Source organism: Delphinapterus leucas, chromosome 5 (genome assembly GCF_059928025.1).
Source record: "Delphinapterus leucas isolate spDelLeu-1000000601 "Yukka" chromosome 5, BTC_Dleu_Yukka2, whole genome shotgun sequence".
Lineage (NCBI taxonomy): Eukaryota > Metazoa > Chordata > Mammalia > Artiodactyla > Monodontidae > Delphinapterus > Delphinapterus leucas.
In genome coordinates this window covers 116,090,460-116,657,105 of record NC_143133.1, presented here as the reverse complement: position 1 = coordinate 116,657,105, position 566,646 = coordinate 116,090,460, and the positions used below count along the sequence as shown (strand labels likewise).

Here is a 566,646-nt window from a genome sequence, read left to right as displayed (position 1 = left end):
AGAGGTTCCTGCAGTGGAAGATGAAAGCCCCACTTTGGATTACATCATTTTCAAACATGACCCACAGAAACAGGATTTTATTTATGATTAAAAAGAAAAACAAACAAAAACCAGCCATCATGTACTGAGCTTGGTCACTCACTGGTTTTGAGTTATATGATATTTTTTGTCATTTTCCCCTTTTAAACATATCATCTCCTGTCTTACATGTTACACTGATGCACAAAAACCCGCCAGATAATCATCTTCTCCAGTTTCCAGGGCAAAAAAAAGATGCCAAGGGACTTCCCTGGTGACGCAGTGGTTAAGAGTCCGCCTGCCAATGCAGGGGACACAGGTTCGAGCCCTGGTCCGGGAAGATCCCACATGCCGCAGAGCAACTGAGCCCGTGCATCACAACTGTGCTCTAGAGCCTGTGAACCACAACTACTGAACCCACATGCCACAACTACTGAAGCCCCCGCGCCTGGAGCCCGTTCTCCGCAACAGAGAAGCCACCGCAATGAGAAGCCCGCGCACCGCAACAAAGAGTAGCTCCCGCTCGCCACAACTAGAGAAAGCCCGCGCGCAGTAACGAAGACCCAACGCAGCCAAAAATAAATAAATAAATAAAGTAAAATTTAAAAAAAAAGGTTTGCACATGAGGCAGGCAACACCTGGGACACAGTCCCAGCCCCCTCCCCCCACCACTCGTGCCTGCTGGCTCTGGGCCCAAAGTTGAGGCAAAATGTTTTGATGACTCCCTTAAGAGCCATTTGCATTTTGATACATCATTTTGTGTGTTTTCAATCCCCTTCTCTAGACTGACTGACTGATTCTTCTTTATAGCCCCAGAACCCAGCACAGTGCCTGGTACAGAAGGAAGGTGAAGCTTTGTCAGTGATGATTGTGCAGAGAGGAATATTCTGTTTTATATAAACAGTGCTGAGTCTTTCTCACACACTGCATCCTCTTCCTGTGTTTGGCAAAATGCTTTGTTTCAGTTCGAGTCTGAAGAGCGTTTTTGAGTTCTATTTTCCCACATCTACTGGCCCCAAATCTGCTTCCATTGCATTCTTTCCCACAGTTTTCTTCATTGAGAGCTCATTTCATAAACCCTCTTTCCACTTGGCTTCCCGCCAGTCTCCTCTGTCATACTCTGTCCCCACCAGTGTGGTCATGGGCTAGAAAATCAATCATTGAGCTCTTAATCACAGTGTGGGGCGGCGGCAGCAGAGCTCAGCTCCTAACTCAGCAGATCCCAATGCACCAGAACAAGCCCTACCAGGGACGAAAGGGGTGGCTCAGGACACCCAACAGCCAGGCTCTGGGGTGGGACTTGCTTCCACGCTCACACCAAGGAGTGGCTCTTCTAAGCTGCCCTGCCTTTCTTCCTCTGCATCCAAGGATAAATCCCTCTCTTCCCACTCAGCTTGGGAAACAGAAGTCCCTCTTCCACTGCAGGAAGCAGTCAAAATACTGAGTTATTTTATTCATTTTACCACCCATGTCTTTCCACAGAGAAGGCTGGTGCTTACTTACAAGACTGATATAACTTTTGCAATAAATATATTTTCATAGGCATCATGTATTTTATGCATCTTTTTACACTGAGGGGGAAAAATTCTGTCAATTCACCACTGTGTGTGCTGGCAAATAGCGAAAAGCCTAGTGGATGTGGGACTTGTGTGGAATTCATTAGTCTGGCTGTCACTGAGCCCTCATCCTGTCCTGCTGGTAGGGGCTGGAGGGGCCCAGGCGGTCTTCAGGGTCTTCATGCTCCTACGAGGCAGAGCCTCGTCAGGTGTCCTGGTGGATCTATGACTGGCGTGCCCGCTGTGCTTTGATCTTTTGCTTACGCTGATGGCAGGGAGATGAGGGCAGAATGAGTGAAGGAACTCTTAAATAATCATCAATACTCTTATTGGCACTGCTCACCCCTTAACAAGACTTTTTCCCACCAAATCTGCCAATGTGATTGAGTTTTCACCCTGTTTGTTTTGGTTCCTCCGAGGGCTAGCCATGCAACTGGTCAATTAAGCCCTCTGGACCTTAGTTTTCCCATCTGTAAATGAGGAGGTTGGGCTACCAAAATGCTAAGCTCAAACCTTCTCTGTCCACCTTTCCTGGGGAAAAGCTAAACAGAGCATGAAGAGCTCCGGGGACATGCACAGAAAAAGAAAAGGGAAGAAGCAGGGGCAACCCTGGCAAATGGAATATTCAAGCCCCCGTGTCATCTCAGCGTAAGGGCACTGAGATCTGAGAGTGAGGGAGGAACTTTATCTTGCTCTAGGAAGAGAAGCATGGACCTTTCAGAAGAACCAAGGTTCTTGGCTTCTGAATCACTGAGTTACCAATCAAGTGGCTAACTGTGTTAGTGACAACTGCCGAAGCTGGAGGGAGGGGCGGGGAGAGCAGCACTGAGGAGAAGGGTGTGGGGGAAGAGATGTGGATGAAAGGGAAGCATTTACAGCATGTGGAGCAAAGAGCAACTGGCAACATCAAGGGCACCAAATAAAGGTCCGGGAGCAAAGGAGGAGATGGAGAAAATTCATTCTGCTGGAAATAGACACGACTGCAGTCATGAAGAGGACTCACAAATTCAGGGTGACCTGATTTGATTACAGCAACAGGAAGTGCAGGGGAGAGAGGGCAGGATGACCTGACCTGAGGAAGTGAATTAAATAAGAGAGAAGACATCCTAGTTGCCATGGCATTTAAATATCTTGCACCACATTAAGCTTATTTTTCTCTCTTTGGCTTGATTCTTGTTCTTGCAACATGTTAATGTCATCGCAGTGTATCCTGTAAACTAAATTTAGCCCTTTGGGGGCATGGAGGAAAGGAAGACACAGCCCAGGTCTCCCTATTTGGGTCCACTCTGGACAAATATTCTTCCTCCGCAGTGTGCCTGCTTCTTTTGGTCTTTCCACTATGGGATATGAAAACCCTTGTCAGGCTTGGGTCTGGTGAAGCTGCTGAATGACACGATTTGAAAAAAAAAAAAAAGAAGAAAGAAAAATTGGAAACGATTTCAAAGAGGTGATTGCTTTAGAAAGTACTTCAGAAAAATCAATAGGATGCAGGAATTTGAAAACTACGATTACCATCAAAACCAAATGTGTTTTCTTAAGTATCAGTTTATTTTATTGCTTTTTAAAAAAATTATTTTACTGGGCTATAATTAAAGTTATTGGGCCCTGTAATCGGTCGTGTGCAAATGCTTACATTGCAGGGGTGGGTACATTGTGTATCTTTTAACATTACTGTCCACAGAGTGAATGGAAGGGCATTTCCAGCTGTCTTATTTATCACAAATGTCACAACATTCATCAAGGCCGAGATCCTGACCTTCCTCAAATAAACTCGCATTAACCAGACCCCAGAGACTGATGGACATACCCAAATTATGACCAGCAGACCAGAATACTCACGTTGCCATGCAAGATCAGTCTCTATAGATAAATGTACTTGAGAAGACAAGTTCCATCCAGATGTTTGCTTAGCCTGGAGTTAGAATAAATGAAATTTGTTGTATGGTCCACAGAGAAATGCCCCTGACACAATGCCCTGAAAGAATGAGGCACCCACCCCACCCCCATCCATCCTTGCTTAGATGGCCCTGCCACCTTCTGAGAGTTTGGGCTTCCTTTCCGTATGCACTAGTCTCTTCAAACCAGTTTCTCCACACAGCATCCTATACACCTAACTAGGCAGACTTACACTTTTAAAGTCATAATCACATTCCATATCTACCTTCCTGATATTGCAGTCAAGTCACTTTGATGGGAATTTGGGGTATTTCCGAATTCTTCGGTCACAAATTCTGTCACTGTCTTGGTCTACTCCCGCTGAATTCTAGTCCGATCCATCATACGCGCAGATTTTAGTCTAACTTTCTGAGGGTGACCTGGTTTCCAAATTCTTGGAGAAGCAGCTCATTTTGCTTCATGGGCTACCAACAGTGACCTAACCGTCCTTTGGCCACCATGCACTTTGAATAAAGAGATCAGGCTTATTAAGGTCCATAGGTCCTGTGATGTGATAGAGTTGTCCATCTTTTCCTGGGCACCCAACTCAAAGATATCTTTCCTCTTCTCTGCGTGAGAAGAGAGGCTGGCCTTTCGCTATGATGATTTAAGTTGTGAAATTTCACCTTGAGGATGCAGGTACTATCTACTCCAACATAGATGGAGAGCAAACAGGACTCTGATTTTGAACTCAATCCAGAAATGAAAATATTCACATGGCCTTGTTAACTCAAGTTACCAACAAGGACAGATTGACAGAGCGTTTCTGGAACCCCTGACATTGAAATGACATCCTTGACATATAGGTAGCCCCCACCCAGAGGGGCTTGTTGCTAAGCCACCCCTTCCCCAGATGGACTTTGTTGGGGACCTGCAGCCTTTTTAAATGTAGAGTGTCCTTTCAGGTCATTTAAAGTCCTATCGATCCTCCTTGCTGAGTCCATAGATCAGTTCCCAGGAAAAAGTGCTATGGCCAACTTTGGAATATCTTTCAGCCCAATTTAAAGAACCCAGCTCAGATGCTCCTGTGCTCAAGATAGAGGAACACAAAGAAGAAGCCCCGTGGCAGGACAGTGCAGGGCCTTGGAGAACAATGCTAGTTGAGCAGCTGTGTTATGCGGGCAGGTCTTCTACAAGCCCTGAGCATCCTTTCCCAACCTGGCATCTGGGCAGTTCCTCAAGCATGGGCTGAGCATGGGTTTTCTATGGGTGTGGGCAGCCTAGTTATTGCTCAGCTGGGAAGACAGGGCACGTTCTCCATGCTGACTATGCTCCCCCTCTCTGGACTGGCCTCCCCTGGGATTCCCTACCCATTCAGGTGTGACAAAAGATTGTGATTTGAAGCAGGCTAGGTTCATTCTAAGTTGTATATAAGAAAGAGGGGCAAGTCAATTTTCTCTTACCCCCACCAATCCTGTATAAGATTTGGGTATTTTGCAATTAACTTTCCTATTTCAAAATGCTTACTGAAAAATTTGGGGTTATGCAGTGGATGTATCTCATTTATAGATTCATTTTTTTCCAAGGGCCTATTTCTCTTGTTACCATACTCTTCTAGTATTTGGAGAGCTCTATCTTGAGTGGAAAGCAACTTGTTGTCTATTATCTCATTAGTATCTCAAAGTAATCCTCAAGACCATGATGATTTAAAGACTTGCCCAGGATCCCACATCAAAAACATGGCTGAATGGAGCTCAAATCAAGGCCCATTGGGCCTTCACATACCACGCATCTCATGCAGAGTGATGAGATCCTTTAGATGGTGGGCATAGGAGGGCAGGAGACAAGTGAGAAGAAAATGGTGCTCAGAGACAGTCTACTGTATCCCAGGACTTTGATCTATGTGATTTCATTTAATCCTGAAAATGACCTTATAGAGTATTATCTCCACTTACAGATGAGGAAACCTGAGACAATAAATTTAAATAACCCATCTGTGGTCGTATCAGTAGTGGTATTGGGATTGGAGCCATAGCTGTCCAGACCATGAAAAGCCACATACAGAGGAAAGGGGAATGACAGGACAGTGGTGGAGAAACAATTCTAGAAGCTGGCTGGGTAAAGGAAAAGTACTTGAGGAAGCCCTACATCAATTTCCATGGTGTCAGGCAAAATGGAATTATGGGGGATGAAACCACAAGAGCATATATATACATGGCTGGCCTCAGACTGCAGAGGAAACTTTGACTTTATCTCTGAAGGTATGCTCACCCCCTCCCCCTCCCAGTTTTATTGAGATATAATTGGCATACATCACTCTATAAGTTTAAGGTGTACAAGATAGTGGTTTGACTTAGATATACTGTGAAATGATTACCACAATATGGTTAGTTGGCATCCATCATCTCATATAGATACAATAAAAAGAAAAAGCAAAACCAATTTTTTGTTCTTGTGATGAGAACCCTTAGGATTTACTCTCTTATCTATATTCCTATAGCTCATACAGCAGTGTTAACTGTAGTCACCACGGTGTACATGACATCCTTAGTACTTATTTACATGGTAATTGGAAGTTTGTACCTTTTTTTTTTTTTTTTTTTTGCGGTACGCGGGCCTCTCACTGCTGCGGCCTCTCCCGCTGCGGAGCACAGGCTCTGGACGCGCAGGCTCAGCGGCCATGGCTCACGGGCCCAGCTGCTCCGCGGCATGTGGGATCCCCCCGGACCGGGGCACGAACCCGTGTCCCCTGCATCGGCAGGCGGACCCTCAACCACTGCGCCACCAGGGAAGCCCAGAAGTTTGTACCTTTTGACCACCTTTGAAGGTACGCTTTTATGGGGGCGTCCCGGGTGACCTTCTCATGTTTGAGATGACATACTACTTGGCGCACATTGTTTGGTTTGTTTTTCTGGTGATGGTGGCTGAGGTAGAGGGCAGAAGTTACGTTTGCTGCTGCACTAGGCACTCGGGGTGCCTAGTGCAGTCTGGACACGTAGGTGTCTAGGAGATGTGTGGGAGCTTGTTGCTTGAATTGTTGTCATTGAAGGACCAATCCAAACAAGCCCATCAGGAACAGGTTGCTGAGAATAGCCATCTTGGGAGCAATTTATGTCTGACAGATGATTTTTGAGCTATGGACATGGAATAGGACAGAAAAATGTTTTTTGAAGAACTTCATTAAATTAAAAACAATCCAGTCTTTTTTTTGGGGGGGGGTGGAGGGCAGTGCTGCATGGCTTGCGGGATCTTAATTCCCTGACCAGGGATGGAACCTGGGGCCCTGGAAGTGAAAGCACTGAGTCCTAACCACTGGACTGCCAGGGAATGCCCCAAAACAATCCAGTCATTTTTTAAAAATTTATTTTACTTTATTTATTTTTGGCTGCATTGGGTCTTCATTGCTGTGTGCAGGCTTTCTCTAGTTATGGCAAGCGGAGGTTGCTCAGCAGTTGTGGCTCACGGGCTCTAGAGTACAGGCTCAGTAGTTGTGGCACATGGGCTTAGTTGCTCGGTGGCATGTGGGATCTTCCCGGACCAGGGCTCGAACCCACGTCCCCTGCATTGGCAGGCAGATTCTTAACCACTGCGCCACCAGGGAAGTCCCAACAATCCACTCTTTTTTTAAAAAAATTAATTAATTAATTTATTTATGGCTGTGTTGGGTCTTCGTTTCTGTGCAAGGGCTTTCTCTAGTTGTGGCAAGTGGGGGCCACTCTTCATTGCATGCGCAGGCTCAGTAATTGTGGCTCACGGGCCCAGTTGCTCCACGGCATGTGGGCTCTTCCCAGACCAGGGCTTGAACCCTTGTCCCCTGCATTGGCAGGCAGATTCTCAACCACTGCGCCACCAGGGAAGCCCCCCAACAATCCACTCTTAATCTATAATTTTAAATCACCATTTACTTTATTACTTTTAGAAGAAAAACACTACTTGTAGAGATATTAGAAAAGTAGAATATCGAAAAGAAGAAAGTAAAACTCGAAATCCTAGCAAGCAATAGTAACCTCTATCAACAATGTGGTATGGGGCTTCCCTCATAGCTGGGTTTTGGTGTTAGTGTAGAAGTCCCTCCTCAGGGAGGCCTTCCTGGCCACCCAATCAAAAGGAGCTACCTGGGCACACCTCTCCGGTTTAATTCTTCCTCTGTTTCATTTTCATCATAGCATTTGCGACATGTTGTTGTTTATTTGCATTATTCTGTAACCTAGTGTCAGTCACCCCACAGACCTTGTTTGTTCAGTCAGAATTTCCGTTGGAATACCTAGAACAGTGACCAGCTGGTTGTAACACTCAGTATATAGTTGCTGGATGATTTAATTAATTATGTAAATTATCTTTGTCAAGTGAATGAACAGTTCAATCACTTCCCACCACCTTCTCCTCCGAGGGCTGGTGTTTTCCTAAAGAGGAAGAAGGAGTCATATCGCTTTATTTCTAACCCTCTCTGCCAGTTAGAAAACGGATGATACAAACATCAAAACTGTTTATTTCTTAGGATCTCCCACATGTGGCCAGACTCATAGCTTTCCAACCCAGATTGAGACATTAAAAAAAAAAAAAAAAGGGCTGACTAGGTTTCAAAAGAGAACCCTTGGAGGCTTTCACTCAGATACATGAGGCTGGACAGGCAGTCCCCACTCTACAAAGAGGTGGTGTTCACCACGTTTCTCTGTGTATGTTGTTTGTTTCCAACACAGAATGCATTTTTTACTGGAAACAATGTTCCCAGACTAGCCCACAAAAGCCTATTTAACCTACCATGCTCAGTAGGGAAAAAAAAAAAAAACCTTGGAAATCTAGGAAACAAAACTGGGAAAATGAATAAGAAATACAATTGAAATGTTTATCTTGAATACTAGTGCTTGAGGAAAAGCAGCTCCCAACAAAGGAGGATGGGGCAGTAGGGTGAAGGGTGTGGACGATTCAGAGGGATGCCCAGCTGTCATGGCCATGCCTCACTCCTGCATCTATCTGATGGACCGAGGCCGTTGACAAAAGCCACATCTCCTAGGCGCGGGCATGTCTGAGCCTGTCTGAGGGAGCATTCCTGCAGATCTGTGTGCCAACAGAGGGCAGGCAGGGCTGACACCAACTTTTCACACGCTTAATTCTAGAGGCTAGAATCAACATGTGAGAATTCTTCCATAAGATCAAGCTCCAAGTATGTCATACTGATGACCCATGAGCTTTCTCAGGAAATTTCTGCTTGAGTTACCTACGTATAAACATGACAACACAGCTTAAAAAAGAATAGGTTCCGTTTTGGTTTCATCATTGAAAATCATCATTTCATCATTGAAAATACCACAAGGTAATTTCAGTCATGTTTTCCCTGTATCTGATCTTTGTGCTGCCACTTTGAGGTCAAAGCTTTTATTGCTTAAAAGTTAAGCTTCAGAAAGCAGGGGAGCTCCTTTGATGGGAGCTTCTAAAATTTCTTGTATTATGTTGCATAAGAAAGTGTTCCGTTTGGGAAAGACCCATTATCCTGAAACAACTCCAATCAACCCTAATTCTGGAAGTTTGTACAGAGCATCTCTAAGATGAAAACTTCACTCTCTGAAGTGGCTCAGTTTCGTCGACTGTAAAATAAAAACAGTCACACTTCTTATATCACTGTTTTTGTCACCTCTGTTATAAATACGTAGACTCAATCATTGATTAGCTTATATTAATAGAAGCAGGGTCTTATCCCCGCTTATTTGATTTAAATCTCAGATGACTTAACTTGAAACCGTTTTGCATTTTACTTAATGTGCTTTGGTATTTACCTAATCGTAGGTTATCTGGCCTGCAATTTTAAACAAAATAATGACACTAGGCCATAAATATTGGCATCGGTAGTTGAGGAATTGCTTAGGTTTAGTTCTTCCACGGCGGCTACTCTAGGGTCAGCAGCAGTAAGGCTTTGGGGTCAGATAGCCCGAGATCAAGTTCGCGTCCCATTCCTTTTTAGAGCTGTGTAGTCTTCAGCAAATTTCTTAACCTTACTTGGTCACACCCGCCTTTTTTAATAAAATGGAGAGGACAATAAAATAAAAGTAGGGATGATAAATAAACCCATTTCATGGTTATCGAGAGGATTAAATGAGATCATGCATGTAAAACCAAGCAATAGATGGTGGCCATTATTGTTGTTGTTATTATTATTATTATTTTAAAGTCTAGGTTGGTAACTGTATTCGTTTCCTAGGGTTTCTGTAACAAAGTACCATAAGCTGAGTGGCTTAAAACGACAGAAATGTATTGTCTCACAATTCTAGAGGCTAAGTCCAAAATCAGGGTGCCAGCAGGGCCCACGCTCCCTCTGAAACCAGTAGGGGAATCCTTTGTCTTTTCCCAGCTTCTCGTGTTTGCCGGCAATCCTTGGCTTATAGTTGTATCACTCCAGGCACATGGCATTTTCTCCATGTGTGTCTTTACATGGTCTTCCCGGAGTGCATGTCTATCTCTGTGTATTATTTTCCTCCTTTTATAAGGACCCAGCCACACTGGATTACGGCCCACACTCATGACCTCATTTTAACTTGACTTCTGCAAAGATCCTCTTTCCAAATGATGTCATATTCTAAGGTCCTGGAATTCAGACTCCAGCATATCTTTTGTGTGTGTGTGTGTGGGGCGGGGGGTTGGAGACACAATTCCACTCATAACAGTAATAGAAGTTTAAAAAAAAAGCCTCCAGGGACTTCTGTGATGGCCCAGCGGTTAAGTCTCCGTGCTCCCAATGCAGGGGGCCTGGGTTCGATTCCTGGTCAAGGAACAGGCTCCCGCATGCCACAAATAAGACTCTGTGTAGCCAAATATATTAAAAAAAAAAAAAAATTCTCTAAAGTAAGAACTAGCATCTCACGTTTTGCTGTCTAAAATCTCTTCCCCACCAGATGTTATTATCACTGAAATTTTGCTCATCAAGGATATTTAGATACAAAACATAAACTCTTAAGTTGGCTGTGTTTGTCAATAAACTTGAAAGCAAGGAATTTGCTTTGTTTAAAGGAGTCACCCTTTCCAGCAGGATTCTGTCAAGGACTTGTTACCAGTGCCCTATCCACTCCCTTCCATCTAGACAGATAAGAGCCAAACCCCATTCTCTTCTGGGTGGCAGCCAAGCCCCTCCCTGGGTCTTGATTTCAAATGGTCATTCAAATCCATCCTCATGGTCTCTGTTCTGCAACAGAAACCAGTGTCCCTGCTTTCTGTGACATTTGGGATGTACTTGGCAATACCAGCTATGTGGTGATGCTATCAAGTTGCCCTTAGTGGGGTAAGGGAAACTATCATAAGTTCTTAGAGTTGGAAGATATCTTAGATATCATCTCATTCAGTGGTTCCCAAATCTGGCCGTGGGTAGGGATCACTCAGGGAAATTTTAAAATATAGCAATTCCTAGGCTTCATCTGAGAGATATTCACTCAGAGTGGCAGGGGAGAGCTGGACCTTAAAAACGCTCTCCAGAAAAACAAAAACAAACAAACAGCTCTCCAGATGAGGCCCAGAGAGGCTGACTGACGCTTCATGCTTGCTCAATATTTAGTAGTTGACTGACTCCTAGTTAAGGGCTGGCTCCATGCTCCAACTTTCTTCTCCGATGGTGCCAGGGCTTTAACCCTGGTGAGGTTTGCAAGGTAAGCACAAAGACTCTCACTGCTGCTTGTTCCAGAGAGCCTTTCCAGGGCACAGCAGGTGTTGGAGGCGTTTGTGATTTATTTATTCGTCGTGTAGCTTTGCAGTGGGTTGTGCAGGTTGATACGTCGCCTTCTAAGGGTTCTGTCTTTTATGTTCTTTGTTCTGACATAATTTTTTACATCACTGAGCCATGCTTCCACGTTTTAAAATACGAATGTAGTTTTTTTTTTTTTTTTAAAGGAGAACTAAAAGGATAGTTATAAAGAGCTGTCAACACCTTTCCATCAGAAACCACCCGTGAGAGGTAGAGAGGTCGAAGAGAGCGGGGGAAGGGCAGAAAGAAAAACGGCAGGAAATCAGGTTCCCACAGAGGTGAGAGTTTGGGATATAGAAGAGGAGGGAGAGGAGTATGATGCAGCTCCACATGTTAGGACACTGTCTGGCTCTCGGTGCAGCTTGGAATGAGTCAGCCGTCTCAGAGTTAAGCTGAATGTAGAGGAAAGTTAGGAACACAGGTGTTGGAGTCAAGCAGACCTGGGTTCACATTCAAGCTCTCTCACCAATTAGCCACATACTAATGTCTCTGAGCCTCAGTTTTCTCATCTGTAACATGGGGGTAGTAGCACCTCATAGGATGGGGGTGAGACTTGGGGTGTCTGATACCTGGTAGACAGTATACAAATGGCGGTGCTATGATCATGGAAGAGTTATGTTTGGGGGACTTGTGGGGACATTTTTCTGTCTTGCTTGAGGCCTTCTGTATATATCCTTCCAAGAGAGAGCATACCACTTTAGCAAATCATGTGGTATGAATTGAACATGGCCCGACTTTGTTATCAGAGGGAGGAGGCCCTGTCTCTGGCCATCTGTTCCCCTTTCTGGTCTCTTGTTGCTGTATCTGAAGTAGCAACATTTTACTTTGCAAAAATGTGTCAATGCAGGAGAAGCAAGTTATGTTGGGAGGGGAGATCGAGGGGGAGGTCTCGAGTAGAAAAGTGTAGCTGGCTTTGGAGAGGACCTGAGGTGAGGCCAGAGAGGGTAAGCCCCAGACATTAGGGTGTTGGGCAGACATGAGGTTGAGGACACAACATCTACAAAGAAAGTAAGACAAAATGTAGGAGCAGGGAAAGCGGGGACGACAAAGACAGGGCAGGCTTCTGAACCTTAGAACTCCACCTAGGCCTCCCTTGCTGGGTGAACTTCATTTTTTTTTTGCGGTACACGGGCCTCTCACTGTTGTGGCCTCTCCCGTTGTGGAGCACAGGCTCCGGACGCGCAGGCTCAGCGGCCATGGCTCACGGGCCCAGCCGCTCAGCGGCATGTGGGATCTTCCCGGACCGGGGCACGAACCCGTGACCCCTGCATTGGCAGGCGGACTCTCAGCCACTGCGCCACCAGGGAAGCCCTGGACTTCATTTTAAGCTTTGAATTCCTTTCTGGATGATGACTCGTCCACCTGAGCAGGATGCTTCTCCCCAAGTCCCAAGTTTTTCGTCTCTAAGATGGACAAAGCCCAAGGCCTTCCTCATACATTGATTAGAACAAGTGAGGAGAGATCAGAACAGCTATCAAATTCTTGATTGTATTCCTTGAGGGATACATTAAGGGACCCTCCTACACTGTTGGTGGAAATGTAAATTGGTGCAGCCACTATGGAAAACAGTGTGGAGGTTCCTTAGAAAACTAAAAATAGGGCTTCCCTGGTGTCACAGTGGTTAAGAATCCACCTGCCAATGCAGGCAACACGGGTTCGATCCCTGGTCCGGGAAGATCCCACATGCCGCGGAGCAGCTAAGCCCATGTGCCACAACTACTGAGCCTGTGTTCTAGAGCCCGCGAGCCACAGCTGCTGAAGCCCATGTGTCACAACGACTGAAGCCCGTGCACCTAGAGCCCATGCTCCACAGCAAGAGAAACTACTGCAATGAGAAGCCCACGCACTGCAATGAAGAGTAGCCCCCCGCTCGCTGCAACTAGAGAAAACCTGAACACAGCAATGAAGACCCAACGTAGCCAAAAATAAATAAAATAAACAAATTTATTTTAAAAAAACAACTAAAAATAGAATTGCCATATGATCCAGCAATCCCACTCTTGGGCATATATCCAGAGAAAACTCTAATGTGAAAAGAAACGTGCACCCCAATGTTCACAGTAGTACTATTTACAATAGCCAAGACACAGAAGCAACCTAAGTGTCCATCGACAGATGAATGGATAAAGAAGATATGGTGTATATATAATGGAATACTACTCAGCCATAAAAAAGAATGAAAAAATGCCATTCGCAGCAACATGGATGGACCTAGAGATTATCATACTAAGTGAAGTTAAGTCGGACAGAGACAAACACCATATCATATCACTTATATGTGGAATCTAAAACATGACACAAATTAACTTATTTATAAAACAGAAACAGATTCAGAGACATAGAGAACAAACTTATGGTTACCAAAGGGGAAAGGGGGTGGAGGAAGGATACATTAGGAGTTTGGGGTTAGCAGATACAAACTACTATATATAAAATAGATAAACAACAAGGACCTACTGTATAGCACAGGGAATTATATTCAGTATCTTATAATAAACCATAATGGAAAAGAATACGAAAAAGAATATATATATATAATATATCTGAATCACTTTGCTGTACCTCCAAAATTAACACAACACTGTGCATCAACTATACTTCAATTTAAAAAAAAGAGATCCTTGAGGGCACATTCCCTCTCCCCTAGGGCTTTGGAAGGGGCAGTCTCTAGCCCTTGAAAGGACTCAGGCAGGTCTGTAGGAGCCAAAATGCATCAACCCTATTTCTAAACTTTCACTCTCTTTGACTGTGGCTGAATTAGTTGGGTTGTATTAACACGGGGTAAATGCTGAATTCTGCGTGAGTCCGCTCTTCATGCCTCAAAGACAATGCCCAGATGTTATTTTTATCCCAGATCTATTCTTGGCTTCTGAAGGTTTCTAAGCCCTTTGATATAGTGATTAACACTTAATACCTTAACAACAAAGTTTCTAGACAAAACAGCTATCCAGGTCATATCTTCTCTCTGAGCCTCAGTTTAATACGTAAAAGAAGGTCGTCTGAACAACAACTAAGGCTCCTTATTGTGATAAAGTCCTACATCTCGAGAAGCAATGGCCCCAGGCAGTCCTCGGTGGGGATAAGGCAGGGCACGTGGTTGACTGTACCAAGCAAGGGAAAGTAGGATAAAATGTGTGTCGAGCGTTCTCTCAAAGGGGAAGAATTAAGCCATTCGCTCTTCTTTTACCTTTCGTTTAATAAACATGTATTGAGCAGTCAGAATGCATAAAGGGGGACTTCCCTGGTGGTGCAGTGGTTAAGAATCCGCCTGCCAATGCAGGGGACATGGGTTCAAGCCCTGGTCCAGGAAAATCCCACATGTCGTGGAGTAACTAACCCCAGGCGCCACAACTACTGAGCCTGCACTCTAGAGCCCGTGAGCCAGAACTACTGAAGCCCGTGCGCCGCAACAAGAGAAGCCACCTCAATGAGAAACCCGCGCACCGCAACGAAGAGTAGCCCCTGCTCGCCGCAACTAGAGGACGTCCGCGCGCAGCAACGAAGGCCCAACACAGACAACAATAAATAAATATTTATTTATTTATTTTTTAAAAAAAGAATGCATAAAGAAAGAGTGCAGAAAAGACAGGTTCTAAGGAAGCTCCCGATGGAAGGAGGTGGGGCGGAGCACAGACCTCTTAGAAGGGCTTGTGCTGGGGGAGAGATTGTCCAGGCGGTGACATGGGATGTAATCTTTACCCTCTGATTTAGAAAAACCCACCTAGTTTCTCTGTAGGTACCTTTCATTTGTGAGGCAGTTAACCCTATTTTGGACTCTAGACATTTGATCAGGGTGGCCATGGGATAAGAGAGAATCATGAAAATCACCCTCCACAAACACCATCTGATATCATTTATATGTGGAATCTAAAATAATGATACAGATGAACTTACAAAACAGAAATAGACTCACAGACATAGAAAACAAACTTATGGTTACCAAAGGGGAAAGGGTGGGGAGGGATAAGTTAGGAGTTTGGTATTAGCAGATACAAACTACTATATACATAAAATCGATAAACAACAAGGACCTACTGTATAGCACAGGGAACTATATTCAATATCTTGGAGTGGAAAAGAATCTGAAAAAGAATAGATATATAAATTATAAATATATATATTATAAAAATATTATATATATATAGATCTGAATCCCTTTGCTGTACACCTGAAACAAACACAACATTGTAAATCAACTATACTTCAATTAAGAAAAGGCACCTTCGCAACCGGTGCTGAGTCGTCTGCGGGTCAGCACAGCCTCAAACTGGCAGATCCAGGATGAGGAAGCAGGTTCCATGATGTGTTCTAAATTCCTAAATTGGCCCACCAGGGAAAGGGCTATCCTCACCGGAGAAGAGACTGGTGGTGAGAATGATGTTCCACACCCAACACTGGCCTCTGATCTGCCAGTAGAAGTGGCTGGACATGTAGCTAGAGATGCAGCAAGTCAGGGCATACAAGATGGCTGCTGAGTTAATGGCCCCAGGATGGTGCACACTGAACATGCCCAGCAGTGCCATGACAATAATGCCTGCAGGGTGGTAGTGGAAAGCCTGTGTCAGGTTTCACCCAACCCTCTTCTGGCAATTTCAGAGGAATCAGCTAGCCCGCTTTCTCCCAGACCCAGGGCTTCCGTCCAAACAATATCCCCCAGTTCTGTTGTCTAGAAAACCCACAATAGAATAACAATAGAATATACACATCCTTGCTAGAGCCATCCACCCCTTAGGTCTGCCCCTCACCTTGGACAGGAGAGAAGATCTGCAAATCTTTTTCTGAACAGGCCACCTACTTAGTTCTACCCCTTGAGAGAAATCCCTGGTTAATTTTTTATCACCTCACCAGTGCCAAGGGCCAGGAACTGGGCACCCACACCAAGCACAGCACAGAGCAGACCACGATACGGAGGGACGTGGAAGACATCTGTATAGATAATTTCCTCGCCATTGTCACCTTGGTCAAAGTCATCACCAGAACCTCCAGAGGTTGGCTCTTCATCCAAGTTGTACCGAGCCAGGTCCTTTCGAAGCACACGCATGAGAATGACAGCCACAAAACCCACCAGTAAAAGCACAAGCACCATGGAATTGATGATGGACTACCAATGGATTTCCAGTGTTTGGGGAAAGAAACCGCCATCATCACCACGCACCTGTCACTCCAATGCTCACCTGACGTCTCAGACCAGCGCACGCTGTAGGTGTGGGTGAGGCCTAGGAACTTATGAGGTCGTAACCCATCTAAACTGGAGGACTTGACGTCCCGCACTGAGACTCTGGCACATATAATCCAGTCTCTGTGGAATTCTAGGTGGAAGTCTAAATGGGTCCAGAGTCCTGACTTGTGGCTGTGAGGCAGGAAGCCTCTCTCCTCCATGTAGACCACAAAGCCACAGATTGGCAAGTTGTCCACCACAAATTCAAAATAGTATAGTTCCTTTATGGCCTGGCGCAGCCGTTCCACCTACAAAGAGCAAGCCAGGAGTCAGACAAGGCTTCCCCAGGCATTGGATTAGAGCAGGGTTTCACCCTCAGCACTAATGAAATTTGGGGCTGGATAATTCTTTGTTGTGACGCTGTCCTATGCCTTGTACGATGCGCCATCCCTGGCTTCTTACTAGATGTCAGTAGCGTCCCCCAGTGGTGACAATCAAAAATATCTCCAGACATATCTCCAAATGTCTCTGAGAGACAAAAGCCCCTGTTGAGGGACTGCCCCGGTGGTCCAGTGGCTAAGACCCCTTGCTCCCAATGCACGGGGCCCACGTTCGATCCCTGGTCAGGGAACTAGATCCTGCATGCCACAATTTAAGATACTGAGAGCCGCAACTAAGACCCGGTGCAGCCAAATAAACAAATAAATATTAAAAAAAAAGAAAAAGCCCCCTGTTGAGAACCACTGGTTAGACCCTAGTATGTTGAGATTCTCCGAAATGAGCAAGTATGACTTGACAGGATGAAGGCCTAGAAGAAGAGGGATAAGGTGTAGGAAGGTCTGGAGTAGACTAAGGAAAAGTGCCCTAAGATAGAAATTGCTGAAGAAAAAAGCATGACAGGCAAAATTAGGTAGAGTGTACAGGAGCCAGTTAAAAAAGCCGAGAGGTAGGAATGGAAGAAAATGACTACGTAGGAGTGATAGTTGGGACCTTATTACCAACAGAGAAGCTTCGAGTCAGGAGCCCTGGGTTCTGATATCAACTCTACAATCCACTATCCATGTAATCTTGAAGTTACTTCTGAACAAGTATGTTTCTTCATCAACCAAATGCAAATAATACTACCTGTTCTGCCTGCCACATGAGGTTGTAGTTAGAATCAAATCAGATCCTTTCCCATAAAGGTGCTTTGAAAACCAAAAAAAGACACCCTACACCTCTCCCCACCCTCCCAATCAGAGGGACAAGCCAAGGGCTGAAGTGGCCCCGTCTGCCTGCTTGCGGGTGTCAGTGCTGGGTTAGAAGCTCAGGTTATTCATGTGCATGAGCTAGGGAATCTTTAAAATCCTAGCTTTTCCCCAATTTCTCCCTGAGTTTGTGAGGAAGTGGGTGAGACTGGCCTGAGGTACCTTAGGGCCATCTCTGCCTGTGGCTCTTTTCTCTTAAAAACTTCTTTTCTGGAGGTTGAAATGAATCTCCCCATCAATCTGTGATGGGGGGAGGAGGGATTACTATCTCTCATATTTCACAGACAGGAATAGTAAAGAATTAAAAGCTTAAGTAATGTTCCCAAGGTCATGTGGTGAATTAGTAACCGAGACAGGGAAAGGATTCAGCTTTCTGGTCCTTTCAGTTTTGTTGCCTCAGCATTAGATCTTGCTGTCTCTTTAAATCTCACATGTAGTTAGGAGTAGGGTCTGTAGCCGTGTATTAGTTCCATCTTAACTTTGCTCATTAAAAAAAAAAAGTGGGGCAACCCTTCCTTTCCTAAACTTCTACTGCAAATCTGCTTTGTGACTTTATTGGGCAAGACCTAAAAGATGGTCGTATTTTCCCCCAGCACAGCTGAATATCCTTGTTCTTTTGGCTATTGGTATTCTGCAGCAGCTGTCTGACGGAGATGGAGAGCTCCGACAAGGACGGGCCGGCACTCCAGCTGCTGGTAAGCAAGTGTTCACTATTTATAGCGAGAGGGGGGCTGCAAAAGAGTGGAATTTTTTCCTTCTGAGTCGTTTTGATGCAACCAACAGGAAGTGGGCTCTGATAGATGCTAAATTTGATGACTTGAATGAGGTCTATTACAGCACTTCTCAAACTTGTCTGTGCATCAGAATCACCCAGAGGGGAGGGGCTTGTTGAAACACAGACTCCTGGGTACCACCCCCAGAGTTTGTGAACCAGTAGATCCGGGATGGGGCTTGAGAAAGTGCATTTCTAACAAGCTTTTGGGTAATGCTGATGCTGCGGGTTGGAGAACCACTGCTTTATTGTAGTGGGTGGAGTGTCCGGGCAAGGGCCATCGTACGTGGTAGCAGATTGAACCCAAGAAAGGCACTGACATGCACCAAAAGACTCTTTCTGGTGATCTTACTGTCCTTGTCCAATCAAAATCAGTCACTTCTGAGCCGGCATTTCCAGGGCAAAGGTATTATTTTATAAACAAAGAAAATGGCATAAGATTTAAAGGATAGGGTTCATAAGAAATATGTGTGTATATTATTTAATAAAAATTATTCCCTCCCCCCCCACCCCTTTCTCCAGTGAAAAAAGTGTGACTTGTTAGGTCATTTTATCACATCATAATGTTTGGAGTCAAGACTGGCAGATTTCACCTCCACTTTCAACTCCAGCCAGAGACACACACCGGCCTTGCCGGCTGAGGTATCCACCTTTGATCGATGGCCAGGAAAAAGCAAGCAGACAAGTCCTGGGAGAACATGGCTAATCTGCTAAGTAGACCAAGACTTTGGCTTTGGCCTCTCAATTTCTGGTATGAGATGGGCCTGTTTAAGTTTCCTGCTTCTTTTTGAATGAATTTTGATATTTTATATTTTCCTCAAAAACAATCCATTTCACTCAGACTTTGGAAATAGGAATACATATTTGTACAAATGATTCTTTTACAAGAATTTTAATTTCTTACATACAAATATCAAGTCATTATCATTATTTTACACCTGAAACTAATATGATGTTTTATGTCAAATACATCTCAATAAATAAAGTTAAAAAAAAGAGGATTATAGTTTCCTATATATGTGTGTCAATCCAGTTTCTAATTCCTAACTTTATTTGTATTTTTCCTCTTTTTCCTTGATTAGTCTAACTTAGTGGATTATTTATTATTGTAGCTGTTTTCTCTTTTCTGTGATGAACCAGCTCTAGATTTCTTTATCAATATGAAGACCTTCAAAGGGTCTGAGATTTTATCCTATTTGCAAGCTAACAGGTTAGTTAGTCTGTTGGTAGAGCATGCGAGTCTCCCAGGTCCAAGACAGCTAGAGTATCAGCATTTTTGCCACTTCCCACAGGTCCTTGCCATGGAGGCCGCGTGATGCTTTCTCACGTGGTAGGTCGGAGGAGAGGAATCCAAATCCTGAGCTTAGCAGACTCAACTCTTTCATAAGGAATGTAAGAGCGCCTGCCCTTGGCTCCAGGTAGGGGCACTCCCTCTAGCTTCCCAAGCTGTTTGCTACACAAACCTCCTTGAAAAGATAAGCCTAGGACAAAAGTAGTCAGTGTGTCTGCTCCTGAGATGTGCAGAAATGCAAGCCACCCATGGGAGCACTGTCTCCCAACAATCAATTCCACTGACTTTGTTTTCAACATCGTCATATTCTGCTTTCGTTTTAAATTCTATTTTCCTTAGATTTTAAAAGTTATTCTTTTTTTAGTCTTCTTGAATAGTCGCTTCCTTCATATTCATTCTTAAGCTAAAAAGGTTTTAAGATTATGACTTTTCCTCTGAATAAATCTTTGACTACATCTCATAGATGTTAATAAGTAGCATTCTCTTGATCATTATTTGCTAAATTATCTAGCTTTCCTTTCTTATTTAGGAGGTTCCAAGGGTTTGAACAAAAGGAATCAATCATCTTTGGCTCTGCTACTCTCTCAGTTTACTCTGGAAGCTGTTGTCTTTTCCTCAAACTTTGTAGATTAAAGCCACAAAGCCCTTTTTAATAGGATCTATGTGACTTGTGTGCTAAACAAGTTTACATTGCACTTTATTGCAGTTTAAGAGGAAATGGGATTTGGAAGATGAAGGTTCAGGCCTGACTCTGCCACTTCATACTGGTAACCTAATAAATGCCCATTTTGAGTCTCACTTTTGTCTGCAAATGTCGGATTGAATTATATTATCTCTCATGTCCTTTTCAATTTATGACTCTAAGAGATTTGGAATTAGTTTCAGTTACACTCTGAATGATTTCTAGGCTGACTTGTTAGTGGAAGCAACACGGCCAAGTGGAAAGCTCTCTGGCCTTAGAAACTGGAAAAGCTGAGTTCAACCCTTGCCATGGGCAGCAAATGCTTGATTCCTCACATGTTTTCTTGTGTGATGCTTTCAGAGGAAAGAAAATCACATGGCCGTGGCAGCTCATTTCCTCCCCTTTTTGTAGCAAGAAGCCAGCTCAGTTGGTCAGAGTTAACTAAGGAAGAAAGAGCCTGGGACTTCCCTGGTGGCACGGTGGTTAACAATCTGCCTGCCAATGCAGGGGATATGGGTTCGAGCCCTGGTCCGGGAAGATCCCACATGCCGTGGAGCAACTAAGCCTGTGAGCCACAACTACTGAGCCTGCGCTCTAGAGCCCGCGAGCTGCAACTACTGAGCCCGCGTGCCACAACTACTGAAGCCTGCATGCCTAGAGCCCATGCTCCATAACAAGAGAAGCCACCACAGTGAGAAGCCCGCACACTGCCAGGAAGAGTAGCCCCTGCTCGCTGCAACTAGAGAAAGCCCGCGTGCAGCAACGAAGACCGAACACAGACAAAAATAAATAAATAAAATAAATAAATTTTTTTTAAAAAGGGAGGAATAGCCTGATGCTGGAGGCTGAGCCTGGGAGCTTCCCCGTTCTAACATGGCTGTCTGTTTCATGGCTCAGGAAGCTCCATTACTACAGAATTACCTAGATGTTCCCGTGCTTCTTTCTCTAAATGTGTGTAGAGCACTAAAGGCATGGAACACCTCTCCTGGGATCTTTCCATGATGTGTCTGCCTCCTATGCTGAGTCCCACACACCTCTCTGGGGCACGATGGGACCTCAGAGACCCACCAACACTCGTTACTTCTATGCTTTTACGTTTCCCCCGATAACCTATTTTTAATTAACACCATGTGTGCTGTTAATATGTGTGTTCCTGTCCTTTTCGTACAACCCATACTGTTTTGTTATTTTTAAAATAAATTTATTTATTTATTTATTTATTTTTGGCTGCGTTGGGTCTTCGCTGCTGCGTGGGCTTTCTCTAGTTGCGGTGAGCGAGGGTTACTCTTCCTTGCGGCGTGCGGGCTTCTCACTGCGGTGGCTTTTCTTGTTGCGGAGCAGGGGCTCTAGGCGCGTGGGCTCGGTAGTTGTGGCTCACGGGCTCTAGAGCTCAGGCTCAGTAGTTGTGGCGCCCGGGGTTAGTTGCTCTGCGGCATGTGGGATCTTCCCGGACCAGGGCTGGAACCCGTGTCCCCTGCACTGGCAGGCGGATTCTTAACCACTGCACCACCAGGGAAGTACCCAACCCATACTGTTTGGTGAGCATCATACTAAGTGCTTTACACACAGCATTTCATTTAATCCCCATAACGAGCTTGACTGTCAGGTATATTATCCCCATTTTACAAACAGGAGAAACCTAGTGCTCAGAAAAGTTCAGCAATTTGCTGGAAGAGGCAGAGCTAGAGTTTGAATCAAATTGTTTGGTTTTTGGGCCTGTGGTTTTAACTCTAAAAGGGCTCCATTCACATCCTAGACATCACAGATAATTTTCCTGCAGCTGGCGCAAAAGGGTCTTATTTAAAAAAAAAATCAGTATGTTAAGACAACTTTTTTAATAGATGAAGATAAAGTGTAAGGGATGCCTTTTCCAATGTGTCTGAAAGCACCGTGTGGATAAGCAGTAGCTCTGATATAACATGACTATGTCGTGAGAGGCAATTCATACATGGTGATGAAAATGTTTTTAGGGTTGTTTTTTTTTTAAGGAAAGGTTCAATTCAAGATGCATTCAGCACTCTTGAGAATGCAAAGCCCAGTCTCAGAGGGAGGAGGGAAGGAAGGGCAGGACTGGCGGTGGTGTTTCAGGAAGCCCAATACCTTGACCTCTGAAGTCCTAAGTCCAGAACATTCAAGGTAACCGCAGCTTCTCATTCTTTCCCTGCTGCTCTGTTGACACGATTTCCCAGAACTCACAGGAAAATTATTGGGAGCTCTTGTGTCTGTGAGAGTTCCACAGCACCGCTGCTTAAAGAAAATAATTTGTTGTCCTACTGGTGACACGGTAGACTGTGACTAAGAACACCCGTATTGCAAAGGCAGGTGGGGGAAATCTTCATTTTTAGGAAATTAACTTTATTATGTTTCATGAGCTAAAAATGACCCTTTGGATCCATAGTGCTACAGACCCACATGGGTCTGTAGAGATTCCCTACCTTCCTAACAGCACTTTGTTACAAAATACTCTTTAATTCTTTTCCATAAGGCTCAAATGTCCTACTTTGACATGCTATTTTCAGTTTTTATGAGCAAAATACTCTTCTGAGACTTGCCAGCACTCACATTAACTCATTCCTTTCTTTTCTCCTGGCTCAGCAAATAACAGATTCTCCGGAGTCCGAGCAGGGCCTAGTCTTCTAGATTCCCCCTTGACTCGCCTGTCATCTGGTTTAAGTAGATTCTCACTTCAGGGGAGCCAGCAGTCCTCCAAGTGTCCCCGGAGGACTTGTGATAGCAAATATGTGTATATACTCTCAACACCCAGATATGTATAAGTATGCATCCTCGCTGGGCGATGTGCTAAAACAGTGAGGTGAATGGCCTCACTGGGCTTGTGAAGTAAAGCACAAGACTTTGCTGGTATACCTAAACGCAGATGCACGGAGAGCCACACAGAAACACATGCACGTCCATACAGAAATAGATACATTACCCAGAGACAGCAGATGGAGGCTCGGGGGACTTCCTATAAGAGGTATATCTCAGGGAGGAAGAAATTTTCCTCTACCCTTCTAGGTTCTTTTGGCTGGTCTAAGAATTAATTTGACATGAGATGGATGAACAGGAGAAAATCAAACAAAAGTTTAATAACATGCATACAAGGGAGAGACCCAGAAGTGAGTAACTTGCCAAAACGACCGAAACCCTCACCTTAAAGACCATCCTCAGTTAAAGACAAAAGAGGACGTTGGGAGTGGTGGTTTGGGATCTCAAAGGGGGAGGAAGGAAATTGACATGGAGATGGAAAAGCAAATGTTTGGTGAACAAATGTTTGCTGGGCCATGCAGAGATAACAAGACATGGAGAGGAATTTTAACAAACAGACCTTGCCAGGTTCCTCCCTGTCTGCACACCTAGTTCATACAATAGTTACCTATGGTGAAGGCTCCCTTCCAGGAACTGGTCCTCTATCTCCATCCTTTAGGCAATTAGGGGGAAGATCAAAGGTTCTTCCTGAGTCTTTTGGGCCTTGATTGTGTTCAGCTCAAAATAATGCCAAAGAGAAATTTTTGGGGTGGTGAATTTTGCTCCCCTACACCAACAAATACCTTCAATAGACTTTTTTTTTTTTTTTTTGGCGTTATGCGGGCCTCTCACTGCTGTGGCCTCTCCCGTTGTGGAGCACAGGCTCTGGTCGCGCGCGCAGGCTCAGCGGCCATGGCTCATGGGCCCAGCCGCTCCGCGGCATGTGGGATCTTCCCGGACCGGGGCACGAACCCGTGTCCCCTGCATCGGCAGGTGGACTCTCAACCACTGCGCCACCAGGGAAGCCCCTTCAATAGACTTTTGATTTCAAAGGATGCCAGGAACTGGGAGGCAGGTAAAATTGGCACAAACTCAAGAAGACAGCTGCCTTGATGAGAATAGGTTCACAGACGGCTCAAAGCAAAAAAATAGGGCCCTGGAATTTCATGTAGGTCTAGTTCCTAGCTTGGAATCTAGGAAAAGGAATAATTCTAACAATGTGACTTGCTGTGATTCTTCAGCACCACCAAGAGAGGGGAGAATTTGATCTACACAGGGGTGTGCCTAGTAGGGAAGTGGTTTTATGTAAGTTGTATGGGTGACTTGTGTGAATGTCCTTTAAACCTATGTCGTTTCCTTTTTACTGATCCCAGGTTCTTCTATATTAGCCTTCTGATAACTACTTTGGCTCCCCGAGAGGTCTCTAACTACCGCTCAACTCAGCAGAATTGTAGTAACACCAAAGATAGTTTCCCTTGGAGTTTTTTTGGGTGCTTCCTAGAGAAATACTAAATCAGGTATGTCTCCCACTACAAAAATAAAAAGTATATCCTGTTGCATAAATTAGTCTCTTGAGAGTTGGGGTAATACAAATTCATTCACTAGAATTTGAGCTAAGAAAGTGGAGTTTATCTTTAACATCAGCCAGTATAGCACTTCCTAAAAGAATTTACACTAACCCTTCAAGAAGTAATCTCATAGCTTTCATTCATCCATTCATTCATTCACTCACTCATTTGACAAATATTTATTTAACACTTTATATATGCCAGGCCACCTTCTAGGCGGTAGGGATACATCAGAGAACAAAATACTCAAAACTCTCGTGGAGCTTATATTCTGGTGGAGTTAGTGCTTTGGGCTGTCCTTTTATGGAGCTTCACACAGCGCGTTGTTACTCATTGGTGTGATCATTTGATTCATTTTTTTTCCTCTTCTGTAAGGCCCATGAGGACTGGGTCAATTTTGCTGAGCATTGAACATCTAGCACGCACACAGTGCCAACTCGTAAAAGACACTCAGTAAATATTTGTTGAATGAGTAAATTAGTAAATTCTCAAAGTTTCACAGCTGGACTCTGGGCCTCAAGCAACCGTTCCTAAACCCTTAGAACTTTAAGGAGTATGCATGCTTGGTAATGGCTAATGGGCATTGCTCTCTTGGCAGGAAGTGACAGAGCCAGGATTCAAATCCAGTCTTTCTGACTCAAAAGCCGATGTTTTTATTCACTGTACCAGTGGTCTCAAACTATCCCAAAGGTATTCAGAGACATAGCAAAGGGAATGTAGGTGCAGGAGCTCTTAAGGGTATGGTTGATTTTATTTTCCAAAAATGGCTTAAACAGTATTTCCATCCACATCCTTTTCTGGAACCTTGCCACACCCCCATCAGAAGGAGGAGTCTGTGTATCTTCCCCTTGAACCTGGGTGGGCCTTTATGAACATCTCAACTAATAGAATGGGCAGAAGTGATGCCACGTGACTTCTGAGGTGAGATCCACGTGGACCCTTCTCTCGGGATACTTGTTTTTGGAACCTAGCCACCGTGCTATGAGAGGTCCAGACCTCATGGAGGGGCCCACATGAAGAGGAACTGTGTCGGGGGTCCCAAGGCCGCCCCCGGGTTTGATGATTCACTATGAGGTCTCACAGAACTCAGCATATGGTTGTGCTCACGACTAAGATTTATTATATGAGCGGATACAGTGCCAAATTAGCGAAGGGAAAAGGTGTGCGGGGCAAAGTCAGGAGAAACAGGCACAAGTCTCTGGAGTCCTCTCCCTGTGGAGTCACACAGGGCGTGCTGAATTCCTCCAGCAATGAGCTGTGACCACGCGTGTGAAATGGCATCTACACAGGAGGGCTAAGAGACAAAGTGCCCAAGGTTTTTATGGTGGGCTGGTCATGTAGGCACCCTCTGCCTAGCATGTCCCAAGATTCTAGACCCCCAGAAGGAGGCTGGTATTTAGCATAAACCACATTGTTTGTATAAACAATTTAAGCACAGAGAGCCACTCTTATCAGTTAGGGAGGTGAGCACCCTCCCCAAATCCAAATTCCCCAATACTAGTCAAGGACCAGCCTTGCCAGTAGGCCTTTCTAAGGAGAGCAGTCAGGCCCGCTGCACAGGATATGAAGCCTGCAGCCTCAGCCCCGCCTGAGCTCCCAGCTGACAGCCATGGACAACTTGACATCCATGTGTTGTCTTGGAAACCCATCCCCCAGCCCTTAGCTAAGTCACGTGGAGCAGAGGCGAGCTTTCCCCTGTCAGCCCTACCCAAGTTACAGATCTGTGAGCAAAGTAAATGACTGCTCTTGGTTTAAGCTACCAAGTTTTGGGGAGTTTGTTATGTAGCAATAGATAGGGAATCCTTTGCAGATTCGAATGCGCCATTTGTCCTCTTCTAAAATTGATCATCTTAAGAATCCAGCATCACAATATATCCTTCCACAAAGGCCAGTCTGCACTGTACAATTAAGGTGTGTAGTCACCCTCCTGACTCTTACCAGGCTGCTTTGTCCTAGATTTACCTGTAAAGGGTCATATAGCAGATATTTCAGAATTTGTGGGCCACACACTGTCTCTTTGAATGTTCGTCTCTGTGTGTGTGTGTGTGTGTGTGTGTGTGTGTGTTTTACAATCCTTTAAAAAGGTAAAAACCATTCTTAGCTTGAGGGCTGTACAGAAACAAGATGGGCAGAATCTGGTCAGCACCAGCTGGCCTTAGTTTGTCAACCCCTGTCCTAGATCATTAAAAAAGCAAAAAAATCACAAACAAATAAAACAAAACCTCCAGTGCAGCAAAGAAAGGGACAATTTGAAATAATGGTGTCAATACTGAAAAAGAGAATGGCTCAAATATTTGGTAACAAACACTTTTGCAAGCCAGGTGGTTTCTAATTTTTTGCTTTCAACTGTATTGAAGGAGACCTAATCACATTTTTAGCTGGTAGGTCATAAAAAATAATTCTAGATATTAGATCACTATGAGATTGTTGGTCTATAACTTGGAAGGCATTCAGAGAATTAAGTAAAATTGCAGTTACATAATTCATTCCATTTTCATGTCAACAATATTCTTTGGTGCTGTGTCTATAAAAAATAAAAATTGGAATAGAATTCATATAGAAGCCTGTGTCATTCTAGCAATAAGTAATGTTAATTTTTAAAAAAAGGACTAATTTTGAAAAGTCCCATCTTATTAAGAGCTACATTTCCAATAAAATTTCACTTTTCACCTTTAATAAATATATATATGTTGTTTTGTTCAATTGTATATTACTAATAATTGTAATACTAACTTAATCCAAAATAAAAATTTTTTAAACTCAGAGCCTAGTAGTTACAGGAAATTTAAATAAATTTCAATTTCAACTTCTGTACATACATTTATGACAGATATGCAAAAGAGTGATCAATAAAATACTTTTAAGAATAAAATATATTACATTAGCATAAAATTCAATGGAGGAAATAGGATGGAAATAAAAGCTCAAGGAGAAAAAGGAGCAACATGAAATTTCCAATTGTCAAGAAGAGCTTATTCTTGTATTTTTAAAAACTGGATGATGTTGGCTCTCAAATTGTGCCACTTTTAGATTCCACTGGATGTATTTAAAGGAGTGATATGACGGTTTTATTTTAAGATGTCAATATTTACAATACAGCAGAACAGCAGTTCTCAAAGTGTGGTTCCTGAGCCTTAGCACTGGGATCACCTGGTAACTTTACAGAAATGCAAATTCCCAAGCCCCACCTGAAACTTCTTGAATCAGGAACTCTGAGGACGGGCCCCAGCAATCTGTGTTTTCACCTGCCCTCCAGGTGATTCTGAGGCCCACACAAGTGTGAGGACCACTGTGCCATCAGTTGCTGCCTTTGCAGTTACTTAAACTTATAATAGAAAAATTTTAATGTCAATTTAAACTGTGTGAGGTACTTCCCTGGTGGTCCGGTGGGTAAGACTCCACACTCCCAATGCAGGGGTCCCGGGTTCGATCCCTGGTCGGGGAACTAGATCCCGCATTCATGCTGCAAGTACGAGTTCACATGCTGCAACTAAGAAGTCAGTGTGCCACAACTAAGAGTCTGCATGCCGTAACTAATGCACTGTGGTATCCTAAATGGGAGAGAAATCCAAAAGGGAGGGGATATATGTATATGTGTGGCTGATTCATTTTGCTGTGTAGTAGAAGCTAACACAACATTGTACTCCAATAAAAATTAATTAAAAAAAAAAGAAGTCTGCATGCCACAACTAAGAGCCCGCATGCTGCAACTAAAAGATCCTGTGTGCCACAAATATAATCCAGAGCAGCCAAAATAAATAAATATTTTTAGAAATTAAAAAAAAATCTGTGAGGGGACACACTGACTTATAAAAAATTATTTGACGCATACCCAAGCAAAAATGTTTGAGGACTACTACACCAGACCCTGAACCTCTTGTATCTTTCAGCTAAAGAAAGTTTTCTCCTGAAGAGGAATTAGTGGCTTGGACAAGTACTGAGGATGGTTTCGCATAGAAACTGGATAGGATTTGGACAGGCACAAGAAAGGACAGCATGGCAGGCAGAGGTATGGAAAAGGCTCAGAGGTGGTCGAGCACAGGCGTGGGTGAGGGAAGAGTTGGGCTAGGCTGGAGCATGGGGTGTGGGGAGAGAGCAGTTGGAAATAAACCTGGAAAGACAAGATTGCAGTGATGCCAGGACTTTATTTTGAACAGGAGAAAGATACGGTCAGAGATGTGCTTTTATGGAATGAGTCTTGCATAAATCAGGTGGGAGAGACTGGAGGCAGTGAGATCAGATGCTAGGGCGCCACCTTGGAGCCCGTCTGCACCCCAGGATGGTCACTACCCTCTCTTAGCTGGAACAGTCCTTGTCTGCCATCACTGAAAAGTGTAGATGATGCCCACTGGGGTATAATAAGTATATCTGGACTTTCTCCCTGGTTCCTGGCACAGAACTCCTCAAACCCTTGGAATTTCCTGAGTGACAGGAGTGTCTTTTGTTCTTCATAAGGAGCCCCCTTTTGAACACATCTGAGTTTACGTTAATGAGCTGTCTTAAGGTGGGACCCCTAGATCCCCTCAGATGGGGCTGGTCACCAGAAAGACCAAGTGATTAGAAGGTTGGAACTTTCAGCCCCACTCACAGGCCGGGAAGGGGACGGGGGTGGGGTGCCACAGATAAGCCCTATTAAAACTCTCAAACAATGAAATTTGATGAGTTTATGGATTGGTGAATGCATCCATGTGCCAGGAAGGTGGTGCAGCCTGGTCCCCAGGGACAGAAGTTTCTGTATTCAGAACCCTTCTGGACCTCACCCTATGTAACTCTTCATGTGGCTGTTCATCTGTATCCTTTATAAATATCCACTACAGTGAACTGACAAATGTAAGTTAATGTTTTCTGAGTTCTGCCAGCAGCACTAGCAAATTACTCGAACCTGAGGAGGGAGTCGTGGGAACTTCCTGTTTACAGCGAGTTAGTCAGAAGCACAGGTGACAACCTGGACTTGTGACTGGTGTCTGAAATGGGGACTGTGGGACTTCAGCCCTGAGCCCCGTGGGATATGAGGCCACCTCCAGGTAAAGAGTGTCAGCACTGAGTTAAATTTGTAGGACAGTCAATTAGTGTCCACTAAGAACTGGAGAGTGGCTTGGTGGTGCTGGAAGACACTCCAGACCACCCAACGCAGGACAATGTTCACCCAACCCAGCGAGACTAGCAAACCCTAGGGACAGAGAGAGTCATGTTGTTCTGAGGCAGCTATGCCCATCTGTTGCTTTGGGCTCATTTGAAATCTTGGCCGTTCCCTAAGTCGGGAGCCCACCTCCTGAGATCAGTGAGATGTGTGCAGAATGCCAGGAGTTGTTCAGGCAGAAGGAATTTACAAACCCCTGGAGTACATTATTGTTATCTTTGTTTCCATTTAACCAAGGACTCACCAGGGAGAAAAGATATTACATCATCAAAGCACTCTCTCATTGGCTGCCCATTCCCCAAGGGGCAGGTTCTCTTTCCAGTTGCTTAGTTCTCCTAAGTATTATATGCGGGTCCTGTCACTTCAGTTTCCAGATTCAATGCCTCTGATGTCATTAGGTTATGGCAAGAGAGTGAGATAACACAATGATGGTAAATTTTAGTTGACAGTGTGATGCACCTTAGAGTAAGCTGCTCTGAGCCTCATGTTTTCCCCTTTAAGGTTGCTTTCGACTTTGCATCGCTACATTAATTCATAATGCAATATGCATGAGGGATGGGGATAATGAAATTGTGACCCTAGCTCTTCTACTTAGTGTCTTACAAAATGGGATGTAAATGAATTGGATCTGTCGGTGCATTGTATCCCAAAGCTTCGATCTGCAGTTCCGACAAGGATTGCTGTCCCTGGGCTGATGAGTTTCAGGTGCCATCTCAGTTTTCATTATCTGTCTCATTTTTTGCAGATTAACAATTGAACCGAGTTTTTTAAAAGTCACATATAATTATGTTGAAGAAAAGGAGGAAATTGTCACAATTTCTTTTATCCAGACCTGAATTTGATGTTCCTTTTGGATGAGAAGAGTTAAAACGAATACCTCATTTTGGGGGGCAGTTAAAAAGCAACATAATTCTAAAGTGAAATTTCACTTAATCTATCACACAGTCCTAACCAGTTGAGGAAAAAAAAAATGTCAAGAATAAAATTTCAAAGGGATTCTATTTAAAAATAGCCACTGGACATGTACTGTAATAAAACTTTTAATGGCCATTTTATTTTTCATTTCTGTGCTCATCTTTAGTGAAATTGATTGGTGGTGAATAGAACCAGAGTGATGGCCTGGGAGACAAAACTCCTTGGTTTCTGCAATAATAACAAGTAGCATCCTCTGGTGGCTTAAGACTCTTTCTCAGGAACTTACAGCTCCCTCGAAACAGGCTTGCCCCATCCCAGGCACAATCATTCCCTCTGGGCTAGAGGGCCTGGAGGGGCTGGAGGTGGAGAATAGTACTGCACCAGCCACATTTCTCCTGGTCTTCCAGACGTGGTGGTGAGGAAACCCTGGGAGGTGCCATACCTTTTCTGAGGATCCACAGTCCCTGATCAAGTGAAACTGAGGCCTGGGGACTCCTGGGAAGAGCCTGCCCATATACGTATAGCTCTTCCAGAGTTACACACCCAGCAACTTCATGGTTCCAGAGTAGGGAGGCTGCAGGGGAGCCAGATCTCCTGAAGCCTCTCAGCATCACACAACTCAGGAGGATCTGACCCAGGATGTGCTTTTTTGTTGTTGTTTTTTTTTCCCCTTTCTCACAGTAGTCTTTCTGGAACACAAATCAAATTCACTGTAATGATGTCCAAAGGAAACCTTCAATAAAATTGTGTTTTGTGAAGGGCTTTTCTGATTTCAGAGGGTGTTTGGGGTGATTTTTTACATCTGAATGTTAAGAACCAATAGAGTATTGTGTTCAAAGCTCAGGCTTTGGAGTTATACTGGGTTGGGCTCCTGGATTCTGTGGTCTTGTTAATGGAAACTTTTTGAGCCTCAATTTACTTCTCTGTAAAATGGGGATACAAAATCTACATCAGAAACTTGGGGTATGGATTAAATAAGATTATATGTGTGTGTATACATATAAATAATATTTTATAGTACAAATATATAATGCTTAGCACAATGCCTAGCACATAGTAAACACTCAAAGTAATTCGATTTCTTCCTATTACCACTACTATTATAAATCTGATCCTTTGTTCACAAGTTCCAGATGCTGAATCCTTTTCTCTATGCAAGATAACCCAACAAACTCTGAGCGAACTGGGGTAGAGAAAGAAGTACTTTTTTTTTCTTTTCTTTTTTCAATAAATTTATTTATTTTTATTATTTATTTTTGGCTGTGTTGGGTCTCCATTGCTGCGCTGCGGGCTTTCTCTAGTTTCTGCGAGCAGGGGCTACTCTTCGTTGCTGTGCGTGGGTTTCTCGTTGCGGTTGCGGAGCACTGGCTCTAGGTGTGCAGGCTTCAGTAGTTGCAGCACACGGGCTCAGTAGTTGTGGCGCATGGACTTAGTTGCTCCGTGGCATGTGGGATCTTCCCAGACCAGGGCTCAAACCCCTGTCCCCTGCATTGGCAGGCGGATTCTTAACCACTGCACCACCAGGGTAGTCTGAAAGAAGTACTTCTGATCTCCTCTTCAGGAGTCCCTCTCTTTCCTTGGTTCTGGGAGACTGGGTCCAGGCTGGGACAATTCCGTGGTGTCCCCAGCCCCACCCTGAGCAAACTGAGGATTTTCTGTCAGGTACAAGGGTACGTAGGTCTGCAGAGTAGCCATGGGATAGATCTCTCTTCCAAAGGGCTCTAACTGTTCCTATTTCCCCAACAATTTCTGTCTTTTGCTGGAATTGGAAACAGTCTACCAGGCTAATCATTTTAGAGGACAGAACATTTCCAATCCTTAAAAAAAAATCTTTCTAAAGAAGTGTCTCGGCTGGGGACAGAGTGGAGACTCAGATGGTCCTGGTGAGGACGGTGAGGCAATAGCCTTTTCTCCCATCAGACTGTTCACAATCTCTGACTCCCCGAGGGCTGAGGAGCCTTCTGGGGAACACACGTCCTTACTGACCTTGAGGACCACTCACTGTAAAGGGCTGAACTGCCTTTCCAGAACTGCTTCCCACCCAGGCAGCACGACTTCATCCCCTGGGGGAGAAAAGGGCTTTGTGCCTGAATTGAAAGGGCTTGTGACTAAGGCTTATGACATTCTGAGGCTCAAGGACCCTTGTGTTGTCAACCCCGTAACTGAATGTAACCAGAGAATGTTCTGACTTCACCAGCAAGAGGAGCTAGTCTTCTGCTCGGAGTTTCAGAGCTGTTCCAGCCCCAAGGACGCCCAGTGGGGCAGTGGCTCTGCGCAGCCACTAGCATGGAGGGGCTCTTCTGGGGTCAGGGCTGAGATCCCCTCTCAGAGAAGCTTACAACTTTAGGGACACTATAAATACACACCCTGGGGATTTCCTAATACACTCAAGGGAGGGGAATTTGGATGTCAAGCTGGTGGAGGCTGTGAGTCATGGAGATTTTGATATTAATATTGATGAAATCCCATTTGCGGTCGCAGACCAGTGAAGCCTGAGATATTCCGGCTACAGGGACACAGAAACAATTTCCACAAGATGTATTTTTCAGGATTTAGCACTCGATTCTCTAATTAAACCATTTATTATCATTCACAAAAAAGCCAAAAGCTGCTTAAGGTTTTAAGCTGCGTCTTTGGGATGACCACTTGGTGGAAAATCTAACCCATCGCTTCATGGTACTTCTCCCCTTTCCACCCCCATGAATGACAAACAACTTGCTTAACTCCATTGATTGATTTGACCAGATGTTTGCCATCGTGTAACAGAATTCAGTCAAAATGGTGGCATTTTTTCACTCGTCTAATTGCTGTCTTGGTTCCCGGTGACTACACTGTTCTCTAGCACTGGTTTAGAACCTTTTAAAACAGTTTCTCCGACTGATTTCCCTCGCAGTCCTATGAAGGATATAATAAGGCCTTCACCTCAGGAGCTCCAAATGAGGAAAATGCTGTGATTCCAGGCAGTGATAGCTCTTGACGGTTTCTCCTACCTTGTGTGGGGCTGAGACAGACGCCTTTCTTTCCCTTCTGGGTCAAATGCAGTAAACACTGACCCGGTGAGAAGGCTTTGCTGATCAAACTAATAACGCCAACGCTTTGAAAACATACTTCATTATGAGGAACTTCAGGGTATCTGTTATGATTTCAGTCAGATGCCACTGGCTTTCCCACACCATAAAAGAGGAGTTACATGAAAATTGCACAATTTTATTATAGGAAACTGCAGAGGAAATTTCACCTTTCACCTGAAGCCCTAGGTCTGAGAATTTGCAACTATGATGCCATGGTCAGAATATGGAGTTGATCACTCCTTCCTCCTTCCAGCAATTTCTCCACTCAGCTTCTAGAACCTTACACATTTCTGTTTCTCCTCAACCTGCCCGACTTCTCTTCTCAGCTCTTAGCTGCATCCTCTGAACACTGGCATGGCTTCCCTCGTTTTTCTTTCTTTTTTCTTTGGCCGTGCTATGCAGCATGCAGAATCTTAGTTCCCCATCCCCAGCCAGGGATCGAACCCGCACACCCTGCCTTGGAAGGGCAGAGTCTTAACCACTGGACCGCCAGGAAAGTCCCATAGCTTCCCTCTTCTGTCTCCATCCCTCCCGGGGTTACATCACAGGCCCCGTGGCTTGCCATGCTGCCGCATCCTGGTACCTCCGTACTTATGGCTCAAGCCCTGCACTGCCCTCAGCTCCAGGTTTGCTCATCCAGCTGCCCGCCCAACATCTCCACTGAATATCAAGTAAGCCTCTCAGACCTGACGTGTCCAACACTTAGGTCCTAGACTCCTCTCCCCACTCTCTTCAACCCGTATCTTCACCATCTCACTTAATGGCGATTACATCCTCATGGTTGCTCGGGTTAAAAGCGTGGTCATTGCAGTGAATTCAATGGTGTCTCCCAAAAAGATACAGCAACGTTCTAACTCCCAGTACCTGTGAATGTGACCTTATCTGGGGGAGAGGTCTTGGCAGAGGTAGTTAAGGATCTTGAGATGAGATCATGCTGAATTATCTGGGTGGGTCCTAAATCCAATGACAATTGTTCTTATGAGAGACAAAAGAGATGACATAGACAGAGGAGAAGGCCGTGTGAGGGTGGAAGCAGAGACTGGAGTCCTGCAGCCTCCACCTAGGGAATGCCTGGATCCCCAGAAACTGGGAGAGGCAAGGAGCAGAATAGCCCCAGAGCTTCTGGACTCAGGGCAGCCCTGGCAACTCCTTTGTTTCAGCCTTCTGGCCTTTAGAATTGTGACAGAATAAACGTGTGTCGTTTTAAGCTGCCAAGTTTGTGGTGTTGTGTTCCAGCAGGCACAGGAAACTAGTGGAGTGTTCTTTAACCTTTCACTTCCTTCTTCCTCTTGAGCCAGCCTCCCAGAAAATCCTGTCGGCCCTTTCCCCAAAATACACCCAGAATCTGACCACTTCTTACCACCTCCATTGCTGTCTACCTGGTTTGAGCTCTTAACATCTCTTACCTGGAATATGGCAATCCTACTAGTCTCCCTGGTTCTGCCCTAACCCGAGATCCTTTTAACACAGAAGTCAGATCATGTCATTCCTCTAGCTGCCATCTCAGAGTAAGAGCCAAAGTCTTACTAACAGAGGTCTACCATGGCCTTCATGAGCTGGGATGACCTCTTTGATGTCTCTAACCTCATCTTAGACCACTTCCCCCTTGCTTACTCTGCTTCAGCCATTATGGCCCCTTTGCTCTTCCCTGTATGTACCAGTCATGCATCTGCCTCAGGGCCTTTGCACTGACTTTTCCTTTTGTCTGGAACGTTCTTCCCCCAGATACTTCCATGGCTAACTTCCTTAATTCAAGTCTTACTCATATATTTCCTCAGTGAAGTCTCCTCTGACAATTCTATTTAAAATAACACCCCATATACGTGTTTTATCCACCCTCTCCATACTCATATTGCCATCTAAATACTGTATATCTTTTTTCTTTTATTTAGTTTTTTCTTCTTTTAAACTGAATGAAAGATTCTTTAAATTCTATAGTGCTTTACAATTTTCAAAACTTTCACACACGATTTCATATAATCCCATAATGACCATTCCCCCTACCCCTAAATTGCCCCGCCCCTTCCCTCTCCCCACTGATAATCACGTTTGTTCTCTATATCTGTGAGTCTGCTTCTTTTTTGTTTTATTCACTACTTTGTTGTTAAATACTATGTATCTTACTTGTTTATTTTACTTATGGTTTTTCTCCACCTGCTGGAAGGTAAGATCCCTATGGATAGGAAATTTGGAGGACCTTTTTTGTTTGCTGTCAGCCTCTAGAACAAGGCCTAGTACATAGTAAATGGTCAGTAGATATTTGTTTAATGAATAATTGAAAATCAGACCACCTCGATGCAGTGGTCTACAGGAATAAATGCCACAAGATGGCACATCCTCCCTATTTTATGCTCCCTCTCATCTTCTGGAGACCAAGAAGAGGGAGGGAATTCTATGCCATCAAAAGCTGCACTCTTAAGAAATATATTTACTTAAAAATTTTAATTGTGGGAAAATACACAAGTTACCCTCTTAACCATTTTAAGTATACAGTTGAGGGGTTTTAAGTACATACACATTGTTGTACAACCATCTCCGTCATCCGTCTCCAGAACTCTTTTCATCTTGCATTCCAGAGAGAAGGTCACAGTTCCATAACCTCGAGAACCACAGAAGCCCGTCATGGGACTGCCTGAAACCAGCCTTGAAAGTTCTGAGATGATCCAGGGATGACAAGAATGCAAGCATTGCATGCACCCTGATTCTTTTTTGTTTTTTTTTTTTTTTGGAGGGACTGGTTCTTTATTTCAAAAAGACATTATCAGTTTTCAGTATCAAAACAGTTACAGTATTGGTTTTTCTTTCTCCCAATCGGCCCCTAAAGAGACCACACCAAAGGAGAGTATATTCAAGCCAAGTAAGCTGTAGGATGCCCACCTAACAGACCTCACTGAAACCTCACCAAAAAGAGGGGATTGGGTAGAGAAAGAAACTTTCAGAGATCAGCACACTGCCAGCCCACAGACTGTAGACAGCTCTCACAGCCAGATGGTGTACCCTGCTTCTTATCTACAGCCCTGCTTCTTTGACCACTATTATAAGATTCCGTGCTACCCTCCCCAAGGGAGGACACAGTTTTGGGGCCACTAACCTGCTGTGTCCCCCTTTGCCTGGCAAAGCAATAAAGCTATTCTTTTCTACTTCACCCAACAGCTCTGTCTCTGAGATTTACTTCGGTGTCAGTGTAGAGAGGCCAAGTTCAGCGAGAATGCCTCCAGCTTTATTCTTCTTTTTCAAGATTGTTTTGGCTATTTGGGGTTCATAACAACTTAGAGAGTTACTATCTTCACCACCATTTTATAAATAAGGAATATGAGGCACAGGAGATAAAATGACTTTTCCAAGGGCACAGAACTCATAAATGGCAATGCTTGTTTTCAAATACAGGCAGTCTGATTCTAGGATTTATACTCAACTATTATAGTCTATTGCCTCCCAAGTCTTTAAAACAATCTTCACCTCTCTACCCTATTCATATATCTAACTATCTATCTATCTATATCTCCTATATATTCACATATATATATATACACATACCCCATTTCTCTCTAGAAAAAAAAAACAAACTGTAAAATCTCACCATTTGAAGAGTCATCTTGCAAGCAGTTGCATCTTCCAGAAAGCATTTGCATCATAATGCTTGGGTTCTCCTTCTTTTTAAGAAGAACCTTGGGGACATCAGTTTCTCCTCTGGTGGGTTTATACAGATATACAGTGCTTTAAGCAAATAGGAAAGTGAAACTAGGAATATTCAAAACAAAGTCAGAGGGTGGTTGTTTACATTACCAAAGGACTCTTTAATTTAGAAAGGAAACCAGTGTTGAGTGCCTATAAATAGCAGCTCCCTTGTGCAAATCAGTGCTTGTTTATTTGACCAAATGGTTGAGGTCAGAAACACTTCAAACTCAAATGTTAACAGGTCAGCATGATCCTTGGAAAATCATCAGAAATGATGGTAAGTTATCGCTAAAATGATGATGTAATCGGTGAGAAAAAATGTATTTACTTTGTCCTCCCAAATTATCTTCAAATGGCACTTTGGAAAACACATCTTTGACGTGAAGCTAAGCATAGTCATACACGCGGTTGCTATGTGGAACTGTCTGGCATTGCAACTCACACAGAATTTAAAATTGGAAGACTGTGTAGCTGTCAGCATTTTTACAAGATCAGGAGATGAAAAGTAAGTCTGTTTACAGACAGGCAGCCAGACCCATAACTTCTCATTTACAAACAGCACACAGGCATCTTTTTATGTATGTGGTTTGTAAAAAAATTAGCAACTTGGGACTTCCCTGGTGGTCCAGTGGCTAAGACTCTGTGCTCCCAATGCAGGGGGCCTGGGTTCGATCCCTGGTCAGGGAACTAGATCCCACATGCTGCAACTAGGAGTTCGCATGCCGCAACTAAGACCCGGCACAGCCAAATAAATACATTAAAAAATATATATAGCAACTTGATTTTCAATCTCAATAAAGGTTTAAGGGCTTTGGAAAGCACTTAACTCTTAGTTATCATAAGCAGCCACTTACAATACGGTGTTAGTTTTCCAAATGATATTAAATGCTACCATGAACAACATGGCTATTTGAGGAGAAAGTGTAAACGCAATCTGAAATTTCGTATTTCACAAGGAAATCTTAATATTCAAAACAAACTCAAGGTGACACCTGTAAAGGCTTTGGAGGTTATGTGGTTTATGTAACTTTTATCGACTTCATGGTTAAATACATCATTCCAGTTGATTTCTTTTAACGGTAAGGAGAAAATTCAATTCCTTCATGAGAAAATCGCATACAGCAGCAGGTAACTAGATTTGTGTCAATCTTGACAGACTTACAATGAGACAATTCACTTCTGTCACCAGAGGGCACCAAAGCTCAAGTTGCTAGGAAATTTGCAAACCCCTGGGTCACAGCTGTCGAGGGGCTAGAAACTCCTGAAAGGTCATTCTGGGGTCTCTAGACAAGACGTTACCTAATTATTTCAGAGGACTGAGAATATCTCCTATAAGGAGCCATTTCCCTAGCTTGTTTTCATAGCTCAGTCTGTTATTTATCAACTCTCCAAGCCAAGAAATTCTCAATACCAGCTCATTGACTCATCCATCTCATAGATATTTATTGAGCACATACTATGTACTATGCCCTGGGGAGCAGTAGTGGACTCGATAGGCAATCTCTGCCCTCTTGAACCCGTAGCCTAGAAGAGAAGACTGACTCTAAACAAACTCTTACAATTCAGTGTGATGTGGGTGATGAAAAGGGCAGACAGGAGCTGTGGGAGCAGTGAACACGTGGCCTCACCTTGTCTCTGAGGTCACGGAAGTGTACTCCTTTCCTGTTGCTTCTGTAACAGATTGTCACAAACTGAGTGGCTGAAAACAACAAGAAGTTATTCTCTGGCAGTTCAGGAAGCCAGAAGCAGAAACTAGGGGCTGGTAGGGCCGCACTCCCTCCCAGGGCTCTTGGGGAGAATCTGCTTCTGTCTGTCCCTCTTCTTGGGGCTCCAGGCATCCTTGGTTTGTGGCTGCATCACCCCAATCTCTGCCTCTTGGGGCACATTGCCGTCTCCTCTTCTCTGTGTATCTTCTCCTCTGTGTGTCTACATTATAAGGATCCCTGTGATTGCATTTAGGGCCTGTTGTGGACTGAATGGTGTGCCCCTCAAATCATTGTGTTGAAGCCCTAACCCCAATGTGACCATATTTCCATATATGGAGATAGAGCCTTTAAGGGAACGAGGTTAAATGAGGTCATAATGGTGAGGCCAATTCAATAGGACTGGCAGCCTTAAAAGAAGAGAAGGAGACATCAGATATCTCTCTCTCTCCCCCAACCCCAACCCCCCGAGGAAAGACCATGTGATGACAGTGAGAATTCAGCCATCTGCAAGCCAGGTAGAGAGGTCTCACCAGAAACCAACCCTGCCAGCATCTTGATCTTGGGCTTCTAGCCTCCAGGACTAGGAGAAAATAAATTTCTGTTGTTTAAGCCCCCCAGTCTGTGGAATCCTGTTATGGTAGCCCAATGCCACGCCCCACCCCAAATGATCGAGGAAAATCTGGAGACCCTTAGCTTAACCACATCTTTTGCCATATAGGGTAAGAGTTACAGGTTCCAGGAATTAGGATGGGGAATAGCTTTTTTTATGTTTGGAGTGAGGAGGGAAGGCACTATTCAACCCATCACTGAAGGTCTCATCACCTCCTGAGAAAGTGACGTTGAAGCTGACACTCGAGGCTCAGGAAGAGCTAGACTCGTTGGGGGAAGGAGAGGAGTGCTGGAGGACTGTCTATGGGGTGAGCTGTGGGAAGCAAGGGAACAGGAAGAGAAGTGAGGGCCCTGGGAGCCGTGTCTGAGGGTCTGCTTTTTATCTCAGGGGCTGTGGGAAATCTTAGAGAAATTCAGAGGAAGGGGAGAAGGTGCAGGACACAATCTGATGAACATCGTAGGTCAGTCAAAGCTGTTTGCAAGAGTGAAGACAGGAACCTGGGGGACCAGTCAGGAGGGTTTTGCTATACCACCCCAAGTAAGGGCTGGTGCCTGGACCACAAATAGCAGTGAGGATGGAGAGACGGAGCCAGATGGACAGCTTTTTGGAATGGACAATTGGAAGACTTGACTACTGATTGGATGTCAGGAGTCAAGAGAGGGAGACTTCAAGAATAACACCTGAGTTCCTGGCAGAGCACCAGGGTAAAGAGTTGGAGCATTACTGTGAGCAGGGGAACCTGCCAGAGCCGTGAGCTGGGAGGAAGGGGGGATAATAATGAGTCCAGCTTGGGACATGATGCGCTTGAGGGATTTGTAAGAGATAGATCTGAGGGGAGGAGTCCACTGGTCAGTCGGCTACCCGGAGCTCAGAAGAAAGACCTAGACTAGATGAAAAATCTTGAGCATCTTTAGACTTTATTTTTTCTAATTAAAAAAAAATTTTTTTTTACATCTTTATTGGAGTATAATTGCTTTACAATGGTGTGTTAGTTTCTGCTTTATAACAAAGTGAATCAGTTATACATATACATATGTTCCCATATCTCTTCCCTCTTGCGTCTCCCTCCCTCCCACCCTCCCTATCCTACCCCTCCAGGTGGTCACAAAGCACCGAGCTGATCTCCCTGTGCTATGTGGCTGCTTCCCACTAGCTATCTACCTTACGTTTGGTAGTGTATATATGTCCATGCCTCTCTCTCGCTTTGTCACAGCTTACCCTTCCCCCTCCCCATATCCTCAAGTCCATTCTCTAGTAGGTCTGTGTCTCTATTCCTGTCTTACCCCTAGGTTCTTCATGACATTTTTTTCCTTAAACTCCATATATATGTGTTAGCATATGGTATTTGTCTTTCTCTTTCTGACTTACTTCACTCTGTATGACAGACTCTAGGTCTGTCCACCTCATTACAAATAGCTCAATTTCGTTTCTTTTCATGGCTGAGTAATATTCCATTGTATATATGTGCCACATCTTCTTTATCCATTCATCCGATGATGGACACTTAGGTTGTTTCCATGTCCTGGCTATTGTAAATAGAGCTGCAATGAACATTGTGGTACATGACTCTTTTTGAATTATGGTTTTCTCAGGGTATATGCCCAGTAGTGGGATTGCTGAGTCATATGGTAGTTCTATTTGTAGTTTTTTAAGGAACCTCCATACTGTTCTCCATAGTGGCTGAACCAATTCACATTCCCACCAGCAGTGCAAGAGTGTTCCCTTTTCTCCACACCCTCTCCAGCATTTATTGTTTCTAGATTTTTTGATGATGGCCATTCTGACTGGTGTGAGATGATATCTCACTGTAGTTTTGATTTGCATTTCTCTAATGATTAATGATGTTGAGCATTCTTTCATGTGTTTGTTGGCAGTCTGTATATCTTCCTTGGAGAAATGTCTATTTAGGTCTTCTGCCCATTTTTGGATTGGGTTGTTTGTTTTATTGTTATTGAGCTGCATAAGCTGCTTGTAAATTTTGGAAATTAATCCTTTGTCAGTTGCTTCATTTGCAAATATTTTCTCCCATTCTGAGGGTTGTCTTTTCATCTTGTTTATGGTTTCCTTTGCTGTGCAAAAGCTTTTAAGTTTCATTAGGTCCCATTTGTTTATTTTTGTTTTTATTTCCATTTCACTAGGAGGTGGGTCAAAAAGGATCTTGCTGTGGTTTATGTCATAGAGTGCTCTGCCTATGTTTTCCTCTAAGAGTTTGATAGTTTCTGGCCTTACATTTAGGTCTTTAATCCATTTTGAGCTTATTTTTGTGTATGGTGTTAGGGAGTGATCTAATCTCATACTTTTACATGTACCTGTCCAGTTTTCCCAGCACCACTTATTGAAGAGGCTGTCCTTTCTCCAGTGTACATTCCTGCCTCCTTTATCAAAGATAAGGTGACCATATGTGCGTGGGTTTATCTCTGGGCTTTCTATCCTGTTCCATTGATCTGTCTTTCTCTTTTTGTGCCAGTACCATACTGTCTTGATTACTGTAGCTTTGTAGTATAGTCTGAAGTCAGGGAGCCTGATTCCTCCAGCTCCATTTTCCGTTCTTAAGATTGCTTTGGCTATTCGGGGTCTTTTGTGTTTCCATACATATTGTGAAATTTTTTGTTCTAGTTCTGTGAAAAATGCCAGTGGTAGTTTGATAGGGATTGCATTGAATCTATAGATTGCTTTGGGTAGTAGAGTCATTTTCACAATGTTGATTCTTCCAATCCAAGAACACGGTATATCTCTCCATCTATTAGTATCATCTTTAATTTCTTTCATCAGTGTCTTATAATTTTCTGCATACAGGTCTTTTGTCTCCTTAGGTAGGGGAGTGCTTTCTTGTTTTAACTTTCAGATTTTTCATCATTAGTGTATAGGAATGCCAGAGATTTCTGTGCATTAATTTTGTATCCTGCTACTTTACCAAATTCATTGATTAGCTCTAGTAGTTTTCTGGTAGCATCTTTAGGATTCTCTATGTATAGTATCATGTCATCTGCAAACAGTGACAGCTTTACTTCTCCTTTTCCGATTTGGATTCCTTTTACTTCCTTTTCTTCTCTGAGTGCTGTGGCTAAAACTTCCAAAACTATGTTGAATAAGAGTGGTGAGAGTGGGCAACCTTGTCTTGTTCCTGATCTTAGTGGAAATGCTTTCAGTTTTTCACCATTGAGGACAATGTTGGCTGTGGGTTTGTCATATACGGCCTTTATTATGTTGAGGAAAGTTCCCTCTATGCCTACTTTCTGCAGTGTTTTTATCATAAATGGGTGTTGAATTTTGTCAAAAGCTTTCTCTGCATCTATTGAGATGATCATATGGTTTTTCTCCTTCAATTTGTTAATATGGTGTATCACATTGATTGATTTGCGTATATTGAAGAATCCTTGCATTCCTGGAATAAACTCCACTTGATCATGGTGTATGATCCGTTTAATGTGCTGTTGGATTCTGTTTGCTAGTATGTTGTTGAAGATTTTTGCATCTATGTTCATCAGTGATATTGGCCTGTAGTTTTCTTTCTTTGTGACATCCTTGTCTGGTTTTGGTATCAGGGTGATGGTGGCCTCGTAGAATGAGTTTGGGAGTGTTCCTCCCTCTGCTATATTTTGGAAGAGTTTGACAAGGATAGGTGTTAGCTCTTCTCTAAATGTTTGATAGAATTAGCCTGTGAAGCCATCTGGTCCTGGGCTTTTGTTTGTTGGAAGATTTTTAATCACAGTTTCAATTTCAGTGCTTGTGATTGGTCTGTTCATATTTTCTATTTCTTCCTGATTCAGTCTTGGCAGGTTGTGCATTTCTAAGAATTTGTCCATTTCTTCCAGGTTGTCCATTTTTATTGGCATAGAGTTGCTTGTAGTAATCTCTCATGATCTTTTGTATTTCTGCAGTGTCTGTTGTTACTTCTCCTTTTTCATTTCTAATTCTATTGATTTGAGTCTTCTCCCTTTTTTTCTTGATGAGTCTGGCTAATGGTTTATCAATTTTGTTTATCTTCTCAAAGAACCAGCTTTTAGTTTTATTGATCTTTGCTATTGTTTCCTTCATTTCTTTTTCATTTATTTCTGATCTGATTTTTATGATTTCTTTCCTTCTGCTAACTTTGGGGTTTTTTTGTTCTTCTTTCTCTAATTGCTTTAGGTGTAAGGTTAGGTTGTTTATTCGAGATGTTTCCTGTTTCGTAAGGTAGGATTGTATTGCTATAAACGTCCCTCTTAGAACTGCTTTTGCTGCAGCCCATAGATTTTGGGTCATCATGTATCCATTGTCATTTGTTTCTAGGTATTTTTTTATTTCCTCTTTGATTTCTTCAGTGATCACTTCGTTATTAAGTAGTGTATTGTTTAGCCTCCATGTGTTTGTATTTTTTACATATCTTTTCCTGTAATTGATATCTAGTCTCATAGCGTTGCGGTCGGAAAAGATACTTGATACAATTTCAATTTTCTTAAATTTACCAAGGCTTGATTTGTGACCCAAGATATGACCTATCCTGGAGAATGTTCCATGAGCACTTGAGAAGAATGTGTATTCTGTTGTTTTTGGATGGAATGTCCTATAAATATCAATTAAGTCCATCTTGTTTAATGTATCATTTAAAACTTGTGTCTCCTTATTTATTTTCATTTTGGATGATCTGTCCATTGGTGAAAGTGGGGTGTTAAAGTCCCCTACTATGAATGTGTTACTGTGGATTTCCCCTTTTATGGCTGTTAGTATTTGCCTTATGTATTGAGGTGCTTCTATGTTGGGTGAATAAATATTTACAATTGTTATATCTTCTTCTTGGATCGACCCCTTGATCATTATGTAGTGTCCTTCTTTGTCTCTTCTAATAGTCTTTATTTTAAAGTCTATTTTGTCTGATATGAGAATTGCTACTCCAGCTTTCTTTTGGTTTCCATTTGCATGAAATATCTTTTTCCAACCCCTCATTTTCAGTCTGTATGTGTCTCTAGGTCTGAAGTGGGTCTCTTGTAGACAGCAAATATATGGGTCTGTTTTTGTATCCATTCAGCCAATCTGTGTCTTTTGGTGGGAGCATTTAGTCCATTTACATTTAAGGTAATTATCGATATGTATGTTCCTATTCCCATTTTCTTAATTGTTTTGGGTTCGTTATTGTAGGTCTTTTCCTTCTCTTATGTTTCTTGCCTAGAGAAGTTCCTGTAGCAGTTGTTGTAAAGCTGGTTTTGTGGTGCTGAACTCTCTCAGCTTTTGCTTGTTTGTAAAGGTTTTAATTTCTCCATCAAATCTGAATGAGATCCTTGCTGGGTAGAGTAATCTTGGTTGCAGGTTTTTCTCCTTCATCACTTTAAATATGTCCTGCCACTCCCTTCTGGCTTGCAGAGTTTCTGCTGAAAGATCAGCTGTTAACCTTATGGGGATTCCCTTGTGTGTTATTTGTTGTTTTTCCCTTGCTGCTTTTAATATGTTTTCTTTGTATTTAATTTTTGACAGTTTGATTAATACGTGTCTTGGTGTATTTCTCCTTGGATTTATCCTGTATGGGACTCTCTGTGCTTCCTGGACTTGATTCACTATTTCCTTTCCCATATTAGGGAAGTTTTCAACTATAATCTCTTCAAATATTTTCTCAGTCACTTTCTTTTTCTCTTCTTCTTCTGGAACCCCTATAATTCAAATGTTGGTTCGTTTGATGTTGTCCCAGAGGTCTCTGAGACTGTCTTCAGTTCTTTTCATTCTTTTTACTTTATTCTGCTCTGCAGTAGTTATTTCCACTATTTTATCTTCCAGGTCACTTATCCGTTCTTCGGCCTCACTTATTCTGCTATTGATCCCATCTAGAGTATTTTTAATTTCATTTATTGTGTTGTTCATCGTTGTTTGTTTCATCTTTAGTTCTTCTAGGTCCTTGTTAAATGTTTCTTGCATTTTGTCTATTCTATTTCCAAGATTTTGGATCATCTTTACTATCATTATTCTGAATTCTTTTTCAGGTAGACTGCCTATTTCCTCTTCATTTGTTATGTCTGGTGGGTTTTTATCTTGCTCCTTCATCTGCTGTGTGTTTTTCTGTCTTCTCATTTTGCTTATCTCACTGTGTTTGGGGTCTCCTTTTTGCAGGCTGCAGGTTCGTAGTTCCTGTTGTTTTTGGTGTCTGTCCCCAGTGGCTAAGGTTGGTTCAGTGGGTTGTGTAGGCTTCCTGGTGGAGGGGACTAATGCCTGTGTTCTGGTGGATGAGGCTGGATCTTGTCTTTCTGGTGGGCAGGTCCACGTCTGGTGGTGTGTTTTGGGGTGTCTGTGGACTTATTATGATTTTAGGCAGCCTCTCTGCTAATGGGTGGGGTTGTGTTCCTGTCTTGCTAGTTGTTTGGCATAGGATGTCCAGCACTGTAGCTTGCTGGTCGTTGAGTGAAGCTGGGTGCTGGTGTTGAGATGGAGATCTCTGGGAGATTTTCGCCGTTTGATATTATGTGGAGCTGGGAGGTCTCTTGTGGACCAGTGTCCTGAAGTTGGGTCTCCCTCCTCAGAGGCACAACACTGACTCCTGGCTGCTTCACCAAGAGCCTTTCATCCACACGGCTCAGAATAAAAGGAAGAAAAAGTAGAAAGAAAGAATTAGTAGAAGTAGAAAGAGAGAAAGAAAGAAAGAAAGGAGGGAGGGAGGGAGGAAGGAAGTAAGGAGGCAGGGAAGGAAAAAAAGAAAGGAGATAAAATAAAATAAAGTAAAATAAAATATAATAAAGTTATTAAAATAAAAAAATAATTATTAAGAGAAAAAAAAGAAAAAATATTTAAAAAACGGACGGATAGAACCCTAGGACAAATCGTGGAAGCAAAGCTATACAGACAAAATCTCACACAGAAGCATACACATACACACTCACAAAAAGAGGAAAAGGGGGAAAAAATCATAAATCTTGCTCTCAAAGTCTACCTCCTTAATTTGGGATGATTTGTTGTCTATTCAGGTATTCCACAGATGCAGGGTACATCAAGTTGTTTGTGGAGCTTTAATCCGCTGCTTCTGAGGCTGCTGGGAGAGATTTCCCTTTCTCTTCTTTGTTCTCACAGCCCTCAGGGTTCAGCTTTGGATTTGGCCCCGCCTCTGTGTATAGGTCGCTGGAGGGCGTCTGTTCTTCGCTCAGACACGACTGGGTTAAAGGAGCCGCTGATTCGGGGACTCTGGCTCACTCAGGCCGGTGGGAGGGAGGGGCACGGAGTGCGGGGCGGGCCTGCGTCGGCAGAGGCCGGCGTGACGTTGCACCAGCGTGAGGCGGCGGCCGGCGTGACGTTGTACTGGCCCGAGGCGCGCCGTGCGTTCTCTCGGAGGAGTTGACCCCGGATCCCGGGACCCTGGCAGTGGCGGGCTGCCCAGGCTCCCCGGAAGGGGGGGTGTGGATAGTGACCCGTGCTCGCACACAGGCTTCTTGGTGGCGGCAGCAGCAGCCTTAGCGTCTCATGCCCATCTCTGGGGTCCGCGCTTTTAGCCGCACCTCGCGCACGTCTCTGGAGCTCCTTTAAGCCGCGCTCTTAATCCCTCTCCTCGCGCACCAGGAAACAAAGAGGTAAGAAAAAGTTTCTTGCCTCTTCGGCAGGTCCAGACTTTTCCCCGGACTCCCTCACGGCTAGCCGTGGCGCACTAACCCCTGCAGGCTGTGTTCACGCCGCCAACCCCAGTCCTCTCCCTGGGATCCGACCGAAACCCGAGACTCAGCTCCCAGCCCCGCCCGCCGCGGCGGGGGAGCAGACAAGCCTCTGGGGCTGGTGAGTGCCGGTCGGCCCTGATCCTTTGTGCGGGAATCTCCCCGCTTTGCCCTCCGCACCCCTGTTGCTGTGCTCTCCTCCGTGGCTCCGAAGCTTTCCCCCTCCGCCACCCGCAGTCTCCGCCCGCGAAGGGGCTCTTAGTGTGTGGAAACGTTTCCTCCTTCACAGCTCCCTCCCATTGGTGCCGGTCCCGTCCCTATTCTTTTGTCTCTGTTTATTCTTTTGCCCTACCCAGGTACGTGGGGAGTTTATTGCCTTTTGGGAGGTCTGAGGTCTTCTGCCAGCGTTCAGTAGGTGTTCTGTAGGGGTTGTTCCACGTGTATATGTATTTTTGGTGTATGTGTGGGGAGGAAGGTGATCCGCGTCTTTCTCTTCCGCCATCTTCCCGGAAGCCTCTAGACTTTAGATAGTAAGTGACGTCTTGAGAGTAAACAAGCTTATGCAGGGAGAGCTTCAAGAATGAAAAGAGAAGAGGGCCTCGGACAGAAGAACCCTAGGAGTAAACACAAAACAAAACACATCATGTGTGGAGGGGTCTCGAAAGGAGGCTGGAAAGGAGGGGAGAGAGACAGGGAAGATAGGAGACCAAGAGAGCACAGGTATCACAGGAAGTGAGAGAGCAGGGCGTCGTCTGCAGGGGCAGACGTTGCCTGGAGGTCAAGAAAGAACCAAAGTTTACTGCAAAAGAGTTTGATCTGGTCAGTGGGGTTGAAAGCTATTTTGGAGCCATGGGAGCCTGAGAACAACTGGAGTGAGATGAGCAAGGCGTGTGGATACAGAAAGCAGACAGGTCTTTCACGGAGACTAAGGAGACAGGTTAGAAGTGCCGACTGAGGGAGAGTTTTGATTTTATTTATTTATTTATTTATTTTTGCGGTACGCGGGCCTCTCACTGTTGTGGCCTCTCCCGTTGCGGAGCACAGGCTCCGGACGCGCAGGCTCAGCGGCCATGGCTCACGGGCCCAGCCGCTCTGTGGCACGTGGATCTTCCTGGACCGGGGCAAGAACCCGTGTCCCCTGCATCGGCAGGCGGACTCCCAACCACTGCGCCACCAGGGAATCCCTGATTTTATTTTTTAAGATGAGAGATAATGAGTGTATTTAAATGCTGATGGGAAGAGTCTGTACAAAAGGAGAGACTGAATATTGAAAGCTGAGCCAATCTGTTCCTGAGAAGGTGGTAGAGGAGGGATTCAGGGTCCAGGAGGATAGGATGGATGAGGGTAACCCGTCCACTGTCACCAGAGGAAAGGGGGAAGGTGGAAGAAGGCGGGTGTGACGATTTGGTGGCACATGTTACAGGTGCTCTTTTCTGACAGCATCTACTTTTTTTTCTGGAGGAAGCAATGTGTGGTGATCTGCTGAGGATGCAGTGGAAGAGACAGGATTGCAGGTGGAGGTTTGCAGCAGTCACCCTGGAGATCAGGAGAGTTGAGTCAAGAAGGATGGGGGGATAAAAAGAAGATAAGAAACACGGCGGGGCTGCAGAGATCAAATAGATGTTACCTGGGCAGTAATTAAGGAAACTAGTTGGAAGAGTAAGAAATTACTGTTTTAGGTATGATTTCCTAGGAGGCGTGGATCTGGTGTTCCAAGGTCAAGAGTATAACCATGAAGTGAAGAGTGCTGGTTATCATGGTGGATCTTGAGGTCACCCAAGATGCTGACAGGTTTCAGAGTGGAGAGAGGAGCTTAGATCACGGGCCAGAATCTTCACTGGAAGACAGGAGACTGAGTGGAGTAGGGTTTTGAAGGTGAGAAATCCTGGAGCCAGGACTTTAGAAACGGTGTTCCTCTGGCTGACAAAGGTCAACAGACCAGTCCAAGGATGGCCTGGTTTTTTTTTTTTCAAACTGTGATAAAAGCTAATTAAGATGCCTTAGTGAAAAAAAATGCCAAAAATAATCTATCAACTGGTCCAGTCAATTGTGCAATAAATGAATGCAGCAGGGGAAAAAAAATCCGCAAAACAGTCAATGGTTGTCTTCATAAAGACATTCCCTTAATACGTGTCGATGACTTCACTTCATAGGCATTTTTTTTCCATTAGAAACTGGTTTGCATTATCCATTCCTTGATTCCTTTTTCTAAGTGTGTTTAATCCAGAGTTGGGTAAATCTCTACTTTAAATGCCACAGTTAAGCCTCATAATTCATTTCTGTCTTAGTGGCAATGGAACGGAGCTGACCACTATACTCATCATGATAGCTTTTAATATCCTTACTGAAGACAGCTATTAATTTCACACACTCTGCCTTCCTTTATTCCAAGTTAAATCCTGCGTCTGTTATCTCTTTCACAGTGTACCTTTCTCTACCCCTTAATAATTTTATATGTAAGCCTAAAAATCCCCCTTTTAAAAAGCAACAGATTTGATAGAACCATGTATTTTTATTAAGAGCATCTGAAGACAGGTCGGTACATGGACATTGGAGAAATTATGTCTAGGAAAATTTCTACCATAAGAAGGGATTAGTTTTTTGCAGATATAATTTTTGCCATCCTGTGGGTAAGCCAGGGTCTCTGTCTGATCTTCAGCAGAATGAAACCAGCCCCAGAGGAGTTTCTTCTTACAAACATCTCTACTGGTTAGGAAGCTGCCATAGGTACAGCTATTGTATGCCATTAAGTGAGAATTTACAGTGTGCCAGGTTCTGGGCTAAATATCTTATATGCACCCCAATTTTCTTTTTTTTTTGGCCGCCCCATGGGGCTTGTGGGATTTAAGTTCCCTGACCAGGGACTGAACCTGGGCCATGGCAGTGAAAGCCTGGAATCCTAACCACTGGGAACTCCCAGTACACCACATTTTAATGTCACAAAGCCCCTATGAGCGCCTTGTATTATCCCTATTTTATGGACAAGGAAACGGGCTTAGAGTTTAGGTATATGCCTTATGGGCACAAGTCAATAAATAGCAAAACTTGAATTCAAAACAGATCAGTCTAAATCTAAAATCCATGCAGTTAATGTACTGTTTGCTGCTGTGATAAGAATGCAGGATGAATGTGCATGCGTGTGTGTGTGTGTGTGTGTGTGAGAGAGAGAGTTTGGTGTGTGTGTGTGTGTGTGTGTGTGTGTGTGAAAGAGAGAGAGAGAGAGTTTGGCAGTAGTAAAGATGTTGGTGGAGGGACAGGGACAGGCATATAGAATAAAAAGCGTGGCAAAAGGTTTGGGAACAAGTGAAGCAGAGAAGCGCCAGAACTGAGAAAAAATGTAAAGAAGCACAGGTGTATATTTAATGGTGAAACTCCAAAATGAGGTGTGTGGGAAACCCTTACCCCTTCAAGAATATGCTTTTTCACTCTTTTACTCCGTGGAAATCAATAGGCACAGCCTAGAATCTAGGGGCAGCCTAGAATAAATTTTCTTAACAGTATTCTGACCTTCTTATCTGTAATCATCTTTTCTTCTTGGGTGGGAGGACTATAATTGGAAGCCCGGCCTTCCTTTAGCCTGGGAGCAGACAGGTGACTCCAGTTACGAGAGTCACATGTTCATCTCACTTTGGAACTTGACTCTTAGTTGCACCATCTCATCCCAGTGGTTGGTCCTCATCAGAATTTTCCAACCCTGTGGTTGCTATTTAGACTTTGATTTTAAATCTGGACTCTCAATTCCGTTTCCTTGATCTATATGTCTTTCCTTATGCCAGTACCACAGTCTTGATTATTGTTTCTTTGTAATAAGTTTTAAAATTGAGAACTCTGACTCGTCCAACTTTGTTCTTATTTTTCAGGATTGCTTTGGTTATTCTGGGTCCCTTGCATTTCCATATGAATTTTAGGACCAGCTTGTCCATTCATTTCTGTACAAGAAGGCAGCTGAGATTTTGATAATAATTGTATTTAGTCCATAGATCAATTTGGGGAGTGTTTCCATCTTAATGACGTTATCTTCCAATCCATGAACTCAGGAAGTTTTTCCATTTATTTAGGTCTTTTAAAATGTCTTTCAGTGCTGCTTTGTAGCTTGCAGTGCTTACGTTTCTTTTATTAAATTTATTCCTTAATATTTTCTTCTTTTTAAAGCTATTGTAAATGGAATTGTTTTCTTAATTTCACTTTTGGATTGTTCATTGTAGGTATATAGAAATACAATTGATTTTTGTATATTGATATTGTATCCTGACATCTTACTGAATTTGTGTATTAACTAATAGTTTTTTAATGGATTATTTAGGATTTACTATATAAAAGATTATGTCATCTGCAAAGAGAGATAGTTCTACTTCTTTTCCAACTTTTATCTCATTTTCTTGCCTAATTGCCCTGGCTAGAACCCACAGTACAATGTTGAATAGGAGTGGCAAGAACAAACATCCTTGCCTTGTTCCTGATCTTAGAGGGAAAGCATTTAGCTTTTCACCACTAAGTATAATGTTAGCTGTGGGTTTTCCATAGATTCCTTTTATTAGTTTGAGGAAGTTCCCTTCTATTTTTAGTTTGAGGTTTTGTGGGGTTTTTTTCTTTTTTTTATCACGAAGGGATGTTAGAATTAACTACATGAAAAAGACCTGTGTTCTATCCATCATTTCCCCACCCCATATATGAAGTAGATCCACTCTCGTTAGAGCAGAGTGACGGAATAGCACACAGATAGGCATCATGTTGCTGGAGCTTTGATATACATCATGTCATGTTATAATTGCTAGGATTATCTTTGCATGTAAAAAAGAATACTGACCACAGTGGCTAAGCCAAAGAGTGGCTCATTTTTCTGATGTAACCGTCTGGAGGTGGTCAGTCCGGGGCTTATGTAGCTGCTCATGGATGTTGCCAAGGACCCAGGACCCTTCCAGCTTCCTACTCTACCATCATCAGACCTGGTGTTCGTCTTCTTCATTGAATAGCTGTTCCACCTCCATGACCACATCTATGTTCTATGCTGGACATAGAAGAAAATAGTGAAGGGCTATAAGGATGAACTAGGTGAGTCTGTGCTTTTTCTCTTTTCTTTCTTTTTTTTTTCTCTTTTAGTTGTGAAAACAGTAGTATTCCCAAGAAGCTCCATTCAGCAGATTTCTGCTTTTATCTCATTGATCAAAATGAGTCACAGGGTAATCTCTAGTTGCAAGGGAGGCTGGAGCGATGGATATTTTTAACTGGGTACGTTGCTTCCTGGTTAAAAATTGAGGTTCCATTGGTAAGAAAGAATGGGAGTCAGGGAGAAAAAATAGGTGTCAGAGTCAAAAAAAAAAAAAGTACCATATAGCCAAGAAAAGATCCTTCTTTCTTGGAATTTTGGAAACATAGATTTGGAAATTTAGATTTTCTTCTAATGCTCTGTGTATTTTTCAGGTTTTTCGTGGTTAATTGCAGTTGTGTTTCTAAAGAGGACTGAATCTGTAGGTCCCTCATCATAGAGCTGGCTTAGAGGGCAGCCCTCCTGCGGTTACATGGCAGAGAAGTTGCTCCCTCAGGCCACAAGCTGCTGTCCTGATCCTCTAGTCCAATGGTCTAAAGCAGGGGTCAGCAAACTTTTTCCTAAAGGACCAGAGGGTAAATATTGAAGGCTTTGTGGGTTACATGGTGTGATAGACTGAACACTGAGAGGTCCACATCCTAGTCACCAGAACCTGTGATTTTGTTACTTTCTATGGCAAAAGAGATTTAGCAGTTGTGATTAAATTAAGGATCTTGAGATGGGAGATTATCCTGGATTATCTGGGTGGACTCAGTGAAATCATAAGGGCCATTATAAGAGGGGTACAGAAAGGTCAGAGCCAGAGGGAGAGATGATAAAATGCTACCCTGCTTGCTTTGAATATGGCAGAGGGGACCATGAGCCAGGGAATACAGATGACCTCCAGCAGCTGGAAAAGGCAAGGAAACAGATTCTCCTCTAAGGCCTCCAGAAGGAATGCTTTCCTGCCGACACCTTGATTTTAGGACTTCTGACTTTCAGAACTGTAAGAAAATAAATTTGTATGGTTTAAGCCACTCGTTTGTGGTCATTTGTTACAGAAGCAACAGGAAATGAATATGTAACAGTTTCTACCACAGCTGCTCGACGCTGCTGTTGTAGTAAAAGCAGCCATAGATAATATATAAATGAGTGGGCGTGTCTGTGCTCCAGTAAAACCTTATTTACAAAAACAGGCAGGCTGGATTTGGTCCATGGGCAACAGTTTTCTGACCTCTGGAATAGCCTCAGATACATACCACTATTCTATGTAATCTCTTAATTTTGAGACATAGTTTGTCTCCATATTCAAATTACAATACATAATGTTCCAGTGAACATTCTTGTGGGCAGTTCATTGGGCCTGTCTCAGATTACACGTCCAGAATAAATTCTAGAAATGTGATTCCTGAGTCAAAGTGTGTGTATCCTTTTCCCTAGACTGACCTTTTGCAAAGCCACAATAATCCACACTCATGGGGGAGCACAGGATGGTCTACCACACGCTCAGAGTAGCCAGTTTTTCGTAAGTAGATGTAGAGACTGGAGTAAAACACCAGGATAATAGCTCACGTTCATATTTTATACACAAATTTTAAAGCACTGGGGCAGGTTATTTATCTGGTAACCCTGAATTTAGACTGTTTAATGTGCAATTTTAAATATGGGCAACAGAAAATAAAATATAAATTCTTCTGACACTTAAGCATGCTAATAAATGATTATAATCTTTACATTTTATTTGCCCCTGGAACTCAGTATGTTCTTAGTTGGCAACAGTACTTGGATTTGGTACTCTATGTGTTGGCCCATTGGGAATGAAAATGGCCAGGTGACTTTCTCATCAATTGTTTAAATAGAGACTTTCAAGGACAGTATTTCTGGAATGTGCTTTTTTTTTTTTTAATATAAATTTATTTATTTATTTATTTGGCTGCGTTGGGTCTTCGTTGCTGCACATGGGCTTTCTCTATTTGTGGCTAGCGGAGGCTACTTTTCCTTGCCATGCGCGGGCTTCTCATTGCGGTGGCTTCTCTTGTTGCAGAGCATGGGCTCTAGGCACATGGGCTTCAGTAGTTGCAGCACGCGGGCTCAGTAGTTGTGGCTCGTGGGCTCTGGAGTACAGGCTCAGTAGTTGTGGCGCACGGGCTTAGTTGCTCCGCGACATGTGGGATCTTCCCAGACCAGGGCTTGAACCCATGTCCCCTGAACTGGCAGGTGGATTCTTGGCCACTGCGCCACCAGGGGAGTCCTGGAATATAATCAAGTCCTCTTGATCAACTTATTTTTATTTTAAGAAAATTTATCCTTGTATTCACAACCTTATTTCTGTCAGTCTCTACAGGAATTTGGAACCCCTGATATGGGGTGGTAGCATACAGGGAAAATGATTAGTCGATTCATTCGTTGCTATTTGGAGGGAAGAAAAATCAATACCTCCTATTTTCCAGCAAAATTCATTGTTTTTCTAAGACTGTTCTTTGACTCTTTTGGTTTTAGCAAGGATCCTCCAATTGGGGGTTATATTCAGATTGGCCAAGAGTTTTTGTATGATTCTTGGGGGAACTCCACAGGTACAGTGTCAGGATCCTGTATTCGAATGAGATACAGTGTGTGTAGATGCCAGGTGCACACGAATAATAACTAACATTTGTTGAGGATTTAGCACATTCTGGATAGGGAAAATTATCCTGATTAACTCCGACACCATCTTTGGGATCTAGTCATTACTATTATCTTACCAATATTATTGTTGAGGAAGCCAGGAGTAATAAGTAACTTGCCCTAGGCTAACAGTTAATAAATAGAGTTGCTGGGAGAGAATTCCCTGGCAGTCCAGTGGTTAGGACTCAGTGCTCTTACTGCCAGGTGCCCAGGTTCGATCCCTCGTAGGGGAACTAAGATCCTGCAAGCTGCAAGGTACAGCCAAAAAAACAATAGAGTTGCTGGGGGTTGAACACAGGCAGTTTGATTCCAAAGCCCACACTTTGCATTATGTATTATAATAAATAATCAATAGATGCATTCTTCCTTTAATTTATCCAATCAGTCGATCAGTAGGTGTTTGTTCATTTATTGGGCTTAGTATATATCAATAAGCAAAACAGATAAGATTTCTGTCCTATTAGAGATTACCTTCCAGTGGGGGCCAAGACATAAAAAACCAACAATTAACATACTAAACATATTCAGTCAATCAATCAATCATAAAGTATGTTGGAAGGTATTAAGTACAATTAAAAAAAAAAAGAAATAGAGCAAAGGTAATGGGGGCCAGGAGTGGGTGTATAGGCTTCACTGAGAGGGTGACGTTGAGCACAGATTCAAGGAAAAGAGGGAGTTCTTTGGATTCCTATCCAACCCTTTCTTTCTACACTTGTGAACATTTCTCAGTGAAATTTCAACCAGAATATCTGCCACCACTTATCTAGAGGGTGATATTGTGTTTACTGTACCATCTGTAGGCTCCTTTGAATTTTCATCCAGCAGAGGACTCAAACTTAGATTATCAAGTTACTGGAAAGTGTTACTAATAATGTATAGCTCAGCCTCAATTATTTGGACATTAGATGAAAATAGAATCCCCCCCCCCATACCAGTATATCTGATTTATGTACGTATGTTGACTCAATTGCAAGGACATCTGTAAAACTCGGGGGCAAGATACACATCACAGGCAACTGACATAGAGAACCAGGAGAGAAGCTACTGAAAAATAAAACCAAACACCTGTTTCCTCTCTGGCTTTGGTTGTCAGGCAAACATTTTCCAGTGAAAACAGCACAATACATGAGAAGTACTGAGAGTTGTTTGTTTTTGTTTTCACTTTAGATGCCTGGTGTCTTAACATAAAATATTTATTGAACTGCATTTGAGTTATATTTTGGTAGGTCACTTATCACAAAAGAAAAAGGAATTAAACTGCATCCACATACACATGTCTGGGCTGAGTATCCAGTTTGTTTCAGTCCTTCACGGGATTGTAAATTCCATGAGACTGGAGTGTGTGCCTTGTCTTGGTGTTGCTCAATACTTGTTTGTTGAATTAAAGGGTGAGAAAAGGAAAGAGGAAGGCAAGAAAGAAAAAAGGGTTGGGAGGGAGGGAGGGAGGGAGGGAGGAAGGGAGGGAGGGAGGGAGGAAGAAAGGAAAGAAACCTAGGGAAGAAAAGAGAGAGTGGATTCTATTTATTCAGGAGCCTTAGATATATACTGAGCAGTATTCGAATAGAGGATAGTAGTGTAAGATTAGGCTGCAGGGACAAATCATTTAACTTTTGTGCTGTATGTGTGTGCACTAATTGTTTTTTGACTATAACAATTGTGAAAGAGGCATTTGTGCTTGCAAAGAGAGACACATTCACTCTTTGGCTGGTAAGCTGATGCCTGTCTTTGGGAGGTGAAAATCAAGGCAGTGGCAAGAATTTTCATAAAGATTTTTTTTTCTGTACATCCATGTCAATCAGTATTTGACCATATATGGATTTGGGCTGAGAAAAGATCCTTTTATTAGTAATTTCCAAATTGCAGAAATCAATCTAATTGTTTGTGTTGAGCACTTTTAAAAAATGGTACAGAACAGAAAAGAATCGAACAGACCAGAGTGCATTGTGTGCTGTGAGGGTGAGTGTTGCATCACATATGTGTGTACTGGATGAAGAAGTAAAATGCATTTCTTACTATGAGAAGTGTTTATTTTTTTTATTTTTTACTTTTTGGCCACGCTGTGTAGCATGCAGGATCTTCGTTCCTCCACCAGGGATTGAACCTGTGCCTCCTGCATTGGGAGTGTGCAGTCTTAACCACTGAATCTCCAGGGAAGTCCCTGAAAAGTGTTCTAAAGAAAAGTTTGAAGTTCAAACTTTGAATCAATGAAGTGATTGGATTGGTATAACTACGATCTCCAGGTCAGGAGCAAGCCACTGAAATCCTTCTGAAGCTCAAATCATATTGAGTTTAGTAGAGAAGTATTGAGTGAACTTCTATCCTGGTTTTAATCCAACTTCTACCACTTCCTAACAGCCTGATTCTGGGCCTTTGTTTCCTTATGTGTAAGATGGAATAATAGTAGTATCTACTTTAGAAAGTTGTTTTGTGTATTAAAAATGAATTAATATATGTAAAGTGCTTAGAAAAGTGGCTGGCACATGGTAAGGACTATATGAGTATCAGTGATTGTTATTGTTATTTTTGTTGCTGTTGTTGTTACGTGATGAGCCCTGTGGGAGAAAATACCCAGACAATGTCTTATTTAACCCAAGACCAAGTATTAGTTTCATCACATGCAGTACTTTGTACCTATTTGAAGTCGAGCCTGGCTATCTGGCTTTTAAGCAGAAACATCCGACACCTTAGAAACCAACCATCTCCCTGGATGTTCTTCTATTGATACATAAGATCATAGGTAGTAACTAGGGGGCATGTTTTATTTGGATACGCAGTGTTTTTTGTGTGTTTCTGTTTAAAAAACTTTTTTTTAATTTTTAAAATTTGAATGCCCTAACTTCTTGTGGTAGAAACCAAATTTCTTTTAATATATTACATATATATGTAACACTCAAGTGAAATATATATACTTTGAGGGGATCTGTTTATGTTCCATTGGGAGTCATTCCTTCCAATCGGGAATCTCACCTGTTGTTTTGTGCATTTGGTCAGATTCCTGGCCTGTTTTGTTTCTTGTTGTTTAGTAAACGTGCTCTTCCTGGGATTTACTAAACCTGGTGACTTTTTTGGAAGATTTTTTTCCTTTTGATTTAATATACTGAGAAAGAAATGGGAAGGTTAAGGTCAATTTTAGGAGCGCTTCGGCTTGTGTATTAAATGGCCATTAATTCTGGAACACAAGGGTAGGATTGTAATAAAAGGTGACGGAACAGCAAAAAAAAAAAAATTACCCCAGTTCTTATCACTTCCTATTGGCTAAAGCCACTTGACAATTTATGTTATCTGTCTGATCCCTCGATGCATTTGACTTTTAAATCCCTGCTAAAGATTGAAGTGCCTAAAACTTCCTCACTCTGCACCCAGTTGCTTGTAGCTTCAGATCTTTAAACTGAATTAACACATTATTACTTAACTGGGCTGCCCGCTTTCCTCCATGTCTCCTGGCATTTTACCTGGATGCAGAGGGCGGCAGTTGCTCTGCTGTAAGCATCTTATCCAGCTATCTTATGGATGTCACTCTAGAATGGAAAGAAAGGCTTCTATGAAGCACATATTTTTCCAGGCACAAAGACACACACATCCATCTAGGGACCACACCAGACTCCTGCACTGAATTCCAGAACTCTTACGATGGCAGGTAGAGGAGGTGTTGGAATGTTCTGTGTCTATATTGCAGCCTAGAGTACAATAAAATATATGTAAGTTGGTATATTAAGGGCTTTAGCTCATTTTTAACAAGGTCTTGAATTTATATGGCACCATTCTCTAAAAAGCTAGCAATGTACACAAACTGGATCTAATTCGTCACCACACCAATTCCTTTAGAGTAGATAGGTGGGTGGCATAGAGTTGGGGAAGATGTAGCCATCAAATGGCTGCTCACATTAAAAATACCTAAGGTTAGATAGTTGCAAAAGCCAAAGGTTTCAACTATTCCACAAAAAGAGTACAGATGTCTGACTTTTCTGGTTAATCTGATGGATGTAGGTAGCTCAGAGCTATATCATCTGGCCATCCCTATTGATAACATTGGCCATTTCACATAGGGCTGCATAAAGACTCCCGAGGTCTACAGTTCCCTCAACGGCCACTAGAGTCACTGAGAAGAAAAAAAAAACTTCAGAAAACACAGCATGAATAATGGCAGCAAGAGAAGCTCCTGGTTATAGCCCACTCATATATTTTTGAAATGTAGGTCAGATTTAGAGGAAGTGAAAGAAACTTCCTGTTGAATTTTCGTTTATAGCATGTGTCTGGAAATCTCTAAATGTAATTTCTTGGTGTAAAGTAAACTGCAGAAATCTGGGATGTGTCAGTCTGCTTTATGTTTATTGAAGCCATTCTATTTGAAGCTGAAATGTAAAATTATATAGTGGAGTGAAGAGCTACAATTAGTTTAACAGACATGACCGTATTCCTCAATTGAAAAGCTGTCAAGACCTCAACAATCAGATACAAAAAAGATCCAGGAATGCTATAGAATCTTGTCTCCTAGGAAAGATTACATTTCCCTTTGGTTGCTACACATCGCTCTGAATATTGTACTGTCTTCTAGCCTCTTTTTTAAATTTTAAATTTAAAAAAAATTGAAGTATGGTTAATTTACAATGGCCTGTTAGTTTCAGGTGAACAGCAAAGTGATTCAGTTATACATACATATATCTATTTTTTTCAGATTCTTTTCCATTATAGGTTATTACAAGATATTGAATATAGTTCCCTGTGCTATACAGTAGGCCTTGCTGTTTCTTTTTTGTGGTTTAAAAAAAAAGCACTTCCCTAAAAGTCACAAATAATGGGGTATTTATTTTATTTTTTAAAAATTTTTGGCTAGGTCTTTGTTGCTGTGTGCCGGCTTTCTCTAGTTGCGGCGAGCAGGGGCTACTCTTCCTTGTGGTGTGCGGGCTTCTCATTGCGGGGGCTTCTCACTGCGGTGTCTTCTCTTGTTGCAGAGCACGGGCGCGAGGTGTGCAGGCTTCAGTAGTTGCAGCACGTGGACTCAGTATGTGTGGCGCATGGGCTTAGTTGCTCCGCGGCCTGTGGGATCTTCCCGGACCAGGGCTTGAACCCGTGTCCCCTGTATTGGCAGGCAGGTTCCTAACCACTGCACCACCAGGCAAGTCCACAAATAATGTTTTTATAAATTTGAACTGGTTAGAACAACTTAGATGGTCTCATGACCACAACTAAGCTCTCAAAATAAAAAGGGTTTTGGCAAAACTAAAATTCTCATCACTACCGTGTGGCAGACACCCCCATTTAACTTATCTATAGTCTACTTTGATTTTGGATTTTCCTTCTAAATTGAGATGAGGACTCTATTAGTTGTAAAAGGAATGCTACTTGATGACACTTGGTGTCACTTGTAGCAGACACTGTTGACGGCCTAGGCAACCAACAGCAGAAGCTGATTCTGTGGTTGTATCCACCCTAATATGCTCTGTGAAGGTCACCCTATTTCCTATCTGGGGGGATAGACCATCATTTTGCTGAGCCAGTCATGGTCATCCCATTCTCCTTGACAGTGAAAGCAGAGAGACGGAATGAACCTGCGTCCTTCGTGATATCATGAAACCATCAAACCCTGAAGCAACCTACATTGAGGCTTTTAAAAATGTGAGGTAATTAATTTTTTTAAATTTGTAAGCCAAATTCAGTCAGGACTTTCTGTTACTTGGTTCCCCAGACACCCTAATATTGCTGCAAAGAAAGTATGTCTATAATGCTATTGGGGGTAGAGCCTTCTGCTTCATGGGCAGAGCTAAGACTTTGCCTCTGATAGACTAGAAAGACAGCATACTATTGAGCAAAGAGCCCTGGATTTAGGGGCAGAATAACCAGTTCTAAATCACACCTGTCATTTACTGTTTGTGTGCACTCAGGCAGGTAATTTAGTCTGCCTGAGTCTCAGATTAACAATACCAACTCATGGGCTTATTATGAAGGTTAAATGAAACAATGTGTTTCACAGGCCATCAGATGGAGTATGCTTGAGGGCCAATATTGTGTTGTGCTTATCTTTGTTATCCCTATCGCACACTGGCCAGCATATAGCAGCAAATACTTATACATCATCCACTCTGTGCCCATGTTTTTCATATATTAAGTATTTTTCATGTATTTTAAAGCTCATTTAATTGTATTAACTCATTTAATTGTCACAACAACACTATTCTTTTATTCCACTTTACAGATGAAGAAAGAGGCTCAGAGAGATTAAATAATTTGTCCAGGGTCATCCCGATAGGAAGTAGTAGAGACAGGATTTGAATCCAGGCAGTCTTTAAAGTCTAGGGTCTCAACTACACAATACTCTACATAGTGGGGGCTTAGTATTTATTTAATGGCCGAATGGTACCTGTGAAGTTCAGTGAATATATATTGAACAGGTGGGATGTAGCAGTTGAATAACAATTTCTTTTTCTTAAGAAGAAATGTTATACTCCGATTTTTTTTCTCTTGGAGAAAAAAGTAGTTCTTCCAAGTTTAATGAGATTCTGTGACCATGGATTACTTTGGGGGGCATTTTTCCATCCATGTTAATGAACGTGGCCCCCAAGGCAGCCACCAGTAGGATCAGGTCTGAATACAAGGATTATTCAGCACCCTTTTATCACATGACTCCCATGTATAAACAGCCCCCAGATCACGTGACTCCAGTTGATTAAATCAGCCCCTTAAACATCCCAACCCCCATTAAATTAATCATCCTCCTTAAGTCTCCTGACACCCATTATACCAATCAAACCCCTTAGGTTTCCTGACCCCCCCAAATCAATCTGCCTTCTTAACTCTCCAGACACTCATTAAGTCATTCTGCCGTCTTAATTCTCTTGAACCCCATTAAATCAATCACCCTTCTTAATCCCTCGACAGCCCTTAAAACAATAAGCCCCCTTAAATCACGTGATTGCTTTGATTCAGTCAGTGCCCTTAAATGGTGGAGCTACCAGTGATTCAATCAGGCCCACTGCATCACGTGACTCCCATTGATTAAATCAGCTCACTTAAATATTGTTAACCCCTTTAAATCAATTGTTCTTCTTAAACCTCCTGACTTTCATTAAACGGACCAAACACCTTAGGTTTCCTGAGTCCCATTAAATCAGTCTGCCTTCTTAAGTCTCCTGACACCCATTAAAGAGGATGATTACTTAATTAGGGTCACCATATTTAAGAAGGCAGATTGAATCAACGGGGGCCCAGCCCAGGAGGGGTGCTGTTCCCCATGGGGGGTGGGGGCAGGGTATCCCGAGGGGTGGCCCTGGCATCCCCCTGGGGTACTCAGTTGTGTATATGCATTGTGTACACAAAGTTCTTTTGGGGAAACATAGTATGTCCACCGTTGTGTATACGTATTGTGTACTCAAAGTTCCTTTGTGGAAACAGTATGTACACTGTTGTGTATAAGCATTGTGTACTCAAATTCCTTTGCGGACACACATTATATACACAGTTGTGTATATATATTGTGTACACAAAGTTGCTTTGTGTACCCATATTCCATACACAGTTGCATACATAGGTGCTGTCCACCCTGGGGGGGGTGGTGCTTGGGCTGATTCAGTCAGCCCCTTGGATAACATTACTCCTATTGTTAAATCAGTCCCTGTAAATCAGGGAGGGGTGTTGTCCCCTCTGGGACAGTCTCTGAAATGCAGAATACACTTAGTTTTGTCTATCATCTCCTCTCCCAAATGGTTAGTTAGAGCACATGCTCGGACAATTCTGGCCACTAGAACATCCTGGCCACACACCCATGAGTTGCTGTAGCTAAAATCTGGTTAGGTAGGTAAGTGTCTCATTTCTCTGCCGTGTCCCCATTCCCTGGGGCACTCCCATGCCTCGGTCACATCTTCAGCACCAGTGGTGCTCTGCTCACCACCCCCAAACCCCCTTCCCCCATTAAAACCTGTGGCCAACAAACTGTCCAGAAGTAAAGAATTCTAACAATGAAATCAAACACATAAATGACAAAAATCATGAATTGCACACCAAGTTACGTAGTTGACTCGTAGCTTAACGGATATGTTCTTCCTCTGAGGACAGTGGATAGAAAGACATTTCTCAACTCCAAGAGGTCAAGCTGACAGGCCCGCAGGAAAGAGCTGGTTGGGGAAGGAAGCCTTCTCCAAAATGACAAGTGACAGCTTAGAAGGAGACCACCTACTTGTATTTCCAACATTTAGTTGTCTCAACGACCCTATCACCTCTGAAGTAGGTGGCCTTCCTCCTTTCCTCTCCAGGCCTCCTTCTATCCTCCCAGGGAAGCCACAATTTCCATTATCTGCCTAAAGTCTAGTATAGAATGAAGAAAGCCAGCTGTAGAACTGGTCTTTGTGGAAATATTGCTTTCAAATTCCTTCTGTTCCAGACTTCATACACCTTATGAATATAAACAGAACAAGAAATTTAGCGATTTTATAGAAAGAGGACCTAATAAACATTAAACTCTAAACTTAGCACTGTCCAGTAGAAATATAATGCAAGCCACAAATGTGAGCCACATATGTAATTTAAAATTTTCTGATAGCCACATTCAGTAGAAAGAAACAAGTGGAATTCATTTTATTTTATTTTTTATTATTATTATTTTTAAACTTATTTAATTTACTTTTGGCTGTGTTGGGTCTTTGTTGCTGCGCGCGGGCTTTCTCTAGTTGCAGTGAGCGGGGGCTACTCTTCGTTGCGGTGTGTGGGCTTCTCATTGCAGTGCCTTCTCTTGTTGAGGAGCACGGGCTCTAGATGCGCGGGCTTCAGTAGTTGTGGCTCGCGGGCTCTAGAGCGCAGGCTCAGTATTTGTGGCGCACGGGCTTAGTAGCTCCGTGGCATGTGGGATCTTCCCCGACCAGGGCTCGAACCGGTGTCCCCTGCATTAGCAGGCGGATTCTTAAGTGGTGCGCCACCAGGGAAGCCTGGAATTCATTTTAATAATATGTTATTTAACCCAGTGTTTTAAAAATACAACCATTTCAACAGGTAATCAACATAAAATTTTTGATGAGCTATTTTATATATTTTTTCATATTAAGTCTTTGAATCCAGTTTTACACTTACGACACATGTCAGCTCAGACTAGCCATTTGTACTACACTAGCCACTAGTACTACATTTCCAGTACTCCACTCCACTAGCTACATGTGGCTGTTGGCTATGGAATTGGACTGTGCCTTCATATCTTTTCACATATTCTTCTAATTTTTCCGAAAAGTTACATGTGTTTTTGCATGTATCTAACCAGTTGTTCAAAACTCTCTTGGATTCTTTTCCCCTGAATTACTGTGTATATGAACACATCACATATATTTATATGTGGCATGCATTATGCATATTTAAATATGCAATATATATTTATCTCTAAGACTGGTATGACCCATATAAATAGCTTATCATTTATGAAATCAATCTAATGATTTTCTGTTGCATTACTGTACTGACTGTATGGGCATTCATCTATTGGACATCTGGGTAATTTACCACTTTTCTCTGTTACAAGTATTACTGCTATGAATGTCTCTTTTTTTTTTAGAGTGGAATTTGTTTTTTCTCTTTCTGTCTTTGTCCCTTTTTTCCCTATTCTACTGTCTTTTTCAGGATTACAGAAAGTGAGATTGAGAAACCCTCCTTCCTCAGTTGGTCCAGGATCAACCAACTTTCCACTCTACAACCGCTACCTGGGGGCATCTCTGTCTTCTGTGATAAATTAAAATCAGTTACCAACCCTGGGCCCAAAGCGGTTAATTCATCAATTTGTAAAGAAGAAACAAAGATGATGGGGGCGGGGGCTTGAAGGGTATAGAACAAACAGCTTCTTTCATAAAGGCTTTTGCAGGAGAAAAGCAAAGCCCCTTTCATTCTGAAGTGTAAGGAGAGAGGATGTAGTAGCAATAGATAGGAAACACAGGCATGAATATGGATATAGTTTTCCACACGGCCCCACTGACTTGAAGACAACAATGAAAAAGCTATTATGGCTCCTATTACAAAGGTGATGGGCTGGATATAATTAGGGATTAAATCTGAAGTTCCCAGTACCTACTCAGCACCTCGGGAACTTGACAAGCTGCCATCACTCCAAGATCCCTGGGAGGAGCAGTGCGGCTGGCTTAATCAAAGAGGGCATCAGTGGGGCCTGCTCATAGCAAGCCACTTATCACAGCGCTAATGAACAGGGAGGCCTTCGAAGAGGGGAAGTGGAGCAGTGGTGTCACTTTCCCTTTGTTGTGTGCACATCAGCTGGCTTCTCCGCAGGGGCGGTGACTTGTCAGAAAGGAGACAAGTTGCTAGGTAACCAGGGAGTATGAGGGAAGCCCCCTCCCCCATCCCCAGGGAAGCAAAGTGCCAAGGGGGCTCCAAGAAGGATTTGTTGGTTAAAAAACAGCCAAAAACAGCCATAGCCTCAAACGGGGAAAGACTAACTGCTACCCTGAGGAGCGCAGGCTACTTTTTTTTTTTTCTGGAAGGGGAAGGCTAATTGGAAGAGAATTACTGTGACCTGGGAGTCGAAGGAGGGGGAAGGAAAGGGAGGGGAAAAAGCCAGAGAGTACAGGGGGAACAAGTATTAAAAAGAGGGAGAGGGAGAAGATTGTGGGAAAGAAAGCATCTCCATCAACTCTGGAAATGACCGTATTACAGGACAGTATACTGGGGCCACCATGAACTCCAGGGCCCTTAGAGGGTTAAGATGGTCTGTGCAATAAACAAGCTAAAAAGCATGGTCTCTGTACCAGCCATGTCTTATCTGGAAACTTGTTGGAACATGCCAAGCCCCGACCCAGGCCTACTGTTTTAGCAACTGTATTCTTTTTTTTTTTTTTTAATATTTATTTATTTATTTATTTATGGCTGCATTGGGTCTTAGTGGCGGCGGCCCTAGGGATCTTTCATTGTGGTGCACGGGCTCTTTGTTGCAGTGCGCGGGCGTCTCTCTCTAGTTGTGGTGTGTGGGCTCAGTCGTTGCAGTGCACAGGCTCTCTAGTCATGGCACACAGGCTCCAGAGTGCATGGGCTCTGTAGTTGCAGTGTGCAGGCTCTCTAGTTGTGGTGTGTGGGCTCAGTAGTTGTGGCTCACGTGGCTTAGTTGCCCTGTGGCACGTGGGATGTTAGTTCCCCTACCAGGGGTTGAACCCACATCCCCTGCATTGGAAGGCGGATTCTTAACCACTGGACCACCAGGGAAGTCCCAGCAACTGTACTTCTAACAAGCCCTCCAGGTGATTCAGAAACATATTAGTTTGAGAGCCACTGCTGGAATGGAATGAGAAGCGTTTGGAGTCGTGAGCAGGGGCATGTCAAAGCAAAGATTGCACCCTGCAAAGTTAAACAGGCAAGGAAAACGTCATTCAAGGCTATTGCAATAAGGGAGAGAGGCCAGAACTCAGTCTGAACTTAACTCCCCTGGATCAGAGGGTGGAAGGGTTTTTAAATGCTGGGGTGAGCTAGTGGAAAACTACTGGGAGGTGTTAGGGCGCTGTCAAAGGCCATCTGTGTTTGCTCATAAACCTCTCCTGTCTTTTTATATATATATATATATATAAATTTACTTATTTATTATTTCTGGCTGCATTGGGTCTTCGTTACTGCGCACGGGCTTTCTCTAATTGTGGCGACCAGGGACTACTCTTCATTGTGGTGCGTGGGCTTCTCATTGCGGTGGCTTCTCTTGTTGCAGAGCACAGGCTCTAGGCGCGTGGGCTTTAGTAGTTGCAGCACGCAGGCTCAGTAGTTGTGGCTTGTGGGCTCTAGAGCGCAGGCTCAGTAGTTGTGGCACACGGGCTTAGTTGTTCCATGGCCTGTGGAATCTTCCTGGAACAGGGTTCGAACCCGTGTCCACTGCACTGGCAGGAGGATTCTTAACCACTGCGCCACCAGGGAAGTCCCTCTCCTGTCTTTATGGCAGAAGTTAGCTTTACAGCTGGGAGCAAGGTGTTCTCTAATGTTAGGCTTCTACCCTCCCTCAGAGGCCGAGAGATAGAGAAGTTGTCTCCTCTGATGATTGCCTTTCAAAGAGATGGTCCACAGGTCCTAGAGAAGGACATTCCTAGAGCCATATTGAAGGTGACAGGGATGAAAGGCAGTTTATTCCAGAAGGAGACTTCTTCAGGGTGATGGAGTGGGGAGAAGGATGGAGTGGCATGGGATGGAGAAAAGCAGCTCGTGTGGAGTCTTTTCTCTCGATGCTGCTGCTGGTTTCATTTCTTTCACGGGAAACCAGACAAGGGCACACAGAGAGGGAGGGCAGCTTGGGCTTGATTCACATGATTCTCTCAAAAGGTTTTCTGATGAGCTGATAACATTCGCTTGGAACGAAGTGTCTGTGGTTAAGAAAACAAGCCCACGGCTATCCTAGTCAGCTTAAGCCAGGTCTTTACTGCTGCACCAACAATTGTAACTTCCCATAGGCCTGCCTTTCAGGGACTTGGCCAAGAGGAATTGCCTTCCAAGATGGATTTACTGGAAGGCTTCAGTGCCTGTAACTGTGGGGTTCCTGCGGCAGGGTATGGCCACTCTTGTCCTTGAGCATTGGAAGTCCTGCCAGAAGGGCTGGCTTTCTTCCCACCTCCATTGTCTGCCGTGGCTGTGCTTCTTCCACATAACTGGTGACCGAGCACGCAGCACTGATCAAGCCTGAACTGTTCCAAAGGACGAAGAGGCTTTTTGCTAGTGACCTTTTAGATAATCTGCCTCACTCCACCCTTTTTTTCTTTTTCTCAGAATGGTAAGGAGACAGCTGTTCCTGGAAGCCTAGCCAAGGCCAGGCATGAGAGTGTGGCTAAGGCACTGTGGGAGGCTGTGTAGCTCCTGTATACCCAGTCCTGGTCACCACACATCCTACAGCACCATGGCTCAGCTGACCTGTCTCCTGCTCTGAACAAGGGGTGAGGCCACCAGGACCAAGGGCTCTGGTGCTTAAGGTTGGCTCAGCTGAAAGACACATGCACCCCAATGTTCATAGCAGCACTATTCACAATAGCCAAGACATGGAAGCAACCTAAGTGTCCATCAACAGATGACTGGATAAAGAAGATGTGGTACCTATATACAAAGCAGTAATTACTCAGCCATAAAAAAGAATGAAATAATGCCATTTGCAGCAACATGGATGGACCTAGAGATTACCATATTATCATTTCTCTCAGAAAGAGAAAGACAAATACCATATGATATCACTTATATGTGGAATCTAAAATATGACACAAATGAACTTATTTACAAAACAGAAACAGACTCACAGACATAGAGAACAGACTTGTGGTTGCCAAGGGAGAGGGGTGTGGGAGAAGGATGGAGTGGGAGTTTGGGATTAGCAGATGCAAACGATTATATATAGAATGGGTAAACAATAAGGTCCTACTGTATAGCACAGGGAACTATATTCAATATCCTGTAAAAAGCCATAATGGAAAAGGGAAAAAAATTGGCTCAGTTGAGTACCAACCAATGTCTGCCACAGCCCATCTCATTTGTAAGATGCTTCTGGGCCAACCAGATGGTGACATTTAATAAATTAAAAAGGTGAGAATTCCCTGGCAGTCCAGCGGTTAGGACGCTGGGTTTTCACTGCCAAGGGCCTGGGTTCAATCCCTGGTTCGGGAACTAAGATCGTATAAGCCTCACAGCATGGCCAAAATAAATAAATAAATAAGCTATGAAAATATCCATCATTACCACTTTACCCTGTAATCACTAGCTCATTTGTATCCCTAGACTGTGGGCTTCTTAAGGCAGGGCTGAATCCCAATAAATGCCTGTGTCAATATATGAGTAAAAGAATGAAGGAGAGGGCTTCCCTGGTGTCACAGTGGTTGGGAGTCCGCCTGCCAATGCAGGGGACACGGGTTTGTGCCCCGGTCCGGGAGGATCCCACATGCCGCAGAGCGGCTAGGCCCGTGAGCCATGGCCGCTGAGCCTGCGCGTCCGGAGCCTGTGCTCTGCAACAGGAGAGGCCACAACAGTGAGAAGCCCGCATGCTGCAAAAAAAAAAAAAACGAATGAAGGGGAGTCCCCAGGACTCCTTTTGTCCACTCTGTGGTTGCCTCTTACCATCCCTTTATTTTTCTGGGTTTTTTTTAAGAATTATTTTTTATTGAGGTAGAGTTGATTACAACATTATATAAGTTTTAGGCATAAAACACAGTGATTCACAATTTTAAAGGTTATGGTCTATTTATAGTTATAAAATATTGGCTATTTCCCCTGTGCTGTACAAAGTATCCTTGTTTATTTTATACATAGTAGTTTGTACCTCTTAATCCCTTATCCCTATGTTGCCTCTCCCCTCCCTCTCCCCAGTGGTAACCATTAGTTTGGTCTCTATATCTGTGAGTCTGTTTCTTGTTTGTTATATTCACTAGTTTGTTTTATTTTTTAGATTCCACATAAAAGTGATATATGATATTTGTTTTTCTCTTTCTGACTTACTTCACTTAGTATGATAATCTCTGGGTCCATCCATGTTGTCGCAAATGGCATTATTTCATCCTTTTTTATGACTGAGTAGTATTCCATTGTGTATATGTACAGCATTTTCTTTATCCATTCATCTGTTGATGGACAATTAGGTTCCCTCCATGTCTTGGCTACTGTAAATAGGGCTGCTTACCATCTTTCATTTCAACCATAAAAATCTTTTTGAGCTCCAGAGACCAAAAAAAACCCCAACAACAACAACAAAGCTGTGCTTTTTTCACCATTCTTTAGAGTTTGAGAATTGTTACCAGAAGGACTATATGTAGACTGGCAATCTTGGTAACATTCATGGATATTAAATTAATAAAAAAAACTAAGTTAACCAGAGAAGAACATCATCTAGCACGTGGTAACACTTTTTGGTTGAACTGCTAATAACCCAATGAATCCAGAGGAAACACCTATTTGTGAAAATGATTTACAAAAATGGCCAAACCAACATTTTAGAGTGTGAATTAGTCTAAGATAAAAGATTAATGCGACCACACCATAAATAATTCACCAAGGAAATTATTTAGTGAGTGCTTACCGTGTGCATGGCAGGCACCTGACCAGACACGGAAATGCTAAGACCACATTTACCTCCTGCAGGTCTCTGCAAGCAAGATACCCTGATGATGAAGAAAGAAGCCCAGGGAGCCTGGAATTGTGCACATAAACATAACATTTGCAAGGCAAACGGTTTTAAGAGACCCATTTAAAAGACACTATTCTAAATAAATTTAAAACAAGAACAACATTAAATGGTTCCCAGGAATACCCTGGCAGTCCAGTTAAGACTCCACACCCAGAAGCCTCCTCGCTGCCAAATAAACGCCACCTACCCAACCAAACAAACAAACCGCCCCCCGCCCCAAAATACATTAAATGGTTCCCATTTTAAACTGTTGGTCCTGAAGAAGAAAGTAATTTTCCTTGTGATATAAACTCTCAACACAGCAAAACCAAAGGATGATCTGGAGAAACTAGTTTTAGCCATAGGAGGAAAAGATTGGAAACGAACCAAGCCATATCCCTCCAAAGTGTCTTTATTCCATCTAATTTTAAGGAACAATCCGGGATGCTCTTGTAAGTATTTGCATGCAAAGGAGGCTGGAAATTGGCCTTGTTTAAACAAGTGCTCCTAGCAAGGCCTCCCTCCGTCGCCCACCCTTGGCATCAGGGACCTGCCGGCCATAAAAGAGGCAGCCACGTGAGCGTTGCAGCTGAAAAGAAGCCTCTGAGTCGCTCAACTGTTTAAGTAATTAATGCAGTTCTCCTGCTAAGGTTAGAAATGAAAGGAGGGGGGAACAGATTTCTGAGCGATCCACCACTTTGGGTCCATTATGTGCTTGCAAAGAGAGATGCAACGTCCCCACGCCCGCGTGCGGCTCTTCAAGCCTCTTGCGGAATCCTCCGTAATCCCAGGCATTCCCTGGAGCACAGCGAGGCCTTTCACTGCAGAGTGGCTCTCAATGGGTCGATAACCACAGGAAAGACTCTATACATTTATTTATTTATTTATTTATTTTTATTTTTGGCTGTGTTGGGTCTTCGTTGCTGCGTGCAGGCTTTCTCTAGTTGCGGCGAGCAGGGGCTACTCTTCGTTGCAGTGTGCGGGCTTCTCATTGCTGTGGCTTCTCTTGTTGCGGAGCACAGGCTCTAGGTGTGTGGGCTTCAGTAGCAGTGGCACGCAGGCTCAGCAGTTGTGGCTCGTGGGCTCTAGAGTGCAGGCTCAGTAGTTGTGGTGCACGGGCTTAGTTACTCCACAGCATGTGGGATCTTCCCGGACCAGGGTTCGAACCCGTGTCCCCTGCATTGGCAGGCGGATTCTAAACCACTGCGCCACCAGGGAAGTCCCAGGGAAGCTGCTTTTGATCCTGGCATAAATCAGAAGGAAAAAAAACAAAACAAAACAAAAGAACAAAACCCACACCTCCCACCACGGAACTTTAGTTATCTAAACTGGGATGTTTCCCTCCCCTCTCCCTTTCCCTCTCCCTTTACACCACTAGAGCCAGACCTTTGCAAAATTATGAAGAGAAATCTAGGTTCAGCATCCTAGACAAGCCTCCCCCCTTATTATTATTTATATTTATTATTATTAATTTTTTTTCCCTGTGTTAGTCTGCTTGGGCTGCCATAACAACCGTATCACAGGCTGGGTGACTTAAACAACTGAGATGAATTTTCTTATGAACCTGGAGGCTTGAAGTTGAAGATCAAGATGCTGGCAGGGTTGGTTTCTGGTGAGGCCTTTCTTCCTGGCTTGCAGACAGCCACCTGCTCTTGTGTCCTCACACGGCCTTACCTCTGTGCCTGTCAACTCCTCCTGTCTCTTCCTCTTATGAGGACACAAGTCCTATTGGATTAGGGCCCCACCCTTATGACCTCACTTAACCTAGTTGCCTACTTAGAGGGCCTATCTCCAAATTTAGTCACACTGGGGGGTTAGTGCTTCCACATATGGATTTGGGGGACGTACAATTCAGTCCATAGCACATCTCTTTCCTCTTGTTTTCACTTTAGCAGGCCTGTCCTTTTTACTTCTCTCCCCAAGACTCTTATCAAAATATTCACTCAGGAAAGGGCATAGTTGGCACTGCCCTAGGCATATGGGGAGGGGAGATGTAAAGAACTGGATGCTTGGGAGGTGCCCTTTGTTAGAGTCTCCTCAAGGTACCATGAGTGTAAAATAACTAGACTTCAAAGCAGAGTATGGATCCTGAGGAGTGCTGGAACTAAGTGGCTACTACACTGTTGTTCTCCTTTTCACATTTAGCTTCTAGATAAAGTGAGTCACACTTGTTTTATCCATTTTCTTATTACCCTTCATCCCCTTCTTATTCCCCGCTTGGGTTCCACCACAATTCTGAAATGTTTTTTATTGAGAAGGCTAAAAAATTCCTACCAAGCACCTCCTTGCGTTACACTGTAAAGGAAAACCTGTTCCTGTGCTTCTCTACTTTCACACTTCTGACACAAGATGTGGGCTTATTCCCACGCTGACCAATTCTGCAACACCAGCTGGGTGTCCTACAATTTAGTTCAGTTCTGACACTCCCTACCTAGAGCTGGCATCAGATTCCACAGGTAAGGGCTCAGTCCCACAAGACTGTCCCCATCTCCAGGTGCCAATCGCAAGTCCAGATAGTCACCTGTGCTTTTGACCTACCAACTGTAGGTCGGAGGTTCTCACGATCTCCTCCTCTAGTTCCATTAATTTGCTAGAGCAGCTCACAGAACTCAGGAAAACAGTTTACTTACCAGGTTACCAGTTTATTATAAAAAGGTATGTCAGGAGCAGCCAGATGGAAAAGATGCATAGGGCAAAGTATATAGGAAGGGGCATGGAGCCATTCTCCCTGCACCACCATATGTTCACCAACCCAGAAGGTCACCAACCTCCAATAGGTCACCAATAGCTCCAATGGCTCTGGAGCTATTTCAGGAACCAAGGCCAAAGACTAAATATTATAACAAAAGATGCTCCCATTCTCTTATCACTTAGGAAATTCCAAGGGTTTTAGGAGCTCTATGGCAGAAGACCAAACGTATATTTGTTATTATAAGTCATGATGTCATATACAACTATGCACATTTCATTCATTAATTTAAGCATGCATTCAACTGAGCACTGCATTTAGTCACAGCCCACTTTCCCCAAGTCTGCATCCCTGGGGCCTTGCAGACAAATGTATCTTTGGTTCTTGGATCATCTCCTTATTAGACTGGGTTATGCGATTGTACATACAATTTCTCTCCTCTTATATTTGAATTAGAAAAGTGCTTTTCAGATTTTAAACACTGTGGTTTGCATGATGTCATTTTAACTTGGGTAATAACAGGAAAGTGAAAATTTTGCTTTATTAGAATAATGCCATGCCTGTTGCAACTTTGTATTTTGGGGAAGGGGCAGAATTCCTCTTAGAGGTTGATGGCTCTTTTCTTTAGGAAAATACCTTGACAGGCCTTTCGGAAATAAAAGGTGGGACCCCCGTAGTGGCAAGGGTTGTGAAAGGACTGCACCACTGAATGTGTGTTCCCTGTATGTGAATTTAAGAGCATTATCCCGGAAGCTTGCAATAAAGGGAGGTTGGGGGACCAGATGTCCCAAAGAGGAAGCAAGGTAGAGAAGGGTCTCTGTAGAGAGAGGTGACCTGAACAAAACTGGCAGAGTCAGGACCCAAGGGGAAAACTGGTCCTTGAGAAATTCCTATTAAGGACTCTAAGACTTCATAGGTGATGTTCAGTTTTTTTGTTTGTTTTTTTTTTGCGGTACGCGGGCCTCTCACTGTTGTGGCCCCTCCCGTCGCGGAGCACAGGCTCTGGACACGCAGGCTCAACGGCCATGGCTCACGGGCCCAGCCGCTCCGCGGCATGTGGGAACCTCCCGGACCGGAGCACAAACCCGTGTCCCCTGCATCGGCAGGCGGACTCTCAACCACTGCACCACCAGGGAAGCCCGATGTTCAGTTTTAAGTTATTTCTAGCCTTATGCTCTGCTATGTCTCCTCTTTTATCTGCGAATAGTTGGTAAATGTCTGTTACACATAACAACTTTGTGCCAGTGGGGCTTGGGTAACGAGAGTAACCGTGGCCACCATCGAGGGTCATGGTGAGGGACAGGACAGCAGAGAGAGAAGAGGAGAGAACAAGCTGGAGCCCCTCTCTCCAAGGTTTAAGCAAGAGAGGAGAGACCCAGATCCTTTAGAGGCCTTAGGGTGGGTCTTCAATATCCACGTAGATAATCCACTCAACAGTAATCCCTCATCTCCTCATTTCCATTGATCTTGTCTTCCAGCCTGTCTCAGCCACGCACTCTCATGGTCTTATCAATTGCTGCATCTCTTCCAAAAGTTTGATTTCAAGCATCCTAACCCCTGATTACCCTTGCATACCCTTTCGGCTCTCTCCCTGTAGCACCTCTGCTCAAAAAATGATCAAGCACGCATGGATTTTTAACCCATTGGCTTTCCCATCTCTGCATTGCTATTAACCCTTTCATAACCTCACTTATCTCTTAACCCAGCCGAGAGTCTTTGGGTCATTCTTAAAATCATCTTCAGCTCTTCCTTCCATCGGTTTTTCTTGGCAAGACTCCAGTGCCACTTAGATCCAGCTCTCTGCCTATTCTCTGTCGACACCTGAAGAAAGCTGATGGCTACTGGGAGCAATCATACGCTCTGCTGATTGGTGTCTCTTTAACTTTATGAACTCAAACTTCAAGTGGGCTGTTATCAGTCTGGGTCCAACGAGGCAAAAAGAAACTTAAGTGTTTAAAAGAGTGGGAATCTGATACAGGGAATTGGTTCTGTAAGTGTTGGTCAGACTGAGAAGTCCAGGTCGCCGGAGAGGCAACCCGAAGCTTAGCAGTAGCATGGAGCTCTACCAGCCTTAGGTTGGAGACAAAGAAGGAGACAGCATCACCAGGGCGCAGGACCAAAGTCACTGGGTGACAGGTGACCACAGTAGGAATGTTCAGAGAGAGGCAAGATGAGATGATATAGCCCGCGTGGATCAGTCCCCTGCAATAGTTTGTTCACACTAAAATAGACACTTATCCTAGATACAGATTTGCCTTCCCTGCCTGAGATACATCTGCCCAAACCACATGCGGCCGGACTCACAACTATTGCATATACGCACTTGTGGCTCCAGCATCATACAACTCTACTGCACCATGATCTAACACGTGAGTACAGAAATCTGAGGTCTTGAAGAAGGCAAGAAACCCTTAAGAGGGCTGAGTAGGGGCTGGGCTGAGAATTACTTAGGTTATCAAACTAGTGTTAGTTTTCCCTCTGAGGGGACAGAAGAGCAGTCTGAGAACAAGAAGGTGCTGGAGATCCATAGTTGACAACTGACCGCACAATCATTCTCCAGCTGAGGGTAACCCAGCCTCAGCCTCTGGTCATGTTGGCCATCGTCAGACAGGAGCTGCCTTCTTTATTTTCTAATTAAGCATTTCTCTTGTCTTTCCTCCACAATTCTCCCTTGGGGAAGAGACGACCTCTTTGGGATTTCTTAATTCTCTATGAATTTCTTCTAAATGAGGCTCCATGTAGCCTGGCTTGGGGGCATTCCCAGATTCAACAGACCCTCTGGCCTAATCTTTCAACCTGGGGACGACTATGCCATCCCTACAGCCACCCAGGGTGTGTCGGGTAGATCCAGGTTGCCATCCAAGAGCTGTCTCCCAGGTAGACAGACCCCAGGGAAGGAGGGAGCTCTGTGGGCTCCGGGAGTGCACTGCATTTTGGGGTGTTCAAAAGAGAGAGATGAAGGGAAACTGCTTTTCAAAGGGAAGTAGACGCTGATGTTCTCGTTAGTTCATCAGTTAGAGACCCCAAACCAGATCCATCAGGGTTACCATGTGAGCCCCACGATGGGCCATTTTGCAATTACTTGGATTATTTCAGCTATGTTTATCCTTAACATCACACACTTGATGAAGTTCACGAGCACATTGTGACCTGTGACTTTTCTTGTGACCTCTTGGGGCTAAAATTAAGCACAAAATTCTGCCCTCTCCTCAGGATGTTTAAACATTAGTGATCAGATCCTGTTATGGACTGAATTGTATCCCCTCACAAAGTCATATTATTGAAGCCCTAATCTCCAGTACCTCAGAATGTGACTGTATTTGGAGATAGGACCTTTAAAGAGGCAATTAAAATAAAATGAGGCTGACTGTGGAAAACAGCATGGACGTTCCTTAGAAAACTAAAAAAAGAAAAGATGAAAACTCTAATTTGAAAAGACACATGCACCCCAATGTTCACAGCAACCCTATGTACAATAGCCAAGACATGGAAGCAACCTAAATATCCAACAGAGGAATGGATAAAGAAGATGTGGTACATGTATACACTGGAATATTACTCAGCCACAGAAAAGAATGAAATAATGCCATTTGCAGCAACATGGATGGACCTAGAGATCATCACACTTAGTGAAGTTAGTCAGTCAGAGAAAGACAAATAGTGTATGATATCACTTACACGGAATCTAAAAAAACAATACAAACGAATCTATATACAAAACAGATACAGACTCACAGACAGAAAACATACTTGTGGTTACAAAAGGAGAATGTGAGGGGAGGAATAAATTAGGAGTATGGAATTGACAGATACAAACTATTATACATCAAATAGACAAGCAACAGGATTTACTGTATGGCACAGGGAACTATATTCAGTATTTTGTAATAACTTACAATGGAAAATGAATCTGACAAAAAAGTGTAACCAAATCACTTTGCTGGACACCTGAAATGAACACAATACTGTAAATCACTATACTTCAATTACAAAAAAAAAGAATAGTAATGCACACACAAAATAAAATGAGACTGCTTGTATGTGCTCTAGTCCAGTCTGGCTTGTGTCCTTCTAAGAGGAGGAGAATAGGACACACAGAGAGATCTGGAATGCTCACACAGGGAAATGGCCATGTGAGGACACAGCAAGCCACAGAGAGAGGCCTCAGAAGGAAACAAACTGTCCTCACCTTGGCCTTGGCCTTCCAGCCCCCAGAACTGTGATACTTTGTTATGGCAGCCAAGCAGACTAAGATAGGTCCTTTAGACTTGGGAGGCGGGGTGGGGGGGTCGTGGGAATGCTGTGATGGTCCACGGGTGGGAAGGGTCTGTGTGGGAAATGGCCCACCAGTCGCTCTGGGGACCGCTGCAGGCTCCGACTCTGCACCACCCAGCCTGCCTGCTGCCCTCTCTCTTCAGGACACACTATTCCCTGATGTGGGTGGGACTTGTGCCCTGGTGTCAGAGTTGGAGAGAAAATAGAATCGAGATGTGGGTTAGCAGTAGGATGGGGAAGGAAGAAAAAAGCAAATTCATTTATAGTCTGTGGAGAGCCAACCAAGGATCCCGGTGGGAAACAGGGCCGGGCAGAAGGCTCCGCTTTCCTAAATAGAACTCTGTTTTGACACTCTCCCTGCAGCTGTTCCACCCCACGCTTGTCTGTCTCGCCAAGGGCGCCGGTAAAAAGCAGCAGGACTTTAGCCTCTCACGGCGCCATCTGGTGGCGCGCAGGGAGAGGTACAGTGGTTCTTGTGCCCACAGCCCGGTCTCCCCACAGCCAGAGAAATGCCTTCTGTTCTTTAAGAGTAATAGAGGGGTGGGAAGCAGCCGCGGGGCGCAGGGAGATCAGCTCGGTGCTTTGCGGCCGCCTGGAGGGGTGGGATAGGGATAGGGAGGGCGGGAGGGAGATGAAAGAGGGAGGGTATATGGGGACATATGTATATGTATGACTGATTCACTTTGTTATAGATCAGAAACTAACACACCATGGTAAAGCAATTACACTCCAATAAAGATGTAAAAAAAAAAAAAGGAGTAAGAGAGGGGTGGATACAAAGACACTAGGGAAGAAAGGGAGGGTGCAGAGAGCACTGGACTGGGGTGAAAAAGGGGCTCTGGCTTTGAATCTTACGAGCTGCACAATCCTGGGCACGCTGATGAATCTCTTTGTGCCTCAGTTTCTTCATGTAAAAAAGATGGGTGACTGATACCAACAGGATTTCGTAAGGATTCATTGTGATAAAGCCCCCAGAACAGGAGGGTGGTGCCTCGGTGAATGCTTCATCCCTGCTTTTCTTCACTCCTCCTTGTGTTCTGCCCCCGTCTCCCCGCCCCGACACGATTTTGTAAATAATCAACAGTTATTACTGCTGCAGGCACGGCCTTTTTAATTTTAGCGGAGGGGCTGAGGGGACGGGGTCTGGAAGAACCTGAAACTGTGTGTTGGGAGAGCAGCAGGGAGTGGGTCCCGGGAGTCCCAGCTGGGACTGGGAGACCCCTAGGCTCTGCCCTCACAGGAATCAGAGTAGCTCAGACCTGTCCTTAGACCTGACCTTGACTTCTTGTTTCAGAAGAGGATCCTGCCTACCTGTGGTAAGGGACAGGAGGTGGCAGGCTCCCATCACCTCAGGCATCCAGGCACTGGTGATTGCTTTGCATTATTTATTTTTGAGATCTCCTCCAGGCCTAGGGATATTATAAATCCGTGAACTAAAGCAACATTGACAAGAGCACCAATTATCTAAACATGCAGTGCAAAACAGCCTAACATCTTGCATATACAGAACATCTGCAATTTGGGTTAAAAAGTGAGAGGGAGGAGAAAGGGGCGCTGCATGCTGAGAAGGGGTTCCAACATATTAAAGGTAACTGAAATATTTTCCCCACACATTAAAAAAATAATAATAAGTAAACCTGATGGTCTCTCTCCTGCCAGCACTGGGATATAGGGCATGTGTTGATATATGGCAGCTCTTGCAGATGCCGTGTTCTTTCCTGGAGGCTCCCTTTGCCTTCTCTAACACACTAGCCTTGAAATACATAATTCAGCGGGACAAGGGTCCCAACCAGAGACCTGGAAAAATATTCATCGCACATGAAAGAAGATTCAGGGACAGGCTCTTAAGCCCTCTTGGGGCCCTGGAGTCTTAAGATCAATGACTTTGAGCCTCTTGGGTGTTCTGGGCTCCTACTTCTTGTCATATCCAATGCACACACAGGTACCTCGAACTGAGCCCCCTCCTTTTATCCAGTTCCTCTCTCAGTAAATTGCACTAATGATTTCAGTTAAAATCATTAATCTACCTGGTTGCTCAAGTCAGAAACCAGAAATGTGAGAATCCTTAACTCCTGCCTTCCCGCTGCCTCACCCCTGTATCAGACGTATTAGCACACCGTGCCTGATGCCTTAACCTTATGTCTCTCCTGAGTCCTCTGCCACACGCTCTACCTAGGCTCCACTGTGGTTGGCCGACTCCCTGTGGGGTATCTGTAATCTGCCATCTGAGGACCCCCAGCCATACTGGCGGTGTCCCTGGCTCCTGTCTGAAGTGCCACATGGCAGGGCTTGGGGTAATGTCAGGCCAAATGATACGAGAAGGCTGAGTCACTAACCTGTAGCAAGGGTGTCCCAGTGACTTTGGGGGTGACAAATTACCCCAAAGTTCAGGGGCTTAAAACAATCATTTAATTAGGCTCGTGGACTATGTGGGTCAGTAGGGCACAGGAGGACTGGCCTGTCTCTGTTCCTTGATGTCTGAAGCCGGAGCTGGGTGACTCATGGCTATGAGTGACCCTATGCTCGTGCAATAGAATCATCTGAAAGTATCTTCACTCCCAGGGCCAGCAGTGCATGCTGGCTGTTGACAGGGTCTGTGGTTGGAGCTGTGAAGCAGAGCCCCTCCACCTGGGCTCTCTGTGTGGCCTGGGCTTCATCCCAGCACAGTGGCTTTAGGGTCGTCAACTCCTTACAGGACAGCCAAGGACTCCAAGCACTGGTGCTCCAGTGAACAAGGCAGAACCCGCATGGCTTTTTATGACCTGGCCTTGGAAGTCCTACAGCATCACTTCTGCTGTGTTCTCCTGGATATGAGTGAGTAATTCAGGCCAGTCCAGATTCACGATAGGAGATACAGTTCCCATCTCATGATGGGAGAAATTTGCAGATGTGGGTTTTTTTGTTTTTTTGTTTTTTTTTGTGGTACGCGGGCCTCTCACTGTTGTGGCCTCTCCCGTTGCGGAGCACAGGCTCCGGACGCGCAGGTTCAGCGGCCATGGCTCACGGGCCCAGCCACTCCGCAGCACGTGGGATCCTCCCGGACCGGGGCACAAACCCACGTCCCCTACATCGGCAGGCGGACTCTTAACCACTGTGCCACCAGGGAAGCCGTGCAGATGTGTTTTACTGGGAGATTTTGAAGACATGTTTTAAAACTGCCACGGGGGAGTCTTTGACCAGTGAGAGATGGGAGATAGAAGCTATATTCTCCTTCCTCTCTCCAGTGGACTGTCCTAGGGTGCAGTTACTCCAGCACCCCATCCAAAGATATCCTGGGTGGCTGGCTGGGTGCCTGTTCAGTGACTAGCTGTGTCTCATCACAGCTCATCTGGAGCAGTGGTCTGGGTGGAAACGCACTGCTTCCCGTCATTCTGCCTTACTTCCCTTTCCCTCACTCTTGCTGCCCTGGTACCGTGCCGTCCAAGTAAAGCACCAGCCTTTAAGCTTTGCCTCGGGCTTTGCTGCTTTCAAGAGCATGGGCTAAGATACTCACCACAACCAATCTGTCACCCAATCCCACTGATTTATTCTTTTAAGTATCTTTCTTATCCATTCATTTTTCTCCATTCACACCGACATTCCCCAAGACTGGGCCACACCTCCTCTTGCCCGGACCACAATAGATCTTCCCAACAGATCGCTTTAGATCTACACTAATAGTTCTCTCCCATCAGTCCACACTGAAGTTAGAGTGATCTTTTTGAAATAAATCTCATCGCCAAACCTCCCAGCCTAAAACCCCTGCGTGGTTCCTGATTCTCATTCTAAACTAGGGCTTTTCCTCTGCAGCATCGTTGACATCTTGAGTGGGAGAATTCTTTGCTGTGGGGCTGCCCTGTGCAGTGTAGGATATTTAGCAGCATCCCTGGTCTCTACTCCCCAGATGCCAGTAGCAGCCTACTCCCAGTTGTGACAAGTAAAAATGTCCCTGGAGGGGAGGGAGGCAAAATCGTCTCGGTCGAGAAGCTCTGGTCTCAAGTAAGCATTCCTGACATCCCCCTGCGTGGACTGGCCCTGGCTCACCAGGTGCCACCCTCTCCCAGGTCTTTATGTAACAGCCAAGGCTAGACTTTTCTCAGCATCCTCTGAACCATGCCAGGGCCTTTCCCTATTCAGGCCTTCTTACTGCTGTTCCTCAGCCTGGAACATTCCCTCTTCTCCTGCCTATCCACCCTCGACACACACACCTGCACAGCACTCATCTGGCTCACCCTTTATCATCAGTCCTCGGCTAAAACGTCACTTTTGTGAAGGCTCCTCTGGCCTCCCAGACTAGGTTAGTCCGGTGATGCATGCTCTCATGGCATCAGCGACTACGCACTTAACAGCATTCATCACAGTGATGGTGAATTAATTAGCCTTGGGAAGCCCTGTTAATGCTTTCCTCAAGCCTCTGTAACCTCCACCAGAGCGTGATGCCATCTTGCTCAGCCCTGTATCTCAGTACTTAGCACAGAGCTTGGTGAGTGGTAGGTGCTCAGCGCATTTGGGAATGAATGAATGAATGAACGGACAAATACTACTTACGTGTATTCTTGAGAATCTTCACATTCCTTTCTTTCCTTGCTTTAGATTTTCCTCTGTCACTATGAAGCGGGACTCTCACTGCATGTGTGGGTGAAAGCCCGGTTCTCTGATGTTTTATCAGCCAAACTCTCTGACTGATCCTGAGAATCTTTCCAGACCCTGCTCAGCTCTTTGACCTGCTCCTCTACAAAGAATTTATGTAAAGTACTTTGCAGAGTACTTTAAAATTTTACTAAACTATTCTAGTAGCCAGAGGTACATGGAAGGATCAAAGTCAAAGATGTGGTATTTGATTCCTCAAAATATTTACCAAAAGATGGAATCTCGGGCCTCCCTGGTGGCGCAGTGGTTGAGAGTCCGCCTGCTGATGCAGGGGACACGGGTTCGTGCCCCGGTCCGGGAAGATCCCACATTCTGCGGAGCAGCTGGGCCCGTGAGCCATGACCGCTGAGCCTGCGTGTCCGGAGCCTGTGCTCCGCAACGGGAGAGGCCACAACAGTGAGAGGCCCGCGTACCACAAAAAAATAATAATAATAAAATAAAATAAAATAAAATAAAAATAAAAAGATGGAATCTCCTCTCTTGGCTGGTTGTCCACCAAATGGGACTTCTTTTGTCTTTTCTCACCTCTCATTCCTGACTACCTCCTGCAGGGATGCCTAATGTGACATGTTGCGTCCTGTTTTGGACCGTTTCTCAATGGAATGTAAGCCTTTAGGGCAGAGTCTGTGTTTGGCTTGTGTCTAGTTTTAACCAGAACTAAGGGTTAAATTCTGGTCATTTTACATTTAAGCACCAGTGAGTTTTGTTCCTATCACAAGCTCTTGCTGGGAAGTGTCAATATGCTGATTTCTGAAAACCTGACATTTTTTAGGGAATCCTTTAGAAATGATTCTGGAAAACAGTGTCTGTTAACTGACTTGTTCCAGTTTTGCTGATGTGCATTCTCAGGGCATGTAGAAAGCTGGAGGAGGAAGTTTAACTGAGCCGGGAGGCTGGCCCATGGTGACGCTCCTGCTTCCTCCCAAGGTTGCTGAATCCCTGATTTCTGGTAACCCTGGGATTTACTCCCCCTAGTGGTTTGACGAAATATAACTTCTCTCGATGGAAACGACAAACTTTCATCTATGACTCCCAGCTCTGAATGTGTGGCAGCTCAGAATCTTCCGAATGCAAATCAGGGATGAAAAGAGATGATAAGCCGATGGGTCCTCTGAGAAGGGGATGGGAAATCGGATCATGGAGGTGGGAGACGCAGAGGGCGGAGGAAGCTGTTTTGTCTAAAATTCTGGTCCCAGAAACTGCCAGAGACTGAAATCCCGAGGATGCTTTGCTAACGAAGTCCCAGCAACAAAGGCGAGAACCAAACACAATCTAAGGTAAAGCAGGAGCGATAAACAAGAAGAAAGAAAGGAAGAGAAAAGGAAAGTGAAAACCAGGCATCCAATCTTTGAAATTCCTTATCCTCTTGCTAAGGTAGCAGAACAAAGCAGTCATAGGCCTTCATGCCTAGGTTTGTGTCACGCTAGGGTTTTCCTCTTTGGGGGTGATCCACTAGCATGTGGGACCCTGTGGCAGCTGACTACCGTGAGAGATGTCTTTCTCTCCCATTATAGTGATAATATCCTGTTAACCTCAGAGCCTCTTCTTTCCAGTTTAAAAGTAGCAACCCCATGCTTGTGGCTCATCTGACTGCATGGCGATGGCTGTTGAATACAGACGAAACACAAGACCTGGATTATCTACAAAATACAAGCCTACCCCTCACCCATCACTCCTAAACAATGATAGACACAGGCTTTAGGGATATTAACTCGGGGACAGGCTCGTGGCCAGTTATCCAGAAATATGTATACTATATATATGTATGTAGGTATGTGTGTGTGTGTGTGTGTGTGTGTATATATATATATATATATATTCTTTTTAAGATTCTTTTCCATTATAGGTTAATACAAGGTATTGAATATAGTTCCCTGTGCTATACAGTAGGTCCTCGTCATTTATCTATTTTATATATAGTAGTGTGTGTCTTTTAATCTCAAGCTCCTAATTTACTTTGTTATATTTCTTCTTCTGCAGGACATGACTGGGCCTTCGATCTGATAGATGGGTGTCTTGTGAGTCATGTTGGCTCAGGCTGGGCTGTGAGGCAATTACCATGGTTTGGCATGTCAGCCCCATGGCAGATTTAGTGCCACATTTCAAAGGCCGAGCTGCTTTTAACTGTTTGCTCTTAATCTGCGACCTTTTGTGTTTTCTTATCGAGAGGGGGAATAGCTGCCCTTTCCTAGGCTTTAACAAGCCCCAGAGAGACAGGAGGGGAAGCCACAGTCCCCCCTTTTTCTGAAGTAGCCCAATCACACTGCACCCTCTGCATGCTAGATTTCTGTCCCACCTACATAGGATAGGATGCCTAGTGAAGGGACCGGGAAACGCACGAGAGATGAACTAACATTTATGCCTTAAGGACAAGCCAAAGAGAAACGTCGTGTTTTAGTTCAGAGGAGGCGAGCTCTCTTCCTTTCGTGTGTAGAAATCTCAGTAAGTTTTCGGAGGCAGTAGCTGGCCGTGCTGATGTCACAAAATCCAAGAGATTTCTCAGTTAAATTCGTGTCTATTTCAAAAGCGCCTTTGGTGATTCTAAAGTGAGAACTGCCAAGTCTCGATGGACATCAAAACCAGTTAGCGGGCAAGTACTGGTGGATCTGGTGAGGAATTAGCTGGGACACCGGCTCCAGCCAGACTGCTCTCTACTGAGACCTTGGAGCACTCCTTCTCCCCCTCCTCAGCCTTGATTTCTCTCCTGTGTCTGTCTTTTCCTCCTTCCTCCACCCAGGCACCCCCCAAAGTCCTGCCGTGGAAATCTCCCTCCATTTCTCCCGGGCTGCACCCTGAGGCCCCCAGGATCCCGTTCCTCCCACCCTCACCTCTTCCCTCCTGCCACTGCAGAACCTGCCATACCCGTTCCTCTTCCTTCCCGGGCTCCAAGGACACCCACTTCGGCTTCCACCAGCTGCTTCATTCCCCCAACCGCACCCCAAGATCGTGTGTGATCGTTCCTCTTTGGGAAGCAGTGAGATGGAGTGACTAGACCAGCTTCCCAAAGCTCTCTGGGTCACAGTGTCCTTACCTGTAAACTGAGAATAATTTACAACTTTAGAGCAGTGTTGTGTGAGTTATATGAGCCTGTGGATGCTTAACCAACATGAAACTGATGTTCAAAAACAGATCCCGAATGAGGCCTAGAAATCTGCGTGTTTATATCACCTCAGGTGATGGTGGCAGGTGGTGAGGACCTCACTGAGAGACACTGGTTAAGATGGTGGTTCTCTACCTTGGCTGTGCACTAGAATCATCTGGGGAGTTTTTAAAAAGTTCAGGTGCCTAGGTCGAACCTGAGGTCAATTAAATCAGAATTGCTTTTGGTGGGGAAAGCTAAGCGCCAGTATTTTTAGTGACCCCTAGGTGATTCCAGTGTACAGCCAAAGTTAAGCACAAGGGCTTTGGGAGCAGCAGGGCTGGGCTATACTGACCTTGGGCCAGTCACTAACCCCTGAGCCTCCGTTTCTCCATCTGAACAATGGGAATAAAACATTTGCTTCATTGTTGATTAGGCAGATTAGTTGAGACATTTCTGCATGGGGCCTGGCACAGTGCTCGAAACTTCCCTTCTGTTGAGTGGAATTGGGAGCTGGGGTGGTGGACATCAGAGCCCCCGTCAGACTGAGGCCCATCCAGGGTGTCTCAGCCCTCTGGGCCCAGGGTCCTCCTGCCTCTTGCTGCTGTGGTCCCAGCAAGTATATATGAATCCAGCTCTGAGCATGGCCCACAGGGAGCCTGGCTTCTCTCCATGGGGGGGGGTGGGCAGGGAGTTTTTGCCAACAGCCGTCTTTTAAAAGTGCTTCATTTCAAATACTATTTGGTTTAAAAAAATTTACTAATGACTAAACGAAGAGGCAAATGAAGTGTTAATTCCTCTCGTTGTTCAACTGCCAATATGCAGCATTTTACCTCACTTATGGGTTACAATTTTCTTTACCGTGAAGCCACCTGAGAACATGGCCACCATTTATAATGTTATTTTTGTAAGAATATGTGCCTTGAGGTCCAAACATTCAGTTTACAAATCCCCTTTGGAGACATGAGGGTAGAATGTGTGTGTGTGTGTGTGTGTGTGTGTGTGTGTATGAATGTGTGAATATATGTGTGTGTTAGTGTGCGTATTTATGAGAATGTGAGTGTGTAGGAATGTGTGTGAATCTGTACATGAGTGTGTTTATGTATGTGTGCACGTGTGTGTGTGTGTGTGTGTAGGGCTGCGTGGGCTGGGGCTTGTCAACAAGAATTTCTAATTCCCCTCCCCGGTCCCTAGATCCTGCTTTACTTTATCCTCTCCCAAGCCTTATGTACACTTAAGACAACTCAGGTTCAGACCTATTACTGTCAAGAGCCGTTCTGAAGCAATTCAAGTGCTCTGTTTCCATTCTTCTGGGAAATTATAACGGCATCCTGTGATCATTGCTGCTTTGTACCGGGCCCTTCCCTACACATAGATCTTGTCTCTTCTGCGTCCACCAGGCCTGAGGGCATGGAGGGGGCGGCAGAGAGACCTCGTGGACGCCCTGCCACGTACCCCGTTCTGTGCTGTTTGCATCCTGCGTGTTATTTCATTGTCATCAGACGGACCCTGTGTGATTGGTCCTATCATTTCCCTTTGAGAAAACAGGTCAGGGGATGTTTAGCAACTCGCCAACACCATACAGGGACTGAGCCTAGATCACTAGCTCAAAGCTTGTGCTCTTCTCACTACACTACCCTGGGGACTCATCTTTAGTTTCCTCTCCTTTCTGCTCCCCTTTTGTCTCTGCCTTTGAGCCTGGATGGGACATTCCTGGTGTTGGATGGCTGTCAGTTTCTGCCTGAGGCTTGGTATAACCTGTAGTCCTCTGCCCTGTGCCCTGCCCATCCCAGGGCAAAGGGCTCCCCAATGTAGGAAATGCCTTAGCACTCTGTAGCTTCATTTCCACACCCAGGGTCACAGAGCAAAGTGCTCCAGCTTCTGAAGGGGGAGAAAATGTTCTGCAGGACCACTGCAATTCCCTGAATTTTTGCATCATGTAGGCTGGGGCATATTTTCTCAAGTTTGGTTAATCTGAGCTTTGTTTGCTGCGTTGTTAAGGTGTTTTCAATTGGTCAGGACTTCCAGCAAGAGAATGAAATAAACACTAGGCACGTGGAAACCCTTTTCTGGGCTAGTTTTCAATCAGGAGTATTATGGTCCTTGATAATTGTGCTCACTGATGGTTTCTGGGCATCCTCGGGCAGGTGGTGTGTTTTCTGTCTCTCTGTGGCCAGGCCTGTTGGCAGCAGAGACGGCTTGCCGTAGTACCAGTGGAAACCAGGACAACAAGCTGTCGTTTTTTGGAGGGACAGGGATAGAACACAGAGGGTGAAGTCAGGGAATAATTGGGGGGGATGCAACTGGTCTGAGAGAACATGTCTATAGTTATATATATATCTTTTCATCTGTCAGCAAAATTATTCAGAAATAGTTACATTTAGAGTTTACATTTCATAACAACAGTTCTTTCACATGGTTTGGGGTTGTTTTTATATTACCAAACTTTTCTCTGGTTTGCCTTATCCAGAGTATAATTTTGGTAACAAACACTGATTAACTAATAAGCTAAACTCACACAAACTCTTGTAGTTTTTTTGAGTTCATATAGGGAATATACACCTTTTAAAAACATTTTACTAGGGCTTCCCTGGTGGCACAGTGGTTGAGAGTCCACCTGCCGTTGCAGGGGACACGGGTTCGTGCCCCAGTCCGGGAAGATCCCACATGCCACGGAGTGGCTGGGCCCGTGAGCCGTGGCCGCTGAGCCTGCGCGTCCGGAGCCTGTGCTCCGCAGCGGGAGAGGCCACAGCAGTGAGAGGCCCCCGTACCACAAAAAAAAAAAAAGTTCTCGGCACAAGAAAAAAACTGTAATTATGTGAGGTGATGGGTGTTAACCTAAACTTATCGTGGTGCTCATTTTGCAATATATACATATATCAAGTTATTATGTTCTACATCTGAAACTAAAACAATGCTATATGTCAATTATATCTCAACTAAAAAAATTATGGTCACCACGATGATGGGAGAGTTGGGGTGACAGTGGGAGGAAGCCTGGCAGGGGGCTTAGGGCACTGTTGGAATATGCTGGACATGGGTTCAAATCCTAGATCTTCCATTTACTAGGGAGTAAAGTTAGAATCGGCTTAAATTAGCATGTTAATCTCAGTGGGGTTAAATAAGATCTTTCATCGCCTCTCTTTTCCCATGGGAGGTGGGAAAGGTCTCATCAAGGCCTTGGAGCCAGGCAGGGGACTAAGGAGTCCAGACTTTGGAAGAGAAGGAGAGGGGATTGTTTTCGAGCTGGCTGAGATGGGTTAGCAGCAGGTGCTGAGGTTGGAGGGCTAACCCCGCAGGTCAGAGCTTGAGGAGATCTGAAGCCCGTCGGGGAAGCTGTGCCCGATCCAGGTGAAGATCTTTGACAGACAGCCTGGACCCGCCTGCCTTTCTGATTCCTGTTCCAGGGCAAAGGTCACGCAGCCGCTTGAACCTCCTTTTTATTTTCTCTCTCCTTTCTCAGCTCTGTTCGCCTTATAAGGAAGGTCAGCCTTGCCAAGTCGAAAGTGCCTCTGTTATCTTCCCCTCGATTTCTGCGAATGGTCCCGTGAACCAGAACTTTCCACATGAAAGATGGCTGCTCTCTCTGTCCTCTCTGCCTGTCAGCAAAGTAAGCGTCCCGGGGTGTGTGTGTGTGTGTGTGTGTGTGTGTGTGTGTGTGGCAGAGGGAGGGAGGGAGCGTTTTGGGGTTTCTACTCAGTTGCTGGTGGTCCATAGGCTTTGAAGAGCACGCTGTGCTCAGGGTCATCGGTGCCCCCTTCCCTGGGGACAGGCAGGGATTTGGAACATTCCAGGGATTAGTTCTTCCAGTGGGGATGCCGTGGGCCTTTGAGCCCAGAGATTCTGCATCATCTGTAGTTACAACCCACAGCCCAGTTCGAGTGAGCATTAGAAATGCGGTAACCTGGGGGCAGTGGGCTATAAATATTAATCTGGAGTGTTCCAAAGGTAACATTGTACCTGCTTATAAATCATGGCTGTGATTTCTTGAACCCCGATCTTTTAATTACTGTGTGTTTCTTAAATAAGCTGGGTATGGCAGGTATGATTATCAGGTTAAAAAAAAAATCTCCTGCAAAAATATGAGCTTCAGATTAAGTAATTCATTCTAAATTTTAAAGTGCCTTCCCACTAGGATTATTCAATATCCTGATTGCCTGGTTAAATAGAGTTTTCTTCTCCTCTGGGGTCACTTTTGCTCAATTCATATTATCTTAGGCACATGCTTCCTTAACATGCAAAATGGGAAAAAGGGTCTGAGCCCTGTTGAGCACGACTTATCAAGAACACGTATTTCTTTATTTTCCCGGTGTGCTTGTACCAGGAAATGGGGCAGAGCAGCGGACTTCTCAGCCCCAAGCACGGAGGCGCCACGGTTTAGGATAGATAGAGTCTGCACACACACACAATGGCAGACTTGCTAGCCAGTCTGTTTTGTGAATTTATGAAAAGATTATACCTTAAAACACATGTTTTGTGGTTTGATTTACCGTCTTTTCTGGAGTAAAGCAGGATGCTTATAGCCAACTAAAGCAGCACTTGGGTCTGAAACGCCTTGTGTTGACCCTCTACACGTAGGCACGGTCCACCCCGTGTGTGCCCACGTCCTGGCCCTGCAGAGAGCACAGGGGCAGGTCCACGGTTGCCCCAGGCTGGCATAGCCTCTGCCATCCCCACAGAGAGGTTCTGTTTGCTGGTGGGTGCAAGGGATGGTGTGAATTGCAGTGTGAAGTTCAGGCAGCTGAGTTGGGAAGGGGAGACGGGGCCAATGGTGGTTGGTGATAGATAGGGAAGAGAGAGAGAGGGAGGGAGTTGGCATTAAGAACCAGAATTCACTGCTTTAGCGGAAGTCTGGTGTTTACAGAGGTGAGACGCCCTGTGCTATAGTAGAAGCAACTCAAAGCTTGAAAACAGACTTGTATCTTCTGGTCCAGCCACTTACAAGCTGGGTGCCCTTGGCCGGGAAAATCTGTCCTTCAGTGTCCTCATCAAAGAGGGTTAAACAGGACACTGGGTAGGAAGTGCCCACCATGGTGCCTGGCCCAGGGTTGGTGTTCAGCACAGTCACTTCCAGTCCTTGGCTGCTTCCCCACAGAGAGAAGCTTCTGGTGGATTGAGAGGCAGCCTTGTGGTGAAGAAGCCCAGCTGTGGCTGGGCTGAGAGTGGGGGGCAGGATGAGGGGTCTTGATTCACTTTCCCCAGCACACGTGTCCCGCTGAGGCCCCTGACCTGAGACTCCTTGGAACTGGAGCTGATGCAACTGAGTCCTCCTTCCTGGGGCTGGAGGTGGGCGGGGTCTTCCATTTACTGAAGCTCATTCCTCACATTTGCTGCTGCTCCACACAGATGCCGACCAGGTGCAATGAACAACCAGAAAAAGCCAGCCCTGCAAAGCTTTCACTTATTCGCCTTCATTTTGAAGCTCTAGTTTCTGGCACCATTGCCAATAGAAAAATCTAGGAGCACACATCTTTCATCGTTTCCATTCTATCGTGAAAACCAGAAGCCTTGCCCGGTGTGTTCTCTGAGGCTGCGGAGCACGTTAGAAGCAGTGGTAGCAGCAGGGCCCAGGGTGGCCAAGCCCCACTTTTCCCCTCCATAGATGGACCTCCTCTTTGGCTCCAGCTGAGGCCGTGAGCCACTGGCCTCTCCAGCTTTATGCTGCCTTGAAAAGACTTAGCCCAGGGTTGGAAACCATCAGTGCCTAATCCCACACTTATCTTCACTCTACTCTCCCAGACTTCAGTGATAGGACTACAGTTTGAACGAGAAAGAGGCCAGTCCTTAGATGTTCAGCTGTAGCTTCTAAATCAGGACCAACACTTTATTTGCAGCAGAGGGGGATGAAGGGGAAGGAAAGTAGCCGGCTGTGAGAGGCTTACTCGACCAGGTTCAGTATTTACTGACTTCTTGTTGGAGGGGAGATGGTACCATGTTTCAGGAGGAAACACATGGCCCCTAATACTGTCACACAGTGAGAGACTGAAGCTGCAAACTTGGTGTGGAAAAGGAAATTATTTGTAAAACATTAGCAAGTAGGAAATGGATATCAAGGTAAAATAAGGGAGACCAGAACAGTGTTGGAGAGAAACTGTGAGAAACTGAAACTGGAAGAAATAATCTGAAGGGAAATAATAGACCCCAGAAGTTAACTACGGGGTAAAACGAGGGAGATAAGGACAGGAGGTGAGAACTATTTACAGAGGAGGAGGTGTGGGTCTGAAAGTGAAAGAGGGTCACAGCACTGATGATCAGAGGCAGGTGATCCCAGGCATTGGGGTTTCATAATCTAATGTATTTTCCATGCAGCAAATGAAGAAGAAAGTCATAATCATTTCATAATAGGGAAGCTGAGTCCTGCAGAGAGCCATCATCCCCAAGTTTTCTTGTGACCCACCCCTTCCTGTCCTTCCTCATCTCCAGGCAACTACTGATCTACTTTATGTCACTGTAGATTCACTTGCATTTCTGAGAATTTTATACAAATAAACTTATACAGTAATACTTTTTGGGGGGTCTTGCCTCTTTCATTTAGCATAAATTTTTGTATAAAACATTTAATTTATTTGTCTTTTGGGGGAATTCGATGCATCACCAGTGTATTACAACTGAGCCATTCATCTTGTAGCTTCATCAACATTAACTGGTTCGTTTTCATGACACTGCTGAGGAATCAGCTGTTTCTGCAGAGGTTCAAGAGAAAGGCCTTTTGAGAAGTGTGCACGTTCCTTTTGTATATCTACGAAAGCTTTATTCACTCAGTTATCTTTTTCATCATTCACAATGTTTATCTTAAGATTAGTGGTAACTGGTTTTGCTTTATTATTAACCTTAAAGCTTTTTTGGCTGGCTATGTGGAATACATTCCTGGACTTCTGCCCTCTTAGTTTGTCCTTGGCCATTGTCAGACCTCCGATACCCCTCGTGCAGCTGCTCAAGTTCCAGGTGACATCATCTGCACACACCTCATTCTGCATAATTATTCTGAGATTCATCCATGTTGTTTCACTTATTAATAGTTCATTCCTTTTTACTGTTGAGTAGTATCCAGTTGTATGGACAAAGCACTAATTATCCACTCACTGTTGATAGACATTTGTGTTAGTCGGTGTTCTCCAGAGAAACAGAACCAATAGGATACACACAGACACACACATACACACTCTCACATATCTATTTTAAGAAATTGGCTCATATAGTAGTTGGGGCTGGTGAGTCTGACATTTGCAGGGTGGATTGCAAGACTGGAAATTCCAACAAGAATTGATGTTGCAGTCTTGGGTCCAAAGGGAGGCAAAAATCTCTTCCTCTTTGGGGGACCTCAGACTTTTTTCTTAAGGCCTTCAACTGATTGGGTGAGGCCCACCCACAATATGGAGGGTCATCTGCTTTACTCAAAGTCTTCTGATGGAAATGTTAATCACCTCTAAAAAATACCTTCACAGCAACATCTAGACTGGTGTTTGACCAAACAACTGGGCACCATGGATAGCCTAGTTGACATATAATCTTAACCATCAGGGAGTTGTTCCTAATTTTTGGCTATTACAAATAAAGCTGTTGTAAACATTTGTGGGCAGGTGTTTTTATGGATGTATGACTTAATTTCTCATGGGAAAATTTTAGTTGTGGAATGACTGAATCATATGGTCAATGTATGTCTAACTAAAAAGTTCCTTCCAAGTGGTTTTCCAAAGTAGTTGTATCATTTTACATTCCCACCAGCAGTGTGTGAGAATTCCAGTTGATTTTGTATCTTCACATGTCTGTCTGTCTTTTCTAGTTGGTATGATCTGTCTTTTTAATTTTAGACATTTTAATAGGTATGTAGTGTATCTACCTGTGGTTTAAATTTGCATTTTACTAATGAATAATGATGTGCCACATGTTTAATGTTCGTTCCTCTTTACTTGCAGGTTATTTCGCTTTGCAGGCAGGAAAGGCGAGATCAAAATCAGTCTCTGGGTCACCAGAGTTTGAGAGACTATTTCATGCACAGTGAGTAATGCTTTTCCCTTCAGGGGTATGGATCTGCCACATACACACAATTCCTAATTAGGGGAAAGATACGCAGAGAAGATATGCCATTATAACAAACCAGTCTTCGTGACCAAGACCCTTCTCATGATCCTTGAGGTTTGAAGTAGGCAGTGCATGGAGTTTCTACCCACCTATATTACAAATTCAGAGGATACATTTACAGAAAAGGCTGGGATCTTAGGGGGCATTGCTATATGTCTCTAAGTGTGGCAGTTTGGTCCAAGAGCCTGGAAGGGGCTCCCTGAGAGTTCAGTAGCCTCATGTTGGAATAGTTATGCTATCAATTTTCTATCTGAAATCTTTACTTCTTCCTCTCCACTTCAAAACAGAGGTAGGTCAGTGTTATCCTCTGCCAATAACCCATTTCCTAAAATCAGAAACCTATAATAATGAGAAAGCTTTCTATTTTATGTGTATTCATAGTTTGTTTTTTTTTTTTTAACATCTTGTGCTCCTTGCCTTTTCAGATCCACACAGAATGTTCCCCTATAAACACCATGAATTTGCCTGATGCAAGATGCTAGGGCTCCCTTTACATTTAATCCCCCAAACCCGGTGCTTTTAAAAACATTGCACATATCACCATTTATACATTGCTTGGTTCTTTTGTTAATAGTTCGGGATTTTTCATGTTTGTCCATGAGTGAGGTTGGACTATAATTTTTCTTTTTTTGTATGGTCCTTGCTCATTTTGATATCAAGATTATGTTAGCCTCACAGAATGAATTAGAGAATTATTTTCTCAGAGTTTTAATAAGATTGGAAGGGTGTGTTCCTTCAAAGTTGTTAGAATTTGCCTATAAAATGATCTAGACCAGATGTTTTTCTTGTGAAAAAAAATTAAACTATGAGATTTGATTTCTTTAATGATTATGGAATTATTCAGTTTTTTTATTATGTCTTAAATTAGTTTGGGTCAGACATGGCCCTTGAACTGTGAACATTGGTCTCTTGTCCATCTAATTGCTCCAAGGAGGATGGCACACACTATTTCCCTAGGCTTGAAAGTGTGATGAATACCACTGGTAGTACAAGAGATAATTTTAAGAGGTGCATAGACATGTTTAAACATTTTTTAAAATGTGGTAAGAATGTGTAACTTGAGCTCTACCCTGTTAACAAAATGTTGAGGGTATAATATATTACTGTTGACTAGAGGTACAATGTTGTACAACAGATCTCTAGAGCTTATTCATCTAACTTGGCTGAAACTTTATGCCCAAGGTATGATTTTATTTTATTTTTTTAATTTTAAAAAATTTTTGTTTATTTATTTATTTTGGGTTGCATTTGGTCTGTGTTGCTGTGCGCGGGCTTTCTCTAGTTGTAGAGAGCAGGGGCTACTCTTCTTTGCAGTGTGCGGACTTCTCATTGCAGTGGCTTCTCTTGTTGTGAAGCACAAGCTCTAGGTGCAAGGGCTTCAGTAGTTGTGGCACGTGGGCTTAGTAGTTGTGGCCTGCGGGCTCTAGAGTGCAGGCTCAGTTGTTGTGGCACGTGGGCTTAGTTGCTCCGCAGCATGTGGGATCTTCCTGGGCCAGGTCTCAAACCCGTGTCCCCCTGCACTGGCAGGCGGATTCTTAACCACTGTGCCACCAGGGAAGTCCCCCAAGGTATGATTTTAAATAACATTGGACCACATGATGAGAAAGTCATTTCCACTGTCTTTGAATCTCTATGTTATATCAAGTGGAAAGTATTGATTTGGTGCTGGTATGTCCCACATCCCCAAATATTTATTTTTATCAGGGTAATACATGTATGTAGTCTGAAAATAAACTGAGGTTACAAGCCTTATAACAACAAGTAATTCTCCTTATCCCCAATCCATCCCCAGAGACAGCCATTGGCACTCCTTTTGACTACTACTTTTGGTATTTATTTCCATATTTCTAAATACTATGTGTTCACTGCTATTTATTGATTCACAAATTTTAGACATTATCAATTGACTTCCTTTTATGGCAGAAAAAATTTCATGCTCCTCTGTTTCCTCTTTTCCTCACTTCATCCTTCCAGAAAAGTTATATCACTTTGTTGAGTTAAATCAACGTTTATGTTGTTGTGATTAAGTAAATAATGTTCAAAGCTGAATCAAGTAGTATACTATGGTTACATTTCCTTCTTGTGTAGTTTTTTGCTTTACATGGGGTTAATAATTGCCTCTTTGTTTGTTTGCTTAGTTTCATCTCTGAATCTTCAGCAGAACTGAAAATTTCCTCTCAGTACATTTAAATACATTAAGTAAGCTAGTAATACCACTTGTTTTTTCCTTGGAGTCATTTGTGCTTTAGTCTTCCATATTTCTCCTCCAATCTGGAGGTTGCACTTTAGATCTGTTACGTAGCTGTCATCCCACAACTTCCTGTCATCATCCTAGGAATTTCCCTTATACCCTACTGATTTGGATCACCTGTTGCCTGGATTTCATATTATCCTATGTATTGGTTTTTCTCTCTCGTTTTGGTGGAGCACATCCTCCAGACACTTCCTGAGAGAAGGGGAATGGTAGGTCTTGACACTTCTGAATATGCCTCTGTTTCTCTGTTAAAATCCTTACCCTCATTGTTTTCATTATTATCTAATTTCCACTGCTATTGTTGAGGTGTTCTGTGCGTTCTGATGCTTTGTTTGGAAACTGTAGAAGCTTTAGGGTCTTCCCCTGATCCCTGGCCTGAGGTGTTACAGTGCTGTGCTTGCTCAGAGGCATTTTTCTTCACTATGCTGAACCCTAGAGGAGTTTTTTTCACAGCCTGAAAACTCATGCCTTCTGTTCTAGAATATTTTAAAATATTGTTTGCCCCTAAATTTTGTCTTCTTATTTTCTCTGTTCTTTCATTCTTTTTAAAAATATTTATTTATTTATTTGGCTGCACCGGATCTTAGTTGCAGCACGTGGGATCTTCTTTGTGGCCTGTAGGATCTTTTATTTATTTTACTTTATTTATTTAAAAATATTTATTTATTTATTTATTTGGTTGTGCTAGGTCTTAGTTGTGGCAGGTGGGCTACTTAGTTGCAGCTCACCAGCTCCTTAGTTGCGGCATTCAGGCTCCTTAGTTGTGGCATTCGAACTCTTAGTTGCAGCATGCATATGGGATCTAGTTCCCTGACCAGGGATCGAACCAGGGCCCGCTGCACTGGGAGTGGGAATCTTAACAACTGGACCACCAGGGAAGTCCCTCATTCTTTTTTTTAAAATAAATTCATTTATTTATTTATATTTGGCTGTGTTGGATCTTTGTTGCTACGCAAGGGCTTTCTCTAGTTGTGGTGAGTGAGGGCTACTGTTTATTGCGGTGCGCGGGCTTCTCATTGCGGTGGCTTCTCTTGTTGCGGAGCACAGGCCCTAGACGTGCGGGCTTCAGTAGCTGCAGCATGCAGGCTCAGTAGTTGTGGCTCACGGGCTCTAGAGTGCAGGCTCAGTAGTTGTGGCACACGGGCTTTGTTGCTCTGTGGCATGTGGGATCTTCCCGGACCAGGGCTCAAACCCGTTTCCTCCTGCACTGGCAGGCAGATCCTTAACCACTGAGCCACCAGGGAAGCCCTGTCCGTCATTCTTAAAATATATATTAGTCGTAAGTTGACCTCCTGGACTGAACTTTAGTTTTCTTTCATCTTGAGTTTTTCATCTTCTTGGACTTTTGTTCTTTCAGGGAATTTCTTGAACTTCCAACTTTTTACTGATTTTTTTAAAAATTCAAATATGAATTTAATTCCTAAGAATTAATTTTTATCCTTTGATTGTTTTTTAGTTCTTCTTGTTGCTGCTGCTGTTATATCATTCCTTTCTTGTTTCATAGATGCAGTTTATTCTCTTCTATCTGAGGATTTTAATGATTTAAAAAAAAATCTTCCTTTATCATTTCTGTTTCTTCCAAGTTCCTTCTTATTTTTCTATTTTGGCCTTTGCCTTTAATTTTTATTTGTTATTCACCTGTTAAATATTTTTTGAGCACCTCTATGTATTAGGCACTGTTGGGAGATAGTAGTGAACAACTCCAACAAAGATCCTTGCCCTCTTGAAGTTTATCTTATAGCCAAGGAAGACAGAAGATACACAATAAGCAGATAATACCATAAGAAAATAAGATATTGTGTAAGAGGGTGGTGTTAAGCTATACAAGAAAAACGACAGCATTACATAGGGACGTGGAGGAGGGCTGCTGGGGGGTGAGCTAGAGTGGGTTGCAGTTTAAACAGAGTGGTCAGTGTAGTCCCCACTGTGAAGGTGGCACTTGAACAAAGACTTGAAGCAGGTGAAGGAGTTAGCCATGTGGCCATGTAGGGAAGACGCTCTTGAGATAGAGGAAGTAGCCAATGCAAGGACTTTAAGTGGAAATGTGTGACTGGTGGGTTAGCAAAGAAGTTAGTGTAGCTGAGAGAGGAAGCTGGCAGAGAGTGGTAGGAGGGAAAGTCAGAAAGGCAATGGATGACCAGACCAGGCAGGGCCTTGAAGGCTATTGTAAGGACTTTGGCTTTTTCTCTAAGTGAAATGGAAAGTCGTTACAGGGTTTTAAGCAGAGGAGTAACATGATCTTGTATTTTAAAAGGATCGCTTTGTCTGTTTTGCAGAGAATAGACTGGGCGCATTGGTAGAAGCAGAAAATTCAGTTAGGAAGCTACTGCAAAAATTCGGGTGAGGGATGATGGCGACTTGAACCAGGAAGATAGCAGATGACGTATGAGATATGGCAGATTCTGTATATATTTTGAGGGGAGAGCCAATAGGATTTCAACAAATATGGAGTGTGAGAAGAGTCAGGAACAGCTTTCAGATTTTTGGCCTGAGCATCCTGAAGGATGGAATTGTGATTAACTGAGTCAGAGAGGGCTGCAGGAAGAGCAGTTTTGGGGGGAAGACCAGGAGATGGGACTTAACGCTACAGCTAAGGAGAGGCTTTAGACACTGTGCTCTGCTAAGCTATTTGGATCGTTTGTTATTGCATCATAAACTGGCTAATACATTGTTGCTTACACATCCAAGCAGAGATAGAGAGTAGACAGTTGGATATACCAGTCTGCATTTTAGCAGGGAGATCCGAACTGGAAATATAAATTCAGGAGTCATTGGCACATGAAAACGATTTAAAGCCAGGACACTGGATGACATCTTTAAGGGCGTGGGTATAGGTCAAAAAGAGGAGAGGACCAAGGACTGAACCTAGAGCCCTCCAGCCTGATGAGGCCAAGAAAACAAGGGTCCAGCAAAGAGATCTGAGCAAAAGAGACCCTAGAGGCTTTACTCAAATGTCAGGTCATTCTTGATTGGCTATCTGTGCAATTTAAGAAAGAGGCACTAGGGAGAGAACTGGGGGCTCTGTGTGCACAGACGGGGCTTACTGAGAAGGCAGCTTCACTGAAGGGTGATGGATCAGGAGGCAGCCTTCTTCTGGGGGGGACCCCAGATGATGGCATCTGTAGGTCATCTTTATGGGACCGTTAACTTCCTCTAGGAAAAAAACCCTTAACTCCCCTGTGAGGGAGGAGGGAGTGAAGGGTGAGGGAGGAGGGTGGGTATATTAGGCCTGCCTTCTAGTAGTCTGACAGTGTGGTGGGTGAAGGAAGGAAGCTTCTTCCACTCTGCAGTATGTGAATTCGCACTATGATCAGTACAGAATTTTACCCTCACGCTCCATTGTTCTTGGAGCCCCCAGAGATTCTCTGGTTCGGTTTCTCCAGACAATAATCCTCCCATCTCCTCTGATGGAGGAGTAGGGTGGGGCTCAGAGGTGGAGCAGAGCCAAAGGCCTCCTTCTACAGTCTTTCAACTAGTTCTTCTGTTTCAGCCTTTGGCCTCCAAGGGACCTGGGCCCCAGTTGCTGAGCCTCTTGGGTTCTGGGATAAGGACTGTCTCAGTCTTTTTTCTAATTTGCTGTGCCGCATGGCTTGTGGGATATAAGTTCCCCCACAAGGGACTGAACCCGGGCCCTCGCCAGTGACAGTGCAGAGTGCTAACCACTGTGCTGCCAGGGAATGCCTTGTCTCAGTCTTCACTGCTTCTTCCTCTTACAGGCACGTAGCTTCAGCTTTCCGCACTTTGCCAACTCAGCTATGGTTCCCCTTGTGCTGGTTTTCCTTCAGAAATTTGCTACCATCTCTCTTCCACTGCTGTGTCTGCTCCCGTTCTCTCTGTTCTTGAAGACTTTCTATTTTTTATTCCTTTACTGGCATTTCAGTGAGGCTTCAGGAGGGAGAAGAAACAAACACGGGTTCAATCTGCCATGTTTAGCAGGAAGTCCTTGGGATGTGTTCTCGACACCATCTGGACACCCATTTCCCCCATTCAGCAGAGGAAGGGTCTCATGCTCAGAGTCTCCAGCAATCAATAGCATCTAATAAGAATCTGACAACTTTCTGTTTTCATGGCATTTATTTTTATACTTATCTTTTATTTAGAAAGTTACACTCTTACATCACTACCGCAAGTGGGAACAATTTCATTTTTCCGAATTTGTCTGAGTCAAAAAGAAGTTGATTCATAGAAAAATAATAAGAGGTATATGGAGAAGCTAAATTTTTGACAGTAATATATTAATGTTTGGAGTTTGGGAGATACCATACTATTCATACAAATGATCACAGGAGGAAATTCTGCATCTTCTCACTTTGTCTTTCATGTTCTGAGACTTTGTTGGGGAGTGTTGGATTTCCAGCAGGCTAGATTCTTGGGTCACTTCTGGTTCTATGTTCGTTCACATAGTTTTCACAGATTTGATTTTCTTTCGAGTTACTGCTCTCTCCTTCCTTTTCTGCATCTGGATGCCTCTTATCCTGGGAATAAAGCTGGACACCATTTCCAAATATTTCTCTTAAGTTGCTGTTTATAAGTATCCAAATCCAATTTCCTTGTTAAGTGTGTTTTGTTTGATTAATCATGGCAGAACAGAGAGGGGTTAAAAAATAATCGCCAATATTAGGGTGGGGTGGGGGATTTGGAGCCATAAAATACCTTTGTCACAGTATAGTTGTCCTGGGTTCTCTCTGAAGGGTGGATGGGAATGGTCCTACTCCCTTCTCTGAATTTCTTCTTGGATATTCCAGGGCACTAGCCCAGTTCTTGCCTTAGGTTCAAAGGTTTACGATGAACTTGGCCAGATCAGAGAAGATTTATGTCTGGTGAAGCCATTTCGACTTTATCTGAGGTAGTTAGGGCAGGAGCCCCTGGGATAACCAGTTTATTCCAAAGCCTACTCGGCTACCTATTCTCTTTTTCAGGGAAGGCTCCCTTGAGCTCTGCAAATCCCCAAGAGGGAATGCACTTTCTTTTCTGGCTCTTCTGCACCAAAGCATTGAGTCCCTTCAGCCTCCCTTGAAGATCTTATGGCCTCATGAGTAACAGAAGCGCTGCCTCTTCCCCTACTCTTTCTCCTGCTGCTTTGCCCTAAGCGTAGTCAAGAAGCCCACTGTTATGACTAATTCTTTCTTTGAGTGGAATTTGACATCTCATAGCAACCATTTCAAGGTCCCTCTGACCACCCCTGAAGTACCTGTTTCCTGTCTGAGGGTCGCCTCAAGTTGGATACTTACTTGTCAAGCAGCGATCGTTATTATGGAGCCAGCTTACCCAAGTTACTAGCTCAGGGCCCCTTCTCTAGAGGCCCCATTCACTTCCTCTTCCCTTCCTCCAGGGAGGGCATTAGAGGTGACTCTTTCTAGAGTTTTGCAGTCTTTTGCCAGAATACACTCTTTGAAATTATGAAAATAGCAGCTATAATTTCACGGAGGGCCATTTCTTCATGGTATTGCTAAGGTTAGAAAATTCTATCTAGTCTAATTTGAGCACCTTGATCCCTTTAGATTAAAGGCTTTTATAAATTTAAAAAGTAGATCCAAGTAATAAATTGATCTTGTTGTAATTTAAATATATTTCCTCTGATTCTATCCTCACCGGAAGAGAAGAATAGCTGCTGATGACCTCACTCTTTTTCATACACTTGAGGACCATTATTAAATGTCTTTCATCTGCTGTATTTTGAGGCTAGGTAGCAGAAATTCAGTTGCTTTTTTCAATCATTAAAAAATTTGGTTGTTCTCTTTAGACTAAAATTTTTCATATTATTTCTAAACCTGGAGCCTAGAAATGTACATAGTATCCCAACAATGGTTCCATCAGTTCTGGGTGAGGTAGAAGAATTGCCTCTTACTTCTTTCTTGTATGTACTCTGTTTGCTTAATGCTGAATTATTAAGTTCCTGTTCCAGAATTAACCTGCCACAAGGCACAAGTAAACCCAATCATCATGAATCTGAGAACTCTTTAGAAATGTTAGCCTTTTCTTACTCTACTAGAGTTCTTCTTTTTCTTCTTCCCTTTTTTTTTTTTTTGCCATTTACTAACTCCTCATAGTCACTTTGAATCCTGAAATTAAAACTGTTGACCATAATACATGCCTAAAACCTATGGAGAAAAGGAAAATTCACAATAGAGTAATTTTTCAAATATTCTGCAGCACCAGGATTATAGTAATGTGAGTCACCTACTTTTGTAGTAAGTACAAAAATGATAAATAATAGAGACAATAAACACATCTCCATTCTTATTACAAGTGTACCGATCTTAGACATTAGCTGAAATCCCAAGATGTACTTTTTCACTGAGTTATAAAGGGCTTGGGTTCTCCAAGATGAGAGAGTGACTAAACGATGAGTCTTCAAACTCCACCCTCCTCTAACACCCACCTTGTATTAGTCAGCTGGGGCCACTGAAACAAAATGCCATAGACTGGGTGGCTTCAATGACAGATATTTATTTTTCACAGTTTTGGAGGCTGCAAGTCTAAGATCAAGGTTCTGGCTGATTCTATTTCTGGTGAGAGCTTTCTTCTCTTGGCTTAATGTGTCCTCACATGGCCTTTCCTTGGTGGAGGGGTGGGAGAGGGAGAGAGGGAGAGGAGAGAGAGAGGGAGGGAGAGAGAGTCAGAGTCAGTCAGTCTGGCAGGTGTCAGAGAGCTCTCTGGTGTGTCTTCTTATAAGGGCACCAATCCTATTGGATCAGGGCTCCACACTTATGATCTCATGTAACCTTAATTACTTCCTTACTCCAAATACAGCCTCACTGAGGGGTTAGGGCTTCAGCATGTAAGTTTTGGAGAGACAAACATTTAGTCCACACCACCACCAAACAGCTTCTGTCACACAAGCTGGGTGATTCTCAGGTAGTCAGGGGACGAGAGGCAGCTAGAATTTGGATGAGCTGCCAGCCTCACTCCCTCGTCTCCCCATCCTGTTCCTTATCAGCAGTACCACTGAAGTGCTAGTTAGATTTCATGCCCTCCTGCCATTAGCAGCAGCCTCCCTCCCGTGTCCCAGAGGGTTACTTGACAAGGGACAATTTAGATAGTTACAGATCTATATAAAAGGATTAGCTCCAGCAACCTCTCATCCCCAAGCCTTTTCTGAGCATATTAACCTGTTGCTCTGACCCTCCAGCCAGTGTAATAATCCAAAACACTTCTTAGGGTCAAAAGCCAGCAGACCAAGTCTGGGTCTCTGTTAATAGTGCAAGTAGCTCATGGAGGTGTGCAACCTACTGGTGGTGTTTCAGAACAAGTCACCAAAACAAAAGAAGAAAAAGGAGCAGCAAAAATCTTGAACGAGGGAAACCTCCTTTAAGTTGCCTTGTCTGCTTTTTATTTTTAAAAGTTGTCATACTCTAAGCATGGCATTAGAGGTGTCCTCCGGCTGTCCAGGTTTTCCTCTATGGGAAATGGTTCAGATTTTCTGTGAACATGATTGTCATAAGCAAAGTTTCATGTTGAGTGCTTACGAGAAATCTATCAAATAGCAGAAATATTCAGAAGTGTTTTAAGGCCCAAAATTTCCCAGCTGATGTGCACACATTGAGGGGCACACTAAGGGCTCTGCTGTGGGAGTGAGGAAAACATTGGAGCTCCTATTCATATTTACTCTTAAAATATCATCTTTTAATTTCTAGTTTGTGTTTGTTTTATAATGTACATGATACTCTTTTCCAGTCGAATGTATTAACTGTGCTAATGGATCAATCCCATATTCCCAGTGGTTTAATGTAACGGAAGTTTACCGTTTTTCTTGCTCACTTCAAGTCCTACATGGGTGCTCCTGGTTGGGTGGCCTTTCACATGGTCATTTAGGGGCCAAGGCTTCTTCCATCTAAGGGTTTTGTCCCCATCCGGGTCCTCAGCATTCTCTCCATGCAACCAGTGCGTGGGGTGAAGGGAGCTTGGCACACCAGCTGCTTAGCCATCTGGCTCAGAAGTGACGTATGTCATTTCACTTACTTTCCATTGGCAAGAAGTAGCCCCACTAAGATCCCAGGAGGCTGGGAAGTGTATCCCTGACTGGGCAGCTACTGCACAGCACCAGCTTCACACCATCCCTGTTGTCAGCCAGCCGCCTCTGCTATAGTAGGGCATGCGGATGTTTTTTATTGGGGTTGTGCAATTAAAAAAAGTCAGAGACTAGGGTTTTAGGCACTGCCAGAACGCAATATGATTCTTTCTTTTCCAGTATGGGGTGAGCTTTATAGTACATACACTTAATGACGGAGACAGGGCCCAAGCAGTGCTTAGTTTAGGACTACCTTCACTGCTCCCAGCCTTTGGGTCCAGACAGGGATCTGCAGTGGTCACATGTCCTGAGCCCCCAGGCCCAGGCTGCCTTGAAGTTGGGGACGGATGATGGGGGCTTTCAGTGGCTTTAAATATTCAACCTCCATGGGCTCCACTGGCCCATCTTCTAGGGTGACCAACTCTTTCCAGTTTGCCTGGGACTTTCCCAGTTTTAGCACTCCGATTTCTGTGTCCCAGGAAATCCCTCCGTTCCAGGCAAACCCCGGATTGTCCTGGTTTAAAAAATCAAAGTCCCCCGTTCTGAAAACCTGTTCAGTCCAGGGCAAACCAGGATGGCTGGTCACCCCACTGTTCTTCCAGTAAAGACTCTTTCTGTTATTACCCCTGGGTGGAACTTGAGGCCCATGGTGACATCTGCCTATAACAAAAGAGAAGCTTCTCCCTTATCTTTTTATGGGAAGCTTAAATATCAAAGAGCCCAGGATTGTAGTGCAAAGAGGGCTCTCACCAGGGAATGAGTAGACAGACTCATTTTCCCTCAGCGTGGACATGCAGGAAATGGGGCGGTCCAGCGATGGTCAGAACCAACATTACCCTCTGTTCCCACGCAAAGGGAAACTGACACAGCTGCTGCCAGCTGATTTCTGTCCCATTTCTGTCCCGTAGATTTTTCCTGAGGGTCTCCTAGAATATAATCTGCCTTCATGTCCAAAAAGAGATCATCGATTATTTTCACTTTGGTTTTCCTGGCGAAGTGACTGTAATTAGTCACTGATAGGATTGTGCAGGACACATTTTCAGTGTTTGGTCCCCTTGAGTTAAACAATGTCTGTGGACAGCTCACTGTGAACAAGCTGCTCTGGAGCACATCCGGGCGTGGACCACTTAACGGTGCTGTGGGGTGTGCAGGGACCCAAAAGTGCTGGTGGTGGAAGGACATGGTCACGTGGTGGAGGAGGTGCGGGAGGTCAGACTGAGCAGCCGGAATGGGATTCCAGTTATTTTAAGGCCAAGCAATACCTGGTGTCTTCAGCAGGCAGCAGCAGGGAAGACCGTTAGCAAGAGCAGGGCCCCAGGCTGGCTGTCAGAGAATTATTTTCAATCTCTGAAAGGTGATAGTGGGACACATCTTCAGGGCTTAAGGCGGGTCGGTAAACAAGGGACCAGGAGAAAAGTACAACGAGCGCAGCTGGGACAGGAGGTCAGGGTGAGACCAACAGTGACTAACGGCTTATAGGGGACAAAGAGTCTCGTTTCTTAGGAGAGGAGGGTGCAGAGATATGGTACTAAACTGCCCACATCCACCAGGCTGTGCCCTCTGGGAGCACAAATGCAGTTACACTCACATCCCTGCCTGAGTCTCCGTGACTTCTAACCGCTTCCCCGGGACCTCAGCACCCCTTTCCTCCATCTTCTCAGTTACTTCCTGGAGCCCCCGGGCACGTGGGCAGGGACAGCTCTGCTGCCTAGCAATTGAAGTGGGGGGCCATGCCACTGCCGTGCTCCAGTCCTCCGGTCCTGTGAGTTCGGGATCCCTCCCCAGGTCCTGGAGTCTTCCATGACTGCTCTCCGGCTGCTCTTTGGTCTGTGGCAGAGGGAGGTGAGGGCTGTGGCTCTCTGCAGCTGTTTGGCACTTCTGTCTGAGGCATAGCACTGCAGACATCTGGAGTTTCACCAGTCCTTTCATGAATACCGTCCTTCAGCTTTCAGCCTGGTCTCCACTCAGGTGTGAAACCCGTACCCTGGCTTGGGCAGGGGTGGGAAAGACCCCAGAACATCCTTCCGTTTTCCTCATTTCCTCTTTCCTCACTCTTTCTTGCCCAGAGGCCTGCTTCCTCTTGCAAATAAGAGACACAAAAGCGCACCTGCTTCTCAGTGTGTGTGGGCAGATGCCCACAGGGGCCACAGACCCAAGGTTCTGCCTCTGCAGCCCAGTTTGGGCTTGGCTGGGATGCTTTTATATAATATCACCTGCCCCACATGCCTAGCCAAGGCTGCTAGTACAGTGGGGAGAAAAAACCTTCTAAATAGTTAGTCTTTATGAAGAATAATATGCACTGGTTTTGAGGGTGATTTTTAAAAATTTTTTTATTTATTTCTTTTGGCTGCGTTGGGTCTTTGTTGCTGCGTGTGGGCTTTCTCTAGTTACAGCGGGAGGGGGCTGCTCTTCGTTGAGGTGCGGTGGCTTCTCTTGTTGTGGAGCACAGGCTCTAGGCACGTGAGCTTCAGTAGTTGCAGCATGTGGGCTCAGTTGTTGTGGCACGGGCTCTAGGGCGCCAGGCTTTGGTAGTTGTGGCACGCGGGCTCAATAGTTGTGGCTCGCGGGCTGTGGTGCGCAGGCTCAGTATAGCTGTGGCGTACGGGCTTAGTTGCTCTCTGGCATGTGGGATCCTCCTGGACCAGGGACCGTGTCCCCTGCATTGGCAGGCAGATTCCCAACCACTGCGCCACCAGGGAAGTCCGAGGGTGATTTTTTATTTTTATTTTTTTCGAGGGTGATTTTTTAAAAAAATCTCATCATGGCTAATTTTGTGTCGTGTTGTGGAAGAACTTACCCCTTAAATTTTGGGATAATTTAAGGTGTTTTACAAGACTAGATAGAAGATGGGACAACTGTGTTTTGTTTCCAAAAAGGATAAAACTCATAGAAGAAGACAAAGGGGATAATATCCTTGACATTGGGTGTGGAAAATAGAGCAAGCTTCTGCTCCTGTTCTCTTTTACTTCATGGAAAACAGGTCCATGAATTTAGCCGAGGAAAAGGAAATGTTTTTTAACATAGCTGTAATTATTCTGACTGTTCACATTTGTAAAGTATCTTTTCACTTAACCTACCATAGGAACTCACAAACTTTAAAAGACGTTGGTAAAAAGGCAACCATCAGAAGCAAAATAATGCCAAGGATAGGAAATGGCAGAAAGACAAAGCTCAGTTATTTCCCTAAGAATGAGAAAGTTGTGGCTATGGTTTGTGAGGGTATCAGTGTCAGGCCCTGGACAAGATATTCCTTAGGTCATTCCAGTGGCCTTTCAGGCCTTAAAAGCAACAGTAAAAAAAAAAATGAAGAGGAAAGCATTTGGCATTCGTATTCTGCATTTCTGGTGTGCCAGGGGTCTGATGGTCGCTCTTCTGGCTCTTAGAGAGCTGAGTGGGTGACATTACCGTTGTCATTGCCGGCTCAGGGTTAGAAAGGTCCACTCGTGCTTCTGACTCTGCACCAGCTGTGGTCTATATATGAGCGCTGAGTTATGCAGTTAGTTACGAAGCTTCCTTACCCAGCCTTAAGAGATGGCTGAATGATTAGCAGGGAGTTTTTTCTAATGTAGTTGAGTCAGAAACTAATAAGGTTGAGTTAACCCATCCACAATTTCCTGTAGATTTATGGAGAATGAGGAAAGAATTATGCTTTGTAATTAGGCTTTCTTCTCCTTTTTTTGAGTTAGAGATTTTTTTTCAGATTTATTGAGGTATAATTGACAAAATTGTAAGATATTTAAAGTGTACAACATGATGATTTGATAAATGTATAATTTGTGAAAGGATTTCCCCCACTGAGTTAATTAATACATCCCTTACCTTACATATTTACCCTTTACATATTTAGTCTTTTTTTTCTTTTTTTTTGGTGAGGGCACTTAAGTTCTACTCTCTTAGCATATTTCAATTATACAATAAAGTGTTATGAACCATAGTCACCATGTTATATATTAGATCCTCAGACCTCATTCCTTTAATAACTGAAAGTTTGTACCCTTTTATTAGGCTCTCCCTATTTTGCTCACCCTCAGGCCATGACACCTACCATTCTACTCTCTGTTTCTGTGAGTTCACCTTTTTTTTTTTTTTTTTTTAAACATTCTACATGTAAGTGATACCATGCACTATTTGTCTTTCTTTATCTGGCTTATTTCACTTAGCATAAGGCCCTGCTGGTTCATCCAGTTTGTCGCAAATGGCAGGATTTCCTTCTTTTTAAATGTTGAATAATATTTCATTACATATAGGTATATCACATTTTCCGTATCCATTCATCCACAGTTGGATACTTAGGTTGTTTCCATATCTTGGCTACTGTGAATAACACTGTAATCAAGATGAGAGTACAGATATCTCTTCAAGAGGGTGATTTCATTTCCTTTGGATATATACACAGGAGTGGGACTGCTGGATCATATGGTAGTTCTAGTTTTAACTTTTTGAGGACCCTCCATACTGTTTTCCATAGTGGTCGCATCAGTCTACACTCCCATCAGTAGTGTAGAAGGTTCCCTTTTCTCCAAGTTATTGCCGGCACTTGTTCCTTGGCTTTTTGGTAATAGCTATTTTAACAAGTGTGAGGTGATATCTCACTGTGGTTTTGATGTGCCTTCCGCTGCTGATTAGAGCTGTTGAGCGCCTTTTCAGGTACCTGTTGATCATTTATGTCTTTGGAAAAATGTCTTTTCAGGGTCTCTGCCCATTTTTTAATTGGGCTATTTGGTTTTCTCTGCTATTGAGTTGTATGTGTTCTTTGTGTATTTTGGGTAGTAACCCCCTATCAAATGTGTGGTTTGCAAATACTTTTTCCCATTCCATAGATTGCCTTTTCATTTTGTTGGCAGTTTCCTTTGCTGTGAAGAAGCTTTTTAGTTTGATGTAGTCCCACTTGTTTTTTTGTGTTTTTTTTTTTTGCGGTACACGGGCCTCTCACTGTTGCGGCCTTTCCCGTTGCGGAGCACAGGCTCTGGATGCGCCATGGCTCACGGGCCTAGCCGCTCCACGGCATGTGGGATCTTCCCGGACCGGGGCACGAACCCGTGTCCCCTGCATCGGCAGGCGGACTCTCAACCACTGAGCCACCAGGGAAGCCCTATTTTTGTTTTTGTTGCCTTTGCTTTTAGTGCCAAATCCAAAAAATCATTGCCAAGGCCAATGTCAAGAATATTTTCCCCTATGTCTTCTTTTATGAGTTTTATGGTTTCAGGTCTTATGTTCAAGTCTTTAATCCATTTAGAGTTGATTTTTGTGTATGGTGTAAGACAGGGGTACAGTTTCATTCTTTTGCATTTGGCTGTCCAGTGTTCTCAACACCATTTACCGAAGAGACTATCCTTTCCCCATTGTATATTCTTGGCTCCTTTGTAATAACTAATTGACCACATATGCATGGGTTTATTTCTGGCTCTCTATTCTGTTCCATTAATCTATGTGTCTGTTTTTATGCCAATACTATACTGTTTCAATTACTACAGCTTTGTAATATAATTTGAAATCAGGAAGTGCAATGCCTCCAGCTTTGTTCTTCTGTCTCAAGATTCCTTTAGCTATTCGTGTTCTTTTTTTGGTTCCATATGAAATTTAGGAGTTTTTTCTATTTCTGTGAAAAATGCCACTGGAATTTTGATAGGAATTGCATTGAATCTGTAGATTGCTTTGAGTATTATGGACATTTTAACAATCTTAATGCTTCCAGTTTATGAGCATGGAATACCTTTTCATTTATTTGTGACTTTTTCAATTTCTTTCATCAATGTTTTGTAGTTTTCAGTCTTACAGGTCTTTACCTCCCTGATTAAATTTATTCCCAAATATTTTATTCATTTTGATGCAATTGTAAATGGGATTGTTTTCTTAATTTATCTTTCTGATAGTTCATTGTTGGTGTATACATACACAAATGATTTTCTACGTTGATTTTTTTTTAATTAATTTATTTTTGGCTGCATTGGGTCTTTGTTGTTGGGTATTCGTTGCTGTGTGCAGGCTTTCGCTAGTTGTGGTGAGCGGGGGCTTCTCTTCATTGTGGTACGCAGCCTTCTCATTGTGGTGGCTTCTCTTGTTTCAGAGCTCGGGCTCTAGGCACGCAGGCTTCAGTAGTTGTGGCACATGGGCTCAGCAGTTGTGGCTTGTGGGTTCTAGAGCACAGGTTCAGTAGTTGTGGCACATGGGTTTAGTTGCTCCGTGGCATGTGGGATCTTCCTGGACCAGGGCTCGATCCCATGTTCCCTGCATTGGCAGGCGGATTCTTAACCACTGCGCCACCAGGGAAGTTCTGTGTGTTGATTTTGTATCCTGCAACTTTACTGAACTTATTAGTTCTAACAGTTTTTTGGTGGAATCTTTAGGGGTTTTTATATCTAATGTCATCTGCAGAGACAATTTTACTTTTTCCTTTCTGATTTGGTTGCCTTTTATTTCTTTTTCTTGCTTAATTGCTAAGATTTCCAGTACTATGTTGAATAGGAGTGATGAGAGTAGGCACCCTTGTCTTGTTCCTGAGTTTTAGAGGAAAAGTTTTCAGCTTTTTATTGTTGAGTATGATGTTAGCTGTGGGCTTGTCATACATGGCCTTTATTATGTTGAAGTGTGTTCCTTTTATACGCAGTTTATTGAGAGTTTTTATCATAAAGGATGTTGAATTTTGGCAAATTCATTCTCTGCATCTATTGAGATGGTCATGTGATTTTTATCCTTCATTTTGTCAATGTGGTGTATCACATTGATTGATTTGTGTATGTTGAATCATCCTCGCATCCCTGGGATGAATCCCACTCGGTTGTGGTTGTGATCCTTTTAATATATTGTTGAATTCAGTTTGCTAAAATTTTGTTGTGAATTTTTGCATCTATGTTCATTAGGGATATTGACCTATAATTTTCTTTTCTTGTAATGTCCTTGTCTGGCTTTGGTATCACAGTAATGCTGGCCTCACAAAATGAATTTGAAAGTATTCTCTCCTCTTATATTTTTTGGAAGGATTTGAGAAGAAATGGTATTAACTGTTGTTTCAGTATTTGGTAGAACTCACCAGTTGTGGTCCTAGTCTTTTCTTTGTCAGGATGTTTTTGATTACTGATTCAATCTCCTTACTAGTAATTGGTCAATTCAGATTTTCTATTTCTTCATGTTTCAGACTTTGTAGGTTGTATATTTCTAGGAATTTATCAATTTCCTTTAGGTTGTCTACTTTGTTGGTATATAATTGGTCATAATAGTTTCTTATGATCCTTAGTATTTCTGTGTGATCAATTGCAATGTCTCTTCTTTAATTTCTGATTTTATTTATTTGAGTCTTCTTTTTCTTCTTCTTGGTCTAGCTAAAGTTTTGTAAATTTTGCTTACCTTTTCAAAATATCAGTTTTTAGTTTCATTGATTTTTTGTCTTTTTAGTCTCTATTTCATATTTTTTCTCTAACCTTTGCTTTTTCCTTTCTTCTACTAAGTTTGGGCTCAGTTTGTTCTTTTTCTAGTTCCTTGAAATGTAAATTTAGGTTGTTTATTTGAGATCTTTCTTTTTTTCTTAATGTAGGTATTTGTCACTATAAACTTCCCTCTAGAACTGCTTTTGCTGTACTCCATAAGTTTTTGTATATTGTGTCCCCATTTTCATTTGTCTCAAGGTATTTTTTGATTTCCCTTTTGATGTTTTTCTTTGACTCGTGTTCAAGAGCATGTTTTTAAATCTCCACATATATATGAATTTTCCAGTTTTCTTCTTGTAATTAATTTCTTGTTTCATACAATTGTGGTCAGAGAAGATGCTTGATATGATTTCAGTATTCCTGAGTTTATTTATTTTTTGATCTATCCTACACCATATGCACTTGAGAAGAAATGTCTGTTTTGCTGTTGTTAACTGGAATGTTCTGAATATGTCTGTTAGGTCTACTGGTCTAATGTGTAGTTTAAGCCCAATGTTTCCTTATTGATTTTCCATCTGGATGGTCTATTCATTGTTGAAAGTGGGGTATTGAAGTCTCCTACTCTTATTGTATTGCTGTCTGTTTCTCCCTTCAGATCTGTTAATATTTGCTTTATATATTTAGGTGCTCTAATGTTGGGTGCATAAATATTTACACTTGTCATATCTTCTTGATGAATTGATCCCTTTGTCATTATGTAATGAATCTCTATATCTTGTTAAAGTGTTTGACTTAAAGTCTATTTTATCTGAATCTCTTTTAGGCAGCATATAGTTGGGTCTTATATTGTTTTATCCATTTAGCCACTGTGTGTTTTTTGATTGGAGACTTTAGTTCATTTACATTTAAAGTCATTATTGATAGGTGTGAACTTACTATTGACATCTTGTTAATTGTTTTCTGGCTGTTTTGTAATTCCTTTGTTCCTTTCTTGCTTTTTTCCTTTGTGATATGATGATTTTCTATAGTGCTATGCTTTGATTCCTTTTTCATTATCTTTTGTATATCTACTATAGACTTTTTTTTTTTTTTACTATAAACTTTTGCTTTGCGGTTACCAAGAAGCTTACATAAAACATCTTATATTTATACAGTCCATCTTAAGCAGATAGCAACTTAACTTTGAATGCATTCAAAAGCTCTATATTTTTACAGTCCTTCCCCATTTTATGTTTTTGATGTCACAAATTGATATTTTTCAATATTGTATAGCTATTAATAAATTATTATTGTTTTGTTTTTAATACTCTTGTCTTTTAACCTTTATACTAGAGTCGTAAGTGACTTACCCACCATCACTGCAATATGAGAGAATTCTGAATTAAATTATATATTTACCTTTACTAGTGAGTTTTATACTTTCATATATTTTCATATTAGTAATTAGCATTCTTTCATTTCAACTTGAGGACCTATATTTTTTACATATGTCAGTATTTTTATTAATTTTTAAATAAAAATTTCAAAGGTTACATTACATTTACAGTTGTTACAAAATATTGGCTATATGCCCCATGTTGTACAATACATCCTTGAGCCTATCTTACACCCAGTAGTTTGTACTTCCCACTCCCCGACTCCTCTATTGCCCCCTCCCACACTGGTAATCACTAGTTTGTTCTCTATATCTCTGAGACTGCTTCTTTTTTTGTTATATTCACTAATTTGTTGTAAATTTTTAGATTCCACATGTAAGTGATATCATACAGTATTTGTTTTTCTCTGAAGACCTCGCTTTAACATTTCTTATATCAAGTCTAGTGGTGATGAACTCCTTCGGATTTTGTTTCTAAAATTCTTTATCTCTTCAATTTTGAAGGACAACTTTGCAGGGTAGAGTATTCTTCGTTGGCAGTTTTTTCTTTCAGCACTTTGAGTATATCTTCCCACTTCCTTCTGGCTTGCAAAGTTTAAAATTGCTTCTTTGTTTGCTATGGTCCTGTGAGACTTGTGAGTGCAAGCCTCATTGGCTATCAGAGCTAGGTGATTTGGAGGCCGGTCCCTCAGAGAGAAGCTGCAAAAGCTGGGGTGCCAGATGTGTGTACAGACTCCTTCCAGACAGATGCTGGCAATCTGGTTTTATCAGTGGAGCAAATTGAAGGAAGTAGGCAAGAGAAGTGCCCATGAGCTCCCCTGGGCTCCAGAGAGGATCTCAGCTAGCCCTTGGATATGTGCTAAACTAGAAGCTGGGTCTCCAGGCATCAGCTTGTAAAGTATGCAGTCAAACCCTTTCTAGAGAAAGACTGGAGACAGGAGTTTTTGCCTGCTCCCTCTGCACTGAGCCCTGGAGGCTTAGCTATACTGAGTGTTCAATGTGCTCTGTTAAGAACTGCTTCTTTGTTTGCTATGGTCCTGTGGGTCTCATGGATGCAAGCCCCGCTGGCTTGCAGAACTAGGTGTTTTGGGGACCCAGCCCTCAGGTGGAAGTCTTAAAAGTTGGGGTGCTAGATATGCAATCTAAGCCCTTTGCTCCTCAGGGAGAAGCTGGGGGTTGAGGATTTTCTCCTGAATGTATTGTGCTGTGCCAGGGGTGGTGTTTATGATGAGAGTGTGTCTCAGCTTCTCCTGCTTATTTCAGTGTGGCTACTATTTATTTATTTATTTATTGGCCATGCCACACGGCTTGCAGGATCTCAGTTCCCTGATCAGAGATCGAACCTGGGCCACGACAGTGAAAGTCTGGAATCCTAACCACTAGGCCACCAGGGAACTGCCAGTGTGGCTATTTTCTTATTCGCCTGATGTGTAGGAGTCACTCAGCTGACTTCTGGATTTCTTTCCGAGGGAATTGCTCTGTGTGTATCTGTACATTCGGTGCATCTGTGGGAGGAGGGAAGTTTAAGAGCTTCCATGTCACCATCTTGGTCACAAAAGAAAAGAAAACAAAACACCTTTTTTTTTCATTAAGAAAGAAAAGAGAAAAGAAAAAAAGGGAAGAAAAGAGGGAAGAATCATTCATGGTGACCTGCGTTAGAAGACTCAGCCTTCAAGAACCAGAATCAACTGTTTCTGGGTCAGTTGCCTCATAACCTTACATACTTAAGCTGTACGGCTTAAGGAAGCATGTAGGATCATTTCTAATCCTGTAGACTATGACTCTTCCACCAGGATCAACTCAAAACCTCATTATGAATTACATTAAAGGTTTTTTTTCTGGTTGTGATATTGTCAGGAAAGAGCTCAGCCAACCTAACCAAGATCACTTGGGGGTGTAGCACAGGAAGGAAGATGAATATAGTTCATCTTTTTTCCTTTTGCTAGGTGCAGATGAATTAATTATAGTTCCCAGAGAAGCATTCCCTTTCGCTTAAAATAGTGTCAAATTTTCCATCCAAGTCTTCTATGAATAGAAGCTATTTGACTTGACATTAGGACAGAGCTTTGGAATCTGGAGATGACACAGACTATCTGCAAGGCATCCATCAGCTTGGGTTCTCAGTCTTTAGTTTTTTTTTCCTCCATAAAATGGGAATGAAATACACTCATTCATTTATTTCAGGAGGCTTTAGGGGAATTATTTAAAAACCATTTTTAATGTGCTGAGTAACTCAAATGGAAGGCAATAGATGCAAGGGAATTCTGGGGAAGAAATCCATTTAATATGAATTGAGTTATTTTCTGGGTTATTTAGATAAGATACAGAATGATCTTTAGGCTCGGAATCAGGACCATCTCCAGGCCTGTCTTTTGGAAAAGAGCTACACTTCATTTCTATTGCTGGCAACTTACATGTAGAAGAGTGATTCTTAGCCCTGCTCTGAGGTTTAAAAAATGTTTGAGTCCCACCTTGAAAGACTAATTTTACCTGTAAGGACATTTATGCTCTTTAGGTTAATTCTTATAATTATTTTTGTAAGAAGAGGGTGCACATGTACCTATAGATGAAAACTCACTGCTTTGGTGTATAGTTTTTTTCATAAAATAACCCACGTCTTTATTTTCTTCCTGCAGACAAAACTGTGTGGAGTTTTACCCAATATTTATGATTACGTTGTGGATGGCTGGATGGTATTTCAACTAAGGTAAGTTTAATGACGACTATGGTCCTTACAACTATTAAACAGCAGATACGCAACCAGACATCTACTGACCCTGGAAGTTGTTTTATACAAAATAAGCACTGTCTGTTTGCGTCCAAGGACACTGCTGCAGACGGGCTAACTCTGGCATCAGAGGATATCTTGGGTATCTTGTTGTAATTTGCACTCTTTCTTATCCAGAGTAGGTTGCCTGTTAACTGCCTTGAACAGTTCTCATTGGATTTGTGGGAGTAATGGATTAGGTAGGGAGTTTCTAAACCGCAGCGTGCTCAGAACCTCTCCCCTTCCTCAGAGGCCAGGTGGCCCTTCCAACCCTTTCTCCTCCTGTTCTCATCCTTCGGGGCCCAGCACAAGCGTCACCCCCTCAGAGGGGCCTTCCCTGACCCTTCCTAAAGGCGGCCTCCTCCAGTTCCTGGCGGCCCATCCTCCTTCATTTCCTTCACAGCACGTTCAAGTCTATTTTTCTTCTTGTTTTCCCCTTTGTTGTCTGTCTTTGATGATAAACTCCATAAGGGCAGGGAGCTTGTATCTTTGTCACAGCTAACTCCAATCCTTAGAATAATACCTGGTATATAGTAGAAGCCAAAAAAAATGTTTATGACCTAATAAAATAAAGAATTTCATTTTATCCAGCGTATCAGAGTCCCACAGGCAGACTTCTAGTGTTTCGAAGAGGGCTCTGACAATTTACATCTGTGAAGTGCTGAGGAAGCAGAGGGTCCCTAGTGTAGGGAAGATACTGAGAGTTTTCATTGGACTGGATGGCAGAATATAACCCCACATTTTACCTTTCTTTTAGGTAAAATTTGTATTTAGTGAAATGCACAAATCTTAAGTGTACCATCCGATGAGTTTTGACAAGTGTATACACCTGTGTCACTCAAATCCCTATCAAGATACGGAACGTGACAACCACTCAGAAAGTTTCCTCAGGTCCTTCCCAGTCCCTTTCAGAGGCAGACAATGCTCTGAATTTTTAAAATCATAGTTTAGTTTTGTCCATTCTAGAACTTTCTATAATTGGAATCATAGTATGTACTCTTGTATAATGCTTCATTCACTCAGCAAAATATTTTTGAGATTCACCATGCTGTTTGTTGCAAGTTGTCTGTTTCTTTTCCTCGCCAGTGGGCCTCTGTTGTATGGTTATCACAGTTTGGTTATCCATTCTCCTGTGGATAGATTTCCAGGCTGTTCTCAGTGTTTGGCTATTATGAATAAAGCTGCAGTGACCATTCTGTACAAGTCTTTTTATGGACATGTGCTTTCATTTCTCTTGGGTAAATACACAGGAAAGGAAGGAATTGCTGGGTCAGAAAGTAATGTTTAGTTTTATAAGACACTACCAGAACTTTTCCCAAAGTGGCTGTACCATTTTGCATTCCCACCACTAATGTATGAGATTCCAACACCCCCAATATTTTATGCTTCAGTCTATTTAAAATTTCGCCCTTCTGGTGGGTGTGCAAGTGGTGTCACCTCGTTGTGGTTTTAAATTGCAGCTTTGCTGATATTAAATGATGTTGAATAATGTTGAAAAAATTTTCATGTGCGTATTGGTACATTTGTTTATCTTGCTATGTGAATTTTCTATTCAAATATTTTGCCCATTAAAAACATTAAGTTGTTTTTCTTTCCTTATTGAATTGCCAGAGCTCTGCACACAAGTCTTTTGTCAGATACACGTTCTGTGACTGTTGTCAATCTTCACACCGCATTTTGAGAGGCTGCCATCATGTCCTGTGTCTTTTCTTTTTTTTTTCTCTATAGTTTTTTGATACTTGTCTAAGTCTGGTGTACATATATGTCCATCACCAGTATTTCTGGGGATACTCAGAAGCTGCTAAAGAAAAGGTAAGGAACACCCAAGAATTGTGTGTTTAGACAAAAAGTAGCAGGATGGAGTCTATATTAGCTTCCTGTTCCTGAGAGTAATACAGCACTGATGGCTATGACGGCAGAAGTGATCTACGTTGCCTGAGGCCAAGTCTCATCAGGTCCTCCACAACTAGGTGTGAGACAGGAAATTGCAAGGATAAAACTGTACACTAAGTGTGCACTCTTTTGACCACCACACTTTAAATCCTTGCAAACATTTTGCACTATCTCCCAAATTTACCAAGGAAATAATCCCTCCCAGCCTTGATAATCCTTTGAATGTTCAAAAGGAGCCACTTGACCTCTGTGGCTAGGCATCCTCTTTAATTTATCTGATGAATCAAAATTTTCAAATGGCAAAAACATGGAAGTTCTGGGCAGTGTCCACAATGAGAGTTCTGCCCCAGGCTCCCCAGCTTCATCCCTGTAGCCCAGTTTATTTATCACCTCTCTCTCTCTCACATCCGCCTGCAGGATCACTGGTTTCCGGTTGAGTCTGGGGGTTTTGGCCTTGTTGACTGTCCTAAGCACCGTGGGGATTGCAAACAGTTTTCTGGATGAATACCTGGACTTCAATGTTGCCGAGACGCTGAGGCACTTCTAACGTTCCCCCCTCCCTTTGCTCAAACGCTCGCAGAAGATGTTTCCACTCTGAAGGTTAGATGGTGCCACTTGTTCAATTAAAAGAAGTAAGTCTCCTTTCTTTTTGAAATGGCTTTGTAGAAACATCCCCTTTAGATTTTCCTGTGAGTTTAACGACTGAAGTTTGCTCTGAGGGGGGAGGATCTGTAGCATCAGTGGAAGTGTGTTGAGCCCTGGTTTTAGGAGCACATGCCAAAGTCGTGACTGCCGGTGTAGGGAGAAAGCAGCCTGACCTGTCCGTGTCCAGGGCTTTCCGTGGACCACTGCCATCACTCACCTCTGAGACTGCTTCTCTCTTGATGGGAAGTTCCAGATAGATGCTGGTAAGGCAGCTGAGCCCACTTCATTAGTTGCAGGAATGCAACAGTTGGTGAGGGAAGTCAGGCAAACACATCAAGTAGCCAGAGAAGAGAGTCATCAACTAACAGCACAAAACACATCTGGGTGTGAAAATGGACTTTGTAACGAACAAAGGAAAAAGGAAAAAAAAGGGTCTGTCATTTTTAAGAAACCATCCAGAGAAGTGTGCTCGGGGAATATCTTGCCCCTGGGCAGGGGAAGGAGGGTCATGGTCATGGCTGGAGAGCCTAGGCTGGGTTCCACTGCACTTCCCGTGCAGTCACTGTCTGGCACAAGGCAAATGACCCTTCTTCACTTTCTTCATCTGTAAAATGGGAATGAGTCTTCAGGGACCTTAGCAGAATGGAATTATGAGCATATATAACTTTTTAGCATCAGGAAAAGCGCTCTCTGTAATTTTTCTAAAGAAAGTGTGACAGCCTTGAATCTGGTGTAGGCATCTCCAAGAAACTTTTTATTGGGCCTTTTTTGGTGTGTGGGTACAAAGGCAGTTACAGAGGCTATGAATAATAGAGAAAAATAAAGGCATTAAAACACTAGCGTTTCCAAAATAGTAGGGGAGAAGACACGACAGCCTCTTGCATTCCAAATAGCTGGGCTAAATACCCTGGAGTACACTGAGAACGACCAGTCTGGGAATGGGGTATCCGGATATCAGCCCAGTTCCCCCACTAACTGGCTCTTTGACTCTGGATAAGGCAGCTCACCATAGAGGTTGTGCAGCAAAAGAAGTGTAGACTCCAGGGCCACTCAACATGAATCCTGTTCTACCACTCGCTGGCTATGCTACCACAGCCGTGTAGCTCTCTGCCTCAGTTTTCTTCTCAGGTAAAATGGGGCTAATATTTTAAAATGCTATGATTCTGTGGTCTTTTTACTTTTTAGTATTTCAGTCAGTTATAGTGACTCGTATTGTGACATTTTAGTTGTTTTACACATTGAAGACAATAAAGGAAGAGAAAGTGCAATTTTTTTTTTTAATTTTCATGGAGAACTTAAATTTAATGTGTCCCGCCAGGGGGTAAAGTGCAAATTTTTGACCATAAAGCATAATTACTGCAAACTCATTATCCTTTGGAAGTGGGAAAAAACCCACAACTTTCCAAATCTTACACTTGAGAATTTTTAAACAATTTCTATCTTGCATTTAAATTGGAACTATTTAAAGATGTAAACTATAAACACATACACACACACACAAAGACACACACACAGAGTTTGGTTAAACAACATGTGGAAAAAAGAAGATGGTCCCACCCGCATATCAAAGCTTTTTATCTTTAAAAATATCTGAACTATAGAATTTATTTCCTTTGTTCCAATTCTATTGTCACCAAGGCAACCTCTTGACGATTTTAATTCCTATAATTTGGTTACAGGGAGCAAACGTGTTGGCTAGGGAGATGTGGGTTTCTGATCTGACATACATTTTTTTTACATATTAGTAAATTGACTGATTTTACAGGGAGCAAACGTGTTGGCCAGGGAGATGTGAGTTTCTGATCTGACATACATAATCTTTTACGTATTAGTAAATTGACTGATTTTATTTTTAGAAATCAGATTCCTTGCCTCAAAAAGTCAATGTTATAAACAAAGGGATGGAGGAGAACTTTTCTGCATTAAAAGATACCCTTAAGAGGCATAAAACCCAAATGGCAATGTGGGATCCTTGATCAAATCCTGGTTAGAAAAAAACAGCTATGGGAGACATTTGGGACAATTTGAATAAGGAGTGAGAATTAGATATTAGGGAATTAATTGTGTTAGGTGTGATAATGATGTTGTGTCTAGGAAAGAAAGTGCCCTAATTCTTTGGTGAGGTATGCTGGGAGGTTGAGGGGTAAAGTGACTGGGCGTGTATAGCTTACTTTGAAATGGTTCCACAAAATATGTATGTGAAGCATATATGGTGAAGTGTTAACAAGTATCAAATCAAGTTGGTAAGTGTATAGTTATTCATTGTACCATTCTTTTTCTCTGATTGTTTGAAAATGATTGTCATACAAGTTTAAATATCTGAGGCAAAGTTAAAAGCTAAAGTCAGGTTCTCAGTAGCTCTGAAGAGTTTTATGTTGAGTGCTGCATCCTTGACTTGGGATCTGAGGTAGGGATAGAACCATAGCATTAGCTCTGGCCCAGCAGCTGTCCTAGACGTGGCAGGGACGCTTGGGCCCCAAGTGTGTGAATGTTGCCCTAATTACCTCCGCTTGTTATGAAATGAAACAGGTGTCTGTAGTAACTTGTCCAGAGAACACCAGCATGGAAATATGATGTCCTTAGAACTTAAAATGAAAAATCAGTTAGAAAGGCAAGGGACTGACTACACAAACGAGCAGCCCTGCTCTCTTCCAAGGTAGTTTTCCTCTCGCACTTTGCAGGATTGGAAGTAGAGGAGGTGTGGCCAAAAAAGTCATTAATAAGGAAAAATACTAGGTCATTTGTTTTTTATCCTTTTTCTCTAGATACAACCTTCCTTGAAAAGAATGGTTAAAGGCAGAAATAGCTCCTTTAATGCTTTCGAATGTGCCTTAACTTTCAGCGATAAAATACCTCCTCCTTACGGGGCAGGTGCCTACTGACTTCTTGGAAAGATGTTTATTCTCCTTCTTCCCCCGTTATACACTTGCTGCGCTGGGACTTTATAAAGGTCAACACGATTATAAATAAGAAACCATTTTAAAGGAGAATGGTATTCCATCCATCCAGTGCAGTAAATAAAAATATGTGGGTTTGCCTCATCAGGACGAGGAGCCCTTCTCAGACTGCATGTTTTTATTCTGTTGTCAGCCTTCCCATCCCCACCCGCGAATCAGTTCATTTTTGATCTCATGTCACTGAGCCCATATCACTGGGACAAAGCCCAGTGTCACATTGTTTTCTACATGGTGTTATTTGTCAGCTGGTCTGGAACCACAGCCCACCATGGGTAGGGCTGGCCTCTTCTTCCATAGTCAAGTTCATTCTTTCTCTTGGTTTGTACATATCAAAACTCACCTTTGCTTTGGATCTATTTTTGATGATGACCTTATTCTATTCTTGTGGCCTCTTTTTCTGCTTCACCCAGACAGTTTTGAAACATGTTGCTTTACCATGCTTTTTAAAGTTTGATGGGAAGACTTAGGTCAGGTCTTCTAGAAGTGGAGAGGATTCACATGTGTGTGATTTGTTACCGAAGGGCTCCCAGGAGGGGAAACTGAGGGAGTGGGGGAAACAGGGCAGAAAAAGGCAGGAAGCCAAGCAAGGGGGCACCTTCTGGCAAAGTCCCAGCCTCTGCCTGATCCTGCAGGGGACCTTGGAACAGAAATGCTATCTCAGGGTTTGTCCAGGCAAGTTAACTGGGCTCTCATGCTCCTGGCAGGTCATTGGCTAACGTCAGTCTGGAGGGCTGTAAACTTCTAAGCACATTCAACTCTCTGTGGGTGGTGCTGGCCAGACTCTCTTCTTTTACCTTTGCCACATCTCCTGGACTGCAAATTTAGAACATTTTAGTAGCGTGGTGGAATTAAAAAGGCTGGGAATGATTGATCTCCACTGTTACTTAAATGTTTAAATAATGATATAAAAATTTTGAGACAAGAACTGCAGTTAATCAGTTAAAACCCAGGCATAATCCATCTGCTTAACTAAGGCTGGAGCTCCAGGGACAGTCCTAAAATACACTCAACTTTGGATTGGTTCAGATAATGATCTTTTATTTGTTTTTTTTCTTTAAAAGTGGTATGTCAACATCACTTCATTTCTACATTTCAGAGTTCTGTACATTTCTTAAAAGGAAATAAGCAATGCTCAATGTACAAAGTAAAAACAGAAAACTAGAAAAATCTGAATCAAATGGAGGAAGTTGCCCGAGGTCATACAGTACAAATTAGTAATATGATGTCATCTGAAGTGCAATACCACTGCTGGATGATGAGTTACGGAATGAAATAAAAATACTCTATTTTAAACAAACAGTATATATATATTTATATGTATATTTTTTTACAGATAGTAGACCCAGTGATATCTGTCATATTGTAAAAACTTATTTACAAATAACTTTTTTTTAGACATTACATATACATCAGCACCGTAGTAAAAACAAAAACAAAACAAAACCACCTTGTTAAAATCTACCTCTCTATGTAGTTGGTCCCAGTACTGAGCATTCGGAGGAAGCTTTAAAAAGAGCATGGAGTGGCCCTCCCCCTCCATCAGCCACCTCCAGTTTCTCATCATTTCTTATACATTTCTTTCCTGTACCTTTCAGAAAAAGGTAATTATATATTCTGTGTCTTCTCATTTGTTTACTTTCTTCTGTTTGTTTTTGGTTTTCATCTGTTTCCACTCAAGAGTTTCCCTGGCAGTGTCCCTCCCCACACAGGGAGTTCACAGTCAGACTGCCCCCCACCACCTCTTCCCAGGGGTGGCCCACTTGTTCTCCATCCTGCCCCTGGCTGAGTAGGGCTATGACCTTGGTACTTGGCGAGCAAGCCAAGGGCAGTGTTTGCCTGCCTGCCGCCTCTCTGTATCCTCTGCCCCAGCTCTTCATTTGAACCCCCTTCCTTCCCAGGACCCGCCGCCAGTGCAGCCAGTCCGGCTCCCGTGGCTGGGCCGGGGCTCTGACGTGGCAAGTTACACATGAGTGCGCGGAAGCGAGCCTGCCTTTTGGACGCGGAGGGAGGGCGTGGCGGGAGGAAAGCTCACGCCACTCCCACTCACTTAGGACAATGGTTATGCCACGCGGCCTCCAAAACGTCACAGTGGGAGGGGAGGAAATGACGGATGAGATCAGCTTTACGACAGTGGAGGTTATGGATCCCTTCAGACAGACTTCAGTTAGGGCAGATTTGAGTGAATTACCAAGAGAACGACCGTACAGAACTTCAGGAGTGGATCGCTTTGCCCACAGGAAAGGAACCATACCTGCTTGCTTTCCATTATCAAAATGTGTGAAGTGGAGCAATTGATTTTTCAGTTCCTCAACTTTCAGGGTGTGAGGTTTGTCTTTCTGGTGAGTAGGGATGAAGGGCCAGGCTGATTTGAGAGTATCACCCCCTAGGCTTTTCCCAAAGGGAGCCAGAGCCAGCGATGTCCAGGCCAGTCCTCGCTGGTGTCCCAGAAGCATAGAGTGGCCCACTTAGTTCCAGGCAGAGAAAGGAAACTCCAGTGTCACCTTTGCATTTCAGGCATTGTCTAAGTTCTTCTTGCACCTATTTCCCCTCTGCCCGGGCTCCCTAAAGACAAAAGCTTCATTCCTTCTTGGCTGCTCTGCAAGGAAGAGCAAGTGCAGGCTGGGTAGAGGCGAGGAGGAATAAGGGCAGGGACCGGGGAGAAAGGCGGCCGTGCTAGCGGACACAGAGCGTCCAGCCGGGGCCTCTCCGTCCTCGGCCTCCAGGAGTAGATGGGAACTGCCAAGATGTGTTGGGTCCTGTCGGGTCCTCAGGAGGCTCCAGCTCAACTCCCCAGAGTGATGGCCACCGCGGTCACCAGCAGAGGGCTGCCCGCCCGGGACTGCCAGGACCCTTCTCCAAGCTCACTCTGCGAGGCAGTCGCTCTAAAATTCCTGAGGGTCATCACGGGCAGGAGACAGGCCTGTAGGATCCTGTGTCTTCCTGTGACATCTCACTGTTCTTTGCACCCACCCTCCAGACCCAGTAGCATGTCTTGAAGCCTGACATCTCTTTGTAGCCGGAGTTCAGCGCCTTTCTGACGTGTGCTTTTGGCTTGTGCCACCACCCAGCAGGCTCCGTGGGACTCTCAGTCCCGGGCTCTCTCTCCTTTGTGTCTCCAAAGCTACAGCCTCTGGACCAGGGCCAGGGGGGGGCTGACGGCCACCTCAGGTCAGGCAGCAGTCTGTCTTGGCCAGAGCGGCTCTTGCTGGGCCGGACAATCACAGGGAGGGCCGAGCAGAGGGGCTACGGAATCATCTTCCCCACCTGTCTCTGGTGCGTCCCCCTCTTTCGCAGCGGGATTCGCAGGGCGTCTGTCTTGATTGCTGTGTGAAAATCAGGTGAAATGAGGCCCAGCGGGGCTGTGGATTGGCACCTGGATCTTCCACTGTCAGCCGGCTGCAGTTTTGCTCAGATTACGCAGGTCAAATAAACAAAAAAACAAGGATGATGCAACATCCTGTTTCTCTTTCACGGTTGAAGCTTTAACCACTAGAGTTGTGGCTGCCGGGGCCCCTCTTGACTAGGGGTTTCCAAACAATTCATCGAGCTCCTGCATCCACTCGTCCCCTGGCCCACCTTTGATGATGGCGTCCACGAGGTCGGCACTGTCCGAGAGGCTGGGGAAGGAGGCCCCAGCTGCGTCGCCACTGTAATTGTATGACATGTCCTGAGGGGGGTTCCGCTCATAGCCTTGGCCCTGGCTGCTCGAGGCAAAGCTGCCACTGGACATCTGCTGCTGTGCCGGGGGCTGGCTGAACGCTGGCATGCCGGGAACACCCTGGCTTAGGCCAGACATGACCATGGGCCTGGCCGGGCTGGTGCCTTGCTGCCCCGGGAGCGGTGGCACCATCTGCCGACCCATGGCAGCTGGGTTGAGGGTTCTCGCCGTGCCGGTGTTCGCATCCACCACCTGGCTCAGTCCCTGTGGGAAGTGCTGCTTGGTCAGCCTCGGTTGGCCAGCTTGCAGTGGGTAGCTGGCGCCGTTGTTGAATGATGCTAATTCTCCACTAGTCCTCCCAGGCATCCCCTGTAAGCTCCTCTGTTGCCAGCTCTGTGTTCCCTGCTGGACCGTTCCCATAATGCTTTGCAGCCTCGGCGGGCCCTGGGGCCTGGGCAAGGCCTGGCCTACCGGCCCCTTCATTTGCTGGTGCTGCTGGGTGATGGCCGAGTTCACCAGCATGCTCTGACCAAAACCACTCACCATCCCAACCCCTTGTCCCGAGGTGGGCTGCCTCGGCCCCGGGGCTTGGTTGTGTGGGATACTCATGCCACTTTGGTTTGGGTGCTGCAGCATCTGGGTCATTCCTGTGCTCGTATTGTACATTCCCGGTTGGCTGGTAGGTGGGGTGCTATAAGGCGCCAGTCCCATCTCTGACTGGGCTGCTGCGGCCATTGTCCCTGGGTTCTGGGAGGGTCCCATTCCCATAATGCCTGCGTTCTGTGCCATCAGCCGTGAAGTTCGCATGCTCTGGAGGGCTGTCTGGCTTCTCACGGCTGCTATGTCCTGGGGAGACCCTGCAGGGAGAAAAGGACAGACCTGTTCACTCATCTCTACAAGCAATGTATGGTAACAAGTTGTTGGACTTTTCTTTGGGACTGACAAAATTCTTTTAGATGAAAGGAGCTACTCATAATAAATCCTTAAAAATACCAGAGTATTATTTTTCTGACTGTAACATATGCTGATTGTAAAAAATTTGGAAAATAGTGAAAAGCATAAAGATGAAAATTAAGGTCATTCCCATCGTCCAGAGATGACCACCGCTAACTTATATTAATATATAAATAGACACATGAAAACTGGGACCATGAAGTACATAGGCTTTTGTAGTTGACTTTCCTATTTGATATACCCTGATATTATTTTTGTTCACATTTCAGAAACAAATCGTTTCTCACCCGTCTTGATATGATGCCATCCTCAACCAATAAGATACCATCTTTTTGGAGGTGAGAGGAAATTCACCTCCTGGGCTAAATTAGGCAGAAATGGCTGATCACTTTGCATATCCTATTTGTGAAGTGGAATATGGTTCAGCAGAGAATACTATCAATAAAGGCCATTAGGCTAATTTCCTCTAAGACTTGAGTAGGATTTGAGAGGTTAAAGGCTATCGCTTCTGCTAAGAAGCTATTTTGACAGATGGGACATTTCTTGGAACCACTCTGTAGACTTCCACATGCTCCAGATTCTCTGAATCATAATATGTCGGTGCGAACTGGCCAGCTTCCTGAGTTAGAAAAAGAAATCATCCTCCTACTTGCTACTTGGCAATGAACTTTATGCATTTCTCCAACAAAGGCCACTCCTTCAAATCAGCAATGACCACTAAGGCAGTTTTAATGACGCTACTTAAAAGTTGACCAGAATATCAATGCCAAGTCACTCAACCCTAATTAGACATTTGAGCGAGTCCTTCTTTACACGTTTCCAGGAAATTTCTAAACCAGTCAAGAGAATAGAAATGTCACCCTTAGAACCCGTCAGTGTTGTCAAGGGCTAGGCGGTGCACAGAAATGGATTTTTCTGTGTCCCTTCTAATGATTAAGTCTATGAAAAAAAGAAAAATAGTTTTTTTCCTGGACATTTAAAAAAGGTGCAGCATGGGAGCCAATCGATACTATAAGCAAATTTGATCCTACCTGGAACCTGGATGAGAAACCAGATGAGAATAGTGTAACCTTATTAAGGCTGGCACCTGCTGGCAGATAACTGAAGTGTGTTTTTGTCTTCCTGATTGGGTTATTGATTTCTGGGCAGCAAATATGTCTCCATATTTTCTTTCTTTCTTTAAGAAAGAAAATTATGGGAATTTTGATTATGACAAGTTTTTGTGACTTGAGATCAATATCATGCTGAATTGAAAAATGAAATGGTTACTGTGGGGAAAGCAGAAAGATCTGGGGGGAGATCCCTAGAAACGTTTCAATTTTTTGTTTTGAGCTTAATTGTATCTAAGTGGAGTTTTGAAAAAAAGTTCCTGATTAAACACTGGATGGTGGTATATATTGCAACTTGCAATCTTGTTATGAAGCTTTGTGACCTTAACAACTAAATTTGTATTGACTACATGGCCAGTCTGATCAACTGTGGTGAAATGGGTTATTGAGTTGCTTATAAAAAAATTTAAGGGAAAATATTGTTGACTCAGAGATTGATTGGATAGACCCAATTTACATAAAACAGGCTGCTGGAAACAGATGAAAGGACTTTCATATTTCGGACATTTTTGTTGTAACTTAGAATAAATATGTTGAGGGATTAGATATTGACTGGACTAATTTTGTGAATGAGAAATAGTTTCCTTTCTTTAGAGGGCAAAAATGCTGCAGTGCCTCTTAAGAAGTATTGAACCATTAATCCAAGCCAACCTTTATTTTTACTTGGTGTCCATGACTACACTATCCAGATGTAGTTCTTATTAAAAAAAAAAAAAGGACCTTTTAATATCAGCAGTCAGCACCATATTTTCAACCTAAGAAAAACAAAAAACCTCCTATTAATCTGGTTTTATGAACTTGGGTAATTTTAAATATACAAAGGAAAAAAATTCAAATGCCTTCAAAGAATTAACGTGTCTTTATCTGACAACTACATATGTTAAACAGTGGACTACTTTTTCTTCTTTTTTATTTTTGTCTAAAACAGATATTACTGTGAGATACTGTAGTCAAATTAATTTTCTTGTCTGTTGGTTAACATCACAACGTCAAAGAAAATTTTCCATATTCAAACAGAGATGGTAACATGCAATTTTTTCCCTAAAAGGGTCTGTGTTCTGTTTTCACTCACAAGAAGTCTATATTTATGTAAAATAAGCTTTTCCCCTAGGCATGTAACATTGCCCAGAGACACAGAACTCAGCAAGAGAAAGTTCGTCTTTAAAACCTTTGAAAACTGTAGTGGTCAGTGGACCTGTAGGTCTCAGATAAGTTATTCCTAACAGAACTTCTCTCCAAGGACAATATTTTTTATCTATCAATTTGCTGTTTTCCCAGATACATAACATTATGATATCTAGGATGTCAGTAAAATTACATGAAAATACAGAAGAAAAATTTAAAAGTTATCATGATATCAACCAGCTTAGGAAACCTAAAATGTCGCTGGTTGTTTAGCCTAAGTGGAGCTAAGTTTTTTAGGTTGATTACCTGTGATTTGGGGTTTTAGAAAAGTTCAAAGAGTAGAACTTTTAAATTGGACCCAAACCATTCAGAATAACTCATAACATAGAGGAGTTACTAAATTTTGGTGGGTCCCTGTATTCCAAAAAATAATACATGAGTTATGAACCTAGAAAACTCAAGGGACACAATACCAGGTTTATCAGATTTAATGGTTTAAATTAGTTCATAATACAAAGCACCAGTTTCCAAAGTATGGCCCCGGGCCAGTAGCAACAGCAACTGTGGGGAAACTGTTAGAGATGCAAATTCTCAGGCCCTGCTCCAGACCTACTGAATCAGAGACTCTGGGGGTGAGGGCGGGCTTCTGTTTTGAACCAGCTGTGCTGGTGATCTGATGCAGGCTCAAGTCTGAGAGCCACAGGTACAAAAGAGGGCTCCGGGTCTGCAACAAAAACTACGCATGTAACAATGACTATTTCCCACTCCTCCCCCCCACTGACCAAGTGAGAAACAGAATTCTTCAAAGAATATTGGCACTAATTTAGTGCACAGAACAAACTCCCTTTGTCCTTCCCTGTGTCGAGTCCAAAGGGATCTGAAGTGATATAAATGTCCCAGGGATGGGAGGGGGTGATAGCAGCTCAAGCCCCAGGGGGTCCACAGGCAATCTTCAGGGAGATCTGGCCGTGAACATCAGCGGCTTTTAGACTCCTTAAGCCACAACTCACAGTACATACACATGTGGGTTTAGGACAGAAACAAAAGTTGCCCTAATTATGATACACTCCAATCATTTCTATTATTTCGTTAAAAAATGTTGGTTGTGGCCAATCATCTTCACAACCTACTTGAGTGTTGCAACCCAAAGACTGAAAAAGGCTGCCCTAGATCACAGAAGTTTCACCCACAGTCTATGGAAAAGGGTGACACTTGTGAAATGATCCACAAAGTTTGTATTTATTTATATATATGGATATTTCTGTGCAAGGGGCTTCATAGCTTCTGGCAGATTGTCAAAGCGATAGGTAACATTTGAGAAGTTAGGATGCATTGATCTAGGTCTTCAAAAAGGACAGAGGACAGGAATGAGGATTTCTGCTGCTTCATGACCCCTGTGGCCCCCTGAAAACTCCTGTGGATGAGATTGGGAAGGGTCCTCAGACTCATCCTCCAGCCCATACAAGACCCACAGGGGCTCCCATCTCTAGATGGGAGCGATTGATATTTGAGTGGACCTTCTACTTTACAGAGAAATGGCAACGCCGCACAAACAGTGCACCCATTGCTCCTGCGGCCATGATTCAGGATTTGTGCAAAGGGCCGCAGGATCAAGAAAGTCCAATCAAACTCAAGTTCCTATTTGCCTTCTATGTTCAGCAGAGATTAGTGGCTGCCGAAAGCCAGATTCTTTTACAAGGTTGCTGGAAGTGAGGGCTTTGGTCAGCTGACCTACTGGGATTAGCAAGAAAGATGTGACACGGGATTCCCCCCACTCCTCCCCATGGCCACTGAGATGACGATCCAGACGTAAACAGGGCTGATATTAGGTCAGTCGGCGCCAGTATGTCTTTGCTGGTTGTTAAACCACCGAAATACTTCCGTAGCTTTGGTAAAGAACAGCTGCTCCAGTCCCACTCCCACCGCCGCCCCGCCCCCGCCCCCGGCCCACCAGGACCTCTTGGGGCCCAGCGACCCAAAGGTTAACGCCTGGGATTCTGATGGGTTGGCATCATCAGTTCTTAAATATTTTTAATGTTACCTGGACACAAACACAGCAGCCGTGGCATTGTCACTGGCTCTACATTCACTTACACTTGCCCACTGGAATGGATACAACGGCAGAGGTGTGCACCGGCCTCACCTTGAAACTGGGCGACCTGCTGCACTGGGTATGGGTTGCGCGGCCGCTGGAGGTGCTGCCGGGGTAACTGTGGCGGCTGCAGCTGCTGAAACGATAGGACAAGGAGGGCCGGGGGGGTGGGGTGGGAAGAGGCGCACAGTTAGATCTCCTGGCTGTTCTGAGGAAGCGGTTTTCAAAACCTGAACTCTGTACTGAAGAATAACACGCATACAGGTCAGGGCACAAGCGCGTAGCATCCGTGCCCCGTGCGACGGATTTTCACAAAGGAACACACTCATGGGTCGAGACGCAGAATGCTGCTAGAAGCCCCTCCTGCCCGTTCCCAGCCACTGCCCTTCACCTGACCCGTGGGCACACTATCCCAGCCTAGCAACAGGTTAGTTATATCTGCTTCTGTGCTTCAGAGAAGTGGCCTGAGACAATGTACTTGAGCCTGTTTTCTGGGGGACTGGCTTCTTGCATTCATCGCGTTTGGGAGCTCCATCCACGGTGATGCCTGCAGTGGGGTCCATTCATTCTCACTGTCGAGTAGTATTCCCCCCATAAGAACATCCCACGATGTCTTTGCCCATGCTACTAGGGGTGGCTGCTTAGGGTGCTTCTGGCTTTCGGCCGTCAGAGCCCCCTCTGCTGCAGACATCCTCGGTGAACACCTGTGGCCTTTCTGCTGTGTGGACCTGCTGGCTTATGAGGGAGGTGTAGCCAGGGAGGCAGTTCTGACTTTGCTTTTCCGACGTCAGCCTGCGTGCTTTCCTCAGCACGGTGGGTACCGAGCTCAAACGGACAAGCAGCTAACTTTTAAGGACCTAAAATAGATGCTTCGGGTATAGGAAGATGGGATTCTCAGGGCCTATAAAAAAAAAAAAAGGCTCATTTTATCCCCAGGAAGCCACCCTGCCTGCAAAATACATCTCCACAAGTCAAACATACAGCATTTACTGCCTTGAGGAAACCGCGTGGGGTTCCACGTACACCAGGAGCCAGGAGGCCCGCGTTTTAGTTTTTCTTCTTCCAGTCACGAGGCTTCTGCACTGCCGGCACTGTTACCAATATACAGGGAAGGCTATTATGATCATTATCATGCTGTATGTGAAAAGGGAGAGAAAATAAGAGTGAGGTGGAAGGAGCAAAGAAAGGGGTTTTCGTTCTGGGTCTGCCATCAAGTAGCTGCGTGACCTTCGGCATGTCATCTGACCTCCTCTGCAGCTGTGGAATATGCATCAAGCACCTTTCATCTGCGAGGGCTAGGAAAACAGACAACGAGGGCCCCGCTTTTTACAGTGTTCATTATAAAAATAACACACATTGACCACTTCTTAACACATGTGTTTATCTCTATTTTTTCCTCTTGTTTTTGTTCCTGGGCAGCTCTATAATTTTCTTTTTCTTTCTGTTTCTTGACAAGGCCAGCCAGTACTGGCAACCAAAGAAAAGAAGGGCCTCTGTTCACCCCATCCTGTGGTGTTTTGCTCGAAACCGTTGAAATGAATTAATTGTATAGACACAGCGTAGACAAGAAACCATGCTAATCTTTTAGGCAGCAATCTAAGAACATTACTGAGAGTAAGGTGAGCATTTAAAAGCTTCTCAGAAGCCAAACTTCCCATATTATGTAAGAATTTAACTGTTCCACTTACAACTGGGCATCAGCCCTGGGGTAGCCTGGGGTGGATTGTCAGTCAGGAGTCAGGGGGCCCAGGTGCCAGTCCTGGCTCTGCCCCTCTCTAGCTCTGCGATCTCTGAAAAAAATCATGTAAGCTCCCTGGCCTCAGTCTCCTCGTGTGTAAAATAAAGGGACTTCATGATCCTCAATGTTTCTTTCAGATCCAAAATTCCAGATTCCGTTGAACCTTCGTGAATGGGTGGGATTTGACACGCTCTGTGCTCTTGAGAATAACGCATTAAATGTTAATTCACACCTGCTTTCAACTTGTTCTGATTTCTAAGTCCACTGAGAACCATTTGAAAGTTCCCAAAGATATGCAAGATACCCCCAGTCTTTCTGTTTTCCCTCACATGTCCTTTCCGGAAACCCAAGTGTTCCCAGTACGCTGTTGGCAAAATTGAAAGTGTTAGGATGCTTTCACTGCCGCTGCAGGGACCAAGGAAATCAGCTTGGCCACATTCAACCTCAAAAATGTAGGCATCAATAAGCACTTTCCCCAGGTGCAGGTGAGATGCTACATCCCTCTGACTTACTTCTGGGCTAGTCCCACAGGATGGCTGGCACGTGTGGCTGCAGCTCGTACACTACCTTCTGTGACCCCAGGGTCAAGTGGCAGATCCACACCTTGTGCAGTTTCCGAAGGGTTTTACACTTATTACTCACGTTGAGCATCAGGAGGAAGGCTGGGAGATTAGGAAAACCTTATTTGGCAGATGAGGAGAGAGGTTAGGTGGTTTTTCCAAAATCATACCATAAGCAAAGGATGTGACCCAGAGTGAACTGTTCTTTCCTTGGTCCCTCTTCAGCTCCCGGAACACACAGTCGTTAAGGAATTATACTCTTTTTTTTTTTTTTTTTTTTTTTTGCGGTACGCGGGCCTCTCACTGTTGCGGCCTCTCCCGTTGCGGAGCACAGGCTCCGGACGCGCAGGCTCAGCGGCCATGGCTCACGGGCCCAGCCGCTCCTCGGCATGTGGGATCCTCCCGGACCGGGGCACGAACCCGTGTCCCCTGGATCGGCAGGCGGACTCTCAACCACTGCGCCACCAGGGAAGCCCTATACTCATTTTTTTTGCAGTTTCCCATTTCCTCATCTCTTCTGAGGAGCCCTATGTCTGTCTTTCCGTGGTCCCGGGTTCTGAGGGGTCCTGCACTCTCTCACCTCAAGGTCTGTGGGCACCATCCGTGAAAGCAATGCTCCCGGTCTCCTGCCTTCCCCCTCATTCCCGGGGTTGGCTGACCTTGCCAAGTGGGGACACCCCTGGGCTGGCACAGCTGAGTTTGGCCTGGTTACCCCGACTCCCCTTTGTGTCTTGGTCACAGCACAGACATCAAAGACCATCCCTCCAAGTATCAGGCACACCTGAAATTTCCTGGGATTGGCTGAGGGGCGGATCTGCAAAGCCCAGCTTCCCCTCGGCAGCTCCATTTATCACTGTCTGAGAGATATGAGCGTGGCTCCTTGTCACACACCTTATGCAGGGTGAGAGGGATAGAGGTTTGTTTGTACAAGAGCTGCCAGGAAGCTGACTGACCTCAGTAAAAAGGGAGATAATTACACAGCTGTTCAAGAACAAAAGCGAACAAGGGAACATAAGTGAACTGTGCTCAACGGTACAATTTTTCTATTTGGGGGATGACTGGTGTTACTTTGAACTGCTGCCCTTGGTTACTAAGGACCTCGATGTGTCTCATGTCCTACACAACCTCTCCTATAGATATGGTGGAGGATACTTAATACATTTCCAAAATTCTGATCCTATTAGAAACATTCTAGAAGGGTAATTGTGGGCCTTGAGCCTTAGATGACAGCCTCACGTCTCCTATAATAGAAGGGTGAGACGTGCTGGATAGGCCCCCACGGGAGGCATCCAGGGACTCCTGGGGAAGTCCTCAGGCCTTTCCCGAGATAACACGAAATCAGGCACGGGCATCTCGAAAAACAAAACACACTGGAACTGAGAGGAGTAGCCCCCATGGAAGGCTTTCTTTCAAAGCTGGAGGAATTATATATGTCAAGGGTTGTCAAAGACGCCTAAGGCAAAGCTTTCTCTGTGTTAGGCCTTTAACTCAAACATTTCCTGAGCTGTGTTCAAAGCTGCTGGGAATTTTCTCAAGTTTGCACCCTTTCTGTGACCCCGAGTTCAGGTTTCCAGGTAGTTCTGTGGGCCCTATTATTCTGCTATTGTTCCTGTTCCATTGTTCATGACCAATTCCGTAAGAATTCTTCTCAATCCCTCCTTCTGACACTTTCCTCCAAGAAGCAAAGTTCTCTGAATTATTTTCTTTTTTCTTCATGCTGGAAATATCAGAATTTACGAAGCACGTGAGCCAGCCCCCTTCCACCCTCGCCCCCCATGCTGATTCTACAGACCCCTGTACCAGAAGCCACGAGAAAAGAGCCAGACTTGAACTGAAGAACGGTCTCTGGCAATTGGGTCTTCAAATGGATGGCGGAAGCCTGTCTTTTCAGAACGAACTAATTCATTCTAAGATAAAGCCTAACTAACGGAAAGGTCTACATTCTGCAGGTTCTTCTGTGATCTCAGGAAATGCTGGCTTGTGAATTTCTTGATGAGGGACATGAACTGAGACTCCCTCACAGACACCAGGCACTGAACAAGTGTTTGCCGAACGAATGGATCACACCACGGGCGTGAGTTACCTGCTCCGCCAGAATCTGCTGCTGCTGCCTCTGCTCCCTCAGGAATTGTTGCTTCTGCTGCCCCATCAGCTGGGCCCGCTGATCAATGAGCATCTGCTTCATGAGGGCTGCCTGGGGCTGGCTGCCCAGGAAGCTGGGCCCCGCTGGACCAGCTCCGGAGACCATGCCGCCAGAGCCCGGGGCTACGGAGGACTGCATGGGGCCCGTGGTCCGGGGAAGCCCGACCGGATGCTGCTCCTGGAAGGACAGGAAGAGAAGAGAATGCAGCCACTCCACAACTGAAGGAAAGCACAGGGGTTAGGGGGATGGGGTAGGGCCCGGCCTAGGGACCTACGGGATCCCGAGAGGCACACATTACATTTCCATAAAAAGAACCCAGTGGTCCTCAAACCTGGCCTTACCACAGGTGGGATTGGAGAGGCTACAGGGCGACAGTAATAGAGCACGGCTCTGGGAAAATGTGAGACCCGGTCCAGTCTGTTTCTGATGGGACTGGCTAAGGAACAAGAACCGCATTTTCAGTTAGCATTCTGTGCTCCTTCAAAGGAAAGGGAATAAGCCCTCAGGTGGGGCTCATTTTAAGTCTGGAATGAGGCACCCTCACCGCCTGCCTGGCTAAAATGCGCTTCTTAGCTAGTAGGAGAGACGTTTACAGAAGACTGCTGGAGTTGATTCGTCAGCAGATTGCTATTCGATGAAATTCTAATTAATTGTGACATTTGAAAGCTTTGACGTGTAAAAAAAAAAAATCCTGCTAGTGAGAATCGTTGATGGTGAGAATTAGGAGTGTGTTACCCTGACCAAAGATATGAAATCTCCCAACATCTTTAAAGATAGAATTGGGTCTCAGGTGTCTGGGATAACTTAAACGTGGGGGGTTGAATTGGGTCTCTTGATTCTATAATTATGTGTCCGCCAGTCAAATCAGATGATGGCAACTTTTAAGGACTGGTCCTTAAGGAACAGGAGGTAAAGTGTTAGAGAACTCCTCACACACAGCCCAAGCCACTACTCGGAGACTGTACTCAGAGGGGAAGTAACAGCCCGACGGTGTAGACCATTGGGGAAAACAGCTGATGGGAAAAGTAGGTGTGTGACCATAAGATGTACTTTCTCGATGCTTTCTTTCCTGTTCGTTCTATCAAGCATAGCTGGTAATGGCAAAGTATTGTCTGAACATTTCACAGAAAGGTTTCTTTTAATTCACTGAAGTTTCAAGTAATTAATCTGAACAAAGAGAAGCTGCGGTCTGAGAGGTACACAAGTTAAATGGGTATACGTGTAAGGACATACAGAGTCATATCATGAGGCACAATTATGAGACTTAGATCATGAGAAACGAATGTGAATAACTCTACAGTATTTAAATTTTTGTATCCAGTTAAACTGGATTAAAAAAAAATTCCTCATTGTAAAATCTAGATATTCATTCTTTTTTTCCACACTGGTTATTATTTCCAGTTATATGGGGTGAAGGAAATTAAGACTACACCGATGTATACAGGCAAGTGACTACCTTAAATGGATGTGTAGTAGTTATCAAATTTTATTTGCAATGGTATTTCCATCGTTATTAATGCATTCCTTCATTCATGCATGCAACTAGCCTGCTCTGTGAACAACATGAATTTTATCCACCTCTTCTGAGCCATCCTATATGAAAAACAGGGTGCAGTCAAACTGGATTTTAATATTTGTCCTCTTTTTGCTTTGCTACCTTTTCAGTGTTGGTACAGTCAATCACGTGGGCAGTTTCCTCTCAAAACAGAGAGTCGTGTTTGACACAACTCCTAGAGACGCAGCCCTGCATTGGAGCCCCCGTAGCCTGCGCTTGTTGGACCCCCTTCCCGCTACTGTGTGGAGCTCAGCCATTCACATCCTTCTTTCCAGGTACACCGAAACCCACATCTTCAGGTACTCTTCGTCCCTCCCATCAGCACCCAAAGAAAACAAAACAAGCAAAACAAAAAACCAAACAAAACCCCGTTAGTCCTCTCATCTGGGAAACAATAGCTCAAGAAGTTTTGGTTAATCAGTGCGGTGGCCCAGGTCACACAGTTAGTAAATGGAAGAACCAGAACTTGCAGAACTGGAACACTGAGTTTGAGTCTAAATTCAGTATTCCTTCCACAAGCATAGGCCCTTCCCAGACGACGGGTCCATGGTGCCAAGCGTGTGCCTAAGAATTGCCTGTAGACTAAATATATAGTATGTCTCCCATAAATACACTGTGTTCTATTTTTCAAATGGTAAGTGTGGTGTTACTGAAATTAAAACTTCTTGTCTTTGTGTATTTTCTCTGTACACAGACAATTATTAGGTAGAGAGCTATGAGATATTAATAATAAAAAGACCTTATACTCAGCAATGCCTGGAACTTTATGCCACCAAAAAGTTTACTTTATGACTGACCCCTGCAGAGGTCAAGATATTTCACTCTTTCCTTTTCCCCCCAAACTTGCCACCTGTTTTCCAAACCCTTCCTTCCAATGGGATGAAGCTGTTTCTTGCCACCTTTGGAGACAAATGGCTGACTGACTTAGCACTTTAACAAATGAATTCACACGGAAGTGCAGATAGCTGACCAGCGAAAATACAGATACACAGTTTTTTCTGTGTATTTCAGAATATTTGATATTTTCCAATTTTGATAATGAGGAGGGAGTTGGAAAGAAAATGAGACCCAAGGGAAGATCAAGTTCTCTTTGGCTTGGTTTTATGAGAGGACTGGTCTGGGCTGGCCCCGTTTATCTTTGTACACTTTGAGATATTCTTGTCCTGTGAGACTAGCCCTCAAGTACCTGGTGAGCTTGCCCAGGAGCCATAAGTAGTAATGTGTTGCTCTCCCAGCCTTCTCTCCACCCAGAAAGAAAGGGAGAGGCAAATGAGGTGAGGATGTAGATTCATCTAAGCATATCTAGTCCCTGTCTTCCTAGACCAAAAAGAAATACAAGTCCGCCACTTTTCAAGAGTTCAACTTACGCCACTCCTCTTTTATGAAACGCCTACACTAGTATCTGTTTTATCTTCTGTAACTGGAAGAAATCTGAAGAGGATTTTCGCTTTTACAAAGGAAGGTGAAAATCTAAGATAGCATTCAGTGTTTGTTTTGCAGAGTGATGGTAGAGACAGCAGGCGCCTCCAGCAACAAGAGTGGCAACACCAAGCTCCTTCCCCAGGAACTACACTCAGCGTCTCAGCATCAAGCTGCCATAGCTTTGAACTGTGTGAGCATCTGTGCTCTATCTCTATTTATTTCGCACATTCTTAGCAAGATGTGTCCTAAGGTGCTTGCTTCTTCACTGTAAGCCATGTCGGCTTAGGAAAGGTTTCATAGGGATGCTCTACTTTCAGATGGGGCGGGGTGTTGCTGAACTTCTAAAGCACAGTGCGTAAAACCCTTCCCAAAGGGATAGTCTGATTATTACCTCCCAGGGTTATATATTTCCCCCAGTGGTTCCCTCTCGAAGATTTTGCCTTCAGGTTTCTCACCAAAGACCTGAAGACCGAGAGGCAGGAGGGCTATGTGCACTTTTACAGGACTGCCCTCCCTATGAAACATTTGTGAGCCTAGGTTGATACACCTTTCCCAACCAGCTCTGCTGCATTCAACAGCGGGTGAGTGGCACCCAGAGCCCCAGCCTCAGGTGTGTATGCCAAGTGTGAAGACGTGCCGAGTGACACCTTACAAACTGAGCTGGCTGAGGCCATTAGCTGATGCGTATGACATGGTGGATTTTAACACCCCCCCACCCCGGTCTAAGAGGGCTTAATGAGCATTAGTCTGTCGAATTTCAGAATTTCAAGCCCCCGCTCTTGTTTCTAAGGAGGACACACACTGTGCGTGCAATCAGAGAAAACCGGGCTGGGCTTTCGTCACCAGAAATGTAATGCCTTGAAGCCAAATGATGCAGTATTTTTAGTTTTAATTACTAGCTTGTTCTCCACTCCACCCCCTGCCCAACGACCTCCCTTGCCTTCTACCCAGAATCTTAATTCAGCCTCTTCCTCTCAGAAATCCAATTGACTACATAGATCTTCATTACTCCCCAAAGCTCTCACTCTTCAGTAAAATAAAGGGAGGGGGAAAAAAATCAAAACCAATGAACCTATTTTACATATCTTCTCTTCCAGGGAAAAGATCTTAGCAATTTTCTAAGGGCTGGAGATAGGTCAGAGGTGTTAAAAAAACACCCTACTTCCCCCAAAGAGGCAGTTTTTACTTCAAAAAGCAGCTGTGGTAAAAATCTCTCAAGAGTAGCCATCTGTTTATTTATAAATCTGTGCGTAAGGAAGCTTTATTTTCTCGTACGTGTTTTCAAGAACATGCCTCGTGTTTGGGTAAGAGGGGCCGGGGTTGCTGGCGGTGGACCAAAGACTGCTGGCTCCTTGGAGGGGGGATTGCAAGAGGCTTCCGGCGGTGACTGGGACTGGGGTGCCGGGCCTTAGTGGAGAACTGGCTGGAGGATGCTCAGGGCTTCGGCGTTTTTTCAGGTGCTAGCGTCGGGGGAAACAAGGAACAGCTGCTGTTCCTCCTCGGCCCCAGCAGATGGTAGTGTCAGCCCGGTCCTCGCCGCCAGCCCGCCCGCTCGCCCGCGCGGCTTGTCCCCTCCCCCCGCCCCCTCCCAGCCTGCAGATGGCTTAATCAGGACTCGCCTTCCTCCCCCACCCGGTCCCCCCGGCCCCGCGCGTCTGGGCTAACGCTACGAGCGTGGAGCCAGGCAGTCAAGTGTTACTGCGTATAGCAGGTAGCCTGGCAACTGAGAGCATAATACCGAGCAGATGGTGTGCGCACGGCGTGATGGACATCACACACGACAGCCTGAGACAATCCAGGAATTCCCTGGTGACTCGAGGCCCTCTTTACACAAAATGAGTTCTCTCTCCATTGCCGTGTATCTCTGGGGTTATCTCCCTCCTCTCTCCGACTGACACTGAACTGGTTTCTTATTACCGACCTTGCTGCCAGCCCGAGGGGAGGGAGATTTCTCGTGTGGGTGGGGGAGGCCGTGGAAGGAAACGGAAGGGCCGGGAGATGGAGGAGGTGATGGGGGCGTTGGCGACCCGAGAGGGGAGGGACAGTGGCGTACCCCAGACCCAGGGGCGGAGTGTCCGAGAGGGTCAGCGTTCACCGTAACCCGGGCTGCACGAAGCCTGCGCGGTGAGAGCCGCGCCGGGGGGCGAGCCTGGGCTTAGTGTCTTTGCCATCGCATGGCTTACGAACAGCCTAAATGAAATTTAGGATTTTGCTTAAAAAGCCCCCTGGGGCGTAATTTAGCCTCTCGACTCGAGCGTATATGCTTACAAGTCCTTAGGGGACTCTAAGAAGTCAGGAGTGAGGCCCGTGCGCCCCTGCCGGGGCCGAAGATGCGTCTCCGCGCAGGCGTCCTTAACAAAGAAACCGACTAGGCGGTCTGGGCGCGGGCAGGGGCAGCGGAGGGAGGGCGTGCGGCGGCCGAGCCGCCCAGGGGCCCCGAGATCCTCGGCCAGCGCGCTGCTCCGCAACCTGGGAGGCCTCTGCGCGCTCCCCGGGGCGCATTTCACCTCCCCCTCCCCGCCACGTCGTGTGGGCCGGTCGCCGGCAAGGAAGTGGGAGCCGGAGGGCACTGGGGGGAGACAGGAGGGTAGTTCACGGTAGGAAGAAGTAAAATTAATACATAAACAAAAAGCATGTCCCAGAAGACAGACCTGTGCTTTTCACACACACTGAAGTGGATCAATTAAAAAAAAAAAAAAATCCAGCCCCAGTGGAATTTTGCCTAGATTCTATACAACAAGCCACTTCTCTGTCCAACCTCTCACCACTGTCAGGGGTCTTCTCCTGCAAAGGTACTGTTGAAGTTTTAAGTTTCAGAAGGAGGAAGTCTTTTCAAAGGTGGAAGCTGACGTTTCACGCAGAACCTCACACTTGTTGGGAAGTTCAGTACATTCATGTCAGAGAATCCGACACCCACTGCAGAGCCGGCTGGAGGCATCCGGCTGTGACAACCTGGGGCTCAGGGTGGTGAACTGGCTTCCTGAGGCTCAGGGGGCCATCTGACCTCTGGGTCTCAGTCCCCACCTCTTCAAACGGAAATCCTATCCATAGGACTCCTCCCTCGACAACGGAAACTTTGGAGATAAATAAGCTATAGAGGGAAAATGGCTAAGAAGGTGCTAAAACTTCTTCCAATTTAAGTGTGGGCTGTTGGGGAACCATGAGGGCTACATCAGGGGTTCTCAAAGCGTGGCTCCAGGACCAGCACCTGGGAGCTTGTTAGAAATGCAGATTCTCAGGCTCTGCTCCAAGCCTCCTGAACCAGAGTCTTTAGGAGGAATTTAACATGCCCTTCGATAATTACCATGCCCCACGTTTTGAGACTCACTGGGCAAATAATCCTGGTTTATGGGCACTGACTGCAACCTGGGGTATCAGCGCTCTCTGTGATTAGATTGCAAACCCTGCACTTTCAAAAGCAAGTCAGAGTGCTGAGTTACTTAAGTTTCTATTGCCAATTCTTCTGCATTTGGAACAGAACTCTCTAATTTTCAGAGGGCTGTGCAGGCAATGTAAACTCAAGAATTCCGAAAGGAGCCTATGCCATGATTCTTCCAGAAAGGTCGGTGCTCCTGTAGCTCTGCTCTGGAGGCGCAGCCAAGAGCAAGGAAGGGGTGAAGCCAGTTAAACTCGCTCCCTTACTCAGGGAGGAAGCATCAAACATCACTAGACTTCCCGTCCCCTGGTCTGCTATAAGGTAGGAAAGCTATGATTTGAGGAAAGTCCCCTCTTCAAACAAGAAGAAGACCAGAAGCAACAGTGGAAGAAGACAACTAACACTTATGGGGCACCTACCGTATGCAAAACACTCAGCTCAGTGTGTTCTCCAGTGCACTTAAAACTCATTTTGCTGATTAAAAAGAATCCGAGTCTCTGAGACGTTAAATAACTTGCCTGATGTCCCACAGCTGATGGTGGTCTTTGGGATTCTGACTTTTCCACTGACCAGAACATGCATCTGGTCTAAATTGAGCAGACCACCCAAGAGGACTCTGGAGTAATGAGAAATGGGAAGGGGCGGGGGGGAGAGGAATGGGCATAGAATAAAAAGGTAGACACTCTATTGGGATCAAAGGATGAAGCTGAATGAGCACAAAAATATACATCATTTTTTATATGTTGCCTGATACCCCAAATTAGGATGCCTCTGTGGTATCAACTCTGACATTTAAAGAAAGGGCATAAGATTAGACCGTTCAACCAGAAATGGAAGGAAGAAACAAAATAAAATAAAACCTTAGAATTCTCTTTGAAGTTGATCGAGTGTCAGGGCAGAAACTTGGTTTCAGGATGGTGGCTCCTTTTACAGACTTTCTTTGTGCTTGTCCAGGATAATTTTTCAATGTGGGTTTGGAGAGTTGCTTGTAATAAATTCATAGCAGAGCCCCAATAGGCCCACCCCAAGATAATCTGCTTCTTCAGCAGATTATTGAAGAAATTTGGATTAAAAAAAGTGTTTTATGATGTGTAGTGGCTGTGTTGCCAAGACAGTTGAGGTTTGAGGCAGTTTACCGATTTAGGAAGCTTATCACAGACAGGGCAGTAACTTGGGGCCCAGTGCTAAGCCTGCTAAATGGGTTCAGGAGAGATCTTTGTTCGGCTTCTAAGAAGGAGCAGTTTACATTGGGGGAAGCCAACAGGCTTGGGTAGAAACTCAGCTCCATCGAGGGTCCAGTGACTGGCACGTAACACATAGCTTGTTATCACTGTGATTGCTATAACCTCTTGATTATGCAGCTTTAGAAAGTCAGGGTGAAGGAAGTGCAATGGCTCTGCTTCTAGCTTAATTCCTAAGATAATGAAGTCTAAGACTTTAAACTTGGTTTTCTTTCTAGATTCTCAGTGAGCAGGATGGATGGCATTCCTACCCAGATTTTTTTTTTTTGTGGTACATGGGCTTCTCACTGTTGTGGCCTCTCCCGTCGCGGAGCACAGGCTCCAGACGCGCAGGCTCAGCGGCCATGGCTCACGGGCCCAGCCGCTCCGCGGCATGGGGGATCTTCCCGGACCGGGGCACGAACCCGCGTCCCCTGCATCGGCAGGCGGACTCTCAACCACTGCGCCACCAGGGAAGTCCTCTAACCCAGACTTTTGACTCTTTAACAAATGCATGTTTTGCAGACTTTGCCCCCGATCACGGGGAAAATTTAAAAATATTCTCTAAAAGTATTTTAAAAAGGCAACATTCATTTTTAACACTCACAGGCAACCATGTTAATATTCTGGTGTGTCTCTGTGTTTCTTCTCAGCTCCCCACCCAGTGCAGTAATATATTTTCCATGCTCATGATCATGGTATATACATGAGTGTACCACCATTTCTTACTAAGTAACATAGGAGAGGTAGAAAGTTCCAGCTTTCCAAATGCTTCTAAGCAGTAATTTTCTGGTAGGATATTACCTTATGGCAACATTCCTGCAAGGTCTTTAGGTTTCTGTTATGAGGCTCCCAGCATCAGCACAGAGCTAGGTCCACGGTTGCAAAAGAATAAATATTTGCTGAACTGAACTAATGGTCTATGATGAATTGTAGCTTAGACCAAGATCAGGTATGACCAGAGAGGAGGAAAAAAGATAACCCTCATAATGGACTGCTTCTCCAGGCTACCGGAGCTTCTGCTGAAGATGAAAGAAAGGGTTAAGGTTGCTGGTCCAGAGTAAGATGGGAGAGTGCCGTCAGCCACAGGAAGGTCAGTTTTTCAAGGACTTACTTGGAGGTAAAAACAACAAAAATACCATTTGTCCTTATCAGTGCTTTGAACATAGTTACCATAGGTTCCTCCAGTGGAAACACAACTTTGAGAGTTATGCTTTTCCTCTGCCTTTGATGTAAATTATAGAGTCCTTCTGATCCCTTTGTTGTGATTAATTCCACCACCAAAGCAACTCTAAATTGGTTAGAAGTTCATCAGTGTGCAACAATAGGAGCTTGATTAAATAAATTATGGTACATCCATACCATGAATACTAGGCAGCCAATAAAAATCATGCCTTTTCAGATTATCTAATCAAATAAAAAAAAAGCTTACAATATACAGTGAAGAGGGGAAGGAAAAGCAGTTATTAGAACAGCAGCCGTAGAACAATCATGTTAGGGGAGGATTTTAAGTGATTTTTATTTTCATGCTCTTTCAAATTTTCTATTATGAACATATTACTTCAAATAAATATTAAGTCTCATGCTCTAAAACTCTAAAGTCTTTAAATTGACAAAAAAAAGAAAGAAAAGAAAAAGGGCCTATTTGCTTGGTTTCAAGGAGTCCACAGTTATGATGTGGAGTGAGGATCCCTTAGTTCCTGAGCAGCTCATGGCATCTTCGAAGGGGAGGTGGCACAAGCCACATCTCTGGGCCTTCCACCAGGAAGCACCTGACTGTGCCTGGGGAGGGGACTGAAGGCTTCCCAGAGGAAGCGATGTCTTGGAATGGCTCAGGTAACCAAGAGGGGAAGGGGTTCCAGGGTGGAGGGACAGAATGATCAAAGACTTGAGTACGTCATACCCTGAAATTCCATTTCTAAGGACTCGTCTCCTGGAAATATTCACAGCTTTGTGCAAAGATTTATCTTGAATAGCGTGCATGGTTTTGAGTAGCAAAAAAAAAGAAACACCTAAATGGCCAACATTTAGAGGATTCATTAAACGATAATACAACATCCCTGCCTCCACGAAAAAACCCCCAAAACCTCATTAAGATTATTTAGGCTCAACAGACCAGGAATGGAACGTAGCGAGTTTGAGAGGGGCTCAGGCTGTATCCAGGATCTGGACTATTTCCACCACTCACACTGTGGAGTGTGCAACAGACATCCTTAATGGGGTAGTTCTCCTGTCAAGACCTGGACATGGCATGAATGTGAACAAACTGGGTTTGGCTACAGATTCAGTAACTAGGCTAGCTTTTCGTTGCTTCAACACAGAGCCCCCAAGTGCCAGAGAAGGCTCCGAGGGGACTGACATCTTCCAAGAATCCCCTGATGCACCTGGCCAAGCGTCCCTTTGGGCCTCACCCTGCTCTCTGGGGTTTTTCTCCATTCTAGGCTCAAAATCACAGAGCAGGGTCAGAACCAGCCCAGCCTTTAGAGTTTAAGAACTTGCGAGATGAGTGAAAACCGCTGTTGACCTGTATAGGCAGTCTCCTCCACAGGGCTTAAGAAAACCCAGCCCAGGGGCTTGAGACCTGCCCCACAGAGGTGGATACCGCATCTGCCCGCATCCAAGTGACCACTGTCCCGACACGACTGCAAGTGGTTTGTCAGTGGCTCCAGGAACTAGGCTTTTTACCCATACGCCTGCTGCCTTTGTTTCCCCCTTGATTTAAAAATCGAGAGGGGGAAGAAGGAGTCTCAACTGTCTTCAGCCGAGCTGCTGGGAAATCTTTCCTCCCGAGCTAGTGTTCCCCCATGCTGTACCTTTCTCTTTCATTGCCCCTTCCCCCGCTCCCCTTTCTGATGAAGTCATCACAGCCAAGACTGCATAACTGCTGCAGAGACCTATCCTGTGTTATACTGGGAGTCTGGCCAATGTTTCCGTTTACAGCCAAGAGCACCACCATGCTGCCAAATGGCGCTGTCTGCTGTAGCCACTACAAGACAGGAAGAAGGGAAGGAAGGCTTGGAGCTGGAGGGCTTGCTGTGCAGAGAAGGCTTGGGCACATCCTCCGTGCTCTCCATCAGCCTTGGGAGCGTGGCTCAGGGATGCTCCATCTGAATGCCTGGGAAGAGCCACTTCCCGCCAAGTGGTCCCCCTATTGCCCCTGGCCCCCAGGAGACGCTGCCGGAGGGAGGGTCTGTGTCAGCCTCCGCTGGTTTTCTCACGGTTGAACCTGTCTGTGGGCAAACCAGGTGTGATCACAGCGAGGCTCTGGAGGAGGATAGCCCTCGCCACAGCCCTGAGAGCAGAGCTAAGCCAGCCGTCGTGGTGGAGTTACGGGAGGCCATGAGAAAGGAGAAAAAATAGGAGGAACATTTAGAAATCTGGGGTTGGTGCTTTACACACTTAGAGATTTGGGCTGAGAACCAGGTTCTTAGAGTAAGCAAGTCTAGGACAGGGGCTCACACTGGGTCAGGGAGGGCCGATGGGCAGGTGGCGATGGGGGGCCACTGACCCCTAGGCCTTACGTCCACAATGGTCTTCCAGTTCAGATCATCAGATATATTCTTTTTTTTTTTTTTTTTCTTTTGGTTGCTGCGTGCAGCATGTGAGATCTTACTTCCCAGATCAGGGATCCAACCTGTGCCCCCTGCAGTGGAAGCATGGAGTCTTAACCACTGGACTGCCAGGGAAGTGTCCAAGATCCTTAGATATATTCTTCACACAAGGTTTTACAGGGGGTCACTGAGAAACCCCCTGTAATATGATTGAAAGGTACCTCCTATTTTATGGCTTAAGTTGTGTCCTGTAACTAGACCACACTGCTCTAAGTCCATTATGAATTAATATTCTTTAATATTCTTTGTTAAGTCCTGTGTTTATCTTGTGAATGATATAATTACACCAGACTGCGTTTTTTTAAAAATAAACTTTGCTTTCTTTTTTTTTTAAATAACTTTTTTTTTAAAAAAAGATACAAAAGACACCAAATAGCCAAAGCGTCTAGAGGGAAAAGAACAGAGCTGGAGGAATCAGACTCCCTGACTTCAGACTATATTACAAAGCTACAGTAATCAAGACAACATGGTACTGGCACAAAAACAGAAATATAGATCAATGGAACAGGATAGAAAGCCCAGAGGTAAACCCACGCACCTATGGTCAACTAGTCTGTGACAAAGGAGGCAAGGATATACAGTAGAGAAAAGGCAGTCTCTTCAATAAGTGGTGCTGGGAAAACTGGACAGATACATGTAAAAGAATGAAATTAGAACACTCCCTAACACCATACACAAAAATAAACTCAAAATGGATTAGAGACCTAAATGTAAGACCAGACACTATAAAACTCTTGGAGGAAAACATAGGAAGAACACTCTTTGACATAAATCACAGCAAGATCTTTTTTGATCCACCTCCTAGAGTAATGGAAACAAAAACAAAAATAAACAAATGGGACCGAATGAAACTTCAAATCTTTTGCACAGCAAAGGAAACTACAAACAAGATGAAAAGACACCCCTAAGAATGGGGGAAAATATTTGCAAATGAATGAACAAAGGATTAATCTCCAAAATATATAAACAGCTCATGCAGCTCAATATTAAAAAAACAAACAACCCAATCCAAAAATGGGCAGAAGACCTAAATAGACATTTCCAAAGAAGACATAGAGATGGCCAAGAGGCACATGAAAAGCTGCTCAACATCACTAATTATTAGAGAAATGCAAATCAAAACTACAATGAGGTATCACCTCACACCAGTTAGAATGGACATCATCAGAAAATCTACAAACAACACATGCTGGAGAGGGTGTGGAGAAAAGGGAACCCTCTTGCACTGTTGGTGGGAATGTAAATTGATACAGCCACTATGGAGAACAGTATGGAGGTTCCTTAAAAAACTAAAAATAGAATTACCATATCACCCAGCAATCCCACTACTGGGAATATACCCAGAGAAAACCATAATTCAAAAGGACACATGCACCCCAATGTTCACTGCAGCAGTATTTACAATAGCCAGGTCATGGAAGCAACCTAAATGCCCACTGACAGACGAATGGATAAAGAAGATGTGGTACATATATACAATGGAATATTACTCAGCCATAAAAAGGAACGAAATTGGGTCATTTGTTGAGACGTGGATGGATCTCGAGACTGTCATACAGAGTCAAGTAAGTCAGAAAGAGAACAACAAATACCGTATATTAACGCATATACGTGGAACCTAGAAAAATGGTACAGATGGACCGGTTTGCAGGACAGAAATTGAAACACAGATGTAGAGAACAAATGTATGGACACCAAAGGGGGAAAGTGGTGGTGGGATGAATTGAGAGATTGGGGTTGATATCTATACACTGATGTGTATAAAATGGATGACTAATAAGAACCTGCTGTATAAAAATATAAAATTCAAAAATTCAAAAAAAAAAAAAAAGAAAACATATGAGATGCCTCTGCTGCTGTAAAAAAAAAACCAACCTTATTGGCATTTCTTCCGTTTGTAAATACACCTGGTGACTTTAAAAAACAAAAGTGGTCCAGGTCTTTTGTTAACTTTGAGAAGAGTTGGGGACAAACTGGGATAAAAATAGCCTTAGAAGAAGTATGGGCCTCAAAGGGACTTTCCTCCATCACAGTGAACACAGCTACACACACACACACACTCACACACACACACAGTAACCTAGATAAAGGAAGCTGGAAGCAATTAGAAACCATCCTTTCCACAGATCTTAAACTTTTTACTCATTTTACCAAAACTTCTCTCAGGTAGCGTGATTCAACAGTGCTTGGCATATAGCAAGTGCTCATAAATGTTTGCAATCATTATCATCAATATTAATAATAATGAGGAATTAGAAACTTTAGGCCGGGCCTATATGTTCAGCTCACATTCTGTTCTTTCTTAATGGTCAGATCAGTTCCCCAGCCTTCCGGAGAAAAAAAAATCCCTGTTCACAAATGACCACCTTTCGCTTAGGATAAAAATTAAGTTGGTAACTAAATATGGAACTAGACCCTGGAATGAGGGTGAAGTTCACGTGAAACTTTCATTTTCGTGAGGAATAAATCCATTCGTGTTGGCAACAGCAATAGAGGCCTTCTAAGATGGGGGTTATGGGCCACATATCTTTTGCCCCACATCCCCTCTAAAAGCCTAAGTATTTTTGCTTAAACATCTGGAAGGTATCACCAGTTTCCTATTCCTTTCTACCAGAAGCTAAAGCCTGGTCTGACCCCCTTACCATAATGTCATCACAAATGCCCACCCCTCCCCACCTTTCCCCAAAGTTTCTTGTGTTAATTCTTCCTCTAGTTTAGCCAGCTTAACACCCCCTCTGCTTTGCTTCCCAGATCCGGTCACCTCCTTTACAACGTACAAGTGATTCATGTACACACTTCACCTAAACCTGCACAGCTCCTTTAAGAGCTTCCACAACTGCATCTTCTCTCCAAGTTGACTGTTCCTAGGACATTAAAATCAGAACAGGAGGGTCAGGCTGATTGATGCTGGAGTAGGACCAGCAGATCTAACCTGCTGCTCAGGGTATCTATCAACCTGGGAAAGCTTCCCCAGCCTTGAGGAGCCTATTTCTGCACGCATTTTACCTTTTGGCCATTTCTCTAATACACGCTTAGTTTCTTTTACGTTGGTCCAACTAATTTGCTTTACTTCCTCCTCTTTATCCTCCCCCTATCTTCATGGAGAATTTCTCAATCAGAAATGATGAAATCCTTCCAAGTCAACCAAACCTTTTCTGGAAGCTGAGATGGAGTATAAATGGCTGGAAGCCTTTATATACAGGGGTGGGGATGACGAACCTCTGAATTCAACTTTAAGTCTGTCTCACGTCCCCATCATGTGACACACAGGAAAAGCCAGCGAGAGTAAGATTTCCTTCTTTATTTACCTTAGGTTCTCATTACTGAAGTTTACTTTTTATGTAAGGCCCAGTGAACACTACCTCTTAATTCATATTTAGAAGCATGTAAAACAGGCTGACAAGGCCGATCTTTCATTCCTTTTTGGATATAGTCGTAGAGAATTTCCCAGCAAAGAAGGAAGCCACTGAGTCCCCATTAGCCAGTAAACATAAGCCCTCAGGAGTGGATGTCCATGTACAGTCTTCCCTGTGTATCTTCAGGGGGTACCAGGACCCCGCTGCGGATACCCATATCCGCGGATACCCATATCCACGGATCCTCAAGTCCCTTATATAAAATGGCGTATTTGCATATAACCTATGCACACCCTCCTGTATACTTTAAATCATCTCTAGATGACTTATAATACCTAATACAATGTAAATGCTATGTAAATAGTTGTAAATACAATGTAAGTACTATGTCAATAGTTGTCAGGCGCAGCAAATTCAGGTTTTGCTTTTTGGAATTTCTGGAATTTTTTTTCTGAGTATTTCTGATCTGTGGTTGGTTGAATCTGCACATTCGGACCCCGTGGATTTGGAGGGCTGACTATACAGAATGCTGAAAGATATCTCACAACATGGAGGGGTCATCCCCTGCCACAGGGCCCAGCCACGTCACCACGGAAATACCTGGGGCTGTTGCCGTGTCCCCCTCGCTCTTAGCATGTCCCAGAGGCTCACTGGGGACAGGGCCCCAATATATTCCATAGTCAGATGCACAAACACCCTGGGTAGGAAGCTAGAGAGGTCTGGAATACTCTGATTCACTTCCTGCTAAGGGACTCAGATACGGAAGGGTGACGAGGTCAGTAAGATATATTGCCAAGGCTGCTAAACTAACGGAAGTTCAGGGATCTGGTTCAAGAACGTGGAGCCTTATGCCTGTCACTGGACAGCGTGGCACAACCCGGAGTGCCATTTTCAGTTCAATTTCCAGGTCTCAGAATTGATTAGTCCTAGAGAATCCTCGGCCACAGGTAAAACCAACAAACCAGCCAACAGAACAAAAAAGCAAACAACTGACTTGTTTAATCAAATACCAAAAATCCATGGGCATGGGTTGCGTTTACAACTTCACGTTGATTTTATGTGCAGTAGAATACTGCAGTTCCATGGCCAAAATGGAAACCCACCCAGAAAACAAGCACGCACCACACACCCTCCGCCCGTAGTTGGAGCTCTAGAACATCATGTGCGGAATGCATAATTTGCCATTAAAGTTTTCTTTCAATTCAGATATAAAATCCCACTTTTAAAAAAGTTTTGATTGCTCCAGGAGTCCACAGGGCCCTCCAGCACCCCAGCACAATGGCAGGTGTTATGGGTGGAATCTAAGAGAAGGGCAGCCGTGGCCTCGGTGCTGGAGGGATACTAAAGTCCCAGAGGAGAGACAAAGTTCCCCTTCATTGAAAAGCTCAAGGATGATCCCAGCCTGTCAAGGGTTAGACTGTGGCATGTGCCCTGGTTCCACAGGATTTCCACAAAGCCCTCCTGGTCAGACCTGGGATGGTCAATTACACAGTGGAAAGGGGGTGGAAGGGGACACAGGACACAGGGGTTCTAGGGATTGTTTGACCCAGGGAAAGTCACTGAACATCTCTGAGCTTCATATTCTCCTTTATCAAATGAGGACACCTGCTCAGGTGAGCTCTCAGGGTCTATCTGCCCTAAAATTCTCTGGGAGGAGCTTTAAGGATAAGGGGGGGACTTGACTGGGAGCCTCGATGTTAGTGTAGATTTGGATTTGAGGGAGCAGAGAAGGAGGGAGGAGTAGCCACGGGCAAGGAGGGAGGTGGCCGTACTCAGGCCCCAGCCGACGTGTGTGCTGGGACGTGAGGGAGAAAAGCCTCGAGGGGCAGGGTGGGTCTGACCACGGACAGGTCTGAGTGCGGCACAGACATGTGACCCAACCAACAGCCAGGTGCCACAGTAGGCTCTTAGAGGAACTAAAACGATAAAAGCAGGTAAGGCAGAGATTAGAATGGGGCTGGATCAGAAGGAAGAAAGTGGGGAGGCAGGGTTGGGAGAAATCCATCCAGGACCTGAAGGGGAGGCGGCCGAGAGAGACTTTGTTACTGACAGTGGGAACTGAAGAGTAAAGAGTCAAATTTAACTGCAAGGTCTGTTTCGACAAGAATAAGAATTCACACGCTCTTTGCTGAATGCAGATGTCTGGGGTCACTCCCTGGTCCACTGGCTCCCACCTCCTCCTGTTCACTCCCAGACCTTTCTCTCACTTGGCCCTCATGTGGCTACTGGAAATCTGGCAGAGAGAGAGATCCCTACTTAAAATTTGAGTGGCTGTATCAATTTACATTCCCACCAACAATGCATGAGGATTCCCTTTTCTCCACACCCTCTCCAGCATTTACTGTTTGTAGATTTTTTGATGATGGCCATTCTGACCAGTGTGAGGGAAATTGATAACAGCCACTATGGAGAACAGTATGGAGATTCCTTAAAAAACTGAAAACAGAACTACCATATGACCCAGCAATCCCACTATTGGGCATATACCCAAAGAAAACCATAATTCAAAAAGACACATGCACCCCAATGTTCATTGCGGCACTATTTACGACAGCTGGGACATGGAAGCAACCTAAATGTCCATCAACAGAGGAATAGATAAAAAAGATATGGTACATATATATACAATGGAATATTACTCAGCCATAAAAAGGAACAAAATTGGGTCATTTGTAGAGACATGGATGGACCTAGAGACTGTCATACAGAGTGAATTAAGTCAGAAAGAGAAAAACAAATATCGTATATTAACCTAGAAAAATGGTATAGATGAACCGGTTTGCAGGGCAGACATTGAAACACAGATGTAGAGAATAAACATATGGACGCCAAGGGGGGAAAGTGGTGGTGGGATGAATTGGGAGATTGGGGTTGACATGTATACACTGATGTGTATAAAATGGATGACTAATAAGAACCTGTTGTATAAAAAAATAAAAATCTATTTAAAAACAAAACTGAATGTAAATCATTCCACAAGGAACATTCACTTCCTTGTTCTCCTGACTTTTTAAAAACTGACTTTATTTACGTCTGAATTCAGTACAGGGTATTTTAAACATAGCACCTGGCTTTTAACCAGGAGTAGGATGGTAGGTGTATACCTTCAATATTTTCAAAGCCCTGACAATATATCCTGGGGATGAAAATGCCAAACAATAACAGGAAATATGCCCAAAACTACTTGGAGAAGAAGAAACCTTTTCATTTTTGTGCTTCCTTACCTGGTTCCTCCAACTTTCTATTTCCTGCTAAGTGTTTCACTTAACTTTTTTAAGAAGGCCTGATGAAGAATAATGAAAGTTAGAATAATAATGAAATGATAATAATGAAACCCAATTTCATTAACCCAATTAAAGGGTTTTAATGACAAGTAGAATTCATAACAAATATGATAACTAAGTATTTCCACCAAGGCCGTTAGTGGGTTTATACTCTCTGATGGATTTTTTATTTTTATTTATTTTTTATTTTTTTGGCTGTGCCACACAGCTTGAGGGATATTAGTTCCCCAATCAGGGATCGAACCCAGGCACTGTCAGTGAAAGCGCTGAGTCCTAACCACTGGACCGCCAGAGAAGTCCCTCTAACAGATTTTTTTAAAAGTCAGCAAATCACTGAGTCTTCATGCTAACCGTTGTTTGCAACAGAAGTGGTGTGATATATTTTCAGAAGGTGGTTAATGTTGTATCTATTCCACTGATCTTTTAAATCTCAACTGGAGATGGGAGTAAAAATAATTTCTAGTAAAATAGTTAATCTCTAAGAATCCAGTCCGGCCATTGCAAATTTATGATTGAAGAATACGTTGGTGGCTCCAGGTGAAAACATGCTTTATTCTCAGCAACTTGGAAACTAGGTGTCTCCTCTGAACAAATGAAAAATCTCCTTCTTGCACATCTTCCTACCCGGTATTGAGAGAACGCTGAGGAGAAGCAGGCGCTCTGGTCTACAGCGCTCTGAAATCTCCACGGGGCTCTGGAAAACGCACTGCTGCTACCTATTTGTTCTGTCTTCTAATCTGAGGGCGGGGCCGCAAATCTCCCCAGCTGCCTCGCCTGCTCGCTCTCGCTGGGCCCCTCGTTGCCCTGGTCTTTCCCACAGTGTCTGAAGGAACAAGATTCCTCTGACGCCTGACACCGGACCTCTACAAGCAGCCAATTTGTTTTTCTTTCGCCTGCCCCTCCCCCTGCCCTCTCCCTTTCTATTATAGCAGATTCTTTCTGTGCATCCACCAAAAGTAATGTGTCAAACTATGATTATGTTTTCTTTCATTAAACAACTAGAAGAGAGACAGATTGCTTTCCTTCCTTTGACCGAGTAAAGGTAATAAAAGGCCCAGGGAAAGCAGAGGTGGGAGGGGCTTGCTGCGGTCTGCGGTCCTGGGCTAGGCCAGCTCTTGTCGGGGGTTCATCTGAAGGAATTCGGGGCCACCCGTTCCCAATTTTACTCAGTGGCCAAAGGCCAGCTGCAGCAGGCTCTCACGGTGTCTGCATTCTGAACAGCTGAGTCTGTGCTGCCTGCAGCCCTTTTGGCTTGTGTTCTGGGGAGAAGCAAAAGGGGTGAAAATAGAGGGAGGCCCTGCCCTCCAGATGTGCAGGGAAATGAGTACTTAAAATATCGTTTCTGTAGGATGGGTTGCTTTTGAAGGGAGTTAGTAGGTGGGGAAAAAAAAAATCCATTGAAACCCTTAACACTTACTACCAAATCCATACTATCTACACTGCTGAGAAAGGAAATATAACTTGGGAATTTGTGTGTTGAGGAGAAGGGTAGAGAGCTTAGGGAAATTTTCTCTCCTTTTACACAGGGATTTTTCCTTCAAGTGTCTCTATCCCTTCAGAATTAGAGAATGAATTTGGGGGGGAAGAACTTTAAAAATTCTGGTAGGCTAGTTTTCCCTGCAGACATGATTTTACCATGACACCTGTTAGGTGCATCAGGAATGCACGTGTAGAGCTTGGCGGGCCTCTGATGAGGACTCACAGTAACACCGGCCTGCGGTGCCTCAGCTTCCCTCCACTCATGGGCTCTCTGTAAGAGTGCCTCCAGCCCTTTATTTTTTTTTATTTTTTTTGCGGTACGCAGGCCTCTCACTGTTGTGGCCTCTCTCGTTGTGGAGCACAGGCTCCGGACGCGCAGGCCCAGCGGCCATGGCTCACGGGCCCAGCCGCTCCGCGGCATGTGGGATCTTCCCGGACCAGGGCACGAACCCATGTGCCCTGCATCGGCAGGCGGACTCTCAACCACTGCGCCACCAGGGAAGCTCCTCCAGCCCTTTAAATTGTCAGGGGGCTCATTGAGAGGGAGTCCTTGGGAATTGAGACTCAGATCACTTGGGCCACTTCCTAGGTTGGGGTTCTGGTGCTGGTCACCACGAGTCTCTCTGTCGATTACTTGATCACTTTGCTTTTAGGGGCTCCGGAGAAACAGGACCACCCCTCAAAACAGAGGCACTAAAGCCTTCAATACCAGGAGGAGGGGCTAGAAGCCGAGAGGAATGGAAGTCAGGTCAAAAACCACTGAAGAAAAGGATATCTGGGACTGAACTGCAAAAACAGACAAAATGCATCAATGCAAATGATTGCAATTGAGGGAGCAAGATGCAATCGGAGAAGAAATCAGGCTGAGAAAAGTCCAAGAACAGACCCTGGCTGGCAGACAACTCCATCTCCGTCCCCAAAAGCAGGACGAGGTTTGGTTTGGAGAAATTCTTATCCAAAGCTGTGCTTTCCGGTGCCTATACCTTTGCGGGTTAAAGCCTGAAAGCACTATTGGGGTGACATTTCTTATTTTTCTTTTACTCCCAATGCAAGTAGCTTTGGAGAGCCAAGCAATTTCGAGTAAATGCTTCGGAGGTTTTAGACAGTGGAAGGGCAGGGGAAAAATCAGGAAGGTCTTAGCCTGACCAGATATTTTGTCGACAGCCGTTTTCAAGGCCTGCAAGCTCACCCCAGCTTTGTGTTGCTGGCCTCAGAAGACAGCTTGTCTTGGGGGCCTCCCTTTGTGTGAGCACCATTTAGAAGATCGTGTGTCACTGGCCAGCAGAGTATGGGCATGATTTGTGGCTGCTTAAGCCCTTGAAGCCCCAGAGGGTACCTCCTCCTTCCCATCTGGGCCCTCCAAACTGTCATCAAAAAACCCCAACAGTTCTAAACAGAGCTCAAATGGAACAAATAATTTCTTCTTCAGGAAAGATTAGGAATTTCTTCATATTGGGGAAAAACAAAGAATGGTTTATAAATGTACAGGTACTATATTTACAATGATATGATTTACCCTGATTATATAAAATGAAAGCAAAGTTCATATTTGACCTGACACTTCTGCTTTTTGGGTATCTTTGCCTTAATACCAATTTTTAAAATATGAAACATATATTCATGCTAGAATACTAAAAAAGGTTTCCACTAAGACAAATGGCTACTCAAGCACCATGGGGCCAGGGTATAGCTTTGGTGGCTTTAACATAGATATTTGCATGTATTCCCTTCCTAATCTGTTTTCTCACAGTGAAAACCTGATTTTTTTTTGGTTTGTTTGTTTTGAGGCAAAAGCCCAGCCGCAGAAGCAGCTCGTAAACCTCACCACAGACATAGTACTCGTGGCAACAGGAGCTGTTTCTTTTGGCTTCTGAGCTCTGGTAACTGTCAAGGGTGGGGGTCACCGATCAGAGAAATCTGGAAAGACACGAGTCTGTCAGAGCACGTGAAAGCACTTGACACGGAGGCCACATTCGTGTTGCACAATTTGCATGAACACTTCTGAACAAATTCTGTTTTCACATGCAATTCACAGACCCGCAGCGGCAGGGCTAATTGGTGAGGTTGCCACTCAAGTGTGGTACTGAACAGGGGCTTTCACTACACGGATGAATAATACAGAGTTTTGAGCAACTCGGTAATTATTTTACAGTTATTTTGCATCACCAGCATTCCATTACCTCTTTGTCCCATTCCCTCCACCAGAGTGGAGTTGAATAAGAGAATCCACCCCCCTCCCCCCAAAAAAGTGAGACTCATGTTATTTGAAATCAGCTTAAGAATAGGAAAAGACATGGCAAGGAACAGCTATCATTTCATTAATATGGATGGATTATTCATGTCACTAGAGTGACAGTGAATCTGATTTTACCCTGAAGTGCCAATAGGATGCCAAACACAGCCGTGAAAAAAAACACAAGAAACTCTGGACGGTAGCATGCTTTGGAATTCATCTGCGAGAATTCCAGTCCTCCAAGATAAGGTAGCTCCTGGCCCACATGATATTTCAGTGCTAAGTGGGAAGGAAGAGAGGGTTAAGATTCCCTGGGTGCACCCCTCGCCCCCCTATACGAGAAAGAGAAGGGAAGGTAAAAATTCCTCAGCCCCTTCCTAGGTGGCATTAGAAGCTTGAGAAATTTAACCCGGGCAGGCCCTCTCCTGTGGTTTACTCTCCACCTCCAATAAAATCAATGGATTCGGAGGGAAGGAGAGGCCGTCCTGCTGGAGGGTCACTAGTTCTCCTTCTGCAGACCATCCAGCATTTGCTGCCTCTGCACTAAATGCAAACCAGGCTGCCTGTAGAAATAGTCTTTGGTGCAGTTTGGGGCTTTTCTTCCCCTTTGTTCCTCGGAGATATTAAGCCCTATATCCTCTTTGACTCTGAGTTACTGATGGGGCTGTGTCTAAACCATGTTGCATCACGTGGTGAAATCTGACACACTGGGTTCCCCCTCCTCCATTGTTCACTCTGTCTGACCTCAGTGCAGAGCCTACCCTGGTGCAGCTGAGAAAAACAGACATTTAAAGAGGCAGTTAGGCTCTCTTTGGGCTCAATTCGCTTCTTTTTGTTTTTCACCTAAAAATGGTCTAAGACTACTGTAGTTTTTTTTTTTTAACAGTGCACTGAATGAATAAACTTTTTTTTAAAGTTTACTTAATTAATTTATTTATTTTTGGCTGCGCTGGGTCTTTGTTGCTGCGCGCGGCCTTTAGTGGCGGCGAGCGGGGGCTACTCTTGATTGCGGTGCATGGGCTTCTCATTGCGGTGGCTTCTCTTGTTGCGGAGCACGGGCTCTAGGCGCGCAGGCTCAGTAGTTGTGGCACGTGGGCTCAGTAGTTGTGGCTCCCGGGCTCTAGAACACAGGCTCAGTAGTTGTGGCGCACGGGCTTAGCTTCTCCGTGGCATGTGGGAATCTTCCCGGACCAGGGCTTGAACCCATGTCCCTTGCACTGGCAGGTGGATTCTTAACCACTGTGCCACCATGGAAGCCCTGCTGTAGTTTGAATTTCAAAAGTCAGTGATACATTTTCATCCTGGCATTTCCCATCAGCCAATCTCATCACTACCACCACTACCCCTATCTTTATTTTTATTTTTTTTTAATGGAGGTGAGAGGAGGTTTGGGAAGAAGGGTTTTTGTTTTGCTCTCACATTTCTGATTTCAGCCTTAGTTGAAAATGATTATCCTTTTGTGGGCAGTAGGAGCAGAAGTGTCGTCTCCTGGTTGGGACAGCTAGCAAGCTGTCTCCTGTGATCCAGTCATGCCTTTTGCCATGTTAAAGACTTTCAGACCTGAAAATCAGCCCAAGTTTCAGCCTCTAAGTCTGGATCTGGCATGGAGTGTAGGCAAAGGGCGAGTCTTAAGTGGAGGTAGGGTGGGTAGTTACCTGTAGGTATGATTTGTCAGATAACAAAATGCCTCTTAAAGATCTCTCTTCCAGGTCTCAATCTCAGTGTAGCATTTTCACCTATGTGTTTAGGTTTTCTAGAAGATTGCTATGATACTTAACATATTACTGAGAGCGATATATATATAACCCACACAGCCCCTAACTCTAGAGAGTTAGGTTCTAAGGGGTGACACACAGGACTGGTAGGTTCAATGAACCCCGGGGGTGCCAGGGGACAGGACCTTGCGCCTGGCAGGAGGGAAGGAAAGGACACTGAGATAAACCCAGCCCAGTTAGCTGTTTTGCCCACAGCAAGTCACAGAGTTACAATGACATCTGTGACCTCTAATCCACAAAGGATCCATTCTTACTTTTTGTAGTGTCTACATGCAAGGTTATAGCCCCTTTGTTAAAGCAAGGTACACATTCAAGCAGAGACTTCCACGGAGCCCGCATGAGAAAGGAGGCCTGTACTGCATTTATTACTACTGTGCTCTGGGTCCAGCAGTAGAAATCTGAGGCTCACAATAATTAGCCTGACTCTAAAACACAGACTTGTCTTCTCCCTTGCCCATGACTCAGAGATTCAAATTCTAACTTTCCTTGCAGGTAGGGATTGCAGCGATTTCTACAAAATGGTGCAGATGGCTATCTTTAGGTTCTCCCTAATATGTCGTATTTCATCAACTCTAAGACTCATAAACTTTAAGGCACACGTTATGTTTTTGTTTCTTTGGTTTTTTTTGCAGTACGCGGGCCTCTCACTGTTGTGGCCTCTCCCGTTTCAGAGCACAGGCTCCGGACACACAGGCTCAGCGCCCATGGCCCACGGGCCCAGCTGCTCCATGGCATGTGGGATCTTCCCGGACCGGGGCACGAACCTGTATCCCCTGCATCGGGAGGCGGACTCTCAACCACTGCGCCACCAGGGAAGCCCGGCACACGTTATGTACTGCTAGAAAGAAAGAAAAAAGGTACGTACGAAACTATGGCAGGTCACCAAGTGTAAGGTGCATCCTGATTTCAGAGATGTAAAAATGTGTATCTCAGGCTCAAGGGGAGATGGTACTTAGGCCCACTGGTTACGTGGGCCCAGACTTGGGCCTAGGCTCCTGTAGAACCAGTAGGACCAGAGCGGTGGTCACTCCTCCACCCACAAGTGGCGTCCACCCTGGACTTAGCCATGCTCCCTCTGTGCTCACGGCCCCATCTCTGAAAAAGGGTGAATGACGACACCCACCCCCATCCTGTTCTGTGGGAATGAGGGGGGAGAGTGGCCGTGGGTCACCAGAGCTTCGGCGGCCAGTGTTTCCCTCTCACGGCTTCATTCAGAGCAAGACTTGGAACAAACACCTTCTGTATTTTTCTAAGTGATAGTTAAAAAAATAAAATCTATACCAGAATGCATTGCACATATTTCTTCCAAGAGAGCATGTGTATAGATAAGAGGTAGCACGGCCAGTCAAATAAACCCAGGGCTAGCACCGAAATAATTTTAGTTCTATTCTAGAAGAAAAACGCTAGGGGAAGGTAATAATTTTAAAGGAAAAAAATGAGCCCCTACATTTAGAACCATAGTTCTTCATCCTGCTAATGCTTATGGCCAGCCGTGGCTTCCTTGTGGTGACAGCGGGACGAGCTAAAAGGAAGAAAGAAAATGGAACAGCAAAGCTTTTGCAGGCTGGAGTGATTTTTTTTTTTTGTGGACCTATCTGCTAGGTCAAGATAATAGGATACAAGACAAACCTGAGGAATTTATTCTTCCTGTCTTCAAAAAGACTTACTGCAGTCTTCAATCGTATTCAGGAAAGGGCTCAACTAGTAAAAAACAGATTTATAGAAGGATTGGGTGCCACACGACTCAATTTCTAGTTTCCTTCCTTCCTTCCTTCTCTCTTTTCTTCCTCCCTTCATTTGTTAATTGTGGTAATACTCCTTCATGTATCATTTCAATCATTTAAAAATGTACAATGCAGTGGCTTTAAGTACAGTCACAACACTCGTAACCATCACACTATTTCCAGAATTTTTTCATCATGCCAAGGAGAATCTGTGTACCCATTAAACAGCCTTCCTTTCTTCTCTGTTTATTTTTGCTACAATCATTTTCACTGCTATTATGGGTATTGATACACATTTGGAAAGGAATGTGACAGAGGCAAAATGGGAAAAGTCCTGACCAAAAAGTTAAAGATGAGTTTTAGAAGCTGGTAAGAGAACTGTTATAAACAGGCCTTTATAACCCAGGGTCTAAAACTTACTGTGAAAATAAATGCTGATTTTACCAAATGACTAAAGGGGAAAAATCCGTATTGGGGCAATTGCAGGCCTTTTATGCTACTGACCTACACACTTCCCTGAGGCTGAGGTCAGAATCAGTATGTTTGCATGGCTGCTCAAGCTGGACAGATACTAAACCATCAAATCCTAGCCCTGTTCACTTCTGTCCGTCCATCGTCCGTCTCTCCTTCGTTTCACGTGTCCAGCATTAGTGAGCAGGTGTGATACATGTACCAGATCCAGTGCTAGGCATTGTGGCTACAGAGACACACAGGCACTGGCCCACCCCCAAGTAACTCCTACGTCAGAAGGGAGATGATTATGCAAACAAAGAATTATGTAATGAGCAAAACACAGATGAGGGAATGAATAATTCTGTCCTTGGACTGGGGTGCGGGCAGGAGGTGGGATTGAAAATCCTCGTCACCCAAGGCAAACTTAACATACCTCCTGTGTGATTGTACATTAATATTTGATACTGTTACACAGTTATAAATATGGATGCATAGGCTATGTATAATATGTTCAACTATAACGTTAGTTGAAAAGCAGACTATAAACTAGCATACACCCAATGACTGCTACTGTGTTAAAACTTAAACAAGTGTATAATGTGAAAAATATAAGTATGTCGTGTTAGGCTGATGAATTTTGGGTGTTTTTTTTTTTAAATTTAGAAATGTAAACATGCTCTTATATTAATATAACATTCATTTCCTTAAAATTGTTTTTCTTTTTGATTATAAATTTATCCACCATAGAAAAACTGGACAACCCAGAAAAATATAAAACAAGAAAGCAAAAGCATTGGTAGTCTTTATCAAAAAATGATAATCACTCGGTAATTTTCCTTCCAAAGTATTCAGTCAAATAAAATAAGGATCATATTATTTCACTGTATGGCTGTGTTATCATTTATTTCACCAACTGTCTACTGTTGGACATTCAAATCATTTTCAATTTTTCACCATTTTAATTCATGCTGAAATGAACACTCGTGTCCATAAACATTTGTGCATATCTCTGATTATTTCCTTGGGATAGCTTCCTAGAAGTACAAGTTCTGTGTCAAAGGGCATGAATATTTTTAAGGCTCCTGTTTTAGAACATATTCCCAAATTGCTTCCTGGAAAGATTTAAACTATTTACACTTGCATCAGGAATACGCAAAGGGTCTCTGTATTACACGTTACATTCAATTTTTTAAAATGACCAATTGCTCCAGGGCAATTATGATTCTACGTGTTTCCTCCCTAAGGAGTACAATGGAAGATGCTGCAAATAAGGTTAATTTATAGCATGTTGTCATCTCAACTTTCCCCTCAGTTTCTTTGCCTCTACCCAAAGCCTGGGGAGTAGGCCTGGTCAGGCTCTGCTTTCGTCAATCAGCATGCTGACAGCAGACGCCTTCTGCCCGGCCTCTTCAGGGTGGTAAATGCCTGGGTGCCACAAACACTATTCCTGGGGGCTGTCACCCGAGATTCTTCAGTTGTCTGCTCGGAGCCAAGGCACCCGTGTATCAGAGTGAAAAGGCACGTCTTTATTCCTGGAGTTGGCTCGGCCAGCTGGCCAGCACCGATTCTTATGAATGACAGCTGGTCTGCTGTTCCATATTTCAACAGCCCTAAGCCAGGATAACACCTGTAGGCTCTGAGAATGAAAAGTGCCTGGAATGACACTGGAGAAAGGCTGCTTTTGTTATCTGGCTTGGACATCACACTACTTTAGCATCTTGGATCAAAGATAACTGTGCCAATAATGAGGGCAACCGATCAAGTTAGAATCTACTGCTCTGTTACAACTGCAATAGATTTGATTCAGGGTTTCAAATAACTTTTTTGGTTCCCCATACGTGGTTCACTACAATAATGAAAAAAAGAAAGAGAGAGAGTAAGGTTTTGTCTGTCAGTACCAGATAAACATCGATGCACATAACAAAGAGACACTGGGTACTTCTGATGAAACTATTAGAGGCTAGGAAGTTCTACCGAAATTTCTGGTTGTCTGAAGTTTAGGCAGTGCATCAGGATATGACAATAATTAAAATAGAAAAAAGAAAAAAAACACCCCCAAACTCTTAACTCTGTAATTTCCAAGTCAATGTATTTAATGGACATTGTGGGGTCCAAAGCTGGTTGAGAACAGTTTTTGCAAGTTTGAAGTTAAATTTCTATTTCTTTAGAACTTAGAACTTTAGAACCACTCTTGGTGGTCTGAGAATAGATATAAGTGTGAGAATGGGAAATGGAAAGTTAACTTAAAAGTTATTTGTTCATCTACATAATTCAGAAAAGCTGCACATAAAAGACAAAAAAAAAAGCAGTTTTCTGTAGACTATTGAAGCATGTGGGTTGTCTCCAGAAGAACATTCTTTGAGCTTTCTAATCCCAATTTATTAGCTGTTTTAGTATGTTTTAAAAGTAACACTCCCCCATCGTGAAAAAGTTGATGATTTTGAAAAATATGATGTGTGTTGATAAAGGGTTATTCACTTTAAAGTCTACCATGGTGTTAAATGAAATGGATCTCTAATTTTGAGAAGATTTTTATTATTCACCTCAATACAAACTAAAGCCAGAAGTATGCGGGTCTATGTAACAGAATCACATTTGGCTGAAAGATGGCCTTAAAAAGTCATCCCTCAACATTCTTATAGAGTAGCCCACAAACTATACCTGGGAGTAAAGCACTCCAAGCCTAGATCTCAAATAGACCCAGACGTACCAGCTAAATTTGACCTCAAAGGGAAGCTGCCTTGGAGAAGGTGGGGTGCAAATTCAAGCTACTGGTAATAAAATATTCCTGGAGATGACCTGGATGCGTCTAAGCAGTTAGGCTGTGCTAAGCCGGTTTAGGTTCCTGCCCGCATGGACCAGCTCTTTGCTCACCGTACACCCCTTCCCCACCTGCAACTTTTCGTCTGGACTCCGTCAGTGTCTGACAGCTTGGCACCCGTGAAACAGCTGTGACTAGGAATATCTGCACACAATATTCTTGAGAACCAAAGTCATTCTGAGAACCAGGTAACTCAGAACCAAACAATTCCCTCAGGAAACATCCAGGTTTTTTGCAAAGCCCAAATCCCCTGCCCTCTCCCCAAGGTTTTTTTTTTTCTGGGGCAGGCTTTCTAGCTTTGCAGGACCTGATATGAATGCGTGACTAAGTCTCCTGCCAGTACGGCTCTACCACCAGCAGCTTGGAAGCAAATTCTCGCGGCAAAGAGATACTCACAGCGGGACCATAATGAAATCAGCTACCCTATGTCCCCCTGCCCCTTGCACTCCAGCCTTAGACTCATGCCCCTGAGGATGGTGCTGCCATCTTGCTAGCCTGATGTCTGGCCCAGGGGGTCATCCTAGACTCTTCCTTTCCCCTCTCATTCTCCAGGTCTACTCCATTCAAGAATCTGGTAGCTTCTATCTCCTTTATATCATCCCACCTGGTATTTCACTGGTCCAGGTCATCAACACTTCCCTTGGGTCACTCTGTTAGTCTCCTCATTGGTTTTCCATTTTTCTCTCTTGTTGCCCTCCAGCATAGCCTCCAGCCACCCAGCCACGAGGCTAATCTCTCTGATGATGCTTGTACTACTCTTCATCCCGCCCCCGGCCCTTAACTGCATGCAGGGTAAAATCATATTCTTCAGCGGGGTGTGCTTCGCGACCCAGCTCTCCAGCCCCACCTGTCGACGGCCCCCATCCTACCCCCCAATGCTAACTCTGGCCTTACCAAACGACTTCTATTTGGCTGAATGTGTCTTGCGCTCCCCGATCTGTTTCCTCTGCGCCAAACCCCCTCCTTTCATTCTTCACCTGGCTAACTCCTTCTCATCCTTGAACGCTGAATTCTAATACCACACGCGAGAAGCATTCCCTGCCATCAGCTCGGCTGGTTGCTTCCTCTCTGAGCATCCAAAGCACCCTCTGCTTTTTCTCCGTTGGCTCCTCATTGCCTGGGTTAGGATCATGCACTTAACTGTCCATCTCCCCTGTTAGGCTGTGAGTCCCTTGCCAGCCTGCATCTTTGTACTCACCTGCCTCTTGCAGTGCCCGTCACACGGTAGGCACTCAATGAGTGAGTGAATGAATGAATGACAGAAAATAGGTCTGTGATTAGCTCCTTCACATAATCTTCTACATTCCCTCTTGATTTACAATAGGCCAGAGATGGAAACAACCTAAGTGCCCATCATCGGATGAATGGATAAAGAAGATGAGGCACATATATACAATGGAATATTACTCAGCCATAAAAAGAAACGAAATTGAGCTATTTGTAATGAGGTGGATAGACCCAGAGTCTGTCATACAGAGTGAAGTAAGTCAGAAAGAGAAAGACAAATACCGTATGCTAACACATATATATGGAATTTAAGAAAAAAAAAATGTCATGAAGAACCTAGGGGTAAGACAGGAATAAAGACACAGACCTACTGGAGAACGGACTTGAGGATATGGGGAGGGGGAAGGGTGAGCTGTGACAGGGCGAGAGAGAGGCATGGACATATATACACTACCAAACGTAAGGTAGATAGCTAGTGGAAAGCAGCCGCATGGCACAGGGATATCGGCTCGGTGCTTTGTGACTGCCTGGAGGGGTGGGATAGGGAGGGTGGGAGGGAGTGAGACGCAAGAGGGAAGAGATATGGGAACATATGTATATGTATAACTGATTCACTTTGTTATAAAGCAGAAACTAACACACCATTGTAAAGCAATTATACCCCAATAAAGATGTTAAAAAAATTCCCTCTCGACCCCTCCTCAGGTCAACTCAGGATAATAACCTTTTCTTTTCGTCTTGGGAGAGAGCCGTCCGCTCCTATCTAAACTATAGCTCTCAGCATCTATGGAAGAGAAGGTGTTTTCCTACCTGGCAGATGCCTGTGTACACATTACTGTATAAAAGAAAAGAACTGAGGAGGCACTGTGGGACCTAAATACATCTTCTAAGGGTTTTTTTGACAATATTTTAAGGCGTGGCTACTACAGCTGATGGTTATCTATCTGTGTGTGCAGAAGTGGCCAGAAAGACTGATGTGTTCCCAACTGTTCATTTGCTACCAGACGCATAATTTGATCTGCGTCTGAAACCTCCACTTGTATGACCTGCTGTTGCCTTTTGAGGTTAAGTTCTTGACATAATGGTTACTTCCATTTTCCTTTATCCTCTCCTGCCATGTACGACTGCAGGATTAGGCTGGGGTGTCATCAAACACTTCTTCTGGCCCTTTCTTGTTTTCCTCCTTTATTTTCCATCAGCAACTTTCCCAGGACAGGCTTTTCCACATTCTTACCTATGCCATCTGATGACTAGCTTGTCTCTTCCCCAAGTTCCTCTAGACAACTCATATTTCCTCGAGGCTTTCCCTAGACCATACTGAATTTTCATGAAGATTGCCAGCCACTGACAAATATACCAACTGATATCCCTGTTTCCAAAATATCAATCACACATTCAAAGAATCACTGAGCTGGAAGGGACCTCTAGGCAGCGCTGCACCTGAACTTCTCTTGATGAGAATCTACAAGACATTTTGTTAGATGTTTGTCCATCCATCCATCTGTGAAAAATCACAGTGATTGATTGAGAGATTGGTTCTAAACTGAACCTAATGTATTTGGAGACAGATGTCCAACATATCACAGTCACCCAGAGGGAACCTTCTCGCCCATATGATTCCTCTTCTAAACTCTGATGTTCAAACTGACGTTTGAGGGGAAGAGAGAAATGTGTCCAGATAGAACTCTCAAGCTGGATAGTAGGGGGCACTGCAGTTATGACAGAAAGAGGAAAACCACAGCTGGAGAGCAGCCAAGTAATTCCTCTGGGGAAACAATATCAAGAGGTTTGGGGACTACCGTGTGCTGCCTTGAACATCAGCAGAAACAACACACACTTGGCTGAACAGGGAGATGCCCTGGGGGTCCCACCATACATCCCACTCTTCCCAGGGGCCCAGTCTTCTTCCTCACACCTTGCACCAGCAGCATTTCTGCCCAATTCTCCTTCTTTTTTTTTTTTTTTTTTTTAAGATTCATTATTTACTTATTTATTTTATTTATTTTTGGCTGTGTCGGGTCTTAGTTGTGGTATGCGGGATCTTCGTTGAGGCACGCGGGATCTTTTGTCGCAGCACGCGGGCTTCTCTCTACTCTAGTGGGATCCAGAGCATGTGGGCTCTGTAGTTTGCGGCACACGGGCTCTAGTTGAGGCGTGCGAGCTCAGTGGTTGTGGCGCGTGGGCTTAGTTGTTGTGGCGCACGGGCTTAGTTGCCCTGAGGCATGTGGGATCTTAGTTCTCTGACCAGGGATCAAACCCGAGTCCCCTCCATTGTTAGGCGGATTCTTTACCACTGGACCACCAGGGAAGTCCCTCCCTAATTTTCTAGCTACAGCCTAAGGGCTGCAGCTCCCGTTCTAGGTGTGGGAAATCAAACCTAGGTCTTGCCATAAATTATGTTAGCACATAGACAAATTGCCTTCTAGATTATAAAAAGAATTAGGAGATGTCAGAGGCTATCTCTAGGATTATTGGACCATTTTATTTTGTGTTTTCTTTACCTATATTTGTACTTGCCATATTTTCATAAGAAGTATGCATTATTTTAATATTTGGGGAAAAGAAAAATGATGAAAGCTAAAACTTTTTTTTTTTTTGCTTCTGTGGTGGTAGAAACACTGCTGACGTTGAAATGAATGAATGAATAATGTGAGACTAGAATGAATAATGAAGCCTAGAGTCAAGGCGATAGCGCACTTTCGCACCGGGAGTAAAGGTGAACGTGCTATTGATTTCTGGCAAAACTTTTGGACAAAAGATTAAACACTTAATTTGTGAAAATAAACAAAGAATCCACCTTCTGCATTATTTCTTACTGTTGTTAACCTGTTAGAGTGGAGGCATGCTACGTATATAACGTACCTCAAACCAATGTGATATTTAACGGTGTCTCTCATGATGACTTTTGGACAAAAGAGAAAAAGGGGCAGAGAATTCAAAGGTAGGTTGCTTTGAAGCTGATGGAAATTCTGGGTCCTCCTGGTGCCCAGATGGTGTCAACCCAGAAGGCGTTCTCTAATGGGGAGCTATAAGGCATTGTTGTTGATCTGGAACACAGGTATGATGATACAAAGCTGAGCAGATGAGCTCAAAACTCTACCCGTGGAGTTTCTGAGATGCTGGAAACTTGAGGAGAAACTCAGATCAAACTTAACAGAGCTAACTGTGGCAATCAGGTGAAAAAAATCAGCTACACAAGTTCAGGATGGGAGGTAGGGCAGTGGGTTAAACAGAATGTGAGCTCTGGACAGTCTGCTGAGTTCAAATCCCAGGACTTGGGATAAATGACTTAACCTCACTCAGCCTCAGTGTAGATGGGAGAATTAAGGAAAGTAGTGATGGTACAGTGATCCACAAGGTGCCTGGCTCATGGGCACAGGATGTGCTCAACAACCGGTAGCTGCTATTAGCACAATTATTAAAGGTGGTCTGAGGAGTCTGTCATATGCAGAAGACGAAGGAGTTTCACTGCCTACAAGAGTAGTGAGAACTGACAAAGTGACGAGGCTGTAAAACAAGGGAATTCGAAATCATACCACTATAGCCCGTACTGATCAGAAGCCCTCTGGAACATACTGTTCAGCTCAGGACACCATGTCTTAAGAGAGACATCAGGAGGCTGTAGGGTGTCCAGTTGTGTGACGTGATAGGGAGAAATAGCTGAAGGCACTAGAATGATTTTGTAAGGAAAAACGAATCTGACATGGGTCACGATAACTCTTCTGATACTTGAAGTGTTCTTATATAGAAGAGTCAAGTTACTCTGCTGTTCTAGAAGACAAAGCTCTGAAAATCGTCAGCAGCGTTTGCTTAACAAAAGGGAGAACTTTTCAACAGACGTGACAGAGGAACAGATTGCCTGGTGAAGCAGCAAGTTCTCGGTCACTGCAACTGTTCAGAGAGAGTCTGGGTGGGCATCCCTTAAGGGAGATGGAGAGGGTTTCACAACTGCTCCCCTTCTTCCCCTGCTCTCCTCCAGCAGCAACTGCCTCTAGTACTCCCCCCACCTGGTTCCCTTTTGTCCCATTAATTACTACCAGGTAAATGGAGAGTCTCCCGATTCCCAACTTTTTCCACTAGGGCAGAGAAGGGACATTCTCATGTCCAGATGCATATTCACCCCACAAGTGTTCATTGGTAGCTGTCTGCAGGTCAGGACCTGTGCTACTTGACAAAGGCAACAAAGAATGGAGCCAGCATGCGCCCAGGGAGCACGCAGGCTGGTGAGAAAACAGACCCCTCAACAGATGCCCGGGAAGGGGTGAGGCCAAGTGCAGTGATACAGATCAGCACAAGGGGCCCCGGAGGCACAAAGGCAGTTCAACTAACCCAGCCGGACTGGGGCAAAAAGGGTCAAGGAGGGTTTTCTGGGGGGGTAGACTCTGGAAGCGGTGCAGAGGTTGGTCAAGGAAAGTAACAGAGGCAGCGGGAAAAGAAGAGCAAAGGGAAGGAGGTAAGATACAACATCTCCTGTGTCGCTGGACTGGGAAGTACAGAGCATGGGACAGGAGGAAATGGGGCTGGAGAGTTGAGCCCAGACAGTCCCCCATGGGTTTCTTTTTCTTTTTTTTTAAATTTTATTTATTTTTGGTCGCATTGGGTCTTTGTTGCTGAGCGCGGGCTTTCTCTAGTTGCAGCGAGCAGGGGCTGCTCCTCGTTGCGGTGCGGGGGCTTCTCATTGCGGTGGCTTCTCTTGTTGCGGAGCACAGGCTCTAGGCGCGTGGGCTTCAGTTGTTGCAGCACGCGGGCTCAGTAGTTGTGGCTCGCGGGCTTAGTTGCTCCGCAGCATGTGGGATCTTCCCAGACCAGGGATCAAACCCCTGTCCCCTGCATTGGCAGGTGGATTCTTAACCACTGTGCCACCAGGGAAGTCCCCACCATGGGTTTCTAAGGGCTCTCAAGCCACATGCACAAACTTGCACCACACACAGGACTCTTCCTCAAGCTGCAGAGTCCCAGCTGGTCCCTGCCCTCTAGGAATTATTGTGCAGTTGTTTGTTTCACTCCCTTAGGTCTGCTCTGCTCCCTGCAGGCAAAAGCCTTGTTTATCTCCTTCACTGTTATATTCCCAGTGCCTAGCCCAGGTACCTGGCACATAGTAGGTGCCCAATAAATATGTTTTCACTGAAAGATTGGGAAAAGAAAGGATGCAACCTCACAGGATTGTTGCGAGGGTTCTCTACGTTACTATGTATATCTTGTTTTGAGCAGCCCCTGGTCCTAGTAAATACTAATAAGGGAGCGTTGTTATTATTATTACTGTTACTCATTAGTGTTTCTTGTTCTCCTGTCTGGTTAGCTTTGCAAGCCCACTGCTTAGTACCTTTGCTTTTGTGGCCACCCTTGCTGAATACATTTTGATGAGTAATGGTGTTTGCCAAATGATAAGAGCCCGAAAAGAAATCCTCAAAGTACAGAGCGTTACGGAAATATGTGGTTTATGTCATAAACCACAAAATGACGTGTGAAGGAGACAGTTGAGAGATTGGTTTCCTCCATGGGATCCTCAGGCCTATCTTTGCATTGCTTGGAGAGAAGGTGCACGCGTCAGACAAGGCTCCACTGCCAGACTGATGGCTAAAATGTTTGCCTCCAAGTGGCCTCTGGGTAAGAGGCAGGTGGAACACTGGGAATAGACAGGCTCTGTAGACCCCATTGACTCTAACAAACGTCTGAAGGGAGTCTGATCTGGTGGGGCGAGGGCAGGCACGACCCCATAGCCTCCATAAGGAGGGCAGGAGTTGTGGGGAGGTGCTTATCTGGTGGTCCAAGGCCAAAATCCAGGCTTCCTCACATTCCTCTGGCTTCTCTGGATGTAGCGTCTTCCTGGTCTGTGGATGGCCTGGGATTGGCTGATCTTAGTTATAGGGAAACTGAGCAAGGGTGTTTGGTGTACACTACTGCTTCTGAAGATTCACGGGAAACATCCAAGGCCTTATCCAGGAACCATGATTTAACTGTTTAGGGTCTGGTAGAAAGGTCAGTGCATCCCCTGTGGACAAGAACTTAACTCCAGGGGGGAAATTTTTCCTTTCACAGGTCTCCTATGAGCCCGGGAAAGAATTTAACATTCTTCTCCTTTCTCAAGTCTCAAAAGGATACGTTCCTTAAAGAAAATCCTGGATCCCTCTCCTCCCCTCAATGACTAAGGCCCTAGGCAAGGTTGTAGAAGAGTCTGGATTCTGTGAGAACATGTACGGAGCTGCCCTGAGTCTGTTGCTGTGTGGCCGTCTGTTTAACCAGGTACAAGTATGGGGCTAAGAGGCGCACGGAATTAAAACATACCTGGTATAGGTCCCTGTACCTGAGCTTCTGGTTGGATGTTGAATCAGGAGAGAAAATGAAGCCTCGGGTAGGTGGAATAACTTGGACTGCCCAAGTCACCAAAATTAATTAACCTAACTGAAAAAACCTGTTCAGTACTGGATTTTAAAAAAATCATGTTGATGCTGCCCCTGTTTATTTGGCTGAGCGCTGGACTGAGGGGGTGTATTTAGCCGCAGTGTGCTTTTGCAGGATCGCATCTTGCAGCTCAACAGGAAGTATCTGGAGTCACCGCTAAAGATATCGCTGCATGTTCAGAAATTTACAAGCAGCTGTAAAAGTGGAGCTATGGTGGTCAGGGGGCTGGAACAGGCCCCCTTTCAAATGAAAGGGGCTGCTGAATTAAACGCTTGAATATACCAAGTTCATGGCAGGCGGAGGACACCTGACAGGCTGAAAATAGCCAAAGTGGTAGCACTTCTGTTGCTAAAATAATACTGCACTGATATACTCCTTTTCTAAACCTACAAAGAAATGGGTGAGGGGGAGAGGGTGGGCTCTGAGATTCCCAAAAGGGGTTGAGAAACCATGCCAAAGTGAAGGAAGTAATCTCCTACCTTTGCCACTTTTCAAAAATAAATAGCTTCCCTAAGTAAACTGAAGTGGCAGTAATCAATATGTTATTTTTTAATAACGCAGGACAGAAATGGTAGCACCAAAAAGACATCGCATACCTGGATCTGTAGTCCTGCTGACAAGCCATCCTGCCGACAAGCATACCCTTTCCATCTTGGTCAGAAACCATTTACTTTTAAACATCATTTTGCCAGACTCCGTCATCAGCAACCCCGCGTCCTGCTCACTAACGCCCGGCTGGAAAGGTCCCAACTTACTCGTGTCACATGCCTGGCAGAGCCACTTGCTTGAGTACGGACAAGGGTGAGTATGCGTGATTGCGTGTCGGTGGACAGAGCAGGCCACTACCCCTTCCAGAATGCCCAGTGGATCCAAGCACAAGTTCACATTCATTCTTTCAAGAACTTCATTCCTAGGACGTGGCCTCACCTCCCCAAGTCTCATTTTTTTAAATTAATTTTTATTGGAGTATAGTTGTCCTACAATGTTGTGTTAGTTTCTACTGTACAGCAAAGTGAATCAGCTATACGTATACATGTATCCCCTCTTTTTTGGATTTCCTTCCCATTTAGGTCACCACAGAGCACCGAGTAGAGTTCCCTGTGCTATACAGTAGGTTCCCAGGTCTCAATTTCTCTTTCCTAGAATGTGGAGCTAAAACAGAGCACCCTGATGACCTACTAAGGTTGTCGTGGAGATAGAACAAGCTAATGCAGGCGAGAGCATTTTGTGAATCTGAAAAGCTGGAAGCTTGATGGAGGATGTGTTTGCTGTTGTGATTGGGCATTCTACTGGAAAGGCAGGGAAGGAGCAGCGACGTCTCATGTGATTAGAAAGTGCTGTGCGCACAGACTGTGTTCTCCTGTGGGATGGAGCCGTCTCAAGCAGGTAAAAGCAATGCCCACATCCCAGCTCAGAGCAGCAGAGGGTACGGGATATTTTCTGCTTGCTTTCAACCTCGACTTGGTTCCTTGTCATAATCGCTGGCTCTACTCTTGTTTCAGGAGCTGCTCCTGGGTGGCTCGCAAAGCAGGGTTGGGCCTGGAGTCATTGGGAAGCAGGGACCGAAGCAGATGTGGGCCCAGCCTTGATGTGAATGGAGCTAGGTTATCCCCAGGGCCTCCCCGGGACTGGTCCCCCAGGCTGGTTAGCTCTAGCTGGGAGGACGAGAGATGCCCATCTTCTCTGAGGCAGCCCCGCTAACAGCTGCTGTTTAGCCATCACCTAACCGAGGCGATTGAAAAATATACAGGGGTGTTGTCTAAATCTGGGAGGGAATATTAAAAACTGAAATTACTTGTGGTGTTAGGATGGTGGGATTATGAATGCTTCCCTTGCCTCTTTCCCACACTATCTTTTCTTTTTCTTGGCTGCACCAGACAGCATGTGGGATCTTAGTTCCCTGACCAGGGATCGAACCCGCACCCTCTGCACTGGGAGCACAGAGTCTTAACCGCTGGATGGCCAGAGAAGTCCCTTTCTCACACTATCTTAATGTTGTTAGTCTTTAAAATAAAGAAGGAAAGGAACTGTAATTGGAGTTGTAACATTTTATAAAATGGCATCTGGTTACCCTGATTTTGCCTTTACTGGGCTTGAAAGTGCAAAGTTAAAGAAATGCCACGTAGGCTAAAGTATTTCAATGTAATAATTATATTTTCACCCTCCAGAATATTTTAAGGGTGGCCTCCTTCACTTCAAGGTACTTTTTGGAGTATGCAGTAAATGGCAAAGGGAGTGAGAGGTTTAAAAATTGGAAATCATATCATAGCTTTTTAATTTGGAAAATGCTTTGACATCTATAATCTTTTCAGTTAATGAAGGAAAGACAAACTGTTTATTGAGAACCTACTATGGGCTGAACATCGGGCTGAGTGTCATGTATTTCCTCTTCGCGCATCTTTTTCCCTATTCTCCTACCCCAAAGGGATCATCACTGGTTGCTTTGTAAGGCACTCAGCACTGACCTTGCTTCATGCATGATTTTTGGTTTTTTTTTAAGCTGTAGGTGCCAAAATAACGGCAGTGAGGGGAACTTCTAATAACTTGGGTTCCTCCAACGAACAACAATAAATCATTACAAAATAAAGCCTGGCACCTTAGGGCAGACCTTAGTTGTTTTTTCAGGGGACAACAATAGAAGGGGTAACTTCTCAGTCGCTCTGATTTTTCTGCACACCATTTCCTCTAGCTTGATTTCAGAAATCATTCACTCTATTTTACAAGGAGGTACATGGAAATAAGGTGAGGTGAAGGTTCTGGTTGCAGGGCACCCAGCAGAAGAGGAGAAGAATGGAGAAAATAACCGAGGTTTGCTGGTACACTGTCTCCCTGGACCTTGGCTCTATAACCAGTGGAGCTGGGGAGCTTCACAAGATTTTATGTGTGAGGGTGAGCTAGTTACTTACTTTCTGTACTTCAGTACAGTAAGTCCCCTACATACAAACCTTCAAGTTGCGAACTTTCAAAGATGCGAATGTGCGTTCCATCAACGTCAGTCGCGAGTGAAATTGCAGCTTGCCTTGCATCTCCTGTTGCTGACGACCCTTCAGCTCTACCATCTCCCACCTCCTCTCCCTCCTCCAGTCATAACTCTTCTTGCCTGTTCACTCGATGCCAGACCCTGGATGCCAGCTGTGGTACTGCACTGCTGTATTTTTCAAGGTACTGTACTGTACGATTAAAAATGTTTTCTTTATTTTTTGTGTTTGTTTCTTTTTATGTATTGTTTGTGCGAAAAGTATTATAAACCTATTACAGTACAGTACTATATAGCCGATCGTGTTAGTTGGGTACCTAGGCTAACTTTGTTGGACTTAAAAACAAACTGGACTTACAAACGTGCTCTCGGAACAGAACTCGTTTGTATGTAGGGGACTTACTTGTATACATATGAAACACTGGACGTAATGATACACGGTCCTCCCTCCCTCACAAAAATGTCTTGGGTACACATAACAGGTGTACACATCACCATGACTGCCCATTTCATTAGCATACGAATTTGGTCACTTACATAAACCAATTTACATCTCTTTGCCTCCCAAAGAAACAAACACACAAACAATAAGACATCAGCACCGCAACTTTCCAGTTGGCGCAAGTGGTTAATTCTAACCTAAAAACTCCACTCCGGGTCAGGACCCCCATCCATCCATTCAGCTCAGCACTGAATCTCTTTTGGTGGCACCAAGGGACAAGTTGAGGGACATGTGAAGGAAGATGGCTGTCAATGTTGATGTCAACCTCAGATGGTTAGGGCCACGCACCAAACCATTGAGTTTTCTCTAACATCCCTCATCATAGACCTATCATCCATGAAATTGGTTTAAGCCATTTTAAAAATAGCTTTGAAATAGCCCTGGTGGCACAGTGGTGAAGAATCCGCCTGCCAATGCAGGAGACGTGGGTTCGAGCCCTGTCCTGGAAGATTCCCACATGCCGCAGAGCAACTAAGCCTGTGCGCCACAACTACTGAGGCTGTGTGCCACAACTACTGAAGCCTGCGTGCCTAGAGCCCATGCTCCACAACAAGAGAAGCCACCGCAATGAGAAGCCCCTGCACTGCAACAAAGAGTAGCCCCCACTCACTGCAACTAAAGAAAAGCCCAGGCGCAGCAACGAAGACCCAATGCAGCCAAAAGTAAATAAATAAATTTATTTTTTTTAAAAAAGCTATTTGTAATTCTGGCCTTACCACATCTTAAGTTAATGAAATTAGGGACTTCCCTGGTGGCACGGCGGTTAAGAATCCTCCTGCCAATGCAGGGGAAACGGGTTTGATCTCTGGTCCGGGAAGATCCCACATGCCGCAGAGCAACTAAGCCTGTGGTGCCACAACTACTGAGCCTGTGCTCTAGAGCCCGCGAGCCACAACTACTGAGCACGCACGAAGCCCACGCACCTAGAGCCTGTGCTCTGCAACAAGAGAAGGCACTGCAATGAGAAGCCCGCGCACTGCAATGAAGAGTAGCCCCCGCTCACCACAACTAGAGAAAGCCCGCGCGCAGCAACAAAGACCCAATGCAGCCAAAAATAAATAAATAAATATTTTAAAAAAGTGATGCTTAAAAAAAAAAGTCAATGAAACTTCATAATCTTATGAAACCTGCCATGTAAGTCAGTGATGCTATTTTTTTTTTCTTTTTGAACTTGCCTCTTTCAAACTTCAGGGTGGTCCTCCTGATTTGTCTTACTACATCAGGATTTGGTGAAAATGTCCGTGTTGGCACTCATCACACACTTGGTAATTTAAAAAAAGAATCTGATTACATACAGCTTCTCTCAGTCTTTCTGTATTGAGACAGAAGAATCCAAACTTTAACATTTATTCTCACATAGTATTTTTTAAACCAAAGTTTCTTAACATTGGTCTGAGTACCACAAGTCAGCCACAGATGGGCGTGAGAGGGCATGCAAAGTTGTGTGTGCACATGCTTGCTGTTCTCTTTGAGATTCTCAAAGGCTTCTGTGACTCCAAAAAGCTTACGGACCACCACCTTTGATCACTTGGTTCCTTCCTGAAGCTTCTTTAGTTCTGGTTAGCTATTTCTTGAAATATAGTAGCCAGAATGGCATGTAAGATTCTAGATGAGGACTGTCAAAATTCTGAACAAGATTATTTTGTTACATATTTGTAATCCTTCACCACGTAATGTCCGTTATTTTGGTGGGTTTTTCTGGCCGTAGTAGCTGCCCCTGTATCCATGTCTTCAGACAATGGTACAGAAGGACTCTCGTGTGTTTTCTGAACGGAATCCCATACCTTGGGATATTATCATACCATTAGTGCAACCTAATTTGGATCATTTTCCCTAGATACACTGCTCTCCGTTTCTCCACACTGTTTCATCTGCTGCCTATCTACTTCTCAGCTGTAGAACCAGCAGATCTTCTGGAATTTATATAATGTGGGTTTGATTTTTGGTTGTGGTGGAGTGTCCTCTGCAAACTTGCATATTCTCCTGTGTACTAAATCACTTTAAAATAAGTAACCAAGTCCATGTGGCAGAAAGAACTTACTGCCCCCCAAACATTGTGCTCCTCTGTCCATAGTGAAGAGTCACAACTGGGAAGGGGGCAGCCTGGCAGAGACCACAGTTTCCAGAATGCCTTGCGTTTAGCTAGGGCCAAAAAACTGGTTCTGGCCAGTGGGATGTAATTGGAAGGGAATGGTGTCCCTTTGGCCAGAGTTGTTTAAGAAAGGGGGTGCCTTCTCCATCACCTCCCTCCCTCCACTTGCCAACGGGATACAGAGGACTCTGGGAACTTGCTGAGGGCAGAGGCCCAAGAGGGAACAAACTTGTGTTCCTGTGTCACCATGTGAAGAAGAGCTACCCTGGTGATCAAGGACACCCACATCAGACTGTTAGGTGAGAAATGAACATCTGTTGCTCCACTGAAATGTAGGGGTTTGTTTATGACAGCAGATAATATTCAGATAGGCCACCACTCAGACTATTTCCATTCGTGGAAAGTTCCATCTCTCTCTCTCTCCTGTATTCAAAGGTGCCTATATCATTTCCCCAACCACAAGAAAAAGGTCCTCTTGTAAAATCCTAGTGTCTAAAACATTGTAATAGGTTTTGTAAGATACCATATCAAAGGTATTGTTTTAAATAAATGTATTTATTTATTTTTAATTTTGGCTGCGTTGGGTCTTCGTTGCTGCATGCGGTCTTTCTCTAGTTGCGGCGAGTGGGGGCTACTCTTCGATGCGGTGCTTGGGCTTCTCATTGCGGTGGCTTCCCCTGCCACGGAGCATAGGCTCAGGCACGCGGGCCTCAGCAGTCTTGGCACGCGGGCTCCAGAGCACAGGCTCAGCAGCTCCGCGGCATGTGGGATCCTCGCGGACCAGGGATAGAACCTGTGTCCCCTGCATTGGCAGGCGGACTCCCAACCACTGCGCCACCAGGGACACCCCAAAGGTATATTTTTTGATAGTCTTATGCCACAGGTTTAAGTGATTTGCCTGAATCCAGGTTCTAGTAAAAGGTAACATATCTGAAAAGTATTTTTGATTCTCTGGAAACAAGTTGCTTTATAATTCCCACATGTCAGTATTTATTATTGCTCAGATTAATCTGGCCTTAACAATATAACAGTGAGGGCTCTGCCAGTCAAGTATAAACACCCGGTTGTATTTACATGTATAAGTACCTCCTTATGAATGGTAAGTAACACCAGATCTTTAGGGCTTCCCTGGTGGCGCAGTGGTTGAGAGTCCGCCTGCCGATGCAGGGGACGTGGGTTTGTGCCCCGGTCTGGGAGGATCCCACATGCCGCGGAGCGGCTGGGCCCGTGAGCCATGGCCGCTGAGCCTGCGCGTCCGGAGCCTGTGCTCCGCAACGGGAGAGGCCACAACAGCGAGAGGCCCGCGTACCGTGAAACAAAACAAAACAAAACAAAAACAGATCCTTAAACTGTTCTACCAATGCTTATGGAATACAGCAATATCAGTGTGAATTCTGATCCTACTCTTAGTACCACTATGAGAGAGAGAAGGTGGCCTTGGTGGCCAAGGTGGAAACCAGCTCTGCTGTGGTGTGACTCGGTCCTGGCAGATGGATGGGTTTGGGTCGAGAAAATCAAGGCTGGAGAGCTACTGCGGTGCTTTTGGACCACCAAGCTGGACGATCTCCCTTCAACAACCTCTTTCCTCTCAGGTCAACAGTGTGTTTCCCCCCTCTTTTCTCCCAGGTGGTAATATAGGGCAAGAGGGTTTACATTCACCTGGCCTCTGTCAGCATTGACACAAGTGTTCATGACTATGGGAGTGGAAGAAGGGGAGCCCCGGGTTGTGGTTAGGCCCAGTCCCGGCTGTGGCTGCTTTGGTAAGGGTGTGGTTTCAGGAAGAATATTCCAGTCTTTTTCCGAAGCTCATCTCCTGGTGAATTCACTAAAGGAATTCCAAGTCCCAGCAGAAGCAAAGGCCCTACCATTAGCAAAGGCTTGGAGAACTCCGAGGTTGGAAAAGAACCCTTGGGTTCTGAGGACTCGGCCAGGAGCTGGGGGCAGGCGGGTGGGGGTGGCTGCTGAGCTGCATGGGGGCAGCCCTTCTCTCACAGAGGGTGGGCACCTCCCTCACACTGGAGGGGCTCTGAGGCCCCTGAATCCTGATGTAGCAGCAGGTGAGGTAAGTTGAAACACGCTCTCCGGAGGACATATCTCAGGAACGTGGAACACAAAGAATGCTGCTTTCATTAAGTGTACTTTCCCGTGTGCATTGTGCCGTAATCCATGGGAGAAGGCCGTTTGCACGGCAGTGACACTCTCTAGTTGACTGAAACGAGACTTTTCTAGGAAACCCATTTTGAGTGGTGTATCTTACACGAGGTGAATATATTAACAGTATAATCACCAGGAAAATTTACATGTATATATGATGCTTATCAACGGTCAAGAAAATCTGAGTGCTGAAGACCTTCCATGTCAAGGCTCCTTTTCTCAGGAGGATTCAGAGACATCCTGAGAAATATTTTCATTATCTCTGAATATGAATAGAGTAAATAATGGTACTGGGGAAAAATCTTTGGACCCTTCTGGCTTCAATGGGCTTAGGGTGGAAGCTCTCAGAGTCTAGCAGTTATTCCTACGGATGAGGAAGGAAAAGACCGTCCCCGCTTCAGTACTTAACTCACTAAGGACTATCTGTTTGTGTCCCTGGTAACAAGCCCCTCCCGAGGTCCTAAGGGACCCGATATAGAGGGTGGAGGAAGAGAGACTTGTCGTGGTTGGGATGAAGGACGGGATAGGATCCTGATGTCAGAGGGCCAGGCAGGCACTCAGTTGGAAAGTTGCTCTTTGTTGCATATCTAACAAATAGAAGGGCCGCAACCCCTCTCCTTTAAAGAGGCTCTATTTGGGGAAGGTTTTGGGCAGCCGTCATCTAGACCGATTACGCGCTGTGATGGGTCCAAGAACCACTGCCGTTTCTCAGAGCTCTTCTAAGATTGAGCCTCATGTGATGGACTGATAGCCCTGTGTATAAAGAGCTCTCACAATCCAAAGGGACTCTATTCCGTTGTGCAGCCAACTTAAGACTAAATGCATAAACAGAATGTCAAATAGTGAAGAAGACCTTCCCTTCCCTGGAAGAGGAAAAAGGTTCTGTGAGCATTGGTGCCCGTGCTCCAATACATTCTGCCCATCAGCGGACACTGGGAAGAAGATTCACTCAAACCCAAATCATTATTTCCTATATCAGTAGCTGGGGCTATAGGATGTAAAATAATGAGTAAAATCACTAGTTAATCTACAGACTATGCCTCCAGAGTTCAGCTGTTGGGAATAATTTTCTGGTTGAGGAAACAGAAGATATAAAAGATTTCTTAGGGACTCCTTAGTTTTATCAGAGTCCAAATTTCCCAGCCTAGGCCAGAGTTTCTTCATTAGGTGGTTCAGAGAGACCATGTGTACCAGAATCAGCTGTAGGTGCTTTGGAGATTCCAGACTTGGATCACAGAAATGGGGCCTGAGAATCTTCATTCTGAGCAAGCTCACTCACCTGGTGATTCTTTTGCACATTGAGGTTTAGGAATCATTGCTATGTCTTTAACCTCCCCTTACTCTTTAAAACAAGCAAACAAACAAAAAAAAGGACATTACTGTTCTTCAGGTATAGTTCCTGCTCAGCCAATTCACAGACATTTTAAAGAAGTTACTGTAACATTATTGGCCCTCCATTAACTTTTTTTTTTTTTTTTTTGCGTTACGCGGGCCTCTCACTGTTGTGGCCTCTCCCGTTGCGGAGCACAGGGTCTGGATGCGCAGGCTCAGCGGCCATGGTTCACGGGCCTAGCCGCTCCACAGCATGTGGGATCCTCCCAAACCGGGGCAGGAACCCGCGTCCCCTGCATTGGCAGGCGGACTTCCAACCACTGCGCCACCAGGGAAGCCCCCTCCATTAACTTTTACATGTATTATAGCAGGCCTTAAAGAATAAGCTGTCCCCAAATGGAATGGGTTAGTGAATTTTCCATCACTGGAGGTGTTCAAGTAGAGGTTGGAAAACCACTTAGCAAGGATACTGTAGAAAGGATTCAAGTGTCAGTAGAGGGTCCCAGCCCTGAAGTAATGTATTACATTTCCTCCAGCTCTATAATCTTATGATAATATTACAACAAAACCAGCTTTATATCAAATACTACATTTTCAAAAGTCTAAGTGTACACTCAGAAATTTTACTGGTAGCTTGTAAAAGCAGCAAGAAAACCAGCCTATAAATCTGAAGTCCAGAAGCTGAGGACAGAACCAACAACGAACTTGGGGATCCTTAGCTTTAATTCCAGCTCTGAAACTTACTGGCTGGCAAGGTGGTCATGATGACAAACAGATAAAGGACAAAGAGTCTGTCATCTTCACAGTGGTCTACACATCCCAAGCATCCTGATATCTGATGTCACAGAAATGACTGCTGAGCCTTTTCACCCTTCACCTTGGTGTTCATCAGATCATAGACCTTAAATCCCTCCCAATGCTTTAGGTTCTTCAACCCTAGAGAAGGCTATCGCTAAAGGACCAGGGAATCACAATCCTCACGAGGATAAATGCCTGCCCATGCTGGTGGATGCAGTGGTTTTCTACCACCCTAGAGTTTATTCTTCACTGTTCAGGAATGCGTATGTGTGCATGGATCATTGCTACTACACAAGAAGAATGCCGGCAGAGATGCGGGTGAGGGTGGGGTTACAGTTAGCATATTACCCAAAGGTTCAGTGTAATGGGAACAGAAGGTAGGCTTGTGCCAAACAGAATAAGACAGGGACCCTGAAGTTCCCCAATTAATAACACCAGCGATTCATATTAAGCGCAGAGTGCCTTGGTGGAGCCGGAATGATTTGCTAAAACCATTAACAGGTATCCTCTTGATGAAATGACTGCCAAATCACCCACCCTTCAATCCACATTGTATGGATTGTACACAAGCACCTTGACAGATTTGGACCTCAGACTTGAAAAGAGCACCTTGAGGTGATGGCTAAGAAGAGAAATGTTCAACTTGATGAGAAATTACGACGACAGGACCACTGTGAAGTCACATATATGGATTCTTTCCAATCGTGCCCTTTACTTCTGAAACACTTTTCAAGTTTTGGAATTTAAAACAAACGGAATCCAAAACCACACCTGGCCATCCTAGCACTGTGGTTGGTACATAGTAGGCGTTCAATCCATAGCTGTCAAAAGGATGAAAAGAGCGAGTGAATGAATGAACAAGTGAATGAATGAATAAGTGAACAAATGAATGGAGAGACAATAGTAGATTCCAAAAGTAATTAGGGCTCAATCCTGTAGCCCACTTCTAAGAATGACAGCCTTTTAGAAGATGCTGGTATTTTAGCTTCAGAGATTGCTAAGTATAATTTTGTGACGTATGAAACAGGATTTAAATTCTGCTTTGTTCCTGAATGATCAAGACAGAAAGACTCCTAAGAAGGGAAAAGAGGCAAGGGAGGGGAGGACGGCAGGAGGAAAGTCATGCTGAAGAGCTAATTGAAGATTTCTACTAGTAATTTTTAAATCTTAAGAGATGAATTGCCTAAGCCATGATAACTGAATTCAGTGCAAATGTTGGTTATAGGATGGCTTGAACTGCTACATGATATTTTATTGAATCTTCACACTGCAGATTTGGGGGAAATTAAGCTGTTTGTAACTTACTTTGGAGGAAAGAGAAATAATGTGCATGTAAACGTTAGCCAGGTCAATGACCTGTCTTTTGGTGCAATTTGATAGCTCCACCTGGGATACTAGCCAAACTCTCTTTGGGGAAAGACTTACTTTTAGAACACCAGCAATCTCCAAATCCATAATGGTGAATTACATGGGTCTGAGAATAAGAGGAAAAGCCACCATGACTAGAATGAAAGGATAATGCAGGGGGACTTGGGCTTCTCCGGGCTGCATGGTACATGATTCTTTGGGTTTTATACTGCTCCTTCCTCGGCCCTGAGAACTCTTAATCCTATTTTCATTGCCCTAGTAAACCGGTAAATATTTTCCCCTCCTAGACTGCAGTTACTCACACAATAAACAGGTAATAAACATTTTACTGCCCTAAGCAAACTTATGCTAGGCAGGCAGTCAGAAGAGAAAAGGCTGTGCAGAGAGTAACCCCCTACAGGATAAACTGCGGGGGGCCAAAGGATGTAAGTAACCTTTTTAATGCCCTACACCCTCTCTGGGCTCCAGGAGAGTGACTAGGAGCTGCTGGGGTGCATTAGCCGGCCCCGGGGGTCTGGATTCCTCTCTGCTTGATGCCAGTAGGGAAGATCTGATTTCACCAAAAGGTAATTTAGTTGCCATTTCAAAGCTCTGTCTAGCTAAATTAAGGATGAGGAATGAAACTGGAGTTTACAATCTCCCAGGTGAAACCACGGGCTGTGAGGCTGGAAAACCAAAGAAGGGACAGTTAGCAGCTGACTGAAGTAGTTCTGGCAAGAGAATGATTCTGTTCAATTTCTGCTTGATCTCCAGTTTGCATGTTATTTTCCAACACATCCTGGTTTCATTGTGACTGTTTACATCCTCCCCCAATATCAAATCAAATAGTTGTTAACATGTGTTGACTCTGTGAAAGGCATGGTGGACATCCTTTGGCATCCTGTTTTTCCACTGTACTTAGGGTTCCCTCAAAAGCCCGTTACCTTCAGCTTAGTTGAGAGCATCTTATAGTTCCAACTGCATAGGAAATATTTCAGTTTCCTTTAACCTTGAAGGTACAGCTTGCAGCTATTAGAAGACTCGGCACCTTTCCCCATCTCAGGGAAATAAGGGCAGAGCCAAGGAGAATATGAGAAGCTCTGTTTCTTCCTCTGCCATTTAACTTATTTATGGGAGGTGAAAATCTTACTTACATAAATATTTTCCACCAAATAGCATGCCAAATGTGAATGTATTAACCCAAGGCAAAATGATAAACGGATCTGCATAAACAATTTTCCAATTCATCTAGGTTGAAAGAATGATTATTTCGTAAATCAACAGTTCTTTGATATCATTTGCAGTTAATTTATGGTATTTTGCTCTAATTTTATTTTGGAATATTCATTTTTGTTGTATTTTATGGCAGAAGTGTTGCGATTTGTCTAGCAAGAACTAAAACATGCTGACATGTCTAAAGAGATCTATTTGAGGTCAGATCGCATCCAGAGTGGCTGCTGTCTTGCCTACAGGACCCTAGAACCCCCACACCCACTTCTGCTTTTGTTTTTCTTTTGAACCTTTCTTGAGAGGGTCAAGGAAGTGACTCAGCAGATAACAGATTAGAAAGCACTTTGAAGATGCACATTGATAAATAAAAGAAAAATAAAGAAGCTACTGGCCACTACTGGAAAAAGTGCAGGGTGCTGCCAGGCTACCAGCCATTCTAGCAGAGGTTTTCCAGTAGAGTCTTTCCCTGAACTGTGTTTGGATGACTCCTACAAAAGCAGGATGGAAATACACCCAAAGCAGATATCTGCAAAGTGGAGCCCTTAAATCCCCAAACAAAAGGCACAAACACTGGATGGCAAAGCATAGGTATAGTCAGAAGCAAAGGGGAAGAGATCACAGGTGGACCAAGGATCCAAGTCAAGGGGTTTGTGGAAAAAAGGGGTGGGGTGGCTAAAAAAGCGACTAACAAAGAGCAGGAAACAATCTTTCTGTTTGATCGGCATTAGGCTGATATTCTGTGTCCTACTTTGGTTCTGGCATTTACAGAATGACATGGAGAAAACTGGTGAGGACCCAGAGACCAGCAACAGCCATGATTCAAAGGATAGAAAAAGGGGCCTCAAAGTGAGATGAAAGGAATTGGGTTGTTTATCCTGGAGCAAAAAAGGTTAAGAGGTGACAGAAACAGTATTCAAATACAGGAAGGGTTTTGGAGGGGGACTGACCAGCTTCTCCACGTGCAGGGAGACTGATGAGAGGTAACCAGGGGCTTAAAAAGAAAGTTGGGATAGCCTCATCCACCAGAGGCCAGACAGCAGAAGCAAGAAGAACTACAATCCTGCAGCCTGTGGAACGAAAACCACATTCACAGAAAGGTAGACAAGGTGAAAAGGCAGAGAACTATGTACCAGATGAAGGAACAAGATAAAACCCCAGAAAAATAACTAAATGAAGTGGAGATAGGCAACCTTCCAGAAAAAGAATTCAGAATAATGCTAGTGAAGATGATCCAGGACCTCGGAAAAAGAATGGAGGCAAAGATTGAGAAGATGCAAGAAATGTTTAACAAAGACCTAGAAGAATTAAAGAACAAATACCTAGAAGAATTAAAGAACAAACAAACAGAGATGAACAATATAGTAACTGAAATGAAAAAGACACTAGAAGGAATCAATAGCTGAATAACTGAGGCAGAAGAACACATAAGTGACCTGGAAGACAGAATGGTGGAATTCACTGCCGTGGATCATAATAAAGAGAAAAGAATGAAAAGAAATGAAGACAGCCTAAGAGACCTCTGGGACGACATTAAACGCAACAACATTCGCATTATAGGGGTCCCAGAAGGAGAAGAGAGAGAAAAAGACCCGAGAAAATATTTGAAGAGATTATAGTTGAAAACTTCCCTAACATGGGAAAGGAAATAGCCACCCAAGTCCAGGAAGCACAGCAAGTCCCATAAAGGATAAACCCAAGGAGAAACATGCCGAGACACATAGTAATCAAATTGACAAAAATTAAAGACAAAGAAAAATTATTAAAAGTAACAAGGGAAAAACAACAAATAACATACAAGGGAACGTCTATAAGGTTAACAGCTAATTTCTCAGCAGAAACTCTACAAGCCAGAAGGGAGGGGCATGATATATTTACAGTGATGAAAGAGAAGAACCTACAACCAAGATTACTCTACCTGGCAAGGATCTCATTCAGATTCGATAGAGAAATCAAAAGCTTTACAGACAAGCAAAAGCAAGAGGATTCGGCACCACCAAACCAGCTCTACAACAAATGCTAAGTGGGAAACACAAGAGAAGAAAAGGACCTACAAAAATAAACCCAAAACAATTAAGAAAATGGTAATAGGATCATACATATTGATAATTACCTTAAACATGAATGGATTAAATGCTCCAACCAAAAGACACAGGCTTGCTGAACGGATACAAAAACAAGACCCATATATATGCTGTCTACAAGAGACCCACTTCAGACCTAGGAACACATACAGACTGAAAGTGAGGGGATGGAAAAAGATATTCCATGCAAATCGAAATCAAAAGAAAGTTGTAGTAGCTATACTCATATCAGATAAAATAGACTTTAAAATAAAGACTGTTACAAGAGACAAAGAAGGACACTACATAATGATCAATCCAAGAAGATATAACAATTATAAATATATATGCACCCAACACAGGAGCACCTCGATACATAAGGCAACTGCTAACAGCTATAAAAAAGGAAATCGACAGTAACACAATAGTAGTGGGGGACTTTAACACCTCACTCACACCAATGGACAGATCATCCAGACAGAAAATTAATAAGGAAACACAAGTTTTAAATGACACAATAGACCAGATAGATTTAATTGATATTTATAGGACATTCCATCCAAAAACAGCAGATTACACTTTCTTCTCCAGTGCACACGGAACATTCTCCAGGATAGATCACATCTTGGGTCACAAATCAAGCCTTGGTAAATTTAAGAAAATTGAAATCATATCAAGCATCTTTTCCAACCACAATGCTATGAGATTAGAAATAAATTACAGGGAAAAAAATGTAAAAAAAAACAAACACATACAGGCTAAACAATACGTTACTAAATAACCAAGAGATCACTGAAGAAATCCAAGAGGAAATCAAAAAATACCTAGAGACAAATGACAATGAAAACACGATGATCCAAAACCTATGGGATGCAGCAAAAGCAGTTCTAAGAGGGAAGTTTATAGCAATACAATCCTACCTCAAGAAAGAAGAAAAATCTCAAATAAACAATCTAAACTTACACCTAAAGGAACTAGAGAAAGAAGAACAAACAAAAACACAAAGTTAGTAGAAGTCAAGAAATCATAAAGATCAGAGCAGAAATAACTGAAATAGAAACAAAGAAGACAATAGCAAAGATCAATAAAACTAAAAGCTGGTTCTTTGAGAAGATAAATGAAATTGATAAACCTTTAGCCAGACTCATCAAAAGAAAGAGGGAGAGGAAGGACTCAAGTCAATAAAATTAGAATAGAGAAAAAAAAAAAGTTGGAGCACGTTCAGTCGCCTAGAAGGAAGAATTCAGGGAAAGGCAGGATAAGTAGTATATGCAGGCTAATATGGATCTTGGACTTAACATGTCCAGAACAGAATTTCTGTTCTTTTTTCCCCCCAACTCCTGACACTCATGACGTCTCCTTTATTTCAGTAGGCAATACCAACACCGACCCTGTTGGCCAAGGAAAAGTCCTAGGAATCATTCACATGTCCTTCTTTCCCTACCCACCCCAATCCAGTCCTTCAGCAGATCTTGTCAGCTCAACCTCCAGAACAAAGTCTGAATTGGCCCACTTTTCAAACTGCACCACTATCTTCCCCATCCAAGCCGTCAGCATCACTTGCTTGGACTCAAGCCAGGAGGATCCTTATATCCTCCTTCAATCCATTCTCCATAGGGCTGCTTTTTAGAGCATGAATCAGACCATGTTGCTCCCCTGCTCAGCGCCATCCAAAGACTTCCCATCACACTTAGAATAACTCATCCTCTTTACCATGGCCTTCAAGGCTCTGCATCACCTGGCTCCTGTCTCCTGCCGGGGCCTCATCACCTCCTCCATCCCTGTCTCCCTGCTGCTCACTTTAGCCACACTGACTTCCTTGATGTTCCTGAACAAGCCAGCCTCGTTCCATCTTTGCACCCGCTGCTTCCTCGGCCTGGAACACTCTTGTCTGACCTCTTCACTCAGCTGGCTCCTTTTTGTCAATCAGGCCTCAGCTCAAGTGTCACCTCTGCAGGCCTCCTCCAGCCACTAGCCATGCATAGTCTGAGGGTGGGGACTTTATCTTTTTCCCAATGGTGTCCTCAAGCCTCAAACAGGTACCTGACGCATTGCAAGTAATGCAATAAATATTGGTTTAATAAAGGATAGGCTGACTATAAAAGGAGGTTGTTATATCCCAAGAGAGCTGGAGATGAGAAAAAGAAACTGCTGTGAATGGACTAGATGATCTTTTGGCCAGAGATTCACAGGGCTGTGTATCTTTGAAGTGGGGAGGGGGCCTAGCCTACTCCATTGAGGTCCTAGAGAAGAGTAAAACCAGTGGGGCATCATCCTTACTAGGGTCAGGGAATTTTAGGAGAGTTTCCCTGAGCAAAGGAAAAAGCACTGAGGGCTGACCTTGGGTCTTGGAGGACAGTCACGGTGGAAGGAGAGAAGGATGGGGATGTAAGATCCACTACCCCACTCAAAAACCATTGAGCTGGATCACCCGTTAGGATGAATTGAGATGCCTATTTCCTTTTTACTTCATAAAGAGTCATGAGAGGCTCAGCTGCTCCCTCGCTCTTCCTGAAGGTGAGTGCACAGCTCTGCTTCCATAACATCTATAAGGCCCTAGTGATTTTAAGTTACCATAGGAAATGCTGTGAGTCATCATAATTCTACGTCACATCATCTACTTTTTAAAAAAAATTTTTATTGGAGTAGAGTCGACTTACACTGTTGTGTTAGTTTCTGCTGTACAGCGAAGTGAATCCGCGATATATATATATATATCTCCACTCTTTTTTAGATTTTTCTTTCCATATATGTCATTACAGAGTATTGAGTAGAGTTCCCTGTGTGATACCGTAGGTCCTTATTAGTTATCTATTTTATATATAGTAGTGTATATATGTCAATCCCAATCTCCCAATTTATCCCTCCACATCTCTGATTCAGAATTGGACTAAGGAGGGATGGGAAGGACCGCTGGAAGACATGGTTGCAAGATTTCTGTAGGCCTTGCATGCAATGACTTTCCATTGCCCCAGCCAGTTAGCCAAGGCTTGAAGATCAGGGTCAATAGTTTCAATTTTATTTTTGCCCTTAATGTCCCGGAAGAGCCGAGGGCAGCCTTTGACGGGGGTGGGTGGGGGAGGGGGAGCTGTGTAAATGTTAATGATTGATTGACTCATAGACCTCCCAGAATGCAGACTCTGGCAGGTTTCTAGTAGGCTTTGCTGCCCTTCAGTTCAAAAATCTCAAAGTGTTATAATCAGGTGGCTGATAATAATTGAAGATAACTGAAGTAAATTTAGAAATTTAATTTAAAGAATACTTTATGACACCCCCCCCAAAAAAAAAGTCCCCTCCAAGTGGTCACAATTTTAATTGTGTTTTTTAAGGCTTATAGCCCTGATTGTTTCTATTTAACATTGTTTCTAAAATGTTTAAGAAAGGCCAGTGAAATCTCCTTAAATTTAGAAATACAAGTTAATATCTGCTGTCTATTTCAAGAAGTATTTCTTGGGCTATATCTGTATCCTGGGATCTGCTAGCAATACACATAAGCATAGGATATGATGAGAGACTGGAACATGGGCTGGATTCTTTATAAATCAATAACTGGAGGAGGGACGAGGGACTGTCTGCTTTGGTGATTTCATTTTTAGCCACAGCTGGCCGGACTGCTTATTGGAAAATAAAAGTCCTGGCAGATTGAGCTTGACAATAACCAGGCTTGACTACATTGGCCCCTTCTCCACTGTCTGCAATTAGAATGAGTGGAGGAGGGGAGGCCGACAGGGAGAGACTTCTCCCCTCCTCTGTCACAGATCCGTCTTAGTTTATTTTGGAGGGCACAGGCCATATGTTGCCCATGTAAAGTGCTGTCCCCTGTCAGCTCATGGACTCTGCTGTTTTTGTGCCTCCAGGCCAGCCGAGGTGCTGCTGTTTCAGACTTCCAAGCTTCTTAAGAAGCACATGAAAATCGGGAGCCAGGCTACCCAAAGCAGTGCCACTACCTGCATTTAAGTAAAATTAAATAAAAAATTCAGTTCCTCAGCGGTAGTAGCCGCTTTTCGAGGGTTCATAACCACATGTGGCTAGTGGCGACTGCATGGGACCATGCAGATAAAGGACATCTTTTATATCCCAGAAAGTTGTATCACATGGCCCTGATCCAGAAAACTCACTTGGTGCCAAGAGGCCCCTTCCTTCCTCTGTTCACAGCTACTGAAATCTTCACACCTTCGTGGTGATGAAGAGAACTGGGTCTCTTAGAAGTTGAGAATCTTCTGGGTGCCATGCATCTATGTAAGATGCGGGCACCACAAATCTGTGACATAGCTCAAGGAGCCTCACACCAAGGACTCTGAACGAACCTCAGATTTCTCAGTGGAAGCCTACCCTGTGCTTTTATTCTACCAAACTGAGAAGGCGCATGGAACGCTTTACCCTGTGTTTGCTACCTTTTCATTGTTCATCACCTGTGATCCCTGACAGAGATACATTTCATCCTCTGTGGGGCTCTGCATGTGTCTCCCTTTTCTGATGACGAAGAACTACGGAGGCTCTGAGAATTAACCTGTGCTTCTAGGGCAGTCATTGAAATCATAATTTCGATGCTCAGCAACCACTACAACTGGTTCCGCTAACTTCTTACCCATAATGCCTTAGTCTCTGAATGCTGCTTGCATTGCATATTATGAATTCTAAGTTCTTAATTCACTTACTGCCCTCAAAATGTGTTGTACATCATCATCAAAAAAAAGAAAGTTGCAGAAGAAAACCTAGACACACCCTAGGACTTCCCTGGTGGCGCAGTGGTTAAGAATCCGCCTGCCAATGCAGGGGACAAGGGTTTGAGCCCTGGTCCGGGAAGATCCCACATGCCACAGAGCAACTAAGCCCATGCGTCACAACTACTGAGCCCGCGTGCCGCAACTACTGAAGCCCGCGCACCTAGAGCCCATGCTCTGCAACAAGAGAAGCCACCACAATGAGAAGCCCGCGTACCACAACGAAGAGTAGGTCCCGCTCGCCGCAGCTAGAGAAAGCCCGCACACGGCAACGAAGACCCAACGCAGCCAAAAATAAATTAATTAATTAATTAAAAAAATTTAGAGACATTCTAAAACATGAAGCAATATAACACACTCTTTCCAACTTGGATCAGAATTTATTCTGTACAACTCAGTTGCTGAACTTTTGGGGTGTGAACAGTAAATGGGAAAGCCCTTTATACTCACAAATTGATATAAAACTGGGGAGTTCTACATTTTGCAAGGTTGAGGTGTGGTGAATAAATTTGGTAAACTTCAGGGTCTTGACATTTGATAAACCTCAAAGTCCCAATTCTACTACTAGATTGGATTTATGGTAAGAGCTTGATTCTAATGATTTTGAAGCACTCATCCATAGAAGCTGCACTGCACACCCATTATGGCTATTTTCTCTGCACAGGCCTCATTTGTTTTCCTGCATTAGGCAGGATTAGCTATTATTGTTCTAATGTCATAGGTGGGCAAACTGAGGTAAGAGACTCACGCCACCCCACAGGCAGTGAAGTTTGGTTTTACTTCCAGGACACTGAACACAAGCCAAGCTTATTTCATGTCTAGACCACGTGGGTACGGCGATGCTGCCTTTTCTGCAAAACCTGAGAAAATATCTGGCACCCAAAGGTCAAGGCAATTGAGTAAAACGAACAGCATAAAATGGTAACGATGACAAAATCCCTTCACAGCATTTCCCCCACGTGCCAGCACCCCGTTTATGTCATTTGATTAGATAATATATTCGATTATCCCTTTGGTCCAACGGAAGCTGAATCTGACTGGAGGCAGGAGGATGCTGAGTCCCAGGGAGAACTGCACTACAGAACACGAACATTGAGATCATGTGGTGGGATGTGGGAGGGAGAGGAAAAATGATGACATTCCAAACTGAGGCTAGATCCATATGCCCAATTCATAAATCAGCTTTAAAAACTAATCAGGCAAAACATTTTTTGGAAGAATTTAAGTGGCTTGTAGGCCAACCTGGCATAGTAAAATTTAGAGGGCACATTTTGAGGGCAGTAAGTAAATTAAGAACTTAGAGTTCATAATATGCAATGCAAGCAGCATTCAGAGACTAAGGCATTATGGGTAAGAAGTTAGCGGGAACAGTTGTAGTGATTGCTGAGCATCGAAATTATGATTTCAATGACTGCCCTAGAAGCAAAGGTTAATTCACGTGGACACAGAAACAAGTGTTGGCTCACATACCTCTGTAGAAAAGACTTGGACGGCTCTCCCCATCTTAACAGGCTCTCAGGAAGGGCAGTACACAGGCTAAGTGGAGGTGAGCCTTCCTCACACCTCTTTCAGTCAGTCTGTACTGAATGGCACAGTCCAGCCCAGGAGCACCTGTGGGCTGCCCTCTTTTATTGTGGAGGAGGTGGCCAGGGCCCAGTGGTGTGTGTGCCTGGAACCCACAGCATCTGGGGGAGAGGCTTCACTTTAAACAGAGGTCTCTGCTGTCAACCCCTCAGCTGTTCGTGGCTGGAACATGTCCGGGGCCCAATTCTGAATCATTTCTTACCTAAAAGCAGTCTTCCCCTCTAACTTTCAGTTGGGGATTTGCAACATCCCAAGTAGGGCCTTACAGTTTTATTTGCTGCTCTTCCCTAGGCTCCAAATTTGGCTGTAGGCTGCCTATTTCCATTGTCTGGGAACCTCAAGAAGGGAGCAATGCATAAAACCTCCAGCTAATACGAATCCTTCCCCAGGGCTTGGCATTTAGCTGCAGCTCCATCAGGCATTTAGAATTGTTGGGGGGGGGGGCGGGGGAAGGCACATGCAGCCTCCCTGAGTCCAGGGGCCTTAAAGACAATGTGTTCCTTATAAGCCCGTTTGTGCTCCGACTAGCTGTGGCACAGGACAATGGACACGTGTAGCCTGTTGTTCCTATGTAAATGCCACGTCCAGAGCAGTCTGCATCCGGCAGATGGCTAATTTCTCTGCTCTAACCTCATTTCTCCAGTGTTCCTGTGTTGGTGTGATGTCCTGCCCCTGGAGTCAGGTCCTAATGGCTGTCAAATGTTCAGAGACAAAAGTGGCGTCTACACACCATTCCTGCAAAGGCCGCGACTGGCTGGGAACTGTGGCGACGGCGGGGGCAGCGGCTGTAGCCCAAGCTGCGTGGTGGGCGGCACCTGCCAGTGCCGGGCTGCTCAGGGCTGGCTTTTCTGCGTCTAAGTGTTAAGTGCAACACTTTCTTTTGTTATCGCCTGCAGCCCCTGGACCCCAGCATGCTGAAAGCCCTGTGTCTTTCCGTTGGGATCAACAGCCACTTCCTTAACTGCTCCTTGCTAGCTCACACTGCCTCTTGGCATCCACCTGATCGTGCACATTTGGGCAGGGCCAGGAGAGGGCTCACTGGCCTCGTCACAGATTGGGGGGTGGCGGTGTGAACCCGTGGCCCCTCGGAAGCCCCGCTGCAGCGAGCAGACAGGTAATCCTCCTAGCCGGGGACCCTGCCCGTCAGTGATGGATGCGCATTCATCTTCAAATTATGTTGTGTGACAGCCTGGGCTGCTAAACACCATTTTAACATGCAGATTGACTCCTCTGAGCCTCTTCATTATGCATGTAGCGGTCTGTTTTCAGACTAACCAGCATGTCAGAGAGGCCCGCCATCCTTTTTCCACCTGGGGGGAGGAAACAGCTCACTGACTGTTGGCCGGGGGGGGGGGGGGGGGGGGGGGAAGCCATGGATATTAAAATGCATATGTTTACATTCCTGAGCATCCGCACACAACCGCTCTCCCTGATGCAAGAGAAGCCGGAGAAGAAAAGACAGGACTCTTGATTCTGCCATTCTAGGGCAATGGCCATGCAGAACAAGGTGCCTGTGTTGCAGACAGGAGCCAGCTAGGCAAGGCCAACCCGCTGCCCACTAGCCCGCCTGGGTACATCCACACAAGACCTCCCCTTATCGACACAGACCCCCTCCCCGTTCTCACACACACAGCCTGAAGTATTTTAAGCAGCACACTTGCAATTTCCTGTTTCTAAAACTGTCCTGCATCTCCAACGGCATTCCAAAGGATCTTGGCGAGTGACAGGATGAGCCGATTCAGAGCACACGAGCACAGGGCCTGGTTAGGCGGCTCCGGGGTTACCTAGGAGGCTTGGGGAACCCCCTTACCACCCCTTCCCTCTACTCTACCTGGTGCGATTTACTTCCACTTGCTAAGGATACTTCCCTATGGCCCTAGGCTGCTACTGCGTGAACACTGATGTTTTCCTGTGTGTGTGTGTGTGTGAGTGTGTGTGAGTGTGTGTATCTCCTTTCTCAAGGATCTCTTCCCCTTCCTTAAAAAGGAATCACGTTTGCATTGCTTTGTAAAATCCTACCTGTTCCTATTTAGTGCCCTGGTGTGGTATTTTGTCCCTTTTTCTAGGGCCTTACGCCTTCACCCGGGTATGCCCTGGCCAAGGCAGCGGCCCCCTTCTTTCACCTCCGATCAGCAGGGGCTTCCAAAACTGGGGATTAAGGGGCTCCCCTGCTTCATTTCTTTGTTGCCACCAGAGAGAGATCCTGGACAGGCTTAGAAGGCTAGCTTGGACACAAAAGCTTACGAGCCCAGGGCTGACACCTGGCTTCCTAAATGACAGCCACCCTGCCACATGCCTTCGGGGTGGGGGGGAACGGAACCCATTGTCTGAACTCCATCCTGCCCCTTAGCTTCTGGGTCCTCCCAGGCATTGCCAGATCCTGATATCAAGAGCATGGATGAAGTTTTGCTATTTACATGTTTAAAATATTAAACAGCAGAGTTCATTTTAGTAGGGCTCTGGGCAGAAAATAAAACTGACAGCAGAGCCGTATTCAGAATTCCCTTGGAAAGACTGTGAGTAGGAAGAAAATGGTTACCGATGAGTGCCCTGGGCAGTAAATACGGCTTTTTATTTTTGTACGGAATACGGTGATCCCCACTGACAAGAACAGGTTGCATGTGGTTGCTGGGCTGTTGCTTGGCTGGTGTCACACTGTACAGCATTGTTTGGAAAGACATCCCCCAGCAAGAACAATATGGCTACCCAGCGCCTGAGGTGATGTGTACAGAGATCTGTCCCCTTGTTCACATACCACCTCCCTAAATTTTTTTTTTTTCCTGTGATAAAACAATGGATTTCCTGAATTTAAAATGCTACTGAGGGTTTTTGGTGCTGGAACTACGCTGGGTTTTAAGAAAGCCCCTTGACTAACAAATGAGCATGTGCCAACTTGTGCTCTGCAAGCTTCTCATACCTGTGAGAAAGAGGGTTGTGAATTTCAATTCCCATAGTTACTTGCCAGGTGGACCAGGGAAAGTCACTAAATCTTGAATTTTAAGTTGGTGGTGGTGCAATGGGTAAAATGCATGGTGTCCCCCACCAAATTCATATGTTGAGGTCCTAACCCCTAGGACCTCAGAATGTGACTGTGTTTGACATAGGGTCTTTAAAGAGGTAATTAAGGTTACATGAGACCATTAGGGTGGGTCCTAATCCCATATGACCGGTATCCTTGTAAGAAAAGGAGTTAGGACACAGACACACAAAGAGGGAGGATCTTGTGAAGACAGTGGAAGAAGACAGCCATCTCTACAAGTCAAGGAGAATGTCTCTCAGAAGAAATGAACCCTGCCAACACCTTGGACTTCCAGCCTCCAGAACTACGAGGAAATAAATTCTTTCGTTTGAGCCACTCAGTCTGTGGTCCACTGTTACTGCATCCCAAGCAAACTAACACAGGGGCGATGAGTACTAATGTACCTCAAGGATGTGAGAAACAATAGAAGGGGAAAAGGGGCATTTAACAGTATTTTGGGGATTTCAAGCATCATTTTAGCTGATCTATTTTAAGAAGCCCCGTGAATCTCAGCCCAGATGCTACTTTCACAGAGATTAGGTGGAAATTGGGTTGTTTTCTGTTGGCAAAATACCTGCAAAAGACTGGCCGCTCTTTGGCTTCCTGTTCTTAAGGCAGAACTGACATCTTGAACTGAGAAAATGCTGTGAAGGACCTCGCTGGCCCTTCAAATAAATCTCTAGATTTTTGTTTGAACCAATCAATCGGTTCTCCAAGGTGTCAGCTGGTAACAAACATATCTGTCAATACGACAGTCTTGCGGTCCCTGGGCAGGTTGTGTTCCCAGCAGGAAGCACGGCTCAGCAGTTACTTATATTTGGAAAATGGATAACCGAGGATTATGTGTTTCAAGAGGTGAGGCTGAAGTGGGGTCCAGGTTAATGCTAGTACAGTTTCCACTGGAGAAAGAGAGCACCATATATTGATTTCAGGGAAATGATACGTGTTCCCAGCCTTGCTTTCCAATGTCCTGCTTCTCATCTGTGTGGGGCCATCCTCCGGCAGAGTCCGAACACCCTCTGCCTTCCAGAAGCACCCCTGCCAACTGTTGCTGTAGGAAGTGCTGAATCACGAGAGCACGGTCGGAGCAAAAAGAAATATTCTACGTCTAAGAGAAACATGGACATGACTTAATTGGGTTTGCTGAGTTTTCTCTCCCGGGCTACAGGCACCACTCAGCTGAGCCCTCCCCATTCTGTATCCCCACTCAGGCCAGTATCCCGCAGGGAGTTTCCTTACACTTCACTTACTTATTCTCAGCCGAACAGACACAAACGTTAATTTAATTCTGTGTCCCTTAATCAAATACAAGTCCCCTCCTGGAACAGGGAGACCTACAGTTTAAAGGAACACTGGTTAAAGATCATCTGATATCTTTGTTTAATATTCTTTTTTGTTGAATTCACTGAGTGTAGCCTTTTCACATCATAAGGCACCAGAACCAAGGAGGAAGCATCCCTTTCTAAATTGTTTTTCCTCTTCTCTGTATTACACCTCCTCTTCTTTCTTCCAAAATGCCATTTTTCAAGTCAGTAAGCTTATATAAATCCCAAGTCACACTACTTTTCTAAACTATTTTCAAGTCCCTTTTCCGGGATTTAATATCTCCTATGATAACCAAAAGTGGACACAAAATAGCATTAATGTTTTCCATGTTATTTTAAGTTTTCTATATTATTTTTTCTTTTAACCCCCCAAGCATCCTATTGGCTTTTTAAATTGCTGCTGGATCCCAGACAGATATTTTCCCCAAGTTATCAGCCGTGACTCTTAAATTATTTTACTATGAGTTCAGAGCCTATCAGAGATTATGAGAAGTTGAGATTATTTTCCCCAAAGTGCATTTTTTGACACTTAACCAAAATGGATTTCATCTGCTTTCACACTACCCAGTCCCCTAGTTTGCTTAGCTTTGCCTGAAGTGTTTCATAGCAATCCTTAATTTTTTATTAACTGTGCCAATTCAAAGCTTCCTACTTAACTCTCTGCTTCAGAGCTTTTGCCCTCCCCTCTCTTCACACTTTTGGAAATCAGTGCCTTTTAAAAGGTGTGGAATGAAGCACTATTTGGGTAGATGCTATGCTAAGGGATACATAAAAGATCCCAACAAATTAATGACAACACACCTGAAGGTTAGGCTCCAGAGTAAAATTCAACCTCAAGAAGCACCTTCATTCCTATGCTGAGAAGAAATGATCCTAAAATATTTCCCCTTTCATTGGGATATTAAATTAAAAACTCAGATAGGGGGACTTCGCTGGTGGTCCAGTGGTAAAGGATCCACCTTACAATGCAGAGGATGAGGGTTCGATCCCTTGTCAGGGAAGTAAGATCCCCACATGCCGCGGGGCAACTAAGCCCGCGGGCCACAGCTACTGAGCTCACGCACCTCAACTAGAGAGCCCACGTGCCGCAACTAAGACCCAACGCAGCCTAAAATAAATAAAAAATAAATCTTAAAAAAAAACCCCAAAACCTCAGATAGGAATCCTAGCAGGGAGCTAATTTTCCTATAGAGCCACCCTCTCTTCTGTCTTCCTTTGCGGTGGCAGCCGGGGGCCTGCCGAACACTTGTCTTCCTATCCCTCTTCACAGCTCTTACTTCTTTTAACTGAATAGAAACTAGGATCAGTGAGTTCATTAGATGCTCTTCCATGGTTATTTCCTGGTTTCTTTTCTCAGATATTAAGAGAACGATAAATATGTTGCATCTTGTCACCAATTCTTTACTCCAAGTTGTCTCTAATCCTTTCCGCTACACAACCGGAAGAGGAACTAATAAAATGAAATCCTCCAACTTCAAAATGACCATTAAGAATATTGCTCTTGGGCTTCCCTGGTGGCGCAGTGGTTGGGAATCTGCCTGCTAATGCAGGGGACACAGGTTCGAGCCCTGGTCTGGGAGGATCCCGCATGCCACGGAGCAACTAGGCCCGTGAGCCACAACTACTGAGCCTGCGCATCTGGAGCCTGTGCTCCGCAACAAGAGAGGCCGCGATAGTGAGAGGCCTGCGCACCGCGATGAAGAATGGCCCCCGCTTGCCACAACTAGAGAAAGCCCTCGCACAGAAATGAAGACCCAACACAGCAAAAATAAATTAATTAATTAATAAACTCCTACCCCCAACATCTAAAAAAAAAAAAAAAGAATATTGCTCTTATACTGGACTTCCCTAATGGTCCAGTGGGTAAGACTTTGCCTTCCAATGCAGGGGGTGCAGGTTCGATCCCTGGTTGGGGAGCTAAGGTCCCACATGCCTTGTGGCCAAAAATCCAAAACATAAAAAGGAAGCGACATTGTAACAAAATTCAACAAAGACTTTAAAAAATGGTTCACATCAAAAAAATCTTTGGAAAAAAAAAGAATATTGCTCTTATGGAAACAACCAGAGTGTCCATCAATGGACAAACGGATAAAGATGTGGTATATGGAATATTGTTCAGCCACGAGAGAGGAGGAAATCTGGCTGTTTGCAACAACTCAGACATACCCAGAGGGCACTATGCTAAGTGAAAGAGGTCAGACAGAGAAAGACAAATATTGTATGATCTCACTTATATGTGGAATCTAAAAAAGCTCAACTTGGAGAAACAGAGTAGAATGGTGGGCAGTGAGGAAATGGGGAGTTATTGGTTAAAGGGTACAAACTTCCAGTTATAAGATTAACAAGTTCTGTGGATCTAACGAACAGCTTGGTGATTATAGGTAATAATGCTGTATTATATACTTGAAAGTTGCTAATAAGAGAGTAGATCTTAAACGTCCTCACCATAAAAGAGAAATGGTAATCACCTGAGGTGACAGCAGTGTTAGCTAATCCTATGGTGGTAACCATTGTGCAATATATAAATGGATCAAATCAACACGTTGTACACCTTCAACTTACACAATGTTATCTGTCAATTATGTCTCAATAAAGCTGGAAAAAAAAGAATGGGGCTGAGACTACTAGCTGCCTGTCAAGTATCCATTTCCCCCATTTTTAACTGGTCCCTCTGCTATCCAGCTAAAAGACTATAATCCCCAATCTTTCTTGCAGATAAAAAGTGGCCAAGAAACTAAAAGTAAGTAAGATGTAAGTGAGTTTGGGGAGATCTTCTTGGAGATTTCCTTCAAAGAGGGCATGCATTCTTCTGTCCCTGGAAGTTCTGCCTGGAACTCTCATGTGATGGCTGGAGCTCTAGAAGCCGTTATAGACCATGAGGGTCACAAGTTAGGAATGGCAGAGTTGAGAGTTGGAAGAAACCTGAGTTTTTGATGGCTTTGTGGAGCTGCCATACTAGCCCTGGACTGCATGCTCCTGTACTTCCTGTATAAGAAAGAAAAATAAACTTTGCTATTTTTTAAGCCACTATTTCGGGAGTGGGGAGGTGAGGGTGGGGGTGGGGAACCTCTGTTTTTGCAGCTGTATCTAATTTTAACCGATTCAGAAAGAGTTGGCTTAGGTTTATTTCATATAACCAAGACCTTTTAAGGCTAGAGAGTGGCATTAGAGATCATCATGTAAAATCCTTTTAAATACAGCCAATTTATTTCATTTGTTGAGTCTACTATGTGAAAGTCAGTAGACTAAGTGCCATAGAGGAGGCAAAATGCTGTGAAATATGGTTTTCCCTTAAAGGAGCTTTCATCACACAATTGAAAATAGTATAAGGCAGAATATGTCAAACATCGTAAGATAGGAACACACAGTGTACTGCAGAAACATTGGGAGAATTACAATTGGTGAGGAGGCAGGATGAGTGGTCCTGAACCAGGGAAGCCTTCACAAAAGGTGTTTGAACTGAGCCTTGAAGAGGGGTAGCATTTCATAGCAAGGGTGGGCAGAGGGAAATACAATCTAGACAGAGGGAGCCTTGTGAGCTAAGAAAGGTGAAGAGCAGGTGAATCCAGTCTGGGTAGGAATTGTTGGTGTCCTGGTGTGAGCAGATACAGGAGGATGTAAAGATGCAACAGGGGTAAGGCCTGGGTGGGAGCTTGGAATCTGAGTCTTGATTATCATGCAAGTTTTTATTTTAGTCTGTAAGTACTGGGAAGCCATCAAAGTTTTCTGCCCAGAGAAGTGACATATAATCAGTTTTTTAAGGGAGTCTTGGAAACAGGAAATATTGGAAAATGAGAGAGGAGGTTACTCCAAAGATATTTCACAACCTCAACGAGGGCAACGTTGTTCAGAAAGGAAGGGGGTGATGCAAAGGGCATGGAAGGATCTGGATCTCGGGGCTGACGCTGACTGAACGTGGGTGACTGAAAGGCTTTGAAGCTATTAACCAGACTTTGAGGAGGCCAAGCTTGAGGCGCCAGAATGATATTCTCAAGAGAAGTCCAGCCGACTGCGGGAACGCAGGCACATGGGACATTCAGACCTTGTTTGGAAGCTCAAGTGGAAAACTAATTATTCAGACTCTCAACTAACACGCCCTGAAGAGGCTGGAGGCAGGCAGGGCGCAGTGTGGGATGAAGGGCCACCCACCTAGCCTGAGCCATTAGTTGACTCTACTCTAGTGACCAATGGAGAGCGAGAAGGTCCACATCTGGAATGAAGCAGAGGGCTCGGGGTACAGAAGGAAACCTAGAAGGCACGAGTCCCAAAGAGACGACTGAACACACACGTCAGCAGGTGATGGAGTAAGTGAAGCGTGGGAAGAAAAGCGAACGGTAGGAAGGCCTCTGGCGAACTCACCATTTCATTTATGGTTTATGGGGTAGGTAGAACAGGAAGAGGTCAACGAGGGAGACCAAGGGCAAGTGGCCGGAGCGGCAGGAAGAGAACGAGGAACGCAGTGAAGACGGCTTCCTTACAGAAACCGTGGGGGCTGTTAGAGAGGGTCTGGGCCATGGACTCAGGGGAGCTTGGTGTGGACCCCGGATCCACCCTTTCATGCCTGGGTGACCTCAGGGAATTTAGGTGAACTCTGCAAATCTCAGTTTTATCACGTGTAAAACCGGGGCACTGAAAACTACTAACTTCTCAAGGTGCGGTGAGAATTCTAGAAAGCTGAGTAAGAGAATTATGGTAACAACATGAGGGATACAAGTCAAGGAGAACAAACTAATAATAATAAAGAAAACCTCAACAATATATTCTTCTCCACCTCCTTTTAAAATTTTCACAGTAATTGTTGTTTTCTTGATGTGTAGATAAAACCACTTTTTTGAATTGTGGAAGATATACACAACAAAATTCATCATTTGAACCATTTTTAAGTGTACAGGTCGGATCAGTGGCATTAGCACACTGACAATGTTGTGCAACTACCAGCACTTTCCATTTCTAGAACATTTTCGTCATCCCCAATGGAAACTCGTTACCCATTGAACTACCTGCCTACTCTCCCCAGTCACTGGGAACCACTACTCCACTTTCTGGCTCATGAATTTGCCTATCCTGGGTACCTCATATCAATGGAATTGTACAATATTTGTTCTTTTGTGTCTGACTTATTTCACGTAGTATCATGTTTTCAAAGTTTTCATCCGTGCTGTGGCATATATAAGAATTTCATTGTTTTTTAAGGCTGAGTAATAATTCCATCATATACCATTTGGGTTATCCACTTATCTGCTGATGGATATTTGGGTTGTTACCATCTTTCGGCTATTGTGAATAACGTTGTATCTGAGTAATTTTTTTTAAATTTAATTTTTTTTAATACAGCAGGTTCTTATTAGTTATCTATTTTATACGTATTAGTGTATATATGTCAATGTACCTGAGTAATCTTAAATTAAAATCTTCTTAATCCATCAGCTTTTGACTAAGTGCCCACAGCAACAGGGAGAAACCTGAAAATTTTTCTAGTGTCCCCTCTTTTTTTGTTCTGGGATTTTGGCAAAGGAGGTTATGTCGTTTTAAATCACCGTATTGATGAACATTAAACAGAATTTTTGAATAGAAAACAAAGCTGACATCAAGACATTAAATCAAGCTTAAAGACAGTTCTGCTAGAAATTTTGCTTAAATTTCTTCTTAACTCTTAATATGTACTGAATTTCAAAAGTTTTGTAATAGAACCATCCTTATTGTTGCATAAATCTTTAGTCTTATCCACTGTCCTCAAAGATAAAGGTATCCTTTAACCCAACCAGACTATGTCATTGACTTACAAAGTTATGGATAAATTTTCTCTAAAGTTGCATGATACAAGTAAGTGTTCCCTTCAGTGCATTTATTTATCTTTTAACACTATTAATTTCAAGATGAGAGTCAAGGCAACTTGCTCATAATACAGGGAAATTCACCTCCTGAAGGTAGCCATTGAGCTGTTTGGCCACAAGGCACGTTATTCCAAAACCAGTATTCTTCCCAGAACCCTGAGCATATATTACAGCGTTTCTAGTGCATTGTGTTCTAGCCACATGTTTTGTATTGCTTCTTCACCAACTTAAGCTACTGTTGACAGCCAGCTCCCTGGATTGTTATAGAAGGTGTTCCTTCCCACAGCAGCCACTGGAGACAGATGGCCACAGCGATTATGGAGGCTCTCTCTGCTGGAGAGTGCTGGATACGCTCTGGAAAGCTCTGAACTTAGAGCTTTTCAGTATTTGGGCCAATGCATGTTATAGGCTAGAGAAGCATTAATACAGACAGTGCTACATAAGCTTTTGCTGCTTTGAACAAATGAATTCAATTCAGTCATTTATTGAGGACTTGCTAAGTTTCAGGCACCGTGACAAAGGCCAAGCATGCAATTCTCATGGAGATAAGGAGAGAGTAGAACAAAAACTGTCACATACAAAAGGCTGAGACTCAGGCGAATAGTGTATGAAATCTGAAAGCGAACTAAGAGGTCATCGACTCAAAGTCCTCCCTTAACAAGGAGCATATTTAAAACAGTATAGATGATTTTGGAACAGAGATTTAAGCTGATGTCTTAACGCCAATTCAGGTTTAAAATACTTAAGAAAGAAATTTTGTTTGACATTGATTTATTTATGTCCTTTATAAACTAATATGCTCTGAATTACAAACATTCTACAATAAATACTCTCTCACAACTCTACAGAGTTTAAGTGAATTAACCAAGATCATACAAGCTTTTCTGTTCTGGTCTGTATTTTCAGATAGAAAGCATTAAAAATGTCACATACTTTGTATGTGTAAGTCACCCAGATAGCAGTAAGACTAATGCAATGTACTCAGTGCCAGACTATGCCAAAAACTCTTCTTTTTCTGTTTACAAGATCTTTAGAAGCTACACACACTATTAACGTTTCTTTGGATGGTGGAATTGTTGCTCTGGTAGAACAGTTTTCTTTAAGAATGCTAATAAGGATGAGTGGCATTACCTCACTGGTAGAATCCATTCTTATTTATCCAAAGAAAGGATATGCATTTATTCACATAAAAGCTATCTGTTATACTGTATGCTCTTGGGTCATCCCTTCCACCAGCCCATCTGACCTAAACTGAAGAGTTATAGATTCATGGGAAAAGCGCTAACCCCACCTGCTCGTATCAGAGATGTGAACATGAAGACGCGGAGTGGCTGTGAGACCTCTCAGTAGAGGACCCTTACTGATGCTAGTTTCCCCTATTCTCCCTTTTGGTATCGGTACCCCAATTTCCTCTTGGGGAGCCATCTCCACTAATGCCTGTGGAACCACCAGGCAGGTGCCCTGTTCTCCTCTTACCAAGGTGTCTGCATATGATCCACTGGCCATACGGACACTCTCTCCTAAGTCTCTGAGACTCAAGCAAATAGATACAAGGATGGAAAACACCTGGAGTTGACTCATTCTGGCAGCGGCATCCTAAAAGCCTAAATACCACTTCCTGTTAAGAGAGCCCCGGAGTTGCCCTTCTTCTCATGCTTTTCCATGGTTCTCCAGCATTCTGGAATCTGTGAGCTACCTAACAGCTTTCCAATCTTTTTTTCGGCTCTGGTTCACTTGAGTTGATTTCTACTGCCTTCTACACCGGAGAATCCAACTTACATACTGAGTTCAGAAATGCTGATCTTCAGCTCCAGAGGGTATTATACACATTCTTCTACAATTTATTTATGTGTTACCAGCAAGCATCTACAGGTGCGTGTTGCATGTTCCAACTATAGTGTCCACCGGTGGGGGTACAACCAGTAATGGAAGACTATTACTATAGTTGTGCAGTGAGAATACATTACTTTTCTAATTAGAAGGAAGAAGAAAAAACAAATAGCGCTGCACACCTTGGCTACTCATCTTTTAACGTTAGCCAGAACTTCCTGTCGGAAAGTACTCATGTACCTAAGGCACAGTCCTACCTGGGTAACTGATGTTTGTGCCTATGAGCCCTGGGCTCTATTATGGTCCCAAAGTAACATGTAAATCATTACCAAGTAAAGATTACATCGTACTTCCTTCATTTAATGTAATGCATTTTTGGGGAAAATTAACAACATTCATGATCCCTATTCAAGTTACTTCAATAAGATGAATCAGAACACCATGTTTCCTTCAAATGCCAGATAACAGACAAAGGCATCACGTATCTTTGGCCAAAGAAGGATGCTCTACCTGGGAAGGCTGTCCTTCTCTCTGACTTGGTGTGTAGTACCGCACCGAGGGTCACGTGCAGAATGGTGCGGAGGCTAGTAAGCTGGCTGGATCAGCAAAATCCACCCAGACAACAAATGGGGTGGCTGGTGTGTCCTCACACTCAAGTTGACTGTGCACTGAACGTCCGGGTGCCTTACTCGCCTCTCCCTGTTCCTGGCCCTGCCTATATGTCTATTCACAAGGCTTTGTGTAAGCGTCCTGTCATTTCTAACCACTTCCATCTCCATGTTGGCAATTCCCTGGCTCTATAATGTGAACCCCAAGGACTTACTGAGATGGCCTCCAAATTTGCGCTTCTACTTGGTCTGAAAAGCTCTCTTCCAGTTTTCCAAAGGACCTATTGGAAAAATGCTAGCCTCTCTGATCCCAGTTTTGTGGCAAAAATGTAGCTTGAGGAAGCACATCTGGATTCTATGCGGGAGGAGCACATCTGTATTCCGACTCCTGCCGCTGGCACCGCCAACAGCCTTTACTCCTCAGTGGAGCTGGCCAAGATTTCCTGTCTTCACACTGCTTAACAGACTGGGGTCAGGTGCCAAGAGGTTGCCTGCCCCGAAGGCTTCTTTTCTGAAAGAAGGTAAGAATTGGTGGCAATAGATGATCTTATTTGCAAAGCAGAAATAGAGACAAAGATGTAGAGAACAAATGTATGTGTACGAAGGGGGAAAGTGGAGGGGGTGGGAGGAATTGGGAGATTGGGATTGACATATATACACTACTGATACAATGTATAAAATGGACAACTAATGAGAACCTACTGTATAGCTCAGGGAACTCTACTTAATGCACTGTGGTGACCAAAATGTGAAGGAAAGCCAAAAAGCAAGGGATATATGTACACGTATAACTGATTCATTTTGCTGTACAGTAGAAACTAACACAACATTGTAAAGCGACTATACTCCAAGAAAAATTAATTTTAAAAAAGAAAAGAAATAAACAGCATAAGATTAAAAAAATTGGTGGCAATGACACCTAGAAACTCCCCAATAGCTGAATTTTTCAAGGGAAACAATCACTCTGCCTTACCAATGTAGTTATCTCTCTTAGAAAGTGACTGAGACTGAAGTTATATTGCTTCTTCCCCAGGGTTTAGAAAGGGCAGCTCCACAAAGTTAGGTGAGAAAGCACAGGGGAATCAATGGAAGTTCTGCTTCATACCTGTCAGGTATGTCAATAATCCATCCTGAAATTCAGGAAAGCCTGAAAGACCGTCTCAATGGAAATGTCATTAATAGTAGTAATAAAAAAAAAAGACTAACCCAGCCACAGCCCTATCACAATGCTGAGTTTCAGAGACATTTTACTGAAGAGGAAAACAAGCAAGTAAATTTGGATGCCCCTTAAAATGTAGACTTCTGGCTGTCGTTTTGTAAAAACAAAAATATATAAGGATGTTGACTAAATTTGAATTCAGTTGAATGGGTCATGCTTTGTGTGTCATGCATCTTATACATGAAATGTCTTTGAATGCATTTTAGTGAGTGTTAAGGGTGAAATTAGAATGGTTTACAAATCGGAGGCAATTTCCTGTTAAACTGTCAAAGCTATTTTGTTCTAGGAGCTTCTCGGGAATGTTTAAGGCACTACAGTTCTTGTGTTCTCAAGAAACCGAAAAGTGGAAGAAAGATTCAAAGTCACAGTTTCCGGGAAGGAATGGACTCTGTTTTTTTTTTTCTCCATGCTACAGACTTCTAGGCGTCAGGTTGACAAATCTTCCTACCACAAAGATGCAGTGTCTTGAAAGCTGCAGGCCAGCAAGGAGCTTCCGTCCTTTTAGCAGACACTCTTGAATGAAGTTTCAAGCTGATACCACTTATGACATATGGTAGTGCTGCTGTCGGGATGTAAAACGCTTCTGGAGGATCCTAAGTTACTCTAGGAGAGAGTGGTCCACTGTGTTCCCACGTTTGTAAGTGCTCAGAAAGGCACCCACAAATACATTCTCTCCTTCTGTCTTTCACAGGCAGACACACCCACTTCACGCACCTACCTACCTGCCCCCATCATAAGTAGGACTGTAACCTCTTCAGCACAGGTGTATACAATGCCGGCATTTCGTAGGGTAAGATTTAGGTACCACTGGAAATCTCTTCCCTGAGATTGGAAACTAGTTTCTTTTGGGCAGGCAGTTTGAGGTGAGAGTTCATCAGACGTAGAAATGTAGGGGCTTTAGTTTTTTGTTCTACAATGCCTTTTCTATAATTTTTTTTTTTTACAAACAAAGGATAAGATCCGTCTCTGACATTCAGTCAGATTTGTTACGCATTATAATCCTTGGTTTACAGACATGACGGACTATTATGAGGCTTTAGGAAGTGCTGATATCTGCTAGGGCTTTAGAGAGAGGAAAAACTTTGAAAAAAGAAGATACTTTACGCTTCACGTGTCTGACAAGGGTGTGTGCGGCCAATTTACAGCAGGGGCTTAACATATTTTTGATGAAAATTGCTGCAGTGTGGCACACAGATTAAAGAGAAAACAGCTATTTTGTAATGACAGCAGTAGAGTCTGAAATGAAGCCCAGCTGGCACAAAGATCCTACATGGATTTTAAGAGATGCTACCGTCTTCTCAGGCTTTTCAGAGGCAGTTAAAAGTCCTCCAGGCTAGAGGACCCTATCAGAGTTTTCTGTGGGTGTGAACTCTGTGGCTCCAACCTCTAGAGGAATTAGTCCATTATGATGGAAAACCTAGTTATACGAATGTGTTAAAAAAACAAACAAACCATCATGGATTAACAGGCCATGCTTTAGCTCACCCTTCCAGAAAATACAGCAAATACTCCATATTAGAATAATGAGACTTAAGGCAGCGGGCAGTTCTATAATTCTCTATAGCAATTATAAAAAGGTTACAATATATGTGTTTTAAAGTGATCACACATCAAAAGAGGGAGATAAATTAAGAATATGAGATTAAGAGATACACACTACTATATAGAAAATAGATAAGTAACAAGGATTTACTGTATAACACAGGGAACAATATTCAATACCTTGTAATAATCTATAGTGAAAAATAATCTTAAAAAAAACCTGAATCACTTAGATGTATACCTGAAACTAACACAGCATTATGAATCAACTATACTTCAATAAAAAAGGGATTAAAACATTAAAAAAAAAACAAATCAGAAGAAGGGTATTCACCAAAGCCAAGCATAATGCCTGGGACATAGCAAGAATGAATGACTACATGAATAAATCTGAATGAATGAATGAATGAATGGCGATTAGCACAAAGACTCAGTAGTTAGGTTTCACAGATCTTATTTTACACCTGAGCACTGGACTTGGACCCAGAAAACCTTAGGTAGATTATTTAATTTCCCTTATACTCTATCTCCTCATCTGTAAAATGAGGTTAATAATTCACAGGATATTGTTGAGATCCCTAAAAGTGTAACGTACAAGGGCCCGGCCCCTGCGTGTGTTCCGGGTGAGATTGCTTACTAAAACTGAAGCTTTCAATTTGTTCTTGTAATTGAAGAAAATAATATCTATGTCATGTGAAACTTTATAGTTTACTTCAACTAAAGTTTTTTTATTTTAAAATCATAAAACCCACGATAAGATATACACACATAGACATGCTGATGTTTATAATTAGAGTCCACTGAAGGGGTGGTGCTGGCCCTCTGGGCTATGAACATGTCAGCAGGATCATGGTGTGGGAGCGGTCTTGGGGTCAGGAAAGCGGGGTGAGGGGCCATGGCTAGGCTCACTTAAAGCTAACAACTTCCTGTGGCGGTGAAGAGATAAATCTAGAATGTGACACTGGACAACTGACCCAGTTTCTTCAACAAGTCAAGGGGGTATAATAAAAAGGAGGCAAGGGGATATACTGCTCCAGGTTTATAAAAAGGAGACTTAAACCAAATACCCCATTCTTGGTGGCAAGGGGCACCCTCCCACTCTTGGCAGCAAGGGCACTGCTGGCTGGCCAGCAACTGTGCGGAGAGGTAGCGATTGAATTCAGGTGGATTTGGAATTTGCTTTAAAAATACTTCAGCAGCAGGGCTTCCCTGGTGGCGCAGTGGTTGAGAGTCCGCCTGCCGATGCAGGGGGACGCGGGTTCGTGTCCCGGTCCGGGAAGATCCCACATGCCGCGGAGCGGCTGGCCCCGTGAGCCATGGCCGCCGAGCCTGCGCGTCCGGAGCCTGTGCTCCACAACGGGAGAGGCCGCAACAGTGAGAGGCCCGCGTACCGCAAAAAACAAAAACTTCAGCAGGAGGAACAAAAGAATAAATGAAATAAATGTGCTCCTCACCACCACCCCCGCCAAGAAAGAGACTTAAAGATTTAACACCCAAATCCCACGGGTGGACTCTGGATCATGACCAACCATAATAAAACTCAAAAATTCAAAAAAGCACACAAAAAACAACCAACCATAAAAGACATTTTTGAGACCATGTTCATATAGACCAAGCAATGACTGATAATTTTAAGTGTGACAATGACATTGTGGTCACCTAAATATTCATATTTTAGACATGAATATGTATATATACAGTGTAGGGGCAAAGTGACCTCAGGTCTAGGACTTACTTTAAAATACTTCAGCACGGGGACCTCCCTGGTGGTCCAGTGGTTAAGACTCCGTGCTTCCAATGCAGGGGGTGAGGGTTTGATCCCTGGTCGGGGAACTAAGATCCCCCATGCTGTGTGGTATGCCCCAAAATAACATAAAATAAATAAAATACTTGAGCACAAAGAAAGTGTGCAGGGACTAGTGAAGGAAGTGTGGCAATATCTTGAAAATTGAATTGGGGTGGCATATATGTGGGAGTTCATTGTGGTAGTCCCTCAACTCTTGTTTCATTCATAATGAAATATGAAAAAAATAATTCACCCTTTTTGGGACTTGGTCAAAATATTTAGAGTGAGTGGTATGCGTTAGGTCGATTCATATGAAATTACCAGTTTTGTAGATCAGAAACCGTTGTACGCCAGCAACTTTATATGGTCCAACCCAACCCAATCCACAGACTCCCAAAGCACCTTTCACCTCTGATAGTCTATCCCTAATCCTAGACAGATCGAAACTCTGCACACAGCTCAGTATGCAAAGGTGTTGGAAATTACAGGGATGGGCAAAAAAGTTAGACAGTTTGCTAACCACCTTCAATAACTGCTTCTATTACAACTGTATTGCATTTGTTAGTATTGAAAGGCACGGGCCCAACTAGACCTGGGACGAAGCTCTGGAATTTTCCTTAGTTCCATTACATGGCAAGAACTTACCTGCCTGCAGGAGCCTCTGCATCTACCTTTAAAATGTGGATAACGATGCTACTTTGCTCACAAATTAACTCAAGCTATAATGATGTGTTTAAAGGGGCCAGTTAAAAATTTCTCTTTTAAACCTCTCAGAAATACTGAACACAGGGTATGAAATATAAGCATAAAACCAAAAATTTCGTTGTCTTTTGTACCATACATCTTCTTATCGTAAAGTGGAAGGGAAAGATAAAGTCAGCACGAAGGCCGTAGCTGTTGCCTGCCTTGGCTCTTTATGGTTGGGCCTGCTAACCACTGGTCATGGTGTGCTTTCCTGATGCTATTTACCCCAAGTATCCCCCTAGTACAAGTTATCACATCACTCACAGTCTATGAGGTAAGACAGATGAGGGCCGGTCCCACCAAAATACTGCTTCCTCCAAGTATAGAAAGTGGAAGCCCTCAGAGACTGACATTCTGCCGATTTCTAAATTTAGTCCAGGTCTCACCTCCAAAATTAAAGAAAGTAACAAAACTACTTTTGGTAATGTACTTTAAAATAGGGAAAGTTCTCCAATTTAACTAGGATGTATAAGTATTTCGTTTAAATCCTGATCTACCAGGCCCATTTGTGACTTTCACCCATTACATTTTGCAATTTTTTAATATCTAATAAATTTATCTCTCTATCTGAACTGGGCAGATTAAAGGCAGCTGAATCTCTTGGCCTATAAGTCGTTAGCTTAGGCAGTTAAAGTTTTGAGTTTCTTTCCCCGGCTTTCTTCTCTGTACCATGGATATTAAGAGCATTCTGACCCCAGCCAGCCTTACTGCAACCCCCCTGCTCTCCAAGGTTTAAGGATTGGGTGAGAACATTCAAAAGCATGACCTTTAGTGTTCATAGTGGAGTAGGGTCATTTTTGTGTGTGTGAAGTAATCATTAAACGACCCACTGCTTCCAAAGTGAGTCACTTCCATGAGTTATAACCATTTCTATTTGTTTGGGATCAACAATTCCTCAAGTGATTCTTGCAAGGAAACCGCCGCCCTGGATGCTATACATCAACCTAAAGCTACAAATTGTCCAATGATCAAGGTGGCTCTTCTACTTACAAGGTTAAAGCAACTCAACTCAGAAAATAACTGGACAAATTTTCACAGATAAAGTGTGTGTGTGCGTGTGCGTGTGTGCGTACGTGTTAAGGAAATAGATGGTTAATTTAAACCCTGGGCGGTGGGAGGGAAACTCAAAAATCCAAGGACGGCAGTTAACTGAACTCTTTTTGTCCTCATATGACAATATATTATCAGGTTCATGTAAGGAAACTGGAAATGAAGCTTATAAACCAGAAGTAGGATGAGACTGGGGCGGGGGAAGGGAAGGAAGACAGGAAGGAGTTTGAGTCTCATCTTTTCTCCAGGTTGAAGGGATCCACATCTTCTGTTCTCTAGAAACAAAAAGACTGGACTTCTGCATCAGGCAGTCCCCTGCTGCATCAAGTGAGGACCAAGCACAGCTACAGCTGGTATCAATTGTGGTACTTTACAATTATTTTTCCAGAGGGAGGGCTCCCAGTAAGCCCTGTGACTCATATTTAAACAGAAGCAAATGTACTTCAATATTTACCCTCTCAGGTTTCAGGAGGAATAAGGGAAACAGGAGAAAAGCGGGAATATGAGACCAAATATTTATACTACCAAGGAAAACGTGTAAATCTTTGTATAAAACATAACTGCACTGTAAAAGGTTGTATTGCTCCTTCCACCATATTAAGGAACATATATTATTATAGTGTTAAACCTATGCCAAACATTATTTTCATTTTGGAAAAGAGTAGCCAGGCTACTTCGTTCAGACTTTAACAGCTCGTACTTTCTTTTGAAAATGTTACACGCACCACCCACAGTAAATATTCTTAAATGCTTCCTGATGCAGGTTGATGAGTGCAGTGTTTTTTGGGGTTTTTTTTGCGGTACGCGGGCCTCTCACTGTTGCGGCCTCTCCCGTTGCGGAGCACAGGCTCCGGACGCGCAGGCTCGGCGGCCATGACTCACGGGCCCAGCCGCTCCGCGGCACGTGGGATCCTCCCGGACCGGGGCACGAACCCGTATCCCCTGCATCGGCAGGCGGACTCTCAACCACTGCGCCACCAGGGAAACCCGAGTGCAGTGTTTTAAGAGTCGTCAGAACTGGAAGAAGGCCATTTCTATGTCTAGGTTTGCTTAATGATCATCTGTGCCATCTTCCTTGAAAAGGCAGAGTCCCAGAGTACCCGGAGAAGAGTCACACAGAAGCTGACACGTGCGTGGGCCCAGTAAAGGCAAATTTATAAAGATGTGGCTTTTCCAGGGTCTCAACTCTAGTATACGGGAATACCTACGTACTTAGTATTCGATTTGATGAGGAGAATAAAGAAAGATGAAATGGAGAACGAGGTACATAACTCACTGAAAATTATAAAGCTTCTTTCTCAAAGTTTTATGGATCAGAGAGATTTTAAAAAGCGAAGAAAAAAAGAAGTGCTGCACCTCTTCAGTTGGACCTTAGTAACAAAGGAGGCCTCCTTCACAGAAGACTGCGCACATAAGACAAAGCAGAAAGAACCCCAAAGGCCTCTGATTTGTTTTTATTTGAAAACTCAAAGTCTGCTTTAATTTTTGAAAGGAATGGAAGATAATGACCCCAAATATGGTAGACTAGTTTTACAAACAGGCATTTGCCCAAAATGAATAATAATTTTTCATGATGAGTTGTAAACAGCCCTGACTTCATTTATTTTGCAACCAGTAATCCTGTTGAGGAGAGACAGGGCTGGCAAATCGTTTGAATTATGTGCAATGTTTTTGGCCCTTACTTGGAAAGTTGGAGGAAATCCTGGCTGAGAGAAAAAATAAGATGACATTTGCATGCTTGTAAAGAGCTGCTTCCAGGTGGGAAGATTTATTTTCAGGCATCTGGTTTGGTGCTTACGGGGTTTCGGATGTGCCTGGGCCTGACTGACAGATCAAGTGGAATCTGCTTAGTTCTCAGAAATAAGCAGGCTTCTAAGGGACCTAGGAGCCCGCTATGGGATAGGCCAGTTTCCATGGCAAAGCCCACCTTCAGCACACGGCTCTGACCATCACCAGACCTCTCCCTGGGAGGGCACTGAGCATTCTCCTGAGGAGAGCTGCCGGATAAAACATAGGACACCCAGTTAAATTTGAATTTCAGACAAACAACTTATACTAACACAAATACATACTAAAAAGTTTTTGTTTATCTGAAATTCAGATTTAACTGGGCTTCCTGTTTTTTGTTTGTTTTCTAAATCTGGCAACCCTACTCCCCAAATAAGGTACTTTGCCACAGGGCAGGGTTCAGCAGCACTGTTTCTGGGAGTGTTGAAGCCAGAGGCGGGAGCAGGGGCAGATGCCACAGGCTCAGCAACAGTGGACTTCCCTCCTTGGAAAGGAAGGCCATGATCTGTCAGAGTGAAGACGGTAAACGTGAGGATAGATTTTGACTTGGGTCAGCATCCAAAGGAGGCCCAAGTGTAAGAGAGCAGGAACAGGGTGTGTGTGTACACATGTGGGCACACATGTCTGTGCATGTCCACATCTTTGGAAATTCCAGGCAGTAGCGATGCTTAGTAACAGGAGCAGAGCAGATAACTAAAGTGGGAAAGTTGTTCAATGAGAAGAAAAGATGTGAAATAGGAAGGAGTACAGTCTTGTACAGAGTCAATTCCCAAGTATAGGCAGGTTGCAGCTGGTCTAGGCTCCCCAGATGCCCAAGTGACCTGGGCAGAAGGGGGCCAGATGAACAGACAGACTGCCCTCTTCAGGATGGCGCTGGGGGTGTGGTTCAGGGTGCTGTGGTCTGGCTATTTATTTATTTTTTATAAATTTATTTCTTTATTTGTTTTTGTTTTTGGCTGTGTTGGGTCTTTGTTGCTGCTCACGGGCTTTCTCTAGCTGCGGCGAGGGGGGGCTACTCTTCGTGCAGCGCGCAGGCTTCTCATTGTCGTGGCTTCTCTTGCTGGGGAGCACGGCCTCTAGGCATGCAGACTTCAGTAGTCGTGGCATGCGGGCTCAAGAGTTGTGGCGCACAGGCTTAGATGCTCCGCAGCATGTGGGATCTTCCCGGACCAGGGATCGAACCCGTGTCCCCTGCATTGGCAGGTGGATTCTTAACCACTGTGACACCAGGGAAGCCCGGTCTGGCTATTTCTAAACACCAAGTTTCTCTTTTGCTAAACAACAAGTTTCAATCTTAGGTCTCAGATCAGCATCACACTACTTCCAAATCCCAGCTACCAGTGACGGGGAGAGCTCTAACTCTAGCCCACTGGGATCCAGCTGGTCCTGGATGGGGTGGGTAGAGCGCAGGACAGAGAAGCCTCAAGATATCCTATAACTGGGAACATTTGGAATGAGCTGGTTGGTTCTTAGCTGACTAGAACCTCCTACTGGAAGATCACACAGTTGGCTCTCTGTGTCTGAGGGATCCACATCTGTGGACTCAACCACCTTTGGATCTCTGTGGTTGGTTGAAGCTGCAGATGAGGGACCCGGGGATACGGAGGGCCAACAGTACCATGTCATTTTATAGAACGGACTTGAGCATCCGAGCACTTTGGCATCCGTGGGGGGGGTCTTAGAACCAGTCCCCCGTGGATACCGAGGGATGACTGTATACATCTTTTATTGTGAATCTCTCCCCATGCATCTTTCCCCCCAGAGTGCCTGGATACAGCTGGGTCCGTGTCTGTCATAGTGTTTCTTTCTCTCTCCTTGATTCCCTATCTCTCCTATCCAGAGTTTACTGTTGAGTTTGTTCACTATTTTCCCATGAACAACTCACTTCTTTTTGCCCTCTGCTATGCCTGTCTTCCTCTCATTACCTTAGCTTTGGCTTACTGGTTTTCCTTTTGTTCATTCATTCTCTGAATAGTTTTCTGTATTTCCCTTGACTCAAAATATTGGGATAATACAAATTGCAAAAAATATATATATTCTTTTAGAAAATCAAATTGAGTATAATTGTTTGTTATAGGACCAGAGTCTTCCAGGTGGGGCTGTCTTATAAATCTCTGAGAGATGGATGGAAGTCAGAAGAGTGGGGTCCAGTCCCAGGTCTGCTGATGGTTCAGTGTGGGTCTCCAGTCAGTCAACCTCCATTCCTTCATTTTAAAAATGAGGATAGGGCTTCCCTGGTGGCGCAGTGGTTGAGAATCCGCCTGCCGATGCAGGGGACACAGGTTCGTGCCCAGGTCTGGGAAGATCCCACATGCCGCGGAGCGGCTGGGCCCGTGGGCCATGGCCGCTGAGCCTGTACGTCCGGAGCCTGTGCTCCGCAACAGGAGAGGCCACAGCAGTGAGAGGCCCACGTACCAAAAAAAAAAAAAAAAACAAAACTGAGGATAATCATTCCTTCTTAACAGGACTGTTGAGAGTATTAAATAAAATGCATGTTTATACATTAAATATAAGCACTTGTAAAAGTGCTTTGGAAACTGAATAGCACTTTTCAAATGTAACGTATTATTATCTAAACGACAAAAATGTCTTATGCCTCATTGTACTCTACAGCAAGCAGTGTTAAATGAATATATATTATAGTGCTTAGAAATTATACAACTACCCTTCATAAATATTCCCCTCTCAAATAGCCAGATTTGTGGCTTTTCCAAGATACTTAATAATATGAACTGGTGAGTGCTCTATGAAGTTTAGGGACCAATTTAAAATGCAGTGCTGCCAGAGAGTTTCCAAAAAAAGTTTCCAAAAGAAATGTTTTTTTTTCTTAAACCGTAGTTTACCATACTCCTTCAAATGTTATATAGCTTACCTTTTTTTTTTTTGGAAAAAAATAAAGATTTTATAAAGCAAAACAAAATAAAAACAGAAGCCCTATTATGAAGTTCTAAGAGTTGTATGTTCTTTTTCCTAGGCCTATCATCATAAAGAGAATTGTTGTCAGCAGGTGTTTGGGAGATGTGTAAGTTAATGACTGTGTTTTGCTATCAAAGCAGTGGAGAGGGCTAATTAGTACTGGGAGTCTGGCTCTGGTGGAGGTTGAGATGTGTGGTGTATACGAGGTGGCAGCTGAATGCTACCAACGCTGCCACATGCGTCCACTGTGCCTCCTTTACTGCAGTTCCCCCAGAGCCATGATGAAAATAATAGCTAACCCTCTAAGCACTTTACAGGTTATAAAGTACTTAGGTATATATGGGCACACACATATCATCCCATTACATCCTCTCTAAATTCCGTGAGTAGGTCTTACTCCTCACAATTTCATAGAAGAGGAAACAGAGGCCAGCACTGAATACCTTGCTCAGGGTCACACAACTGGTGAGTCCAGGGCCAAATCTCAACTTGGGGCCTGGGCTCCAAATTCGACACTGGTTCCACTGCACCCAGGTCACGTGACGTAGGTACACAGGGTGTGTGGGGATGTGATAGAATCTCCACACGCAGCGTGCAGAAAAGTGTCGCAGAAAAAGCTGGGGATCAGGATACCTGACGTCCTGTCTTGGCCCTGGCCCAGAAGAGCTGTGTGCCCAAGGGTAGGTCTCCTCAACAAGTTGGGCCTTTGCTTTCTCTTCTGACGAATGAGAGGTTTAGAGCAGCGCAGTCATTCTCAACTGTTTGTAGGGTCTCGGAGAGTTGGCAAGCGCATGAAATTCAGCTATAGACTCTCCCCTCAGAAAAATGCACAAACACAAACTCGCTAACAATTTCAGGGCATTCATGGATCCCAAGAAGACTAGATGGCTTTTGGCTAGTTGATTTTTAAGGTCTGTTTGTGCTCTAGAATTCTGTAACATATCCTCTTTCTACAAACGTAGTAATTTAGGTATGCGTTATGGTCTCGTCTGTGTGTGTAAGTTTAAATGGTGCTACACTAACATGTTTACTTTTGTCCTGGAAAAATGTATGCTTTTGGAAATCAAGTTTTACTGAGGTAAGGCCTGAGATTTGACTTAGGAAGAAGTGTGACTTTAGAAGTAGGGAATAATGGGTCTAGAACATTGTTATTTAGTAATGATAAACAGCAATGTGTTTAAAAACGAATTTATTATAGATGTGAAGTTCATTTATTTCTCACTTACTTATTGACTAAGAGTGGTGTATTCTTAGGGACAGTCATTGATGGTAATATAAGAATAGCAGTTGGGGCTTCCCTGGTGGCACAGTGGTTGAGAGTCCGCCTGCCGATGCAGGGGACACGGGTTCGTGCCCCCGTCTGGGAAGATCCCACATGCCGCGGAGCGGCTGGGCCCGTGAGCCATGGCCGCTGAGCCTGTGCGTCTGGAGCCTGTGCTCCGCAACGGGAGAGGCCACAAAAGTGAGAGGCCCGCGTACCGCAAAAAAAAAAAGAATAGCAGTTGGACATTTCTTGTCTGAGAAATAATACCTTAAAATGGGTTAATTTAATCCAATTAATTTTTAGATGGAAATTATTTAATTACTAATGACTTCTAGCTTGTCAAGTTCTGTTGGGTGTTCTCATAGTCTAACCCCAATTTAGCTAATCAGGACCCTCCTTTTAAAAAGGCCACTTTGCAGTGATTTCAGAAACAGAAATAATTAAACACTTGGGTTACCCAGGAATAAACTTAATAAGAAATGAAAAGGAACTATATGAAGAAAATTAGAGAATCATAAAAGAAGACTTGAATGAATGGAGATAAATTTCATATTCCTGAATGGAAATACTGTATATTGTGAAGAAGTCAATTCTTCCCAAATTATTCTACAGATTGAATATAATTCAAATCAACATTCCAGAGGAATTAATTTATGAATCTAATGAAATGTTTTTTACGGTTATTCTGGAAAAATAAACTGAGAGGGAGAGCTAAAGCAGCTAAGAAGAGCAATGTGTGGTATTATAATCTACTATAAAGCTAGAGTAATTGAAATTGTGCTATTGAGGTAGAAATTGATGGGTCAATGGAAGAGAAATGATAGTTCAAGAGGAGAGCTTAGGAACTTATATGTTAAAAATATGGGGAGGGACTTCCCTGGTGGCGCAGTGGTTAAGAATCCACCTGCCAATGCAGGGGACACAGGTTCGAGCCCTGGTCCAGGAAGATCCCACATGCCACAGAGGAACTAAGCCCGTGCGCCACAACTACTGAGTCTGAACTCTAGAGCCCGAGCCACAACTACTGAGCCCGCACGCCACAACTACTGAGTCTGAACTCTAGAGCCCGAGCCACAACTACTGAAGCCCGAGCGCCTAGAGCCCGTGCTCCACAACAAAGAAAAGCCACCACAATGAGAAGCCTGTGCACTGCAACAAACAGTAGCCCCCGCTTGCCGCAACTAGAGAAAGCCCGCGCGCAGCAACGAAGACCCAATGCGGCCATAAATAAATAAATAAACAAATTTATTTTGAAAGAAGCGTTAAAAAAATTATGGGGAAAAGAAAGATCATTAAATAGATAAGAGTTGGGAGAAAAATCTGAAGGTAGATCTGGACTCACAACTACACCAAAGTACATGTTCTGGAAGCATATAATTAACTGTAAAAAATGAACTGTAAAAAATGTTTAAAAAGTCAATATTTAATGATTTTGGCATTAAGTCTAGGTATAAAAATAACTAGAAGTTACAAAAGAATAGGTTAATAGTTTTCCTTACATAAATATTTTAAAACTTTAAAAAATAAGAGGCAGATTAAAAACTGGGATAAAATATTTGCAAAAAATGAAAATTTTAATATGTAAGTTTTTTTCTTTTCGGTACGCGGGCCTCTCACTGTTGTGGCCTCTCCCGTTGCGGAGCACAGGCTCCGGACATGCAGGCTCAGCGGCCACGGCTCACGGGCCTAGCCGCTCCACGGCATGTGGGATCTTCCCGGACCGGGGCACGAACCCGTGTCCCCTGCATCGGCAGGCGGACTCTCAACCACTGCGCCACCAGGGAAGCCCAATATGTCAGTTTTGAAAAACAAGAAATATCTCATTTTAAAAATGAGGAACAGGCATGAATAGAAGGCAATTTATGAATGAAAAATATAATTTAGCCAATAACTCTTAACAAAGATGTTTAATCTCACTAATGATTATACAAATGCAAATAAAAATATCAAAATATATTTTTTACTATATTGCCAAAATTTTTTAATATTCATAATTCTTAAAGCTGGAAAGAGTATGGAGAGAGAGAGCTTACTCAGATGACTGGTATATATTGATAAAATCTTTCTGAAAACCAATTATGCAACACATGTCAAGATCCCAAAAAGTTGTTAATAACTTCCAACCCAGCAATTCTTCTTCTAGGAATCTATACTATAAAAATAATCAGAAATTCCACGGAAGGTTTGTTTACAAGGATGTTCGTAAACAAAAGCGGTAAATAAATAAAATGTTCAACAATCAGAGACGGATTAAATTTTAAATAATTTATGGTATAGTCATACCAGAGGAAATTATACAGGCATTAAAAATCATGTTTTATAAATAATGTTTAATGACAAAGAAAAAATTCTCAATAAAATAAGCGAAAAAAGTAACATGTAAAGCCGAACGCTGCCTGATTTAATGCTGAATATATATCAAAGCCTTATATTAGTCTTATGTGTGTAGAAATGACTAGAATGAATCGCTTCAAATGATGTCAGAGAGACCATCTTGGATGGTACAATTACACGTGATTTTTAAAACACTTCATGTGTATATATTTTTTTAAATTTCTAAAATAAACATCTTTTTAGCATTAAAATATAATGTAAAAAGTAATTTGCTAAAATTTGCCACAATAATTTAGAAAGACAATATATGCTCAATGACAAATGAAACTATGTTTCATCAGCTGTGTCCATAGCTGTTTCTGCCACTTACTTGCTCTATGACCCTAAATAAGTCACTTATCTCCCTCTAAGCTTTGGTTTCTTCAGGCTAAAAATAGCTACCAACAAGACCTTCCATATGGAAAACTGCCTTGCCAACTGTAAACCATCACACACATAGAAGCTATTATTACTAGTTTGTGTGTGTGTGTGTGTGTGTGTGTGTGTGTGTGTGTGTCTGAATTCAGAACTCCAACCTAAACGGACCTTGCGGATTAAAGCAAAAATGGGGCTTCCCTGGTGGCGCATTGGTTGAGAGTCCGCCTGCCGATGCAAGGGACACGGGTTCGTGCCCCGGTCCGGGAGGATCCTGCGTGTCGCGGGGCGGCTGGGCCCGTGAGCCGTGGCCGCTGAGCCTGCGTGTCCGGAGCCTGTGCTCCGCAACGGGAGAGGCTGCAACAGTGAGAGGCCCGCGTACTGCAAAAAAAAAAGCAAAAATGTACTAACCTATATGTGAGAAGCCTCAGTCGAGAAAAATCTTAAAGTGAAATGCACATACTTGTGTCCTCGTACACAGGAGCCATCTTTGGTCCCGTGTACAAGCACATGCTGACCTGTAACTACTGGCTTCATAGCCAGGAGAGGAATGATTGATCACTTCAAGGGTTATGGGTGGAGAAGATAAGAGAAGGATCCAACCCAGGAAGGGCTGAGCTCAGACTCCACAGGATACATCACCCTAAAACACCTGACGCCTTCATGGCAGAAGTGACTTGGGGTGGAGCACACCTAGTGTTCGGCCTGGGGTACAGCAGGTGGGACACAGTTTGTGGCCTACACTCCGCTCTCCTTTCGAAGTGAGTAACCTGGTGTCAAATAAATTGGGAAATAAATACAGAGGGTTAATTTTATTATTAGCTTGACAAAGGTAAAAAGGGCTCTGGGCATGAAGGATGCATTCTAAGTTTGATATTTTTTCTTAACAAACAAAACACATGACCGTGAATTTTAGCTTAGCAGTTTCCATGTTCGTGGTGAGGGTAGACAGCTCTGATTCACAGCTTGGGTTTAGGAGACAGTCAGGATTGAAGGGCAGTAGGGGGAAACGTATGCTTCTCCACTCACGTCCAGCAATTCCTTTCCCTCACTTTCTCCTCTGTCCACGGGCACAAAGCTGAGGATAGCTACAACGTACAGTGTGTGGAGAGGGACAAGTCGTCCATCTGTCACAGAGGCTGTGCAATTTTCCCTGCTTTTCAAGCTGTGTTCATAACACAACGCTGAACTCTACTCATCCATCATTCATTCATCCAACTATCCATTCATGTATTTATTTATCCATCCATTCATTCTTCAAACAGCTGTGTGTGCCTGCAGGCCCCTCCCCGCTCCAATCTCTGGTGGCCTCAATATTTTCAATGAACATACATCAGGGTACAAGGGAAGGGTGTATATCACCGGCCTGTGGCCAACCGCTGTAGGCACCACACCACTTCTAAGCCCTGTTATTTGATTATCACCATCTTTATTGGCCACAGAGGGGAAGGGATATTACAGCTCTGTGGCTTTTGAGAGTTCGGTCGTTAGTGAACTGCCAAGCCTCAGCAGCAGCTCCCAGATCACAGTGCGGAGGATTTTTATGACCGCATCTCAGTTCTCACCAGAAAAGGCAAAAAGGAGGAAGCAGGTGACACATCACAGGATACCCAGCAACGGAGAAGCCCAACAAAGCCAAATGCTAACCATCCCCCTCTTACCTTTGTGTTCTCTCCCTCCCACTTTCCCTGTCAACCCTCCCGATATCCCCTCCCAAACTGTACTCCAGAAGAATTTAAATTGGCTCGAGCTCAAAGAGAAGGAAACAGAAAACTGAGTATTCACTATATTCCGTGCCATGCTTTTTTTTTGTCAACATGGATCGCTGAGCCCACCCTGGTGTGAGCAACTCCTGAGCAGAGGGGGTTTGCATATGGGTGAAAGTACGTGTGTGTGGGATGAGCCAGAGGCAAAGGCACAATGTGTGTGTGTGTGCATGCGTGTGCGAGAGAGAGAGAGAGAGAGAGAGAGAGAGAGAGAATGTCGGTGTGTGATTCCCCCCCTTTCTAACCATGGAGCCTGAGAGGCACTCCTCTCTCAGAGCAATTACTACAAATGATTTATGTGGCCAGTCAAGAGGGCCTGCCAGGGTTCTTATTTCATCTCCAGAAAAAGGAACTCTGCTGGAATGTTATCAGGGAGCTTGGGATTAAACTGACAGCTGCCTTTTGTTTTCCCTGTGAAAGAGCTTCTCCTTTGGACTCTGGCGTTTGGCTTCTACACTGACAGCCAGAACTCAGTGGAGGCAAAGCCCAGCTAGAGAAGGGCCTCGAGGGAAGGGCACCATTTTTAAATGGGAGAGGCTTCTCTCTCTCCCTTACCGTATTTATCTTGAGAGGATGTGTTTGTAGCTGCTGATTTTAGGAGGCAGTCTGGCTCATGTGGATTGGAATAGGGCTTACTTTTCACTGTACGGAAGTATCCATAGCACTGAACCTCTCTCCTCTGTTTCCAGTGCTCATTTAGCTGGAGAGAGGAAAACAAAGGTCCCTTCCAATTTAAGTTATTACATGTGACCCTGGTCCCTGTCCTCTGCTAGGGTGGAGCATGGTGACAGGGCCTGGGGTGTGACAGGTGATAGGGCATGAGGTGTAAAACAAGGCAGGACTCAAAGTACATACAGGCAGGAAGATTCTACGGACAAAAAGAAGACAGAAGCCGTATGTGTTCTCACCCTCTGGCTCCCAAACTTGAACAGACCACTGCAGTTTTCATAAATCCTCAGTTGTGGCTTGGTTGGCCACAGTCCCCCTCTCACATTAGCTTCCCCACCTCCTTGACTCAACCTGCTTTATAAGGTCTTCACACGGCTTTGCTGGGTGAAGGGAGCAAAGGGGCAGTCAGTCATTGGGGCCGATTAAAGAAACACACACACACACACACACACACACACACACACAGAGTGATGGTCCAATGACTGCATAATAAAGCTTTGTAGATAAATAATAGTAAATACAAATTAAGGAACCTCTCAAGACATCAAGGGAAGAGTGTGGTAAAAAGAGGTTGATGGGGGGCGGGGGTGAGAGCTATAAAGGGAAGGGATATAAAGGAAGATTAAGGATTATAATAAAAGACATGGACAGTAAAATCATCTTTATAATCTTATATTCCGCTGTGTCTTATATGCAGTCATTCTATGCTAAAAACACGCTTTTTGACTTGTGATCCCCAGATCTCATTTTTACTAAATGCTCTGCCAACAGGTACTCTGTAATGCTCAAAACAAACTTAATTTTTATCAAATAATATACATCTGTATAGGTCTTCACAGCATATGCTAACAGCGTGGCGTGTTCGGAGATCAGACTGGATCACAGGGAAGGGAACTAACATTTATGGAGGGCATATTATGTGTCTGGGATGGTGCTATGTTTTCTTCTAAATATTTCCTCCTTTATTTTTCACTGCAAGTCTGTGAGGCAGGTATTTTTATTCTCACTTTACAAATAAGGTTATAGGTGCCAAGGGAGATTAAATAACTCGCTCAAGGATATACACCCAGTGTGGCAGACACTATTAGCTGCCCAGCTAATATTCCTTTTACTTTCTTCGTTAAAATACTGATTGTATTTGAGGAGGGACTTCCAAGCTTCCCTTGCAGCTAGGGTGGTTATGTAATGCAGTTCTGGCCAATGAGATGCACGGAGAGTATGCTGGGAATTTGTGATTGCCGCCCCCCCCCCCCCGCCCCTTGTCCCTTTCTTCTTTTTCCTCAGCTTCCAGAGTGCTGGCGTCAGGCTGGTGGTAGAGATACTATCTTGTGACTTGAAATAACAAGTATTAGGATAAAAGCCACAGACTTGGGGTGGGAAGAGAGAAGGAGGTGGGAAATATCTGACATCACGGATCAGTTGCATTTCCTCTCATCTGGCTTCTTATTACATGAGGAAAATGAAACACCTTTTTTCTTTTTTTTATATTAACCTAGTGCTTCTTGCACGTAGACAACTGTGATCCAAGGGGCAAAGCTAGCATTAGAACCTAAATCAAATCTCCCTAAGGACATTGGTCATATTATGACACTATGATAACACTATGATACTATGATACGCTGTGTTTCCAGAGTGCCCACAGTCTAGAAAAGCCTAGGACAAGGGGATGGCTGGATTTCTTCAGTTTGTAAGGAGTCTCATAGCTTAGGTACTTCTAGTTCCTTAGGCTCCTCTTGAGTTTGGGCCTGGATCTCTCTAATCTTCCGTAAACCAGGGAAATCTGATTTATGTTACCTGGGATAGCTCTAAATCTCATTGCATTTCTCAAGAGTATTCTGATGCACACCCACATCACTATGGCAGCCCCAAGTGGAAATATTCCAGGATGTGGGCCTTGCCAAGTAACCCTGACAGTTTTATTTTGATGCATATAGAAACAGTGTATTCCTTAGAAACAAAGGGTCACTCGTGAATTGCAGTTAAGCATGGCAGATTGAATACATGTTTATTTCCACTCCTTTTCTACCATACCTCCTTACACTCCATAAAAATGACAAAAAAGAGATGTTTTTTGAAAGAGCAAAACTCTGCATAGAGTGGACAGGGAAGGAGCCAAAAGCAGACATGAGATGTCAACGTAATTTTGGAAACTGGAAAGCAGATGAATGAGTGGTAACTAATTTAGCAGAGCAGAAAGAGCCGTAATCTAAACTTTCAATGGGGGAAGCTAAGGAGAGGGAAGCCAATGTATGTTAAGAACCTTAAAAAGCTCAGGAATTGGAGGCACCAGATATTTCTGATGATGGGGGGTAAATGGGGCTAAAAACAGGAGGGTTGGTTGAAAGTCTGTATAAGAAGCATGAGACTCTGAGATCCTTTTCCTACTGCACATGGCCATGTGACTATTTCTTCTCCAGCCTGAAAGGGTTGGTGGCTTCCTCTTTGAAGAAGCAGAAGCAGAGGGGTCTGGCACTTGGACACAAAGCACAGCTGAAGGTGGGGTTGCTGTACTGGAAACAAGGGAATTAAGTGGAGACTTCCATGTCACTGGTGAGATAAGCTTCCCCAACTCCAAACCCTTCCTCCACTTGCCTTCAAGAACGCTGGCAGCATCATTAAAAAGTCTACAAATAACAAATGCTGGAGAGGGTGTGAGAAAAGGGAGCCCTCCTACACTGCTGGTGGGAATGTAAATTGGTGCAGCCACTGTGGAAAACAGTACGGAGGCTCCTCAGAAAACTAAAAATAGAGCTACCATATGATCCAGCAATCCCACTCCCGGGCATATACCCAGACAAAACTATAATTCAAAAAGATACCTGTACCCCTATGTTCATAGCAGCACTATTCACAATAGCCAAGACATGGAAACAACCTAAATGCCCATCAACAGATGAATGGATAAAGAAGATGTGGTACCTGTATACAGTGGAATACTACTCGGCCATAAAAGAGAACTAATGCCATTTGCAGCAACATGGATGCAACTAGAGATTATCATACTAACTGCAGTAAGTCAGAAAGAGAAAGACAAATACCATATATCACTTAAATGTGAAATCTAAAATATGGCACAAATGAATCTACCTACAAAACAGAAACAGACTCATAGACACAGAGAACAGACTTGTGGTTGCCAAGGGGGAGGGGGGAGGGAGAGGGATGGACTGGGGGGTTGGGGTTGGTTGATGCAAACTGTTACATTTAGAATGGATAAACAACAAGGTCCTAATGTACAGCACAGGGAACTATATTCAATATCTTGTGATAAACTGCAATGGGAAAGAATATAAAAAAAGAATGTATATATGTGTGTAACTGAGTCCCTCTGCTGTACAGCAGAAATTAACACAATATTGTAAATCAACTATACTTCAATAAAAATAAATAAATAAAAATGAAAAAAAAAAAAAGAACCCTGGCAGCCAGTCTTACATCTCCTAGACAGAAGGTCAGCATACTCTTCTCTAGGGAAATTAACCAGCCTAGGAGAAATGACTGATAGATCTTGGATGCCCCATGGCTGGGTTCCAGGCCAATCATCACCACTTGAAAGTCTTCACATATAAACACAGGACTCCCAGTTAGACTGTTAATACTTTACTCATAACAATGAATATATAGGCAAGAATAACCACACCTTTGAGGAGAACCTCTGACACAAAATCCAGACTCCAAACAAACAAATGAAAAAGAGAAAATAAAAGCAAAAGAGAGAACATTTAAAAAATTACTAATATTAATTAATATTAATTCTCAGGAAAAATGCATTGAACCTATGAATTAAGAACAGGATGGGGTTTCCGTGGTGGAGCAGTGGTTGAGGACATGCTGGGGACACTGGTTCGTGCCCCGGTCCGGGAAGATCCCACGTGCCGTGGAGCGGCTGGGCCCGTGAGCCATGGCCGCTGAGCCTGCGCGTCCAGAGCCTGTGCTCCGCAATGGGAGAGGCAACAACAGTGAGAGGGCTGCGTACCGCAAAAAAAAAAAAAAAAACAGTATGGTATAAGGATAAACATTTAGAAAATTAAAACAGAATTTCTATAAATTAAAAACATGGTAGCAGAAATAATCTCAAAGTAAAGTGTGGAGAGGTAAGTTAAAAAAACTTTTGAAAAGTAAAACAAAAGTCAAAGAGATGGAAAACAGAAGAAAAAAGATAAGAAAATAGGGGCTCAGTCCAGAAGGTACAACATCCAAATAGTAAGTCCAGAAAGGAAGAGGAAAAAACAGAGTGGAGGAAATTATCAATGAAATCATACAAGAAAATTTCCCAGAACTGAAGGACATGAGTTTCCATATTAAAAGGGCCTAGAAAATCCCCTGAACAATGAATACAAAGAGAGCCATAGTAGGGTACATCACTGTGAAATTTCAGAAAGCCAGGAATTTTAAAAAATGCTCTAAGTGTCCAAAGAGTGGGAATTAGAATGGCAATGGACATTTTGACAGTGATCTTGGAAGCCAGGAAAAAATCCATTAAGTGCTTCAAAATTCTTCCTGAGAGTTATTTATAGCCTAGAATCCTATATCTGGTCAGATACAAGAGAAGAATAAAGCTGTTTTCATATATGCAAGGCCTCAAAAATTTACCTCTCATGTAAATTCGTGAGTTCTTAGGCAGTGATTAGAGGATACAGTCCACTAAAATGAGGACAAAGCCAAGCTAGAGAAGACTTGGGATCTATGAACACTGGATCCAACATAGGAGCAAGGTGAAACGAAGGCGGGAGATGCCAGCTCTGCAGCAGCCTCAGCACCAATCCAGGTGGGGGCAGAAGGATGCAGACCTCCAAGAGGAATGACTCCATGAAGAAGTGGATTGGTTTCCTGATGTTTACAGATGTATCAAGAGGAGATCTACACTGCTGATGAATGATTTAAGGACAGGAACATAAGAAAACTGAGCAAGCAAATAAAGCAACAGAGCCAATAACTGCAGGAAAAACAAGAGATGTACGAGATAAAAATGTGATCAAAGTCCACCATTTGGCTCAGCTGTGAATGACATCTATCGAGCCATAACACACACACACAATACCGATTTCACCAAAAGTTGTGATACAAACGGTCGTTAGGAAGAGCGAGGAAGATGGAGCATGTTTGAGAGGTTGAAGGAGTAAGTGAGATAAATCCATATTTCCCATGGTAAGGTGTCAACAGGTAATAACTAAAACACAATAATCAAGAGATAACTGTACAAACATGTCATTTAAAAACACAGAGGTTCAGGACTTCCCTGGTGGCACAGTGGTTAAGAATCCACCTGCCAATGCAGGGGACACGGTTCGAGCCCTGGTCCGGGAAGATCCCACATGCCGCAGAGCAACTAAGCCCATGCGCCACAACTACTGAGCCTGCTAGCCACAACTACTGAGCCTGTGTGCCACAACTACTGAAGCCTGAGTGTCTAGAGCCCGTGCTCCGCAACAAGAGAAGCCACCGCAATGAGAAGCCCGCGCACCACAAAGAAGAGTAGCCCCCGCCTGCCGCAACTAGAGAAAGCCTGGGTGCAGCAACGAAGGCCCAACGCAGCCAAATTAATTAATTAATTTTTAAAAAAACACACAGAGGTTCATACCAGCAGAAACAGCTATAATATGTTAAAACTTTGGGGAACAGCCATCAGGAAGGGAAGAGGGGTAGGGTAGGGCTACTGCTTTCCATCATATCAGCTGTACAGAGCTATGTGACCTCTCAAATTATGAATCCATGTTATTGCGATAAAGATACTACTGAAAAACAAAAGAGCTGACTAGTTATCACCGAACACTTAAACACAATGAAGGTGACTGAGTGTGTCTAATTCCCTCAGGCTTTGGAAGCCATCCTGAGGGTTTTTCTTGTCCCAGGGGAACATTTCAATGCTAGTAGCACTGCTTCCTACAAACTCGAGCCTAAGCTTCTCTGAGTCCTGACTTGTGGCTGCTGTGTAGATATGACCACACTGCAATGAACTGTGCTTCAGATCATTTTCGATATGGCTCTGAAAGCTGAAAGGTGGGTGGTGCAGCTCCCCCCTAGATTTGGCAAGCCAGAGTAATAATGTAGTGCTTGGGGGGCTCTCAGACTTGCTGGGAGTTTCCTCAGGACCTTTTGGATGCCAACTGATCTGAACTCCACGACCCTCCATTGGACTGTTGCCAAATGAGGCCAGCAGCTGGCCTTCCCTCCCCCCTCCAGTCAAGGGGTCAGGGCCAGAAGTGAGGGAGGGATCTAGGGACTGGAAGACAAAGGGAGAACTTCTACAGAGAGTCTTCTATGTGATTCCCGTGGCTCTGTTATTGAAATGAAAGAGTATCATTAGGGTTTAGAGTCTAATGAGGCAGCATTAGATAAGCCAAGGAAAAGTCATTGCATGTAAAATATGATTACTTGGAGAAGAAATGCACTTGGATTTGGACCACATGAGAGCCAAAACCTAATTCTGATGAAGTGAGAATAAAATTCTGGCTATAAGCAAGGCAGATTGGGAAGCTGGAAAGCTCTACCTTTCAATGAAAGACAACGAGGTCTATTCTATAACTTTGTGCCCACTTAAGTGTCCATAAAATGGGTGGCTTGTAAATTCAGAAGTAAGGGACGGAAGTAAAATCCCAAGGTGCGCTGTGCTTGCTGAAAGAAAACTCTTTAAGGACTCAACCACTTATCTTAAGACAGGTAAATACAGCCTGTTGAGTAATAATAGGCAACATAATTATTGAGGGCTTATAAGGTGCCAGACTCTGTTTTAAGCACTTTATAAATATTTGCTTAATTCTCAAGACAGTTCTATGAGATCCGTGCTATGATGTATGTATGCGAGGAAAGAAGTCTCCATTTTATAGAAGGGAAAATTAAGATACAAAGAAATTAACTAGCCTAAGGTTACAGGTAGTAAGTGGCAGAGTGGAATTCAAACCCAGACTCTTAATTTACATCATCTCTAGAAACGGTAACACTGAATGATAATGATAAATAAATGCTAAAATGGTAGGAAAAGCTATTTTGTGTTAATGGTGGCTTCTTTACAGGTAATATTTTTTTACAGGCCACATTCTCTTTATATGGATCCCAGCTCAAGCTGCCAGAATTCAACCAGGATAAAGTTAAGTTTCACTTCAAAACTGCACTTTTCTCTAAAGATGAGTTTCAGAAATCAGCTCTGGGCTCCCTCCCTTGCCTACAATTCGTCTTAGACTTCAGAGATAAACAGCAGCTTAAGCAGCAGGACTGCACCAGTAAGGATGACATAATAAATAATACTTACAACATTTGAACCCCTGTGTCACTAGAAAAAAAACCCACTCTTTATTGAACGGTAGAAATATCATATCTGTGCATATGTTCACCTCAGCCCCAATATAATTCTTTTAAGTCTGCCAAGCTCTGAGACCTAGAAATGGTGAGTCATTCGGGAGGGAGGGAAGAAAGGGGGGGGGGAGTAAAGATAAAAATAGAGATGTTGATTGCATTGTTCCTAATTCCCTTTAGCTCAAACAGCCCCAGCCTGGGGAGTCAACGGGAGGGACAAGAGGACACGAGAAAGCAAGAGGCACGACGCTCTACGGGCAGAGCAGAGGACGTGCAGGCGGATGCAGACGGCCACGTCAGTAACTTCACATCACAACCAGACCAACAGGATCGAGGCTGTGGTGTGAGTTCAAAAACAAACAAGTGGAAAGTGCCGAGGGATAAAATGGACTCAAATCGATGAGCGGCAGTGTCGCTGACCCTCTGGTAAAAGGCTGCCTTTTGTAAGAAGCCCCTGATTGGGGGGAATGGGGCCTGCAGACCGGGAGCCTCAGAGGCCAACTTACAGCGTTCAAACAGAGTATTGTTTCCTCCGGGGTATAAGGCTTACTGTGATTCCAGACATGTCGCCATGGCAGCAGTGGGGGAGGGAGGGAGAGAGGAAGGAACAGATGGGGGTCACCAAGGTCCCAATTCTCATGCAAGGGCCCCATGCTCTCCCCTTTCCCCTTAGGGGGTCCAGCGTGGAGCTGCGTCTTCTCTCACTACTCCACGGACGTCAGTGCAATTCCATTTAAGAGATCTTTTTGAGGGCCTACTATGTGTAGGTCTTTCAATTCTAATTAATATTAGCTCCCGTGAAAACACCCTACCTCTTACTCGATTATGGAAAACTGAAACAGGAAAAAGACCTAGTTTCCACACTCTCAAAGTTTGTCTTTTCCTATTCCCAAATTTATAAGGAGACATAGGTTAACGATACACAGTCATATACAAGGAATATAATGAATGAATGTATATGAATTTGATTGTGGTCCCCAAATGCTAACCTTATATTTCAATCAGAAAGAATGAGGTAGTCCTTTAGCATCCTTAGAGTTACTGTGATGGTCTTCCTCTAGTTTCTTGACTGCATGTGACACTGCTAGGTCCATCTTCTCAAAACATACCTACCTTCGTGATGTAACCCTGCTCACCTTCAATAGTGATCCAAAGTTATTAGCTTGGAATTCAAGATCTGCTATAGCTGGTCCCCATCCTACCTATTAATTTTCCTCTGTCTCAAATGTTTCCATGTTCTTGGAAGGGCGTAATAGGTAGAATGAATAAATAAGTGAATGAATACATAAAAAATAATAAAATAGGGAAGCAAACCTCACAAAACTCAATCCTTTGGCTCATGCAGTTATCAGAGCTCCCCCTCAACATTATGTTTTCCTGGCTTTCATCCATCCAATTTCCACCAAGGTCTAGTTCATATCTCAAAGGGTCCTTAAACTTAACATGATCCAGATAAAACACGTGATCTCCATCCTCTGTATCTCAGTGACTGGAGCCTTCACGATCAATCTAGTTCATAAGCCAGAAACCTAGGCTCCATCTGAGAGAAGCATCTTTCTCTCTAGGTCCCCATTTCAAAATATTGCCAAATCCTTCCACTGTCACCTCCTGAATACATCTCAACCCCATGCACTTCCCTTTGTCTCAATATCCAATCACTCCATCACTTCTATCAGTCTTCAAATTAGAGAACTTAAGTCTACTTGCTCTATCAGTTCTCTTGTGGTCAGAGGGAGGTTTTCAAAATGCAAGAGTGATCATATCACACTCTTGCTTAACGCTCCTCAGTGGCTTTTATGGCTCTTAGGACAGTGGGTAGAATCCTTACAACAGGCCCTGAAGCAACGTGACCCCAGCATATTCTCCCAGCCTCGTGCCACCCCATTATCCTCTCTGTGGGGCCTCCTGGCAGCTCCACTTCTCGCCATCTTGCTACCAGCTTGGACTTCACTACTCTATCTCTCCCAGCTGGAATGCTCTGCCCTCCGTCACACTCCGCCCCACCTCATCTGCTGGTGCAGCGGTTCTCACACTTCGGGGCCCATCACAATCACCTGGAGGGCTGGCCAAAACCCAGAATGCTGGGCCCCACTCCCAGTTTTTGATTCAGTGGGTCTGGGGTGGGACCCGGTCATCTGCAATTCTAACACGTCTCCAGGTGAGGCTTTTGCTGCTGGTCCTGGAACTACACGTTGAGAATCACTGCCCTCGTTTACCTCCTACTGGTTTTCTAGATCTCTGAGAAATCGCCCTTGTCTGTTTTGCCCTTCGCTAGGCCATACATGTTCACGGCCATCTATACATTTCCTTCCCAGCGCTGGCCTTCCTCCTGGGCTTTAATTATGTATCTGTGTGATCTAATGTCTACCTTTGTATTAGACTCCTGTGCATGGGGTTAGGGACCACGTCTGTCTTGTTCAGCGTCCTGTCCCCAGCGGCTACTGAGTACCTGCACCTAGTGTGTACTCCACAAGTATTTGCTAAATGTAGACTAATCTCTTCTATGACGTTTCCTTTAGTTAACTGAGGTCACACTGCCGTTCCTTCTTGTGCTGCTTAATTTTATGTGTTGACCTGGCTGGCCTAAGGGACTCGCGGATAGCTGATAAAACATTATTTCTGGGTGTGTCTGTGAAGGTGTTTCTGGAAGAGATCAGCATTTGAAACAGACTACGTAAAGAAGATCCCTCTTACCAATGTGGGTGGGCATCATCCAGTCCATTGATGGTCAGAATAGAACAAAAAAGTGGAGGAGGGGCCAATTCACTCTCTTTACCTTGGCTGGGACGTCCCTCTCTCCTGCCCTTGGACTTTGACCCTCGTGCTTCTCGGGTCTTAGACTCTGACTGGGACTTAGACCATCAGCCCCCCCTGATTCTCAGGCCTTCAGACAGGGACTAAATTATACCACCAGCTTTCCTGGTTCTCCAGTCTGCAGATGGTATATTGTGGGGCTTCTCGGACTCCATGATCATGTGAGCCAATTCCTATAATAAATCTCCTCTTACATATGTATCAAAATCTATATCCTCTTGATTCTTTTCTCTGGAGAACCCTGACTAATATACTTCCTATGCATGACTATTTTACTTATAAGAAGCCCACGTCACTTCAGAGCTCACATACTCTAGAGCTTCCCTAGAGTAGGAAAATCATCAAATACTGTCGAATGATACCTGATACCAATGTCAGAAGCAGAGAAGCTGCTTACAAAACATACTAATGCCTGTTGTGAGGCCCACTTGGAGACTGAATTAGGCAGATACCCAGATATACTGCATGAATGACAGCCATCAACTCCCACCAGGGCCTCCTCCAAGGCCAGAGAGAGAGACACCCTGCAGAGAAAGAGGCAGACTTGGTGTCTATGCAGTGCCCTTTGGTTTCTTGGCTAAGAGGCTCCTCCAGTCTTGGTTTCTTATCAGCAAAATGGGGATAATAATAGTACTTAAGCCTCTTAAGACTGTTGGAGTGATCAAATGGGATGTTATATGGAAAGAACTTAGTGTAGTCCTTAGAATGTAGCAAATACTCAAAACTGTTAGCTGTTATTATGGGTTGGTGTTACAGCAGCCTTGGCAATCTGGGTCTTTTAGGACTAGTCTAATTTCAAATATTCTGTCCCAAGGTCACATTTCTTGACATTTTTGGTCCGTTGCACATATCTTCATATTCATATACTATCTTGTATTTGACTGAATTCAGCAAACATGTATTAAGCGACTACTGTATGAGGTCATCTGGCTTGGCATCCATCAGAGGTATTTACAGATGAGTAACAATCTGATGGGGGAGAGAAACATAAATCACCGGCTAAAATGTAAGGCAGAATGAAATAAACGTGAGATGGAGGCACCTATAAAAGTGTACAGGTATGGAAAGGAAGGTCAGATCATTTCTGACTGAGGTGGTATCTGATTGGACCTGAAAAGTAGACAGTGATCCTGATGAGCAAAGAAGCAGAGAGTTTTGGGCCATTCTGGGCCAATGGAACATCATTAGCTGAGGCTCCAACACCCTGAAGTGCACGGCTCACTCAGGGGAAAGAGAAAAGAACAGTGAGACATAGTGAGAGGGAGAGAAAGTTGGAAAGATATTTGGGGTCAGAATGTATACAATGTTGTTTTTTGTTTTTAATTTTATTGAAGTATAGTTGATTTATAATGTGTTAATTTCTGCTATACAGCAAAGTGATTCAGTTATACCTACATACATATATATGTGTGTGTGTATATGTATAGACACACACGCATATATTCTTTTTCGTATTCTTTTCCGTTATGGTTTATCACGGGATATTGAATATAGTGCCCTGTCAGATTATATATAATCTTGAACATAATGCTAGGAAGCTAGTGTTTTGTTCCATGGGTAACAAGGTTCCAACTGCCTCGTCTATATGACTCTTCCTTCACGTGTTAAAGTTTTTTCTCAGGTTTGGCTTAGGGTAGACCGGTGTGATGTCTACAATCCTTTGATTGGCTAGATTTGCAAGGCTAACCTTCCATTTGCCTTCTGGGGCATTAGGGGTATTTTCTTTCAGTTGGGCTATACTGCCAACTGGTAAGTGGTCACGGGTAGTGATTATGACTATTTTCTAAACGCCCAAAGGTTCTCAGAGATATAATAAATTGTGAAAGCCAGATGAGCCCAAATATCTAGATATAATTAGGTAGCTTTCTTACAAATTCTCAACTCGGATTTCTCTCCACTCTAACTCTACCGAGATGCAAAGCCTTTCTTCAACTGGTTCTGAGTGTTTACATTTTACGCTTTGTCAGAGCTGGGGGGACACACAGAGTCCTCCTCTAGAGCTGCCTTCTCACATGTTGAAGAACCTGTTCCTTTTCTTCTGCTCTGACATGTCTGGTAAGATAGGATTTTGATGCCTTGAGCTTTCTCACTTGGTCAATGGTACTGTGCTCAGCATTCCGATACTCAAACTTTCTCCCTCTCTTTCACCCCTAGAATAACAGAGAAGTTGCCTTCTTTCCATCCGTATGACTGCCACAAGAGAGGAAGGCGGGTATGATGAGTGCTGCCATGTCAGCAATGCTAATCTCCCACCTGCCATTTTTCTGATCAGGAAAACATTTGTCAGACACTTCACCAACTTTGAAGAACTTGGCAATAAAGCAACTGTTACACAAACGGCACAGAGAGCTCTGCTTTTCTTTGAAAGAGACTGCTTTTTAAGGAACATGAAATTGCAAAAATATCGGCTTTGATGAAATATAACTTCAGGTTAAATGTGTTTTAAAGAAAAGAAAAAAACTTAAGAGGAACATAAAGTAGTTTTAAGACTACTTTAAGTTTAAGATGTTGAGCTATCCTATCACTCATTTTACTGGGAATTTATAAGAGAAAGTATTTCTTCCCAAGTCACAATTTTCTCCAGGTTATTTCTTCAAACATTTACTCCAGATTTAGTTATTGGGAAAAAATTCCTCATACTTATCCTCCATTTCATTAAACCAAAAATCCAATCTCAAGTTGTTCTTATTCTCGCTCTTCTTAAAATATTGGGATCATAGGTAGTTTTATATTCTACCTTATTTCATTTATTATATCAGGGCCACTTCCCCATGTTATTAAACACTCTTCTAAAATAACAGTTTTGAAATATTCTTTCAGTTGAATGTATCTTAATTTATTCAATTAACCCCCTACTTTTGGTCACACAGTGCTTTTTTTCCCAACTTTCACCACTATAAATAATGCTGCAGTGAACATCCTTATATATATAGAAGCAGAATTGCTGGTTCAGGGGATAGGAGTACTTTTGAGGACGTCTCTGCATACTGCTTAACTGTTCTATACCCATCTCCCATGTGGAAAATGTTTGGTGACACTGCTTGAAGGTTCCTATGAGAAAACCCATTGTCAAATCAACTGGAAGCAACAACTTCTATTATCAAAGTAAATCTACTGCTATCATTATAGGAATGCATTATTTTGTATGCTTGCCTGGAGCTGATCACTGAGTTTCAGTTTCGTCAATCAGATGTACTATCTATTGCAAAGGTTGTCAGACACATGTATTAGGCAGTAAGATAATCTAAGTAAGCAGGGCCCAGCTGCCGGGCATGTCTTTCTACCACCAATCAGAAAAGAAGAGTCAGGGAACCTAGTCTGGCTGTTAGAACCCACCCTTTCTGAGTTCAAAGCCTGACTCTGTACCCTGGTAGCTGGATAAGTAAACCAGGCTCATTTTCCTCCTCCATGTAAGGAGGAGAATAGATAATCCAAAAGTAGAGGATTCATTAAATAAATTATGATACATTCAACTGAAAGAATGTTGCAAATAATAGGGCCTAAATTCAAAAGAATGCATGAGGATTAAGTGGGATAAAACACTTATCACAGTACCAGCTGAATGGTAAGCATCCAGGAAGTACAGTATATTTTTCAAAATTATTAATTCCACGCTCACAATTACCTACGGAACTTCAGTATTTGGAGAGTAGACGAAACCAGAAATAAACTGTCTATTTGGGATCCGAAGTTTCTAAATTTCACACAGCTTCCTTACTCCTGTGTGTGGCTAAGGCAACTGAAAGTCAGATCATCATCACGGTAGCAAACGAGGGAGTTGGGGCCTAGAGACAGACGGAAAGGGCTGCGGCTGGCCATGCCTCCCACTCTGTGCTTATCGTTGAGTTTCTAGTGTGAGTTCTTGGCCCCAGGCCTCCTGCCGGTCCCACTCTGGCTCTCTGGGCAACAGGTTTACTGGAGGAAGAATCAGGCCTCATGCATCTGAGCCTCAGGAGTCTCCTTATTGGCCCCAGGCATACATACAGGCAGGGCGTTTCTGCCAGGGTAAATGTTCTCCACACTTAAGCACAGTATCTGCTCCGTCAGAGGCAGGGCTTCCTTTGAATCCATTCCTTCGTTTTGCTGACCACAAACAAAAAGGAAGCAGCTGCAAAAGTACACACAGACATCAGGATTTCGGCAGGATGGCTGCCTGCGCTGGGGAGTGCGGACCCACTTCAGTGATCTGCTCCACAGTCCAAGCCCTAATCAGGCAGGAAGCCAGGAGTCCTAATTTCAGTCCCAGTGAAGGAGTGGAAAAGAATCAATCAGAACTCTATCTGCTTTGCTTTTGAACTAAATCGATGCCATCACACACCATCTTTACAGTGATGCAGGAAGCATAGCACTGATCCTGAAGAACAGAAGAAATGATCGTCTATTGCCTCTCCCTGAAGTGCTCTGAAATCAGGCAGGGTGATGGGTGTGGGCATATTCGCCTTGATCCTTCCTATTTAGCTGCAGGTGTAGAACACATGCAGGGAGGGAAGGAAACCATAGTTTTTAACTGAATAAAATGGACCAAACACAAGGGAACACTTGGACATTTTGTAGTTTTGTCTTTGGGTGTTAAGGAACTCTTAATACTGGCTTAGTCCTTCTTAGAACATCAATAAGTAATTCCTCATCATTCAAGTCAGCCACATTTTAATAACTGTACTTTGTGATTCTATGAACATGACAGTTGTCAGGAAAAGATTAAGTTTGACGCAGCAGGTTACGTAATGAACCACTGGCAAAGCAGAAAGGGAACCCAGAACTCTAGCTGGGAATCCTGAGATGAACTGGGACTGCTAAGGCCAGCCCTCCACCCCAAAGGGAGGGCCTTAACCATTTCGCCCACCTTCTAACCCTGAACTCTTTCATAGACACACACACACACACACACACACACACACACACACACACACACACACACACAGAGTACCACTGGCCATGGCAGCCCTGGCAGGTACAATTAAGATACCCAATCACGGCTGCCGCCGCCGAAGTCACACCTCTCTTGGGTCTTCAGTTTCATGTGTCTGCGTGTGAGGGTTGGCCTCCCCTGTCCTTGGGGTTTGGTGTCGGCGGCTTGTAAACCCATTGCCCAGGCAGGACCTTCACTCTACTCTGTGTTCAATTAATTAAACAATGAGACCATTAGATTGAGGTGTTCTGATACCTTAGCAGCCTCTGTAAGCAAGCAAACAGATACCTAAGCCTGTGATGCCTCAAGGTTAAGAAATCAAAACCTAAGGACAACAAATCACAGCCAACCGGGCTTTCCCAAATGAGACGGACGTAGAAGCTATAGCTAGTCAAATAATTTCCTTCTTTTGCCTCCGCCTTTTCTGTATAAAATTCTCTCCCCAGCTCCTGTCGGTGCAGCCCGCCTCACCACTTCTGGTTTGGTGCGTCCTGATTCGAATCCATTTCTGCTCAAATAAACTCTGAGACATTTTAATATGCCTCAGTTTTAACACCTCCTTTACCCTGCTCTACTTCTTATTTTTCCACAGCATTTACAACATTTACAACTAACATACTATATAATTTACAGTCATTTATTATGCTTAATGTCTGCTAGAACGTAAGCTGCATAAGGGCAGGAATCTTTATCTTTTTCATACACAGATATGTTTCAGGCACCTAGAAGAATGGTTGGTACACAGCAGGGACGCGATAAGCATTTGTTTAATGAATGAATGTTTATTTGCCATTAGAATCTAATTAGAATTTAGATCCTAGTTAAGCAATTGCTAAGTTTGCAGCCCAAGACCTGTTCATCTCTTTGAAATATTTACCCCCAGCCTCCATCCCTCAGGCTCAAAGCTGCTCCTGGCGTCCACAAAGCACTGAACTCTGACACTGCCAAACAGTCACTGTCACTCGGTGAAACTGAGGAGGAAGTAAAATATTTACCGAAGCAGAAACTTGGGGTGGGGGTGGGGGGCGGCAGAAGTCTGGGTTGTTTTCACTTAACTAACGATGCCTGTTGACTTCCCACCCGCATCTTGGTATTTATTTCAGAAGCAAAACAAGCCACTGTAGGACTTTGATCTGTGATTCAAGAATATTCTGGGTTTTTGTTAAATCTGCAAATTGCTTATATTGCTACTAACTCAAATGAGAAAAGATTCTTGCTTAAATGGCTCTCCATCCTCAGAAGGTCTCACACCTTTGTTTTCAGTAAATGTTTGAGAATGATCTTGAAAGTATGCAAAAGAACAGACGATAAAAAATAAACGCATACTGAAGCTGGGTATCTTTCAGGTTCTCCCAGTCGCTGAGAGGTATAATTAGGGCAAATAGATAATTTTTTGCCCGAACCAGAAGTGGCATCAACAGGACTTCTTGGGCAGATTCTAAATATGGTTATCTTAGGTACAATCAGCTTCTGTCACTACAGAGGATGGGAAAGGGCCGGCAACGATTGGTGCCTCTGAAAAGGTCAAAAGCATTGTGGTTTGCATCCCATTCCGTTTGAATTCAAGGGTCAGTGGATCAAAATATTCATATCGCCAATTTACGCTAATTTCACTAGTTTGTAAGTATTAGGCAAGACTGTTCAATCAATGACCTAGCAAATTAATCTATTTCCCCCCATTAGTTTCTGACTCTCTAGCATGACAGTATCAGATACCCTGTTAAAGCAAAGGCCCTTCAAGCTGTGCAACTGACGCCTTCTGATTCCTCCTCCGAGGCCCATCTGTCTCCTAACCGCCCCTCCCAGCACGATGCCCCCGCCTCCGCTCCAACCAGGCCCCTGTTTTCCCGTTCTTTCAGTACAATCAGAACAAGTGAAAGAGGACCCTGATGTTCCAGAGGGACCAGGCAGTCTGAAAAGGTACGTCTTCAACATCATTAGCAGTTCATCTTCTAAAACCTCAGGGCAGCCCCTAGGCAGCCCCTCCTGCAATCCCCCTCCCCCCTCTCCCCCCCGCCACCCCTCTCTTTTGGTGTCGGCTTATCAAATTAATGAAGCCTATCTAGACGGGAGGAAGTTGGGGTAGAAGACCAGTGGCTTAAGAGCAATTCAATGCAAGCCCCTCCCTCCCTTAAAAAAAATAATGGGGGAAAAAAATCAGAATAGCTTTCTCTTAGAATGGGAGGAGGAAAGGGGAATGCAGCTGGGCGTGGGCTAGGAGGTTGCCACGACTGTCTCCGAGTTCCCTGGAGGAGGAGATGTCTATTTACTCTCCCCGATGAACATTTGCATGTTAAAAAAAGCGCAGTTCCTTTGTGGGCAGGATTTATCTGGGCCGCGTTTCCGACTTGACAGAGCAGAGTGTAGGGTGAGGACGCCAGGTAAAGGATAAAGCAACTTCCCTCTCACCTTTTTATAAGACAGTCCCCTCTCTCACACAGAGGTTCAGGGAGGCCAGGGTGAGATTTCTGCGACCCTCCGCAGCGGCTTGGCGGGCGGCAGAGGGCAGATACCACCCTCCGGTCGCGGGCAGCGTGGGCCGCGGGCTCCGGGCGCAGGCTGTGCCATCAGCGCCTCACCTGCCCTCAGATCCGGGGAGGAAGCATCTTGCAGCGCGAGGTATAAAACACATCAACATCCCTCATCACGTCACTGACCTAAATATAGACAATGACTTCAAGGGGAAAAAAAAAGTTGCACATTCTTCTATACCTGCAAACGCTGCAGAGCTCTTCAAACAAGCCCTGGCAATGAGGAACAATAGATAACCAGTCAGATGTGAAGGGAGAAGGGGAGAGATGGGTGTTCTAGAACGATTGCTGTGATAAGGCCATTAGAGTTGCTCAGCTCAACATCAACCCTCATTTGTAACCCGGGGTCCCGATATCACTCTGGGAGTGGTTTTGTGTCCCTGGCAGCTACTCCACCGGGAGCCCTGCTGGAGGAAGGGGGCATGTGCCATGGGTCTGCCTGGCTAAGCGAGGCTGGTCTTTTCACTGTGTAAGGCAGGTCTCTGATTCAAAGAAAAAAGGCCACTTGAATGAGAAGTGTTTCCTTCCCATTGGGGAAGAGCACGTGGTGTCAGTTTCTTTGTTGTTCTTGAGCAGCCTTCCCCACAAGCCACTTTTAGCCATCCCCAATCCCAGCCCTCCACTTCAGCATCCCAAGTCGATGCCCTCTTCCACATCATTTTTTTTTTTTAAAGTTTATTTATTTATTTAATTTTGGCCGCACCGCGTGGCAAATGGAACTTCCCCGACCGGGGATCGAACCCGTGCCTTCTGCATTGGAAGCGCGGAGTTCCAACCACTGGAACACCAGGGAAGCCTTTCCACATCATTTTAGGCAAAACCTTACTAAGGACTTGGGAAAGCTGGCATGGGCTAGCTCACTTTTTACACCGCGAGGGGTGTCAGGAAAGATTACTTTTCCCTCACAGTATGAACCTGCACTGGGTAGAGTCTCTTAATGCCATGTTGATAAGAGTGCTTGCCTTTTTATTAACTTGGGGATTATTCACTGGCTGGGTGAACAGAAGGGCCATAGTAGAAGCTTTTATGAACACGAATCCCATAACTAGGGACCTTGGGAAAGATATCTGAACAAATGTTAAGAATGGATGGAACGGCGTCATCAGCAGTTAGGACACAATTGTGGGCAATCAATCGCTAAGGAGAAGTCACGTGTCTCTCCCATGTTTCTGTTCCCTCAGTCAACTACCTGCATAAGAACAGCCTGCGTGGAGGCTCCCCAAGTGCAACATAATTGCCTGCTGTTAGAGAACCAGCAAGCCACTTCAGGCTTAAGCCGTCCACAGCTCCGGCATTTCTGCTGCAACACAAACTCCCGCTCTTTCGTGTTAGCAAAATGTCCACACGTGCAGCCATCAGTTTGTTTCTTCAGAGAACACATCCATGTGTTCTTGATAGGAACATATTATACCATCATAAAAAGAGCCGTATCCCTTGGAAAAATAATAATGGGAAATAAAACACATCTCATACAAGATAATAGAAGGATGCTAAAGACACCACTACAAATGAAATAAAATAAAAACAGTGGAAGAATCCTAACAAGAGTTGAGAACAGAAAGAAAGTAAACCAGAAGCTCTAATTTAAAACAGCAACGATGAAGAAAAGGTCTTGGCAACAGCAGACCTGTATTTGCCCAAGGTTAGTACAATCTCTGTGCATGACAGTCCGGGTACCAACATCTCTGTGGTTTCCCTAGCACAGTGAATACTCCGGTGCTCACTGCTCTTCTAAAAAATGAGGCTGAACCAGAGCAAGGAAAATAGGGAGCTACACGTTCTCAGAATGAAAGGCACCCGGAGGGTGATGGAAAAAAATGGCTCTGGATTTCAAATACCAGTTTTAGGTCACCACAACCAGAACAGGAATCTAGCTGTTTTATGATGTGTAACAGATTCCCAGCAATGTCCTTCAGGAACAAAGACTGACCGCTGATGGTTTCTAAAAGGGAACTGGGGACCGGGTTCAGGTGAAGGTGCTGGGAGATCCTGACACAGTAACAGGGGAGTCTTCAGAAAATTTGCCTCTACTGGGTTTTGGCTTCCCTACATAGACCCTTGGAAATACACTCTCTCGGATAAGTGCATGCAATTAAAAATTACCAAGGACTAGAGGGAAAAAAATAGATAATAATTTGGTCAAGAAGAAATATGCCCAGAGTCATTTTTTTCCAATGCAGTATCTTTGTTAATTAAGCATTTTCCAACAACCTCCGCTGAGAGCCCTAATAGTAATCTAATACTATGCTACTCATTACTAATAAAACATATTTATGAAATGGAAATATAATGTGCCTGTTTCCAAACTGTGCTTATAAATGACTTACTCTAAGCCACAATTTAAAATGGTTTGAGAAATGAGTCTTTAATAAAGAACTGATGAGGATGACGACGGCTGATAATAATTCTATTTGGTGAGATGACGGCAATGTGAGCTGAGTTACTGCAAGTAACCAATATAGGGAAATTTAATTGATGATAAATATAGCGGTGGTATGTCAACTCTTGAAGAAGCGAGCATGTAATTGAAGAATCCAGCATCATCTTGTCTGCAGATCACGCTGCCATTACAGGGCTGTCAGAATGTTATTTGTCTGACATATCTGCACATAGTAGGGATATAAGAGGTGAGAGAATAAGCACCTATAATTATCCCTCAGTGCGGGATCCTATATGCAATTATAGTTCATCATAAACCCAATAACATTTAGGAGAAAACAATCATAGTATGGCTCAGGTCAGAGCCATGATGGTGTTTGTAATCGTCTGTAAAGTGGATGTTCAGCATGGTTAGAAAGCCTTGACGCCAGGGCACGAGCATATAGCCTGCACTTTTTAAAGGGAGCGAAGAAAACAAACCACTGACGCTCACTTCTTCGTTAATGATATTACTCCACCAATAGGTCAGGGTGTCTTGACTTGAGCAAAGCGTCGGATGTAACTTCTTTCCCCGTCCTTTTGAACAAAGAGTAAATTATAGGAGAATATTGAACTGTAGAATATTGTATTCACATATAATCTTACTAAACACCAGACACTGTCTGAGACAGTGGAAAGCCACAAAAAACAAAACACTCTCTATCAAGGAGTTGAAAGTCTAGAGGGGCCAAAAAATGAACAAGCAGTTAAAGCCAACATAATCAGTGATAAATGTTGCAGTAGCTGTGTGGAACAGGTGCTTCACGGAGATGAAAGGTTGAAAGTGGGCCAGAGAAGGCTTTGCAGAAGAGGCAGCTCTCTTTTTTTAAAAAAAATTTATCTTAATTGTTGATGAATTATGGTCTTTATTTATAATGTCAAAATAAAACAAAACAGATGTTGGCTTCAAGGGTTAGTTGTGGGGTGGAAACCTCTGGTGTGCCCCCAGCTCCATGATCCCAACAGAGCTTAAGAGGTGATTCTTTTTACTTTTTTACCAGAAATACTTTTATTTTTGTTTTTACTCTTCTTAACTCTGTTCATTTGTGCAGCATTTTTCTTTTTTCCTTCCAGTTTTATTGAGATATAATTGGTATACAGCACTGTATGAGATTATTATATAGCAGAATGATTTGACTTACATATATTGCGCAAATGGTTACCATAAAAAGTTTAGTTAACATCTGTCATCTCATATGGATACAGAAAAAGAAAAAGTTTTTTTCCTTGTGATGAGAACTCTTGGGATCTACTCTCTTGACTTTCAAATTACCATACAGCAGTGTTAAGTGTAAGTCCTCGTAATAATGCTATTTGCAGCAACATGGCTGGACCTAGAGATTGTCACACTGAGTGAAGTAAGTCAGAGAAAGACAAATATCATATGATATCGCTTATACGTGGAATCTAAAAAAATGGTACAAATGACCTATTTACAAAACAGAAATAGAGTCACAGATGTAGAAAACAAACTTATGCCTACCAAGGGGGAAAGGGGGGGAGGGATAAATTGGGAGATTGGAATTGACACATACACGCTACTATATATAAAATAGATAACTAATAAGAGCCTGCTGTATAGCACGGGGAACTCTACTCAATACTCTGTAATGACCTATATGGGGAAGGAATCTAGAAAAGAGTGGATATACGTATATGTATAACTGATTCACTTTGCTGTACAGCAGAAACCAACACAGCATTGTAGATCAACTATGCTCCAATAAAAATTAATTTAAAAAAATTTTTAAATAAAAAAGAAATCTTTCTAAAAAACCATATAGCCATTACGTTGTACGTTACATCGCTAGTTCTCATGTATCTTATAACTGGAAGTTTGTACCTTTTGACCACCTTCGTCCAATCCTCCCCGACCCCTGAGACCTCGCATCCACCTCTGGTAACCACAAGTCTGTTCTAAGAGGTGATTCTTGAGTTAAGCATTAAAGGAGGAGTAGAAGTTTATGAGTCAGAGAAAACATGGCCAAAGCCTCCCAGGCAGAGAACTAGCATGTGTGAAGACAGGAAGAACATGTGTGTTTGAGGAACTGCAGCAGTGGGTCTCAGAGGATGTTTTGGGGGGATGGGGATGTTTGGAGATGAGGCTGCCGAGGTTGACAGGGGGCAGATGACGGAGTTGGAGGATGTACCCTGGGGGGTCTAGATTCTCCTGCGTGGTGATGGACAACCACCCCTAAAGGAATTTTGCTCTCTGTTTACATAAGTGATTTGTATACTGGCATAATAAGCAGGAAGAATGACAACTACAAGGAAAAAGAATGAATTTTACCAGGTCACAAAAGGTAAGTATTAATACTTGAACACACAGATTCATAAACACTAATTTCTCTTGTACTGCATTAGGAAAATCTTGTCTAAATGTGGTTTCTATGAAATTTTTAATTGATGCATGCACCTTTAGGCTGCAGACAAGGTGTGATAATTTTTACTGAACTCTGTGTTGGTCAAATGACATCTGGGGTTTTGTATACAGATCTGGGAATCTCATTTTTAAAAAGATAGCACATCAGGGGCTTCCCTGGTGGCGCAGTGGTTGAGAGTTCGCCTGCTGATGCAGGGGACATGGGTTCGTGCCCTGGTCCAGGAGGATCCCGCATGCCGTGGAGCGGCTGGGCCCGTGAGCCATGGCCGCTGAACCTGCGCGTCCGGAGCCTGTGCTCTGCAACAGGAGAGGCTGCAACAGTGAGAGGCCCACGTACCGCCAAAAAAAAAAAAAAGATAGCACATCAGAAAGAGGACAGGCTTGGTGACAAAGGGTCAGATAATCATGCTAATATAAGGAATAGTGGAAGGAACTGGGAATCCAAGTTGGGAAAAAGAAGATAGAGAAATATGAAAGCTTTTTGTTAGTTCTCTAAAGGTTGCATGTGAAAAGAAGGGTAGGTTTACCCTGTGTCAACAGAAAAACAAGGTGGTGGTTATGTGGAGATGGATTGCAGCTGAATGCAAGGAAGGACTTTCAGACAATTCCATATCCAAAAAATGAAAATGGATGACAAGCCAGGACTCAACAGTTATCCTGACAAAGAAGAGTTTTAGAGGAGATTCCCGCTCATGGCCAGAGGCTGAGCTGGATGACCTTGACCAAAATTTTGATGCATAGATTCTGTAAAATGGCAATACATCCTGGCTCTCTCAGATATCTGTAATTTCAAAATAATGATCCCATGCCATTTACATCTCTGGAAATCTAGTTCATGTTAATAATTACCAACTGTTTTTGCACATTGCGCCAGTTTTTGAGGAGGGTAAAAAAAAGAAGACATGATCCTATCACCTCTCCTGTCCTCAAGGAGGCACGCAACATGATTCTATGCACAGTCACTGACCTTTTATGAAACTGGGGCTTGATCCCAACTTGTCACTAATTTGGCAGCAGAAATCATTCAGAAATAGTTTTATTAGCAATGGAGCTTATAATGGCAACTTGAAGATATGAAGGGCTCCCTTGAGTTATAAAAAATCAAAACAATAAAAGTGATATTGAAAGAGTGTTTAGAGCGTATCAGGCACTCAACATTCTGGCTGGTACGCAATAAGGAGACTATCAAAAAACAGAGAAGTTTTCTTTTCCAAATTTGTGCTGAGGACACAATGATGATCACCCAAATCCCTCAGAGACTAGGGGGAGGTTTCAACTTTCATAAGCAAGGGGCCATCAATGAGGTCATGGTGAGAAGGTTTCCAATTACTTGCTGCTAAACCAGTAGAAGTATCAATTTCATACACCAGAGATCCATTTCCACCTATTATTTATTATAAACTCCTTAGGGTAAAAATTAACTTGAGACTGCTGTTTTAAATTTTTTAATGATTTTTAAAAGCCCAAAATGAAGGTCTTTGATTCCATTGGGGGAAAAATAATCAACATTTAAAATCTTAAAATGAAAAATTTGAATTAACCAAACATTTTAAGATTTATTGACACCAGGTTCCAAACCCAAACCCAAGGTCCTGATTAGAGCGTTTAGAATTATTGGCTTCTGTCTCACTGTGGTCAGTTTTCCTGTATGATAAATACAATACTCCCTGCTTATTAATAAAGGCATGTTACATAGCAACTTCTTCTATCACTGACCAAGAGGCTGTGGCCTTCCTGATTCCAGTGACCAAGGTGACAACCAGAATAGTACTCCTCACCTGACAAAGGTACCAGATACATGTACACACTGGAGAGTAGCCTTAGACCCAAGCCCAGGATCGCCCTCTCCTGTGTGTGGCCAAAGCCGGGATTCTGAGCACATGGCCAGGAGACAAAAATCAATCAAACCGAACATGATATCCTGAGGAACAAAGGCCAGCACCATCCTGGGGACTTGATTTCCCCACATATTTTAATCAGGATTGTTTTCCTCCAAATGTGCAGGAGGCTTGAGGGAGGAGTTGCATGTAGTTTACTGTCTGTACCTCTCAACCCCCTAGAGAGAGAAGAGACAGTAAATACAGCAGGAATTTTGCCTGGTACCTTTTTATGAAATCTACAGCCTCAAAAGGAAGGATGTGCAAAAGTTATTACTTAAAAATAATTTTCTTATAAAAAAGAGAAGACCTTCAGATTAAAGTGAAACACATAGAAAAGCAGAGGTCCACGTGATCCCATAGTCTGTGTAAACGAATGATCTTAAAGGTTATGTGGCAGTAAGTTTAAGTATCTGATATTTGGATGTATCATCCTTCCGTGACCAGCATGGGTTCTTCCTCTTAAATTTTAAAAAATAACCTTGGAAGAAAGGAGACACATCTCCCTTATTTCTAGTTAAGAAAAACAACAACAGGTCAGAGAGTATAACAGTAATTTATGATTTTGCTGGTGTATTATCATCCAGTAATAGTGCAACTTGAAACTGCCAATTATCTCATAAGAGGGGTATTACCTTCCCGTTCTCAATGACTCCTTCAATAAACGAAGGTTCAGCGCACTCACTCTTCTTCACGTCACCAGCAGCTTTTTAGCCGCAGAAATATGCCAGGGCAGCACAGAGGGGGAAAAACCCAGAACAATCAAGACACAGACACTCAAGTCAGCCCAGCCTCTGGCTCGGGAAGCCAGAGAGGGGCCGGAGGAAGGCAGAGAAGGCCAGGGGGAGGGGGGCTGCGGGGAATCGCCTGGAGCGGTCGGTAGGTCACACACATGCGGTGCTCGGCAGCAAACTCGGTTTACAAAGAGACATCTGTTCCATTACTCCAATGCATTGTGGCTAATTACATCCTGGCCCGTCTGTGAAATGACAGCCACTTATTCTCCAGTGAACCGTAAAATCTGTACATGTTCGATTTGGGGAGTGAGAGCGGCGTGTGGAGGCTGGAGTGGGAGGCAAGAGAAAAGAGGAGAAAACCCAAGAAATAAGGTTTTCTGGCAAGACGATCCCGGTGGAAAGAAGACGAGGAGAAACAGAGTGTTTCGACGCCCCAGGTTTAAGAGGGAAGAATTTGCTTTCGCGGCTGTTGCTTTTCCTTCCTCTTCAAGGACGGCAGGGCCCAGGGCCGGTCGGGAGAGTCCTCCATCACCGTTGCCCGGGGTTGCGGCTTGGGGACAAACCCACTTGCCCTTTTGCTTGTGTCCCCAGGGGCAGACCCAAGAGACGCAGCTGGTCGGAAGCAGGGTGAGGCTGCTGATGGGGTCGGGTTGGGGGTCCTTCTAGGAGCTCTTTAGAAAAGTGAAGAGCTGTGTCCATTCTCACTCAGGGAGCCTCCACACGCACCCCTGAGAAGAAAGGGTCTTTGATACACTGTGGATGGGGCTCGGTTCCCTGAAGAGTGGGAAGAAATCTACACGAGGATTTTTAAGAGGAAAAATCAGTGAAAGAAGCTGGGGGAAAAAAAAAAAAAAAAAGATGCTCCCTCGTGCTTTTGGTTGACATAAAAAACTTTACCCTAACAAAGATCCCAAATCACTTGGGTAACTTGGTGACAGGTACAAGGGAAACAGAAATGGAAAATACAGCACGGTGCCATTTTGGAATTAGGCTTCAATCCACTGTGGGTTTTAATAGGAAATTTACCTCCATTCCCACACGAAAGCTTTCTGCCAGAGGATTTACACACTTCTTTGGGAATCTGTATTCAACAACTGATGATAGGGGTTTCTAGTGTGGTTAAGCATCGATCTTTTCTTCCGCTTGGAACAATACTATCTTCTGCGGATCACAGCTGCCGGCTTGAAAGAGCTGGTAGTTCTCTGGAGGGGAGGGTTGCCCTATAGCCTCTGCTTGCTGCCACCACTAGACGCAGCCTGGTCCTACTCTTGAAAACCCAAATTGCCACCCTGCTACGAGGCCTGAGGGATCCCGTGTGCCATCTGTACAACAGTGCTCTTCGAGCTTGGAGGTGCACAGCAATCACGGGACTGTGGTGAAATGCAGATTGAATTCAGTAGGTCCTCAGTGGGGCCTGAGCTTCTGCATCTCTAAAAAGTTCCAAAGGGAAGCTGATGCTGCTAGCTTTCTGGAGAGCAGCAAAGCCCTAAAATTACTACTCTGCCCCCCAATTCTGCCCAATACTAGTCGGGCCCACGTCTGGGAACGGTGGAATAAAGGAGAATTTCTTGAACGTGAAGCACTGCGTAGAATTGCTCTGGAAGTTTTACTAATTTTGAGTCAAAGGAATTTCAACAACTCTGGATTGACTACAGAGATCATGAAAGGGGGACCACCCCTTCCCGGGACAGAGGGGAGGGGAGTTAAGAATAGTTAGAGAGAGGGTGTGAAACATGAAGTAGGCCCTGTTCTTCTTCTTACCCCCAGAAGTGAGTATTGTTCAGTTCTCAAGGGAAAAGTCAGCTTAAAGGAGTCCTGGGCTTTTATTCACTTTCCACCAATACATTTCCGGTTGGATGCAAACCGCTCTGGCAAAGATTCCAGTTACAGGGACAGGGGAATGGGACACGGGGAGCTCCCTTCTTCTGATACGTGTTCTCACATAGTGATTTGGATTTAATGGAAGTTAACTACGGTAAATGTTTTCGTTAAGAGCGGGGGCAGAGGGAGAGCGGTGACCCCTTCATCCCAGCTCAGAGATGGCCCCGTGTGTCCAACAGCCTGTACAGGTACCCTTGGCTGTGTGCACGTGTGTATTTCTGTCCTGTGTTGGTAGGGAATGAGTTTTAGCTCAGGCGCCTCAGGACACCTTATATTATGCTGCAAGTCTAAGTGTTCAGTGAACGTTGCTGATCAATTAAGACGCGTGAGTTCAGCTTTCATTTATTATTTGAGGTATCCTAACACTGATTTCATTTCGGTTCTTGCCATATTCCTTCCAGACACTGAGCCTATAGGTTTCCGTGAACCAGAAAGCCTGTGGTTGGGTTTACAAGTCTGTCCAGCAGTGAGTAAAACATACAGATACCAAGGATAACATTACACGTTCCCAGACTGAAAAACTAGTTTTTTAAGGCTGAAAGGAGGCTAGAAATGATCTAATTCGACCTCCCCATTTTACCAGTGGGGACTGTCCCCATTTTCATTCGATGACCTGTAGTCACTGAGGGAAAATGAGTGACTGGGTCGTGTCAGCACTCGGACTTGAACCCAACCTTCTTAATTCTCATTGGGAGTTTTTTCTATCACATCCTGATGCCTCTCACCCAAAGTTTAAGATAACTTTGCCAAAGAGGTCCTTCATTTCCTTTGTACGATAACAGAAGAATCCAATATTATTTTCATGAAGAAGGAATTTACTGTGGCTCAAAAGAAGCAAATCTAAATGCAAAGATTATAAGTGAAATTCCACTTACGTAATAAAAAAGAATAACTTTATAATTCAGGGAACTGATATTCAGGAACATGTTTTTAATGCTTATCCTTAAAGGTAAAGGAGCCCCAAGTGAGAGGGTCTGGGGGCTGCACCAGAGGGTGCAGAGGACACAGAACCTTATCAGGGAAGCCAGTGAAGGTGGTGGCTCATGTGGCCCTCGGCTCTCTAGGCCTGGAATGCCAGTAAGAAGATGTTAAGACTCAACATTCTGTCTCTGTACGTCCATAACAGTTTCTATACAGAAACCACATTATAAAGTGCACCAAAATAGAGCATACATAAATAAACAGATAAATACTAACAGGAGCAGGAGAGTGTTACAGAGACCAGATGAACATCTGCATCTCAGCCACACAATCAATTTCTCTGCTTTACACGCCTACTGTTTGCCAACTGGTCAGTAAAAGAAAAGAATCTGGAAAGGGCAGTTAAGAGAAATGCATCAATAACAATAAAAATCACAGACCTATACAGTATTAGATTCCATGAGCAGGAGTTAGCTTGGTGATAGGAAATACCCTCAGAGGGTTGTTATCAGAACTATTTCCAATGTAAAACAACGAGGACGATCAACTTTATTCAATTATCAACTTCTGCTGTCTTAAGGCCATGTTTAGGGGTGGTCAGATTACCAATTAAAAATGGAATACCACAGTTCCAGCAAGCAAGCCCCAGGGGCTTAGCAAAGTGCTGGAGCCCTCCTTTGATAGGGGGCTGGGGCCCTTCTCAACTGCCTGAACCCGTGCAGTTCTCCAAAGGCCAAGGAATGCTGCAAAGCATGGACAGCTGTACTCTTGATGGAATACATCATTACACCCACTTACAAACCAATACTGTCTTTATTACGATTCGACTATTTCCCCAAGAAGCTATGGCAAGCTTATAGATCACCTTTAATTTGCTGGAGAGTTACTAACCCCAGTACTAACCCCCAAACCATCCCTTCCCCAGTCTCTTTTCCCACAAGAGCACAGTTCAGTTCTCTCAGATTGGGTAAGAGAAGGTACTTTTCCCACCATTTTTTATAATACATTATTTTATATAATAGTCATCTATATTATATTAATTATATGTATACTCCAACAATTATTTTATAATACTATTAGGTGTAAGGATAATAAAAACTATTTTGGCCGAATAAATAAAAAACATACGGTACCGCCTGCATTAGATGAAAAGGATGGAAGATGGGCTAGTCGGGAGACCTGTCCGTGCTAGATTATACTCCCAAGAAGTGAGCAGTCTACATCAGCAGAGACTGGGTTTGGGATGCATTTCCCTAGGTCATCATGATTGAGATAACACAAGGTGTTAGAGGCTGCCCCGTACATGCCACTCTACCAAATCTCCCTCAGTTAACAAAGGATGTCTTCTTTTGGTTCCAAAGCTAATAGTGGTATTAGCATGTATGTGAATCTACTATTAATTCTCAACCAGGCACTAGATTTTTAACTTTTTTGGGGGTGGTTACTTCTGAAAAAAAATACTGCATTTCAGCAGTATTTCCTTACCTTACAGATATTTACCTACCCTATAGGTATTCCCTCCTGTCTAGTATCATTTCATGTCTAATTTGGGGGGAGGAATAGTATCCTCTAGATATTGTCCAATCCATCTTTTTCTTCACCCCTGAGCACTCCTGCTTTGTCCATTGAACTAGTTTGGGGAAACCAAGATGTCTTTCTTAGAAACAGGAATCCTAAGGTTAGAAAATGCATTTCTGAGAAAAGGAAATTCTGGAAGTGTTGCTGTTGAGGTCCTGAATCAAAAATGTTTATTCTTGGTTCTTCTACGCATTTGCTTTTTGCATCTCTTTCTCTTGTAAAATGGGTGAACTGTGTAAATTTCCTGTAGGAAAAAGGTGTCGTTATGTTTAGGACAAGATGCAGTTTTGCACATTCTAGCCCCTTTCACCCTGGAGCAGAAAACCCATTATTATTATGATTCACTAATTGTCACTTTCAAAGCCTCCCTGTAGAATCAAGATATGGTATATGCACCTCCCTTTCTCGGCTTGAAATGGTGAGGTTAATGATGGCGCAGTGGCCTGTCTGGCACTTGACACAGTGTCAGTGACATAGCACTAGATTTCTGAGGTCTTCGCTTCTGATCCGTGGCTGACGTCACTTGAAAACATTCACCCTAGAACATTCAGGTGGGCTAAGTGCGAGCCTTAGCCACGTTCTCAATAAAGCGGAAAAGCTGTTTCAGGGAGCAGATTTCTGGGAGCCAGGTGGCTTGCACATCTGCAGGTCTGGCTTGAGGACACCATTTGCCATCAAGAACCTGCTGGCATAGCTTCTCGTCAGAGCAGCTTACTACCCCCCACGTGCCCCTCCCCACTCCTCGTGGGCACCGAGGCATCTGATGCTCAGTTGGCATTGAAAGTCCATAGCTGTCCACCGTCACACAAATCAGATCCTACAAGAGCAAGGGGTCGAGGCTTAAGCACTCTTGGGACACCTGCTTTACCAGGATGGGGGCTAAGAATCAATCGCTTTCAGCATGTTACCCACACTTTCCAAATACAAACCACGATGACCTAGCTCAACTTCCACTACAGGGTACCCCATCGTAGCAGACGGCTCCATTCTTTTTTAAAATGGAAGGCACTTCTGTTGACATGCCTTTTACACCTCCCTCAAGAGGAACTGCGTTTGGGAGCAGAGATGCAGCCCGTGTGTATGCCCAGCATGTGTTTTCTCATTCCCACCCTACATTGTTTGTTGAAATAAATATGGAAATAAGGCTGAGCAAGACAGCCAAGCCAGCCAAAGTGAAATAAATTCATCACTCATGGGCTCTCAAGGGAAGGAAACCGTGCATTTTTTTCTAAATGATTATTTCTGAAGCACTGAAGGAATGGCTGTATCACTAATGAGGCCTGTACGCCATGACTGCTGATTATAAATGACCCGCAGAGAGCCAAGGAGATGGTGGGGATGAAGGGGAGACCGTGGGAAGGGGTGGGGGGGAGGGGCTGCTGCTGGGGACAGGTGGTGGACATGGTACCTGGAATCAACTCCCCCTGCTTTTCTGACCCAGCACTAACGCCCCCAGCAGAGCACGTGACTTACTCTGAGCCAGCACAGGTGAATGGGAAGGTATCAAAACCCCCAAAGACAGAAAAGCATCTTGTGTAGAAGTACTTATGCCACTACGAACACCTCTCTCCTCCTGCGCGTGGAAGTCCTTGGCAGCATCCCAACACCTGGGATGCAGACAGCAATGACGTACAATCCAAGCTACGCCACTAAATGGCACCAAGGCCCCTGGGATCCCACCTTGGTGGCTGTGTACTGGGCATATAGGAAAAGAAGGTGCAGATATAAATACAGTTCATGGGATGGGACCTCTCCCCAGAACAGCTGGTGAATTCCAAGCCAGGCTGACAACAATGGTCTTGCAGACTGGGTATCATAATGTTTGGACAGAGAAAGCCACGACAGATCCTGATAACACTTCTCAGAGCTTCGTGATTCAGTGGCACTATGACGTCATACGACGCACTTTAGGGAAATGCCCAGACGTCTCCTGGCATGACCTAATACGAATCACTCAGACAGAAGAACCCGCTGCGCTGTGTTAGCAGCAGCGGCTAAAGGAAAAGGCCTGGCAAGGGATATTCTTGACAGATGCAGTGATCCAGTCTCCGAGGGCAAGGGCAGAATGATATGGCAATTGCTTTTTTTAAATGGGTGTATTATTTAACCCAAGGAAATGCATTAATTATCCTTATATCCTTATGGAAAGGTAGAGGTGGAAAGGAGCTTCTGCTGCCTGTCAAACAAAGAAGCTGTGACAGGGCATGAGATATGTTTGCAACGTGTAGTAATGCCAGAGGTCCCTGAACTCACAGAGGATGGTTGCTCTGCCTGCCCTTTGCAGCCAGCATGCTCTCACGCAACACTGATGGCGCTGCAAGGCAGCTTCTCATGCGTCACGTGCATCCTTCTGCACGTGGATTCCTGGATTGAGACTCATGTGGTGAGAGTGAAGGCTGCTCTTCAACTCCTGATGCAATGAACACTCTAGCTGCACTAGGTTACCAGCAGCTTGTCTGCTATCGGGATTGCAAAATGAACTGAGGATTCTGGAATAGACCCTCCATTTCCTATGCGTCCAAAAGGATAACAAGCCTGGAAGCAAAAGATAAATGGCTTCAAGCATTATAAAGGCAGTCTGGTCCCCAAATCTGTCCAGGGGATGCTCATAAAATTGAGAGGAAAAAGGAGGAAACAAAGGATGAAGGATAAAGTTCCGCTCCATTTACTTCTGCTTTTCAGCCTTGTTTGCTGTGGTAAGAAAGACACGTGCATTTTACTCCCTCTCTGCAGCTCTCCTGGGCAACAAAAAGCCACATGTTGGCAAAGATTAGAGCAACACACGGAGGGTCCCAGCGTTCCTCTGCTTCATCACGGGGGGTGCGGTGGGGCGTGAGTGCTATTCCCAGACCTTTCTTTCTCTCTCATCTTCTCCGTGGATGGTTAGAGAATAAACAGGGGTTCTCAAACAATCATAACAAAGAAAAGAATTAAAAGCCACCCTTTCCAAGATTCGGTCTCCTTGCTTTGCTGCTCCCTACAGAGGAGCAGAGAGAGTCCTGCCAGATGCCGCCTCCCAGCGCTGACGCTCTAATGAATCTGACCCCTGGCTGCAGCTCTAAAAGGGTGCAGCAGTGTGTCAATGTAAACAGCTAAACCTAGTGTCATGTCAAGTGGTAACAAGGCCACTGCTGGTTTTTTACAAGCGCTGTGCACTTAGCAGATAAAAATGAGCATGCTATCGCTGGCCTCCACAAGTCACACTTATCAACAGTGAAAAGAAACAATGCTTTGTTCGATAGGTGTTGCTTGGTGCCAGTGACAGGAAGTCAAATTTCTTACGGGCTACCCATTAGCATGATGAAAGGGCGAGTAACAGCCCGCATTAACGAAATCTTTTTGCATGTGTCCACGGTGACCAGCCCAGAGATCCTGATGTTCCCTCCAATTAAGAGAACTAATTACCCTCCACAATGCCACCTGGGCTTGAGACAACCAGTGACAGGAAAGGGCTTTGACAAACACATTTATTTGTCCAGGACCAAGTCCAGGGCCAGCAACCTCCATTCTTCCTGGTATCACAGTGGAGCCAGATGCACAAAAGATCAATAAAAGGTCCCGGGTTCACAGCGGGCTGAGGGAAGGACCTACAGACAAGGGATCCCCTGGGAGGCCGTGGGCTTCCAGCCACGGCAGCCGCGATGCACGCACGCCCAGTGCAGAGAGCAGCCCTGCAAGTGCACCTCGACTGGGCTCAGGGTGAAGTTCTCCTTTGAAGACAGCCAAGAGGTTTGAAAGATGTCAGACAAGGAAGGGGAGTTGAAAAGAAGGGAGAGTTGTTTTACTGATGCTCAGGTAGTTACTCTTTTTCTTTTTTTTTAAGATGTTTAGAAATTTCATATAATGTCTGAAACATTTATATTAACATATTTCCATACAAATAACCCAATGAAAGTTTAGTATTACTTGTTTTGTTTGTTTATACTGCAGGTTTTTAGTCATCAATTTTATACACATCAGTGTATACATGTCAATCCCAATTGCCCAATTCAGCACACCACCATCCCCACCCCACCGTGGTTTTCCCCCATTGGTGTCCATACTTCTGTTCTCTACATCTGTGTCACAACTTCTGCCCTGCAAACTGGCTCATCTGTACCATTTTTCTAGGTTCCACATACATGCGTTAACATACGATATTTGTTTTTCTCTTTCTGACTTACTTCACTCTGTATGACAGTCTCGAGATCCATCCACGTCTCAACAAATGACTTAATTTTGTTCCCTTTTATGGCTGAGTAATATTCCATTGTATACATGTACCACATCTTCTTTATCCATTTGTCTGTCGATGGGCATTTAGGTTGCTTCCATGACCTGGCTATTGTAAACAGTCCTGCAATGAACATCGGGGTGCATGTGTCTTTTTGAATTATGGTTCTCTTTGGGTATAGCCCAGTAGTGGGATTGCTGGATCATATGGTAAATCTATTTCTGGTTTTGTTTTGTTTTGTTTTTTTACAGTACGCGGGCCTCTCACTGTTCTGGCCTCTCCTGTTGCGGAGCACAGGCTCCAGACATGCAGGCTCAGCGGCCATGTCTCACGGGCCCAGCTGCTCCGCAGCATGTGGGATCTTCCCGGACCGGGACACGAACCCATGTCCCCTGCATCGGCAGGCGGACTCTCAACCACTGCGCCACCAGGGAAGCCCCTATTTTTAGTTTTTTAAGGAACCTCCATACTGTTCTCCATAGTGGCTGTATCAATTTACATTCCCACCAACAGTGCAAGAGGGTTCCCTTTTCTCCACACCCTCTCCAGCATTTGTTGTTTGTAGATTTTCTGATGATGCCCATTCTAACTGGTGTGAGGTGATACCTCATAGTAGTTGTTGGTTTTTTTTTTTTTCGGTACGCAGGCCTCTCACTGTTGTGGCCTCTCCCGTTGCGGAGCACAGGCTCCGGACGTGCAGGCTCAGCGGCCATGGCTCACGGGCCCAGCTGCTCCGCGGCATGTGGGATCTTCCCAGACCGGGGCACGAACCCGTATCCCCTGCATCGGCAGGTGGACTCTCGACCACTGCACTGCTAGGGAAGAAGCCTTCTTATTGTAGTTTTGATTTCCATTTCTCTAACAATTAGTGATGTTGAGCAGATTTTCATGTGCTTCTTGTCCATCTGTATGTCTTCTTTGGAGAAATGTCTATTTAGGTCTTCTGCCCATTTTTGGATTGGGTTGTTTGTTTCTTTAATATTGACCTGCATGAGCTGTTTATATATTTTGGAGATTAATCCTTTGTCCGTTGATTCGTTTGCAAATATTTTCTCCCATTCTGAGGGTTGTCTTTTTGTCTTGTTTATGGTTTCCTTTGCTGTGCAAAAGATTTGAAGTTTCATTCGGTCCCATTTGTTTATTTTTGTTTTTATTTCCATTACTGTAGGAGGTGGATCAAAAAAGATCTTGCTGTGATTTATGTCAAAGAGTGTTCTTCCTATGTTTTCCTCTAAGAGTTTTATAGTGTCCGGTCTTACATTTAGGTCCTGAATCCATTTTGAGTTTATTTTTGTGTATGGTGTTAGGGAGTGTTCTAATTTCATTCTTTTATATGTAGCTGTCCAGTTTTCCCAGCACCACTTACTGAAGAGACTGTCTTTTCTCCATTGTATATCTTTGCCTCCTTTGTCATAGGTTAGCTGACCATAGGTGCATGGGTTTATCTCTGGGCTTTCTATACAGTTCCATTGATCTATATTTCTGTTTTTGTGCCATACCATGTTGTCTTGATTACTGTAGCTTTGTAATATAGTCTGAAGTCAGGGAGTCTGATTCCTCCAGCTCTGTTTTTCTCCGTCAAGACTGCTTTGGCTATTCGGGGTCTTTTGGGTCTCCATACAAACTTTAAGATGATTTGTTCTAGTTCCGTAAAAAATGCCATTGGTAATTTGATAGGGATTGCACTGAATCTGTAGATTGCTTTGGGTAGTATAGTCATTTTCACAATATTGATTCTTCCAATCCAAGAACATGGCATATCTCTCCATCTGTTGGTATCATCTTTAATTTCTTTAATCAGTGTCTTATAGTTTTATGCATAAAGCTCTTTTGTCTCCCTAGGTAGGTTTATTCCTAGGTATTTTATTCTTTTTGTTGCAATGGTAAATGGGAGTGTTTCCATAATTTCTTTTTCAGATTTTTCATCATTAGTGCATAGGAATGCAAGAGATTTCTGTGCATTAATTTTGTATCCTGCAACTTTACCAAATTCATTGATTAGCTCTAGTAGTTTTTTGGTGGATTTTTAGGATTCTCTATGTATAGTATCATGTCATCTGCAAACAGTGACAGTTTTACTTCTTCTTTTCCAATTTGTATTCCTTTTATTTCTTTTTCTTCTCTGATTGCCGTGGCTAGGACTTCCAAAACTATGTTGAATAATAGTGGTGAGAGTGGACATCCTTGTCTCGTTCCTGATCTTAGAGGAAATGCTTTCAGTTTTTCACCATTGAGAATGATGTTTGTTTGGGTTTGTCGTATATGGCCTTTATTATGTTGAGGTAGGTTCCCTCTATGCCCACTTTCGGGAGAATTTTTATCATAAATGGGTGTTGATAAAGCTTTTTGTCAAAAGCTTTTTCTCATCTCTATTGAGATGATCATATGGTTTTTATTCTTCAATTTGTTAATATGGTGTATCACATTGATTGATTTGCGTATACTGAAAATCCTTGCATCCCTGGGATAAATCCCACTTGATCGTGGTGTATGATCCTTTTAATGTATTGTTGGATTCTGTTTGCTAGTATTTTGTTGAGGATTTTTACATCTATATTCATCAGTGATATTGGTCTGTAATTTTCTTTTTTTGTAGTATCTTTGTCTGGTTTTGGTATCAGGGTGATAATGGCCTCATAGAATGAGTTTGGGAGTGTTCCTTCCTCTGCAATTTTTTGGAAGAGTTTGAGAAGGATGGGTGTTAGCTCTTCTCTAAATGTTTGACAGAGTTCACCTGTGAAGCCATCTGGTCCTGGACTTTTGTTTGTTGGAAGATTTTTAATCACAGTTTCAATTTCATTACTTGTGATTGGTGTGTTCATATTTTCTGTTTCTTCCTGGTTCAGTCTTGGAAGGTTATACCTTTCTAAGAATTTGCCCATTTCTTCCAGGTTGTCCATTTTATTGGCATAGAGTTGCTTGTAGTAGTCTCTTAGGATGCTTTGTATTTCTGTGGTGTCTGTTGTAACTTCTCCTTTTTCATTTCTAATTTTATTGATTTGAGTCCTCTCCCTCTTTTTCTTGATGAGTCTGGCTAATGGTTTATCAATTTTGTTTATCTTCTCAAAGAACCAGTTTTTAGTTTATTGATCTTTGCTATTGTATTCTTTGTTTCTATTTCATTTTTTTCTGCTCTGATCTTTATGATTTCTTTCCTTCTGCTAACTTAGGGTTTTGTTTGTTCTTCTTTCTCTAGTTGCTTTAGGTGTAATGTTAGATTGTTTACTTGAGATTTTTCTGGTTTCTTGAGGTAGGCTTGTATAGCTATAAACTTCCCTCTTAAAACTGCTTTTGTTGCATCGCATAGGTTTTGGATCGTTGTGTTTTCATTGTCATTTGTCTCTAGGTATTTTTTGATTTCCTCTTTGATTTCTTTAGTGATCTCTTGGTTATTTAGTAACATATTGTTTAGCCTGTATGTGTTTGTGTTTTTTACGTCTTTTTCCCTGTAATTCATTTCTAATCTCATTAGCGTTGTGGTCCGAAAAGATGCTTGATATGATTTCAATTTTCTTAAATTTACTGAGGCTTGATTTGTGACCCAAGATGTGATCTATCCTGGAGAATGTTCCGTGGGCACTTGAGAAGAAAGTGTCATCTGCTGTTTTTGGATGGAATGTCCTATAAATATCAATTAAATCTATCTGGTCTACTGTGTCATTTAAAGCTTCTGTTTCCTTATTTATTTTCATTTTGGATGATCTGTCCATTGGTGTAAATGAGGTGTTAAAGTCCCCCACTCTTACTGTGTTACTGTCAATTTCCTCCTTTATAGCTGTTAGCAGTTGCCTTATGTATTGAGGTGCTCCTATGTTGGGTGCATATATATTTATAGTTGTTATATCTTCTTCTTGGATTGATCCCTTGATCATTATGTAGTGTCCTTCTTTGTCTCTTGTAACAGTCTTTATTTTAAAGTCTATTTTATCTGATATGAGTATAGCTACTCCAGCTTTCTTTTGATTTCGATTTGCATGGAATATCTTTTTCCATCCCCTCACTTTCAGTCTGTATGTGTCCCTAGGTCTGAAGTGGGTCTCTTGTAGACAGCATATATATGGGTCTTGTTTTTGTATCCGTTCAGCAAGCCTGTGTCTGTTGGTTGGAGCATTTAATCCATTCACGTTCAAGGTAATTATTGATATGTAGGTTCCTATGACCATCTTCTTAATTGTTCTGGTTTGTTTTTGTAGGTCCTTTTCTTCTCTTGTGTTTCCCACTTAGAGAAGTTCCTTTAGCATTTGTTGTAGAGCTGGTTTGGTGGTGCTGAATTCTCTTAGCTTTTGCTTGTCTGTAAAGCTTTTGATTTCTCCATCGAATCTGAATGAGATCCTTGCCGGGTAGAGTAATCTTGGTTGTAGGTTCTTCCCTTTCATCACTTTAAGTATATCATGCCACTCCCTTCTGGCTTGTAGAGTTTCTGCTGAGAAATCAGCTGTTAACCTTATGGGAGTTCCCTTGTATGTTATTTGTCGTTTTTCCCTTGCTGCTTTCAATAATATTCCTTTTTCTTTAAGTTCTGCCAATTTGATTACTGTGTATTGGCGTGTTTCTCCGTGGGTTTATCCTTTATGGGACTTGCTGCGCTTCCTGGACTTGGGTGGCTATTTCCTTTCCCATGTTAGGGAAGTTTTCGACTATAATCTCTTCAAATATTTTCTCTGGTCCTTTCTCTCTCTCTTCTCCTTCTGGGACCCCTATAATGTGAATGTTGTTGCATTTAATGTTGTCCCAGAGGTCTCTTAGGCTGTCTTCATTACTTTTCATTCTTTTTTCTTTAGTCTGTTCTGCAGCAGTGAATTCCACCATTCTGTCTTCCAGGTCACTTATCCGTTCTTCTACCTCGGTTATTCTGCTATTGATTCCTTCTAGTGTATTTTTCATTTCAGTTATTGTATTGTTCATCTCTGTTTGTTTGTTCTTTAATTCTTCTAGGTCTTTGTTAAACATGTCTTGCATCTTCTCGATCTTTGCCTCCATTCTTTTTCCGAGGTCCTGGATCATCTTCACTATCATTATTCTGAATTCTTTTTCTGGAAGGTTGCCTATCTCCACTCCATTTAGTTGTTTTTCTGGGGTTTTATCTTGTTCCTTCATCTGGTATATAGCCCTCTGCCTTTTCTTCTTGTCTGTCTTTCTGTGAAAGTGGATTTTGTTCCACAGGCTGCAGGACCGTACTTCTTCTTGCTTCTGCTGTGTGCCCTCTGGTGGATGAGGTTATCTAAGAGGCTTGATGGGAGGGACTGGTGGTGGGTAGAGCTAACTGTTGCCTTGGTGGGCAGAGCTCAGTAAAACTTTAATCCACTTGACTATTGATGGGTGGGGCTGGGTTCCCTCCCTGTTGGTTGTTTGGCCTGAGGCAGCCCAACACTGGAGCCTACCTGGGCTCTTTGGTGGGGCTAATGACTGACTCTGGGAGGGCTCACGCCAAGGAGTGCTTCCCAGAACTTCTGCTGCCAGTGTCCTTGTCCCCATGGTGAAAGAGAGCCACCCCCCACCTCTGCAGGAGACCTTCCAACAGTAGCAGGTAGGTCTGGTTCTGTTTCACCTGGGGTCACTGCTCCTTCCTCTGGGTCCCGATGCGCACACTACTTTGTGTGTGCCCTCTAAGAGTGGAGTCTCTGTTTCCTCCAGTCCTGTGGAAGTCCTGCAATCAATTCCCGCTAGGCTTCAAAGTCTGATTCTCTAGCAATTCCTCCTCTCGTTGCCGGACCCCCAGGTTGGGAAGCCTGACGTGGGGCTCAGAACCTTCACTCCAGTGGGTGGACTTCTGTGGTCTAAGTGTTCGCCAGTCTGTGAGTCACCCACCCACCAGTTATGGGATTTGATTTTACTGTGATTGTGCCCCTCCTACCATCTCATTGTGGCTTCTCCTTTGTCTTTGGATGTGGGGTATCTTTTTTGGTGAGTTCCAGTGTCTTCCTGTCGATGATTGTCCAGCAGCTAGTTGTGATGCTGGTGTTCGCGCAAGAGGGAGTGGTAGTTAGTTACTCTTTAGTAGAAGAATTTAAAGCAGACCCACATATGCTGACATTACTATCCCTCGTTTCATATACAAGGAAACTAGAGTACAGAAGAGGTCAGTGACTGCATCGCACATCCAAAAAAAGGAAGAGAACTTGCATTTTCTGAGTACCTACTGGGTATCAGTCATTTTCAGATACCTTTTCTAGTTGAATCACTTCCACCGTCCTAAGAGGTAGGACTTCCAGACACACTCACACAGGGACACACACACACACCCTTGAGGAAACTGAAGCTGAAGGAGATTCATCAACTTGCTCAAAATCACTCTCCTAGAACTGATTCACACTTTGATCCTTCTGACTTTAAAGCCCTTCTCATCCCACTCCAAGCTGCTCAAGGTCGTTTTGGCTCTCAGACCGTGCGCAAGAAGCCAGGTGATCTGATTTTTAGAGTTATTCGAGTACTTCTGAAAGCCACAGGGGCCTTTAGGAAGCTTTCTGTCTGTCTGTGGCCCTGTTCCATCAACGAGGCTTTAAGACAGTAAACAAGGAAAACAAGCATGTCTCCTTTTGTTAGTTGCAGATGCTTTCCTCAACTCCTTCTCCCTCTAAAGGAAAGGTAGGACTAAAACTATAACTCACGACCTCTGTTCTTCCCTGAAGCTCTACGTGTATCCATTTGATAATGGAGCTCTGGGAATTACCTAGTTTCCCCAGCCCAATCTGCTGTAGAGCTTAGCATTCAACAGAAGGAATATGCCTATCTTTTGCCCGAAGGTGAGTATGGTACTAAGACACATCACCTTTCTGGATCACGTAGGTCACATTTAAAAACACACCAGATAATAACTTGATATGTCACAATTTTAGATTTACTACCCAGTTCCAAGTACACAGAAGTAGAGGGTATGAACTAAAATGCCAACTTACTGGCAGGTCTTAATTACCCATGTTTAAAGACAAAGCAAAAATAAAAACAAAAACCTGTTCGTTAACATTCATGATAATTTAATCTAGCCTATATTTTTGGATCTTCCTCAGCTCATCAAGTCTTTTGTTGGAAAAAAATTTATAGACTCCCTATTCATAGATATAGGTAATTACATACAGTTTGGGTTTTTCTAGAAATTACTCCTAAACTAAAGTACCTTAATTCATTTGCGTCTTCTAATGAAATGGCTACTATCCTCAGTTTAAGATCCAGAACTCTCCTCTTGGTCTGGTCCTGTCCTAGTCCTGGTCCTCACTGTTCATGGAAGGAACATCCCCTGATTTCCGGAGCCCTCACTCAAAGGCCTGATGAGGTGACCTCCTATGGGCGGCATTATGGCCATGGCGAAAACCCCACCCACCCAAGGAAAGACCTCTGCCCACAGGGCCCCTGGGAGGTGCCATTTTCGTCTTCTATTGCACTGCGCTGACATTTAAAAATTATAATGACTCCATATCCCAAATGGGTCCTAAGAACATTCCCAATCAGCTAATTAATAAATCAGTTGCTCTTGAGGATGGCGTTTATCAAATTCACAACTAACATGTGAGGTGGGGTAAGAGCAGGAGTCTGCAGCTGCTACACCGCTGGCTCTAGCAGGCACCACTTACGAAGGACCCAGCTTGTTCCCAGACCTTCGCCACTCTCTGGCTATAAGCTAACGTGCACCTTCAAGCAGCTGAGCGTACTATTTGAGTCCACTGGGGCACAATTTCATCGACAGAGACAGCAACTTACAGACTAATGAGTGGTCGCTTGAAAGAATGAAGAACAGGGGCATCCCTACTAATCAGACACTTGGTGTCCCGTGTGGTGATAGTAACTGAAACATCCTTCTGGTCACACTGTTGACCTAAGATTAAAATCAATTAGGTGCCACCGCTTAAACATTGGTGGCATTCTAGTGTCTTTATCTTGTTCATTAGGCACAGATTTGCTGTAGGAGTAACAGTACCAAGCTGGGCATACTCCTTGGCAAAGAGTAGACCATTGGTAATCTCTTCAATCTCTGAAGACTGTATACTTTTTCTAGCAGGCTTCAGAATCACTGCCAACACATCTGAAATTGGTCATGACAATGAGGCTGTCAGAGCAGCTTGTACTGCTCTTAATCCTCTGCTTGGTACCTTGGGAAATCTCTATTTCTCAACCACAGGCTGTACCCTCCCCATCATCCAGCCACTGCTTTGCTTCACACGTTGTTAAGGGGCTGGAATTGACAGTGTGGGTGAGAGAAAGGAACTATGGGGAAACTGCCCAAGTGTGCAGGCCACCAGTAGCGGAATGACATGGAGTCAGACTAGAAGACAAGGCAGCGGAGAGCCTGGGGACTTGGTGAGCAGAGAGGCAGAGAACCACTGCTCAGAGGCCAGAGGGCTGGAAAAAGCCTATCACTGGTTTAGTCTGAATCCGGCCCATACTATTCACCCTCCTTTCCTTCTTTATAGTGTCAATGTGGTTTTTGCAAGGTTTTTCTCCTGGAGGGGACTTTGTTTTTTTTAGAAGAGATAATGGGTGTTGACTTCTCAGTCAAATAGTCACTAAAGCTTAATGGCTCCCAGAATTGAATTCTGAGGGCAGACATCAAGGAGAGAGCATGTGTGTGTGTGTGTGTGTGTGTGTGTGTGTGTGTGTGTGTATCAGAAATGGCACAATGTCCAACAGAGAGGACACACCAAAGAAGTAAGAAGATGGAAGTAATATCTTTTTTGATCCACCTTCTAGAATAATGAAAATGAAAAATAAACAAATGGGACCTAATTAAACTTAAAAGCTTCTGTACAGCAAAGGAAACCAACAACAAAGTGAAAAGATAACCCACAGGATAGGAGAAATATTTGCAAGTGAAGCGACCAACAAGGAGTTAACCTCCAAAATATACAAACAGCTCATGAAGCTCTACATCAGAAAAACAAATAACCCAATCAAAAAAATGGGCAGAAGATCTAAACAGACATTTGTCCAAAGAAGACATACAGATGGCCAAAAAGCACATGAAAAGCTGCTCGACATTACTAATTATCAGAGAAATGCAAATCAGAACTACAATGAGGGGACTTCCCTGGTGGTCCAGTGGTTAAGAATCTGCCTTGCAATGCAGGGGACGTGGGTTTGATCCCTGGTCAGGGAACTAAGATCCCACATGCCGCAGGGCAACTAAGCCTGCATGCTGCAACTACTGAGCCAGTGCGCTCTGGAGCCCACGTCTCACAACTAGAGAGAAGTCCGTGTGCCACACCAAAAGATGCCGCATGCCGCAACCAAGGTCCCTTGTGCCTCAACTAAGACCCGACTCAGCCAAATAAATAAATAGATATTTAAAAAACCCACAAAACTACAGTGAGGTATCACCTCACACCGGTCAGAATGGCCGTCATCAAAAAGTCTACAAACGATAAATGCTGGAGAGGGTGTGGAGAAAAGGGAACCCTCCTACATTGTTGGTGGGAATGTAAATTGGTACAACCACTATGGAGAACAGTCTGGAAGTTCCTTAAAAAATTTAAAGTAGAACTACCATATGATCCATCCAGCAATCCCACTCCTGGTCATATATCTGGAGAAAACCATAATCCAAAAGGATACATGCACCCCAATGTTCATTGCAGCACTATTTACAATAGCCAAGGCATGGAAGCAACTTAAATGTCCATCGACAGAGGAATGGATAAAGATGTGGTACATACAGACAATGGAATACTATTAAGCCATAAAAAAGAATGAAATAATGCCATTTGTAGCAACATGGATGGACCTAGACATTATCACACCAAGTGAAGTAAGTCAGACAAAGAAAGACAAATATCATATGATATCAATCATATGTGGAATCTAATTTTTAAAAAAAGATACAAATGAACTTATTTATAAAACAGAAACAGTCTTACAGATATTGAAAACAAACTTATGGTTACCAAAGGGGAAACATGGCGAGGGAGGGGGATAAATCAGGAGCTTGGGATGAACACACACACACTACTATATATAAGATAGATAACCAGCAAGGACCTACTGTGTGGCAAAGGGAACTCTACTCAATATTCTGTGATAACCTACATGAGAAAAGAATCTAAAAAGAATGAATATATGTATATGTAAAACTGAATCACTTTGCTGGACACCTGAAACTAACACAACATTGTAAATCAACTATACTCCAATAAAGTTAAAATATAAAAAACAAAGAAGTTAAGAAGATGGAAGGGGTGAAGTGGGAAGGGTGAGAAATGGAGAAGGAATTGGACATATGGCTGTATGAGACAGAGTACATACATACAGGGGTACGCCAACACAGAAATGGGAAAAGGCATAAATTAAGAATGAGTGTCTTCTTTTTGAAGTATAGTTGATTTACAATGTTGTGTTAGTTTCAGGTGTCCAGCAAAGCGATTCAGTTATACATACATATATATATATATATATATGTGTATATATATGTTCTTTTTCAGATTCTTTTCCCTTATAGGTTATTACAAAATATTGAGTATAGTTCCCTGTGCTACACAGTAGGTCCTTGTTGTTTGTCTATTTTATATATAGTAGTGTGTATATGTGAATCCCAAACTCCTAATTTATCCCTCCTGCCAAGAGGGAGAGTCTTTACCCAAGGTCGAGGTGTCTGAATCAGGTCAAATTGGCAGAAATACCCAGGTAGGAACTGAAGTTAGAAAAACTAAATAAGAGCAAAGAAATCACGTTTTGCTGCATGGCAAGTTCGTTTCTGCAGCAGAGACATCAGGAAGTTTCACTTTACGTCTATGTCCTCTTCATGACTGCACCAAGATCTCACAGAGTAAGTGCTATCAGCAATTAGACTGGCTTGAGACCGAAAGGAAGCAGGAAACCACTTTGACTACAATTTTACTTAACTCAGTGTTTTTGGATTTGAAGTAGATGCTCATCTGAACGAAAGCGTTTGTGATGTGATTTCTTATTTTCACATACGCTGTGATTTCTTATTTTCTCTTTTGTAGTCCCATTTCTAAAAAAACTATGGTAAGTGGTATATAATAGTTTCATTGACACCACCATCTCCCATGCCCAACATTATCATTCTAAAATACAAACTGAATAAATACATAGGTAGGTCATTTTGAAAGTGATTTTTATTTGCTCAACAGATTGAATCCGGGCAGTAGTAAAATTACAGTTGGTTAAGTAAATCTTGAGTCAGAGTAAGGTTTATCAGGGTAATGCTGATCTCTAACCCTTAAGTCTAGAATATATCTTTAGGAGTGGGAGGAAACCCTAACATCCCTATAAACAGAGAATTCAGAGTCTGAAATGCCCCAAGCAGACTTTTTTGCAGTTATTTGTGACAGCTTGACAGTGACAAAAAAAAAATCAGCAGCTGAATTGGGAGATTGGGATTGACATATATACACTAATATGTATAAAATGGATAACTAATAAGAACTGTATAAAATAAATAAATAAAATAAAATTCAAAAAAAAAATCAGGAGCTGAAATGCTTTCTCCCCAACTTTGTGGCTGAAGTTTTATGCAGTCTTCCCTGGATTATTTTGTGCCTTAATTTCCCTTCCTGCAGATTGCTGGAAGCTATAGATTATAAGCTATAGCTAAGCTATAGATGATAACAAGCTAGCACTGCACCTTATTTTTATTTTACTAGCCAGATTCTCTCACCAAACTAAGCATTTCTGTCTATGAGGGGAAGAGTTTAAGAAATAAATGATCTGTGAATAATAGTTTAAGTATTATTTTATATTCAAAGATGTACTTTAAAAGAGTCATTCGTTGATGACTTTTGGCGGCAGACAGAGCTTTTCTCTAGAGTTACAGTCCTTAAAACAGCTCCATTTTAAACATTTTTGCTTCTTCCCTATACTTAAAAATACCTTTTGCGTGGCTTCTCAGGATATCCTGTAATTTAGAAAATCAAGGTGATTCATTTTGATATTTTGGAGGAAAACTGTGTGGTTTCCCTGTGAAGCTACTAATCCATGTAACAGCTCTTTGAGAGCAAAACGGCAGTGTGGAGGGAGCCCAAAACAGTATCATGAGACTGGATGGATCTGCTTTTTCTCACATCATTCAATAAGATTTTTTCACAGTTCACACCTAGTATTTTCTGAATCTAGGCAGGCCAGCCATTAGGGAAATGGGACTTCCCTCTCTCTTCTCTTTCTCAGTCTCCTTTCTCCATTGTCCAGGTTGTGTAAAATTAGAACATTAAAAAACCGCACATACTGCCCTTTTCTTCTGGGTTAAGCACAGGTCACGGTTAGTCCGGGTGAGTGTGGGAAGTTGGGAAGCTGAGGGCAGTGTGCAAAGAACACGATCACTCATTGATTCAATCTGTGGAGCAAATCATAAAAACATTTTTAAAGTGGTTCCTGCAAGAGTCATAAGGAATTCCAGAACGCTTGTTTTAAATGTGTTTCCATGCATACCTGATCCTGTCATTTTCTCTCAAGGACTTCTGACAGCTCAGGTTATAAGGAAGTGTTTGGTAAGCTAGAACACTTTTTCTGGGCCTCTCTACGAAGCTTTCTAAATCTGATTTAAAGAACTGGGAATGATTAAAAAACAAAAAAGTGCTGTGGCTATCTCTAGCAAGTGGACAGTACTGGTGAACTGTTCAAATTAAGCACAGAAAATAGAATCTTCAAAAATACTTTCCAGGGCTTCCCTGGTGGCGCAGTGGTTGAGAGTCCACCTGCCGATGCAGGGGCCAGGGGTTCGTGCCCCGGTCCGGGAAGATCCCACAGGCCGCGAGGCCGCTGGGCCCGTGAGCCATGGCCGCTGAGCCTGCGCGTCCGGAGCCTGCGCTCCTCAACGGGAGAGGCCACGACAGTGGGAGGCCCGCGTACCGCAAAAAAAAAAAAAAAAAAAACTTTCCAATCATGCCTAGTCGCTGATCACCAAGCCCCCGGTAATGAAAGAAAACAGACTTCACTTGATTATTGTAACAACGGAATACACTGCTGCTTCTATTGTTGTGAAAGACTCGCTTGAAAAGGAAAGTTGATCTGGAGGAATGAATGAGCAAAGTGCCAAACCTAGGTTACCAAGCCCAGGGGCCCTCATAAGCAGAAACTTCTGTCTACGTGGGACTCAGGAAGAAACAGAATTGGGAATATTTGTTTGTTTGTTTGTATGTTTGATTTGGACAGAAGACTATTTTAGGGATCTCCAGTCTCATCCGTTTGAGCTATTTTTCTCTTAAGCACGTGCGCTTAGTGAATTATATATTGTTAGCGACCCTGGGGTGTGCAATCCCATCTCTTTTAATACACTTTTCCATTCTGACAAGGAGCTTCAGTGGCTTGGAATAATCTCCTTCAATTGACAAAAGCAGCCCCCAATTTCTCAGTTTTTAAACCATTAGTGGCTGATCAGTTGCAACAAATATGCTGCCGCCGCCGCCGCACCTAATGATTAAATTTTAAATATTCATGATGGATGGATGTCTGTGTGTGTGCACAGAAGTGACACGCGGATGGCTGCTTCTCACCAGGGCACCGTTAAAGCTAAGCAGAAGCTGCATATGTCAGGTATTTTCTGGTTAAATATTCCAGTCATTAAAAAAAGTATTCTATAGATGCAGCAGCATTAATGCGTGGGACACACACGAATCATTAAAAAACAAAACAACAACAAAAACACCACTGAACACACCAGCAATTTTGATAGTGGTTATTTTGGGTCATTGTGATTTTTCAGTGATTTAAAGTTTCTGATTTCTGCTTGTCTGTATTTTTCGAAAACATTTTCTACAATAAACACAAATTATTTTTGTAATAAGACAAAAGATAACTGAAAAATCCCATGCTAAGAAACATAACAACATTATAATAAAATTTTGACCAATGAAAAAAATTCTTCATGGAGAAATATGCACTTATAGGTTACAAAAATAAACACAAAAGAAGAGAAGAGAGTAAGTTTTGTCTAAGTTTTAGCTATGAAATAAGTGGGAAATAAGACCTAATTTTCCTCTAAGTATAGAGAAAATGCAAGTCAATTTTTAGAGGAAATTCAATAGAGAGGATACAGCGATCTGGAGGGACACATTTTCTGAGATGAAATTAAATCAAATGTATTCTTTGGCCATTGTTTGTGGCTGAGACTACGAACAACTGAGAAAAATTAGCTGAACTGAAAAATGCCCGTGGTTTCAATCTGCTAGGATGAACCCCTGTTTCTTTCTCATGTCTCTCTTCTTCCTGTTCAGCAATATCTCTGCTCCCTTTTTACTGTTTTCCTTTTCTGGAAATCTTCCTCACATACATATTTAAACACCATTAAATCTCATTGTTTCTTGCACTGTACATGCATACCATCTTTTTCCAAATGGACACCCATTTGATAGCATAGATGACTATCCTGATCACAGGAAAAGGGAAAAATAATGAACAAACACAGGAATCGGAGACGACAAAACCAGACACGCTTGACCTGCTCTGTGTATGCGAGCAAATACTCAGGCTTGTCATTCTGTAATAGGATTCCATTAGCTCTCAGACCAGTGACTAACTGGTTAAAAGGAAAACTGTATCAACCGCTTGGCTCTGATTGGTCCCTAGAAACTTCCTGTAGAAAAGAATTAGAGCAAATACATTGAAAGGAGGGCCCAGATCCTGAGCCTACAAGAAACATGGGGGAAAAAAAAGGACAACGTCTGACCTCACTGTTGATAGGTGGGTTAAACTGTATACCTGTGTCCGGCTCCCCCCAGTTAAGAGGTTAAACAAGGATTTTAACCAGAAGAAGAAGGAGACCCAGCAGGGATGGGAAACGGTGAAGGCAAAACCAGCGTCACTGGAAAGAATAGTTTAAAATTTTGAGTCTGAAAATCACTTGCGTCCTAACAATACTGAGCTTGGTGGTAACAAAATCGTCAAGTACAGACTAGTTACCAACCCAAATGAGATCCACTGTCACTTAACCGCTCAGCTTTTAACGTGTCATGTTTGTTCCATCCTATCAAAAGATCCCTTTACAGTCCGTTTGTGGTTCAGTTCGTTTCTTTGAAATTTTACATAAAATTCTGAAAAGTTATTTTTCTATAATTGTTAATATTTTAAATAGTATGTGTTATTTAGAGAAGTTATAGAGGAAACCATCTCATAGGAAAACATGGTTCAGGATGCTTACTAGAAACAAAATCACACGTGGACATTTTCACTATATAAAAAACCTCGTGTTCCATGACTTCTATGAGGTTTACAGGGGAACAGAACTCCTAGTTTTGTAGACCATATCTTTTCAGTTTGCTTAAAATTCTCACTTGACTAAAATCTAATTTATTTAGAATCACTGGTTTTTTTCATTTTTGTTTTCTTTCTAGACCCTGTATATTTGTAGCTAGTTGACCTGTAGCTTGTATCAGAACAAAAGAAACAAGAGCGAGTAGTATTTTATGAAATCTAAGCTTCTATATGATTCTATGTAAAAGAAAACATTTAAACAATGGCAAGACAAAATCCTAAAAGATAGTTTCAAGCCGTCATTACTGTCTTAGCCCTCTCTCCTCTTCCAGTTAACCTGACCATGCAAAATTACGATGATGGTATTTCCTGATTTGCTCAGGACCTCTCCGGCTTACAGCATTGTCCTGGTGGCCCGTTTGGTGAGTGCTCCTTTTCACTCTCAAAAGTGTCCTGGTTTGGATGAAAAATTAGATGGAATTGCCCAGGGTTTTCCACGAGCCCACAAGATAATCTAGGTTGTGTTGTCAACATCTAGCTTTGGTGCAAACCTCAACCACATACATTTTCTTTGCTTCCAAAAGGACTGTTGAATAAAGCTCTTGCTGTACATATATACCCATGTTAAGACAGACAGGACTACTTGCAGGATGGAAGGAAGTAAAGAGGGAGCATTCTACCAAAATGTAGGCAATGGTCGACCCTAGAAGATTACTCATCTTTTGAGAGCCTCTTGCCAGAAAAGTGGCAAATTATGGTAGTTTTAGATGAAATTTCTTTGGATTTTTAACATTCACTCTTTGAATGACTTAAGTTCCAGAACTTTCTCTAATTACATTCTCCTTTCAGATACCGTACTCTTAGGTGCCTTCTTTCTGAAGGTACCGATGGCTCTATAACCTTGCAGACTACCCAGTGGGGTTCTGATAGCTAACCACAACCGGAAACTGAAGGCCAACCTCTTCTCAGATACAGAGCATCACAGTTATGGCAATCCAACTTTTTGGGATGCTGTTTATGGATGGTCTAGGTCTGCTACTGGCTGGCATGTTTCATTTCACAGACTTAATATGGACTCCTTTCTTCTTCTCCAGGGCTTTCTGAGACTCCTCAAAAGAAAGACAACTTCCTTTCACTCTGAAAATACGATTTATATTGCCAGTGCCCATGGCTGTAAATGCTGGAGCTTGGGGAGAAATATGGAAGAGAAAGAGCAATGAAAGGGCGACCAAATTGTTTTAGAGTATAGAATACCTTCAGGCTTTTTCTCTTCTCAACTGCTGACAGCCTATATATAAATAGTTCATTATTCCCTTTTTCCATATAGAGGGCCCATGTTCATTCTGGGCAATATGGGGCTGATAGAAAGAATAACTGAACTAAGTTGGGTGGGCAGACCGGCCCAGGCCCTTATGCAGAAAGTGGATTTTGAGTATGTGGCTTCAGGACTTCTCTTGAGCGTGCAAAGGAAAATAGGAAATCATGGTCATGTTTGTAGACTGTGATCATTTCGGTCATGTTTGTTGACTGATCATTTCGGCTTTCTCACGTTAAAACAATGGCTACTTGTGAACAGCTGATCATGCAAGGAGGGTGAAGGGCCGCTCCTGTGTGAAACTGACCTTACGACTTCTTGAGTGAATAGCTGAGGAGTCGCTAGTAGGAAGTAGAGAAGTGAAAGTCACCCTTCTAAGTCTGTACCTGGTCTCTCCCTAACAAAGAAAGGGGTTCTAAGAGGCTGATGACCTCAGGACTTGAATTGTGAGTTGGGCTGGCAACATAGCAATCTTCACCCTGGTTCCACCAGCTACATCACAGGCTATACTAACTATAGCAAGTAAGAGATTCATAGATTCACCACCTATGGGAATCAGGCTCAAAGGAGGTACAAGTTTTGGAATTATTGAAAGCACATTCTGGGACACTTGTATACTGCTAAAGATCATTTAATCAAGTATATCATCCCTGTGTTATTGAACAAAGCTTGATGAAAACTTCGTAAGGCATAATTAGTTTTAGGGGGAAGTTTCAAGCTTTTTTTTTTAACTTCTCTGCAAATCAACCTGTGTCCATGTCATAGTCACAGAGTAAACCATAAAAGATATAGAAACCATCCCGGGTCTAAAGATGTGTGAAACCTGTCATCAATAGCTTAATTTTATTCCCAGTGTTCACGAAGATTCAGAGGCTATGTATCTTTAGTTGAATGGCACTCTTCCCGGTTCTGGACTGGTAGTGATCCATTCCCGGAACTTCACCTTTGCCAAAGTGCGTGAGAAGCATTCTGGTTAATTGTCTCTGCCTTTCGTACAGACTTGGCTATTGTGAAATAGAAAGAGCACATGAGGTTTGCCTCCTGGCTCTGCTCTTTACGAGTTGGATGATCTTGGCCAAGTCTTGAACCCTCTATGGGCCTCAGTTTCCTTATTTATAAAATACTTGTCCTTGCAGGTCAGAATTAAGAGAAGTAACATATGTGAAAATAACCTGTAAGTGGGAATGCACAGTACATACATTATCACTGTCTTCTTGTGTTACAGATGAAGAATTGACGGCACCGAAAGACTAGGACAAAAAACTGACCAGAAGCGTGAAGCAATTCCATTACAGCCCTGCACTCAGCCAGCACCTATGCATCCAGGGCACTGTGCGCCCTCTCATTTCTGCTTCTACCTATGCACACAGACGAAGGACAGGCTTCTAATCCACTTAAAGTTTCATCAATTTCAAAGGGTACCATCAAAAAAGTTGCTTCTTTCTTTATAATAACAGTATGTTCCCCCTTTGAAAATGGTAAAGAATAAACCAACTAACCTTGCCAAGGATGCCCGTATATTCCAGATCCAGAATACATAGTCTTTACATTCTTGAATAAACAGAGTGAAAGAGGAGCAGGTGGGGGCCTGCAGGTGTATTTGCTGAGTGTGATGAGGGAGCAAAGCTGGAAGGATGCTTTGGGCATTATGGGGACGGCCTGGAGGTCACCAGGGGGTAGGGTTTTAAAGACTGGGTGACAGGAACACAAAAGGCTCTTCAGAAGGCAAATGATCTCTGCTCACCTCTGGGCCGAGAAGAACAGCGAAGCTGGTGATAAACCCCTCAGTGTTAACTCCCTTGCTAAGGTCTTTAGACACCCTAGTCAGAAAACTGGAGGATGTGAAAGGGGGAAGAAACTTCAGTACCCCCCAAGGTTAAGGGAGCTGGACATGGTTCAAATACCATCTCTGCCTGTTACCAGCTATGAGACCTTGGGTAAGTTCCTTATCCCTTCCATGTCCTCACTTAAAAATGGAGGAAAATATGGCTTCCCTGGTGGCGCAGTGGTTGGGAGTCCGCCTGCCAATGCAGGGGACACGGGTTCAAGCCCTGGTCCAGGAAGATCCCACACGCCATGGAGCACCTAAGCCCGTGCGCCACAACTACTAAGCCTGCGCTCTAGGGCCCGCGAACCACAACTACTGAAGCCCACGCACCTAGAGCCCGTGCTCCGCAACAAGAGAAGCCTGCACACCGCAACTGGAGAAAAGCCCACGCAGCAAAAAAGACCCAATGCAGCCAAAAATAAATAAAATAAATAAATTTAAAAATGGAGGAAAATAATCTCATGGGTTGTTTGAGAATTAACTCTGTTGTCTATAACGCGTTCACCTCAGTGCCTGGCAAATCGTAAGTGTTCTAAAGATGTCAGCTGTTTTTGCTACGAATTCAGCTGCTTCAATTCCTAGCAAGAAAACTGAGGGCCGGAGAGGTATAGTGGCTTGCCCAAATTCACAAGGTTCAGATTAATGGCAAAATATGGACTACACACCAAATCCTTTTGCCGATGTTCCAGTACATTTTCCTCCACATCCTATGTTGATTCTGATGTCCACTGTGCCCCAGGGACGGTCATCTGTTGATGGGCTCTGAGGGCCCTTCCAGGTCTCTAGAATCAATGATGTGAAATGGTGGAGTAGCACGCACAGCATTTCTCAATGTTCTGTGTTCCACGGATGACCCCAGGCTGCAGATGATCCAGTCAGTGCTGGTTCGGGTTTGGTGGCAACAACAGAGAGCAAAGCCATGGTCTCCAGTGCAGGGGAATCTCTCTTTTTTTTACATCTTTACTGGAGTATAATTGCTTTACAATGTTGTGTTAGTTTCTGCTTTATAACAAAGTCAATCAGTTATACATATGTTCCCATATCTCTTCCCTCTCGCGTCTCCCTCCCTCCCACCCTCCCTATCCCACCCCTCCAGGCGGTCACAAAGCCCCTAGCGCAGGGGATCTCTTGATCCAGGCTCAAGATCATCTCTCAGAGTCTAGTGCTGTTTAGGGATTGAGGCTGGCCCTTTGCTGCAGGACATGATGTCGGGCACTCTGGTCATCTAGGGCTCTCAGCACAGTAGCTGTCAGACCAACTCCACTGGAGGGATGACCTCCTCTGTTGATGGCCTCAGCCTGGTTCTGGAATCTGAACCTTAGATACCCGTCGTAAGGCTCACTCTGAAGCTTCTCAATCTCCCCTCCCAGCTTCCCTCTATTTTCTAAATCATCTATGTGCTCTCACCCTGGAGAAAGGGAAATCAAGCTTGTTTAATCACTAACCTCTGTCTACTTTCAACGCCCAGTCAACGGACTTGGTCTTGAGGGTTACTCTGTGTCTTAAACTCTGTCTCTTATCCCTAGAGTTGGATCTGTTTAGATGTCTGAGGTTTCTAGAAGATTCACCAGAGGACGAATGGGGTGTCAATGGAGCAATTGTCATATGGTAAGCAATCCTGTTCTCACCCTATTTGAATGTGAACTTCATCTTGTGCTACATGCTGGTGGATCATAAATCTCGGGGTCTGACACTTTTGGAGGTCTGAGGGAATGAAGCCGCCGCAAGATAAAAAATGTTTCGTGCAAAGAGATGAACCAATATCAGAATAAAAAGTTTATCAATGTATATGTTAGAGAAAAAAGAAATGGTCCAAATAAAATGGCTTCAGGGATGTGTACGGTTGAAGCAACTGTAAAAAGCAGCCCCTCTATCTTTCTCCCTGTTTTTCAACATGTACTAGATTTATCACCCTAGCGGCATATCTACATTGCATAATGTTCTTTGCTCCCTATTTCCAAAGGATTTCAGTTCTTCAGATTTAAAATCACCAGGGAATTTATAAGGAGTGAAAAATATTCCAAAAAGGTTGTTTGATAATCCTAAATGGAAAACCTTACATTGTTATGGCTCCCTTTACTTTATGAAATGCTTTTCTATACATTATCTCATCTTTATTACGGGCATCAGAGGTTTGATACTGTTTGGAGAGCATGAGACTAGTTCAGGTCTGTGGAGACTGTACTACAAACCCCTTCTTCCTAAGTTTTAATTTTCACAGGGCAGCAAACATTTCATAAGTCTACAGGAGAACAAAATAAACTCATTATGGGGAAACCATTACAGGCTTCCTCATAAAAATTCCTTAGAAAAATTGTTCTGTTCCAAATGTTGGCTCTGGGAAACTCCCACTCCCCTTGAAAACTGATAAGGTCTCACTTCTTTCAGGGCACCTGGCTCACACACTGACTCCTTCGCTTTTGTCTAGATGTGCATCCTTCCTCCGACTCCACATGCACCTGCCTTTGCCAGTACCCCAGCTTATTCACGCTACACTGCAACCAACTATCTCCCCTCCTATGTACCACAAGCTCCTTGAGGGCAATGCCAATGTTTTTCATCTCCCCTGTTCTTACAGAGTGAGACACTTGGGAGCGATTCAATATATATGGAATGAATGGAGCGAAAAGCCCATAGGGAACAGGTAGATACCTTATGGAAAGTGTGAGCGTGAACTGGGTACCTGCCTGTGTAGTCAAAGAATATTCTGACGCAAAAGGAGGAATATAGCTTTTACAACTTATGAAGTCAAAGTCAAATGGGGCAGAGGACAGCGGTCAGGAGAAAGGTTCCCCTGTTGGAAAAAGGACAGTTACGAGGACCTGCAACGTAGGGGGACTGGATGGATACAAGCAGTGACTGACCTTAACTCTCTCTTCCAGCTTCCAGAAGTTCTCTGGATAGAATGATATGGGGGAAGCAGAATGAGCAGGCAGTGCTCACAGTCAAATGCCAGGTATCAGAACACAAATGAATGGCTTCATCCTGATGTCTTTATACCCAGGCATTTGAGGCTGGAGTAAAGCCTCTTGTCAAAGTTCCATGAAGTGCTGGAGTCTGAACTAAGGCTACACATAAGCCAGGAGAAGCTTGTACCTTTAAGAAAAGTGGCCATCTTTCACCTTTAAACTTTGTGATTCTGGGAAGAGTACTGGGGAGCGCTGGTGGTCCATCCCCTTCACCAAAAGAAAGTAAATCAACTATTATAACCTTTGTTATTATTGAAGAACATTACTTGTAGCTCTCAGGAGACTGTGACTAATAAACTGTATGTATATGCTATTTTGTAACAGTAACAGGTCTTCAAGACAATAATATAGATACACCAAGGGGAGGCAAAACTGTCTATGAGTACCCATGTGGTTCCAAATTTTAAATTCGAGTAGTGGAAATAGGAAGGAAAATCCAAATAGGAAAAAGTCATGAAAATATGACATAAAAAAAGATAATTAATTAGCACAGGCATAATGAAGTTTTGTAATTTTAAACAATAAAGAGAACCCAAAGCAAACAGGAAACACAAATATCAGTGACATTAAACACCAAAAAGAAAGAGGAGTGGGAGTCGACTTAACCTCTGTGATGGGTTTACTGCTGGCTGAGGCAGGAAGAGGTTTAAAGGAGATTAAGAAAGATAAACAGGGGGCTTCCCTGGTGGCGCAGTGGTTGAGAGTCCGCCTGCCAATGCAGGGGATGTGGGTTCGTGCCCCGGTCCGGGAAGATCCCCCATGCCGCGGAGCAGCTGGGCCCGTGAGCCATGGCCGCTGAGCCTGCGCGTCCGGAGCCTGTGCTCCACAACAGGAGAGGCCACAACAGTGAGAGGCCCGCGTACCGCAAAAAAAAAAAAGAAAGATAAACAGTAAGCAGCCTGTCGTGCTACTCTTTATTTGACTGCATGCGTCCAGCCAAGGGGAAGGGCTGTTTTTGAGCTAGTGGGCTCATGTACAGCCAACAAAGCCAGGAGGACAGGCGAGGCGGGAGTGCTCGCTCTGGAACACGATGGAGGTTCCAGACCTCACTGCCCCCAGCCCTCCCCCATCCAGTGAGCATGAAAGGAAAATTGCCACCATCAGATGCCGATCTGATGGTCTTGGATCTTCTCCTTTGGTGTACAAAAGGAAATCAATATCTTGATAATAATTTTTCTGGTCTATTGTCTTGACTAGAATAGCCCTGTTTATTCTCAAAATCACAGAATTTCAGAGATCGGACATTACAGGTCACCAAGTCCACCCATCAAGTGGCCATCTGGCCTATCATCGCCTCTTGTGACAAGGACCTCATTTCTTCCTGAAGCAGTTCTTACCATCCTCGAGCAGCTCTGATTATTAGCAAATTCTTCCTTAGATTGAGCTAAATTTTGTCTTTCTGAAATATCTACCTTTGGCCCCTGGGGAGAGAATAAATCTAAACCATCTATAATATGAGAACCTTTCAAATATTAGAAAATGCTATTATGTACTACTCAAGCCTTCTCTGCTACAGGCTAAATATACTTTGTTCTTTTAACCTTTTGTCATATGACTTTAAACTTTCTCACTATTGTTGCTACTTTTCTCTGAACTCAATCCAGTTTTTCTGTCTCCTTCTTAAAGTATTCACTGGACATATGTCACATAATATGGTTTGACAAGCACCAGTCACAGTGAAACATCCCCACCATTTTTGGGGCTACCATACACTTCCTTCAGGCAGCTGCAGACCAAAAGGAGTATTCACCACATGTACTGAGCATCTATGATGGGACAGGCACGGTAAGCACTTTACATGCATTGAGTTCAATTCTGAAAATGAGCCTATGTGTAGGGGCTGCCATACTTCCTATTTTACACCTAAGGGCCCAAAGACATAGAAAGGTTGCGTAACTTGTTTAAAGTCACACAGTAACTGGCAAGCCTTCCATTGATTCCTGATATACTTTATTTTGATAGATTCTGTCCAACTTTCCAAATTGTGAAGCTCTTTTTAGACCTCCATTCTTTCCTTCAGTGTTCTGTATTCATCATTTCTCCCAGCCCATGCCATGTCCAACTCGATAAACATGCCCTTTGTAACTTTATCCAAGTCATTCATAAAATTCTGACCAGGACAGAACAATGGCTGGGCTGCCTAATGACTCTTGGCTCCTTTTTTTTTTTTTTTTGCAGTGCCAGTGGCAATTATTCCATTTGGTCAAATGAGACTTTATTTAAAAAATGAATTCATTGTAAGCTCCTTGAATGCTTGCCACATATTTCTTTGCATCCCACACAGCTAGTTTGATACTCAATAAAAATCGTTGAAAGAAGTACTGTGTTCTGAAATATGAAGCCCGAGGAAAGGTTCAAGGGGGTGGCATATGGACTGCCTGCAGTTCTAGGATAATAGGCAAACAGTTTCTCTACCACTGACTGTTCTGACATCATTCCAGCCTTGTTCTGTTGGCTATTCTGTGATTTTCACAAGCCAGAAAGAGTGGTGAACAAATCCAGGATATAATGCTTTGGAGACAGGGGATCTAACGGGACACTGAGAATTTTAGAAGATGAACCGCATTTACGATTGAATTTATCACACTGGATCAGAAGTCATGTCATCTGTAATAAAGCCATAATGAGAAGTTATCTGTCCACCATGACAAGAGTGGAATCTAGGAGCTAGAGTAAAAATAAAGAGAAGTTTGAGGCATACCCCTCACCTCTGAGGATGCCGTCATGCATTATTCTTACCCCAACTCTCAAAACATAATAGCACCACGATATCAGAGGGCAGCCCGAGACCTTACAAACCACCATCCATCTCAGCGTGCCATGGATCTGCTAATACGGTAGGCCAAATCAGGTCCCCAGATCTGCACTCACAGGAAGAACAGCTCTGATTTTATCTTGAAAAGTCTTGTCTCCTGACGCCAACGTTATCAGAGTTTCTACTCTATATTATATAAACTACCTTGAAGTTCATTGGAATAAAGAGCCCTGAGAATAGTGTTAACTTCCAAAATAATAGCAAGCAATTGGTACTTAATAAGTGTCAGGAACAGTGTTAACTGATTGACATGCACTCTCTCATTTAATGGTCACAAGAACTTTATGAAAAATATACTAAAATGATTCCCGATTTACAGATAAGTAAACTGAGGCAGAGAGATGTTAATTACCTTGCTTATAATTAGCAGAGCCCTAAAGCTTGACTCCAGCATTGTTGAACACTTATCCTCTTAAATACACTGTGTGTTGGTCCAGGTCTTCTAAGAAGTAGACACCAACACAGTATTAAAGGTGCCAAGATCTCTCTCTTTTTTTTTTTTTTAAAGGGAAAACACTCGTGTGAGAGAAAATGGGAAGAGAGGCTGTCAGATCGTGCTGTGAGACTACCCCAAGGGAAGGCGAGAGGGGGACGGTCAGTGGGTGGGGTCTTAGCCCCGCCTTCTGGGGAGCCCCCGAGTCAAAGTCAGAGGCGCCCCGGGTCGCCCTGGGCGGGGCTGCCTTAGTCCCCGGTTGGCTGGGAGCCAGCGGCCGTGGCAGCGCGGCCTCTGCAGACAAGCAGCGGTGGAGCCGGAGAGCAGCGCCCAGAGTTCAAGGTCAGCCAGGCACAGGTTCACGGCCGCACTCTGCCTCCACAAGGCCTCCGGAGAGAGGCCCTCAGTCTGTTCTTAAGGTGTAAAATGGACGTCTCATCAGGAGGATTTTCCTTTGTCTACAAAGACGGTTCAACACCCACGGCCTGAGTTGCTGGAATCACTAATTCTCAGGCCACGGAAGCGGAGGGTCATTGCCGGTGGGAGTCTGAGCGGGTCCCCGGCGCCTGAGAAAGGAGGATGGAATCATTTCCTACCAGCATCAGGAACAGATCACTTCAGGTTTATCCCTCTGCTTCCAAAGAATGTTCTTCTGCAGATGGTTTCGTGGATTCTCTGAAAAGCATCTGGGAGAGGGGTTTCTCGTGGCCATATTCCAGAAAGTTCCCAAAGAGGATTTCCTGTGCGTGGATCTCATGGAAACAAGCAGGGAATTTCCAGGGATAGCTCCTGGATGAGCAGAGGCTGCTAACACACGGTCCTTTAATCTTCCCTTCCTTGTCTTCTTCTCCGGTCCTAATCAAACCAACCATAGCTCTCCCACAAAATAAAGTGTGACAGATCCACTGCCTTTATTTTGTTGAAGCCCGGGGAGAGCCAGGCTCATTTGTTCACTCTGGCCGCTGTCCTGCACCCACTCCATCAGGACTGGGTCAGGTACCACTTCATCCAACTTCTGAGCTCTGGCTCCAGCTCAGGCTGTGAGCACAGATCACACACACAGGGCATCCAATTATGCCTTGTGAATGTACCTACACATATATACCTACCTATGCATATAGAAACACACAGAATATACATATATGTGTAAAAAACTGCCGGAACTAAAGACGAAGCCCCACTGATCCCCGGCAGACTTGGGAGCACCGTGCAGTTCATCTGTCCTTGTCCAGCCCTTGACCTCCTGACCTCTCTGTAGTGTTGCCTGGTGGCCACCCTCAGACCCCAGGACATCACTCCTGCCTGGCTGTCCTCATAGCTCCCAGACTCCCAGCTACTTCTTTCTCTTTTCCTCCTTTTGTTTCCTCCTTACTTGCCTAATCCTTAAATACTGGTGTTCCCAAAGGCTTATCCCCGGCTGGTTCTGTCCCTGTGTGCTTTCTCGCTGTAGGATTTTCTGCACTCTCCCATGCTAGAAACCTTAGGCAGCCTTGGCTTCTCCTTACAGATCTTCCTCCTGTCCCTTCAACTTTGTCCTACCATCAAAATTCCAACCAACCTATCACAAAATAACCTCCCCATCACTATTCCCCTGGGTTAAGGGTACTAATATGTATGAATGTCTGTCCAATGCCACACAATCTGTCAGGTGTTTTACATATATATTATTTCACAAGCCTTACAACAATCAAGCAAAAAAGATCCTATAAATTCCTATTCCAGATAGGGAAGCTGAACTCCAAAGAGTTTTAGTTCATAGCCTAAAATTTAAATTTGGTCACGAAGGGTCTTTACTTTGAATCAAGGTCTTAAACTCCAAAGGGCAGGCTCCCCATTCAGCCCACCATCAGGCCTCTGCACACTTGCTTCTCCTGCCGGATGGTGGCCTCCAGACACTCCCTGCTTGGGATACTCTGGGTGTGGACAGAATTACTTTTTCCAGAAATGAGTATGATCATGTTTCTTCCACAAGCCCCTGTTGATGTACTCCAGGATTAAGTCCTTCCTAGGTCGTTTGGCTAGTGGTTACCAGGCTTGTCTGAACATTGGAATCACCTGGGGAGCTTTGACAACTACTGATGCCTGCATCCCACCCCCAGAAACTGTGAGTTCACTGGTCTGGAATGTGGCCTGGTTTTGACATTTCATAAAATCCCAGGTCATTCTAATGGACAAGCAAGTTTGGAAACCACTAAGTTAGGCACCAATGTCCCTCCCATTTTGACTCTTCCCTATCTCTTCAGCAAATATGATCTCCCCAGCTCCAAACCCTACTGTGGATTAAACCATCCAGTTCCCTGTCCTGGAGTCCTTTCTCTCTTTGACCAACTTCTACATCCTTTGATATTCAGCTCAAATGTGCCTTTGAGTTTCTCTGCCCTGACCACCCCATGCTGCCCTTTGTGTTTACTTCCTAATATCTGTGCCCTCTTCCACTTCTGTGATATTATCAGAGCAAGCATTTTTCTTGTACACTGTACCACAAACTCTTGACATGTAAGGGGAATACATCCAGAAACATCCTTACATCCAAATTTGCAAATACTACTAGAGCGGATACATTTCCCCAGAAAATACAACCAACTATAACTGAATATTTCATTAGGGTCACACCTTCAGATCCATAGTGATTTGACCAATATGGGACCAAAGGAATTTTTAAAGCTTTTAAAATAATACCTGCCGCAAAAAAAACCCTGCCCACCATAGGTGTCAGTGACATCACTATTATCGTAACGCCAGACATGAACTTAACCAAATTTGTAAAAATCTAAACAGTACTGATGGATAATAACAAATTCTCATTTCATGAGCAGTACTTTGAGGTAGATGACAGGCAGAAACACAGAGAGGGAAAGAAAATTCAGACCCTGGGCCATCCTGGGCCACTGTGTGCTCGTTCACAAACTCTGACTTGCTTACTCCTTGCACTGGTGTCAAATTCATACTCCAGTATAATTATTAATCACCTATACCATGGTTCTTTGGCTTGTGATGAATAAAAATCTTGAATGATAAATTTCTGAATACTGGAAGTCACCCATGTTCACTTACTTTTTCCCTACAGTTGCCATCAACGTGTTTTGGGGCCAAGGGACAATGCTAGGTGGGGTTAAAGGACCCAAGGCCTCTCAAATTCCCTGCCTGATTAGAAATAAAGCTAAGTATGGATAAAAATACTTCTAGGAAAGAGTAATACAAAGTTGCATCTTGATTTTTTTTTTTTTTTGCTACAAAGCTTAACTTGTTACTCATTTTCTTCCCTCCTCAATCATTCAAATATGTTATTCATAGAACAAAAAAAGAATTTTGGCTTCCCTGGTGGCGCAGTGCTTGAGAGTCCGCCTGCCGATGCTGGGGACACAGGTTCGTGCCCCAGTCCGGGAAGATCCCACATGCCGCGGAGCGGCTGGGCCCGTGAGCCATGGCCGCTGAGCCTGCGCGTCCAGAGCCTGTGCTCCGCAACGGGAGAGGCCACAACAGTGAGAGGCCCGTGTACCACAAAAAAAAAAAAAAAAAAGAATTTGTGATATGGAGATAAATGATAAGTATCATTAGAATTTTCTCCAATTCCACAAAGTATATTTCTGCAAAATTTAAAATATCTTTTCCTCTTTAATTCTGCAAATAGTGCAATTTCAAATACAGCAACTATCCTCTCTTTGTCTAGCTAAATCTTCAATATTTATACTCAATAATCTACATAAGTTATTTTTCAGTATTCTAAAAAGTAATTTTTTTCTCCTTGGGGAATCAAAATTAACCTTCAATTTCGTTCTCTTCTGGGGAGTACAATATGGTGGAATGCTTCATTCTGAAAGGGTTCAGGGGCCAGTATACAGCAGGCAGATGGCACAAAGTGCAGGAGGGAGATGGGGCCAGGTGGCCTTGAGGAGAAATCATTCCCAGTCTCTGCTTTTAGCTCCAAAACCATCATTCTTTTTGTTTGTTTTTTTTTTTGCGGTACGCGGGCCTCTCACTGTTGTGGCCTCTCCCGTTGCGGAGCACAGGTTCCGGACATGCAGGCTCAGCGGCCATGGCTCACGGGCCCAGCCGCCCCGTGGCATGTGGGATCTTCCCAGACCGGGGCATGAACCCATGTCCCCTGCATCGGAAGGTGGACTCTCAACCACTGCGCCACCAGGGAAGCCCCCATCATTCTTTTTGCCTTTCATATCTCTTGTCACTGAATTATAGAGCCCTTTGGCTTCTGCAAAAGAAGGTTTTTTCATTCTCTAACTAAACACGATAATAAATGGAGTCCCTGTCTTTGTTAGAGGTGGTCAAGGTCTGGCCTTCTCCCTTCTTTCCATCAACCTCTCTTCCAGCTGTTTGGCTGCTCCCAACTTACCACCCACCCTGCCCCCGAATGAACTGAGCAGCCTTAATGACTGTGACTTAAACACACGCCTCCCTAAGTCTTCCTCCTTCTCTTCAGTTTTGCCCTTTGACACAGGCATTGAGGGGCCCCTGCCCTGACCCCCAGCTTTAGAGGGCCGATCAGGTCTTCCTCCAGCCACCCCTCCCTACCAGGGCAGGTAGTCAGCAGGGCCAAGGCGAGAGGAGCCCATGTCTTCCCTTCTAGACTGTGTTCTGGATACCTGCACATACCCTGCCCAGAGAGCCTCAAGCCTGCTTTCCGAGCTCTTTGCTCTGGAAGGTGGACATACAGCTGTGTGTACTTCCAGGCCCCAAAGTGGACAAGGCGGGTGTGCATGGGGCTGTGGGCTAGAAGGTCCCAGAAGTGTGGGAAGCCCCCGTGGTACAGCACAGAGCCAAGGAAGGGAAGAGAACTAGATGGTCCAGGGAACCCACGCTGCAGTACCGATTCTGCATTCAAACCTGGCCTTCCCAGTTGCTATGAAGTTACAGTTGTCAAAGTCAGATGATAGAACGTATTTTACTTAACCGTTAGCTAGAACTAATACATGAAGCATATGGTATGTAGGTCTACCTCTGTACTCTTGTCTTGGGCCCATAAATGTTAGGGGCAGGCCTCTTTCTCGTCACCCAACAATTCTCTTGCAGATCTTCTCCCATGCCAAAGTCACATGCCATCTCAGCTGTGACGACTATCAAAGTCTGGAACTTCAATGTGTTTATTTCCCTTCCTGCCGGCCAGGCCTTCTTCTTTGCACTATTCCTCTCCTCTTCAGATTCAGTCCCTGACAGAAGACCCTGCAGTTCATTTGTAAACAGGGAAGGGAAGCTGTCGTGTGTCCCACTGAGAGGTTTTCATGAAGCCTGGGTCCTCCTGGGTCAGCCCCTTTCCAACATGGAAGCTGCGTGCAATGGTAACCACAGACAGACAGGTGACCCCTTTTTTCTTTGCGGATCTTCCTCCCTTCCTCAGTGTGTTATTTCATCCCCTCATTTCTAAAACGTGTTTCAGACACAGAGGGAGAGGCTGTGATGGAAGTCGGCCAAGTAAAGATATGGGGCGGGGGAGCAGTGGGCAACTCCAGTTTGACGCTAATGATTTGTGTACAATTCAAGGTCAGAGAATGATATGCGAGGCTTGTGCGCCCACCCACACAAGCACACACAATTTAGTGCTTGATTATATCAGCATATAGCGCTAATACATCTCATGCGGCCTTGTTCACTTGCCTCTCCAATTAGAAGGAAACGCTGAGGGCAGGCGAGCGCATGTTAAGCTGCCTTTGTTCCCCATAACACCCACCACCTTATTAGGCACATAATAGGCATTTGACAAATACGTTTTGTTAAAAGAAGCTTGTCTCCGTTAATGAAATGTGTGTTCTTGAAATGTTCTCAATCAAGTGAGTTTTTTGGTAAACAATTCCATTTTAGCGATACTGGGAAAGTTGCAACGGGAATACTAGGATACCAAGCGATCACTATTCCATTTGGATTGTCATACATTTTTAAACTCTTGGGTCTGAACTGGGGAATCTTATTCTGGCGGGGGTGGGAGGGGAGGTGAGTGCCTATGAAATCCCCTGTAATTGTATCCACATTTGTTTGGGGAATGTGTATTTTTCTGGTGATACTGCTGTAGCTTTCATTGTATGTGCTACTTAAAAGAGAAAAAAAAAAAAGTTAAAATCCACGAGCCTGGAAGGTACTCAGGAAGTTGGTCTAAACTTCTAGGGAAATAGTTCAGCAGCTTTGGTACGCAGAAAACACTAATCAGAACCAACATCTGCTGAGCCTCTGCTCCACGCCAAACACTTGACATTCACCATAGTTAATTTTCCCTGCAAGGTAGGCATTATCATCTCATTTTACAGATGAAGAAACTGAAGAGACCTGCCCCAGACACACAGTTATTAAACATCCAATGTGAGGTCTGAATGAGGATCTGCTGGATTCCAAATTAGGAAGCTTTTCATGAAAACTGTGCTTCTCTGATGCCCTGCCTAAAATAATGATAATAAAAAATAAATTAACCTTGGGTAGATTATTATTATCCCCACTTCACAGATGGGAAAACTGAAGTTAAGAAATATATATGAAATTCAAATATACATGATACCTTGAGGAAGACCCCACGGCTGGTAAGCGAAGGGGCCAGTGTTCAAACTAAGGTCCGTCCACTTCCTGGGCCCACTGTTCCTCACTGCCTTTCACAGCCCCCTGTGGGGACGGCCTGGCCTCCCCGTGACTCTTACACAAAAATCATGTATAAGAGTCCCCATGACTCTTATACCAAAAAAATGGTTCCTGGTTTCAATATACCATAATACTTTTTAACCAGAATTTTGGACACTGTTTCTCATACATGATGGTACTTAGGGCTGTTTAGGAAAACGGTGGCTGGGCCCTCAGTGGAGCAGCTGTAATGGTCCCTCTTCAAATTTCAAGGAATACTACCCTCCACACTTATAAGGACCTCAGAGACAGTACTGTTGATACTGGATATAGACGGAAGGTTGGGTATAGGATCATTCAAGATTCATCCGATATTATGAATTTATTCCACTTAGCTACTCAGCTTGATATGAGGAGAGTAGATTAATATGTGAAAGTGCTGTTAGCTCTTTGAGAGAAAATAATATTGAAATTCAGGTTTAAGTGGAAGGCAGTTTTGCACAGTAGTTAAGCAAAGCCTGGGCCCTGAATTCAAAGAGTTCTGAGTTCAAATCTGCACTCCCCCCTTGACTAGATACATGCCCTTAGAAAAAAAAATCACTTGACCTTTCTAAGCCTCAGTCTTCTCACATATAAATGGAGATAATAATACGGTTATGACAAGCTTCATGAAGATTAAATGAAGACACATAGGTAGGCTGTGTAGAACAATGCTTGAAACATTGTATTCACTAAAAAAAAGAAGGTAGTATTTTGGTTTTTTGACTTCATGTCTAAAGAAATCAGATAAGGAATTTGTAAGATTTCTCCCTCAAAATCAAAACAGGATAAAGGATACAAATAAATTCTCCTTCTCCTTGAGTGGTAGCACTGGTATTAAAAAGAAACTCAATCCTGACCAAAAAAAAAAAAAAGTTCAGAGGAAAAGATTCTAAAATAAGTCTTTTCCTGTGCATAGGTTTATCCAAATTTCCTTCCTAATTATATTTATTACTGTTGACATTTTATTACTTAAAATAATCTTGTGTGATCCAGAGAGAGTCACAGAAATGGGTGGGGCACACTGAGCTGTGCTATGGGCTTTCTGTACATGTCACTGTTAGAACGAATTACAGTGTATCTGTGGGCTGGTTCCACATCTGCGGAGTCAACCAACTGTGGATCAAAAATACTTGAAAAGAAATTCCAGAAAGTTCCCCAAAGCAAAAGAATTTGCCACGCAGCAATTATTTACATAGCATTTACATTGTAGTAGGTATTATAAGTAACCCAGGGTTGGTTCAAAGTATAAGAGAGGATGTGGGTAGGTTACATACAGATACTATGCCATTTTATGTAAGGAACTTGAGACATCCTCAGATTTTGGTATCCATGGGGGGTACTGGAAACATTCCCCTTGGATACCAAGGGATGACTGTATTTCAATCCCATGTCGGTGTGGGAAACACGGCAAAGTGAAGACAGATTGAAGAGCCTGACTGATACTTTCCAATTCTTGTTTCTATAGTAATTTAGTATATGTAAGACAAAAGCCTTTAAAAACACAAATTTTCGGGCTTCCCTGGTGGCGCAGTGGTTGAGAATCCGCCTGCTGATGCAGGGGACACGGGTTCGTGCCCCGGTCCAGGAGGATCCCACATGCCGCGGGGCGGCTGGGCCCGTGAGCCATGGCCGCTGAGCCTGTGCGTCCGGAGCCTGTGCTCCGCAACGGGAGAGGCCACAACAGTGAGAGGCCCGCGTACCGCAAAAAAAAAAAAAAAAAAAAAAAAGTACATCAAAGCACACGGCTGATGTCTTTCAAAACAGAAGAAAAACTAGAACATGAACAAGTTATCCTTCTGCTTATATTTCAGCTACTAGTTGTAGCTAATTATATATTACATTAATAGGGTGTACAGATTATTCATAAATGCTTGCTTTATTTTGGTTTCAAAAACATATTTTTCATCAGATTGGGTGGAATGTATTTACAATACTAGGAAGTCAACCCCACTGAACGACTTTCTTGTAGCAGTAATTCTCATCAATGTACATGCATTTACTTAATCCAAAAGACAGCTAGTTTTCTCTATTAAAAGGTATACAAAAGAATAACCTTTGAATTTCATCACTGTAACTTGGACAACATGTCACTCTATTGAATATAAATAGGAATTTGTATGCTGTTATTACTTAAATTTTTTTTTTTTTAAATCCAGCTTTTACTAGAGGATAAACTTCTTAAGGGCAGGAACCGTGCCTTTTACATCCTTTGTGATGCTCACAGTAACGGGAATATAGCTTCGTTCGTGTGCAATTGGTCCTCAGGAAATGTTGCTAGGTGATTCATATTTGAAGGGGAAATGGAAAGAAAAGCCCGAAGGACTTAAAGGATTTGCATGCACACATCTTGCTGTGAATAATACAAATGTGGAGAGAGATGACTAAGTGGACAGCATGGGGCACTGTGGGCTTTGGCCCCTGTAATATGCAATAATAGGAAACTACAACGTGACTAACGGCAGCACCCAGGTCGTAAGATGGAAGACGGAGGAACCGAAGGATGTACTGGAGGAACTCTGAGGTGCCGTGGAACTGCAGCATCAGCACGAAATGGCTTTCAGGGAGAAATACTTCAGTAGGAAACACAGCACAGAGGACGAGGGCAAGGATAGAAGCCATAGGATAGAAGCCACAGGACAGAAACAATAAATGCCTTCAAGTGAAAAGATGAGGGAAAGAATTCTTAAAGCAGAAGTGAAAAAATCACGTAACTAACAAGGTTGGGTTTAGTGTCAACGAGATACTAGCTCAGATGCTAGGTCTTCTAAAATTGTATTTCCTGCTTTAAATAAAAGCAAAGGCTTCTTCGCACTGGACCTCAGAATTCTACATTAATTCTCTGCCACAAGGCATATTTGATATTAGGACCAGGGCTGCAAAATAAAGAGAAGCAAATTGCTGGCGTGTTGGAGCCTATGATTTCCGGCCTCCTCCCTCCCCTCCCCTCCCCGACTCTGGACACCACGCCCACCCACACCCACCAGATGAGTCTGCTCGTCTTTGCCAGCTCAGTTTTCCCCACCCTAAGCATCTCTGTGCCAATACCACTCAAGCACCTTATGAAATGTCAAAAGCCTTTCATGGTAATTATGGTGTCCACAAATTTGTGACACTCCATTCAGAGGGTAGAACTAATTCCCCTCCTCTAGAAGGTGACTGGACTTAATGACCTGCCTCAAAGAAATAGAATAATGAAGAGGCAAAGGTCTGTGACTTCAACGCGATGTCATACAATGTATGGTGACTTGCTCCTTGCTTTTTCCTGAATCACTCACTCTGGGGAAGCCGGCTGCCATGTTATGAGAACACTCAAGCAGCCCTGCGGAGAGATCCATGTAGTGAGGAACTGAGGCCTCCGGTCAGCTGCCATGGGAGGGAGTCCCCGGGGGGGCAGATCCTCCAGCCCTCGTCCAGCCTTCAGATGACTGCGGTCCAGCTGACAATGGGACTGAGACCTTATAAGAGATCTTGAGCCACAGCCACCCAGCTCAGCTGCTCCTGGATTTCCGCAGAACTGCTTGTTCTTTTAAGAATTGCTGGTATAATGTGTTACATATAGATAGAGAACTAATATAGAAAAATTTCCAATAGAGCTCTTATTTATTTTGGAGTTAGGTTTTAAAGGTTTTACTAAAATGCCTGTTTTACTCTAACCAACTCCCCAGAGAGAGAGAGAGAGAGAGAGAGAGAGAAAGAAAAAAGCAGTTTTAAAGTAATAATAGTTTTCATTATTTGGGGAATACTTGTTTACCTGCTCCTAATACACAAGAAGGTTAGATGTTCTAAGTGTTCATTTGAATTAAATCCCATCTCCTTTTAAGCTTCTGATTTTGACAAAGACAAATGATTTTTGCCATACAGTAAGATTCTAGAAATAATCAGGCCTCAAATAGTCTAAGAGACCTCTAAGGTAAGGGATGGGGAAGTAGCTAGATTTTCTCTTGAGGTGTTTTTGCTCATTTAACAGAAATGAACAAAAAGTATACATATTCATATTGTATGTTAAAATATGACAAGTAATTTTAATTTCAAACAGAGGTATTTGCAGGAGGAACAATCTTGTCGTGGCCAGGATGAAAGAAAACTCTTTTTATCAGCACTTAAAACTTGCTAATAGTGGGTTTTTAAAACAGAATATTAATACACTTTTGCCATTTTGTTGGCAGTCCCTGTCCACATAATTTTCATATATATGATAATATGTTTCTCCCAGAATCTTTCCATCTTTGTATGCCCAATACCTAGATATTTCAGGTATATAATCAATGTCTACTGAATGAATGAATGAATGAAGTTAGCTTAGAGGAAAACTGAAACACAGATATACTCTCCTAGAGGATTAAAAAGGTATAAAAAGCTTATGATATGATTAATGTTTTACATTTTTAAAAATGCATATAGTACATATTATGGGTCTGATACTATTCTAAATGCTATACATAAATTAAGACACAGAATCGTCATAACAATCCTATTATTATAGTCCCCATTTTCTAGATGGAAAAACTAAAGCTCAGAGAGAGCTTATGTAATCTGCCCAAGATCCTACAGGTAACGAAGAGGTGAGCAGGATGTGAATATCCCTCCTAGCTCCAGAGTCCACTCTTTTTTTTTTTTTAACATCTTTGTTGGAGTATAATTGCTTTACAATGGTGTGTTAGTTTCTGCTTTATAACAAAGTGAATCAGTTATACATAAACATATGTCCCCATATCTCTTCCCTCTTGCGTCTCCTCTTGACCTGCCAGGGCAGCGCCCTAACGGATCTCACGTGAGCTCACACCGGCCGGTTCTCAAGTCCAGAGAAGGTGCAGGTGGCCAGCGAGAGAACTGTACCTGCTTTGTGGCGTTCGGGGGAATTGTGGTTATTCACGAGTTTCTCTCACTAGACCGCCAATTTAACACTCTGTCAACTGTCCAATTATTCACGTTTGCGTGGAGCTAAGTGGGTTCTTCTCCAGCTGCACACCTTTTTTTCTCAACGTAATTAATGAAGCTCATCAAAACCCTAGAAAACAAGCCCAGAGCACCAGCCATCTCATTGACATGTTAATAGGAGGTCAGGCGCTCCTGACCCACCGCAGGATGTTTATATGGCCCCAAGGCTGCTGCTCGCAAAAGTTATATGTTGACAATAGGGTTTGAATGAATAAGGGAAGCCCCGGGTAACAAAGGGCTGTGGAAGTATCTGAAGGCCGTGGGCCACGCAGAGCAGGTGAATTCGAATGACAAGGACACAGAGCCTGCTGTGTGTGGCTCTCGGGATGTCGGGAGGGCAATGGGAGGCACCAGTCTATTCTGTCCAGTCTATGCTGTCCAGTTTAGGGTCACAGAGCTGTTAAGAGTTGATATAAAGAATCAGCGGCTCTGAAACAGCCAAAACATTTTCATCCCGCTTCACCTCTGGTCCTGCCGATCGCCCTTCTGATCACACAGCAGACTTTTGCTATTGTTGTTTTAGACCTGCCCTGTCCAACACCTGGCCATTAGCCACGTGTGGCTATTGAACACCCAAAACGTGGCCTGTGCAAACTGAGTTGTGCTGTAAGTGTAAAAGACACACCCGATGTCAAAGACTTGGTATGAAGAAAACAATGACAAATATCTCATTAACAATTTTTATATTCTTTGACATCATATTTTCATATATTGGGCTAAATAAAAATAGATTAAGGGAATTCCCTGGCGGTCCAGTGGTTAGAGCTCCCCGCTTCCACTGTAGGGGGCACGGGTTCCATCCCTGGTTGGGGAACGAAGATCCCATATGCTGTGTGGCACGGACAAAAAATAAAAATAAAAGCCTGGCTTAAGTAGTCAATTCATTTGCTTTTTAAAAAATACACATATATATATATATAAAAATTAATTTTATCCGTTTCTTTGGTTCTTTTGTGACGTGGCCAATAGAAATTTTAAAATTCCATGGTTTGTATTTGTGGTTTGTATGATATTTCTATTGGCAGTTCCGCTCTCGAGTTTGGTACACCTACACCTGTCACAGCTCTGAGAGGCCAAATGATTTTCTCGGGGCTTTTCTGCCACAGCAAGGAAAATCTTAGTAAGAGGTGATATTGAAACTAGCATTGTCTGTCCTGAAGGCTGCTCTACAGTCAGATGTGAACCACCCTGCATTCCAGGGCCTTTGGTCACCCTTCAACCTGATGGTTTCACATTCCAGGCCCCTCGGGGACAGCACAGCATAGCACCGCGTGGCACACGGTACTTGGATTCTTACTGCACGGACCTGAGAAGCTGACTCTCTGCTCTGCGCTTAGTGGCTTTTAGGGAATGAGCAGGTGTACCAGAGTCCCAACCTGTGGTTGTGCAATTCATGAATAGCACAACAGTGTCCAGTGGAGGGTGCAAGGGGGCTGCAGCTTCACGCCTGGGATGCGTATGGGGCTGCAGCTTCAGTCCATCTTCTCAGAGGGGGTGACCATTTCCCGATTCTCACCCAGGCACTAGAAACACTAGCAGTGGCCTCAGGTGCACTGCTGTCTCCACCCACAGATGACCTTTCTCCTTGCACCACTGTCTCCCTTCAGCTTGGCACTGCAAGCATTGGTGGCCTAGCAAGCTCGTTAAAGTCCTTTGTATGAACTGGCTGGAGCCCAGTGCAGAAAAGAAGCCCAAATACACTTTCAAATGTGTCGGATGCAAAAGCAATTAGGGAATGCAGGTATGTTGATAAAACGTCTTCTAGGAAATCATAATATTAATACATGAGAGTTATCAGTTTGGATACTATATGGAGTCAATACTTACTCTTTAGCAAATGAAAATGTATAGATAAGCTGCATAAGCTCATGAATCATATCAACTAATTATGACAATGTATTAGAAATGTAACTAACTCAGGAAAGGCATTTTGATTCTTCACGCACTGGGTCAGAGGCAAACCATTTGGTGTCATAAAACAGATGAATTCCATAGAAACTTGCTCAGAAACCAAGATATACTAGACTATCTCTGTATCGGAAAACAGCATTTTGTTTTTCAAAGGAAAGTCCAGAGTTGCCATGAGTAGTTAATGAGTGATGACGTACTATGTTTGAAAGCTTGGAATCCCGCGCCTCTGATATTCTCACATGATTGGCTATCTTTAGACATGACTTTCGAGTAATAGGTAAGATGTGACCAAGTAAATCCTTATGATAGAAATATTAAGCAAAAGGAACATATAATAGTCTATTACTACTCGAATGAAAACAACTATTTTCAAAATAATAGGAATTTATTGAAAACTAAACCCTTGTGAAAACAAAAAGCCCAACTACAAAACACAGGAGAAGCTATTTGTGGCTCAATTTAACACAAACTTAAAAAAGTGCTATGTGCTGGCTTCACCCTATTGCAGAGCATGGAACCTGTACCTTGGCCAATGAGAGAAACAAATCAGCAGAATAAGATAAATAATAACAACTGTTTGAGTTGCTTTTAAATACAAATAAGTTTTGATATTTCGATGTATATATGACATGCTTATCATCTTTCAGAAACTATTATACTACCCTAATGTTTAACCTTATGGTCATAAATATTTGATTCATTTCCCTTTCATCTCATCATATATTCAATCACCAGGTTCTGTTATTCCTTTCCTCTAAATGCTGCTGTGTCTATTTTTCCTTCAAATTTAAATGCCACATCCAGATCGAGATTCTTCCTCTCTCCTACTTCAAATAGTACGTCCACTAGCTGTTCTCCCATGCCTTTCGCTTCACTATTCTCCAAGGGTAACCTTCCCTCCAGACTGGCCAGAATCTGTATCATCTCTTAAGCAACAACCCCTTGCCTGCGCCAGAATGTCTTTCCACCACCTTCCACGCATCCAACTCCTACTTATTCTTGGTCTGCCTCAAGGCTACTCCCCCTTGGAGGCTTCTCCTTTCCACTCCCCGCAGTCCTGACACTCGCCTCTCTCTGCCCATGAGCCTTAATGTAGAATTTAGTAAGATGGCACTTAACCACTTGCTGCCTTGTATTTACTTGTTTCATAAGCCTTCTCATCTCCCCAACTAGATTGCCAGACACTGTAGATGATATTATTATTTTTTTTTTTTTTCACAGCCATGGCCGCTGAGCCTGTGCTCTGCAACGGGAGAGGCCACAACAGTGAGAGGCCCGTGTACCGCCAAAAAAAAAAAAAATCACTCTATCCCCAAAAAAGAAAAAGAAATCCAGGAAGCGCAGAGTACCCTAACTTTTCCATCTTACTTCAAACGATACAAGTCGGAGACCTTGCAGAATTTATAGTTCCACGGACAATAATTTAAGCACATGCAAATACTGAGCAATGAAATAAACATAGGTTGCTTTAACTGTAGTTCCAGTTATCTTATGTACTATTTCTCCAATAGAAAATGGTGATGGATTGCTTACTAACATCCACCTTCCCAAGCCTCGTCGTAGACCTACCGATTGTGCATCTTTGGCAGTGGAATCTGATCCCCTGTATCTTGAACGATTTCTCCAGGTGATTCTTAGGCCCACAAAAGTTTCAGAACCACTGTCTGACGGGTTGTAAGCTCCCTCAGTAAATAAGAATATTCTCATCCCACAAAACCTTTAAAGAGTATTCTCATAGGGGGCTAATTAAAACCTCTTTCTTCCACAGTACTATTATAAAATGAATTCCTTTCCTAAAACTTTTCTTTTTCTGCTGTTTACTCTTAGCCTCATATTTCTAAGACTCCGACAGAATATCAATCAGGATTTTCAAAATATGCCAGTATGTGGATGGAAATGACCTATTATGCCCATGAATTGGAACATGAATTGGAACATGAATTACCCATGAATTGGAACATTTCATTTATTATCTGGAATTTGGTAGTGCTTCTGCCCACGGGTTTCCCCTCAGCTGGGAGGCCCTGGATTAAGTCAGTGATGGGGGTTCTGTCAATATTTTACCTTGCATCTGAGTTGCCAGATGCTATTGGCTTAGTCAGGGTCATGGAACTTAAATTGTTTCTATAGCCCTTGAAGTAAGTCAATATTTTCAAGATTCTAAAAACTACTTAATGGTTATAACCACCAGATCTTATTCTAAAATAGCATGATGGTCATGTTGACACTGCTGTCTTTCTGAACACATGTATTTGACATGTACATTTTATGTCAAGAGAGCACTTTAGCATTCATGAAATCAGCTCTGTTAAAGCCCAAAATGTTAGAAGCAATAATGTGAAATATGCTGTAACATACAAATTTCAATATCGGACAGTATTCGATATTCAGATAGAAAGGTGTTGAAAGTCGCCAAGAAAGCCTCCGGTAGACTGAACATCCACACTTGTCTTGGATTTTCCAACTCCCTGGTATAGTGACAATAAAGTAATAAAAATGACATAAGCACCCAAAAACAAAGAGGGTGGGGGATGGAAATAGCCATCCAGGGTGTCAACAAAATTCTGGAAGATGAAAATCAGATGGCTGAGTGGTGAACGACTGAGCTGTTTAGGGAAAGCTAAATCTAATCCGGCAGTGGGGGAAGCCAGAAATAAAGCAAGATGGGTCAAGTTAAAGGATGCTGTAAAATCTCAGGAGTCAGAAGCACCTCTGAATGCCAGGGTGGGAGGTGTGGGGTGCACACAAAAGGAAAATTGGCTAAAGTTCTGTTTAATGAAGAGGTGGACCAGATACACAACCCCAGACTGGAAGAAGGAGTCGGGAGAGGTGAAGCCACAAAGCACTGGAATCCTGCATCCCAGCCCTGGCTGAGGGTGGGCTGAGGAGCCATACAAAACAGGGAAATTAAGTGAAAGTCTACAAAGTATTTACTGAGATACCCCTCACCATCACCACCACCACCACCTGCCGATTCCCTTCCTCTGCTCAGCTCCTGAAAGCTGGCCTCTAGATTTACAACTCTCTGTAAGGAGGTTGAGGGAGTCTTTTCTGACTGGCCCTGGGGGGAAAAATCTGTAGACGCTGGCCTAGTGAAGTGGCTGGGCTCTAGCTCAATCCCCCTACAGTGAAGCTCCACATTTGACAAGCCCTATCTAAGCGCACAGAGCAACTAGTTAGCTTTATCATGCCTCACCCTTTAAATAAACAAACATGTGAGAAAAGCTTTCAATGTGAAAGAAAGAAAAATAAAACGAGCATACGGAAAATGGTGCTTAGGAGAAACAGAGACAAAGCAGGGAGTACAAGAAAACTTAGTTTTAAAATGATAATTAATAGCTTTAGATCGAAAAAGGGTAAATCAGAGAACAAGGAAGAACTTATGGAAATTAAAAATGTGATAAATAAAATAAAATGTTTAATTTTAGAGTTGGAGCATAAAGTTAAGAAAATCTCACAGAATGTAGAACGAAAAGGACCAAGATATGGAAAATTGAAAAGATATGAAAATTAGAGAACAATCCAGGAGGTCTGATACATGATGAATAAAAGTTCCAGAAAGTTAAAAAAAAGAGAAAAGGGAAGGGAGAAATGATCAAAAAATAATACAAGAACATATCTTAAGGACACAGTTCCAAATTTAAAAAAAAGGTCATAGTACCAGACATAGTGAATGGAAAAGGGCTATATTAAAGCATATCATCAAGAAATTTTAGGGATAAAAGAAGATGTGAAAAGCTCTCAGAGGGAAAAAACAGGTTACACACGTAGAGTAGGAGATCCAAATGTCACTGGACTTAGCACTATGAAAGCCATAGGATGGTGAATAAATGCCTTTACAATTTGGACGGAATATGTTTTCTTGACTATAATTCTACATCTGGCAAACTATGAGTCAAATGTTAGGATAAAGACATTTTCAAAAATCATTTTCATAAAAAGTCTCCTATGCACCATTTCTTAAGAAGCTCTGAGGATGTGCTCCACCAATTTAAGGGACTAAGCTGAGAAAGAAGAGGAGGAGGGATCAAGAAAAACAGATAATGCAACACAGAAGGGGGTGAAATATTCCAAGAATGATGGTGAAGGGCAGTTGTATGACTTCAGTTAAGTGGCAGACCAAGAAAATGTAGGACAGAAGAATATTGGCACGAGAGCATATAGGCCTTCAGGAGAGACACTGAAGGAAAGAAAGAGAGTGAGAGAGAGAAGGAGAAAGAGAGAGGGAAGAAGGAGGTGGGAGGAGAGGGAGGGAAGGAGAGAAAGAGGGAGAGAGAGAAAAAAAGAAAATAATAAAAAATAGAATATTTGATGTACTTGATAATAGTGAAAGTTGTACACAGTCAGAAGGGTTGAGGATAGACTGAAAGTAGGTGCAGAGATAACACCAATTGAAAAAAGAGGCAGTTAGGGCTTCCCTGGTGGCGCAGTGGTTGAGAGTCCGCCTGCTGAGGCATGGGGACACGGGTTCATGCCTCGGTCCGGGAAGATCCCACATGCCGCGGAGCGGCTGGGCCCGTGAGCCATGGCCGCTGAGCCTGCGCGTCCGGAGCCTGTGCTCCACAACGGGAGAGGCCACAACAGTGAGAGGCCCGTGTACCGCAAAAAAAAAAAAAAAAGAGGCAGTTATAAATTCCAGGGAAAACAGAAGGTTATACAAGAAAGGAAATATAACCATAGTATACTACGTAGCTAAACTGTGAGGCACTACGCAAAAGTCAGCCATGTAAATACGCAATACCTTCAAAATCATAATTTGTGATATATTGAGCTCTACTGAGAGTATGCGAAGAGAAAAAGAGAGGCGGTGTGTGGAGGGGGTTGTTTGTGAGGAGGCAGTGTAAGTGAGTTAAATCCTCATCTTTTATAGAACCGAACAATTGAAATATTGAGGAACAGCAGTTTATGGAGATAAATAAGAGAAAACAACTTCATGAATTGAAGCAGCTGCCTTTGGGAAGCAGAAATCAGAATGGAGGGGAGGAAGCAGGGGCTGCTGCTTCCCATGGTAAACCTTATAGTACTATTCGATTTTCTGAACTAGGTTGTGTATTATTTGGATAAAACAAACAATACAGAATTTACAAAAACTAAACAAAGAGGCACCAAGTTTTTAAAGTTAAGAAAAATGTATCTTCAAAGAGATTTCCGTGATGTCTGTGAATACTGGAGCTCTGGTCCTTCCGTGGAGATTTTTATGGCACCAAAGCTTATAATAATATACCTCACAGGAGACTCAACAGATTTTGGTAAAATAAAATTGAAAGAGGAAAACATTCTGTAAAATATAAGCATATAGGGACTCATTATGATAGACCCAGCCACACACAAAAAACACACATATGAAGAATAAAGTAGCAAAGTGTCTATGATTTATCTAGTCCTATGATTGCAACTAGTAAAAATTAACATCACATTTTGGAAATCATTCACTTTCCACTCTTCCCCGTAGGAATTATTCTTGGGCTCTGGGTATCCCTGTACCCTTCCTTGACCAGAAAGTAGTCATTTGCTTTTGCTTTACTTCTTTCATAGTTGCTCCATTGTTTTTTCACTTGTCGGATACAGAGACAGAGTTTGCCATCCCAGCAATCTCATTGCTGTTCCACTGGTTCAAGATAACCACCTCCTATCAAAGGATTGTTTTTAGACTTGCCTTTCCAGTTCTTCTATTTGATCTCAATGGCAGCTCTGTATTATCTGTGCTAACGCTCTCCCCGCTCTCCCTGTTGGAACTGATAATCAACTGTAAACATATTTTTGGTCCAAACTTTGATCATTGCCGTCAAATGACTTATGAAACATCCTTATGTTTAAGACACGGCGTTCTGTACTATACAAAAATTAGTAAAAACAGAGAGAGAGAGAGAGAAAGAGAGAGAGAGAGATCGATCCTGTCTTTGAGAAACAAGATCAGGAAAAGATAATAGACATAAACCAAAGTAAGTTCTGGTTATTTCACCACAGAAACACATATTTTAAAAATCAGAGAGCAATCCAGAAGGTCCAATACATGATGAAGAGAAGTTCCAGAAAGTGGAAAATGAGAAAAGGGAAGGGAGAAATGATCAAAGAAATAATAACAAGAGCATAACTCAGAGAAGAGTTGAAAGCTTATAATGGTGAAAATTTTATTAATATTTTCATTGTCACTATTTTAGCTGATTTTCATACGAATTAAGAGAAGATCGTAAGGAACGACAGGCGATGTGGAGAGAGAAAGGAAAAGAGAGTGAAGTGTGGGGAGGAGGGGTTTGAACTATCTCCTAGAGCAGGGATTCACAACTCATATATGTAAATGAATAGAAAGTAATGATGCCACCTCAATCCTACAGGCAAACTGGATAACTAAGGATTTTTTGAAAAAAATCAGTAGAATGTAAACATTTAAAATATAGGGTATTTTCCTTCCTTAAAAACATTTTTTTCCTAGTGGTAGAATTAAACATACATGTATGATGAAACATTAAAAAAACTAAGTAAAGTATAAAGAGGATTGCTCAAAAAGATACATGTACCACAATGTTTACTGCAGCACTATTTACAATAGCCAGGACATGGAAGCAACCTAAGTGTCCATCAACAGATAAATGGATAAAGAAGATGTGGCACATATATACAGTGGAATACTACTCAGCCATAAAAAGGAACGAAACTGAGTTATTTGTAGTGAGGTGGATGGACCTAGAGTCTGTCATACAGAGTGAAGTGAGTCAGAAAGAGAAAAACAAATAGCGTATGCTAACACATATATAGAATCTAAAAAACCGGCACTGATGAACCTACTGGCAGGACAGGAATAAAGACGCAGACATAGAGAAGGGACTTGGGGACACAGAGCAGGGAAAGGGAAGCTGGGACGAAGTGAGAGAGTAGCACTGACAGATATACACTACCAAACGTAAGGTAGATAGCTAGTGGGAAGCAGCCGCATAGCACAGGGAGATCAGCTGGGCGCTTTGCGACCACCTTGAGGGGTGGGATAGGGAGAGTGGGAGGGAGGCTCAAGAGGGAGGGGATATGGGGATATACGTATACATATAGCTGATTCACTTTGTTGTACAGCAGAAACTAACACAACATTGTAAATTAATTATACTCCAATAAAGATGAAAAGAAAAACACAATAAATAATACTCAAATAAATGAAAGAAAAGTATAAAGAGGAAAACAATAATTGTTCATAATTTTACCCACCAGAAATACCATTCTTAATATTTTAGCTATTCAGTATTTTTCTATACCTATTAAAAAACATAATTTGGATTGTGACATACAAGCTGTTATTTGATCTGCTCGTTTCACTCATACTTTGTGCATTTCCATGTGATTAATCATTCATTAATAGCATGATTTTCATGTACATTATTCATTTTTCCAAAATGCTTATTTTGGTCCTAATTTTCACAATCATAAGTAAAACCATGAGCATAACCTTTGTACATAAATCTTTGTTCAATTCTCTAATTATAAGGAATAATATGTAAATTCTGAGAAGTGGAACTATCAGATAAAACATATTCAAAATTTTGAAATAAATTGTGGTTTTTTTTTCTCTATTTTTGGCTCCCTCTTTCTCACAACCTCCAGGAACAAAGTGAATTTCTATTTGTTCCTGAGAGAAATGGCTTTTGCTGCAAATGTCCCAAATAAGTAAACGTCTATATAAGAAAATTATCTTGAAATAAATGTTCTAGTGTTATTGGCTTCAGTGCTCGAGTTATTCATTAAAACTAAGTGTTCATCATGGTCCTTGTGGCCAAGAAAGAGTAAAGTGAATTTTCACTAGCAACAGCAGAAAACAAATTTGAACTATACCTATGTATAATTATACTTTATATCTTGCCTGTAATTCATGATTGTATTTGTGCAATGTACTCCCGTAGAGTGTAATTAACTATTCCAAGAGCTGTGTCAATACTTCTCCACAATCAGATAAAAGCATGAAATAAATGGTATGTTTGCAAAAAGATAGTCACATGTTTATATATGTATGTCGAAGCCTGTTTCAAACAGTGGTGAGTTAATATTTCATTAAAAAGCATGCTTTGCTTGATGGTTCTTTATGAGGTTAAGAAATGATTATTCTAATAAGGAAGATTCTGTCCATCCTGAAAGCACCTCGTGAGATGGAAGGAGGAAAGGAGGAGCTCACAGGTTTAATCTAGAAAACCATCACTTTTGTTTCTTCATCACTTGACTGAGCCCTTTCTCAACATGACCTCTGCAGCTCAAGGCTTTGGTTACTCATAGCCAGGCAAGCATAAGGACCTGAAAGAAGCACCTTCAAAATTCATGTTCCAGCAAAGACGGGAGCTTCGTCCCAAGCTGGCAGATTTCAAAAGACATTTAAGTGAGGGTGGGGAGCGAGGCTGGCTTACGTTGCACCCACGTGTCTGCAGAGTTGGAACCACTGGTCTGCTTTGGAGGAAGGACTCTACCGTAGCTGGTGTGAAAAACAGCGGACGTAGAAGCACAAGATGCCTTAAGATTAAGAGCAGACCATTCTGACAGCCCGCCATCTCATAAACCTCTGGGCTACGACAAACATCCTTGTGTATTGCCTATATTCTTGCCTGCTTCAGAACTTAATATTGAAATGTGTAAAATGCTGCCTTTTTCCAATGGTATACAGAGTTTTAATGAAGCCAAGATAAGACATAGAAGTTCCCATTTCAATGATGTTTTTCTACCAGCGACTGATTGCCGTTGATGTCAACCAAGCTATAGTTTTATTTCTCCAGGCAGAATTTCTCTAGAGCTGGTCAGCATGTGCAGACAAGAAACCACTATGAGGTTCTGGGGTTGGAAGGGCTGTGAAGGACAAGCATCAAGCCACAGAGCTCAGGCCTGTCTCTGCAGGCCAGCACCACCTCCAGCCCTGCAGCCTCCATCAGGCTTGGGGAGGTGGGGTGGGGGGCTGGGGGAGGGCGCACACATGGAGATGCAGATGCAAACAGTGCCTGGTGATGCAAGATCTGCCTGCCTTTCTTCCCGGCGCTCCCAGTGCATCCCACTCCACAGTGCATATCCAAGCACTAGTCTGGACCTGTTTGCACGAGGGCCCCTAAAGCAAAGACTTTCCTGCAAAGTCTCCAGCTGCAATGCAAACGTGGGCATCCAGGGAGGACTGAGGCGCAGAATTGTGCCTATACAACCGACAGCAGTTGGCAATAAAATGATGGCTCATGAATTCACCCATGTCGGGGTAAGATCAGGAGAACCACGGATTTCCCTTCGCGCCCTGCCAGGTAGATGACGTGCTAAGTTAAAGGAGGGCTGGCTGCTTGCTACACTGGTCAGGGTGAGGAGAGCTGATGCTTGTGAATGAGAGTCCACTCCCCAATGGTTGCCACTCATTTTTACCATGGATCCCTGACAGCTCTACACCCCGATACCAGGATGTCATGAAGAAAGTGGGAAAGAGGAGACCTAATAGAGCACTAAGAGATGGTCATCAACAAATTCTCCCGAATCAGAGCTGAACGAATTGGAGAGGTTTTACTAAACTCTCAAGTCACGAGGTTGAAACAGCTTCTAATGGTGCTAGTACATCAACAAATGTTAAAACGTTACACGGTCCTACAAAAATCTATCCTCCACTTCCCTTCGCAAACACAGAAAACTCTCCCACCTTTGAACGTCAAGAATCCAAATTTCCATGATTCATAATTCAGTGAGACAGGCCAAGGTCATTCAGAACCTTCTCAGACGGTTGTAGAGATCCCTAAACGCTCTGGCCTTCCCGCCATCCCCAGTCCTGGACCGCATGACCCGGGAGAGAAGCTACAGGAGGAGAACCACGTTCTGTCATGGGACCTCGACAGCCTGCTTCCTTCCTAGTGAGCACGTTATGTCATTTTCGCTTTCTTATCTGCTGTCCAGAATAAAAGAAGTTCGATTCCCAGGCAATCAAATACAGGAAAGCATACTGTGCCTCCTTTCCCCATCTCTTAGGAAAAAGAGGAAAAAACCCTCAAACAAACGTGGTAACTACATGAGCAGATGTAGGAAGGATTTCCACAGGTGATTAACCCCCTACCACTGAAGCATGGGGAGCATCGCACGTCGACGGTCTGCAACGCACGCCGAGAGCACCTCCAAGCGCGTCCCACTTTCACACTTACCTGACTGTGGGCTGGAAGCGCCGGGTAAGCCATGGGCTGATTCATCACTCCCTTCTGCTTGATGAGGAGCATGCGTTTCTGGTCCTCACTCAGGTGTGCCCTGGGGGCCTGGAGCTGCGGCTGCGGCTGCGGGGGCTGCTGCTGGATGTAGGGCATCAGGGGGTTTTTGCCGGGGTTGGCCATCGGGGGCGTCATCCTCTGACTCAAGTCTGCATTAAAATGGGTCAGAGGCTTAGTGTTGCCATAAGTGAGAATACCGTGCTGTTTGTTTGAGGAGTTTGTACCCAGGTTATTTGGCTGTTGATTGATCATATTTATGTGGTTCTGAGGGAGGTAGTTGTTCATGGTCGTCTTCTGCAGGTTGCTGGCCATCGGAGGCACTATAGGATTTTGGTTGTTAAAGGCTTGGGGGTACATCATCGGGCTATTTGGTTTTTCCGCAGGGAAAGCTGCTCCGTAGGGACTGGATGGAGGCCCTAAAGGAGACCAACTTGCAGTCTGACTTGAGTGTTGCTGCTGCTTCTGCTGCATGAGTTTGGCCCTTTGCTGTTGCTGGGCCGCCATCTGCTTGAGCTGCTCAGCCGGAGACAGCTCAGAGCCGGGCACAGCACCAGGCCCCGACCCTGAACCAGCCACTGGCACGGCGGCCGGATTCAGGAGATAACCATTCCCAGGCCGAGGGGGAGCCTGGCCTGGAGTGTGGGCTTGGTTTGGAGTTTGAGGGGACTGGACAGCACAGTTTGCTGGGGAGCCGGCAGGGTTGGGGGCCGCGGGAGTGCTGGCCATGGAAGGTAAACTGGTGGCCGTGGAGACAGTAGAAAAGGGAGGGCCAGAAGAAGAAGGCCGGGCCTGGGGAGAGCCAATGGAGACGTGTGCAAAAGGAGAGTGAGATGATGGGTCACTCTTCGCGCTGGAGCTCTCCTGGGAGACGGGGGTCTCCGTGGCCGGCTGCGAGAACTCTGGTTCCTTCTTCTCTTCAAAGTCTTCGTTGAACAGGTCCTGTATGTCATCTTCAGGAACTGTGTTCGCCAGTTCATCTATTAATTCTTGCCACTCCTGATCATTCAAGTTAATGTCTGAGAACAGCTTGTTCTGATTCGAAAGAGACGTTTCTGATGTGTCTATGCAAGTAGGGTCATCTAGAGGTTCTTGTTTGAGGTCCTTGCTCTGCAAGATGGTGAAGCTGTCCTCCAGGTCACTGCAACCATTCACAGGAATTTTAAGTTCTGGGAGTCTCCCATTCTTACTCAGATCTTCCAGAAGCCCAGGAGTGTGAGTCCCACTGTTCTGCAAGGGCAAAGAAGGCTTCAGGTCAAGTTGGTGAAGAGGAGAAGCTGAAGACAGTGGCATATTGTTGGGTAAATTGTTGATGGCTTCCATCCCTGTAGGGATGTCCTTTCGTATTCGCTTGCTAGTTGGAGAAAAACTCCCATCACAAGCACCATTCTGCTGGTCTCCATTAAGGGGTGATCGGGCTCCTTCCAACTTCCTTTTCACAGTCTCTTGGAGCTGGAAAAGAAACAGGAAAGAGAATGACTAAATCTCTGAGTCATGGTTTACTTACTCATTAAGCATGGTGGTATGCATCGTGACGAACTCATTTTTAAATGGTTTAGAACACATCAGAAAGATGTTATACTTCTAATTTCAAAATTGGCCACGCTTCAATTCAAATTCTACGGGAAAAGGTTTTGCCCAGAAGCAGCGCTCACACGGCTAAGAGATAGAAAGCAAACTAAAGACTGGAGGGTGGAACAAAAGGAAAGAAAGAGTTAAGGCAATAACTCTCCTATTGGGAAGCATCGTCGTATTATTATTTTTCAAATGAATGCTACATGTGAGACTTGGACCAAAATGTGTCATGCTCTAGAAAGGTGCTAAAACCTATCTTAAGTTCTTGTCGCATCTGACTTGAGAACGTTAAGGAATTAAATCAACAATACTTTAAAGAACACTGAAAATCCTCTAAGATTACGGAATTTAACACATTTACTGAATAACACAGAAATGAAGCTTAGTGGTTAACATAACCAGAAACTTCGGTTTGGTTCTTATTTTACTTGACCTCCCAGGACTTTGTGACACAGTAGCCTGCTCTGTTCTAAAAGTGTGCTTCCATGGGTTTCCACGATACCACACTTTTCTGGATTTCCTTCGTTCTTTCCATCTGTGCTTTCTCAGTCTCTTATGTATTCTTCTTTCGCTCTCCTAAGTGCTGGGATTCTTCATTGTTTGGTCTTAAGCTTCCTTCTGCTTCCAAGGCACGGTACATGTTGTTTTCTTTTCTTGGAACATACTTCTCCCCTTCCCCTGGTAATAGCTACTCATCTTCCAGGTTGTAGCTTAGACTCCACTTCCTCTAGGAAATCTTCTCTCACACCCCTTCACCCCAACTACAACAGGTACCTCCTTTGACCCACCTGCACTGGGTTGGAAATCCTGGAATACGTTTTTCCGAGCAACCTCTACTTCCCCATTATAGCTTCTACCATACTTTGGGGCAATTGCTTAAGTGTCTGTTTAGTGAGCTCCAAGAAGGACTACGGCTGACTTGCTTACTGTGTATCTGTGGGGCTGCAGGTAGTGTTCAGTTCAAGTTCATAGCAGTGGTTAATAGTGGCAAGAATGAATGATTCTATTGTTTAATTCACAGGGGCTGAAGGAGGTGAGCTTGGATCAGAGCAGGAGGCAACTCCATTGACATTAAAGAATGCTTGACTTTGAGCTTCTACATTCCTGGTAATGGAATCTCTCACCCTGGAGAGTGTTGTGTCCATTTAACTGGACTCCTTTGAAAAGCCCGGGGGAAACGCTTCGTGGATGATGACAAAGGGAAGGCAAACTGGGTTAGACAGAGGTTTCAGTAACTTTGCAGAGCTGAAGGTACAAGGCAGAGTGACCTGAGGAAGGAGGGAAGAGGCAGAAGAGCCCCCCTTGGGCACTCTCCTATCCTTGCCAGAGGGGTTGCATATCACAGGAGCAAGGGGGGAGAGGGGCAGGCTCCCCTCTGACGCTGCACTCACACATGGAACTGGGAAGGCTCCCCAGGCGCCGCCTGTAGAATAAAACCCTTCCGGAGACAATCTGGGGGATTCTAAGAAGTGCTACTTTATTGCCTTTCTCTCATAAGTAGAGAATTCCATTTTAAAAGGAAACAAAAGAGGTTCTTAAGTAAAAATCCAGTCTAACCCTTGCTCCTAAACTTTCTATTTTTAATCACCGAACATTCTGTAGTTGCTTGGTAGGTGTTCCTGAATTTCTGAAAACAAGGCCCCAACTGGGACACACTGGGATTTGACTTCAAACAAGATCTGGCTCAATCCATCATCTTAGGTAGAACCTGCTAGAAAATTACGTTATTTATTGAACAAACCAGGAAACCGTGGTTCTGATCGTAGATATGGCAGATACTTGAATGTAGCTCCAACACACAGTGGCAAGTTCAGATATGACAGCTTCAGGGTCTAAAGGAAGTAAAGCTCGGGGCCCTCGGCACCTCCTGCAGGGATGTTAACCTTAAAAAAACAGGCACTTGTCTTAAAAATGAACCTGACTTTATTTTTAAAACTACAGGTCCACAATTCTGTTCTAGGCCATGAAATGGACGGGGCAGGATGGAGAAATAAAGGCAAATGCTCTGTTTGTTCCGCTGGAAAACAGTGGTGGCCGAGACCATGGAGACAGACAGGTCTGGCTGGGAACACCAAGCCTCACCTCTTATCAGCAGAGCAGGCCTAGGTGGGTGAGTCAGAATAGGGCAGTAGCACAGGGAGATCAGCTCGGTGCTTTGTGACCACCTAGAGGGGTGGGATAGGGAGGGTGGGAGGGAGAGCAAGAGGGAGGAGATATGGGGATATATGTATATGTATAGCTGATTGATTCACTTTGTTATACAGCAGAAACTAACACACCATTGTAAAGCAATTATACTCCAATAAAGATGTTAAAAAAAAAAAAAAAGGAATAGTAACACAAAACAGTAATAGTAACAGTAACACAGAAACAGCCCTACTGGCCCTGGAGTTAGAAAGCCTGGCTTCAAACCCAAGAACCCCTACCTAAGAGTTAATACATATAAATATTGTCTGGTACTTCATAAATGTTAGCTACGATACCCTCCATTAGAAAGTGAGTTACATGAAGGTAGGGATTTTTCTGCTCTACTCCACTACTGGGCCCCTAGTAGCTCAAAGTAGATAATAAATACATGTTGAATGAATGAATCCTGGAAAACGTATTTAAACTCTCCTAAGCTTTGGATGCCTTATCTGTAAAATGGGTTAATAATATCTAGCTCCTATAGTTACTGTGAGGATGAAGTAATATGGAAAGCACTTAGCTTCATGTCTGGTATCGTGTAAGCACCCACTAAGCCTTAGCTATTACTATTTTAAAAACACAATTAAAATTTTTTAAAATGCAGTGATATCAATAGTCACAACTGCAGCCGAGATAGATTAGTTTCTGGATCTCTAAATACAAATAGGTAAAATGATAATACTTCTGTTCCCTAGCCTGCAAAAGCCTAACGTTTTCCAAGCACCTTGTATAGCTTTTTAAATATGAACAACAAAAGATCAAATTTGCAATTCAAGCCTGAGTCCAAGTGCTAATGTATTTGTGTCCTAGATCGTAGAACAGCACTGGATGGTTGAGGTTCAAATCAAATACATTTCCAGGATGCAACCTGAATGGAGCTACTGAGTATTTCCTTTTCCTTCAGGGCCTAGAGTTCTCCATTGCTGGCCCCTTTAACCCAAATCTTGACATATATTTCCTGTACCAGCGTTGGAAATATAAGAAAGACATCATGGAAGATACACTGAAACCATGTTATAGTTTTTAGTTGTATCCAAAATAGCAGAGCCATCTAAGCATCCCTCCTGTGTCTCATCATCCTTTGCTAGCCTAACTCTGTCCTCATTCTCTCTTGGGAGATAGACGGAGCGTGGGCAGGAGAAGCTAGGACCTGCGGGCTGAGGAACTTGCAAGCACTGTGCTCAGTGAGCATGAGAACGGGGCAATGTCCTGGGGACGCCCCATCCCCTCAAGGATTCAGGTCAGGGTCTCATCCCGAAGAGCCTTATCTCAGGAAGTCCCTGGCCCTTCTACCTCCCAAAGCTGGAAGCCTCCTTAGTACAATCTGTGCTCTTGTGGAAGAATCACAGGAACTCTTGACCGAACTTCAGCTTCCTTGTTCCGGTATTCTTGTATTATTACATACACATGTTTTCTCCCATTAAGGGAGGCTGTGGTGCCAGGAGCTGAAGTTGCTGTTCATCCCCTGCCTAGTACAATGGGGGCCGCTCTCATGTGTCAGTTACTCTAAGGGAAACCATTCCTCCTCCACAGTGGCTCCAGCACGAGTCTCTCGCCTATAGTGTGGCTTGATGGCTTGTGTTTCTGTCAAACTGTGTGTGTGTGTGTGTGTGTGTGAGAGAGAGAGACAGAGAGAGAGACAGAGAGAGACACTTAGAGGCAGGGAGATACAGAATGGATTTGGGAGTGGTGATATGACACCCAGACCAGTAGTCATAAGAACAGCTGTGCCTTTGGGGTTCTAAAGCACTTTTACATAGGATCGTATATTATCCTCATAGCAGATCTTTGGGGGTCATGTGCTGGTCTGATGGTTCAACAGAGAAAAGGGCAGTGTTTCGGAGGAGGTGGAATGGGGAGGGTGGATGACACCCAGAACGAGGAGGCACATGGCTAAGATAGCTAGTCCTCTGCGGACATTCCCAGCAGATTCTAACGGGTCCCCTGGGCCAGTGTGTCCATGATGAAGATATTCTTTCTTCCTTTAGACTCTTAGCAGTGCTAGTAAGTTAAAAAAAAAAAACACAACAACAAAACTCTCATTGACTTGTCCCAGACTTTGAATGAAATTGGGGAGAATCACAGAGCTTGGGAATAAAAATAATGGTCCTACTATTAAAATAATGAAGATTTTAGGATAGACGATATTGGGGCTATCAGATTCCTGTCTCTTACTCCTAATGATTCTAAAAGGTGGATAGGATTTATCAGAACCACTTACAGAGGAGAAATTTAGGTACAGTGAGATTAAGCACTGTGTCCCAGATTACAGAGCTGCGGGTTGGGGGGAAGGGCGGGTGCTCAACCCGGATTCAAATTCAGACTCAGGTGTGACTGCATGGCCCACACTCCTGATTCATGCAGGCGGTGAAGCACAGTCATGCCTTCGTCAATGGCCCTGGGCTCCCATGCTAATCGTGATAAAGTTCTTTCAGGCTGTTTTCAGGACTCATCCTTACTTGATTCCACCCTCTCCCCACCATCCCAAAGCAGTTACACTTTGAGGACTAACTGTTCTTATCCTTAACGATTTTTATTCTCATTTTCCACCCCCGATGCCACTACCTTGGTTCAGATCATCAACACTGCTCTCATGATTTCTGTAGCAGCTCTTGACTAGCCTCTCTGCTCCAGTCTTGCCTCTTCTCTAACCGATTCTCTGTGTCGTGGCTGTGATTTTCTTTATAAAATGTGGACCCAGGGCTTCCCTGGTGGTGAAGTGGTCGAGAGTCCGCCTGCCGATGCAGGGGACGCAGGTTCGTGACCCGGTCTGGGAAGATCCCACATGCCGCGGAGCGGCTGGGCCCATGAGCCATGGCCTCTGAGCCTGCGCGTCCTGAGCCTGTGCTCCGCAACGGGAGAGGCCACAGCGGTGAGAGGCCCGCGTACCGCAAAAAAAAAATGTGGACCCATTCTTCACTTGCAGCTCCTCTGGAGCTGTCTGCTGTCGTCAGCATCACCTAAGGCTCACACACCGACCCTCCACAACCTGATCCTCACTCCCTGCTTGCCCCTCCAGTCTCAGCTGTGTCACCTCCAACCTTCTCCCCTCCACTGGCCCTCCACCACCAAGCAACTCTAAACCTTCAGTTATACTTAATGATTTGCCATAGTCGGGATGCACGGCGTTTGTCCTCTGTCTCTCCGAGTCTTTGTATATGTTATACTCTCACCCAACTTCTTCACCCGACCAATTCTATTCGTCCATCACCATTCAGTTTAGACATTACGTTCTATACAGTCTCTCTTGACAGCCCCGCCCCACACCTTCAAACCTTGGAGACCCTCTGTGTGCTCCCAAGGCATCCTCGTACATATCATACCATAACGGCTTGCCTTTTCCTTCAGAAGACTGTACGAATGAATGAAAACTAAAAAGATTTCTCAAACAACCACACTCAGTTTGTGTAACAAGATCCCTAAAGCAGGCATTTGAAAATGTTGGCCTGTATGGTGTTTTAACGACAATTGAATAAATGTACAATTTATTTTGGTTATTTTAAAATGCTGGAGATGGCTCATAGACTGTCCCTTCCGTAAGATTTTTGAGGACTCTAAGGGTCCAGGAAACCTATGCTGAGACCAACTCAAGAGCATATGAAGAGCATCGTGGAAAGGAAAAGTGAACCTGAAACCCAGAGACTTTATATAACGTTACCAAGGTCAAGTGTTTTGACATGGATGTGAACTCAAAATGCTGGATGTTTTCATAGTTGAATTGTAAATTTCCTTACAAAGGTTTCAAGTGGTTTTCACCTGCCAAAGCACCCCCTCCAACCAAAAGTGTGAGTGAACTTCCTTCACCAAATATTAGAGGCACAAGTATTTCCCAAGAATTAAAGATCCATTGGAATCTCAGCCTGCAGATGCTATAACTAATTTAGAGGCTCCAAGAGAACATTCTGGTCATTCTGATCTGCTCTGGTCAAACCAGAAGATGATTTGGTTTAACCATATCAATTTTCATATGGTTATTTTCTTCTCATTCGACCAGCAGATAATAAGCATATGAAGACACAGATAATTTTTTAACATCTTTATTGGAGTATAATTGCTTTACAATGGTGTGTTAGTTTCTGCTTTACAACAAAATGAATCAGTTATATATATACAGAGCTGATCTCCCTGTGCCATGCGGCTGCTTCCCACTAGCTATCTACCTTATGTTGGTAGTGTATATATGTCCATGCCTCTCCCTTGCTTTGTCACACCTTACCCTTCCCCCTCCCCATATCTTCAAGTCCATTCTCTAGCAGGTCTGTGTCTTTATTCCTGTCTTACCCCTAGGTTCTTCACGGCATTTTTTCTTAAATTCCATATATATGTGTTAGCATATGGTATTTGTCTCTCTCTTTCTGACTTACTTTCTGACTCTGTGTGACAGACTCTAGGTCTATCCACCTCATTACTAATAGCTCAATTTCGTTCCTTTTTATGGCTGAGTAATACTCCATTGTATATATGTGCCACATCTTCTTTATCCATTCATCCGATGATGGACACTTAGGTTGTTTCCATCTCCGGGCTATTGTAAATAGAGCTGCAATGAACATTGTGGTACATGACTCTTTTTGAATTATGGTTTTCTCAGGGTACATGCCCAGTAGTGGGATTGCTGGGTCATATGGTAGTTCTATTTGTAGTTTTTAAGGAATCTCCATACTGTTCTCCACAGTGGCTGTATCAATTTACATTCCTACAAACAGTGCAAGAGGGTTCCCTTTTCTCCACACCCTCTCCAGCATTTATTGTTTCTAGATTTTTTGATGATGGCCATTCTGACTGGTGTGAGATGATATCTCATTGTAGTTTTGATTTGCATTTCTCTAATGATTAGTGATGTTGAGCATTCTTTCATGTGTTTGTTGGCAGTCTGTATATCTTCTTCGGAGAAATGTCTATTTAGGTCTTCTGCTCATTTCTGGATTGCGTTGCTTGTTTTTTTGTTATTAAGCTGCATGAGCTGCTTATAAATTTTGGAGATTAATCCTTTGTCAGTTGCTTCATTTGCAAATATTTTCTCCCATTCTGAGGGTTGTCTTTTGGCCTTGTTTATGGTTTCCTTTGCTGTGCAAAAGCTTTTAAGTTTCATTAGGTCCCATTTGTTTATTTTTGTTTTTATTTCCATTTCACTAGGAGGTGGGTCAAAAAGGATCTTGCTGTGGTTTATGTCAAAGAGTGTTCTGCCTATGTTTTCCTCTAAGAGTTTGATAGTTTCTGGCCTTACATTTAGGTCTTTAATCCATTTTGAGCTTATTTTTGTGTATGGTGTTAGGGAGTGATCTAATCTCATACTTTTACATGTACCTGTCCAGTTTTCCCAGCACCACTTATTGAAGAGGCTGTCCTTTCTCCAGTGTATATTCCTGCCTCCTTTATCAAAGATAAGGTGACCATATGTGCGTGGGTTTATCTCTGGGCTTTCTATCCTGTTCCATTGATCTATCTTTCTCTTTTTGTGCCAGTACCATACTGTCTTGATTACTGTAGCTTTGTAGTATAGTCTGAAGTCAGGGAGCCTGATTCCTCCAGCTCCATTTTCCGTTCTTAAGATTGCTTTGGCTATTCGGGGTCTTTTGTGTTTCCATACATATTGTGAAATTTTTTGTTCTAGTTCTGTGAAAAATGCCAGTGGTAGTTTGATAGGGATTGCATTGAATCTATAGATTGCTTTGGGTAGTAGAGTCATTTTCACAATGTTGATTCTTCCAATCCAAGAACTCGGTATATCTCTCCATCTATTAGTATCATCTTTAATTTCTTTCATCAGTGTCTTATAATTTTCTGCATACAGGTCTTTTGTCTCCTTAGGTAGGGGAGTGCTTTCTTGATTTCACTTTCAGATTTTTCATCATTAGTGTATAGGAATGCCAGAGATTTCTGTGCATTAATTTTGTATCCTGCTACTTTACCAAATTCATTGATTAGCTCTAGTAGTTTTCTGCTAGCATCTTTAGGATTCTCTATGTATAGTATCATGTCATCTGCAAACAGTGACAGCTTTACTTCTTCTTTTCCGATTTGGATTCCTTTTACTTCCTTTTCTTCTCTGAGTGCTGTGGCTAAAACTTGCAAAATTATGTTGAATAAGAGTGGTGAGAGTGGGCAACCTTGTCTTTTTCCTGATCTTAGTGGAAATGCTTTCAGTTTTTCACCATTGAGGACGATGTTGGCTGTGGGTCTGTCATATACGGCCTTTACTATGTTGAGGAAAGTTCCCTCTATGCCTACTTTCTGCAGGGTTTTTATCATAAATGGGTGTTGAATTTTGTCGAAAGCTTTCTCTGCATCTATTGAGATGATCATATGGTTTTTCTCCTTCAGTTTGTTAATATGGTGTATCACGTTGATTGATTTGCATATATTGAAGAATCCTTGCATTCCTGGAATAAACCCCACTTGATCATGGTGTATGATCCGTTTAATGTGCTGTTGGATTCTGTTTGCTAGTATTTTGTTGAGGATTTTTGCATCTATGTTCATCAGTGATATTGGCCTGTAGTTTTCTTTCTTTGTGACATCCTTGTCTGGTTTTGGTATCAGGGTGATGGTGGCCTCATAGAATCAGTTTGGGAGTGTTCCTCCCTCTGCTATATTTTGGAAGAGTTTGAGAAGGATAGGTGTTAGCTCTTCTCTAAATGTTTGATAGAATTCGCCTGTGAAGCCATCTGGTCCTGGGCTTTTGTTTGTTGGAAGATTTTTAATCACAGTTTCAATTTCAGTGCTTGTGATTGGTCTGTTCATATTTTCTATTTCTCCCTGATTCAGTCTTGGCAGGTTGTGCATTTCTAAGAATTTGTCCATTTCTTCCAGGTTGTCCATTTTATTGGCACAGAGTTGCCTGTAGTAATCGCTCATGATCTTTTGTATTTCTGCAGTGTCTGTTGTTACTTCTCCTTTCTCATTTCTAATTCTATTGATTTGAGTCTTCTCCCTTTTTTTCTTGATGAGCCTGGCTAATGGTTTATCAATTTTGTTTATCTTCTCAAAGAACCAGCTTTTAGTTTTATTGATCTTTGCTATCATTTCCTTCATTTCTTTTTCATTTATTTCTGATCTGATCTTTACGATTTCTTTCCTTCTGCTAACTTTGGGTTCTTTTTGTTCTTCTTTCTCTAATTGCTTTAGGTGCAAGGTTAGGTTGTTTATTCGAGATGTTTCCTGTTTCTTAAGGTAGGACTGTATTGCTACAAACTTCCTCTTAGAACTGCTTTTGCTGCATCCCATAGATTTTGGGTCATCGTGTCTCCATTGTCATTTGTTTCTAGGTATTTTTTTATTTCCTCTTTGATTTCTTCAGTGATCACTTCGTTATTAAGTAGTGTATTGTTTAGCCTCCAAGTGTCTGTGTTTTTTACAGATCTTTTCCTGTAATTGATATCTAGTCTCATAGTGCTGTGGTCAGAAAAGATACTTGATACAATTTCAATTTTCTTAAATTTACCAGGGCTTGATTTGTGACCCAAGATATGATCTATCCTGGAGAATGTTCCATGAGCACTTGAGAAAAATGTGTATTCTGTTGTTTTTGGATGGAATGTCCTATAAATATCAATTAAGTCCATCTTGTTTCATGTATCATTTAAAGCTTGTGTTTCCTTATTTATTTTCATTTTGGATGACCTGTCCATTGGTGAAAGTGGGGTGGTAAAGTCCCCTACTATGAATGTGTTACTGTCGATTTCCCCTTTCATGGCTGTTAGTATTTGCCTTACGTATTGAGGTGCTCCTATGTTGGGTGCATAAATATTTACAATTGTTACACCTTCTTCTTGGATCGATCCCTTGATCATTATGTAGTGTCCTTCTTTGTCTCTTCTAATAGTCTTTATTTTAAAGTCTATTTTGTCTGATATGAGAATTGCCACTCCAGTTTTCTTTTGGTTTCCATTTGCATGAAATATCTTTTTCCATCCTCTTACTTTCAGTCTGTATGTGTCCCTAGGTCTGAAGTGGGTCTCTTGTAGACAGCAAATATATGAGTCTTGTTTCTGTATCCATTCAGCCAATCTGTGTCTTTTGGTGGGAGCATTTACATTTAAGGTAATTATCGATATGTATGTTCCTATTCCCACTTTCTTAATTGTTTTGGGTTCGTTATTGTAGGTCTTTTCCTTCTCTTGTGTTTCTTGCCTAGAGAAGTTCCTTTAGCAGTTGTTGTAGAGCTGGTTTGGTGGTGCTGAACTCTCTCAGCTTTTGCTTGTCTGTAAAGGTTTTAATTTCTCCAGCAAATCTGAATGAGATCCTTGCTGGGTAGAGTAATCTTGGTTGTAGGATTTTCTCCTTCATCACTTTAAATACGTCCTGCCAGTCCCTTCTGGCTTGCAGAGTCTGCTGAAAGATCAGCTGTTAACCTTATGGGGATTCCCTTGTGTGTTATTTGTTGTTTTTCCCTTGCTGCTTTCAATATTTTTTCTTTGTATTTAATTTTTGAGAGTTTGATTAATATGTGTCTTGGCGTGTTTCTCCTTGGATTTATCCTGTATGGGACTCTCTGTGCTTCCTGGACTTGATTCACTATTTCCTTTCCCATATTAGGGAAGTTTTCAACTATAATCTCTTCAAATATTTTCTCAGTCCCTTTCTTTTTCTCTTCTTCTTCTGGAACCCCTATAATTTGAATGTTGGTGCGTTTAATGTTGTCCCAGAGGTCTCTGAGACTGTCCTCAGTTCTTTTCATTCTTTTTTCTTTATTCTGCTCTGCAGTAGTTATTTCCACTATTTTATCTTCCAGGTCACTTATCCGTTCTTCGGCCTCACTTATTCTGCTATTGATCCCATCTAGAGTATTTTTAATTTCATTTATTGTGTTGTTCATCGTTGTTTGTTTCATCTTTAGTTCTTGTAGGTCCTTGTTAAATGTTTCTTGCATTTTGTCTATTCTATTTTCAAGATTTTGGATCATCTTTACTATCATTATTCTAAATTCTTTTTCAGGTAGACTGCCTATTTCTTCTTCATTTGTTAGGTCTGGTGGGTTTTTATCTTGCTCCTTCATCTACTGTGTGTTTTTCTGTCTTCTCATTTTGCTTATCTTACTGTGTTTGGGGTCTCTTTTTTGCAGGCTGCAGGTTCATAGTTCCTGTTGTTTTTGGTGTCTGTCCCCAGTGGCTAAGGTTGGTTCAGTGGGTTCTGTAGGCTTCTTGGTGGAGGGGACTAGTGCCTGTGTTCTGGTGGATGAGGCTGGATCTTGTCTTTCTGGTGGGCAGGTCCACGTCTGGTGGTGTGTTTTGGGGTGTCTGTGGACTTACTGATTTTAGGCAGCCTCTCTGCTAATGGGTGGGGTTGTGTTCCTGTCTTGCTAGTTGTTTGGCGTAGGATGTCCAGCACTGTAGCTTGCTGGTCGTTGAGTGAAGCTGGGTGCTGGTGTTGAGATGGAGATCTCTGGGAGATTTTCGCCGTTTGATATTATGTGGAGCTGGGAGGTCTCTTGTGGACCAGTGTCCTGAAGTTGGCTCTCCCTCCTCAGCGGCACAGCACTGACTCCTGGCTGTAGCACCAAGAGCCTTTCATCCACACTCCTTAATCTGGGATGATTCGTTGTCTATTCATGTATTCCACAGATGCAGGGTACATCAAGTTGTTTGTGGAGCTTTAATCCGCTGCTTCTGAGGCTGCTGGGAGAGATTTCCCTTTCTCTTCTTTGTTCTCACAGCTCCCAGGGGCTCAGCTTTGGATTTGGCCCCGCCTCTGCGTGTAGGTCGCCGGAGGGCGTCTGTTCTTCGCTCAGACAGGAGGGGTTAAAGGAGCCGCTGATTTGGCGGCTGTGGCTCACTCAGGCCGGGGCGGGGGGGGGGGGGGGGAGGGAGGGGCATGGAGTGCGGGGCGGGCCTGCGGCGGCCGAGGCCTGCGTGACGTTGCACCGGCCTGAGGCGCGCCGTGCGTTCTCCTGGGGGAGTTGTCCCTGAATCCCGGGACCCTGGCAGTGGCGGGCTGTACAGGCTCCCCGGAAAGGGGGTGTGGATAGTAAGCTGTGCTCACACACAGGCTTCTTGGTGGCGGCAGCAGCAGCCTTAGCGTCTCATGCCCTTCTCTGGGGTCAGCGCTGTTAGCCGCGGCTCGCGCCCGTCTCTGGAGCTCCTTTAAGCGGCGCTCTTAATCCCCTCTCCTCGCGCACCAGGAAACAAAGAGGGAAGAAAAAGTCTCTTGCCTCTTCGGCAGGTCCAGACTTTTCCCCGGACTCCCTCCCGGCTAGCCGTGGCGCACTAACCCCCTGCAGGCTGTGTTCACGCCGCCAACCCCAGTCCTCTCCCTGGGATCCGACCGAAACCCGAGCCTCAGCTCCCAGCCCCGCCCGCCCCGGCGGGGGAGCAGACAAGCCTCTGGGGCTGGTGAGTGCCGGTCGGCCCTGATCCTTTGTGCGGGAATCTCCCCGCTTTGCCCTCCGCACCCCTGTTGCTGCGCTCTCCTCCGCGGCTCCGAAGCTTCCCCACTCCGCCACCCCCCGTCTCCGCCCGCGAAGGGGCTTCCTAGTGCGTTGAAACCTTTCCTCCTTCCCAGCTCCCTCCCACTGGTGCCGGTCCCGTCCCTATCCTTTTGTCTCTATTTCTTCTTTTTTCCTTTGCCCTACCCAGGTACGTGGGGGGTTTCTTGCCTTTTGAGAGGTCTGAGGTCTTCTGCTAGCGCTCAGTGGGTGTTCTGCAGGAGCTGCTCCACGTGTAGATGTATTTCTGGTGTATCTGTGGGAAGGAAGGCGATCTCCGTGTCCTACTCCTCCGCCATCTTCCCGGAAAGCCCCTCCTCCACACAGGTAAATTTGATTTGCTTATTTAATGTATTTGATGAGTGACCCAGAATATTCATGTGTTAGATATTTTAATTAGTAGAATGTGAATAGTGTGCGAAACATTTCCCGAAGTGCCTTCTAGATTTAAGTGTCCTTAGAAAGGATCTTTGGAGGTTTATTTAGAGGTTCAATCTTCTAGACCAGTGATTATCCGACTTTAAAGTGACTTGAGAGGCTGTTAAAAATGCAGGTTTCTTGGTGCCACTTCCTCAGTTTGATTTAGTTGCCCAAGGCAGGGCCCAGATCGGGACACACGCTGGCAGCACGGGCATCTAAAGAAATATAATAAAAACCTCTGATTTCTCTAAGGTAGTTGGTCTAGCATCCCCAGTTTTTAGAAATTCTGATCTAGAAGAACAATTCTGTCGGAGTCCTGAAATTCTGAAGTTGTTTGTTTGATTAAAAAAATATACACAAACCCAATGTCAATATCAAATGTTCCTGAGTTGATTGGTGATACTCTGGGACAGCTCATCAACAGGACTAAGAAACAAAGCTCTAGATGGAGATATTTCAAAGCACAGAGGATCTTGAATACTGCAGGAGCTCACTGGATTTCTACAAGACTTTGCATGAAAACGTTTATTTTTTTATATTTTCATTCCTCATGAACTGAGGGTGTGCTGTATGCCTGTGTGCCAGGTGCAAAGGAATGGATTCATTCCCCAAAACAGAGACCACATCAGAAAGTGAACACATGTCAGCTTTATATTGACAAAAGTTGATTATGTTTGTTTAAAGGGGATCTACATGAAGGGTAGAACAACACACACAAAAAAGAGATCTCTTATCACAAATCCTGAAATACACCTTGTCAGCCTTATATACTCCTAAGATCATTTTAGAGAGAAAACAACTTTATTACATAATAAAAGTCATATGAATTTAAATACACACACACACACATACACACACACACACACACACACACACACTATTTCCCTGAGAGCCAAGAGTTTAAAACCTCTGCTTGTGACCATCCCAGGATAGATACAGCTTCTCTGGACCTAGTCAGTAGGAAATGACGGGTGTCCGGAGGGGATGTCAGTTAAAAAGCTCTGTTCTTGGGACTTCCCTGGTTGTCCAGTGGTTAGGACTCAGCGCTTTCACAGCCGTGTCCCCAGGTTCAATCCCTGGTCAGGGAACTAAGATATCACAAGCCTCACGGCAGGGCCAAAACAAAACAAAACAAACAAACAAAAAACAACAACAAAAAAACCTCTCTTCTGAAATGCTCCAGGAAGAAAAGGATCATCGCAGAAGGGGCCTCGCCCTCCTGGTAAAGCATCTGAAACCTCAACTACAGAGGCCCAAGGGAATGCTGGGGTACTGCTGAACCCCCAGCCCAAGGGGAACAGGACCTTGAGTTTATTTTTATAAATGACCATGATCGTTTTCCTTTTTGCTATGAGCCAGATTTAAAACTCTTTTCCTAAGCAGTTTTAGGTATGTACACACAAGAGTGGTCATACCTCTTTTCAGTGTCTGGAACCCAGTTCCAGCTGCGAGCTGCCAAGATAAGAGATTCTTTAAAAGCATTTTAAACCTTTTGTGCATGGCTGAATTTTTAGGGACGCTTTTATCCTTCAGTTATGCCTAAATTGGACCAACTTTATCCACAACAACACATTGAGAATGGATCATAAAATAACAGGAGCAGTGGCAATCAAGGTCCTTGACACTGAGAAACACTAAGTCCCAAGATCTCCTCAAATCTCCATATTTCCAAATACATGAATGTTCATAGAGGCTCTTGGCTTTCTCTCAGTTGAATGAATAAAGTATATTTTCATCACAAGTCACATGAATTCTGTGTACTCTTTATATCTGAACTAATGAGGTTTTTCACAAGCTCCATACATGTAGTCCAAACTGGTGTTTCAATGAATTTATTAGCTACTCATTAAAACCGAGACTGTTCTCTCTGCAAATGCCAAGGTTATATGACTTTCAAATCTCCGCACATAGTTATCAGTAGAAAGCTCTAAACTTCGAAGTTTTTATTAGAGACTTTGGTTCACTGCTTACTAAATATTTCAAGATTGGCATTTAATTTTGTAATTGGCTGAGAACTTCTAATGTACCAGACATCAAGCTAAATGCTTTACCTGTATTACCTTGGTTAATCCTCACAATACCCCTATGACGAATGAGGAATGGGCTCAGAGAGGTTGGTCGTTTGTCCCAGTACACACAGCAGAGGCTTACTTGGTTCCATCTACCTTTCAAATCTGCGTTCTCACCTGCTGTGCTGTCCTGCATCTGATGACTCCTGTTCTGATCAAACATGAGCAAACCTTGCTTAGAAATTCTGGGAAAGCGTTTTAGACACCTGTGTCGTGACGGCCCTTAGGAGGATGTGTTCATGTTTTTGAGTCAGAGCTGCCCGATTCACAGAAAAGTGTTGTGTTCCTCTACAAAGAAGGATGTTACTCTGTAAATTTAGCATGTGTTTGAGAAGTGATGATAGCTGAAAACTTCAGGAGGGAGCAGATGTGTGCATCCCGGTGGTAGCTTCCTTTATTCAGTAGCTTTCTGTAGGAAAAACTCCGCTGAGATCTGCAGTTGCCAGTCGCTATCAGAATACAACAATCTGACACTGAACTGCTCTATCTTTTCAGATACATAAACACACGCACACGCACACACACACACATTACACTACATTTATTTTTAAGGACAAGAAACAATTTCCTTAGGAATATCTCCTACTAGAAGTCACGCATACTTTATCTACTCAAACACGCCTGTATGCGTGACCTTGTATTACAATCTGAAATTCCTAATGGCATTTTATTTAGAGCTGTAAAGAAATGACAGCGAAGGAGGTCAGGGAAGAAGAAGGGAAAACCATAGGGAGGAAGAGGGCAAATGAAAAGATCAGATCTTATCTACATCCTTCACAGCTGGAGACTTACACGGACAGCTCAGACCAAAGAACAGGCATACTGGAACGAAGCATGAGGTTTCAGTCTGTTTATTTTCTGGGAGGAGGGAGGCGGGAGGAGAAATACTTCAGGAAGGCCGAGTACTTTTCTCTCCCTTGGGTAGGAATCAAGAATATTTTTATTTCACTGTTTACTCAACATGTCCCTTCTTTTTCAACGAGAAATTCTCCTTTTTGTTTTTAGCCCTTTCCAGGAGTGCCTCCATGGCACTGAAGTCCCACACCAGTTCAGGGGACGCAAATAGCCCACTATGCCCACAGCTGTTGAATAAAATCCCAGCACTTGCTATCTCTCTTTGGAAACAAAAGTATCGAAATAAGATCTCCTAGTCTATAAAAAGCCTCTTGTTTCCCTCAAAGAGGCAGGCGCTGCACTTCCTCGGGCAGTTGAAGTTCACAGAAAGCAAAGGTAAGAGCTACCTCCTGGAAGAGAATTCTCCATCTCTCTCTCCCTTTCACACAGGCGCAAACACATGCACGCACACACACACACACCATCTTAGTGAGCAAACAGGACATTTTTCTTATTTCTGGATGGCATCTGATGCCCACACCTCCATTTCTTAGCATGTTTTTACCCCAAAGCTGAAAGCTAAGGGACTTGCCTTCATTTGCCAGCAAAGGGATCGCCGTTATTTACATCTTTGGAGTAACTTTGTCCACAAATAGGAAACAAGGCTGGAGGAGAGGATTTTTGTCTCTAGGATGAATCCTCCGTGGGTGACGAGGCCCACGTGTAGAGAGGCGATTTCTCACATTCAGGCAAACACGGGTATGATTTAACTGGCTCTGAGAATGTTCCAGTGGGCAGAGGCAGGCAGGGCACCATGCACTCAACCCATAAACAGCTGGGCTCCTAAGACTGTCGGCCGAGCTTTCATCTGTGGGGAGAAGCTGCTTGGCTTCATCCCACCAGCTGAAATTCATCTTTCAAAAGAAATTAGACAGAGGGACTGTTGTTATAGCAACAGTCAAAGTCACTTACACAGCCTCTTCCCCACAGCCTCACTATGGCCAGTGATTTCAGTTACGCACAGGGAGTGACCGAGGCTGAGCCCGGGTGGACCCTTTCTTTGCCCCTTAAGGAGTGGAAGCCTAGATCTCCTATGTCCAATCTGAAGCTAGAAGACCAGATTCTTATGGTCCACAGAGTTCTCCCAGTCCTGAAAGTCGACGAGCAGAGAAGCTCAGAGAAAAACCTTTGCATCTGATGTTTTCATCTCTTGGGTAGGAACTGGACACGTGACCACTGAATTTCCTGGGGTTAACCACGTACTAGTGGTTTCAGAATGGGAATTTCCAGTGAGTTTGGTAATGTTGGCCATCACCACCACATTCTCAACTTTCGTCCTCCAGGAGTTTATTCTTGGGGGTGTGGAACTCCCAAAATAATAGCCTAGTCCAAGCCCCAGAAACAACTGTCAATTCCAAAATGCCCCTTTCTTGACAAAAATATACACCTATTACCCAACCTTTATAGCAAATAACCTTCCCAGGCAGATGGCAACATAACAGTCTACATTCACCCCAGAGGTACCCCAAGATGGTAAAAATCTATGAAGCCAGTGCTCACGATGAACGTGAACTGTGTCCTCCCCAAATTTGTATGTTAAAGCTCTGACCCCCAACAGCTCAGAACATGAGGGTGTCTGGAGATAGGATCTTTAATGAGGTCCTATGGGGGGCCCTCATCCAGTCTGATGGGTGTCCTTATAAAAAGAGGAAATTAGGACACAGATACCCACAGAAAGAAGACCATGTGAAGATACAGGGAGAAGACGGCCGTGGACAAGCCAAAGAGAGAGTTCTCAGAAGAAACCAGCCCTGCTGACACCTTGATCTTGGACTTCTATTCTCCGACCTGTAAAGAAATGCATTCCTGAAGTTTAAGCCACCTAGCCTGTGTGCTACTTTGTTATGGCAAGCCCAAGTAATAATCTGATTTAGACGTATCTCTGTCTTCTCAGTATCTTACACAGGTTAAGCACTCCATAACTATTTTAAAGGAAAATCTTGCACGGATGTGTTCATGCTGTGATTCAACTAACGGAACACCTACTGTGTGCCAAGTTCTAGATCAGGCACTAGGGTCTCGAGAGTGAACAAGATTCAGTCTCTGACCTCAGGAGCCTTCAGAGTGGAGGGGAAAGAAGCGGATGAACAAGGACAAGATAATTTGACATAGATGCCTGTGCTGTGGAAGCCCAAAAGAAGGGCGTGTTACTCAGTCCAGATGAGGTAAGGCTTCCTGGGGGGACTGGTATGTAAGCTGAGACTTGGAGGATTCATAGTGAGGAGAAGAAAGCAGGGCCTCTAAGTGAAACTCAAGTGGTAGCGTCTGGCTTGAGCCAGAGTGCAAGGGGGAGGCTGGAGAAGGGAGAGCTATACAGATCATGGAGGGCTTGTCTGCCATGTTAAGAAGTTTGGACTTTATCCAGACGCTCTGAGAGACACTGGAGGAAAAGGGGTCACTTGCAATGCTAACTTCTGATTTCATAGTGAGAGACACTGGTTGCAAAAGGTAAGGCATTTGAAGTGATCTGTATTAGTTTGCTAGGGCTGTCATAACAAAATACCACAGACTGGGAGGCTTAAACAACAGAAATGTTATTTTCTCACAGCTCTGGAGGTGGAGGTCCAAGATCAAGGAGTTGGCGAGTTGGGTTTCTCCTGAGGCCTCACTCCTGGGCTTGCGGACAGCCACCTTCTCACTGTGTCCTCACATGGCCTTTCCTCCTGTGGGTGTGCATCCCTGATGTCCTTTTATGTGTCCAAATTTTCTCTTCTCAGAAGGACACCAGTCAGCTTGGATGAAGGCCTACCCTAACAGCCTCATTTTAACTTCATCACCTCTTAAAAGGCCCTATCTCCAAATACAGTCCCATTCTGAGGGCTTCAACATATGAATTTTGGGAGAAGACACTATTTCAGCCCATAACATGATCCAACATCATTCCCTGCATGGCTGATTAAGCCAATGGCTAAAGTCATCCTTTTTTTTTTTTTTTTAAATTTACTTATTTTATTTATTTATTTTTGGCTGCGTTGGGTCTTTGTTGCTGTGCGCGGGCTTCTCACTGCGGTGGCTTCTCTTGTTGCTGAGCACAGGCTCTAGGTGCGCAGGCTACAGTAGTTGTGGCTCGCGGGCTCTAGAGCGCAGGCTCAGTAGTTGTGGCACACGGGCTTAGTTGCTCCGCGGCATGTGGGATCTTCCCGGACCAGGGCTCGAACCTATGTCCCCCGCACTGGCAGGCGGATTCTTAACCACTGCGCCACCAGGGAAGTCCCTAAAGTCATCCTTAACTTATAAGTCAATACAACACACACTTGGTCTTGAAGCAAGTAGCTCAACAAATGCTATTTGGTACAGAGCTTAACAGCATATTTTTTAAAAAAGTGTTTGTCTCCCAATTTTAAACCCAAATTCAAAAGACACTTCATATCTGCCCCTGAACTATTAGCGAAGAAGTGTAGTCAGAGATGACTCCAAGCAAAGCCTCAGAAGTAGCCCGTCATGATTTAGAAGGCTCTGAAAAATGACCAGTTGTTCCCTTAAGTTTAGTAAATGTTACTTTACACTGATAATTCATGTGACCTCAGAGAGACACAGAGGGAAAACCGAGGCACCGAGAGACTAGGGCTACAACCTAACTCAGAAAGCACAAGGAATGACAGAATTTCCTGCTCCAGCCCGATGCCCCGTGCAATAAATCACTTTGCCTGTAACAGATTCAGAGTTTGTCAACTTTCTGTTCAAATTGTGGTGCACTGTAAATGTACTGTAACAGTGTAGAGTCGCAAGTATGTATTTCAGTGGTTTTATCTTTCTTACCTAGCCATCCAGATATTATTTATGCGGTTTCCATCATAACGTTACAGTTAAGTTTGCATAATATTTTCTGTAACCACCTACTTTTGCATGGTTATGGCTCTCTAAAGTCCCCTGGCACAGATTTTTTTTCACCTCTGTCTCAGTTCTGAAGTAAATTTTTTTGGTAACAACAAATGATGACTTTGGGGATATTTTGAAGTTATGTGAATGTAAAAAAAAGAAAGGAGGATTTTTTTACTTCAATGAATATTTTGTTACCTTTTGTCCAATCGAACACCACAAATCAAAAAGAGCTGAACATAATAAAGGCATCAAGGAAGGCAGTGTAATAGATTTCACTGAAGACTGCCCACACTGCCAGATTTAACTAAATGAGGTTTGCATTCACATGCTTATCAGTATTTAAAAATACCCTGAGTGCACACAACAGAAAACGTCAGGAAGTTGAAAAGCAAAACTATGCATGTGGTGTTTTCCAGCTCTCGCTGAAGCACGGCAATTAAACAAACTTAATTATGTGATCCGGCAGCAGTGCCTTAACCTTTCTGGACCTCCGTTTCCTCAATTGTAAAAGGAGAGGGCTGGACTACCAGATCGCCAAGGCTTGCTCCAGCTCTATTTAGACTCTGGATTCAAATCAGTGACTCACTTTCAGAATCACCCTGGAAGGCACTGTTAACTCAGAAGTGTAGCTGTATTTGGCAGGTAGTTACTGAGTAACTAAGAGCCTCATTTTAAGTCAGAGAGCAAGAATCCATTACACCCTTCTGCAAATGTTTCCTGGCTTTAGTAAATTAGAAACAAAAATTACACTAAATATTAAATCAGAGATCTTTTAAAAAACCAGAAACCCAAGGGTGTAAATCACATGGTTCATTTAAAAGAATTTCTCACTTTATGATGGTCTGCTTGGTATCAGGTGCTGAGCTGGGTGCAGAAACAGGAAAGATGCAGAGGATCCTTGCTTTTAAAGAAATTCAGAGCCTGTTGCCATTTTCCTTTTGCTCCTAAGTATCTATTGGATACTTTCAGGAAATGCTCCTGTTGTGCTCAGTCGTTTGTCCGGACATAGACAACAGTGATGTTTCCATTCTGGTGACCAAAACTTGGTTAACTTTGCTAATTTACAGGATAATGCAAAGCTGCTTCTTCATTTCCACCATGAGTGATTTTTGAATAAATGACCTTAAATTACATGAAGAGTCAGTGGGTAACTGCATACTGCACCAGGTTACAGGGAGAAGCTGTCCACATTTTCTGGGCGTGGATCATCGTGTATTTCACCTAGAAGATGCAGATGGGCGTGGGTCTAATCATAGGCTTAGAGTCACGGGCCCTGGGTCCTAGAATCACTTCTCTCATGACCAAGCTGTGTGTTCTGTGGAAATCAGGTGGCTATTCTCCACCTCCATTCTCTCCTGGACAAAATACTCCCTAAAAGTCCCCTATAGATCTAACAGCCTAGAATTTTAATCTTTCTAGGTCAATTTGGATATAGTTGGAAGATGAGCCAACTGACATTTTAGGTTTCTTTTTAATCTTGTGGTTTTTTTCTAAAATATGTAACTAATTCCTAGATTTGAGAGAATGAAAAAGTTTGTGACTATCGCTGTTTCTAAATACATTGTGTAGTAAAACCTAATTCAATTCCTGCTAACTTTGCCTTTATCTGTAACTTGGCTAAGGGCCAACCTGATATTTATCCTTATGTAAAAAAAAAAAAAGAGCTCACTATATAAAAGAATAGGTATAATAAAGATTATAAGGGGAATGCTTAAGCTACTTAAGACAGAAACGGGTTTCATGGACTCAAGGACTCAGGAGACTCAAATTTAAATAAACGATTGATACAGGTATTATGATTCCTTTTCATATATTAATTAAAGTAGTTCCCGAGGATGCTTGTTTACTAACAGTTTGATGGTCTAGTTTGAATTGCAGCTGTTACTTTTAAATATATCACAGGTAGTATGTATTTACTACTATACTTCAATTCTTCTCAATTTGGGCAACAGTTTGCCCAAATTAGTTTAAATTAGGGAGAGTCTATTGTATTCATAAACTCCTCATCTAAATGGCAGAAATGATGACTATAAAATTCATCTTAGCTTTGTTGGAATTCTGAAGCTTACCATTTAGTCTGAGACTCGTAAAGAATGAACATGGAATGATTAATGGCCATTGTTGATTTCTTACAGCTGTAACTTATCAGAATATGTATACTCTAATACTGTACCCATGGTAATTATCTCATTACTATGAAGTGTCACAGAAATGCATTATGCAAAGTACACGTTGAATCACATTTAGCAATTTCTTTTTATGTTTAAAACCCCGAAGCTTAGTGTTCGCTAATAGTTGGAGCTTTGTATGCAAGTTGGGGGCTTTGCGAGAGAGTTGGGGGCTTTGCAGGGAATTGGGGGCTTAGCATGGGAGTCACGCACGTGAGCTGCAGATCCCAGGCAGAACCATCACCAGCTCTGTGCCTCTGGTCTCTCTTTGAAACTTTTCTGCACCTTAATTTCTAATTTGAAAATGGGCATATTCATGCATGACCCCTACTATACCTCATGGAAAGGATTAAGCAGATTAAGTCTATAAAACAGTTGGTCACTAGGAGGAAAGGCATTAACGAAATTACTCAGCACACTGCAGTGGTGACTTCTCCAACCGCATGAATATCTAATAAGCAGGTACACATAACACTTGACATTTCTATGGAGCTTTTCATGCAAGCATCTTAACATCACTTAAGGAAAAAGAAATGCATGGCAACAATTATCAGAGATCTGAGAAGTGTCAGCTCATTGGCCAGAGAGGGTAGAGACACAGAAGCTTTGTTTCTAACACCAGAGTGTTCAAAAGGAGTAGGGCATCCAGATCCAGTTGTTATCACATAAACCTGAAGATAGGGCCTTAGAAATAAGGCGATGTTTATTTGAGTCACCCATCCATACATCTGAGGTGGCCTGAACAACGTGAGAGCAAAAATTCCCAAAGAAAGTGAACACGTGGTTGGAGATGGGCCCTCTTTTTTAAATTAATTAATTAATTAATTAATTAATTTTGGGGCTTTGTTGGGTCTTTGTTGCTGAGTGTGGGCTTTTCTCTGGTTGCGGCGAGTGGGGGCTACTCTTTGTTGTGGCATGCGGGCTTCTCACTGTGGTGGCTTCTCGTTGCGGAGCATGGGCTCTAGGCACACGGGCTTCAGTAGTTGTGGCACGCGGGCTCAGTAGCTGTGGCTCACAGGCTCTAGAGCGCAGGCTCAGTAGTTGTGGCACATGGGCTTAGTTGCTCCGCGGCACATGGGATCTTCCCGGACCAGGGCTTGAACCTGTGTCCCCTGCATTGGCAGGCAGATTCTTAACAGTGTGCCTCCAGGGAAGCCCCGGGCCCTCTTAATTAGTTGAGAGCAGTCAGCAAAGAGACAAAGAAACAGTATCAGTGAGAGATTAAAATAAAACATCAGGAAAGTAGGACAGAGCAAAGAAGAACAATTTGTGGTCAGATTTGTCATATCAGTTGCAGCTTTGAAATGAGACCTAAGAGACCATTAAATTAGTACCAGAGTAATTCAGTGGGAATCTAAGAAAGGGTTCCTCCAGGACACCCAGCAGCATCAATATCACCAGGGAACTTGATGGAGATGCAAATTCTCGGCTAGTTCCCCAGACTTCTGATCAGAAACTCGGAAGGCGGGGCCCAGAGTCTGTTTCAATCAGCCCTCCAAGTGATTCTCCTGGCCTGAGAATCCTTGTTCAAGAACAGTGCAGCCTGTCCAGCAGAACTTGCTGAGAGGATGGAGATGTTCCGTATCTACGTTATCCAATACATTAGTCTCAAGCTGCATGTGGCTGTCATGTACTTGAAATGTGGCTAGTGCTACTGAGGAACCAATTTTTAAATTTTGTTCATTTTAATTAAATTTAAAAGAGCTGGGCTTCCCTGGTGGCACAGTGGTTGAGAATCTGCCTGCCAATGCAGGGGACACGGGTTCGAGCCCTGGTCCGGGAAGATCCCACATGCCACAGAGCAACTAAACCCGGGCGTCACAACTACTGAGCTTGTGCTCTAGAGCCCGCGAGCCACAACTACTGAGCCCGTGAGCCACAACTACTGAAGCCCATGTGCCTAGAGCCCGTGCTCCACAGCAAGAGAAGCCACTGCAGTGAGAAGCCTGCACGCCGCAACGAAGAGTAGCCCCCTCTTGCCACAACTAGAGAAAGCCCACGTGTAGCAACAAAGACCCAATGCAGCCAAAAATAAATAAATTAATTAATTAAAAAAAAAAAAGAGCTGCATGCAACTAGGGGCTACTTTATTGGATAGCAAAGTTCTAGAATGCTGCTGTGAATGAATGCCAGGTTTTTGGTCAGTAAGAGAAGCAAATGGTGAAGAATGGAGATGCTGTCTGTGACCCTTCTACAGAAGAAATCTCATTTGGAAAAGTTGGAGGGAAAGAGGCATCAATGGCTTGTATGTCAGGAGGTGAAGTCAAGGTTTTTCAGGAAAAGGAAATCCTGAGTGGGTTCAAAGGTGAAGAAAATCAGAGGGCAGGAGAGGTGGACATTAAGAAAGGAGAGACACATGAAAAATTGTGTTGCAAATGTCTAATTGTGCTAAAATACCCATAATATAAAATTTACCATCTTAACCATTTTTAAGGGTACAGTTGAGTGGTATTAAGTCCTTTTACACTGTTGTACAACCGTCTCCACCATCTGTCTCCAGAACTCTTTTCTCTTGCAAAACTGAAACTCTATACCCATTAAACAATAACTCCTTATACCCCCTCCTCAGGCCCTGGCAACCAGCATTCTGCTTTCTGTCTCTATGAATGCAGCTGTTCTAGATAGCTCATAAAAGTAGAATCATAGAGTATTTGTCTTTTTGTGACTGGACTATTTCATTTAGTATAATATTCTCAATGTTCATCCATGTTGTAGCATGTGACAGAATTTCCTTCCTTTTTAAGGCTGAATAATATTCCATTACATGTATATACTTATCTGTCCATGGACATTTGGGGTGCTTCCACCTTTGGCTGTTGTGAATAGTGCCTCTATGGAGATGGGTTCATAAGTATCTCGAGGCCTTGCTTTCAATTCCTTTGGGTAAGTACCCAGAAATGCAATTGTTGGATCATATGGTAGTTCTATTTTTAATTTTTTTGAGGAACCGCCATACTGTTTCCCATAGAGCTGTACTATTTTACATTCCCATCGAGATATTTGCTTTTGAACCAATGAAGAATGGCACATCGGAGCCATCAAAAGACGGCTCTAAAGACAAGCGTGGGGAAGAGGTATGTTGAGATGGAAGTGTTGGGGGGGAGGGGCGTGTGGACAAGGCTGCTCGGCTCTAATGGTTTCAATTTTTTCACTGAAGTTGATGCAAGGACCTCACCTCCAAGGAAGAGCACTGCTAAGGAAAAACCAAGGGCTTGAGGAAAGAAGTGAATGAAGGTGTGTAAAGTTAGTCCTTCATCAGAGAATAACAGGATGAATGGATAAAGAAGATGTTGTATGTGTATGTATGTATATATATATACATACACACACGTACATACACGACAGAATACTACTCAGCCATAAAAGATAATAAAAGAACGCCATTTGCAGCAACATGGATGAACCTAGAGATTATCACACTAAGTGAAGTAAGTCAGACAGAGAAAGACAAATACCATGTGATACCGCTTACATGTGGAATCTAAAAACTGATACAAATGAACTTACTTACAAAACAGAAACGGACCCACAGACATAGAAAACAAACTAATGGTTACCAAAGGGGAAGGGCGGGTAGGGATAAATTAGGAATTTGGGATTAACAGATACAAACTACTATACATAAAATAGATAAACAACAAGGACCTACTGTATAGCACAAGGAATTACATTCAGTACCTTGTAATAACCTATAATGGAAAAGAATCTGAAAAAGAATACATATATATATACATATATGTATATATATATAACTGAATCACTTTGCTGTACACCTGAAACATTATAAATCAACTAAACTTCAATAAAAAAAATTAAAAAGAGCAGAACAGGGAAACTTTCCCAGGGCTCTGAAGCAGAGGTATAGCCAGGACTGTTACAGGACTGAATTGTGCTTCCAACCAAAAGATATGTTGAAGTCCTACCCACAGGACCTCAGAATGTGACTTTATTTGGAAACAGAGTCACTGCAGATGTAATTCGTTAAGATGACATCATACTGGAGTAGACTGGGTTCCTCGTCCAACATGAGTGGTATCATTCTTATAAGAAGATGAAAATGTGAAGGCATGGAGACACACAGGGAGAATGCGACGTGATGGCAGAGGCAGAGATTGGAATTATGTCGCTGCAAGCCAAGGAATGCCAAAGAATGCTAGCAAACCATGAGAAGCTAGGAAGAGGCAAGGAAAGATTCCATGCAGACTCTCAGAGGGCCTGCTGACACCTTGATTCTGGACTTCCAGGCTCCAGGGCTGTGAGACAATAAATCTCTGGTGCTTTCAGCCACCTAGTCTGTAGTACTTCATTATGGCAGCCCTAGGAACTAATACAGCTGCAGAGTATGAATCTGCAATAGGCCAAGGTCATCCCACGCCAAGGTCAAAATGAGTACTTCCAAATTACTTTGCGTCCCACCTACCAGCAATATGCTTTCTGATATACTGCAGTAATACAGGTCATCAGTCAATGTAACATATATTTTGAATCACAGTCCTCGCTAAAAGATTTTCTTTCTGTCAGGAACAAATGGTGCCTGCAGATAAATTGTATGCTTCTAAGAACCAAGGGAGGAAAGAAATCCCAGAATCTTAGGGGAGAAGCACGTGGAGTAGATGTGTACAAGCAGTACCTCAGGGCTGTCATTACCTGGAATTCTTCTTGAATTAATTCATCCAGACAAGCTTGTTAAAACAATTAGAGGCTTGCAAACTTTACAGGGAGGTGGGGAGATAAGGAAAGCATCCTTATCTCTTGCTCAGTGGTACATACCATTACAGCCAGCAATGGCCACATCAGCACAGCACACGCACGGGCTTTGGGTTTAGACTAACAGCTGTCCTTCCAGCTCCCTCACTAACTGTCCAACTTTGCACAAATCACTGAATCTCAGTGAGCTTGTCTCCTTATATAAAATGTAGATAACACATGGGACTGCTTTGAGATCATGTCTTTGAAAGTACCTCACAAAGTGCCTGGCCCCCTAATAATAGGTTCTCATTCCCTTGCTGTCCCTAGTTATGCTGTCCAAGAAGGCAGTCCTGAGACACCTGTGTCTACTGAGCACTTGAAATGCAGCTACTGCAAGGATGAAATTGAAATTTTAATTAAATTTAATTTTAATTAATTTAGATTTAAATGTAAAAACTGAAGCAGTGTAAAATTTTTCTGGTAAATACAACTTTAGCATAATGGTAGGAATACACTTCACTTGAATTATGGCATCGCATAAGATACAGTATTACTATTATGTGTGTGTATCAGGCACCAGCATCATTTCTAATGCTGCACATAAGTGCTGTCACTGATCCAGCCAGTGGACATCCTGATTCATTTCCCCTGAATTTTTTTTCTGGGCTATAAGTCTTAGTATGGCTCTTGCTTCATCTGTAAAAATCAAAGACTTTTCTAATTTTTTAAATTCTTAAGTTTGTCTGCTTTTGCTGACTTTGGTCTTTAAATGCCAATGATTTGGGGAAAACAGTAGTACAATTATTTTCCTACTTTTACACTCGAGTTTTATGGCAAAAGTCAGCATTAAGGTGACGAGTGCCTAGAGATTAAGCCATTTAAGAAAAAGTTGCCTGATATATCCAGACAAAACTATAATTCAAAAAGATATATGCACCCCTAGTTCATAGCAGTACTATTCACAATAGCCAAAACAACCTAAATGTCCATTGACAGAGGAATGGATAAAGAAGATGTGGTATATATACACAATGAAATACTACTCAGCAATAAAAAAGAATGAAATACTGCCATTTGCAGCAACATGGATGCAACTAGAATATTATCATACTAAGTGAAGTAAGTCAGAAAGAGAAAGACAAATACCATATGATATCACTTATATGTGGAATCTAAATTATGACACAAATAACTTTATCTATGAAACAGAAACAGACTCACAGACATAGAGAACAGACTTGTGGTTGCCAAGGGGGAGGTGGGTGGGGAGGGATGGCGTGGGAGTTTGGGGTTAGTGGATGTAAGCTATTATATACAGCATGGATAAACGAGGTCCGACTGTATAGCACAGGGAACTCTATTCAATATCCTGTGATAAACCATAAAGGAAAAGAATATGAAAAAGAATATAGGGCTTCCCTGGTGGCGCAGTGGTTGAGAGCCCGCCTGCCGATGCAGGGGACGCGGGTTCGTGCCCCGGTCCGGGAAGATCCCGCATGCCGCGGAGCGGCTGGGCCCGTGAGCCATGGCCGCTGAGCCTGCGCGTCCGGAGCCTGTGCTCCGCAACGGGAGAAGCCACAACAGTGAGAGGGCCGCGTACCGCAAAAAAAAAAGAAAAAAAAAAAAGAACATATATATGTATAACTGAATCACTTTGCTGTACAGCAGAAATTAGTACATTGTAAATCAACTATACTTCAATTCAAAAAAAAAAAAAAAGCTGCTTTATTATGAATCCTGGGTGAGTCTATGCCAGAGGCAGGTGTACAGTGGTTGTGAGAGCTGACGGGTGTAGGGTCAGCACTGCCACTGACTGCAGCACGAGACAAGGGTTGAAATCCTTCAAATGTCCTACCAGAAGAGTCTGTCTGGCGCACCTTGTAAGGGGAGCTCGGCCATGGCTGACGTGGAAGCGATGTGGGTTATTTGGTTGAGTAGGATAACCTTGAGTGTTTGCCAAGTCAAGACACAAGTCATAAAAACAAAGTCTTTCCCTTGCTGCCTACTTGTCCTCCTCCCGTGAAAACATACCTCTTGCTTTTGTTAAAATTCACCTACATCCTAGTAAAAGATGAAGAGCTATGAACTGCAGTTATAAAGAAAAAAAATCCAGAAACATCTCAAGTTTTAAATTTCTTGACAAGAAATGTATCCAGTTAACAAACTCCCTCCTGTCTTGGCTCCCTTCCACAGCCCCTCACATTAAGGGAAAAAAAAAAAAGCAATTAGACTCTGGCTTGTCGTGAAATGCACACAGTAAAAGTATCACTGTTCCAAAATTCCAAAGCAATTTCACAATCCTAATGAAATGAGGGAGGAAATGGTTTTTTCTTGAAGTGTTGAAAACAATCACCCCGTTGCTATGTGGAGTATCTTTATAAACTGTAAAGGGATTTGCAAAAATTAGGTTGTTCCTTCAACACACACTCACTGAGCATCATTTATGCACCAGGCGCCACACGAGAAGCTGGGGATACAAAGATGCATAGGACATGAGCGGTCTGGAAGAGCTGACAGCAGAGGGAAAGAGTCATGATTATTACTCATTATAATGTGGCCAGGCTTCCCATGCCCTCTTCCTACCTCTAGCTCCAGGAACCTTGATTTTAATTCACAAAGAACCATACTGTGGAGAGAGGGGAAAAAAGAGAAAGAAAATGACCACAGTAATGCCTGTAAAGGTGGCAGGTCTCTCTAGAAATATAGCTACTCTGTGAGCTTAGACCTCCTTTAAACGAAGGGTGAGGAAAGAACACAGCAAAACGCCTAAGCAAACTGTACCAGGCCCAACCACAACAGACACCTAGGGCTAGACGAGAGGAATTCAAAACAAATTGGGAAAGAAAATCATATACTGTGTAAAAATCAGTTAAAAAGGAAAACGAAACAACCCGGAATAGAGTGAAAAACATCTTTCTCTCCTTGTCCTTTGCAGAATTGCCCCAGAGTCACATCCGAAGAAAGACATTACCTTCAGCTCCACTGGAAACGTGAGGTTTCACAAAGTAATCCAAGTTTGGAATTGATAACCCAATTTCTACATATTTTGGTTTTAACTCAGATGAAACAACTCAAATATCCAAACTCAGGTTTTCCTGATGTGATTTTATGCCTGCTTAGAATCAGAGGCTATGGAGAAAAGTATATACACAATAAATCTAAAATCATTCAATTACCTTAAGTCAATTGGGAGGCTTATATTTACTGAGAATAGGCATTTGACTCCCACAGTACAAAGACAAGCAAATGGCTCCCATGTTGCAAAATCATTCTAAGTAGTTTATTACTCTGTGCTCGGTTGTTCAAGGGGCAAGGAGAAAGGCTTGGGAGCTTGATCAGGAAAATACTACATCTGTCAGCTGGCAGCAACAGCACGCCGACACAGCCTCTTGAATTGACTGCCGAATGAGCATCAGCTCACAGGAAGGGAAGAATTCAGCCCCTCCTGGGAAACAGATTCGTGCTGCAAAATGAGTCAAGTTAATTTCCTTCAGTTAATTAAGCCGGTTTCCTTATTAGCAAAGGGAGATGACCAAGTCTAGTTCACATCTAATGACTCACAGAATGATGAGGTTAGCTAGCCCCATCTCTATATTTAAACTTGACTTTTAGATAGAGTCTCAGAGAACTTCCATAAGCAGTACTAGCCCTACCCAGTATTTAGTTCTGCTTTTACTACTGTGGAACCAAGGATTCGCTCAGAAATGTCCACGTGAACTACCACGGAGGTCTGCTAACTGCGAAAATTCACATACTGCTTCATCTCAGAGATGTGTATGTGTGTGTGCGCGTGCGCACGTGTGCGTGTGCACACCCAAGGTACCACGACATCCGGTATCCTTGAGAGGCTGGGGACTAAGTAGTATTGGGGAGTCCTCTAAACGCCCCTGTGACATGGCACCTCACATGGAGGATGGGTTTATGGTGAACACTTCCTCTTTATCTTAAGCAAAATTTTGATGGTGATGAGGGGTGGGTACGGGGACAAGAATTCCTCTGGAATGGCTCAGGGATCCAGGTCCAAACCAGGGTAAGTCTGATGGTATTGCTGAACCAAATCTACTGTTACCCAGACGGGTCCCAACAATTTAAGCCCTGCTCCAAGTTACCAGCAAGTAGCAAACATTCATCATGTATCCATTCTATGCCAGCCAGATCCCAAATCTTTTCTCTCAATTCCCACATCGACCCTGCAAGGTAATAAACATCATTTATACAAATGAGGAAACTAGGGCTCCGGAAGATGAAACAGACTACCCAGGGTCACACAGCTCATGTGAGGGAGTTGAGAGTTGAATTCAAAGGCCTATGCTTTCCGTTAGTTACATGCCTCTCCGCTTGTGAATGGAATGTGTTTCTTATTTCCAAACTATTCTGAAATGAGTGTGGCTCTCAAATGAAACAGGGAAGGAGGGGAGGCATCTTCAGAACTGCTCTTTCTATGCAGTGGGCGGCTGGCACATAAGGAAGTACTATCTGAAAGGGGATTTCCTGTAAGGGCTGCAGTTCTTTCAGATGTTCTCAGAACAGTTCTGCAGCTGTCTGAGTTGCTCAGGTAGAGATACATACTGCCCACTAACCCAACCCCAGTCTGATCCTAAAGAGCATGGCATGCCACCCATGTAGGCCACGGGAATGGCCAATCACATTGACAACCACCCTCCAGGGACATCTCTACAAAGGCACCAACACAAGGACGAATTTCCCAGGAAACCAAACTTGCTCATCCACCGTGGTTCATCTCTGGAGCTGTAAAAACTCACATTATACTGGCACTGCCTTCACCTGGATCTCTGTAATTCTCTTCACGTTTCTTTATTAATATCCTTCACTTCAATTTCACTTTCCTCATAGACAGGGCTAATATTCTGTAGTTCAGAAGACGACTGTATACACTAAATGAGGTAACATAAGCAACGTATCCAACAATGCCACGTGAAGACTTCCTGTAACTCTCCTCTTCCATTAATGGTTCCATAGTGACCTGTAGGGATTTCCAGGTGGGTGTTCCTCATCCCCCTCTTCAATATTGTTAACAAGTATAAAGACAATGCAAATATACAGTTTTAGATGATGGATCCAGGGTTCCACAACATGAATACTGATGATTTTTTTTTTTTGCGTTACGCGGGCCTCTCACTGTTGTGGCCCCTCCCGTCGCGGAGCACAGGCTCTGGACGCGCAGGCTCAGCGGCCATGGCTCATGGGCCCAGCCACTCCGCAGCATGTGGGATCTTCCCGGACCGGGGCACGAACCCGCGTCCCCTGCATCGGCAGGTGGACTCTCAACCACTGCGCCACCAGGGAAGCCCAATACTGCTGATTTTTTAACTTGAGGTCTACATAAAAATGGATTTTAGGATCTCTAAGAATCCCCAAGAATTGTATGCAGAATTTTGTGGTTATATGCCCCTTTTTTCAGGAGAGAGGATGTAAAGCTTTCATCAGATTCTCAGTGTGGTTCGTGATCCTCCGAAAGTGTAACAACAGGCTGGTGTGGGCCGCCATGTTGCAGCAGGACAGTAATGATGACATTGAAGATGTTTCACTGTTTGATGCAGAAGAGGAGACAACTAGTAGACCAGAAAAATCCAAAATCAGACACCCAGTGGCATCATTTTTCCATTTATTCTTTCGAGTCAGTGCAATTATAGTCTATCTTCCCTGTGGGTTGTCCAGCAGCAGCTTTATTGCCTGTATGGTGACAATTATCTTGTTGCTGTCATGTGACTTCTGGGCAGTCAAGAATGTCACAGGTAGACTAATGGTTGGCCTGTGCTGGTGAAATCATACTGATGAAGATGGAAAAAGCCATTGGGTGTTTGAGTCCAGGCAGGCCTCTCCTCAAGACAGTGAAACTGTTTCAGAGGCTGAATCAAGAATCTCCTGGTTAGGACTCATTGCCTGTCCGGTGCTGTGGGTAATATTTGCCTTTAGTGCCCTCTTCTCCTTCAGAGTGAAGTGGCTGGCGGTGGTTATCATGGGTGTGGTGCTGCAAGGGGCCAACCTGTATGGCTACATCAGGTGCAAAGTGGGCAGCAGGAAGAATTTAACCAGCATGGCTACATCGTACCTTGGAAAGCAGTTTTTAAGACAAACCACTGGAGACGATCAGATCTCCTGAAGAGAGTGAGGGAGCCTGTGTGTTCTTTCCATTGGGAACAACTGAAGGGGGTCTTGACTCTGAACCTTTAGAACTCAGTACCTATTGCAAAGAGGAGTGTTGGGTTTGTTTTTCCATTTTAAAGTTTACTTTAAAAAAAAAAAGGAAAAGTAGTTTTCATATTAAGTTTTTACTTTCTAGCATATGGGGCTTGAAGGTGTGGTGTAGCTAGAAACATTGTTAACATTTGGTTCATGGTGTACATATGTGTATGCACATAGTCGTGTAAGATCCATGTGTTAAATTAACACAAGTGTTTGTGTTCATGCCCCTATGGAATGGAGACCTTTGCATTTTGATCCACAGAACAAGAAGGATGTTCCTAGTCTATCTCAAAACTCTCTGTGTTTACATACTATTTCTGTAGATTATTTTATTTGCTTCCATGGTAAGAGTGAGCACTTTGGCTTATATATAGAGTTAGAAATAATTGTTAATTTTACACTTAATATATACTTCATGATGAAACTTCTTATCCTAGGCATTTACAGGCAGGTAAAAACCAAATTTGGGCTATTGGTGCTAACTAGTTTCTAAAATTTTGTTTATTTTTATTTGTAATGAGTCACGTACTTAAGGCCCAGTTAATATAAAAGGAATTTTCATAGTTTATGTTCATGGGATACGTAGGCATTGCTGCTGTTCTATTTATTTTTGGGGAAAGATAGCCAGATTTTACTTTGGAACCTTCCAGAGGCTCTTCAGTGGTCCTTGGCCTAATGAAGTCTATCTTTTACCACTAAAAGAGTATTATTCTCATGTCATAGTGAGAATAATCGTTTCAATACTTGGCACTGTAAATGCCTAAAAGACGTTTTATTTTACGGATGTATTTTTTTTCTTGCTATAATGGGGATATTGTAAATCATGTATTTGTATTAATGGTATTTCTTAAAACAGTATCTGTAACAATCCACAAACTATTGTAGGCATCTGTAAATTCTGTTGTAGGTGCTGTAAACTTTGTTTTAATCAGCAGATTGATTATTTCGTGATTGTATTTATACACTGTTAAAAATTTTTTGAAGATGTTTTGTTTAATTGAATGTATCTTATTGGCATGATAGCTTTAAAGGTGCATAACTTTATATTTGTATAAAACTCTACCGCTTACAAAGCAAAAAAAAAAAAAAAAAAGTGTAACAACAGTTCTCCTACTGGTTAGCAGTAACAGATCAGGTTGGGTGGAACCTGTTTTATAAACAGCCCTGATTTCCTCGAAGTTCAAAGCCATGTGTTTTTGTAATTCCAGGTTACAGTAATGAATGTACATTCTCCAGATCCAGGGGGACTGTGTATGTGCTACACTCATGGCAGCTGGAAGGCTGGGCTTGGTTCTGTGCCTTCATTCTCATCAGGCAGCAAGGGGGTATAACCAGGGCACGGAAGACCCCAGAAACCATATCACGTGAGAAACAGATGAAGAAGCCAAGTATATTTTGCTGGAGAAAGAGAAGAACTGGGGAGTGGGAATGCCAGAGCTCGTCTTTAAATAGCTGACCATTGCTATGTAGGAAATGGATTACATTTAATCTAATGTAGCTCCAGAATATGGAACTAAGATCAAGGGTTGGAAATTATGGGGAGAAATTTTCCAGCCTCTCTATAAGGAGGAACTTTTGAAAATAGAAAGGGCTTCACTGTGAGGCTATTGGGCTTCCTGTCCCTTGAGTTTTCATACCAAGTTGCATGTTCACCTGCCGGGGATTTGTAAAGGGGATTCTTTATTGGGTGGAAGGTAGGGGAAAATGACCTCTACAATTCCTTCGAATTCCATGATCTGTCTATTAAGATTTTATATCTCTTATTAAAAGTTATAGTCAAAGACACATACACACGTTCCTACCCTTACTTCATGTAATAGATCCTTGTGGTGAATCATTTCATAAAGGGGATAATTACTTCTTTAAAACTTCTGATTTCTATGTATTCTGTCGCCTTAAAATGGAGCAGACCTATGCCTGGGTGCAGCGTCTGTGTTTTCAGCACAGCCTCCGCCCATCTACCTCCTTGTCTGAGTCTCCCCCGCCCCAACAGCCTTCACCCCACCCTCGCCTCTCCCCGGCCTCTTGTGCTCTCCACCTAACCGGTTAACCTTGCTTCTTATCCTACGGTCTCTCCAACCTGTTCTCCACGAGCAACCAGAGGAATCGCTTAAAACCATTCATCAGAGCATGTCTTGCTGCCTAAGGTCCTTCTACAGATTCCCATTCTCTTAAAGTCACCCTCATGGCCTGGAATCGCTGGATGACATGGTGTCTCCAAGCCCATGTCAGGCCAGGCTCCCTCCTCCACCGCGCTCTGGCCACCCGGGCCTCTTCTCCTGCCTCTGCACCTGCTTCCCCTCTGCCTTGAACCTGCCCCTCCTACCTCCTGGTCATCCTTCAGGTTTCAGCGCAAGTATCAACTTCCTGGCCATGCTGTCTCAGTTAGCCTCACCCCACCTAGGCTCGAGCACATCGCTGTTTTATTTCCTTCACGCCCCTTATCACAATTTATAACCATTATGCTTCTTACTTTTGACTTGGTATTCTTCCCCCATCCAAGTGTAGCTCACTGGTGATAAGGACCTAGTCCACGTTGTTGACTGATGTGTCTGTGCCCAGTGTCTAGCACAGGGACTGGCCCATGGTTGAGGTCAGTAGGTACTTCCCGAATGAAAGAATGAATGAGCGAGTGAGTGAGTGCATGAACAAGTCTGTCCAGTACAGATGGTCAGCTCTGCGGCTGTGCGTGACCTTGTTCTCCTCTTAGGCTGAAATGAATACACTTCCTTGCTACCCGTCATCCTCTTATCTAGGACAGGGCTGTGTAAACAGCAGGCCCTCTAGAGGATTTTCCATGGGCCCCCAAGAAGCTCACTAATATAAAGCTAAAGATTAGAGAAAAACAACCTTTGTTACTGAAGAAAGACATTACCCATGCCTCGGAGTGTCCACTGAGGGGTAAAATCCTAGAGAGGACTAGCCCAAGTCCCTAAACCTGGGACAGCGTATCTCTTCTTCCTCCTAGGGCTCTCAGAAAAAAAGTATTCTGGCTGAGAGGAACAAGAGATGCTGGAATGGGTTACTGAGGAGGTGGTAGAATCTCCTTTTCTGGAGATCTTTAAAAATAGAACAGCCATCTGGGATGATTTAGATATGGTCTCCATTGAGGAAGGGGGATGAAAAGGGAAGGAAACATCTCTTTAGGTTTCATCTCATCCTTGATTTTCTGATATTTCACTTTAAGTTTTGATTCATGGCAGAAGCCTGAAAGGAGCTAGGAATTCACCTTTTCTTTTTAATGGAAATTGAAGTCCCATTTTACTCTGAACTGTAATTCTGCTACATGACTCTCCTTCTTGCCTCAAATGGGCAATTTGGATGTCATAATTTTTTGGTTAGGTAGAAAGTTTGGATGAAACTTAACTTCCACTCTCTTTCCTAGAAAGGAAAGCAGAAGAATCGAAGATGGAAAAGTTTAGATGCTGGGAAATGACAGGGTGAAGAACACAAATCTGTGAGGGTCCTGCTCAGGCCACTGAAAAGGATCGAGGGAAGGAGCAGCTCAGGAAAAACAGGCAAATTTTTTAAAAGTGTTTAATGCTTATTCTACCTTTTTTTAAATTTATTTTTTTCATGGAAAGGCATTTGATTTTAAATATAGCCATGTGTACATGTCAATCCCAAACTCCCAGGTTATCCCTCCCCCCTCCCCCCCCCAAGGTAACCATAAGTTCATTCTCTAAGTTTGTGAGTCTAAAACAGGCAAGATCTTGTGGGATGTCATACATCCCACAATAGGGACCTGCCGTGGTTACATACAGAAGTTAAGTCTAGAAGTAGTCTACTGTTTGTAACAATTCTTCATTTTTTGTCCTGCTTTATTTTTTAATGGAATCAAGCTTGGGAAAGTCAACATGTAAACAGCATAAGGCATGTTTTTTCTTATATATGGCTATGAAAGTATAGCAATTGAACTATTTCCTAGCTCTGTTCTTATGACTCTTGCTTGATTTATCAAAGCTGCATAGTCGAAAGAACAGTAGATTTTAATACACAGAGCCTGAATTTGACTATTTTAACTATAGAGGCCACACTGTAAAAAGCCTTGTTTAATGTTCCTCAGAAGCATTTGGAGCCATAACTGTATTTCTAACCAACCTAAGTAAACCTGGTTGTGATGATCAAATACATTTATCTTTAGATGTTCATTACAGGCACCGTTGTACATAACAAGCTACCGGCTAAGAGGACTCTAGTTTTGTTTTTTCTTTTTTCCAAAAGGAATACAAATGGCTTTCAGTGATGAAATTAACTCTTTTGCCTTTCTGTAAATTAATGGATAATCCATATTTTTATGGAATATTGTGTTAAGTCAGAACGAAGTGTGACCATAAAGGTCTTCACAAACCATACTTGAAAGACGGCCCTGTCACTTCATAGGACATCCATCAAGGCTACGTCCTCCTTCATCTGCCCACTGCTTCCAGAACGTGGGCTGAATGTCCATGGGCGACGGCCCTGTGGACCTCTGGGTGTGTCAGTGTCCACTTATGCTAGAAACAGAACCCGAATGCTGGACATTCACAGAAAGAAAATTCTAAGGTAGAAATAACAAAACAAACAAAACGAAAAGGCAGAAATGGGATATTCTGAAAGGGCTGGAACATGAATTACCTTAAGGGGCCTTCATGATACAAAATCCACACACCATTGTGTTTTGGTCCATTCTGTTGTGTAACTCTTTGCTAGAGTGGCTACCACCCACCTTTTGCTTCTGGATAGAGGACACATAAGGGTTCAGGGCAGAGAGAAACACCTGATCCTTTAACAGAGCAGGATTAAGTGTCTGCAGGAAAGTTGTAGTTTCTACAGAACATGGCTGCAACTTTTCCTCCCATGAGGCCGCTGTCTCAGTGCTGGAGCCCCTGGGGTTGCTGCCGGGGGTGAGTGAGGCACAGGGTCCAGCTCCGGCCAGAGCTACAGAGCTATGGCACACGGGGATTTAATTCCTGGGGTGAAGCCTAGGAGGGTTTGGGCCCTGCCAGGTCGGATCTGAAGAAAGCAAAACCTCCTCTTCCCTCACCCCACCCCCACGCACACACAGAACCTTCTATCTGCTTTATCACCTTCCCTTTGCTCCACCCATACTAATAGGGCAGGTGGCAGCAGCTGAGAATACAGCCTCCCACATCCCACAGGCTGAATCCCCCTGCCCTCTTTTCTTCTCGTTAGTCCTCATTTGTCTCCTCTCTGCCTTATGCTAGCCTGGTTGGTCCCGGGGAGCCCTGGGCAAACTCAGGGCACAAGTGCCACACTCTCTGGGATGCCTGGGTCTGAATCTGGAGCATGTCTATCTACCACTGCACACACCCAGGCTCCAGGATGGCTCATGCTTGAGACCCACTGTCTCCCTTTCCTGGCTTCCGGTCAACGCTCCTCCCTCTGCATCACTTGCCGGCACCTTGGAAAGCTGGTCACTTCGTTATTTACAAACTCTACAGTTTTCCGTCTCAGTTCACTGTACTGCATTGGTCCCTATAGCTCCTTAGGGGTTTGCTCGCAGCCTTCCCTCACAAATTCAACACCACCACTCCCTCGGTGCAAAGCAAGTGTGTGGAGCTTGCTGGGGCTTGCAAAAAAAGGGGGGGCGTGGTCAGTGCTGCTTTCCCGCAGCTCTTCCTCTGGCACCGCAAATGTTAACGCCTGTCTGCGGGGAGATTGCAGTCCTAACATAATGAGGTATTAATGAGCTTTGCACATGTCCCCAGCCACATTTCCCTCCCCCCCTCCGACCCCGCACCCCCCTCTTCCGCAGAGAATCTGCTCCTTTTCTGACACTGCAATTCCTCCGCCTCCCCTCCCCGCCTGCCCTCTCCCACTCCAGCGGCCCGGCTGCCCAGCGCACCTCAAGCTGCCAGCACTACAGAGCACCAAATGGGCTGGCACCGCCTTGTTTCCTGGCCTAATGGATGCTTGTTTAAACACTGGGGCTGTTTGCATTGCTGCTGCGGCTCACTGCATGTTAAACACAGTCCTCTGAAACCCTATGCCAATCCAATAAAGGTATCAGCAGTTCAGTGCGGGGAGGCAATTACTAGATGGTCCCAAGTGTGCCTTCGAAGCTCTAGGAAGGAAAATTTGATCGAACAACTAAAAGGAAAATCTGATTCGGCTCAGCATCACGTGGAGGACACAAGGCTTAACTGCAGCCAGGTCTTTGGAGGGCAGAGGGAAATCAATGAGGGGCCGGAGGAGCACGTACGCAACGTTAAAGGGCCGTGAGCCAGCCTGTTAGGAACCCCGGCTCCTGCCTCCGCCGAGAGACACCTGCCTGTCCTCCCACTTGGGTTCCCTTTATCTTCCTTTCTTCTTTTTCTATTCCACGGGGTATACTTATTTATTTTTTAATGAGAAACTGCCATCCTTCTTAACACCCTCCACCTCTCACTCACCTTTAATTCCTTAAGCACTCATATTAAGAAAAAAAAAAAAGGCTTTTCTTGTGCAAGAGCATTACCATATCAAAGGCAATAGAGAGCACGAGCGCAAAAATGTTAGAGGGGTAATATAGCAGCAGAGAAGGCGGGCCTGCTTCAGAGACGACGGTGGGTCCCTAACCTCAGGCTAGCGATCCCAGTCGATAAGGCAATGGATTGGTTTTCTGCCTCAGCTAAATCGGAAAGATCAGGGGAATCAGACACAAGATTTAAATTTATTTCTCACTCAAGAAGCTAAAGTTTTGGGAAACCCTCTATTTTTAAGTTCTGGGCTTCGGTTTCTTTTACTTTTCTCTGTTTTTCACTTTAAAATCTGCCCCGCAATGGCCCTTGTTTCCCGAGGTAGCGGGAGAAGGCAGCGGTGGATGTCTGGCAACGCTAAGAAACGCTACGCACGGCGCTCACCGGGGCGCCGTCCATTTGCCAGGAGTTTTGCCAAATCCCTGTCTCTTCCCCGAGGTTCCTGGCACAAGGGATACAGCCAAGATGGAGCAGAGCTGCTGTCAGCGTTAGACTGCAGCAGCCTCCGATCCAGTGGGCGTAAGGATAAAGCTCTCCCTTCAAGGCGGATGGCGCTGGAGTGCGAAGGCGGTCTGCGGCCCGTGTGAGCCCTGCGCACGATGGGGTTCCAGAAAGGTAATTGACACGCTGAAAAGTAGTCAATCTGCAAGCATGCTTGTGGAGCCTCCAGACCAGCATACACTGGGTCCTCGGAACAACAGAGGACCTGGCCTTGCACCCATGACTTGCCTTTTTGTTACTCGCTGCACCTCCTGTAGAAAAAACTCCAGCTCCCACACCCCAGGCACCAGGTGGTGGGGAACCGGGCAGTGAAGCTCCACCGGGCCAGCAGCGTGGCTGCACGGCCCCGCCTGCAGGGAGGCACGCACTCCTGTACCTCCGCCTGTCTGGGAAGAGTCATGGCAACTCACGAGGACAGTAGCTTTCAGGGTCCATAACTGCTGACGTCAGGTCAAGTACTGCTGTTTACATAAGCAAGGAATGGTGTGTTTGGTTCATTTGTGTTCTCCGTGGTTTCCTGACTTAACATTCACGGAATTGCCTCATCATCTCAGGCCTGGAAATACCGGTGAGTGCACTATGGTAAAACCCTTCTGAAAATTATAGTAAGTGCCTTGCTTATCCTGCACTTCGGGGAATGAAGTATTTCATTTAAGATACACACACGCACACTGAGGCTACATCTTTTAAGTGCCAAAATAATTTTTAAAGATTTGAAACATTTATGATGAAAAGCTTTCTAAAACTATTTAGATGCTTCCCTAGTTTATTAAAACGTAGGTAATTTTTCTGAAACTCATAGGGTCCTAAGTTACTGACCCTGTTGTTGGTTATAGGTCAGCTGCTTAGTTACTTTGGCATGGTAGTTGATTACTACCTCCCTTTATTAGGAAAGAAGAGCCCTGCAAAAGATGATAGACCAATATATTTAGGAGACTCGCTTATAACCCTGTCTTGAGACACCACCTTGCTATATTTCCAAAATCTAATGTCTCTAGAAATGCTAGATCTGTTTCTCAACAAGACATGAACTCTCTCCCATCCCCACTCAGCAGAAACATTACATTTTAATTTATTTTTTCTTCTTAGTGTTTGAATATCACCATGGAATCAAAAAAATGTGATACTGACCCCAGACGACTTCAACTTACTCTCTTTATCTCTCCCCAGACACAGAAACTCACAAAATCTCTGGGCTCCCATAATGTCACTCTCATCCAGAGATAGCAGCGGAATTGTACTAAAATCTCAGAAAGAAATTCTACTGCAAAGATGGAGAAGTAGGGTAAAAGAGAACATGCTGTTAATAGCAAGTCTGAGGTGATCAAAGTAGAGGCAACAGTCACAGGTGGACAGAGATATTCCTCTTCTTTTGATTACTTCTTTATGTGCACATAAAGAGGCTATTTTAACTTAAAATATATAAAGATCCATCTCTGAGATCTCTACTTTTATGTTATTTACATAAAAATGTTTTCACTTTTTTTCTAATTTGTAACACATAAAATTTTCTCTCCATGTAAGCATCTTGAATTCTGTTATCCTGAAACAAGAAATGGCATTCCTTCTCACCATCATGAAATAAAAATCATACCCTATTGTAAAATGTTTAGATGACTATGAAAATCACTGAAGTCAGTTATCGCAAAGTATACTTTCATCGTCTGGCAGGTTTCACTCCCAAATACTACTTCTCTCAAAGAGGTGTGGCTTTCACGCTTTGGTATCCTACTTGGATACAGATGTGAAAATCTCTCTTACCCTCAGGAAATGAGCATCTTATTCATCTCATTTCGGTATCCATTTAGATCATCACTTTCTGATGACCCAAAATTGCTGGAATGCTTTGTTAGGAATAAAACCTGGGATTCCTAAACCTGAATTACTGATGATGGAGAAACCCCGATTAGCAACTGGAAGAACTCTGGTTTGGTGACCTTTCATTACCCCTTTTCCTTCAGGGTTTAGTCACACAATCAGCAAAACACGATTTCAGCTTCTGTTAGAAGGATCAGACTTTACAGCAAAAAATGTCTTTAAGATTAGAGTAAAAGCATAAATTAAATTTGGGCCCCTAAGCAAACGTTTAAAGAGGTCCCTCTTTCATTAGGCACCACAGAAATGACCTCAATCTGCATTGTGCAAAGGGGTGGGAGAGTGGACTTTGGGGAACCCTCACTGGAGCAGTTGCTCCTACTGATAAGATAAAGTGGCCAAGAAACAAGGCATTGTCCCTAAACTATGAGTATAAAAATAAGTATGAATGACGTGTAAGAACTGGGGCCAGTGCCGTCACCTTCATCCTCAGCATGCAGAATACAGACCATTGATGACCCTTGGAAATGGTACCTGTCTGGTGACGAACAAGTTCACAAAGGGTTTATTATAGTCTCTCTATTTTTCTGTATGTTTGAACATTTCCAAAATAAAACGTTTTGAAAAAAAGTATGTCGACTGGTTCGCTGGAAAAGGAGAAGGCACAGAGGGCAAAGGAGGTGAATGTTGTACCAGTCCAGTCATCGTAGGATTGGTGCCATCTTGAGCACTCCACCAAGTCCCGATGCAAGAAGCCACAGGAGGATGGAGAAAAGCACAGGAACAAAGACGGCAGCCTCTGCTCTTGCTAAAGAACTTCCCAGGGTGATGGGAAGGTCCAGGCAAAGGAGAAAATGCTGCTGTTTGCATCACGTTGTCAGAAGAGATTTCAGACAGAGCCCCGGTCAGCTGGGAAACCCAAACATCCACATACAGGGATGGCATATGTTCTGTAGTTTCTGACCAGAAGGAAAGAGCTTTTGTGCACAGGCTGTTAGACCCATATATCTAGAAACAAGTGGAAACAAGAGATGTAAGACATGGAAAAGAATGATGACTAGAAAGAATACAAAGGATGTTTGACTGCTGAACTTCCTTTAAAGGTAGTTTGGATCCTCTCTGGATTAAAGAAATGTTTACAATATTAATCACGAATAGCCTTCCTTTAAAAAGTTTTTTTTAAATTTTGAACTATTTTTTGACCTACAGAAAAGTTGCAAAAATAGTACAAAGCCCTTCGTATCCTTTACGTTGCTCTCCTTAATGTTCATGTCTTACTTAACCACAGTAGAATGATCAGGAACAGGAAATTAACATCCATACCATATTGCTAATTAAACTACAGACCTTATTAGAATTTCACCATTTCTTACACTAATATCCTTTTGCCGTTGCAGGATCCTATCCAAGATGATCCTGCATTGCATCCAGTTGTTATCTCTCCTTAGTCTTTTCCAGTTTGTAACAATTCCTCCATCTTCCCATGTCTTTCTTGGCCTTGACACTTTTGAAGACTACTGAACAGTTATTCTGTGGAAGGTCCCTCAGTTTGGGTTTGCCTAATGTATTGTCATGACTTGAAGGAACTTATGCCTTTTTAGCAAGCCTACTACAAAAATGACGTGTTCTTCTCAGTGCACCATATCAAGGGGGTCATGATGTCATTATGGCTTATCACTGGTGCTATTTGCCTTGATCACTTGGTAAGAACAGTGCCTGCTTGTATTTCCACTGTAAAGTTTCACTATCTTTCCCTGTGTAGTAACAAAGTATCTTGAGGGGGATATGCTGACACTATACGAATCCTGTTTCTCCTCAAATGTTACCCACTAATTTTAGCATCCATCTGTGGTTCCTGCCTGAAATAATCGTTACTGTGGTGTTTGCCTAAGGGTGATTCTGTTTCCCAATTTCCTTCCACATTTATTATCTGGAATTCTACTTAAGGAAGAGCTGTCACTTCTCCCATGTTTTTTGTTTTTTAATCAGTATGGACTCCTGGATATTTATTTTATTCTATGGGTTAAAATTCACTACTATCTTTATTTTTTTGCCCAAGCTGTACCAGCTTTGGTCACTAGGAACACATTTACATCGACTCCTGTGTTCTTTTGACAAGCCCTTGTCTTTTGAGGGGAGTGTTTCCTTATTTGCTGGCACTGTTAAGATGTTCCAGGTTCATTTTGTATTTCCCCTGCCTGAGGCCTGAAAAACAACTGCTTCTGCAAGGAGGCTTGGTTCCTTTTATTGGAGAATGGTGTTTAGAAACAAGATATGGGTGCTGAGTGAGCTTCTTGTTTCTCAGCAGATACAGCTAGGTAATATATGTATGCATATTAACCCATTTATATACATATATGTATATTTCTGTATCTCTCTGTGTACATAGAGAGTAGTTTATGCTACTACTCTGATCCTGACCCAACACCATAGGGTTTATTTTAGCCTTCCTCTCTCCTTATTGATACCTTTTTTCTCCATCAGTGTGATGCCCATAATAACTTTCTTTTAACTTAAAACATAGTTTCACTTAATAATCAACTCCAAAGCCATTCGTTGATTAGACTGGAAATGGAGTTATTGATTTAGCAAATATTCATTGACAAGTACCGTATTTGTTTAAGGCCCCATACAAAGCTCTCTGGATGGAACAGGGATGACTCTTAGACCCTGCCTTCAAGTAGTTTATGGGCTACTAGGAAATATATAAAAATAATACAGAAAGTAAGAAGTGTTAGGAGAAACAAATAAATGGTGATGGGCGTGAAGAGGAAGGAGAAATGCATTCCTATTGGAGGGATAAGGGAAGGCTTCCTGAAGAAGCTATGGATCTTTAAGGATGGGCAGAGTGGGATCTGTAAAGATTAGGGGAAAGCACTCCAGGGAGAGGAAACAGCTTGAACGAAAGCACTGGAAGGAGGCTGTGGAGGCAAGGCGTAGAAAAGCCGTGTCTGGGGGAGACCAGGCCAGTGAAGGCAGCATGGCGGCTGGAGCTGGATCACAGAGCACCGTCGACAACTGGCTATGGTGGAATCTGGGCTCTGTCCGCGGGCGATGGAGAGCTCCTGAGACTTTGCGAGCAAGCAGTGACCAGCTAGGAGTGACATAGTGGGACTCAGAAGGGAGGGGGGAATCTGTGGACCAGAGAAGATCAGTGCAGGAGAGAAAGCAGTTTGGAAGCTACTGATATAGGTTAGGGGACCAGGGATGGTCTGAACTGCAGCAAGAATGACAGGTACGGAGAAGAGGTGACATATGTGAGGACACAATCAACAACACCTGACAACAGATTAGATGAGGAGAGTAAGGAAAGAGTCAAAGGTAACTTCTGGATTTCAAGGAGGTATATTAAAAAACTATTCAAGTTAGAGACTACGACATAAGCAAGATAATGGGAAACTGTCCAACGGCCCCCAAAACGCAGGGTTGAGGTAGAGCACTTCCCATGTGATCATTTTGGTGCTTTGTTATGAGTGGACAGGAAAGGAGAGAAAAATCAAATGTTATGTCAAGCAGTGTTGTTCCTTTCCAGCAGCAATGCTAAAAGTCCAGTACAGTAAAAAAAAAAAACAAAAACAACTGCATTAAAAAGCAAGATGAAATTTCTAGATGATAATGAAATTTCATTTGCCCATGATGCTGGTTAGCCATTGGCATTGCTACTCACCACAAAGGGATATTTTCTTTGAAGTTGGATAGTGAGCACTCTCTACACTAGAAATTGCCCACATTTTATCCATCATGACTTGGAGGCTAGTAAAACAGAGCCATTATAACTCTAGTCACCAGGGAGTTCTAGAACACTGAAGTTAGAATTAAACCATCACAGCTCCCCTATTAGTGTTGTATCACTATTCAGATGTGATAGTTTATCTCAGGGAACAGCTGAAACTCAAATACACTAGCATCTATACAACCATGACAGCACTTATTAGTACATAACACACAGGCATAGGCTGTGTTTGCTGGAGTATATTTGGCTTTCAGGCACAAGAAGCAACTACGAGTCAACTGTTGTTATGCCACAGTCTCGGTTGATTGTGTTCTTTTTAAGGAAGAAAGGAAAGAGCTACATTTGTTCATTTGTTTTGCAAGATGCTAGACACTTAATCATGCTATAGGGCAACAGAGAAGACAGAAGTGGAGGAAGAGAGCACGTACTTTTTCTGCTATTAAGTCTGATGGAGTTTGGAACTGCAGACCCATTGGCTGTAGGGAAGTCTGGTGTGGATGCCCAGCCTGGGCCCAGCCAGGTGACCACGTGGGGATGCGCCAGCATCCACTGTCCACTATCGCCTGCCCCTCCTTCCCCTGGTTGTAGAGGTGAAAGGTCTTCAAGCCTTGTCTTAGACAAGGTGTCTCTCCTACACCAACGGCTCTCACAGAGTAAAGCTGCTGGAATGGTTTCTACAACAGACATTCTTCCGGCAGAAATGGAGATCCTTTTAATCAGGTGGAAGACAGAGGCCTACTATTCTTCTTAAGTGGAATCAAAGGAGTCACACTGAAGGAGAGAAGTCCATGTTGTCCCATCCCATGAAAAGCTCTGTGACCAAAAGAGTTGTCCCACCAGAACACATTTCCAGGCAGAGTCTGTGGACCCGAATTCATACCCTGAGTTGACAGAGGGGTTGAGGAAGATCCTGCGCTGGAGCTTCACTAGTACAAAGACAGACTGAGGACGCAAGGGAGGAGAGGCCAGTCTCGCCATTTTGAAGATACGCAACAGCCATTCCCGCAGGGATTAAGCTCCCTCCTTACGAAATTGCCATATTAAAAGACATCGTTATCAATTAAGGCAAGCAGGGTTGGCAAGACTGGAGGGTCAATTACAAGTACTCAAACACAGCAGCAAGGAAGAGTTAAAGGCAAAAACTGCAATGCGGTGAAGACACGTCATTGTGCGCTGTCCCCGTCCCCCCACCGTAACCTCCTCCCCTTCATGTCACTTTCCCTTTTCTCTGTCCTTTTAAGTCCCTTTTTCTGCTTAAATGGGGAGTAATGGGACACTAGACCTTTACACTGTTCATTGATTAACCACACATTAGTATGTTCATTGCTTAGGTTATCATATTACTAATTGATTCCATGATTTTTTTTTATTTCTAATTATGAAATTGAAGGCTTTGTCAGTGCTGTAGGAATTTTCAGGGCTTGCCCAGTTGTAGGCTGTGTGAACGGAACAGTCAGAAGGGCAACTACGGTCCCATTTTTAGATCTCTAAAGAAGAAGTGAGGTGGCAGAGTTGGAAGATGAGTCCATGTTTCCTTTGTTATCCTGGAATCACTTAGGTTATGGTTCTTGTGTCCCAAGATGCTGTGAAGGAGCCTCCAATTCCAGTGAGACCGACTATGCCACTTGTAGGACCCAGTGCTAAATGAAAATGCAGGACCCCTTGATTAAAAAATGAAGAATCTCAAGCTGGTGACAGCAGAGCATTAACCCATATGCCCCAAGTTCCAGGAGCCATGAAGCCCGGCTGTTCTGCCTTCATGTGCCTCTTCCCTGAGCAAGCCTGTTGTTCTTGGCACTAAAATTCACCAACAGGCTAAGACACTACTTGATCGTGACTGGGTTTCATCTGCTGTTTCTTCTTTGGACCTTGTACCACCTAGAACTGCAGAGACATATTAAAATGTTTTCCACTTCATGTTTTGCTATTTTATGCGATATTTAATTACATTATCACTTTGAATGCGATGTTCTGAGCATGTCCCCACCTGCTCTAATTATTTTCTACCAAACTGAAGTTCCGGATATTTGTGTAGGTCAATGGAAGGCATTCTCTTCATCAGGGGCCTTTATCTTCCTCCTACTGAAACATCCTCACAGTGTCAACAACCCTCCCATGTCGTCTCCTTCAGTAATCCCTGTTTCTGGAATCACTTTCTGAAGAGTGAAAAGAACTTTAAAAAAGTACTTTAGAAACAATTTCCTGATTTGCTTAATTCTTTGAATAGTGCTTTTTTGACTGCCTTCCTTTGACCAAACTTAAGAAAAGTATCTTGTAAATAAAAGGCATTCTGTTCTTATTTCTCCAATCAGGACACTAATTTTCTCCTATGCTTTAATTTTTTTGTTTGATTAAAAAAATTTTTTTTAAATTTTATTTTTTTAGAGCAGTTTAAGGTTCAGAGCAAAATTGAGGGGGGAGGTACAGAGATTTCCCATATACCGTCTGTCCCTAGAGTTAAATTGTCATTGCTTAATTTATACAGTCATCCCTCGATATTCATAGGGGATTTGTCCAGAACTCCTGTGGATACCAAAATCCACAGATGCTCAAGTCCCTTAAATAAAATGGTGTAGTATTTGCATATAACTTACGTACATCCTCCTGTATGCTTTTTTTTTTAATTTATTTATTTGATTTATTTATTTTTGGCTGCGTTGGTTCTTTGTTGCTGTGTGCGGGCTTTCTCTAGTTGTGGTGAGCAGGGGCTACTCTTCATTGTGGTGCGCAGGCTTCTCATTGTGGTGGCTTCTCTTGTTGCAGAGCATGGGCTCTAGGGCGCGAGGGCTTCAGTAGTTGTGGTGCACGGGCTTAGTTGCTCCACAGCTTGTGGGATCCTCCCGGACCAGGGCCCGAACCTGTGTCCCCTGAATTGGCAGGCAGATTCTTAACCACTGCGTCACCAGATAAGCCCCTCCTGTATGCTTTAAGTCACCTCAGATTACTTATAATACCTAATAGGTAAGTGCTATAGAAATACAGTAGACCCTTGAACAATGGGTTTGCACTGCTGAACTGCAGGGGTCCACTTATATGTGGATTTTTTTCAATAAGTACTATAGGACTACAGGATCCACTGTTGATTGAATCTGTGGACGCTGAACCACAGATATGGAGGGCCGAGACACTATTTTCCAAACAAGTCTCTGCTAGGCCAAGGAAATGTCAACCAAAAAGCTAAAATCACCACAAATTCCAAGTAAGTGTCGTCAACTAATAATCTTTATTTCTAGAAAAATGTTACCCAAAGTCCCTCTAAAAGTAGGTTTGCATGAGAGACAAACCATTGGAAAAGATACTGTGATACTCATAGACCTAATCTATTGATAGTTTCAAATACTTTCACCAGCAGTGTTGATCTCCCATATCTCCATTTTAAATGAAGCGACCAAATTCTACAAGAATTTGTAGCTTCATTGGTCATAGCTGATGGAACCAAGGAGGAACGCCTGATCCAAGGAAAGCCTGCTGTCTCTGTATGACACAGTCTGGCTTGAAAGATGAACTTGCTCCATCAGCTTCTGACTCTGGGAGATATATCGGGGAATGCAGAGAAAGAGATGCAGTTAGCAGTGCAGTTTAGCAGAACCAAAAGGATAGCAACACAGAGAGAGGCCAGGAGCTGGGGTGAGCCACGTGGGAAGATCGGGTTGCAAAGAAATTACTTTGAGGAAATAGAGAGGCTGAGAGAGGAAAGAAGGAAAGAAAGGAGGGAGGGAGGAAAACAAATGAGAGAAAGAGATACGTATACAGACAGGACAGATGACAGACCACGTGACCCTTGAGGGTGTGGTTTGCCCCTAGAGATTCCCTTGTTGGCTTTTTCCACTCAGGCGCAGCCCATGAGCCTCCGTAGAGTGAGCCTCTTTATCTTCTGAGGTAAAATGAATGTATCACTGTTCCTTATTCTGTAGCTTGCCGCCAGAGATTAACCAAAGCATGACAAAACATCTTCCTAAAACGAGCAAAGTAAGGGCCCCTGGGGTGTGTGTTTGTGGCGGGGGTACAGGATGGAGAGACATCCAACACAGAATACATTTTACATTGAAGAGCCTTCCTTCTTATAAATGTGAATTTTTTGAAAATTTTTATCGTATATTGGAGTATAGTTGATTAACAATGTTGTGTTAGCTCCAGGTGTCCAGCAAAGTGATTCAGTTATACATATACATGTATCTATTCTTTTTCAAATTCTTTTCTCATTTAGGTTATTACAGAATACGTCATTATCTGTACAGAACCACAAAGGGCCCTTTCTGTGGGATGGTAAAGGCCTGGGTCCTGCCTGTAAAAGCCAGCAGTAGCCACTGTACTGTCAGGCCTGATGCCAGGGCCGGTGGTGGAGTCTGTCACAGTCCTTTGATGTTCCCAGACAGGACAGCTTCTGCCTGCTAAATATTTATTTAATTCAATTTGGCCAATCAAACTTCAGGTCTAATAAACAATTACAGTAACAGGCAACTCTTAACCCAGAGTCCTTCTACTTCCTGAGGTCAGCCTGGGGCTTTGTTCAAAAACCAGGTGCTAGCAAAGCAGGGAGGGGGAAACCCAGAGAGAGAAAGTGAGAGAGAGAGTGTGTTGTGAACATGTTTGTGAGTGTGTGTGTGCGTGTGAATGTGTTGAGCGGGGGAGGGAGAAGGAAGGGAAGAAATGGAGAAAAACCAAAAAAGGAAATGGGAGGCTGTGTGAAAAGGCATGTAGAAATCCTCCTCTCTCAACTGACCATACAGATTAACATGTAAAAAAGCCAACCGTGGACTGGGTGTTCAGCTTCCCTTAATCAGAAGGCAGACGCCCCTCACCTTCCTCCTCCTGGCGCATCATACTCTCGGAAAGAGGGGGGAGGAGGTCAGCGGGGGCTCTTTGGCTCCTATTTCTACCTCCATCCAAAGGCAAGTATGAACCACGTGGCTCTCCCTACCCCTCACTTAAGAGCATGTGGAGAGAAGGGACCTCACCTTCCAAAGGGCTGGGGAAAACACCCAACTCAACTCTTACCACGTGCTTTCCTCTGTGGCGAGGAAATCTGGTGGGCTGCCGCCGTTGTCTTTCTAAACCTCTTTGCCCTAACACCACTTTGGAACGTAACATGGAGTGCAAGATTCTTTATCTGCAGAGAGAAGATAAACCCTGAGGCCTACAGCAATTTTCTGCTTGTTGAATCTTGTGCCTGGTTCGTTTCAACAAAGCCCGGTTTCGTTAGCATCACCTGGCTCACTATAGAACGGGCACTTCCATGCGGGTGTAACCGTGTTCAGCAAAAGCTCTCCGCTTTGCCAGACACTTAATGTCCTGGTCAATGTACTGCTGCCAATATCCACTCAATTAAAAGGTATTCATCATCCATTTTACTGCTCTCCCTACTGCCCATCACTCCCCTTCCTCAGCAAGACATGGGGCCCAGCAGTCCTCTCCTGTCATCCAGCCTTCCCGGCAGATGCAGTTACATGGCAACCATGCAGACACCTTTTTTTTTTTTTTTTCCACGACTGATATTCTATGAATCCTTACAAATTTATTAGTTCTGACTCATAACAATCCATCAGCCATAAGTGCAATAAATGATGCTTGTAAATTAATACCCACATTTCAGCAGAGGAGGTTTTACATATTAAATTATCTTTAAAGTTATAAATAAGTAACCTACGTGAAATAGATTGAAGCAATAGACATATCTCCACAAACAATACTCAGGAAGCTTCCTTTTCACCAAGCAAAAGCGATTTCAGCAATGTCTTGTTAATAGACCCCCCCTCTCCACATTCCCTGCCTTTTCTCTCTTCTCCTGTAACATCATAGATCCATCACATCCAATACTGGGGTTGTTCCTTTCTTAGGAAGAAGGGTGCTTCCTTTATCTAACACTCATTCTCAATGCTTCGGCTGGCTTACTGTTTTAAAAGAGTAATTTAGAAATTTTCCAAGATATATTTACTTCCACGGCCTCCTCTTTATCTGTGCCCCCATCCCCTCAACAATGCCACTTGAATAGCCTTTTTAAAATCGCTTTCTTCATTTTTATATAACACTTTTATTACATGTGTATAGATCTATAAATAACATGGTGTTCAGTTTTTTTCCTGTCCTTTATAATCAGTGTGTTGCAGGTAAGTAATAGTACACCAAATTTTATCTTTACTAAGTAATGAAGTTATGGCATTTGTGGTAATGAAGTATCGAGACATAGAACACAGTTTCATTCAATAAATTGTTTTGTGTAAACATTTAGATTCTTAGAGTTGAATGTTGGGTTTTGGATATGACCTGAAAAGACTATCCCAGAAGGATCCTTAGGACCTCATTCCCTACTGAAAATTCTCCTTCAAGTATCTGTTTCAGCATTTAGATTGGGCTTTACCACTGACCTATATAGGCTTCTTCTACCTTAAGAACAGACATACTGAATTTGAAAGTACCTTGTCTCTTTCTCTATGTATCTATAAAGTTTTGCTTATCTTTGCAATTTATCAAAAGAGTATCATACTTTAAGTAGGGAGTTGATTTTTTTCACTCAATATTATATTTCTAAGATTGAATAGCTTTGGGCTTCCCTGGTGGCGCACTGGTTGAGAGTCCGCCTGCCAATGCAGGGGACACGGGTTTGTGCCCGGTCCGGGAAGATTCCACATGCCGCGGAGCGGCTGGGCCCATGAGCCATGGCCGCTGAGCGGCTGGGCCCATGAGCCATGGCCGCTGAGCGGCTGGGCCCATGAGCCATGGCCGCTGAGCCTGCGCGTCCGGAGCCTGCGCTCCGCAACGGGAGAGGCCACAACATACCATATGTATATATATGATGTATTTTATATATATCAAAGATATTGTATCTATATTAAGTAATATATCTGTGTATATATGAATATATTCTGAAGGCATATATGTGTATAGCATGTATTGTAATTTAAAAAGTGAGACTAATTTTTTTTATTAACTTATTTATTCTTGGCTGCATTGGGTCTTCGTTGCTGCACGCGGGCTTTCTCTAGTTGCAGTGAGCGGGGGCTGCTCTTCATTGCGGTGCACGGGCTTCTCATTGCGGTGGCTTCTCTTGCTGCGGAGCACAGGCTCTAGGCTCATGGGCTTCAGTAGTTGTGGCTCGCGAGCTCAGTAGTTGTGGCTCGTGGGCTCTAGAGCACAGGCTCAGTAGTTGTGGCTCATGGGCTTAGTTGCTTGGTGGCATGTGGGATCTTCCCGGACCAGGGCTCGAACCTGTGTCCCCTGCATTGGCAGGCGGATTCTTAACCGCTGCACCACCAGGGAAGTCCTGAGACTAATTTTAATGTATGGCCAATGGTACTCACAGTGCAATCCAGTCCATAAACACTTTCGGATATACACAAACCCAATTACTATAAAGTGTGGTACAGCTATTGTCTTTGCCAGACACAATATTCCTAGTCATCTTTTCTAACCTTGATGTACATATGACTAAAGAAGAGTCTGTCACTAGTAGTGCTTCCCACACTGCAAACCATGAAGGCTGGCTTCTAATTTAAGTCTCTATTCCATGAACAGCTTTACTTCCTCCCCCTCCTGGAACACAGGATACTTTTACTCAAAAAGACTCATGGCCATATCACTGATTCTTTGCTACTCTTCATTCTTCACATTCTGATGCTACCTCTTCAATGACTGTCTCTTGTGTTTCTTCCTCTTTCACTGCCACAGACTTGGTTGAGGTTCCCTTACCTTTTATATAAACTATTACTGTAAAAGTCTTGATTCTATCCTCATTTCTGTTCATTCTTGACAGAGGCGTCAGAATGCTCATCCTAAAGCACAACTCCAGACATCATTCAGTTACTCAGAAATCTTCCATGGCTCCCTAAGGCTGAGTGAAGTCCAAACTTCTTGGCATGACCTCCCACATGCTCCCAAAGATGGCTCAGTCTGGCTTACGACACTGACTCAATCCTCTAGGCATCTCCTGGTATTCCTATCAAGTTCCTACCGACCTCTGTTTGGAATGCCCTTTTCCCACACTTTTATCCCCACCGCAGGCTCTGTTACCACCAGCCAGAGCACTGTGTATCCTTCAAGGCCCATACTCAACAAATCCTTTCCCAAATCTCTCAGTTACAGTTTAGTCTCTTCTCTCCTGGGCTTCCATAGCCCTCTGTTAATATCTCTAATGGTAGCTCTTAATACATTATTATATGTCTTTTTTCTCCATTCATCTATACATTTCCTGAGGGCTTTGATACCTCCTATATGTCTGAACAAGGCACCAGTACAGAGCCTTCTGCACAGTGCTTGAATTTGCGTGTGCCTCTACACGCCGAATCATTTGTTAGTGTTGTACTTTTCCGACCCGCTCTGCCTCTTCTGCATTGTTTAACACTGTTTTTTAGGTGTACCTTTACACTCTCCCTTCCTCGCCCTTCCACTGCCCCAACCACTAATACTTCATTTAATCTGCCAGCAACCACCTTCACTTGTATTTAGCAAACTTATTTTCTCCACATTTATTCCAATTAATCTACGTCATATCGGCACAGTATCTGTCTTAGTCCATTTGGGCTGCTGTAACAAAAATATCATAGACTGGGTGGCTTATACACAACAGAAATTTATTTGTCACTGTCCTGGAGGTTGGAAGTCTGATATCAGGGTGCCAGAATGGTCAGGTGAGAACCCTCTTCCAGGTCAAAGACTTCTCCTTGTGTCCTCACATGGTGGAAGGGGCAAGGGAGCTTTCTTGGCCACTTTTACAAGGGCACTAATCCCACCTAATTATCTCCCAAAGGTCCCACCTCCTACTACCATCACCTTGGGGGTTAGGTTTCAACATATGAATTTGGGGGACACAAACATGCAGCCTACAGAAGTATCTCAAGGTTTACTAGGGCATCTAAAGTAAAGGATGATTGGAATCTGCACCCCTTACTTCCTGTCTATATGACTTCAAGCAAGGTACTTAACTGCTCTGAGCCTTGGTTTCCTCACCTGTAGAAAAGGATGGCAATTCTTCAACTCCATGAGGACTACTGCAGTAGTAATATAGGTAAATCACCTGGCATAGAGGAGGCATTCAATAAATAGTATGTGGTAGAGTTTAGACCTGGCCAAAGAAAGTCGGCTGAGAAAGGAAGCAAATTGTTCCCCTAAGCCTGAGTTAGCTGCCTCAAGAATGAACCCCAAACTTGACTCCCTCCTTGGGGCCCACTTGGCTTCTCTCCAGCACAGTGGCTTCCTGAATTCCCTCACGTGGATGCCATTACTTATCTCTCTTCACATGTACAACACGATGCAATGCCCGGCACATGTCACTCTTCACTTTAAGAGCACAGTAGAGCTCAGTCTCCATTTCTGCCGTGTCCCGGTACACAGAGATATAACACCAGGGGACTGCTGTTCATTAAGATTTACTTACATAACTCAGGAGTTGGCTCAGTTCTCAGACTTTGTTATTAATGATATTGTCCGGTGATCTACCTTAAATATAGATCATGAGCTACGCTGATGAATGAGCTGGATGTCACATTTGTGTTAGTTCAGTTACAATCATACGTTAAAATGCTCTCCACCTCTACTATGTAGATTTGGTCTAGGGTTTCATTATGGTAACATAATATTCCTTTCATTTTCATAAAGACATTTTTATTTTGTTTTCTATTTCTAGATTTAGCTGTACATTATTGGCAACTTATGCTGCCCACATTACAGAATTTGGTAATAACTTATACTATCTTTGAAAATTCTTTTCAGGGTATAAGATTTTCTAGTCTAAATTGTTATATGTGTTTAATCTTTGGGTTTCCTACCATATTGTAGATTCTGCGAAATAATCCATGGACTCGTGAATTTATCACTGTAAGTTTCTGAAACAAAGCCATCAACACACAGAGGTAGGTCGATGAATTAGGTATAAAACTCTCAACCTGTACTATATTAAGAAGCTTTCTCCCCAAGTGTCATGCTGTAGCCTTCTTCCAATGCACAAAACTAGGGTGATCCTAATTTGCCATCACTGCTGATGGTGGTACTGGAGTCCTTTCTTCAGGGTTGGGGGAGAATTCTGGAGGCAGAAAGAATGATAATAATGACCAGACATCAACAAGGCATGTGCATATATGTGTGATATGTGCATGCAGGTGTGTCAGCACGTGTTGTGTGCATGTGTGTATGTTTAGAGAGTTGAGATACATGCTAAACCTCACTAGTTGCAGGATATAGAGAGAAAGTTAGCTTCTGGGCCCTTTGATCTAACATGCTCTCATATTTCAGGATGAAACATACACCTGAGTGAATTACTCAATCTCTCTTACTTCCCATTAGAAACCTTTAACACCAAACAAAGAGGCATAGCGTCAAGGAGGACACAACCCAGAGGATTCCATTACCTTCCTTAATAGCCAAGCTAAGAGATTCAGGAGTCCATGCCCACTTGACCGTGGGCTGATGAACACAAACACAGGGCTGCAGCTTTGTTCTTTCCCATCCTCTGCCCTGCTACAAACAAGTTGTGGCCTGGAACCACCGTGTGATTACTGAAGTCAGTTCTCTGTGATGAATCTGGTCATGACACTGACTGGAAGAAATGAACCAGACATCTCATCTGAGAGCCACTACTTTATGACCATGACATGAGGCCCTTGGGCCCCCATCACCTTAGGTTGTATCTTATTTAAATCACTCATCAGAAAGATGATCTAAAGCAAACCTCAAGAAGGTACAATTTCATGACTCTTTTTTCTTACTGAGGTATGCCCCCTGTTGTATATATTCCTGCCACTGAGGAGAAAAAATTCAGGTTTCTGGTTCTCGCATGTAAAAAAGACACATAGTATATGTGTAAACTATATAGAAACACATGTTGGAGTCATTACATTAGAAAACTGACTTGTGATTTGGTTATTTTATTCCTCAGAGCTAAATAAAGCAGCTATCTATGAAGTTACAGTGAGGCAAAGCATTTTCAGCTTGACAGGTTAATTTGGGCAACATTTTTTGCTCTGCTATATTAGAATAACAACCATCATAATTCAAAACAACTGATACTAACTTTTTGCCAAGGTAAAATGTTTATATAAACATGTTTGTATTTTGATCTTTTTCTTCAACGAAACATACAATTTCATAACAAAAATATAAAATCAAAATTTATTTTACTGATACCTATGAAATAGGGTGCTGACAAAAATAAAAAAAGAATGTTTCGGGCTTCCCTGGTGGCGCAGTGGTTGAGAATCTGCCTGCTAATGCAGGGGACACGGGTTCGAGCCCTGGTCTGGGAGGATCCCACATGCCGCAGAGCAACTAGGCGCGTGAGCCACAGCTACTGAGCCTGCGCGTCTGGAGCCTGTGCTCCGCAACAAGAGAGGCCGCGATAGTAAGAGGCCCGCGCACTGCGATGAAGAGTGGCCCCCGCTTGCGACAACTAGAGAAAGCCCTCGCACAGAAACGAAGATGCAACACAACAATAATTAATTAATTAATTAATTAACTCCTACCCCCAACATAAAAAAAAAGAATGTTTCACTTAAATAAAAAGATTCTTCCAAAATGAAACACTTAAAATATAAGATTGTTTTGAATAGCACCTTGCCCCTCCAATCATATAATATCAAAGAATAGAAAGCTTCTTCTATTAGAGGAAAAAAGTTTATAATCTTTACAGCATATGGAGGTAAAAGAAGATACTGGAGATTGACAGGAAAAGAATAAAGAGGACCCACAATTGATGGGGCCTGGAAGGGCTCTAGAGAGGTCACAGATTGCCAGGGGCTGGAAAAGTAAAGTGTCCCTGCTTTGAAAATAGAGAAAAGAAGTAGAGAAGAAACAAACTGAACATTAGAGAAGAAGAAAAGGAAGGCAGTGGAATTTGAGCCCCGGGGTGGGAGGTGGGTTATGGGGGAACGGGCACAGGAGGGTGTTTACCGTTTATTTAAGGAGATAAGCCCATTGCAGCAATCCTGGAATTCTAGGGAATGATCAGCTGTGGATCCACGTGATTATGTAGAGTATCATTGGGGCTAAAATGCAAATAGAAAGAACCAGGACAAAGCATGGACGTGTATCGAGTTAGATTTAATACCTACACTGAACGTATGTGATTTACTTGTTTAGAATATGTTCAATGGAGATCTTCTTGCAGTAGCAGATTTTATATGCTAAACAGCTCCCTTCTGTTGTTTATCCACAATCTGTTGATTATTCACTACAAAAAGTCTGAAATACAACATGGTACTAAATGTTAGGTTAAAGTCCAAAGGCAAAAGTTTAAAAAAACGGAGGATTCCCTCACCCCAAGTCCTAGGAAAGGATAAAGGCAAGTTCCAGGAACTTTTGATTTGAGGTCGTCTCTGCGCAGTTTCATTCACTCTCCCAGGCTTCCCTTTTTCCTTCTTATTTCCCTGGGCCATTAAGGGGAGTTTTGCTTCTCTGCTTTTTAAATTTCCGTTTCTCAGTTAAGACTAAATTATTCCAAGGCAAGTAACTCTTCCTATAGGGCACAGCATGGTGACTAAAGTTAATAATAGGCTATTGCATATCTGAAAGTGGCTAGGAGAGTAGACCTTAAAAATTCTCATCACAAGAAAAAGAAACTGTAATGTGTGGCAACGGACGTTAGTTAGACTTATTGTGGAGATCATTTCACAATATATACAAATATCAAATCATTATGTTGCACATCTGAAATTAATATAATGTATGTCCATTATACCTCAATAAAACATCTTAAATAAGTATTTGCATATCATATCCTGAATTTATCAGAAGAATTTTTTTAAAGTTAAGTAAAAAATCATTTAATCTTAAATTTGAATTTAAAATATCAGTCTAAGTCCATGACAGTTTTTCTTAAAAAACACACACACACAGTTCCTAGCTCTGTCAACTGAAAGGCCTAAGAGCAATGACAATCCTGTAGCTAGGAGCACCCCTAGGGCCCAGTTTGTGGCCTCCAAAGACTATCTTCCACTAAAATGAAGAAGGGGTCCTTGGAAGAATGGCTGATTCCAGATTTTTTTTTTGAAAGACTGAATTATTCCAAAGCAAAGAACTCTTTCTATTCCTGCAGATTATTTGAATTATCATTTTACTTGCTTCTGAAGAATTCAGATGTTTGAATGACTTCCAGCAATACACTGATGTGACTTTGTCAAAAACCTTGTAAAGAAACACTTTTAAAAAGACATATCCTTGGGCTTCCCTGGTGGCGCAGTGGTTGAGAGTCCGCCTGCCGATGCAGGGGACGCGGGTTCGTGCCCCGGTCCGGGAAGATCCCACATGCCACGGAGCGGCTGGGCCCGTGAGCTATGGCCGCTGGGCCTGCGCGTCCAGAGCCTGTGCTCCGCAACGGGAGAGGCCACAACAGTGAGAGGCCCGCGTACCGCAAAAAAAAAACCCAAAAAAACAAACAAACAAAAAAAAAACGATGTATCCTTAAGCCCGGAAGTTTCATACTTGGTATCACGGATTGATGATTGCTGGATGCCAATTCCTCTTTTTTAATAGTCAAACATTTATCCTTAATACTAAAACTAAACAACAGACAAGACAGCATTTTCCACAACACTCTTTCGGATACAATTTGAAGTCAAAGTTTTAACTGCATGGAGGTATTTAAAGGTTAACAAATCATCATGTTAACTTTAGCTTCACCAACTTTGTTTCACTGAGTTTAGATAGCCTGATACTAGATAGATATTTAATAAATGTTTGTCCTAGGCAGATTTTCCCATACATTTTCTAAAACTAAATCAAAATTTTATTTCAATTGTTAGAATGTTTCAATTCCTCTAGGTCATGGTTTTACCAGCACAGCTTCATCTACCTACCCATGTACATCATACCAAAGCATTTAAGCAGGCAGTGGTTTTTAATAAGCCACTGTATGAAACAAACAAAAAAAGGGGGGGAAGGTGTTGCCTGGGAGCTAACAGCTGTAACGAGGAGCCAGCGGATTGCTCCCTGATAAGTTTATGCACTGCACATCTCCTCAGTCCTGATTGACTACATTCTATTTTAGCATCAGATATCTTCTTTTTTTTTTTTTAAGATGTTGGGGGTAGGAGTTTATTAACTTATTTATTTTTGCTTTGTTGGGTCTTCGTTCCGGTGCGAGGGGCTTTCTCTAGTTGTGGCAAGCGGGGGCCACTCTTCATCACGGTGCGCGGGCCTCTCACTATCGCGGCCTCTCTTGTTGCGGAGCACAGGCTCCAGACGCGCAGGCTCAGTAGCTGTGGCTCACGCGCCTAGTTGCTCTGCGGCATGTGGGATCCTCCCAGACCAGGGCTCGAACCCGTGTCCCCTGCATTAGCAGGCCGATTCTCAACCGCTGCGCCACCAGGGAAGCCCTCAGACATCTTCTAATGAGAAAATGTTAAGTTTCCCCAAATGGTATGATGGTAGAATCAGAATGGAAATTACCAATAAAACTTTGTGAACACTATATACCCCCCAGATGTGGGCTGGTTTCATCCTTCTTAGTTCCATCTTGATGTCTTTTGAATTAATCATTCAATATACACAATAGTGAAAACTTAACTATGTGCAAAGTGTGACAAAATCTTAATGCTCAGAAGCTATAGATAATATATGTACCAGACTCACACTAAAGTCTTTAAAGGCAAGGCGGTATTTATTATTCTTCTAGATAAACCATCCAGGCTGATTCTTTCAGACTCAGGGAATGTGGGTTTCAGCAAATTTTCATGGTTGATAGGAAGGATTTGTGGCCAGAATCAAGTACTTTTCAGTCTGTGAGATGAGCCTGACAATGTGAATAATCTCAATGCAGTAATTTTTTTTTTGATGCTAAACACACAGGTATGTACAAACACAGAAAGGTAATTCCTGAATAGTCAAGAAATAACTAGACCAAACACATAGCTGCTAATTCTGGGGATAATATGATGAATAATTACAAATTTTTTTTAATGTAAGTTTCCATGCTGGAAAAAATTTATTTCCAGTAGAATAATTAGTGCATTACTTAAGTAAAAATCAAAATGAAAGCCTTCCAAATAGCCTAAGTTGACATCCCTGGTTTTATTCAAGTAAACAAATATTAAGTACTATGGTAAGAGCTACAAAAAGAGGAATAAAACAAGCTTCCTGCCCTCAGGGAGCTTATCAATTCACTGAGAGTCAAGAAATAGCATATTTCTTAAAATACCATATATCGACTCCTACTGATGCTTAAAGGAAAACAAAAAAGCACCTGAACTTCTCCAGACACACATACACACACACACACACACACACTCCCTTTACAAAGGCAAAGGTTGCAACATGCTATAATTAAGCTCACATCCTGGCAGTAAAAAACACAAAGTTTCATTCTAACTATAGAGGAAGAATCTCCACATTGCACAATCTCTCTGACTGTTGTAAAACTTTCATCATTGACATGTCAGCATCACCGCTGCATAAAAGAATCACTCTTTCTGAAAATACACAGACAGTACACATGAAAATTGGACCACGTTAAATTTTCACTTGCAGTGGAGATTTTCTTAACATCTCGGGTAAATTTTATTCCTTCCTTGTCCCTCCTCTAGCTTTAAACTGCTATTTAAATGGCATTTTTCTTCTTGCTCCCAAGGTAGTGAAGTGCTGTTTGCCAAATGGACATGAGAGCTTGCCACAGCCCAAGGCTTAGGTCTCAGTCCCCAGATCTCCTCCAGGGATGAAACTGGTCCACAGCAGAGAACCTACACACACAGGCTGGCTGTCAGGCACCCAGGGAAAGTCCTGCTCAGTGAAACACCAACAATACTAGCGTGAAAATGACCACTTCCTAACACACCAGATTGGACTCAGTACTATTTAATAAAACAATTACAAACCTGAGAGCAGTTGAGCGCACACCTTGCAAAACACCCCCAAGCCCCTGGCAGAAGGTAGGGCTGATGTGAATTTACGGAAGTTAAAGAACATTAGAGGATTGTGGTAAGTGTTTGAGCTTTTGTATTCCTGCCACCTGGAATTCAGCTACCCATGGTGAACCTGGAGCAAGGTAACCCCTCTAAGGGTTACCCCTTAGAGTAACCGCCCAGTTCCTTCAATGGAAAATAGTGATAATAATGGTACCTTCTTTGTTGGATTATTGTGAAGATTACATGTGATGATACATATAAAGCCTTCAGTATGGTGCTTGACGCACAGAAAATCTTAATAAAAGGTAACTAGTATTAGTTTGTAGGACAAATAAAAGCCACTGCTCTACACCAAAAAGTTATACGTGGAAATATACAAAACAAAACCCATGCTGAAAACCCAACAATTTACAGAGATAAATTAGATGCATAGGAAGGAAACACACTCCCAAGTGCTGCTTCTATTCTGTGCCACACCTGGGAGTCTAAGAACAGCTGACAGGCCTTTCGGGGAAAATATTTCAGCTTTCAAACAACTGCTTGGAAAAGGACTAAAACTATATTTAACTGCCTCTCGGGCAATTAGACCGTGTCCATTGCCACCTCTGCTATTTGCTCATCAGGAGACTGCTTCCAAGACATTTAACATTCATAGCTGTATTAGCTCATTATTAATACCCCCGGAAATTCGCCATGACACTATTAACTTCAGCGCAGAATTAGATACAAGGAGGCTCCACCTTGGTTTCAACTCATCTAAGGGGATTATGAACGGAATTCCCTGAAGGACAACACCAGAAGGTAGTCTCAAACATGGACTGAATTAGAGCAAAGTTCTAATGCTTACTCTACTTCTAAAAACTTTTCTTCAACCATCTCCATCTTCTATTCAGACTTTATCTCTTCATATTCCCAGGAAGTAATCATTATAAGAGCAAACATTTATGTGTCACTATGTGTCTGTAAGTGCAGACACTTACATATGTTAATACATTTAATCATCACAAGAGCCCTAAGAGGTAGAAACTATTAGTATCATCCCCATTATACATAGGAGGAAACTGAGGCACAGGTGGGTTAAACAACACACCAGTAGTGCCTGAGCTGGGATCTGAACCTGGGCAGTTTCATCCCAGGGTTTGCACTCTCCCCTCTAGCGATGCAGCCTCTGTGCCTTATCGACACGCTTCTCAACGTACAGAAGTGGTGGTAGAAATTAGTTACTCTCAGGCTCTAATCATAAGACAGAGGCAGGATCAGGAATTGAGCTCTCACTTTTTCAGTGCTCTGCGTTAGCCCATGTGCTATTCTTCTGACATCAAGGCAAAAAGAACTCTTTCCAATGAATGCCCATTAAGATCAGAGATTACACCAAGTATAATTTGTCACAAGGAAACCAGCAAGCATGTCAGTGAGACAGCCTGACCTATAACATGTTTTACACTAAAGAAATTTCTATCATTTGACATATCATCTGAATATAACGTTCCACTCCCAATGTACAAATTCTCCATGTGATGGCTAATTTTATGTGTCAACTTGACTAGGCTATGGTGCCCAGTTCTTTGGTTAAACACCAGTCTAGATGGGGCTGTGAAGGTTGTTTCTTTAGATGTGATTAACATTTAAAAATCAGTAGACTTTGAGTAAAGCATTTCCCTCCTTAATGTGAGTGGGTATTATATATACATCCCTATATATGTATATGTACATATACGCCCGCACATTGTTGACATATAGGATATATGTGATATATATAATATATATGATGTATATGTGTGTACATACATCTATCTCATATGTAAGGTGTGTGTGTATATATATATATATATATATCTTATCTTCATCTATATATATATTTACACACACACCCCTATTGGCATATATACCCTATTGGATACGTAGATATATGTATCTATATATCCTCAAATGCATATCATAGACATATATTTGTCCTCTTGGTTCTTTTTCTCTGGGGAACTGACTTATCCACCCCAGAACCCAGCCTCTATCACTTTTACATACAAGGCTCTGGATATACAGTCACGAATTGTTCTAGGTAGAGCCCCCATTGTAGTCCTTACAAGAAAAGATGAAGCTGGCTGTCTTAAGCACAAGCACACAGACTAACGGACTTTCTGCAGCTGGGTAACACACTCTTCCTGGCTTGACCACGGAAGATTCTAATCCACACGCCCTCTGTGAATGGTTGTGGTTTGACAGGCTACAAAGACACACACCCTGGCCTGTGGAAGTCCCCAGACAGGGCCCCAGAGACCCGCTGCCGCCCAGCTCAGAATCCCGCCAAGTCCCGCCCCATGGGAAGGGCACCACCCACCATCGTGGCTTTGGGTGCCACTGTGGGCCAGCCCCAGAGGCTTGAAGAGGTGATTTGGTTGACAATGGTATTTTGGTAACCATTTCCTCCCAAGATCTGGCGACCTCCCTCAGGACTCCAATGGCTCCCAACTTCTATCTGCACGTGGGTTCGGTTGTCACCCTCTTACTTTGCTGGCTGGCAGTCCTCCCATTCATTCCAGCTGTCCGAATTCCTCTCCTGTCCCAGCTCCCGAAGAAAGGACCCCATAGAAAACCAATATTTACTTCCTTAAGAAAAGATCTCAAAAGACCGATCTCCTTCTTTTTCCCCCTCCTTCTGTCTTTCTCCTCATGCCACCCAAACCACAGAGCCCTGGACTTGGTAAAGGGCCAGCGCTGGGAGCCGGGAATAAGTCACACCGAGAACATCCGCAGTTGCCCAGAGCTGTTTTCCTTGTGGCTTCTTCAGTAGCAGGCACGCTGCCTTCAGTGTTTACAGTCAGCAATTTCGAATGTGCTGACATGGAGAACCGTGACCACAGAGGCCACGCAGACCAGCAAGGAAGAGAAAACCCAGGCGGAAATGCCCAGGGGGACGCGAGGCCTCTTTCCTCCCCTGCCTGCCGGAGCTCCACCGGTGAGGCCACCGGTTCATAGAGGCCGGGCTGGATGGTAGGGAAAAGATGCGGCTCACCTCCTTCTGCTTTTTCCTTCCATCACTGCTTCATCTCAAAGCTTCTATTCTGGGGGCTGACGCAGGCAGAGCTGTGGAGGAGGGAGCCATCCTCCACCACTGACAGGAGGTGGCGGGAGGGAGGTTAGGCTGCGATGTTCCCAGCAGCTTCAGAACTTCTCCCTCTCCAACATTTAACTTACAAAACTTCTTTATGTTGCTGATTTGTTTTTGCTCATTTTTTCCCCCTCTAGTAGCAAAGAAAGTTTTGTAAGTAAAAAAAAAATTGAAAATTGCTGTGTAGCAAGCCTAGCAAGAGAGGAGGGCGTGGGGAGGGACCATTAAATTAAATCTTGAAAAGGACAATAAGAATATTGCTAGAATGTTTTATAGGTAGACTGGGATTTGGGGATGCTGGAATCCCTCTATTCTTGGCTCTATCTGGGTTAGATAATAGGGAAATCATTTAGTTTGAGGAGGTCAAATAGTGTTCAGCTGGGCAATGGATTTCCCTGTTCACAGACAGATGCAATGGGGCGGTTCTGGGACCTGGGCTCATGTACTAGCGGGGGCAAAAGCTGAACTTGATCTTTGGCCTCCTTTATAAAGTGGTCATTCTCAAACTCTCACAGGTCACATCTGTGGTATAAAAATCCCTTACCAACTTCCCTACTGTCCTCCCATATGCCAAGAGTCAAAAACCCCACTCACTGTAATTACAAAAAAAGCCAGGTACATTTGGGGATGAAAACTATGGCAGAATGGCTAGCTGTCCACCCAAGATGGGTGCCCCCCTTCACCTGTATGGATTGGATACTGGTGATTGGTTGCCCAGTAAAGAACTACACTTCCCAGCTCTCCTTGCAGCTAGATGGAGATATTCGACTTAGTTCTTGCCAAAGGATTGTGGGCAGAAATGATGTGTGCCATTTCCAGGGGTGACCCATAAAAACCTCCAGCAAGAGTCCCCATGATCTTCTAGGCTCTCTCTTTTCCCCATCAGCTGGAAGCAAAAGGTTCCAAAACCCATGGACAAACTTCAAGATGGAAGGAGCTGGTTGCTTGTCCACTGAATGCCCACATTGGCCTGTTGCACATGACAGAAATGAACTTTTAGTGGTAAGCCACTGGGGATTTTAGCGTTCTCTATTACAAAAGCTACAGCACAAAATCAGTGCGTCATCAGAGGAAAAGTATCAATTTAATTAGACATAGTGACATATATGTTAAACATGGATACCATTTGGGTTAAAAAAAATATTCGCTCACATATGCATATATATGCTTTGGATGTCACTAGAAGGAAACATAAGAAAATGGTAACAGTGGTTGCTTTTAGGAAACGGAACTGGGAGACAGGAAAACAATGGGTGGAAAAGAGATTTATCTTCCACGATATACTGTTTTTAACATTTTCAATTTTGTCCTTTGTGCATTTATTACCCAGTCAAAAGTTACATTTAAGAAACACAAATTCTGAAAGCACCCCATTTTCTGACCACCTGGAGAATGCTTACAGACACGACTATTAGTCCCAAGGGCCTTTTTTGAAAACCAGTGGTATGAAGTGTTGACATTTAAAAATACATAAAACTGTACTTTTCTTGAAAATTCCAGGGATGGGCAGAAGTAGCTGCTATTCCCACAGTGCATCTGAATTCTTGGGGTAAACTTCCTCATCCTCTTTCCTTTCCTTCCAGTGGTGACAGGACGCTGAAACGAGAGAGGAGTTGTCCCTTCTGCTGGATCAGGTTACTGCTAACTGTGTGTCGCACAAGTTATTCATAGTGCTTGGTAAAAAGAAGGATTCCTGGACCTCTTTCCTGAACATCTGGATTCAGTAGTTCTGAGGTGCAGCCTGGGAACCATATTGTTAACAAGTGTCGGTGGACTCCCATGCCCAGGCACACTTGGGAAACCCCATTCTCATCTGTCTGTGTGTCCTGCCTGTCACCTCGGATGAGTTGCTTCACTTTCACATTTTATCTCCCTGGAATACAGAGAATGAAATTTCTGACCTATGAAACTCAGAAGTGTCTGTTGAGACTAAGGTGATGCCTGTGAAAAAGGCTGAACTTCCCACGTCATGAGATTTACACACAAACGCCAATGATGATGATAATTACTGTTGGCATGTGTGTTTTGGGTTCCTATTTTATGTTTTAAAATTCACTTTATCAAAAAAGTACTTCATTTTGGGGCTTCCCTGGTGACGCAGCGATTGGGGGTCTGCCTGCCGATGCCGGGGACACGGGTTCGTGCCCCGGTCCGGGAAGATCCCACATGCCGCGGAGCGGCTGGGCTCGTGAGCCATGGCCGCTGAGCCTGTGCGTCCGGAGCCTGTGCTCCACAACGGGAGAGGCCACAACAGTGAGAGGCCCGCGTACCGCCAAAAAAAAAAAAAAAACAACTTCATTTTGAAAGAGAAGGGTGGGGGTGAAAAACATGTCTCTGTTTCTGTGGAAAAGCTTTTCTAAGAATTTCTGCTGTGCTGATAGGTGTTCAGTAGGGAGCTCACACTGGGCCGATCTTCCACCCATGACAAGTACGGCTGCTTCCAGAATGCACAGAGCAGGGTAGGAGCCACAGGGAAGCTCCGTAGGTGAGTCCACTGGCTGGAGGAGAGGGCAGTTCAAACACAAGGATATTCAGGCAGCAACTGGTTCTGTGGCAGATTACCATATGGAACGGGGATGGATGCAAGAGATTCACTTTGCATGAGAACAATCTCACGCGGTCCAGCTGGCCCTGGACCATTTTATTTTCTGTTCAGCTCACAGGTCCCATCCTTATCTCTGAATATTCTAAAATCTTTCACACCAAAAGGCCATCCACAGCCAAGCCCTCTATGCAGCTCAGAGTCAAACTGGTTCATGTCCCTGATTGCAATTTTCCTGTACATCAATTATCCAAACATAGAGGGGACAAACCATGGAGATGCTTATTTCCTGGGAAATAACCTGAGTGGTTAATAAAACTTGTTTGGAATGACACGATGCGTTTTCTAAAATATCTTAAGAGTAAACCTTGATATTTCCTAAGGAATAACTTGAAGAGTTTTTTTTAATTTAAAAGTTTCTCTATAAAACAGAGGGGAGAGGAGGGAGAGAATCCGGACATTTAGATCACAAGTTTTCTGTTTACTTTTTGGAGAACGTTCTAATTTTTTAACTATCAGGTCTAAAAAGGGAACAATATTCACCAAAAAAAAAAAAAGAAGAAGAAGAAGAAGAGATAAAGATGTGAAGTGATGGACATTAATTAACTAGATGGGGGGGAATCTTTTCACAATGTATATGTATATCAAATCCTTTCACAATGTATACATATATCAAATACCTTACAATTTTATTTGTCAGTTATACCTCAATAAGGCTAAAATTTAAAACAAACACAAAGGGAAATGTTTACATGACCTATTATGAATACAAATTATTTCCCTTTTCTTTCTGGCAACTACCTCATACACCAGGTGCTGTTTAAATTGGTTTTATCTCTTTCCATCCTTCTCAAATAAATGAAAAAAATGTCCCTGTTACAATATTTATTATAAAGCATCCTTAATTCCAAATGGGCTCCCTGTACTGCAGAGTGTCTTTAAATGGACCACCTAAAAGCCTGCAGTAGAGATTTCTGGGCCTCATCAGAGCTGGCTGTCCTCCTTTTCTGAGTGTATGGGAGGATTTCCCAGGCTCCCATGTGGTTAATCTGGGGCCATGCAGCTAGTCTGGCCAATAGGCTATGAGCAGAGAAAGAGCCCCCGTGAATTCTCCACCTTTTCTTCTGCTGCTGCAGCAAACCTTGAGGTCACATATCGAGATGGCAGTGTCCAAAGATGGTGGAGCCTCTGTCAGCCTGGATCCCTGAGTGGCCAGGTGGAGCAGAGCCTCCGCACCCTTCTCCCACGAACTTCGAGTTGGAAATGTGGCAGGAGCAACATTTGTTGTGTTAAGCCAGTGGGATGAGGGGGGCAGGTACAACTGGTTACTGCAAGATAATCTTGCCTTTTCTGATTCACCAAAGCTACTGGTCTAAAATCTCTGAGTCCCAGTCAGGACACTGGACTTCCTATCAATGTAATTAGTAGACAAGTCACCTAATCTTTCTGAGCTTAGGGTTTTTTGTTTGATTGTTTGCTTTGTTTTGGTTTTTTAATTGTACAATGGGAATAATATATTCTGGCATGTTCACCAGCCAGGGATATGTGAGCATCAAATGAATTTTTCTGAAAGCATTTTGAAATCTGTAAATCACAACCCTGGATGTGAAGTGCTAGCCTTGCTGTGGTGGGTATATCTGGAGAACTTAAGGGGCTAAATTTGACTGCTTTTTGGGGGATCAGTTATTAGAATTCACGGCTTCATCACTCTTAAAAAGCCAAGCAATTCATTCCACTTATAGATCAGGATCATGAAAAGTCACATTCTGATACCACTTGGAGAATAATTTGTTATCTTAAAAATGTCAGGGCTAGCTGAATGGTTTCAGAAGCCTCACTTCCAGCAAAAGCAAACTCAACTATTTTGCCTTTGGCATAAAAAGAAAGGAAAAATAGAGGCCCCAAGTGAAAGGTTTGGCACAAAGCCCTTCATTCCTCCCACAGCCTGTCAGAGGGGAGGAGGGAGGGAGAACACAGGGGAGGAACAGAGAGCTTGGGCATTCCAGACTCCACCCCTGCACAGAGAGGCAGGGAGAGCCATGTATATTCAGGAGGGGTAGTACAAATCTATGCTTGTGTTACTCTCACAAAGAAGACAGATTTCTCCGTAGAGGAGAGGGGAAACGGAGGAGATGGGCTCCACACAGAGAAGATCTAGAAGCAGGGCCAGCGACTGTGTGCCCTGATGTCCCTGAAAAGGGGCCGAGGCACTCTGCTTATAACCCAGGAGAAGGGCTTCCTGACCCTGACAGCAGATGACACCGATCCACAAACAGATCTGCAGAGGGCTGTTGTCACCCAGCTGCTTGGATTCTCAGATAATAACAGCTGCCTTTTTTTGAGCGCTTAATAAATGCCAAGCACTGACATTTTAAATACCGAGAAACTGAGTCACAGCAAGGCTAAGTAACTTGTCTGAGGTCACAGAACTGGGACATGTATACACTGCTATATGTAAGATTGGATAACCAACAAGGACCTACTGTATAGCACAGGGAACTCTGCTCAATATTCTGTAACAACCTAATTGAGAAAAGAATATGAAAAAGAATAGACACATGTATATGTATAACTGAATCACTTTGCTGTACACCTGAAACTAACACAACATTGTCAATCAACTGTACTCCAATACAAAATAAAAAGTTAAAAAATAAAATAAAATAGATAACCAAAAAAAAAAAACCCACAAAAAACAACAACCCAGACAGTCTAGCTCTAGGTGCTGCAGTCTTAACCACCGCATTTATCACGGAGGGATAGAAAAAGGGAGGGAAAACAGGGGCAATCCTATCACCTGCTACGTGCCTTGCAATGGGCTTCAGACACTTTAACTCGCTTCATTTTCATATCTTTTCTAACAACTGGTATTCTTTCCCCATTTACAGGTGAAGAAACAGAGGCTCAGAGAGGTCAATTAAGTTGCCTAAAGTCACAGAGCCAAAAGTGAAACGTCAGGAATCAAGTCCAACCTGACTATGCCAGATTAAAGTGGGAAGGTTTCTGGCTGAAAAATATGCCAGAGTTTGGGGAAGAAATCAAATACAATAATAAGGCAGAGAAAAGAAAGACTATGGAAGGTAGGTAGAAGCTGGCACTTCTGGGTTCTGAGAAATAGAACAGATCTAAATATAGGATAAAACCTATTGATAGAGTTCCCTTTATCACAGAGCCTTTTTGTCCTTAGGGTAAAAAAGATGGTGCATTGACTGTTTGGACCAAAGAAAGATAGTCCTGCACATCAAGCAAACCTTTTTTTTAACTCAGCAAATGGAGTTACTACGAAAGTAGCTGATCCCTTTTTTTTGGGGTGGGGGGGCTGTCTTTACATCTACTCACACTAAATTGTTATGATCATATACTTCCACATTCCCTAAACTTATGAATCACTGAATAATTTTTAGTTGTTTTGTTGTTATTTTGCATCATTTGCATAACCCACAGCTAAAATGTTCTCCCAACCTCAAGCTGGAGAGGCGCAATGCAATTATGACACAGGAGCAAAAGAAGCTCATTAACATACCCATGACTGACACGGAAGATCATTAATTAGGCATTCTGAGCATAAGTATATATGTATAAATTAGCATCTATTCACCATTTAAACTGTAAGAGATTTTTCAAATCTGAATATTAACTATGTTGGAAAATTACGAAGTTTTCCTGAGTGAATTCCACAAACAATACCCAACCCCGATCCCAGAAACAAAATGAAGAGAAAAGCTTCTGTGAGCAGACCAGACACAGTGGAAGGAGTCAAATGATGTTACGACTCTTCATCTGTCAGTGTCTTCATTTGTCTGTTTCCTCTCGTTTGCAGCTGTGTCTGTGGACCCTTTTCTGTCGACAGAGCTTAGATATGGCTCTACCACTGATAGTCTAGAGATGCTCTGCCTATTTCTGTATTCTGTCATTGCTCAACCATTCATTCTTTCACTACATATTTATTGGGTGTGATCTCTGTACCAAAGACAATGTGGAGAATACATACATGCATATGGCACCATTTCTACTCTCAGGGACTTTATAGCGTAGCAGGAAAGGTGAGACATAAAGTGTACACACAGCTAAAATGTTAAGGGAGGGAATTACACTGCCAAAGAGTACCAACCTGACTCAAAGGAAGAGCAGGCTTCTTCAGGCAGGGGGAGGACTGAGGAGTACTTCGTGGAAGAGACAGCACGTAAGCAGGACAAACAGGAAGAGTAGAGGAAGTGGATCTGACCAAGTTTGGGCCATGTCAAGAGAGTCACCGGATGGCAGAACCATAGGTGAGTCAATGTGTATCATCACACTCAGGTCTGTGCTAGGTTTGTAGCCAGCAGGGCTCCTTCTCCATTTTTCCAACGTGGCTAAAGTACCTATCCCCTTGGGGCTCTGGAAAACTATTAGTGTCAGGAGCACAGTGATAATAACACTCTGTTGTCCTTCACGTATATGACAATGATACTAATTACTTTGTAGAGCTGTGCTTGCATTGTTTGTCTTGCAGTAGTGTTGGAGTCATGCCAGCACATCCAGCATCCTCTATTGATTTCTCTTGGGACAGTGGCACACTTTTGTAAGATGGCTATCCTGCATAGGAGCTGGAATTCACAGTTCTTAGGCCATTTTTTTCCCTAGGTGGAGCTAACAAGTCTCTGTGGGGACTGAACGAAAGAGCTTGGTCTTTTGGGCACCAGACAATAACCATCTGAGCGCACCAACCACATGTGTTTCACTGGTATGTCTTTTCCAGCAGAACAAAAGCATTTTAACAAAATCGCCTATATGAAGAGAGGCAGCCAACTGGGTAGTCTGTAAATAGGGTAAAATCTCAGAGTCTCCCCAGTTTTTGACATCTACTGGTACAAACCAGGTAGCCCAAAGATCAATGATGCCCAGAGCGTGGGCCTTTCCTAGCCCTCTTGAGACTGCATCCAAGGGGATTCAGGTTGTGGGGCTGCTGCTTTCAGGCTGAAATCCTTCTTCTGAGGCCTCCATAGCAGGAATAGGATTCAAGACGTATCTCCTTCATATTGGGTACCACTCTACGGCAGAAAGGAAGGTGGCCATCATCAAGGTCGGAGTTCAAGTGTGCTCATGGAATTAAACAACTAAGTGGCCAGCAGTAGTTTTCATGATTGTCTGAGCCTTTTTGGCCTCAGCTATTGGCAGGTATTGAAGTTTCTGAGGCATTCTGGGTCCTGAAGGGAATGAACAGTTACTTGTAATGGACTCATCTGGCAAAACATTGACTGTCATTGAAGAAAAAACTAGGATGATGACTGCTGATTTCTTCCATGCTCCTAGGGAAATAGAAATCTATCTTCTGTTTGTAGGGCAGATATATGTACAGAAAGTGTAAATATTCCATCTTTCTAATGGAAGAACTTTTTAAGGCCATTAGTACCCCTGATTAAAATGCTAAGAAAATCTTGACTCTTAGATCATTATAGTGGGTAATAATTACTTAATTGAAGCATCATTCACTGAGATGGTGTTATATATCTCACCCCACACCTGACAGGTAGTGGACACATACAAAACGGAAAACAGAGACTATCATTTAGTTGGAGGGAACCAGAGAGATCCGAGTTATGCTTGTCCTAGAAATTCAGAGGAAAAGAAAGCTCACAGTGGTCTGAGGTCACTTCAGGAGGCCTATGTGAGGGAAGGAAGATAAGGGGTTGGGTCCCACAGAAAATGAGAGTTACATGGTCTTCTTGGTCAGAGTCACAGCTCTAATCTTGGAAGTACGTGCACAAAGAATCTGAGTCACATGATGGCAGTAAAAATTTTCTCAAATTTCCTCATGTCAAAGAAGGAATATAAACATGTTGTCCTGTGGGCATCTGTTGAAATGCATCTGTTTTAAGAGATGACCGGCTGTAGCCAATGGGTATATTTACCCTCCTCGCCCACTACCTTCTAGAACTGGACAAAGCTCTTGCCAAGGTGGTCATCTGACAAAGACTGAATCCTGGATTTTTATGCTGAAATTCCTCTGCTATATCAAGGGTAGTTTGTTAAAGCTTCACAGAAAGAGATGCTCTGAGCCCAGCCTACGGAGACATGTTCCAATTTAGGCTGTGGAATGAAAATTACAGGGCAGTCACAGAGGCAAGTTTAAAATTAGGACAGACTTCACTCTGGGCCTCTTCAGCCTCAAAGAGGTAGTAGAAGAGGCAAAGGAAAATGAAAAAAAAAAAAGAAAAAATTAACAGTAGGAACTTGAAAAGCCGAATCCTCAGCCGTCTGCCCCTTCCTATGGTCCTCCTGACACGCTAAGCTTTTGCACGTGTGAACATCGGCGCAAGCAGCTTGCTTAGTCCCTCAGCAGCTTCACGGGAGCCACGGCCTCTCAGGGCCTGTGAGGCAATGCTGGAGGCAAACAGATCAGGAAATCCTGGCTGGGGAAGAAGGAAGAGGAAAAGAAATGGGGGAGATATCCCCCCAGCCCAAACCCTTTTACTCAAGTCCCCGCGGCTCAGTCCCCCAGTTACCTAGGAGTCACCCAGGAGACAGGTCTGTTGCAGACATGGAGCCTTCTCAGAGAGCAGCTAAGTCACTAAGCACAGTCCAGCAACAGAGCTGGAGTTGCAAGGTAACAGACAGAAACTGTCACCTCTTCGCTGCCCTGCACCCTAACAATGGCCGTCCTCCCGAAAAGGGTCGTCTCTGGGAAAGTGACTGGGGGCCGCTAAGCTGGGTTTACTTCTTAGTCTGCAGTTTCATGCCTCTGTTTCTGAAAGTTAAGAAAACAACACTACCTACCTTTACCTTCTTTTGAGAATTTTGGCTGGGTCCTTTGTTGGTAAAGAGTTTGAATTCCTCTGAGGAATTCAATGATTACTAAATGGGAGAGGAATTATTTTCACTATTCCACAAAAAGGGTTCTTTTCACTTGAACTCGATTTTCAGAAAGCTCAAGGGTATACATACTTAGCAACCAACAGACAACCCTCCATTGGATTGTCCTGAAGCAGGTACTGAGTATTTGAGCAGGGTGGGGAGGAACCAGTCAGATGTGATTGTCTTTGCAAGGTCCCCAGATGGGCCCATCCTGGGACCCCCTTTTTCAAAATCATTTGTTAGATTCACTTCCTGGTCTGGCTTCCTGGAAGTAGACTGTCTTTTTGGCTGCACCACATGGCTTGTGGGATCTTAGTTCCCTGACCAGGGATCGAACCCAGGCAATGAGCAGTGAAAGCATGGATTCCTAACCACTGGACTGACAGGGAATTCCCTAGACTGTCTTATATGTGCCTTAATTTCTGGTTCTACATTCCTAAGAACCAGAAAGTAGAAGTCAATAAAATGTGGAAGAATGGTTGCTGTCATGTTTGACTCTTACTGATGGTCTGAAATATACTAACCAAGTCTGTTAAAGGAAATGCCCATTTTTGCTGTCTCTTTGGGAAAAAGTTCTCAATAAATGGGAAACAGAATGAGTCTCCAAAGAAAGTGTAAATACACTCCTGACCTAATTCATCAAACTAAGAAGTCAGACATAGTAGAGGGTTGGTTATTGCTCATCTAAGGCAGCCATGTTAAACCTAAAACTTTCTTAGTTCAGAGTGTTAATAACTCAAATCATCGTAACAGAGGGCCTCTTCCAACAGCTGCTGCCTCTTAGGCTACAGAGCTTACTTTGTCAGAGGGATTTCAGCTCGAGTTAGAGCACAACGAGTTATACAACTTGATCTCATTGAAATATTTGGTGCCTGCTGATATGTTCAAACAAATTCACCAGATCTTGATTATGTTCTGGCAATTAAAGCTATTAAGTCAGTAGATAGACAGCAGGTTATTTCATGGCTGGTGGAAAAAGCCAGCCTTCTTTTCTCCCCTTTTTATGTGACAGCACTGCAATTAGCCTTAATCAAATACTATTTGTGTTAGGTGCTGTAACTTTGCTTCCTTAGCCAGGAAACTCTGCCAATCAGGGAGAAGTAAATACAACTCTGGTCAAAAATCAAGAGATGGATGAGCATGAGGTAAATGGGAACTCTCTGTACTATCTTTGCAACTTTTCTGTAAATCTGAAACTGTTCTAAAATAAAGGCTTTAATTTAAACAATTAAGAAAGAGGGAAGAAGAAGGAATGAGAAAGAGAAGTGCTATTTAATGTGAGGCTTCAACTTTAGCAGGTTACCACGTAAAATCAAGGTTTAGAAATAAATAGTCCCAAAAATATGGTTCCCTTTGGAAATTCCAGGTTATTCTCTCTCTACACTGGGGCTACGGCTGTGCTTCTTTTTTTTTTTTTTTAACCTCTGCAAATAAGTTTGTAATGGGAGACTAGAGGCAGGTGAAGGGAAAGACAATACCATGAATAAAACTGATTCTTCGGCCATTTATCCAAACTTCCAGTTTGTTTCTCTGTGTGTCTTAAACCTACCATTTCTTTCAAAGAGCAAAGAGCTCCTCAGATAGTGAACAGGTGAGGCAGCGTGTCCTAAAGTTTATGTTCATACAAATCACCTGGGGATCTTGCGTATCACATTCTGATTCGGTAGGTCTAGAATGGCCCCCAAGATTCTGCGTGTGTAGCAAGCTCCTGACTGGTGCCAAAGCTGCTGGTCCACGGACCATACTTTGAGTAGCAAGGGTGTAAGGAATAGTACTTGGGCGAGTAACTGCTCCCGGCCAGAAGCAATACCACAATATCTTGACCACACGACTGACAACGAGAAGTCTGCATGAAGCAGTTGCCTGCAAAACAGATACACGTTTTCTATTTTCCTTGGCCAACCATCCCTTGTGTCGAAAATTTGAAATACATCAGTAGAATGGCATTATACCAGGGGTCAGGCTGTCCATTAGCTCAGAGAATCCCAATAATAAATATATATAAATATATATTTATATATATATATATTTATAAATATATAAAAAAATATAATAAAAATAAAGTAACTCTTTATTCTTGTTCAAAGTGCCCCGGCATCAGGGAACATGGGCAAGTGGCGGGGTGGAGGGGTGGTGTGCAGGGATCTGATTTTTATTATTTTGACTCAATGTCTCCTCACACTTCACATTCTACAATATATTTATAAGATACTAGCTATTAGAGCTATTAATATTTTGAGGTTAAGGAAAAAATGTCATGTAACTGTTAGAGCTTCCCCAGAAGCATCATATTATTTTCAGAGCTGGGTCTTAGCTCTCTTCCACAAGGGGGGTGTTGCAAGATGAAGGACCCCCTGTCCTGTGGCTGATATTCACTTGATGAAGATATGATTCATGTTATTCCATCCAAAATGGTAAGACGAGGCCAGCAGCTACTTTGAATAACAGAAAAACATATTTCTTACAACTTGTGGAAAATATTGTGGTAACTGCCTCAAATGCCACATTTCTGGTTCTCCTCCACTAGGCTGTTTACCCCTTTAATACATTTTTGAATTCCAAACCATGGTTCTACTTATTTTGGATTTCTCCCATAACTTGATTTATGCAACTCAGGCTTTATATCCAGTGATATGCTGATAAATATTTAATAACCAGCTCTCCAGGAAAAAAAAAAAAAAAGCCCTGGTATGTAGCTTTTGCCAATGTTTATGGTGTAAATACAACCACTGTGGCCGATTTCAAGTACCAACCTGACTTCACTGAACCAAAAAACTAGAAAGAATTGTGCACAATCACAAAGCTATATGAATCAGCTCTGGTACACAATACCGAGTGACCCTGAAGACAAAAAACACTGTTGTTTTCATAATTAAACTGTAATAACCTGAAAAGGACTAAAAAGATTCCATCATTCCAAAATAGCTTGTTTCTTAAAATGTTTTTACTTTGTTACCGAAGAAGTCCATAAGCCCTTGTGTCTCTATAAACCAAAAATAACTCCCTGCTAGTTTCTTTTTTTTTAAAATGACAATCTCGCAATCTGTATAATCACCACAAAATCTTACAAAGTAAGCCATTTGGATTTTAATGACACAAACATGCTGAAAGTTCAGAATTCTTCTATATGACCTTGTGAGTTTTTGTTTTAGGCCCATTCTAAGCTCCTCCTTTCATGAACTCTAAGGCACAGCTCAGTCGGCCTCTGTGGCCTATGGATCTGCAGAAAAGGCTGAAATCACCATCACTGTGGTTTTTATTGTTCCCTACAACTACTTCTGAGACTAAAGGCAGCTTAATGTCTTTATTTCCTCCCCTATATCCGAAATGATTTGCTTCAAATTAAAAAACTATTTTATATTAAAAGGATACTGGAATGAGAAAACTGCACGTAAACAACAAGTTATAACATAGGTGTGTTTTTTACATAGTTAATGTATATAACTCTTTCTAACATATCATTCCTTCATTCCACTTTTAGTCTACCTGAGATTCTTTATTTAACTATTTCATATTTTTACCCATGTACACCTGCTTATTGCCAGTGAGCTACTTAGAAGAGCACAAAAGCAAAGAAGGCTTCAGCTCACAGGATGGGGGAAGGGAGGATACTGGCGAAAAATATCTGGCCAAGTAATGTCATTAAGTTGAAGAGAAACATTTGCATCCGGACTACACTCATGTCTTTTTGCATCAGCAAAAGCCAAAACCAAGCAAACAAAAAGCCACCACCACTTGCCCACCACCCCGAGTGCGAATGATTTTGTCAGAGCAGCCGACGTGAAAAAATACTGCTTGAAACAAATCAGCGGAAAAACACTGCTTCAAATCAAGTCTTCCTGCTTGCTCCCATCCTGCTCACTTTGTGTCTTTGGAATTGGGTACCCTGTGCACCTATTAACACTTCGAAAATATATGTTGTCAAGTCTTCCTAATTCTTGAACTTTTAAAATTCTCTTTTTACTGAGTACCCCGTTTAGGATGAACGCACTAGGTTATAACACATGCAAAACACAGCACAGTATACTCCCCGCCGTTTGCCAGATGTTAGCAACTAGAAACATGCAAGGACTTTTCATGTTAGAAAAATGGTGGAAGTCAGCCCATCAAAGGTAAAACAGGCAGAATCTGTCCCTGCCTCTCCTTTTCCTAAGATGTGTTTAAATTCACTAGGTTTGTCTCTAGTTTGACAGGATTATTAATGGGATGGGCTTACCACTCCTGTGGATGAATCTGTTAGCCATAGGAAAGCCTTTTACTATCCTGGATGTTTCTTACCAGTGCCTGATGACTGCCAGCTAATCTTCACATTAACTAGAGATTTCTGGCTGGTGATCAGTTTCTAACAGAGTCAGATGGGTAACCTTATTATCACTAAATTCGAGCCCATTTTTTTTTTTTAAACAGACATTTTTACATTAACCAGAAGACTGGCTAAGGCTTTAACAGTGACAAAAATATTCATCATGAAAGACAAAGTATTCACAATATCCAGTTTTCTTGAAAGATTTTGACAGAGACCTCTTGACTCGCTACTCATCAGGTGCACTAGCTCTGCTGCATGAAGACGTTAAAAAAGAGGTGTGAAGAATACAAGTTCTATCTGAGGGCTATGTATAGAATGAACATGGACATGGAAATAGATGTAGACATAGATCTATCTGGTAAACAAATGACCATTCATGCCATTTTTAACAACTGGGAATAATTATACTTAATTTAAGAGCAAAACCAAAAAAAAAATCCTTATATTTTCCGTCAGAAAAAAAAACACACAAAATAGACAAAAATATACAGCAGCAATGGAAAAGAACTCTATTAGGGAAACTTCACAGATATTTGGGGATCCTTCTAGTGAGTAAGAGGTGAAGGGGAGAAGGAGATGGACAGGAGACACTTAGAGGTCTCAGTGAAAGCAGTCACCCCTGTTAAATACACAGTTCTTTCCCTGAGGTCACCTCTCTGTCTCTGTGTTTGTGCCCTTCCTGTTGGTAGCATTTGGGAAACAAAAGAAGGAAAAGGGATTGAGAAGTAAACTGGCATTTAAATAGTACAATCTTACTCTATCTTCCTGCAGAGCCTAGAGTACATGCCTCTTTAAACATAACATGAAAAAATATCAAGTTGGTTTCCTATATAAGGGACACACACACACACACGCGTGCGCGCGCGCACACACACACACACACACACACGGGCAATTCGTCATCCCCAGCAGTTTCCCGAATGAAATCTGCTGTCCTGAGGTTGCTTGCAGAAGACAGCAAGAGACAGGCTGTCCCTGCCAGGTCTGAAGAGTTCTGGAGGGCACCTAAAACTGAAAGCTTTTAGCAAAACACAGATGCAAGCAAATGGCAAAATCACGGTGTCTGCAGGACTGAATTCTGGTCGGCATAGGTCTGGATATGATTTTTTCAAACAACTGGGCAAAGGGGAATGGAGCCTCCCTGCCTCTTGGCCGGCCCTGAACTGCATTCAGGGTTCGCTGCTCTATTTATTTTCTTGCTATACTGTCATCTAAACTCAACTTCTCTTTCCCAACGGACAAAACCCCACGGCTCCATGTGATTTTAGAGTCACATTAGGGTGTCTATGTTGCCTTAAGAATATGCAGAGGGTGGGCAGAGGCCCATGACAAGTTTATATGCATTTTAAGTCAAGCAATACTACGTACTCCACCTGACCTCCACTAGCTAGCTGCCTCTGCCCAGTGCCTCAGTCTCCTCTGGGCAAGAAGCCAGCTAATCCCTCTTACGAATTCATTTCAATTAGCATAAACTGAATTCCTGAGCAGCAGGCAAAGCCATTCTTACAGTAACAGTAGCTTGATATTTATATAGAGTTTATTATGGGCTAGACATTCTTCTAAGTGCTATATCTATGTTAACTTGCTTAATCCTCACAAATTCCCTATGAAGTGGGCTTTATTACCCCCATTTCACAGATGAGGACACTAAGGCACATAGAGGTCAAAGACCTGCCCCCTTGAGAGATAAAGGGGCTTGAAATCCTACAGTGTCACTTCAGAGGCTGGTGCTTAACTACTACCTCTTGGTAGGAATTTTTCCACCAGAGATGACTGTTTAAATGCGCTCATTTTCAAATACTTTAGTGGTTGTGGGGATTACAGAAAACAAACCCTTTCTGTTGAAGAGTGGAGAACAAGAAGGCTACTGATGCTTTCATTTACCAGCATTTTCCTGTTCTGGGGAAGCAAGCCGACCAGTGTGTAGCCCCAGAACTGCCCAGTAGCATTCAGACAAGTGACTATAAACCAGACCAGATGGCAAGGGAAACAGGTAAAGGATGCTGGGTGGCCTGAGCCAGGGTGAGGAGGGAGGAGGAGGGAGCAGGGCCAGACAGCTGGTAAATGGAAGACCTCAGGTGAAAACCCATGAACCTGCAGCACGGATCATGATAACATGATAAACGACTCGGACCCTTCCCTGACCAGCAGAGGAAGCTTGCAGAGTGTTAAGGGAGGGATGGTCTGCAATCCCCTTCCTCTTTCCAGACCTCCCACTGCGTTGATAATGCTGGGTCAACCAGAAACGTGTACATGATTCCCACAACACAGTTTAGATAGATAGATAGATAGATAGACAGACAGATAGACAGATAGATGAGAGAGATTGGTTTAAAATATCAAAGACTAAGGCAGTCACCCCTCACTTCACCTTTACTCCCTTCTGCTGTCCCACATTTTTGCACCAGAAAATTATACTTGGAAAAATGAACACACACACACATACACACAGTATCCCCTTTCAGCACATTCTTTTGTCAAGGACCTTTATAAGGATGAAGAATTTCCACATTTCATAATTTATAACAAACTTTTCATTTGAGTATTAAAATGTAGACATCTGAAAAGCTCCCTGACACCACTCCTCCCTACAATGGTAACATATTTATGTAAAAGAATTCACAATACAGATTTTATGTTAATATTCCTTAATCTTTACTTCTGGCATTTCAACTTAACTGCCCTCATAGGAAACAGCTTTCAGACTCCTCTTCAAATATTCATAGGGCATACAGTAGATGGGGAAATTATGCTCAACAGAAACACATCCATCCCGACTAACCCTCAACCGGGCTGCCCCTGAAATTTCAGGAGCCATGACAACACTGGAGATTCTGCACCACGGACTCACAAAGAAGTTTCTGCAAGATGAAGCAACTGATGGAGTGGATACATGCTAGGTAATGTCTTGGAGATCCTAAAATCTTGATAGAGATCAGATGAACCAGGTTTTTAGACTTGGATCTTCCACTTAGCATCTGACCTTGGGCAATATTCAACAGCATTGGATGAGGGTTTATTTATTAACTCTGGGCTCTGAGGTCAACGGGTTATGAGGGATGCAGTCCCTGCCAAAGTCTTCCAGAGATTTAGAATTTAATGAAAGACCTAGAACTATCAACGCTAAGCATAATCAAAGCAGAATGCAACCGTTGTCATAGAAGTTGTCTGCAAATGGGCATCGTGGAGATGCAAGGAACCAATAATTAAATTGAACCGGGAGAATCAGAGCAGGCTTCTTGGACCAGGTAGCATTTGAGCTGAGCTTTGAATGCATGCATTGTTTTTGATAGGTGGAAAGAAGTTGGGCAAGAAAGAACATGAGTAAAAGCTGGAAGCAGGAAACGCTGGCTGCGCGCTAAGGCAGGAGAGCGGGCAGGGTACTGGAGCTCAGTTCGTGGAGGAGCGTAGTGGGAAGAAAGGAAATCGTGGCTCTGAAATCATGGCAGGGACTCTGGACTTACTCTGCAGGCAATAAAGATCCCCTCAGAGTTTTAAAAGGAAGACGGAGCAGTGGTTTTAAGAATGGACCAGAGAATCAAGAGATTAGTAAGCAGAAGGGAGATTAGGATGCCCAAGTAGTTTAGATGACAGATGACGAGGAAAGTCATTTAATTGCTCAGGGCCTTAGTATCATTTTTTTCCCTCCAAATGAGGGGAAAAGGTCAATCATGGGATAGATGAATCTAAGTATCAATATCTTGCGGTAGACTTATGGGCTTTTTCTCCCGGGTTCTAAGTGTGCCTGGTACCTATCTTCATGACAGCAAATTTCATGGAATTCTCGTGGTTCACATTCATGTCTGTCTTCTCACTATTAGAAGTGCCTTATGAGCAGAGCCTATGCCTTTTCATGCTATTTCCAGAGGCCTAGAAGGGTACCTCGCACATAGTAGGCAGTCCAACATCTGAATGACTCTATTATTTCCAGTTCCCAGATAAAGACGTGGAATTTCCCATGATCACTGAGAACATAAGAATCTACATCTCGGGTTTACACTGTTCACTAGAAACTGTTATACTAATGCTGAGGCAGCCTTAGAATCTATATCTATGTTTTAAAGACCTTGGGGTTAGTTTGCAATCTCTTCATATCTCAGTTTTCCTCTCTAGTTCGCAAAACGACAGCCATCAGCCTCCACCCCCTTTGAATGATCTCTCCCAGTTATGAACACTCCACCGTCCTCTGAGCGATTTAAATGGCACAGCAGCTCCAACTCACCACCAGCCTACTGGGCCTCTGTCGATCAACTACCAATCCAGTGATTGTACACTAATCTACTGAAAGTACCCAAAGGACTCTCTTCATCCCTAGCGCAACAGATTCTATTTCAAATGTCAACTTCCCCCATATTCTTGGACACACCAGATATAGCTATATTTAATGATGCTGGTATCTAAACTAACACAACAGAGCCTACAGAAGAAAGCCTCAATCTTCATGAATCGTCAAATTCAGAAATACAATAGCATATAATTTGCCTTGCACTTCATACTAATATAAATATGACTGAAAATGTAAGGGGTCTCTTCGATCCCTATTGACTTGTTTCTCTCTTAAGGAATTATTTTTTGCATTAGCCCAATTGTTCTCTGAAATTATTTAATTTTTTTTCATAGAGTAAATTCATTAATGGCGGTCAACACCTCCATTCTACTGGTTAAGAAAAATTGCTTTCTAGCCCTCTTCACTTCCATCTCCAATACTACTTTTAACTTTCTTTGGGGAGCTGTTTATCACAAAGACACCATGCTTCTATCACTCTATGAAAATTCCCTCATTCAGACTTGGAAGAGATCTTTACAATGGTCAGTGTTTTGCAGCTGGGGTGACTTGCAGGGGGCTTGGCTCACCCACTAGTGAACACACTTACTCTTGTACCCATCCAGCTCATAAAGTCGAGACTCAAACTTGTGCCTTGGCAGAATTACAAATTTCTTCCTGTCTCAGATCTTTTGGCTTTTTCAAAATACACAAAATGTTCAGGCTATAAATACCAGGGGCCTATTAAGGAACCAAATAAGTGTTGTTCTTCATAGTAGTGGCCACACTGGGAGACAATACCAGGGTTTATTACACAATATATCCAATCCATTGCTCAAAATGTTTGTGGAGCTCAACTTTGAGACTGTCAGAACCAGTTTACAAGGCTCCTCAGAAAACAGATGCCATGATTTTATAGTCACATCTTGTTGATCTCCAGCCACTCAGCCACTGGACTCAGTTCGCTATGTTTTTCAATTCCTACAGAAGTCAAATCCACTAAAGTAGTTATCACCAAACAAAAGTAATAGTCAAAAACGTGCTAAAATGAGAGAACTTTGCGGAAAGATGAAAATGTTCTATATCATAATTGTGGTGGCAGTTACACAAATATATACATTATCTAAACTCATAGAAATGTACACTAAAAAGTCATGCATTTTATTTTATGTAAATAATATCTCGATTTCAAAAATGGACACAAGTATGAACTTTGAGGAAAATTTCCAAAGAGGAATTGTCCATGTCCTAAGTATGAAAATAAACGGATGAAGCATTTCACAACTCTAAAGGAAAAACATTCAATTAGAGTACTTAGAGAACTATAGACACACATACATAAACATCCAAGGAGATACCACAGAGGATATTTTCCCTATAATATGCACAAAAGTACCAGATATTTCATTTCATCTTCCATATGAATACATATCTGGATTCTTTTTCAGTAAGACTATTTCTGATGCGTTCATCGAACCATTTACAATTTATCTTGGATTTGTGACCACCGATACTCATCTGTTAGACGGCTCCTTAGAGTAAGGGTCCGTTGGGCAGCCATCACTCAAGCTGCTTGGCTCAATCAGGAATCTCCTCCTTCCTCTTAGCATTACTGTCATCAACGATATGCTCAGCTAAGTTAACTGACCTAGTCGTAAGGTCGGGCCATGGGTCACTAATACCGGACTTTAAAAGCCAGAAGGATTTCTCCACAAGTTATTTCAGACCTCAGGAGCTTTACTCTGGCTGCCATGCCTGAAGAGCAATGGCAAATCGAGTTCGCTTTCCATACTTTTTCCAGTTGTTTTGATCATACGTAGGCCAAACTCAAAACAGTGCTGAATTTACTGGCAAAAACTGAAACGCTGGAAAATCATTATTGATTTGTGTGGGTGGGTCTAAAGGTTAAGTGTAAAGAGTCTATGTTCTGGACCACAGACTCTCGGAAACCACTTTGTTTTGTTGTGTACTTATTACTGGAACAGCGTCTTAGCATCACCCCCACGTTGGTGCTGTGTTTTCAAGAAAACCCTGTGCTTCACAAGGACATCTCTGGGTCACAGGATGAATTAGGTCTCCTGAAATAGTCCTGATAGGCCGTCAACAACTGTACACATCGAACGATCATGTCTGCCATCAAAACCAATAATTCTCCAAAGAAACAGCTCAGAGGATGGGACTCAGCCATGACTGGTCTTTCCCTTTTGGACAAAGAACGATTAAAAGAATTTCAATTTCAATCCAAATTGCTTTGATAAATCTTATTGAAATATTGAAAATAGCTATATCATGTAGGGATGATAGAATTACCTATTACCATTTCATCAGAACAAATACCTACAAGAAAGGCAACATTTTTCATTCTTTCATCTAACCACATTCACAAGCAAGTCCCTAAAATCCAAAGCCAAATCACACACAACTATTTTACTTGGCTTTCTGCATCAGAATATCTGTGAATTCAAGATGTGGCTGAGGCATTAACAGGCTATAGTGTTCCTTTAAAAGCAAACAGACAAACCAAAAAAATCAATTTACTTTTATATTTAACTGAACTTAAAAAGCATCTGTTATATAAGTACTACGTTGGCTACTACTACAGGGGACTTTGGAGAAGTATAAGGCATGGTATCATACATTAATGAGCTTATAACGTCACTATGAGAGGCTATTTACTACACATTAACCACTAGCTAAGTGGATCTGAGTAATGTCCTAAACTCTGCTGAGCCTCAGTTTCATTTGGAAGGTGGAGTCAGAACAGATGATTCCTGAGGCCCTTCCAGGTCTCAAATTCCACAGACCTTTTGGTATGATACCCATGAGACCTGCTTCCAAAACAGGGCAAGACAGTATATGATCAAGTCCAAATGCATGCTTCACATAATCAATAAATATGATAAAAGCAGAGAGAAATCAATGTTGGGTACACAGGTTTTCTGGAAAAGCAGAAATTTCACCTTGAACTTGAAGGGTGGGTAGAATCTGAAGGGGATGGGGATTGTTCTTTTTACTGAGAGGGCAGAGGGCTTTTGCAGAACGAGTGGGAAAATTCTTGAGTAGGGGCCAAGAGGATGAGGTGATGTGGATAACGGGATTATATGCTGTCAAGTGTTGGGTTTAAGCAGGGGAAGTAATGACTTGAGGATATGATCCTATTAACCTGTAAGTCAGATCACACTACTTCTCAGGACCATCCAACAGCATCCCATCTCTCCAGATAAAGGCTGAAGTCCTTGCAATGCTCCTCAAGGCCCTGAATCATCTGTTCCTCCCCAGCCCCATTGACTCTCTCACCTTACCTCCACCTTCTCAGACCTTTCCTCAAACACCTGACATGCTTCAAGATTTTACAAATGCTTTTCCTCTGCCTGGACTGCTCTTTCCCTGGGGATCTACATGTTTGGCTACCTCTTCATGTATTTGCCTAAAAGTCACTTTCTCGGTGAAGCCTTCCCTGGCACCATATTTTAAATCAAGCCCACTCTTTCCCTACACACACACACACACACACACACACACCACTCCCTATTTCCCTTCTCCACTGTTTATCCATAGTATTTACCATATTCTACTCTACTCTATCATTTATTCATTTTGTAAAATGTCTGTGTCCATATGCAACCCTCCCCCACTTGCCCTGAATGGAATGTAAACTCCATGAGGGCAGGGATTTTTTTTTTTTTTTTTTTTGCGGTACACGGGCCTCTCACTGTCGTGGCCTCTCCCGTTGCGGAGCACAGGCTCCGGACACGCAGGCTCCGGACGCGCAGGCTCAGCGGCCATGGCTCACGGGCCCAGCCGCTCCGCGGCATATGGGATCTTCCCGGACCAGGGCACGAACCCGTGTCCCCTGCATCGGCGGGTGGACTCTCAACCACTGCGCCACCAGGGAAGCCCGAGGGCAGGGATCTTTGTCTGCTTTATTCATGGCTGTATTTCCAGAGCCTAGAATGATGTCTGGCCCACGTGAATAAATGCACGAATATAATGAAAAAGGCTTGAAGCCAATGAATCTCACAAGTTGAACTGCAAGGGGGAGAGCCTCGAGGTTATTACCATCAGGGGAGTGTGAGGTTATGAAAGCTTGAGCTAAAGAAGGGCCATGGGAAGAGGGAAAGGGCTGACTTAGAGATCACCTCAAGAAGTAAGAACCAAAAAGGACTGTTCATGAATTCAACATCCAGGCATGGATTAAAGGAAAGATATTCACCATGGGAGTTAGGAGAATGTTCAAGGGCAAAAGAGGAACTGGAAATGCACTGAAAATAAAATGGGGCATAGTTTTATAAACAAATGTCAGTTGGATTTAACTTCAGTTGTTTCTCAACATAATTGATTGCAATTTTCTTCCTGCTTACATTTCTGAGAATGGCTAAAAGGAAACTAAAAGAAAAGGAAGGGGGAAATATACAGCATGCCATGTTTCCCTTTTAAGGCAACTTCAGCCTGAATGACAGGGCAAACCTCACCCCCATTTCACAATTTCTTCTCCAGCAGCTCTTAGGAACACAAAACAGAATACAGGAAAGACAGATCTGGTTCTTCTGGGGTTTGGTTCTTTTCCTTTCTTCTCTTCATTGGGTTTTCTCCTCGCATAAAATAGTAATCAATGCAGATAATAATAAATCTTTCGAACATCAGTTTTGGTGTAATTAAACATATTAGAACTGGAAAAGGCAAGAGAGTTTGTGACATAGTCTATCAGTATTTGCAGGCTGGAAGATTTGACTAGAGTCACAGCAAGAAAATACTATATATGTAAGGGTGATGTCTTATTCATGCATTTCTTAAGAAATGATTAAAACATGGTATGTTAACATTCAGTCATCCAGTATTATTTGGAATCATATGTGATATCTTCAGAAGGAAAAAAGGTGGATGGTCCTCTTTCTTTTAATGATATCTCAAGTGCAACTGAGAAGGTACAGACAGTGGTATATATGTAGGAAAGGAGTTTTAAAAGAGAGTCCTACACTTCTGCTAACTCAGGTTTTACTACTACCTCTTGAGAAATTCAGTATTTTTTCCCCAGAGGCATACACATAATTAAGTTTGCTTCTATATTTATTTTTCTGCCTTTAAAATACGTACAACAAATCAGCCTTCAATCAGTGGTTCTCAGTTGGGGGTGATTCCTCCCCCACCCCGGGGCCACATTTGGCAATGTTTAAAGACATGTTAGCTGTCACAAGTGCGGGAGGGTAGGGGCTGCTACTGGCATCTAGTAGATGGAGTCCAGGGATGCTGCTAACCATCCTACAAATACACAGGACAAACACAACAAAGAATGATCTGACTCCAATGTCAACAGTGCTGTGAGAAACCCTGCCCTAAATCATCTCTGACAGAGATCACCAAATTATGAAAGAGTAACAACCTTTTTCGTCTAAGTGTGTCTTTCACATAAGACTAAGTAGAAAAAGTCGAAACTCACAGCTTGCATTGTTTAAAACTGCAGTCCGGCTCTGCTTTGGAACGTTCTGTCCCTATTGGTAATGCTAATTAAGAACATGTAGATTAAATCTCCAGATAAGCATTAAAAGGATATTCTATGCTCTCTTCTGTTCTTACACGGAAATTCAGGGAAATGTATCACCATGGAATCGGGAGACACCAAAACTGAAAGGGCCGTTAGAGGTTATCAGGCGAACCCTCTCATCTTACTATGGGGGTAGGAGGTGGGGCGGCGAGCAATGCCCAGTGAGCTCAGGGCACTTGCTTCCCGACCCACGGCTGGTTAGTTTTACAGTTGGGACTGGAACTCACCTCATCCCCCATGTCTGTGCTCCTCCTACTTGCATGAGAAGCAGATGTGAAAAATGGAGCCCAAGGAGATCACAAAGAAATCCCTGGACCACAGTCTACCTCTAGACACGAGCCTCTAAGGCAATAAGCTACTAGAGAGCCGCAAGGCCTGCCGGGCTCTCCGTCCCTGGGAGTGGCGAGCTGCCTGAGCAGAGGAGGATTCAGCACCACGTCTGGCTGCAGACCTCTCCCCAGGCCCAGCTAGCACTAGCCGGGACCTCTAGAGGGGGCTTGTTCACATGAGGACAGAACAAGCCCAACAGGCGGCAAGGGCGGCATCTCAAGTACCACTTCTCTCTGACGGGAAAGTCCTACCAAAACGTGAAGATCTGGAAACACTTTAAAAACGAGCAGGCTCGGATGGCCTCTCCGCTCTTTCTCTTCCCGGATCAGGGGCAGAGGCACCCCCACCACACCCTCCAGGTGCTCCCCTTGACTTCCCAGCACAGCTGCATCCTAAGACGGGGAGAAGACACAAGCGCACTGGGCAGCTGCGACACCGTCTCTCCCAGGTCTCCAACCCCGGCCCTGGGGGGGTGGCTGTCAAAGAACCCGGGGTCCTCTCCGCCTCTCCACTCCCCATCTGCTCTCCGTGGCTCTTCCACCCTCCCACGGATGACACGCCTCCCACAGACCTGGCAGGTCAGCCTGCCCCTTTCCAGCTGCCACCACCTGGCCTTTCCCTGCGGAACTGGCTGTAGAACAGGAAGCAGATTTGTCACTTCTCCATCTCCAGATGGCACTGAAACAAAGACACATTCTCCTTTCCCTTTCAAAGGGCTTTATAACTAGTTACTTTTAGAGAAACTGACAGAAACAAAAGCCACAAGCCTTCCTGTGTGGTATCAGTAAATCATAAGCTCAGCCACTGTTTATAAGGCATCTTGTATGTGCCTGGCCCTGTGTTAGGAGTCATTCCGACATTATCTCCATACCTTTCAACAACCCTGTAACGCAGGTATTTTTACTTTCATTTTAAAGGTGAAGGAACTAAGGGTTAGAATGATGTAAGATCACAGCGCCAGTAAATAAAATTTTAAAACATTTTAGTCTAAGCTGCCTTTTGCTTCAACATGATGTAAACGAGTCTAGACTTGCCTGGCTCATAGCTCCCTCCTTAAATCTTTTTCTTTTTAATTTTTTTTGGCTGCGTTGGGTCTTCGTTGCTGCGTGCAGACTTTCTCTAGTTGCCGCGAGCGGGGGCTGCTCTTCGTTGCAGTGAGCGGGCTTCTCCTTGCGGTGGCTTCTCTTGTTGCAGAGCACGGGCTCTAGGTGCACGGGCTTCAGTAGCTGGCAGCATGTGAGCTCAGTAGTTGTGGCACACGGGCTTAGTTGCTCCACAGCATGTGGGATCTTCCCGGACCAGGGCTTGAACCCGTGTCCCCTGCATTGGCAGGCGGATTCTCAACCACTGCGCCACCGGGAAATCCCTCTCCTTAAATCTTTTTCATTGTGTTCACTTAAACCTGCCTTCTGACATCTTGTGCCTAGAGGTCAAGCTCTTCCATCCTCCCCTCTGTGGAGACCAGCATCTTCACCCAGCTGTCTGCCCCATCTGCCGGGCCCTTTCCACACTGCCCACAATGGTGTCCTCCATCTGCTGTCTCAGCTCTACCCAGGACCAGCTGCTAACAGCTGGACTATCCACCATTAGCACATGGGGTCTGACACTATCCTATTGTCCCACGCAGGGTCTAGGTGGGTATGGACAGAGTCTCAGGGCCTGACTGAGAATTGAGCTGTTTCCCTGGACCATCCTGCTACCTGCTTGGCTGGCCTGCCACAGAGCTTCTGACATATGGTTCCCCACCCATTCAGTTTCCTGCAGAGACTAAGCCCAGCCCTGGACCTAGCTAGCTGTCTGGAGGCTCTCACTCCTACCAGTCTCTTTATCCTAGCATGGGAGCTTCATCTTGAAGGGCCTCTTTGGCTTTCAACACGTCTACACATAGATGACAAAGCTTCTGTCTGCCCTTAGCCTCAGATGCCACCCTCCATCCTGCTCCCTTTGAGACTCCCTCTCCCCCGCCCACGTACACACCTCCCTTGGCTGTTACCACTGCCTTATTTTGACTTGATTCTGTCCCAGTCTCTGAGGCTTGATGAGGGCCTCTGGGAAGTCAGCATGCCCTGCCCTCCATTCCTGGTTCAGACTCAGGCTGCTTCTCAGACGGGAGAACATTTCAAAAATCAAACACCTTGGGCCACATGGTTTAGAGTCTGCCCACCCTCTAGATCCCAGCAACTTAGAAAGATGCATAGAAGTGCTTTTAGTCTAATAACAGAAGTGAGTAAGTGGTCCACATCAAGAGTTCCCCTACTCCAGGGGGATTCATTATCCATTCAGCAAATAATTATGGTGTGTCTACTATGTAGCCAGCACTGGTCCTGGTGTTTGGTGCTGGGGATTCAGCTGTGAAAGAGACAGCGAAGGTTCCTCCTCTCAAGGAAGTCATATTCTACTGCAGGAAGACTAGTGATAAATGAATTAACAAATGAGAAAAATAACCGTTGGTGGTAAGCTCCATGAAGGGAAGTAAAATAGGGTAATGTGATGGTGTGGTCAGAGAAGGCTCCTCTGTGGGTGATCTTGAGCTGAGATCTGAATGAACAAGAAAATCCAGGCAAAGGTCCTGCGTTGGGTCTAGAAAGAATGCCAGTGTTTTTTAAAAAAATAAATTTATTGACTTACTTATTTATTTTTGGCCGCTTTTGGTTCTTCATTACTGTGTGCAGCTTTTCTCTAGTTGCGGCGAGCGGGGGCTACTCTTCATTGCGGGGCACAGGCTTCTCATTGCGGTGGCTTCTCTTGTTGTGGAGCACGGGCTCCAGCCGCGAGGGCTTCAGTAGTTGTGGCTCTCGGGCTCTAGAGCGCAGGCTCAGTAGTTGTGGCGCACGATCTTAGTTGCTCTGAGGCATGTGGAATCTTCCCAGACCAGGGCTCGAACCCATGTTCCCTGCATTGGCAGGCAGATTCTTAACCACTGTGCCACCAGGGAAGCCCCAGTGTTTTTTTAAATAACCTTTAATTTAGAATAGTGTACTAGTTTGCTAGGGCTGCTCTAACAAAATACCACAGCCTGAGTGGCTTAAACAACAGAAATTTTCTTCCAGGTCTAGAGGCTGGAGGTCCAAGATCAAGGTGTCAGCACTTGGGTTCTTCTGAAGCCTCTCTCCTTTGGCTTGCAGATGGCCATCCTCTTACAGTCTTTTCATACAGTCATCCCTTTGTGCATGTGTACCCCTGGTAGCTCTTCCTTTTCGTAGAAGGGCACCAGTCATACTAGGTTAGGGCCCCACCCTAATGACCTCATTTTAACTCAGTCACTTCTTTAAAGACCTTGTCTCCAAATACGGTTATATTCTGAGGTACTGGGGGTTGGGACTTCGGCACATGAATTTAGGGTGGAGGGGGACACGATTTAGCCCATAAAAAAGAGTTTTAAATTTATAGGATAGTTGCGAAGATAGTATAGAGAATTCCCATATACTCTACCCCCTATTATTAACATATTAGTATGGTATATCTGTCACAACTAATGAACCCATACTGACCCATTATCATTAACTGAAGTTCATACTTTATTCAAATTTCCTTAGTTTCTACCTAATGTCACTTTTCTGTTCCAGGAGCCCATCCAGGATACTACAGTATTTCTAGTCATTATGTCTTCTCAAGCTCCTTTTGGCTTGGCTTGGGGATCATTTCTCAGACTTTCCTCGTTTTTGATAACCAGTTTGGAGAGGACTGATAAGCAATTTGGGATTTGTCTGATGCTTTTCTCATGGCTACACGGGTGTTACAAGTTTTTGGGAGGGAGGCCACAGAGGCGAGGTGCCATTTTCATCACATCTCATCAAGGGTGCATGATATCAACATGACTTATCACTGTTGATGTGAATCTTCATCATCTGGCTGAGACAGTGTTTGCCAGATTTCCTCACTGGAAAGTCACTCTTTTTTCCCTCTTTCTTCTTCAGGGGGAGGTCACTGTGTGACTCTGTGACCGCTTCAGGGGGAGTGGGAAATTATGTTCCACCTCCTTGTCAGTGGAGTAGTTCCATAAATGATTTGGAATACTTCTGTGCAGGGGATCTGTCTTTCTCCCCATTTATTTCCTTATTCAATCATTTATTTATATCAGTATGAACTCATGAATGTTTATTTTATACTTTGGGTTATAATCCAATGCTATTTTATTTATTTTGTTGCTCTGATGGTTCCAGCGTTTACCACCAGGAGCTCTTTCAGTTGGCTCCTGTGTCCCTTTGGCATACCCCCATTATTGTGGGGGGTTCTTTAAAACACTTCCTTACTTCTTGACCTTACAAGATCTTCCAGGCTCATCTTCCTGCTCCAGCCCTACAATCAGCCATTTCTTCAGGAAGTCCTGGTTCCTTTTACTGGAGAATGGTATTAGAAACCAAGATCTGGGCACTAGATGGGCTTGTTGTTACAAGGGTGGAGCAAAGGAATGTATGTGTGTATAGTAACGTGTATACACACACATCTACAAATGTTTCTATTTGTATGCAAATGTACCTATATTAAGTCAAAAACGAAATCATACTAATGTCTCCAACTCTATTTATGAATCATTCTAGCCTCCTCTGCTTGCTTTGCTGTAACCCTCCACCTCAACAGTGAGACCCCTGCCGCCCACAATCCACCATTCATTTACTTAATTGTTCAATTCCAACATGCGTTACAGTTGTTTCAGAACTATTCATCTATACTTCCTATAGGGAAAAGCTATCAATTAGAGTACAGTGCTCACGTATAGCTCCTTTTGCCTTTAGTTTTGCGGGCTTCTCTCATTTCTAAAGCTACTTAGGTCAGCACCTTTATCCTCCATTCCCTTCAGTGAAGTTATATCATATATAGAGATTTTTTTGTCACAATCTACATTCTATCCTGGGATCCTCTGACTCCCTAAATATATATCTGTATATTTAATTTGTATACATTTAGCTTCACTTTTTGTGCTGAAAAGTTCAGTAGGTCTTCTCAAAGTCAGTGTCATGTATTCATCATTACAGTATCAGACAAAGAATAGTTCAGCACCCTAAAAAAATCCCCTGTGCCTCACCTAGTCAATCGTCCCTTCCCCTCAAATTCTTGCCAGCTGCTATTCTGTTTATCTCTATCGTTTTGCTTTTACAGAACTGTCATAAAAATAAAATCACACAGCATGCAGCCTTTTCAATCCAGTTTGAACACCAATGTTTTTATAGCAGGGTGATGGTTAAGTGTGTTAACTGTTGCTCAGTGGTAAATAAGTACAGAAGAGTGACAAGTATTAGCATAGCACAGGCTTGATCTAGAAGTTCCCAGCAACAGAGCTGAAATTACTGATTGCTATTTTAGTTCTCAGTGTCAGTGACTCAAGAATGAGAGGAGGACTGTAACATCAGACTCCAGAGAAGGGAAATCTTGCCATGGAGCAGAGCTGTGGAGAAGGAAAGACCAAATCTCAAAGATCCTCAAATCATCAAGGATCAATACATCACATGTTAGATAATAAGCAGAAGGATGAGCCAATACTTTGCAATAATTGAAGTCTCGTAGCAACAATAAAATGTCAGCACTTTTAGATGTGTTTCATCTATTTATTTGAGCTAAAATGAATTGTGACCAACAGTGAAACATGCCTGTCTAACCTGGGACTCACTGAAACCAGCTGTCCATGTCACTTAGCTAAGAGGCCCCAAATGAGGAATGACTATGTACAAGGATTAAGATTCTGTCCTCTCTAGAAATGACCGTGTGTAGGTAGGCGTCCTAAAAAGCCTCATCCAGGAGCACAGCATGCACAAATTCGCCCTAGCTTGTGGGGAATTAGCTAGAATTCCACTGTGTGCTACAGATACCAAGGAGTGTTGAAAAAAACAAACAAAAAACACCAAAAGAGGCAACAAAGATCTCCACTGAGATCCTTACAACAGTTTCTATAAATCATAGAATACCAGCTCTTGAAGGGTCGCTATGGAAATAGACTGGATCTCTTTGCTGTCTCTAAGGTGACACCTCCTCATGTTCTTTCCAATCTCATTCCTGATGGCCTCCCAAGTTCACTGGTGGACCTAGTAACACCTCTCATGTTGTTTCTTCCAGCTCGACTGAAAGCAGTGTGAAGATGAGCAGAGCAGACCAACGTGTGCTTTCTACCATCCGTGGCTCTCGTTTTATTTTTTCCTGTAGGCTGCTGCGTATAAACTGTGCTTTTTCTGATTTTGGTCATAGACAGTATTACCACTTGTCATCAGAGTACTATCACACATAACAGTCATTTCTTTATTCTCCTCCTCCCAGCTGACCCCCTCCCCCTCCTACTGTGTTTCCTTGGGTTGAGTACCGAAGTTTCTTAGTATATATCAGGGACAGGCATATTTGCCAAGATCCAAGGATACAGCGTCTTGGAAGGAAGCCAAGAAAATGGTGTAGCCACTGAATTTCTACTTCTTTTTATAACTACCTTTAGTCATTATCACTGGATTAAACACATGTGCACGCACGAAACTGATTAGTTCTGGTTGTTATTCATTATTCCCCCACTTCTTGTTTCTAAAAAAATCTGCATTACAAACAACCCTCCAGGATCTTATTCCAATCAACCTATCTCCAGTCTTACAATTACTATTAATAACACAGCCACTATGCTGTTCGACTTTTTTTTTTTTAAGCAACAAAACGGAGGCCAATGAATCACAAATCTCCATGAAAAGGAGGCCAAAGAGGTTAACCAGAGAGTAAACTTGACACTGCAAAGCAAGAACCACTCCCACCCCGCCCGTGTTTCCCTGCTCACTAAAGCTAGTGGTTTTGGTTAACACAGGAGACACAGTAAATACACAGTAAATTGTACACACAAAGCAGCCATCAGCAGTTTGCCTGGTGGGGTCAGATAGCATGTGGCTGATAGGTCTCAGGAGATGAGGAACAAACAGCCATGATGTATTAGCTGATTGCCATTGGCTGTGTGCTTGCCCTGCACATTTCACCATGGACAGTAATCAATTGCTAGGACCAGTCATGATACCAATCAAACGCACTTAGCACTTCTGCGCTATCAACCTGAGGGCTGCCGACCTGCCAGTCTGAAAAGGCTTAAGGCTGTGTGAGAAGCGATACGTTCGCCACTGCGAAGCCTTTAGAGAAGCAGAAAGCAGGCTTCTTTCCCTTCACGTTAGAAAGATAAATGGATAAATTATCCACTCACCTGCCCTACGTTAAGGTTTTGTTGAAAACTTGCACTATACTCCCTTTCTCTCTCTCTCTCTCTCCCAAGGGGATGACTGTTTATAAACATTTGGGCATAATTTGAGGTATCCTGGTCAGCAGTTTTCATGTGAGCCAACAGCCTCAAGGAAAATGACTGCACAGGAGCTGTGGTCAAGCAGGAAAGACAGCCATCCTATTGCTTCTGGATCCCATCAGTCACCACAGAACTCTGTGGCTATGATGTCACTCACTGTTCGTTCTGTGATGGAAACGCTACGCAACATCAGTGTATGCCCAGAAGGCTCCTTCTGTTCTCTACGTTGTCCATGAGAAGCTGAAAAAGAAGCCAGCCTCTCTGCGTTCCTAGCATGTCAAAATATAAGTCAGTTCCATCTCTTCTTGGGCTCGGGGATCTTTTTTTCTCCTTTCACGGTCATCTTCATTTACAATATGGGAGCTCTCCGGAAGAAACACAGAGCTGTAAGTTTACGGAGTCTTTCTTTTCCAACCCTCACCGGGCTTCTGGTGCCCCCTCTTCTGTGACCTGTTTGTTTGGTGCCAGTCTTCTATGAAATAGTGGGCTGTCCCACAATGACTACTTGGATGGACGTTTGGGCTTGACAACAGTGGTAACTAATCAAAAGGGCAGGGAGCCTCAGGAGAGGTGTCCCACACTTAATTCTTAAGGTTTATTTTTGCTGCGTTTTAACAGTTTTTCCAGACAAGGATAAATTCCCTTTTCATGAGCTGGCGAGAACAGCAAAGTCTAAGTCCATTAAAGGCTTCCAGTAAACTGCTGTTTACAAATCACTTCAGTTCTTTAGCTGTCCCGGCTTAAACTTACACAAAACAAGGATGGGAAGGGGCAAGACAGAGCATTTTAGGATGGTGGAAATGGTGTATATCTTCGGTACCGTGGTGGTTACACGAATGTATACATTTGTCAAAGCTCAAACTGTACACTTAAAATTGGTGCATTGGTTCTATGTAAATTTTATCTGAAGAAAATTGAGTTTAAAAACTCTGGATGGCCAAGCAACTCCCAACTAAGGAGCCAGATCCTCGGATGGGGAAGTGAGATAAATATGTCCTTGTCTTACCCCCTATTCAACAAGGGGTTATCATTTTCAAATACTGCACATTCCTTGGAGAATCACCCAGTCCTGCTCTGCCCTCAGAGCAGCAGTGCAGAATCCAAGCTCTCAGAGCAGCGGTGCAGGATCCAAGGCAGCGCTCACTGCTTGAACCTGCCCCTTCTCTGGCTGCCGGCAGCTGCTGGGTACAGATGTACTAAGTTGCAAGTCGCCTCCACTGGCAGAACTCCCTCTTCCCGGGCATTTATGAACTCTGTCTATCCAAGAGCACAGCCCAGAGGAGAACTCTGGCAGGGAGAGGAACAAGAATCGTGGCCAAGGACACAAATCTCCCAGGACCACCAAAGGCGTTGCCCTCCAACAAAAGAATGTTGGGAATGGATTCTTTGATATTCCATTACCAAGATTTTTCCTAATAGTATGCGCCACCTTACCTACGCCACAAGGGCACTGGGAGAATTAATGAAATAATGAACCCTCTGGAGCACTTTCCCAGAAAGAACGCCAGGAGAATCAGAACCATCAGCCTCCCACGAGCCAGCATTTAAGGACAAAATACTTTGATGGTTTTAACTGCCTTTTCCCTGTTCTTCGTCCCTATTATGGTAATTCTATGATGCAAACCTGGACAAAGATTTTGTTGAACTTGTCACTGAATGCGTATAACTTTTCAGCTGAACTTTCTCTGGTTTGGGATGTTATTATATGTCCATGAGTCATGGAGCTCACAGGACTCACTCTGAAACCCAGAGATTCTACCTACTTCCTATCCCACCAGCCTCACCAAATGATTTGTGCTAAGCTTCCTCCTGCTACAAAGGATACATAATCTGATTGTCTTTCCACCCAAATGCTTTGGTCACGCTACACTTTGTCTCTGAAAACAAATGGCCCAAGGCCTTTAGAGGGCTGGATCACAGCAGGGAACATGTGAATACGTTAATGCTATAACTGTGACCCTGGTGTTTTAATAATTTTGTTTATCTCGTTCCTGCACTTAGCATCACTGCTTCCGCCATGCGCACACACATACACACACAAAGTATTTACTTCAAGAATAATTTAACTACCCAAAGCAATCTACAAATTCAAAACAATCTCTTTCAAAATTCCAATGGCATCTTTTAGTGATATAGAATCCTAAAATTCTTATGGAACCACAACAGACGCTGAATAGCCATATCAATCTTTTTTTTTTTTGCGATACGCGGGCCTCTCACTGTTGTGGCCTCTCCCATTGCAGAGTACAGGCTCCAGACGTGCAGGCTCAGCGGCCATGGCTCACGGGCCCGGTCACTCTGCGGCATGTGGGATCTTCCCAGACTGGGGCACGAACCCAAGTCCCTTGCATCGGCAAGCAGACTCTCAACCACTGCACCACCAGGGAAGCCCCAGCCATATCAATCTTGAGAAAGAAGAACAAAACTGGAGGCATCATACTTCCTCATTTCCAAATATATTACAAAGCTACAGTAATCAAAACAGTATGGTACTGGCATAAAGACAGACATACAGACCGATGGACAGAGAGCCTAGAAATAAATTCATGCATATACGGTCAACAACTGGTATTCAACGAAGGTGCCAAGAATACACAATGGGGAAGGGATAGTCTCTTCCAACAAATGGTGTTGACAAAATTGGATATCCACGTGCAAAAGAATGGAATTGGGCCTTTCTCTTATACCATACAAAAAAATCAACTCAAAATGGATTAAAGACTTAAAACCCTGAAACTATAAAACTTGTAAAAGAAAACATAGGGGAAAATCTTCATGACATTGGTCTTGGTAATGATTTCATGGATCTGACACCAAAAGAACAGGCAATGAAAGCAAACATAGACAAGTGGGACTACATGAAACTAAAAACCTTTTGCACAGCAAAAGAAACAATAAACAGAGTAAAAAGGCAACCTACATATTATGAGAAAATATTTGCAAACCATATATCTCATAAGGGGTTAATTTGCAAAATATACAAGGAACTCCTACAACTCAATAGCAAAAATACTAATAATCCAATTAAAAAGTGGGCTAAACACCTGAACAGACATTTCTCCATAGAAAACATACAAATAGCCAACAGATACATAAAAAGATGCTCAACGTCACTAATCATCTGGACAACACAAACTCAAACCAGCTGAGATATCACCTGCCTCCCACCAGGATGCCTCTTAACAGAAAACAAAAGACAACAAGTGTTGGCAACGATACGGAGAAACTGGAAACTTTGCACACTGTTGGTGGGATTAAAAATGGTGCAGCTGCTATGGAAAACAGTATGGAAGTTCCTCAAAAAATAAAAAATGGAACTATTGTATGATCAGCAAGCCCACTTCTGGATATTTATCCAAAAGAACTGAAATTAGGATCTTGGAGAGATATTAGCACTTTCATGTTCATGGCAGTACTATTCACAACAGCCAGGATGTGGAAACAACCTAAAGGTCCATCAGTGGGTATGTATAAAGGAAATGTGGTATATACGTACAATAGATTATTATTCAGCCTTTGAAAAGGAGGAAGTTCTGCAATATGTGACAGTATGCATAAACCTTGAGGACCTTATGCTAAGTGAAATAAGCCAGTCACAGAAGGACAAATACTTCATAATTTCACTTATATGAGGTACCTAAAATAGCCAAATTTATAGAATAAAGAGTGGAATGATGGTTGTTAGGAACTGGGAGTGGGGAGGGATGGGGGAGTTACTAATTAAAAGGGGTAAAGCTTCAGTTAAATAAGACGAATAAGTTCTATAGATCTGCTATACAACATTGTACTTATGGTTAACAATACTGCATGGTACACTTAAAATTTTTTAAGAGGGTAGATCTCATATTAAGTGTCCTTACTACAATAAAATAAAAAATTTTTTAACGTCATAATGGTGGTTACTTTTTTGGGGCATGTAGTAAGTACTGGAAGAGGGCATAAGGAGAGCTTTTGGGTTTCTTGATCTTGGTGCTGGTAACAGTGATGTGTTCATTTTGTGAAAATTCATCAAGGTATAACTTAAGATCTGTGCACTTCTCTGTATGGATGCTTCGACAAAATGTTAAAAAACGAATTTTTTAAATACTAGTTACTTTTAAAGTAAATTGGCAGGTAAAAGAAAAGAAAATCAGGACTGTAAGAAAATAAACAGGATAGAACTAGAAGATATTAATTATTTTGCTCTAACATGAAATAATTTAAAAATTTTTTCCCTTTTTCAAACTTTTCAGAGTCTGACGTACTGATTACAACTTCTATAATTATATGAGTAACTAATCCCACCACCCAGAAATCTTAGTATTTACTTACCTGGACAGACCTAAAACTCACATGTAATAAAATAAAATCTGGTCATGACACTACTTCTAATGATTATAAATCACATGTGCTAAAAAGATATGTGTATAGTAAGAATAATATTTACTAGCTTTAAATGGCAATATTAATATCAATTAATACATTTACAATGTAAATCTTGTCCTTGAAAATAGTATTGCTGGAGGTTTAAGATGTAAGCATTTATTTCTGGATTCTCAATTCTGTTCCATCTGCACCAATAACGCATTTTCTGGAGTATTCTGACTTTACAGTACATTTTGAAATACTATATGGAATAGAGTAAGTTCTCCAGCTTTGCTCATCTTTTTCAAAACAGTTTTAGCTATTACAGGTCCATTACATTTCCCTATAAATTTGAGACCCAGCTTGTCAATTTCTACCAAAAAAAAAATCTAGCTGGGATTTTCATATAGGGGCTGCACTGAATTTATGGATCAATTTGGAAGAACTGCCATCTAGAAAATATTTAGTCTCCCAGTGTATGAACTGGAATGTCTCTCCATTTATGAAGGTCTTTAATTTCTTTCAGGCATATTTTATAATTTTCAGTGTTTAAGTTTTATACTTCTATTAGCTGTATTTCTAAGACTTTCATTTTTTGATACTATTGGGAATGGTATCAATTAATTTAATTTTAAAATTGTTGCTTATAAGAGAAACTGAATGTTTTTATATATGAATCTTGTATTCTGCAACCTTGTTAAACTCATTTATAAATTCTAATTGTTTTTTGTGTGTGTGTGTATTCCTTGTATTTTTGTAGATTTTCTACATACAGGATCAAGTCATCTGCAAATAAACTTTCCATTCGTGATGCTTTTATTTTATTTTTGCCTTGTTGCATTGTCTAGAATTTCTAATATAATATTGAGTAGAAGTGTTAAGAGCAAACATCCTTGCCTTGTTCCCTATCTTAGTGAGAAAGCACCTCATCCTTCACTATTCTGTACGATGTTATTAGCTGTAGGGTTTTTGTAGGTGCCCTTCATCAGGTGAAGAAATTCTCTTCCATTCCTAATTTGTTGAGAGTTCTTATCATGGCTGGGTTCTGGGTTTCGCTGCTTTCTCTGCATCTATTGAGATGAAAAGGTTTTCATCTTTTATTCTATTAATATGGTATATTACATTAATTAATTTTCAACTTTACATCAATGGAACACAATTTCTATGAACTGCTTTTATTCCTGAGTATAGGTCACACTCTCTTCTTTCTTTGCATATCCCATAATATTTTGTTGAAAATGGACATTAAAGATGGATATATTGTAGCAATTCTGGATTGTGATATTTTCCCCCTGAAGGTTTTTGTTTCTGTTTCTGTCTATTTCTTGAGTTGTTTAGTAATTTGCCTGGATTAATTCTGTGAAATCTATCACCTCTGTAGTGTGAGGTCACTGATGTCTCCTCTCTGTTTGGTTTTCTTTTTTAATCTTTGTTTTTATTTTTAATTCTTTTTTCCTAGTTGTCACCCCTGTGTCTGCATAGCTTAATGATGGGCCAATGATTTGACAGAACTGTGATCAAGCACCCTAAGCCAGTAAGACTTCCCATTCTCTGCTGATGGATCTGTCTGTAGATAGAGGAGCACCCTCAAAGTGCAGGCCACTTTCAAGCGGATCTCAGCTTTGGCTCTTCACCAAGCCCTTCCTCATTTCCTCTGTGTACGTGCTCAGCCTCACGATTGGCCAGGAGTGCATGGATAGCTCGACCCTCTGTTGGCTGCTGCATATGTGGGCAGCCTCATCCAGAAATACGCTTACCCAGCCACATCTGCAACCCCAAGATAACAGAGCCACTGGCCCTCCCCAATCCCTATCCACCAAGTTCATTACGTCCACCTCTGGTCATGAGTGTTGCCCACCATTCCAAACCAAGTGAGTCCTCTTTGAGAGCAGCAGCAACCTGCCAGTCCTTGGGGACTGTGGTCTCCTCACCCCTACAACCTCCCCAGTGACTGGGGCAAAGGGATGGGTGCAGCCGCAGGCAAGAATTCCATGAACTCCCACTATTCTGAACAGAAGTTCGGCACTTGTTCTAGTATGAACATTTCTCAGATTGTTTTTGTGCCTTTATTCAATTGCCGGAGCACTGAAATGATTGTTTTTGTTCATTTTGTCCAATTTTATATTTGCCTTTTTAAAGAGAGGATTTGTTGACCTCCTTACGGAGCCAGAAGTCCCGCCCCAGGATTTATTTTTAAATGCTGTGGAGACTACATGGAAACTTGGTACTCCAAATTATTTATATCCCATCCAATATGATTTTTACAGTGTCAAATGTTATGTAGTTCTTTGTAGGTCTGCTAAAACATTTATCTTTTCAAGTAAAGAAGGTCCGACTTGAAACTGTGGAATAAAAACACTATTGATAAATTAAAGATTTAAGTCAAACCATTTGGGGTCCCCGTTCTGGATACTCAGTAGAAACTCAGTAAATGACCCTTGCCTCATAGATGTGGATTACCACCTCTATTTTGAGAAGAAATGTGCTATCTCCCCCCATTTTTTTTACAGTATTTCTGCCCACTACGTTTCATCGAGCATTTATAACAAATGCCATATGAAGGATATAATTAAGGATTACTTAAAAAATACCTTCCCTAAAAACATCCAATCATAGCTACATTTTACTTTTTCATATGATCTTCCTCTTGCAAATCCCAGCGGGTTTTCCATTTAACCTCAAGGAAGCGTCTGATTGAGATGTTGTTAAACAGCAAAGCAGCTAATTAATGTATTAAAACCGTCAACAGTCATCTTCATTTACCTCGATAAAGAAGGTTCATTACTTTCAATGGTGCTTTATCGCTATAAGTCTGAAATTACGGGACAAAAAGAGCCAGCAAAGCAGCAGGAGATCCAGAACCCCTCTAGACCCTATCTCTGACATTAAAAAACAACACAGCATTTCCCATGGCACGATTCAACCTGGGAATAAAAAGCGCTTTGCCAACATCAACTAAAACTCACCACAGCTGGTGAAGTTAAAAATCAATACCAGCCCCTTTTAGGAACATAAACGTATCTGCCTGAGATCATGTAATAAATTGGTACAACAACCAGAAAAGTGGACCAGAATGCTTGTCCTTTCATCACCATATCCCAGTCTCCCTGTACTTACATCAAAACCAAACTATAGGACCAGTTACGCAAACCTTTATCCCAGCACCACTTCTGCTTGAGAGTTTTCCTAAACACAAAGAATGGTGGTGTGGAAGAGGACAGAGATTGGTTCAAGATCCAGCGTCTTAATGGCACCCTCAATAGAGAAAGAACCAAGAATTAAGAAAAGATGTGGTCTTCTTTCCCTTCAAATGGATTGCAAGTATGATCGCAAAACCAAATCTCAAATAAACTAACAATACACAGGTGGATTTTGCTGTTTCAGCCCAGAATGGAATAGATGTCTATTAAATTTGCAACATTCTTCTCTAGTTTTCCCCATGAGCAGCTGCAGTTTTAGCCACCATCAGTTTTTACCAGGTTAAAACACATTTTCAGAGCTTCTTCTCTATAATGAAACCATTTCGAAGGTTCCAAATTGCTTTCTCATGGGGGGCATTATCCCATATATCCTGATTCCTGATAACTATTATAGTACTCATTTAAGAAAGGTAGGGAGCAGGTATTATAATTCCAGTGAAAGGAAAGCCAAGAGCTTAAAAGATGCCATGAGGTCTCAGAGTTCATAAGTAGCAGAGTGACAAGTCAAAGTCGCTGAAGTTGGTACAGAGCTGTGTCTAAAAAACTGGGCTCACCCCTATCCTGAGTGCTTATAAGAAATGGGTCAAAATTACAGGTGGGGCTTCCCTGGTGGCGCAGCGGTTGAGAGTCCGCCTGCCGATGCAGGGGACGCGGGTTCGTGCCCCGGTCCGGGAAGATCCCACATGCCGCGGAGCGGCTGGGCCCGTGAGCCATGGCCGCTGAGCCTGCGCGTCCGGAGCCTGTGCTCCACCATGGGAGAGGCCACAACAGTGAAAGGCCCGTGTACCGCAAAAAAAAAAAAAAAAAAAAAAATTACAGGTGAATACAAAAGCCAGATGAATACTCTCACCTGGTTGCACATGCATACACATGTACGCCTTGATTTATTAAAGGTATCATTTTGAGTATTAATTAACCCAACAGTGTTTCCCAATTTATCCAGATGATTCTACAAAAACCACAATGAGTCTTTCCCCATATACTATAACTTATTTGGATAATGAAATCTATGTTTGCCTCATAAAAGTTTATTACTATTTAATCACATCCTTGGCTTAACAGATACTGTCCATCGACACTGGGGGACAATTTTCCTTTTCAAAAAAACCCAGCAAACCCAGATTCACACCTGGACTACGATGCCTTTTTCACAGCAGCATGGAAAGATGAAAACCACTCAAACGAACACTATTGATTTTTCTCTACCTGAAATCTGTTCTGTTGAACTTCTAATTACATTTGGAATAAGTTTAAAAATCTGAAGAGTTATTCCAGTTGAGGCCCCAAATGGGAAAACGTACATAGAAGTAGAGGCAGAAAACACAAATTAGGATTTTAATGTCACAGTGGGAAAGAGTAAGATTAGTCAACTTTCTATCAAATTTATCTTCATGATACATTCGTAAATATTCAGAGGACAATACTGACTTCAAATTCCATCACACTAGGGGTTCTAAATACTACACTTACAATCAGAAGACCTGGAACTTACTGTTATTACCATTAATCACTTACGAAGTAGCAGCCCAGCCCTAACACTGTGTCATTACATGGCTGCCCATAGAGGCTTACACTCTGGTGTAGAATCCACACAACACAGAAAATAGAAATTACATGAACACTGCTACCCCATCCCTTGATTTGTTTACTAGAAATACCCAAACCATCTGGCAGAGAAGAAACTTGTGTGTATTAGAATTCTTTTCCAATTACACAGCATCCCTTGCCATCCTCCTTCACCAGCAGCACCAGTCCCTTGAGCAAGCACTGGCAGGCCCACGTGGAAATGCTCTGTGAAGGGCACCCGGAGAGCAGTGCGGGGACAAGGCACCCAGCTCCAGTGTGAGACTAAAGATCTGGGCGTCCAGGAACCTGAGCTTTTAATAACACAATTTGACTGGGTTGATGCTTCAGTTGACCAATTCTTTCCCAAAACTCCTCTCTGTAAATGTATATGAGGATTTAGGATTCTAGAGTCCACAGGAGTTAATACGTTTTCCTGAACTGGTACTAACCAGGACTTGATCTCCTGCCCCTGAGCCTGTCCTGTGTTGATCCTGCCATACCAGATTGGGGCACATTTGGAAATGATGCTAGCATTGCTTCTTGGGAACATGGGTTAGGCCTGGGTTACCTAAGAGAAAATTTTAGGAGGAGCTCTTGGACAGAGTTCCAGATATACAGGGAGGGAAGTACCTAGTGAAAGAAAAATGCAGGACACACATTGGGTATAAGGAGAAAAGGCGCTAAGTGGTGTTGAGGGAGGGGATAGGTCAGGGAGAGGTGCAGGAAACAAAGGCAGAAACAAGAGCTCTGGCATGGCTGGGGCCAAGGGACTGGTACCTGTAAGGCCAACACAGTTAATCTCAGATAGCTCAGGAGGGCTGTGAGAAACACAGGGTCCTATCTCACTGGCTTTGCCATAGAGGGCTAACAGCAGGCAATGCTCTCGTTCTGTGTTTAGGGATAATAACATTTTGCCAATGACATCTTTCAAAGGAGACTGGGATATTAGCATGTGCCTCTGAAGGAGTCTTAAAGAGCACCAGATTCAAGCCCTCGTGTGGCCACACGTGGGCTCAGTGTCCTAGGAACCATCCTGAAGCATCCTCTAAGCTCAGTTTCCATATCTCTAACAATGAGGCTCCTTGAATTAAGCCTGTCCCAGCTATATGATTTCTTTACATGGAGTGCTTGAAGTGCCCCCAAGGAAAGTTTCTGTGTCAATTACAAATGGCTTTCAGAGGCTTGTCAACCCCACCTTTCTCCCCTGCTGTCTTCCTCCTCAGCACAAGCAAGAGAATCACTTAAAAAGCATTGTAAGCTACAAGTAACGGGCAGAAGAGAAGAGAGACTGTAAATGAGCTCTTTAGAGTGAAGCTCCACTAAGCCATTATTAATGCCTTACACCAGCCAGAATGTGGATGCACGTGTTTATTTCAGAAGCCGTTCTCAACATGTACCTGGCCATTTAAATTCACAAGGCATTTGTCGTCACATTTCGTCTCTTGTTAACAATGGCACAGAAGCCAGGGCACACTGACAGTACTCTCCATACCCCCGGAATACTGGGGGAGGGGGTGTTCCTCAGCAGCATCCCCCTTTACCTATTATTGGTGTGCTACTTAAGGACGAGCCCCAGCCCCCCATTCACGCCCCCTCCCCCAGTATATACTGTCACTATAAACTGTTACATCAAGAACATATAACTCCCAAATCCACACAGGCACACTGTCCATTTTAAAGGCATCACGTCTTGTGTCTTTGCTTCTTTGAAGCTCATTAGAAGCTGGACCTTTTGAGCATTTACTTCACTAAAATCCTCTCCGATCACTTGAATCATAGAACCAGTAAAGGGCGGGGGACGGGAACGGGGAGTAGTGGGAATAGAAAGAAAGAAAATGGGATGAACAGAGGCTGAGGGAGACTGGCTACGGAGTGGAGTGTGTGACACGAGCTACCCACCGCAGACAAAGAACACCAGGCGACGGAAGGGAGACAATGAAGGCTCAGAGCAGACGCAGAGCACGCGGGGCTGGCAGGGAAGCCCCTCAGCAGCCCCCTCCCCAAATCCATGCTCGCTTGGTGCCAGCTGACGGGCTCACAGCAGCTACTCCACCGCGAGAGACTCACGCAGTCGTTTCCTGGCTAAAAGTATTTCTACCGTTTTAATTAGGTTTGCTTTTTTTTTTTTCAAGATAAGAAATAACACCTCCCCATCCCCACATTCCCCAAACACAGCTGTATTTTCAACCATCCAAAGAACAAACAATGATTTCAGTTTCTTGAAGAGTTGAGAATTGCTTGTGAAATAAATAATTAAGAGGGAAAAAGAAGTTCAGCAAAGTAGTTCAAATCGGCGCTGGCTTGAAAAACACTGGTAGAAAAATTGGGGTCCTAAATGGAATGGGGGTTGGGAGACAGGGGCTGTTAATGTCGGTAAGTTAACCTTAACCTGATGGTATCAGCGCCCTTTGTCCTGTTTAGCTGTAGTGATAAGGCAATGCAGAGGAGTCGAATTTTTAATGTTTCATCTCTCTTCTTTCCCCAGAAAGATCTAGAACAGGTTAATTCACTCGTGAATCCTCATCATCCTTGACAGAAAAAGAATTGGGGATTTCACAAGTAATATGTGTAAAATCTTCCTTAACCTAGAAAACATCAGGGAAAAAAATCAACTCATAAGTGAGATCTAAAACTAAAACGTGGAAAAGAGGCAAACTAACAGTTGCAGGGGCTAAACAGCCACGCTAGGCTGCTGACAACATGGTCACCACACAACCAGATCTTTTAAAAACCACTGTCTGTTTACAAACAAAGCACTTCCTAAATACTACCCCAGGTAGTAGATGATGACAGGAATAGGGTTTGCTCTTTCAAATAACAACAGACTGGAAAAAAATATTTCAATTCCATCAGACAACAAATTAAAATGAAACATCCCTTCTAAACTGGAAGAATGCAGATCTCGCTGGGAAAATTGATTTCCACCCACCCTCCATTCTCCCGAAAGGAGATTAGAAAGAGAAAAAACTGAAAAACATACGTCCTGGAGATGAATTTTGGTAATGAGCTCTATAAACATTCATAGGGAGATAGGTTCCTATTTCACAGGTCTTTGAAAAAAAATATTTCAACATGCACACATTAGTCTGCAGTAAAATGCATTTAATGTTTGATTGTTTTTATACCCGGCAAGAGGGAGTTCAAGTCTTGTCACTCACCTGATGAAACCTGATCTCTCTCAAATCATCTCAGCCTAAGGTGTTAAAGATGTTACTGCTGTGACAAAATTCAACCTCAAGACATCTTGTGGGAAACACGGGTCAGTTTTAAAGCACCAGGTGGGTAAACAGTCAGTATTTGAATATTCTCAGATTCAAGTATCCTGACCTTGAATTTTAGAGGTTGTATACTCATGTGTTGCTTAGGGGCTGCCGCTTGGCATCGTGTGCCTTACAAGGGTTTTCCAAATTTAAGTGGGCTTTATAAAATAAGCTGATTCTTTTTTATCAGAACAAATGAGGCATCCAAAAAAAAAAATACTCTTTTGTCTTGTCCTTAACTCTAAGATGCCTTAGAGAGAAGGAGAATGCAAGGAGGAGGGACCTGCAGCCCTCCCCTCCCCAACTCATATTAGTGTGAACAAGACGTTAAGTTAGGGAACACTTCAAAAACCCTGAGCAAAATGGAGAAAAGGGTGGTTGGCATGTTTTCTCATTCAATGGAAGTAGTTCTGTTGACCTCTAATGGGCAAACCATTTCCGGGCCAACTTTGCATCCAACCATAGCTGACGATGAACTGAAATTGACACTCTATATTCTTCCATCAAATTAAAACAATAAAACAGGTAGTAATAATAACAGCAAATACTTACATATATCTTACCCTGTGTCAGCCACTGTTCTAAGTGCTTTGCATGTATTAACTCATTTAAGCCTCCCAACAACCCCGAGGTAGGTACGGTATACACGTGAATATAAACTTGGTTATACCTGAGAAATAAAAAGCTTCATGATATTGGTGGTATAATGGGATAGAGGTGGGTAATAATTTTGAAATCTCTGAAGACTACACATCCTATAACATAGGATATTGCCCTATATATTGCTGGGGGTAAATGTTACAAGAAGAAAACATATAGGGATCTCTTATTTGCATTTTGTTTAAATAGCTTTGCTCATAAATTTCCGCTGAAGAGAAAACTAATCTCTGTCGAGAAAAAAGATTTTAAAAAGATTAGAAAAAGAAGAGGATATGTAATAAAGGGTGAAAAGACTTCAAAATAGCTAAAAAATCTACCATCAACTTGAGGAAAATTGTCTACACTCATTTCAAGAGCAAAAGAAAATCTCAGAAGACTGGGCTGGTCCTTCCTAGAAATCATAGTCAGCTTTTACTTCCTGGGGTTCTTCCCAATACCAATTCCTAGCAGCGAAAATAACAATAAGGGTATGGAAAATGAAGCAAAGGGAGAACAGGAAATGTTTCTGTATTCTATTACATTTGTGGGCAGAGCGGGGAAGCCTCAGAGATCTAGAAAGAAAGAGGAAAAAGAAATCATTGAAAAAGGATTCCTGTATCAGTTACTTTTGCCTTCTCACCCATTTTAAATTCAGCTCTTTGGAACAAAAAAAAAGGGAAGGATGATCAGGTTATACTGCAAAGCCACCAGCCCAGGACAGCCTTGGAAGACCAGGTTGATCACACGCTTCCAACAACAGCTAACTGGGAAAGTTGGGGGAAAACACTAGTCTTACGAGACTCCAATTCTTGACCCTCTATCTTTCCCATACCACCCTGGAGAAGCCACCGGCTTCCATCCACTAACACTGCTTCCCTGCTCTTTGACTAAACTCTCTGGGAAAGCCTTTCGGTGACATGGCCCTTTAGGCCACATTAATCCAAGAACTCACAGTGATTCATTTGGCCCTACTGCCAAAGAGAATTTTTCATCAGTAAGAAATGGCATTGTTGGGTGTTGTTAAGTCACTCTCGACTGCTGAGAAAAGAGATTCCAATGTCTAGGATTAATATTTGTGATATTTACCCTAGAGTTAGAATATTTTTTAAATGTTTTCACATGGTGTTTACAGGTTGCTGACCTTTTAGAATCATATCACATGGTGAGGACCAAACATTTTCTGACCAAATATTTTCTCAAATAAAGTAGGTTTATTAGAAATACAGTTTACCACCTCTCATTCCCTTATGGCAGTGGTCCCTGAAAGAACTCCGAAGAGAAACTATGGGCCGATAAGAGATGAAAAAGCAAACGACAAATCTTACTCTTTTTTTTTCCTCACAAGTTAAAAGCCTGCCTTTATATTGATTTTCAGATACTGAATATACATAGTTCATCTTTCAGATAATCTCAATGTGTCTTACTCTAATAAACAAAATTTATGAGAATGAAAAAAAGAGATGGATCTATATCTGTAAACAACTTTTATACACACACACACATATTAACCTGATACGCAATTGACTCTTTGCCATAGAAACAAACTCTTTACCAATGGATTTGACAGAAAGGGGACAGTGAAGTTGTTCATAAATTATGATTCGTACATTTGGCTTAATCTTGCGTTCCTTGAATATCTAAAATGGTCATCTTTCCTGAAAATTCTAACACCTTCCAAACTGTGACTCGATGGTAGTTATTCCTGTGAGTTTGAGTTCTCACTATAATACCATAATCGATACCCAAAACACAGTCTGTGTGACACCACTGTACAGATACAGGCATCTCTCTGCTCAGGTCTGACAACAGCTAACGCTGGACAGAACGTCAGCCCAGGCCTGTTGTTAACGTGTGATGTGTGTTTCAGTCACTAGAGTTTTGGTTTACTAACTGGGAATTGCCAGGAAGACACAGACAGGCGTCAAAGTCAGGAACCAACGAGCCCCTGGTTCCCAGGCCTCATTCTGCAGCTTGAGCTCTCTCACTTTTCTTGGAATAAGCTTTCCCTCAGCCCTCCCATCACACGTGTTGCCGATCCTAACCCACTTCCCTAGTCCGTGTCACAGTTCAGTGCAGACAGAATGCATTCTCCCGGCCTCTTCCTTGGTCTCTTATTCTGGTTAATAAGACATCATTTCCTATGAAGTTTTTTGTCCTCAATCAACCATGCTGATCAATGTTTAAGAATCTTTACATGAGTGAATTCTCTTACTCAACTGTAACATGCATTATAATAATAATATATCTTAAACATCACTTCACTAAGAAGATCTCCTTAAATCAAGGAAACTATTCTCAGTAATCCAGACAACAAGGGTTGGTCATTTACTTCACTCAACATAAATGTACTGAGTAACTGGAAAGGTCTAAAATCACTGGAATTTTATCAGTTTAAGCTAAATTCATTCAAGACAGAATGTATCTTAGCATAATACTGTTATTCAAACATCCTAAGGCTGGGCTTACCATTTGTTGAACAAATGGCTGGATACTATAGAAAATGAATGAACTTTTGGTTATTCAGAGAAATTGTTTTCAACTAAGATGGTGTGGAAATAGGCACTGCCTTTATTGGCTTCTTCCACATTCTAAAAATTTTGTTTCCCAGTGCAAAAGGTAACTTTACCCTCCTATGCATGAAAGTGGCATTGAGTATTAACTAACTCAAGGGAAGGAGCACCAGAGAAACGTCATTCTTTATTCTCCACCAGGCTCCACTTTTAAAAAATCATTCGTTAGCTACAAATACGAGGGCCCTGTTTAGAAGTTAGTTCTAGACCTCTCTAAAAATGGCTCATTTCACTTGATTCCAAACTGCGTATGTGGCATTCAGCAGGAGGAACAATTTTTTCTTTTCTTTCTTTTTTTTTTTTTGCTGTATGCGGGCCTCTCACTGCTGTGGCCTCTCCCGTTGCGGAGCACAGGCTCCGGACGCGCAGACTCAGCGGCCATGGCTCACGGGCCCAGCCACTCCGCGGCATGTGGGATCTTCCCGGACCGGGGCAAGAACCCGTGTCCCTTGTATCCGCAGGCGGACTCTCAACCGCTGCGCCACCAGAGAAGCCCAGGAGGAACAAATTTAAATCAGATGTTTTGACTGGGGTGATTGGAAATTTGTACCACTGGTAAGTACACCTATATATATACACACACACACCTACGTTTGTGCCATATGGTAGAAGTGTTTTCTAAATGTTAGCATTCATTCAAGCTGAATATGTAAATACATACTTATTTGCTAGTATAGTTGTATATGCTCTTCAATTCATTCTCTTTGTAGGGGGAAGATCAGTCTGAACCATTTAAAAATTAGAACTAAGCATTTTTTATTTAAAGAAATGCTGTTTTCAAGCACATGACTAACTAGAACTAAATCAATAAAACATGTGTTGCCAAGCATTAAGTCCTTAAGGTACCTACTTGAATGCATTTTGTTGAGTATACTCACATATCCACAACAGTTTCATAAGATCGGCTCATATCAGGAAAAATCCTTTAGGATCAGTTGAAACAAAATAAGTATCAAAATATTTTGAACGGGGAACACACTTAATAAAAAATAGGAAGCTGGGCTTCCGTGGTGGCGCAGTGGTTGAGAGTCCGCCTGCCGATGCTGGGGACACTGGTTCGTGCCCTGGTCCGGGAAGATCCCACGTGCCGCGGAGCGGCTGGGCCCGTGAGCCATGGCCGCTGAGCCTGCGCGTCCGGAGCCTGTGCTCCGCAACGGGAGAGGACACAACAGTGAGGGGCCCGCGTACAGCAAAAAAAACAAAAAAAACCGAAGCTATTTCTAATTTGAAATAAGGGAAATAAATGAAATAATGATCCCATTAAATAATGTATAAGAGATATATAGGCCCTAAACACTTTATTCTGATGACTTTACAAAGCAGAGAAAGGATATTCATTAGTTATACTCCAAGGAGGGTTTTTTTCCCCTTTTTGGGTCACATACACTAAGGGCCCTAATGATTTTTCTTAGCGCTTAACATTTGGCTATATACATCTAACCTCTCGTCCATCGGTAGACTGGCAAGTTTCTACATATGTGGAGAAGAGATGCTTTCATTGGCATATTACTCACTTTTCCAAAGAGCTATAAACAATTTATTCTCTTAGTCAACCCATCTTAAACATTCTACCTCTGGGGGAAAAAAAAAAAAAAGGGAAAAGGGAGGAAAACCTTTTTCATGGAGAATTACAATGAAAATTTCTTCTTGCCTAAATTATCGAAACTTCTGAATTAGTAAGTCTAAATTGATTTTTACATAGATTAGAGAAGTAACATAAACCTCAAAAAAAAAGTGTTACTGAGGTTTTAAGCAGTCACCTAGTATTTAATACCTCTTCAATCAGACAAGCTTTCTGGTAAGAAAGGGGCCTTAAAATGGAAAGTTTTGAAAAACAGAATTCCTGCAAGTTTGACAACCAAAACAAAATTTTACTTTGGAGCTAATTCAGTGAGGAAAAGAAGATGAAAGGAGTGCTGTTTAGATTCAAAAATGAGTTTTGCTTCTGAAATCTAAGCTTCCGTTTCCCTGATGTATGACGATCTATTATACTGTATTTGCCAGAAGACATAAACTGTGAGTGTTATAGGCTGTGGTGACAGACATACCTGGAAGGTCAATGTGATCTCCCTTGTCCCGCCTCACTCCCTCTTCCCAGCTTCCTCTGTATCATCAGCCATCCAGCACATCAGCTCTTTCTTTGTGTTGCCTGCAGCTCTCAGTTTCCTTCCAGCTGCTGTACTCCCATCCAAAGTCAGCATTTATGACCTTATACTTATATTTCTGAATTTACCACCACGGGAGCTTTCTGCCTTCGTTCACCCATGCCCTTCACCACCAAAAAACTGTCCCTAAATTTCATCTGGGCACTTGTTTAACAGTCTTCCAAGAGACCTCTTTGATTAACAAATAAAATCCATACCTTTTTAACCAGTGAGTCAAGTCTCCCCAGGGTCTGGCTCTAACCTACCTCTCCGGCTCTGGGTTCTACTGCCATCCTTCATCCTTCACTGTCCAGTTACGTAGACAACCCAATGAGACAGCTGCCCTGGCACCATCCCATAGGGGGCACTGAAACACCACTAATAAATCAGAAATCCAATGCCAGTTAACTCGGGTTTCTACCCTCAAACTCCTTACTCACTAGTGAAATGTAAACCAGACCCACTCCCATCAAAGCAAACAATGCCTCGAGCAAAGAGACCACGTGTCTGTAACCATGTACATTACCTCCATCCATGGTGGGTACAACTAACTGTATCCAATTTTGAGTGATTAAAGAAAATTAAAATGAAAGACAAGTCCAAATAAGTTAAAATGTCATGCTGCATTCAGAGCATGTAATAGACATCTTAATTTTTTTTTTAATTTTTATTTACTTAGTTATTTCTGCTGTGCCAGGTCTTAGTTGCGGCAGGCATGCGGGCTCGAGTTCCCCGAACAGGGATCGAACCCAGGGCCCCTGCATTGGGGAGCACAGAGTCTTACCCACTGGACCACCAGGGAAGTCCCTAGACATCTTATTTTGAACATATAGAAACAGGAAGAGAAAAGTATACTGATCTTATTGATAGAAAATCATTTCCCCCTTACTCTCCCACTAGGAAATGTTCAACAAATATTCAAGGGGCACCCACATAGCTCTTCACCCTCGCCACCTGGTCTACCTACAACCCCACGAACACACCTTGCCATTCTTCCTCTTCCCGGACTCATGTCTTCCCTTTCTCTGGAATACCTCTCATACTTTTTTCTCAGCCACCTACAATTCCAACTGTCCTTTAAGACTCTACTTCCTTCTGTGGCATCTTCCTTAACCTCACTAGCCATACGCAATCCCTCTGCCGCTGAAATTCTATATTATCTCTGACACAATGCCATACATCCTTCTGTGCCATTTTTCTTTTTTTAAGAAAAAATTTACACTTACCTCTTGCCAAACCCTGTTCTAAGAGTCTTACATGCATTTTTTCTATTTATTTTTCAAAATAACCTTAAATAGTATCTTTATTCCATTTTACACATGAATAAACCAAGGTTTATTGAAGTTAGATAACCTTCTCAAAGCCATATATCCAGGAAGGGGCATGGCTTAAACCCAGATGTATCTAATTCTGCAGCCTGAGCTCTTACCACAGCACTTCAGTGTTGCCACCCCAGCCAAGGTTTAAGTTATTTGAGGTCAAGAATCATATTTTTGGTATCTATGTGCCTCTCCACAGTCCCCAAAAGAGATCCTTTCTTGACCATCAGGTATAGTCAATAAATATATGTTAACAATGGTGCTGGGACTCCTTGCCTCTTCTGACAGAAGTGCTGTGTATATTCCACTACACCTTCAACTGTTCTGAAAACACTTCAGCATGTGAGGAGACTTCCTCTGGTCGTATGGGCAAAGCCAGTCTCTGCAGGAGCAGCACTGCAGAAGCTACACAATTTGCAACCACCTTTCCATGATCTTCTGCTAAATTAGTCTTACACGTTTTAGTTACAGGTTTTAAATCTTTCCTGGTCAACCTCTTTCTCAATTCTTCTAAAGAGCTCACCATCCAGCACTTCCCAACTGCAGCTGACTTCCCAACACTGTGGTAGAACAGTGAAGTAATGCCATATGCTCATTTGTTAAGAAGCTTGACATAAGTATCCAACCAAACAACCAGGGAGTGGAGTCATTAAAATGACAAGACACTATACGGGGATGTCTAAAAGTCTAATGAAGACATAATGTAATTTGAAGTGAGATGGTTCATCAAAGCAGGAGGGAGTACAAAGATTTAGTTATATGTCTATCATTGCAAAAATTGGGAACAGCCTAAATGTCCAACATAAAGGGACTGCTTAAATAAACAATGGTGTGTCCAAACAATGGAATACTACATAGCCATCAGAAATTATTCAGTCATTCAACAAATGCAAATGAATGCCTCATTTGAATGAGCTAAATAAGAAAGAAATGACACCTGCCTTCATGGTGCTTAGAGTCTAGATGATGATATAGAAGAATATGTAAGGAAAAACATTTTTTATATTGTTGAGTGACACAGTGGGTTACAATGGAATACAATTTATATGAATTAACTTTTTGTTGTTGCTCTTTTTTATAACTTGAAGATATACTTGTTCTGTGTTCATAGCCTGCCTCGAAGAAATAGATATCTTCATGAGTAGGTCTGGCAATATTTAATTTTATAGGATAAAGTAAAGCTGCACATTCTAAAACAAAATTTCAAGTGAAAAGGAGGCAAGTATAAACCAAATAAAGATTAATTTGAATCTCAACTGAAACTAATTTTAGGATAGCTTTTTGAAATATTTTTATATACTCATTATAAATATATATTATTTTAAAGTGTGAATTAAAAGGCTTCCATTAGTCATTTATGATGCAAAGGTATTGTCTATTGATGTGTTAAAAAAAACAGAAAGAGAAAGGAATCAAAGTCAAATATAAAAAGCAAAAAGAAATTTAAAATCTCTTATGAAAAGACAGTAAAAAGGACATCTACCTCTCTGGGTTGTCCTGTTTTGCATAAGTCCTGAAGATATATCCAACTAGCAAGAAGATAAACTCTATAAGAATATCTTAAGCTAAACAATAATAACCTGTAAGATTTATAATATTCCAGCCTCTTTACTCTTTCAAATTCTTAATTTTTAGGAATAGAGGGAAACTTCTCCAAATTGATAAAGAGCATCTATAAAATACCATATACTTAATGTTGAAAGACTGAGTACTTTCTCTCTTAAAATCAGGAACAAAGAAAGAATGTCTGCTCTCACCACTGTTAGTCAACAAAGTATTAGAAGTGCTGGTCAGGGCAATAAGGCAGGAAAAAGAAGTAGAAGGTATACAGATGAAAAAGGATCTGTTCCTGTTTGCAGAGGACGTGATTGGCTAGGTAGAAAAGTGTAAGGAAGGTACAAAAAAAGTTCCTAGAATTTGTGAGACCAGCAAGGTAGCTAGATATAAGGTTAACATACAAAAATACAGTTATATTTTTACATACCAGCAAAAAATGTGGGCACCAAAATTATAACTATAATGCCATTTAGAATCACTAAAAATGAAAAAGATGTAAATCTAACAAAACATGTAAGGACTTATATGCTGAAAACTAAAAACACTTATAAATGAAATCAATGAAGTTCTAAATAAATGGAGAGGCTTGCTGAATTCATGGATTGGAACATTCAACATAGTAAAAAATGTCAATTTCATCAAATTGATATAGAAGTTTAATATAATTTCTATCAAAATCTCAGCAAGATTTCTTGTAATGACAAGAATATTCTAAAATTTATATAAATACACAAAGCAACTGAAATAGCTAAAATTATTTCTAAAAAGAAGAATAAAGTGGAAGGAATCAGTCTACCTAATTCCAAGACTTAACAGTAATCAAGACTGCAGTACCAGTATGAGAGATAGACAGTAGATCAATGGAACAGAATAAAAGACCCCCAAATACATCCATACAACATAAATATGTTCAAATGATTTTTTACAAAGGTTCAAAAGCAATTTCATGGAGGAAGGATAACTTTTTCAACAAATGGGTTGGAGCAACTAAACATTCATAGGTTGGGGGGGACAAAAAGAACTTTGAGCCAAACCTCACACCTTACACAAAAATTAACTCAAAATGAGTCACAGACTTCAATGTAAAATGTCAAACTAAATCTTGGAGCATAACGAATGAAAAAATCTTTGGGATCCAGAGCCAGACAGAAAGTTGTTAAACTTTCTACCAAAAGTAGAATGAGTAAAAGAAAAATGAATAAATCAGACTTCACCAAACTAAAAGTTTTGCTCTGTGAAAGACTCTTAAAAGAGAGGACGAAAAGACAAATTACAGATTGGGAGAAAATAATTGCAAACCACCTATCTGACAAAAGACTTGTATCTAGAATATATAAAAAAATTCTCAAAACATAGCAGTAAGAATTCTCAAAACACAGCTAGCAAAGAAACAGGAAAACTGGATCAACCGCACATTGCTGGTGGGGAGGTGAAGTAATACAGATGCCACAGAAAATAGTTTGGCAGCTTCTTTTAAAAAACTAAACATGCAACTACCATACGATCAAGCGATTGTGATATCCTGGGCACTTATCCCAGAGAAATGAAAATTATGACAGCAGAAAAACCTGTACCTGATTGTTCATAGTACCTTTATTCACAATCTGGAAATAACTCAAATGTCCTTCAAGAAATAAGTGGTTAAAAAAATCTGTGGTATTTCCATACCATGGAATACTACTCAGTAATAAACAGGAATGAACTGTTGATACATACAACAACTTGGACAAATCTCCAGAGATTTACACTGAGTAAAAAAAGCCAATCCCAAAAGGTTACAGAGTGCATGAGTCCATTTATATAACATTCTTGAAGTGACAATATTATAGAAATGGGGAACAGGTCAGTGGTTGCCAGGGTTAAAAAAGGTGTAGCTATAAAAAGACAATGTGAGCGATGCTGGTGGTGATGGAAATGTTCCCCCTCTTGACTGTATCAGTGTCAATATATTGGTTGTGATATTGTACTACAGGGCTAAGGATAAATGGGATCTCTCTGAATCATGTCTTATAACTACATGTGAATCTACAACCATCTCAAAATTAAAAGTTCAATTTGAAAAATCAAAAGAGAGATGAAGATCAGTGCTAGTCAGGGTCAGCTAACATTCTACCAAATCCAAGAGGCTGTCTACACACAAGTGCTGGTATAGATATCCCAAGTTCAAGTAACCTAAAATTTTAATTTAAGAACTAACCCTGATTCTAATTTAAAACCTCTAGGTGTCCCTTTCCCCCACGTAGCCACTTCTGCTGATATATGTACTGAACAAAAACCAAACAAATGTATAAGACACCATAAAAAAATTAAAACTCTTCATACACAGTGTTAAAGTGGAAAATGAATTAATTCCACATATCTACTTGTGGAATATGATAAATAAGTCAAACAATATTGTTGTAGCAGTGACAGAGTAAATGTTCTAAATAAGGAAAACAATCTTGTTTCTCGTAATATATTAATTTCACTAAATGAAAAGGAATAGAAGAAAGCATAGGACAATTATTTGACCCTGAATTACTAATTTCAAATATGACATTCGTCAAAATAGTTTTGTCCAATTTCATGCAATTCTTTTTCTGCAGTTAATTTTTTTTTGTGAAAGGGAATATCCAACAGCCTCTTGAGGCCATGTTTCCCCTTTCATTTGTTAATGTGTCCACAAGCATTTTTGAGAGTCTGTTATCAGGTACTGAGGGAGGCAAGAAGATGACTTAGAAGTGGTCTCTCCTACTCATGTTTTAATAACTTTTAAAAATGGGTTGGAAAATGAATAACTCCTCAAACCTTTCTTATAATTTTTTCCTCATTGTAAATAGTGTTTTTTAGTTTGCTGCCAGTTTATGTAACTAATCCCCTAATGTTGGGCATTTATATGTTTTCTCCACTTTTCATGATTGTAGTTAACAAAGAGCAGTAATAACTGACAATAAACTAAAAATTTTAAAAGACAAAAAAACTAAAAGATGAAAAATTATTTAAAGAAAGATGAAATCTTAACCTCTCAGCTTAAATTGTTAATACGAAAAATTATTAATTGGAGGATGATTTTTTTTTTCTCTTCCTAATTGTTTAAACCTCAGCTTCTTGACCAACTTGGGTTCCAACTGGTTTCTGTTGACCCATTTTTAAGTTACCCTTGAACTCTATCCTCCAGCCATGCTGGACTACTTTCAGTTCCCCTAACCAGCTACGTTCTTTTCCAGGGATTTGGTGTGTTTTCTCAGTCTTGAAAACTACCCTACCCAACATTTTGACTATTTCCTACTAAATCTTTGGGTTTCAAAGACAATTTTTTTGTGATATCTTCCCAGATCGCTCAGAAGGCTGGATGAAGCATACCTCACGTGTTCTGTAATTGTTTCACCATATTGTAATTATCCCTTTACTTGTCTGCCTGCCCCGATGGACCTAAAACTCTTTGAGGCAGGGATGATATTTTGTTCACTATTTTATCACCAGCATTGAGAAAATGGCCTGATCCATAGCAGATGCTCAGTGAATAACTAAGAGTTATGAAAGAATGAGAATGAATGAATGAACGAACAGTTTCTTAAACCTCTGGCATAGGAAAATGGGCAACCCCTTGGTCACCCCGATAACTGATTCTCACTTATGAACATGGTCAACAGGATGAGCAAGCTCCCTGGAGATGCCCCAAATCTATCTTAGAGCTTCACCTTTCCATTGCTATACAATCTAGAAGCTTAAGCATCTTTGCAGAAAATACCACCTATTCTAACAGGTGTCTCCAGTGAGCTACTCTTGGAAGTACCAAAGTCCTTTACAGCAAACACTTCAAGGTCCTCAAAAAGATACATCGCGTAGCTTCAGTGCGCAATGGGCAGCTAGGAGTGTCCCCAGTGAAGCTGGCATAAAAGGCTGCCTGCAATGTAATATTTAGGTAGGTTAACCTGACTGCTTCATTTTCCTGGAGAAGTATTAAGAAATATTAAGTGAGGATTTCCTGGTACTAAGAGTCTGCCACTAAGTTGCCATCTTTCTCAGTACTGAGACTGCCTTAAACAGCAGTTCTGAGAGAGCTCGGCAGTACTCCCAGGGACAAAGGCCTTAAGACACAGGATGTACGCCAGCCTCTTGTTTTCTCACCTATCATTTCAGAGAGTTCTTCCCACTGCAAACAGCAGTGCTATTTCTTTTCCTCCTGACCTTTGTCAACTGTGTTGCTGTACTGCATTTGGAAGTATTAACAATGGTCATTACCTGCCCTGTTTATTCAGTGTTAAGTATTAACAAGGCCTGTGCTATCTTAGCTGCTGCCATATTTCTCCAGGAAAGACGTGCCTATGTAAATGCCCTAATGCAAACAGGAGCCTTGTCTTTTGCTAGGTAGGGGTAGGGAGGAGACGTGGAAACAACTGAAAGGCTAGAACAAAACAGTAGCCATGTTAAAAACATCGTTTTCAGATACACATAAAATAATTGCACCGTGTGGGCTTCCCTGGTGGTGCAGTGGTTGAGAGTTCGCCTGCCGATGCAGGGGCCACGGGTTCGTGCCCCGGTCTGGGAAGATCCCACATGACGCGGAGCGGCTGGGCCCGTGAGCCATGGCCGCTGAGCCTGCGCGTCCGGAGCCTGTGCTCCGCAACAGGAGAGGCCGCAACAGCGAAAGGCTCGTGTACCGCAGAAAGTAATAATAATAATAATTTCACCATGAAATCTTGTTCATGGCTGATTTTTGTCTGTGCATTTGGCCACTTGAGGTTTTTGCTAATATAGGAGATACAAAGCACCTATTTCTGGGTTTGCTTATAATGGCTTCAAACAGTTTGCTATTGAATAAACAGTGTATAAATATTTCACAGAATAGAGAGAAAAGAAATAAGCCTTGGCACTGGACTCTCTTTGCTTAGCATTTGCGTGCTTGGTTTCTTGTGTGGAACAGCTATGTTGGAGTGGGAGGGAGCCTGTTTCTGAGGGGATGGAAGAAAACTGATCATATTTACTTGAGCACTAAGAAGGGTGAAGGGTTTGATTAAAACTCCTATCAGCTACTGCTTGTTAGACAGTGAAATTGCAAAACTTGCAAACAGGAGGGCCAAACACCACACAGACAAGATGAAATACAAATAAAAAACTGACTTGGGGTTGGGGGGAACCTTTCACTGGAGTCAGCTTTTCTGTAAAAATTGGCTCACTCTCATTAATTTACCTAAGTTTATTAGGCTTGGGTCAGGTGACAAGGCAAAATTCCATCTTCGGAGAATTGCTGGGAACATAACTGCCAGTGAAACAAACTGAAGCCAGATACATATTTCCTGGACAAGATTTGATGCATGGAAAGCAAAGATGGGGGTCACCTTTTCATTTTTAAAGTGCCCAAGCAGTTACATAGAAATAAAACAGACAACGTATGGAAAACAGAATACTGTTTCTTTTCTGTGTGTGGAGGCTTAAGAAATGAAACAGTCATACTATTTCCCTTGGGATTTACAAATTTATGTGTCGTTTAAGAGCAAGAGCTTTGGAATTACACTTGCAAGCTTCGAATCCCAATTTAACCATTCTGTAGCCGTGATCTTGGACAAATTAACTTTTTAATTTTCTATTTTTCAAAAGTGAGCATGGATTACTAATATAAGAGAGATGAAATAGGGATGAAAAAATAAAGACTGATTGCCTGGAAGTACTTTAGCAACATAACCTTTACATGAGAATAATTGCTACCATTTATTGACCGTCTCCTATGAACCAGGCATTTCAGACACATCATTCTAAACTTTATACAGTCCTGCAAGGTTAATACTATTATTCTCAGTTTATAAAATAAGAAAACTCATGTTCAAAGTAGCTAAGGAATTAGACTTGGTCTCAAAGCTGAAAAATGGTAAAACCATCTACCTACATCATTTTTTTCCTCATTTTTAAAAAATGACCCAAGAATTTTCCTTCCCTTTCTGAGTCCTTTTTTTTCCTAATGCTAGTCCAAGTCACAACTACTTTGAGAGTCTTTCTTCCTTCTTTCCCTTCTTTGGCCAGCTTCACTTTCCTAAAATCACGTACCTACTTCCTGGTACCACTGACCCTAGTACTTCTACTTAATTCGGTTTGGTTTGAGCCCCGTCCTCAACCCCACTACTCCTATTAGATCCATCTCCACCATTTGCACCATCATCATGATGATAGCAGACACTTATTTAGCACTTTTCTATGTACTGGATACCTTATGAGATAGTTACCTTACCATCATTGTCCCCATTTTAGAGATGTGGAAACTGAGTCACTGAAAAGGCAAGTAGCCTACCTATCAGGGGCCCAGACTTCAGCAATCTGGCTCCAAAGTTCTTCATCTAATCCTACACTACACTGCTTCCACGACCCTGGAGAAACCCGAAGTAAGTCACTGATTCCAGCAAGTAAGTCGGAGCAGGAGAGAGGAGTACCTGTTTAAAAAGTGTGTGAATACATTTTATGATGATTGAAATAAAATTGCTTCCTTTTTGTTGTAAATGTGCATTTTAAGAAATCACTATGGGGACTTCCCTGGTGGTCCAGTGGTAAAGAATCCGCCTTCCAACGCAGGGGACGCGGGTTCCAACTAAGCCCACGCGCCACAACTACTGAGTTCACGCACCTCAGTGAGAGAGCCCGCATGCTGCAAACTACAGAGCCCACGCGCCCTGGACCCCGTGCACCACAATGAAGAGCCCACGCCACAAGGAGAGATCCCGTATGCCTCAACGAAGATCCCGCATACCGCAACTAAGACCCAACGCAGCCAAAAAAATAATAAACTAACTAAATAAATAAATAGTTTTTAAAAAGGCAACAAGAAATTCTTGATAATTTTTTAAAAAGTCACTATGGATAAAATTATTTTATACTGGGCTAGCCTAGGAACATCGTTTTCATGGGAACATAAGTTCTGAGTTTTCAAAAAAGAAAAAATCAAAACAAACCCAAAAACTATTGGAACAGCCTGCTCATAAATTGAAGGCTTCCTTTATTTTCATTTGGGATAAAGTTAGGGAAACAGGAAAAAGAGGGGAAAGGAGACACTTCCAATTCCTTGTAGATACGATTCAGAATGCGATCTGGATTAAACATCCCAGCTTTCTAAGTGCGCTAAAAATAAACATAAATGGCTCGTCAAAGCTAATTTGGCAGCTAAAAGTGAATATTAATAACATAGAAGATCAATAAGATGCCTAGCAAAGAACAATGGATTCACTTGGTTCTAGAAATAGCAAAATTGGTGTAGGCCAGGGAGGAAGGCATGAGACAAGAGGCGGAGTCAGAAGAAAAATTCACCTCTTCCTGGTATGATTCAAGGAATTGAAAATAGACAATAAAATATGGCCATCTCTTCTTAGCTCTGCCCACTAAATAAGCAGTTTAATCAATTTTTACCTTTCCTTCCCCATCTCCATCTGCCACCGCTAGCTCGACAGGAGGATGTATAACCCCTAGTTCAAATACAGGTCGGGATGACTATTACAAATGCGACGAGCTTACGCCATTACTTTCTCCCTCCATTCTTGTGTCGTGTACTCTATTTAAGAAAAGGACTGCATGAGGGAGTTTTTATTAGCTAAAGCATATTCAGTACAACAGGGGTTCCATGTTCAAATAAATCTGAGAAATGCTGCATGATTACCCCCCTTTTAAGGGATTGAGGGCTCAGAGTCTTTCAGCAAAGACACTTGCTTAACATAGGTAACCCAGTGTTTCCCAGGCCTTTTGGCCATATCATCCTTTTTTCTTAACCCCTATTAACATCTCTGTGCAGAATGAAGGTGAGAACTCTGGACCAGGAGGAGGTCAAACTGAGTTCCCATCTTTCCTTCCTGTGAGACCTGAGTCACTTGACTTCCAGGACTTCAGTCTGTTTAGCCACGAGGTTCTAAGAGTATGTTCAACGTGTCAGCTTAAGTGGCCTTGGTCAGCAGCATGGCAGCCGGGCTCTGAGGAGGCACTGTGGACCAGCTAGCTCCTCCTTGCTGGGCCCACACCTCCGAGGTCCTCACATCACCCAGGAGCAGCCTAGACAATGGGTTCTTTTACACCCTTCACATTCGGCCCTTTATGCCCAGGCCTGAGCGCTAGTATTGCAAAGGCTGCTTTGGGGGGATAAGTGGCGGGAGGGAAATTTGTAGAGAATTGTTAAAACAAGCTTACGTTTGTTCTTTGAAACATTTGCTGGCATTCAGACATGACTGTTAAAATAGTTTCTTGTGCTTTTTCATTTAATTATGCAAGTTTAATAAACATTATTCATCCAAAACAGAGAAATGAGGCAAACTCTTACAACTGATTTTTAGGCCTACGTTCTTAGTCTCTATTCTAAGCTGATTTCACTTGAAATGCTGTTAACCCTGACATTTCAACTTTTCTGGGGAAAGAATGATCACGATCCAGAGAATGGTTCCTGATACTGAAAACAGAACTTTTATACAGTTTCACAAATTATTCACCGTTTCCTTTTATTTACATGTTTTTCTTCTTCGAAACCATCTAAAGAAAACTAAGGGTTATCTATCTACGAGTTGAGGTTGATTGACTTTCTTGTTTTTACAAGGACATATTAATGCTATAACAGCAATAACTAACACATATAAGTGCCTAGTATGTGACACACTTTATTCTAAGCAATGTGTGTATGTGTGCATTAATCTCAACAACAACCCTATAAGATGGGTACTGTTGTTATCCCAATTTTACAGATGTGGAAACTGAGGTGCCAAGAGGGTAAGTGATTTTCCAAAGCCACATACCTCTAGGAAGTGGCAGAGTTGAGATTTGAATCCAGCAATCTGTGTTCTTAATCACCAGGCTATATGGATCTCTTGCTTAAATTTGTAAAACAATAGAACCATCACCATAAAAATAAATAAATCACTGAGGGACATAGGTGGGGTTACATGAACTCCATAATATAACTAAAGACCTCTTGGTTCTATTGAAGTCAGATCAAGGGGGAAAGGCCTGACCTATATTAGGAAGGATACTTATTAGATATAAGAAAACACGTCTGTCTTTTCAATGATATGAGACTGGCTTAGCTAAGCAGGCTGAGAAATCTCTTCCCAAAATGCTTAACAATAAAAGTGAGAGAACCATCTGAAATATTCTGGCAAAATTTTCACAGAAATTGAAATAGGCCAAGTTAACTGTCCTCAACCTTGTTATTCCAAGTCCTTCCTGAGAGTACTCCATGATTATTTTTCCAAGTCATTAAAAGAATATTCTTTAACATGTTAATGGGGATGGGAGGGTGATGAAGGAGGACAGGAAGCAGGGACTGAGATTTAAAAGATTTAAGAGCCAGAACAACCAGTGTAATGTGTGGACTTTGTCTCCATCCTGATTGACATACACCAACTAGGAAAAGGCTATTTTGAGATAATCAAGAAAATCTCATTATGGACTGGGTATCAGATGATACCAAGGAGTTACTGTTCATTTCATTAGGTCTGATAAGAGCATTGTGGTTATCTGAAAGATCTCCATAATTTGGAGAGTTGCGTCCTGAAGTAAATAAGGATGAAACAACACGACGGCTGAGATCTTTACTTTGACCAAAAAAAAAAAAAAAAAAAAAGAGGGGGCTGGATGTAGCAAGTGTGGCAAATCTTGGTAACTGTTGAACCTGTTGGCATACAAAGGGTCATCGTACTGTTCCTCTGCTTCTGCACGTTTGACAATTTTCAAGATAAAATATGTTGATAAAGAATATGGAAGGATTTTTCCCTCCTGAGGGAAAATACTTTGAAAACAAATACACTGAAAACAAACTACTCTAGCAATGGCCAGATGTGCACCTAGGCCGGGAAAGGGAAGTAAGAATGGAAGGGAAGAGCATGGAGTGACTATGGAATAGAGAGAGACAGGAAGGAAAAAGCACAATTCCATCAATTCCGGGAGATTTTTGAGGACTAGCCTGATTCTGCTTAGACTTCCTTTAGGAATGTGCTTCTCACCCAGTATTCTCAACTACTTGGAAAAACAGTAAATAAAATGAGCCTGGTATCCCTGTTCACCTTGGGTGGCTGGTGTTTATAATCTCACCCACCGACTGGCTCTCAGTCCTTAGGACCAATTGGCGTAATCATTGAGGGTAGGTGGGTGTTTGTGTGTGTGAGGAGCCTCTCCATTATCGTGTTGGTTATAATGTACATCCTTGTCTTTTACCCATTGAATTACAGCTTTATTATAAGACCAAAAGCCACGTTTCCATTTGGTATTCCAGGCATGCTTACTAAACATCCATCTTCAGGAGAGCTGATACCTCTCAATAGTTAGGAAGTAAGTCTTTTTTTTCCAAAGAAAAACCACACAGCTAAAACACTATACTTTCCCTAAGTACCTTTACTAGAGGCTCATCAAAACATATTAAAATACAAATAAAAACCTTTAGAGACAGGAATAAACACACGGAACAAATTAGTTGGTCGGATTCAACAAACACTACATTTTATAGCATCCTCTTCCCCCCTGACGAAAACAACCACTGACATATTTTGTTTCTAAGCATACGTTAGCTTTTTGCTTTTAATTACACTCTATGGTAAATTTTCCATTTTAGTTTTCTCACCTAACATTAAAAGATGAATATTTTCCTCTTCTAATTCTTCATAAACACCCGTGAGTGGCTGGAGAATATCCATATCCTCACAAGGGAAGACAGGAAACTTAAATTTTTCCCAGCTACTGGATGTCAGGGGGTTGCCATTGGTTCAATATTATAAATAATACTCTAATGAACATCTTTATGTGCAATACTTTCTTACATAATTATATGTATTTCCACAGAATTGATCCTCAGAGTAAAATTAAAAAATGAAACGAAGAATAGTATCTAGTAATTTATCTTAACACAAGAAGGAAAAGAATAATTTAAAAAAAGGTCCCACTGAGAGGTGAGTTTGCACTAGACGAGCCCTGATGTCCTGACTCCAAAATCTGTGGCTCATACTATGTGCCTGAAGAAAAATGTCACTCTGCCTTGGTACTTCTTGGTTGCACACGGGGTTAACCTTGACCTAACCCTAGTCACTTCCCCTAAATGCTTCTTGCTCCCTTGTTTTTCTTACAGTGTAACAACATGAACCTGCAGTCCTGGCTGTTCTGTTTCATCATCCTTCTTTGCTCCCACAGCAGTTTGCTCCACCTCCAATGGTGCACTTCCTTCATTCTTCCTCATCCTGTAGTCCGTTGTTTTCATTATCTGTCTGGTGAGTCTCTTGAACTCATCCCTAAAGCTCCAACAGTGCCTGGGACCGTGCCCTGCAGAGTAAACACTGCCAGAACATTAGTTGATTTCAATCCAATTATTAGCATCATTCTGTCCCTGAGCACGTTGGTTCCCTTTTTACTGTCCTCAGCCCCACCCAGTGTTTAGAATTCCTCTCTATTTAGCTTCTTCTATACGGTTAATGAATGGCTGTTTACATCCTTTCTCGGATAATTAATGAAGATGTTCAGTACGATCTTGCTGAACATAGATTCCCACCCTCCCCTAGACTCGATGCATTGCCATTTATCATTACACTTTCAGTCCTTCAGGCAATTTTCAATCAATCTGACACATTGGAGTCAATTTGAATTCATTTTCCCAACTAGATTTTATAACACCTGGTATCGACTCTTCCATTCACATCTGGATGTATGTAGAAATAATAATATATTCAGTGCATTCTTTTTTGTCCACTTGTTTTCAGATCTTCCAAAACAATAATCAGCTAAGTTGCTCTAACATAAAAAGCTTGCTAAATCTATGCCAGTTGTGGCTCTAATATCCCCTAGATGTTCGTATATTTACCCATTCAAATACTCTATTTGTTAGCAATGTAGTTTTCCTAATTCATTTATTTATTCCACAACTGCCTATGGAATACAGTTGACCCTTGACCCCTGAGCATCACGGGTTTGAACCGCATGGGTCCACTTACACATGGCAGATTTTCAGTAAACACACAGTACTACAGGGTATGTGGCTGTGGAACTGCAGATACTGAGGGCCAACTATGGGACTTGAGCATCCACGGATTTTGGTGTCCCTGGCAGGTCCTGGAACCAATGCCCTGTGGATACTGAGGGATGACCGTACTTACCACGGGCAGGTACTGTGCTTGGAACAGGTTTAAAACTAATTCTATTTAGAAATGAATTATTCAGGGCCTCTTGTTCTGTGAAATATACAGGACAATGCTCTCTTAAACTGTTATTTTTACTATACATTAGCAACACTGGATCATAGATGGGGCAGGAAGAAGAGACAAAACTGAGTTTGGAGTCTTATTGGAAGGTATGATAAACAGGTTCCTGGGGTAAGAATTCTGAAAAAAAGAAATAGGAAAAGAGAATGGATCTGTGCTTTACCTGTGCTATCTCTGCCAACAACTGAATATTCATTCTTGGGCACTGGATAACCATGCAGTGTCAGTCTCTCTCTCTCTCTCTCTCTCTCTCTCTCCCCCTCATTATCCTTCGTGATTTCCAAAGAAAAGCAGCCATATTTTGAAGAATTCATGATTACTTCCATTAACACTGGTTAACACATCATCCAAGACCTTGCCTATTCATTTGTTTTCTTCTTCTTTTTTTTTCATGAAACAGGTCTTCATTGCTGTTTAATTATCCTTATTTATCTTCTTAAAGGCCAGTCTTAAAAAGCAGTTCAGCAGCTCAGCCATTTTGCCATCAAAAGCTCAGTCATTTGAGCATAATCATTATACTTATCTCCCTATTCATTTAACGTGAGGCCTCCTTTATCTCTGGCATGCCTTCCTTTCTCTTCTTTATTATGTTTGTGTTATTACCCTTTGCACCACTGATTGCCATACATACTTCTTGGTTGTAACTCTGGAACCTCTTTGATGATTCATGCTCTCCTGTGAGAGTCCTACAGACAGACTTCATCTACTTGCAGGTTTCTCCGTTTTCTTCCCCTATTTTTGCACAGCTGTCACTGTCACTTGGATATTTCTTCTGTTTTCCCAATGACCTCTGGCCTTTGTGGTAAAACCACTGACCCGAGTTGAAGCCCTGTCCCAATGTTACAGGGTGAGAAGTGCCACAGAACCATGGGAGCAAGCTCACGGGTCAGAGACTGCTTAGATACACACTCTCCTGCCCCCACGGGACAGATTCCATCTCCTCAGTAAAACCAAACTCTGCTCAGCACAGTGGAGCTGATTCAACTGGGGAAAAGGGAGATGATCCCTATTTGTGAATCTCCCACCTCAAAAGAGCAGACTGGGCCACTTCCAGCCGCAGTCCCTTTCTTCAAAACTGGCACTGCCATTAGGACAATTAACTACCTTCCCTCATTTATCAATTATGCCTCAAAGACCACAAACTAAGAGAAATACTAAATTATCTTTCTTTTCTGGGTAATATCCATGCTTATATTTGACTTTAGATATTCACTCTCTTTTTTATCCCATTGTTATTCGTGTGCTACCTGAATTTGTGACTGTTAATTGCTAGGCTAGATTAATTTCCAACTGGCTTTCACCCTGTATTACAGCACAAAAAAGTATGTTTTTTAAAAATAGGGAAATTTTAAGAAAAAGATTCATTTTAAAGAGTCCAACTAGGAAGAAATCACAAGCTAAAGAAAAAGAGGGTCTATAACTATATTAGTAAGTATAATACTATTTGCAAATATTACATCTATCACTTCAATTATATGCTTCTTTTAAAAAGACTGAAATAAGATACCCCTAATTATTACATAAATGCCAGCTTAGCAAATGTGTGCATTTTTGTTTCAAAACCGAAAAAAGTAAAGGTGTCAATTTATTATGTTTTTAAAATTCACACCAAATTAATCAATCTAAATTTTTTGGTCCCAAACCTGTATTTTTAACTAAAGTGATCATGGATAGTTTAAAGAGGGCTCTTTGCTTGGTTTGGCAAAATAAGACGATGGAGACAAACTGAGTTGATTTTTTTCCTCCTCTTTCTCAGCGAGAGCTAGTCAAACATTCACACTCTTTTCATTTGGGAGTGCATATAGCATGTCCATGAGGAAGAAAAAATGAATAAAGTGAAGTACGGATCTTTTTTTCCCACCACATCTTTCTCTTTGCCCATCCTGGTTTCTCTGTGTCCATCTGGCCCCCAACTTACTTCCCCCACAATTCTTTTCTCCTCCTTTAATTCTGGCACTGATCCTGTCCACAGTTCACTCCACCCCTCCCCTCCCATTTTTAGGATAATTGCATTCTTCATCTTTAAATGCCACACCAAACACACAGCAGTAACCTTGTGGCAGCTTCTTTGGAGACAGCGGATTAAATTATTCTAAAATTACCACCATTTATTGATAAACTACCACACATAAGACACTGGACAACAAACGCCAGCTTTGGCAACAGGTCCGCCCTAAATTGTCCACACACATGTGAGGGGAAAGACTGTCTCTGGGGGGTGAAGATATGACACAGGAAGGTAAAATCCGCTTTTCCTAACAGGTCCAATGAAAACAAGGGCCAGGCTTGGATCGGCTTATTCCAAGGCATGTCATCCTCATCCCATCCACCTCCTCCCATCCTTTCCTTTCCTTCTAATTTATTTTTCTTTCCTATCCATTTCTGCTTCTGTATTTCCTTAAAGCCATAGGTTCCTTTACCGCATCGCAGCTTCTTCCCCTTCAACTCTCAGGCATCTAACCCCCCACCAAGGCCCCCCTCCCGCCACTGCTGCTCCCCAATCCCTTGCTGGCTCTCCATCCTAGTCTCCCAGCTTGCTGAGACACAAATGCAGGCTTCCAACACTGCCAGCTAAGTGCTTCAGGAGGAGGGAGTTCTGAAGTTACCCGCTGCTACTGGGCCAGCCTCATAACAGAGAAGACAGTTTAAACCCCAGGGATGGTAAAAATCATCATCATTATTACGTCTCCAGGCACTGCAGCGCTAGACAGAGATTAAGGCTGCCACCTTTGATAATGAGAAACTCAAATTACATAGGTTGGTTACACAGCATCAGCATATAATACCATCTGAAAAACTCAAGCTCTAGTTATCTCACAATAGGCAACGACAGCAGAGGTGAAAATCCAGCCAGAAAACAGCTGCAGAATCTAGCGATACTGAGCTTCTGCACTAAATTACCCTCTCCTTCAATAGTGCCACTAGTTGGGATTCTTCTCTCTGGTCTGTTACATTAGAAAACTTAAAAATTGGGCATTTCAAACAAACTGGAGCACAAATAGATTAACAAAAGAGAAAACTTGTCCACTATTCTTCCAAGGCTTACTCATTCTGTGATTTAAATATTTATTCCTCAAATATAGCCAGTGAGTGTCCATGTGAAATCATCAGAACACTGGACCTTCAGCTCTCCTCTGAGGGTCAAGGCTGAGGTCGTGTGTATGTAATATTATTATAGAAAGAATAAATATGTAACAGTGAACTCATCTTTTTTTCTTGTAGACTACCGTGGAGAACAAAAAGTTTCACATTGGTTCAAACCCTGAGGAAGTTTGTGACTGTACATGAGGGAACTGTAAAGTTATTAGGGGATAGACAACAAACCCGCTGAGCCTGTCACAATGCTTTCACTGAAATTTTGTTATATTAATTTTTTTTTTTTTTTTTTTTGCGGTACGCGGGCTTTTCACCGCTTTGGCCTCTCCCGCCGCGGAGCACAGGCTCCGGACCCGCAGGCCCAGCGGCCATGGCTCACGGGCCCAGCCGCTCCGCGGCATGCGGGATCCTCCCGGACCGGGGCACGAACCCGTGTCCCCTGCATCGGCAGGCGGACTCCCAACCACCGCGCCACCAGGGAAGCCCTGTTATATTAAATTTTGATTCAAATAAGTAATCTATCGGCAAAGGCTTCACAATATTGGTTATACAAATATTTTCAACAAATGACAATGCTGAAGTGGAATTTAACTTGAATTTTATAATAATCCCGTAGTAGTGGCATGGAAACTTTTCTCCACAAATTTTAATCTTTCATAGAGTTAGTAAACATGATGTTTTGGAAATGACAAGATTCGTTGAAACGGCCTTCCGCCATCTTTACTTGCCAAGCTCCATCTGAAAAATTTCTTCTTTCATAAAGATTTTCCTTCTCTCCCAATTAGGTGATCTCGCCAACCTCTGAACTACACTCAAATTCTCTTACGGGTCTATTTCCAGCCTTGCTTTATCCCCAAGCCTGAATGGAAGCAATTGTTGTATCAGTAACTGTAACTAACTCTGCAGCCTCTGCCTTGGCTGACCGCCCGGTGTCTTCTGTAGCAAGTACCAAATAAATAAAAACTGTCCAGTGAAAATGTGGAATTTTGTATTCTAACTCTAGCTCGGTCTCAGATTTGCCTCAGCTTTTAACTAGACAGGTCTCCTTTTCCCACCCACCCAACAGTACTCCCATAACTCCAGGAGTTTCCATATCGATTTGATCTATGGTTCTAATAGAATCATCAATGGAGATGGTTCTAGATATAATTTAGTTCAACCCACTCATTTTCAAAGATAAGGCAAGGCAAGGGAAGCTCAAAGAGGTTAAGTGCCCCTTTTACCAGAGTTGGTGGTAAAATTCAGACAAAACTGAAAGGGGTTGCTCTGCAGCAGATGACCTGGTCTTGGAACTGGTTAGACCTCTAGCACTGAATGCAGAGTGAGTTTAATCTGAATGAAAATTTCAGACTGGAAATTATTCTGTTCTCAAGGAGACTGAAATTGTTAATTAGTTATAGTTAAACCAGAGATTTAAAATCATCTCACTTCTCCATTCAGTTCCTCACCAAGCCTCAGCAGGCTCAAAGTCCTCTGACTATAAAAACTGTTAGTTATTTGAGAATAATGTCTATTGCACCTTACATAAAAGTAAGGGAACTAGACTCACACACACATTGCTGGTACAAGTAGGTAAACGGGCACAATCTTACTGAAGGGTATTTAGCCAGATGTTATAAAAGATTTTAACATGTGAATCCTCTTCAACCTGTCAGTGTCACCTCTAAAAATTTATTTTAAGGAAAACTCACTAGAGATCTAGGAATATGATCAATTTTTCTTTTTCTTTCTTTGCACTTTTGGAGACATTCCAAGGTTTCTTACAATGAATTTGTCAGTCCTGCCACTGGAAAAAACAAAAAACAAAAACCCTCTCATTGTAAAGAATGAGGGGATAGAACAGGTTGCTGACCCTCCAAGGTCCCTTTTAGCTCTCATGCTCTGCTTGATGTTTTCTTTTCTTCTGGTCAAAGGTTATAGAAAGGGAAAAACTGTGTTTTCTGGAAGACGTCACCAACTTGTAACTGTAAGAACAGCTGTTCAGAACATTAGTTGGTGTCTGAAATGTTTTTTTTTTCTTTTCGGTACGCGGGCCTCTCACTGTTGTGGCCTCTCCCGTTGCAGAGCACAGGCTCCGGACGCGCAGGCTCAGCGGCCATGGCTCACGGGCCCAGCCGCTCCGCGGCATGTGGGTTCCTCCCGGACCGGGGCACGAACCCGTGTCCCCTGCACCGGCAGGCGGACTCTCCACCACTGCGCCACCAGGGAAGCCCTAGTCTGAAGTTTTGAAAAGCTACAGAAGAACAAGGATCCGGCTGAACCTCTTCTGTGCATATGGATTTCACATAATCAATAGGCCTAAAAATACTCATTGAACACAGTCTATGACCAGCATGGCACTGAGAGCTCTGTAGAAACACATCTCAGCAGCATTTCCTCGCCCTTCATGACTATTTCTGTCCTGTAGCAATGACATAAGCCCGTGAAAAGATGACCGGGAATGAGAGGTATAATTAATTTCCAAATACAAAAGGTAGGCATTTAGAGAAGGGAGAAGCTCAGGCTTCATGATGCTGAAAGGCTTTGCAGAACAGGAAGGATTCAAGACTCGAAAAAGAGATGGAGGCAGAGTCTGGGAAAGGGCCGACCTGGGAGGGGCAGTGGAGTAAATAAAGGTATACAGGAAACAAACATATGGGTACCAAAGGGGAGAGGGAGGGAAGGAGGGCCAAGTTAGGTATGGGGTTAACAGATACACACTACTATACATAAAATAGATATGCAACAAGGATTTACTGTAGAACAGGGAAGTATATTCCATATTTTATAATAACCTATAATGGAATATAATCTGAAAAAAAATATATATGACTGAATCACTTTGCTGTATGCCTGAAATTAACATGATATTGTAAATGACCTATACTTCAATTTAAAAAAAAAAGGTCTGCAGGGCCTCATGTTCGTGAGACATTTCAAATGTTTCACCTACAGGATGAGGTTAAAACCGATGGCACACGGAGCCCTTCCCAATCTCACCCAGACCTCTAGCTTCAGTTCTCCCTGCTGTTCTGAACTGCCTTCCATTTCTTCATTCCTTGCCTTAGCATAGGCTGTTCCCTCTGGTCTTCCTTATTTCTTCACCTGAAAATTCCTTCATATTTTAAAGTCCAGCCCAAATGTCACCCACCCCATGAAGCCTTCCCCTAAGTGTCCACACAGTTTGTGACACCCTCATGCTTTGATTATTGCTTCTTTCTATTAAAAAAACCATAATTACTCTGCTTATGATTCTGCCCCCACCCCTTTTGACCATGAACTCCACAGGCACAGGGGCCATGTAGTACTTTGTTTTATTTCCCAGACTTTGTATTATTAATCGTGAGGAGCGCGTCAAAAGAATTGTTGCCAAAAGAATAAGTGAATGAATGAATGAATGTAAGTAAAAGTGAAAACTGGAGGACAGGGTGAAGAAAGGTTTTTCTGGTTTTGAGTGGGAGAATACTGAGAAACAAGTCAGAGGGAAAGGCTGACTGGGCCCAGCCTGAAGGGCACCTTGAGTCTCTAACGACATTTATTTTATTTTATTTATTTATTTATTTATTTTGCGGTATGCGGGCCTCCCACTGTTGTGGCCTCTCCCATTGCGGAGCACAGGCTCCAGTCGCAAAGGCTCAGCGGCCATGGCTCACGGGCCCAGCCGCTCCGCGGCATGTGGGATCTTCCCGGACCGGGGCACGAACCCGTGTCCCCTGCATCGGCAGGCGGATTCTCAACCACTGCGCCACCAGGGAAGCCCTAACTTTTTATTTTAAATTGGAGTATAGTTGATAAACAATGTTGTGTAAGTTTCAGGTGTACAACAAAGTGATTCAGTTATACATATACCTGTATCTATTGTTCTTCAAATTCTTTTCCCATTTAGGTTATTACAAAATATTGAGTAGAGTTCCCTGTAATATACAGTATGTCCTTGTTGGTTATCCATTTTAAATACAGCAGTGTGTACATGTCAATCCCAAACTCCCTAACTATCCCTCCCCCTCCCCCTTCCCCCCGGTAACCATAGCTCATTCTCTAAGTCTGTGAGTCTGTTTCTGTTTTGTAAATAAGTTCATTTGTATCATTTTTTTTAGATTCTGCATATAAGCGGTATCATACAATATTTCTCTTTCTCTGTCTGACTTACTTCATTCAGTATGACAATCTCTAGGTCCATCCATGTTGCTACAAATGGCATTATTTCACTCTTTTTAATGGCTGAGTAATATTCCATTGTATATATGTACCACATCTTCTTTATCCATTCTTCTGTCAATAGACATTTAAGTTGCTAATGGCATTTGACCACTCACTCACTGGGGGTCTATTTTGGGCCAGATGCTACATGAGGCATACAGTGCAGTGGTGAAGAGCACTGAGTAGCTGGATTCAAAAAAGCTCTGATGCTTACCAGCTCTGTGATCTTGGACAAGTCACCTCATCTCTCTAGGTCTCAGTTTCCAGGTGTGTAAAATGGGTATCAAGACAGCGCCCATCACACAGGGTTGTCAGGAGGATTCAATCATTTATTCGTGAGAACAGTGTAAATGGTGGCACACTGGCAAGGCACTGAGCATAAAATGGAATGACATCTGCCCGCATTAAGCAGCGGAATGAGACTTTGAAACTTTCTTCAATTCTTATTTTTAAATCTTCGTAAGATATATTAAATAATTTACCTGCTTTTGAAAATACAACTGCCTGCACATAAATTGTTTTGTTGTTGTTGTTGTTTTTTGCGGTACGCGGGCCTCTCACTGTTGTGGCCTCTCCCGTTGCGGAGCACAGGCTCCTGACGCGCAGGCTCAGCGGCCATGGCTCACAGGCCCAGCCGCTCCGCGGCATGTGGGACCTTCCTGGACCGGGGCACGAACCCGTGTCCCCTGCATCGGCAGGCGGACTCTCAACCACTGCGCCACCAGGGAAGCCCATAAACTGTTTTGTGATGACTAATCATCTTGCAATGGGTCTCAGAGTCATCCTTACACACAGCTCTTCTCACAGTGTAGACTAATAATAATAATAATAATAATGACAACAACAACAACAGCTTTGTATAGCACCCAAGTGTTTACCAAAGGCTTCTATAGCTTTCACAAGAACCCTGTGAGGTAAGCCAGCCAAGTATCATGATGGAGGCCAGGCTAGGACCCAGAGTTTCCATGTACCTGGCAGGGGTCCTACTGCCTACCAAGTGACATCATGGAAGAGAGGGGGCTAAATACAACCTGATCCCTTGTCCCAACCTGGAAGTTGATTCCTTATAAATGAACATCTGATGTGTGGTAATTTGGTTGTGATTTGACTTTGACAGCAATTTTTGACCAAAAAAGGAAACCCTTAATAATTTGTTGAGGTTTTACTGTCCAGTGTTCATATATCTATAAATTCAACTATTCAGTAACTGAGCAGTAACTTGAAGGGGGGTAATAAAGAAGGCATTTCTATTATTTGATTGTATGTGACTCCCTGCTTGTCTAATTCCAGTAAATTCCACTTAATGATATATAACCAAATCAAATCATGCATTGGTGGGAGTTATATATGGGTAGAATCAGACAGAGTAATGTTTACAAACCCTACCGGAAGGCAATTTACCAGACGCAGGTCAAAATGTCTTTAGTTGTCCAACAATATGAGTCTAGAAAGACGTAAGGTTAAACCCTCAAAAATAGAATGTCCATGTTCCAAATGACTGAGATCAATACAGTCCTTTTCAGAACTGATGTTTGAACTCAAGACCAGGTTTTCCTCCCTGTTTTTATCCAATACCACAATCAATGGAATCATCACTTAATAAAATACAGGTTTTAAGAGACAAACCATGTCTTTACCTCTAGGGAAAATACGTAAGTCTTTCCCCTAAAATGTTCATAGAACAATAAAGTTTAACACCAAATTGCTCCATCTAAGGTTGAGGGGTAAAGCTTTAGTTTATTTCCTTTCAGAACTTACTGTTTACTTCCCCCCCACATCCTCCCCACTTTTATTTTTAAATTTTTTTTTTTTTTGCGGTACGTGGGCCTCTCACTGTTGTGGCCTCTCCTGCCGCGGAGCACAGGCTCCGGACGCGCAGGCTCAGCGGCCATGGCTCACGGGCCCAGCTGCTCCGCAGCATGTGGGATCTTCCCCGACCAGGGCACGAACCCGTGTCCCATGCATCGGCAGGCGGACTCTCAACCACTGCGCCACCAGGGAAGCCCCTATTTTTAATTTTTAAAATTGAATTATAGTTGAATTGCAACGTTGTGTTGGTTTCAGGTGTACAGCTAGATGATTCAGTTTTACATGTATATATATTCTTTTTCAGATTCTTTTCCATTATAGGTTATTACAAGGTACTGCATATAGTTTCCTATGCTATACAGTAGGTCCCTGTTGTATCTATTTTATATGTAAAAGTGTGTATTTGTTAATCCCAAACTGCTAACTTATCCCTCTATCCCCCTCCCCTTTGGTAACCATAACTTTGTTTTCTATGTCTAAGTTGTTTACTTTTTTGTTAGAGGTTTTCCCACTGTATTTCTTATTGAGGAGCTCACAGAAGATGAAGCAGCAGAGCTGGGAATGGCTTAAGATGAACTCAAACCAGAAACAAAGCATATCTCCAACAGGGAATGGCTTGTATAGTAAAGTAAGGATCGGGACATATTTCTTTTCTAAATGGCTTGTCATTGTATCACAGCCTTGTGCTCTTCATAGTATTCCTACTTACATACCCTGCCGGTCAAGGTTTTCTCTAAATACCAAGCGCGTGTGTTTTTCTAATGCATCTGAGGCCCATTCTGACAAAGTATTGCTAATGTGAGGCAAGAGGAGAAGGTACCAATTGCCCAGGTTGCAGCCTGCACTGCTGCAGCCGGTGGATACGGCAGTCGGGGAGCGGGATGCAGAGACCTCAGTCACCCAACACGCAGGAACATGCGTGTTTACCGACTGCATCTGCTTTGTCAGCGAGAGCTACACGGAGGATGAAAGAGCTACAGTCATCTCAAACCTACCCCTCTTGAAACGGCCATGCCACTGCTGTGCTGCACAATGACCCTTTCAAGTCGGCACCTTGGCCTCGAGCCCTCTCACTGCTCAGTGCAGACGGCATGGTGCGGCCACAGCTCCCTGCACAGCTACAGTAGCAGGATCTCCTTGGGCAGAAGGAACAGAGATGCTGAGAAGGAACAGGTCCCGTTTCCCGCCTCAAACACACTTCCAGTCTTCCTTTTCCCACTCCAAGGGAAATGTCCTTTCTTCCTCTTTCTACTTAATAGTCACACAAGGATAATTTACTTAAAAGTTGTTAGGTCACAAAAATAATCATGCTCTCTTTCATTTCTTTTCCCAGCAGTTGGTCCCCTAGAGCTGATTTCAAGCATCAAATTCTTGGTGTGTATTTTAGAACATCTTGAAATGGGGAGAGGAACATGGGGAAGGGCTGGTGAAAGGCTACAGAGTTTCAGGATGCAAGATAAGTAAGTTCTGGAGACTGTACAACGTGGGGCCTATAATGAACTGAATTGTATACTTAGGTAAATCTGCAAGAGGGTAGATCTTATGTTAAGTGTTCTTACCACAGAAGGAAACAAAATTAATCTTCTAAAAAAATAAAATAGAGGGGGCAGAAGGAAACTTTTGGAGGTGATGGCTATGTTTAAGGTCTTGATTGTGGTGATGGTCTCACGGCTGTATTCTTATCTCCAAACTCAGCAAGTTGCATTATATTAAATATGGACAGCTTTCAGTATGTCAATCAGACCTCAATAAAGTGGTTTTAAAGAAAAAAAGCAGGGCTTCCCTGGTGGCGCAGTGGTTGAGAGTCCGCCTGCCGATGCAGGGGACATGGGTTCGTGCCCCAGTCCGGGAAGATCCCACATGCCGCGGAGCAGCTGGGCCCGTGAGCCATGGCCGCTGAGCCTGCGCGTCAGGAGCCTGTGCTCCGCAACGGGAGAGGCCACAACAGTGAGAGGCCCGCGTACCGCAAAAAAAAAAAAAAAAAAAAAAGCAAAGAGCCCTTGAAGGTGACAAGGCTCAGGAGCACAACACGCTGCGATCACAGCCCTTCTCCTGGGCTCCTACGTCTCCCTTGCCAACACGGACTGAAACTGCCTTCAGCCATAAGAATTTACGTCATACCGATACTGGCACAAGTTCCAAGGATCCCAAGCATAAGCTGACATCACTGTGGCCCTGCCTGGGGGTGACAGAAGCGACGGAAGTAGAAGACATCATATTATTTCCCTGGCATCTCTTACTCTGCTGCTGATTGTGTTACACAATTCAGTAGATTACCGGGAAAGTGAGGCACTAAGAACCCTGATTTTTCTTTCCCGGAATATCCCCAAAATTAAGGCTGTTTACGGTGAAGCACTATAAATGCCTTCTGATCCTCTGCTTAAAAAAAAAAATAAAGACTAAGACGTGAACGAGAAGTTCCCTGACTTAGATTTTCACGTAAAGCCTTACCACGTGAGGATCTTTCCACTCTAAAACAAGAGTTTGCACTTTAAACAGAGATTTCAATAAATTAATGCATTAGCTATAAAGAAATGGCCTCAACTGAAATGACTAAGCAAGTGACCTCAATATTATTTCCTCTCAACAGCCTAAGCAACATAAAAAGAAACTGAATCCAAAAAGGAATCTGAGTAATGCCCTATGTCTACGAGATTGCATCTGAGGAAGAGCGCGTCTCCGTGTGACATACTTGTGGGAGGGCTTCAGTTCTGCAGCTTCAGTTCTGAACAAACTGCAGTCTCTGTTTCACTCCGCACAAAGGTAACTAGGTATCCCGGCTATCCAGGTTTGAAACATAACCAGAAATGTCCCCTCCTCCTTCAGTAAGACAAGGCCCAGTGAGCTTAGGGGTGACCCAAGACACATGTATTTCAAGGCATGTCAAACTGTACTTTTCAGAAAACCGTTTCCTTTAACAAACTCTTGGCAGGCACCCCGACTAGACATCATCTATAAGGGCCTTTTGTCTCAGGCGGTGCTGCTCTGCTGTATGGGACTCTCTTTGCAGGCATAATTGGTTTGGCCGTCCATTCTACCCATCAGGTGATAGAAAACTATCAATCAGGCTAAATGCAATTGAGAGAAGTCTCTTTAGCCAATTAGTCAGTAATGAGAACATTAGCCACGATATCTTCTGCAGAGGGCACCTTAGCCATTCCACTCGAGTCTGAGAAGAGGACAGTCTCTGTGTGATTAATAAAGATCACAGGCTGCTTCAGAATTTCTACATGGGGGAAGAAGAGAATCAGAGAGCGATGCAATCAGAAGTGCTAGATGTTTTCAGTGTCATGAGTGCTCTACACAAAAACACAAAAAACACAGAACCAGAAGACTTCAGAGCTGGAAGCAACCTTGAAGATAATTTGATCCAGCTCCTTCATTTTACAGATAAGGCAGGGAACAAAATGACTCGTCCAAGGTCACACAGCTGGCTGGCAGAGGTGCACCTCTCATTACTCGAAGTAAAAAATTTAAAGCTCGCAAGAGGGAAGAGATATGGGAACATATGTATATGTATAACTGATTCACTTTGTTATAAAGCAGAAACTAACACACCAAAAATAAAAAATTTTAAGCTGTTGAAAACAAACCAAGAAACCAAAGGCAACACAGCCTACACAAGGCTTCTGATTTTTTTTTTTTAATTTTAGCCGACCCTCCCCCAGGTCATACAGAGGGGCAGGTGTGTCGTCCTTGCTGTCCTCCCCATTCCATCTGGGTGATCCTGGTAGAGCACACCTAGGTAAAGAAATACCCTCCCCACCACCACCAAACATCCTCCCCAGTGTCGTAGGATGTCCTACCCCAGACAACACTGATATTTTTAAATGCGTCTTTTGCCTCTTCTCAGGGCAAGGATCTTGCATCTTACTTCCCAGAATTCCTAAGGGAAGCACAATGACTACATATGGTATCTTGAGGAAGCACTGTTTGTATTTAGAGCAATGACTTCTAAGCCGTACAGTCTGAGTCCATAATGCCAGTTCCGCCACTGACTAGATGTGTGGCCTCGAGCAAACAGTGCACTCCTTGTATCTCAGTTTTGCCGTCCATAAAATGGGGATAATAAGAATACCTACCCCTCAGGGTTGTTATCAGGATTAAAGGAATTCATCTACACCAAACACAAAGGACAGGAGCTGACACGTGCAAGCTCAGCTGTTATTCGGAAGGTGCTCTTGGGATGACAACTGCAATGACAGGGCTACCTCTGTGTGTACAGGAATAACGCGGTGGTAAGTTAGGGCAAAGTAAACAAATTCCGTAACTTTCCTGAGGATGAGGTCTGAGGGAATGACGGAAAGAAGAGTTAAGTTTCAAAGGGAGAGGCCAAGGTGAGGCTGGTGTGGTAGAGACAGTTACCTGTGAAAGATATCACTGAAGCTTCGGATGACGAGGCCATAGCATCCTCCTACCTGCCTGCTGGAAGGCTCCCCAGTAGGGTCACCTGGACACAGGAGGGGGAAATCTGTGTGCCCACTCACTCCTGCAGCCCACCAGCCAAGGGGCCCTGCTTCAGGTGCCTTCGCTTGGCCACTCAGCCCGAGTGGTCTGAGAGCCCAACACACCTTGGTCAGAAACATCACCATTCTTGGAGTCTCCTCATGTTACAGATCCAGGTGATGTCACCTCTTCCATAAGGCTTCCCTCACCTGTTCCTCCCATTGGCCCCTTGCCCTGTCACTGCTGGTTTACTTGTATGACTCCCCCATTCATTCCAGTTCTGAATTTCCTACTCCCCAGGAGTGCTTCCTGAACTCAAGGTCAGGCAAGAACTTGACAAAAGGGCCCCTTCGGTGGATTGTCCCTGTGCCGCACGCACCAAACAACATAGAGCTACTCTGATATGGAGTGCTAACGCACTGGCAGAAAATGCCTCTGAGACTTTGCTCTTTTATCTTTTAAGAAGAAATATACTCTTCTATCACCTCTAGCAACCATCCCCCCACAAAGAAAAAGAAGACACACATGAGAGCAGAGGCAAACTCCTCTGCCACTGCTGGGGCAGGGGGACAAACACACTCAAACACTCACAGAAGCTCAACAAGAGGATGTGCGAAAGGGAGCACAGGGAGACACGGGTGGACACACGCGTGAGACCACAAGGCACTTGAGACCTGAGCATTTAGTGTAGAAAAGGAAAAGGGGAGGGATGCTGCCTGACTTCCGGCTCTTTCCCTTTATATAGTATGAATATCGAGTCTCATATGAGAAAAACAGAGGGAGAGGGAGAGGAAGGGAGACGGGAGGGAGAGAGGGAAAGAGGGAGAGGAAAAGAGGAGGAGAGGGATGCCTTCTCATTCTCACTCCTGCTCCATCACAGTGTTGAGGGTGTCTCCAATCATCTGAATGAATGAACTGATATTTGGATAGGAGACAAAGAAATATATCTTGAACTTAGGAGACGCCTCTCAAAAGTTGTCAGAACTCCCAAGAGCAAGGCGCTCCTCGTGTGGTTCTCAACCACTATGTAGAATTCACAAAGGGAATTCACCTCTAGGCAGAAGATGATGAATGTGCACAATTAATGCGACCCTCTCTCTCCCATACAAGGTTAATACAGCTGCCATCCACTAATGTGTCCATCCCTCCTTCCTCTAACCCTTGGGTACCACATTACATCTAACATGATGTTAAACAGAAATTAGAAACTCCAATGCACACCACCTCAAAAAAAAAAAAAATCAACAATACATAGGGTAAAGTGCTTAACAAAAGGACATCCTGATTTTGTGAAAAATGCAAATGTTAAATTACACACAGAGTAATTGCCATCTTTATGTCTTTCATGCTGATCTCATCTTGCCAAAGTATGGGAATCAGCGTCAGGAATGAACCTGTTACTGATTTCAATAGGATTCAGATATATATATATTATGCATAATAATAGTCTTTTTCCACTATTACATAAACATAAAATATTACCCTCCTTCCATTCTGGAGACTTTATGACAATCTGAGCTAATACGCTTAATTCAACTCAAGTCCCCGAGAGAACAGAACCACAGTTACTATTCAGCCAAGTGCTGGATCCGTTCGGCTTGTCTGTGAAATGCATTCTATGAAACTTGCATGGAATCACTGTGCTGTATGACACACCGTGAATATATTTTAAACTTTTATATTCCTGACATTTAAAATAAGACTTTATTTTCTTTAGATAAGAGTTATTTAACATTCAATAATATGCAAGCATTTCTATACAGATGCATATTGAGCTATCTTAATTTTAGAGAGGCAAATTACACTGTTTTGGGAGAAAGTCTTGAAGCATCAACTATGAATGAGTGTGGTATACACTGGCTGGATACTACACCTTCGCTAGCCCAGGCTCCGTGGAGTAGGGCAGAGGTAGGACGATGACAAAGAAAGGCAGGAAGAAAGAGAATAGAAGAAATAGACGAGAAGAGGGGGCAAGGCAGAAGCATAACTACTCAAAACTGGGGAAAGAGAATTAATTCCATCCCCCCTGCCTTCCCCCCCCCAGCAAACAATCAAAGGCGTGATCTCACCTCCAGCACTGTTTAAGATGGGAGAACATTTTTTTTTTTTTAATGATTCAGACAAGGAGAGATGCAAAGAGAAACCAAACTAGGATTTAAAGGGAATGTTGCAATTCCATCATCCAGAGAGGGTGAGTATTTCACGAGAGACCTCTAACTAGAGGAGATGCTCGTGGGACTAGGTGGGTAGCCATCTCTCGTTCATGAGATAGAATAGAACAGTTAACCTCTACTAAGGTCTTACTAAGTGTAAGGTGCTGTTCGGAGCACATATTAACTCACCGAATCCTCACAAAGCTCTGGGGAAGTGGGAACTATTATTATCCACGTTTTACTAGTAAAACGTAAGGAGTGTACCCAGATCACACAGCTGGGAAATGGCAGAGCTGGGGAGTCAAACCCAGCTGTCTGACTACAGACCCAGCACTATTAACCATTTCATTAGGGAGGGAGGGAGTGAATGAACGAATGAATGAATGCAAAAGTTATGCTGATTGTTTCTAACTTGTGGCTTTAAAGGCTGCTGGCAGAGCTTGTCCCTACCACAAAGAATTGCCTTATAAACGTGGGTCACCAAAACCATGCCTCACGCACACCCCTATCCGCACCACACCCTCATCCCGACCTGGTCCTCTCTTTTCAAAGGGGAAGAGTCAGAAGTAAGGCTGATGTCTCCTTTGTCTGACCCTGTCACATCGGGACCATGCAACAAGGCTGCACACAAGAGTGACTGCGGGGCTTCCTCTGGGGCCCATGGCACTTCCTGCTGGAGGAGAGAGATGGGTCTTGGTGCCCTGGCAACGTTCCAAGTGGGCACACACTTTACATGAAGTTTGAAGTTTCAGTTAGTGGCAGGATCTCCACTTCCTGTTCCAAGCTGTTGAGTAACAGTCGTGCACCTCACAGCCCTGAGGTGTCTCCGCTTGCGTGGTAAAGACCTGAGAGGCTCATAAAGCAGGTCTCCTCTATGGGGCCAAAGAGATAAAGTCTTCAAATTCATCAGAACTGCCCCAAGATGCGCCACAGCACTAAACGTATGACAACTTGAACATGACATGCATGTTTTACAATGTATTTTCCCCTTCCCCTCTGCTTCTCACCCTTCTTCCCTTTATTTCTCGAGTCTTCACTTATGGAGGCAGAATAGGAGACATTTCTAGACTCATTTACCTCAAGTTCTGTTCCACTCTCAGATCCCAAACAGCATGCTTTTCCTCACCCAGCTTCGATTTTGTTTCCCTACCTTTGAGAAATGTGCTGTTTCAAAAGCCCTGGTTTTTAGCTTATAAGAATGCGAGGAAGAGGCCCCCAGAAGGCAATACTGTAACATTTTCCAAGCAGTCATCTGGGGGATTCATGACCTTACAAAAAGTTCTGGTGGTTTTTGACATCCAACTTCCTTGCCTTCCCCAAACTCTCTCCCTCTCCCCACACGCTGCCACATGTTTTGGGGCAAGTATTTGGATGAGTGAAGAATTAAAAACTGAGAAAAGTGAAAACGTCCAACAGTCACAATGATTTTTTTTTTCTTTTAAAATTGCAGCATTGTAGCTGGAACAGCTTCACAAGTATGCACCATATATTTTAATCATATCAACTGTGCCCACCTAGATTCAGCTCTTGGGAAAATTCTAACAAAGACAACACTCTCAATCAGTTTAAAATAGTCTATTGTGACAGGAAAGTACCTTGAAAATTGGTGAAGACTCACACATAGAACCAATTTCCCCTCTAGGGAAAATCAGTGAATATAAATTCATTAGGGTAGTTAATTCCACCACGTAAGCAGTTCCTGACATCACTGTTAATACTTGGAAAAATAAGCAGCCTTTTCAAATGAACAGATGGTAAACCCTAAAGTGAAGATGGCTGAGTCCTAATTATGCTCCCTTATAAAAAGGGAATCATAATACATGTTCTTTTTCCAGGGGGATGTCTTAAGAATAAATAAGACAAAGAGGTAAAAATATTGGATTGGGCCAAAAGGTCATTCGGGTTTTTCCGTAAGATGTTACAGAAAAACCCGAACGAACATATTGGCCAACCCAATACTTTTAGTTCTTGTGGGTAAGGCACTACCTAATCCCAAGATAGTTCTATAAGAAGAAAAAAGATTGGTGTGTTCTCTGAAGTTGTGCTCTGAAGTTTCAATGAGGGCTATGGGCCCAAAATGTTTTAAAAGCAGAAAACTGTTAACACTGGAGATACTGTCAAAATACATTTCCTTCTGGTTAAGAAAAGGAGGGAGGACTAAAAGGGTGGAGTGGAAAGGAATTGTCATCAAAGCATTGTTAATATGAACTGAATTATATTACAATGACGATACTTCAACATGGGGAATGAAAATTGTCCTGTATTATTGTGGATTGACAATATGACAATCGTTCATTGAGAGTGGATGACAGCTGTAGCATTAGAGCTCGGTGAACAACACAGGATGAATGAGTGTTACAAGTTCTTCCAGAATGGGCCCCTATTTCACAGGAGTTTGTATCAACCCAAAATAAATACATGCCAGTTTTTCACTATCTCAGCAAATTTAGCATCTCTTGACAAACCCCTGTGCTACCAGCGGCCTCAAAGTGCCAGTGGCATGTCCCTGCTTAGTGGATTTGCAACAGCTGTGAAATGTCAAGTCAAAATGTCACGAAAGATCTATACAGCGCCTCAGCAAAAGAAAGGGCAAGAAATGGTAACATGCCTACGCCCGGACAAGTGTGAACTGACATCGAGCTGTCTCCTGATTCACGGGAACACTGCTTCTGCACCTCTGCCTTGGCACCAGCTTTGTTCCACCAAGCACGAGAGTCATTTGCGTGCCTCTTATTCACGTAAAAGAACGAACACCAGGTATGCTACTTGAAATTAACACAGATGCCAGAGATATTTACATTACCTCTTTATACGCTATACAAGTCATTCCTGCTTACTTAAGAAAAGCAAGGGAAAAAGCACAAAAACCACTCATAATCTTACCACAGAAAGATGAGCCCTGGTCATATTCACATTTTTCTTTCCAGTTATAATGCGTTTTTATATTCGTATTTTTCTTTCCAGTTATATGCATTTTTAAAAAGCAGAATCGGCTCTTCGTTCTGTTCTAGTGCCTGCTTTTAAAAAATTTAGCAATCAATATATTGTGAACATTTTCCCAATCTCATTAAATATTCCTCTAAAATATAATTTGAATGGCGACACATGCTCCATTTTCTACATATACCATAATTAACATAGTTAATCCACTATCGTTGGACATCTAGGCTGTTTCCAACTTTTTTACTATGAAATATAATGCAGCCAGGATGTAACATGTGTATACTCTCTAATCTCTTGGAATAAATTTATAAAAACTCATACTGATTTTCTACGATCCTGACTGTGACAACACTAAGTGAACCTGGGAGGCAGTCCTTGGATAGGTGTCTAGAGCATAATTTACCCATCATAAGAGCCTCTGAAGTATTGGTGAGGGTAGTTGAAGAGGTATAAACAATGGGCAAGTTCTTCACTTCATACTTCGAGAAAACAGAACCACTTATCCCTTAATTGCTGAGGCCAAGCCTTCTAGAGCCAAGCAAAGCAATCTGTCTCGGTGGGTGAGGGAAAGACGACGGTATGTAAAGGGAGAGGAATTATGTGAATATTCTCTACACTTCCAAGCTCAGCATTAAATAGAAACTTCCTCTAAAAGCCTCTGAGTGGATAATAAAATGTGGGAGTTATTTTATGCTATTTTCCAAATATTTCTAACTTGCTATCTTCCAGGCACACAGCACTTCCTGGCCCTCCTGTGGTCAGACGGGATCATGTGACCAGTTCTGATGAATAAAGTGTGAGCAGAGTGCCAGGTACCGTTTCTGGGCTGGAACTTTATATTGCTGACGTTAGACCCTCCCGAGAGCTCTCTTTCCTTTGGCTCAGCCACTGGTGTGAGATAGCGGCCAGTTTCATCAAGCGTGAGTCCCCCTTCCCCCTGGCCGACCCACAATAAACATGAGCAAGAATGAGAGTTTTGTTGCTTCAGACCACTAAGATTTGGGGGCTGTTTGTTACTATATCATCACCTACCCTCTCTTGATGGATAAATACGATAATATTTCACGGACCTTTGCTGTCTCATGATCTGATTAAAATATTTACATAAAAGTCCATCCTTCTCTACACATATAATTTGAAAACCTGGAGAGTTACAGACCTAATCTTTAAGGTCTCCTGGGCTTTATTATGTGATCATTCAATGGGTATTTCCAGTGCCTTCCGGGCGCCAGGAACTTGCGTTACATGCTTCGGGAAATATGGAGACACAGCTGCGGCCCCAAGAAGCTTAAAATAAAGTGGGGAGGATACGGTTTCAGAATTTCTATAAAGGAGGAATTTAGGGTTAGCAATTGGGATGCAAAGGGCACTTGGGAGACTATCTTGAAGCTGTGTTTGCACAGCAAGCGCAGTCGGTGTGTAATTATATATTTATTTGAAGTGGCTTTGCAGGGAGGCTGACGGGGAATATTGTAGTGTCGGATGCTCTCCTCTGAGCTGCCCTTAGCACCACCAAGGATACAACAAATACAACTCAAAGCAGATTGCAGAGAGCTTCTAAAGACAGAGGCTGTGGTGTTCAGAGGACTGGAAGACGCGGTCTGAGTGGGAGAGACTGAGAGAAAACGTTCACTGAGGAAACCAAATCTGAGATGGGATTTGGGGGGCCAGATTGCCACAGGGAGAGACTGGAGGAAGAGAAGCCATCTGGAAGGAAGGCCCAGTTTAAGCAAAGGCACAGAGAGGAGAAAACAGAGGACATATCTAGAAAGGTATCCAGGGCAAAGGTATCCTAGACTAATGTCTAGGAAGTTCCTTAGACAAGTGCAAATTTGGGGAGAGAGTGCTGAGGGGCTTAGAGGGATTTGTGCTTGAATAGCTGAGTCACGGAATTCAGGGCAGCAGAGGGAGGCAGGATCCAGGGATTTGAAGGAAGAGAATGGTCAACTCATTCTCTTCCTTCAGCAGGCAGAGCTGGTCCTGACAGGTTGACGTGGCTGAAGCATGGCGCCTGTGTCCGAACAATGAAGGTGATAGAACCGAGAGGGCTGCAACCCAGAGAGGGAGGTAGCAAGGCAGACCTGGCTTGCACTGTGTTTCTAGCTCAAAACTTTCAGCACAGGACTGAACATAAAATAGGCAAGTGGTAAATGAATAACTGCTAACAGTACTACCCCACTGACCGACTGAGGGGCAAGGCAGTTCTACAGGACCGGCTTGCCAGTCCCCTCACCTCCTTTTAGCTTCTTTGCCCACTTTAGGAGTTTTATTTTGTCATTGTGTCTCCCTTCCAAAAATGGGCACAGCAGAAGATGAAGGTATCACTCAGATCTGAGCAGTGGGCTACCTGCAAATAGTTCTGGTTTAACCTGGAAGAGCCTGAAAGTGAGTGAAATGATGTCTGTGGATTATCTAGGAATTGTAGCTTTAAATGGTATATGTGAGAACTGTATTGCCTGGTTTTTACCTCATGATAATAAGAGAAAGATAAACTCTTAAAAAGGAAAACGTTCCAGGTACTCAGCATCTGTGAAGGTTTTTCACTGTAATTCCCTTTTGGTTAATCTGATCCCCCATGCTTCCCTTTATGAAACCATTTTAGCTTTGGTTCAAAAAAAAAAAAGAAAGAAAGAAAGGAAGAATGACAAAAATTAGTCTAAAGACTGGAAAAAAGCAGGTGGAGTGGGAGAATAATGATCACTTTTCTGTATGATACTGAGTAAGTAGATTGGACTTCTGGCCCAGGAGTACGATAGTATTTCAAGTACGAAAGGAACATTTCTTGAGGGAAATGGGCAGTTTAACCACGAGTAGCGTCCTTTTGATATCCCACCAAAACACAGCAAATCCAAGAATAGGTTACAGGAAACCACAACTCTCTTGACTGAGAAGTAAACACAGGTTATTTTTTCCAAAGGCACATGAACGCCCAAATAATAAGCCACCTCCAGAAGGTCAGAAGAAATTTATTGGGAATCTACTGGACACAGAACCAAAGAAAGCCTCCCTGTAACTGGACTTCACCTGGTTGCAAAAGCAGTGGATGCCTTTGCTACTTTTATGGCCAAAGATAGCAAACATTTTCCGTGGAGAACTTAAGTGGAATCTGTTTTGTTCTAAGGTCAGATCTACAAAGCCGTAGTCACCCAGGTAACTTGGGTCTGATGCTGCCCCAAATATCCCGGTAATTATAGAAGAAAGGTCATTTTCTCTGTATAATCGCAACTATACCACTGGCTGTCTACACTGGCACTTATCCAGTTAAGAACTGCCTTTCATTTCACTTTGTGCTTGCACAGACCTTGCCAAAGACAATGACATTCTTAACAGGGGATTTTTTTTTTAATTGCCTTTATAAATATTCCTCCTCTCTTGCTCGTCCCCTAGGATAACCTGATGACTTCCTCCACAGGACAAGATACAAAATATCCTCCGCTAATTTGTACGTTCTTTCCGGACTGGGAGAATACTGTGAGACAGAAAGGAAATGGAGAGGTGAAGAGGAAGAATCAACAGAGGGTGCCAAGATCTGCAAAACTGGGGGGATGAAAAGATTCGTAGCTATGGAGAGAGAGAGAGGGAGAAAGAGAGAGAGAGGAGAAGGAAGCAAAGCAGATGTGCAGGTCGACAGACGTCTTATTCAGAGTTTGAGCAGTTTGGGGGCAGAAAGCAGCACTTCTGCCCGCCTGTGACTGCTCAAGAGAAGCGCCCATTCCTTTTCTTCACAAAGAAAAAATGGCATTTATCTCAAGTACAGCGAGGCGTGCGAGGCTTCACCTCCCCCACCCTCTTTCTTCGCTCTTCCTCCTGCCGGCTCCCTCCCCGCCTCCCCTTCCTGTTGGAAAAGAAAAGGTGGGAGGGGAGAGGCGGGGGGAGGACCCACCGGCCACAGACAACGCGCGGTGGGAGTCTCTTTTCTTCGGCTTTTACCAGCCTATGGGGGTCAGGATGCGATTGGTTCAGCTTTATGTGTGATCTGGTGCCTCTCACTTAGCAACAGCGAGCAGGGAAGGCAGGAAGCGACGCCACCTGCCTCTGGCGAGGGTGCGGACGGCTTAAAACGCGCCACTCGCTCAGAGGGAGACAGAAGCGGGGCGGGGCAGGGAGGGGCGGGGCGGGGCCGGGGGTGGGGGGGGGGCAGCCTGAGCTTCGCGTATTGTATCGCTGAGAGCAGGGCTGAATCAGGGTGTTAACTACAACCAACCAGCAGGCTAGGGGAGGAAGAGCGGAGACTGGACAGGAGCTATTTTTAATGAGCATCTGGGTATAAATCATATACAGAAAGCCTTCATGTATTTCTTGTTTGTTTTGTTTAAAGGACAGACGACACCGTGCTGCCTGCGTGGTGCGTGGGGAGAGAGGTGGGTTCTCTAGGCAAAAAAATAAGAGAGAAGAGGAATCTGAAACTGTCCAGTGGGTTTACTCCGTTTTATTTTGTTTTCAAACCAGGGTGCTACTAGGAAAGGAAAAGGAAAAGTGGGTGTACTTGAAAAAGCAGTTGGCTGTGTAATCCCAGGATAGGATTTTTTTTTTTAAATTAGTCAACACAGTAGCTGTTTCTAAATCCTGAGTTCCATTTTAGCGTTTGAGAATTAACTTTCTGGAGTGGAAAGTGGCAAAAGAGAAGTACATCTCTGCTAGAGAGAGATTTTTTAATTTCTGAGGAGGATGCCGACAGAAGTTCTGATAGCTCACACCGCCTGAATATAACAGGGCCCAGGGCCAATAACAACAAGGAAATGTATTCCGCTATTCCATCTTCTTTCATTTCTCTTAATAGAATTTTCCCTTCCCCTCCATCCCAGGTCCCCCACCAGACTTTAGAAGGATTATCTCACCTATTTACTCAACTCAACCCACCCCATCACATCAAACAGCCTAGTCTCAGACTCTAAACTATAGATGGGAGAGTATCTTTCTTCCCTTCTTAGAGAAAAAGGGTGCCTTTCAGCTTGGACTGGAGCCTTTCATTGGTATCAACTGGGGCCCTAGAGACAAAGACAAGCAGCCCGGAGGGCACAGATGGACCTCTATCTGCCCAAATAAACCAGACCCAATTAACCCCTTCAACTCTGAGCAGTAAAAGCCACTGACTACAGTGACACCTACTGCCCGGGGCGCAGCTATACAATCTGGTATCATCTACCAGGTTCTCACAATTTGCTCCACTGGTGTGGGCTCCACTGAATACATTTCTCTCTACTAACAGCTGAATGAGGACACTTTTAGCCTCTGACTCTTGGGCCAGCCTCACCACCTGTAACTCAGGACCTCCTCAGGGGCCAGGGGTCCTCACCCCTGGGGGTACAAAAACTCCCATGTATTGAATATAAACTGACTTCCTCTGGCAGTGATTCTACACATGAGGGAGAGAAAACATAGTTTCATAAGAGCCCACACCCCGTTCAGAATCACTACTAAGGTGAAATCACTTTTATCAACAATCCTCTTTGACACCTGATTAAATTATCCTGATTAAACTTCCACGGAAGTTTCCAGTATCCACGGAATGGTACTCTGCAGGGAAAAATATGACAGTGAAGGGCTAGTACAATGGAGATATTTAGAAACTCCACTTCCATAGTTTATATAATAGAATGTTAATCAATCCACATTTCTTTTACTCTATGTGCTTAGCCAGATCCCAGAAATTCCCTCCCGTTGAAAAAAGAAAATCCATGTCATTATGAAAGTTAAAGTTATACTTTTCTGAAAGCACAGCAAAAATGCCATGTTAATGACAAAACTATCCACAAGTCTTATGATTCTTTTTTACAATAAGGACAAGAAACAATGTCGCTAACAGAATCCATGATTTCTCCCAAGATAGGCACTAAGTTTAAAACCATATTAAAGGTGCCAGGATGATTATAAAAGTAATGGGTCAGGAGGTACAGCTTGATTCATTTTTGGCAAAAAATATCTAATGAGTCTTCACCAAGATAGGTACACATTGAACAGAACACTAGCAATGCTGAAAATTCAAATGTCACTCATCTTTAAGGATGCTCAAAAGTGCTTGCAGATATTCTGCTTTTTATTCCCAACTTCCCACTTGGAATGTTAAGTTGTGATACTCTCATTTCCCAACTGGCAAACAGAGGAGTCTTGCAGCTTACCCAAGGTCACAAAGCGAGCCAGTGGAGGTGCTGAAATCAGAACAGGCTTCCTGATTTCAAGCTCAGGGCCTGGCCTTTGGGCCACGAGAACCAGGCCATTCTCTGAATCACAATGAGGTCTCCCTCATACACTTACGGATACCTCATCCCTGTGTGTTAAATTTCTGCTACTGTCTCAGAGTTGAGATGTCATTCTACTTACATTCTCCTTAACGTTTCTTATTTTGTGATGTCATTTATCAGGTGCTTTCACCAAATGGGTTATTAAGGAAAAAACTTAGTATGTGGGAGGCTTGAGTAAAACCTACAAAAAAACCCAGAAATGGCTCACACATATGTCGAATGAAAGGCTAAATTTACCCACTTCCCACTACCTGTCTAGCATTTTAACATCAAAATGAATATTAAGTGAGGATACTCTGAAAAGTAGTTGTAGGGACTCACCACTAAGATACAATCCACAAGGTGGAGCTGCTATGGGGCATCCGGCTACATGGTCTAATTATAGCACAACAAGGAAACTTTCATTCTTTTTCACAGAAGTTCACACCGACAGAACATACCTGGAACACAAACCCATCTTGTGTGTGCACAGTAAAGCTCTACCTACCACTATGCCACAAATCACACAACCCTATGTGCAGAAATCTGGTCAGTGGGGTGAGGGTGGTAGAAATGGCATCCACAAATGTCCCTCAAAAATCTCACATACTTTTTTATAACGAGAGGCTCCTTCCCTCAAAATATTCTTAAAGTTAAAACTATTTCCCCATAATAGGGAAATAAATGGTGATCCATCTGTCCCCATGATTCTTTACCAGACGCTGTTTTTTTTTTTTTTTTTGCGGTACGCGGGCCTCTCACTGTTGTGGCCTCTCCCATTACGGAGCACAGGCTCTGGATGCGCAGGCCCAGCGGCCATGGCTTACGGGCCCAGCCGCTCCGCGGCATGTGGGATCTTCCCGGATCGGGGCACAAATCCGTGTCCCCTGCATCGGAAGGCGGACTCTCAACCACTGTGCCACCAGGGAAGCCCCAGACGCTGTTTTAACATGAACCCAAACATCCAGCATTAACCTAATGGACATCACTTACGAGTTGTATACGAATAGCTATAAACAGGCACCGAGAACTCCCCTCATTCAAAATGTGAAAGTTGTATCTTTTCAAATCAATCGTGCAAGATGCAATCGCACAGTTTTGAGGGGTTACACATTCTTCAGACGGTAACATGAACTGTCGGCACCAACAACCAGTGTTCCTGGTTAGAGTTGGATGGACCGCTTCAAAGTCAGCAAGTCTGATGCTTGCCTCTCCAAAAAGTCCCCTTCGGGGCTTCCCTGGTGGCGCAGTGGTTGAGAGTCCGCCTGCCGATGCAGGGGACAGGAGTTCGTGCCCTGGTCCAGGAAGATCCCACGTGCCGCGCAGCGGCTGGGCCCGTGAGCCATGGCCGCTGAGCCTGCGCGTCCGGAGCCTGTGCTCCGCAACGGGAGAGGCCACAACAGTGAGAGGCCCGCGTACCGCAAAAAAAAAAAAAAAAAAAAAAAAGTCCCCTTCAACAACATTCTTCACGTCTTCCACAGCACTAACCTGGAGGCGGGGGCACCTCTGACTGCTCCCCACGTCGTCTCCTTCAGTGACTTAACCCTTTGGACTATTCTTTTGGAACATCTCACATCTGGCTCCCATTCCCATCTGAATTCAGGTAACCCAGGTTGGGAGCACATCACTTTACACCTGTATCACTGCAGGGACCACACTCCCGGATCCTGGATCCTTGTGTTTCTCCTCTGGGCCATGTAGCTTCGACACACTGTCTGCCCTTTGCCCTCACAACCAACAGTGGTTCTTATTTATTTAATTGTTTCAGATCTAAAGAGATTTGCTGTAAATGGCTCCGACATTTCCACTTTTATAAACAAAATAGAACACCATAAACATGCATGTGTGTGTATATCTATAAAAATTTTTTTGAAAGCATAGACCAGGGCCAGCAAAGGGCCACTTAGTAAACAGTTTAGGTTTGGCGGACCAAAAGGCAAAATTGAGGATTTTATGTAGGTACATAACGGGAGAGAAAAATTCCCACAAACTTCTTATTGACAAAATTCAAAACTTTATTGGTGGACACAGTTGAATTTCATACAATTTTCACATCTCATGAAATATCCTTCTTGTGAATGCTTTTCAACCATTTAAATATGTAAAAATCATTATTAGCCTGTGGGCCACCCAAAAACAGGTGGGGTGGGGACGTTTTGGCTCACGGGCCATAGTTTTGCAAGTCCTAGAATATACACCAAGTGGTGAAAACTGTGGCTAGGTTGAGGGAATGGGCAGGAGAGCAAAGAGATAAGTCCTTTTTTTCACTTTTTAATTAAGACATTTCTGTATTATTTACCTTTTCATTACAGGCATGGATTATTGTACTTTTATGATTTGAGAAACAGTCATGGAAGACGTGACGTGACTGATTAATTAAAGACTTCTTCAGAGCTTTCAAATTCCTCCATATCCTTCTTATTTAACTTAATTTCCATTACTATTCTCTGTGTCTCTTCATTATTTGCCTAAATCCCTATGGCCCCCTCTTGTTTTCACACCTTTGCTGCCTGGGAACATCGTAGTCGTATTTCAAGGCTTACTTCCTAGTCTTAACTTCCTTAAGACTCCCATATACCCAAGAGAGTAAAGGGAAAGCTTCAGTTCTCCGATCACTTGTCAGTTAATTTAGCGTGTGTTTGTCTTGAGTTCCCCACAGGCAGGGACCACCTTGGAACCTTCGGCAGCACCAACCACCAAGAAATCTCCATTTAGGTGTTCGACAAACGTTTGACAGCTTTTTGGTCACCCTATGCTAAAATACAATCGTAGAATAGCTAATAAATAGTCTAGGATCCGTGGATGGAAGTTAGAAGGATAGAAATGTTGGCTTGATATATGAAAATATTATTTTCTAACTTTCAAAACTGTCCAACAATGAAATACGCTGCCTCTTGAAATAACACATTTCCTGACACTAAAAAGTATTCAAAACACAAGTGGGTGACCATCTGTCAGGGATTCTACGGAAGGAATTCCTGTATTATTTAGGTCAGACCACGTGGGCTCTCAAGTCCCTTCTCACTCAAGAATTTGTTATTCTTATCGATACTCTGCCCCTACCCCAAATATCTCAGTTATTGTTAAAATAAGTGATTTGAAGTAACAGGGGTGACACATTCACAACTCAGATCATCAAAAACTTTACTTTGCCATTTGTTGCAATTCTGTGGGTATGACAGGACGCTATTAACCAGCTTGCTCTAGGCAAGCTTAGTATATTTTTGATAAACCACCAATACTGACGTGAAAGACCCCAGAGCCGTGAGAATTTTTGCCTCTTGTTTAGACAGCTCCCTGGGGATGGTTTTCTTATTGTTTTTGTTTATCCATTTGTTTGTTGATTCTTTTTTTTTTTAAAGGTTCTTGGGTTGCTGTCACAATCAGCTGTCTGAATGACAACATGTAAATCATAACTACACCTATATTTTGCTTATCTTGCATCCAGCTTTCTAGAGCCTTTAGAACTCTGGGAAAACCTCAGCTTCAAAAGGAACTTAGACACACATACCCGACAACCTCTTTGGAGGTAAAAAACATAACCTCTGAGCACTCTGTGACATGTAAACAAAGTTCCAAAATTACATGTCATGGGTTCTTTCATCATGTTGCTACTGAATACCCACCCTGGCCCAGGCAGTGCGCTAAGTACCGGGGACAGACCCTAACTCGAGGACTTATACTGTCACCTAGAAGGGCCAGTCGGTGTAAAAAAGGAAAGAAATACATCGACTGGCTTTCAGTGTCTATCAGAGACCAACCTTTTTATTGAAGAGCCTACAAATGGAGAGCTGGTGACAGGAGAGATAACAGGGGAGAAAGAAAGGCATAAAGGAGGAAAAAAAGGAAAAGAATGAGAATCAGTTGCAGCAACAAGGCCACGTGGCATTAGAAGTAAGGAGACGCTGACAGAGAGGAAAGGGGGCACCAGACGCTATTTAGAGCTTAATACTGAACCTTCCAGAAGTCACGGGGGCACCTACTCCAGGTGTCCACAGCCTTCAATGCCACATGGTGCCTTCACTTTAGCAAACTAAGCGGTGTTCATAATCAGGAATCACTTCTCTATACTTGCATGTCCCAAGGACTCTCTAAGGGTGTCCTGACATAAGTTCTAAAAAGCCTGGAACACACAGTACACCTTCAGCTAATGTTGGTTTTCTTTTCAAAGTCTCCTTGGCTCATTAAGAAAAGCTGTAAAAACAAATCAGGGAGTAATATTAAGAGCTTCTAATTATTGAGTGCTGACTGTGTGCAGGCACTAAGCTAAGCGCTTTAAGTGGATTTTCCCAGCAGCCCTATTACATAAGACCCATATTTTGGACGTAGAAACTGAGGATTAGAGAAGTTAGAAGCTTGCCCAGCATCATAAGGCTAGTAAGTAACAGAGCCAGGACTTAAACCCAAGTGATCTAACTCCAAATCTAGGACTCTTAAGCACTGAGTTAGAATGCAGCAAAATGCCTAAAATACCACACTGACTTGCCTTTTCAACTTCAGAGGCCTTCTCACCTTCAGGCCATGCAGGAGCTGTTTAATGTTTGAACATCAGAGAATGAGACGGTAACAGTTTACTTGTTAATAAAAGTTTAAAAGTTCTTCTCTTTAAAAAAGAAACCACAATTAATAAAAACTATATCCTAGGAATCCAAAACAAAATTTGCCCCGAAAGACTGATCCAGACTCCAGGGAGTATTTGCCAGAAGCTATTTTTTTCTGAAATTATAGAAAGAGGAAAAATCAATTTATTGGCATTAAAACAAGAAGTCTAGGGAATTCCCTGGCGGTCCAGTGGTTAGGACTCCGCGCTCTCACTGCCGAGGCCCCAGGTTCAATCCCTGGTCAGGGAACTAAGATTCCGCAAGCCGCATGGCACAGCCAAAAACAACCCCAAAAAGTCTAAGGAACAGCCTCTTGGTCAGCGAAAGAATGTTCTAAGGTGATGGCTAAGATAACACTTTATCTGGCTTTAAGAAAAATATGGCATTCCACATAGTTGAATTATCCAGAGAACAAAGTTTAGTCATTGAAGTAAAAAGCTATTTTGATGGAAATCTTTCTAAAACATGACATATTTATATTCATATATTCTTAAACAGAAACCATTTTCTCAATGATTTATTACAGGATCATCATTATGAATATTATCAGTAATAACAGGCTGCTATTCAATTACTTCTGGGGGGGGGGGTGTTAAACCCAGTAGAGCTCTTTGCCCCTGCATTACATGACCTCAAGACAGATGACCCCAAACTGCCATGCCTTCCAGGTCTCCAAGTCTGCCTTTTATATTTCTTTTTATCCTCCTCTCTGCGCTTCTTCTTTTTTTTTTTTTTTTTTTGTGGATTGTTGTTTTCTTTTTTTTTAATTTAATTTTATTTATTTTTTTATACAGCAGGTTCTTATTAGTCATCCACTTTATACACATCAGTGTATACATGTCAATCCCAATCGCCCAATTCATCCCACCACCACCCCACCCCCCTGCGGCTTTCCCCCCTTGGTGTCCATACGTTTGTTCTCTACATCTGTGTCTCAATTTCTGCCCTGCAAACCAGTTCATCTGTACCATTTTTCTAGGTTCCACATACACGCGTTAATATACAATATTTGTTTTTCTCTTTCTGACTTACTTCACTCTGTATGACAGTCTCTAGATCCATCCACGTCTCAACAGATGACCCAATTTCGTTCCTTTTTATGGCTGAGTAATATTCCATTGTATATATGTACCACATCTTCTTCATCCATCTGTCTGTCGATGGGCATTTAGGTTGCTTCCATGACCTGGCTATTGTAAATAGAGCTGCAATGAACATTGTGGTACATGAATCTTTTTGAATTATGGTTTTCTCAGGGTATATGCCCAGTAGTGGGATTGCTGGGTCATATGATAATTCTATTTTTAGTTTTTTAAGGAACCTCCGTACTGTTCTCCATAGTGGCTGTATCAATTTACATTCCCACCAACAGCTCTCTGCACTTCTTGCTTTCACACTGCTTCTAGACTGCTTTCTTATTTTCCACATGGTTGGTTTGCTGAGGATCGCAGGGTGGCTCCATACCCTCTCCAGGGTTAACCGTAAAGGGTTTCCCCCTGCTACCTCTCTCTGAGTTGTTTGTTTGTAATGTTTATTTTGGTTTTCTTTGAAACTCACTTCCCGGTTCCAGATGCTTGAGGTTGATGGAAGCCTAACCTCCAGTCAAAGGTAGAATTACTCTAATTTTTTTCTTTAAAAAAAAAACAAAAACGTGTTTCTTCAAAACCAGAGTGTGGATTTCTGGAGAAGCTTTATTTTATTCACCTGAGAAATCAGGACCATACTCTTTTAAAATTAAATATCATCATACAATGGAACAGGAAGGGGAAAAAAGTGTGATTCTTTTAAAAAGTAAAATAGAATTTTGTTTTCCCTTAAACATTTCATTTGTTTTTGGTGATAGTCCTTCAAGTTTAGAGTATTTTTTTTAATTACGGATTTAAGTTACATTGGTGAGAAAAAGAAGCCAACATTTGATGTAATTCTTTCATTACATCATATATATAACCTTTCATATATATATGAAAGGTTATATATACATAACCTCTTTCATATATATAACCTTATATATATTATACACATACATGTTTACAAACATATATATGGCATTATTGATACTATGTATGTTCACAGTATCTGTAGTCTGCCTGTCTCTGTTATGTTATTTCATGTTTCCATGTTTCAACAAAGTACCCAATCAGTATGTTATAGCTTTCTGAAATTCCTATTATTTTAGTTTCGCTATTCCCCTATTACTGAGCATTTCATTTGCTTTTACAATTTTGTTGTTGTTTAAAAACACACGACAATGAATGTTTTCATAGAAATTACTTGTTCTTCTGAATTAATCCTTTGGGTTTAAATATAGATCTTTGTGCTATTGACCCAGTAAAAAAAATCCAAGCACAGTTAGAAAAGAGAAACAGAAGAAAAAGCAAATGAGAACAGGTATGAGAGAAATGAAAGAAGAGTCTGGGGATGTGTCTTCTCCTGAGAAGGCTGCATCTTGTATGTAAAACGCTGGTTATATCACCTGTTCTACTGTGAATGCTGAACAAGGCTACAATTCTCGCTGTGATTTCACTTACGGCCTAGAAATTCTAAATGGAGAGCAGAAACAGGGTTCAGTGCTTTCTAGAACAACTGCCATTATTTCTACCTGAGGTTTACTTTCATTTGTAAAATTTGTCTAAATGGAGTTGGATACTACAAAGAAATAGTTATTTTATCAAAAGCTTTTAGGGTGACTTTAAGCTTGGAAGCGAAGAGAAACAACTGTTCTTATTCGTTGCAGTATCCCTAGCACATTCACGGGAACACAGTAGGCAGCTGATAAGCACAGGCAAGGGAATAAAGTTAGGAGTGCCGTAAACACCTCCGGAGGGCATGATGGGGGGCAGGAAGTTGTTCCTTTCCCTGAAGGAAATCACTTTCCCCTACTCTACAGCATACTTACGGATGGAAAAGTCTTTAAAATCTGATCATGCCTAGTTCCGAAGGAACGTGCTTTAGGAGCATTTGCTGACGGGGATGCAGGTCAAAGGAGAAAAGAAATGCTCTTACATTCTCATGATCTGGTTATTAAGGAAATAAAGTAAACCCTTATTATAAAATAAACACATAAAGAAATGGGGTGAATAATCAATACAGGGGATACTGCGTCTGAACCAGAAGACAGTCTGATACAGGTCAAATTTTATAAATTTGTGTTTGTATATTCCTCGCTGAAGGGAGTCAACTTTATGAAGAAGGCTGGGGTAAAAAACAGACCTTGGTGATTTTAAATATGTCTGTAAGAGTTAAAGATCGGGTTAAGAGATAGGAAAAAAATAAAAGGATTTGTTAGTTTTGCAGAAGCTGTCAGGGTTTCTATGGCATTGCAGTGGCAAAGTCAAATATACATCTTTTTCAAATAGAAAGGTAAGAGGCGTTTAAAACATAGGTTAAAATGCTTTTCTCTGACAAAATAGTTACTATATTTAGAACTCAAAAGAGCCTTAATTTTTGATATATGATGTGATCTATGAAGCAATATCAATTTTTATTTATATTAATGAAATCTGGAAGAGTCTAGCTGGGATTTGCAAGGGCTTCAAAGAAAAGGGAAAGGGAAGCTATTAGAAGTCACAGACATGATTAGCACAAGCTTGAAATCAAAGTAAAAACTGTGAACCAAGATGCGCTAACTTAACCCTCAGACCCTGCCTCTGATACAGCTTAATAACAAAGATCCTAGAAAACATTATAAAGATTTCTTTGGACAGTGCATTAGATCAGTGCTAACATGGCCAGTCACAGTAAATGCACAGAAAGCCATTTCAAAGCCAGATACTAAATTAAAAGGAAAATTAAAGTCTCATTTTATGGATTTCCCCTACAGAGAGTGTCAGATCCTACATTAATGTTATAAAACACTTTTAAATAGCCATTGCCTGACTATCACTGTTATAAATGATATTCTGATGTTCTTAAATATCTAGAATCTATTTAAATACAGGTACTGAATATTTTGTACTGTTCATAACAGAAGCAAAGGGTCTGACCTATTCCTAATTACAGTATTAATGCAACGATCTGTGTGATCACATATAAATAGAAATCTAACTACACATGCCACTGGATTTCAGCCAGAGGGTCCAGGTTCTAGCTGAAATTCAATGACATCAGCAGAGAATAATCCACTCAGCTAAACAAGCAGGGAGAATAAGCAACTGTGGTCCCAGAAATTTTTGTTTTTTATTCCAAGTTACCATCAAGAAATATGATGGCTCAGATTTTGTATCATCAGTAGTGACAATGAGGCATGCACATCTGATGTGGATTTCTACGTGGCACTCACATGCAGAGATGGATTTTTCAAAGCTCTACTCATCTCCCCCTTTCTCCCCTACTCCCTCAGCCATCAGCACCAAACTCTAGAGCCATATTTCATTTCTCAGTGAACACCCTGGGAACAGCCATCACTTTTTCCCAGAACTGGACTCAAAAGAAAACACCATCCCTAAGTAAGTTAAACAGTTCAATGCACCAAGGAGATTTATCATAGAGAGAGATCTGCCTAATGAAAGTAATCCCCTAACCATGACACGGAAGACTGCTTTCTCTCTCTAGTTAAAAAACACACTGCCTCTGACAGAGAAGGAAGACAGCACTCAGGCACCTCTAATATTAGCAAGAAACAAAATGCTGCTCTTCGAAGGTCTGGTATTAGAAAATTCCGAACGATATCTGTAATCGGAAGAATGATCAACGTACACAACGATGCAGCAAGCGTTCCAATACATCAATTCAAGGAAAGTAACAAGACTAAGTTTATACCCAGTTACTGAAATGCAACCATGGCCAATAATAATTTTTGCTCATATAGATCTCTGCTCCTCCTACTTAATGAAAAATTTTAAAAATCCGAGGTTCAGAATGGAAACGGGCCTCAGGAGGAAAGTGGTTGCCTCTTTCACAAATGGTCACCTTAGTCCAAGACTTCTTACTTAGACTTCATTTGGTGTTGGCAGAAACTTCCACTAACTGGCAAAAGGAACTAAGAAGAGAATGACAATATGGTGCCTGTATATTGCAACTGCCACAGAGCCCAGTGTTTTGACATTGTTACTGAAACACACTCAACTATTTACGAGAGCTAAGTTGAATCAAACAGTTGGTGTGGCAGAAAAAACATCTGTGAAGTCTTTTTGTCTAGAAAGTCACTAAGAAAAGGATGAGGAAACACAGCAATCACACAAACACAAATACCTCTAAAAATATCATAAATGGCACTGTCAAGCGGGAACAGATACCTCCTACCCCCAAGAGTGTAACAATCCCCTGGAGGCGTGGCCACCCAGGATTCTCAGGCAGTGCATCCCTGTGGATGGCCAGCTCTTCTGGAGAGATGAAAGTTCCCTCTTTATCCACAAGAAGTACTTTTTAAAATTAATTATTTTGAATATAATATCTTTCTGACTTAGACCGTCTTGGGGCCAAGCGATCTGTGTTTTAACAAGGTGAGTTTGACATAGGCTAGGGTTTAAGGACCAGTGTCATCCACTAAATTGCTCTGAATTTCGGTGCTCTTAAGAGTTTTCTGTCTGCTTTCATTGGGTTTTCCTTTTATTTGTTACCAAGTTATTTCTGCCCGCCATGGATCTGCCTCTATATTGGTCCTTCTCCCTTCCAATTTGCTCCTTTCCAATTTGTATCTAATCTGCTACAGACTTAGAAATCAGTTTTCACGGTAGTTAAAAATCATGTGTAAAATACAAATACATAGGATCAAATGAGTCAAGAACTGCATTAAAAACTGGGAAAGCACCCTTATGAGGGGAATGCATGGTACTTGGACATAGATTTTTGATTGTCTATTTTGGCTATTTAGAGGCTTTTCTGCTTACTTCCTTAATTGTACAATATTTACTTGCTTTTATTCTGAGCAGTAGAGGAGGTTGCTGAATAACTGAGTTCCAGAAAATGAAATGTTTCTATGGTTTACAAGTGAGTCTCTGCAACATTCATCTTAATATTTTTAACAGGACTGTAGTGACTACCATTCATTAAATATTTGCTATGTGCCAGACACTGTGCTATATGCATTTTATATACATTATTTAATCAGATCCTCACAGCAAGAAGTAGGCATTATTATCATTCTAGATGAGGAAACAAGAGGCACAGAGCCATTCAGGAACCTGCCTAAGATCACAGGGCTATTAAGAAAAATAACCCAAATTCAGGTTAGCTGGATTCTAAAGCCACCTATTTTCCTTTTTTTTTTCTTCTCCTTCTTCCTTTCTTCTTCTCCTCCTTTTTTTTAAAAAAAAAAATATCACTGGGCTATGTAGCGAAGAGGCAGCCAGGTGTGGACTCAAAGCTTAGAAAAGGGGGTGGGAGCAGGGATGAATCTCAAGAGTTGGAAAGGACTGTGGTGAGTGGCCAATATTCAGAAAAGGACACAGAAGATGTGTTCTTCCCAGGGAGAAATCAAGGAAGACAGAAGATTGAAGTCATGCCATCCTACCTAGAAGGTCAAAACCTGCCAGTGTCCACAATAAGAGAGTCTCCTGATCTGTTTTCCACAGGGGTCCATATTCCCTTTTATACTCTACTCCGGGGTCCTTACAGTTATTATTTAAGCTTGTTTGAAGCACACATGATCTTTACATTTGTAAACATCATGAGGTCAGAATCTTCTGCCACATGGCTAAGATACTATAACTGATAATAACTGACCATCCAGACTACTATAAATTGAAACATCCTCTTTACTTCTTCCTTGGTTTGGAAAGGGATTTCCAGTTCTCTTTCTCTTAGCCTACGATTTTGCTAAACACACAGTAGCACTATATGCTGTTCAGTACTCTCTAAAATATTTAATGTACAAACAGATGCTATGCGTGGGTAATGGTAGAATACCACACATTGGGCATGTTGAAAAGAGAGCTCGCTTAAGAATGTGTGTCATGACCAGTCAGAATGGCCACTGTTAAAAATCCACAAACAATAAATGCTGGAGAGGGTGTGGAGAAAGGGGAGCCCTCCTACACTGTTGGTGGGAATGTAAATTGGTGCAGCCACTATGGAGAACAGTATGGAGGTTCCTTAAAAAACTACAAATACAGTTACCATATGATCCAGCAATCCTAGTCTTGGGCATATATCCGGACAAAACTATAATTCAAAAAGATACCTGCACCCCTATGTTCATAGCAGCACTATTCACAACAGCCAAGACATGGAAGCAACCTAAGTGTCCATCGACAGATGAATAAAGAACATGTGGTATATATACAATGCAATACTACTCATCCATAAAAAGAATGAAAAAGCACAATTTGCAGCAACATGATGGACCTAGAGATTATGATACTAAGTGAAGTAAGTCAGAAAGAGAAAGACAAATATCATATGACATCCCTTACATGTGGAATCTAGAATATGACACAAATGAACTTGTCTACAAAACAAACGCACAGACATAGGAAACAAACTTATGGTTACCAAAGCGGGAAAGGTCAGGGAGAGACAAATTAGGAGTTTGGGATTAGCAGATACAAACTACTATATATAAAATAGATAAACAACAAGGTCCTCCTGTATAGCACAGGGGACTATATTCAATATCTTGTAATAACCTATAAAGAAAAAGAATATATATATATGTATGTATAACTGAATCACTTTGCTGTACACCAGAAACTAATACGACATTGTAAATCAACTATACTTCAATTTAAAAAAAAATTTTTTAAGAAAAAAAGAATGTGTGTCACACAGCATCAAGGCAGACCTTGTGCTCCCCTCTCCTCCCTCCTTAGAGCTGCTGGGAAAACTCCATTTCTTATTAAAGAAATCAGAAACAAACTTCTTATTTCACCAACTGTATTATAATCCATATTTAATCACATAAATGGGTCTCTGCTTTCTAAATTACAAACAATCCACTTTGATTTGATTCCTCAAAGGATCTGATCTTTAAGGAGGTATTTCAGGAAAAAAATGCAACCAATAAAGTACCTATGGGGTGACCAAATTGAGCGGAGAAATATCTAATTGTTTCACTAAGCAAGATATCTTAGCATTCTGATTTAACACTCATGCCAGAGGAAACGGAAGAAACACATAAGCCTTTTGTGTTTTGATGAGGAAGACATTACATAAGACAAAAGGGGGAGCACAGTCTTACCCAAAGTTTACCAAACTGGTGCCATCTAAGTGCTCTATCATAGGCTTTTACTGAACTGTACGTGTTTCTGTAGTTTATGGTTGGGCTAGAGGTGGCTTTTTGCCATTTCACACTTCAAGCATTAGTTTGTCCGGCTGACTCCTCAGGCAGAGGTGGAGGGTAGCCATCGAACTTGGGCCCTCTGGTTCCTGGCAGATCAGTAACTGGAGCCCTTCTGACTCTGCTGTCTTTTTTGGAAGCCAATATAGTAAGTCCCCTACATACGAACGAGTTCCGTTCCAAGAGCGTGTTTGTAAGTCCAATTTGTTCGTTAAGTCCAACAAAGTTAGCCTAGGTACCCAACTAACACAATCGGCTATATAGTACTGTACTGTCATAGGTTTATAATTCTTTTCACACAAATAATACATTAAAAAATACAAAAAATAAAGAAAGCATTTTTACTCTTACAGTACAGTACCCTGAAAAGTACAGCAGTCCAGTACCACAGCTGGCATCCAGGGGCACGTTCGCATCTCTGAAAGTTCGCAACTTGAAGGTTCATATGTAAGGGACTTACTGTATTTCACAGTATCTTGTACTGATCAGCTCAGACTATCCAATGAGACCCACACACCTTCCTTCCGGTCTCCCTATCACAAAAACCATCACTTCCTTTCTCTCATGACCTTCATCCCTCCTCACCTTACCCAAAACCAACAGAACAGCTATGCCCTAATTATTACAGTGGGACTCTTTGATCTTATTCTTTAAAGCTCTCTTCTAATTACCAGAAGGTTTTCTCAAGGCTCTTTTCAAATTGCTGAAAGGTTCCAATCACTCCAAACTTCCCATCTCCTTAAACTGAAATTTTTTTCACCATTCCCTCTGACTTGAGGTTGTCTTTATCTTTTGTTGACATGTAAAGTCACTTACAGGGCAGAACTCCTATCCACGAAGGCATCTCCACCATCAAATGCCAAGACTTCATAAGGAAGTAGAAGGAAAAACGTGTTTTTCTACAGAGGATTTACAGCAAAATCCAAAAGCCACTTTGCGATGGGTACGTATATGGAAGTGAAAGTATGAACTGACATTAAATTCTCAGTTGTGGTTGGAGTTATGGTTTGCTTTGACTTTCCTTTGTAAAATCCCATTAAAGTAGAATCCCATCTCTCTTTTTAAGTTTTTTTTTTCTGATACACATTGCTAGTATTTATTTTATTGAAGCAGAAGGAAAATAAATATAATAACTGCTCATATCAGTTGGCTCTACTGATGGTGCTATTTCTCATATAAAATGCAGCTAATTCCATCTGCCTCCGGAAATCAGAAGCAGCCTTTCACCCACAGAGCTGTAACTTTTCAAAATCAATGGTTTTACCATCTTCGAGACCTTCTGGATTAAACTCAGTCCAGACAGTCTCTGCTGACCTTCACAAATCATAAGCCTTGCAAAGCTAACAGAGTTTGCTGTGAGAGTGTGGGCCTTGACTCATCCATATTAAGATTTTTGAAACCTTTGGCAGAGCCCTGCCTTAATAGACTCTGGTAGCCCACAGAGGCGTTGTAAGTTTCACTCCCTCTTTAAAAAGTAATCTAACATGTGAAAATCCGAAACTATAGATCAACTGGATCCCTGTGACATTATTCTCATCATAAAAAGGGCCCTCCTCTGCCCAGTCCCCTGGCACCATATTCCTGGCACCTCCACCAGACAGACGCTCCATGTGGAAGCATGCCACAGCTCAGCTCCTGGCATGGAGAAGCTGCTCGATCAGTGAATGGCATCCTAACTTCACAGAAGGATTTACTCAAGATCTTCCTCGTTGTGAGAGCTTAAAAGTCAGGCCTCTTAGTTAGCACACACTGTTAGCAATGATTGATTTACCAGCAATTTTCCAGGACACACCCATGTGTCTCATGCACCAGGCAGTCCAAAAACGATGGGTGAAGATATGTAAATCAGATGTACGAAGAAGCATCCCCGATTAGACCTTTGCTCTTCAAGACTGGTGTGTTAGAATCAGAATCCTGAAAGGGCACAGATTTGAGCAGCAAACAGACCTGAGTCTGAATCACAACTTTGTTATTGGGCAGAATTGTAACTACTCTGAGGCTTGATTTTCTAACAAGGGAAGTGGGCTTGCTACCTTTGAAGCTGCTCTGAGGAGTAAATGAACTATGAAAGTGCTAACACAGAAGACATGCAAGAAAGGCCAGCTCCTGACATGTGCTGGTTCCCTGAATAAAGTCTGCACCTCTCTGCCTCCTATCCAAAACAGAGGTTTTAGGAAGTATCATCCTTACACTTACAGAGTTCTCTCTCAAATATACACCTCTCAGACCACATAGATCGGTGGCTTGCCCAATGTGACGTGTATGTGGATAGATGTGCCCTGGAATTAATCTAAGAGGAAGGAGTTCCACTTTAGTTCAGGATACAAGTATATCCATAAGAACAGGAGCAGGGGGGAAAAATCATATTGCTGGAAATGACTAACATGAAGTCTGGGGATTCAAAGCTGAATAATTCCAAAATAATAAATGGTGTTAAGTGAATCCCAGCTGTATTCCCACTAAGGTCACCAGAGGCAGGGATTATATGTGACACCGGAGGCTTGTATAGGAGCTGCTGTAGAAAGCTACAGCCTGACCTGGTCTGGAATGGCCCAGCATTTGGCCAGCAGGGCCAGAACTGCCTCAGAGTCTCCCATCCTCCTAGCTGCCGCTTCCTTTCCTGGAGATCACATCCAATTCTTGATTAGTATCACTTTTAACCTAATAGCTTTAGATCAGTGTTGAGAGATGAACCACAAATCTTTTTATCAATCAATTATTCAGACACGGAAAGGGGTTTTATCCCACACAGGCTATTTTTAATCTCAAAGACTCCCAGTCTTTTATGTAAATGGGTTATAGGACCAGTATCCCTTCCACGAGCCACTACAACAACGATGTGCACCTATGAATACCTGAGTGACCCTGAGAGGCATTTGGCATGCTTCTTCTCCAATCTCAAGGCTTTCTGGAATACTTCCACTAGTTTGGAAGCAGGGAGAGGGACTCAGGATAGTAACGGAGGAAATCATGAAATATTACAACCCCAGTGGATCACAGGAAGTGTGTGTGCATGGGAGAGATTGAGAGAGAGAGAAGAGAATAAGAAAAAGGAGAAGAAAAAAAGAAAAGGAACAGAGGAAAGGAGACCCAAGGCTCTCAGAAAGGGTTCAATTCCCTCTACTGCTCAGGCACATGACTTGAGTCCAGTTATCGAAATGGCCAAGAGTTTGCAAATCTCGTCAGGGGAGGGAGAAAGCATAAGTGGCATTTACTACAAAACTTGCTAACCATTTCTCTACGCTATTAAATTATAATGCCCCGGAATATAAAAGTCATTGGAGTGGGGAGGGGTGTGGTTGAAAGTATTAAATTCCTAAAACAGCACAGTTTTCTGTATTGTCTCTACTATTCTACAAAAAAACATACTCAGCTACCAAGACCACGCAACTATTCTATTCGTGATAATAAATATAATACAACACTGAATTCTTCCTTGTATTTAAAATGTATGCTTCGGGTAATATGTAAATGTCAATCTTAGCCTGATTTTATCTGCTTTTAGTGAACAGAAAAGGAAGGATAAATTGAGGAATAAAGATCATACAATAACTAGAGTAAATACTGGTAATTTTTAAATGACTACAGAAACCACTACGTTTGGAATTTATGCCATCTCTAAATTAAGTGACCACTGTTAACACTGCAGTATATTCAGATCATAAGCTACGATCCTTTCCAAGAAAATCAGAAAAAATCATTAAACCACACAATATTTGGTATTAAAACTTGATTCATTTTTAAATTCTGTAGGCGGAGCTGATTCCTGTAGTTGTAATAGCCATTCCTAAAACTCAGTGGCTTAGAACCACCATTTTGTTTCAGTGAGTCAGGAATCTGGGAAGGGCTCATTGCATCATCAGATGGCTCCAACAGGCTGGCTACCCAACGTGGTCCATCCACATGGCAGGCAACTGACAGTAGCCGTTAGCTGGGAGTTCCACTGGAGCTGTCAAGCAGAGCATCTACCGGCGGCCTCTCCAGCGTGGCAGCGTCAGGGTAGTCGGACTTATGTTGCGCTCGCCTCTGGAGCAGAGGTCTCGGGAAAACTGGGTGAAAGCTACCATGGCATTTTCTGGCCTAGACTTGGACATCTTGGAAATCACAAAGCATCACTTCCATGTATTGTATTGGTCCAAGAAGTCACCAGCCCACCCAGATGCAGACCTCACCTCTCAATGGGAAGAGTGTCAGAAAGTTTGGGCGTCATGTTTTACAATTGTCACAATGGTTCTGTCAGTCTTTGCGTTCTCTGTCATTCTTTGCAGATTGCTGAATGTATGTCCATGAGCCTGAGCACACACAGGCTTTGTACATAGCATGTGTTCGATAGATGTTTGAAAGGCATATCAAGAGTACTTTTCTTAGAGGGAAAAAGTAGGTCATGGCCATGAACCTGAAGTCAACTCACAAAGGACTGTTCAAAAATCTGGGGTGTATCTGCATGCTTAACCAAGGGTCTCTGCCTAGGCACTTTTCAGACTAATTGGGCCAGTTCTTAAATTTGTAAGAGAATGAAAACAAGCATGTTCAGTAAAGAGAACTCAACCGAGAGCTTACGCTGTCAGCTCTCAAGTGAGAAAAATGTGGCGCTGAATCCTGACCCTATCACTTACACACTGGACCTTAAAACTCATGACTTTACCCTTCTAAAACCTTTATCTCATTTTTAAAACAATAACAAATAATACCACCTATCTCATAGTGCTGTTGTGAGGATTAAATGTGCAAATATCTATAAAAGGCTAAAACTATGGCCAGACACATAGTTGGCACTCAAAAAGTATGTGTGGTTTTTGTATCCTTATTATACTATTCCAAAGTTCTTAGGCCACTCCATAGTACACGGTAAGCACTCCTTAAACGTTAACTTTTAATATAATTATAACCTCTAACCCTCATCTTGTCCAGTTTCTATCCCCCTCTCCACCCAAACATTGAAGGGGCTGCTGACAAAATTCACAATTTGACAGATCAGACTTTCAGAACTTCTTACACTCCTTATTTATGATCTGAAAAATGTGAAAAAGAACAATGGAAATGCCCAAAGATGGGTAACTTTAAGGAAGTTCAGGCTTTGTAGGTTCCTTGAATATTCGGATAATCAATATGTGATTTTATCAGCTTGGACTTGACCTATGAAAAAAATTTCCCCTTGAATGCTGCAACTTCAGAACGTTATCATCCTGTAGAAGGCGAAGTGTGGAGTCTCCTTCTTTTCACAAGGTTCCACTATAGCATGGCTGCCTCTTTCTTCAGTACAGGAGAGAGGACCGAGCAGCAAAATTCAACTGCTAAGTCTAGAGGTATGATGCTAGGAAAAGAGGAGGAGGGATGACTTTTGTAGCAGAGGGCCTACAGATTAGAATATATAGTTAAATCATTCTATAGAGAAAGATCACACCAGAGTTGGGTTTTTTTCTGTTTTGTAAATAAGTTCACTTGTATCATTTTTTTTTTTAGATTCCACATATAAATAATATCATATGGTATTTGTCTTTCTCTGTCTGACTTAATTAACTTAGTATGATAATCTCTAGGTCCATCCATGTTGCCACAAGTGGCATTATTTCATTCTTCTTTATGGCTAAGTAGTATCCCATTGTGTATATATACCACATCATCTTTAACCATTTATCTGTCGATGGACATTTAGGTTGCTTCCATGTCTTGGCTATTGCAAATAGAGCTGCTAGTTTTTTGGGTTTTTTTTTAATAGTAAACTAAAGACAAGATAGGCTCTTAAGTTCTGTGACGTCTGTCCAGTTCACTGTTGCATTTCTGAGACCCACTTCAGTATTTGGCACTAAGCAAAGGCTTCGGAAGTATTTGCTGAATGAGCTGCATAAATTCATGTTAAAATCAATGCCTGGGAAAGGCCCCCTCTAGATGTTTTAACCTAAGTAAGTGCTTTGACTTGGAGGCCCACAGAGCATCTTATTTTAATCTGTTATAATCTTATTTTTCCATGATGAAAACATTTCTCCCTTTTGAAAGGGAGCTTACTTTTTCAGTGCACTGATGAAGATAATCAGAATAAAGTAGGACACACTCTGGAGGGGGGGGGAAAGGCAAAAGCAACAAAAGTGAACGCAGCATCCCCCAAACAAGCAAACAAACTGCACAGCAGCTCTCAGTAGACACCCAGGAACCAAAATGAAATTGGCCTTTGCTTAGCAAAGCCTAAATTCGAATCTTGAAAAATAAATCCCTGAAATAAAAATGGCACCTCTGAGATGATGAACAATTTTTAAAGCCTCAACACGGAGGGGGCAAATGCCTTTAAATGAGCCCCTTGAGAGAAGAGGGCACCTACCGAAGGCAGTCAGGCTTTGACTCATGGTTATCTGTTTTTGCACTTGATTGAGCCTTGTTGGTACACAAATGATTTTTCCCCTTGCATCTGGTCAAGGTGGTCATCGTTTAAAATCACTGGGAAGTAGAAGTGCCCCCTTCCCTTTCCATGGGGGAACCTCCTTCATGCCAATAACCTCACAGCAGGGTCTGGCAGCCCAGCCTCCTTGCCAGCCCAGGGTCCTTGTGAGAACCGCCAAACTTCCCACAACAGACAACAGTGTGCCGCGGAAATATGAGGGCGGCATTGTTCGGCCCCCAACTCCAGCTCCCGGGATCACTTGCCTAAGTCTCATTTTCTGTAGCCTCCTTTGTCTCAGTTCCTGGGGATTCGTACCATGCATTGTCATTGTTGGGGAGGACAAGTACAACTGGCGGTTTCTCAACAGCTGTCTGCAGGAGCTGACGCAGAGGACACACATGTGCGCGGGCATACACACACACACACACATTCCCTCCCTCCCTCAGAAACACCATCCACACAGGCTGCAGGCTGCCCTGAACGTGCCCCACCCAGATGGCTCTGCCAGCCAGCCTTTCCCTGGACATACATTCCTGCGCCTCCAGGAAACTAGGTGGGAACCAACACTTGCTGGGCTTTCTCATTTTACAGCTTTTACACAGAGGTGAGACCCCCTCCCACATTCCCATTGCCCCCATGAGCTTTAAATGTTAACAACAGAGGGGTGAGGATGCCCACTTTTTGAAAACTGAGAAATCCAAAGTGGCAGGCAATAAAGCTCAACACGTACACACTAGGCCAGGACTTTTGTAAAAAATCACATCATTTCTTAGACTCACAGTAATCATAATTAAAAAAAAAAACCGCAATGAAAATGGATCAGCAGACATTCTCTTTCAGATTCAATGATAGAAATTGTTACATTTATAATTTTACAAGGACTGGGATTAAAAAAAAAAAAAAAAAGAGCATCTGCCTTATGGTCTCAGTGACCAGCTGGACAGATGGTGAAGAATATCATTAGTTAAGAAAGCTCTCATTCATTATCTGTAAGTCCCTTGGGCAGGCCGGGGTGGGGGCAAGAGTGTCCCAGAATGTAATATTTGAAGAATGTGTGTGTGTCTGAGATATGAGGCCAGGCGGTGGACATGGGGTCGGAACACACCGCCCGTTGTGATCCAAACAGCAACCATGAACACCTCAGCACCGGTGTGTCGCACAGACACTTCCAGCTTCTGTTCTACCCGCTCCCTCGACAGTATTAACAGTGAAGAAACCATTTAGAGGTCACCATAGCTGCCAACGATCCCTCCTTCTCTAGACATAAGTACCTCTCCATCGGAAAAACATAAAGGGGCACAGAAGAGGAGATGCTGACTGAAACTGTCACTTCTCTGGCACCTCTTCTGGGTTCACATGGAAAATGACAAAAGAAACAGGGGGTCTGGTGTGTTCATCTCAACCACAGGGGTTCCAGGGTAAAACGCCTCTAAATTTAAGTCACCTCTCCACCTGGGTAACAGAAAGTGTGTGTGTGTGTGTGTGTGTGTGTGTGTTTGCCGGGGTGGGGGGGGGAGTGGGGGCAGAGGATAACAACAGGCCCCAGTGAAAGTGATGGAAGGACCAGAAATCAACAGATCTGTGACTGTCCGGTTTTCTGTACCAATTTATATCTACCTTTTCAGCTTAATCTCTTATAAACTTCCATCAGAGGGACTCTGGTACTGAAAGGATAGATGAGTTCCTTGGCCCTTTGGATCTGTCTTTCCACCGGGCACTGAACACCTACTGGGTATGAGGTGCTCTGCTGGGAACCCACAGGAATACAAGAGAAGCAGAGGTATGGGGATCCCCGGCCTGCCATTGTGGGGTAGAGGGTGCGTATGAGTGGCCATCAATCAAAACTCATAGCTTCTGAAGCTGGAAAAAGTGGTCTTCAAAGTCACTCCATATTGCTTTTTGCCAACAACTCACATTGGTACTTTGGAGAAATCTAAGAAATTGGTGAGAAACTTTAAGGGTTAGGTAGGAACCAGGATCACCGAAGCCAAATGGGAGGCGTGGTTCAAAGAAGGGAGCAAAGAAATCAGAAAAAGAAGGATGATTAGAAGGACAGGGTCACTATTCATCCCCAGCTGGCCCCAGCTTCTCTCTGTTTTCCTTCTATCTGCCAGCTCTCCCAGGTTCTTGGAGAACACCTCAGGCAGACTCCTCAGCTGCCACCACGATGAGCTCTCGGGGGAGAAAACTAATAGCAATGACAATAACAATAATTTTTTCCCATGTTGAGTGCCGACTATAGGCTCAGCACCTGTTCAGTGCTTGAGATCCAGCACTTCACTTAATGCTCATAACATCTCTCGGAGGTTGGTATTATTGCCACTGTACAGATGAGAAAACGGAGACTTGGAGAGGTTAAGTGATTTGCCCAAGGTCACACGGCTAGCAGGTGACAGTGGCAGGAACCAGACCCAGGTATGTCCCCTTCCAGTATCAAGGCTCCTAGCCACTTCACTATAGGGGGTCTTTCCTATATTCTGGCCAAGGCATGGCTGGGATTTTCCAAAACTAACTTTACTGAAGAATTAAGAAAAAACTAAAATATAAATTCTTGGGGGGAAAAAAAAAAACCAAGTTAAAACGCAAGTCTCTTGTGCTCTTTTTTTTTTTTTTTTTTTGGCTGTGCCGTGCAGCATGTGGGATCTCAATTCCTCAACCAGGGATCGAACCCAGGCCCCCTGCACTGGGAGCACAGAGTCTTAACCACTGGACTAGCAGGGAAGTCCCAGCCTCTTGTGCTCTTAACATCAAAAGCTAAATGTCTGTCAGTGAATAAGTTTACCAGCCAATTTTCCTCCCAGGATGTTAGGAAGAATATATAACACATGTATACTTTAAATAGTTTAAACACAATATAAAAGCTATTTATTATTCATTCTTTCTAGGAATATTCCTCCTCTATCCCCCAACTCAAGGTCTGTGAGGATTAAATGAGATATTATGACTGAGGATTCTGCTTTAGATCTTTATGCGCAATCGAAAAAAAGGATATTTAACATTTAAAGTTTGTATCTTTAAAATGAAGATACAGGCCTATTGCATTTATAAAGCAAACAACAGAAATAATAAAGCAAACTAGTCTCCTTGACTGGCGGAGGTCTTAGGATGAAGGGTACACACGAAAATGGGACAAATGAGATTACTGTGCTCAGATCCAGAAAAGTCTCCGGTCACTTTGTCTTGACTTTGCACTTTTCTTCTCTGCCTCTTCAAGGTCTCAGGCTCCAGGCCCCCGGCAGTCCTGCCTTCACCTCTACCCTACTTCTCTCGTTGCCCTTTGGTTCCTCCGACTTTGTTGAGGCTGTTTCAAAAGCCCTTTTCCTTTGCCCTTTATTCTGAGCTAGCATCTGGCCTCACTCATGGCCTCTGCACAGGGTCATCTTGACCTGAAACCTGCCTGCATCTTTTCTGTCCCTTCCAACCATCCACTGCAGAGTTTGTTCTTCCTGAAGGTGAGCTGTCACACACAAGTTGCTACTCCCTGACTGCAGCATGGCTCCCACTCACAGGCAGACACAGAGACCACAACTCATCCTCTGTAACTTCTTCAAGTACTTTCATTTGAAACATCCCAAAGAGTCTTCTGTTCATCTCTCCACGTCTAGAGCAGAAATCTTACCAATGTAGTTTTATAACACCAATGTTCCTAATTTATAGGAATCTGCCCAGTCGGTACTTCCCCAAAAGGTATTAGAACAGCATTAGAGGCTGTTCCCTCCACACCCAGCAAGACCTGGCGGCCCCATGTCAAAGGCAGCCCTGAAGCGTCTCTCCACTGTGGAGGCCAACGCTTTTAGGCATCGTAACACCCCTTCCCAATACGCTCCTGGGTTTTGGAGTCAAAGGGATTTGAATTCAAATTCCAAATCTCACAAAGCCCTGAGACATTAGGCAGGTCATTAAAACACTCCGAGCCTCGGTTTACTCATCCTCAAAGTGGGGCTGATGGTAAATAGCTATCTTATGGTTGCCATGGTATTTACGAGGGATGATGCATATCAAATCTTTGCACAGAGGACTAGTAGTGTTTATCAAGGGAGGCACTATCCCCTTCCGAGCAAAGCAGAGTTAAAAACAAGTCAGCTCCTTCTGTCCCCAAATACTTCTAGAAATGAATCAGTTGCAATCAACAGTCTTCTCTCCTAGAAGTGAGGGCTGTCCCTCCTTCCCTCTCACTCTTTCCAAGAGGCCTGAAAACAACAGGGATAAAGAATGTAGGCTAAGGACATGAAGGCACCATAGTGTCCACTGCAGCACCAAGGAACAGAACTAGGATGATGGGTTTCATAAAACATCACCCACTCCCACACCAATGATTTGCAGCTTGATCAAACTGCTACTGCGAGCCTCGTGGCCCCTAGCTTAGTTCAGAAACGGCAGAAGGACCCTAGAGAAAATGAGGACTCTTTTTCATCATGACCGTTTTTATTACATTTCTGTGCCTTGCACACAGTGCTCTGAGAAAACCTACAAGAGCTTGGGGCTGTTAATGGGACACCAGCTCTGCCATGGGGATGGGGGTGGCCACTTAGAACTTTACTTTTAGAAGAATCCCACACTCTGCTCCTGAAGCCTGCCTGGACTTGATGAGCCATTTAGAAGAAAAATTTAAAGATGGAAAGTGAAAGATTCAAGGAAAGAAGGGAGTAGGGCAAGAACAGACTAGAAGGGCATAAAAATGAAAAGGCAGCTATGGAGCCAAATACATTCAGTCTTGCCTCCAGCACCCGCTGCCCGAAGACAGGAGCTGCTTCGTGCTGCGCTCAAGGGTAGGGAAGCTCCCAACTCGGCACAGGTTCACCAGAGCCCATCCTGAAGACTGGAAAGGAAAAGAAAACAGAGGGGGGATCCCAGCCCCTAGGTCCTGAAGACCATTGTCACTAGAAGAAAGACAGGCAGGAGAGAGAGAGAAAAGTCTGGGTGGGTGCCGTTACCAAACCATGTCCACGAGGACACGTGAAAAACCCCAAGGGCTCTGCTCACCCAGACATGGGAGCTCTGTCTTCTAAATCCCCTTCTGGGGTCACTAAGAGAACTGGGCAAAATCCGGACCAGGAGCTCAGGGCCCTCTCTTTTCTAGGGCTCACCACTGGCAAGGAAAGCCCTGCCTCACTTTGCAGAAAGGAGGGCAGCCTCTTCAGCAAAATGGGCTTTTTTTGGCAGCACCACAGGGCTTGTGGGATCTTAGTTCCCCGACCAGGGATTGAACCAGGGCCCTCGGCAATGAGAGGGCGGAGTCCTAACCACTGGACCGCCAGAGAACTCCCAGGATGGGTTTTTGAAATAGAACAAACTGGGGGAATTTGAGTTCATGAGTGAATGCAGTTCATGTAAGAAGCAAATGGTAGTTCTACATATCTGTATTTTTACTCCTTTCATTGGGAGACTAAAGAGTAAACAACTCCCATCTCCAAAACAAAGTTTCCTCTAAATCCTAAAAAATGTTTAGTCAAGGTTAAGCCATATGTAAGAGTAACTGACATTTCCCAGATGTCCCGCAACCAAATACTGACTCTGCATTACTAATCCCAGGACTTTCTTATTTGCCGCCCTGTTTATATGCATTCAAAGCCAAAGACATGAGGTTAGCAGAATATTCATTTTTTAATTGTTATGTAAAAGTCTCAGACTGACCTGTAAAATGTTTGGAATCACAGAAGGTGTAATTCACTCTGAAATACATGTTTACAAGATGCAAGAAGGTTGTTTGGATTTATTTCAAAAGTATTTAAGAAAAAAAAAATACGCTACTCCCTTACACAAAGAATACCAGAGTGTGTGGTAGTTAATTCGGGGAAAAAGAAGTGCATGTAATCATGTAGATTTTTGAAGTAAAAGTTAATCTGCAGGAAGCAGGAAGTTAAGACGTGTAATTAACCCCAAGGTACACAATATAAAGAATGGACGGCAAAGACTAACGAAGGAGCTAGAATGAGCTAGCACAGAAGTACGTGCAGAAATGACACACAGCTGAAATATCTCTTCTTTAGCTCTTTTCCTCCTTTAACCATCACAGACAGACGCTCTGGTCGTGGGTCAGAATGTGCCCGAAGACAGTGTTATTCAAAGTATGGTCTATGGACCCAGTACTCATTGCCAAACCGATAACGTTCCACACGCCCAAGATAAGTTCCAGCTTTGCGAGTGCGAAATAGCAGCTGTCATAGAGATCTGTAACTGAAGGAACATTCCAAGCAGGTGATCGTTTTTCTAGCAATTCATTTTTACTGGGTTTTCTCAATGTATCGGTCCACCATGGATTGGAAATGGAAGGAGAAGAAACCGGTCTTTCACCAGAGGCAGTCTGCAGAGCGCTGCTAAAAACCTAAAACCTAAAATTGCAGATGGTAAGCTCTCAACATCGAGTTAAGAAAATACAAGAAATTTTCCATTGTTCAGTTTTGACCTTTGATTTATGTTTCCCCGATGCAGAAGGCTGCCGGGCTGGTGCAGAAAATGAAGAGAGAAGCAAGACGTGATGGCTACTTTAGCTGAAGACGCTGATTCCCCTCAACCCCACCCCTGGTTTTAAGCTGTTGATCTAGTCCACATAAGGCAAAACCCCACATAATCTTTCTGTTTGTTTGTATGTAAAAAAGGATTCTGAATGGAACAGTCTACTCCAGAGGAAAAGGAATTAAGAGTTTTAATGCTTAAGCACAGCCAAATATTTATACATCATTAAACGCAAAATACATGAACGGCTAGATGGGTGCATTTCTCTCCCATGCCTTACTGTAAAGGAATGTGTTACAATACCTGGACCGCTTTACATTCTCGACCTCTTCTTTATTTTTTGTTTTACTCTCTGTAGTTATAGCAATACGATTTTTATCTTCTAAAAATATTTGAGGCTTCCTCTGCCTAGATATCTTTTTCCCCCTAGCAATCGGTTTATGAGGAGGTGTGGGCATAAAAGATGTCCCTGTCATAACATTAAGCACATCAAAAAAACCAAAATATACATTCACATTTGTACACGAGCACAAGTGTAAACACACATCTACAACCCACTCCTGAAGTCCCAGCAGCACGATCTTCCCTGACTCACTGTCTCATCACTGAGAAGAAAAACAGTATGCCTGGGGACCACGCGAGACAACACTCCCATTATTTACCAACAGTGAGTGTTTACTGAAATAAAACCTTTCAGCTATTGCCTTGGTGACAGTAAGTCAAGTTCAAGTTCAATATGTAAATGCTAATTGCACTAAATATGCAGGCACTGGTTGGCTGAAGAAGACAGGGGCTCTGAGGCTGGGTGAGCCGGGGAGAAGTAGATGGGGAGGTGAAAACAAGTCAACAGGGACTCAATTTGAGAAATCCTGTTAGTAAACACTCAGGTCTCACTGGCATGATCTTATGAACAGCTTTAATATTCAGCCGCTCCCACAGACGCGGGGGTCATCTACGGGGAAGGTAAGAAACAGGCTTCACGCCCTGCACCACTGAGGATGTGAAAGGCGCAGACCTGCCCCTAGATCTCCATAAACAGGCCCCTTTTCCCATCAAAGGCCTTTGCGGAATGGAGCTGGAGTTGTTTATCCTGCTTTCTTTTTCTATGAGGTTTACTTTCCCGATGTTAAACCCTGTCAGCTTTACTGCCCAGAAACCTGTCTTGAGAATAGGACTTTCTGCTTTGAAGACTCCTTTTAAGAAATGTGAAAGGGCAGTAAACATAAAATAGGATCCACGGCCCCACCAATGACAACAAAAACCGGGCCCAAGCTAATCAGTCTCGTCCATAAAACACAGGCTCTATCTCTCTCTCTCTCTCACACACAGTAGCAGCCCAATAAGATCTGTTGAGTGAATGTAAGCAACGGAGTAGGAAGCAGCTGAAGAGAAAGAATTCCTGCTGTGTTTTCCCCTTGTGCCTCCTTCCCAGTCAAAAGGGTTCAAGAAAAGAATGTTTTATGGCACACTGCTGTTCACCACTAGCAGTGCAAGTTTATTCTGCCCGGGGGGCCCAAGTGGGATGAGTTTGGTCATCTCCATATGTTCTCAAAGTGAAATTCTTCCCTTTCTTCCCTTTCATTTTGCAGGCCTGGTCTAATTTAAAACAAGCTATACAGAGACACAACACACTACATGGTAAAGCAGCGATGCTCACTCTGAGAGGAGAGTTAGGCCTGCAGGATGGAACGGCCGCAACAGAATGTGAGCAAGGGTTTCTTTCCATTGGTATCTCACGGCCTCCCTCCTTACCTGTAGCCTCTTGGGCCTCACATAGGGCTCTGCCCACAGTCAGTGCCGTTACCATGGCCAAAAGCCTGCATCCATGGAAGACCATCAGAGTCCTCTGCACGTGACATCTAACGTCACAAGCCAAGTCCATCTCAGCGACGGATGCCGGGAGGTGAAGGTTCAAATGAGGCAGTCACTGAAGCACCCACCGGGCTTTCCCCAGATCAGAACTAAAACCACTTAGGGAGTTTTTCAAAAGAAACTGAACTGGGGACTTCTCAAAGCTGCTACAAATATACCCTGAAGTTGGAGACCAGAGTGAGACTCTTGGGCCCCACTGGGACTCAGCTCGTACCAACAGCCCTAAAATCAAAAGGAACCAGAAAAGGTTCTGTTTACAAGTCAGCTGTGCTCCTGAGGCTCCATCCAGCAGGAAATCTCCGAAAACAGGTGAGGCCAGCCAACAACTCCAGTAAAAGGGGTACGTCGTTATTATTACTTTTTTAATAACAGTCCTCTGACACGTGCCTATAGCACTTAACAGTCTACTCTGCATTCTTTCTACGATCAGGTTCACTTCGTATTCACAACAAATCTAGCAGGGAGAAGGGTAGAAATGATTAGTCCCATCTTATGGAAAAGGAAACTAAGGCTCAGGATGGCAAAGTGATTTTCCCAAACAATCTGGGTAGTGAGTAAAAAACTGAAAAAAACCCTCAGGTCTCAGCTCTTTCCCCTGCCTCACAGCTCACCTTCAGAAAAAGGCCTTGCCTTTTTAGAAGCAGTAAAGGATTTCTCTTATTCTTCCCCATATTGCCCGTTCTCCTTAGGTATGGGAAGAAAATACCTCTTACATTTATCCATACAGCTGATACTCAGCAAATCATGTCTGAATCAATGGATACTCCCACCCCATCCCATTTCAATATACCTTCATCCTTCCTGCCCTGGGCCAGATTTAGAATATCTGTGTGCTGCACATGGAATCCTAATAGTCAGAAGAAAAAGAAGAAATCCAGACGAATATGCTCCTTGTTTGCACATAAAGGTCATCTGGGGTCCTCAGGCCTGACACTAAGACTTCCCTGAATCGTGTTCTTTTTCTCATATGCAGATCCATCTGGAAAAGTTATGCCACTAGGTCGCCATCCACCTCTCTGGAAACTCCAGTTATTCTTTAGTTTTACCAGAAGGTTCCCCTAAGTCTTCCCTGTTTTAACTAAGCCAAATGATGTATTGTTCATGGCAGGATTTGGGGGTTTGCTTGTGTTTTAAAATCATCTAGCCAGTCCCCGTCTGTCCCAAGCTGTTAACAGGCACTTGGTCCCCTCCAGACCCAATTTCTCTCCCACACACGGGCTCCTGCAGCCTTCAGAGGGGTCAACTGGCAAAAGAAAGACTCTAGGTTTTTTAAAAAACCAACCTGCTGACAGTGGACCTCAGCCCTAGGAATACCAGGTGCAATTCACTATTAACTCTGCTGCCAGCAGAGAATGGCCAAACCCATCTCCTCATTTCTGCAGATATGTCGCCAACACTCAGCAATCAGTAAGAATGGATGAATGAATGAATGAATGAATGACTACCATTATCCTGTAATATGCACTTAAGAGAAACGTTTCCAAACTCTTAGCGAAAATATAAATGACTGGACAAGCTAAGGATCAATGATCACTCAGATATTTATCCGTTAGCGGCATACACAACTTTAAAGCTCTGTTTATTTGTCTTGTTACAATCATTTCAATGTTGTACTTGTTTACAAAACTTTTCTCAACTATTTTTGATGATTTGCTGTCATATGAGCAACGTGATATGCGTGTATACGCCAGTAAAGTTGGCACTCTCTTGTTCTAAAGATCAGACTCCTCAAAGACAACTGAAATATTGTTGATCTCATTACACATTGTTACTGGTAGATCAGCCATTTTGAAGTTTATTTCTTCCTAAATCCTCCAGCTTCCTGTATCTGAGTGTTTCTGTCTCAGATTTCCCCCATCACCTCATTTCCCGTCACTTTATTCCTAATATTCTGCTTTTCACTTCAAGTTACTATGACCTCAAACCAGCATTTATTTCCTGACCTCCAAAATGAAAAAGACTCATAAAGAAAAAAAAGAGGAACTTTTTTAGCAACAAATTTTGGACCCCATAAACAAGCCTTATTTTTCCAGAGAGAGAGAATCCTTTAATCTACTTTGTGGACTAAATCATGCCTTGAACACATGAGGTTCAAGGTTTTATCAAAAATGGGGAAAATACAAAGGTCTAATATTTAAAATGCTAAGATTTTTTCCCCTACAATTAACCACCTAGTCCAATAGTAACCTTAGAAAATATTATTTTTAAAAGGACAGTTCACACAGTTTGCTGTGTGTGATTGCTACCGTTTCTGGGGCTGCAGTTGCTGAGTGATAATTTGCAAATGCTCCCTTTTTAAGTCCTCTCTAAAGCTTTCTGCATCTGAGGATCTGCTCCCAGGACCACAACCAAGCTGTTAGCAGGATGTGAACAAGTTCACAAAATCGAGGATTTGTTTACATTCCAGCCATAGTATAGAGAAGCTGAAAGATCTAACTAGCTCCTGTCTAACCTGTTCTTGTCTTTGCTTATTTCTTCCCAAGCTCTTAACAAACAGGTAATAGGTAGTAGTTAAACATTTGGGACCAGTTCTTCATCTTGCTTTGCAGATCACAGGGCTGGTCCCAGCAGAGCATCCAGTAACTTCAAAGGACACCCCTAGTTTGGATCAGTTTCACAGGGGACAGAGCCCGGGCCCAAGGGTGCCCTCCTAAAACTCAGGACCATTACTTCATTCCCCGCCCCTGGTTACCTGAGCCACTTGTACTCCCCAATCATAAGCCAAAAGGGCTCCCTACTCAGCCCTATTTGACTCTCTCTGGAAAAGGAAAACAGAAGATGGGTCTCTGCCCTGGTCCCTCCCACTTCTTAATGACTCCTACTCTCTGTGCCCAGACACAAGCTACTTAGAAAAGTCGTGTTTTTAGAGCTACTTGGTCAAAGCAGGCGACACACTGTATGGAACTGGGAATTCTGAAAATACTTCCAATTTCTGTTCTTATCTCTCACCCAAGAGCATGCTTAGCCAACATGTACCTTGTAGTTTTAATTTACAGTACAGTTTCAAAATGAAAAATGAGGCACCCAAGTTGTTTAGGAACACGCAAAATCCTACCTGTTGGGTAGAGCTACCTTCATTTAGAGTCACATTTTCTCAGAAACTCTAGCTCCAGGTGTGCTGAAAACCATCATTTAAAATTATTTTACACCTGTGTCCATTTGTCCTACAGGCAGTTTCTTAGGCCTCTAATATTTTTGTCAATATTTATGCTTCCTCCTTTAACTACTACTGGTCTAAATTTACTTTACTAAAGGAAATTCTGGCCCTAACTAAACTCATATAAACCTTCCATTTCACCAGGATGCTTTCTCTTTTGGGATTCAGCATGTCTTTTCTGAATCTAAGTAACAGCTCTTAAAGGCCAGCCATGAATGTTTATTTTCCAATATAAGAGCATCTTTCTATACATACATAAAACATTAAAAGCTTCATGGAGGTGTCCAAAGTCGCTCTAAGTTGGGACTAGCTGATGTTCACAGAGGGCTCTAATGTCCCCATGTGGGCTCTGCCTCATAAGTGTGGCCCTAAGACCTTCCCCTCAGTATCCACTGCAACTTTTCTTTCTTTAATTCCACTTTGGTAAACATACATTTTCAGACTCAAATCTCTCACCAGTTCATCTCTAGTATCCATTTCTTTTATCTTCTTTTGTCTCACAATAGAGTTAAACAATATACTATTTAATTGTCAAGATGCTTCAAGTGATTTTACCTGTTTTATTTCAATGGTCTTCTACATCAGTGTGAGACAGAGAAGATCAGGAAATTTAAAATATCAAAAATTATGTGACTAGCTCCAGATCATTCAGGTATGACAGAATCATAGCTGAAGTACCAGCTTTCAGACTCTCACTGATAGGGTTAATTTGTCATACTACTCTGTCTGGAGAATATATAGTAAATATAAATGGAACTTGAACCACTTAAAAAGGGGAAGGAGGAGAGAGAGAGAGAAAAGAAGGGGGGAGGAGACAAAGTAATGAACAGTAAACTACTTCACTAGAAATTTTCTTCCTGTTTTTTGACTATGCCCCCATTTGACTCAGGAAAAAAATGAAAACACAAAACGGACTCTTCTACCAATCCCTTCCCCGTATTACAAACTTCCATTTTTTTGTGTGACTAGATTCCTTTAGCAAGCATGTTCTCTGCTACTCAGCAGAGGGTCCATCTATCTTGTACATCTCGTCACTGAATATTATTTTAGATACTCAGGCCTGTCATAGCATCCCATCCTAAGCCAAATAAAATATCCAAATAAAATAAAATATTAAGCAATATTTGCCTTGACATTCTGTTATTTGGAGATTTGTACCGTTCTTAGTTCTTCACGGTTGTAAATAATGCTGCCACAAGAAACTCCATCTTTACAAGTATTTGGGGTTTTCTAGAAGGCTATGAAAAGTCACATTTTAGCTCTTTTTTACTTAAAGCAAGATTTTTCTCTGCATATATCATATTCATTTACAGAAGTATCAACAAAGTGTAAGCGAAGATGGTTTCCCACATTTTGATCAACCCTGGGTTTAAAACTTCTATTTACTTTTTCAGTCTTCTAGGCATGCAACTTCATCCTCAAGTTGTCTTAACATGTGTTCCTTTAACTCCTAACTAAGGTGTGCCCTTTTCAGAGTGATAATTTGCAGTCTGTATTCCACGCTATGTAAAAACTGTCTTCTTCACTACTCACACTGCCTGTTTTTAAGCAATGAATCATGCCATCAGTAGGAAAGGGGGTCAAAAATCATTGTCTGATCATAACTAACTATGCCATCAACTCTTGAGGACAAAAACCACAATTCTTAAGGAATTATATTAAGGAAAATGGGAAATATTTAGCCTTCTAGAAATGAGTAACAGTCAATCATAAATACTTATTAACAGGTTGCCCCATATGCAAAATAATTCCCATAAAATTTTGTTGGCACAAAATTGACCTAGGAACAAAGGGAGAAAGCCTTTTCCCTTCCCTGCCTTACTGTTCTCCACCATCCACTTACCACCCACCCCCTTCTCCCAGACACCCTAATTTGTCCATCACATCAGGACGGCCCCTCCAGTCACCCAGGGCACAATCTCATAATCTTCTTTGAATGCTCCCTCTTTCAACCAGTTCTTCTACCTCCAAAACACCTTTTCCTTTCCAATCCCACTGCCCCAATGGGTTGGCTTTCCTCACTTCTGTTCAGACCGATGCATTTCCCAGCAAGCTTGCTTCCCAGCTTCCAGTCTCTGGCTCTCCATCCATCCCATGAGCTGCTACCAGATAAATCTCCTATAGCACAGACCTGACCTGTCTGTCCCTGGCACAAAATTCTGGGGGGCTTTATGCATCACTAAAACACATCGCAGCTGGTTCCCAACCAAGAAACCACATTTCCAATAGCACTCTATTTGTATCTCTCTTTGGTATTTGTAAGCTTCTTGAGGAAAGGGAGTTTGCATTATCACCTTTACTTCTTCATAGTGCTTAGCAAGATTTTGAGTGTATTCAAAAGAACTAATTTGAATTAGAGTTTCTCGTGTACCCAGTTCTTAGTACCGATTCAAATGTAAGCTTCTTAAAAAACAGTGTCTTAATTATAACTCCCGTGGTTCAGTTCTTCTATGTAGTAGAATTTCCACAAGTAATTGTTTAACAAATGAATTAAGGAACTGATAGCTCTTAATTCCAACCTGGATCCGCTAGCTGCATGCTCCAGAAAAAGCCACCTAGAAACATATTGGTATTAAAAGGTCAACTGAGAGGAAGATAGCAATATTCAGGATACTCCTATAAATTAGAACATGCTGTAAACATCAAATAAATAATAGGCCTTCAGGCTAAGCTCTATTACCAAATCATAATTAACATACTGATGTGCCACAGAAAGAAATGTGTTACTAAGAGACTAATCCATATACTTTCTAAAGAAATTACAACCCTTCGAAATCTACTTCTTCCAAAATTATCATAAATAAGGCTTAGTTTGCCTGATCAGATCTTGACCAAAAATAAGAAGAAGAATGGATCTCCCCCCTGACATCAGCTACCCATTTTTCTTAATCCCAGCATGATTTAGCAGATGCTGCCTGGACTAATTGTAGGAAATTCCAAATTCATGCTCTTTCTTTAATTAGCTTCATGACCTTGGGCAAGTCACTTCACCCTAGGGGTCTGTTACTTCACCTGGGAAATAAGAGGGTTTGGCGCTGATCTTTAAGCTTGCATCCAGCTCTAAAATTCAATTCAATGATTTGTGAGTTAAAAATAAGCTTTTCGCTGATACCCACAACAGCATGAATGAATCTCAAATGCATTATGCTAAGTGAAGAAAGACTCAAAAGGCTACATACTCTATGATTACCTTCACATGACATTCTGGAAAAGGCAAAACTAGGGGTAGAGAACAGATCAGTGGTTGCTAGGGATTAAAGGTGGGAGGGGGGGGTTGACTACAAAAGGGTAGCATGAAGAAATTTTCTTTGGAGGTATAGCAATGGAATTGTTCCGTGTCTTAATCGTGGCGGTTATGTGACGCTGTGCATTTGTCAAAATTCACAGAGCAGTACACCGAAACGAGTGAATTTTGCTGTACATGAATCACATGATCCAAGGTATTAAAAAACATATTTCTCCATATCCAATGCAATTTTCGACAACATAATGGACAGTTTCCCCCAAGAATAACATTGACCTTCTATATTTGCTGACACCATTTTGTTCCAAGACTGATGAACCAAGTTTGTATCCAAGTAATTTGCTGCTTGTTTTTGTGGTGCTATTGTTGTTTTTAACCTTTAGACAAACAGTCTACGGAATCCTTTCTGTGAAGCTAATTTTCCAGTGTGGCACACCTAACAATGAAAAAGTAAAATGAACCCAAGAGGGAATGATTCTTGGGCTGCCCAGCACCCCCCCGGTGTTCACGGAATGTTAGAATGTTATTACTCTTGTGATTCATACCGAAGATATGAGGGACAGAACATGAATAATAACAACAACACAGCAGTAACAACAGCAGCTAACATTTAATTAGCACTTACTATGTTCCAGGCACTGTTGTAAGTGCTCACATACAGCCTTACTGAGTGCTACAGTAACTCATCTACTTTTCAGAACAATCCTGAAATGGGTTATGCTATCCTCATTTGACAGTCTGAAACTGAGAAATTAAACAATTTTTCAAGGTCAAATGGCTAGCAGGTGGCTGAGTCAGAAGGCAAATCTAGATAGTCTAATTCTTACCACAACGCTAAGATCCTGTGTAGGAAAGTTTATTTAAAGGAGCAATCTATTCATCTTCTTGGACGGTCTTATTCATTAGCTACTACTAATGTGATTCCACAAATTCTCATCCAGGCTTTCTTCAGAAATTGAACAGAAAGCCTTTACTAATTACACAAGCCAGTATATCTACCTCTGCCCGGTGAGTTCACGAAGAAGTGGGCATAGCAAAAAACCAGCTGTATCTTCCTAGTCTGCACTCAGGGCCTGCAACAAATCTGGCCTCAGCTGAGAGGCAAGCTTTTCTCGAGGCCTCCCAAGACTAGGCAAGAGAAGGACTGTGCTTCTACCTGCCACTAGGAAGGGTCTACTTTTTCCTGTAATCATTTTGCTGATTTTTGTAGGTTTGGGCCTCCAGGTAGAAACACGTCCCAAAGCAGACAAGTGCCTGATCCTGAAATAACCAGTTCTCTGCACAAGGCAAAAGAAGCTTTCAACCAGAAGGGAATGGCTGGTAAAACCTAGGCTAGGCTGAAGGAAATCAACCCACCCAAAGTGAGTTCATTAGACAGTACTTGTGAGGTATTTAGACCCTGAGAGCTCTGTTTGAATGCAGAAAGGCAGATTACACAGAGAAGGGCTTCTCAACTAGTTCCTGCGTTTGTTTAGTCTGCTTACCTCTAGTCCAAGCTAACCATCTTAATGGTTGTTTATGACCAGAACAGGGTTGAAATGGCCTTTCAAAGAAAGTAGGGCAGGCCTAGCCCAGCCTACACTAGTTTGCAACTTCCTCTTTCCCCACTCCTTCTGCAGGACCCCAGACTTCTCCTTATTATGGATCTCCACTCCAAGTAAAACAACACATCATGGTTTTTGTTGGCTTTTTTCCTTTTTGGCTGCACCACACAGCATGTGGGATCTTAGTTCCCCAACAAGGGATCGAACCCACAAACCACGCATTGGGAGCACAGAGTCTTAACCACTGGACCACCAGGGAAGTCCCAACAGACCACGGTTTTATTTATGTCTTATCCTTCTCTTCAAACCATACTATAAGCTCCCCAAAGGGCAGGGACCTTCTTTGTTGTTCATTGCTATAGCTAGCTAATTGATCACTTTTGCAGTAAAACTTAAACAAAACAAACAAACAAATCAGAGGGTTAATGGACTTCTTGGAGGGAAAGAAAGCAACCTGAACTGATTTTAAGGCCCTGCTTTTCTCTGATGTAGACACCAGAATCTTGTGACCGAGAGCTAAACCTGTCCCTCCCGTAAGGGAGCTTTCAACAAAATCTTCACACTAAACCAACTACCGGTTTACCCGAATCCAGGGCAAAAATTTCCAAAATTCTAATCCGACTGGAGGTCGGGGGGGGGGGGTGCGGGGGGGATGGCGCGCGGGAGGGGGGGGCGGAGGCAGTCAGCACAGCCACCCTTCTCCAGGCCACCTATACTCCCCCTCCTCAAAGCAGAATCAGAGGAGAAACCGGGTGAGGCAACGTTAACCGGGACGCCCTCCTCCAATTAATGTGTTATTGCTCCTTTAAAACCGAGAACAAACGGCCGGCAGCTCGTGATCCCGGAGGCTGCAGTGCGGTAATTGTCACTTAGCCACTTAACTCCCCGCCGCACTGCTCGCTCTCTCGTCCTGGTTTCTCTCTCAGACAATTACTGCCGTCATTTGCGTTTCAATGTGTGCCGTCAGGGGCCCGGCCCAGGCGACGACCACGGAACAGGAAACCCGGGCCCGGACGTTGGCTGCCAGGCGCTGCTTTGTGGGAGCTGCAGGGGTATTCAGGAGAGGCCCACAGAACCGCTCCAGGGGGACCCCAGGCCACCCCGCCACACCCCGGTTTTGTTCTGAGCCTGGTCTACACTGAGGCCGCCTGACCCTTAAGAGCCCCAAGTTGATAATAATGATGGTGATATTAACCATCACTAGAATTTTAGCTGCTGAGCGTGACAGCAGACCAGAGACAAGCAGGGGAAGTAGGAGGGACGATTGCAATATATTATTGTGAAATCAAGGCAGGCACAGTCGCCAAACGTGAAGACAGCAAGATCTTAATTCAGTTCTCACTGCTCTTTTTGCACTCAGATTTCCACACAGGGGGGTTATGCATCTGTAATTTGACCCTAAAGTGTAGGGAACGTGAATCTTCCCAGGCAACCCTGAACTGAAATATCTAAAAATTCTGTTTGTAGCCTGCTGTCATCTTACAGGTTTGTGGTAGATATGTTAATACTTTGTCCAAAAAAAATTGATTAAAAACATTCCTTAAAGGCATAACCAGATGTGAATTTTTATAATTAAATCGGGGGGGGGGAAGCTTTGCCAGATGATGTGTCCAGTTTTTCAATTTCTGAAAAAACGTCCTTTCTGGTTGCTCAGTAGGTCCTAACCACGAAAGTGAAGGCTAGTCTTTTCAAATATTTTATTTACTCTGCCTTCCTGGATCAAATCTATACCACTGTTCGCTGCATTAAGGCTTTTATCCCAGAAGGTTTAAACCTCCCGCTTGCAGAGAAAGCATCTTAGTTGAAATGTATTAGCCTAGCTTGAGACATCCTTTGGAATACACTTGGTCTACTTGGGATATAAAAGCACGGGTTTTAAACCCTGACTACGGGAAGCAAAGGGGAAAGGATGAGAGGCTGAGGAACAGCCCGAGTCTTTTATAACCGGCTCCTGCCCGATGCACATCGGTTAGCAGCCACTAGGAAGGCGGCATGTGCCAGTGCGGAGGGCAGAATACCGGCTAGCTGGGTGGTAAGCGATCTCTGCGTTGTCAGCATCTTCCTTTTCCCACCTGAAGAGCAGTGAGGTTGTCCTGCTCACCCTGCATTTAGCAGCAAGCTCCCTCTTACAGTCCATCCTCTGAAGCCCCAGCAAGTGCGGGAGGAGGGCCGGCAGCTGAGGCTGGAAGAGACCTGTTCTAGCTGGATCCAGGAGGCCCAGTCTCTGGGTCTAAAATAAGACTCTTAACTTCTCTGCCAATGAGGTTCGCCGGGCTTGATGACGTAACAGGCGCTGGCCGTTCTATTTGCAGGCTAGGTCCGTGTACACCAGGATTTCATCCAGGTAAGGAGGAACTGGGGAGGGGGAGGGGGGCGAGGCGCGAGAGGATGAACCTGTCCTCCTGCTGTGTGTACAGCGAGGGGCTGAAAGGCCTGGTGAGCTGCCGAAGTAATTGTATACCTCATCTTGGGCTGTGCAAAGACGAGCTGGCCAGGCTCTAGCGAATCGCCATCCTCAGGCTACATGCTCCCAACTGAATAACAGAGAAGGGAATCTGTTCAGTGCCCAACAAAGAAAAACCACAAGTCATATAAAGCTAACCAGGAGCACCCCCCCCCCCCGGCGTGCTGACCGTGGCAGCCACACTGGGGGAGACTCGGATTGCCCTCACTCGTCTCCTCTCGGCTCTTCTAATTAAGAAAACTTTAAACCTCAACCGGTTTGCTCCTTTGTTGCTCCTTTTCAGTCATCACCCTGACCCATCTCTGATGAGAGAGAAAGCACTTCAAAAGACGGAGAGCGTGGTCCCTGAGAGACCTAGGGGCCAGAGTGTGAATTTCCTAATTAAGGCAGCACAAGAGTAACTTTCTCTTCCTTTCCGCTGTGTTTCAAGCTGAACAAACTATTCAGGTATCTTCCCCCTCCCTTCCTCCCTCTTTCCTCTGTCCGTTTGTGCCTCTCTGTTTCTCAGCTGATCCACAGCTTCTGAGTTATGAAGTGTGCAATAAACTGTTCTTTTTCTTTTGTCTCAAAGCCAGAAGTCACTTTGTAGAAAAACAAGTTCCTCTTCTCTTGCCCTACCCCCGGTGAGTACCAGTCCCTTGGAAGTATGGATGGAAGCCTGCCACTGATGGCCCAGAACAAGACCCAGGCCAATCAGCAGGGCGGATCTGAGCCCGCGTCTGCAGAGGGGCTGCCTTGCCACAGGCTGGGCTGCTGCCACCCACCATCCCCAGAGCTGGGCCTGGGCTTGGGGGTGGGGCTCAGCCAGGAGCCCCACCTTCCTCAAAGTGTCACAGAGTCCCCTGCCATCAGGGTGCAACATACATTTCCCTCTTTTGTCAGGTTTAACTTTGGCTGAATGAGAAGAACCTTTGTTCCCACCTTATCTATTCCCAGCAATGCCAGCTGCTGTCTCCAACTTTCACAGAGCAAATCCGTGGGACCCTCCAACCCCAGATTCTCCAAGGTCATACTGAGAACTCAGCCTGGACCACCAGTGCTTCCCTGGCCAATCTTCACAAAGCTGAATCCATTATCTTCCTCGCCAACGTGACCCTTCCATTTGTGACAGCACCTGCACTCGGGACCAGGGCTCATGCTTTACTGCGCCCCTCTCCTCACCGCCTACATCCATCAGCACGCTTTTTTTTTTTTTAACATCTTTATTGGAGTATAATTGCTTTACAGTGCGGTGTTAGTTTCTGCTTTATAACAAAGTGAATCAGCTATACATATACATATATCCCCATATCTCTTCCCTCTTGTGTCTCCCTCCCACCCTCCCTACCCCACCCCTCTAGGTGGTCACAAAGCACCGAGCTGATATCCCTGTGCTATGCGGCTGCTTCCCACTAGCTATCTACTTTACGTTTGGTAGTGTATATATGTCCATGCCACTCACTCGCTTTGTCACAGCTTACCCTTCCCCCTCCCCGTGTCCTCAAGTCCATTCTCTACATCTGAGTCTCTATTCCTGTCCTGCCCCTAGGTTCTTCAGAACCTCTTTTTTCCCTTAGATTCCATATATATGTGTTAGCATACGGTATTTATTTTTCTCTTTCTGACTTACTTCACTCTGTATGACAGACTCTAGGTCCATCCACCTCACTTCAAGTAACTCAATTTCGTTTCTTTTTATGACCATCAGCAAGCTTTTTGAATTTTATTTCACACACATTTCTCAAATCCAGCTCCCAGAATCTAGAGATGAGGCCACGACCCTAGTTCAAGCCCAAACCCCTCCTGCTCATAACTCCAGTGCCCCCAACACACGCCCACAGGAAGGACCTAATCCGTAACTCCAGTGCCCCCAACACACGCCCACAGGAAGGACCTAATCCGTAACTCCAGTGCCCCCAACACACGCCCACAGGAAGGACCTAATCCGTAACTCCAGTGCCCCTCTCCTCTGCCTGCTCGCCAGGCCCCTCGTCGTCACAGGCAGAACCTGTGCTCCTGTCCACTGTCACTGCAGTCACTCCCTGATGCACAGACTACGCTCAGCACTGCCCCCCCCAGGGTTCTTCCTGTCCCTCCTTCTAGCTCAGGCTCCTGAGAGCGGCCCCTCCCCCACCTGACCCAGCTAACAGCGATGACTTTGCCCAGGCTTCATCTTTCTTTGACTTCTCCACCTCCTGAGTAGGTTACATGCTGCTCCTCTGGGCCCCCATCATGTTCACACACTCTGTGTGTGTGTGTAACATTTCTGCTTGTGGTCTCAGTACCCAGTTCACACAGTGGACGTCTGCTACAGGCAGCAGGTCCTCAGCAATGGGGATGCCGCACCTGTGCTTTCAGATGGCTGGTTAAAGCCATCTATTACTGCAGGGCAATCAATACCTTGGTCCGAATTAGATCCATTTTTGTGTTATCTATTTAAAGAAGACAGACGCCGAGACACCAAGGACTGTATCTACGTAACGTGTTTTGTCTGGCAACTTATCTACTTCGGGCACTTAATAACGCGATGGACTTGAAGGTAATGACGATGACAGTGACGTCAACCGTGGCAGGAAACTGGAGATGATTAGACATCCTTTTATTCTCGGAGGCTGGGTCGTTGCTTAAAACAGTACACGATGAGTCACAGGATGACAGCTCACTTGTCTTGAAACCTTAACTAACCAGAATACAGGTTGGAACCTCAGTCAGACACACTCCAGAGATGCCAAGTATCAGAAAGTGCACAGGGCTTCCCTGGTGGCGCAGTGGTTGAGAGTCCGCCTGCCGATGCAGGGGACACGGGTTCGAGCCCTGGTCCGGGAAGATCCCACATGCCGCGGAGCGACTAGGCCCGTGAGCCACAACTACTGAGCCTGTGTGTCTGGAGCTTGTGCTCCGCAACAAGGGAGGCCGCGATAGTGAGAGGCCCTGCGCACCGCGATGAAGAGTGGCCCCCACTCGCCGCAACTAGAGAAAGCCCTCGCACAGAAACGAAGACCCAACATAGCCATAAATAAATAAATAAAAAAGAAAGTGCACAGAGTAGGACTTAAAGAGAGAACTTTAATGGGGGCGTCTGGTCTGCATTCACAGCCTATTTGTTCTCACTTTAACGCCACCCTCCAATAATCTGTGCCATCTCATGCCCCGGGCATGGCAAGTTAGATGTAAAATATGAGGTGAGGTGCGGTGGAGAGGGGCTCCCAGGGGCCGATGCAGTGGTAGCGGTACAAGGGGTAACACGTGCAAGAGAGGAGACAAACTTTAAAAGAACAAAGAGTACACAGCAGTTTGGGGACACTGCACGTTTAGGGACAGTGAGTCCCACGTGTATGAACAGACCCTAATGACACCATCACACAACAGAGGTGCAGTATTTACCCTCATAATGATGACTGAGATAGCAAGAGAGACTCGAATTCTGTCCGGTATTCTCTACTGGCAGAGAGAAGGAAATGTAAAATATTTTAAGAACGCTTTCTAGCAGTGTGTGGTTGGGTTTTTTGTTCTGTTTGTTTGCTTGTTTTGAGTTTTAGCACTTACTGGGGTAGATTGTGTTTATCTGGAAATTTTACACTGAGATACCCGACAAATGAACCATTACTCACCTTCACCAGACTGGAACTGTTAAGCAACCACGTCACAGGATTTGCCCACCAAGAGTGTGCGACCTACAACTTAACACCCTAGAGAATTCATCTGCACAGGCAGCTTTATTTTAAAACACAGTGAAACAGGAAACCCTATCTGCCAAAAAACTACCAAATATAGCATGTCCCGCACCTCCACTTCCATGCAAAACACTCATGGACTTAGATTTAAATTCAGGTCAAGAGCACAAAAATGGATCTATCTCAAGGCAGGTCCCATTTCCAAAATAATTTTTTTTTAGGTCTTGATATCAAGGTCCCTCTCCTCTCGTGATCATGGTATCTCCCCTGCAGGTAAATATCTCTCCCTTCCTCCCCTCTCTCCGACGCCTTTCCCCACCTTTTCTCAGACCCTCAAATGTACAGGAGCAGCTCAGACGAGGGAAAAGGCGGACACCAGGTTTTGTTCGTTTCAAGCCAGTCATGTGGGCCTCGTTTCTTCAGTGGTTCAGCCAGTACAACCCAGGTAAATCCAAAGAAGGGGAGGGCTGGGGATAATCTGGTTATTTTTCCACAAAAGATAGGAGTTTGAAATGGGATTAAAAGAAAAGGCTGTCGGATTAAAAATATTAAAGGAGAAGCTCTTTTAGAAACAGGATATTGCAAGAAGGAATGTACCCCGGGGAAAGAGAGGATGGAGGCTGGCCAGAAAGAAGAAATGGGTTAATCCTACGAACAACATCAAAGAGTTAAGGGAATGATGGGAAAGAAGGTGAAGTTCGGCCACTCATCTGACCATTCGTGAAAAACCAGAAACTTCACAACTGCATCTCCCAGCTCACTGTTTCTTCCCTTCCTGGTGACAAGAGGGAGGTGATCACTCTTAGCAAGATGGGAGAAATTACTACAGTAGTCCCAATATTGTGTTTCTACCAAATGTTTCCAAACCAGCACAGGATAGGAGGCATTGACCAGCTATCTCTGACTGGTTTGGCATTTTCTCAAACCCCCCGTGTTAAGAAACTAGTCTTAAAAATAACTTTTTTTGTTTTGTTTTGTTTTTGTTTTTGTTTTTTGCGGTGCGCGGGCCTCTCACTGTTGTGGCCTCTCCCGTTGCGGAGCACAGGCTCCGGACGCGCAGGCTCAGCGGCCATGGCTCACGGGCCCAGCCGCTCCGCGGCATGTGGAATCTTCTCCCCTCACCCTTCTCTTCCTCACCACCCGGACTCATCAGGGTTCTGAAAACCTGTGAACGTGAAACCAAGTGGATACCGTACCGTTACTCCAGATGTCTTGATTTTCAATATCTCATTTTGATGTGCATCAAGAACTGCATTTTTAGGTGAGATTCTGCTTGCAGCCCTGAGCCCTGAGCACTCGGGCACAAAGCCTCTGTGGGTTACTGGTCCGTGTCAGGCCATTCACCCCTGGCCTTCAGGGTTTAGGCAGAAATAGAACTTTAGAGACATAGATTGCTGTCCCTTTTGCTCTTAAAATGAGCAAGGTGACTTATTGCGGGGGGGGGGGGCAGGTCTATACAGAGTTAGTTCCCAAACGAACTGCTACATTGTTTCCCTTACTCTGACTCATTTTTACTTTTCCTTCCCAGCTCTGTCTGTGGCACAACACATTCTTTGTGTACAAGATTCTAATATACAATAAAAACAGTTACTAGGCTCAGACTCACTTAGGCACAAAAAAGAGGGACAGTATCAGGTAAACTGACATGAACTGTGTCCTTTACTTTCTTATCTTACTTTTCTTTATTGATAGAATCGATAAATTGTTATCGCCCGTTATTTTCAGCGGGGCGAGGCAATGAGGTTTTGTGGAGAGTCAGAGATGGTTGGCTTTGAAGCTCAGCCCTCCTCATTTCTAGCTCTTGAATGTCAAGGAGGTTCTGAAATGTTTCTAAGCTTCAGTGACCTCATCTGAAAAATGGATTTTTGAGAGAAAGAAATTAGATAAGGGATATAAGCAGAGTGTCTGGACACAGTGAGGCATTCAGAAAAAAAAAGGTGTTCCACCACCCCAACCCCACCACACACCAATCTCAAAACCTTTCTCTTCCATTCAAATGCCCAGTGACCGCTCCTGGATGACTGCCCTCTGACTGGCTTCTTGGCCTCCTGTCTGCAGTTCGTCCAATCCATCCCAAACCTGCTGTGAGAAATGGCACTCAGAATCAGAGATCGGATCGTGGCACGCCCCTGCCACAAATCCCCGCGTGGCCATCACATTCAGAACCGCTCTGCGCTCAGAGCCCAGTCTGCATGTTCCCCACCCATCTGCTCGGCCTCACCACCCCATGCCAGCCCCACCTCTGCCCCCGGGACGACGGCAGCCCAGGCTCCCAGCCACTGTTTGCGGGTCATACCATCTGCTCTGCGCGCTCACTCTCCCTCCTCCCGGATGCCATCCCCCCTCCACCCCCTCCCATCTGTAGAGACCACTGTCCTTCTCAAGGCTCAGCTCAAATGCCGGCTCCCCTTTGAATTCCTCCCTGATTTCCCAGCTGACTCAGCACTCCACTCACACTGATGATATCTTTCCTAAATGTATTAAGTTTTGTGTTCTAAATTTACCCACATCCATGACAGTCCTTCCCCACTGCACTGTTAGTTCTGCCATGCTAGAGACCACAGGTTTTTTTGGGGTTTTTTTGCGGTACGCAGGCCTCTCACTGTTGTGGCCTCTCCCATTGCGGAGCACAGGCTCCGGACGCGCAGGCTCAGCGGCCATGGCTCACGGGCCCAGCCGCTCCGTGGCATGTGGGATCTTCCCAGACCGGGGCACGAACCCGTGTCCCCTGCATCAGCAGGCGGACTCTCAACCACTGTGCCACCAGGGAAGCCCAGAGACCACATTTTATACACTTACAAAAAGAATCCTCAAGCTTTATCATTCCTTACATGAAAATAGAACCAAAGGTAAAAACAGGGCAAGACATTCCCAAGGTGCTTCAAATTCAGGCAAAAGAAAACTGAAATGCACTAGAAGTGAAATCTTGGGTGTATTCAGAAAAAAAGAAGAAGATTTTTAAAAACCCCAGCAAACCAAAGAGGTGTATGCCATCTGTGGTGGATTCAAGAGGGCCACAAATTCTTTGATCCTTCTTCCACAGACAGGTGAGTCTATTTCCCTCCCATTGAATATGAACTGCCTGTAATCAGTCTGACCAATAAAGTGACATTATTTCAAAGCCTAGCATTTCCTACGACTATCAGCTTTGGCCTTGGTCCCTTGGAACCCTGAGGCTCCCTGTGACAAATCTGATTACCCTAGTGGAGAAACCTCATGGAGGGGCCCAGCGTCTATATGGAGAGGCAGAGGGACCCAGGGGAGATCAGCCTTCCTGGAACCCTTGCCAAGGTGCCAGGCAGGTGAGTGAAGCCATATGGGACCCTCCAGACCAGATCACTGAGTGACCTGTGATACACTACAGGGAACAGAAGGGTCACCTGGCTGATCCCTGCTCGAATTCATGATCAACAAAATCACAGATATAATTAAATGGTGGTTGTTTTAAGCCACCAAGTGTTGGTGTGGTTTGCCAGCAGCAAGAGGTAACTGGAACACCATCTTCATCAGTTTTGGCACAGCATCCCAGCCTAACTACTAGAATACTTCTCCTCCAGAGGAAATACTTCTCTTTTTTTTTTTTTTTTTTTTTTTTTTTTTGCGTAATGCGGGCCTCTCACAGCTGTGGCCTCTCCCGTTGCGGAGCACGGGCTCCGGAAGCGCAGGCTCAGCGGCCATGGCTCACGGGCCCAGCCGCTCTGCGGCATGTGGGATCTTCCCAGACCGGGGCATGAACCCGTGTCCCCTGCATCGGCAGGCGGACTCTCAACCACTGCGCCACCAGGGAAGCCCCAATACTTCTCTTATTTATCAATAGAGAGAATAGTTGGGGGTAACTGAATTTATCTTAAAGAAATGTGCATTACACACAACGCACGTGTATGATAAGCCCAACTGTCCTAGAGCCGGGCAGAGCTCTCATCTCCACAACTAGATAATCAGCAACGCGAGGACAGCACCCATGTCTTACAGGACACCTTTATCCCACAGGATGAGTTACACAGCTAGTGCTCAATACTATTTGAGTCTGATTTATTGACTGCCAGCTTAGTAAAGAGCATCGTATTAGAAGCCCTGGAGGTACAGAGCCTAAACTCTGCTATTTACTGTGAAAAAGGAAAAGACAGACTTGTCCACTCATATTTGAACAGATGCAGTTCATAGAGAAATTTAGGAACAACCCAGTGGATCACAGCACAGGAAGCCAGGAGACTCTCCATCCAGTCCCTAACCAGCTCCACCTCTTATGCCTGTGAGGAAGAAAAGCTATGTGCCTTCATTTGTCTTACTCTCTGATGGGGAGAACCATATCTGATATCTCCTGGATCAGTATAAGTTAGAAGTGAAATGAGGTTAAGGATTGAAAACACCTTCAGTTCCTTGGCCAAACAATAGTGGGTAAACTCATGCTCCTATCATTATTTTGCAGATATACGTGATTCTAGTATATAAAACAGCCTGAATTAATAGATGCAACTCCATGTGCTGGGTTGGCTGAGCATTTGTTTGACATTTACTACACTTCCCTTTTACTGTCTTTAAAGTAAATAAAACAACACCCAAACGTACAGGGAGAACTCAACTAACTTTTGAAGGAGATATATAACATGTGTTGGAACCGAAAGCATCATCTGTGCCCTAAGTCTGGGTCTTCCCTAAGACATCAGCCAGGCAAAATGCAGTGGGAAACTCCAGACTTACACGTGCAATGCTTTTTGTTGTTTTGTTGTAGTGCTTAGTGCTCAGCAAAAAGCCTGGGCCATTAGAAAATGAACGCTAGCCTGTGCTTGTGGGCATCCCTCCCTCCATATATGAGGTGGCACCCACGACGCACTGTATCATTTATTCTCATACCAAAACCCTGTAACATGAGAACGATGTCTGACTCCATCTTAAATTTAGATGGGGAAACTGAAGCCTAGAGATTTTGTAACTCTCCTGTATTAGTGTCTATTGCTGCCATAACAAAATACCAGACTGAGTAGCTTAAGCGTCAGAAATTTATTTTCTCCTAGCTCTGGAGGCTGGAGGTCCAAGATCAAGGTGCTGGCAGGTTTGGTTTCTCCAAAGGCCTCTCTCCTTGGCTTGCAGGCAGCTGCCCTCTCACTGTGTCCTCACGTGGTCTTTTCACTGTACACAGTCACTCCTGGTGTCTCACTCTTCTTATAAGGACACCATTCATACTGAATTAGGGGCCCCACCCTTTAACCTCATTTAACTTTAATTATGTCCCTAAAGGTACTATCTCCAAAAACAATCACATTGGGGGGTTAGGGCTTCAACCTATGAATTTGCGGGGGGACATAACTGAGTCCATAACACCTGCCCAAAACACAAAGCTAGTCAGTTGTGGAGCCAAGGTGTACCTACTGGCTCCCTTCCTATGATCCACCCAATTGCTGTCTTTGCTGCTTTGCCATCCCACCAACGCCTCATTCTGTGTCCGGAATGAAAATGGCCCATTACACAGTTAAGGGAATGAAAGCCAGAGTATGGCCATAAAGAGAGAAAAGAAGTCGAAATGCCAAAAATCCAGAAAAACTGACTCTTTGCAAAACAGGAAATGCAGCTCACACCCAAACTTATTCTTCCGTGGCCAAGTGTCTCCTCGTGCCCCCATGTTGCTGGCTTTGTTTTAACAGTAGGAAATTCCCTCATCCTCTCAGATGGTGAGGAAGGTCTTAGGGACCAGTGCTTGTTCTACTAAAAGCCATTGGACTGATATGACCCAATAATGTGCTTTTTCCAAAATTACAAGATAATATACAGTTTAACTCTTTTCATCATGATTTTTGTAACCAAAAAAATTTCAAAGACCCTCTTTCAGTGCTATAGAGCTCATAAATGTAATTAATAAAGATTTTCTGATTAGCTAGAATATGTTAAATTCGAAAAAGCCAGACATGCTTTTCTCTTTCTCTCAGATAATGCAAGGAAGAATCTTATATTTATAAAAGCACAGGCTTTCAACTATATTGGATTTTCCTTTAAAAAGAACAATAATTTAAAGTGGTTGCTAGCAGAGAATTAGGTACATTTAAATGGGTATTCGTGTTCTGAAAATCTTAATTGAAACTCCTGTATTGTTGTTTATGCGTGTGTTTGTTTTGGTTCTGAGGGACAGATGAGGTTCTTTTGTGCATTAGGAAGCCTTTCATCTGAAACTGGTTTCCTAAAAAATTAAGCCGGCCTATTGGAGATACAGCTTTATATAAAGCATAAAGACATGCAAAAAATATTGTTTTAAAAAGATATGAAAAATCAAAATGGTTCTTCTGTGTGAATCATTCTATAACAAATATGAGGCACAGCAGGACTGATGTAACTTGGAACAAGATGACATCTGTGTTGACCATTTACCTGTCCTCATGATACCACTTTCCTGGGCTCTGCAAGACGGTCCAGCCTTACCAGCTAGCCCCAGGAGTGGCTAGTAAGGTAAAAATTCCACCTCATCTTCAGTCTTGTTGGCTACTAGCACACTGACACCAAAGCAACATTGTCAGCTTCATCACGGCAGAGACCAAATTTTGGTTTATAGAGCAACCCATCCCACTGGTCAGGAAATGACTCAAACAATAATATTTCTCCACTATTTTTCTCCCAGTACAGTATGTACTGTTGTACACATATCAGTAACCTCTGTTCTCAAGCAGAGATGCTCATTTGGTACTAAAACCCAGTAATACCACATCTTAAATAAAAGAATTAAGGCATCACTATAAAGGGGAGTGGGGGATTGGGAGTTTGAGATTAGCAGATGCAAACTATTATATATAGAATGGATAGATAACAAGGTCCTACTGTATAGCACAGGGGACTATATTCAATATCCTGTAATAAACCATAATGGAAAAGAATATGCAATAGAATATATATGTGTGTGTATAAATGAATCACTTTGCTGTACACCAGAAACTAACACAACGCTGTAAATCAACTATACTTCAATAAAATAAACTTTTTAAAAAAGGAATTAAGGCATCATTATAAAACATTTTTTTACCAGCCAAAGGGATTTTAAATTACATATATATGTCATGTGTATATTTTAATAGTCTAATAGCGGCACTGTCCTTCATCTGAGATATTAATTCAACGCCCTCTCAGCTTTTCTCTCTAAACTTCCTGAATGGGTGTAGAGAGTCCAGAGTGCTTCTGTAAGGAGTAACAGATAATCCTATTATTTTTACTGGGATCCTCTGCTTAGCAGGAATATATCCCAGGATCCTTGTCCTGAAGCTCCTTGACTTGGCTGACCACAGAAAGCTTTCCACTCTCTTCAAAGCCACCACCACCAGCATGGAAGTTCCTTAGGCCTTGTGTCCTACCACAAAAAAAGATGTTGCGTAGAATTCCCAGGCGGTCCGGTGGTTAGGACTCATGCTTTCACTGCCAGGGAACCCTGGTCAAACCCTGGTCAGGGAACTAAGATATCGCAAGCCGTGCGGCTAAAAAGAAAGAAAAAAAAAAGATGTTGTGTAAAATAAAGTCCTTTTCTGGTACTTCATATTTTCGGATAAAGCATTTTATTCATAACTAGAGAAAACGCCCTTTAAAATAGTGATCAAAATAATCATGACACTAGATTTAACCAGTGGTGGATCCAGAGGTTTCATGTGAAACTAGATTATCATGGTCTTAGCCTGACACTCCATTTCAAATTCTAATCAAGTCTACATCTCCTGTTCTACTTTTTCAGAGCTAACTTAGGTGCAGTTTCATGTCAAGGATCCCTACAGAACCTCTTAGTACTTTGTGCAATGGATAACAGGAATGAAACATGAAAAGACCCAAGAGGTCAGCCCAGCCTCTGTCTCACAAAACAGGGCATCTTCAAGTTAGAGCACATCTGTTTTTCTTGTTTGTGGAGCCTAGTATTGATAAAGTATAACAAACAGTTGCCTGTTTAAATAGCTTAATTGACAAATTAATAAGTGAGCATGTAACTCTAAGAAGCTGTTTGTGAGGAACATGGAGGGAAAAAAATGACACCCTCTTCCACAGTCTGGTCAATATATCCATGACATACCAGTCGAGTGATGGAGATACTGGCCCACTGATGCTGAAATCCTGAGATCCTGATGTGCAAACACCCAAAGGAATAACTAGGGAAACATTTCTGTCCTTGAAGAAATTATAACTCAATATGATTCCAAATTCAATAAAGATTTTAAATGAGCTAGCATGGTTTTTCCACCTCAATGCTCCTAATCCCACTTTTTTTTTTGCGGTATGTGGGCCTCTCACTGTTGTGGCCTCTCCTGTTGCGGGGCACAGGCTCCGGACGCGCAGGCTCAGCGGCCATGGCTCACGGGCCCAGCCGCTCCGCGGCATGTGGGATCTTCCCGGACCGGGGCACGAACCCGCGTCCCCTGCATTGGCAGGCGGACTCTCAACCACTGCACCACCAGGGAAGCCCCCCACTTTTAAGACTCCTTACTAGCCCCATCACTCTGCATTATGCTATACCACTTGGGACAGTCATTCTAAAATGAACAAATCATTTGGCATCAATAGTTCAGGATATTTCTTTGTAAAAACTCACTTTTCTTAGGGAAAAAAAAAAAAAAAAAGAACCACTCTAGAGACATGTGAAAAGACACTAGGAGAGGAGGCTTAAATTAATTTTCCATTTCCTGCTGTTTCCAAAAATCTCCCTCTTTGATTAGACATTCCCTGCTTGGAGGCAAGGGTGGACCAACTAATCCTTCTCTTCAGCCCTGGGTATCACAAGAATATTCTTTTCCTTCCAAGTGCTCCTGACTTGGAAGGAAAGCCTCAGCTCTGGTCAATGGATTTACAGCACTGGGAGTAAATATCCTTACATAACACACTGTTACACTGCCATACGCCCGAGTCTTGGGCATACCAGTCCAACAGAAGTATACATTCATGTGCATGCCCCACAGACGAGTGAGCTGTACAAGTCAAGAAGAATCTTCCTTATGTAACTGGGACCTTAGGCTCTGGTTTCTTTGAACAAAACAAAACAAAAAAAATCGGTATTTCCAAATACCTCTAAAAGTAGCAGGATCTGAAATCTTATATTAACAAACTAGTTTAGTGTGGCATGGAGACTGATGTACACCAACACTCAAATTCCATCGCTTTTTATGGCCTTAATGTTCACCTTTTTCTTAATCATTGGTACCATAATTGCCTGGACTGCTTGGAAATCACTGACAATCACAACTTGAGAAAAATTCATTATTTTTCTCTTTTGATCTAAAATAGACAACAAGGCTTTGGGAATTCCCTGGTAGTCTAGTGGTTAGGACTCCGTGCTTTCACTGCCGAGGGAGCAGGTTCAATCTCTAGTTGGGGAACTAAGACCCTGCAAGCCACGCATATAAAAAATTTTTTTAATTTAAAAAATGAAAAAATATAAAAACAAAACAGACAAGCCTTAAGAAAATCATGAGATTAATTTCAGAATAAAATCTATTAATCAAGGAGTTAGGTTTAAAAGGAGCAGTGCCTTTATGAAAACAAGAACACAAAAAGCAGAGAATTTATGACCATTATTGAATGGAGGACTAAAATCTCCATTATGTATATAAACTACATGATGAAAATATATTGGCCAGCACTTAGTACAGAGACTAAACCTGAGTCTAGTTTTCAATCAGCTACTTGGGGCTTAAAGCTGAAGAACCATCACCACTGAGTCCTTTGGATGTACAAATCTTCCTCATCTTAATTATTTAAATTATTTCTCTGGACTGATGGCTGACCAGACTGTTTACCTCTTCTGCCTACTAGCTCCTTCTATTTAGGTTTCTTTAGGGAAACAAGAGAGCCCTCAACCAGAATGATGGGGAAAAAAAGTGGGGTAAGCAAAAAATATTCTGAAAAAAGAGAAGGCACAGAGGGAAAAATAGAAATTAAACAAAATCTAGAGGGAACTATCATGCAAGTCAACAACCTCTAGCTTGTAAAGACTTAAAACAGCAACCACAATCTTTGGACCCCAAGACACACACACACACATACACACACACACACACACACACACACGTATATATACTATGCTAACTCTAGAGAATCACTTTATACACCTTTCCCCCTCACCCATCCGTCAACTAAGTAACTCAACACACGAGTGTACACACACACACACACACACACACACACACACACACACACACACTTGCCATTCCAGAATATGTCATGGTCTCATTCTTTTGTGTCTTTACCCATGATGTCCTCTTAGCCTGGAATTCCCTTTTCTCTTCATCTACCTTCAAATGATTTACTCTTCCTGTAATAACCAGCTACAGCATGAACTCCTCTTGGGAGTTAGACGCCCCCTGCTTTGTACTCCTCAGTACATGTGCCTGTTATAGCACTTAACAATCCGTATTGTAATTACTAAATGTTTCCCTGCGTCTCCAGTGAAACTGTGAGCTCCTTGAAGGCAAAGCACATCTCCTGAAACCACATGATAAGGAAAAAATACATGGAGTCTGGAGTCAGACATTTCAATCTTGATTTTGCCAAGACTATTTTCTGCAAAATGATAATGATATATCAAATTTTTAAGAATACTGTGAGAATTAAAAAATTTAATTACTTTGCACATAGTAGGCCCTCAACAAATGTTAGCGCTACTTCCTTCTGAAGCCAAGTACAAGCAAAATACCTACTATTAAGTGCATGTCCAATACATGTGTGTGGATTAAACTGAATCCCTAGGACTCTGACTGGTCAGTTATATGCCAATGGCATACAAAGGTAATTTTACCTACTCTTGTTAACTTAGATTTCAATACTGAAGAATATACCAGAGAGGATATTTCAAATAAAATGTCAGAAGCTGGGGCCACACTGTCTAACTCAGGGGCCCATCAGGAATGATCAACTGCCTCGTCTGTTATGCCTGAATCACCAATGAACAGACTGACCCACCCAGGAATACTTCTTTTTAAACTCCACAGAACCTCTTTTTCCTCAAATATAACATGGAAATGGAAACATACATGATTTTCTTCTTCCTATTTACCAAAGTAGCATTATTAAATGAGAACTACAAAACTAGTTTCAACTTCTTGAGACAAGGCACCACACACACACACACACACACACACACAAGTTATATTCATTGTTGCTTAGCATTTGAGGGTTTCAGTTCAAAGCATTTATAAATGTTTAAGGAAAGACAGAAAGCACTGAGAACAGAAGAGATGAAGAGAGAAGAAGAAAAAAAAAGAGGAAAAAACAGGTGTGGTAACAGTGCTTGACAAAGAGGAATCTCTCCACATTTGAACGTATCCTCCTACATTCAAACAGATTTAGTCCAATATGCATGGCTAAGCCTAACACTACACTCTACAGAACACTTAAGCGCTGCATAAGAATTCCACAATAATGGCTTCTTACTAACAAAATCTCAGTGAAGCTCTCCGGGAGAAGAAGGACGCAAACCTCTTGCAATGTGCACAACTGGTTTCCCAGCCCCCCAGCAAAGCTTCTAGACCACACGGCGTCTCCTTCTCTTCTGAAGCCACTACGTTATCACATTAGCTCAAGGGGGAAGAAGAAAGGCATTGTGTTAATTATGTGCATGCAGACAGCAGTGCAACATCCAGAAAACAAATTTTTTCTTTTGATAGTCCACTTTCCTCTTATTAATAAAAAGTAAAAACTCTGATTTCTTCAGAAACACCTAGAGCTTTTAACGGAAATCTTCAACTCGGCTCACTTTTCTCCAGCTGATCCTATAAACACTGCTGGCCATTTTTTCCCCGATGCCTCTAACATATTTTCACTTAGCACCAGTTTGATGTATAAGATCTGACAGCCCGGCAGTTATAGGCCACCTGCATCACTGTTGCCATGACAACAGTGAAAGACAATCCATGATCCCATGCCCTGGTCACACGTTTCAATACAGCTTATCTGTCCAAAGCCACTGAGTCTAATGGAAGAGAGTAATTACCATCTTCCACTCATTGTCAAAATTCCCACCATATAATGCTCTTCAAAATTATTTTATTCCTCTCACATGGCTGCTTTGCAAAAACTAAAAGAAACCTTAAGTGGGAAGGGGGGTGTGGGTGGGAGAAAGGGGAGGCTGTGACTGGTATAAACGTAGCTGACTGTGTGTGAACTGTCCCTTTGCAGTGGAAGAAGGCACCAGCCAGCGAGAGGGATACAGAAACAGGTCGAGTTCGTTGGATACCATCTTAAGATGTTTAAAAAATCTGAGTAAGGAAATTAGTAAAAATTCCCAATTTCGGCCTATGCTAAAGGCATTTCATTACTACCACTGCAACCCTTACACAGGTATCACGATCCCCCTACAGTACGTGGCAGTCACGGCAACAATGAACAGCTCACGAGGGTGGAAAGGAGGAAGAAGCAGAGGCCTTCAGTCTGGATCCTTCTCCTACAGTCATTTTTTCCAGTACTCTTCAACCCCTCTCCTTCACACTCCAATAATAAAAATGAATGTGTGATTGTCCGATTTTTGAATTCAGTACTGCACATTCTCAGTGGTGGGTACAACAGTGTCTTTAAGAAAAGTCTCATTCTTACAGTATTAAAAAGTGAACTTCGACCAGCAAACACTTCTGTGGAAAAACCTTGTGAAGAAAAGCACTTACAGGAAAGAGTCGTTAAACTGAAAGACAAAGTCAAAAGTCACATGGACTTGAAAAGCAAACTACGAAGAGCAAAAAATGGACAAAAGGGCAGAGAAAGGTGATCCCCAGATGCAGGCGCTCAACTCTTGGTAAGACTGTGCCACCCTTCTTTAACTTCAGTCATTTTCATAGAAATAAAATCACGCCCATCAACTACTCATTAACTCCAAAAAAAAGTTATATGAAGCGGTACCTAGCTTCCTGGTTAACAAAAAATACTCCCATTAAGACAAAATAAGCAATTTCAAATGATGGAACAAATACCAATCCACAAAAGGACAACAGTAATGTGATGTTTAAGTATAAAAAATTAATTGTTAAATTAGTATTGTACACCTGTCAGAATGAGCCTGAAATGTTTCATTTAGGCTAAATCCTAAAAACCACAGCCATAAAACATTTAACCAGTTGTCAAAACATTATCGTTATGAACTAACATAACCTACACTATGTATTAAACATGGCATTATGAAAATTATACAGCAAACATGAAAGTCTGACTAGCCAAAGGCCTCTGCGACACAGGCCTTCTTAACTTCCCTTGAGCGTCCTTTGGCTACATTGCTGTTCATTAGCAGTCCTCACTGGAGGCCAGAAAAAGATGGTCTCGGAGGAAACTGAGGCTGAGCCTCCTAATGGAAAAATTCAATAGCTTGTGTAATTTTCCATAGGACACCACAGATACAGATGCTAGCAAACACTGGGGTGTTGACTAAATCTCTAGTCAAAACAGCCAACCCATGACCAGAACATTCCAATCAAATCAGCCAACTTAAAACACTTGGATGAAACTTTTTTTCGGGGGGTGGGGAGAGGTTAGCGGGGTGGGGAGGGGATCAAGCCATTTTATAGAGGGACTTTGGGGGAGGGTCTTAGGGCTCGGAGGTCAATGAGATCTGAGTCCTTCTCCCGGCCAGGATCTCCCCAGCTTCACAGTGGCTGAAAGGATGAAACATTTTTATATAATCGTTTGTGGATTTCACTTAGTCATCCTAGCTTTGTCCCCTCCTCCTTATGGTGGAATTTGAAAAACATCATTTAGATAACAAGAGCCAGATAAATATAAAGGTATTGACAGAGTAGAGCCTGTAAACTCAAGTCACCATCAGCAAAGAATTTCCTATCTGTTACCCCCAACTGTGGGAGGAGATCCAACTTGTAAGAGTCTTCTCTGATGCCTTTTGTAATCCTCGTTTGAAGGACCTTCCCTCCCACACCACCTCATCTGAAGAGCAAAGTCTGAAAACTGGTTCAGAAACCTGTTCGTGAGCAAGCCAGTAGCTGCCACCACCGGCCCAAAGAGTAGAAGTATTTGTTCTCCCCTTTCCAACCTGTCCATTCCTGTGGTCCCTGCCCTTGCCCTCCTCAGCAGTCCTCTGTCTTCTTGATCTTGACGTTTTTGAAGATTACAGGCCCATTCCTTTACAGAACGGAACGGGTATGTCTGATGTTTCCCCATGATTAGATTCAGGTAATTCTTTTTTAGAATAACACAGTGTATCCTCAGTGCATCATACCAAGAAGCGCGAGATGTTGGTTTGTCTCTATATTGTCAATGTTAACTTGGATCATTTGGTTAAAGTGATATCCCCTAGGTTTCTCTACTATAAAGTTACTCTATTTGTCTTTGTAATTAACAAGCAATTTGTGGGGAGACACTCTGAGACTATGTAAATATCCTGTTCCTCACCAAACTTTCACCTACCAGTCTTACCATACGTGGGCCATTTTGCAACTCCATCCTTCCTTTTGTATTTAGTGGTTGTTGGCCTTCTAAGTAAGGGTTTTACTCTCTCTCTCCCCACTCTATTTATTTACTCAATTCCTGTATCAGTATGGACTTAAGGATTCTTATTTTACTCAATTAGTTATAACCCACTGCCATATTTATTTTGACGTTCATTTTCTCCCAATTTGACCAGTGGGAGCCCATCAAGCAGGCTGTTCGACCCTTTTGATTCTCTGACCATTCCCCACTTCTTTCTGACTCAACAAGATGTTCCAGGTCCATGTTGTACTTTCCCTACCCCAGCCCAGGAAATGGCCTTTCCTCCGAGTCATGCTCCATATTTTTAAAGGTACTATGTTGACTTGATGGTTTCTAAGACTATAATGCAAATACATTAAAAGGAGCAATGTAAAAATGAAGGTTAGTCTGTTTAATATAGCACAGAAACATCTCTGGTCATGGAAATATCGCGGGTCCATCTAGAGATAGTAGCCTCGTGCACCTTTTTCATGTCCTCATTGCCAGCGATATCAGAACTGGCTTTGCATCTGGCTCTACACAGCTGGGCTATGAAAGCCATGGGGCAGCTGTAGGTCAGAGAGGAGAAAAGTGAGAACACAGAGATCAGTGCAGGACAGTGGACACAAGGCACAGCATGTAGTCTGCCCTGGGCAGGGCCAAACTCAGCAAAGATTCTTTGCTGGACCAGTAGCACCTACCTAGGGAGCCTACAAGGAGGAGACCCTTCCCTTCTCCCATCAGTACCAAATTAATTATCACATTTCACTTGCTCAGAAAATAGCTTCTGGTTCCATGTTACATACAATTGCTTAGTAATCTCTGACTGATTTGTGAGGGGGAAGATACTGTGATCTGTTCTTTTCAGAAAGGAAAAGTAAAGCAGAGAAGCTTCGACAAGATGCTCAGGAGCAAAAAGCAGTTTCAGGTTTTGTGGGGCCTGAAGCCTGCAATATTTAACTCTTTAATAGTGAAATAACTAATATAAAATAAAGCATGCCTGTATGAAAATTTCTCCCAGAACTCTGTGAAGGGCTGGGCAAGGGAGGGGACCTGACACTGAAGTTTCATTCACTTCATGGTAAAAATCCACCTCTGCTCAGAAGCCATTTCAGCTTCTTGCTGTGGACCCTAAGGTCTAACAGCAGGAGAATAATTCTTCAAGCAGGCTGGTCAGACATCCCTCCTCTGGTCTGAGAGAATCGGAGCCTCTAGGATCTACTCCAGGAAACAGTGCATCTACGACTTGGGCTTCAAACCCCACCAGTATGTTTCAGCATAAAGTAGGAACGCAACCGGGACTCCCACGAACGCATGAGAGCAACCTGTTTGGCAGAGCAGTGGAGAGTCTTGTTGGCTGTCTGTTAGCCAACTTCATCTGTACACAGATGCCAGTCTGTCTCCCCAAGTGAAGTGACACCGCAGCTAGAACCCCTTGATCAAACTCGGGTGACAAATCCTATCCAAAGTCATAGGTATACCTTGAAACTGGACCTGGAAGTTCAGGCTAACAGGTCTAAGGGATGCTACTCTTCAGGCTGTGGGGAGAACTCACATTCTGGATCTGACTTTCATGTTCTTGTATCTGCCTTCTCCTCCACTGCACTCACCCCATTTCACCTGGCACTTCATGTTCACCGAGCCTATTACCATTGGCTGAATTCATTCTCACAGCTCCGTGCTATTGACTGTGCTGCTTTCGATGCCTGCAAAAGCTTTTCCATCTTCTCTGCCTAGAAAAACCCTACTCATCCCCCTCAAGGCCCAGATCAGAGGCCAGCTCCCTGCACAGTCTTGCCTGACATGCTCCTTACCTACTCTCCTTGACCTACAAAAGTAGATTTAAATCATTCTAACCTTTGTGTTCCTATAATAGTTTTTTTTATAAGTCTATTAGAGCCCTTATCACGTTATACTGGGGAATGACATGTAAAATTCTTACCAACTACATTAGTACAAGGCCCGTATCCATGTTCTTCTTTGAATTTCCAGCAATCTCTACAGTACCTGGTACAGTGGGGCTTTAAGACAATGTTTGCTGAATTAAAGACTGTTGCCAAAACTGCAAATGTTCTTTTCTTTTCTAAGCCTTATCTTAATTCAAATAAAACTACAATATTATTGGGTTTTAAAATCATGTATCTGTAGTTGTATATATGTAGTTGTATAGAATTGCAACATAATCAAACTGCTGACATTTTTAGGCACCTCTTTCCCTCGAAACCCTCCTTAGTTACCTTTGACAAAGTATCAGTGTATTTCTACTGTATAAGTTCCGTGTATGTGTGTGGCTTTTTCCATTTTTTAAACTTTTTATTATCAAAAATTTCAAACATACAAACACAGAATAATGTAATGAATCCCCACTGTCCAGCTTCAACCCTTGGCCTCTCCTGTTTCATCTATTCCTCATACCCAATGCTCTGGTCTGAATGTTTGTGTCCCCCCTCAAAATTCATATTTTGAAATCCTAACCCCCAGAAGTGATGGTATTAGCTGGTGGGACCTTTGGGAGATGCTTACGTCATGTGGGTGAAGCCCTCATGAATGGGATCAGTGCCTTATCAAAGAGGGTCCAGAGAGAATCCCTAGCCCTTTCTGCCACACGAGGGTATAAGAAGAAGTCTGCAACCCAGAAGAGGACCCTTACTAGACCATGCTGGGACCCCGGTTTCAAACTTCCAGGTTCCAAAACTTTGAGCAGTAAGTTCCTACTGTTTATAAGCCACCTAGTCTGTGATAATTTGTTATAGCAGCTCAAACAGACTATGACACCTAGTTTCCCTTCCATATATATTAAAGCAAATCCCAGTCATCGTATCATATCTGTAAATATTTCAGAATGTACCTTTAAATGTTATTGCCTCTTTTTTCAAAAGCATAGTCATAATACCCTTAACAAGTCTAAAAAGTACTCAATAATAATTCCTTAATATCATCAAATATTCAGTTAGTGTTAAAATGTTCAACTGTCTCAATCTTTTACACTAGATTTTTAACAGGGAAAATATACTGTTACTTCATACAACTCATAAACAAGTTGCCCTGTTTAAATTAAGAAACCCCAACTTGTATCCTAACATTCTGTAACATTCCACAGGACAAGACTCATGAAGCCTCATTTCACTGCAATGTACTAATTGAGCTGCTGAATTTTGTTAAACATTTGTCCTATATAGACATGTAAAATAATTTGTTTTCAGTTCATTACATTTCTATCCAAAGATTTTATTCCACAAAGATTTCCACATGAGTTAGCACTAGTTTTGAGTTATTCATGGCCCACAACAATACATTTTATCTTTAAGTCTTAAAGCGCAAGTTCTTCCTCTTCCTGAAACTCAAGGGTTCACTCTTAATTAACACAAGTACTTTCAGTCTAAATTTTCACTTTTCAAATAAAACTATGGCCAGAAAAGAAATGCCCTCAAGAACAATTCAAAAGGGCCAGAAAAGAAATGCCCTCAAGAACAATTCAAAGGTAAAGTATGCAAACCTATAAACGATCTCATAATTTTTACTTGGACATGAATATTAATACAAAAATGCTTACATCCATAATAACACAAATCAATGAGCACAAAAGACCAACACCAGGATAAATCTGGGAAGCAATCGGTCTCTTCAGGCAGAACCTAGGACTACAGGGATATTCAGAAGCAAGAGGGAGATTTAAGAACAGTTTCCTAAATTAGTTTCTTGATGACCCCAGACACATAGTATATATTCCTTGATTTGGAATCAGAAACTATGCATGAAGAGCACAATGTAAGTGCACTTAATTTATGCAACTGAAATGAAAAACTGAATACAAATAACCAAACATTTATATGCAAAAGTCTTGCCATTAAATGAATACTAAGGCAGAGACTTTGAGAAATTAAGACTCTTTCCTATAATGCAAAAATCACCCTTTTTAAATTTAACTTTTAATATAGAAGGCTTCCCACCAAAATCACAAAGTCACTAGAAACGCAGGTATCAATTTAAATATAGAAAAAATGTATTAATTCACACTAACAGATGTTAAAGTGGTATGGACTAATAAAAAGTTAGGAATTACTTCAAAATAGATACAATGTTATATAGACTACGAATATGTGCTAAATACATGTCCTTTAAGATCCTCACTTTGGTGATTTTATTTGTAATTACTGTTTCCCCTGTTTAAAAAAATAGACGATTCTAAATAAAAGCAGTTTGTTTTATTTAATGGGTTAAATATCCTCCCCAATTTTTGTTTTATTTACTCAGTTAACTTGTTTACTGATACCCTTTTATATATGGTAAAAAGCCATATTACAATTACCACACGTTCTGAACATCCGGGTTCAACTTAATCAAGTCATACTGTATTCCTATATTCTTAATGTTTACCTTTTTTCATGTGTTCCAAACAACTCCATCCTATATCCAGGGTCCCCAGAGAATGGGCCCTTTTGTACTTTAAGATTCAGGGAGCTCCTTACCCATCGCTGGCCCGTAAGTGTTCCTAGGGAAGACACTTACACAGAGAACATTGCACTGGCGTGTTCAAGGCTATTGCCGGGCTTGGAAGTCAAGAGCGTGTCTATTCTACTTCAGTACAAGGACGGGGAGGGTGACAAAGAAACAAAACACAAGTCACGTGGAGCCAGCTGCCTTTTGGATGCCTTGAAGGATTCAATTCCTTCAGAAAGTCACTTAGAAACTGCCACTCTCACCGAGGGCGCCAAACCCCTGCTTCCAAAGTTGCTATTCCCTTCCATCCACCACGGCTCAGGCCACTTCCAGACCCACCATGAGAGCTGGTTAATACCCTACAGGGCAGGAAGGGAATCATGCTTTAGTCAACTGAAAGTGCAGCAGATTTTCAGGAAGCTCAACACAGACAACCAAATTGAATCAGTAACACTTATCTTGTAAAGCAGTGTCATGGGATTGTTATTGATGACAAAGGATTAGCACTTTGGATTTACATCTCCCCTGGTAGATGAGACTTTTAAAAAGCATGGGGCATTTCACCCACAGATACAGAGCCCAGCTCCTGAGGCCACCTCTGCAGTGTCAGTGCTCAGACTGCAATCGCTAACAACCGAGGCACGTCAACTCGTGCTGGAATCTCTCTACTCACAAAACAGGCCTAGTGCCTGCTGGGACTGTCTTTCCTCTTCCTCAGCAGAACAAAATCATTCTACTTTTTATTCTCAAAATGCAGGCTTACTTCTCTCTTTTTTTTTTTTAAAACTTATAGTTGATTTACAGATTTACAATGCCAGTGATTCAGCAAAGTGCTTCAGTCATACATACGTATGTTCTTTTTCATATTTTTTCCATTATGGTTTATTACAGGATATTGAATATAGTTCCCTGTGCTATACAAGAGGACCTTGTTGTTGTCTCCTCTTTTATCTTTAGTGTGATTTGTGGTGATTTTTAGGGTCCTAATACAAATAAAATCCTAATTATAGGGAAGGCCATTATCTTATATCTTTTTTTACTATAATCCCAAGGTAAATGTTTGGGGCTCCTAATTATACTGATCCAAATATTTTCCTCATGTTTTCTTAAACACTCGTTATTGTCTCTCAAATAAGACTTTTAAAAGGTGTTTCCAATAAAGGGAACCTCTATAATTACACTTTTAGGGCTACTGACCACATAAAAATCCAATCTCAAAAAATAAAGTTAAATTTGAATGCAACTTTATGTTTTTAATCATATGCTAAACATAAAATTTTTAAAGTATGATTTATAGAATACTCATTTCCTTAAGAAAATTTCAAATGATCCATCAGTGACAAAGCAAGGTACTGCAAATCAGAAATCCTTTGAAAGATATAAAGTTTTTTTTTAAATTCATGAAACACGTTAAAATAATAAGTAGAGAACAGAGAAATTGATCTAATCTGATGCCACCTTCTCAGGTTTCATTAAAATACAAATTAAAAGTTTCTAAATAACAGCTATATCCTTAATAAAATTACAAAAGCCTGAGATTATCCAAGGAGCAAAACATGTTCTCTAAGTATATCAGACAATGGGAGAGGTCCACAGTTCAGATTAAAGAGGATCATTTGATCTGGTAACTCTCTGAGCATTTTGTGTGTACATGTTTTTAAGTCTTCTCTGAGATAAACACACAAATATATATGTATATGCAAATATACAAAAGAAGTCAAACCCTAAAAGAACACACTAAATTCATTTTTTTATAATGATCTAAAATAAGAATCATGACATCCACAGCAGGCATTTCTTCAGAGTCTATAGCTAGACATTTGCCACAAAAGATTTTCTGTCTGACACCATCTACAACCCATAAGGCAAAATAAATATGGGTTTTTCCTATGGGAAAAAAAAAAAAAGAAGAAAAAAAACTGTGTTCAGTCTTTTAAAAAATAATAGTCATGAGCACGGACTCTAGAAGCTGCCTGCCTGAGTTCAAACCACAGCTCTACCCTTACCAGTTGCCTGACCTTGGTCAAGTCTCTTAGCCTCTTTGTGCCTCAGCTTCTTCACATGTAAATACCCATACTTCATTGGTTGCTTTGAAGATTAAATGAACTAGTAAGCGTAAAATCTTAGCACAGTGTCTGGTATGTAGTAAGTACCATACAAGTATTATTAGTTAGTAAGAAAAATAATTATATATATATAAATATACATATACATATAAATATACAAAATACATTTTCGTGTAAGGATCTGGTAGTAGAACCATAACCTTAACCTTCACTATCTTTGTAGGGCTTCTATACTCCAGTGTGAAAAAATATGAGTTCCTAACAAGACAGACGTACATAATGTTGAAAATATTTTGGACAGCCCTAATTTGTTCCTCTGGTCAATGTTTATACCGCAGCCCCCTGGAATTGAACAAGCTGTAGCAGCAGAAGAGAGCAGAACACGCACTCCAACTGCAAAAATAACATACGCAAGAGCCGCTTCTGATCAACTGATCCAGGTGGACTCGATTCTATCCCTCCTGCCAAAGCCTCTGACGGCACCGGGGAGGGGCACAGGGGCCTACGCTCTAAATGCAGTCATCCAAGCCAACCAAATTATTTTTTTGACAAGGGATTTGGAAATGAGCGTCGGCTTGTTCGCTAGAGGAATGGCAGCTAAAGGCAGCTTCCATAGACATTCTGAAGTCGAAGTCTATATGACAGCATTTCCCACAGAATTCAAGGCAAAAGTTCGGGGTGGTATAAGAGGGCTTTCAGAATTCACCCTGAGAAGGTCGAACTCAAGGTCTTGGCCTCAGCTCCAAGCTCATGTGATAGGAAAACCTACTCGGTTTTTCACTACATAACCCATTCTAAAACCATTGGAAAAGATGTTACTGTAAAATGAACGATTTTTAACAGATATGCTTGAAATGAAATTGTAAACATTTGTCTACTCATTTCAGACGACATGAAAAGACCTACCTTCAGCCATTAAAGTCTTATCATCTATAGAAATCAATTTAATTCAACTAAGTCAACGGACACCCTTTTCTCACCCTCCTCACACCTCACAATCCACACCTGGGTATGAACTGGCAGTTCATTTAGGGCACGGCCATTACAGACTTCCTCAATACTTTCCCCTAAATGGACTCTGGGACACACAGTATTTATGCATTTCAAGACAGGCACCCTTCTGTGGTCAAACATCTCTAAACCTCACCATTTCGTCCACTGCTATTAGCTCTACCAGAGAAGCAAATTAATAATTACTGTGGACTGGAGAAAAAGACTTCCAATGACAATCCAGTTTGTCTCCTAAGGTTAAAAGCTAACCAAAGTGTGACGCCTGCCCTGTGAATCTAAGTGCCTCTCCTAATGAGTAAGCAGCAGGCGGAAATTACAGGTTACTACCGATACGTTATACAAAACGCAGTACATGCAAGCTAGATAGATGATGTCTTATAAAACTAGTTATTAACCAAAGAGTAATTAATGAAACCTTTGACTAAACTGATATTCTTGTTTCTCTATTTCCTTATTGATAACATGGAACTGTGTGAATGTCTAATGTAGATTAATATTTTAAATGTATCTAATCCTTAGGCCTCATGCTTCCACATTAATCTTTTGCATTTTGTTGCATATAATCCTTTTCCCACAGTTCTAATTTTAGATATAGTTAGTCCACTCGAATTAATCTTTTCCCATATAAAGACTGGTCACAGCTAAGATCTAATAGTTTCTCCTTAATCTTTTTTTCTTCCCCTCATGGAGAAACATATGGATTATGTTATTAACCCTTCCTTTTACTCTTTTTATTTTGAAATTACCAACCAACACGTAGGGAAAGGGTGTCCTTCACCTCTTGTTCCCAGAGCTAAAGAATCACAGTAACATCCAGTTTGCAACTCAACAGCATCCTTAGGAATGGGTTATATCGTGGTGATCTTTATTATTTTTTTTAAAACAGGGTGGTTTCACGGAAAAAGTATACTTCCAATATCAAAGCAAATCTTTGAGGCTAAAAACTCTGAATCTAGACTAAGGGACAGACTTAACGTTAAGCTTTTTTTTCAAGCTTATTTTTGTTTTTTAAAATTAATTAATTAATTAATTTTGGCTGCGCTGGGTCTTCGTTGCAGCACGCGGGCTTTCTCTAGTTGCGGTGAAAGGGGGCTACTCCTGGTTGCGGTGGATGGGCTTCTCATTGCAGTGGCTTCTCTTGTTGCAGAGCACAGGCTTCAGTAGTTGTGGCACGTGGGCTCAGTAGTTGTGGCTCGTGGGCTCTAGAATGCAGGCTCAGTAGTTGTGGCACACGGGCTTAGTTGCTCTGCGGCATGTGGGATCTTCCCGGACCAGGGCTCGAACCCACGTCCCCTGCATTGGCAGGCGGATTCTTAACCACTGCACCACCTGGGAAGTCTCTAAGCTTTTAAAATAGTTTGCATTTTTCTAAGCTTGCAGAAGAGCTATTTTACGGAAAATTCTGCCACTGGATATGCTGTAGATAGAAATGTCAAAAGGCAAAGTCATTTTCACTTGGGTGCATAAACTGTGATGATCTCAGACTCAATTTCTTGGCTTCTTAAAGCTTTTGTTTGTTTTATTTTGCACGGTGGTCTCTGAAGCTAAGAAAGTTGTCTGTCTCTAGTTGTGTCAAATAGGCTCAAGTATTAATGTCTCAGTGGGACTTACCAGAGCCCAGGTACAATTTAAAATGTTAAAGACTCCTTATGTTTACATAAATAATCCGACCTTTAAAGCCTTAGAAACCTGGCTCGGCCACTTTACAACATAACATGTCTTTCCCTTGATTCTAGTGGTAAGTTCCAATGTTCTTCTGAAATCAATCAGAAATATTCTTCAGCTGCTGCTGATGACTAGTTTACCACTTCTAAAAGGAAAAAGAGGTGACAGGCTATGTAGACTCTGGAGGTGAAGGGAAAGCCTCTATTTTTATGTATTAGCCACTGATTTACTTATGTTGATAGAGACTCAATACGGCAAAGCAAAAAGTAGAGTTTTCCAGATAGACTTTATGTAATGAATTGACTTTGTTTCCTCAAAGTGGCATCTAGGCAAGTTTTATAAAACAAAACAAAATTTAGAAAATATACTAGAGGTATCTGTACTTAAAAGGTGCTGAGGCTGGGACTTCCCTAGTGGTGCAGTGGTTAAGAATCCACCTGCCAATGCAGGAGACATGGATTCAAGCCCTGGTCCGGGAAGATCCCACAGGCCGTGGAGCAATTAAGCCCATGCGCCACAACTACTGAAGCCTGCGCGCCTAGAGCCCATGCTGCACAACAAGAGAAGCCACCACAATGAGAAGCCCGTGCACTGCAACGAAGAGTAGCCCCCTCTCGCTGCAACTAGAGAAAGCCCGCGCGCAGCAACGAAGACCCAACGCAGCCAAAAATAAATAAATTTATTTTTTAAAAAGGTACTGAAGCTAAAGATTTATCTAAAGAAAAACACTTTGGTGACAGGAATAATCAACCTTGAATCCATTTAGGAAAACCATTTGTAAAACTGAAAGCATCATCATTTCTTAAAGCACAGCAATATTTAACTACTAAGTAAATATCTACAAAGTACCTCAAGTGCTTAGAGTTTTGATCCCACTGATAAGGTCTGAGCTTTCCTGAAATACTTTTCTTCCTATCTCATCCTTGCACATACTTTCATATCTTCTCTCTGTCATATGTAACTTTCATGCAGTCTTCTGTTTCCTAGTTCCTAAGTCTGACGGGTTCGGAGGCCTCCCCTCTCTGGCCATGGACAAAACACAGCACAGTTCACCACATCAGATTCATGTTTGGCGGCCAGTATTAGGCCTCATAATTTAGATCTGAGTGAGATGAAGCATTTACAGAGTAAAAAAAATTTTAATTTAATTTCGTGGAGCAACATTGTTAAAGGATGGCTGATTTCTTTTTGTGGAGCCAGGCACTGCATAGACCCTCTGAATAATGAAATGAAGATGGGGAGAGAACTCACTTATAAATAAAAAAAGGGAGAAATGGACAGGGGGGGAAAGTCTTTGTAAGGTTTTTGGGATAGAGCAACGTGAGGTCTTTTTTATTCAGCCTCAAGACAAACACTTGTTGTGTCACTTTTCACTGCAAACCCCAAAGTGAATAAGGTTTGAGATGCAAATCCCTAAGGTTTACTCCAGTTTTTAGGAAAAACCCTGTCCCATTTTCCTCCAACATTTCTGAACATTTACCAATAATTAACTATTCATTTTCTCTCTTCTCAAACTTCTAACTTAAGCAGTCAAAATGCTTTTCCTTCCAACAGACCACACTTTAACCCTTTCTCTGAGGTTTTTAACCATCACACTTTCTGTCTGTTCTCTCCAAAGTTTCTATGAGGCTTCCTATACATCTAATCTTCATCCATCACTGTGCACACTGCCATGTATTGATACGTCAGCATATTGAACAGAGAGCTAAAAAAACGACTGCTACTCTGAAACAATGCTCAAGATCCTACCTTCTTGATTAGCCCCTAAATGTACCCAAGACCAAGCCCATAAAGATTTATTTTTACAGCTCCTCGCAGGTGCCGAGCCAGCACTCTGTCCCTGATGCATGATGCAGCCCCCTTCAACCGCACTGACCAGGTCTGGTGGGAAAGTCTCTAGGAAGGAAAAACACTCAGACGTTTTCAAGTCTCTCTTAATCTGGAGACAAATAATAACCATTAGCAAGTGCTCTCTCAAAAGTCCTGGGGACCCTGCACAAGTTATCCCTGAGAAACACAATAAAATCCAGATGAAAGAACAGAAGCCAACAGCTATCACAAAACAGAGGCCCAGGCACTTGTTTAAAAAGGAGAGCAACCAGGAAGGTGGATTTAATGTTTAGACTATCAAGGCTACCAGGCCTATTTCCAACTCTAATTAGTCTTGAGCTGACCCTTCTTCATAGTCATCTAGCTGGTAAACTCCTAGAGCATATAGATTACACCTTGTCCCTACTACAGAAAAGCCCATGATGCAGGCGGCAGAGCCTTGAGCAACCTGGAATTCCATGATTAGGGTCATGAACAGAGTAACTTTTGTCCAGCATCCGAAAATCCCACAAAAGCCAAGTCTCACCAGGCTGATACCCAGTCTACAAATGCCCTACATCCAATGCAAACAGTCAAGAGTCTATAATGCAGAAGAGGCAAATTCTTCCAAAAGAAATGATTCATAGAAACTAATCATTCTCTAATGTTCTTTAATTAAAGAAACTGGACAACGACTTTGGTTTTTTTAATTAAGCCCAACTTTAGCTTAATTTTTCAATATCCTGAAGTTTTGACGTTCAATTCGTATAGATTCTATTAAAAGACACTCCAACTCATATCAGAACAGAAATTAATATTAATATATATAAACTGATACATAATAAAAAGAACATTTTTTTTTACAAAATAAAAGCCATTAAATGTGTATTTTTAGAAACAATAAAGAATTCACCACGAAATATGTATCGGTAATCACGTGGCTTTATTTCCTCTTATTTGTCCTTCACAAGAATCCAAATTATATTATACATATACACTTACTCATACACAAGGCAAACCAACTGATCATATCACTCCTATGAAGAGGAGAATGTATAAGTTTTAAAGAGGCAACACCATAATTCAATTTAATGTACCCTTTTAAAAATAATAATAATAGTAATAATTAGACCATAATATGCATTGTAAAAACAACTACTACAAAACTACAAATAGTTAAGAAACCCTAATCTCCAATAGACTTACCAGCTACTTAAAGGGGCCCCTCTCTTTAATGCGAGACCTCGTAGCCATCTCCCTACCTTCCCACGCATGCTGTCTTTTCCTGTCCAGCCAGCCTCTCCTCTTCCACACTTTTCATTCACCGCCTCTACACACACCATCCCACTGTAATGACTCTGACAAAAAGCCAGGAGCTTCCAGTTGCCAAATCCCAGGGCACTGCTTGGTCCTTATCCTGCTGCATGTGATACTACGCTCTCCTTAGTTTTCGATATACCACTCTCCTGGGAGTCCTCACCAACTGGACTATTCCTTCTTTATCTCTTTTGGAGGCTCTCCTCCTCTAAAAATACACTGAATGTTGTTTTCCAAGGTTCCTGACCTCCTTCTCTTTTTTCACGTTATACACCCTTTGCCAATTTCATCCACTCTGGAGTTTTAGCCATCTTCAATGCCTCTGCCTACAACTCAGAACTCTGGGCTAAATTCTAAGGCCTGTATATCCAAACGACTGCTGGACATCCCTTCAGGATGGACCATAATCTCTTTAAACTCTGCAAGTCCAAAGATTAACTGATCATCTTCTCTCCAAAACCTAAGGCATTTCGTATACTGGGTGACGATGCCATTAGCCAAGCCAGAAACCTAGAAGTCATCTCTATTGCTCTCGATAATTCCTGTCTACTCAATGAATTATTTCCTCGATCTTTTTTTTTTTTTTTTTTTTTTTTGCGGTACATGGGCCTCTCACTGCTGTGGCCTCTCCCGTTGCGGAGCACAGGCTCCGGACGCGCAGGCCCAGCGGCCATGGCTCACGGGCCCAGCCACTCCGCGGCATGTGGGATCCTCCCGGACCAGGGCACGAACCCGCGTCCCCTGCATCGGCAGGCAGACTCTCAACCACTGCACCACCAGGGAAGCCCTCTCGATCTTTTTTGAAAATGGTTTCATGCCTCCATCTCTGCCTAACACTCTCCTACTTCAAGCTCTTCAACATCTCCGGCTGGAGTATTCAATAATCTCCTAACTGACCTCCCTGCCTCCAATCCTTATCTCAAACCCACCCTTCACGTGGTGGACAGAATGCTTTATCTCAAGTTGGCTGGCCATGTCACTCCCTTGTTTACAACCCTTGAATGGTTTCTCTTCACCTGTATCATTGGATTTAAGCTCTTGAGCATGGCATTTAAGGCCCTCTGCCTCCTAATACCTGCCTATCTTACCAGCCTCCTCTCCCACCATTTTCTACCCTGAAACTTCCGTCTCAACAGCACTAAGCAACTCGCAATTCTGTGCTGATGCCCTGTGTTTCACACCTCCATCCTTCATTGGCCCAAATACTCTTCAAGCTCCTCCAGGGCACGGGCGGTAGTTCAGTTATCACTTCAGTGCTTAGCCCAGCATCTGGCTCATTAAAGATGCCCTGTGAATGGTCAGGGATAAATAATGGAAGACAGTGTATGGCAAGTCCAGAATGAATGACACTGACAGAAAGTGTTGAAGGAATTTGGACTCATGTTGAAAATCACTGCAATGGGGTCTACACATGCTGAATACTTTCCACACAAGAAGCACAAGAGAGCCTGCAAAAGCTAGATTCCTCCTTACAACACCTACCACACACCTAGAGTCATGCTCTGTTTTTTTTTTTTAGAGAAAACATGTTGGCTACTCTCTGAGCCTGCCATCACGAGGCACAAAAGTGGGCACCTTGGTGATGTGCTAATAATAACAGCTGACATTTATAGAATGTTTATTGTGTATCTCGAACTTTACTGAAAATTCTACATGAATTATACCTCTCAGTCTTCACACCAGCATTATGAGGATGGAACTACTGTTATCCCGGCTTTACAGGTGGGGAAATTGAGGCCCAGATATTAAGTAACTTCATTCAAGGCACAGAGATTTACTATTAAGGATACTGTTCAGCAGAACGCAAGCCAAGCCTCCATATATATTTCACTTAGTTTTCAAAATTATATGTGTGTATCAAAATTATATATGTGTGTATCAAAATTATATATGTGTGTATCAACCTGACCCTGAATGAAAAGTCAAAAGAATCTATTGTGTCATCAACCCTTTGAGCCACTGCTCTTACCAAATAAAGTCACTTCACTAAATTACAGAATCATGCCTTCATCCAGTGCTTCGCAGACAGCGTCATCAGCACATCAAGACTTAAGTGACAAGAGAGACAGCTCCTCTTCTCCCCTTTCCCTGTGCCCTGACTCTCTTTTGCCCCCTCATCTGTCCATATTCCTCTCTGGTTTGCTCCAAACTTCTCCTCCCACCTTTGATTATGGAAGCTGCATTAGAACATGTAAGAGGCAAGATCTCTTCTCCATAAAAACAGAACGCTCATCACCTCAGGAGGTACAGAAGCCAAAAATATTCATAAAGAAGGATTTAGATAAATTCATGGGTGAGAGAACTCTGGTGGTTTCTAAAAAGGGAAAGATGGAGAGGGAAGTATGGAACTCAGAGAGGAAACCTTATACCAAGGGACAGCCATGCTTGGCTCTGCAATTAATTAAGGTATATATGGAGCACCTACTCCGTCCAAAGCAATATTCTGGGCCCAGAAGACAGCAGGGAATAAAAGAGACAAAAATCCCTGCCTTTCTGGAGGTTCAAGCTCTGACCACTAGTCGTTCCTATTAGGAAGCATCTGTGCACCTCAGCAACTGGGTCTGTGGAGCAGAGGCTGACCCTAACCTTGAGGACCTGGCGCTCTTGGAAAACCCTCTTTCCGTGTGCTGTCAAAAAAGGGGCATTTTCGGGCTTCCCTGGTGGCGCAGTGGTTGGGAGTCCGCCTGCCGATGCAGGGGACGCGGGTTCGTGGCCCCGTCTGGGAAGATCCCACATGCCGCGGAGCGGCTGGGCCCATGAGCCATGGCCGCTGAGCCTGCGCGTCCGGAGCCTGTGCTCCGCAACGGGAGAGGCCACAACAGCGAGAGGCCTGCGTACCGCCCCCCCCCAAAAAAGGGAGTATTTTATACCTAATAGTTTGTGCAACTATACTTCAATAATAATAATAGTAAGGTGCACACACACAGGCTCTCACCAGGCACTGCTCCAAAGGCAGCTATGCTGGTCCTCTAGATTTGTGCTGAAGCCCAAATAAGATTTTGACTTTGGCAATCTGGTAGAGGAACAAATTGATAAAAGTAGACGGTACATTTTGAGAACAGCCATGGTTATCAGGCCACACACAGGAGCCAGGCAGCCCAGAGCTGACCCCTAGCAACCCAGAACCGGCACCCTGCCCTTAAGGTCAGGCTGAGTGGAAAAAGCCGTCAGGGAATAAATGGTGAAGAGTAGCATCTGGGTGTGGACCTTCAAGATTTCCCTTCAACCATGTTCCACAGCACAAGTAAATAGTCTTCCAAAGTCCTAAACCCATCGTTCTCCTCCTAGGACCAACAATGAGAAGTAGTTAGACACCGTTGTTAGTCACACATACGCTGGAGGAATACTGTCTGGGTTTGAATCCCTGTCCTACCACTCATTAACCTTGGGAAGTAGTCAAAACCTGGGACTCAGCAGCCTCATCTTTTAAATGGAAATCATAATTACAACAGCCTCACAGGATGGTTGTGAAAATTAAGAGAGATGATAACATGTAAAGCATTTAAAACAGTGTCTGGCATTCAGGAAATGCGAGCTGCTACTATTATTACTCTTTCCATCAATAGGATCATGGAGGCCCCCTTCCAGGTCATGGCAAATTCTGGAAGCTACGTAGTTGTTATATAAATGAATAGCTCAGAAGCCTGAGCTGTTCCATTCTGAGGTAAAACAAAAATCCAACCAAATTTCTAAACACACACAAATGCACATACACACACAATTCTTATGCATGCCTTCTTTCTCCAAGTGAGACTATTATTTTTTTTTATCCTTCTTTCTTAATAACTGCCCCCGGCCCTCTGGAAGGACAGGCTGAGACTCTGTCTGCCAGAGAGCTGAAACAAATAAAAATGAAAATGGAAACAAGAGCAGTTTTCAGGCTGATGGCCAATCAGTATAGCAACTAAAAGAGCCAAAGCATACGTGGTCATTTACAATCAACACACCCTAATATTTGTTACTATTCTAATGAATATGCAATGATGGAAAGGTCACCAGTAATAAGTCTAAGCCAGTGTTAGCTGAAGCACAGACACAAGAAATAGGTGAGAAAAAATTAACTTAGGAAAAAACCTGTCTGCAAACTTAAAACCAAGAAGGTTAAGGTTTTTGGTTTGTTTTAGGGATTTTTGTTTTGTTTTGTTTTGTTGCTTAATTGTGGCATGGGATAAGACGTTTATCAGTGTATCACAGCAATAGAATCACCCGTATAAATCCCAAGCCTAAAACAAACATTAGACTCAACCAAGTTCATTTCTTGCCCTTTTAATTTGATTGGAGTGAATTTATCTTTCACCTTGGAATTATAAAACAATATGAGTTGTTAGCAAAACAATCTGAATGTGACTTAATTCTGGAGCTTTCTCCTGGTTTTTTTCATATGCTTGTCAAAACTACTCAGACAGGGCTTCCCTGGTGGCGCAGTGGTTGAGAGTCCGCCTGCCGATGCAGGGGACACGGGTTCGTGCCCCGGTCCGGGAAGATCCCACATGCCGCGGAGTGGCTGGGCCTGTGAGCCATGGCCGCTGAGCCTGCGCGTCCGGTGCCTGTGCTCCACAACGGGAGAGGCCACGACAGTGAGAGGCCCGCGTACCGCAAAAAAAACAAAGAAAAAAAAAAAAAACTACTCAGACAGAACCAGAGAGAAAATATGCTTGCTTGCCCAAAGGAGAAGATGCAGAGGACAGAAAAATGGCTTTGTACCCAAGAATCTGCTAGATAGTGTATTCCACCTAAAAAGCTTTTTGTTATTTTTCTTGCTTTGTTGAGATGATCCAAGCGCTCTAATTTATGAAATTCTTTACTTAGAAAATGTGCTGGTAAACCTACTACAAAGTAAACATCTTAAGAACTGAAGAAACAATATCTACATTTACAGAATGTGTCTTCCTTGTTTGCATAGTTTGAGTTGTATAAATTGGCCCACTGCTCATCCTCATAATTTTATCTGCCCAAATGCATATTTCTAAAGTAAACTCAGCTAAAATACTGTAATACAGTGTTACATTGTTTGAGATAGTCTACTAGTAAGAAATTAAGAGTCTAAAAGAATCACCCTGAGGGTCACCTACACATACGTGCTACAAAGGCCTGTAAACTGAAGTTTGTACAATGACTTTCAAAAACTGATTAAGATCCCCGGGATATTATTTGGCCTTAGTAAAGCAAGGATAATGATTTGTAAATTTACAAATCATTAAGAAATGGTACAAAAAAGGACACATTGGTTTCGCTATTAGATGGCAGGTGGATATGTGCTGATTGAAAGATGAGAGAAAAATGGCTTCAACTAACTAGAAAAAAAAAGTTGGGTTTTCCAGCCACATTTTAAGACTCCAGCCCTGAAGTTTAGGTCTTATGCCATAATTAATAAGGACGTGATGAAACATCTCAGCCAATATTACAGTTCAGGTCCATTCAAGAAATAGCTTTGGGGGTTCCCTGGTGGCGCCAGTGGTTGAGTCCGCCTGCCGATGCAGGGGACACGGATTCGTGCCCCGGTCTGGGAAGATCTCACATGCCGCGGAGCGGCTGGGCCCGTGAGCCATGGCCGCTGAGCCTGCGCTCCGCAACAGGAGAGGCCACAACAGGGAGAGGCCCGCATACCGCAAAAAGAAAAAAAAGAAATAGCTTTGGAGTTCCTCCTATACAACAGACTCAATCTCTGCTTTAAAGAAGGTCGTCACACAGTGTTGGCCACTCACCCATAAAAGCTATACAGGACAAGAACCACTCATATATATGATGCTAGGAGAGCATGAGAGGGAAGGAGGGGCCCAGAGTTCTAAATAGAAAGGACCAGCAGAATTAGGAAACAATTCTTCACATCCTGCTGACTTGCCGAATTTTACACACCCTATTTCCAAGCAGGGCACGTGCACATACGCATTAAATTTATAAACTACCATCTGTTAGACAAAACCCTTCAGTCAGTTCAGTGAACGTTGAGATCTCTTTTGTTTCTGTTTCTACCTGGTGGGAACATCTAGGTAGCCTGAAAGAAGGACACAGATACTCCTAGGCTTTCAGGTAGTACCGGCATGGCTACACAAAGTTACAAAACACTTGGATTTTAGAAATATTTCCTTCCTAATGTAAAGTGTCCTTACAAATCAGTGGAATCAAACCATGAGTTTTGTGGTCCTAGGAGACTCAGTGATTTGCTCAAGGTTATATAGTTCGTTGGGGAAAAGCCTGAACTAGACCTGATTTCCCTGCTCTGCATGTAATGTTCTTTGAGCTAGAACAAACTGCACCCCAACCATGGGGTGGGAGCCAGAGACAGAAGACAGTGGGAGCATTTGTTATATTTGATAATCAGAAATTCCGTCTGTATTATACATAGAAGAGAGATTATACAGCCACCCAGAGGAAGTTACCGGCTTGGTGGGGGTTGAACCTGGGAACCCTACAGTGCAGGTCAGGAGAAAAACAAGGAAAACCCTGACAGCAGCAGACCTCCGCCGCTGAGACCAAAGGCTGGCGTGTTCACTTGCGCCCAGCACCCACCACCCAGACAGCATGGGGCAGAGCCCTCGTCAAGGGAAGGATGGGACTCCCTGGGTAAGGGGTTAGAGGGAGGAGACCCTCTCAAGAGGTGGCCTCGCTTCCCCCCCTGCAGAACCACAATCTGCGAGAAGGACCCAGTGCAGAGGCAGAAGGTGCCTGGGAATTTGTGCAGAACCAAAAAGATGTGTCAGTAGGGAACAAGCCACGAAGGAAAGTCAGAATGGGATTTCCATGAGGTTTCCCATGTATCTCCAAGACACGTGCAGAAACATTTCCTCTCACTATTTCAAAAAGCAATGAAGGGTCCACGTCCAAACGTCTCCTGGCGGTCCCTGCACCTTCTTTACCTCTTTTCCCCCCTTTCTATCTAGCTCTCTTCCCAGAGCCCCTCTCCTCCATCTCCACTGGTGGTGACAGTACGGCAAGAACATCTGCAGTCGCCCACTGCTCCCAGCACCAGGCCAGAGGCTGAGAAGCAGCAAAGGAGAAGGTTCTTTGGGTCATCTGCCTCCAGCCTCCTCTCAAGAACGAGACCTCTGGGTGTCCCCCAGTCTCCTGAATACATGAATGCTCTCTCCGATTTCTATGACATCAGAGATGTCACCACTTCCATATGCTTCTCTTAATAAGAAAGGTTCAGGACTTCCGTGGTGGTCCACTGGTTAAGACTCCGTGCTTCCACTGCAGGGGGCACCGGTTCAATCCCTGGTCAGGGAACTAAGATCCCGCATGCTGCGCGGTGCGGCCAAACACAACAACAAACAAACAAAAATCTACTTTAAAAAAAACAAAGGACCATCCTTCTAAAGGCACAGTGGTCATGAGACTGTTCAGCACTTGGGCAAAAGGGTTTTGTTCACCTACCGTAAGGAGCGGCCAAGGTGGGTTCTACGCCAGTGTAACCATCGCCCCTGGTCTCGGGCTTGTCCACACTCTGCAGCTTGTCCGTGACCTCTTAGCATCACGCATGCGTCACTAATAACAAGCTTAGGAAAGGGAAAAGGAGGAGAGCCGCATTCTCTACGAATGCCTGTGTTCCCTGGTCCTTCTCTCCCAGAAGAATAGAGTTAATCAAGCAAGAGACTCAGTAAAACTAAGAAAAAGGGACGTTCTTATTCATGTATTGACACTCGCCGCAAAGTCTGGCCTATCTCAATGCGTCCCTTTCCTTTCGCATCTACCTGGTCCCCTCATAGGACCAAAAAAAAAAAAAAAAGGAAAAACAAAGGTGACTTCCAGTTAACGATGTTCCTCACAACTGTGTAGTCAAGGGGAGGAAAAACACCCTTTCTAACTTCCTCTGGCACTAACTGAAAACTCTGGACTTTGGGGAGGCTATTAGAAAAAGGTTAAATATGAGACTCGATAATGACATACCAGGGGACTCATGTCAGGGCTGTTTGAACACCACTCAGAAGCAATTGCTGTCGAGAGCTGGCGACCACTTTAAAGAGCTCTGGAAGAGAGGCGGCGTCTGCAAGTAGGTGCCTCCGTGGTGCCCTGGGAGGAGCAGGCTAAAGACTTCTTATTTTGCACGAACATCCTTGAAAATATTCATTCTCCGTTCTTTAATTCAAAGATTACTTGATACTCATATCCGGTAATTCTTTCCCATACGTGGCATACTTTCTTGTATTGTTCTTTGTTTAATTTTCGTTTTACAAAGACATAGCTTTATATACGCACCGGTACCCTCCCCTTTCTTTCATTGCTATAGCGTTTCTGGTCCACATCTTTAGACTTCATATTTCATTTATGCTAAACAAATTTGTCAATTATTTAATATCATCCGCAAGCATTTACTTCAAAAGTCATATTGGTATAACTTAAAAATGAGTATGCAACCCTTTCCTGCCCCTAAAGCTAGATCATTCTCTCTTATAAAATTTGTAGTTTTACTCAAAGCACTTTGTACTATCAATTACAGGGTTATGAACAACCAGCCACTAACGCTACCTGATTGGCTTACCATCCCCTGGTGCTTTATAATGATAACTAGGTAGGATATAATTACACAGTCCCCAGAAGATACTTATAATTGAATCACAGGGCATTTTGTGAATGTTTGGGACAACAATTAGAGGACCACAAAGTGACAGTATTTCTAACTCTCGCCAGCTAGAATGTAAATGAAGCACCCTAAAATTCAATTATAAGAGTCCTTTAGGTATTAAATAATTATAATACGAATCACATTGGGGGGGGTCAAGTTTTTTTTTTAATTGAACTCTCCCCACAACCCCTGAAGATTTTTATTTCCTAAGTATAAAACAACACAGCTGGGTTTACAGATTCACTGTTCTTCATCCAACCGGAAAAGCTGTACCAAATGTAGAAGGTCAATAGCCTGTTTCTACTTTTGCTTTGCCACCCACTCATTTGGTGACCTAGTAAGTGAGCTGAGTCTCACTGTAGCTCTACTTATCCCATAAGCGCACTGCGTAATTAGAATATCCAATATTATTGTGCAAATATAAAATGGCCAAAAAGATATGTACAAATTTAATTCAATGGAAACAAAGATACTTCGTCTAGCCAAATGTTCACCTATTTTTTTTTTTTTTTTTTTTCGGTACGTGGGCCTCTCACTGCTGTGGCCTCTCCCGTTGCGGAGCACAGGCTCCGGACGCGCAGGCTCCGCGGCATGTGGGATCTTCCCGGACCGGGCCACGAACCCGCGTCCCCTGCATCGGCAGGCGGACTCTCAACCACTGCGCCACCAGGGAAGTCCGTTCACCTATTCTTAACACCCCAAAATGTCTTATCATTTCTTACCCTCACCTTCTTCCTCTTGTCTCCTGCTTTCCTTTCTAGCTCTTTCTTTTTCCCCTATTTGTCCCTTCCAACTTCTCTACCAGCTGCCCCTTGAGGGAGGCTGTGATAGTTGTAGCAAAACCTCCAGAGTAGCTGTGGGTAGCTCTACAGGTGCCCAGGACGAGGAAGAGGGAGAGTCAAGTGTAGGTCTTTTTTAGTCATTCTCTTCTTGCTTCCATATCTTAAAGGGAGACAAGGTTAAGACTGCTCCCCTAACTCAGGAAACTCAGGAAGGTAAAAGCCGAAATACCTCTCCCTTGACTATGACTTGTGAAAACACACCATTAAGGGAAGGTTGACAGAATGTTCACACCATCAAGGAGTTCCTACAACCAACCCAGCAAGTAAACAGCAAACAGCACCCCACTCATTCCTCGGGATGCTCTGCATCACATCCAGGGCACAGGCATCCACTCTCCCAGGCCCCGAATGCTACGGCAAGTGCCTCCCCACTTATACCAGATTTCTGGCAGATCGATTTTCCTCCATTTAGAAACATTTTTTTCAAGGCCAGTGAACACAAGTGTAAAACTAAAGGCCTGAAAAAATATCAGTTCCCCCAGAAGAGCGTTCAGATGTAATCTCTGATTAGTCATTAGTAGAACATCACAGAAATAAATAAATATACACACACATACATATGTATATTTTTTTCCCAGTAGATTCGGCCTTGGAATGACATTTGTTCACGAGAAAAAGAAATTCACTCATTCCAGCTTCAGAATACAAGCTTTATGGGTGTTCTGCAAAAAAAAAAAAAAAAATCCATAGAGATCAAGAATATGGTGACATTTGGTGCTCCTCCATCGTCGTATCCCCCCCCACCCCCCGTTTTCTCCTTTCAGCTCCTGAAATAAAAATATTCTCAGGCAGGCAGCACAATAGCACAGGCTACCGCCCTTCCTCATGGAGTGTGATTCTCTCTGAGACTCGCCTTCTGCTATGTTTGCAGGAACCACTCTCCCAGGACCGTGCGGCCCTTCTGGGTCTCCCCTTGCGCTTTGGAGTCAAGAAGAGAGGAACCAGAATGAGTGACCCTGACTCCGTAGAGGCTGGCGTCATAAAGGCTTCAAGGATGATGGCACGACTCCGGCCGACGTGGGGCACATTTGCGGGGCGGCCAAGGAGACCCCTCTGAGGAAAGTGAAGTTAATTAGTCTTTTTATGCGCACACACATGCCAGCTTCACACATTTAAAAAAAAGACCCATGCTAAGCAAAGGGCCTATTTTAGCAACGTCTTTTAAAAACTAGATAGACGGGCACACGCGCTCCCTGGGAGCAGCAACACACTAGCCCTAACATACTTGCTGGCTTTAGCCATTCTAGCCTTTAGAATGAAGAGGGAATGTGCAAAGTGCATCTGAAAAGCACTAAACACAAAACAAAACAATGGTTACTCGCGAGAAGAAGTGAGCCCCCGGTGAAGTAATGCATCCCTAATAATTCACTGGCATTCCTGCAGAAAATTTTCCTTTGGTAATGGAGCCACTGGGCTGCCATGGAGAAAAAAGATCCCAGTTTCTCCTTGTGGAACAAATGATCTGATTAGTGACCAAAGGAAGGAGGCGTGAACGCTCCCCAAGCCTGAGCTTTTCCTCGTGGCCAGAGTCAGCCACCGTACAGCACGGCTGGCCTGGAGCCAAGAGCCCTCCTGCCAAGGAGACTAGAAGTTTCTGAAGAGCCACCACAGGCCCGGTGCTGGGAGAGTCACCCAGACAAAAGCGAGCCACCGAGTTCAACAACTGGCTTGCAAGGCACCATATGCTCCGCAATATTGTTCTGCTGCAGCACGGGGGCCCGTGCGCGGGGTTCCCGCGTGCTGCACAGCTGTCAGCCCAGGAGCTGTTTTATCATTATTTTCACTGTTTTATTACTTTTCTGGGAATTCAAATCAGTGTAACCGCGCTTGATGCACCGCGTGAAAAATGGTGTCTCCCTCCCCCTCCTCCTTCAACCTAATGAATTGCCTTTTTTCATATCAAAGAGTAATGAGCACCAAACCACATAATATTTATTCATGGAACAAAAGATAGAGGAATGGAGCGGGTGGGGGAAGCAGAAGCAGCTCCCGGGTGTGGAGAGGAGAAAAGCTGCACATTTTAAAGGAGCTCCTCACACTGATCCCCAGTGAAGATTCCCTGCGCAGGGAAATGCACACCTTTCCACTCTCCCCACCCCCTCCTAGCCCACCTTCAAGCTAGTTCCGGGTCAATGCTTAGAGATCCTGCAGCTGAGAGCTGACAGTCACCTAACGGAACTCATCCCATAGACTGGACCGCGAACTGTCTCAACATTTTCTTTCTCAGTGAAACTCCCCTACAAAGCCTTCTCTCCGCTCCTATGAGCATTTAACCAGTATATCTCAGAACGTTCTACATAGATCCCTTTTTTCCATATCATCATGACCTCCACTGTGGATGAGGGCATGATTTGGCCCAGGGAGGAAGCTCTGTAGGAATAATGGCTACACGGGAGCCTCATTTGCTCATTTCTCTTACTTAGATGTTGCGAATTTTACCCCGCCCCCTTCCCTTTTTGACATAGTCAACCTCTCACACTCTGTTCCACACATTTTCTTTTTAATCCAGAAAAGAGAAAATAATGTACGATAGTCGGAATAATTTAATCCAACCAATGAAAAAGAATACATATATTATTATATTCATATATATAACTGAATCACTGAAACTAACACAACATTGTAAATTAACTATACTTCAATTTAAAAGTGGTTTAAAAAAATGCTATGCTGGGATCACTAATCATTAGAGAAATGCAAATCAAAACTACAATGAGGTATCACCTCACACCGGTCAGAATGGCCGTCATGAAAAAATCTACAAACAATAAATGCTGGAGAGGGTGTGGAGAAAAGGGAACGCTCTTGCACTGTTGGTGGGAATGTAAATTGATACAGCCACTATGGAGAACAGTATGGAGGTTCCTTAAAAAACTACAAATAGAATTACCATATGACCCAGCAATCCCACTACTGGGCATGTACCCTGAGAATACCAGAGTCATGTACCACAATGTTCATTGCAGCTCTATTTACAATAGCCAGGACATGGAAGCAACCTAAGTATCCATCGACAGATGAATGGATAAAGAAGATGTGGCACATATATACAATGGAATATTACTCAGCCGTAAAAAGAAACGAAATTGAGTTACTTGCAGTGAGGTGGATGGACCTAGAGACTGTCATACAGAGTGAAGTAAATCAGAAAGAGAAAAACAAATGCCGTATGCTAAAACATATATACGGAATCTAAAAAAAAAAAAAAACGGTTCTGAAGAACCTAGGGGCAGGACAGGAATAAAGACGTAGATGTAGAGAATGGACTTGAGGACACGGGGAGGGGGAAGGGTAAGCTGGGACAAAGTGAGAGAGTGGCATGGACTTATATATACTACTAAATGAAAAACAGATAGCTAGTGGGAAGCAGCTGCGTGGCACAGGGAGATCAGCTCGGTGCTTTGTGTCCACCTAGAGGAGTGGGATAGGGAGGGTGGGAGGGAGACGCAAGAGGGAAGAGATATGAGGATATATGTATATGTATAGCTGATTCACTTTGTTACACAGCAGAAACTAACACACCATTGTAAAGCAACTGTACTCCAATAAAGATGTTAAAAAAAATTTTATGTTGGGAATAAAAAAGTATTTTATAAACTATGAAAAATATTTAAATTCTTAAAAATCACACAATAATCCACTTCCTCTTATAACCCGGGCCACCCAGATGGTTGTGAATTTTAACACTGAAGAATTTATCTGGATAATTTCCCTCAAACCCAGTAATGGAATCCTTTGCTTAAGCAACCCTCTTGCTTCCTCCTTTTACAGTCTCAGTTCTGTAAGTCTGTCAAAGCTAATTATCTCTCTTCTCAAATTTATTGCTCTTCAGTGTATCATGAACACACAGATTACAAAAAGTTGAAGAAAACTAGTGAAGTGTGCATTACACTGTGAAGGAAAAGACAGACATAAATAATTACTCAGCATATCTACTCTCTGTTAATAGAGTAATGAAAATGGCATTAGGAAGAAAGGATGAGAATACCAAAGCCGGCCAATCCCCCTTCCCTCTTCCATATATGGTTGTCCCCGCCCCCATGAGCCAATACGAGAAACTCCAACACCATCACTTTAGGGTAGAGAGGAAAGCAAAATTCTTAGGTTGGCAGTCCTTTGACATTCCAGCCCACAGATAAACACGGAGCCTACCAAACCAGTAACACAGACAACCTGCACCTCAGCAGAGGGAACAAAGACACGATTCTCCCAGGCACACACTATCATTAAGCTCCCTTCCTTGAAACTATTGTTACATATTTCCAAGTGTTCCATCTGGAATCTCAGACCACAAACTTCAGGTTAAGAAAAAGCCCTTGAATGATTCACATCAGTCCTTTCAATCTAAGACCAGGATCAAACACTGAAGAAAAAAAAAAAAAAAAAAAGCAACAGTCCATTTGAATTTCAATAGCCGGGGTGCCAGATTTCCCAGATCCCCAAAGTACCAGTTTATCCTACTTTGCTACCCTGCAAGTTACCATGACATGGTCCAAGTTCATCGCGGGCTCCAGACCTATTCCACTCTAACATATACAACCTCCCCCAAAATTTTTTTTTGATATGGTTATCCAATGTTATGACAAACAGCTTTTTCAAACAGTCCTTCAATAGGTTCCGAGAAGTCAGCAGCATGAAATCCAAATCTCAAGTCATTGTTTCCGTGCTTCGTGGAAGAAAACGAACGTGTTTTGAACATGTTTTTAAAAATCCAATAGCAGCTGTAAACCATTTAGGAATTCCCAGTTAAACTGCAAAAGACATTTTCAACCGTTTTAGCTGCAACAACTTCTAAACTGAGAAAGCTGCTTCTTTATATAAACCACCTCTGTTTACCCAACACCAGAGGATCTCGCAGGAAAGGGCTACTGCAGGATGGTGAACAGTAAGAGAATGTTACAACCAGGGAGGTGCTGATCTGCACACACCACTGTGAGGAAATACCTGAAGTGATTAAAGATAAACACCACCTGCATACTCTGCAAAGGCAGCCACTGCTGCAGCCACATTTCTTGTCAAGGAGGCCGGGAGGAAGGACGGACTGAAATGCCACAGTGGATTAGAACTGGGGAAGAAAGGAGCCCAGAATAGAGGATGGGCGTGAGCCTAGGGGATGTATGTTTTACCCCCGCTGGGAACTCACTTAGCCATTCTGAAGCCAAAACTCAAGAACCAACCGTTAAAGCAGTTTTATTTCTTTTACTTAGTATCCAGAAAGTTTTGTCCAGCTCTGACAAACTGTCCGATTTCTTTGCATAAATGCTAACGTTAACCTCCAGATATACCTCTGAATGAATTTATGTCCATAGTTATTGAACTCTCTTCAAAACAATAGGTCTGAAACACTTCCTTTTTGTAAGATATGTTTTTTAAAAACTCCATAAATAATGAGGTAAGACTTGATTCTAAGCATTTATTACCTATTCCAAATCATCTCTGGACTCTTTCAAAGAGAAATAAGTAAATGCTTTTCAAAGGAATTAGCAATTAGAAGTATACTACAGCATAGCTGTAATCTCACCAGCCTTTGGAAAGCAGTTTTTATCTAATAACTATAATCAGATAGCTATGAAACAACTAATATTCAAAAGAGAGAAGCATTTATCTGTCTACAATCATGTAAAGGTAAAATGTTTTACTTGGGGCAAAATGCAAGGCAGCTGTCCACCTTATACATATGTGGAAGTCATCCTTCAAAGAAGACATTCTAGGGCTAGAAATGAAAGAAACAGATCCAGGAAAAATCAGAAGCAAGCACAAAAAAAGTCAGATGACACTCCTCAGAGGGACAGTAGACTAGCAAAAACTAAACTCACCGTTTAAACTTGGCTGTCAGCAGAAGAGTCAAAGGTTGAAGTTGTATTGCGTGACCAGAGCAGCAACTTGAGGAACGTCTTCGTTGATCGTACTGGCTGGCCTAGTTGCAAGATTAGGAGCAAGGTTCTTACTTTATGTGCCCAACCAACTCTTGCTATGTAAGCTACTGAAGCAGAAGCTACCCAGCTGTCTTTAAACTGAAGCCCCCTCCCCTAAAGGCTGCACTGGGCACACAGCTGCATTTGCTTAGCAGGCCAAAGGGGTTTTTCCCACTAAGATGCTATGCAGTGCAGCTAAGTGGCAGAAAATGGCTGCCGCTACTCAGTATCTGGGTCATCAGTCGAAGCAGAGCGTTTGGTTTATTGGAATCACTTGGGAGAGAATGACCTCTGAAGTTGACACCAATCATCTACATCTCCACCCTCGGTTTACTTCTGTCGTTCACATCACTGCCACCTACCTTTTGTACAAGTTTCCAGGTCCTCCTGTCGCTTGACGAAGGTAAAACATGAGACGGTGGTAAAGGAGACGAGGAAAGAGGGACACATGAGGCCAGAGGTATGTGAGGCCGAGAGACAGCAAAGGGGGGGATCCTCGTTAGAAAACAGCAGGGCCAGCCGAGGTAGCACTACCACGGATCTTCACGTGGGCTCCTGTTCAAACCGATCTTAAAACCTAAAGGAAGTTCAAATAGGTGAGGATTGCTCCTTGGGAGGTCATGGTTAGTTAGAGAAGGCAGCTGCTCACTCAGCCTTTTCAAGAGAAAACTCTTCAGTCAGGTGAAGGCAGAATAATGTTGTAGAGCGTAAAGACAAAAAAAAAATGTAAAGAGCGTAGATCCTAGAGCCAAACTCCTCCGGCTCCGTAAAAATATAGACTATAGTTCTTAGTATCTCGCGGTAGGGCTGCTTCCAGGCCAGAGGTAAATCAAAATGACCAAGAAGCCTGAAGGAGGGCGGTCTCGAGACCACTTCAGCACCTGTGTGTAATGAAAACTGATAGGACTCACTGTGGAAACAAACGCTGTAAGGCAACTGTGGAGGCAAGTCCATTTGGATGCATTTTCTACAGCTGGCCAGGTCAGCAGGTTGTTATTACCGTGTTACACAGATGACTGGATTAGTCAGGGTAACTGAACCTGTAGGAAGTGGCAACTCACGGACCTGGGATTTTTATGACCACTCAAAGGCACACCCGCTGCCACCCCAGGTACTGTATCACCAATGGATACACATTTGACACTAAAGCCATGCAGGCCTGGGGAACACAAAGCTCAGGAAAGGTAAAGAGAACTACAAACTTGTTCAAGACAGTGAGTTTCCCACTTTCACAGCATGAACAGGAGCTGTTAACTAGACTCCTACTCACTTGGTCATTGGGACCAGATGAAAAGAAAGTCATTGGTGTAAGACGTGTGGCCAGATATACAGCCTTTAAAAATTCACAGTGTTCACGCAGACTGCAAAGACACACACCGGTTGCTAGAGTTGATACTTTTTTTTTTAAGCCATATTTTTCAGGAGACACAATGATCATTTGCCCTAAAATAGGTTGTAATAAGATTCGAGGCCTATGTTAAAACAATATTAGATTAAGAGATTTTTTTGGCCAACTTCTTCTGTTTATACATATTACATATACGGAAAAAAGTCCAAATCTGTGCTACAGAAATGCTCACATATACAAGGATATACGGATAAGGATGTTCATTGCAATTAAGTAAGGCTTAATTGGCAGAAAATGAGGAACTACCAGAGTCTCTCGAAATAAGGGATCATTCAATAAATTATGGAATGTTTTATTATGGAATGCTATATAACAGTTTAAAAAATGAGTTGAAGATCTATGTGGATTGAATTGGACAGGTCTCCAAAATATATTATGTGGAAAAAGTAAATCTCAGAACCACATTTATAATATGATTCCATTCAAGTAGGAAAAAACTAACGTGTGGTGTGTGGTGATGTACACTTATAGTATATATGTGAGCAAAAAGAAGAAGGTCTGGAGAGATTCTAAACCGTGATAACTTCTGGGGGCAGAGGGGAGACACTGAGGAAGAGGAATCAAGTCACTTAATCTACTCATTTTCATTGAGCAATTTATTCCACAAATATTTGGAGTTCCTCCCATGTAGAGGTAGGTCTTTTTTTGTTGTTGCTTTTTTATTTTCTGGCCGCGCCACGTGGCTTGTGGGAACTTAGTTCCCTGACCAGGGATCGAACTCCGGCACTGGACCTCCAGGGAATTCCCAGTTAGATCTTTTTCTATCATGAGGGTATAAAGAGGATTAAAGAGACAAAAGCCCTATCCTCTTTTCACTGGTATTTTATTTTTATATTGTTTTAAAGTTTTATAATTTAAAAAAGATGTCATCTATTCTCCAATATTTCAGCTAATTGAACAACTTTTGCTGGCGCATTTTCGCTCATCAACACAGCCCATTTCATCTGTGAACAGCTTCCATTTTCATATAATTGTTTTTTTAATATATTAAACCAAACCTTACTCCTAATAACCGCCAACCACTGATTCTAACTTTATCCCCTTGAGGCCATAAAGAGCACATCTAATCCTTTTTTCACATGACAGCCCTTCAAATATTTTAAGAAAGCAATCATATCATCCCTGAAATCAGACTAAACACCGCGAGGTCTCCCAACTGTTCTTCATGTGACATGGTTTCAAGTCCCTGCACCTTTCTGCTTGTTTCTTTCCAAATGCTCCCTCTCTTTGTCTAATTTCCTCTAAAAGCTTGATGTCAAGCGGTGATTATGGTGCTACAAGTGTTACCTAGTCCAGAAAAAGGAAAGAAAGATGATCACCAGCCTCGTTTTTAACAACCATCCTTTAATCTTATTCTCCACCACACCAACTAACCCTCTCCCCTCCACAAACTGATTTTATTTGAAAGACAGTGAAATAAATGTTGCTTTAGAAAGCAATGCAAGAAAGCTATAGAAAGCTTGCAAGAAGATACAAAGCATTTAGTATCCTTGGGATTTTCCTAAATGTTGGGTTATTAATGACTTCCATTAACACGTTCTCATAAAACCATAAAGACCATTTTATACAGCTAATCGGAAACATGAATGATGCTCTGCTGTGAGTCCAACCAGAGCAAGGACCCTGGTTCACTACTGTATCCCCAATGCCTAGAAATAGTGTCCAATATGTAGCAGTTGCTCAAGCCCTTACCATGAGACCTTGGCTTATGCCTTAGTGAAATAAGCCCCAAATCACTCTAAGTCTACACCTGGGTGGGAGGCAAGCAAATGAGCGATAGGACAGTAATTCATAAAAATAAGCCTAGCCTTTGTGTAGCACCATCAAGTCTTTGGGACTCTTAACATATATTAATTCATTTGAGCCGAACAATCGCTCCGGGAGGTAAAAAGAATGACTACTGTTCACCTTCCCAGCATGAAGTGAAAAGCCAGACTGTCCCATGGCCAGAGCTGAGATGCAACAGGGCGGCCGGCGCTTTGACTTCTTCCCAGGGACTCTCTACCTCCCAGCAGCATCCCCACCCCTCTCCACCCAGTTAAGTAGTAAGAGTGTTTTTGAAAAGCTGTAAGGAAAGCCACACTCTGTACTTTCAACATTCTAGGGGAGCTCCTCGTTTAAGGCAGGGTTTCTCAAAAGCAGCAACATTGGTATTTTGGACAGGGTGACTCTTTGTTGTGGGTGCACTGTAGGATGTTTAACAGCATCCCCTGGCTTCTACCCACTAGACAGCAGTAGCACCCCTCCAGTTGTGACAACTGAAAAATGTGTCCCAACCTTGCCAAATGTTCAGGGCGGGGGCAAAATCTCCACCGATTGAGAATTTCTGACTTAAAGGAATCCTATGGTAAATCCATTTAAGTGGCAGAAGTAGTCATTTAAAGGAGCATGGAAATCTTTTAGGAAGTGATTTTTTCCAGATATTGCAATACAAACAACAATGCCATTAGCTCTGAAAAATACATATTTGAGTTTTAGTAAGGTCTGCAGGTTCAGAATAGACTACTAAAAGCACATGTTATCGCCATAAACTCCTAAGGCGCCAGGATACTATCTGTTTACCCCAAATGAGCAAAACCAATCACCTCTTTTGCCACCCATTCCGGGAGATGCCTCCAAAATCCTCACCCCCTCTTGCCTCTCTTAACCTTACCACTAGAGCTCCTAAAGTCCTTTACTGGGTACCAGTCCCTTTAGATTCACTCTCAATCACTGAGTTACTTTCAGCATCTAACAAACAATCAAAGAAAGAAAAATAACCCACCACTGTGAGAGTGAAGGGCACTAGTAGAGCTTGTCTTAGAGCTGTGCAATCCTTTTGAGTCACAGTTACGACCCAGTTGAATCTGCACAAATAGACTCAGCACTTCAGCCTTTTCTTTTGAAGGGAAAGAAGCCCCGGCCCTGCCATGGGTTTTCTTGCGAGAGGGAAGGAAAGAAATGATACAGTAATGTATCCTAAAAATCGTCTTCGCACACATAAGCACAAGTGAAATGTGTTGAGGACTGAGAGTCCATAACGTGAAACATTACAAAACCAGATTCTACCCAACAGAATGGAGACTTCAGGAGTTAGAAATTCTGGAGGTTGTTAGTTTAAATAGCTCGCTCAAGTTTTCTATGGTTGTTAAGCCATTGCTTAAGGTGGATAAATGTTAGTTATTCTTACTTTAAAAGATTCTACTTCAGCATAAAGGTCATTCCAACCAATGGAAGGTCCAATATAATTAAAAGAGGTGTCTAAATTATTCTTAGGAAATCACTTTCCTTATGTCAGAGGAAGTACTGAAGGCCTTTTGAGATTTTTATTAAATTCCCCCAAGAACAGAATGCACAGCTTGCCATAAAAAAATAAAAAAGCACTGAGCCATAGTAGTAATGGCTTTTTCTATGCATGTGTGTATGGTGGCCCTAAGGGAACACCGTGTTTCTTTCCCAAATGGAGTTGCTTATCCACAGCTCAAAAGCCCCTCAACTGTTTAACAGATGGAATAGCCAGGTATACTTTTAAAACAAAGTGTGCGCCTTCTCTGATCCACGGAATAGAACCCTATGATCTTTAAGTATTCATTATACGGCAGACCCTCAACTCCATTTTCTGAGTGATTTTATCCAGTCTTATTCCTTTAGTTCTTTAAACTTTGTCAGATTTAAACAACAAGAAAAGGTTGGGGTTTTTTTTCCTAAGTTTTTGGTGATAGCTGATTTTCCAAAAGCTCCATTTCCATCTCACAAACATGAATAGTGAATTTTTGAATGTGTCTGTCTGAAAAGCACGCTGTATTTTTTAAATGAAAATTTGATTTGGGGGATCCAATAACTTTGGCGCAGACATCTGTAAATCAGCTTCTTTTGCAACGTCAAATTAGTTTGAAACAACATGAAAGTAAGCATACTATTTTACTGAAAATGTCACAGGAAAGGGGAATAACTCAGCCAGAAACTGTTGAGAAGTCACTGACATCAAATCTAATGCTGATTAAAAAACAAACACCTGTTAGTCCCTTAAACCTAGCTTAAACAATACTGAAAATCTAAAAAGAACATACTACACTGTCAAAGTCTTGGATGCAAGAGTGTGATTTAGCTTTTTCACTTCCATGAAGCACTACGGACTATGTACCAGAATCATTGAATGAATGAATGACATTTAAAAATCCAGTCTATTCTCTATGATTTTCACTGATGAAGAATAAATGGTATACTGAATCAAACCCATAATTATTCCAAAATAATTGGTATCTTATCCAACTGTTTCATTAGTTATAGAGGAGGAAGCACCAAAATTAAATTTCTCTTCTTATTGCTTCTTCCCACTCTTTGGTAAAAGTGCTAAAGATCAGTGAAGAGACCAAAAGGTTGGCAGCAGGAGGCGGAAAGAAAAACAAGGTAAACAGCTGGATCTGAAAACTCAATAATCAGCCTCTGAATAATAGAGTGAAAAATGCAAAGCTATTTGGGAGAATCAAAAGGCAGATATTATGAAAATCTTGGGACTGAGTTTTAAATATGTTCCTTTTTATGAGACTTTGATGTCTGATTTATTTCACAGTTCTCTATGATGGGTAATGTGGAAAGAGATGACAGAATTTAGCCATCTTAAGCTCAAGAATGTAGTACAGAAGTGTTAATTAATACACATGGAGCACTGATTGCAAGGAAAACTCTGTAAGCGACACTAAATAAACCCTAAGTACTTCAGACATATCCAAGAACTACAACGTAGTGTGCAGAATGGCTTATCATACTAGATTCCTCCTATAGCAGCAGCACGGATGAGAAAGAGGGAGAGATTCCCCCATTCTTATCTCAACCAAATGGAAAAACCTTGTCAGGAAACCTTTTTAACAACAGTTGGCTATATTGGTCTCAGAGAGGTATTTAGAAAATAACTCTATGTAACTCCATTTTAAGGTTTAAAATCCTCATCCTTCTTACAGAAATGTCAGTACACCTTGTCCGGGGACTGTTCATTTTCCTCATATCAAGTGGCAGAAAACCTCCAAAGATTCTAAAGCTTGCCCTTATGATTCTAATGCAACTGGATAGAAAGTATCAAACATGCCATCTGCCTGAAAACTCAGCATTCCCTGGGAAAGGAACTCAGCCTGAAGAGCATTTTGTAGATCATGATGAATGATTAACTAACTATGCCTGTACTTTTCTGATCGTTGGCTGCCCATTACTAAATAAAATGTACCACAACTAAAGTACATACATAACACAATTAAACATGTATTGTAGCGCTTTTTTTGTTCAATGCTTCTTGAGAATTAAAAGACAAACACTTGTTAAGCACAGGGAGATGAAATTTCAAAAAGTTTTTCACAAACTTAAGGCACACCCTGTGTGGGCTATGGAAGGTTTTTCAAGGGACACTATCAATCCTATCACCCAGGAAAGCAGAACAGGATAAGCCAAAGAAAAGGTTCATAGGAAAGATTTAGAAATGGTTTCACATTACAAGCTTGCCAAAAAACCTAGATACAAAGCCAGTAATTTACCTTCAACAGGATAAGAAATGGGAAACCGGATTCATTTATATGGAGTTTTAGCCCTGGACTAGTATGCTGACATTTCCTGGATCTCTTCCAGGAGTAGATGGGAACATTTTGGATAGGTTGCAGTTTTCTCTAATACTCAGCGTTTAATATGCTTATTATCAAATGAATTTTATGTGATAAACTCTTCAGAGCAGGAATCACATGGATCTATACAGCCTTTAAGCTGTGTATAAATTAAGCACACTCTGAAAGTTATGATGGCGCTATGAAGTAGAAAGGTTATCAAAACGCGGAATTTATCCAGGTCAAGTAAGACTACCACCATTTTGAAATTCTGAAGACTGCATTGTCATGCTTTTTGGTATGCCTGAATGATTACACCTTTGTCAAGCCACTCTGTCTTTGGCTTGAGAATGAAGCTGTCAGTTGGAATTTATCTTAAAATTTTAACCAGGACTTCAGGTTTAAGTACAGAAAATGAACAATGTCTCATTCTGCTACCACAAATTAAAACTATTTTAGGAGAAGACACCTTTTCAACGAGATTCTCTAATAGGTGAAATCAATAGTTCTCACCAACAACTCCTTTGGAGGGGAGGAGGGAGAGACCCTTCTGAATAAAGAAAGTGTGTGCGGGGAGAGTCATTTGACTACATGTCCAGAAACTACCTTTCACCTGAAGTAATGTAGCTTCCAACCCAGGCCTGGGCTATCCACTCTCTAACAGGGCTATTATGGACCCACACAAAACTGAGGCCCCTCCCAGCAGCCTGAAGCCAAAGGAAGATTTCCATTTCACCTCACCCACCCTGCTTCGGGTTTGCTTGTTTGCTTTTCATGCCTATGCTTGTAAATGTATAAGAAAACAAATCAAAAGAGGTAAAGCCTTGATTAGACTGCCTTCTTAATCCAAGCCAAGCAGAAAGAGAACTAATCAATATTTAGTACTTTGGACATACTGGCCCTCAGAAGGTAAACAATAGCAATAAAACAGAAAAGAATCCTATTCATCTTTATTTTTATCATCACCATCATTATTATTTGCCTCTGGTTGATTATGGCTTTCCTTTAGGGGTTTCCAAATAGCTCAATCTGAGAACTAATTATAATTGCTCTGTGCCCCGCCCCCCTCCCAGAGCCCAACTAAAATCCAGCAGCTAATTCAAAAAAAGGAAGATTAACGTGGTTTTCTGCAACCTGTTCTCAAGATTTTATCTCACACACAGGCTAAGTTAAAATACTCTTTCATTTCAGGGGCCAATGTACTATTTTAAACTATTTTTAAAGGAAAAATAACTTGTAGAGGAGGACGTTAACTTTTTTCCTTTCTTTTTTGTGGTACCTAGAATTCACATGCAACTCTTTGCTTAAGGTTTAAGGCTGTTTATTTTCATTACACTCATCACACATACTTGGACCACTTATATCAATGGGAGAGATGCATATGTGAAATACAGTTAAAGGTGGAACATACTCCTGTACATCGGTATAATCGATACGCTAAATTATTGTCACAAAATTGATAGAAAAATGTAATTTTCAGGCAATCATTTTTCAAGTCTGTTAACTTGCTGAACTGGGATTCACCATGAAATTTACTGCTTCGGTCTCATCCACTCAAGTAAGCACTATCTTTTTGCATTTTCAAAAGTAAGCTCTGGCTTGGGTTTGCTACCTCTTTCCAGGTAACTTCAGGACCCTGGGTTTGCTCCCACCTGCGGGTGTATCATAACCCAGGCGCGCGCACCCGGATTGCCCCCACTACCTCCCAGGGCAGACATGGCACCCTCGAGAGAACACAACCCAAACGCTAAAACTTTCCGGCCGCAAACTCTACTGCTGTCGCCCGCGATCAAAAGCGACCGGGCACCGGCTTTTTGTTCCAGCGCTGCTCAGCTGGCGAGGTAACGCCACAACAGTCCTCCATCCCCAAAGGTCGGGAGAGAGGCCGTGGGACTGAGATTTTTGAGCCTCCCGAAAAGCCCATTCCTACGCAATCCGAGCGTGTGGGGCGTACAAACACAGGAAAAGAGGGCGTGGAGCAGGCAACGACGATATTCTCAGCGCCTTTCAAATACTACTTGTCTCAGGTTCACGAAGTGAGTCTCCCCATCGGTGGCGGAGCGCGAAGGGGGGGCGGGGAATGGGAGACGGCGCGGACCCGGAGAGAAATAGGTACCAGCAGGGCATGCGAGATACAGTCAAGATGCAGGTCCGACCCCGCCTCCGTGTACAATCAGAAAAGCTACAGTGTGTCAGTGGTTTTCGGCTTCCTGTTTGTAAAGCGAGAACCTCCCTCCCTGACTCTATGACCGTCGTTCTCCCTCCCCACCGAGTCCGCCTCTTCTTCGCGCTCCGGGCTAGCTCGGAGGCGGGGGGCGGGGTGGGGGGGGAGCGCGGGCCCGCGGGGGGGGGGGGCGGCCGCGGGGGAGGGGCAGGGCCTCGGGGCGCAGCGCCCCTCCCAGCCGAGCGGCCTCCGGGGCCAGCCGGGCCGCGAGGCGGACAAAGCGCGTCCCGCTCCCTCCCCCACGGCCGCGTTCCAGAAGGGAGGGGGAAGGCGGGCTCGAGGAAGGTGGGAGGAGGAAAAGGAGTACGAGGGGGGCGAGGAAGGGGAGGAGGGAAGGTGCTGCCGGCGGGACTGGGCAGGATCGCGCCGAGGAGGGAGGGGAGGGAGGAGGGGCTGGGCGGCCTCGGAGAGCAGGGAGGAGGGAAGGATTCTTGAAGCCCAAGATAAACAAATTGTTCCTCTTCACGTGCGGGGTGGGGGGAGGTGGGGAGGGTGGGGAGTGAGCGCAGCGGCCTCTCCTCTTCCCCTCCCCCAAGCCGGCTCTTTGTCACGGAACGCCCAGCGAAAGCCCGCGCCCGCACCCGCACCACCTCCGACGCCGACGACCCCCAGACCGGGGACGTGCGCGAGTTATAAGCCGCACAACGAGAGGGCCTCCCGCGCCGCCGATCGAGGTGCGGTCTGCAGGGGAAACGCGAGAAGGCGCGCGGCCCCGCTACGCTCCCGGATTCCCACTGCCCGCCCCACTCCGCACACGCGCGCAGCCCAAATCCGGGCCGTGCGGCGGCGGAGGGGGCTGCAGACACCTTTCTCAAGCTTCCGGCTCCCCCCCCCACGAAAGGAAAGCAAAAGAACCGGAGAGTGGAGATAGGAGAAAGGATTCTACCCTCAGGGTTAGGGGGTGGGAACTGCCCCTTCCTCCCGGAGAAGTTAAGCCATTGGCTGCTCCTCCTACCTCCAACCCACCCACCCAGCCATTTAAGCCTCTTTCACCTCCCCGCTACCTTCCACTCCTCCGGGCTTATCAGACTGGCCCGGAAAGTTGGCGGGGAGCGGGGCGGGAGAGCAGCGGAGAAAGCTGTGTGCAAGCAAGTTTAAGAGGAGGAGGGGAGAGAATCCCCGGCGAAGTTGCGTGGCGGGGACTCTCCGCGCAAGCCCAGGGCGTCGCTGTCCCCTCCAGCCCCGGCGAGTGCCGCGACCCTCGGAGCCGCTCCACCTGCCGGGCCGGCCCGGGGTCTCGAGCTGCGAGGGAGCGCATTCGCGCCCGCATCCGCGCGCGCTCTCGTGGACGCGCGCGCGCACAGCCACCTTCGCTTGCTTCTCACCCACCTCAAAGTTCATTCACAAAACTCTCAGACTTTCTCAGCCCAAAGAGGGTGAGCTGGGGAGAGGAGGCGAGAGCATCTCCCTTCCTCCCCCTCCACCTCCCCCCAGGTTCGAGGGCCTGGTGCCCGCCCAGAATCTGCGACAGGATCCATTTCTCCCTGCACTCGGCGGACGTGCTGAGAGGGGTGGGCGAAGGGGGACCGGTCTGGGGAGCCCAGGCGGCCAGGCGAGGGGTGGGGTGGGGAGCGGTGAAGAGGAGGAGCGAGGTTTCAACTCTGGGTTCACTCTTTCAAATCGGTATCTAAGAAAGGGAGAGGGGGGTAAAACTTTTCCAGGGCCTCACTCCGACGCTCCTCCAGGCTCCCTCCGCCCCTCGCAGTCGTGACTGGCTTCTCCCCCTCTCGCCCCCTCTTCCCCAAATCTGACAACCCTGACAGATGAACAGGTAGCGGCGACGGCAGCTTTTACCTCACAAAAGTTGACGTTAACCCTTCGGCTTCAGCCCACTTCGCCCGCCGTGCAAATCAGATCCCCGTGCCCCCCGTGTAAGAAGCTCCACGCCGCCCCCCACGCGCGCGCCCCGTGCCCGCTGCCAGCGCGCCCTCACCATGATCAGCGTGTGGTTCCTCTGCTCCGCCGAGGCAGCCTCCGCATCTTGCTGGGGTTTGCTCTGGTGCTGTTGCTTGCCCGTGCCGGCGCCCGATTTCTTGGCCCTCTGCTCCAGGGTCCTCTGGTAGAGGCTCACGGTGTCCCGGCGCTCCAGCTCCAGCTGCGCCACCTGAGCCTGCTGGTACCTGTTCTCGCAGTTGACGTGGTGCCGCCGGCAGCCCTCGATGCGCTGGCGGAGCCGCTCCACCACCGTGCTGTGCTTGGGGACGGCCGCCGAGCCGCCGCCGGGGCCCCCGGAGCCGCCGCCGCCGCCGCAGCCGGCAGCCGGGTGATTGCTAGTCGGAGCAGCGGGAGTACTATTGGGAGTATTATTCACACCGATCCCGGCCCCGCCGAGGCTGCTGTTCAGGCTACTGTTGATGCAAATACTACTGCCATTCGCGGCAGCAGCGGGGGCTGCGAAATCCCCCATCCTGCTCCCCGGGCACACTATTTTGGAAGAACTTTTTTTATCCACCCCCTATCAGCCTCCTCCTTGGGTCCAAGGATTAAAATAGTTTAAGTGGAACGCGGGGGAGACGCAAGCACATGGATGGAAACAGCGATCCCGACCGGGCGAAAAAAAGGGGGAGAGATTTTGGGGTGGTTTTTTTTTGTTTGTTTCCTTTTTTTAAACTGTAAAGCTCGAGGGGAAAAAAGGGGGGGTGTTATCAGAATACCATCAGACACCTATCAACAAAAAGAATCACAACAAACTGAGCCAGCAGCAAATCGGGTTGCAACTCAAGGGAAGATCCGTTCTTCGCCTGCCTTCTTTTTATAATCCATTATTTTCTAATAAATTCCAGGAGATTTCCGGTGGTTGGCAAGCATTTTCTCCCTACGTACCGAAAAACACACCCCATGTACACACACAAGCATATGCCTCCAGTGCGGACACGCGCGACACACACTCACTCCACACCGCATCGGAAAACGGCAAGCTTGCTTATTGCATTTTCCTTCCACAAAAAAAGTTTTGGTGTTTATGCCGCCCCGTGTTCTCAAAGTACTTTGGCTGCTCAGTTGCATTTCACAGGAACCTAGATATCGAATCCTCGGGCTGGGGGAAGTAAACACATGGACAGTCCGAGGCGACTGCAAAAGTAGATCGGTGAAGTCCTTTGCAAAACGCCGCGCGGAGAGCAGCCCCTAACGCTCGGCTGGGCTGCCGCTGCCGCCGCTGCTCCTGCCACCATCACAATGATCAACTGCTCGCCGCCGCCGCCGCCGCCGCCTCCTCCTCCTCTCGCTCCTCCACCTCCTCCTCCTCCTCCATGCCAGCGGAGTGATATCAGGACGCGCGAGCTCAGTAAACACGGCAGCGGCGGCGGCTGGAGGCCGTGAGACAAGCCCGGGGACACGGCGGAAAACCCGGCGCGGACTCTCCGCCGGCAGGAGCGGGCGCGGCGCGCACCGGCACCCGGCTCCCGCCTCCCTCTGCTCGTCCTCCCCGCCCCTCCCACGCCCCCAACCTCACTGCCACCCGGACTGGGAAACCGGCGCTGCCAGAAAAGAGAAAAAGAAAGATTCTGGGGGATCTCGGGAATGAATCAACTTTTGACGCGCGCGCGCGCGCGTGTGTGTGCGCGCGCGCGACTGTGTATATGTGTGTATGTGTGTGCGCGCGGACGACCGTGGGGACGCGCCTGGCTGGATTTAATTTCCTTATTCCAAACGAGGTATCAAGTGATCCAAAGTTGTTGTTATACGTTTATACATTATATTGCAGAACTGTGCATGACCAGGCAGAAACATTGAAGCTTCGCAGCAGTTGTCTGTTATCCCTATCCATGTGGAAAGAAGACAAATGAGTGGCTTGTTTTTAAAACCCAGGTAATAAGTCCTCGCTAGTAGTGACCCTGCTTGTGGACACTTGTTCAAACTCTAGGCCAGTCTTAACACACAAATGCCAAATTATGAACAAAAAGAAATAGGCAACAAAAAACTTGGAATATTATTTAATTGGCTGTACATAATGATTGTTGCTATTAGGGCAATTATTGTTTTACTTACCCTTGGAAAAAAATTAAAACAAAGCAAGCAGGGACTTGGAGGTGAGACGAACAGTACATTTTAACAGACTGTTTTGAACACTAGGTGCTAATGACAGCAGTAATTAAGGGTCCTTCGTAAATCAAGTGGAAAGATTGCAGATTTCATGGATTAGAACTATAGGAAAAACACAGTATTTCACAGTTTGTCATAACAAAAACAAGCAAATATGACAGGCATACTTTATTGCTAGATATATTTCCTTCTGTTTAAGTGAATTCACAATAAGTACAATTAAAATGGAAGAACAACCACAGAAAGTAATCTAAACTTTCTGTCATCTCCCCAGATATTGAGTATCCAAAAAAAAAAAAACCCCACTAACAACAACTAAGGATCAAATATAATATCCTTGAATCTGGACTTAACCCATTGCAAATACGTAAGTTTGAAAAAATTAAAATGGACAAACTGTTTCTGTGATCATTAGTAGGACAAAAATCTTGATTGTGAGCTGTTAATAATAAGGCATTCTGTATTATCTCAATAAATCTTATAGAATTAGTTTTTTGGGTAAAAATACACCTCAGTTTTCTAAAATAGCCAGGAATAAAAGAACTTCGGCTCTCTTGCATTAGTCATGAGATCTGATTTAAACCATCTTCACTTCTTGGCATTGCAGATTAGCACAGGATACTGTTTCTAACCTCATAGTGTCCGCAGTAAGAAGCTATATTTTTCTTCAATTAATCAGGTCTATATGGTGAACTATATCTTTAATATCCATTGAATTATCTGGTAAAATGGGCAGCAAAATCTTGATTGGCATGGTGTGAGGTTACCTCCAAGCAGTGAAACCAATGTGAAAGAGTATCTTTCACTGAAGTTGCCATACTTTTTCAGAGGGCTAGTTAGTTACCATACAACTTTGTGTATCATAACTAACTGCCCCTCCTTCAAGTCTGTTAGGAAATTAAACTGAGTTCTATAGCAAAAAGTCAGTTCTGATTCTAAAAACATAGAGAAAATTATAAGAAATCATAAGAAAAAGACATCACGAAGTGGCCTTTGTCTATTGCACATGTTCACTAAATAATATCTGTATTAATTCAGGAAACATATGGTTTCACTGCAGAGAGGAAGCTATGACTCTGCATTCACTCTCCTCTCTCTGCACTAGAGTCTAATTCTTATCCCTCCTCCCCCGTGGCACCTATATCACCCATACAAGACTGCAGTTTGATTTACAGAGGCAGCAAGTTTGAGGGTCTTGAGCATTGAGTCTTTAGTCTGGAGACTTGGGTTCTAATTCTAGCTTCTTTCCTATGCCTCAGAATTTAACTTTTCACTGAGTGTTTGTCATTCTGAAAAAAAAATTCCAACGATAGCAGCAACGTGCATTCCCATTGAGCTGTTTACCTCTCCTATGATGAAAGGAAGCCAAAAATACACAAGAATTTGCATCCTTCCCTTTGAGGCATGAGCAGGTGGAGGATCGCATTTTGTGGCTTTACCCCAGAGCTCCCCGAAGACAAGTGGAGCTACTCTTGCACAGCCACAGTATAGTTTGCTGCCCGAGTTTAGTGCATGAGTGGACTACAACACACACAAAAAGGCTGGCTGACTGTTCATGGGTATATGTACATACACACACACACACACACACACAAGGCACCAATCTTGTATCTCGTCAAGATAGTGGGAGTGGCAGCCATGAGCTCCAAGACTGAAATGCGGAGAAAAGAAGGACTGTGAAGCTGTGTGATGGCGAATGGGGGCGAGTCTTTGAGGAAATTGACCTGTGCAGTAAGTCTTCCACTGTGACACGCTTGAGGTCGGAAACCCCATCCTAACTGTGCAGGACGATTAGAAGAAAAAAGCAGGAAGTGAACAAGACTTAAGTCTTGAGCAATATAGGCAAGTTACCCTGAATTAGAGATGTTCATCTACTCCAGTGACTTTAGAAGAAGCAAAGGCTTTTATACTGGCTACTTCTAGATTCTCATGATATCTTCTTCTAAGGTTGCCAGCTTTGCTGGTCACCATCGTAAAGTACTCCTTGAAAGTCATAGAGAAGTCCATGTTCTGGGGAAGCGATTTTAGTCCCTTCTCCCTACCAAGCACCCTGGTATCACGACCATCTTTATCTTTTATGTGAGCCTGCTACAAAGCCAAACTGCCGGATGGGAGCTATTGGACACATCATGAGTGCTATTGCTCTAGAATGGCGAAGAAATCTGAGATGCCGTAGCAGTGACGAGAAAGAAATTACGTGGTTGTATCCCGAGACTTTGATGATACCTCCCTGGATGCCAAAGAGAAGAAGGGCTGGATGAAGAAGTACCTGTGCCAGGTTGTCCTGAGGCTCTGCCTCTAAGCCAAAGCTGGCAGTTCTAAGAAGTTGAACCAGATTCCCTGTTCTTTAGGTCAACTCTGCATCATCCTCCCATGTCCATCTGATAGGGCTCAGTGTCTCAGAGTCAAGAAAGAGGTCTCTGTGTAGAAACTCCAGTGTATGTGCCACTTCTGCAGCCCTATTAATGTGGATCAATAGCACTGGCTTCCTAATTGTCCCCTAAAGAATACTTGGTGACCAAGGAAGAATAGGAATCCCCTGCTGCCCACCTACGGGTAAGCAAACCTTTATATGTGCCCACAGAGTGGGCCCAGGCAGTCCTGAATTACTAGCAGCAGTGGGGTGTGCCCTCAACCATCTGAAGAGAGCTATCACTTCAGTAATTCCACAAATATAGTTATGGTCTGCTGTGTGCCAGGCACTGTGGTAGGCACTGGGGATACAGCATGACAGTGTATAGAACACAGTCCCTATGGACCTGGAGATGATCACACTAAGTGTGGTAAGTCAGACAGAGAAAGACAAATATCATAGTATATCACCTTTATGTGGAATCTAAAAAATAGTACAAATGAACTTATTTACAATACAAAGACAGACTCACAGACAGAAAACAAACTTATTGTAGAAAGCAAACTTATCGTTACCAAAGGGGCAGGAGAGGGGAAGGATAAACTGGGAGTATGAGATTAGCAGATACACAGTAACCACATATAAAATAGGCAAACACAAGGACCTATTGTATATAGCACAGGGACTACATTCAATACCTTGTAATAAACTATAATGAAAAGAATTGAAAACAAGAATATAGATATATACATATATATGTATAACTGAATCACTTTGCTGTACACATGAAACTAACACAATATTGTAAATCAACTATACTTCAATAAAGAGAAAAAAAAGAACACAGTCCCAACCTCAATGATGGCCAACTAGACTCAGGGCGGTAGATGCAGGGACTAATATGAAGTGGGTATGGGAACACGTAAAAGAGGCCTCAAGTGCATGCTTGGAGGTCTAAGCAGGCTTCTCCAGAACTCATGCTCAAAACTGGGTAGACATGAGCCAAGCTAAGGTTGGTCGGGGGTACGAAGTGGGGAGCTAGGAAAGAGTGGAGCAAGGCTCTGAGACCTATTGTTTCAGCAAATCCACACTCGTTTCCTCTCACAGGAGCATGAGTGTGAGAGGGTGTGATTAGAAATGAGTCCAAGGCTGGGAGAAAAGCAAGAGCCAGACCGTGCAAGGCCATCCAGAAGCCTAGACTATATCCTTCGGACCAGGCTACCATTGAAAGGATTCAAGTTGATTACACTTTTTACTTTGGCAATGCAGCAGATGTATTAGTACACTGTTTTCTAGAGCGTGTTCTGAAGAACCTGGTCCTGTAAGATGTTTCACCAGAAAGGTTTCTGAGTCAAGTAAGTTTAGGAGATGATCTGTACGGCATCTCTCTCTCGAAGATTCATTACCACGGTGGAGGACGCAAGAAATCTTTCAACAAAGCATGTTTAACTTTGTTTAGCCTAGCGGTGCCAAAGTCCTGTTATCTCCCACAGGATGAAACACACTCTAGAAAGCTCTGTGTAGGAGAGACTAAATATCGAAGGCAGTTGTAAATCTACTTAAGTTCACAATTGCCTGGGCAGGTAGTCTGTGACAGAGACCACACTCGACTTACCATCTGCTTTGCCAGAATCACTAGCACCCAGGTTCAAGACCCTTCCCTAACCTTAACTGGATGTGTTGAATTCTGACCTTTAAGCAGTAGGGAAGCAGCAACACAAAGGCAAAAATCCCAGAAGGGGGAATTTGACTAGACTTTTTCAGCATTAGTACTTTGAGTGTCATGTTAATGTCTATCTCTGTATAATAAAACCTCCTTATTAGGGAGAAAGGTCAGTAGTTATTTAACTGAAAATCTTAACTATGTAATATCTTTAAAGATTTAGAGTTTTATAACTTTTGAGGCATGCACTCTGTCTAGTCTAACAATTACTGGCCTCTTGGAGCTACTTTAATGAGCTCCTTCTACCTAGTAAACCAACTGTATGTAGGTGACATCCCCATGGACAAGGGGTGTTTCAAAAGTTTGTTTCCTTAAGTATTTAAATATTCCTAACAAGACCCTATTTACATGGACTTCCCTGGTGGCGCAGTGGTTAAGAATTCACCTGCCAATGCAAGGGACACGGGTTCAATCCCTGGTCCGGGAAGATCCCACATGCCACAGAGCAACTAAACCCATATGCCACAACTACTGAGCCCGCGTGCTGCAACTACTGAAGCCTGTGCGCCTAGAGCCCGTGCTCCGCAACAAGAGAAGCCACCGCAATAAGAAGCCCGCACACCGCAACAAAGAGTAGCCCCTGCTCGCCACAACTAGAGAAAGCCCGCCCGCGCCCAGCAACAAAGACCCAACTCAGCCAAAAAAAAAAAAAAAAAAAGACTCGTTTATGTGATTAATTTTCACTTTTTAATTACAAAAGGGTTTACTTAGCTCTAGACCAGGTCATAAATTTGAGAGGAATGTGAATTAATGGGGTTTCTTTTCTTGTTCATGTATCTTAATATGTATATAATAGTTTTATGGTTATTAGGAGAAAGTTATCTAAAGTGCATGGCAGACAAATTTTTTAAAAGCCTTTCGTTCTATTTCACATGTGCCTCTATTCCCAGTGCTAAGTAGTTTGAGATAACAAGGCATCTGCCTTGAACAAGGTCTGGCTTCCATGTAAGACGTTGATGACCTCTGAAATTTGGGGAAAATATTTATAAAATCTCTTATTTATTGAAGCCTATCAGCAGCCAAATTGTTAACTTCAAAAAAAATTATTTAACAAATAATCAAAGAACTGAAAAATTGTACTTTTTTGTAGTAAACATTTACTGGTGATTAGCAATGGCCTAGGATATAATTTTAATGGTCAACAGTCACTGAAAACTTGCTCTATTGCAGGTTCTGTTATTAGGCCCCCACTTCACTGGTGAAGAAACTGAGGCACAGAAAGCTTAAGGAACTTTCCCCAAACCAGAGATGAACAGTGGCCAAGTCTGAACTTGAACCCAGGCTCTCTGACCCCCAGAGCACACACACTATTGAAGAAACACTACATTAGAAGAAGGTCCCTAAGGTTCCTTCTAATTTTAAGGGTCTACATTTCTATGAAATTAAGATCACTGACTTTTACCCAGATCTCACTTTAACAGAAGGCTCTTGCTGCAATGCTTAGGAGGGTTTCAGCTAAGGAGAAATTCTTCCAGGAGGCTGTCTTTGGCCAGGCTTGCCTCAGCCCCAACTCTGGGTTAGTCACCTTCTTGGTGCTCTGAAAACGATGTGCAGTTCTCTGTCTTGGCACTTATACTATCACATTATATTATAATTGTCTATCCACTTGTCTGTCTCTCGCTTGTGTTCTATTAGTCTTTGGACCTAACACAGGGCCTGGCCATGACAGAGCTCCATAACCGCGTTAGAGCGCATGAGTAAATGAAAGAGTGAATGGTTCAGTTTACCAAAATTACAAAATGGGAAAGGGAGTTGTGACCAGTCCTCAACAGTAGTCCCGAGGAGAGGAAAACTGCACTACCATTCTGTAGAAACTATTTGAATGCAGTATAAGAAAATCATAGTCAGGTGTGGGTTATTTTTTCAAAATGCTGTTTCTCAGGGGTTTGAGGTAATCTATAAATTGGCTTAGAGAGGTGCAGGGGTGGAAGAAAGGCAAATGGAGTAGAGCCAGCCTCTTACAGATTCTCTCAGAGCATCAGCTGTCTGTCAGCAAGGGGAATGGCTCATGTTTATTGTACACCCATGGCCATGGTCAGATATTAGGCAAGGCTTTTCCTGTGTTAACCAATGTAATAATCCCAACAACCCTAGGAGGTATGTAAACTAGAATTGGCCCAAATGTGCTCTAACATGAGTTCAACTACATGCTCTCAGTTTTGTGTGTATATGTATATTCCATCTCTTTCTTCTGTGCTCAGAAATGAAACAGGGAGGGAGGGAAGTTGCTCAGAATCAGTAGAGGAATGTAATACACCATGTCTATTTATTTCACTTCATGGATGGTGTAAGGGTTTTAAGGTGATTACAACTACACGCCTGAGAAAGATGTAACTCCACCATCTTTTTTTTTTTTTAATAATTTAAATTTACTTATTTATTTTTGGCTGTGTTGGGTCTTCGTTTCTGTGCGAGGGCTTTCTCTAGTTGCGGCAAGCGGGGTCCACTCTTCATCGTGGTGCGCGGGCCTCTCACTATCGCGGCCTCTCTTGTTGCGGAGCATAAGCTCCAGACACGCAGGCTCAGTAGTTGTGGCTCACGGGCCTAGTTGCTCCGCGGCATGTGGGATCCTCCCAGACCAGGGCTCGAACCCGTGTCCCCTGCATTGGCAGGCAGATTCTCAACCACTGCGCCACCAGGGAAGCCCCTCTACCATCTTATTATCCCCATTTTACAGATGAGAAAATGAAGGCTTAAAGAGTTTACATAACTTGTATCCAAATCAACTCCAAAGCCTCTGTCTTATGCACCTGTCTGAATTCAGCTTTGTGTTTTGTTGTTGTTGGTGGTGTCTTGGAGCCCTTCTGTTGCTGCTATTGTCACCCATCCAGCAAATATTTATTGACTATTGACAAGTCCTATATTAGGTGCAAGGTATGCATACTTGAACAGAAACATTTTCCTCCCCAGGGGAGCTTAATAATCTAGTGGAAAGAAGGAAAGATAAATCATACAACAGGCTAACATAATTGTAGTCAGCTCTTGATTGACCAGAGTTTGAGGGAGTCATAGGAATGGGTTTGTCGCAGTTAAGACAAAACCTGTGAGAAGGGGATTGGAAAAAAAAAAATTAACCTAAGCTTAGTTAGAATGACAGCCAATATTAAGGGAAGGTTTACCGTTCTGCACATGCCATTCAAAAGGTAAAAAATAATAAGATACAACAGTTTAAGTATACAAAGCATCACTTTCATTGTCTGATGAAAAATCGCCCAAAGTTATCTGCTTAATGGTTTAATATTGCCTGTTCCTCAGCTGAACACTCCCTTTTTAACACTGGAACAAAGCCTAAGCAACATCAGTTTGTCTTTGAGCAAAGTGCATTCTTCTCTGTCACTCTAGTAGACAGTCTAGGTCAGCAGTTCTTAAGCCACGTTGAGCCCTAAGAATTCCCTAGGAGGGGCCTCAGGGGCTGGGCATGGCGGGGAGAGGAGTTGGTTGGTTCTTAGCTGCTCTTCAACTCAACTCAAATTGGAGTAAGATTGCCTTTGAAGAAAGGGTTCCACAGCTACAAAGTGTTGGAGAATAGTTTTATGTTTCATCTTGTTTTGCGGGCAAACTCTCCTTCTCTCCCCAACCCAATCTTCGTCCTCCATCACACACATATCATCATTTCGCTCTTCTTGATGTCACCAAATTCTGGTTCACACTGGCTCGGAATTGGTTAACTTTGGCTCCAAAATTTAGTGATCCACTTGTTAATGTCCGCTTCCTCAAATTTCTCTTCTTTTCTCTGAGCTGGGCAGGCATAAGGATGACCCAGCTAAGTGTGCACTGAGGTGGAGAAAACCATGTTGTCTAGAAATACATTGGGGGAGCAGTGTGCATGTTTGGAAGGCATGCTAGCATCGTCTGCCTGGTGTGGTGGTGGGGTGGGGTTTGCGAGACCCTAGAGTCACGCGAAGGTAGACGGTGGATAATCTGCCTGCTAAGAAGGGTATCTCCTGGTACCACAAGGGTTTTGTCTTACTGAGTGGGGTATACAAATTTGGGACTACGGAGGGGGAACAGCTACTAAGGATGGAACCTCTTCTGCTACCCCCACTTTCTTCTTTGAGTAAATGCCAAACAAAGTGATTTCAAGGTCCACCAAATGATTAACCTATCCAGGCATCCACATACCTTGGTCCAGTCATGCCTCTGGTTATACTTTGGCTTCTGGGGAGGCCAGAAAATCATCGAATGGGAAATGTGACCATTTTAGGATCAGTGTATTAGTTAGCGCCTGTGAGATTTAAAACAAAGGTCTCAGCTTTGGCTGCCACGCTTTTTTTCATTTCTTCAGCATCCCCTCCTGCCAATTCTCTGTTAAAGAAAATCTTCAGCATGGGAAAAGGAAAAAGCCTGTAATACCTCAGGTGCCATAAGGAACAGACGAGGCACAAGGATGAAGTGATGGCTGCTCAGACAGGGGAAGTTTATTGATCCAGTTCTGCTCACCATCGGTAGATTAGTAACTGACAGGTGTTGCAAAAAGACAAGAAGAAAAGGCTGATTGGCAAGGGTCAGGGTCACCCAACCTTAAAGTAGAAGCAATATGGCATCTGTTGGTTAAAATGAAGTTCCAGCCATGGACATTATACAGATCTGTAGTCAGTAAAAACTTTGGGGTTTTTTTGACACAAGCACTGGTGTTTTTTTTAAACTATGTTAATCTCCTTAAGTATTGTTGCTTTTGGCTTCTCAATTACCATGCACACGTCATCTGGTAACAGAACACCTTTATAGCTTTTCAAACCCTCCTACCTACATTCTCAGCCCATGAACTTAGCAGTGGGGCGGGGAGATTGAACGTTCCCTGGTTGCAGGGCCATGGTGGTCACCCAGATCACCTTCCTCTTGACCACAGTGATTGATGCAAAAAGATGGACGTGTGACTCGGACTGGTCCAATTAAAGCTCTCTCTGGGAATTTTGCTGGAAATGCCAGAAAAGGAACATTTTTCTCCTCCAGGAATCATGGAAGTTAAGGACCGTAAATTCCTGGAGCTGCCTGGGGCCAGCTTTGATATAGCAAAGACAAAGCCTATTTGAAAATAAAGCCAACTCAGAGGAAAACAGAGCCAAGAAATGGAGAGTCCTCGTGACACCATTTCTGTCCTGAATCCAGGTGGGCCTACGGCCAAGATGCCCTAGAAGTTTCAATTATATAATTATATAAGTTTCAATTATATAAGCCAATAATTTTAATTTTCCTCCCTCCCTTCCTTCTTTCCTTCCTTCCATTCTTTCAACTGTGTGTGTGTGTGTGTGTGTGTGTGTGTGTGTTATAATTGAAATATACATCAATTAGGGACTGGCTAAATAAATCATATAATATCCAAACAATGAATTATATGCAATAATTTAAAGGATTCATATATTATTGCACACGTGAATTATCGCATTACTTATCATAGCAAAAAAAAAGTGAAAACCACTATTGGGGGATGGGAAAACTATATTATATCCATACACGCAAATAAGCAACTGTTAAAAATGAGTCATATTCAGCTATATTGATTGACATTTAAAAATCTTTATGACATATAATTGATTTTCAAAAGTAGTTTATAAAAATGCTCTTATTTTATAAAATTATGTAATTTTGTGTATATAAATCTAGCAAACTCTAGAAAGCTAGTTATTCATCATTATTTTGGGATTTTAGGTGCTTTCTACTATCATTTATTCTTTTCTTTATTGCTTTAATTGTATGCTTATATAATAAAGAGAGAAAATGAAAACTTTCTATTTTCTAGAAAGAAAGAACAATAGAGAAAGGAAAGGAAGGAGAATCTGAAGAGAAGGAAGAGTGGGAGTGTCTGTAGTCTGAAGTTTGCCTAAATGATTTTGGAAAAGATTCAAGGAATAGGTGATATCATCTCATGAATCTTTAAAAAATATTTTCCAGATGGACAGATGAGGAAAGGGCATCCAGAAAGATGAAACAGCAAAGGTGAAGGGGTTCAGAAAAGTGAGAAACCATGATGTCTTAAGAAATACGTTTTCTGATATAGCTAAATCAGTGTTGGTAAATTAGCATTTAATCTTAATAACTAGGGCAGTGAGATCAATTAAAGTCGATGTTAATACAAGGAATTTCATATCAGGATTGCATATGGGATGCACAAGGGAAAAGAAAAGTACTGCATCTCAAGGACACTGGTCTATGCACCCAGTTGCTTGAGTACATCTCTCTTTGAGGTCTAATAATATCTCCAACTTAACATGTCCAAAGCAAAACTCTTATTTCCTCTCCAAATCTGCTTCTCCTCCATAGTAGTAAATTTTATGTGTCAACTTGATAGGGCCACAGGGTACCTGGATATTTGGTCAAACATTATTCTGGGTGTTTCTGTGAGAGTGTTTTTGGATGAGATTAACATTTAAATCAATAGACAGTAAAGCAGATTGCCCTCCCTAATGTGGGTGGGCCTCGTTCAATCAGCTGAAGGCCTGAGCAGAACAAAAAGGCTGACCCTACTGCAAATAATAGAGAATTCTTCTTGCCTGACTGCCTTCAAACTGGGACATTGGATTTCTCCTGCCTTCACACTGGAACTGAAACACATTGGCTTTTCCTAGGTCGTGAGCCTACTGGCCTTGGGACTGGAACTGCACCAGCCACTCTCCTGGACCTTCAGCTTGCCGACTCACCTTGCAGATCTTGGGAACTGTCAGCCTCCATAATCACATGGACCAGCTCCTAATAATAAATCTCTCTATATATCTATATCTATCTACCTATCTATCTATCTATCTATATATATACACATATATATACACACGTGCTATTGTTTCTCTGGAGACTCCTAATATATTCTTCCTTTCCAGTGTCCCAGTAACAGAAGAAATGGCAAAATCAATCTACCAGTGCCTTGGTAATAAAAACCTTGGGGTCATTCTTGACTGTCCCCCTCTCAAACCTAAGATTCAGCCCAAAGCAAACTATGTCAGTGCCACATTTAAAATATATCCAGAATCTGACCACTACTTATTTTCCTCCTGTTACCATCATGGGCTAAACCTCTATCTTCCCTCACCTGGACAAATGCAATAGTGTCCTAACTGGTCTTCCTGCTTCTGCCCCTGCCCCTTTACAGACAAGTATCCACACAGCAGCCTGACTGTTCCTTTTCAAATATGTCAGTCAAATATTCTCATTTGGGGTGAAATCCAAAGTCCTCACCATGGTCTGCAAGCTCCTGCAGGGTCTGGCTGCTGCTTCTACCTCCCTGGCTCTGTCTTCTGCCACACCTTGTTCACTCTGCTTTCTGGCCTCCTTGCCTTTTCCCTTTTTCTTCTTTGCTTTAATAAGCCAGAAATTCCCTCTCTTGAAATGCTCTATTCCCAGGTATCCATAGGGTCTTGCTAACTCCCTTCAGGTGTGTCCCTCAGAGACCTTCCTAGCCAGCCTGTGTGAAATAATCCTCCCCCACCATCTTATCCTTTTCCGAGTCATGTTTTGCCACCAGGCACACAGTACATCTTATTTTATTTATCTTCCGTGTCCCCTTCTGGGATGTGAGGCCCATGAAAGCAGACAATTACTTTGTTTCTCTGTCTTCTGCACGTGGAGCAGAGGCTGGCATCTGGGGGGCACTCAATACCTGTTTGTTGATGAATGAATGAGGTTTCCTTCCATACACTGAAGGAAGCAAGATACTTTTGATGTAGTAATAGCTAACATTTATAGATCGCGTACTATATATTGGGCACTAGGCCACGCTTCTGATATAAATTAACTCATTTTTTCCCCACAACTCTAGCATTTTCTGAATGAGGAAGCTGAGGCAGAGGTAACTCTACCAATGTCACACAGCTGATAAGGGATGGAGCCTGGCTTCCAGCCCAGGCCAACTCAAGAGGCCATGCTTAACCATTCAGAATATACTTCTTGCAAATTCATTAAGAGACACTGGAGAACAGCAAGGATTGAAAAAAGGTGTATTTCCTAAATTTATTTTCCAGGGATAAAAATATTTCCTGCCACATTGTATCTTCACCAGTTTACAACTAAACAGCTCAGCGTGCTGAGAGTAAACAGACAGTAGAAAGCTTTGGACCCTCGCAGTTTACACTGTGACAGCTTTGGAGCAATTTGGGAGAGACTAACAAAGTAACAGCAAAGACTTGTTTGAAAGCCTTTCTTGGGTCAAGCATACCTTGTAAATTTGGTAGGAGCTTTACAAACCCACTTGAAGATGCTGGCAGTCCTTTTTACCCTCGTGAATTTATCCTTTTGTGTATCCGACCAATATTTACTAAGTACCATTAGGTGTCAGGCACAGTTCTAGGCACAGGGGGTACAGAAGTACCTTCTTTCATAAACTCTCATTTCCACCTGTAACAAAATGGAGCTTATAGTGATTTGGAGCTAAACTCTGCAGTCAGAGACACATGGGTACAAATCCCAGCCCTGCTGTTACTGGCTGCGTGACCTCTGGCCAGTCATATAACTTGTCTAAATCTCAGTTTCTTTGTTTATAAAATGGGGGCAATATCGATTATGAGATCTACCACGCCAGTTTACTAGATGGATTAAATAAGATTGCTTGAGGACTTCCCTGGTGGCGCAGTGGTTAAGAATCTACCGGTTATTGCAAGGGACACGGGTTCGAGCCCTGGTCCAGGAAGATCCCACATGCCGCGGAGCAACAAAGCCCATGTGCTGCAACTACTGAGCCCGTGTGCTGCAACTACGGAAGCCTGCACGCCTCGAACCCGTGCTCTGCACCAAGAGAAGCCACCGCAATGAGAAGCCCACGCACTGCAACAAAGAGTAGCCCCCGCTCGCCGCAGCTAGAGAAAGCCCATGCGCAGCAACAAAGAGCCAATGCAGCCAAAACAAAAAAAGATTGCTTGATACACACTAAGTATTTGGAAATATACTACCTGTAATGGTGATCTCTGTGATTCTGAGTATGGTTTTGCACGAATGATGACCTCAGAGTTTTGTAGATGTCTCTTCATTTAAGTGACAAGAGTTTGACAGAATTTTAGTGTCTTGAAAGAGTGCAGATTTAGTCAAGATTTTCAACCAGAGTGCTAGACTTTGTGATGAAGTCATAGGGTCTTACACTCACAATTAGAC

The 566,646-nt window shown here is 43.2% G+C and overlaps 2 protein-coding genes and 3 pseudogenes across 2 annotated transcripts; 2 read left to right on the top strand and 3 right to left on the bottom strand.

The window, feature by feature from the left end:
* Positions 1 to 15,182: 15,182 nt before the first annotated feature.
* On the bottom strand, positions 15,183 to 89,838 carry LOC111179005 (transmembrane 9 superfamily member 1-like; annotated as a pseudogene).
* A 983-nt stretch (positions 89,839 to 90,821) lies between these two features.
* On the bottom strand, positions 90,822 to 91,873 carry LOC149749226 (ribosomal biogenesis factor pseudogene; annotated as a pseudogene).
* A 154-nt stretch (positions 91,874 to 92,027) lies between these two features.
* Positions 92,028 to 117,455, top strand: MGST2 (microsomal glutathione S-transferase 2). Its single transcript, XM_089912430.1, is given in 4 exon segments — positions 92,028 to 92,804; positions 114,529 to 114,599; positions 116,389 to 116,491; positions 116,970 to 117,455. Coding segments are annotated over 4 exon segments (429 nt in total). The 5' UTR covers positions 92,028 to 92,679; the 3' UTR covers positions 117,100 to 117,455.
* Positions 117,456 to 121,175: 3,720 nt separating this feature from the next.
* MAML3 (mastermind like transcriptional coactivator 3) lies at positions 121,176 to 552,685 on the bottom strand. Its single transcript, XM_022582454.3, has 5 exons — positions 551,385 to 552,685; positions 302,000 to 303,508; positions 133,474 to 133,710; positions 129,144 to 129,228; positions 121,176 to 124,669 (listed from the first exon to the last, which is right to left on the bottom strand). Exons 1-5 carry the CDS (start codon positions 551,856 to 551,858, stop codon positions 123,675 to 123,677), a joined length of 3,300 nt encoding a protein of 1,099 aa, XP_022438162.2. The 5' UTR covers positions 551,859 to 552,685; the 3' UTR covers positions 121,176 to 123,674.
* On the top strand, positions 335,688 to 346,919 carry LOC149749225 (Golgi apparatus membrane protein TVP23 homolog B pseudogene; annotated as a pseudogene).
* Positions 552,686 to 566,646: the final 13,961 nt, after the last annotated feature.

Excerpts from the sequence above, each read along its gene's own strand:
- MAML3 (XM_022582454.3), bottom strand. The coding sequence starts at position 551,858 with ATGGGGGATTTCGCAGCCCCCGCTGCTGCCGCGAATGGCAGTAGTATT. Across the intron at positions 303,509-551,384 it reads GGAACCACACGCTGATCATG|CTCCAAGAGACTGTGAAAAG; the intron begins GTGAGGGCGCGC and ends TTTCTTTTCCAG. Across the intron at positions 124,670-129,143 it reads GCAGGTCGCCCAGTTTCAAG|GGTCTCCCCAGGACATAGCA; the intron begins GTGAGGCCGGTG and ends TTCTCCCTGCAG.